The 531,389-nt window shown below is 43.5% G+C and overlaps 6 protein-coding genes across 11 annotated transcripts; 4 read left to right on the forward strand and 2 right to left on the reverse strand.

Moving 5' to 3' along the window:
* Positions 1 to 245: 245 nt before the first annotated feature.
* Positions 246 to 53,059, forward strand: RBM45 (RNA binding motif protein 45). The gene is made up of 10 exons (XM_069733208.1): positions 246 to 622; positions 20,857 to 20,979; positions 21,385 to 21,511; positions 23,380 to 23,532; positions 24,886 to 25,065; positions 27,223 to 27,352; positions 29,488 to 29,584; positions 40,784 to 40,950; positions 41,198 to 41,405; positions 52,828 to 53,059. Exons 1-9 carry the CDS (start codon positions 344 to 346, stop codon positions 41,388 to 41,390), a joined length of 1,449 nt encoding a protein of 482 aa, XP_069589309.1. The 5' UTR covers positions 246 to 343; the 3' UTR covers positions 41,391 to 41,405; positions 52,828 to 53,059.
* A 34,782-nt stretch (positions 53,060 to 87,841) lies between these two features.
* Positions 87,842 to 347,045, forward strand: OSBPL6 (oxysterol binding protein like 6). Of its 3 annotated transcripts, XM_069733209.1 has the most exons (24): positions 87,842 to 88,151; positions 139,953 to 140,088; positions 232,722 to 232,961; positions 247,857 to 247,979; positions 250,499 to 250,552; positions 252,254 to 252,367; positions 254,140 to 254,310; positions 277,715 to 277,847; positions 281,178 to 281,281; positions 288,592 to 288,684; positions 296,651 to 296,816; positions 300,688 to 300,818; positions 303,429 to 303,536; positions 309,019 to 309,156; positions 310,893 to 310,980; positions 311,157 to 311,410; positions 317,030 to 317,167; positions 319,197 to 319,260; positions 324,249 to 324,327; positions 328,978 to 329,122; positions 340,498 to 340,642; positions 342,857 to 342,983; positions 344,943 to 345,065; positions 346,615 to 347,045. In XM_069733209.1, the coding sequence occupies exons 3-24, from the start codon at positions 232,860 to 232,862 to the stop codon at positions 346,721 to 346,723; spliced, it is 2,709 nt and encodes a 902-aa protein (XP_069589310.1). In that variant the 5' UTR covers positions 87,842 to 88,151; positions 139,953 to 140,088; positions 232,722 to 232,859; the 3' UTR covers positions 346,724 to 347,045. The 3 variants fall into 3 exon arrangements, with proteins under 3 accessions (XP_069589310.1, XP_069589312.1, XP_069589311.1); XM_069733211.1 differs by lacking the exon at positions 288,592 to 288,684 and having other exon boundaries at positions 87,933 to 88,151; positions 309,061 to 309,156; positions 346,615 to 347,034; XM_069733210.1 differs by lacking the exons at positions 87,842 to 88,151; positions 139,953 to 140,088; positions 288,592 to 288,684 and having other exon boundaries at positions 232,772 to 232,961; positions 346,615 to 346,832.
* Positions 347,046 to 358,316: 11,271 nt separating this feature from the next.
* Positions 358,317 to 394,719, reverse strand: PRKRA (protein activator of interferon induced protein kinase EIF2AK2). Of its 2 annotated transcripts, XM_069733212.1 has the most exons (8): positions 394,343 to 394,719; positions 375,996 to 376,165; positions 370,142 to 370,223; positions 369,601 to 369,685; positions 362,037 to 362,154; positions 361,820 to 361,917; positions 360,556 to 360,730; positions 358,317 to 358,707 (listed from the first exon to the last, which is right to left on the reverse strand). In XM_069733212.1, exons 1-8 carry the CDS (start codon positions 394,396 to 394,398, stop codon positions 358,550 to 358,552), a joined length of 942 nt encoding a protein of 313 aa, XP_069589313.1. In that variant the 5' UTR covers positions 394,399 to 394,719; the 3' UTR covers positions 358,317 to 358,549. The 2 variants fall into 2 exon arrangements, with proteins under 2 accessions (XP_069589313.1, XP_069589315.1); XM_069733214.1 differs by lacking the exons at positions 375,996 to 376,165; positions 394,343 to 394,719 and adding an exon at positions 374,884 to 375,147.
* Positions 394,720 to 417,663: 22,944 nt separating this feature from the next.
* Positions 417,664 to 443,269, forward strand: PJVK (pejvakin). Its single transcript, XM_069735359.1, has 6 exons — positions 417,664 to 417,874; positions 423,683 to 423,878; positions 430,095 to 430,236; positions 440,297 to 440,414; positions 440,512 to 440,607; positions 442,968 to 443,269. The coding sequence occupies exons 1-6, from the start codon at positions 417,664 to 417,666 to the stop codon at positions 443,267 to 443,269; spliced, it is 1,065 nt and encodes a 354-aa protein (XP_069591460.1).
* Positions 443,270 to 450,412: 7,143 nt separating this feature from the next.
* On the reverse strand, positions 450,413 to 469,698 carry FKBP7 (FKBP prolyl isomerase 7). The gene is made up of 4 exons (XM_069733215.1): positions 469,338 to 469,698; positions 457,253 to 457,404; positions 452,418 to 452,545; positions 450,413 to 451,740 (listed from the first exon to the last, which is right to left on the reverse strand). Exons 1-4 carry the CDS (start codon positions 469,547 to 469,549, stop codon positions 451,579 to 451,581), a joined length of 654 nt encoding a protein of 217 aa, XP_069589316.1. The 5' UTR covers positions 469,550 to 469,698; the 3' UTR covers positions 450,413 to 451,578.
* A 7,825-nt stretch (positions 469,699 to 477,523) lies between these two features.
* Positions 477,524 to 524,610, forward strand: PLEKHA3 (pleckstrin homology domain containing A3). 3 transcript variants are annotated; one of them, XM_069733217.1, is made up of 8 exons: positions 477,524 to 477,813; positions 487,589 to 487,705; positions 489,344 to 489,499; positions 497,718 to 497,854; positions 497,941 to 498,105; positions 499,326 to 499,369; positions 500,884 to 500,999; positions 523,493 to 524,610. In XM_069733217.1, the coding sequence occupies exons 1-8, from the start codon at positions 477,774 to 477,776 to the stop codon at positions 523,609 to 523,611; spliced, it is 894 nt and encodes a 297-aa protein (XP_069589318.1). In that variant the 5' UTR covers positions 477,524 to 477,773; the 3' UTR covers positions 523,612 to 524,610. The 3 variants fall into 3 exon arrangements, with proteins under 3 accessions (XP_069589318.1, XP_069589317.1, XP_069589319.1); XM_069733216.1 differs by lacking the exon at positions 523,493 to 524,610 and adding an exon at positions 503,205 to 503,546 and having other exon boundaries at positions 477,527 to 477,813; XM_069733218.1 differs by lacking the exon at positions 523,493 to 524,610 and adding an exon at positions 502,197 to 502,359 and having other exon boundaries at positions 477,566 to 477,813.
* Positions 524,611 to 531,389: the final 6,779 nt, after the last annotated feature.

Below are 531,389 nucleotides of genomic sequence, written 5' to 3' on the forward strand. Positions count from 1 at the left end.
GGTGCAGATGAGCACTGAGGGTGCAGATGAGCACTGAGGGTGCAGATGAGCACTGAGGGTGCAGATGAGCACTGAGGGTGCAGATGAGCACTGAGGGTGCAGATGAGCACTGAGGGTGCAGATGAGCACTGAGGGTGCAGATGAGCACTGAGGGTGCAGATGAGCACTGAGGGTGCAGTGCAGCCTCCCTCCACCAGATGTCGCTGCTGCAGAAAAGCGAGGCCAGGTTTACCACGGACGTGTCCGTACGTCACCGGAAGGGGCGAGGCTGGCATTGTGTCCCACTAACGGCGGCTGAGCTCACCCTTGTTCTTGTGTTGCCGCGCTCACGATAACCGTAGCCATGGAGGACAACAGCGGGTTTCGCCCATCGGCCGGAAATCTGGACGATCCTCCTAACAGCCGAGTGTTCCTGGTGGTCAGCAAGTCAATGACGGAGGACATGATCCGGGAGAGGTTCGCGGAATTCGGCGACATCCAGGACATCTGGGTGGTGAAGGACCGGAACACCAAGGAGTCCAAAGGCATCGCCTTCGTGAAATACGCCAAGTCGTCTCAGGCGTGCCGGGCGATGGAGGAGATGCACGGCCGCAGCCTCAGCGACAGCAGCAAGCCCATCAAGGTGCGCCAATCACAGCTCAGCTTTCAACCTGTATCAGAGGGGGAAAAAAATACATGCCGCGTTGCGATTGGTTGCCTTCGGTTGAAGAGTTACTCAGCATCCAATCAGATTCTAGCACACCTTTCAATCTGTGTTTTTTTATTAGTTTCTTTTGGCAAACTTTATTTAAATCGGTATTGTGTACACTATCAGGAGCCGACCTATAATAAGGTTTGCTACTACATGAGCATCCAGGGCTTTTTTTTATATATAGTTTCTGCTTTTACTACCTCTTGCGCTGGGGCATTCCAAAATCCTGGCTGCTCTAGCTGTAAAGAATCCTTTCCTGGGGACGGACTAAACTGCATATTGGGATTATGGGATGATGGGCTGCAATACTAGACTCCACCACTAGATGGCAGCACATTTTACAAATGCAGCCCAGGAAATGACTTCTTGTAATATAGCAAGAAGGGAATTCAATGGAAATACTTAAATGAATCAGAACATCCACAGGGCTGGATTAAAGTTTAATACTAGAATCAGGGAAAAAAGATTGTAACTATATGGGATTATGTGTAGAATATCGGGTTACACACGCCTGGTGATATATCTCATCAACATCTCATAGGAATATGGGTATAATTATTGTTCTGTATGGGGATTATGGGTGAAATATCACAAATACACATGCCCAGGAACATATTTCATCTACTTCTGATAGGAATATGGGTATATCTATTGTTCTGTATGGGGATTATGGGTGAAATATCACAAATACACATGCCCAGGAACATACTTCATCTACTTCTGATAGGAATATGGATATATCTATTGTTCTGTATGGGGATTATGGGTGAAATATCACAAATACACATGCCCAGGAACATACTTCATCTACTTCTGATAGGAATATGGGTATAATTATTGATCTGTATGGGGATTATGGGTGAAATATCACAAATACACATGCCCAGGAACATACTTCATCTACTTCTGATAGGAATATGGGTATAATTATTGTTCTGTATGGGGATTATGGGTGAAATATCACAAATACACATGACCAGGAACATATTTCATCTACTTCTGATAGGAATATGGGTATATCTATTGTTCTGTATGGGGATTATGGGTGAAATATCACAAATACACATGCTCAGGAACATACTTCATCTACTTCTGATAGGAATATGGGTATATCTATTGTTCTGTATGGGGATTATGGGTGAAATATCACAAATACACATGCCCAGGAACATACTTCATCTACTTCTGATAGGAATATGGGTATAATTATTGTTCTGTATGGGGATTATGGGTGAAATATCACAAATACACATGCCCAGGAACATACTTCATCTACTTCTGATAGGAATATGAGTATAATTATTGTTCTGTATGGGGATTATGGGTGAAATATCACAAATACACATGACCAGGAACATATTTCATCTACTTCTGATAGGAATATGGGTATATCTATTGTTCTGTATGGGGATTATGGGTGAAATATCACAAATACACATGCCCAGGAACATACTTCATCTACTTCTGATAGGAATATGGGTATATCTATTGTTCTGTATGGGGATTATGGGTGAAATATCACAAATACACATGCCCAGGAACATACTTCATCTACTTCTGATAGGAATATGGGTATAATTATTGTTCTGTATGGGGATTATGGGTGAAATATCACAAATACACATGACCAGGAACATATTTCATCTACTTCTGATAGGAATATGAGTATAATTATTGTTCTGTATGGGGATTATGGGTGAAATATCACAAATACACATGCCCAGGAACATACTTCATCTACTTCTGATAGGAATATGAGTATAATTATTGTTCTGTATGGGGATTATGGGTGAAATATCACAAATACACATGCCCAGGAACATACTTCATCTACTTCTGATAGGAATATGGGTATAATTATTGTTCTGTATGGGGATTATGGGTGAAATATCACAAATACACATGCCCAGGAACATACTTCATCTACTTCTGATAGGAATATGGGTATAATTATTGTTCTGTATGGGGATTATGGGTGAAATATCACAAATACACATGCCCAGGAACATACTTCATCTACTTCTGATAGGAATATGGGTATAATTATTGATCTGTATGGGGATTATGGGTGAAATATCACAAATACACATGCTCATGAACATACTCCATCTACTTCTGATAGGAATATGGATATATCTATTGTTCTGTATGGGGATTATGGGTGAAATATCACAAATACACATGCCCAGGAACATACTTCATCTACTTCTGATAGGAATATGGGTATAATTATTGATCTGTATGGGGATTATGGGTGAAATATCACAAATACACATGCCCAGGAACATACTTCATCTACTTCTGATAGGAATATGGGTATAATTATTGTTCTGTATGGGGATTATGGGTGAAATATCACAAATACACATGACCAGGAACATATTTCATCTACTTCTGATAGGAATATGGGTATATCTATTGTTCTGTATGGGGATTATGGGTGAAATATCACAAATACACATGCCCAGGAACATACTTCATCTACTTCTGATAGGAATATGGGTATAATTATTGTTCTGTATGGGGATTATGGGTGAAATATCACAAATACACATGCCCAGGAACATACTTCATCTACTTCTGATAGGAATATGGGTATAATTATTGTTCTGTATGGGGATTATGGGTGAAATATCACAAATACACATGCCCAGGAACATACTTCATCTACTTCTGATAGGAATATGGGTATAATTATTGATCTGTATGGGGATTATGGGTGAAATATCACAAATACACATGACCAGGAACATACTTCATCTACTTCTGATAGGAATATGGGTATATCTATTGTTCTGTATGGGGATTATGGGTGAAATATCACAAATACACATGCCCAGGAACATACTTCATCTACTTCTGATAGGAATATGGGTATAATTATTGATCTGTATGGGGATTATGGGTGAAATATCACAAATACACATGCCCAGGAACATACTTCATCTACTTCTGATAGGAATATGGGTATAATTATTGTTCTGTATGGGGATTATGGGTGAAATATCACAAATACACATGACCAGGAACATATTTCATCTACTTCTGATAGGAATATGGGTATATCTATTGTTCTGTATGGGGATTATGGGTGAAATATCACAAATACACATGCCCAGGAACATACTTCATCTACTTCTGATAGGAATATGGGTATAATTATTGTTCTGTATGGGGATTATGGGTGAAATATCACAAATACACATGACCAGGAACATATTTCATCTACTTCTGATAGGAATATGAGTATAATTATTGTTCTGTATGGGGATTATGGGTGAAATATCACAAATACACATGCCCAGGAACATACTTCATCTACTTCTGATAGGAATATGGGTATAATTATTGATCTGTATGGGGATTATGGGTGAAATATCACAAATACACATGACCAGGAACATATTTCATCTACTTCTGATAGGAATATGAGTATAATTATTGTTCTGTATGGGGATTATGGGTGAAATATCACAAATACACATGCCCAGGAACATACTTCATCTACTTCTGATAGGAATATGAGTATAATTATTGTTCTGTATGGGGATTATGGGTGAAATATCACAAATACACATGCCCAGGAACATACTTCATCTACTTCTGATAGGAATATGGGTATAATTATTGTTCTGTATGGGGATTATGGGTGAAATATCACAAATACACATGCCCAGGAACATACTTCATCTACTTCTGATAGGAATATGGGTATAATTATTGTTCTGTATGGGGATTATGGGTGAAATATCACAAATACACATGCCCAGGAACATACTTCATCTACTTCTGATAGGAATATGGGTATAATTATTGATCTGTATGGGGATTATGGGTGAAATATCACAAATACACATGCTCATGAACATACTCCATCTACTTCTGATAGGAATATGCGTATAATTATTGTTCTGTATGGGGATTATGGGTGAAATATCACAAATACACATGCCCAGGAACATACTTCATCTACTTCTGATAGGAATATGGGTATAATTATTGTTCTGTATGGGGATTATGGGTGAAGTATCACAAATACACATGCTCATGAACATACTTCATCTACTTCTGATAGGAATATGGGTATAATTATTGATCTGTATGGGGATTATGGGTGAAGTATCACAAATACACATGCTCATGAACATACTTCATCTACTTCTGATAGGAATATGGGTATAATTATTGATCTGTATGGGGATTATGGGTGAAATATCACAAATACACATGCCCAGGAACATATTTCATCTACTTCTGATAGGAATATGGGTATAATTATTGATCTGTATGGGGATTATGGGTGAAATATCACAAATACACATGCTCAGGAACATACTTCATCTACTTCTGATAGGAATATGGGTATATCTATTGATCTGTATGGGGATTATGGGTGAAATATCACAAATACACATGCCCAGGAACATACTTCATCTACTTCTGATAGGAATATGGGTATATCTATTGATCTGTATGGGGATTATGGGTGAAATATCACAAATACACATGCTCAGGAACATACTTCATCTACTTCTGATAGGAATATGGGTATAATTATTGATCTGTATGGGGATTATGGGTGAAATATCACAAATACACATGCCCAGGAACATACTTCATCTACTTCTGATAGGAATATGGGTATAATTATTGATCTGTATGGGGATTATGGGTGAAATATCACAAATACACATGCCCAGGAACATACTCCATCTACTTCTGATAGGAATATGGGTATATCTATTGTTCTGTATGGGGATTATGGGTGAAATATCACAAATACACATGCTCATGAACATACTTCATCTACTTCTGATAGGAATATGGGTATAATTATTGATCTGTATGGGGATTATGGGTGAAATATCACAAATACACATGCTCAGGAACATACTTCATCTACTTCTGATAGGAATATGGGTATAATTATTGATCTGTATGGGGATTATGGGTGAAATATCACAAATACACATGCTCAGGAACATATTTCATCTACTTCTGATAGGAATATGGGTATATCTATCGGTCTGTATGGGGATTATGGGTGAAATATCACAAATACACATGCTCAGGAACATACTTCATCTACTTCTGATAGGAATATGGGTATAATTATTGATCTGTATGGGGATTATGGGTGAAATATCACAAATACACATGCCCAGGAACATACTTCATCTACTTCTGATAGGAATATGGGTATAATTATTGATCTGTATGGGGATTATGGGTGAAATATCACAAATACACATGCCCAGGAACATACTCCATCTACTTCTGATAGGAATATGGGTATATCTATTGTTCTGTATGGGGATTATGGGTGAAATATCACAAATACACATGCTCATGAACATACTTCATCTACTTCTGATAGGAATATGGGTATAATTATTGATCTGTATGGGGATTATGGGTGAAATATCACAAATACACATGCTCAGGAACATACTTCATCTACTTCTGATAGGAATATGGGTATAATTATTGATCTGTATGGGGATTATGGGTGAAATATCACAAATACACATGCTCAGGAACATATTTCATCTACTTCTGATAGGAATATGGGTATATCTATTGTTCTGTATGGGGATTATGGGTGAAATATCACAAATACACATGCTCATGAACATACTTCATCTACTTCTGATAGGAATATGGGTATAATTATTGATCTGTATGGGGATTATGGGTGAAATATCACAAATACACATGCTCAGGAACATACTCCATCTACTTCTGATAGGAATATGGGTATAATTATTGATCTGTATGGGGATTATGGGTGAAGTATCACAAATACACATGCTCATGAACATACTTCATCTACTTCTGATAGGAATATGGGTGTAATTATTGATCTGTATGGGGATTATGGGTGAAATATCACAAATACACATGCCCAGGAACATACTCCATCTACTTCTGATAGGAATATGGGTATATCTATTGTTCTGTATGGGGATTATGGGTGAAATATCACAAATACACATGCTCAGGAACATATTTCATCTACTTCTGATAGGAATATGGGTATATCTATTGTTCTGTATGGGGATTATGGGTGAAATATCACAAATACACATGCTCAGGAACATACTTCATCTACTTCTGATAGGAATATGGGTATAATTATTGATCTGTATGGGGATTATGGGTGAAATATCACAAATACACATGCCCAGGAACATATTTCATCTACTTCTGATAGGAATATGGGTATATCTATTGTTCTGTATGGGGATTATGGGTGAAATATCACAAATACACATGCTCAGGAACATACTTCATCTACTTCTGATAGGAATATGGGTATAATTATTGATCTGTATGGGGATTATGGGTGAAATATCACAAATACACATGACCAGGAACATACTTCATCTACTTCTGATAGGAATATGGGTATATCTATTGATCTGTATGGGGATTATGGGTGAAATATCACAAATACACATGCCCAGGAACATATTTCATCTACTTCTGATAGGAATATGGGTATATCTATTGTTCTGTATGGGGATTATGGGTGAAATATCACAAATACACATGCTCAGGAACATACTTCATCTACTTCTGATAGGAATATGGGTATAATTATTGATCTGTATGGGGATTATGGGTGAAATATCACAAATACACATGCTCAGGAACATATTTCATCTACTTCTGATAGGAATATGGGTATATCTATTGATCTGTATGGGGATTATGGGTGAAATATCACAAATACACATGCCCAGGAACATATTTTATCATTATTTTAAGAACATATATATTTATCCCAAATAGTCATGCCCAGTACCACATTTGATGAATTTCCCATAATAATATGAATAGAATTATTCACCTCCATGGTAATTCAATGTGAAATATTATATTTACAGAGGCCAAATAATTTTGCAGCTTTGTTTGAAAAAATATCTTTAAAAACTTGTGGGCACCTAAGCTCCATAATAAATGAATACCTATATGTACATTTATATTACAGCGTCAAATAGGCTAAGTAATTTCCTTTTACAGCTTGGTAATTCTGCATTCAATAGCGCTGTAATAAGTCAGTATAGGCTGTTTATTGTCTCTATATGACGGCTTTTCATTAATATAGCGATAACAGTTTGAACTATTAATTTGAAAATATCTGCATTGACTTCCTGGACATATGCAGTGTTTATACGCTCAAAGATGCTGAAACAGGCCTGGAAAGACGGGTTTAACAAAGTTTTTGCTTTTTTTTTTTTTTTTTTTCAAGATTGTGAAAACTGTCTGAAGCATTGACTTGAAAATAGCTTTTGTGACTTTATTGATATATTTTGTGGTTGGACGTCAAGGTTGCTGAAATAAGTAAATAAAGGCTGATTTAACCCCTTAGGCTTCTTTCACACTAGCGTCGGAATCTCCCCGTCGCAATGCGTCGGGGAGAGATTCCTACGCTAGCGTTTAACGCTTTGCACAATGGGTGCAGCGGATGCATTTTTCCGGCGCATCCGCTGCCCCATTGTAAGGTGCGGGGAGGTGGGGACGGAGTTCCGGCCGCGCATGCGCGGTCGGAAAAAGCGGTCCGTCGGGAGAAAAACACGTTACATGTAGGGTTTTTTTTTCCCGACGGTCCGCCAAAGCACGACGCATCCGTCGCAAGACGGATGCGAAGTGTGCAAATCCGTCGCAAATGCGTCGCCAATAGAAGTCTATGGGGGAAAAACGCATCCTGCAAGCACTTTTGCAGGATGCATTTTTTCTGCAAAACGACGCATTGTGACGGATTTACAAAAAACGCTAGTGTGAAAGTACCCTTAGCGACTGCTGATACGCCTTTTAATGGCGGCCGCTAAGGGTACTTAAACCACAGCGCCGTTAATTAACGGTGCTGTGGAAAAAGTGAATAGCGCCCCCCAGAGTCGGATTTTCTCCGGGGTCTCGGCTGCCGAGGGTAGCCGAGACCCCAGAGAACATGATTCGGGGGGTTTTTAACCCACCCCGCATTTGCGATCGCCGGTAATTAACCGTTTACCGGCGATCGCAAAAAAAAAAAAAAAAACGCGATCTCTTTTTAATTTCTCTATCCTCCGATGTGATCGCACATCGGAGGACAGAGAAAAGGGGTCCCAGGTGGCCCCCCAATACTTACCTATCTCCCCCGATGCTCCTCGTGTCTCCCGGTGGGCACCGCCATCTTCAAAATGGCGGGCGCATGCGCAGTGCGCCCGCCGGCCGGCCCCGCGAGAATCTTTGGGGTCTCGGCTGCCGGGGGTAGCCGAGACCCCAAAGAGCATGCGACCCCTGTTTTGCGATCGCCGGTAATTAACTGTTTACCGCGACCGCAAAAAAAAAAAAAAGTAAAGTGTAATTCTCTGTCCTCTGATGTGATCGCACATCAGAGGACAGAGAAATAGGGGGATTCGGGGACCCTAGCATACTCACCTGTGTCCCTGGATCCTCTTGCTGCTCCTCCTGGCCGCCGGCAGAAGAGAATGGCGGGCGCATGCGCAGTGCGCCCGCCATCTGTCTCCATCTGCCGGCCGGCAGGAGAACAGCAGTTGGGGCTAAAATTAGGGTTAGGGTTAGGGGTAGGGTTAAGGGTAGGGCTAGGGTTAGGGCTAGGGTTGGGGCTAAATTTAGGGTTAGGGTTGAGGCTAAATTTAGGGTTAGGGTTGGGGCTAAATTTAGGGTTAGGCTTTTTTCACACTTACATCGGTAGGGGCCGTCGCAATGCGTCGGCCCGACATACCGACGCACGTTGTCAAAATTGTGCACAACGTGGGCAGCAGCTGTAGTTTTTCAACGCATCCGCTGCCCAATCTATGTCCTGGGGAGGAGGGGGCGGAGTTACGGCCACGCATGCGCGGTCAGAAATGGCGGATGCGACGTACAAAAAAAGTTTCATTGAACTTTTTTTGTGCCGACGGTCCGCCAAAACACAACTGATCCAGTGCACGACGGACGCGACGTGTGGCCATCCGTCACGATCCGTCGGCAATGCAAGTCTATGGGCAAAAAACGCATCCTGCGGGCACATTTGCAGGATCTGTTTCTTGTCCAAAACGACGGATTGCGACGGAATGCCAAACGACGCAAGTGTGAAAGTAGCCTTAGGGCTAGGGTTAGGGTTGGGGCTAAAGTTAGGGCTAGGGTTGGGGCTAAAGTTAGGGCTAGAGTTGGGATTAGGGTTAGGGTTTGGATTAGGGTTGGTATTAGGGTTAGGGTTGGCATTAGGGTTATGCTTGGGATTAGGGTTAGGTTTGGGATTAGGGTTAAGGTTAGGGTTGTGATTAGGGGTGTATTGGAATTAGGGTTAGGTTTGAGGTTAGGGTTGAGATTAGGATTAGGGGTGTGTTGGATTTAGGGATGTGATTAGGGTTATGGTTAGGGTTGACATTAGGGTTGTTTTGGGGTAAGGGTTGTGATTATGGTTAGGGTTAGTGATTAGGATTATGGATCAGGTTGGGATTAGGGTTAGGGGTGTGTTGGGGTTAGGGTTGGAGCTAGAATTGGGGAGTTTCCACTGTTTAGGTACATCAGGGGGTCTCCAAACACGACAGCCAATTTTGCGCTCAAAAAGCCAAATGGTGCTCCCTCCCTTCTGAGCTCTGCCGTGCGCCCAAACAGTGGGTTACCCCCACATATGGGGCATCAGCGTACTCGGGATAAATTGGACAACAACTTCTGGGGTCCAATTTCTCTTGTTACCCTTGTCAAAATAAAAACTTGGGGGCTACAATATCTTTTTTGTGGAAAAAAAAATATTTTTTATTTTCACGACTCTGCATTCTAAACTTCTGTGAAGCATTTGGGCATTCAAAGTTCTCACCACACATCTACATAAGTTCCTTGGGGGGTCTAGTTTCCAAAATGGGGTCACTTGTGGAGGGTTTCTACTGGTTAGGTACATCAGGGGCTCTGCAAACGCAACATAATACCCACAGACCATTCTATCAAAGTCTGCATTCCAAAACGGCGCTCCTTCCTTCCGAGCTCTGCCGTGCGCCCAAACAGTGGTTTACCCCCACATATGGGGTACCAGCATACTCAGGACAAATTGGACAACAACTTTTGGAGTCCAATTTCTCTTGTTACCCTTGTGAAAATAAAAACTTGGGGGCTAAAAAATCTTTTTTGTGGAAAAAAATTTTTTTTTTATTTTCACGACTCTGCATTATAAACTTCTGTTGAAGCACTTGGGCATTCAAGGTTCTCACCACACATCTAGATAAGTTCCATGGGGGGTCTAGTTTCCAAAATTGGGTCACTTGTGGGGGATTTCTACTGTTTAGGCACATCAGGGGTTCTCCAAACGCGACATGGCGTCTGATCTCAATTCCAGCCAATTCTACATTGAAAAAGTAAAACGGCACTCTTTCTCTTCCAAGCTCTGCGGTGCGCCCAAACAGTGGTTAACTCCTATATATTGGGTATTGACGTACTCAGGAGAAATTGCACAACAACTTTATTGGTCTAATTTCTCCTGTTACCCTTGTAAAAATAAGAATTTGTGGGCGAAAAGATCATTTTTGTGTAAACAAAAGCGATTTTTTATTTTCATGGCTCTACGTTATAAACTTCTGTGAAGCACATGGGGGCTCAAAGTGCTCACCACACATCTAGATATGTTCCTTAAGGGGTCTAGTTTCCAAAATGGTGTCACTTGTGGGGGGTTTCCACTGTTTAGGCACATCAGGGGCTCTGCAAACGCGACATGGCGTCCAATCTCAATTCCAGCCAATTCTACATTGAAAAAGTAAAACGGCACTCCTTCTCTTCCAAGTTCTGCGGTGCGCCCTAACAGTGGTTTACCCCCACATATTGGGTATCAGCGTATTCAGGAGAAATTGCATAACAAAATTTATGGTTACATTTCTGTTTTTACACTTGTGAAAATAAAAAAAAATGGTTCTGAATTAAGATGTTTGCAAAAAAAAGTTAAATGTTCATTTTTTCCTTCCACCTTGTTTCAGTTCCTGTGAAGCACGTAAAGGGTTAATAAACTTCTTGAATGTGGTTTTGAGAACCTTGAGGGGTGTAGTTTTTAGAATGGTGTCACACTTCATTATTTTCTATCATATAGACCCCTCAAAATGACTTCAAATGTGATGTGGTCCCTAAAAAAAATGGTGTTGTAAAAATGAGAAAAAAAAATTTTGTTTCCAAAATTGTGCTGATGTAAAGTAGACATGTGGGAAATGTTATTTATTAACTATTTTTCGTGACATATCTCTCTGATTTAAGGGCATAAAAATACAAAGTTTGAAAATTGCAAAATTTTAAACATTTTCGCCATATTTCCGTTTTTTTCATAAATAATCGCAAGTAATATCGAAGAAACGTTACCACTAACATGAAGTACAATATGTCACAAAAAAAACAATCTCAGAATCAGCGGGATCCGTTGAAGCGTTCCAGAGTTATAACCTCATAAAGTGACAGTGGTCAGAATTGCAAAAATTGGCTCGGTCATTAAGTACCAAATTGGCTCTGTCACTAAGGGGTTAAGAGACTTAACTGCTTATCTTCAGTACTGAAAAAAAGGCTTAAAGCTGACCTGTCATCACATTCAACGCCACCAAGCCGCAGCTATGGTGGCATAGCTGACAGGTCCAGCAGTGTGGACAGCCCTCTATCCGCCTCCCTGGTGCCTCCGCACTAAAATATTACACTTTATTCCTCTCGACGGGCACCACTGGAAGCATGAAGTGTCTGTATCGGTCCGATGGAGTGTGAACAAATCTGCGATATCTACAATGCACTGCGTCATCAGTTGCTGGGCAGGAATTGTTTTACTGCCCAGCGACTGATGACGCGGCACAGCGCAGGGCTCAAGCACTGATTGGTTCACACTCCAAAACACCAACAGGACCACTTCTTGATTCCCGTTACGCGCGCCAAGGGGGCAATAAAGTTTAGTATTTCATTGAGGAGGCACCCAGGGAGGTGGACAAAGGTCTCTCCACACAGCTGGACCTGTCAACTATGCCACCATAGCTGCGGCTTGGTGGCATTGAATGTGATGACAGGTCCTCTTTAAAGCGTCGAGTTGAAAATAGCCTGTGTTTTCCTTGTGAAATTTAATACTTAGCTGCTCAATCGTGCATAGCGTGTGCTGTCAACCAACAAACACCTTACCCCACTAATTTCACATAAAATGTAATGTGATATGATCATCAGATGTGGATGATTATATTATTGATTATTATCAATATTCATTTATATGGGGATTATGATTTGGATAACATGGCTACAAATCCCAACTCCCATATTTATCCTTTACCTGATAAAAATATCCAGTAGAGTCTCTTTTATCCAAGCTAAACGGGAGCAGAGGGTGCTTGGATTTGTGAAAAACTGGGATAACTCAAACAACTGATTAAAATGCCCCCCTTTGTATCCTGCTGTCCCGCTTTGGGTCTTCCTGTCCCTCTTGTATCCTTCTGTCCCTCTGAGTATCCTCCTTTTGTGTCATCCTACCTCTTTTTTATGTTCTACTGTCCGCTTTTGTCCATTTTTTGTGTCTAAAAGGGGAGCCCTGGGCAGCCGTCTGGATGCTTGGATAAAGCAGTAAATTGGCTGGCAAAGTGCTGTACAGTCATGGCCAAAAGTATTGAGAATGAGACAAATAGTAATTTTTCCAAAGTTTACTGCTTCATTTTTGTAATGGCAATTTGCATATACTCCTGAATGTCAAAGAGTGATCAGCTTAACAGCAATTACTGTACTTGCAAAGTCAATATTTGCCCAGAAAATGAACTTTAACCCCCAAAACACATTTCAACATCATTGCAGTCCTGCCTTAAAAGGAGCAGCTAACATCGTTTTAGTGCTTGATCCATTAACACAGGTGTGGGTGTTGATGAGGACAGGGCTGGCGATCAATCAGTCATGATTAAGTAAGAATGACATCACTGGACACTGTAAAAGGAGCTGGTGCTTGGTATCATTGTTTCTCTTCAGTTAACCATGGTTATCTCTAAAGAAACACGTGCAGCCATCATTGCACTGCACAAAAATGGCCTAACAGGGAAGAGTATCGCAGCTACAAAGATTGCACCTCAGTCAACAATCTATCGCATCATCAAGAACTTCAAGGAGAGAGCTTCCATTGTTGTCAAAAAGGCTCCAGGGCGCCCAAGAAAGACCAGCAAGCGCCAGGACCGTATCTTAAAACTGTTTCAGCTGCGGGATCGGACTACCAGCAGTGCCGAGCTTGCTCAGGAATGGCAGCAGGCTGGTGTGAGGGCTTCTGCACGCACTGTGAGGCCGAGACTCTTTGAGTAAGGCCTGGTTTCAAGGAGGGCAGCAAAGAAGCCACTTCTCTCCAGAAAAAAACATCAGGGACCGACTGATATTCTGCAAAAGGTACAGGGAGTGGACTGCTGAGGACTGGGGCAAAATCATTTTCTCTGATGAATCCCCTTTTCGATTGTTTGGGACATCTGGAAAACAGCTTATTCGGAGAAGAAGAGGTGAGCGCTCCCACCAGTCTTGTCTCATGCCAACTGTAAAGCATCCTGAAACCATTCATGTGTGGGGTTGCTTCTCAGCCAAGGGAATCGGCTCACTCACAGTCTTGCCTAAAAACACAGCCATGAATAAAGAATGGTACCAGAATGTCCTCCAAGAGCAACTTCTCCCAACCGTCCAAGAGCAGTTTGGCGCCCAACCATGCCTTTTCCAGCATGATGGAGCACCTTGCCATAAAGCAAAGGTGATAACTAAATGGCTCATGGAACAAAACAGAGATTTTGGGTCCATGGCCTGGAAACTCCCCAGATCTTAATCCCATTGAGAACTTGTGGTCAATCATCAAGAGACGGGTGGACAAACAAAAACCAACAAATTCTGGCAAAATGCAAGCATTGATTATGCAAGAATGGACTGCTATCAGTCAGGATTTGGTCCAGAAGTTGATTGAGAGCATGCCAGGGAGAATTGCAGAGGTCTTGAAGAAGAAGGGTCAACACTGCAAATTTTGACTTGCTGCATTAACTCATTCTAACTGTCAATATAACCTATTGGTACTCATAATACGATTGCAATTATATTTCTGTATGTGATATAAACATCAGACAAACACTAATAAAAACCAGAGGCCAGCAGATAATGTGAAAATATCATTTTGGTGTCATTCTCAAAACTTTTGGCCATGACTGTATACGTTACCCTCATCTTTTTCCCACAGCCACACAAAAAAAACAAAACTGCCCTGTATAGCGGGGAACAATATGAAAGTTTCCATTCCCATTCAAGTGAACCTGGATGGAAAACAGGCACATAAGATTCAATTATGCCTTGCCTACTGACGAAGAAGCAATACCGAGTCCTATATCAGACATGTGAACGTAAGCAGGATCATTTATTGTTCCATGAAAACTATTTTGTTGGATTTGTTATGATGGCCTTCGTATTAACCTAGAGACCAGTATACACTAAAATGCATGTTCCATTTCCAAATATTTTTGTTAAGATACATAGTAACATAGTAACATAGTTAGTAAGGCCGAAAAAAGACATTTGTCCATCCAGTTCAGCCTATATTCCATTATAATAAAGATATTATAATATAATATAATAAAGATAAAACCTATTATTTTATTAAAAGTTATTTAAAAAAAATTCTATATCTCTCCATTAAAAGTTATTGATGTCAACAAACCTAAGTAACCAATAAAACCCTGCAAAAGATCCAACATCCTATAAAGGACAATGTATTGAGAATAATATAGGTATATAAGCAAGAAGTATGGTGCAAGACTGCTCATCTCTATGACATGGCCGGCCTAATAAGGAGGTGGGAACACTGGGTCAAAGACCTAGGATGCCAGGGCTCACATCTCCCAGGGGTGGGAGAAGTCAATGGACATGTAATCCTGTCCGATGCAAATAGGTTACAGGATCTGTATATCCATAGCATTCTGACCATAACCCCATATAGAATAATAAATATACCCATATTCTTACCGGAAGTTAATGAAATGTTTCATCATATTTTACCAATAATCAACATATAAAACAATAATTGTACACATACGTGTTCTTACCAGGAATTGATCGAATATGACACTGGGCATGTGTATTTGTGATATTTCACCCATAATCCTCATACAGATCAATAGATATACCCATATTCCTATCAGAAGTAGATGAAGTATGTTCCTGGGCATGTGTATTTGTGATATTTCACCCATAATCCCCATACAGAACAATAGATATACCCATATTCCTATCAGAAGTAGATGAAGTATGTTCCTGAGCATGTGTATTTGTGATATTTCACCCATAATCCCCATACAGATCAATAATTATACCCATATTCCTATCAGAAGTAGATGAAGTATGTTCATGAGCATGTGTATTTGTGATATTTCACCCATAATCCCCATACAGATCAATAATTATACCCATATTCCTATCAGAAGTAGATGAAGTATGTTCCTGAGCATGTGTATTTGTGATATTTCACCCATAATCCCCATACAGATCAATAATTATACCCATATTCCTATCAGAAGTAGATGAAATATGTTCCTGGGCATGTGTATTTGTGATATTTCACCCATAATCCCCATACAGATCAATAATTATACCCATATTCCTATCAGAAGTAGATGAAGTATGTTCCTGGGCATGTGTATTTGTGATATTTCACCCATAATCCCCATACAGATCAATAATTATACCCATATTCCTATCAGAAGTAGATGAAGTATGTTCCTGGGCATGTGTATTTGTGATATTTCACCCATAATCCCCATACAGAACAATAGATATACCCATATTCCTATCAGAAGTAGATGAAGTATGTTCCTGAGCATGTGTATTTGTGATATTTCACCCATAATCCCCATACAGATCAATAATTATACCCATATTCCTATCAGAAGTAGATGAAGTATGTTCCTGAGCATGTGTATTTGTGATATTTCACCCATAATCCCCATACAGATCAATAATTATACCCATATTCCTATCAGAAGTAGATGAAGTATGTTCCTGGGCATGTGTATTTGTGATATTTCACCCATAATCCCCATACAGATCAATAATTATACCCATATTCCTATCAGAAGTAGATGAAATATGTTCCTGAGCATGTGTATTTGTGATATTTCACCCATAATCCCCATACAGATCAATAATTATACCCATATTCCTATCAGAAGTAGATGAAGTATGTTCCTGGGCATGTGTATTTGTGATATTTCACCCATAATCCCCATACAGATCAATAATTATACCCATATTCCTATCAGAAGTAGATGAAGTATGTTCCTGAGCATGTGTATTTGTGATATTTCACCCATAATCCCCATACAGATCAATAGATATACCCATATTCCTATCAGAAGTAGATGAAGTATGTTCCTGAGCATGTGTATTTGTGATATTTCACCCATAATCCCCATACAGATCAATAATTATACCCATATTCCTATCAGAAGTAGATGAAATATGTTCCTGAGCATGTGTATTTGTGATATTTCACCCATAATCCCCATACAGATCAATAATTATACCCATATTCCTATCAGAAGTAGATGAAGTATGTTCCTGGGCATGTGTATTTGTGATATTTCACCCATAATCCCCATACAGAACAATAATTATACCCATATTCCTATCAGAAGTAGATGAAATATGTTCCTGAGCATGTGTATTTGTGATATTTCACCCATAATCCCCATACAGATCAATAATTATACCCATATTCCTATCAGAAGTAGATGAAATATGTTCCTGAGCATGTGTATTTGTGATATTTCACCCATAATCCCCATACAGAACAATAATTATACCCATATTCCTATCAGAAGTAGATGAAATATGTTCCTGGGCATGTGTATTTGTGATATTTCACCCATAATCCCCATACAGAACAATAGATATACCCATATTCCTATCAGAAGTAGATGAAGTATGTTCCTGAGCATGTGTATTTGTGATATTTCACCCATAATCCCCATACAGAACAATAATTATACCCATATTCCTATCAGAAGTAGATGAAATATGTTCCTGGGCATGTGTATTTGTGATATTTCACCCATAATCCCCATACAGATCAATAATTATACCCATATTCCTATCAGAAGTAGATGAAGTATGTTCCTGAGCATGTGTATTTGTGATATTTCACCCATAATCCCCATACAGATCAATAGATATACCCATATTCCTATCAGAAGTAGATGAAATATGTTCCTGGTCATGTGTATTTGTGATATTTCACCCATAATCCCCATACAGAACAATAATTATACTCATATTCCTATCAGAAGTAGATGAAGTATGTTCCTGAGCATGTGTATTTGTGATATTTCACCCATAATCCCCATACAGAACAATAATTATACCCATATTCCTATCAGAAGTAGATGAAGTATGTTCCTGGTCATGTGTATTTGTGATATTTCACCCATAATCCCCATACAGAACAATAATTATACTCATATTCCTATCAGAAGTAGATGAAGTATGTTCCTGAGCATGTGTATTTGTGATATTTCACCCATAATCCCCATACAGAACAATAGATATACCCATATTCCTATCAGAAGTAGATGAAGTATGTTCCTGGGCATGTGTATTTGTGATATTTCACCCATAATCCCCATACAGAACAATAATTATACTCATATTCCTATCAGAAGTAGATGAAGTATGTTCCTGAGCATGTGTATTTGTGATATTTCACCCATAATCCCCATACAGAACAATAATTATACCCATATTCCTATCAGAAGTAGATGAAGTATGTTCCTGGGCATGTGTATTTGTGATATTTCACCTATAATCCCCATACAGAACAATAGATATACCCATATTCCTATCAGAAGTAGATGAAATATGTTCCTGGTCATGTGTATTTGTGATATTTCACCCATAATCCCCATACAGATCAATAATTATACCCATATTCCTATCAGAAGTAGATGAAATATGTTCCTGGTCATGTGTATTTGTGATATTTCACCCATAATCCCCATACAGATCAATAATTATACCCATATTCCTATCAGAAGTAGATGAAATATGTTCCTGGTCATGTGTATTTGTGATATTTCACCCATAATCCCCATACAGAACAATAATTATACCCATATTCCTATCAGAAGTAGATGAAGTATGTTCCTGGGCATGTGTATTTGTGATATTTCACCTATAATCCCCATACAGAACAATAGATATACCCATATTCCTATCAGAAGTAGATGAAATATGTTCCTGGTCATGTGTATTTGTGATATTTCACCCATAATCCCCATACAGATCAATAATTATACCCATATTCCTATCAGAAGTAGATGAAATATGTTCCTGGTCATGTGTATTTGTGATATTTCACCCATAATCCCCATACAGAACAATAATTATACCCATATTCCTATCAGAAGTAGATGAAGTATGTTCCTGGGCATGTGTATTTGTGATATTTCACCTATAATCCCCATACAGAACAATAGATATACCCATATTCCTATCAGAAGTAGATGAAATATGTTCCTGGTCATGTGTATTTGTGATATTTCACCCATAATCCCCATACAGATCAATAATTATACCCATATTCCTATCAGAAGTAGATGAAATATGTTCCTGGTCATGTGTATTTGTGATATTTCACCCATAATCCCCATACAGATCAATAATTATACCCATATTCCTATCAGAAGTAGATGAAATATGTTCCTGGTCATGTGTATTTGTGATATTTCACCCATAATCCCCATACAGATCAATAATTATACTCATATTCCTATCAGAAGTAGATGAAATATGTTCCTGGTCATGTGTATTTGTGATATTTCACCCATAATCCCCATACAGAACAATAATTATACCCATATTCCTATCAGAAGTAGATGAAATATGTTCCTGGTCATGTGTATTTGTGATATTTCACCCATAATCCCCATACAGAACAATAGTTATACCCATATTCCTATCAGAAGTAGATGAAGTATGTTCCTGGGCATGTGTATTTGTGATATTTCACCCATAATCCCCATACAGAACAATAGATATACCCATATTCCTATCAGAAGTAGATGAAATATGTTCCTGAGCATGTGTATTTGTGATATTTCACCCATAATCCCCATACAGAACAATAGTTATACCCATATTCCTATCAGAAGTAGATGAAGTATGTTCCTGGGCATGTGTATTTGTGATATTTCACCCATAATCCCCATACAGAACAATAATTATACCCATATTCCTATCAGAAGTAGATGAAATATGTTCCTGAGCATGTGTATTTGTGATATTTCACCCATAATCCCCATACAGAACAATAGTTATACCCATATTCCTATCAGAAGTAGATGAAGTATGTTCCTGGGCATGTGTATTTGTGATACTTCACCCATAATCCCCATACAGAACAATAATTATACCCATATTCCTATGAGATGTTGATGAGATATATCACCAGGCGTGTGTAACCCGATATTCTACACATAATCCCATATAGTTACAATCTTTTTTCCCTGGTTCTAGTATTAAACTTTAATCCAGCCCTGTGGATGTTCTGATTCATTTAAGTATTTCCATTGAATTCCCTTCTTGCTATATTACAAGAAGTCATTTCCTGGGCTGCATTTGTAAAATGTGCTGCCATCTAGTGGTGGAGTCTAGTATTGCAGCCCATCATCCCATCATCCCATAATCCCAATATGCAGTTTAGTCCGTCCCCTTTCCTGTATGCATTCTGCTGCAGTGCTTTGTCGTCGTGCATTGTTATTGCTTCAGGGTGTAATCAAGGCAGGCTTTGAGGCCTAGTCAGCACCAGGAGATCTGAAGACTTGGTGGAGCTTGTAATTTTTTTTTTTTAACTCCTTCCTGAGCTTGTAAAAAATGTTTAACCCCTTCTTGGCCCTCTAAAGAATCCACCGCAATGTGGCCCGGCTGGTTACCATTTTGCTGGATTTGTTCAAATCCGATTCTGACAAATCCCAATTTTTTTTTTCATTAAATTCCGAGCAGGAATGATTAATTACCAGTCGTCTGTAGCCAGCGCCAGTATCTGGCAGCTGTGGGGGACCGGACGGCAGGAGTAGGGGTCCGGATATTGGTTTATTGATGTCGGTGTCGGCTCAGACTGACCGACCAGTTCCTTTCTGATGTGTCTGCCGTTTTGCCCCCCGTTTAGTAACTCCCATCTATTTCAGGTCTTTATTGCTCAGTCCCGAGGATCCACAAGCCACAGAGAAGTAGAGGACGAGGAGCTGACGAGGATCTTCCTCATGATCCCGAAAACGTATTCAGAAGATGATATAAAAAACAGGTTTAAGGTACAAACAGCGAAGATTTCCGGGCATCGCGTCTCCCAAACATCTGAGCAGGATGGCGGAAATGCCATTAACCATAAATGTTGCTCGGAGGGGTAGGCTGCTCTGCATAATTATCCTGTGGGCACCGCCCCCTTGGCAAAGACCACTACAAACATTAACAGTCTCATATTTCTGGAGCCCACTTTGTGGATCCGGGCGAAAAAGGCGCCATGGGTTGCAAAATGTTAGCGCATCCTCGTGCTGCACCTAAATTTTGCAACCACTCAAATGTTATCTATCCCAGAATTCTGTCCTATAAGCAATAATCGGCTTTAAGAACATTGACATCGCTTGTGCGTTTTTTTTTGTTTGTTTTTTTCCAAATATGTGTCGTGTTTGAGACTCTGCTGTTTCTTCTTTCGCCAGGAATACGGACCAGTTGAATACTGTTCAATTATTAAGAATAAAACCACGGGCGAGAGTAAAGGATTGGCCTACGTGCGGTTCCAGAAGCCGTCCCATGCTGCCTTGGCCATCGAAAATTGTGACAGAAGTGAGTGCCGTATTCTGAGTTGTACATGTAATGGCCGCCGTCGCCCGTGGGGTCTCGTGTATCGCGTAGTGTACCTCCTTGGTTTTCTATGGAAATGTCGTTGCGTGGAGGGTGTAGCAGTCAAGCGCATGTTTCAATGCAGTCAGAAGACGGATGCCCATGCGGGGGCTAAATTGTCTTTCGACATATAAATGCAGACGTGTGGATGAATAAATATAAGAAGCGTGCACTGCTGACTGCCATTGGCCTCCAATCCTGGAGTAATGGGGTTAGTGACTGATGTACATGGCACCAACAAGTTTCAAGCGGCTGCAGGCGAGCGCATGAGACCATCAGTCTCCGCAAGAAAACTCAGAAGTTTTTCAACCGTGTCCTATTCTGATGTCCGTGTGGGATCCGTTTTCATACAGCTACTCCAGCCCATGTACATGATGGAATCCAGTTTCCTAGGTTTATAATAGAAATGTATCTGTTAACAATTGAATGTTCTATATGGGATGGGGGCTTGTTTGCTATATACACATATATATATATACTCCATAATTGATTGGGTGAGTCTCGTCCGATATAAGCAAGACAGTAGTGCACGCGACTTTTTTTTTTTTTTTTTTCACGGACAGTCAGGCCGAGCGAAGAATTGTTCATCTGAACAACCCTATTGAATAACATTGGTTAATGTGTGATCTTATCAAAGAATCGGCAGCACATGTGCGACTTATACGCTCGTCTGCACGAGACATTTGACAGCTAATTACTACTGAGCATGTGCATAAAGTGCAGCACAGATTCATCTCACCTAGGACCCCACAGCATCGGTCACTACTGAGCATGTGCATAAAGTGCAGCACAGTTTCATCTCACCTACGACCCCACAGCATCGGTCACTACTGAGCATGTGCATAAAGTGCAGCACAGATTCATCTCACCTATGGCCCCACAGCATCGGTCACTACTGAGCACGAGCATAAAGTGCAGCACAGATTCATCTCACCTATGGCCCCACAGCATCGGTCACTACTGAGCACGAGCATAAAGTGCAGCACAGATTCATCTCACCTATGGCCCCACAGCATCGGTCACTACTGAGCACGAGCATAAAGTGCAGCACAGATTCATCTCACCTACGGCCCCACATCACCGGTCACTACTGAGCATGTGCATAAAGTGCAGCACAGATTCATCTCACCTACGGCCCCACATCACCGGTCACTACTGAGCATGTGCATAAAGTGCAGCACAGATTCATCTCAACTAAAAAACCAAGATCCTTCGATCAGGAACAGAACAGACATTTAAAGGACATTTTATAACTTCCCCAAATTATTATGAAAACATTTACAGTATATATATATATATATATATATATATATATATATATATATATATATATATATATATATATATATATATATATATATTAAAAAGGGCACAGTAGTACAGTGCAGGATATATATATATATGTCTGTGTCGTCCATTTTATTCTGACTCCGACTCCCCAACCCTGGTGCCAACCCCTTTAACTCAATCTGCAGCCAGCACTAGACCGTGTAATACAGAGGCTATGGGGAGGGGGGAGCAGTGCAACATTTTTAATAAAACCCAATTGCATAAATTTATTTTTAGCCTCAAGTGCATTCATTTAAGTAACAAAAAAAATTGTTGCTGAAGATGTATCTGCAAAGATCCTGTCCCCTGTGGGCCATATTACTGTTAGCCGGACAGTATTACTGGAGCTACACGTATGAACAGTGGCGTCATGTCTTCATTATTCGTTCAGCCGCACCATCCGAAACATAGTTCCAGTATAACCTTAGTTACTCTAGAATGTTCACCGTAGATTTACCTTAATAGTTTAATATTATTCTCAGGTTTCAAAGCCATCCTGGCAGAACCCAGATCCAGGGGTAGCGCAGCATCAGAAGCCGCAGATTACCACGGCCCGTCTCGCCAGCAGCAGCAGCAGCAGCAGGACCCTCTGCCGCACGAACCAGCAGGAGCCATGTATTCTTATGGGCAGTCTGGTAAGTATTGCTGCTATAACTTTTAAAAGAATATTTTTCTAAGGGTTATTCCCATCTTCTCTGTCATGGCAGAGACAAACAATTGTCCGTCTGTTTCGATAAATCATTTATTTTTCTGGGAATTATAGAAACGGTGTATCTCAGCGGCAACTTGATTTATTCCTGTTTGTCCAGCTTTGGGGACAATTTTTTTCATTTTTTTTTTCCCCCTTAAAGGTATTTTTTTTTTCTGCGGGATTTCTCCCCACAAACTATTTACCTTCAAAGACCAGTCCAGCAATACTTTTATATGGCCAGTCCATTCCCCTGTTACTGAGAAATCAGTGTTTGAACAGATATACAAATGAGGCTGTAGATCTGAAGCTTTGGTCACTCCAGCTCTATTCCCAGCCCAGCGATTCCTCCTACTGCTTGATTGACTGCCTCTTATGTTGTGTGACTTTAGGCCAAGGTGTGGTCAGGCAGGAGGAGGAGGTGCAGAGCAGGGAATAGAGCTGGAGTGACAGAGGCTTCAGATCTACCATAGCTCTTCAGCCTCCTTTGCTTGTCAATTCAAACACCGATTTCTCAGCAATGGAGGAACGGACTGGCCATGTAAAGGTACTGCTGGACTTGTCTTTAAAAGAACTACATGCATGTATAAATAGTTTGGTGGGTGAAATTCTGCTGATAGACTCCCTTTAATGCACTCTGTAAAGTTATGTATAGTGGTTTGTGCAGTCAGTTCTATAATGTGGATGATTTGATCATGTACCGCTTATCAGAACTCATATACAGAATTTCTAGAGAACGGTTTCATCTCTCCCAGGATGTAGACACCTTCATATCATCTTCTAATCCACTAGTATAATGAAGATGCTTAATTGACATATTCCCTAGTCACTTTGCTAGGACGTCTAATAAAAGACCACCATAAATGGCTCGGAATAAGGTTTTGTTCACACTGCTCTGAGGGTTGCATTGGCCGTTTCGCCACTTATGTTGGGTATCACAGTGTCTTGCTTTTCTTGGCGTAACGTAACCCCAATGCCAGCCCTTCTGGAGCAGTTGTCATCAGATATGTGCATGATCTGTCGGCTCTGACGTGTGTGCTCTAGTAGGTCCTTGTATTCGGCATTTAGCAATATTCGAGGCCTCTCTTTCCTTACATTGTGTTGTTTTCCCTTGTTGTTCCTCCTGATCTTTTTTTATAAATTGACACCTGGGTGTTAATATTCCCTTTGTAAAATATCCAATTTTGATAAGATTGCATTTAGTCATGTTCTAAATTCTTACAGTTTAGGACCAAGGAGTGAGAGTATCTTACATAATGTTTACAGGACGCTGACCACTTTTTGTCATTCTCGTTTTCAGATCAATACGACTATTCCCTTTATGACAAAGCGGGAGATAGCCGAGGCCAGGAAAGTGTGTCCAAGCGCCTGACGGTTGTGTCCCGAGTGCCCTTGGTCCAGGATCAGATCTACGGTTTATTCGATCTTATTCCGGGACTCGAGTTCTGCGACGTCCAGCGCGACATGTTCTCATCATTTGGTAAGGTTTGTTCTTTTGGGAAAGCTGCACTGGTTTTACGCTTCTAGCTTTGCACGACTTGTCAAAATCCTCCTGAGGACCCAGTATTCCTTTTACTGGGCTATCCAACAAACACCGTGACGTTTTGCTCTGTAATTTTACCTTCATCAGACTCAGATTGCCGCTGTCAGATGAAGACTCGGGCAGATAGAAGACCAGCACTTTGAGGAAAAGCAACATTCTTAGTGCCAACGACTATTCTATTTGCTTGAGTCTTCGTCTGATAGTGAAATAACAAACCTGAAGGCTCACGTGTATTTGTCTGATTGCCTTTTAATAGTTTCCCTCACATTAGAGGAGTGCCAGGGTCTTCGTTGGAGCGGTGTCTTACCCATGCATCCTATACATTTAAGTCCTAGCTGTTAAAACTGTACAGCACGGCTCTTTTCAGTGTGTGGCGCCCCTTGTGGGTACAGATTCTAGTTAAAGGGAACCTGTCAGGTGAAAAATCTGTAATTAATCTGTATCCATGCCTCTGTCACTGACTGACAGCTCGTGTATCACTAGGGCAGGCTGTCAGTCAATGGCAAGGGCAGCACAGTTACAGCCACTGTTCTCTATACATAGAGCGGTGACTGAGAGCCCGAACGCTTCGGAGAGGAATAGTTAATTTCCTCCCAGCAGCGGAGCTCAAAGTGTGGGCACCGAACAGGTTGAGAACACTATTGACCTGCAGATTAACCCCATATCTGTAGCTTAATAGTGTTTCTTCATGTGACAGGATCCCTTTAAGAGAGTAGACGCTGACTTGCCATCCCTACACATTGGACGGACATGTACAGCACAGATTCAATCCATGCCTATATCTGGCCACTGATGAGTGTGGGTGACAGTTGTTGAACGCCCGCTAATCTGATATTGACCACCTATACTAAGGTGGGACCGTTAACAGCAGTGGTCGCACATGCTCAGTAATGTTTATTTCATCGGGGGGTGGTTCATTGGAGGTCTCATTCACAGTATCCGTGATCTATCTCATTTAGGAGACCACCCATGTGTAGAAGTAGAGATCACTTTTGGGACCACTCAGTACTGCTGTCATCATGTGCAGCGTTGAGCCTGACGGTGACTGGCCCTGTGGAGGGCGTCCATCTGTAACTGGTAGTATCATTTTGTAGGGATAGTAGGTGTCTTCTCAGTAGACCGCAAAACCAACCATTTCATTGGATTGGGATTCTAAAACGCACCCAACCGGATCACGAGAGATTGCGACCGTCAACTGGACCATCAGATAGAGAGAAGCTGACTGTACCATTGATCTCTGGAATTGTGATCGTTCGGTGTCACACATTGATTGCACCATTGACCAGCCAGGATCAGACGGTGACTGTGCCTTGACCAGGAACCGGATGTTGACTGCTGCACTTAGTTCTGGATGATTAATGTACTGCTGACCATACTGCTGACTACCCGAGACCCAGCTGTATCCCAGAGATGGCCAGCAATGACTATACTACTGACCATCAGAGATAGGAAGCTGGCACCGTGTACCTCGAGGAATGGGCAATACTTATTCCACTGTCCAGAAGACGCTGCTATGCTGACTGTACCACTTACCACCAGGGAGCATACAATCGCTGATCATCAGTTACCAACGGCTGCTTGAGAAAACCAAAAATGACCACGTCGGACTAGTTATTGATCTTACTACTGACCTGCGGGTAGAGGACACTGACTGTACAGGGCTGGATGCTGACTGTACTGTTTACCACCAGGTACCGGATGCCGACTGTACCACTAATCACCAGGCAGCAGATGCTTAATGTTCCATTTACCACCAGGGACCCTGATGCATAATGTGCCACTAACCACCAGGGAATGAACGCTAGCTGACCTCTAGGGGCCTCATGCAGATATGTGCCATTGCCCTGGGGTAAGTACAAAGCAGCGGACCTTTTTAAGGCATTGACGCTTCTGATTTATGTCCTCTTCCCATTGCGTATGGCTGTGGGGGCTGTCACAGCCTTGGAAAGGGTCAGTGTGTGAGCACAAAAGTCCCGGGGTAAGTTTCCATTAGTGTGCACTTCAGTAAGTCTTCCTGCATTGTATGGGTTGCTAGTTACGAGAACACCAGCTGAATTCTGTCCCGTCCTTGACATTTTTGTTTTTCTTCGGTAGCTTACGCCGTGGTGCAGTATCAGAATATCTCATCCGCCATCTATGCCAAGTACAAGCTGCACGGGTTTGAGTATCCCCCCGGAAATCGTCTGGGAGTCACTTATCTGAGTGATGGAGGCGACGGTACAGAGTGAGTATGAGCATGAATCCACTGTCGCCACAGGGTGAGGTCCATGTCACCCCCAATGTATCTGTACACGAGTCAGATTTCACAATTACCGTATTGTCCGGCGTATAAGGCGACTTTTTAACCCCTGAAAATAGTCTCAAAAGTTGGGGGTCGTCTTATACGGCGTGTGCAGGGAGCGATCCTGGTTTGTTCCCAGGGTCTGAAGGAGAGGAGACTCTCCTTCAGACCCTGGGATCCATATTCATGTAAAAAATAAAGAATAAAAACAAAAAATATGGATATACTCCCCCTCTGACAGCCCCTGGCTCTCACCGTTGCAAGCGGCAGCCTCCGTTCCTAAGAATTAATTGAGCGCAGGACCTGCGATGATGTTGCGGTCACGCGACCGCGACGTCATCGCAGGTCCTACGCTCAAGCCGAGGCCCCTAAATTTGCCACGAAAAACTGTGAAAACTTATGAAAAAAAAATGAAAATGCAAAACCAAAAATAGCTCTGGTCATTAATGGGTTAATTATACCATGTTGGTGTGGCTATGATCGCCCGTTATTGCTTTTTAATGCAATGTTGCGGGAGCCAATAAAACATAATTCTGGCCTTTTGACTTTTTTTTTTTTCTTGTGACGCCGTTTACCAATCGGGTTAATTATTTTTTTTTATTGATCGGGCGATTCTGAACTCGGCGATACCAAATATGTGTATGTTTGATTTTTTTTTTTTTTTTTTAAATTGTTTTTTGAATTGGGCAAAAGGGGGTGATATGAACTTTTTAGGGGTTTTTTTGTTTTAATATTTTTAAAAACTTTAAAAAACGGAGACTAGAAGCTGCCATAATCCGATCGGCTGTGCTACATAGAGGCGATGATCAGATAGCCTATATGCAGCAGAATGGCCTGGCAGTGACCACCATAGAGGTCTGCTGGAGACTTCTGGTTGTCATGCCAACCCTTCGGTGACCCGTGATCACGTGACGGGGTCATCGGTGGGCGGGCTTGCCGGAAGCGCGAGTTAAATGCCGTTGGGCGTCACTAATAGGCTGTAAGCCAGACACTGTGCACTACCTGTGTGTGACCGGCGCCCTGTACAAGCCTCATCTGTGCACATGTACGATACTAGGCGACCGCCCGCTCCATGAATGGTCCTTGTGAGTGGTTGTCTCATCACTATTTTGCACCGTTGTTGCCTCCACCTTTATCACGGGGGCGGCTGCTGCACTCTGCAGGGCATTAGTATTGTGACCTGCTGTTGGCTGCCCTTTTTTTTTTCCTGTTTCCCGTATATATCGTATGCCACCCGTGAAAAGTTTTGAGTTCCTGATGCATCACTTCTAGTCCCGTGTGGCATGATGCCCTGTGGTCAGGTGAAGTGCCCTCCCGTCCATGTCTGACTGTATGCACGTGCTCAGAATCTCCGTCTGGCTTCCTCTATTGATGACATTGACCCCGGGAGGTTAAGAGAAGTATTTTGGTTACTAGCGGGCTTCATTTCATAAAGGGCTGATCTTTGTGATACACCACATTTCCTTTTATGGTTTCCTGTCCTACCCACTTTATATCACGGGTCACTATGGTGGGTTCCAAGTTTGTGGTTGTGCAGCATAATCGCAGGACTTTGTACCAGGTGTATCTCCTATCTCTATAGGATGGAGTCCACCTCCGTATGTTGGTGCCTTGTTTTTCAGTAGGTAATCATGCAACATTTCTCCTGCTTTTTAATCTGTCAATACCATGTGAATATTCATCCTTCAACATAGCGGTACAAGCTGTAAACTCTTTCTGCCACCACTAGAGGGCGATTATTCCATTTTGCTGGTGCATTGATCTCCATAATAACCCAGTATACAGTGAGGTCCCCCTAGTGGCGGCTGTAGCCAAAGTTCATTCCTACACTAAAGAGTTTGTATCAACTTGGAAGTAATATCCTATCCTTAGGATGCGGGATAATATCTTGATTGCTGGGGGTCCTACCACGGTGACCCCCTCCAGTCCCAAGAGCAGGACTGTCTGAATCAAGCATATGCCGCTCTGCTCCATTCTATATGACTGATGGAGTCCGTAGGATAGGACATGACTTCCACATCCCTTTAAAAATTACAAAAATCTAAATGTAACTTCTTGTAATATTTTTTTTTTCCTAGACTTCTTAAAAAAATGGCATCCACCATGGTGGCTGCTCAGGTGAATTCAATGGTTTGGGGTCCCCAAGTTTCCCAACAATACCCACCGACGGGGTCTGTAAGTATTTGAATCCATATCTATTGAGATAATTACGGCTTTTCTGTCTCTGTGGCTTAGCAGCACTTTCCTACACTCTTGCTGACTTCTGTTGCATGTTTGGGGAACGTTCACATACACTGTAACTTGTAGATGTTATCCAACCAGGCCTTTGGATGCAAAATCCACAGCAGAAAGCAATCCCATCCACGTGCTGTAGAAGTCGGCCCGCTTTGGGGACTTTTAAATCAACAGCATGTCAGTTTATGTCTCGGAACTGTTGTAGTTTTTTCTGTAGATTATCCTGGGAAGCGCAGGAATGACAATACTTTCCCAAAGTTTTATATATATATATATATATATATATATATATATATATATATATATATAATGTGTATGAATACTGCACACACTTTTCATGACAATGAATGGCATTGCCTGAGTGTGTCCTTTTAGCTCTGCTGCTATGATGCTATGATCCTATATACTGCACTCATGGCTGTGCAATGGCAGATTTGTTTAGTAAAAACTCACATAATTGACAATATTTAACCCCTTACCAACATATAATGTACTGATGCGTCACATGTCAGCTCCCCGACTTTGATGCAGGCTCAGGAATTGAGCTTGCATCATTGCCAGCAGATGATGACTGTTGTTCAGCCATCATCAGCTTTTAACAGCCGCGAGTGGAGCAAGAGCGCCGCACACTCAGTTAACGCCACTGACAATCTGTGATGGCAGCATTTACAGCACGTGGGTTGTCAAGGGGTCTGCTGAAGACCCCAGTGCCTGTCAGGATGGGACTACTATGAAAGCTAGCCTGTGGCTTGTTTGTTGTTATATACAGCAGCATGGTGGTATTGCTGTGTATATTACAAGCGATCAGACAATCACAGGTTCAAGCGTTGCTAAGGGACTACAAAATACAGTAAAAAAAAAAAAAAAAAAAGTTTTTTTTTTTTTTTTAAATATGAAAGCCCCATTTCATGTAATATAATCTCTGGAGGTGGAGTCTCGGGTAGATCTATGTCCGGCCCATAGATCTTAACACCTCATTTACATATTAAGAAAATGTGGATTTCTCTGGAATAAGCCTTCAGATCGCAGATATCAAGGTATCATTTTATTCAGTTCTCTATGACCTACATGGCCATATAGACGGCTTAGGAGGGGAGATACTGACAGATTCCCTTTTCAAGGAAGTTTTATACAAGAGGATTATTAAAGGAGTCTTCTCATTAAAAACTGTCTTTGAAAATGTGGCCCCTGCTTTGTTCAGCGGATTCCCCCGATCCTGTTCCCGTCACTCGGCAAAGAACTGATTTTGGCAGGAAAAGCCCTATCCCATTAGGAACGTCTTGTCTAACCATGTGGGTGATATAACCAATATTTGGTTGCCACTTTCTTCCCAGCTTTCTTGGTTAAGCTCCTTTTTTTTTTTTTTTTAATTCATTTATTAACAACAAAATAAACTGTTACATACACATTTGCATCCAAGGTTGCTGAACATAGTATGCAGTACATATAAACTATGCATTGTTAAACATATAATAGAATACAATTTCCGCCTATAACCAGCGTTATCTTCTAATTATAAATGTTGGATCAGTTGTAACATATGCATTATGTAAATAAGAAAACTTATAAAACCAGAACTCTTGAATTAGAACTGTATCTACTCTAACTACTAATTTGCCGCATTACCTCGTGCCCGTCCCTCCATGCGATATCCCCAACAATCACAAAAAAAAAAAAACACCATGACATATCTACAGAGTAAGATGGGAAGAATTTCATCTACCCCAGATTATTTTCAAATTTTCCCGGACACCCTCTGTTCTGATATAGCGTGTGTTCATATGGAATAATCGGATTAACCAGGTCAATCCAAGTTCTTATAGATGGACATGAGCTCCCCATCCACCCCAATGCCAATACCTTCCGTGCCACAAAGAGCGTCTCACGCAAGAAAATGTCAATGTAATGATCCCAGGTCTCCTCCTCCCATACTCCAAATATACAAACTAGTGGATCAAGGGGAGCAGGAATTGATAGCAAAGATGCTAGTAGTGATGTCCCCTCTTTCCAGTAATGAAGAATAATAGGACATCTCCATATCATGTGGATGAAGTCTGCATCCGATGAGTGACGTCGCACACACTCTGATGTTTGGAACCGACCCATTTTAAAAAGCCGTATCGGGGTTAAGTATGATTGGTGTATTATATATAGCTTGGTCATCCTGTTGTTAACTGATGGGGATACTTTAATTGGATATTCAAGAATATCTTGCCATTCCTCCTTCTGCATATTAGAAAGTCCCCTCCCCACTTCCCCTTAAAGGGAACCTGTCACCCCCAAAATCGAGGGTGAGTTAAGCCCACCAGCATCGGGGGCTTATCTACAGCATTCTGTAATGCTGTTGCTAAGCCCCCAATGTATCCTAAAGGATAAGAAAAAGAGGTTAGATTATACTCACCCAGGGGCGGTCCCGGTCCGGTCTGATGGGTGTCGCGGTCCGATCCAGCGCCTCCCATCTTCATCAGATGACGTCCTCTTCTGGTCTTCAGGCCGAGGCTCCGGTGCAGGCGTACTTTGTCTACCCTGTTAAGGGCAGGGCAAAGTACTGCAGTGCGCGGGCACCGGGCCTCTCTGACCTTTCCCGGCGCCTGCACACTGCAGTGCTCTGCCCTCAACAGGGCAGACAAAGTACGATGGAGCCGCAGTGTGAAGACCAGAAGAGGACGTCATCCTATGAAGATAGGAGGCTTCGGACCGGACCGTGACGCCCATCGGATCGGACCGCCCCTGGGTGAGTATAATCTAACCTCTCTTTCTCATCTTTTAGGATACATCGGGGGCTTATCTACAGCATTCCAGAATGCTGTAGATAAGCCCCTGATGCTGGTGGGCTTAGCTCACCCTAGATTTTGGGGGTGACAGGTTCCTTTTAATAGAATTGACAGTAGATGTTTCTCCCGAAGATAGCATATAGGTATATAAAGAGGAGATAAGACCTTGGGGGCCTTGCGATTTAAGAATTCCTATCAAGGGTAGAGAGGATATAGCTCGACCTCCACCTGTCTGTCTCATATACGATTGAACGGCTGACCTTAGTTGTAGATATCGAAAAAATTGGGAACTCGGTATACCATGCTTGGTTTGCAATTGCTGAAAAGACACAAAGAACCCCCCATCATACAGATCACCTATTGAGGAGACACCATGCCCCATCCAAAAGTCAGTGGACGGGTGGTTCAATAAAGTTGAAAAATAGCCATTTTTCCACAGGGCCATCTCTGCTGTAATGTCTATGAAGCCGACAGTTTTTTTTGATTTGCCTCCAAACTGACCGCGCCAAATGAAGCAAGGGTAGCAGGCGGGGGATACTAATTTTCTCCAGCTCCAGGAAGTTTAGTGGACAATCACTTTGGGCCGAGTGAAGTAGGTGGCTTTGAGTTGGGAAGGCAATTATTGGGCATCCATTTACTGAGAGCTCTAGCCTGACCAGCCAAGTAATAAAGATAAAAATCCGGCAACGCCGCTCCACCCCCCTGCTTTGGTCCCTATAGCGTAGATAGCTTAAGTTTGGGCCTAGACCTCCCCCATATGAAAGTTGTGATTTGACAATTCAGATTTACAAAGAAGGATTTAGGGACTAGCACAGCAATGTGTTGAAGACCGTAGCTGAGCTTGGGGAGCAATATCATTTTGATTAAGTTGATACGACCGGCTACAGATAGTGGGAGTTTGTTCCAAGCTGCAAATTTAGATTTAACTAATTCTAACAATGGGAATATATTAAGTTGTAGGTCAGATCTACTATATTGAGAAATGTGGATGCCTAGATATTTGAAGCTGTGTACAATAGGGAGGGAGGAAAGGGTCCCTAGGCCGGGCATTGGAGTATGGGAGAGGGGCATCAACGCGGATTTGTCCCAATTTATGTTTAGGCCTGAGTATCCACTAAATTTATCTATGGTAGCGATTACCTGCGGCAATGTTTCCTCCGCCTTATCCATGAATATCACCATGCCATAGGCGTATAGACCAATGGTGTCCACACGACCGGCTATATTTATACCTTTAATGTCAGTAGAGGACCTTACGCGTATCGCCAGAGCCTCTATTGCGAGGGTGAAGAGGGCCGGGGAGATGGGGCACCCCTGGCGGGTCCCTCTGTATAATGAGAAGGATTTAGAAATGGAGCCATTTACAATTATACGGGCCCTGGGCTTCATATATAATAGACCCACCCACTTCAAGAATTTATCACCAAAACCATATTATTTCAAACATGCTGATAGAAAGGGCCACCCAAGAGAGTCAAAGGCTTTGGCCGCATCCAGCGATGCCAGTGCTCAGGAGTTGTCAGGTACCAATGAGCTATATCGGACCACTGACTGGACTCGTCTAATGTTGATAGAAGTATTTTTACCCGGCATAAAACCCGTTTGTTCCGGATGTATAAGGTCTAGTATAATCGAGTTCAGTGTAGTAGCTAGGATTTTGGTAAAGCTTTTATAGTCTACATTTACCAATGATATAGGCCGGTAAGATCCACATTCCAATGGGTCCTTCCCCTCCTTTTTAAGTATAATGATGTTCGCCTCATAAAATGTGTCAGGCATAGAACCCTCTTCCCACATCCCCCGAAACACTTTCAACAAGAGTGGTGCTATTGTATCACAATATTTCCCGTATAATTCAATGGGCAACCCGTCTGGACCAGGGGCCATATCCGTCAAAGTATGTTCAACCTCTATGGTAAACTCCGCATCCATAAAGAGTCGCTGAGCTGAGGTCAGTACGGGAAACATTACATCCAATAAATAATCCAGGTCTTCCAGAATATCAAAGTCACACTTGGATGTATATTGCGACTTGTAATAATCGTGAAAACAGCGAAGTATCTCCTCAGTGGAGGACACCAATGATCCGTCTGGTGTTCGAATCTGTAATATAGTATTGGATACGTTATGTTGGCGTACCAAGAAAGCCAAAAATTTGCTAGCTTGGTTTCCCTATTCAAAATAGGATTGAGGAGTAAAAAATAGTTTACGTTTAGATTGTCTGTATGCTGAACATATAACCTCTGGGAAGTTAGCCACTCACGTCTATCACCATTAGTTGGATCAGATAAATATGCAGACTCCGAATCTTTTAGTCGTTGTTCCACCTCGTCATCCTCCCTTGAGGTCACCCTTTTCATGTAAGATATTGTAGAAGATAAGACACCCCCTTAGATATGCCTTAAGGGCGTCCCAAAATAGGTTGGTGTTTTGGGGCCTCAGGTGGGACGAAATAAAGCAATTCAACTGGTCGACCGTTCTATCATTGGAGTCTATTAACTTAAGCCAAAATGGATTCAATTTCCAAACTATGCCACTATTTGATTGCCCATATTTAAGTTTAAGAATGACCGGACTGTGGTCAGATATTCCCCAATTACCGTGTTCAATACTATCTACCCATGCTGCCAACCCTTCAGATCTAAATACAGTATATAGTCTAGGCGAGAGAGAACGTCTGGTAGATGAGTGACGGGTATAGCCTTTTACCCCGGGGTGCCGCCTTCTCCACAGATCCAACCATTTGGTTAAGCTCTTTACACTCTGCTCTCCTCTCTAATCAGCACCTCTTGTCTTTACACCGTCATCTTTAAATGTCACTAAATGTTTGCAAAATGTCCAAGGACGGTGTGACCTTTTAAGGGGATTATTCTATTTGGTGAGGTCTGTGCGCTTTAAAGAAAACTAAGCCACGCTTCACCAGGCTGGACGTGACACCCTGCTTGTCACAGGTCTGTTACCGGCTCTCCGGTATCTGCGGCCTACACGTCAGGTATGCCATCCAATCGTTGCTAAACCCCTATATAATAAAGGCGGCCATGCCCGATTCTAACGCATCGGGTATTCTAGAATATGCATGTCCACGTAGTATATTGCCCAGCCGCGTAGTATATTGCCCAGCCGCGTAATATATTGCCCAGCCGCGTAGTATATTGCCCAGCCGCGTAGTATATTGCCCAGCCGCGTAATATATTGCCCAGCCGCGTAGTATATTGCCCAGCCGCGTAGTATATTGCCCAGCTATGTAGTATATTGCCCAGCGAGGTAGTATATTGCCCAGCCGCGTAGCATGTTGCCGAGCCGCGTAGCATGTTGCCGAGCCGCGTAGCATGTTGCCGAGCCGCGTAGCATGTTGCCGAGCCGCGTAGCATGTTGCCCAGCCCGCGTAGCATGTTGCCCAGCCCGCGTAGCATGTTGCCCAGCCCGCGTAGTATATAGCAATGTGGGCATCATATCCCTGTTAAAAAAAAAAAAAAAATTAAAATTAAAAATAGTTATATACTCACCTTCCAGAGCCCCCGGATCCAAGCGAAGCGGTTACCGATGCTGAGTCCTCGTGCGCTCCCGTCTGAAGAGTGCATTGCGGTCTCGCGAAATGATGCATAGGCAGCATCAATAGTAAAACGTTGGTCACACAGAGTAAATAGCAGAGTTAACCGAGTGCGTTACACCGCGGCATAGTGCGGTCGGTTAATGCTGCCATTAACCCTGTGTGAGCGCTGACTGGAGGGGAGTATGGAGCGGGCACTGACTGCGGGGAGGAAGGAGCTGCCATGTTGCCGCCGGACTGTGCCCGTCGCTGATTGGTCGTGGCTGTTTTGCAGCGATCAATCAGCGACTTGGATTTCCATGACAGACAGAGGCTGCGACCAATGAATATCCGTGACAGACAGAAAGATGGAAGTGACCCTTAGGGTATGTGCACACGTTGCGGATTCTCTGCGCATCCGCAGCGTTTTTTGAGGTGCAGAAACGCTGCAGATCCGCAATTGATTTACAGTACAATGTAAATCAATGAGAAAAAAAAAAATGCTGTGCACACTTTGCGGAAAATCCGCTGCGGAAACTCTGCGGTTTAACCCCTTAATGACCGCCAATACGTCTTTTAACTGACCTGAGACATAAGAGAATAGCCTCCCCATACAGATGACAATCCAGCATCTGTCGGTTGTACACTATAGCTGACAACTTGCTGTATCAGCCACGTTCAGTATTTGCACCTTCTAAATCTGTTTAACCCCTTAGATGCTGCTGTCAATAGTGACTACATCATTATAAATGGTTAACAGAGTGTGGGGGCTTCTTCGTTGTCACAATTGGTGCCCTCAGATCATGATTTTGTTGTCCTGATGTTTGCCATGGCAATTCATGACCAAATAGCGGCCTTAAGGTACTGTCACACTAGACGATATCGCTAGCGATCCGTGACGTTGCAGCGTCCTCGCTAGCGATATCGTCCAGTGTGACAGGCAGCAGCGATCAGGCCCCTGCTGTGCTGTCGCTGGTCGGGGAAGAAAGTCCAGAACTTTATTTCGTCGCTGGACTCCCCGCAGACATCGCTGAATCGGTGTGTGTGACACCGATTCAGCGATGTCTTCACTGGTAACCGGGGTAAACATCGGGTAACTAAGCGCAGGGCCGCGCTTAGTAACCCGATGTTTACCCTGGTTACCATCGTAAAAAAACAAACAGTACATACTTACATTCAGCTGTCTGTCCCTTGCCGTCTGTTTGCTGCACTGACTGCTGGCCGCAAAGTGAAAGTGAAAGCACAGCACAGCGATGAGTCACACAGCGGTGACTCACCGCTGTGGCTGTGCTCTGCTTTCACTTTACGGCCAGCAGTCAGTGCAGCAAACAGACGGCAAGGGACAGACAGCTGAATGTAAGTATGTACTGTTTGTTTTTTTTACGATGGTAACCAGGGTAAACATCGGGTTACTAAGCGCGGCCCTGCGCTTAGTTACCCGATGTTCACCCTGGTTACCGGGGACCTCGGGATCGTTGGTCGCTGGAGAGCTGTCTGTGTGACAGCTCTCCAGCGACCAAACAGCGACGCTGCAGCGATCCGGATCGTTGTTGGTATCGCTGCAGCGTCGCTTAGTGTGACGGTACCTTTAGAGTCTGATGGCTATAGTAATCTGTTTAGAAGTTAGCAACATTTAGGTGGTAAAAATACACATTTTCATTTCTGTCATACCACTTTGCATTAATTCCTGTAAAGCACCTGAAGGGTTAATAAACTACCTGACAGCAGTTTTCAATATGTTTAGGGGTGCGGTTTCTAAAATGGTATCACGTTTGGGGGTTTCCCAATATATGGGACCCCTAAAGTCACTTCAAACATGGATAAGTCCCTAAAAAAATAAATGTGGTAAATTTCTTTGAAAAAATGAAAAATTGCTGCTACATTTTTAAACCTCCTAAAATGCTAACAAAATAAAATAACATTTTATAAATGGTGCTGATGTAAAGCAGACATGTGGGAAATGTTATTTATTAATGGTTTGCTGTTGTATGACTATCTGGATTAAAGGGATAATCATTCAAATTTAGAAAATTGCTAATTTTTTAACATTTTTCTCAAATTTTTAATATTTTTTATAAATAAACACAAAAAATGTTGAACTAAATTTACCACTATCATAAAGTATAATGTGTCACGAAAAAACAATCTCAAAATCACTGGGATTTGTTGAAGCGTTGCAGAGTTATTACCACATAAAGTGACACTGGTCAGATTTCAAAAATTTGGCTCGGTCACTAAAGGGTTAAAAGAAGTAGCATGTCACTACTTTTTTGTGATTCTGCAGCGTTTTTGTACCCATTCCATTATAGAAAACTGCAGGGGTAAAAACCGCAAGAAAACCGCAGCAAAAACGCTGAGGAACCGCACAAAAAAAACGCTGTGGAACCGCAGGTGCGTTTTCTGCCAGGAGAGGCAGAATCCGCACCAAAAATTCCTAAGCAAAACAATCTTCGAAGCAGAAAACATGTCCCATAATATCAATTCCCCTCTAATATTATCATAGGGGCGCTACATTTAGCTCAGAACACTCTCAAGTAGCTAGACTACACAAATGAACCAATACGAGAGTATAATATTCTGAATACAATCCAATAAGTTTATTGTATAAATACAGATAGATCATAACAGACACAAATAAGATCAGTCACATATGGACAAGGTGAAAAGCCTGACTTCACAGGTGTAACGCCCAGGCCCAGCGTATGTAGGTGAAATGGGAAGGAATATTAGCAGATAAGGCTCAGAAAAACTAGATATTACTATCACACTTGATAACACTACTGCCAAGTAGATTATTTGAATGTAGTAACATGCAAATCTTTTAAAGTGTCCAGTGCAGAAAGTGCTAATAGTACAGAGGCATCCAGCCTATCATAGACTGAGTAATTGTAAGACCTAATAAAAAAGGTCAGACATTTTCTCTGTTCACCATCAGAGCTCGCACCAGCTCCACTGCTTCATCCACACCTGAGCCAATTCAGCTGCCTGAACTACAAGGCCAGGACTGGAGTGTATGGGAGCGACCATTCCCACCCAGGGCTCTTCTGGTCACTCCTCAGTCCTGGACCCAAAATCCAGTTCATCTATTTAAAAAAATAAATAAATAAATAATCTCGGTAACCTACTGTTACTAGAGCCTTCAATTCTGGGACTTCCATCATGTAATATAATATCATTACTGTTAGGAAATGTTTATTTTTTTTTTACCCTTCTGTTGCCCTAAATTTGTGTAATTTTGGATTTATCGGTGGAGACAGTATAATCCTAACTAGTGCAGATACAGTTCAAAAAACCTGATCTGCACATCCAAACATAGACACAGTGTGAACAGGTGCTGAACCCAGAGTCGCCAACTCGTATATATTTAAGTAAATAGGGCAGCACACTGCAGCGCCAAAACATGCAAACTTGAAAACACAAAATTTGAACTGCATTACTGCACTGAAAATATGAAAAATGAGAGCTTTTAGCGCATAAAAATGGCCAATTTTATGTGTACCTCGTAGCCCCTTTACGGCATCTCTCTTATACCAGGTCCTAAACTTGCCTTACCTCGCTGAGAATAAACGTCTCCATCTGAATGGGTACATGTGAAACCTCTCCTTGGACTCAAATTCTCTCTCACTGTGGAGGGGTATTGGACCTATTATAATTAAAACACCTGAAGCTAGGAGGCGGGGAGTGCACGATCAGAAGGCTAGAGAATACATTTCAAAAAACCTGATCTGCACATCCAAACATAGACACAGTGTGAACAGGTGCTGAACCCAGAGTCGCCAACTCGTATATATTTAAGTAAATAGGGCAGCACACTGCAGCGCCAAAACATGCAAACTTGAAAACACAAAATTTGAACTGCATTACTGCACTGAAAATATGAAAAATGAGAGCTTTTAGCGCATAAAAATGGCCAATTTTATGTGTACCTGGTAGCCCCTTTACGGCATCTCTCTTATACCAGGTCCTAAACTTGCCTTACCTCGCTGAGAATAAACGTCTCCATCTGAATGGGTACATGTGAAACCTCTCCTTGGACTCAAATTCTCTCTCACTGTGGAGGGGTATTGGACCTATTATAATTAAAACACCTGAAGCTAGGAGGCGGGGAGTGCACGATCAGAAGGCTAGAGAATACATTTCAAAAAACCTGATCTGCACATCCAAACATAGACACAGTGTGAACAGGTGCTGAACCCAGAGTCGCCAACTCGTATATATTTAAGTAAATAGGGCAGCACACTGCAGCGCCAAAACATGCAAACTTGAAAACACAAAATTTGAACTGCATTACTGCACTGAAAATATGAAAAATGAGAGCTTTTAGCACTGTGTCTATGTTTGGATGTGCAGATCAGGTTTTTTGAAATGTATTCTCTAGCCTTCTGATCGTGCACTCCCCGCCTCCTAGCTTCAGGTGTTTTAATTATAGTAGGTCCAATACCCCTCCACAGAAAGAGAGAATTTGAGTCCAAGGAGAGGTTTCACATGTACCCATTCAGATGGAGACGTTTATTCTCAGAGAGGTAGGTCAAGCGTAGGGCCTCGTATAAGAGAGATGCCTTATCGTGGCTACGAGGTACACATAAAATTGGCCATTTTTATGCGCTAAAAGCTCTCATTTTTCATATTTTCAGTGCAGTAATGCAGTTCAAATTTTGTGTTTTCAAGTTTGCATGTTTTGGCGCTGCAGTATAGTGCAGATACAGGGCCGGGCTTTCTCTACAGGGTTACATTGTTGGGAGCACATTTTCCGTTTTCTTTCCCCTCCTTGTCTGACATGGTTGCTTGTTTGCGGTCCTCAGTGGGATTTTCACGGTGAATGTTTTTCGTCTGCAGGCCTATGATCGACCATATGCTTCCCCTGCTGCCTCCCAGCTTCAGACAGACGCTACCCTTCCCGCATTCAAAAAGAAGGCGCACGTCGACGCACCGTGCAAGGAGAGACTGTTCATTGTGTTCAACCCTCACCCCCTGAGCCTGGAAGTGATGGACGACGTGTTCTGGTAGGGCTTGCTGATATCAGTAGTACCTCTTACTGACGCATTCCCTCGTTACACACCATGTCTGCTTGCTTGTTGGTGGCGCTTGTCTACCAGATTGTGATTTCTGAATTCCTGCAATTTAATGTCTGTGCTTTCAGGACACATTAGGTCAGATATGATGTACATGCGGACATTGGCCGTTCTCCTCTGGGACCGTGTGTGCTGCTACTACTGAAATATTTCACCTTTTCTTCTTTTTATTTTGTAGTCGTTTTGGGAATCTGATAGAAGTTTACATTGTTCCGGGGAAGAACGTTGGGTACGCTCGATACTCGGAGGTGTACAGCGCAAACGATGCCATAGCCGCTCTACACGGCAAAATGGTGAACGGCGTAAAGCTGAAGGTGATGCAAGCCGATTCTCCAAAAGATGAGTCCAACAAGAGACAAAGGACATACTGAATCTCTAAATTTCGGGTAAGTACCAGACGTTCTTTCTGCAGTCTTACTGTCGCCCCATAGTCACTGATTTCCAGGCAAGGTTCATTTTATAAAGTCTGTGGGTACATAAAAAATGTTTTATGGTCGGCGATGTGATTGTTGGATGACCACTAGGATACATATGTGGTGCGGTGAGGAAGAGAAGATGCAAAGACCCGTGGCTATAGAGATACTGATCACTGCCGTGTATCATACCACCATGCTGTCAGTAATGCCCGGTAGGATACATTTGTACGGGGAGACGCAAAACATTAATAGAAATTCTGATTTTTCTTATGAGTTGGATAAGGCATATAGTGGGTACGGAAAATATTCAGACCCCTTTAAATTTTTCACTCTTTTTCATTGCAGCCATTTACTACATCCAAAAAAAGTTCATTTTTTCCTATTAATGTACACTCTACACCCCATCTTGACTGGAAAAAAAAAAGTAGAAATTTTTGCAAATTTGTTAAAAACAAAAACTGAAATATCACATGGTCATAAGTATTCAGACCCTTTGCTCAGTATTGAGTAGAAGCACCTTTTGAGCTAGTACAGCCATGAGTCTTGGGAATGATGCAACAAGTTGTTCACACCTGGATTTGGGGATCCTCTGCCATTCTTCCTTGCAGATCCTCTCCAGTTCTGTCAGGTTGGATGGTGAACGTTGGTGGACAGCCATTTTCAGGTCTCTCCAGAGATGCTCAATTGGGTTTAGGTCAGGGCTCTGGCTGGGCCAGTCAAGAATGGTCACAGAGTTGTTTTGAAGCCACTCCTTTGTTATTTTAGCTTTGTGCTTAGGGTCATTGTCTTGTTAGAAGGTGAACCTTTGGCCAAGTCTGAGGTCCAGAGCACTCTGGAAGAGGTTCTCATCCAGGATATCTCTGTACTTGGCCACATTCATGTTTCCTTCAATGACAACCAGTCATCCTGTCCCTGCAGCTGAAAAACACCCACATAGCATGATGCTGCCACCACCATGTTTCACTGTTAGGATTGTATTGGGCAGGTGATGAGCAGTGCCTGGTTTTCTCCTCACATACCGCTTAGAATTATCACCAAAAACGTCTATCTTCATCTCATCAGACCAGAGAATCCTATTTCTCATAGTCTGGGAGTCCTTCATGTGTTTTTTAGTAAACTCTATGCGGGCTTTCATATGTCTTGCACTGAGGAGCGGCTTCCATTGGGCCACTCTGCCATTAAGGCCCGACTGGTGGAGGGCTGCAGTGATAGTTGACTTTGTGGAACTTTCTCCCATCTCCTTACTCTGGAGCTCAGCCACAGTGATCTTGGGGTTCTTCTTTACCTCTCACCAAGGCTCTTCTCCCACGATTGCTCAGTTTGGCTGGACGGCCAGGTCTAGGAAGACTTCTTGTGATCCCAAACTTCTTCCATTTAAGGATTATGGAGGCCATTGTGCTCTTAGGAACCTTGAGTACTGCAGAAATTCTGTTGTAACCTTGGCCATATCTGTGCCTTGCCACAATTCTGTCTCTGAGCTCCTTGGCCAGTTCCTTTGACCTCATGATTCTCATTTGATCTGACATGTACTGTGAGCTGTGATGTCTTATATAGACAGGTGTGCGCCTTTCCAAATCAAGTTCTATCAGTTTAATTAAACACAGCTGACTCCAATGAAGGAGTAGAACCATCTCAAGGAGGATCACAAGGAAATGGACAGCATGTGGCTTAGTGTCTGAGCAAAGGGTCTGAATGCTTATGACCATGTGATATTTCAGTTTTTATTTTTTATTAAATTTGCAAAAATTTGTTTTTTTTTTTTTGTCAACATGGGGTGCAGAGTGCACATTAATGAGAAAAAATGATTTTTTTTTTTGAATTTACCAAATGGCTGCAATGAAACAGAGTGAAAAAATTCTGAATACTTTCCGTACCCCACTGTAATTGTCCTGATTGGTTGACGTCCATCCTCCAAGTCGCCCCAATGATGCTGCTCCCCCCTTAGGTCTCAGGCCAGTTTTAGATGAGTATCAAAAACTGTTGGTTTTTTTTTTTTCATCCAGAAAAAAAACTTGACTTTTTTTCACCCTTGGCATCCATTTTATACGTCTACAATTTCCCAAAAAATTTTGAAAGCCTAAATACAGGTTTATGTGGTTATAATGGCAATGTATCCATAAAAAATCTTCTGCCATACTGATGGAGTACGTATCACAAGTTTTATTTTACTTTTTTTTTAACTCTCCAATAGTTTAGTGAACAAGTCTTTTTTTTTTTTTTTTCTCCTGCACTACGTTGCATTAAAAAAAATGCATATAAATTACACCAATCACTTGCTTTGTTTTTGCCATGAGTTTTGCACGTGGACAAACAAGTCGCTCTTGTGATTGAAATCTTAATGTAAATAGTAGATTAAAAAAAAAAAAGGTCAGAGAAAGCACATCTACTATTTGCCGCCTCTTGTCTTAAGGGATCTGTTACCAGATTCTTGCTACTTTATCTGAGAGCAGCATATTGTGATTCCAGGGATGTCACTTACTGGGCTGTTTGCCTTATTTTTTTTATAAAAACACTATTTTATCAGCAGGAGATTATCACTACAGGACTAGTAAACCTGCTGCCATGTAGTCCTACATGTTCATTAGCTCTATATAACCACGCCCCCACCACTGATTGGCAGCTTTTTGCCTATGCACAGTGTACACAGAGGCAGTCAATCCGTGGTGTGGGCGGGGTTATACAGAGCTCGGCATTCAGAGAACTGCTAGATCTACAGCAGATAAAATGGGGATTTTATCAAATGTGCGGCAAGCAGCCCAGTAATGATACATCACTGGAATCAGGGTCCCTGCCTCTACATAATGCCAATCTCAAATGGGGTAGCAAAACTTGCTGACAAATTACCTTTGATATGGGGTCCCCGACTAATATAAAATCAGTAGGAAGAGGGAAGTAATGGCCTTACCATTTCTCTTGTGGGAATGACACTTGTCCGCAGCAGTGCTGTATACACTTTACTGTAATCTAGGAGCACTGTAGAAATATCTACTGTATGGAAATGACCATAGTCGCCTCCTGAGAGCAGCGGTTTATATAAAAGGAAGGCAAATATCACTGCAGAAACCTATAGAACTAGCATTAAATGCTGAATAAAATGTGCAAAGCACGGAATGAGCCTGTGGATGGAGTAATGCAGTTAGGGGAGGGAAATCCTCTTTACTTCAGCCTTATTTGAAGGTATCTTGTTATTAGAGTCTGGAGCTCCTGCGTCGCCCTGGCATTCACTCCGCATTTAGTTCTCCTGCTTCCATCTTGGCGGAATTATTTTACATTGCTGTCATTTTCTCCTGGGCACTTAGCAATTACCAGCCAGCAGTTTGTCAGGAAGCGTTTGATTACATGATGAAAGTGTTCGGCCACGTCCTGATTATCCCCGTTGTATCCTAATTAGTAGAATAATCATGTGGGAGGCCCCCGCCTGCATTCATCAGCGTCGGATGTTACAGGTTGTTACTTTCTGGAATACCCCATGCAGAATGTTGGCTTCTTCTGTAGCAACATGATCTATAGCAATATGATCTGTAGTTATATGTTCTGTAGCGGCACGATCTGTAGCTATATGATCTGTAGCGGTATAATCTGTAGGTGCACGATCTGTAGTTATGATCTGTAGTTATATGATCTGTAGCGGCACGATCTATAGCGATATAATCTGTAGTTATATGAGCTGTAGCGGCACGATCTGTAGTTATATGATCTGTAGCGGCATGATCTATAGCAATATGATCTGTAGCGATTATAATCTGTAGGTGCACGATCTGTAGTTATGATCTGTAGTTATATGATCTGTAGCGGCACGATCTATAGCGATATAATCTGTAGTTATATGAGCTGTAGCGGCACGATCTGTAGTTATATGATCTGTAGCGGCATGATCTATAGCAATATGATCTGTAGCGATTATAATCTGTAGGTGCACGATCTGTAGTTATGATCTGTAGTTATATGATCTGTAGCGGCACGATCTATAGCGATATAATCTGTAGTTATATGAGCTGTAGCAGCACGATCTGTAGTTATATGATCTGTAGCGGCATGATCTATAGCAATATGATCTGTAGTTATATGATCTGTAGCGGTATAATCTGTAGGTGCACGATCTGTAGTTATGATCTGTAGTTATATGATCTGTAGCGGCACGATCTATAGCGATATAATCTGTAGTTATATGAGCTGTAGCGGCACGATCTGTAGTTATATGATCTGTAGCGGCATGATCTATAGCAATATGATCTGTAGCGATTATAATCTGTAGGTGCACGATCTGTAGCGGCACGATCTGTAGCTATATGATCTGTAGCGGTATAATCTGTAGGTGCACGATCTGTAGTTATGATCTGTAGTTATATGATCTGTAGCGGCACGATCTATAGTGATATAATCTGTAGCTATATGATCTGTAGCGGCACGATCTGTAGTTATATGAGCTGTAGCGGCACGATCTATAGCGATATGATCTGTAGTTATATGATCTGTAGCGGCACGATCTGTAGTTATGATCTGTGGCATCGCGATCTATAGCGATATGATCTGTAGTTATATGATCTGTAGCGTAACGATCTGTAGTTATATGATCTATAGCAATATGATCTGTAGTTATATGATCTGTAGCGGCACGATCAATAGGAATATGATCTGTAGCGATTATAATCTGTAGGTGCACGATCTGTAGTTATGATCTGTGGCATCGCTATCTATAACTATATGATCTGTAGTGGCACGATCTATAGCGATATGATCTGTAGTTATATGATCTGTAGCTGACGCCCGCCCTGGGTGGGTATTACAGGCAGCGGGGCGGCTCCCTAGGGACTTTTTTTTTCTGTGATCGTCGGCGAGCCACATGTGGCTCGCGAGCTATGGGTTGGGGACCCCTGATCTACAGCAATATGATCTGTAGCGATATGATCTGTAGCGGCACAATCTGTAGTTATATGATCTGTAGCGGCACGATCTGTAGTTATATGATCTGTAGCGGCACGATCTATAGCGATATGATCTGTAGCGGCACGATCTGTAGCGATATGATCTGTAGCGGCACGATCTGTAGTTATATGATCTGTAGTGGCACGATCTATAGCGATATGATCTGTAGCGGCACGATCTATAGTTAGTGCCTTGTGAAAGTACTTGGCCCCCTGGAACTTTTCATGCTTCAAACATAACGATACCAAATGTAAATTTTTGGTGAAGAATCAAAAACAAGTGGAACACAATTGTGAAGTTGAACGAAATTTATTAGATATTTTACTTTTTTTTTTTTTGGGGGGGGGGGGGGGGGAATTCAAAAACTGAAATGTGCGGCATGCAATATTATTCGGCCCCTTTACTTTCAGTGCAGCAAACTCACACCAGAAGTTCATTGTGGATCTCTGAATGATCCAATGTTGTCCTAAATGCTAATATTATATGCTTATAATCCACCTGTGTGTAATCAAGTCTCCGTATAAATGCACCTGCTCTGTGAAGGTCTCAGGGTTCTGTTTGAAGTACAGAGAGCATCATGAAGACCAAGGAACACAACAGGCAGGTCCGTGATACTGTTGTGGAGAAGATTAAAGCTGGATTTGAATACAAAATGATTTCCAAAACTTTAAACATCCCAAGGAGCACTGTGCAAGCGATCATATTGAAATGGAAGGAGTATCATACCACTGCAAATCTACCAAGACCCGGCCGTCCCTCTAAATGTTCATCTTAAACAAGGAGAAGACTGATCAGAGATGCAGCCAAGAGGCCTATGATCACTTTGGATGAACTGCCGAGATCTACAGCTGAGGTGGGACAGTCTATCCATAGGACAACAATCAGTCAGTCGTATCAAAGATATCCATAAAAAGTATCCTTTAAAGTTTGCAACAAGCCACCTGGGAGACACACCAAACATGTGGAAGAAGGTGCTCTGGTCAGATGAAACCAAAATCAAACTTTTTTGGCAACAATGCCAAACAATATGTTTGGCGTAAAAGCAACACAGCTCATCACCCTGAACACACCATCCCCACTGTCAAATATGGTGGTGGCAGCATCATGGTCTGGGCCTGCTTTTCTTCGGCAGAGACAGGGAAGATGGATGGAGCCAAATACAGGACCATTCTTGAAGAAAACCTGTTGGTCTGCAAAAGACCTGAGACTGGGACGGAGATTTGTCTTCCAACAAGACAATGGTCCCAGACATTAAGCAAAATCTACAATGAAATGGTTCACAAATAAACGTATCCAAGTGTTAGAATGGCCAAGTCAAAGTCCAGACCTCAATCCAATCGAGAATCTGTGGAAAGAGCTGAAAACTGCTGTTCACAAACGATCTCCATCCAACCTCACTGAGTTCGAGCTGTTTGCCAAGGAAGAATGGGCAAGAATTTATATCTCTCAATGTACAAAACTGATAGAGGCATACCCCAAGCGACTGCAGCTGTAATCGCAGCAAAAGGTGGCGTAACAAAGTATTAAGGTAAAGAGGCCGAATAATATTGCACGCCCCACTTTTCAGTTTTTGAATTTCCACAAAAATGTAAAATAGCCAATAAATTTCGTTCAACTTCACAATTGTTCCACTTGTTGCTGATTCTTCACCAAAAATGTACATTTGGTATCTTTGTTTGAAGCACGATACTGTATGTGGGAAAAGGTTGAAAATTTCCAGGGAGCCGAATACTTTCGCAAGGCACTGTATATGATCTGTAGCTGACTGGCAGCTTACTTACACAGGAAACTGCCAATCATTGGTGGGGGTGGAGTTACAGATTAGCCTGACTGCTCTGCACATGAGCTGTAGTCCTGCAGTCTTGTGTTTCGTGAGGCCGCGGACATTGTCATTTTGGAGCCTGTATAGATCAGCCATGATGGCTCCAAAGTTAGTAGTAGTGTTCATTATCCGTACTGGTCATGGTACCAGTGATGAATGGATTTACTACTTATTGTATTTGACTGGCTGGATTTTTTTTTTTTGCTACGCATTTGTTCGCGAGAGGCAAGATCTCTCCGTACCCCCTCTTATTAGCTGTAACGCTGCATTCTTGCTCCTTTTCTTAATCTTGTGCACATCCCCGTAGAGTAGGATACGTGATGAGTGTGCATCAGTAGCGCGACCTTCTGGCAGCTCCTCCAGATACACGGGGAGCAGCGGGAGGATGGCTTACTGGCCGGCACTAGCATAGCCGCGGCTTCTCGGATGGTGCTCGCCCGGGTGCAGCTCGTTCAGTCCGCCAGGCTTCAGTGATTCACACTGTGGGGGCGAGCCATCAACAAGCAGGAAGCGATTCCATCGTTCTCTGTACAAATGACGTGATCCGATTAATAACACAACACCGTATGCCATTTACTCAGAGACTGACCTTCCTTTGTCTTGTAGGGAAACAATCGCAGAGTTTCCCCGATCTAAACTGCGGCCACCACCTTCTGCATCACATAATTAGGATCCTAACGATCCATAATTTGATGAATCGTCTTTATTTTACAAGTTTGCTTTCTTTGCCCATCAGGGCCCCAGGAAAACATTTAAGGGGGGGGGTAGCCCAGGCCTTGTACATTGGTGACCTATCATTTCAATAGGATCTGAGCTGCAGTGCCTGAGATTGGCCACGGCACTGTAGGTGGGGCGCTGCGCTGAGATTGGCCACGGCACTGTAGGTGGGGCACTGCGCTGAGATTGGCCTCGGCACTGTAGGTGGGGCGCTGCGCTGAGATTGGCCTCGGCACTGTAGGTGGGGCGCTGCGCTGAGATTGGCCACGGCACTGTAGGTGGGGCGCTGCGCTGAGATTGGCCACGGCACTGTAGGTGGGGTGCAGCGCTGAGATTGGCCACGGCACTGTAGGTGGGGCGCTGCGCTGAGATTGGCCTCGGCACTGTAGGTGGGGCGCTGCGCTGAGATTGGCCTCGGCACTGTAGGTGGGGCGCTGCGCTGAGATTGGCCACGGCACTGTAGGTGGGGCGCTGTGCTGAGATTGGCCACGGCACTGTAGGTGGGGCGCTGCGCTGAGATTTGCCTCGGCACTGTAGGTGGGGCGCTGCGCTGAGATTGGCCACGGCACTGTAGGTGGGGCGCTGTGCTGAGATTGGCCTCGGCACTGTAGGTGGGGCGCTGCGCTGAGATTGGCCTCGGCACTGTAGGTGGGGCGCTGCGCTGAGATTGGCCTCGGCACTGTAGGTGGGGCGCTGCGCTGAGATTGGCCACGGCACTGTAGGTGGGGCGCTGTGCTGAGATTGGCCACGGCACTGTAGGTGGGGCGCTGCGCTGAGATTTGCCTCGGCACTGTAGGTGGGGCGCTGCGCTGAGATTGGCCACGGCACTGTAGGTGGGGCGCTGTGCTGAGATTGGCCTCGGCACTGTAGGTGGGGCGCTGCGCTGAGATTGGCCACGACACTGTAGGTGGGGCGCTGCGCTGAGATTGGCCACGGCACTGTAGGTGGGGCGCTGCGCTGAGATTGGCCACGGCACTGTAGGTGGGGCGCTGCGCTGAGATTGGCCACGGCACTGTAGGTGGGGCGCTGCGCTGAGATTGGCCACGGCACTGTAGGTGGGGCGCTGCGCTGAGATTGGCCACGGCACTGTAGGTGGGGCGCTGCGCTGAGATTGGCCTCGGCACTGTAGGTGGGGCGCTGCGCTGAGATTGGCCACGGCACTGTAGGTGGGGCGCTGCGCTGAGATTGGCCTCGGCACTGTAGGTGGGGCGCTGCGCTGAGATTGGCCACGGCACTGTAGGTGGGGCGCTGCGCTGAGATTGGCCACGGCACTGTAGGCGGGGCGCTGCGCTGAGATTGGCATTGCACATTTCTTTGACATTCAGGGTCTCTGGAAAGCTGAGTGTCATCCACTCTGGGCCATAGGGTGGGGCTGATCACTGGGCACCTGTTACCTCGTTGGGGAAAGCTGAATGTAGTAGGAACCAATCTAAAAACGATGGGGTTATTTTAGTGTTGAAGTGGACCTGTCGACACCCCTGACCGCCTGTGTTATTCCATGCTTGTGTCCCCCATCAGATAACACTTCTGGGTCCTCTCACCTCCGAGCTCTGCATTGTCTTCTGGTATTTTTTGCGGCTCCACTCATAAAGGGGCGTGTCTGACACAAACAGCATTTATTGGACAGTGTCACGACACGCCCTCAGTGGTCACACCTAGTTGTCAGTTTCTCCACACATTTCTTGGAGGAATAACAGAGGACCAGCACAATCTATAGATGTAAGAAAGAATGTTACTTGACATGGTTTATAAATATTTATTAAGTAGAGAGGACATGGGTTTTACCCTAAAAAAAAAAGGGGGGGGGGGTATTCGCATCTCCAAGATCCTATCCCAATATGTAGTAGTAACAAATACCTCCAATTAGAAAAATAGTTCTTCTGATTCGCTGTATCTCTTACCCCATGTGCATGGCATTACAGGTGCTTAGGTATCCATTGTTACAAGCACTCATAGTGACAGTTAGTGGTCACAACCATGGATACCTAATGCCCTGCACATGGGGTAAGAGAGACAGTGAATCGGAAGAACTATACTAGATCTCTTACCCCATGTGCAGGGCATTAGGTATCCATGGTTGTGACCACTAATGGTCACTGAGTGCTTGTAACAATGAATACCTAAGCCACTGCAATGCCCTGCACATGGGATAAGTGACATATCTAATCAGAAGAACTACACTACATTACTAAATGGAGGTATTTGCTAATCTTATTACGCCTACCACATATTCTGATGGGATCTTTATGATGGGAGTGCCCCTTTTAAAGAAGACCTACCGATGACACCCGGATACATTCATTGCCGGTTGCATAAAATGTATACGACAACTTTTATTCTCTGTATAAACCCGTTTCCATAGAAAACCACGTTAGCTGTGCTGCGATTAGCCTGTTTCCCACCCACTCCTGGCCGTGGGGTTCTGACATTGCGCAGCCATTAGGCAATGTGCGCCCTGTGCTTGGTGCAGGGTCGCCTACAGATGGCAGAAGTCAGTGTCTCTGGTGCCGATGTTGCACCACTGGCTGCTTCCTTCCATTAAGTCATTGGCCGGATGAGGATCAGAACGTCCTGTTAATGCATCAATGTGGCCGTTCTGTAAGAACTGATAAGATGTCGGCGATTTCTTACTGCATATGTAATGGGTTTACAGAACTATGAGTCACACTTATTAACCGTGTCCAGCCTTTTCATGTACTTGGCAAGCCCTGCAAGAAAAATATTAAATGCACACTTCTCTAATTTGACTGCTAGTTTCATAGACAATAGATCCCCCTGATTCTGAAAATCTGGACTATGCAAGATTTATAAAAAATAAATGTGGCAGCATACATTGCTTTAAAATTTATGCAGTTTTCACACTGGACACTAGGGGTATTTTAGACTTTTATATTTATATTTTTTCTGGAAATTGCACATGAACATTAACAGCAATTTATTGACTCAGACCCTGTCTTTTGTATTGAAGCATCTAATGAGCGTGTGCAAAGGTTATTGGTGAAGGGAAGGGGGGGGCTGTGACATCACTTATTGTGATCCTGTGTTATCAGCTGTGTATGGAGGCATTGCCTGTCATTGTAATCCTGTCTGTGAGGGTAATGAGTGCTGAAAAGTATAAGTCTAAGATAATCCCATTGCCAGTGTGAAAATTGCAAGTTTTCTCTTTTTATTTCTTTTAATACTGATTGATATTTTTATTTTTAAGATGAAACACTTTTCTGACAATATACTCCCCTTAAAGTAAACTAAGCTCTCCCTACAAAATGCGGTGATGTTCCTCTTTTGTTCTTTTTTGGTGACAAGGGTGTTGGCTTCACCAAGTTATCAATGTAGTCCTACAATTCCAGGCAGAAAAGGGGCGCAGCACAGTCCTCTTTTTTAAAAGTGGTTGTCCGGCTTTAGAGTGACTGAAGATTTGTGAATCCTCGCAGCTCGGGCACTGCGAGGATTCTCCAGGAGCAGGCGGTCCTGTAACTGCAAGTATGATATTTGCGTGATTCCGGTCACATTCCAACTAGACGTCTGGCCTTGTTCAATACACTGGCATTGAGCGAGGCAGTGCAGGTCTAGTCTGCATGTGACTGCATGTATGCAAATCACAGACTTGTGGTCACACTCTTGATGCCGGCAGAATCGGAGAATCTTGACAGTAGGCACACTGCGTACTGCGAGGATTCACAAGTCTGCAGTCACATAGGCTTTTAAGTCTGCAGTCATTCTAAGATCGGACAACGCCTTTAATGGGCAGATTTTACATTATTTGGCTAAATAAGTTCTAAAGTAGTAAGAATGAATATCGCAGACCGTTATTCGCCTCCTCTATCTCGTCGCCCGGCAGATGGAGAGGTTATGCCGTCGTTGGTTGATGATTGTGAATGACTTTTATGCAGATAACTGTTTTATAATTGTATTGTGCTCTTTCTACAGAACAGAGACTAAACTATGACATGACCCTCACCTTGACTGACTGAAACCTGACAGGAGACAGCTAATAAGTACTGGTTTAGGAAACACTTGTGCGTTTTGTTCACGGACCGAAAAGGTTTTAAGATCATTTTTTTAAATCCTTTTTATCTCGCATTCCAGTGCATATTCAACTGGGTTTTTTCTTGTGTTCATGCTGTTGGTATATGCAATGAATAAAAAAAAGTTTTAACAATTTGCGGCTTGTGCTGTGTTTTTATTAATCACGACTTACGCATGTGTGTAACGCAGCGCATGAAGAAAATCTGTTTTTCATCCACAGAAAAAGGATCCATCTGCGTGTGAGTTTTGTACATCCGTGTTTTCCAGATGAAAAATTTAATAAAGAAAAGATCAAGTACAGTTTCCTTGCACAAAATCCGTATTTGGTCAGTATTTTGCATCAGTATTTGTAAGCCGAAACCAGGAGCGGGTTAAAATTGCAGAAGTGGTGACATGTTTCTATTAGACTTTTCCTCTGAGGGTATGTGCACACGTTCAGGTGTTTTTCACGTTTTTTTCACTATAAAAACGCATACATATGCATCCTATCATTTAGAATGCATTCTGCAACTTTTTGTGCACATGATGCGTTTTTTTTCCGCGAAAAAATACATCGCGGTAAAAAAAAAGCAGCATGTTCATTAATTTTGAGGATTTTTCGCGTTTTTCCCGCTATTTAATGCATTGGGGAAAACCGTAAAAAAACGCACAAACACGCAAAAAAAAAAAGCATGTGGATTTCTGGCAGAAATGTCCGTTTTTTTGTCAGGAAATTTCTGCAAGAAATCCTGACGTGTGCACATACCCTTATTGTTCCTCTTCTTATTTTGGTTTACAAATACTGATGTAAAATACTGAACGTGGCCTAATACTTTTAATTTTAATGGATACATGAAAAAGGTGTGAAGTATGGTTGGTAACTTATATATAATCTGTGTATTTGTGGTTTATTTTTACTTTTCTTTTTTTTAAGGGGGGGGGGTCCACGCAGACAGTGTGTCAGTTTGACCCACATGTAGACATATCCGCACAGATTACATAAAGTGTGACACATACCCGAACACAATGCAGAATAGGCGTAGACATAACAGATGTGCAGAGGTGGATAGATAAAGATATCCGTGAGATATATAATTTATGCTGTGTGTGGTGGGTACTTTGCTGTACATGTATTAACCTACTCCTTCTATAATATTTCAAAACACACTTTTTCGGTGATTCTTTTGTATCTCCGTTCATACTGCACCCACACACTTCAGCAAGAAAATAGCCAAACAAACCACACATCCACGATGTGATCACAAAATACACTTTAAACAATAATTTTCATAAACCTGCAGTAAGAAAAAATGACCTGCAGATGGCACCACACTACCCCAAAGCATACTACCACAAAGCTGAAACAAATCCCAACGTTTGCCTTGGGGGCTTTCCAGTTTGCCGAACTCCTTTAACAGCTGATTTCAGGCAGGTACATATAAAATATTTGCTACATATGTAGAAGTAGAATAAAAGTAAAACTTTACCTGTTTAAGACTTCAACTTTAAAACTGAAGATATAAATGAATGCAGCCTAAAAGGGACCGGACAGGTTCTGAACCATCAGATTTTCCGTATTATTGGACAGTCATTGAAAAGTCTATCTTCCTTCTAAGGTTGCAGCTTATTGGTGACCTCGCATTGACATAACTCAGACTGTACATTGTTTCCCGATGGGAGAGATTGGTGGAAACAACCTTGGAAAAATTGAAGAAAAAAAAATCCAACTGTAGGGAAAAAGAAGAAAAATAATCTGCAGATATTTTTTTTAATATTTTAAAGGGATATTCCCAATTATTATTCAATGGTGTAAAAATGCTCAGTTATGAGGTCAATTCTTCATCATTTTTACTGTCAAAGTGGCTCTGCTGTACAGGGAGCTGCTCCGTTCATATAGATAGGGCTGTGTTGCACTTTCCTACACTGCAGATAGATGGCAGTGCTGCTGTGGAGGGGAAAAAAACTGCTGCTGCCTTTGTTCTTTTGCAAGGTCCTGACAATCAGACCCCTTCTGATCAGTAAGTAAAATACCATTATGTTTAGTGTTGGGGGATCTCCTTTAAGCTGGAGTCACAGACAACGTATAAAAAATCAGTCAGTTTTACACGGACGAGAATCGCAGAAATGTTCCTTGAACAGTGATCTGTATGTCATCCGTGTGCAGTGCGAGGATGCAATCTTCTCGCACGTAAGCATCCGTATGACATCTGTATGGCGAGATTTTCATAGCAACCCATCACTCTCCTTGGTCAAATAGCCCTTACACAGCCTGGAGGTGTGTTTGGGGTCATTGTCCTGTTGAAAAATAAATGATGGTCCAACTACACGCAAACCGGATGGAATAGCATGCCGCTGCAAGATGCTGTGGTAGCCATGCTGGTTCAGTATGCCTTCAATTTTGAATAAATCCCCAACAGTGTCACCAGCAAAGCACCCCCACACCATCACACCTCCTCCTCCATGCTTCACGGTGGGCACCAGGCATGTAGAGTCCATCCGTTCACCTTTTCTGCGTCGCACAAAGACACGGTGGTTGGAACCAAAAATCTCAAATTTGGACTCATCAGACCAAAGCACAGATTTCCACTGGTCTAATGTCCATTCCTTGTGTTCTTTAGCCCAAACAAGTCTCTTCTGCTTGTTGCCTGTCCTTAGCAGTGGTTTCCCAGCAGCTATTTTAGGCTACTTTCACACTAGCGGCGTACGAAGCATGTCGCAATGCGTCGTTTTGCAGAAAAAAAACGCATCCTGCAAAGTTGTCTGCAGGATGCGTTTTTTCTCCATAGGCTTGTATTTGCGATGCATTGCCACAAGTCGTGTGACGGTTGCGTCGTGTTGTGGCGGACCGTCGGCACCAAAAAAAGTTGCATGTAACGTTTTTTAGTGCGTTGTGTCCGCATGCGCGGCCAGAACTCCGCCCCCTTTTCCCCGGAGCTCACAATGGGGCAGCGGATGCGTTGTAAAACTGCATCCGCTGCCCCCGTTGCGCTGCGCTTTCACAGCATGCGTCGGTACGTCGACACGACGCATTGCGTCGTGCGTCGCCCCAACGCTAGTGTGAAAGTAGTCTTACTATGAAGGCCTGCTGCACAAAGTCTCCTCTTAAGGGCTCCTTCTCACATGCGAGAAATATGTCCGAGCCTTGCAGGTAAAAACCCTGCTCTGGCGCCGGCACTCCAGAGTGGAGCGTGCAGCTCCATGTATTCCTGTGCGGCTGCACGTTCCGATCTGGAGTGCCAGCGCAGGATTTTTACCTGCGAGACTCGGATGTATTTCTCGCAAGTGAGAAGGAGCCCCAACAGTTGTTGTAGAGATGTGTCTGCTGCTAGAACTCTGTGTGGCATTGACCTGGTCTCTAATCTGAGCTGCTGTTAACCTGTGATTTCTGAGGTTGTTGACTCGGATAAACTTATCCTCAGAAGCAGAGGTAACTCTTGGTCTTCCTTTCCTGGGCCGGTCATCATGTGAGCCAGGTTCTTTGTAGCGCTTCATGGTTTTTGCCACTGCACTTGGGGACACTTTCAAAGTTTTCCCAATTTTTCGGACTGACTGACCTTCATTTCTTAAAGTAATGATGGCCACTCGTTTTTCTTTACTTAGCTGCTTTTTTCTTGCCATAATACAAATTCTATTCAGTAGGACTATCAGCTGTGTATCCACCAGACTTCTGCACCACACAACTGATGGTCACAACCCCATTTATAAGGCAAGAAATCCCACTTCTTAAACCTGACAGGGCACACCTGTGAAGTGAAAACCATTCCTGGTGACTACCTCTTGAAGCTCATCAAGAGAATGCCAAGAGTGTGCAAAGCAGTCATGAAAGCAAAAGGCGGCTACTTTGAAGAACCTAGAATATAAGACATAATTTCAGTTGTTTCACACTTTTTTGTTAAGTATATAATTCCACATGTGTTAATTCAGAGTTTTGATGCCTTCAGTGTGAATGTACAATTTTCATAGTCATGAAAATAAAGAAAAATCTTTAAATGAGAAGGTGTGTCCAAACGTGTGTGTGTATGTATGTATGTATGTATGTATATGCCGACAATCAATGTGTGAAAATTTTGCACAGGCCATCTAGTAAATCAAGAAAAATTACATGGTGTTCCAGATTTTTGATAACCAGCAAAGGTAAAGCAGACAGCGGAGAGCTGATATCATACGGCTGGGAAGGTCCCTTGTTATTGAGCCCTTCACAGCCTAAAATTACCAGCCCGGAGCTGCCTTAGAAGTGGTTCATCACATTAGATGTGCTAATTCTGGCACTTTGCCTTTGCTCTTCCTGATTTTCCCATATGCGGTAGCAAGGATGGTAATGGGGTTTGGGGTTGATGTCGGTTGTAAAGTTTCAAAAAACATAACCTGACATCAAACCCCATTACAAGCAAAGTAACATGGTTATTAAGGTTGAAGGACGACTTTAAGTCCATCTAGTTCATCCCATAGCCTAACCTAACATGCCCTAACATGTTGATCCAGAGGAAGGCAAATAGTAAGCTCCACATTGGGGGAAAAAATTCCTTCCCGACTCCACATACAGCAATCAGACTAGTTCCCTGGATCAACACCCTATCAAGGAATCTAATATATATATACCCTGTAACATTATACTTTTCAAGAAAGGCATCCAGTCCAATCTTAAATATTAGTAATGAATCACTCATTGCAACATCATTCGGCAGAGAGTTCCATAGTCTCACTGCTCTTACTGTAAAGAATCCGCGTCTGCCAGCTCTTAACCCACTTACACATATTTTCCCCCTATCCCCATTATTCTCATTTTATGTAATAAAAGTAATTAAAGTATTTTTTTTTTTTTGTTTTATGTAAATACACACTTGCTCACACCTTTCCTGGTTCACCAATTTATAAAAAAAAAAAGTGATGCACCCCCCCACATCTAGGGTGGCTGGTAATTTTAGGCTGGGAAGGGTAGCAGGTGGGGGGAAGGTGTATGTAAATGATTAAACATTCATTCTGTACTGACAGTCGCTTTAAAGGTCATATGATGCCGATCAATAATATCAGATTGTTGGGAGTCTGGTGCCGCACAACCTTCATCATTGATTACTGGTAAATGATTCATTATTGGAAAAGGAAAGTATCCCCAATAGAGGGGGGGGGAAAATATGCTGATTTACTGGCAAGTAAACTGTCTGGCTTTGTTTTAATAAAAACTGTTCATTTTGGTGAAAATATAATTTTAACAAAATATATATTTTTTTTATGAATTGATGAAGCAAAGTGTATAGAAGAGGATCTGTATCTCATTAACATCCTTTCTGAAATTTAAATGAATATTTTTTTTTAAATAACTAATCTCTTGCGGTTTTTACCCAGAAGAGAATGTAATTTAAGAATTAACCAGAGTTCAATTACCTCGTTATCACATATTCATTGAAGGGGCGATGCACATTTTGGTTCTGGCTACCGTCGTCAGCAGCCATCAAATTATGTCCCAATGATGGAAGAAACTTTAAAAAAAGTCAAATGAAAATGATCTTTTTAGCCCATGTGAACCTTAAAGTATATGGAAGAGCTGCTGTATTACCCGGAAGAAAGGAGCAGACAAGAAGGCTCTGTACTCTCATTTTCTTGAGATCTGTACCATGATTGAATAAATCTTATGAAAGAATTAAAAAGTAATCTGCTTCTGCTCATTTTGTCTCCTTTATTACATTTGTAAATTGCACATAAAATAATTGTTCCTTTACATGTTGGGCTGAGACCAAACATCTGCACTGGTCCGACGATGGCGGCTGGATGGAAGTGAACAACCCCTTTAAGGGAAGAGTCAGACGGTCGTATGATTCGGGCTAGACTCTCAACGAAATGTACAGACTGGCTTGCCACTCTACTGATCTGGGTGTGGCCGTTGCATAGATGTCCATGCTGTCACGCTCCGGTTGGGAGAGCCGACGGCCAGTCCATGCATTGTGTTGCCACCCTCGTCTTGAGTTATACGCCCACCTGACTCTTTCCCAAAGTTCAGCCTTTTCTTTCTCATTTTCTTAGTGGATGTTATGGTTGTCTGCCATGCTACAGACGCAGTAGAGGCTTCTCATACACAACCTCTATTTCAGATGAATTCCACCTGAAACCTGCCTGAAAAAAAACATTTCAGGCTTCGGAAGTGGTTAGAAGAAGTAGCACGATCATTCTCTGGGTGTAAAATACTTGCTATTTTAAAGTTTAGTAAGTTTCAAAAAAATGACACCAACGGGGCAGCCGCCACAAAACCACTGGAAAAAACACCAATGAAGACTTTCATTAGGAGTCTTTGAGAAACTGCAGGTATGGTCTTTTCTTCTTTTAGTACACTGCTTTGGCCTTTGTTAGCACAGCCATGTTTTCATGGAAAGAACATGTAAATGGAATCTATGGTTATGTTCACACTAGATGGTGGCCCGATTCGAACGCATCGGGTATTCTATAATAAGTATGTATATAGCAGCCACATAGTATATAGCACAGGCCACATAGCATATAGCAGACAAATACTATGTGGCCTGTGCTATATACTATGTGGCTACTATATTCACACATACATATTGTAAAATACCCGATGCGTTAATACAGGCCACGCAATATATAACAGCCCACATACTATCTAACACTGGCCACGTAGTATATAGCCACGCGGTATATAACAGGCGACGTAGTATATAACACAGCCCACGCAGTATATAACACTGGCCACGTAATATATAGCACAGCCCACGCAGTACATAACACAGCCCACATAGTATCTAACACTGGCCACGTAGTATATAGCAGCCACGCGGTATATAACACTGCTCACGTAGTATATAGCAGTGTGAGCATCATATCGTTGTTAAAAAAAAAAAATAATTAAAATAAAAAAGTTATATACTCACCCGCTGGGATCCAGCGATGCGTGCGTGGCTGCCGCCATCTTCCGTTCCCAGGATGCATTGCAAAATTACCCAGATGACTTAGCGGTCTCGCGAGACCGCTAAGTCTTCTAGGTAATTTTGCAATGCATCTCGGAACGGAAGCTGGCGGCCGGTGCGCACGGCTCGGCGGACTGCGGATGGTGAGAGTAGCAGGTTTTTTGTTTATTATTTTTAACATTACATCTTTTTACTATTGTTGCTGCATAGGCAGTATCAACAGTAAAAAGTTGGGGACACAGGGTTAAAAGCAGCGTTAACGGGAGTATGGAGCGAGTGCCGGGCGCTGACTGCGGGGGAGTAGGGAGGGACTAATCGGACTGTGCCCATTGCTGATTGGTCGAGGCAGCCATGACAGGCAGCTGGCGAGACCAATCAGCGATGCGGGATTTCTGTTACAGAAGTTGCAGACAGACGGAAGTACCCCTTAGACAATTATATATATATATAGATGACAGTTCTTGGGGGCGGGGTTCCCTTGGAAAGACATTTTGTCAGGTTTTCTTTTAATCCTGCGGCAGGATTGACCTTCCATGTTGAACTGAATAGGGGAGGTGGGGATCACTCAGATGGCAGCCTCTATAATGCTAGGAGAAGTTTTGCAAACATCCATCTGGTCTTGTTAGATTTTCTTCTTGAATGCAAAAAGAAGAAAAAAAGACACCAATGTAAAACTGAGGAAAATGTGATCCAGCACAATGATACCCCCCCCCATCATCTGAGATGTGGGGGTGTAACTAGCATGCAAGTGGGGCCATATTAACACTATTCGCATGCTGCGGAGATCACACAGCTTGTTGAACTTGCAGGTTCTGTTTTTGCACATACATGTTCAGCTCGCAGTGCCCTTCCTGTGGGTAAGATATTTTGTTTATTTTACTCATCTAGCGCCATTAATTCCGCATCCATCAGCATCACTCCCACCCTCCCTCCCAGTATGGTTTTTCAGTGGGGGAGAAAACCAGACTACCACCACACAACCAACCTCTGCAGATGTCCGCGGTAGGATTTCTACCAAAGACCACAGCAATGCAACAGGTTTATTTTGTTCGGGTTTTTCTTACCATAGCATATGCTCTATAAACGTATATATATATTATTATTTTTTTACACATTTGTGCCTCAGTAGCTGATAGCAGCAGGGAGGAAGTACAGGGATGCAGCTGGCAATACTCCTAAGCTGCCGTACATTTATTTCAATACAGTATGGAAACTTCCCACTAGATCTTAGAAATCAAGGTCCCAGAATCTGGAGGAAGAGTGGAGAGGCCACAATCCAAACTGCTGGAGGTCTAGTGTGAAGCTTCCACAATCAGTGATGGTTTGGGGAGCCATGTCACCTGCTGATGTAGGTCCACTGTGTTTTATCAGGACCAAAGTCAGCGCAGCCATCTATCAGGAAATGTTAGACCACTTAATGCTTCCCTCTGCCGACAAGCTTTTTGGAGATGGAAATTTCATTCTCCAGCAGGACTTGGCACCTGTCCACACTGCCAAAAGTACCAATACCTGGTTTATAAATAACAGTATTACTGCTCCTGATTGGCAGCAAACTCGCCTGACCTTAACCCCATAGAGAATCTACGGGGTATTGTCAAGAGGAAGATGAGAGACACCAGACCCAACAATGCAGACGAGCTGAAGGCTGCTATCAAAGCAACCTGGGCTTCCATAACACCTCAGCAGCGCCACAGTCTGATCGCCTCCATACCACGCCGCATTGATGCAGTAATTCTGGAAAAGCAGCCCCGACCAAGTACTGAGTGCATTTACTGAACATACATTTCAGTAGGCCAACATTTCGGATTTTCAAATCATTTTTTCAAGTTGGTGTTATAAAGTATTCTAATTTCCTGAGATAATGACTTTTGGGTTTTTATTCATAATCATCAACATTAACACAAACACTCGAAATAGATCACTCTGTGTGTAATGACTATATAATATATGAGTTTCACTTTTTGTATTGAAGAATTGAAATAAATTCACTTTTTGATGATATTCTCATACAGCAGCTATGTTCTACAACTTTTCGCAGTGATGGTGGCCTTGGATTTCTTTGCTGTTTTACATTTCCCTTCTTCCAGATATTGAAGTGTTCTGCATTTCATCCCCGGCCACGATCGTGCTCCCGTCTGTTACATCCTAGAACCTGACGCGCTCCTGCCTTGTAGATAATGTCACTGTGCAGTAAGTGACAGAACTATCAGTGTCGTGAAGCCAAGGAGCGATCATGTCACATCATCTGTAAGCTGCGGAGCATGAAATGCTGACACTTTCATCCTGAAGAGGCATTATCCTATGAGATCTGCGCTGAACGACATTATAAGTGACTGCACTGCGACCATGGAAAGACCGGCCGGTCAGGATGAGCCATGGACTGTATAATCTCCATGTATACGACGCTGATAGAATGACATAAGGTTATATTATTGCTGTATCATGGGATCGGAACACGTGAAGAACAGACTGACACCATCCCTGGTACTGTTGTATGAATCCTTAAAACCCACTGCTAATTATTAGTGTTCAGTAATAGTGATGAGCGAACGTGCTGGGATAAGATGTTATCTGAGCATGCTCGGGTGCTAATCGAGTGTCTTCATTGTGCTCGAAAAATATGTTGAGTCCCCGCACCTGCATGTCTCGCTGCTGTTTGACAGCTGCAACCAGTGTCGGACTGGGGTGCCAAGAGCCCACTAGTACCATTGACTTTGGGGGTCCACCTTTCACCTATATACCAATATTACACTACCCTCTTTCACAAATTTACCTACACCTCTATATAATAACTAGCTATTAAACCCGTTCTACGCCCGGGTGGCGAGCATTTATATTGGTATATGGTCTCCATCCTGGTATGTGCTGCTCCATCCTGCGCCCCCATCCTGTCATGTGCTGCTCCCATCCTGCATCCCCATCCTGTCATGCGCTGCTCCCATCCTGCATCCCCATCCTGTCATGTGCTGCTCCCATCCTGCGTCCCCATCCTGGTATGTGCTGCTCCATCCTGCGTCTCCATCCTGTCATGTGCTGCTCCCATCCTGCATCCCCATCCTGTCATGCGCTGCTCCCATCCTGCGTCCCCATCCTGTCATGTGCTGCACCCATCCTGCGTCCCCATCCTGTCATGTGCTGCTCCCATCCTGCGTCCCCATCCTGTCATGTGCTGCTCCCATCCTGTGTCCCCATCCTGTCATGTGCTGCTCCGATCCTGCGTCCCCATCCTGTCATGCGCTGCTCCCATCTTGCGTCCCCATCCTGTCATGTGCTACACCCATCCTGCATCCCCATCCTGTCATGCGCTGCTCCCATCCTGCGTCCCCATCCTGTCATGCGCTGCTCCCATCCTGAGTCCCCATCCTGGTATGTGCTGCTCCATCCTGCGTCCCCATCCTGTCATGTGCTGCTCCCATCCTGCGTCCCCATCCTGATATGTGCTGCTCCATCCTGCGTCCCCATCCTGTCATGTGCTGCTCCCATCCTGCATCCCCATCCTGTCATGCGCTGCTCCCATCCTGCGTCCCCATCCTGTCATGTGCTGCACCCATCCTGCGTCCCCATCCTGTCATGTGCTGCTCCCATCCTGCGTCCCCATCCTGGTATGTGCTGCTCCATCCTGCGTCTCCATCCTGTCATGTGCTGCACCCATCCTGCGTCCCCATCCTGTCATGTGCTGCTCCCATCCTGCGTCCCCATCCTGTCATGTGCTGCTCCATCCTGCGTCCCCATCCTGTCATGTGCTGCTCCCATCCTGCGTCCCCATCCTGTCATGTGCTGCACCCATCCTGCGTCCCCATCCTGTCATGCGCTGCACCCATCCTGCGTCCCCATCCTGTCATGCGCTGTTCCCATCCTGCGCCCCCATCCTGTCATGCGCTGCTCCATCCTGCGCCCCCATTCTGACATGGGCTGCTCCCATCCTGCCACACTCAGCTCTGCTACATCTGCCACACTCTGCTCTACTACTTCTGCCACACTCTGCTCTGCCACACTCAGCTCTGCTACATCTGCCACACTCTGCTCTACTACTTCTGCCACACTCTGCTCTGCCACACTCAGCTCTGCTACATCTGCCACATTCTGCTCTGCTACGTTTGCCACACTCTGCTCTGCTACATCTGCCACACCCTGCCTGCTACATCTGCCACACTCTGCTCTGACCCGCTCGGCCCCACTGCCTCTGACCCGCTCGGCCCCGCTGCCTCTGACCCGCTCGGCCCCGCTGCCTCTGACCCGCTCGGCCCCGCTGCCTCTGACCCGCTCGGCCCCGCTGCCTCTGACCCGCTTGGCCCCGCTGCCTCTGACCCGCTCGGCCCCGCTGCCTCTGACCCGCTCGGCGCCGAGTGCTGGGGGGCCTGAGCAGGCGGGGACACCGGCGCGCTGTGGGGGTCAGGTGCCGGTATCGCCGCCAGCTCAGGCCCCCTAGCACTTACTATATTCACCTGTCCTCCGTTCCACCGCTGCGCGCCGCCATCTTCCCGGTCCTCTGGCTGTGACTGTTCAGTCAGAGGGCGGCGCCGGCGCGCATTAAGCGCGTCATCGCGCCCTCTGAACTGAAGGTCACAGGCCGAAGACCGGGAAGATGGCGGCGCGCAGCGGTGGAACGGGACAGGTGAATATAGGCGATACTCACCCTCCTGGCGGTCCCTGACTCTCCGGTGGAGATCGCGGTGTGCGTTCAGTGTTAACGCATACCGCAATCTCCTGGGAGCGTCACTCTGCGAGGCCCAGACTGCGCTTGCGCTTGCGCAGTCTATAAAGGCTTCGGACAGAGTGACGCTCCCAGCGTTATATTATAGATAAACTGGGTAGTATGGTAAATGAATGATTATATGCTGCTTTTTTCTATACAGAGTGAATTATGCCAATTACTGCCCATATAGTGGGGTTGGAGCCCGAGTCTCCACAGGGGCCCACCGGGGGATTCCCCTGTTCCCCTATTGGGCCAGTCCGAGCCTGGCTGCAACACATGCAGGGGCTGTCGAACAGCCACGAGACATGCAGCTGTGGGGACTCGAACATATTTTTCAAGCACGCCGAAGACACTCGGGTAGCACCTGAGCATGCTCAGATAACACCTTATCCCAGCGCATTCGCCCATCACTATTCAGTAACTTTAGAGTAACAGATATTCTAAGAACGGTTCACTACTTTAGACAATCCAGTGTCCCTCTAAACCACAAGATGACCCTAAAGCATTTACCGGGGAAATCTCAAAAAGCACCAAACTACAGTAAAAGAAAAAAAATCAATTACGATATAAACACTTTTCGGAGTTTGTGTGTTTTTTTTGTTACTTAAATGCAAGTAGTTTGTATTAAGGATAATTTTTGTAATTGGGTTTTATTAAAACCTTTTCAGCATTTGGCTTTTCCACGCTTCATTGTTTAGGCTGCAGAATAGACTCCATCAGGCAGGTCCATCTGATGGAGTTTTTAACTCTTTTTGTCTTTTTCAGGGATCTTCTGTTCTGATTTAATGACCACAACAAAGTTCATTTCAACTTTGATGTGGTCTGTGGTCATAAACCAGGTGAGAAGAGAGATAAAAGTTACAAACACCCCGTGAGGGTAAGTTCACAGCATATTTTCCGTCAGTGCTGTTCATGAAAAATCAGACCAATGCGCGATTTTTTTTCACGGACCGAATCTGCATGTGAAAAAAAAGTCGCATCCTGCACTAGTTCCTTCCATATGTTTAACGATTCTCGCACACTCAATTCTATGGGAGCGCAGAAAAGATCTGATTCCAGACGGAGCCACCGTACAGCATCGGTTTCTTCTCGGATAAATTAACAGTTATCAATATAAGAAACTATTTAATCTTGTACATTTTTAGATAAGAAAAAAAAAGAAAATATTCAAGCTTTCTGGATGGAAGATTTTTCTTGTGACCCTGTTCTCAGAATAAGCTGACTGAGGGATTCTCTGTTAACTCAATCTGCAGCCAGCAAAGGACAGTATAACAATGAGGATATTGAAGGCAAAAAGATTGCAAAATATTAAATGAAATCCAATAGAAAAAAAATATTTTTAGCCCTAAAATCCAGTATACTAGATTCCTTTCCCCTCCTACAGATTTCATGCTGCCACTTCCACACTAGGTTGTGGTGGAACTACCATATTTTTATTTGTAGGTTTCCATAAAAACGCAATACTTTCTACTCGAAACTGATAGGACTATAGAAGTGTTACCTGCACCACTGGGACATCTATCTCTGGCAGTCCTGTAGCCAATGAATGGACTGAAGAACGTTCTTGAGATCGTTGGCGTCCCAGCAGTTGCCTTCCTCCCATCAGCAATCGGTAATTTATTTCAGATATTACAGATAAGTGATAACTTGGTATTAACCCCAATTGAATCTATAAGCAGTTTTCGATATGTAATCTGAGAGCAGCATAGTCTAGGGGAGCAGACCAGGAGTCCAGTGATGTGCCACTTACTAGGCTGTGTGTTGCTGTTTCAATAAAATCAGTGTTTTATCAGCAGGAGATTCACTACAGGACTAGTTGTCTCGTGCCTCCTAGTCAACTGCTCTGTGTAACCCCGCCCTCACCACTGATTGGCAGCTTCCAGCCTATGCAAAGTGTACACAAAAAGCTGCCAATCAGTGGTGTGGGCGGGGTTATACAGGGCTCAGCATTCTGAGCCCTGCTAGATCTGCAGCAAAATGCCTCAAGCGGCCCAGCATGTGACACATTAGGGTCTCAGATCCTACATCATGCTCCGCTCAGATTACATGGCAAAAAAATGGAGACAACCCCTTCTCAATCTAAATGTTTGTCCCTGCTAAAATAAAAAAGCTTATACTCACCACTTGTGCTGGCGCCATTACTGTGGTATCGGCATTCGCGGTAGGTAACGGGGCATGACGTGGTGCTTGGTGCATAGTCAGCGCTGGCGTCATTGTGTAAACCTTCTGTCGAATTGAACATGAAGAGGATGTCAAGGCTGCGGCCGATCTCTTGACTTCCTCTCAGAAACTGCCGGCACGGGAGGCGAGTATAGGTATTAGTTTTATCAGGGCCAAACATTTAAATCGAGAAGGGGTTGTCCTAGGAGTGGACAACCCCTTTAAGCCCGACTGTCCTGTGCCTATGAGTGAAAGTATGGAATATGATGGATAATGAGTAATGGATACACTGGGAAGCGGTAAAGCTGATAACTGCATCTTCATTACTGTAAAACGCTAATAATATTTTTGCTCTTTTCCAATTTGTCATAATTAAAATGAAAAAGCTGTCAGATCCACGTGACAGTGTTTTATAAAGAGGTTGTCACAATGTATGCATGACTTATATACAGGATGGGTCATCAATATCAGATCGGTGAGGTCAGGAACCGGACAGCTGTTGTTCTGCGTACGAGTGGATGGAAATACCGTAGTTAGAATGGAGCAGCAAAATGCAGTTCAGCTGAAGGTGTAGTAGTCGCTGCCAGGTGCTGCAGAACATCTATTCTTGCATAAAATACAACTGTTCCAGAAAATGATGCTTTCTATCTAAGCCATTCATATAATCCATCCACCTATAATCCATCCATCGCAGTATAATTGGATCCTTCTGACTTCAGCTATATTTACACATGTATTCACTAAATGTATACACATATTCCTTTTATCATTTCCAGTGCCTCTGTTGACCTCTATGAACTTGTGTCTTTTTTCAAGTGTACTACAGGTGCTTTTCACAAAATTAGAATATCATCAAAAAGTTAATTTATTTCAGTTCTTCAATACAAAAAGTGAAACTCACATATAGAGTCATTATAAACAGGGTGATCTATTTCAAGCGTGTATTTCTGTTAATGTTGATGATTATGGCTTACAGCCAATGAAAATCCAAAAGTCATTATCTCAGTAAATTGAACTAATTAACAAAAAAACACCTGCAAAGGCTTCCCAAAGGTCCCTTAGTCTGTTTCAGTAGCTCCACAATCATGGGGAAGACTGCTGACCTGACAGATGTCCAGAAGGCAGTCACTGACACAATCCACAAGGAGGGTAAGCCACAAAAGGTCATTGATAAAGAAGCCGGCTGTTTACAGAGTGCTGTATCCAAGATTATTAATGAAAAGTTGAGTGGAAGGAAAAACTGTGGCAGAAAAAGGTGCACAAGCAACAGGGATAACCGCAGCCTTGAAAGGATTGTTAAGAAAAGGCCATTCAAAAATTTGGGGGAGAATAACAGGGAGTGGAAGTGGACTGCTGCTGGAGTCATTGCTAGAAGAGCCACCACACACAGACGTATCCAGGACATGGGCTACAAGTGTCACATTCCTTGTGTCAGGCCACTCATGACCAATAGACAACGCCAGAAGCGTCTTACCGGGGCCAAGGAGAAAAAGAACTGGACTGTTGCTCAGTGGTCCAAGGTGTTGTTTTCAGATGAAAGTAAATTTTGCATTTCATTTGGAAATCAAGGTCCCAGAGTCTGGAGGAAGATTGGAGAGGCCACAATCCAAGCTGCTGGAGGTCTGGGGTGAAGTTTCCACAATCAGTGATGGTTTGGGGAGCCATGTCATCTGCTGGTGTAGGTCCACTGTGTTTTATCAAGACCAAAGTCAGCGCAGCACCGTGTACCAGGAAATGTTAGAGCACTTCATGCTTCCCTCTGCCGACAAACTTATTGGAGATGGAATTTTCATTCTCCAGCAGGACTTGGCACTAGTGATGAGCGAGTATACTCGTTGCTCGGGTTTTCCCGAGCACACTCAGGTGGTCTTCGAGTATTTATTAGTGTTCGGAGATTTAGTTTTCATCGCCACGGCTGAATGATTTACAGCTACTAGCCAGCCTGAGGACATGTGGGGGTTGCCTGGTTGCTATGGAATCCCCACATGTATTCAAGAAGGCTAGTAGCTGTAAATCATTCAGCTGCGGGGATGAAAACTAAATCTCCGAACACTAACAAATACTCGGAGACCACCTGAGTGTGCTCGGGAAAACCCGAGCAACGAGTATACTCGCTCATCACTACTTGGCATCTGTCCACACTGCCAAAAGTACCAATACCTGGTTTACAAACAACAGTATCACTGTGCTTGATTGGCCACCAAACTCGTCTGACCTTAACCCCATAGAGAATCTATGGGGTATTGTCAAGAGGAAGATGAGAGACACCAGACCCAACAATGCAGACGAGCTGAAGGCTGCTATCAAAGCAACCTGGGCTTCCATAACCCCTCAGCAGTGCCACAGACTGATCACCTCCATGCCACGCCGCATTGATGCAGTAGCTGATGCAAAAGGAGCCCCGAGCACGTATTGAGTGCACTTACTGGACATACATTTCAGTGGGCCAACATTTCAGATTTTAAAATAATTTTTCAAGCTGGTGTTATAAAGAATTTTAATTTACTGAGATAATGACTTTTGGGTTTTCATTGGCTGTAAGCCATAATCATTAACATTAACAGCAATAAACACTTGAAATACATCACTCTGTCTGTAATGACTCTATATAATACATGAGTTTCACTTTTTGTATTGAAGAACTGAAATAAATTCACTTTTTGATGATATTCTAATTTTGTAAGAAACGCCTCTGTATCATGTAGCTAGGTAAAGTCACCTGCACGTTGGATGGTGGCATCGCTTCCAAAAGGTTTGTGCCACTTTCAGCAAAATCCACGTCTTCAGGACTTGGATACAGTTGAATTCTTTGGAGGAACAGGAAGCCGCCTCTACCTCTCTATTAGCTCCTGTACGCTGTAGAACCCTCCAGGCCCGTGTCTTACAACGGTCAAAGACCTAGACACGGACTGGCACCATACATACCAGTCTGCACCGTCCCAATGTGAATGCAGGTCACAGGCTGGAGGAAGCAGCATGATGTGTTCATGATAGGAACAAGTTTGTTGAGTATTTTTTTTTTTTTAGAGGAAACTCCTACTGTGTTGGGACTTAAATAAGGAGCACTATTACATTGTTTTCCTTAGTTGTCACCTTAGTTGCATCCGTTTTATTCTCGTGATTTTTTTCGCTGATGAAGTGTCTTTATTCCCAAACCAATATAAACACCCCTGGAAGGTCAAATGTTTATATTCCAATTTACCACTATGCAACAAATCCGTGACATACGGAGGCAGAACGGAATCTGCCACTGATCCCCATACACCTGAATGGACGATCACTGATCACAATTGGATCTGCTCCGAGTCCAGTGGATCCGTGTTGTTTACCGATGTGTGTATAGAGCCTTGAAACTATGGGTTCGTGTGCTGTACGAGAAAAATTAAAAGGACAGCGCATGGACATATCGCATGACAACCTAATCTTTCTAGGATCTAGAAAAAAAATGGAGGAAATTATTCTATTCAAAAAAACACCTGCCATCTTGACACTTGACATTTAAACTAATTGCTTTAAAATCCAATAGTGCATCGATAATGGTTACAGAGGAATTATTGGTGACCATGATCTACCTAATGTACGATGTCAGACAGAACAATAGTGCTGCACATATAGCTGATGTCATATTGTATGATGACCCTATGGAGCATATCACCACTACAGATAATGTGAAGTACCTGGCGCTTGGGTGGAGGCCCAACAAATCCAAGCTATGTTGCAACTAAAACATTTTTTCTTGCTTTCCAAATTTCTGTCCCTAAGTTCCAAGAAGTGTCGTTTCTCCTTGCGGAGACTGACATGCTAAGCATGCCGAGATGAGGAGACTTAAAGCCACATTGACTTGTAGGATTGCTACCTTCCAATAGGTGGCACTAGAGTTCTAGTTCTCTTCCTCTCTGAAGAGACAATTTGCATAATTTGCATATTTCCAAGAGGAGCATTGCAGCTTTAAGTCTCCTCATCTCGGCATGCTTAGCATGTCAATGTCCGCAAGGAGAAACGATACTTCTTGGATATCGGTCGGACGCCTCTCACACAGCCAAACCAGATCTCCACTTTGCACTGATGAGGGGCAGTAGCCCGAAACACAGTGTCTGCAAACTGAGATTCTGGTTTGGCTATTATCCTAAGTCATGTGACAAGGCTCGTTAAAGGGTTGACTTGTAGGATTGCTACCTTCCTATAGGTGGCACTAGAGTTCTAGTTCTCTTCCTCTCTGAAATGTCCCTAAGTTGAATATAAAGCATTTCTAGCTAATAATGAGTGTGTTGCTGACATGGAGAGCAGGTGCCAGCTAGCAGGGGGTACTATGAGCCATTTATTTTACCTCCTACTTTCTAATAAACATGAATGGTACCAGAATTTTAAATTCTGGAATACAATATTATTTCTGTAATTTCCAGCTAAATATAAAGCGGATATTAAATCTAGTGATGAACGAAAGTGCTCCCATATGGTGTTATCTGAGCATGCTCGAGTACTAACCGAGTGTATTCGGCGTGCTCGGTAAATATGTTTGAATCCCCACTCCTGCATGCCTCACAGCTGTTCAATAGCCGCAACACATGCAGGTGTTGCCTAACAAACAGGCAATCTTCGAGTGCTCGAGTGTTTTTGAACATGCCAAAGACATTCTGTTAGCACCCGAGCATTCTCGTCAAGAGAATGCCAAGAGTGTGCAAAGCAGTCATCAAAGCAAAAGGTGGCTACTTTGAAGAACCTAGAATATAAGACATAATGTCAGTTGTTTCACACTTTTTTGTTAAGTATATAATTCCACATGTGTTAATTCATAGTTTTGATGCCTTCAGTGTGAATGTACAATTTTCATAGTCATGAAAATACAGAAAAATCTTTAAATGAGAAGGTGTGTCCAAACTTTTGCTCTGTACTGTATATGTGAGTACTGTATACATAAATTGTTGATCCTCATTGCCGCTTTATAGACTATACATATAAATTGGATGAATTTACAGCCCAGTTTGATCAAATTGTGTCAGCTCATCGGCCAGCAAAAAGGTGGCCTCCTCTTTGGATCAAATTTACCGCTTCTGCGCCTAAACCAACGAACTTAAAAGGCTGGTAGAATCCAGCTTTAATTAAAAACCTCCTTGGACAGATAAGAGCAGTGCTTAGCCAATATGGAGGCAGACACAAACCCTCAAATGTGCACTATAAAGAGCCAAAATTGACAAGCACCTCCTTGGAAAACAAAATGCTCACAATGCAAAGACAGAGTGAACTTCTCCCCTTCTTATCTAGCTTCAGGTGTGATTTTCATGTTGCCCACACTTGTTACTTGCCACAGGTGAGTTTGAACGAGCATCACATTCTTGAAAAAAAAAAAATGTTTGTCCACAATTTTGTAAAGTTGCCAACCATTTTTTCTGGTCCATTTTTGGGGGTTTTATGTGAAATTATGTGCTTTATTAATCTATTGTTCCAATACACACAAAGTAAATAAACATATGTAATTGCAATAATTTTCTGGGAGAAATACTTCATTTACTGGAACAATTCCAAGAGTACCAACAGTTTCTGCCATGATTGCATGTGTAGTTTATGCTCACAAAAAACTGACATGTTGCGGATTTAAAAAATGCAAATATTGCTATAAATTCCATCGACTTTGTTGGAACTGTAAGACACTGTGTTCTGTTCCACAAGAAAAAAAATGCATCATCAAAAACTCATCGTGGAAACTTAACCTTATCCCCTTTCCCACCTTGGACGTATCCATATGTCCCCGTGACCTGGGCCTTATTGATCTGGGACAGGTCCAGCGCGCACGATTGCCGCCGGGTGTCAGCTGATTCTGAAAGCTGACACCATATACTAAGTGCCAGGAATGGTCCCACACCGCCCCCGGCACTTTAACCCCCTAAATGCTATGATCGAATTTGATCGCAGAATTCCAGGAGCCAGCAGAGGGATGACAGCCCCTTTGCCCTTGGATCAGAGACCCCGTGAAGTCATTGTGGAGTCCTAAAAATAAAAAGAAACACTGGTGCTACAAGTAGTTCCTGATGAAGGAACGGTCGCTCAATGTGGAATGCTGCTGGTGAATACAACAGGTTCTGTGTGGACCTGTTAAATGTGTCGTGTAGTTACTTGGAAAAAATGGTGTTCACCTGCGCTGCCCACAATAAATGAGCAATACAAAATGAATCTGTGTAATAAAGTGGATATGAATTCAAGAGCACTTACTTATTAAATAATCGCTGATGGTGAGGTAGAAATTTTGATAAATCCTTTCAGGTGTTAGTAAGATCTTTAGGGGATAAGAGAAAAAGAAACGTATGCCTTTATATTGATTGAATTAAGGTAATAAATGTAGTGGAACAATGGGATACAGGGTTTTATACTCACTCAGGTGCTAAATGGCAATGTGCGGTTGAGAAGCGCAATTTCTTTGCATCCACAATTGATGCTGGTGTCGTGATGACTTGGAATTCTTTTTTCTCAAAATTTAACAGTTCCTCCTGCTTAGGCCGGGATCACACATGCGAGAAACACGTCCGTGTCTCGCATGTGAAATCCCTCCTCTGGCGCCGGCACTCCAGAGCGGAGCGTGCGGCCTCATAGCAACACATGGAGCTGCACGCTCCGCTCTGGAGTGCCGGCGCCAGAGCTTGGATTTCACATGCGAGACACGGACGTGTTTCTCGCATGTGTGATCCCGGCCTTAGAGAGATATACAACCTTTTACAGGTTTGGCTTTAAATATGTGTGATCTGATTGTCACAATACTGAGTGTACTTACCACTGATACCGTCAGGAATAAAGCAGGGTTCCGTTGCTGGTGAGTATTCAAATTGCGGACAGGTAGTGGTTGATAAGGGTCACTTTAAATAGAGTCAGTTTCCCATATATTAAAAATGTGAAACAATCCTCCTCTAATAATGCAATTATAGTGCTGATAAATCACAACTTGTGCGTGCACATGAAGTTGGATTATATTTACCGTCTCGCTAATTGCGGGAACGAGCGGTTCCGAAGAGTCTGTGCTGCCACTGTACCACCGCCGTAGCAGGACGGTGGGTTAGGGAGAAAAGTTGCGTCAGGAGCCGCTAGACAGCGAGACCTTGCGTGTACCGGCCGGATGCAACGCTGAGGTAGCGGTCAGAGGGGGTGGGCGGAGCTACTGGTGACGCCACCAAGCTATGAAGCCAGAGAGAACAGGTGTGCTGAGGCAGCTAGCCAACCAACGCGTTTCAAGGGCTCTAGCCCTCTTCGTCAGGGTACTTATTACACAGATTCATTTTGTATTGTCCATTGAGGAGTCCTGCTCATTGTCATGGTGACCCAATGTCGACATCCGAGTCACCACAGCTAGGAAAGTTGCTTAACCCCTTTCCGACATTGGGCATAATAGTACGCCCACATTGGAATCCCTCCCTTTGATGTGGGCTCGGGCGCTAAGCCCACATCTTTCCCGGCACATGTCAGCTGTTTTGAACAGCATCAGGCGATCAAAAGATCGTATCTACCTCAAAATGATATCATTAAAAATGTCAGCTCGGCACACAAAAAATAAACCCTCCCCCAGCCCCAGATCATTAAAAATGGAGACGCTATGGGTCTTGGAAAATGGCGCTTTTGTTTTTTTTCACCGAAGTTTGGATTTTTTTCACCACTTAAATAAAAAAGAACCTAGACATGTTTGTTGTCTATGAACTCATAATGACCTGGAGAATCATAATGGCAGGTCAGTTTTAGCATTTAGTGAACATGGTTAAAATACAAAAAAAAACAAAAAACAACTTTGGAATTGCATTTTTTTTTTTAATTTCACCGCACTTGGAATTTGTTTCCCGTTTTCGAGTACAAGATATGCTGAAACCAATGAGATCCTTCAAAAGTACAACTTGTCGCGCAGAAAACAAGCCCTCACATGGCTATTTTGACCAAAAAGTTATGGCTCTGGGAAGAAGGAGAGCAAAAAACCAAAATGCAAAAACAGAAAATGGAGAGCAATCAGCCTGCAAAAAATGATATTTCCATAGTGAGACAAAGTAAAAAGGTTAAAAAAAATTTTAAATAATTGTAAAAATATTTTTTTAAATAAAAAAAAAATAAAAAAATAAATAAAAAGATATTGTACCCATAAATAAATATTTTTATGAAAAAAAAATAAAAACAATAAAAGTACACATATTTGGTATAGCCGCGTCCGGAATGACCCAACCTATAAAACTGTCCCACTAGTTAACCCCTTTAGTGAACACCATAAAAAATAAATAAAAAATGACAAAAAACAACGCTTTATCATCATACCGCCAAATAGAAAGTGGAATAAAACGCGATAAAAAAGGCGGATATAAATAAACATGGTACCGCTGAAAACATCATCTTGTCCCACAAAAAAACAAGCCACTATACAGCTCCATCAGCAGAAATATAAAAAAAAGTTATAGCTCTCAGAATAAGGGGATGCAAAAATAATTATTTTTTCTATATACGGTAATAGTTTTTATTGTGTAAAAGTGCCAAAACATAAAAAACTATATAAATGTGGTATCACTGTAATCGTATTGACCTGAAGAATAAAACTGCCTTATCACTTCTACCACATACAGAACATAAACCCCTACCCCCCAAAAAAAATTCCTCAATTGCTGTTTTTTGTTCATTCTGCCTACCAAAAATCAGAATAGAAGTGATAAAAAAAGACATGTGTCTGAAAACGGTACCAATAAAAATGTCAACTTGTCCCTCAAATAAGAAGCCCTCACATGACTCTGTGGGCCAAAATATGGAAAAATTATAGCTCTCAAAAAATGATGTAAAAACTATTTTTTTGCAACAAACTGCATCTATTAGTGTGTGACAGCAGCCAAACATAAAAACCCGCTATAAATCTGTAATCGCGCCGACCCGAAGAATAAAGTCTCCTAATCACTTATACTGCACAAGGAATGGTGTAAAACAGGGGTCCCCAACCTGTAGCTCGGGAGCCACATGTGGCTCGCGGTCCCATGAACTGTGGCTCACGATTGTCTGCCAGCTTGGTGCATTAGCTCCAGGTCTAGCAAACAGGTATGAAGAGCACATCTCAAAATGGTGAATTTTTGAGTAGCCCTGCACAGAAGAGCAGATCTGGATGCACATATACTGGTCTTAGGGGATTAGAGATGTTTTAGGTATGGGGGATGATATTACCTGTTAGAGGAGGTTCTTGAAGCTGGATACATCAGTGTGTTGGGAGTTCTTGATTGGAGAATACTGAATTGGGGCATTGTGGTAACCTCTGAATCTCAGTGTACTGCTTTGGAGTGAGTTCTCACTGGTTGGCACTACGTTGAGAAGGACAGGAGCAGGATGTTGCTCGTGACCCCCTCTCAGAGGTGAATGTGGCTTGCGACCCTCTATCAGTGCTGAATGTGTCTCTCTAGGTAAAAAAGATTGGGGACCGCTGGTGTAAAAAATAAAACCAATTCTTCACATGCTGTTGATTTTTTTCATTCTGCCTCCCAAAGATCACAGTAATGCTCGGCACACATTTATCCTGCACTCTGTGCTGAGCGCTTACATCGGGGTTTCCATGTAAATCTCTGAAATACGTGATTCAGAAGAAACCCTCGATGGAAGATTCACTAAAATTAGGCAGATGGAGACACTGTGGACTCCGTCTGAACTGTGATCCGGCGGTGTCCGTCTTTTTAGAATTGCATAAAAGTGCCGTTGGCCACAGTTTTGTGCATTTCTGAAAAGGACACAGCTGAACAGAGGCCAGACGGAGTCCAGAGTAAATCTGCTGCCTCATTATAGTGAATGGATCCCTCGGGGGTTTCATCTGTCACTTCACTCAGAGATTAAGAGATTTACTGTGGAAACCCCGAAGTAAGTGCTCAGCGTAGAGAGCCGGATAAATATGATCCAAAACGTTATGTAAAATGTTCCCAAGAAAGCTTCAACTCAATCCACAAAAAAGCAAGTTCCCACTCAGATCTGTTATCTGCAAACGGAAATATAGGGGGCTTCCACATTTCTGGTAGTACAAATTGTCTTGAAAAGGGGAATGGCTCCTCACCCCCCAAAAGAAGTTCAGCAAATTCTCCAATCCCAAATGGAAATGCCCCCCTCCCTTCTGAGCTCCACAGTGTACCTAAACCACATATTGCGTCCACATGTTTAACATTACTGAAGCGTTGAGAACCCGCCTTACTTACAGGTGCATGTCTCCAGAAGCACAGGCTGGGCATAACATACTGGTGATTGCAGCATACTGGTCACAACAGCGGACTGGTCACTACAACGGCAGTTTGAAATTTTCACTCAGCAACATTTTGGGGACCATTTCATTATTTAAATACACTATTTATATATGTACTCCTATGTAACTGGGGCTGGTATATTAGCCCAAGTTACAGAGTAAATTCAGCCTCCTGTTCCCTCCAGGTACCTGTTGATCCCGTGATCGCGATGTCCAAAGAAATAAGCACTGTTAGCATTTTCTATGCTGTATACAAAGTGCTTGTTCAGTGCTGAGTTTACAGTGATCAGGAAGGAGGAGGTGGTACTGAACTATCTGTGCCTTTTCTATGTTTTCTAAGACTAGTTGAGCTGTGTCTGACAGCCGGCCCCATGCAGATGCACAATTTCCTGCCGCTGCTTGCTTTGCAATGATAGAATGCTATTGCAGAGTATGATGTGGACTACCTAGACATAAATTCTATGGGTCATCTGGACGTAGTTAAACGTAAACATTTTTTCCACTTTTTACTCTTTTACTCTATCCACATACTGGGGTAAGGGTCCAAAGATAAAAAAAGGACATCCAAGATAATTTGGGCAATTCTAGCTTCCATCTTTATGATAACAGCTTGAGGATTTATTTCTATGCTCCAGTATAATGCATAACATTTAGTAGACCTTAAAAAAGCATTTATTTTAGAAAGGTAGCAAGTGGGGGTAAGTAGCACTATGTCAGTACAGTACCCACTGAGTTTAAACATGGCGACAGAGGAGCATGTAAAGAGCTTCTGCCTGAGCTGTCTATCAATGTAATTTGTCCCAGGTGGAGGATACCAGCCCAACTATATGAGGATGCCGCCATAAAAGACAGAGGACTAGAATTGCTATCACAGAGGGGAGCATTGAGGCTTATTCCTCACTGTTATGATCTGCGTTAGGCCGGGGTCACACTTGAGAGTGCAATGCGAGATACTCACACGAGTCTCTAGCATCAATACCCGGCACTGCCGCCGGCACCCGGGCCCGAGCATAGAAATACATGCAGCCGCACACTCCAGTCCCGAGTGCCGGCGGCAGTGCCGGGTATTGATGCGAGAGACTCGTGCTGCACTCACAAGTGTGACCCCGGCCGGTCCGTGTGTCCTTGTGTTGTGAATGTAATACTTGCGGCACACGTGTGCTGCATCAGTACCACAGAGACGGCCGCCGGGGAAGAAGCAGTACAGTAAGCGCTGTTCCCCGGCGGCAGGTGCTGAAGAAGGCTCTCATCATTCTCCCCTGCTCTGCCGGTGATCGGCGCAAGCAGAGGAGAAAAATGAGAGTTATCTTAAAGTCCAAACGATGACAGCATTTGGGGGCTTTTGGGACTCTTACTCCCATCATCCGACACCTGCTGCCGCTAATAACAGTGACAGTAGGAGTGGATGATTGGTGTATTCCTCAGCTGCCGCCTGCGATATAGCGAAATAAAAGAATGAAAAATCCTGTGTGGGTTCCCCCCTATTTTCTTGAACCAACCAGACAAATCTCACAGCTCGGGGCTGCAACCCCCTGCTCTCAGCTTCAGCAAGGTTGCTTATCAAGAATAGAGGGGTCCTCACGCTGTTTTTTAAATTAAATGAATCATTTAAAAAAACAGCATGGGGTCCCCCCCATTTTTTGACAAGCAGCCTTGCTAAAGCTCACAGCTGGGACTGGTATTCTCAGGCTGGTAAGGGGCCATTGATATAGACCCACCCCAGCCTAAAAACAGCAGCCAGCAGCTGCCCAGAAAAGGCACATCTATTAGATGCTCCAATTCTGGCGCTTTGCCCGGTTCTTCCTACTTGCCCTGTAGTGGTGGCAAATGTGGTTAATATTTGTGGGGTTGAGGTCACCTTTGTATTGTCTGGCGACATCAATCCCACAATTTAGTAATTTTAGTAATAAAATCCTTTAATTTAAAAAATGGCACAGACACCTTTTTTAATCTCAATTAAACCATACTTACAACCTCGCCTAATTCCACCGAAGCCCTCGATCTCCTGTAATAAAAGTAAAATAAAAAAACAACACTATACCTTACCTGTCTGTTGTTGTATCCCACGCCATAATCCATGTCTGGGGCTAAATAGTTTTCAACTTGGCCGGTGGCAAGATGCAACCGTCCAGGCTGAAAACCACTGGTGAATGAGATGCTGAGAGTGCAGTGTCATTCACCAGCGGTGACATCATCGAGGCCGGGCTGAACTGCGGTGATCGCAGGACCGTGGGACAATGCCATTGATGATGTCAGATGTGTGAATAACTCCACTGACCTTAATGGGCATGTGTTCAATCTGTGAAAACCACGGAGCGAACATGTATGTGAAAATCAGAAGTCTGAGACCTTATGACCATATTATCTATTTATTCAGCACAGGGCAATATTACATTAGTGGACATGATATTTATTTATTTATTTTACTCATTTATATAGCGCCATTAATTCCACAGCGTTTTACAAACATTATTGATATTATGTCATTACCATCCAAAGATGTATTTTGATGTTTTAGGAAACTCTGTAAGATACATCAATGTTTTATTTTTAAAAAAGTTTGTAAAATCAGCAGTAAAGTAAATCAATTGCTCCGCTAATGCAGCCCATGGTCATAGTCTAAACTCTAGGCTCGCCCTGCCTCTAGGGAATATTTACACTCTCATCATTTTCTGTATGGCGCCCCAGGGTCCTGGTCGCCGCAGTGGTATTGCTTTCTTCCCGGGGAGAGTGATGCTACATTGGGAGGCAAGAAAGGATAGCTGCAACCAGGTACCACAAACATGCAACACATTCACACTCCAGGCCACCAGAGGGAGCTTTTGATCCTATTTACTAGGTGACTCCCCATATATATATAACTGGTAGTCTGTAGGGAAAGTCAGTTAGTTCCAGACATCCGTCTGAGGAGGACAGAGGGTTTACGGAGCTGTGCATGCCCCCAGAGCTGCAGCTCCCGGAAAGAGACATTTTGAAGGCAGAATTGATTGCAGTGAGCACGCAGGAGAGGAAGCAAAGGAGAGGATACCAGAAGGGGACCAGCCCAGAGCAGGCTGCCTCCTTCTGAGGCGCAGAAACACCGGTAGCCGGACTAGATTGAGAGAGAGAGATAACATCTGTGAGGACCTTATGTGAAGCTTAGCAGTACGGGACTACACCACTACAGCGCAAAGGAAGGCTTCTATTCTCCACCTGGATAAGGGGACTCTGGACTTGCCTCCGAACCGGCCGGACCCTACCTGCCCTGTGGTCTGGTGCCTTGGACTGTGGCTGCTGAAACCAACAGTAAACAAGGTAAAGAGACTGCAAACCTGTGTCCTCGTTCTTCTCTGCACTCCTCACCATCCACCATCTACACACCGGGAATCCTGAGGATACACTTCACCTGTGCGAAGTTATACCATCTAGCTGCCATAACATCACCCCAGCGGACCCTTAAAGCAGCGTTGGTCACCCTGACCGAATACCACAGGTGGTGTCACGAACATAAACTTTATCCCTTTAAAGACCTTTCCCTTTTACATGGGCACCTGATATGACCTGGTGGTTAGGAGCACCCGGAATGACCTGATAGTTAAACCTCATACAGGACGAGCTCTGGAATGTGGGAGCTCTGCTGACCGCAAGCCCTAATCCAATCACACACACTAGAAATAGCCGTGGAGCGCTCCTGACCAGACCTAGGCGCCTCATCACAGCCTAAGAACTGTCTAGCCCTAGAGATAGAAAATAAAGCCTACCTTGCCTCAGAGAAATTCCCCAAAGGTAAAGGAAGCCCCCCACATATATTGACTGTGAGTAAAGATGAAAATCACAAACGCAGAAACGAAACAGGTTTCAGCAAAAGGGAGGCCAGACTTTCTAAATAGACAGAGGATAGGAAAGGTAACTTTGCGATCAGCACAAAAACCTACAAAAGAGCACGCAGAGTGTGCAAAAAAGACCTCCGCACCGACTCACGGTGCGAAGGGACCACTTTGCATCCCAGAGCTTCCAGCTAGCAAGACAAAATCATGAAAACCAGCTGGACAAGAAAACAGAGAACAAAATAAGACTATAATGAACTTAGCTTCTGCAGGAGAAGGCAGGTCACCAGAAAGATCCAGGAGCGAACTGAACGAATGCAAAAACATTGACAGCTGGCCTGGAGTAACGATCTGAGAGGAGTTAAATAGAGCAGCCAACCAAAGGATAAACCACGTCACCTGTGTAAGGAACCTCAGAAGCAGCAGCTTCACTCATAGCCACCAGAGGGAGCCCAAAGACAGAACTCGCCGAACTACCATTCACGACCACAGGAGGGAGTACGACAACAGAATTCACAACAGTACCCCCCCCCCCTTGAGGAGGGGTCACCGAACCCTCACCAGAGCCCCCAGGCCGATCAGGATGAGCCAAATGAAAGGCACGAACCAGATCGGCAGCATGAACATCAGAGGCAAAAACCCAGGAATTATCTTCCTGACCATAACCCTTCCACTTGACCAGGTACTGGAGTTTCCGTCTTGAAACACGAAAATCCAAAATCTTCTCCACCACATACTCCAACTCCCCCTCGACCAACACCGGGGCAGGAGGATCAACGGAGGGAACCATAGGCGCCACGTATCTCCGCCACAACGACCTATGGAACACATTATGGATGGCAAAAGAAGCTGGAAGGTCCAAACGAAATTATACAGGATTAAGAACTTCAGAAATCTTGTATGGCCCAATGAAACGAGGCTTAAACTTAGGAGAGGAAACCTTCATAGGAACGTGACGAGATGACAACCAAACCAAATCCCCAACACGAAGTCGGGGACCAACACAACGCCGGCGGTTAGCGAAACGTTGAGCCTTCTCCTGGGACAATGTCAAATTGTCCACCACATGAGTCCAAATCTGCTGCAACCTGTCCACCACCGCATCCACACCAGGACAGTCCGAAGGCTCAACCTGCCCTGAAGAGAAACGAGGATGGAAACCAGAATTACAGAAAAAAGGAGAAACTAAAGTAGCCGAGCTGGCCCGATTATTAAGGGCGAACTCAGCCAAAGGCAAGAAGGACACCCAATCATCCTGATCAGCAGAAACAAAGCATCTCAGATATGTCTCCAAAGTCTGATTAGTTCGTTCGGTTTGGCCATTAGTCTGAGGATGGAAAGCCGAAGAAAAAGACAAATCAATGCCCATCTTAGCGCAAAAGGACCGCCAAAACCTCGAAACAAACTGGGAACCTCTGTCCGAGACGATGTTCTCTGGAATGCCATGCAAACGAACCACATGCTGGAAAAATAATGGCACCAAATCAGAGGAGGAAGGCAATTTAGACAAGGGTACCAAATGGACCATCTTAGAGAAGCGATCACAAACCACCCAAATGACCGACATCTTTTGAGAAACAGGGAGATCAGAAATAAAATCCATGGAAATATGCGTCCAGGGCCTCTTCGGGATCGGCAAGGGCAAAAGCAACCCACTGGCACGAGAACAGCAGGGTTTAGCCCGCGCACAAGTCCCACAGGACTGCACAAAAGAACGCACATCCCGTGACAAAGAAGGCCACCAAAAGGATCTAGCCACCAAATCTCTGGTACCAAAGATTCCAGGATGACCAGCCAACACTGAACAATGAATCTCAGAGATAACTCTACTAGTCCATCTATCAGGGACAAACAGTTTCTCCGTAGGACAACGGTCAGGTCTATCAGCCTGAAACTTTTGCAGCACACGCCGCAAATCAGGGGAAATGGCAGACAAAATTACCTCTTCTTTAAGAATACCCGCCGGCTCCGGAACACCCGGAGAGTCAGGCACAAAACTCCTTGACAGGGCGTCAGCCTTCACATTCTTAGATCCCGGAAGGTATGAAACCACAAAATCAAAACGGGAGAAAAAGAGCGACCATCGAGCCTGTCTAGGATTCAACCGTTTGGCAGACTCGAGATAAGTCAAATTCTTGTGATCCGTCAAGACCACCACACGATGTTTAGCTCCTTCAAGCCAATGTCGCCACTCCTCGAATGCCCACTTCATGGCCAACAACTCCCGATTGCCCACATCATATTTGCGCTCAGCAGGCGAGAATTTTCTAGAAAAGAAGGCACAGGGTTTCATCACCGAGCCATCAGAACTTCTTTGCGACAAAACAGCCCCTGCTCCAATTTCAGAAGCATCAACCTCAACCTGAAAAGGGAGCGAAACATCTGGCTGGCACAACACAGGGGCAGAAGCAAAACGACGCTTCAACTCCTGAAAAGCCTCTACAGCCGCAGAGGACCAATTGACCACATCAGCACCTTTCTTGGTCAAATCAGTCAACGGCTTAGCAACACTGGAAAAGTTAGCGATGAAGCGACGATAAAAATTAGCAAAGCCCAGGAACTTCTGTAAGCTCTTCACAGATGTCGGCTGAGTCCAATCGTAAATGGCCTGATCTTTAACAGGGTCCATCTCGATAGTAGAAGGGGAAAAAATGAAACCCAAAAATGAAACCTTCTGAACTCCAAAGAGACACTTTGACCCCTTCACAAACAAGGAATTCGCACGAAGGACCTGGAACACCATTCTGACCTGCTTCACATGAGACTCCCAATCATCCGAAAAGACCAAAATATCATCCAAATATACAATCATGAATCTATCCAGGTACTCTCGGAAGATGTCATGCATAAAGGACTGAAACACAGATGGAGCATTAGAAAGCCCGAATGGCATAACCAGGTACTCAAAATGGCCATCGGGCGTATTAAATGCCGTTTTCCATTCATCACCCTGTTTAATTCGCACAAGATTATACGCACCACGAAGATCTATCTTGGTGAACCAACTAGCCCCCTTAATCCGAGCAAATAAATCAGACAGCAGCGGCAAAGGATACTGAAATTTGACTGTGATCTTATTAAGAAGGCGGTAATCAATACAAGGTCTCAAAGAACCATCCTTCTTGGCCATAAAAAAGAACCCTGCTCCCAATGGTGACGACGACGGACGAATATGACCCTTCTCCAAGGATTCCTTTATATAACTCCGCATAGCGGCGTGTTCTGGCACAGATAAATTAAACAGACGGCCCTTAGGAAACTTACTACCAGGAATCAAATTAATAGCACAGTCGCAATCCCTATGAGGAGGTAGGGCACCGGATTTGGGCTCTTCAAATACATCCCGGTAATCTGATAAAAACTCAGGGACTTCAGAAGGAGTGGATGGCGAAATTGACAGCAATGGAACATCACCATGTACCCCCTGACAACCCCAGCTGGACACAGACATTGATTTCCAATCCAACACTGGATTATGGACCTGTAACCATGGCAACCCCAAAACGACCACATCATGCAGATTATGCAACACCAAAAAGCCAATATCCTCCTGATATGCAGGAGCCATGCACATGGTCAATTGAGTCCAGTACTGAGGCTTACTCTTGGCCAGAGGCGTAGCATCAATTCCTCTCAATGGAATAGGATACTGCAAGGGCTCCAAGAAAAAACCACAGCGCCTGGCAAACTCCAAGTCCATCAAATTCAGGGCAGCGCCTGAATCCACAAATGCCATTACAGAATAGGACGACAGAGAGCAAATCAGAGTAACGGACAAAAGAAATTTAGACTGTACCGTACCAATGGTGGCAGACCTAGCGAACCGCTTAGGACAATCGGAGATAGCATGAGTGGATTCACCACAGTAAAAACACAGCCCATTCTGACGTCTGTGTTCTTGCCGTTCAGCTCTGGTCAAAGTCCTATCACACTGCATAGGCTCAGGCCTATGCTCAGAGAATACCGCCATATGGTGCACAGCTTTGCGCTCACGCATGCGCCGATCGATCTGAATGGCCAAAGACATAGACTCATTCAGACCAGCAGGCGTGGGAAATCCCACCATGACATCCTTAAGGGCTTCAGAAAGACCCTTTCTGAAAATTGCCGCCAGGGCACATTCATTCCACTGAGTAAGCACAGACCACTTTCTAAACTTCTGACAGTACACCTCCGCTTCATCCTGACCCTGACACAAAGCCAGCAAGATTTTCTCTGCCTGATCCACTGAATTTGGTTCATCATAAAGCAATCCAAGCGCCAGAAAAAACGCATCAACATCACGCAATGCAGGATCTCCTGGCGCAAGGGAAAATGCCCAGTCTTGAGGGTCACCACGTAACAAAGAAATAATGATTTTTACCTGTTGAACGGAATCACCAGAGTGGGGTTTCAAAGCTAGAAACAGTTTACAATTATTTTTGAAATTCAAGAACCTAGATCTATCCCCAGAAAATAAGTCAGGAATAGGAATTCTAGGCTCTAACATAGGATTCTGAACCACAAAATCTTGAATGTTTTGTACCCTTGCAGTGAGATGATCCACACAAGAGGAGAGACCTTGAATGTCCATAGCTACACCTGTGTCCTGAACCACCCAAAGGTCTAGGGGAAAAGAAAGACAAAACACAGTGCAAAGAAAAAAAAAATGGTCTCAGAAGTTCTCTTATCCCTCTATTGAGATGCATTAATACTTTGGGCCAGCTGTACTGTTATGACCTGGTGGTTAGGAGCACCCGGAATGACCTGATAGTTAAACCTCATACAGGACGAGCTCTGGGATGTGGGAGCTCTGCTGACCGCAAGCCCTAATCCTATCACACACACTAGAAATAGCCGTGGAGCGCTCCTGACCAGACCTAGGCGCCTCATCACAGCCTAAGAACTGTCTAGCCCTAGAGATAGAAAATAAAGCCTACCTTGCCTCAGAGAAATTCCCCAAAGGTAAAGGAAGCCCCCCACATATATTGACTGTGAGTAAAGATGAAAATCACAAACGCAGAAACGAAACAGGTTTCAGCAAAAGGGAGGCCAGACTTTCTAAATAGACAGAGGATAGGAAAGGTAACTTTGCGATCAGCACAAAAACCTACAAAAGAGCACGCAGAGTGTGCAAAAAAGACCTCCGCACCGACTCACGGTGCGAAGGGACCACTTTGCATCCCAGAGCTTCCAGCTAGCAAGACAAAATCATGAAAACCAGCTGGACAAGAAAACAGAGAACAAAATAAGACTATAATGAACTTAGCTTCTGCAGGAGAAGGCAGGTCACCAGAGAGATCCAGGAGCGAACTGAACGAATGCAAAAACATTGACAGCTGGCCTGGAGTAACGATCTGAGAGGAGTTAAATAGAGCAGCCAACCAAAGGATAAACCACGTCACCTGTGTAAGGAACCTCAGAAGCAGCAGCTTCACTCATAGCCACCAGAGGGAGCCCAAAGACAGAACTCGCCGAAGTACCATTCACGACCACAAGAGGGAGTACGACAACAGAATTCACAACAGGCGCCCAGGGCCACGGACCGGGTCACAGCCACCATGACATCCCCCTGTGAACTCAGGACAAGGTACCGAGTACCCCCTAGCCCGTGGGGCGACTCATCTGCATATTGTATGACGGGTCTTATGATGTAGGACTTAGAAGCATTGTAACATTGTCCTAAAGTCTACACATACTGAACTTTTATAGACTCATTGTATGGACATACTCTTAGGGTATGTGTCCACGTTCAGGATTGCTTCAGAATTTGGTCAGGATTTTATGTAGGTAAAATCCTGACCAAATCTGCACCTGAGGTCACTGGCAGGTCACCTGCATTGTTCATGCGTTGTTTGAGCAATGTAAGGACATGCTGTGTTCTGAAAAGACGTGCCGCATGTGCGTTTTCGCGGGTCTGCCGCATGCGTTTTTTCCTGCATAATGGAGACGGGATTTCATGAAATCCCCTCCACTATGCTGTAACATCTGAACGCTGCGTTTTTTAAGCTGCGGCTCAACGCAGCATCAAACACGCAGCGTTTCCTGAACGTGGAAACATACCCTAATGGTATGTGCACACATCAGGATTTCTTGCAGAAATTTTCCTGACAAAAACTGGACATTTCTGCCAGAAATCCGCATGCGTTTTTTTTGCGTTTTTCATGCGTTTTTTCCCAAATGCATAGAATAGCGTGAAAAACGCAGAAAATCCGCAAAATTAATGAACATGCTGCTTCTTTTTTTACCGCAATGCGTTTTTTTCACGGAAAAAAACGCATCATGTGCACAAAACATGCAGAACGCATTCTAAATGATAGGATGCATAATGCATGCGCTTTTAATGAGTTTTTATAGCGTTTTTACCACGAAAAAAAAACGTGAAAAAAACTGAACGCGTGCACACAGCCTTAAGCTATGCGTAGCAGAACGTATGCAGAATTTTCCTGATGAAATCCGGACTCCCTTCGCAGGAAATTCGCTTGCGTTTTTATCTTGTTTTTTTTTTTGTGAGTATGTGTCGCGTTTGTTTTTCACAGATTTTTAGCATTTTTTTTTTCCAATGGTCCAAATACAATTCTATAAAAAAAAACTGCTGATTTTCCGTAAAATTAATGAACATGGAATGCTTTTCCGCTGCGGAAAAAAAAACGCAGCGTGGGCACAAAAATTGCGGAATGCATTCAAATAACGGGATGCTTTATGTAAGCCTTTTTTAAGGGTTTCCGCAGCGGAAAACCGTCGCCAAAACACTTTAAAAAAACGCTAAAAATCCGGAACGTGGTTAGTTGTGTTCCATAATTCGCGGGCAGGGTCCTCACTCCTCCTGTACCAGTTATGACTTGTATTGTTTAAGATTATTGTACTTGTTTTTTATTATGTATACCCCTCCTCACATGTAAAGTGCCATGGAATAAATGGTGCTATAACAATAAATAATAACAATAGTAATAATAATATAGTGTGTAATGAAAAAAAATCCACATTAATCAGGATCATTCTCCCCTATCAGACCCTGATAATCAGACATTGCACATAATGCAGAGCAGGTGATTAGGATGCAGCACACTGTGCAGGGCATGCAGGGGACGCAGGGCATGCAGGGGACGCAGGGCATGCAGGGGACGCAGGGCATGCAGGGGACGCAGGGCATGCAGGGGATGCACTGATCATAGTCAGATCCATGTGCTCCACTCTCCAGCTCTTCCTCCCAGCCCTGCTGTCCCTATAGGATTGCACATGCCTCTCACTGCAGGGAGGGGCAGTCGGTTTCCCGGCTAGGAACTGCAGAGAAGATTGTGCAGGATCACAGACTGGATCCCAGCCAGAGGATCGGTGTGTTCTGGGCTGATGCAGTGCATGGCATCCAGTGCAGAGCAGTGATCGCCCCCAGCGCCCTTGACAGCACAGTGTGAGGCTTGGCTGCAGGTGACAGATTGGAGCCCTGTGCTTTCTCCTCTGCTGCATCACTGGTGAGTCTCCCATCTGATCTGATGGCCCCTGATTGTGTCCTATAGACAATGCATGGCTGATGGCTGATGAGCTCACCCCATACAGGAGCTCAGATCCCTGTGACTGATGATCCTTCCAAAGTGTGTCCCTGCTGCAGTGCTGATCCCCTCCATACCAGAGGTGAGGGGGTGGGGGGTGCATTGCAGCCAGACCCCAGTAGTTCTGGGGAAAGTTCCTTAGGTTGGCAGTGGGGGTGAACTTTACACTTGGGTCACCCACTTTTGTTGGATGCATTGCAGTCACTTTGCTGCATGACAGCTGATAAGTAATGGAGCCTGCGTGTTCCTGGAGTGGTGGGATCCCACACAGGTGATGTCATTGGTGTTTCCCAAAGCTGTGGCATGGACAATGTGGGCCGAGGCTACGATCATGTCGCTTCTTCCCCATAATGTGGGCTGAGGGTACCATCATGCCGCTTCTCCCCCATAATGTGGGCTGAGGGTACCATCATGTCGCTTCTTCCCCATAATGTGGGCTGAGGGTACCATCATGCCGCTTCTCCCCCATAATGTGGGCTGAGGGTACCATCATGTCGCTTCTTCCCCATAATGTGGGCTGAGGGTACCATCATGTCGCTTCTTCCCCATAATGTGGGCTGAGGGTACCATCATGTCGCTTCTTCCCCATAATGTGGGCTGAGGGTACCATCATGCCGCTTCTCCCCATAGAGGATGCTGAGCAGTTATGTTTCTTCATTGTTTGCGTAAATAGGTTTTATGTATTTGTTTACATGACAATAAAAGTAAAGTGTTCTGGGAGCAAAGTTCTGATAATATGAGTGATTGGTTGAGTATGTGATACATCATGTAATGCACATATCTGTCTAGCTGTCCCTAAGTGCAGATGGACGTATTTCCGTTCCCATGGGATGGCACTTGGGCCAATGTTATTCTATGGGGACTTGACCACGTCAGATATTCTTCCTCTGGCCCTGCCCAAGTTTCATCTGGTATTCGGATCGCACTCAGCCATGTAAGTCAATGGGTGCTTGGAATATGTAATGCTGCACTCAGATGACATATGAATGCAGTCCGATTTCCATGGACTGACAGAATAGAGCAGATGGAGAATTTATTATCTCCATCTACTCCTCATCTGATAGAATTTGATTAGACTCTGATCAGAACGTGATTTGGATAATTGTCCCGATTGTCTGGGATGAGAGAATACACGGTCACTGTGCGTAAAGTATGTAAAAAGTGTTTTCTGCTCTGTTTAAACCTATGGGTCTGTGAGAACGACAGGCGGTGCACATTGCAGTCCGTGTCTCCTCCACGGTTAGCATTGTCACATATAGGAGGATTTTTTTTTTTTCTTTTTTTTTTTTTCATATGTGAAAATAACTGATGGTAAAAACTGATACTCAACACTGATGAATATAAGATGAAAAACATTGGACCACTTTTTTGTTGTTGTGAAAGAAGCCTCAGGCTACATTTAGGGTATGTTTCCACGTGCAGGAAACGCTGCGTGTTTGACGCTGCAGAGAGACGCAAGGTCAAACACGCAGCGTCCAGATGTTACAGCATAGTGGAGAGGATTTAATGAAATCCCATCTCCACTATGCGTGCGAACACGCATCCGGCGGCCCTGCGACTTCGGACATGCGGCGCGTCTTTTAAGATCGCAGCATGTCTGTATACCTTGCGGCGCCGCTGCGCCGCCGCAAGGTATAGCACAGGGCCCTATGTGTGGGGTGCGATGATCCCGGATGTGTGCTATGAACACATCCGGCATCATCGCGCGCGTCACACAAGGGGGCGGAGCTTAGCGTGGAGCCGGTTTGACGCTCCGACCATACCGCCGGCCATCCTGAAGGTGAACACATACCCTTACACATCTGTGTCCACTTTTTTTTTAGGGACCATTTTTATCTCATGTGCATGGCTGGACTGGCAATTCTGACAAATTCCAGAAGGGCCTGTCTGGTCATGGGCTGCCTTGTCTGCTACATTGTTACCAGAATCGATGTTCTCGATACACCCATACTGTTAAGAGTTGTGATGGAACACAAAGTCTCTGACTCCGTCACTTACCCCAGCAGGCCACTGGTATCACTAGAAATATTGGTCTTGTAGAAAATCTTCCTTTCCTCCATCCAGGGTAATATTAGCAATATATCCCATCTGGTTCATGGGGACGGGGACAGCATGGGGCTGTGTGATTTCAAATGCCAGGACTGAATTTCGGCCCCAGTCCGTACCTGCTCATGTGTCATCCATTTTGCTTCCTTTTTACATATATGTTGTATTTGTTTGTTTTCTTCACTGAAGCAGCCAGACTATCTGAACTTTTATTTCTGCGTTGACTCTTTACCGGACGGATCAGTTAAAAACGGATGAAACTTGTATGGAAGACTGAAGCATTCTATTCTGAGAATAGGCTGCCATTGTTCTCGGCAGCACAGGTCCTGTTTACACAAGATTAAGTGCTGCTGAGCACGTTGGTGCTTTAAGCAATGCAAAAGAAAATTTCCAGCAAAGAATATTTTTCCTATAATCCAGGCTTGTAACCCGGTTTCCGATCACCCCCAAAAATAAGCAAAATTTGTTGGTCGGATGATCAGCAACCTCTTTGCGCTGCAGGATCATCGATTTAAAAAAAAAAAAAAAAAGCGTTCCTGGGATCACTCGTTACTAAAAATTGTGCAGCAGTAACAGACACAAACAGAAGAGGGCCACTACGCAAAGACAAGATATGGGACTTTTGGAGTCCCAATAGTTATCATAATGCTCAATTCCATCTGCTTTGGCGATGGACGTTGGCCTCTCTCCCTCTGCAGCCACTATGCAACTGCTAAGGGTGGGCCAATAGTTTGTCCGCCCCTGTCGTGCAGTGTAAATGCACCTTAAGTTCTTTTTCTGGGTGATTGGTCTTGCAAAACTGATATTAAGGCATCAAAGCTTTTGATCCTGGAGGCTTTCTACTCTATCTTCTCTCAGTGTTAGAAATAGTAGGATGGAAAAGTGCGGGGTTGTGGCTCGCGGTCCCATGAATTGTGACTCGCGGCTGTCGGCCAGCTTGGTACACTAGCTTCAGGCCTAGCAAACAGGTATGAAAAGCGCATCTCAGAATGGTGAATTTTGTGAGTAGCTCTGCACAGAAGAAGAGATCTGGATGCACATATACTGGTCGTAGGGGTTTATCGATAATTTAAGTATGGTACGTTGGACACAGGATAATGCTAACTGTCAGAGGAGGTGCTTGAATCTGGATGCAACAGTGTGTTGGGAGTTCTTGGCATTGTAGAAACCCCTGGATCCTGGTATACTGCATCTGGGTGATTTCTGTGGAAAAGTAATGGGGGGCTTTGGTTGCCATTACTGTGAGGGGGGGGGGGGGAAGGCAGGAGCTGGATGTGGCTCGCAACCCTCTCTCTCTCTGAGCTGGATGTGGCTCGCGACCCTCTCTCTCTCTGAGGTGGATGTGGCTCGCGGCCCTCTCTCTCTGAGCTGGATGTGGCTCGCGGCCCTCTCTCTCTCTGAGCTGGATGTGGCTCGCGACCCTCTCTCTCTGAGCTGGATGTGGCTCGCGACCCTCTCTCTCTCTGAGCTGGATGTGGCTCGCGGCCCTCTCTCTCTCTGAGCTGGATGTGGCTCGCGGCCCTCTCTCTCTCTCTGAGCTGGATGTGGCTCGCGACCCTCTCTCTCTCTCTGAGCTGGATGTGGCTCGCGGCCCTCTCTCTCTCTGAGCTGGATGTGGCTCGCGGCCCTCTCTCTCTCTGAGCTGGATGTGGCTCGCGGCCCTCTCTCTCTCTCAGCTGGATGTGGCTCGCGGCCCTCTCTCTCTCTGAGCTGGATGTGGCTCGCGGCCCTCTCTCTCTCTGAGCTGGATGTGGCTCGCGGCCCTCTCTCTCTCTGAGCTGGATGTGGCTCGCGGCCCTCTCTCTCTCTGAGCTGGATGTGGCTCGCGGCCCTCTCTCTCTCTGAGCTGGACGTAGCTGTCAAGGTCAGAAAGGTTGGAGACCACTGCCTTAGGGTATGATCACACTGAGGTGTATTTTAAATTTCTTTTTATTTTATTTTTTTTATCAGATCTATGAAAAATGCCAATTTGCTCTTCATATAAGGAGTTTCTGTGTTAGCTTTTTTTTTTTTTTTTCCTGAAGTTTTGAAAAAGGAAAAATGCCTGGAGGGGGGAAAAAAAAGTGTACATCATTCTCACTGGCTATGGGCACACAAAGTTTTTCAATGAGTTCTTGGAGCAGCAACTTCTCAAATCCTCCTTAAAATCTCAAAAACTTGGATTATCCTCTCTGTGGCTATGTGCATACAATGTCTTTTAAAGGGAACCTGTCACCCCAAAAATCGAAGGTGAGCTAAGCCCACCGGCATCAGGGGCTTATCTACAGCATTCTGTAATGTTGTAGATAAGCCCCCGATGTAACCTTAAGATGAGAAAAAGAGGTTAGATTATATTCACCTGGGCGGTCCGATCCGATGGGTGTCGCGGTCTGGTCTGGGGCCTCCCATCTTCTTATGATGACGTCCTCTTCTTGTCTTCACGCTCTGGCGCAGGCGTACTTTGCCCTGTTGAGGGCAGAGCAAAGTACTGCAGTGCGCAAGTGCTGGGCCTCTCTGACCTTTCCCTGCACCCATCTGACCAGACCACCTCTGGGTGAGTATAATCTAACCTCTTTTTCTCATCTTTCAGGATACATTGGGGGCTTATCTACAGCATTACAGAATGCTGTAGATAAGCCTCTGATGCCGGTGGGCTTAGGTCACTTTCGATTTTTGAGGGTGACAGGTTCTCTTTAAACTCAGGGGAACCCAAGGAGTTTTTCAAGCAGAAAATGCCTTAAGGAAGCTCTAAAGTTGCTTTATTGGTCGGTAATGGTGTATTTTTGGTTGTTGTTTTTGCAGTGTTTTGCTATGGTTTTTGTCAGGGTGGATCTGATTTAAATCTAACTGATTTAAATCACGATTTAAATCACGATTTAAATCACTAGTCAGTAAGGCTTGATTTTAAATCAGTGATTTAAATCAAAGTTTCTACCTAAACTAGTTCTTGCTACTTTAACATGCAAGTAGATGAAGATTTTTAGAATCACTTTTTATATTACTTTTTTCTCCCCAGTTTAATGGGTTAATCATTCATATTTGGACACCACTGTTCTGTTGTACTTAGGAGGGAGAAAAATAATCCTGACCTTAATAACAATTTAAATAGATTTATTCAACTGAAACAATAACAACATTACAGCATAAGTTATTTGCTTAAGCAAACATCCATGTTTGTTTAACTAATTTGGCTAAACAATATATATATATATATATATATATATATATATATATATATATATATATATATATATATATATATATATATATATATATATATATATATATATATATATATATTATAAGAAACTTAGACTGTCAGCCCAGCCGACACATGAAAAACTTAAATACTACTGTCCCTGCTGTCCTCCGTAGCTCACTTGTCGTCATCTTCATCATCATCTTCTTCTATGTTGCTATTCATAATCTGGAAAAGAAAAACAAGCTTTCCTGCTTCATTGGGTCCCAACCGATTTCTCAATTTAGAATGAATGAGTCCAAAGGAAGAGAATATTCTTTCAACGCCTGCAGAAGAAGCTACTGCTGTTAAAAGTGAAATCATTACTTGACCAGTCTCTAAATCCAAGCGCTTAAGTGACTTCCACCAGTTTACTGGTGTGACCTTCCTTAAAATATCTTCAGCAAACATATATTTCTTGAATGGTTCACCCTTAGCTCTGAAGTTTATTATAGTTGGCATTAAAGATGGATGATTGCTGGATACCCATGTCATAGCTAACTCCTCTTCCTCAGCACTTAGGTTTTGACCCTGATATTGGATATTGACAATATTTGCCAAAAAATGAGCTGGAGTCAGTGCTTGTCCCATTCGTTTGTTTACTGCTTGTAATTTAATTCTGTCCATGTGTAGTTCTGTTTTTAAGTGTTCACTCAGTTCCTTCCAAATTTCAACAGCATCCGCAATAAAACAGCTATTTTTCTGTATTTTGTTTAAAGCTTGAGAGATGGGTTTCAGGAAGCTCAGCATATGTTCAACATTTCTCTTAAGCCCAATGTTGAGGATTTTGGCCGTGACAGTGCCATCTATTTTATCTTGGATTTTCTTCACAAAGTGTCATCAGAATAGGCCAGTTTTTGATATACTGCTCAAAACAGTCCACCACAGAGTTCCATCTAACATCTTGTGGGAGCGTTAGCTTGGTTCCACCCATCCTTTTCAGAGCTGCTGCAGCAAAATGATTATTACGGAAGTATTTGGCAATTTCAACAACATTAGCCTTTATTTCTGGAACACTTAAGTCTTTGGCTAAGAGGTGCAGCAAATGAGCACTGCAACCATATGTTATTAGCAGCTTTGTATTCTCTCCCTGCTCTTCTAAATCTCTTCTCATCTTGGGTACGTTTGCAGCATTGTCAGTGACCAAACTGCGTACTAGACATTTGAATTTTTGTTCACATGTCGTTATAGCTTTTACTGCCACTTCTTGTAAGTATTCTGCTGTGTGTGCATTTCCTGACATATCAGTTGTTTGTGCAAGGAAGACTTTACCTTCTTCTGTTGTTATACAAGCACATACAATAGGATCATTGTGGACATTACTCCACCCATCAATACTTAGGTTAACAATTTTACCCTCCAGAGCTGTTGCACATTGCTCCATTTCTCTGTCATACACTTGATCCAGCAGTTTCCCTGCAACATCAGCTCTGCTGGGTGGACTGTATCCTGGTCTCAGTGACTGAACCATATTAATGAAATGTGGGTTCTCAGTCAGACGGAAAGAAGAGTTTGTTGCATAAATAAACTGGGCAATTTTTTTCATCAATCAACTCTTTTTCTAATCTGCTAGTTCTTATCACAAACCTATCTATGGTGGTTCCAGGAGGTAAAGGTTTTTTCTTCCTTTTGGGTGATGGTGATATGTGGCTGTGGGTGTCTGATGATGATGCTGCTGCTAATGAAGCACTATCCTGGATGGATAACTCTGAAACTGTAGAACAGGATGATGGTGATCTTGGAGGTGGATAGTTTCCAGAATCCATGAATTCCCCTCAACAAAAAAAGTCAATGCTGTTATTTTATTGTTTATACAATTTCTGCTTATTGTACACAACACATCACTGCCCCTGCCCCAAAAGGAATATTTGTTTTTCTTCATAACTGTACCAAATGACAGTAACATGCAGTAATAATAAATATAATTTTTCTCACACATGACAGTTCAGTCTTTAGAAATAGGATTCAATAAAAATGTTTACCAACCTGAAGATCCTGCCTGTTCAGAAGTGTTTCTTTGGTCATCTTCATCACCGCACTTCTCATGATGTTGCCTCATTCGCGCCACCAGGCCTTGCATCTCTTTGTTGCATCGTTTGCATTTTGCACGCATGCCTGCCTTACCGATAGGCGAAGGAGCTTCATTAAAATATTCCCAAACTGGGTCTCTTTTATGGCCTGCTGCCATTATAAGGAAAGAATGTAATCAACCTCAGATCGTACACACAAACAGATCCAGACTTGTCTGTCTGTGGCTATGCTGCAGTATTGTGCTCAAAGTTTCACTTTCATTTTCTTGTCTGCTTGCCCTTCCCCCTCCTCACACTTAGATTCACATTCTTCTTGTGTTGTGCAGATCTATTCCACTCCAAACAATCAGAAACATATTGTCTAACTTCTTGGACTTGGCACTGAAGGGGTTGATTCTGTATTCATAGGTTTGTAGAACAATAGGATTAAGGTCTTTTTCTCAACTCTGTTCATGTTGTAACATTTTTGCCGTGAAGAAGAGGCTGGGACCTCTGCGGAGTCAAATTCAGTTTTGAGAACTGCGTGAGTAAAGCGAGCGTCTGTGATAATATAGGAGAGAAACTGCCCACTAATCCTACAGAAACCTCTGAAGAGCATGGCATTGTGAATGTTACACATATACAGCCTTTAAACAACTCAGCTTTATCTCATGATGGAAAAACCAGGTAAAATATTTTCCTCAAAAAGCAGTTTATTGAAAAAAATCCGATTTAAATAAAAAAAATCCGAATTTTTTTTTTTTTTTTTTTTTTTTAAACATTGATTTTTATCCACCCTGGTTTTTGTGCTTTACTATCATTTTCAGGTCCTTCTTTCTCTATTGAATTATGAAGAAACAACTAGTGTTTTTTTTTGTTAAGCAAAAACGTTGGCAAAATGCTCCAAAAAATGTCTGGTCGTCTTCCAGGCACCTTTTAACCTTTTTCCATTGACTTGTATCATAAAGTACAGTGCGTGTTCTGAGCGAAAAATGCCTGAAGAATGGTCAGATCGCTACTTTTAATCCCTTGGTGTTTTTAGAAAACTGAATCAGTTAAGAGGTTCAAAAGCCTGAACACAAGCAGAGCAAGTCATTTTTACATAGCAATACATATGTTCATTTATTTTGAACATATATATATATATATATATATATATATATATATATATATATATTTAACCCCTTTACCCCCAAGGGTGGTTTGCACGTTAATGACCAGGCCAATTTTTACAATTCTGAGCACTGTCCCTTTATGAGGTTATAACTCCGAAACGCTTCAACGGATCCTGGTGATTCTGACATTGTTTTCTCGTGACATATTGTACTTCATGATAGTGGTAAAATTTCTTTGATAGTACCTGCGTTTATTTGTGAAAAAAACGGAAATTTGGCGAAAATTTTGAAAATTTCGCAATTTTCAAACTTTGAATTTTTATGCAATTAAATCACAGAGATATGTCACACAAAATACTTAATAAGTAACATTTCCCACATGTCTCCTTTACATCAGCATAATTTTGGAACAAATTTTTTTTTTTTTGTTAGGGAGTTATAAGGGTTAAAAGTTGACCAGCAATTTCTCATTTTTACAACACCATTTTTTTTTAGGGACCACGTCTCATTTGAAGTCATTTTGAGGGGTCTATATGATAGAAAATGCCCAAGTGTGACACCATTCTAAAAACTGCACCCCTCAAGGTGCTCAAAACCACATTCAAGAAGTTTATTAACCCTTCAGGTGTTTAATAGGAATTTTTGGAATGTTTAAATAAAAATGAACATTTAACTTTTTTACACAAAAAATTTACTTCAGCTCCAATTTGTTTTATTTTACCAAGGGTAACAGGAGAAATTGGACCCAAAAAGTTGTTGTCCAATTTGTCCTGAGTACGCTGATACCCCATATGTGGCAGTAAACCACTGTTTGGGCGCATGGGAGAGCTCGGAAGGGAAGGAGCGCAGTTTGACTTTTCAATGCAAAATTGACAGAAATTGAGATGGGACGCCATGTTGCGTTTGGAGAGCCACTGATGTGCCTAAACATTGAAACCCCCCACAAGTGACACCATTTTGGAAAGTAGACCCCCTAAGGAACTTATCTAGAGGTGTGGTGAGCACTTTGACCCACCAAGTGCTTCACAGAAGTTTATAATGCAGAACCGTAAAAATAAAAAATCATATTTTTTCACAAAAATTATATTTTTGCCCCCAATTTTTTATTTTTCCAAGGGTAAGAGAAGAAATTGGACCTCAAAAGTTGTTGTCCAATTTGTCCCGAGTACGCTGATACCCCATATGTGGCAGTAAACCACTGTTTGGGCGCATGGGAGAGCTCGGAAGGGAAGGAGCGCCGTTTGACTTTTCAATGCAAAATTGACAGGAATTGAGATGGGACGCCATGTTGCGTTTGGAGAGCCACTGATGTGCCTAAACATTGAAACCCCCCACAAGTGACACCATTTTGGAAAGTAGACCCCCTAAGGAACTTATCTAGAGGTGTGGTGAGCACTTTGACCCACCAAGTGCTTCACAGAAGTTTATAATGCAGAACCGTAAAAATAAAAAATCATATTTTTTCACAAAAATTATATTTTTGCCCCCAATTTTTTATTTTTCCAAGGGTAAGAGAAGAAATTGGACCTCAAAAGTTGTTGTCCAATTTGTCCCGAGTACGCTGATACCCCATATGTGGCAGTAAACCACTGTTTGGGCGCATGGGAGAGCTCGGAAGGGAAGGAGCGCCGTTTGACTTTTCAATGCAAAATTGACAGGAATTGAGATGGGACGCCATGTTGCGTTTGGAGAGCCACTGATGTGCCTAAACATTGAAACCCCCCACAAGTGACACCATTTTGGAAAGTAGACCCCCTAAGGAACTTATCTGGATGTGTGGTGAGCACTTTGACCAACCAAGGGCTTCACAGAAGTTTATAGTGCAGAGCCATAAAAATAAAACAAAATTTTTTTCCCACAAAAATTATTTTTTAGCCCCCAGTTTTGTATTTTCCCTAGGGTAACAGGAGAAATTGGACCCCAAAAGTTGTTGTCCAATTTGTCCTGAGTACGCTGATACCCCATATGTGGGGGGGAACCACCGTTTGGGCGCATGGGAGGGTTCGGAAGGGAAGGAGCGCCATTTGGAATGCAGACTTAGATGGAATGGTCTGCAGGCGTCACATTGCGTTTGCAGAGCCCCTAATGTACCTAAACAGTAGAAACCCCCCACAAGTGACACCATTTTGGAAAGTAGACCCCCTAAGGAACTCATCTTGATGTGTTGTGAGAGCTTTGAACCCCCAAGTATTTCACTACAGTTTATAACGCAGAGCCGTGAAAATAAAAAATCCTTTTTTTTCCCACAAAAATTATTTTTTAGCCCCCAGTTTTGTATTTTCCCAAGGGTAACAGGAGAAATTGGTCCACAAATGTTGTTGTCCAATTTGTCCTGAGTACGCTGATACCCCATATGTTGGGGTAAACCCCTGTTTGGGCACACAGGAGAGCTCGGAAGGGAAGGAGCACTGTTTTACTTTTTAAACGCAGAATTGGCTGGAATTGAGATCGGACGCCATGTCGTGTTTGGAGAGCCCCTGATGTGCCGAAACAGTGGAAACCCCCCAATTATAACTGAAACCCTAATCTAAACACATCCCTAACCCTAATTCCAACGGTAACCCTAACCACACCTCTAACCCTGACACACCCCTAACCCTAATCCCAACCCTATTCCCAACTGTAAATGTAATCTAAACCCTAACCCTAACTTTAGCCCCAACCCTAACTGTAGCCCCAACCCTAGCCCTAACCCTAGCCCTAACCCTAGCCCTAACCCTAGCCCTAACCCTAGCCGTAACCCTAACCCTAGCCCTAACCCTAACCCTAGCCCTAGCCCTAACCCTAGCCCTAACCCTAGCCCTAACCCTAACCCTAATCCTAGCCCTAACCCTAGCCCTAATGGGAAAATGGAAATAAATACATTTTTTTTTATTTTTCCCTAACTAAGGGGGTGATGAAGGGGGGTTTGATTTACTTTTATAGCGAGTTTTTTAGCGGATTTTTATGATTGGCAGCCGTCACACACTGAAAGACCCTTTTTATTGCAAAAAATATTTTTTGCAATACCACATTTTGAGAGCTATAATTTTTCCATATTTTGGTCCACAGAGTCATGTGAGGTCTTGTTTTTTGCGGGACGAGTTGACGTTTTTATTGAAAACATTTTTGGGCACGTGACATTTTTTTATCGCTTTTTATTCCGATTTTTGTGAGGAAGAATGACCAAAAGCCAGCTATTCATGAATTTCTATTGGGGGAGGCGTTTATACCGTTCTGCGTTTGGTAAAATTGATAAATCAGTTTTATTCTTCGGGTCAGTACGATTACAGCGATACCTCATTTATATCATTTTTTTATGGTTTGGTGCTTTTATACGATAAAAACTATTTTACAGAAAAAATAATTATTTTTGCATCGCTTTATTCTCAGGACTATAACTTTTTTATTTTTTTGCTGATGATGCTGTATGGCGGCTCTTTTTTTGCGGGACAATATGACGCTTTCAGCGGTACCATGGTTATTTATATCTGTCCTTTTGATCGCGTGTTATTCCACTTTTTGTTCGGCGGTATGATAATAAAGCGTTGTTTTTTGCCTCGTTTTTTTTTTTTTTTCTTACGGTGTTTACTGAAGGGGTTAACTAGTGGGACAGTTTTATAGGTCGGGTCGTTACGGACGCGGCGATACTAAATATGTGTACTTTTATTGGTTTTTTTTTTTTATTTAGATGAAGAAATGTATTTATGGGAATAATATTTTTTTTTTTTTTTTCATTATTTTGGAATATTTTTTTTTATTTTTTTTACACATTTGGAAAATTTTTTTTTTTACTTTGTCCCAGGGGGGGACATCACAGATCAGTGATCTGACAGTTTGCACAGCACTCTGTCAGATCACTGATCTGACATGCAGCGCTGCAGCCTTCACAGTGCCTGCTCTAAGCAGGCTCTGTGAAGCCACCTCCCTCCCTGCAGGACCCGGATCCGCGGCCATCTTGGATCCGGGGCTCGAGCAGGGAGGGAGGTGAGGAGACCCTCGCAGCAACGCGATCACATCGCGTTGCTGCGGGGGGCTCAGGGAAGCCCGCAGGGAGCCCCCTCCCTGCGCGGTGCTTCCCTGCACCGCCGGCACATCGCGATCATCTTTGATCGCGGTGTGCCAGGGGTTAATGTGCCGGGGGCGGTCCGTGACCGCTCCTGGCACATAGTGCCGGATGTCAGCTGCGATAAGCAGCTGACACTCGGCCGCGCTCCCCCCGTGAGCGCGGCCGATCGGCTATGACGTACTATCCCGTCCAGGGTCAGATAAGCCCAGGGCACCTCGACGGGATAGTACGTCTAAGGTCACAGAGGGGATATATATATATATATATATATATATATATATATATATTATATATATATATATATATATATATATATATATATATATATATATATATATATATATATATATATATATATATATATATATATATATATATATATATATATATAATTTTTTTTTTTTTTTTTCCCAGGCAAAATTCAACAGAAAGAGTGTGTACATACCCACTGACTATGTGTGCACTTGAGTTTTTTTTTGAAGATTTTTTTTTTTTTTTTTTTTTTTTTTTTTAAGCAGAAACTCTCCAAATTTCAAAACGTTTCAAAAACTTTGTGTTTCCGCTCATTTTCTGCTCTGAAAACTCCACAAAAAGCCTCCGTGTGCACATAACCTAATATGTAGAATTCCTATAGGCTGTGGGAAGTGGCGCGATGTTTGTTTACTTCTGTTTCTTACATACTGATATGATATTTCCATTGATAGATATGTTCAGACACAATATTAGTATACATAGCCTACTCCACCATAAGGCTGTGTGCACACAATGTCTTTTTCAAACGGATTTGTAGCAAAGACTATATTAAAAATTGGCGCGTTTATATAAGTGCTGCTTTTATTAAGGTGTCCATTTCCTATAGCGTTAACGTATTCTGTAGCGCTGTACGGACAATGCTCAATTAGTGTAGCACGATTTGCTGAAAATTATTATGTATATATATATATATATTTTTTTTTTATTTTCTACAAAGGAATAGTTTTATTTTAACGATGGGGAAATAAATATTCATGAGGAAGCAGCCTGTCTCTCCTCTCTCAGGCAGTAATTATCTCTGCTATCTGCCATCCAGGCCCGGACTGGCCCACAGGAGAACAGGAAAATCCTCCGGTAGGCCCCTGTGAAGAAGTGCTAATGAGTAGCTCAGAAAAAAAGTATTGTCTTATCATTCATTAACCAAGCTAGCCAAATTAATAACAAATAGAAGCAAAAGTAAATTACGGTAGTTTACTAAGGTCAGTTTATTTTTGCATGTAGCTGAACAGTGGACCCCAAAAAACACTATTACTGGTGGGCCTTTACCAATCCAGTCCGACACTGCCGCCAGCCATATGTTCACTACTGAGCACAGCACATTTTTAAATGATCATGTTCCCCAGGTTTCTGTGTCCTTGTAGATATTGTCCTGGTCAGTGCTCCAGAATCCAGCAGTACTCGTGGGTCTTATGTGTGATATGGGAATACTGGTATAGTGAAGACGTACCAGAATCTCCTCTGGAGGCGATAGATTACATCCAAGAAATCCGGCTGTCTCTCTAAACGACTTTATGTTGTTTCCTACTGGCCTGTATTAAAAATTTTTGCAGAAAATTTTGGGACTGTAAAAAAGGGGTGAAATTGTCTGTATATGATATTATCTTCCAATGCATCTACAATCGTTCAAGTGCAGGCATCCTATGGCTGTATGTAAACTATGCGACTGCAAGTGTGTTGTCCATAGCAAACTACTGGCTGTAGCGCCCCCTAGGTGCAGAGCTCGGAGCTTTGCTTAGTGCAGTTGTGTGACCTAAAGATTTAGGGGACTGCAGCAAACATTGGTGCCATCATGTATCGGAGACTATTAGTAGGTGCTGTGACTTCTATGGATGACTTGTCAATAAAAGTTCAGTTTAACATGTAGCTTAGTTTATATGCAGCTGCAAGGGGTAATCAAGAGGCACAGGAGGGGACAAAAATATCCCCCCCAAAAAACATTGAGTGACATGAAAAAATAAAATACCTTGTGAATATTGAAACGTCTTGGGATATTATACAACTGAGCATTATCCTCACGTTAAGAAACTGAAAAAAAAGTATGGCAGAATGCAGTGGCGTAACTACAAAGTTATGGGCCCCGGTGCGAACTTTCAAATGGGGCCCCCCCCGCCAAAATATTTTTCACCCAAATCCACATCCTGCCCATGCTCCTGCCCCATCCGACTCCGCACTCTGCCCCATCCGACTCCGCACTCTGCCCCATCCGACTCCGCACTCTGCCCCATCCGACTCCGCACTCTGCCCCATCCGACTCCTCACTCTGCCCCATCCGACTCCTCACTCTGCCCCATCCGTCTCCGCATTCTGCCCCATCCGTCTCCGCATTCTGCCCCATCCGTCTCCGCATTCTGCCCCATCCGTCTCCGCATTCTGCCCCATCCGTCTCCGCATTCTGCCCCATCCGTCTCCACATTCTGCCCCTGTCTCCACATCTCACCAGAACAGCAGGAACCGGAAATCTGCTGCTGGTTGATACCAGAGAACACGAGCTGCACACAACCAGGACTGAGCTGCTGAGAGCTGAAGGACCTGTGGTGACGTCATCGTCATGTGATCAGGAGGCGGAGCTGATAAATGGTGAAAGCCCTATGATAGTGATGACGTCACCACAGGATCTTCAGCTCTTCCTTTCAGATCAGGCGTCGGCTGCTGATCTGATGTGTGCGCCCGGCAGGTCAGGTGGAGGGCCGGTCTGTCTGTTGCCGTGCGGGACGAATCGCCTGCACGGCAACAGTTTTTAACTTTTTGCTGGTGTCGGCGTGCATCTGACCTGCCGGGGCCCCTGACTTCCCCCGGGCCCGGTCGCAGTGGCGACTGCTGCGACCGTGGTAGTTACGCCACTGGCAGAATGAGACTTATCTCTCTCTGCATGTGCCATACTTCACCAATTACCTCAAATAATAAGACTTTTCAAATGATTTTTTTTTTTTTTAAACTGAGGACCTCCTCCAGTTGTCGCTCCTCCACTGATTCTGGAACAGTTTTTCTTTTTCTTCTGTGCCCATTGGTTCCAAAGTTATGAGCCCTGGCAATAAAGATACAAGTTTTCCTTCAAATCAACTGGGCGTGTACGAGAGAACCTCCCTGTGGGCGGAACTGTGTTTTGATTGGCCAGTGACAGCAGAAAAGCTGGTAAATGCCTAGTTGGTTGATGGGGAAAATTTAGATCTTTATTTTTTTGGGGAGGACATAATTTTGGAACAGAGAGAAGCAGAAGAAAAAGAGAAACTGTTCCAGAATCGGTGGAGCAGGGACAGTTTGAGGAGGGACTCGGTGTAAATTTATTTTTTTTAATGACATTTCCCCTTTAAGGTAATTATCATATCAAACAGCATTAACAGGTTAGGTACTTCTGCTATTATATGTGTGAGGGTGTAGCTCGCGGTCTACCACAGCATCTCGTTTGGCAGTTCCAGAATTGCCACATTGACTTTCTTCATTGTATTCCTGTCTGTTTTGACATAATTATACCTAGATTGTGTATATATAACGTATTTCTTCACTGTGTCTGTACAAGGATACTGCAAAGAAACTCACACAACGTCTTGATAGTTCTTCAGACGTACACCAGCTTTCATCCGAGGTTGCAATTACCTGTCTGACGCAGTAAGTACAGTCAATCTTCTGTGATCACTGACGTCTGGAGACTTTTGTTAGAGTTCAGCAGTGCCGAACTCGTGTGATTCTCAACTTTTATTTAACAGCGAAGAAAACTTATGTTTTCTACTAGAAATTTTGCAGATCGTGATTGGTTTCTCCCCCAATGTTATTAAATGGAGGTCATTATTCTGTTTTATGGAGCTATTCATGTTCATGACAGATACAGCACGGATGCCGTGCCTGTTTACACCATGGATCCATTCATTAAAGTGGGTGCGTTTGCTCTGCAAATTGAGCAAAATTCGGACATGTCTCCATCAGTCTGCGGAAAAAGAGATGAATTATCAGAACCATATGCTGAAATGTGTCCGTGTGCCATCTGTATCCACATAGAGTGCACTCATACATAGATTTTTCCATTCTCTGGTCCGCGTGCTGTATTATTATTATTATTATTATTATTATTATTTTTTTTTTTACTACTGACCTCACACATACCTTTTGAATCAATATGTGTTGTGTTAGTTCGGCTGCACACGGAGGTAGACATGGGAAAACTGTGGCTTTAGGAATGCTCTTGGTTTATTTAGATGCAGCATAAACCATGGTGATGCACGGAGTAAACATGGCCCTCTGGGCAAAAAAGCAAAATGAAACGTTAGCACTAGGCACAGTCCTTGTATTAGCGGGGATCAGCTCATTCAAGGTTAGCAAGGCCCGCGGTTCAGGCATAAGTGAAACACAAAACACTTCCCTGGAATATTTCTCTCTAGACACTGAATACTGCTGCCTTTGGAGGACATGCACTTAAACCCCAGACAACACCCTGTTGTGGAGATAAGGTGGACATCCTCCCACCAACTCTGTGGAAGTCCACGTAAAAGCCAGCCCATTATGCAAATTGGATTAACACCTTAGCCTAAATGTAGTATGTGCACACGTTGCGGATTGGGGTGCAGAATTTTTGTTGTGCATTTTTGTTGTGGATTTTCTGCGTGTGTTTTTTTTTTTTTTATTTTTTTTTTTACCCCTGCAGATTTCTATAATGGAAGGGTTCAGAAACGCTGCAGTTCCGCACAAAAGTGACATGCTACTTCTTTTGATCCGCAGCGGTTTTCATGCGGATTTTTCTGTACCATTAGCACAGCATTTTTTTTTCTATTGATTCACATTGTACTGTAAATCACTTTCCGGAACTGCAACGTTTCTGCGCGGGAAAAAAACGCTGCGGATCAGTACTAAATCCGCATCGTGTACACGCAGCCTTAGGGTATGTGCACACGTATTCTGAAGGACTGCGGATTTTTCCGCAGCGGATTTGGAAAAACCGCAGTGCAAAACCGCTGCTTTTTTTTCCTGCGGATTTATCGCGGTTTCTACTGCGGATTCCGCTGCGGCTTTATACCTGCAGTTTTGTATTGGAGCAGGCGTAAAACCGCAGCGGAATCCGCACAAAGAATTGACATGCTGCGGAATGTAAACCGCTGCGTTTCCGCACGTTTTTTTCTGCAGCATGTGCACTGCGGATTTCGTTTCCCATAGGTTAACTTGGTACTGTAAACTGATGGGAAACCGCTGCGGAACCGTAGCGTGTGCACATACCCTTAGAGTGCAGGAGGAAAAACTCTGGGTTTTATATCACTGACGCCATTAGGCATAGTGAAACATATCGCACCTCTAGCACTTTACCAGTGACTTGTCACAGTGTGTTCATCGTCTCAACATGGGTTCAGATGGCCATATTAAAATTCCAGCAAAATGAGTGAAATATAGTCCGTTTTTTTTTTTTTTTGCGGCTGAAAAAAATAGAAACTACTGTATGGATGTGACCTTACTCTGCTTTCACATACTTAAATGGATTTTCAAGTTCCAGGAAACTCCTGTACGTTGGCTGAATTTTTGGTTAAAAACAAACAAACTGTGCTTTACTCACCCTCTCTGGGTCCAGAGCTGAGTCTCCGCCACTGCTTCAGATGTCTTCTCGTCCGCAGCTCTGATTTCACATTGACAGCGCTGCAGTCAATCAGTGCGCTTGGCGACTCACCCCTAGTTCGGCCACCAAGTTCAGTTATTGGCTGCAACACTGGCAGAAAACCCCTTTAACATTGGTCTGATGAAAAAGAAAAACCAAGCAATGCAGTGGGCTATCCATATCAGTCCCACAGAATTAATTGGCGCTGTCCATGCTTGTTCTTCACTTCAAACAAACTCCTATTTGGCGATTAGTGAGAAAGAATAGGGTGCCCAATATCCCTATTCTGGTATTCAGTAGGGGCCGCCTCTCTGCTGCCCCTACTGGGCACTGTTCACATGGCTGCATCACATGACAGGTGCAGCCAATCACTGGGCTCAGCGGTTTTCTTCTGTCTAGATCAGCAGTGATTGACTAGCACGTGTTGTACACAGGTCATCACCACTGCGGCCTTATCAACAAAGACTGGCGGAAGCAGTGGAGAGGCAGCACCGGAGCAGCTTTTTATTTATTTATTTTTATTTTTTTTCATTTAGATAAAGCAGGTGGAAATTTTAAGTTTGATGTAAACTAAATCCCTTTTGACCAGTGATTCTGATGGTGGTTAGATCTTCGGCTCTCCTGCTGTTGAAGAACTACAATTCTCAGCACACCATTACAGTTTGTGTCTGCAGCCAGCTCTGCTGTGCTTTATATCATAAAGTCCAGACACAGAACTTCTGTGCATCGCAATGTTTGCAGCTCCTTGTGAGACAGCAATGATGTGTCATGTTCTCCTGTTTTCGGTGTTGCTATGGAACAGATTGAGTAACATTTTTACATTTTTCAAATTCCTGCCATATTTTCCCTACCATGCCCATGTGGACGGACGGTTGGATTTTCTGTCATTTCAGTTCATTTTTGGCTGGAGTCCATCTTCCCTAGTCTGGTTTATTACTTTTTGTAGAAAGTTTATATAGAAAGTTTCCATCTATGGAAGTTATGATGTGATGTTCTCCAGATTGTTTTATCCCTTAGAACCAGACTTGCATAAGCTTCTCCTTGGCTGAGATCCTAAATGCATAACCTACTGTGGGACATCAGTCACCTCTTATTTTCAGTTTTTTTCCTAGAACTGGCAGTCATAAAACAATTACTGTACTTATTTGAGGCTGAGTTTGTATACATTTGACCGCAATACGTGGCGCATGTGTTTCTTAAAGGGATTGTCCAGTTTTGGGATAGAGTGACTGCAGACTTTTATTTGCTGACATGTGACGGTGTGCATGTTGTCACGATCTCTTGCTGCGAGTAGGTGATCCTGTTATTTGCATACTTTCGGTCACATACCAACTAGCTTCTTTCAATTGAAGTGAATTGAGAGGAGCCAGATGAGTCTAGTCGGCATATGACAGCAAGAATACAAATCGCATACATACGATTACGTGATTTCCATCTTGCATGGGGGAATCGAGACGGCATATGCACCACATCCACAAATGATTCAGCAGTGTGCCCGGACTACCCCTTTAAAGCAATTTATCTTGTTATGGCTGTATAATGCAGAATGTTTTGTGGGGCCTGAAAAACAGGGATTGCGGTGTCTGAAGGAAAGGGTGGATTCTCAGCAATCTATAAATATGTATTACAGGATTTGTCCACTACACGGACAAGAATGACCTATATAATAAATCATTAATATTTAAATGGGTGAGGGTCCCATACCCTCCACCCTCACTGATCAGGTGTACTTGGCTCCAGGTTACTAGGCTAGGACAGCACAGCTCTCTTTAATGTGTAGTGACCGCTGTTGGGTACAGCAGAATCAGCAGTTGTGAGCTGCAGTTTTCTGCAGTAGCTAATAAACACTGGACAGGGCTTTGGGGTCCCGGGGCTTAGGGGTCCCAGCTGAAGGTGATCGGTGAATTATGGAGTCAATAGTCCATGACTTTCCATGGAATTCATACTCTGCTTTGTGCTCTTATGTCCCAAGCTATACTCCTCCTCAGTGGTCTTTTGAGTGATCAGTGGTGGCTGGTGGGGTCCCAGGCCCCGGCCTCCCACCAACATTCCGGCAATTAAAGCACATGGAAAAATATATTAAAAATAACCTACCGTATTCGTAGTTTAGTTTTCATCGTTATCAAAGTAGTAGACAACTCCTTTAAGGAAATGGTGTAGTAACATTTCCCTGATACATTTATGATCCTGTACTCACTGGATTTCACTGCTTTCCAATAATAAGATGTTGGCGCTGTCACCAGGTCAGAATTGGCCAGTTTTTGTTCTTAAATTATTCTTGCTGCTCTTCACATTTTTTTTTTTCTTCTTAAAGCGATGTTCAAGTATGTGCAGAACTGCTCCATTCTCTCATTGATAAAAAAACAAACTCAGTCTGCTGATCAGTTCGGTGTAAGTCCTAGCCGTCGGAGCCGCTCTGATCTATAGGTTATCACCTATCCTGTGGATAAATGATAGCTTGCAGTCACCAGATAACATCTGTAACTCTAAACTGTAAAGGTACCTTCACACATAACGATTTCGTTAACGATATCGTTGCAACGTCACGCTTTTTGTGACGTAGCAACGATCCCGCTAACGATCTCGTTATGTGTGACAGCGACCAACGATCAGGCCCCTGCTGGGACATCGTTGGTCGCTGGGGAATGATCAGGACCTTTTTTTTGGTCGCTGATCACCCGCTGTCATCGCTGGATCGGCGTGTGTGACGCCGATCCAGCGATGTGTTCACTGGTAACCAAGGTAAATATCGGGTTACTAAGCGCAGGACGTCACCGCTGTGCTCTGCGTTACAGCCGGCGCTGACACAGTCAGTGCGGGAAGCTGACGCCGGGGGATGTGACAGACACCGGAATGTGAGTATGTAGTTTTTTTGTGTTTTTTTTTACTTTTACAATAGTAACCAGGGCAAATATCGGGTTACTAAGCGTGGCCCTGCACTTAGTAACCCGATGTTTACCCTGATTACCCAGGGACTTCGGCATCGTTGAAGACAGTTTCAACGATGCCGAAGTCGTTCCCCGGATCGTTGGTCGGTGGAGAGAGCTGTCTGTGTGACAGCTCCCCAGCGACCACACAACGACTTACCAACGATCACGGCCAGGTCGTATCGCTGGTCGTGATCGTTGGTAAGTCGTTTAGTGTAACGGTACCTTTAGAATTCAGTTCCAGTGTTTTGTAGGGTGATGGTTTGGCTGAGATTGCAAAGATCAATAGGGCAGTGAGACCAGATGACATTTATCTCAGATTTCTCTAAAAACTCCCAAGTTGCAATTTGTTTAACCAGTCCCTTGTACACATCCAAGAGGAGGGTAAAGATCAAGCCAGAAAGTACAGACCAATAAGCTTGATTAATGTAATAGTAAAAATATGGAAAAAAATCACCAACTAGAATCCAACAACGTAGCTATGTCACAAGTTGGATTAATATTGGACTTGATCCCTGGATAGTTCAATGGACTAGCATGCGTCTTAAAGGGAACCTGTCACCCCGTTTTTTGAGATTGAGCTATAAATACTGTTAAATAGGGCCTGCGCTGTGTGTTCCTATAGTGTATGTAGTGTACCCCGATTCCCCATGTATGCTGAGAAATAACTTACCAAAGTCGCCGTTTTCGCCTGTCAATCAGGCTGGTCAGGTCGGGAGGGCGTGGTGACATCGGTGGTTCTTCCTCAGCTTTACGTTGGTGGCGTAGTGGCGTAGTGGTGAAGACACAGCGCGCGATCTGCGCTGTAATCCCTTGCATCGGTGGGGGCGGCCATCTTCCTGGGGCCGCGCGTGCGCAGATCGAGTGCTCTGCTGCACGGGGCTTCAGGAAAATGGCCGCGGGATGCCGCGCGTGCGCATTAGAGATCGCGGCGGCCATTTTCCCAAAGCCGAGTTTGCATCTCGGCTTTGGGAAAATGGCCGCCGCGATCTCTAATGCGCACGCGCGGCATCCCGCGGCCATTTTCCTGAAGCCCCGTGCAGCAGAGCACTCGATCTGCGCACGCGCGGCCCCAGGAAGATGGCCGCCCCCACCGATGCAAGGGATTACAGCGCAGATCGCGCGCTGTGTCTTCACCACTACGTCACTACGCCACCAACGTAAAGCTGAGGAAGAACCACCGATGTCACCACGCCCTCCCGACCTGACCAGCCTGATTGACAGGCGAAAACGGCGACTTTGGTAAGTTATTTCTCAGCATACATGGGGAATCGGGGTACACTACATACACTATAGGAACACACAGCGCAGGCCCTATTTAACAGTATTTATAGCTCAATCTCAAAAAACGGGGTGACAGGTTCCCTTTAAGAATAGATATTAGTTGTTGATGGTCTGCATCCTGAGAAGACAAGCAACTGGTGATCAGGGTTGTGGAGTCAGTAAGCCAAACCTCTGACTCTTTAATTTTCTTGACTCCACAGCCCTAGTCACTACTGAGCATGTGCATAAAGTGCAGCACAGATTCATCTCAACTAAAAACCCAGATCCTTAGATCAGGAACAAAACAGATATTTATAAGACATTTCATAACTTTCCTAAATTCTTATGGAAACATTTACAGCCCATCCTGCATTTTACTACTGAACTCAATTTATTATATATTTTAGGACACTCAAACAAAAAAGGCAGCACACTGTAGGGCCAAAACTTGCAAACATGAAAATTGAATTGCATTACTGCAATAGAAATATGAAAAATTGAGAAAGTTTGGCGCATAAATTGGCCGATTCATGTGAACCTAGTAGCCACGATAAGGCATTTCTTGTATACCAAGACCTAGTAATGCCTTTCCTCACTTAGAATAAAGTATTTTGGGAGTATGCTGATTACATATTTTAGGCGTGCTCATGATCTAGAAGTTTCCATGTACCTGGCCTCCAAGTTTCTCTCTGTTGACATGTATAAGGAGAACCTTTCAATAAGCGGACTGTCCTTAGGTGAGCATGACTCATGGCTACGGTCTACTTTAATGGCCAATTCACTGTGAGAAAAATAGTATTTGAAAGACAGTGGTTCGTGGTTCTTGTAAAAGAAATGACACCACTCGAAATAAGGACAGTAGGACAATAGAGGTAATCATGACTGAGCCATAGACAGGGACCAGTCAATGTCAGCCTGTGTCTGCTGTTCTCTGACAGACTACACAGTACCAGCACAGCCTGCTGACTATTTTATATGTAGATTTATGTAGATTTTTTATTTTTAGGTTTCAGGTTTTTATTTTTAATGGAAAATGTCTTCTGTATTATCTCTAGGATGATTTCCTGTTTAGCTGTTTGAAGAGCTCAGTTGCCCTCACTGCAACTTAAACCCAAGACATCTACAATCCATTTCCAGGAATGAATCCAGATGACACAATTTCAAGTCGATAAAAGCATTAACTCATTCATTACACCATTGCTGGCGCTTATACATGGATTTTAAAATATGGGTGGCTTAAATTGGATGTCTGTTACCTAAAATCCTATGTTTATACATTGCCTTTTTTCTGCAGACAAAACCTGATCTCTTGGCAGTAAAAAAAAAATCTTAGATAAGCACAACAGTAAAGGCCCCTTCACATTAAGCGACGCTGCAGCGATACCGACAACGATCCGAATCGCTGCAGCGTCGCTGTTTGGTCGCTGGAGAGCTGTCACACAGACCGCTCTCCAGCGACCAACGATGCCGGTAACCAGGGTAAACATCGGGTAACTAAGCGCAGGGCCGCGCTTAGTAACCCGATGTTTACCCTGGTTACCATGCTAAAAGTAAAAAAAAACAAACACTAGATACTTACCTACAGCCGTCTGTCCTCCAGCGCTGCGCTCTGCTTCTCTGCTCTCCTCCTGTACTGTCTGGGAGCCGGAAAGCAGAGCGGTGACGTCACCGCTCTGCTTTCCGGCTCACAGCCAGTACAGGAGGAGTGCAGAGCGCAGCGCTGGAGGACAGACAGCTGTAGGTAAGTATGTACTGTTTGTTTTTTTTTACTTTTAGCATGGTAACCAGGGTAAACATCGGGTTACTAAGCGCGGCCCTGCGCTTAGTTACCCGATGTTTACCCTGGTTACCAGTGAAGACATCGCTGGATCGGTGTCACACACGCCGATCCAGCGATGTCTCCAGGGAGTCCAGCGACGAAATAAAGTTCTGGACTTTATTCAGCGACCAACGATCTCCCAGCAGGGGCCTGATCGTTGGTCGCTGTCACACATAACGATTTCATTAACGATATCGTTGCTACGTCACAAATAGCAACGATATCGTTAACAATATCGTTATGTGTGAAGGTACCTTAACACCCTACGGAATGATATATCAGCAGTTCAAAGTTATATATAATCAGTTATCACCGTAGTGTACTGTAGAATTTGTGGGAACCACTCAAAGGAAAAAAGCTATTAAAATCTAAACATAGCAAAAAAAAAACAAGAGATCAAGACAATGGATATATAATAAAAAGATATCTTTATTGAATGGTATATAAAAAATAAAGACAAAAAAAATGGCACAATTCAATTGTGCACGTTCCGAGATATACAGAATCAAAATTTATAAAAAGGAAATCTTACATATATATAACACCAATTATACACATTGCAGTTCAAAGGTATAGCTCAAAATAATACCCCCCCCCCCAAATTTTTATTTATCAATTTGTCCAAGAGGCACCGCTAAAATATAATATAATATAAAAAAGAAAAAGTGAGCCTCACACATAGGCAAAAAAATATAAATTAGGAGTGCACCATTTAAAATTTGGATATATTTATAGTGACCCAAATGAAGTATATAGAAAAATATATTTTAAAACAATATAAAAATTGCAATATCAGTTACAAGGGCCACAACTGAGGGTAACAACTAAAGCGCACAAGTGCCAGAGTAAAAAAAATGAGCTTTAAGAGTATATTAAAAGTGCATTGTGCTCAAAAATGCCATCAGACAAAAATAGTGGGGTATACCTTTTAAGAACAGCTGGATCTCGGTATCGCACACCCCGACGCTCGTTTTGGAAATGGGTTCCTTCGTCAGGAGGGGGGAGTAAAGTTAAAAAAAAAATAAAAAAAAAATATGGCTGTATTATTTTGACCTATACCTTTGAACTGCCATGTGTATAATTGGAGATTATATTCGCACCTGAGCGAGTGCGACCCCTAATATTATATATTAGGGGTCATACTCGCTCAGGTGCGACGGCTGACACTCAGGAGGCACGTTCCATTAAAAGTTCACAGGGTTTATTGCTCCATAAACCACATAGTAAATAACAGAAAACAAATAGCCTTTAGCTCAGGAAAAGAAAAACAAGTATCCAGTCCTTCAGGCTCAGTCCTGGAGCCTTAACACACTGTGGAGGCTTTCACCTCCATACACACACCTCTTGTGTTAAGCATTAGGCCGGCATCACACTGGCGTTTTAAACGGCCGAGTGCAATGCGATAAATAGTCGCATTGCACTCGGACCAATGTTAAGCTATGGGGCAGCTCTCAGCAGCCGACTTTTTGTCGGACGTTTTCCTCGGTCCGAGACAATCGCATCATGCTGCGATTGTCCCGGACTGAGGAAAACTCTCGGCTCACTCGCACCCATATAAACCTATGGGTGCGAGTGAGACAGCGCACACCACTCGGATATCATCCGAGTGATGTGTTATAAGCGGACCCCAGCAATGGAGGAGATGGAGAAATTCATTTCTCCGCCTCCTCCGCAGCTGTGCTCCGATCCTCCCTGTGCGAGAGAATCTGAGCACAGACGCATGACACTCGGCTCCTGCTCTGCTGGGAGCAGGAGCCGAGTGTCATTAGCATATCGCATCCGATGCTCTCGCATTGGATGCAATACGCCAGTGTGACGCCGGCCTAAGCCTTTCTTTTATAGATCTAACCAAACCCAGGAACCCAACACATGATTACACATGTGGTTATGACATCACCACAGGTCCTGAAACACATATAGATAGGCATGGTTATGCCTCTTACCCAGGGGAGAGGTGTATGGGTAGTCAGACCCTCTCATTGCTTTATGTGCATCAAAGAAAACACTCCGTTAAATTACAGCGACAAGCCACCTATGTGACACATACCTCCCGTCGACTATACAACCTTTAGCCACGCTACATACCTCCCCCTTCTGCCTAAAGCAGTGGGGCTTGGCACTTTCCCCCACTAGACAAGGGATTCTTGAAAGGGCATCAGCATTACCATGCAGCTTCCCGGCCCTATGTTCCACACTTAAACTGAAGTCCTGCAGGGCTAAGAACCAACGGGTGACCCTAGCATTTCTACCCTTCGTTTCCCTCATCCATCTAAGTGGGGCATGGTCGGATATCCGTCTAAATTTACGTCCCAGCAGATAGTACCGTAACGTGTCTACCGCCCACTTTATGGCCAAACACTTCTTCTCTACGACTGAGTAATTCCTTTCAGACGAGGACAGCTTCCTACTCAGAGAACAGCATGCTCCTCCCCATGTAGCTCTTGGGAAAGGACTGCTCCTACCCCAACATCGGAGGCATCTGTCTGAAGAATAAACTCTTAATGTCTGGGGCCATCAGAATGGGTTGCTTACATAGAGCCTCTCTCATTTCTTGGAAGGCTGACTCTGTCTCTTCGGACCATTTATCCATTACTGATTTTGTCCCCTTTAGCAGATCAGTCAGAGGCGCAGCCACCGTGGCGAAGTTTGGGATAAACCTCCTGTAATATCCCACGATCCCCAGAAAGGCTTTAACTTGCTTTTTGGAGAGTGGTTTTGGCCATGTTTGAATTGCCTCCACTTTACTGATTTAGGGCTTTTTTTCTCCACGACCCACTACATATCCCAGGTATTTAGCTTCTTCCTTACCCAAGGCACACTTCTTCGGATTTTTTGTAAACCCCGCCTCCCTTAGAGCATCAAACACCGCTTCGACTTTTTCCAGATGACTCTCTGTCTGGGCTAAAGATGACGATATCATCCAGGTACGTAGCAGCGTATGGCTTATGGGGTGCAAGGATTCTATCCATAGCCCTCTGGAAGGTCGCCGGAGCTCCCTGTAGGCCAAACGGCATCCGAACATACTGGAAGCATCCATCTGGTGTAGAAAACGCCGTCTTCTCCTTGGCTTCCTATGCCATGTGGATCTGCCAATACCCCTTCGTCAAATCCAAGGTGGTTATATACCTGGCGTGCCCAAGTCTTTTGATGAGCTCATCAATGCGGGTCATGGGATATGCGTTGAACTTGGAGACCTCATTCAACTTCCGATAGTCGTTGCAAAACCTCCACTCCCCATCTGGTTTTGGGACCAGGACAATTGGACTCGACCAACTGCTCTTAGATTCCTCAATGACTCCAAGCTTCATCATACGCTCCACCTCCTTGGAGATTACTTCTCGATGGGCCTCAGGAATTCGATAGGGCTTCACGTTCACCCGCACATGTTGCTCTGTCAGGACCTCGTGCTCTACGACCTTCGTGCACCCTGGCAACTCTGAAAACATGTCGCTGTTCTTCTGGAGTAACTCTCGGCACTGCTGTTTCTGGGCCTTCGATAGCGTCTCCGCTATAGTAACCCCTTCAACCTCACCTTCTGGGTTGCCGAGCAAAGATGGAGTTACTGCCGGCTCTCTATCTTGCCATGCCTTGATAAGGTTGACATGGTAAACTTGGATTGGTTTCCGTCTTCCTGGTTGGTGAATTTTATAGTTTACCTCACCAAGCTTCTCGACCACCTCATATGGTCCTTGCTATTTGGCCAAGAACTTGCTCTCCACCGTCAGAACTAACACAAGAACTCGGTCTCCTGGATTGAACTGCCTAACTTTTGCAGACCAGTTGTAGACCCTGGCTTGAGCTTCTTGTGCCTGGCGGAGGTGTTCTTTCACGATAGGCATCACCTTTGCAATCCTCTGCTGCATCAGGGCCACATGCTCAATGACGCATCTGTGGGGCGTGACTTCGGCTTCCCAGGTTTCCTTGGCTATATCCAGGAGACCTCGCGGATGTCAGCCATTCAGAAGCTCGAACAGTGAGAACCCTGTGGAGGCCTGTGGAACTTCACGAATGGAAAACATCAGATATGGTAAGAGACAGTCCCAGTCTCTACCGTCTTTCTCTATAGCTTCTCTCAGCATTCTCTTCAGTGTCTTGTTAAACCTCTCAACAAGGCCATCTCACTGAGGAGGATGGTACACCGAAGTCCTCAACTGGGAGATTTTCAGGACTTTGCATAACTCCCTCATCACCTAACTCATGAAAGGTGTCCCCTAGCCTGTCCGGGAAAACACATGGACCAACTCGCGGATTATACTCTTCGAGGGAGAATTTCTCAGGGGAATTGCCTCAGGATAGCGTGTGGCATAGTCCAGGATGACTAATATATACTGATGGCCCTGCCCTGATTTAATTAAGGGACCGACCAAGTCCATGGCAATTCTCTCGAATGGCACCTCAATAATGGGCAATGGCACATGGGGGCAGTTAACTGACATGTAGGGCAGGACCTGCAATAGTTCACTATTTCCCAGTGACACCCAGGCCAATAGAACCTCTGCACAACCCGTTCCTGCTTTTTTTTTTTTTTTTTTCCACCCCTAGGTGTCCACCCAAGATGTGTGAATGGGCCATGTCCAACACCTTCCGTCTACATGGACCCGGCACTACCAACTGCTCTACCAACTCCTCCCTTATTTTCGTGACCCGGTACAACTCCCCACTCATCAGAAAATAGGGAAATCTTGTGTCTGCCCCTGGCTCCTGTACAACCCCCATTAATAACTGTGACATTATTAAAGGCTTCCCTCAGAGTGGGGTCGCTATGTTGGGCAGTCACAAAATTTTCACCGGTCACCCCTAACTCCAGAATGTCAGATGCAGGGGATACTTCCTCCTCATCCCCTACCAGGACTCAAAAAGGAAACCTGTCTGTCTCTGGGTGTGGCGATACCTTTTTAGGATTCATTGGTTCCCTACTCTTGCTAGCGACCTCAGAACCCTTTCCCCACAAATTCCAAAACAAACAGAAATCCTGGCCAATAATTATAGGGTGCAACAAGTCCCGAACGACGCCGACTTCATGGGACTCAGTGCCACACGCCGTTTCAATATCCACCCTGGCCATAGGTTTGTCCTTTGCATCACCATGTATGCATCGCACGCCGACCTTCTTTCCCAGGAGCAGGTGGAGGGGAAAAGTAGCCCTCACCAGGGTCACTAAGCTCCCCGAGTCTAACAGCGCCGTTACTGCTCGACCGTTCACCTTTATGGGACATGCTTGAGGCCCCTCGTTGGGCGGACAGTTCACACTGCAGGCTGGATATGCATAGTATGAACTACGGCATCCCATGCTGCAGTCCATCTGCTCAGTGGTCTGGGAACAACGGGCAGCTATATGTCCTGGCCTGTGGCACCTCCAGCAAATAATATTACCCGTAGGGACCTTGGGCACCACCTCCCCCGCCCTATGTGACCTTGGACGCCCCACCCCTTTTTGAAACTCGGCCCCCTTCTGGGACCCCCAGTATGGAATGGGCTGCCTCCCGAAGGAGCCTTCCATCCCTTGGTATTTCTCGACCAGTCCGATCAGCTCGTCGGCATTCTGGGGATCACCCTGGGCAACCCAAGTCTGTATGGACCTTTGGAGGGAATGCACAAACCGATCCATCACCACTCGTTCTATCATCGGTGTAGAGGACTCTGGCTGTAGCCATTTCTGGACCAGGTGCAACAGGTCAAACATTTGGGAGTGAGGCGGTTTGTCCTGGTGATAGGCCCAGCAGTGAATTCGCTGTGCCCTGACAGTCAGTGTCACCCCCAAACGTGCGAGAATCTGGGCTTTCAGTTTGTGATACTCCTTGGCATCCTGCAAGGTCAAGTCATAGTACGCCTTCTGGGGTTCTCCCGTCAGGTATGGCGCCAGTACCTCTGCCCACTGCTATGGCGGAAGTTTTTTTCCTCTCAGCGACCCTCTCAAACACAGTCAGGAAGGCCTCAACATCATCCCCGGGTGTCATTTTCTGCAATGCGCGTCTTACCGTCTTCCGGACGTGGGTGTCATCAGCCAGACCTGGGGTTGGGGCGCTCATCCTGCCCTGGATGGCGGTTTCCAGAAGCTGAATCTGCTGCCGTTGCTCCTGCTGGCACTGTTGTATCTGCTGCAGGAACAGCCTGTTGGTCTCTTGCTGTTGTGACTGCTACTGGACCAAGTGTTTCAGAAGGTCCTCCATTTTCCCTGGCAATGCTTGCTGGCTTGCAACAGACTTGACCCAGGACATTCAATAACAGACTTACGTCTCCGCTGGGAACGTTGCCTGCAATCTCCACCAATTGTAGGGGTTGTACTTGCTCAGGTGCGACGGCTGACACTCAGGAGGCTCATTCCATTAAAAGTTCACAGGGTTTATTGCTCCATAAACCACATAGTAAATAGTAGAAAACAAATAGCCTTTAGCTCAGGAAAAGAAAAACAAGTATCCAGTCCTTCAGGCTCAGTCCTGGAGCCTTAACACACTCTGGAGGCTTTCACCTCCAGACACACACACCTCCTGTGTTAAGCATTAGCCTTTCTTTTATAGATCTAACCACACCCAGGAACCCATCACATGATTAGACATGTGGTTATGACATCACCACAGGTCCTGAAACACATATAGATAGGCATGGTTATGCCTCTTGCCCAGGGGTGAGGTATATGGGTAGTCAGACCCTCTCATTGCTTTATGTGCATCAAAGAAAACACTCCGGGGTACATTACAGCGACAAGCCACCTATGTGACACCTACCTCCCCTCGACTATACATCCTTTAGCCCCACTACTATACATATAGATATATAGATTTCCTTTTTATAAATTTTGATTCTGTGTATCTCGGAACGTGCACAATTGAATTGTGCCATTTTTTTTTTTTGTCTTTCTGTTATTTTTTATATACTATTCAATAAAGATATATCTTTTTATTATATATCCCTTGTCTGGATCTCTGTTTTTTTTTTTTTTAGCCATGTTTAGATTTTAATAGCTTTAGTAAAAAAAAAAATAAAAAAATTTGCGGCTTGTCTTGCTGCATTTTTGCGGTGTTTCTCATGATTGCAAAGTTCAGCTTTGCTTCCACCATGCAAGCACGAATAATACAAAGTGTTAGGGCACCAAAGCAACACATATGTGAAACTATGAAACATTTTTTTTTTAAGGGCAGTTTGATTAAATTAGTGGAGACCGAATTTTATCTTTGAAAAAATAGTGACTATTCTGAACAAAAAAAGTTCATGAAAAAATACAGAATTACAAAGGTAACAAGAGCAGGGGTGCGGGGGGGGGGAATGGAATCCATTGGGAATAGTTTACCTAAGGCCGGGGTCACACTTGCAAGAAACTCGCACAAGTCTCACGTCTCAAAACCCGTCACTGCTGTAGGCACTCGGGACCAGAGTGTGCTGCTGCATGTATTTCTGTGCAGCTGAGCTTCTCGCAAGTGTGAACCAGGCCTAAAGGTACCGTCACACTTAGCGACGCTGCAGCGATACCGACAACGATCCGGATCGCTGCAGCGTCGCTGTTTGGTCGCTGGAGAGCTGTCACACAGACAGCTCTCCAGCGACCAACGATCCCGAGGTCCCCGGTAACCAGGGTAAACATCGGGTAACTAAGCGCAGGGCCGCGCTTAGTAACCCGATGTTTACCCTGGTTACCAGCGTAAAAAAACAAACAGTACATACTTACATTCAGCTGTCTGTTCCTGCACTGACTGCTGGCCGTAAAGTGAAAGTGAAAGCACAGCACAGCGGTGAGTCACACAGCGGTGACTCACCGCTGTGGCTGTGCTCTGCTTTCACTTTACGGCCAGCAGTCAGTGCAGGAACCAGACGGCAAGGGACAGACAGCTGAATGTAAGTATGTACTGTTTGTTTTTTTACGCTGGTAACCAGGGTAAACATCGGGTTACTAAGCGCGGCCCTGCGCTTAGTAACCCGATGTTTACCCTGGTTACCAGTGAAGACATCGCTGAATCGGTGTCACACACGCCGATTCAGCGATGTCTACGGGGAGTCCAGCGACGAAATAAAGTTCTGGACTTTCTTCCCCGACCAGCGATCTCCCAGCAGGGGCCTGATCGCTGCTGCCTGTCACACTGGACGATATCGCTAGCGAGGACGCTGCAACGTCACGGATCGCTAGCGATATCGTCTAGTGTGACAGTACCTTAAGACATTGGCACTGAATTTTCCAGGGTGGACACTGTTTAATTTCACACATTGCTCAGGCAATTGTTTACTTTAACACATCACTAATTTAATTAAATTTTACTAATTCTAATTACAATTCTCAGGAGAGGAGACCAAGATATTTTGGTTTGAACTTGAGAAAATCACAAAAATAAATGGGTTTCACATTCTTCTGTTCCTGATGATTTTTTTTTCCCACTACAACAGCAGCAACACTTTTTTTGCTGTTTTTACTGTTTATTCTGTTAGTCATCAATATGTTACAGTATATGCGTTATACTCACCTGTTGCTGTCTCCTCCCGTTTCCAGCGCTGCTCCATTACTCTCCTGCATCATTTGACTTCAGCTCAGCAGACCTGTTAGTTCCTTAATGTAGGTCTATGAGATCTTCTGTTATGAGTCTTATAGATTGACCTTGGGAATGTAACTTCCGGTCCATACAGAAGACGCAGTGTGAGCTGGATGGTCACAATTACTGATATGTGATGCAGAAACCGGAGCAGCACTGGAAACGGCAGAGGACAGCGACTGTTGTGCACACGCTGTAAAGACCTTTAATAATGGTTATCGGAGGGGGCAATTAAAAAAAATCTGCTGGAGCGGTCCTTTAAAATCCCCTACTGTTCCATAGATTTCTTGGTTTCTTGTTTGTTTGTTTTTTCAGCTTTCGATAACATTTCTACCATCAGAGGCGCAGTGCATGCCCAGGGCAAACAGAGCTTTTTATTGATGCAGCAATGGCCTCTACACCCATCCTGGTATGCTCGACAAAGAAAATCACTGTTTGCTGTGGGGATGCAATGCATTTGCATTTTGAGGATTCCCATACTAGGAGGACGGGTGGGTGAAGGACACAGCAGGAACAGCCCCTGAAGCGGTTGTCATTGATGACATTTCATTTGGGAGTCACCTATGCATATGCTGGGAGCTGCAATCAAAATGTCATTGGAAGATGAAAAAAATGAAGCAAGGATATCTAGGGAATTTCTAATAGCAGTAAATGATATTATTTTTTAATAACCGGGAAATTTCAGATAGGATTTTAGGAATTGGACAACTCCTCATTCCCTATGCAAAATCTGTAATGGCATACACCGATCGTGCACCATGTATAATACTGTGATAACATTGTGAGGCACCTTAAGACACAAGGGTAGGCATGACTGTTCCCCATGACCTGAGTTAAAAAGGTTATCCGAGCTCTGTCAGTCCCATAGACGGTGAATAGACTGGTTGCCTCATCACACATTCACATAGGAGACTTGGTGACCTCAATTCACATGACTGGTCTGTATGATTATCTTAGGGACTTATGGAAATAGCTGCTCGCTACTCTGGTCTGTCTCTGGCTGTTTCATAGATTAATAGAGCAAAGTTGAAGAATGCGCACCCTCACTCCATTCAAGCCTGGATTCTGCAGAGCACTGTTCCTTGGTCACCAGACCTGAACCCAATCGAGATGGTTTGGGGTGAGCTGGACCGCAGAGTGAAGTCAAAAGGGCCAAAAAGTGCTAAGCATCTCTGGGAACTCCTTCAAGATTGTTGGAAGACAATTTCTGGTGACTACCTCTTGAAGCTCATCAAGAGAATGCCAAGAGTCTGCAAAGCAGTCATCAAAGCAAAAGGTGGCTACTTTGAAGAACCTAGAATATAAGACATTTTTAGTTGTTTCACACTTTTTTTTGTTAAGTATATAATTCCACATGTGTTAATTCATAGTTTTGTTGCCTTCAATGTGAATGTACAGTTTTCATAGTCCTGAAAATACAGAAAAATTTTAAATGAGAACGTGTGTCCAAATGTTTGGTCTGTACTGTATATTATTATTATTTATTTATATAGCACCATTAATTCCATGGTGCTGTACATGAGAAGGGGTTACATCAAAATACAAATATCACTTACAGCAAACAAAACTAACAATGACAGACTGGTACAGAGGGAAGAGGACCCTGCCCTTGCGGGCTTACATTCTACAGGATTATGGGGAAGGAGACAGTAGGTCGAGGGTTGCAGTAGCTCCAATGGTGTTGAGCTGGCCGTGTGGTCTTTACAGGCTGTAAGCTTGCGTTGGGGCACTGAATTCCAGAGGATGGGTGATATTCGGGAGAAGTCTTGGAGGCGATTGAGTGAGGAGCGAATAAGTGTGGAGGAGAGGAGGAGGTCTTGGGAGGACCGGAGATTATGTGAGGGAAGATATTGAGAGATTAGTGTGGAAATATACGGAGGAGAAAGGTTATGGATGGCTTTGTAGGTCAGTGTTAGTAATTTAAACTGGATACGCTGGGAAATTGGGAGCCAGTGAAGGGATTTGCAAGGAGGTGAAGCAGGAGTGTAGCGAGGAGAGAGATTTAGTCGGGCAGCAGAGTTAAGGATGTACTGGAGGGGGGTGAGAGTGTTAGAAGGTAGGCCACAGAGGAGTATGTTGCAGTAGTCGAGGCGGGAGATGATTAGGGTATGCACGAGCATTTTGGTAGAGTGTGGGTTGAGGAAAGGACGGATTCTGGAAATATTTTTGTGCTGGAGGCGACAGGAGGTGGCGAGAACTTGGATGTGCGGTTTGAAGGACAGGGCAGAGTCAAGGGTTACTCCGAGGCAGCGGATTTTGGGGACAGGGGAAAGTGTGATTTCATTTATTTTGATAGATAGATCAGGTAGAGAAGATATGCGTGATGGAGGAAAGCTAATGAGTTCAGATTTGTCCACATTGAACTTGAGGAAGCGAGAGGAGAAGGAGAATATGGCTGATGGACACTCTGGGATTCTGGAGAGCAGAGAGGTGACATCTGGGCCAGAGAGGTAGATCTGAGTGTCATCGGCATATAGATGGTACTGGAAGCCATATGACCTTATGAGTTATCCAAGGCCGAGTGTATAGATTGAGAAGAGTAAGGGTCCTAGGACAGAGCCTTGCAGGACTCCAACAGAGAGGGGGCGAGATGAAGAGGTAGTATGAGAGTAGGAAACGCTAAATGTGCGGTTGGCAAGGTATGAGGAGATCCAAGATAGGGCAAGGTCTTTGACCCCAAAGGAAGAGAGGATCTGTAGTAGGAGGCAGTGGTCAACTGTGTCGAAGGCAGAGGACAGGTCTAGGAGGAAGAGTATAGAGAATTGTCTGTTAGCTTTGGCTGTAAGTAAGTCGTTAGTTATTTTGGTCAGGGCAGTCTCAGTGGAATGGTGGGGACGGAAGCCTGATTGCAGGTTGTCGAAGAGAGAGTTAGATGCAAAGTGAGAGGAAAGTTCAGCATGGACGTGCTGCTCAAGGAGTTTGGAAGCAAATGGGAGTAAAGATATGGGGCGATAGCTGGACATAACGCTTGGGTCAAGGGATGGCTTTTTGAGAATAGGTGTGATTGTGGCATGTTTGAAGGCAGAGGGGAAGGTACCAGAAGTTAGTGAAAGGTTGAAGAGATGGGTTAGGGATGGGATTAGTGTGGTGGTGAGGTTGGGGAGGAGGTGGGATGAGATGGGGTCAAGTGCACAAGTGGTGAGGTATGATTTGGCGAGAAGATGAGCAAGGTCCCCTTCAGTGATTTTGGAGAGAGGTTATGGGGTTTGGGCATTGGTCTCTCATACAAAGGGGTTGGGGTGGTTGGACAACAAAGACTTGCCTTGTTTGGTCTATCTTATTTTTGAAGTGCGTGGCAAAGTCCTCGGCAACGATTAGGGAACTCGGAGGAGGCAGTGGTGGGCGGAGGAGGGAGTTAAAAGTGTTGAACAACTGTTTGGGGTTGTGGGATAAGGAAGATACGAGGGTTGTAAAGTAGGCCTGTTTAGCAGAGGTGAGAGCTGATTTGAATGCCAGTGTTGCTTGTTTGAGTGCAGTGAAATCATCTTGTGTATGCGTTTTCTTCAATTCCGTTCTGCAATTCTGGATACTTGCCGAAGCTTTTTAGTGATGTTATTGTTCCAGGGTTGTCTATTGGTTCGTCGCACTCTGCTATGCATGACGGGCGACTGTCAATAGCTGATGCAAGAGTGTCATTGTAGAAAGCAGTGGCAGTGTCTGTGTCGGGGAGTGAGGATATAGAGGACAGTGGTAGGATAGAGTCAGAGAGTGTGTTGGTGTCTAGGTGTGCGAGGTTCCTGTGTGGGTGCGCATGGTGCTGGACATGGGTGACAGGTGAGGAGGAAAGGGATGAGAAAGTGAGTAGATGGTGGTCAGATAGTGGGAGAGTGAAGGTTGTGAAGTTAGATGGGCAGCATAAATGGGTGAAGACCAGGTCTAATGTGTGTCCGTCTGTGTGGGTGGCTGAGGAGGACCACTGAGTAAGTCCAAAGGATGAAGTAAGGGACAGGAGTTTGGAGGCTGCTGACTGGTGGGTGTCAATGGGGATGTTGAAGTCACCCATGATGATGGTGGGAATGTCAGCAGACAGAAAGTGAAGGAGCCAGGTGGAGAATTGGTCAATAAAGGCAACGGTTGGGCCCGGAGGTTGGTATATGATGGCCATTTGGAGGTTGTAGGGGGAGTAGATGCGGACAGAGTGGACTTCAAAAGAGGGGAGGATAAGAAAGGGTAGAGGTGGGATTGGGTTAAAGGTACAGTTGGAAGAAAGAAGAAGGCCCACTCCACAGTGTTTGTTGCTAGGGCGAGGAGTGTGGGTGAAGTGGAGGCCACCGTAACATAGTGCAGAAGGGGAGGCTGTGTCAGAGGGTGTCAGCCATGTTTCGGTGACGCCCTGAAAGAAAAGATTACGAGAGGTAAAAAGGTTGTGAATCACGTGGAGTTTATTGCAGATTGAGCGGGCATTCCATATTGATCCACAGAGAGGGTGCAGGGGGGTGCGTGTCATGGGCATGGATTTGAGGTGGGCAATTATTTCGGGTGTTTATATTGGGTTGGTAGCGATGGGAGGGGGTAGTAATAGGAGGTATGAGCTGTGGGGGTCCAGGGTTTCGGAGATATGTCTCCAGCAGTGAGGAGAAGCAGAGAGAGACAGAGCAGGTGGGAGATGGAGAGTGGCCGGCTTGTTTTGTGTTTTATCAGGAGAGATCTGAGGTTGAGGAGCAAGTCAGCAGAGGAGGTCAGGTGGGGAGGCAGGAGGGAAGGAGAGATTATTACTTGGTTAGGGGGTGCTGGGGTTTGAGGATAGCGAAGGAGAGTGAGGAGTAAGGGAGCCAAAACTGTTAGAGCGTATGTCAGCATGATAAGAATAAGTGTGGCGGAAATGGAATGAAATTTACTACATTTATTAACAGTGGTTAGTCTTACCTTCTGTTCACTTCTGGCTCATTTCTGGCATATTTCTGCTATAATATTTGCTGTTATCTTTTTAGAGACATCCTTCTAGAGACAGAACAAGGGCCAGACAGACCTGTGTCTCTGAATTCATAACAGCCTAAGTGCTCATGAAATAGGCCAGGTGTGATCATGAGGGAGGGGCAGCAGGGAGACTGGTCACAGACACAGGAGGGGATTACCGTATATACTCAAGTATAAGCCGACCCGAGTATAAGCCGACCCCCCTAATTTTGCCACAAAAAACTGGGAAAACCTATTGACTCGAGTATAAGCCTAGGGTGGAAATGCAGCATTTACCGGAGAATTTCAAAAACAAAAATAGATAATTATTTCCCCATAGCTGTGCCATTTAGTGCTCTGCACTGTTCATATTGCTCCATAACTGTGCCATATAGTGCTCTGCACTGTTCATATTGCCCCATAGCTGTGCCATATAGTGCTCTGCACTGTTCATATTCCCCCTTGGCTGTGCCCCATACAGTGCTCTGCACTGTCCATATTTCCCCTCGGCTGTGCCCCATACAGTGCTCTGCACTGTCCATATTCCCCCTTGGCTGTGCCCCATATAGTGCTCTGCACTGTTCATATTCCCCCTTGGCTGTGCCCCATATAGTGCTCTGCACTGTTCATATTCCCCCTTGGCTGTGCCCCATACAGTGCTCTGCACTGTTCATATTCCCCCTTGGCTGTGCCCCATATAGTGCTCTGCACTGTTCATATTCCCCCTTGGCTGTGCCCCATATAGTGCTCTGCACTGTTCATATTCCCCCTTGGCTGTGCCCCATACAGTGCTCTGCACTGTTCATATTCCCCCTTGGCTGTGCCCCATATAGTGCTCTGCACTGTCCATATTCCCCCTTGGCTGTGCCCCATACAGTACTCTGCACTGTCCATATTCCCCCTCGGCTGTGCCCCATATAGTGCTCTGCAGCGTTCATATCTCCCCATAGCTGTGCCCCATATAGTGCTCTGCACTGTCCATATTCCCCCTTGGCTGTGCCCCATACAGTACTCTGCACTGTTCATATTCCCCCTTGGCTGTGCCCCATATAGTGCTCTGCACTGTTCATATTCCCCCTTGGCTGTGCCCCATACAGTGCTCTGCACTGTTCATATTCCCCCTTGGCTGTGCCCCATATAGTGCTCTGCACTGTCCATATTCCCCCTTGGCTGTGCCCCATACAGTACTCTGCACTGTTCATATTCCCCCTTGGCTGTGCCCCATATAGTACTCTGCACTGTTCATATTCCCCCTTGGCTGTGCCCCATATAGTGCTCTGCAGCGTTCATATCTCCCCATAGCTGTGCCCCATATAGTGCTCTGCACTGTTCATATTCCCCCTTGGCTGTGCCCCATACAGTGCTCTGCACTGTTCATATTCCCCCTTGGCTGTGCCCCATATAGTGCTCTGCACTGTTCATATACCCCCTTGGCTGTGCCCCATATAGTGCTCTGCACTGTTCATATTCCCCCTTGGCTGTGCCCCATATAGTGCTCTGCACTGTTCATATTCCCCCTTGGCTGTGCCCCATATAGTGCTCTGCACTGTCCATATTCCCCCTTGGCTGTGCCCCATATAGTGCTCTGCACTGTTCATATTCCCCCTTGGCTGTGCCCCATACAGTGCTCTGCACTGTTCATATTCCCCCTTGGCTGTGCCCCATACAGTACTCTGCACTGTTCATATTCCCCCTTGGCTGTGCCCCATATAGTGCTCTGCACTGTTCATATTCCCCCTTGGCTGTGCCCCATATAGTGCTCTGCACTGTTCATATTCCCCCTTGGCTGTGCCCCATATAGTGCTCTGCACTGTTCATATTCCCCCTTGGCTGTGCCCCATATAGTGCTCTGCACTGTTCATATTCCCCCTTGGCTGTGCCCCATATAGTGCTCTGCACTGTTCATATTCCCCCTTGGCTGTGCCCCATATAGTGCTCTGCACTGTTCATATACCCCCTTGGCTGTGCCCCATATAGTGCTCTGCACTGTTCATATTCCCCCTTGGCTGTGCCCCATATAGTGCTCTGCACTGTTCATATTCCCCCTTGGCTGTGCCCCATATAGTGCTCTGCACTGTTCATATTCCCCCTTGGCTGTGCCCCATACAGTGCTCTGCACTGTTCATATTCCCCCTTGGCTGTGCCCCATATAGTGCTCTGCACTGTCCATATTCCCCCTTGGCTGTGCCCCATACAGTGCTCTGCACTGTTCATATTCCCCCTTGGCTGTGCCCCATATAGTGCTCTGCACTGTTCATATTCCCCCTTGGCTGTGCCCCATATAGTGCTCTGCACTGTCCATATTCCCCCTTGGCTGTGCCCCATACAGTGCTCTGCACTGTTCATATTCCCCCTTGGCTGTGCCCCATATAGTGCTCTGCACTGTTCATATTCCCCCTTGGCTGTGCCCCATATAGTGCTCTGCAGCATTCATATCTCCCCATAGATGCTCCACATAAATCTGTGCCATGGCCGCTGCTGCTGCTGCAATAAAAAAAAAAAAAAAGCCATACTCACCTCGCTGATTGCAGCTCCTCTGTGTCCGGACACGGCGTCTCCCCGCTCTGACTGATCAGGCAGAGGGCGCCGCGCACACTATATTCGTCATCGCGCCCTCTGACCTGAACATTCAGAGCGCAGCGACGCAGGGAAGATGAAGCGACGCCTGGCAGCTGGAACGCGTACAGGTGAATATTACATACTTACCTAGTCCTGGCGATCCTGACGCTCCCTCTGCCTGTCACAGCTGGTCTTCGGTGCCGCAGATTCTTTCTCTATCAGCGGTCACCGGCACCGCTGATTAGAGAAATGAATAGGCGGCTCCGCCCCTATGGGAGGTGGAGCCGCCTATTCATTTCTCTAATGAGCGGTCCCACGTGACCGCTGAAGAGGGGAAGAAGCTGCAGCACAGAAGCCCGTGGGACGGCAGGGACAGCGCTAGGATCGCTGGGACTAGGTAAGTATGCCTCAGCGCCCTCTCCCCCTCACCCGCCAACCCCACCGCTACCGTGACTCGAGTATAAGCCGAGAGGGGCACTTTCAGCCCAAAAATTTGGGCTGAAAATCTCGGCTTATACTCGAGTATATACGGTAATTGGAAGTCAGAAGGGAAAATGCAAGGGGAAATAGATCCAAATGGAAAGATAAAGCCAAACAGGAAGGAATAGCACGGTGAGGGAGATCAGAAAAGTTGGGTGATGGTATATATGGCAGAGACATATGTCTGTCTCGCTCTTCAAGAAGAGGTTCTGCAGCAACTAAGGTATGTATAACATGACACAATATAAGTCCTGCTACCGTGTTTTTCCTTTATATGGTCATTGAATTCCCAGCGGCATCTCTCACGCTTACAATTCCAGCAGGTCATACACCAATATATAGTCTATTAATTTACTGGAACCTAATGCGATTACTCAGGCATAAGGCTTATGGTAAACAGAAATTACATTTTCATGTGCGGCGTCTATATGAGCACAAATGACATGTTCACTAAAAAAAATGAATATTTCATCCATGTGACCCTTGTAGAACATTTGTTTTATTGGCATGTATACCTCCATGTTATCCCTTGCCCTGACATCAAATTAATATTTCAGGAAACTACATGCAACACAATAAACTGCCCATAAAAAACAAATAAAAATAAACTAGTGTAAAACAATCACTATAATCAAACTAAATAACTTCAATTTAATTCAGAATATGAAATCTTAAAAATAATTGTCTCACAATCATCCATCAGAAGCACACAGCTCCCCTGACTCCTCCGTCTTTCTGATTGCCAGAGTGTGGTGTGCTTCTGAATATTGAAATTTTGGCTGAGCAACATCGTTGCAGAGCTGGTCCAAACAAGGGTCTTGCCCATCACCATGAAAAAAGGTTCCGATTTCGGTCCTGAAAACTGGGACGAGTGTCATGCAATTTTAACATGAGCTTTTAGGCTATGTGCACACGTTGCGGTTTCTTGTGCGGATTTTTCCGCACAGTTTTTGAAAAATCCGCAGGTAAAAAGCACTGTATTTTACTTGCGGATTACCCGCGGATTTACCGCATTTTTTTTAATGCGGATTTCACCTGCGTTTTACAGGAACAGGTGTAAAACTCTTCGGAATCCGCACAAAGAATTGACATGCTGCGGAAAATACAATGCAGCGTTTCCGCGCTGTATTTTCCCCACCATGGGCACTGCGGATTTGGTTTACCATAGGTTTACATGGTACTGTAAACCTGATGGAAAACTGCTGCCAATCTGCAGCGGCCAATCTGCAGCGGATCTACAGATAAATCCGCAATGTGTGCACATACCCTTACACAGAGCAATTCTCTGTCATTTACACATCGTTTTCAATGGAAATATTCTTCAAGATATATTTGTATATACTGTATCTACAACCCCTGGCAAAAATTATAGAATCACCGGCCTTGGAGGATGTTCATTCAGTTGTTTAATTTTGAAGAAAAAAAGCAGATCACAGATATGGCACCAAACTAAAGTAATTTCAAATGGCAACTTTCTGGCTTTAATAAACACTAAAAGAAATCAAGAACAATAAATGTGGTAGTCAGTAATGGTTACTTTTGTTAACCAAGCATAGGGGAAAAATTATGGAATCACTCAATTCTGAGGAAAAAATCATGGAATCGCCCTGTAAATTTTCATACTCAAAAATAACACTTGCATCAAATTAGATCTGCTGGTTAGTCTGCATCTAAAAAGGAGTGATCACACCTTGGAGAGCTGTTGCACCAAGTGGACCGACATGAATTATGGCTCCAACACGAGAGATGTCAATTGAAACAAAGGAGAGGATTTTCAAACTCTTAAAAGAGGGTAAATCATCACGCAATGTTGCAAAAGATGTTGGTTGTTCACAGTCAGCTGTGTCTAAAATCTGGATCAAATACAAACAACATGGGCAGGTTGTTAAAGGCAAACATACTGGTAGACCAAAGAAGACATCAAAGCGTGAACACCGGAAACTTAAAGCAATATGTCTCCCAAACAGGAAATGCACAACAAAGCAAATGCGGAACGAATGGGTGGAAACTGGAGACAATGTCTGTGACCGAACTGTAAGAAACCGCCTAAAGGAAATGGGATTTACATACAGAAAAGTTAAACGAAAGCCATCATTAACACCTAAACAGAAAAAAGCAAGGTTACAATGGGCTAAGGAAAAGCAATCGTGGACTGTGGATGACTGGATGAAAGTCATAATCAGTGATGAATCACGAATCTGCATTGGGCAAAGTGATGTTGGAACTTTTGTTTGGTGCCATTCCAATAAGATTTATAAAGATGACTGCCTGAAGAGAACATGCAAATTTCCACAATCACTGATGATATGGGGCTGCATGTCAGGTAAAGGCACTGGGGAGATGGCTGTCATTACATCTTCAATAAATGCACAAGTTTATGTTGATATTTTGGACACTTTTCTTATCCCATCAATTCAAAGGATGTTTGGGGATGATGAAATCATTTTCCAAGATGATAATGCATCCTGCAATAGAGCAAAAACTGTGCAAACATTCCTTGAAAATAGACACATAAGGTCAATGTCATGGCCTGCAAATAGTCCGGATCTCTATCCAATTGAAAATCTTTGGTGGAAGTTGAAGAAAATGGTCCATGACAAGGCTCCAACCTGCAAAGCTGATCTGGCAACAGCAATCAGAAAGTTGGAGCCAGATTGATGAAGAGTACTGTTTGACACTCATTAAGTCCATGCCTGAAGCTGTTATAAAAGCCAGGGTCGTACAACAAAATACTAGTGATATGTTGGAGTGTTTTTTTTTTTTTTGTTTGTTTGCTTTTCATGATTCCATAATTTTTTCCTCAGAATTGAGTTATCCCATAATTTTTCCCCTGTGTTTTGTTAAAAAAAAAAAAAAAAGTAACCATTACTGACTCCCACATTTTTTTTTGTTCTTGATTTCTTTTAGTGTTTCTTAAAGCCATGAAGTTGCCATTTTGAAATTACTTAAGTTTTGTGCCATGTCTGTGATATGCTTTTTTCTACAAAATTAAACAACTGAATGAACATCCTCCAAGGCCGGTGATTCCATAATTTTTGCCAGGGGTTGTGTGTGTATATATACAGTACAGACCAAATGTTTGGACACAACTCCTCATTTAAAGATTTTTCTGTGTTTTCATGACTATGAAAATTGTACATTCACACTGAAGCCATCAAAACTATAAATTAACACGTGGAATTATATACTTAACAAAAAGTGTGAAACAACTGAAATTATGTTTTATATTCTAGGTTCTTCAAAGTAGTCACCTTTTGCTTTGATGACTGCTTTGCACACTCTTGGCATTCTCTTGATGAGCTTCAAGAGGTAGTCACCGGGAATGGTCTTCCAACAATCTTGAAGGAGTTCCCAGAGATGTTTAGCACTTGTTGACCCTTTTGCCTTCACTCTGTGGTCCAGCTCACCCCAAACCATCTCGATTGGGTTCAGGTCTGGTAACTGTGGAGGCCAAGTCATCTGGCGTAGCACCCCATCACTCTCCTTCTTGGTCAAATAGCCCTTACACAGCCTGGAGGTGTGTTTGGGGTCATTGTCCTGTCGAAAAATAAATGTTGGTCGAACTAAACGCAAAGCGGATGGAATAGCATGCCGCTGCAAGATGCTGTGGAAGCCATGCTGGTTCAGTATGCCTTCAATTTTGAATAAATCCCCAACAGTGTCACCAGCAAAGCACCCCCACACCATCACACCACCTCCTCCATGCTTCACGGTGGGAACCAGGCATGTAGAGTCCATCCGTTCACCTTTTCTGCGTCGCACAGACACGGTGGTTGGAACCAAAGATCTCAAATTTGGACTCATCAGACCAAAGCACAGATTTCCACTGGTCTAATGTCCATTCCTTGTGTTCTTTAGCCCAAGCAAGTCTCTTCTGCTTGTTGCCTGTCCTTAGCAGTGGTTTCCCAGCAGCTATTTTACCATGAAGGCCTGCTGCACAAAGTCTCCTCTTAAGGGCTTGTTTTCACTTGCGAGGAACATGTCCGTGTCTCGCATGTGGAAACGAAGCTCTGGTGCCGGCACTCCGGAGCGGAGCGTGCGGCTCCATGTGTTCCTATGCGGCCACACGCTTCGCTCCCAAGTGCCGGCGCCAGAGCTTCGTTTCCACATGCGAGACATGGACGTGTTCCTCGCAAGTGAAAACAAGCCCTAACAGTTGTTGTAGAGATGTGTCTGCTGCTAGAACTCTGTGTGGCATTGACCTGGTCTCTAATCTAAGCTGCTGCTAACCTGCGATTTCTGAGGCTAGTGACTTGGATAAACTTATCCTCAGAAGCAGAGGTGACTCTTGGTCTTCCTTTCCTGGGGCGGTCCTCATGTGAGCCAGTTTCTTAGTAGCGCTTGATGGTTTTTGCCACTGCACTTGGGGACACTTTCAAAGTTTTCCCAATTTTTTGGACTGACTGACCTTCATTTCTTAAAGTAATGGTCACTCGTTTTTCTTTACTTAGCTGCTTTTTTCTTGCCATAATACAAATTCTAACAGTCTATTCAGTAGGACTATCAGCTGTGTATCCACCAGACTTCTGCACAATACAACTGATGGTCCCAAACCCATTTATAAGGCAAGAAATCCCACTTATTAAACCTGACAGGGCACACCTGTGAAGTGAAAACCATTACCAGTGACTACCTGTTGAAGCTCATCATGAGAATGCCAAGAGTGTGCAAAACAGTCAAAGCAAAAAGGTGGCTACTTTGAAGAACCTAGAATGAGACATAACAAAAAAGTGTGAAATAACTGAAATTAAGTATATAATTCCACATGTGTTAATTCATAGTTTTGATGCCTTTAGTGTGAATGTACAATTTTCATAGTCATGAAAATACAGAAAAATCTTTAAATGAGGTGTGTCCAAACTTTTGGTCTGTACTGTATGTGTGAGTGAGATATATATTTAATCCTACACAAAACCACGGAAGTAATGCCACAGTAGAAGATTTAAAATGTCATTTTATTACATATATGCGAACATTACAGAAATTAACAAAAAGGAAGGGGGGGAAAAAAAAAACAACACAAAATAGCCGCAATACCAAAAATATAATGCACTTCAAAGTGCTAAAGGGGATGTTTAGAAAATTAATATCCCATGCTACTCTTACTCACTCCAGCAGTCACAGTGTAAGTTCCAAATATAGATTAAATAAATAATATAAAATCATAATGAATATAAATCATATATCAAAGTGAAACAAAACACTGAGCTGCAGCCTATATCATGACACTATTGCACTATACAAAAAATCCTAATGTATACAAAAATATATATTTTTTGTTATTTTAAGGATACAAAAAAATTTCTAATACATAATTAGTAAAGTGCAAAGTGCTTAGTATAAAAAGGATTTTTTATATTGGAAAAGATTTTCAAATAAATGTCCTTAATACTGAGATAGCAAAGAAAAGTGCCATATGCCAGAAACTATATAGCAGCTAAATAGTAATTGCAAAAAGTGCATAGTGCTATCCAAAGTGCCATGTGCCAAGACACAGTAGCAGCCAAATGATATTCACTTTCCCCAACGAAGAAGCTATACGCGAAACGCGCGTCGGGTTCTGCGGGTTTTTTGAGCCGCCCAAACAGGTCATGTATTACTCTTATATTTAGCTCTCTTTAACTCCTGTCTGCACGGTGCACTTTTGCCCTTATCATTTGGCTGCTACTGTGTCTTGGCACATGGCACTTTGGATAGCACTATGCACTTTTTGCAATTACTATTTAGCTGCTATATAGTTTCTGGCATATGGCACTTTTCTTTGCTATCTCAGTATTAAGGACATTTATTTGAAAATCTTTTCCAATATAAAAAATCCTTTTTATACTAAGCACTTTGCACTTTACTAATTATGTATTAAAAATTTTTTTGTATCCTTAAAATAACAAAAAATATATATTTTTGTATACATTAGGATTTTTTGTATAGTGCAATAGTGTCATGATATAGGCTGCAGCTCAGTGTTTTGTTTCACTTTGATATATGATTTATATTCATTATGATTTTATATTATTTATTTAATCTATATTTGGAACTTACACTGTGACTGCTGGAGTGAGTAAGAGTAGCATGGGATATTAATTTTCTAAACATCCCCTTTAGCACTTTGAAGTGCATTATATTTTTGGTATTGCGGCTATTTTGTGTTGTTTTTTTTTTTCCCCCCCTTCCTTTTTGTTAATTTCTGTAATGTTCGCATATATGTAATAAAATGACATTTTAAATCTTCTACTGTGGCATTACTTCCGTGGTTTTGTGTAGGATTTGCTTAATTGGAAGTGCCTTCATTAGGCCAGTTTTTTTTGGTTTATGAGATATATATTTAGTTTACTGTGCATGTTTTTTTTTTTTTTAATTTTTTAATTTATATTTTTATTTTTTATAAATAAATTCCTTTCAGGAAAAAAAGGCATGGGATCTCCCATGTCCTTTTGAAAAGCCGGCAATTCATTTGCCGTGTACATGTCACAGGTGTGTCAGGTGTGACAAACAGTCATCCTAAATCCAGCTGTAGAAGGTCTTTGCGTTTAGCTAAAGCACCCTCTTGATTTTTGCATCTGTTATGGAGCGATATGCTTCTCCCTCTAGGACCTAATAGTTACCTCCACCTTCTGCTGCTAATCACACACCTGTGCTGAAGGTTTAAATACATTTATTTGCTGCTGCATGGTGCTGGTGTTAGCTCCTACTTGCCTCAGTCTTGTTGGAAGCTCTAGCAGTCAGTTAGTGTCTTTCGCTGACGACCCTTGGAGGTTTACTGGTGTGACATCTCGGTTGTCTTCTTAAGCTAAGTGGTTTTCCCCCATCCGTCTTCCCTCTTTGTCTTTAGATTTAGTGAGGACTGACTAATGATCATCCAGTGCCCTCCCTAAGTTGGGCCTATCCCTAGGGTCAGGCAGTGATTAGGTTCCTGCTCGGCGATATGTGCAGTACCTATATAGGGCCTTTTAGGGCAGACAGGATGATTTTAGACCTGCCTAGAGGTCTCCACTCCCCTCTTCTCTAGTGTTTCGGCTCCCCTTCCCACTTCTCGTTGTGCACTTATCCTTCACCCAGCGTGACATTACAGTAAAATCACAGCGTGACCAGACAGAATACATAAATACCCTTACGGTATGTTTCATTTTATTTGCACTGTATTTTAAGCTAATTCATAGACTGGTAGTAAAAAATTTTTTTTTTACTAAAGACTGCTCAAATAACAAGGGACCTTGCAGACAACCATCATTTCTCCACTTTAGCAATGACTGGGAGTGAGACAGAGCTTCATGATGTCAAGTTGACCATCGCCAAGTTATTATTGTAATGAAAGCTACCGGGAAAAACAGTGAGATCATGTGCTTCACTGCCTTCCCCGTGAATCTGAGAGCACATATGTCATGTCATTCATTGGTAAAAAGGAAGATAACATGAATAAAAGTTCCTATATAACCACTGGGGTCACTATAGGCTTTACGAGCGTGGGGAGGAGAGGACTGTAACAGGCTGTGAGTTTTTTGTTTATTTTTCACTTTAAATTCCCCCTCCCAACAGAACCATACAGTCATAAAAGCAGGACAATATCTGTTTTTTCCAGCTCACCAAATTGTGCGGCTAGTGACACTCAAAAAAACAAAAACAAAAAAAAAAAAACTCTTAAAAAGAGACCCTGTTTTTCTTGTTGCCTGCTTCATATGAATTGGGGTAAGTTCACACTAGGTGTTTTTGCAGGGTTTTTTAAATGCACATTCTCAGCTGCAGAACAAACATGAACAAACATAAGTGTTTTCTTGATTGCTTAGGAGATTAGAAATAAAGCATCCAAAAAATTCCAGTAAAAATACTTGAAAACAAATATCCAAACATCACTGATGCGCGAACGTGCTCCGATAAGGTGTTCCCCCAAGCATGCTCATGTGCTAACCGATTGTCTTCGGTGTGCTCAAAAAATATTTTTGAGTCCCCGCAGATGTACGACAGCCTCAACACATGCAGGGATTGTCTGTTAGGCACGTTCGCTCATGATTGCTGATCCTTTGTTTTGGGAGGATGAATAGCGCAGAATGCAGTCCTACCTTCCACGTCAAATCTGCAGTCATCTGTGGGAGAGGTGTGACTGAGCCTAATGCAAAATTCTTTCACAACTTGTCTAATTATTTTTTTGGGGGAATAAAGTATTGCTGTTGTGGTGGTGATAAGATTACCGTTACAGTTTTCCCCCTTGATTTTATCTGCAAACTTTCCGCCGCATTAAACATTCATTTTCTTGCTTGGAGCCATAGAAGGAGATGTTAAGCCTTTGAAAGCTTTGTGTAATTTTCTATATACAGTCTTGAGTTGCAGCTAGCCGAGGGGTATCTAGCTGTTAGAACATAATGGTGGAGTGTCCTGATAGATGGATTGCATGGAGCTATAACACATGTTTGATCCCCCCCCAATCCACACAAGAAGCTCCTCCTGAATGAGGAGGAACCTGGGACCCTTGTGATTCTCAGGACACCCAGTTCATTAAGGGGTTATTAAGCCAGTCACCCCATTTTTAGCTGAAAAACATTATTCACTCTTAGTACTGGATCTATGATAAGAGCTTGACCCCCACATTCATCTTGTTGATGGTTTCCATGTAGCGGTATGTCTACACTTGTTCTTAACTTTAGTTATACTCTGCGAAAACTAAAGGAGAGAATGGACATAAACTGAAAAATTCTGGTCGTTTTAACCGTACAGCAGAATACTGCGCTAACGTCCACAACTTGCTTGTCTGAAGAGTGTGCTGCTTGTCTGGGCTAATGGGTGGTCTTCAATGGTAAAAGCATTTTCAACAAACTTTACAGAAATCAATAGCACAGGCAATGATGAGAAATGTTGTAATATATCTTCTGAGGGAATTCTGCTTCTTTCTCCAATCATGAGCCATTTCTTTACATTTCCCATGTCTCCTGAACTCATTGTTCAGTTAAAAATAAAACACCTCAAACCTATCTTGCTTAAAGGGAACTTGGCATAAGGTTTTCCCAATATAAAGTACAGCCATCACCTTTTAAGGCCTTTTTTCAGTGGTGTAAGAGTCCGATGGGCCCTGGTGCAAAATTTGGACCTGTCCTCCCACTGCATGTTGGTCAGATGTTTGGGCACTTGTAGCGTTCTAAATCCTACAAAGACTTACATGTTGCCCTCCCCCTCACCTCATTATGTTGTAATATCCCCCTATCCTGGGCCCCTTACAGCTATACATGTCCCCCAATCCTGCTATACATGTCCCCCAATCCTGGTATACATGTCTCCCCAGTCCTGGTATACATGTCTCCCCAGTCCTGGTATACATGTCTCCCCAGTCCTGGTATACATGTCCCCCCAATCCTGGTATACATTTCTCCACCCATCCTAGTATACATGTCTCCCCCATCCTGGTATACATGTCTCCCCAATCCTGGTATACATGTCTCCCCATCCTGGTATACATGTCTCCCTATCCTGGTATACATGTCCCCCATCCTGGTATACATGTCTCCCCAGTCCTGGTATACATGTCCCCCAATCCTGGTATACATGTCTCCACCCATCCTGGTATACATGTCTCCCCCATCCTGGTATACATGTCTCCCCAATCCTGGTATACATGTCTCCCCAGTCCTGGTATACATGTCCCCCAATCCTGGTATACATGTCTCCACCCATCCTGGTATAGATGTCTCCCCCATCCTGGTATAGATGTCTCCCCAATCCTGGTATAGATGTCTCCCCATCCTGGTATACATGTCTCCCCATCCTGGTATACATGTCCCCCAATCCTGGTATACATGTCTCCCCAATCCTGGTATACATGTCTCCCATCCTGGGATCCTTGTCCCCATCCTGGTATACATGTCTCCCCCCATCATGGTATACATGTCTCCACCCATCATGGTATACATGTCTCCACCCATCCTGGTATACATGTCTCCCCCATCCTGGTATACATGTCTCCCCCATCCTGGTATACATGTCTCCCCATCCTGGTATACATGTCTCCCTATCCTGGTATACATGTCTCCCCAGTCCTGGTATACATGTCTCCCATCCTGGGATCCTTACTGATATATATGTCCCCCCCCCCACTATCCTGCTATATATTTCTCCCATTCTGGTCTCCTTCCTCTGGGCCCCTTCCTGAAATATATGTCCCCCATTCTGCCGCTGTTCTCTAATGCTGATGCTGTTCTTTTACAGCATTTTAGTTAACTGTATGTACGTCACCAATCCTCTCTGCATAGCACAAAATAGACCTTTTATTATACCCACATGCTGAGTGGTCCGGTCTGATGTGTCTCTGGTCTTGATCCGGTGTCTCCTCTTTTCCCACAACCGCCGTCCTCTTGCCCTGCTTCATGGTTGCGTCCTTAAAGGTGGGTGGCCATGCTTTATATTGAGAAAACCTGGTGACACATTCTCTTTAAGACCAGACGGACTACCAATTGTAATGAGTTTTCAGTTACACCTCTCATCGTACTCTGTAAAGAGGAGGGGAAAGCAATTTTAGAAAACATGCAGAAGAATACACAGAAAATGTTTATTTTTAACATAGCTTTTGCCTCACCTAGGAGCTGGATTCACATCTACACTGCTCAGAACTGCAGTATTTTTTTTTCCTCTGATTTCTTCTTCTGTCTGTTTACTAAGGAATGAAGAGCAAAAAATGCATCCCTGATAGAGATCATATAATGGCCTGAAATAGTGTTATTCCCCACACAGGACAATTTATTCTGAAAAAAGTCACTTGAAAGTATAGATATCCTTCAGCGCCACCCTCCCATTTTTTTGGTTGGCAGGATTTTCAGTTGATGTGCACATACCGAATCTTCTTTTGCTGCTTTTGGAATTTGAGTTTTACCTTTCTATTGAACTGATGGTGGGAGGCGTACAAAGAAGAACAGAGTCCATTTATTATACATTTATTTATTTTCTAAAGTTTGGGTAATATTTGTAATAAAAATGCCAAATGGCTTAAAAAAAAAAAACCCTGCAAACCGAATAACCCTATTAAAGCTGTGTTTTTTCACGTATGGTTCAGCTTGATTTCGAATATTTTCTTTCTTTGTATCCCATGTACGGCATATTTGTTCTTTTAGTCTCTGTTCTGCAATAAATTATTCTAACCTAGAACAAATATGCCGTAATGTCTGCAGGATTCCTTTGTGCTCACGGAGGCTATTTGCAGCTGATAAAACATTAGCACTTAATTTCTTGATTTATTTTGACTTTCAGATTGCAGATTGAAGCACTCCATCACAGATTGCGGGAGGGATTGGATAACGGATTTCTTTTCCTACACCTGCCTACATAAGAGGCAAAGAAATGGGCTTAACACTTTCCTGTCCATAGTTATCCACAGGGGATTGAGGTGAGATGTGCATAAATGTGAAGGATATGTGTTATTGTCAAAGTGGAATAATACATTTTAACCCCTAAAATTTTTTACTGATAAATGACTTTTCTTGGTAATAAAAAAAAATATAGTAACAAATAAGTTCACAGCTCTTAGATCCTCATGTACAAAGCTTAGCTGTTTGTGCTGCAAGCCTCGTTTTATTCAGAAGTAACCATCAATTCCAGTCTGCCATGTTAGGCTACTTTCACACTAGCGTCGGACTCGGCCCGTCGCACTGCGTCGGGCTGAGGTTCCGACGCTAGCAGTGAATGCGCCACACAACGGAGGCAGCGGATGCATTTTTCCTGCGCATCCGCTGCCCCATTGTGAGGTGCGGGGAGGTGGGGGCGGCGTTCCGGCCGCGCATGCGCGGTCGGAAAAAGCGGTCCGTCGGCAGCAAAAAAACGTGTCATGTAATGTTTTTTGCTCCCGGCGGACCGCCACAACACGGCGCAACCTTCGCACGACGGTTGCGACGTGTGTCAATGCGTCGCCAATGTTAGTCTATGGGGCAAAAACGCATCCTGCAGACAACTTTGCAGGATGCGTTTTTTCCCCTAAACGACGCATTGCGACGTATTGAAAAAAACGCTAGTGTGAAAGTAGCCTTAGAGTGGCCATGGCGAGCACTTCTCGAAGATTTCTAGGTCCGTTTTTATAATTGTCCCTTTTTTTCCTCCCCTCTCTGTTGTGAATACACTCCTACATACAGTGTGAGACAGTGCAGAGGCTGCTGTGATCACAGGACCACACAGAAAACTATAAAGTAAAAAAACATGAAATTTGGAATCATTTGTAGATAAATATTGCAGCTAGAATGTTGAAAACACCGAGGAGCTTTAGGCTTGTGGTTATTACTCACAGTCTGATATAAAGAAAGAGACATGGTACTGCGTGTTTTAAGTGGTATCTATAATAGAACGCTGGGAGCGTCACTCTGTCCGAAGCCTCTATAGACTGCGCAAGCGCCGGCGCAGTCTGGGCCTCACAGAGCGACGCTCCCGGGAGATCGCGGTATGCGTAAGCACTGAACGCATACCGCGATCTCCACCGGAGAGTCAGGGACCGCCAGGAGGGAGGGTAAGTATACTCACCTTTCCCGGTTCCAGCGCTGCTTGCGGCTCCGTCTCCCGGCTCCTCTGCTCCCGGCTCCGGAGGGCGCGGACTGCGCAGGCGCCGATTCCTGCTGCCGGATTCGGCGCCTGCGCAGTCCGCGCTTTCCGGCGCCATTTTCTTGAAGACACACTCCGGCTCCACTGCAGGTGTGTATTCAAGAAAATGGCGCCGGAAAGCGCGGACTGCGCAGGCGCCGATTCCTGCTGCCGGAATCGGCGCCTGCGCAGTCCCCGCTTTCCGGCGCCATTTTCTTGAAGACATACCTGCAGTGGAGCCGGACGATAGGTGAGTATGGTATTATTTTTTTTTTTTTTTATATGGCAGCAGCATTCGGGGGCATACACACTGGAGCGGGGGGCATATAATACAATGGTGGCGCAGGATGGCAGCAGCATATGACAGAACGGGCGCAGGATGGCCGCAGCACATGACAGAATGGGCGCAGGATGGCCGCAGCACATGACAGAACGGGCGCAGGATGGCCGCAGCACATGACAGAACGGGCGCAGGATGGCAGCAGCACATGACAGAACGGGCGCAGGATGGCAGCAGCACATGACGGAACGGGCGCAGGATGGCAGCAGCACATGACAGAACGGGCGCAGGATGGCAGCAGCACATGACAGAACGGGCGCAGGATGGCCGCAGCACATGACAGAACGGGCGCAGGATGGCAGCAGCACATGACAGAACGGGCGCAGGATGGCAGCAGCACATGACAGAACAGGGGCGCAGGATGGCAGCAGCACATGACAGAACGGGCGCAGGATGGCCGCAGCACATGACAGAACGGGCGCAGGATGGCCGCAGCACATGACAGAACGGGCGCAGGATGGCAGCAGCACATGACAGAACGGGCGCAGGATGGCAGCAGCACATGACAGAACGGGCGCAGGATGGCAGCAGCACATGACAGAACGGGCGCAGGATGGCAGCAGCACATGACAGAACGGGCGCAGGATGGCCGCAGCACATGACAGAACGGACGCAGGATGGCAGCAGCACATGACAGAACGGGCGCAGGATGGCAGCAGCACATGACAGAACGGGCGCAGGATGGCAGCAGCACATGACAGAACGGGCGCAGGATGGCCGCAGCACATGACAGAACGGGCGCAGGATGGCAGCAGCACATGACAGAACGGGCGCAGGATGGCCGCAGCACATGACAGAACGGGCGCAGGATGGCAGCAGCACATGACAGAACGGGCGCAGGATGGCAGCAGCACATGACAGAATGGGCGCAGGATGGCAGCAGCAAATGACAGAACGGGGACGCAGGATGGGAGCAGCCAATGACAGAACGGGCGCAGGATGGGAGCAGCACATGACAGAATGGAGGCACAGGATGGGAGCAGCAAATGACAGAATGGAGGCGCAGGATGGGAGCAGCACATGACAGAACGGGGGCGCAGGATGGGAGCAGCACATGACAGGATGGGGGCGCAGGATGGAGCAGCACATACCAGGATGGAGACCATATACCAATATAAATGCTCGCCACCCGGGCGTAGAACGGGTTCAATAGCTAGTGTACATAATATACAGCTCTGGCAAAAATTAAGAGACCACCACATCAAAGCCCTGTCATGGGCAGCCCAATCTCCAGACCTGAACCTCACTGAAAACTTCTGGAATGTTATCAAGAGGATGATGGATAGTCACAAACCATCAAACAAAGAAGAACGGCTTACATGTTTGTACCAGGAGCAGAGTGAAAGACTGGTGGAAAGCATGCCAAGACGCATGAAAGCTGGGATTACAAATCATGGTTATTCCACAAAATATTGATTTCTGAACTCTTCCTGAGTTAAAATATTAGTATTGTTGTTTCTAAATGATTATGAACTTGTTTTCTTTGCATTATTTGAGGTCTGCATTTCTTTGTTGTTATTTTGACTATTTCTCCTGTTCCGGAAAAAAAAAAAAAAATACAAAATTTATTGCTTGGAAATTCGGAGACATGTTGTCAGAAGTTTATAGAATAAATGATCAATTTACTCAAATATAGCTGTAAAGAGAAAAATCACACAAACTGAACATTTTGCAGTGGTCTCTTAATTTTTGCCAGAGCTGTATATATTATACCATTCATATGGAACGCCTTATTAAATTGGCCTTTATCTGAGGAGGCTGGTGTGTTTACTTTGAAAAGAATGGCTGTATAATGTCAGAATAGCCATATAATCCTGATATTAACCCCTTTACCCCCAAGGGTGGTTTGCACGTTAATGACCGGGCCAATTTTTACAATTCTGACCACTGTCCCTTTATGAGGTTATAACTCTGGAACGCTTCAATGGATCCTGGTGATTCTGACATTGTTTTCTCGTGACATATTGTACTTCATGACAATGGTAAAAATTATTTGATAGTACCTGCGTTTATTTGTGAAAAAAACGGAAATTTGGCGAAAATTATGAAAATTTCGCAATTTTCCAACTTTGAATTTTTATGCAATTAAATCACAGAGATATGTCACACAAAATACTTAAGTAACATTTCCCACATGTCTACTTTACATCAGCACAATTTTGGAACCAAAATTTTTTTTTGTTAGGGAGTTCTAAGGGTTAAAAGTTGACCAGCAATTTCTCATTTCTACAACACCATTTTATTTTAGGGACCACATCTCATTTGAAGTCATTTTGAGGGGTCTATATGATAGAAAATACCCAAGTGTGACACCATTCTAAAAACTACACCCCTCAAGGTGCTCAAAACCATATTCAAGAAGTTTATTAACCCTTCTGGTGCTTCACAGGAATTTTTTGAATGTTTAAATAAAAATGAACATTTAACTTTTTTTCACAAAAAATTTAATTCAGCTCCAATTTGTTTTATTTTCCCAAGGGTAACAGGAGAAAATGGACCCCAAACATTGTTGTACAATTTGTCCTGAGTACGCTGATAGCCCATATGTGGGGGTAAACCACTGTTTGGGCGGATGGGAGAGCTCGGAAGGGAAGGAGCGCCGTTTGACTTTTCAAAGCAAAATTGGCAGGAATTGAGATGGGACGTCATGTTGCGTTTGAAGAGCCACTGATGTGCCTAAACATTGAAACCCCCCACAAATGACACCATTTTGGAAAGTAGACCCCCTAAGGAACTTATCTAGAGGTGTGGTGAGCACTTTGACCCACCAAGTGCTTCACAGAAGTTTATAATGCAGAGCCGTAAAAATAAAACAAAATTTTTTTCCCACAAAAATTATTTTTTTAGCCCCCAGTTTTGTATTTTCCTGAGGGTAACAGGAGAAATTGGACCCCAAAATTTGTTGCCCAATTTGTCCTGAGTGCGCTGATACCCCATATGTGGGGGGGAACCACTGTTTGGGCGCATGGGAGGGCTCGGAAGGGAAGGAGCTCCATTTGGAATGAGGACTTAGATGGAATGGTCTGCAGGTGTCACATTGCATTTGCAGAGCCCCTAATGTACCTAAACAGTAGAAACCTCCCACAAGTGACACCATTTTGGAAACTAGACCCCCTAAGGAACTCATCTAGATGTGTTGTGATAGCTTTGAACCCCCAAGTGTTTCACTACAGTTTGTAACGCAGAGCCGTGAAAATTAAAAAAAAAAATCTTTCCCCCCAAAATTATTTTTTAGCCCCCAGTTTTGTATTTTCCCGAGGGTAAGAGGAGAAATTCGACCCCAAAAGTTGTTTTCCAATTTGTCCTGAGTACGCTGATACCCCGTATGTTGGGGGAAACCAACGTTTGAGCGCATGGCAGAGCTCGGAAGGGAAGGAGTGCCATTTGGAATGCAGACTTAGATGGAATGGTCTGCAGACGTCACATTGCGTTTGCAGAACCCCTAATGTACCTAAACAGTAGAAACCCCCCACAAGTGACCCCATATTGGAAACTAGACCCCCCAGGGAACTAATCTAGATGTGTTGTGAGAACTTTGAACCCCCAAGTGTTTCACTACAGTTTATAACGCAGAGCCGTGAAAATAAAAAATCTTTTTGTTTTCCCACAAAAAATATGTTTTAGCCCCGAGTTTTGTATTTTCCCAAGGGTAGCAGGAGAAATTGGACCCCAAAAGTTGTTGTCCTATTTGTCCTGAGTACGCTGATACCCCATATGTTGGGGTAAACCCCTGTTTGGGCACACGGGAGAGCTCGGAAGGGAAGAAGCACTGTTTTACTTTTTCAACACAGAATTGGCTGGAATTGAGATCGGACGCCATGTCGCGTTTGGAGAGCCCCTGATGTGCCTAAACAGTGGAAACCCCCCAATTATAACTGAAACCCTAATCCAAACACATCCCTAACCCTAATCCCAACAGTAACCCTAACCACACCTCTAACCCTGACACACCCCTAACCCTAATCCCAACCCTATTCCCAACCGTAAATGTAATCTAAACCCTAACTGTAACTTTAGCCCCAACCCAAACTGTAGCCCTAGCCCTAACCCTAGCCCTAACCCTAATCCTAACCCTAGCCCTAGCCCTAGCCCTAACCCTAGCCCTAACCCTAGCCCTAACCCTAGCCCTAACCCTAGCCCTAACTCTAACCCTAGCCCTAATGGGAAAATGGAAATAAATACATTTTTTTTAATTTTTCCCTAACTAAGGGGGTGATGAAGGGGGGTTTGATTTACTTTTATAGCGGGTTTTTTAGCGGATTTTTATGATTGGCAGCCGTCACACACTGAAAGACGCTTTTTATTGCAAAAAATATTTTTTGCGTTACCACATTTTGAGAGCTATAATTTTTCTATATTTTGGTCCACAGAGTCATGTGAGGTCTTGTTTTTTGCGGGACAAGTTGAGATTTTTATTGAAAACATTTTCGGGCACGTGACATTTTTTGATCGCTTTTTATTCCGATTTTTGTGAGGCAGAATGACCAAAAACCAGCTATTCATGAATTTCTTTTGGGGGAGGCGTTTATACCGTTCCGCGTTTGGTAAAATTGATGAAGCAGTTTTATTCTTCGGGTCAGTACGATTACAGCGACACCTCATTTATATCATTTTTTTATGTTTTGGCGCTTTTATACGATAAAAACTATTTTATAGAAAAAATTATTATTTTTGCATCGCTTTATTCTCAGGACTGTAACTTTTTTATTTTTTTGCTGATGATGCTGTATGGCGGCTCGTTTTTTGCGGGACAAGATGACGTTTTCAGCGGTACCATGTTTAGTTATATCTGTCTTTTTGATCGCGTGTTATTCCACTTTTTGTTCGGCGGTATGATAATAAAGCGTTGTTTTTTGCCTCGTTTTTTTTTTTTTTTCTTACGGTGTTTACTGAAGGGGTTAACTAGTGGGCCAGTTTTATAGGTCGGGCCGTTACGGACGCGGCGATACTAAATATGTGTACTTTTATTGTTTTTTTTTTTTATTTAGATAAAGAAATGTATTTATGGGAATAATATTTTTATTTTTTTTTTTCATTATTTTGGAATATTTTTTTTTTTTTTTTACACATTTGAAATTTTTTTTTTTTACTTTTTTACTTTGTCCCAGGGGGGGACATCACAGATCAGTGATCTGACAGTTTGCACAGCACTCTGTCAGATCACTGATCTGACATGCAGCGCTGCAGCCTTCACAGTGCCTGCTCTGAGCAGGCTCTGTGAAGCCACCTCCCTCCCTGCAGGACCCGGATCCGCGGCCATCTTGGATCCGGGGCTGGAGGGAGCAGGGAGGGAGGTGAGACCCTCGCAGCAACGCGATCACATCGCGTTGCTGCGGGGGGCTCAGGGAAGCCCGCAGGGAGCCCCCTCCCTGCGCGGTGCTTCCCTGTACCGCCGGCACATCGCGATCATCTTTGATCGCGGTGTGCCGGGGGTTAATGTGCCGGGGGCGGTCCGTGACCGCTCCTGGCACATAGTGCCGGATGTCAGCTGCGATAAAGAGCTGACACCCGGCCGCGATCGGCGGCGCTCCCCCCGTGAGCGCTGCCGATCGCATATGACGTACTATTGCGTCCTTGGGAAGTAAAGCCCACCCCACATGGACGCAATAGTACGTCTAATGGCAGAAAGGGGTTAAAGAGGTTACCCGACCACGAAATCTTTTTTTTTTTTTTTTTTTTTTTAAGCTAATCTGTGCTGTGTTGTAATTTACAACACCACTATACATTTTGTTTTTTCTTTCGGCTTTTCCTTCCTCCTGAATTTCACTTAAAGGGACTCTGTCACCTGAATTTGGAGGGAACAATCTTCAGCCTTAGGGGCGGGGTTTTTGGGTGTTTGATTCACCCTTTCCTTACCCGCTGGCTGCATGCTGGCCGCAATATTGGATTTAAGTTCATTCTCTGTCCTCCGTAGTACATGCCTGCGCAAGGCAATCTTTCCTTGCGCAGGCATGTACTATGGAGGACAGAGAATGAACTTCAATCCAATATTGCGGCCAGCATGCAGCCAGCGGGTAAGGAAAGGGTGAATGAAACACTCGAAAACTCCGCCATATGACCAAAAACTGGTCCCGCCAAATTCAGGTGACAGGTTCCCTTTTAAATGTACAGCCACTGTGTTCTTTTTTTTTTTTTTTTTTTTCTCGGTATGTTGTGGTTTGGCGAGGAGAGACTCCAGACGTGGCTCCAGGTGGAGTTGAAGGCACATGGTGTTCTAAGCGGGTGAACCCCTCAGATGTATGGACTTTGTTATACGTTTTCTTTTTGTTTTGCTGTAATGCCAGAAAGGCTCTGTTACTTTGTTGAACCCTGCTAAGGTATGATGTTCCATAATAAACCAGCAGGTGATTTACCACAAGAAGTGTTCCTTTGTCTACCTTTGGAAGCAGCTGAGTGAGTCAACACCTCACAACATATACCACATAATACACCTCAGCTGCTGCAGAACCTCCGTCTATAGTGATTTTTATATATGATGGAGGGATAGATGATGGAGAGATAGATGAGGGAGGGATGGATGACGGACAGATGGATGAGGAATGAATGGATGGATGGATGGATGAGGTATGGATGGCTGGATGTATTGCGGCATATAAAATACAAAATACACAAAAACATTCCTTCTTCTGAAGGCCCTTAGTGTTTTTACCAATAGGATACTCTTTTCATAGCTGCCATACAGTATGAGGTTCACAACAAACACAGAATAATTCCCAAACACAAATTTGCCCACACAGTACAATATCATGAGCGCACAATGACCCCAGCAAAGTATGATGCCTTCACATTGACCCTAACACAACATGAAGCCCCTACAGTGACCCCAGCAAAGTGTGATGCCTTCACATTGACCCTAACACAACATGAAGCCCCTACAGTGACCCCAGCAAAGTATGATGCCTTCACATTGACCCTAACACAACATGAAGCCCCTACAGTGACCCCAGCAAAGTATGATGCCTTCACATTGACCCTAACACAACATGAAGCCCCTACAGTGACCCCAGCAAAGTATGATGCCTTCACATTGACCCTAACACAACATGAAGCCCCTACAGTGACCCCAGCAAAGTATGATGCCTTCACATTGACCCTAACACAACATGAAGCCCCTACAGTGACCCCAGCAAAGTATGATGCCTTCACATTGACCCTAACACAATATGAAGCCCCTACAGTGACCTCAGCAAAGTATGATGCCTTCACATTGGCCTCGACACAGTATATGAAGCCCCTACAGTGACCTCAGCAAAGTATGATGCCTTCACATTGGCCTCGACACAGTATATGAAGCCCCTACAGGGACCCCCAAAACAGTATGATGCCCTAACAGTGCGTCAAAAACTGAATTAATCTCCCACAATGTTATCTCCACAATACAATGCCTATATAGTGCCTATATATCATACAATACGATTCCTACACAGTTCCCTCACACGTTATGAGGCTCAACACTGCCCTCCAACAAAAGTACTGACTGAAAAAAAATAACTTGCCTAGCCATGTTCCCCCAATGTGGTGCTCTGTTAGTGGACTATGGCTTCATGCAGTAGGCACGGTGTAGTGATGCCATTGTGCCTGCTGTGCTAAGACTCAGACGCACAGGCTGAATTGTGGAGCAGAGAACGGACGGCTCCCTGTTCCACCATTGTATTCAAATTTTATCTACATCCTTAATATGCAGATACTGTTGACATCAAAATGCATTGAGGGAAACGATGTCATTTGGTACTGGGTCCTCAGTTTCACGGGCCCCACGTCCAACGTCAGATCTTGCGCTGTTGGGCGTATACTAGGAGTCAATCATTAGACTCCGCAATCTTCTGACATATATGCAGGTATCACTGCTGAGGCATGTGATTGTCTGCAGCTGTCACTTGGTTGTATGGCAAGTAATCACTGCAGCAAAGTATACAAATAGGTGTTGGGAAGGTACAACGGGTAATTAAAAAGGTGAGTATTAGTTACTCAAGGACATGGCGTGAGGCAGGGTAGTCAAACGTTCCGCGGTTAGATACCAAGAGAGCTCCTTGTAAACTAATGGGGAAAGACAAAGGCATAGCCAGGTCACGGTCCAAGGTCAGAATACCAGGAACATAGAGGATCAGAGCATAGGGGTTAGGCAAACGGTAGGTCAGAACGAGGTCCAAGGTCAGTCAACAAACAGAGCACAGGAATACAATTCAAACATGCACCACCGAGCAAATGCTACAACTGACCGAAGTCTGGGACTGACAGCTTAGCTAAGCAGCTGGGCAATCCTTAGAACAGGGAACACCTGAAGGAAGCACAGCACCTCCTAGTCTCAGATTGAATCGCTGAGCTGTTTATCAAAATACCAACATCTGAGCACGCCCTTGCACTAGATTGGATGACTGATCAGTCTATCAAAGTAGTGACAGCTCAGCACGCCCTTGAACCAGATTGGACGACTGAGCTGTCACTCACTTTATCCAAGACTCACTGAGCGGAGGAATCATGATATAGCCTTTTTTTTTTGTTTAGAAATCCTGGACAATCCATTTTTGCAGCATATAGAAGTCATTTGTTTTTGGAAACCGATCTTAATTTGTTTTTTTTTTTTTTGCAAAAGTACAAGGACAAATCTGCAGACTCTTGAATATAATACACCTCACAGCCTTGATCACCATGATAACAGTGGGCAGGATGACCTTGGGTAGCTCATAATGCCAATCAGTGCAGTCATTTCACATTGGCAGTATACCGTACTTGTATTTCTTTCTTTACTGACTATTATTTCTTAATATTTTGAGTACCTATCTTGCTGTTTAAAACCTGTGCGGAATGGCGGTAACAATGTCTGAATGCATTATAGAATTTTTGAAGGACTGGAGTGCCTTCATTACTTGCTCTCTTCAGAAGACCTGTCTTGAAATGCGTTGGCTTATGTATGTCACGAATGAGTGGGCGCCGGGGAATTCTGTATTGCTGCTCAACATTTTAAGTGTTTTGAAGGAAAAGTTCTCTCCATTACCGATTCGGTTTTTGATATTGTGTGATTTGTAATTGCTGATTTATTTTAAGTGATGGTGACCGAGAACATTGTGAAGTGTGGAGCGGATATGGGCTGTGTAATTTGCTGTGTAATGTTGAGTTCCTGGTACCCCGCAGTTAGTTTATGGCTGATATTCATCCAAGACTGGTTCAGTTGCATTATTCACTTTTTTTTTAGAACATGGTAAAACTCAACATACAATCCTTATTGCCTTAACTCAGTATTTGCCTGTCACCTGCATTGTGCTGGAAATGTAAGGTTGACCGGTAAATGCTTGGACTTTAGGAGACGTCGTTACTAGTGTTGAGCATTCCGATACCGCAAGTATCGGAATTCCGATACCGAGATCCGATACTTTTGTGGTATCGGTATCAGATCCATAGGGATGTGTAAAATAAAGAATTAAAATAAAAAATATTGATATGCTCACCTCTCCGGCGGCCCCTGGACATCACGCTGTTAACCGGCCGGCTTCTTTGTTTAAAATGAGTGCCTTTAGGACCTGCGAATGACGTCGCGGCTTCTGATTGGTCGCGTCGCGGTCACATGAGCGGCACGCGACCAATCAGAAGCCACGACGTCATTCGCAGGTCCTAAAGGCGCTCATTTTAAACAAAGAAGCCGGCCGGTTACCAGCGTAATGTCCAGGGGCCGCCGGAGAGGTGAGCATATCAATATTTTTTATTTTAATTCTTTATTTTACACCTCACTATGGATCCCAGGGCCTGAAGGAGAGTTTCCTCTCCTTCAGACCCTGGGAACCATCAGGATACATTCCGATACTTGATGTCCCATTGACTTGTATTGGTATCGGATATTGGTATCGGCGATATCCGATATTTTTCGGGTATCGGCCGATACTATCCGATACCGATACTTTCAAGTATCAGACGGTATCGCTCAACACTAGTCGTTACTTAAAGGTCTTGTCTATGCTCATGGTAGAAGGAGCCATGCGGGGTAGAGGGATGCAATAATTTAAAGGGGCACTTCCATGAAAATTGTTATCTTGTTAATATATTGCAATCATCATATTATACAGCACTGTGTACTTACAATTGCTCATTTTGCCTTTCTACCAAGTAAATTATTTTCTTTTCTCTGTGTTTTGACAGGAAGTTTCTTGTCCTTGCATTTAACATCCCCCTCTTCAACTTCCGACCCAGCTGCTCCTTCTTCCCCTTGCTTGGAGCTTTTACAGTGGCTTATGACTCATGTAGGGAAAATTGACCTCCTGTTTCTACATAGAGCTTAGAATGATTCAGCTAGTCAGTTTTTAATCATGTGATGTAGTAGACTCAATGGAAAAGAGAAAGATTAGCTGGGTAGAAAGGCAAAATGAGCAATTGGAAGTACACAGTGCTATATAATATGAAGATTGTAATATATTAAGAGGATAAAAACTTTGATGGGATTCTTTTTTAGGAATAAAAGGTGCCCTGTAATTTGTTTGGCTGCAGCACTGACTAACAGTAGTACACTAGTCACGTGAAGAGATAGCGGCGTTAACCGGTAAGTGCTTATTTTATTGCATTTCCCCCAATTTTTAATCATGGACAGCCCTTTAATTACACTCACAGTTGGTATTTAAATCAATGTTTCTTGAATGGTAAAACAAAAAAAAAAGTTTTCATTAAAACAAGTGAATTAGTGGATATGCCCACCTTTGAAACCATTTCTTTTTTCTATAGCTCCAATGCAACTTGGAGGGAATCTTTTCAGTAGTTTCACCCCTCCTAACCTGTCTATATGGGCATGTAGGTGATGGGAAGCTGAATAAAGTGATATTTTTATATCTGATGTCTTGTTCCAGAGAAATCCATGTTTTTCTTAATATGTAAATGAGCTGTTAAGATCTATGGGCCGGACATAGATCTGCCCGAGAGTTTGTTATATAATTGCTGTGGCCAATCAGCGCTGGCTTCACTCTCCTCTCCTTCCGACAAATCAAGACATCCTGAGGAAGTGGTAGAGCAGCCGCAGAGAACAGCAATTGGATATAGATCTAAAACTTAACTTTTACTCGGTAGTATAAAAAATATACAATACATATATTAAACAAAAAGGGAAAAACACCTTGGTGCCACGGTGAACCCTATGCCAACACAAGAATGGGAAAGAAAAGCACAACAACAAATGTAAAAGTACTGACGCTGCTAGGTGGTCACCGTCTGTGACCTTTATAAAGTACAGCTGGCAGCCTTATCTAGCGATATCACACTTTATTAGAGTACACACTTGCCACATAGTACGAAAGGGCTATGCATATGGTCTCCAATAATACCCATTATAATCATATGCAGATTCGTCCCTGTCTGCACCATACTCATTACCCATATGGTCCCATAGAAGTATACCCCTAACAAAATAAATGAATTCTTGCTCTCTTGGGTTATACCTATACTTAACAATCCCTTGGGATGTATAATTGTTGGTTGAAAGTAACCGGCATATGTCAAAAAACCAACAAACGTGTGACCAATGTCAGAGGCTACTTATTACCATACATGTGTGTACATTTCGCTGCTGTCAGTATATGTAATAGCGTGCTGTAGAGGCTTAAACAATGAGAATAAACCACTAAGATGCATCCATAAAAAATGGGTTCATGCTACCTCATCAAATAGATCATGAGCATCCCTTATGGTCATATTGCGTGGTAATAGTCTGTTATACACCAAACATTTTTTTTTAAACCGCTGGCATATGTAGATTTGCATCATATTTATAACCATTTAATATGGAAAGATCTCACCCCGTTTGTCACAAGATTCCCCAGGAGTTGTGGAGTGACGATCAAGCCTCTGTATAAATATGGCGTCTCCCGACGCGTTTCGTCCTAATAGACTCATCAGGGGAGTATTATAACCTGTATTAGCCGCTAATAGTATATTTATACAGAGGCTTGATCGTCACTCCATAGCTTGATAAGGTAGTGTGTGTATACGAGATAGATAGATATATATATATATATAGATAGATAGATAGATAGATAGATATATATATATATATATATATATATAGATAGATATATATATATATATAGATAGATAGATAGATAGATAGATAGATAGATAGATAGATAGATAGATATAGATAGATAGACAGACAGATAGATAGATAGATAGATAGATAGATAGATAGATATATATATATATATATATATATATATATATATATATATATATATATATATATATATATATATGATCAGCTCTCCAATAAATTATGACAAAGGTGGACCTTATTAGCCCATATGGTGTGATATTTTTTTACATTTTATGCGTCAGTGCAAATTTGTGATGAGGTTTTGAAATAAATATGAAGAAAGAAAAGAGAGAATTCCTTGGCTCGTTCACCGTTGTCCATGTGACATTGATGTTTATGGCTGACAGGGATCTTAGTGTCCATGCAAATTTGTAGGGACTCTGGCAGCCCAAGTTGGCAATATAGACTAAAAACATGTAGACTTGGTTCTGTAGAAAATGAAGTGTAATGAAATATGCTAATTAGGGTGTTTGGTGAACCCTTGGCATGGTCGCTCAGTACGCCATTCCGCTAGCTGGTTTTGCATACCCCCCCATGTCAGTGATTGACAGCGCTGGCTTGCATGGAGTGAGCACGGTCTGCGGGGCAAGTTCAGGCAAGCCAGCGCTGTCAATCACTAGTGAGACGGGAGGCATACAAAACCAATAACAGTGCGCTGAGCTTTTTGGTGACACCCCAGTTCAAATCAGTGCTGAAATATTTTAGTACATTTATGCCAAGAAAAAAACTCTTGTAAAATGTATTGATATAGAAGCTACCAGGTCAACATTTTGTTTTTGTTTTTTCAGCTTTTTAAAATAAACCCCAAATTCATTATTTTACTGGATAGCAATAAATTAGGTATATTGGAAGCCGCAGAGGATCCAGTGCTTTGTCACCGTCTCCATTCTCCTCGTTTATTCTTAGCTCTTACGTTATTTCAGCAGCTGCCATGATGATCAATGTCTTCTATTCTCGGGTATTCCAAAGTCAAATGTTGTGACTCCCAGTATATTGGTGTATGTTCCTGAATTTATAGGCTCTCAATATTTTTAATTTCAAACTCTGCTTGGCTCAGTATGTTATTAATGGTTGAGAGCAGTCTTCTATTTGCATTACCTTTCTGAAATCTATGTATTTCTTTATGTATTTTTTTTTCTTGCTGTATAATGAACCCAGTTGTTCCTGCTAATTCCAACAGGAGTCTGTGTTCAAGTGTTTTATGGTGGCAGGTTACAATGAAATGCCGGTGTGATGACGCCAGTGCACCTATTTATATAATTGCCTTGTAATGTTTTCATTTCCTGTTCTGTCCAGATGTCACCGTATCCCAGAATTCCAAGCGGAGGAAGTTCACCGACCACCATATTGGGACACCCAAGTGATGGATGTCTCAATGTGGAAACTGCTGCTGGTACCACCAGCTAAACACCGTCGCAACACACACACACTCACACACTCACTCACTCACACTCGCGCGCACACACACTCGCACACTCACACTCACACTCTCACACACTCACCAGCACATACACTCTCACACACTCTCTCACATACACGCAGCCTCTTGCGCGGTACCACCAGCAGAACACTCGCGCGCACACACACTCGCACACTCACCAACACATACACTCTCACACATACACACGCAGCCTCTTGCGCTGTACCACCAGCAGAACACCATCGCGAACACGCCGCCGCCAGGATCAGCCGAATGATTTCCGCTATCTTTGTACAGGAGGAGCGCATGCGCAGTTTTATTGTGACCACCGCTATCTGTCTGCACAAAGATGGTGGCGGTCTGATTTACTGCGCCTGTGCGAATTCCACGCAGTTTCAGTGAATCATTCAGCTGATCCCGGCGGCAGCTGCATGACGTGTCTACAGGCAGAGGAAGCCGGTCACATTAAAGGGGTTTTCCCACGAAAAATTGTCTGTGTCTGACCGTGTACGGAGCATACCACATCTCCTGGGCAGGGGAGGAAGCAAAAGACAATACTGACATTACAGCAGGGGATCACAGTGGATTCATTTTGTGAGGTAAAATATTTCACTGACTGTTTTTAAAAAATATTTCAGCTCACAAAATGTATCCTCTGCGATCTCCTGCTGTAATGTCAGTATTGTCTTTTGCTTCCTCCCCTGCCCAGGAGCTGTGGTATGTTCGGTACACGGTTAGACACAGACAATTTTTAAAATTAACTTTTGTTCGTGGGAAAACCCCTTTAAAAAGCAAATATCAACATGGCTCCTCCTAAAAAGTATGACAATGAAAGGAAAGCAGCAAAGGCACAACGTCGAAGACAACAAAGGGCAAATGAGACTCTTTAAGAGCAACAGCATCGCTGGGACAAAAACAATGCATATAAGCGTAGGTGTCAAGCACATGAGTCCCCTGATGCAAAGGTCATCAGATTATCACAGGATGCCATTAGGCAACAATAGCGCCACATGCCTGCCCCCATCGTGACATTACCGCCCTCCCGATGTGATAGCATCGGGCCTCCATCGAGTCTTAATATATACTTACCTTGTAGTGTCTTCACATCCTGTTCCATCCAGATGTGTCCGGATCCCAGAGTTCCAAGCGGTGGAAGTTGACCAACCTCCATATTGGGACACCCAAGTGATGGGTGTCTCAGTATGGAAGCTGCTAGTGGTACCAGCCTCTTGTGCGGTACCACCAGCGGAACACTGTCACAACACACACTGTATACGCTGTATGCACAAAACACCCGCACACTGTATATGCTGTACACAGCCTCTTGCGCGGTACCATCAGTGGAACACTGTCGCAAACACGCTGGGATCAGCCGAATGATTCTATGACCGCCGCCAACTTTGTACAGGAGGAGCGCATGCAGAGTTTTAATGTGACCGCCGCTATCTGTCTGCACAAATATGGTGGCGGTCTGATTTACTGCGCCTGTGCGAATTCCGCGCAGGTGCAGTGAATCATTCGGCTGATCCCGGCAGCAGATGCGCGACCTGTCTACAGGCAGAGGAAGCCGGTCACATTAAAGGGGTTTTCCCACGAACAAAAGTTCATTTTGAAAATTGTCTGCTCTGAACGGTGTCTGCTACCAAAGGGAATAGATACTCACTGCTCCCTAAACCCAGGACTATGGGCATGTGGAGCAGGGAATATTCATTGATATTTAATAGCAGGCACAATAACCTCAGCTGCCGGCATCCTGCAGCCGCCAGGCGATCATGTGTGCCCGCTATTAAAAAGAATGAATATTCACTGCTTTCCATGCCTATGGGAGAGGAGAGCAGTGAATATTTATTTCCTTTAGTAGCAGGCACACGTGATCACCCGGCAGCTGCAGGAAACTGGCGGCTGAGATTACTGTGCCCGCTATTAAATATCAATTGATATTCACTGCTCCACTTGCCCATAGTCCCGAGCGCGGGGAGCAGAGAGTATTCCGGCAGCTGTTTCTGCTTGTAAGCAGCACATGACATCACTGCCGTGTGCTGATTTCAAGCATAAATCAGCTACTGGCATCACAGTAGGACACTGCGAGGGAGTGCAGGGAAGGTAAGTAGAATGGTTTTATATTGTTTGGTTTTTTTTTTATGGTTATCTGATAGGGAGCATGCATACCTGGATAGGGATGAGGGCCAGTCATACCACAATGGGGATGGAAGCCATGCATGTCAGGACAGGGATGAGAGCGATTTGTACCAGAATGGGGGCCATGCATACCAGGATAGGGATGAGGATTCCCTGCGTCTTATAGTCCGAAAAATTCGGTACATTTTTTTCGTAAAGAAATGCTACTGAGGTGGAGGTGTATCGTAACATTTTGTTTTTGTTTACTCAACCCATTTTCACATGAGTGTCCATCATTTTATTTATTTATTTGTTTAAAAAATCAGTAGTAAATGTTAAAATAGGAACTCTGTAATATTTACCATCAAAGAAATCTGGACTGATAATTCTCAATTCATAGGTTAAAATCGTCCTTCAATTCCTACAGACTTTCCCACTACTGAGAGAGGAGATGACAGTTGGTGCTTAAAGCAATCTATGGAACTTGCAGCAGAATGTCTGTGTTGACCTTTAGCTCCTCCCCCTCTCCATAGAATTTTAAAAGCACCAACTTTCAACAATGGGAGCATGTCTTCACTGAATACATATTTTACCCATAAATTGAAAATGAAAGATTAATCTAGGAGTAGAATGAATCAGATTTCACTGATAAGTTATATTGCAATCTTGCTTACTTTCCTGTGTACTATTAATCTGTGAAGTTAAAATTATGGATATTACTATATAAAAACTGGGTCATCCAGAAGGAGGGCTGCTCTTTGTTTTGGTTCTCAGTCTGAAGAAGGGTCTAGAGCAAGGGACCGCTTTCCTATTGCATCCGTATACCCCAATATTTTTGTTGTCTGGTGGTTTCTAAAAAAAAAAACCACAGACCCTGCTGCCAATTTTTGCCAGGCTCTTCTTCATCCCTCGTGGGTGTTACATTTCTTCATAGCAATGACATGCCTAAAGCTGCAGTGTTTATATGGCAGCACAGGGCACGCTGCTCTCTGACAGCCATTTAATGCCGGATTCCAAATCCTATTATAAATTGAATTTAGAAATTTCTTCTAGTTTACAGCAAGGGCAGCACAGCCTAAGTGTCTCTGTATAAATATGCATTTGCTTGTGGATTTGCTGATCTCCGCCTAATGTAACCTTCTAAATAGATTACACTGGTAGACAAGATCTATACCATTCTATCGGACTGATTTGAGCTGTGGGAATTAGTTTATTTTTATAAAGTGCTCTGGGCTCTACGGAATGAGAATCCACATGCCGCAATATGATGTCTAAATAAAACTGCAATTCTATATCAGCGCAATGCCGACAGCAACTGCAGGCGGCACAAATCTAATGTCCTAAAAATACACAATTCAGAGCTACAGTTCACACATTAAAGGTACCCGTACCCTTCATAACTGTTTCTATTGTCATATTTTTTTCACAAAATGGATACCTTTTATATGGCAAACTCAGCTAAAAAAGCGCAGTTTGCAGGTATGCAAATGAGGCTGGAAGTGCGTTGGGGCATTAGGATGCGTTACCAGCACCTCGGCTCCCCGGCTCTATTTTGTACCTATTTTGTACACATTTGACGCCCTAGGCCAAAGCACATAATTCTGCGCCCCCTCTCCCTCCTCAAAAAGTTGGTTTGAAATTGATTGATTAAAAAGTTATCACGCCGGCTTAAAGGTACTTCTCCATCACGTGTCTCATCAGATTGAAGTTTCCCGACAATCTCTTCGTCACACTCAGATGCTTTCTTTTTAGAAGTGTTCAGGGTTTTTTCCCCCTCATATTCATCAAATTGTTACATAACATAGTAACATAGTAACATAGTTAGTAAGGCCGAAAAAAGACATTTGTCCATCCAGTTCAGCCTATATTCCATCATAATAAATACCCAGATCTACGTCCTTCTACAGAACCTAATAATTGTATGATACAATATTGTTCTGCTCCAGGAAGACATCCAGGCCTCTCTTGAACCCCTCGACTGAGTTCGCCATCACCACCTCCTCAGGCAAGCAATTCCAGATTCTCACTGCCCTAACAGTAAAGAATCCTCTTCTATGTTGGTGGAAAAACCTTCTCTCCTCCAGACGCAAAGAATGCCCCCTTGTGCCCGTCACCTTCCTTGGTATAAACAGATCCTCAGCGAGATATTTGTATTGTCCCCTTATATACTTATACATGGTTATTAGATCGCCCCTCAGTCGTCTTTTTTCTAGACTAAATAATCCTAATTTCGCTAATCTATCTGGGTATTGTAGTTCTCCCATCCCCTTTATTAATTTTGTTGCCCTCCTTTGTACTCTCTCTAGTTCCATTATATCCTTCCTGAGCACCGGTGCCCAAAACTGGACACAGTACTCCATGTGCGGTCTAACTAGGGATTTGTACAGAGGCAGTATAATGCTCTCATCATGTGTATCCAGACCTCTTTTAATGCACCCCATGATCCTGTTTGCCTTGGCAGCTGCTGCCTGGCACTGGCTGCTCCAGGTAAGTTTATCATTAACTAGGATCCCCAAGTCCTTCTCCCTGTCAGATTTACCCAGTGGTTTCCCGTTCAGTGTGTAATGGTGATATTGATTCCCTCTTCCCATGTGTATAACCTTACATTTATCATTGTTAAACCTCATCTGCCACCTTTCAGCCCAAGTTTCCAACTTATCCAGATCCATCTGTAGCAGAATACTATCTTCTCTTGTATTAACTGCTTTACATAGTTTTGTATCATCTGCAAATATCGATATTTTACTGTGTAAACCTTCTACCAGATCATTAATGAATATGTTGAAGAGAACAGGTCCCAATACTGACCCCTGCGGTACCCCACTGGTCACAGCGACCCAGTTAGAGACTATACCATTTATAACCACCCTCTGCTTTCTATCACTAAGCCAGTTACTAACCCATTTACACACATTTTCCCCCAGACCAAGCATTCTCATTTTGTGTACCAACCTCTTGTGCGGCACGGTATCAAACGCTTTGGAAAAATCGAGATATACCACGTCCAATGACTCACCGTGGTCCAGTCTATAGCTTACCTCTTCATAAAAACTGATTAGATTGGTTTGACAGGAGCGATTTCTCATAAACCCATGCTGATATGGAGTTAAACAGTTATTCTCATTGAGATAATCCAGAATAACATCCCTCAGAAACCCTTCAAATATTTTACCAACAATAGAGGTTAGACTTACTGGCCTATAATTTCCAGGTTCACTTTTAGAGCCCTTTTTGAATATTGGCACCACATTTGCTATGCGCCAGTCCTGCGGAACAGACCCTGTCGCTATAGAGTCACTAAAAATAAGAAATAATGGTTTATCTATTACATTACTTAGTTCTCTTAGTACTCGTGGGTGTATGCCATCCGGACCCGGAGATTTATCTATTTTAATCTTATTTAGCCGGTTTCGCACCTTTTCTTGGGTTAGATTGGTGACCCTTAATATAGGGTTTTCATTGTTTCTTGGGATTTCACCTAGCATTTCATTTTCCACCGTGAATACCGTGGAGAAGAAGGTGTTTAATATGTTAGCTTTTTCCTCGTCATCTACAACCATTCTTTCCTCACTATTTTTTAAGGGGCCTACATTTTCAGTTTTTATTCTTTTACTATTGATATAGTTGAAGAACAGTTTGGGATTAGTTTTACTCTCCTTAGCAATGTGCTTCTCTGTTTCCTTTTTGGCAGCTTTAATTAGTTTTTTAGATAAAGTATTTTTCTCCCTATAGTTTTTTAGAGCTTCAATGGTGCCATCCTGCTTTAGTAGTGCAAATGCTTTCTTTTTACTGTTAATTGCCTGTCTTACTTCTTTGTTTAGCCACATTGGGTTTTTCCTATTTCTAGTCCTTTTATTCCCACAAGGTATAAACCGCTTACACTGCCTATTTAGGATGTTCTTAAACATTTCCCATTTATTATCTGTATTCTCATTTCTGAGGATATTGTCCCAGTCTACCAGATTAAGGGCATCTCTAAGCTGGTCAAACTTTGCCTTCCTAAAGTTCAATGTTTTTGTGACTCCCTGACAAGTCCCCCTAGTGAAAGACAGGTGAAACTGCACAATATTGTGGTCGCTATTTCCTAAATGCCCGACCACCTGCAGATTTGTTATTCTGTCAGGTCTATTAGATAGTATTAGGTCTAAAAGTGCTGCTCCTCTGGTTGGATTCTGCACCAATTGTGAAAGATAATTTTTCTTGGTTATTAGCAGAAACCTGTTGCCTTTATGGGTTTCACAGGTTTCTGTTTCCCAGTTAATATCCGGGTAGTTAAAGTCCCCCATAACCAGGACCTCATTATGGGTTGCAGCTTCATCTATCTGCTTTAGAAGTAGACTTTCCATGCTTTCTGTTATATTTGGGGGTTTGTAACAGACCCCAATGAGAATTTTGTTACCATTTTTCCCTCCATGAATTTCAACCCATATGGACTCGACATCCTCATTCCCTTCGCTAATATCCTCCCTTAAAGTGGACTTTAGACAAGACTTTACATAGAGACAAACCCCTCCTCCTCTCCGATTTTTACGATCCTTTCTAAACAGACTGTAACCCTGTAAGTTAACTGCCCAGTCATAGCTTTCATCTAACCATGTCTCGGTTATTCCCACTATGTCAAAGTTACCTGTAGATATTTCTGCTTCTAGTTCTTCCATCTTGTTTGTCAGGCTTCTGGCGTTTGCGAGCATGCAGTTTAGAGGATTTTGTTTTGTTCCAATCTCCTCACTGTGGATTGTTTTAGAAATGTTCTTACCTCCCTTCTGAGTATGTTTTCCTGGGTCGTCTTTGTTCGAGTCTAATGTTTTTCTTCCCGTCCCCTCTTCTTCTAGTTTAACGCCCTCCTGATGAGTGTAGCGAGTCTTCTGGCGAATGTGTGTTTCCCAGGTTTGTTGAGGTGTAGTCCGTCTCTGGCGAGGAGTCCATCATACCAGTAATTCACACCGTGGTCCAGGAATCCAAATCCTTGTTGTCTGCACCATCGTCTTAGCCAGTTGTTTGCATCAAGGATCCTGTTCCATCTCCTGGTGCCATGCCCGTCTACTGGAAGGATAGAAGAAAAAACTACCTGTGCATCCAGTTCCTTTACTTTCTTCCCCAACTCTTCAAAGTCCTTGCAGATTGTCGGTAGGTCCTTCCTTGCCGTGTCATTGGTGCCAACATGTATCAGAAGAAATGGGTGGACGTCCTTGGAGCTGAAGAGCTTTGGTATCCTATCGGTCACATCCTTGATCATCGCACCTGGAAGGCAGCATACTTCTCTTGCAGTTATGTCCGGTCTGCAGATGGCTGCTTCGGTGCCTCTTGTAGTTTTGTCAGAACGTTGCTACTGATTGGAGAACTTCAGCAATTTCCAAAACACCAATTTCCACTATTTTGCACTTACCATATTTTGCAGACTATAAGACGCACCCCAAGTTTTGGGGAGGAAAACAGGATTTTTTTTTTTAAATGAAGTCTTATAGTCTGCTTTTACGATAACTTACTGGGGGAAGGGGTCGGCTGTGTTAGAACAGGGTCCCATGAGGCAGGGCCGCTGCTGCAGGATGCTGGTGTCAGGAGTGAGGCAGTGCTGCAGCCCAAGGCTGGTAGGAGCGGGTGTTCGTCGGTGCGAGACTGCGGTGGGCTTCGGGCTTGCGGAAAATGTCGGCGGAGTCCTAGCACTTCCCATTGTTCTAAGTGCAGTGGACATCAGCAAAATGGTCGCCAGAGGCAGCACATTCACAGTCGAGCCGCCGAGCACTCCCAGCCTGGGGCTTACAGCACCCCCTGACTCCTCCTGTATAGCCACAAAAACCTATTTGATTTGATATCGAGACGCAATTTGTCTGCACAGGCGCAAGATCTCATAGCAAAGAGAATGATGAAGGAGGAGTTATACATGTCAAGGACTGTGAGCAGCAGCCGGGGGTAAGGGGTGGACAGGACCATAGTCATGCCCATTGTACCGAACAGACCCAATTAGCATACAGAATTTCTATACTTATTATTTAATTTAGGTTACTGCGGGGTTTTTTTTTTATTGCGTTTTTTTCTCTTGTTGGTTTGTCTTTTTTTTAAATAATGTTGCTTTGATTTTGATACTTCTTAGTATTTTTCTTTGACAAAACTTTATTGATATACTTTGGTGTGGATTGCGTGCGTTTTTTTATGGGTTGAAATGCGGTACTAAAAATGCATGTGCGTTTTTATCTGTGGAATTTTTGCTTGTAATATAAGTCTGTGGGGAAAATCCACACAGAAACCTCCAAGACAAATTGACATGTTGCGGGTTTGAAACACGAACCACATGTCTGTTGTTGACGCTGGGTAAAAACGAAGCACGGTGGGCGTAAAATTTCTAAAAATCCCATCCATTTTGCTGGAACTGTAAGACGTTGCATTTTTCACGCAGCAAAAATATGCAACAGCAGAAATACATCAAAAGATCATCGTCAGAATGTGACCTAAGAGATTTTGTAAATAGATTTAGGAATGGAATCTGCTCCAAAATTCATGTTAAAAAAAACAAAACACTTTGTGAATATTTGTGCCTATTCTGCCGTTTTATAGCTTTATGATAATATTGCCATTATACTAATATTGCATCTTAGGTTTATTTTATGCCTCAAATAAACAGGTCAGTGATCTCGTGCTATGTATAATGCAGGGATTTGTCTCTAATCTTTTGAATTAACATTATATTTATTTTTCAGCTCTTTAGATTTGAAACCTCGTAAAGGTGAGTTTACCGAATGGCAAATGCCTACCTTTGTAAGTGCGTTACTGCTCGGGGAAATAACAAATAGCAGCATGAAGAGGACTTGAAAATTCTGTTAGATGTGTGAAGTTCTAAGAAATTCTCCCCGTTTGGTTTAGGTTGTTGATTGCCTGATATTTTGCACTTTTGCTTCAGTGTATTTGGAGAAATATATTGAGTCGCCCGCCAGAGCCGTGGGGTACCCGGTACCGGGTACGGTGTTCACAGGGGGATGTGACGGTGGCGACCCGCTCCGTGGCCCTGGGCGCCCATGTAAAAGGGGAAAGTCTTTAAAGGGATTTAGTAAATAGTTTGTTCATAACGCCACCTGTGGTATTCGGTCAGTGGGGACCGACGCTGCTTTAAGGGGTCCACTGGGATGATGTTATGGCAGCTAGATGGTATAACTTCCCACAGGTGAAGTATATCCCCAGGGCTCCCGGTGTGTAGATGAAGATGGTGAATGGTGCAGTAAAGAACTAGGACACAGGTTTGCAGTCTCTTTACCTGGTTTACTGAAGACTTCAGGCAGCCACAGTCCAGGGTACCAGATCACAGGACAGGCAGAGTCCGACCGTTTTGGAAGCGAATCCAGAGTCCCCTTTACCAGGTGGGAGTTAAAAGCCTTCATCTAGCGTGGTGGTGTTGTAGTCCCTTACTGCCTGTGGCTTCACATAAGGTCATCACAGTTGTTCTCTCTGTCCCCCATATAGGATAGGACATAACCCGTATGACTGGTGACTTGAGCTTTTTTACTCTAGCATGCTCCGGGCTCTATAGGTGTCACCGTGCCTCTTGGTTATTAAGGCGGACAGGTGTCTTGCAGTTCAGCTGTCCTGCTGGTTTCTGCTGTAAGTCATAGTTCCTTACAACCTCGGTGGTCTGGCTACCGGTTATCTGCGCCTCAGAGGGAGGCAGCCTGCTCTTAGCTGGTCTTCCCTGATGTTACTCTCCTGTGCTTCACTCTCCTGCACGCTCGCTGAACAATGTTCGGCTTTCTGTGTGTTTCTTTCCAGGAGTTGTAGTGCTTCAGACCACACGGCCCTTCAGACGTTCTGACCCTCTAGGTCCGTCTGCTCTCTTCTGTCCTTTGACAATCTGAACTCTCTTTCCCTCCAAACCACAATGTATATAGGGGAGTCACCTAGTAAATAGGATGAGAAGCTCCCCCTTGTGGCCTGGAGTATGAACATGTTGTGTGTATGGTGGTTACCTGATAAGAGTTGTCCTTTATCGCTTCCAAACATAAAATCACTCTCCCCGTGAGGAAAGCAATGCTACTGTGATGACCAGGACCCTGGGGTGCCACAATATCCTATAACAACAATAAGCTATATCTACCAAACCAGTGACATTATAGTGGCTGCGGTTTTGGAATCTGCAGAGCGTTTTTGCATCATTTTTTTTTTCACCCATAGAAACAATGAGAAAGTGAAAATATGCTTCGCAGCGGTTTTCTGTAGTATTTTTGGTACATGAAGCTAACTTTATTAAATATGTACTGTAGACCAGGCACACATGTAATCCACAGCCCCAAAGATGCAACAAAACTCTGAAAACTGGCGTTTTGAATGCCAAGAAAACATGTTTTGGCTCCAGAAAAAAACGCAGTAAAAATTCAGCATGCGAATATAGTCTAAAGGAATGGGACATATTACCCAGGAAACGAACAGTTATGGGCTCTCAGGACCAATTGAAATGCATGGTCTGATCCCACAAATAGGCTACTGTAGCACAAATTGCTGAAAAAGTTACTGCTGCCTATGATAGAAAGGTGTCAGAACACTTATAGGATCGTGGCTAGCTGCATTTGGGGCTGCATGGTCGCTGACCAGTAAATATTTCTGACTGCTCTAAAATAATAGAGAAGAGAGAATATTATTTCTTTTATCATCACAAGTCCTGGTTTCGGGCCCACTTGGTTCCTGCTTCCTTTTTTTATCCTCTACACACCGGAAATGCCCACTTAACCATCCGCCAGCTGAAGCAGGACAATGCTGCAGTCAGTCACTGGTTGAGTGGGCATTTCTGTCCAATTCTGGAGGAGGAGACTTGGAAGGAGAGAGCAGCAAAGTGGCAAGTGAACAGAGTGATAGAGGAGGATGAATATTATTCATTTTAGAACAGTGTGAGGCATATATATACATATGTGCAATACTAAAAAAATCTTGAAAACATGACCTGTTGGTGGCTCTTGAGGACCGGAGTTGGGGACCACTGTCTTACACCTTCCACCAACGTCACGTTGCACCACAGACTCTCCAGGAGATAGCGGATGCTTTAGTCCAGGTCTGGGAGGAGATCCCTCAGTAGACCATCCGCTCTGTCATCAGGAGCATGCCCAGGCATTGTAGGGAGCTCATACAGGCACGTGGAGGGCACACACTCACTTGAGCATCATTTCCTTGTTTTGAGGCATTTCCACTGAAGTTGGATCAGCCCGTAATTTGATTTTCCACTTTGATTTTGAGTATCGTTCCAAATCCAGGCCTCCTTTTGTTAATAAATTTGATTTCCATTATTATATAATCTATCCACCTCTCGTGTCTCCCCTTTTCCCTATACTTTGTAAGCTTGCGAGCAGGGCCCTCACTCCTATTGGTATCTATTTTGAACTGTGATTTCTGTTATGCTGTAATGTCTATTGTCTGTACAAGTCCCCTCTATGATTTGTAAAGCGCTGCGGAATATGTTTGCGCTATATAAATAAAATATATATATATATATATATATATATATATATATATATATATATATATATATATATATATATATATACATATACACACATTCGCACGCGTACACACACATATATCTTCTGAAAAAAGTAAAGTGATCACTTAAACACAATAACTCCAAGTCTATCACACGTCTGTGAAATTAACCTGTCCAGTTATGAAGCACCACCAATTATGAATCAATTTCTTCTGCTATTGCGTAAATTGAACACATGGAAATGATAGGCAGTTAGCAAGACAGCCCCTATAAAGTAGTGGTTCTTTAGGGATGACCACAGACCATTTTTCTGTTTTCGTCCTTTTTGGCCATTGTTTTGGTCACTTTTGAATTTTGTCATTGCTCTCACCCCTAGAGGTACTGTACAGTAGCATGAGGTGGTGTCTACAACCCAGAGAAATTGCTCAGGTAGTGCATCTCATCCAGGATGGCACATCAATGCGAGCTATGGTAAGAAGGGTGCTATGTCTGTCAGCACAGTGTCCAGAGCATTGAGCAGATACCAGGAGACAGGCCTGTACTCCAGGAGACATGGAGGGGGCCATAGGAGGACAACAACCCAGCAGCAGGACAGCTACCTCCTCTTTTGTGCAAGGAGCAAAAGGAGAAGTGCCAGAGCACTCCAAAATGCCATCCAGCAGGCCACTAACATGCCTGTGTCTTCTCAAACTGTCACCAACCTCATGGAGTCTGTTTCTATGAGGGCTCGATGTCCACAAGTGTGTTATGCTTACAGGCCAACACTGAGCAGGGTGATTTTGCCAGAGAACACCAAGATTGACAGATTCAACATTGGCGCCCTGTTCTCTTCACGAATGAGTCAAACTCTGACTCTGTAAACCTGCTAAAATAAAGTTTTCAAGGAAAACATTCGTTGGATATAATGATCAGCAGCACATCCAGTGACACTTCACATGGATATGTTCTTTCTCAAAGTTCTTTGGATTCATGTCCTGCAGCAGCTGATATATGCGTTTGATACATGTTGCTTAGTTGTGACACCACCAGGTGAGCAGATCCATGTTGGTGGTTTCTGTTTGTTTTTACATTTAAAACCCTATTGTGCTCTTCCATTCCCCAGTTTTACCAACTACTACGTTGTACCACAGACTGTTCAGAAGTTGGCTGATTCTTTAATCCATGTCTGGGAGGAGATCCCTCAACCGAACATCCACCGCCTCATTAGGACCATGCACAGGCATCGTAGGGAGATCATACAGGCACGTGGAGGCCACACACTACTAAGCATCATTTCCGTGTCTTGAGGCATTTCCACTGAAGTTGGATCAGCCTGTAATTTGATTTTCCACTTTGATTTTAACTATCATTCCAAATCCAGACCTCCATGAGATATTAATTTTTGATTTACTTTGATCATTTTTATATTTTATTGTTCTCAATTCATTCCACTATGTAATGAATAAAGATTTGCAACTGGAATATTTCATTCAGTGATATCTAGGATGTTTTATTTTAGTGTTCCCTTCATTTTTTTGAGCAGTGTAGTTATGTGTATATATATATATATATATATATATATATATATATATATATATATATATATATATATATATATATATATATATATATATATATATATATATTGTGAGGCAGTGAGGTGAATCAAATACGGGGGCTGTTATGTGTCCCCAAGGATGCTCATGAAGGCTTACTGAACCTACTGGAGATCATTGTATTAACAGCCACGCCTGTGGTTACAATGCAAAACAAAAGAGAGAGTGGATTTGGTCAATCTATTTGACCAAGTCAACTTTAAGAAAATCTGACATGGGCTTTTATTTTTGGAGAGATCTGTAGGATTGGTAGTTGGACGGATCTCTCCCTCCACTCCGTGTCTTGGGAGTGGCCCATGTCCACGAAACCCATTTAAACTTCAGTTGAGGTTTGGGTGTGTCAGTGTTTGATTTGCAAGTATCGGAGTTGGAGGCTCTATGCAGGCCAGGTCTGTGTGAGTCTGAACACAGGCTAGAGAAGGCAAAGCCATCGATGCACCTATGAGTGATTATGGCGGTACAGTAGCCCACGATAATAAATTTGACACCGACTTATGGACAATACGGCTGCGAAGCTAGGATAAAGTTTAAATTATTTTTGTAAGTTGCCAAAATAAAGACATTTAAGTTGGTCACTGCCTCTTAACAGCACGGTCGTGAATAACGCTGCACGTCAATATGGCAATACAGAAAAAAAAAATTATATATATATATATATATATATATATATATATATATATATATATATATATATATATATATATATATATATATATATATTATATTTAGTGGAGCGCGGTAATTTGCTTTTTTGCACTGCATGCTGTGGCGGCACTGTCGGTCGAAGAGAGGGGAGAGTGGGTGTGGCTTACAGTGGCTGATGGGAGATTTGTATTCCTCTGCCTTTCAGTTGCCATCATGCAGTGGACACGTGAGGAGAGGTCATTTTGTGTTGAAGCGTATTTTTCAAATGCCCACTCGATCATTGCAGTGCAGCGTGCTTTTCGTTTACAATTCGCTGTTCCTCCACGCGGACGTGTTCCTGGACGGCAATCAATTGTAAATTGGGTGAATGCATTCAGAACAGCAGGGACTGTGTCATGTGTACGAAGGGGACCTGAGAGAAGGATTACAACACCACAAAACATCGAGAGAGTTAGAGCAGCAGTACTGCAATCTCCGAAACGCTCTGCTCGGAAGCAATCATTTGCTCTTGGCATTTCAAGACGTTCTCTCCACCGGATTCTTCATGATGAACTGAATTTTCACCCGTATAAAATGTGCATGGTCCAACATTTGTCAGCATGGGACTATTTGACACGGCGGACCTCTTGTGAAGACATGTTAGCAACGATACCCCGTGACGCAATTGTGTTTTTTTCTGATGAGGCACATTTTCACCTCAGTGGGTGTGTAAACAAACAAAATATGCGTTACTGGAGTGAAACAAACCCCAGAGAAGTTCACGAGAGACCTCTGCATTCGGACCGCGTCACTGTGTGGTGCGCCATATCACGAGTAGGCATCATTGGTCCTTACTTTTTTCAGGATAATGGTCGTGCCATAACTGTGAACTCAGAACGGTACTTGTCTATGAAACAGGATTATTTTCAGCCGGCTCTTGAGGCAATGGAACTAGAGGATACATGGTTCCAACAGGATGGTGCCACTGCACACACAGCGAGGGTTACCATGAATTGTTTGAGGCAAATGTTTCCTGGACGGCTTATCTCTTTGAGGGGAGATGTGAACTGGCCAGCACGCTCACCAGATTTAGCCCCATGTGATTTTTTCCTTTGGGGTTACCTGAAGTCTAAGGTGTATATCAACCGTCCCAACACCTTGGAAGACCTAAGGAACAATATTGAAGCTGAAATTGGCAGAATACCAGTGGACATGCTTGTTAGAGTTCATGAAAACTTCAGAAAACGTATGCAGCAGTGTGTGGATAGCGAAGGTCGACATTTGCCAGATACACTATTTAAAACCATGTAATTTAAAAATTCCATTACTGTTCAGTATAATTAAAATATAAAATAAATTTTTCTAATGATCATAATTTTTTTATTTCATTCCCAAATCAGCAAATTACCGCGCTCCACCCTGTGTATATATATATATATATATATATATATATATATATATATATATATATATATATATATATATATATATATATATATATATATATATATATATATATATATATATATATATATATATAAAGCAGCACAAAAAGTAAAGAAAAATGTGGACTTTATTGCCTGGATGGCGTGGCGACGTTTCGGATACAAGATCCTTTCTCAAGCTTGAGAAAGGATCTTTGTATTGCCTGGATGGCGTGGCGACGTTTCGGATAAAGTCCACATTTTTCTTTACTTTTTGTGCTGCTTTTCTTTTTTCTTCATATTATCTGGAGTCATTGGACTACTGACTGGGAAAGCTTTGCATTTTGTCAGGTATTTTGTTAGATGCTGTTCCAATTTTTGTATATATATATATATATATATATATATATATATATATATATATATATATATATATATATATATATATATATATATATATATATATTATACACACAATTATAGGTGCATCTAAACATGCAATCTATAGAGTTGCTTGCTGTGTAGACTTTATCGATCCATATTGATTGAAACACAGTTGCTTTCACTTGTGTTAATATTTTATGTACGGTATATCCTTTAGTATATTCTACTATGTGTTATACATGTATAAAACATTTATATGCTTTTTACTTGGTCTGTGAGTTTGCTATAAACCTATCCTGTCCAATTCCCTTACATCATGGTGAATATGGATTCCTTTTATGGTCCAGAATTCTCTTCTGGTCATTCTTTGTCCATAGGATGTTCCTGTTAGCAATCTGTAAGAATATAAAGTGATTTTTCTATTGTAACCTATATAAAAGTTTAAATTAAGCTTTAATGAAACATACTATAGGCATACTGTATACAGCCTGTAAGGATCATCACACTGTAAAGACAATGATTAAAAAACAACCAACATATAAATGTTCTTGTATAATTGAAATTACTGAGGACAACGTTTCAGCTTTTGTCCTATCTTCTATTGTAAAGTAATAGGGAGGTCATTAAAACATTGGCCCTTTAATGACCATGCCTAAAAGGGCCTTCATGACCAGCCATTTTTTGTTTTACCTCCACTTTTCAGAAGCCATTTTTTTTTCTTTACGGATATATCTGCATGAGGTTTTTTTGTACTTTTATATGCTTTTTTTGCTACACAAATATTGAAAAAAGAAGCAATTTTTGGTGTAGTTTATTTTGTTTAATGTTTAAAATTTTTGACTGTTCATGTTTCACACTAAATAACCTGTTGACTAAATTCTCCAGGTTATTACGGTAGAGTAGGACCCAGTTAATTGGCCCTTACAGCAATCTGTGGGTGCTAGAAGGGAACGAACCTGAGAACCACTACTACCTTCTGGAATCTGCAGCTCTTCTTTTGATTAGTTGACCTGGCACAACATCACATGCATCACGCCACAAGGAGGACATCTTGCCAGTCCGGCTAATCAAAACAGAAGAGCCACCAAGTAAGAGATTGTTCTCGGGGCACAGATACAGATGTAGCCAAACGGCAAATCCGTTTTGCACAAATTCTTTTAATATATGTAGGTTTCTAGCATGTAATAAAGTGTCATTTATATGAAAAAATTTGATTTTTGGTGGACTTTTATTTACTTGATGATTTTTTTTTTTTTGCTCACATTTTATATGTATGGTATATACAGTTTTATTCGTATATAATTTGTTCCCCAAGAGATGAAAGATCTCTGGGGAATTGTTTTATTTGCTTTATTGTTCATCCATAGGAGCCCCAGTTAAGGGATAAATGGCCGCTTACGTTCCCGATGTTTCTGTACACTACATTGCCCTCATTGAACACTATGTAGTCAACAAAATTGAAGACAGAAGCGGTGATAAACTGCTACTGTCTTCCCTCCAAGGCCCCCGTGTATATCTAATGGCTGTGGAGCGGACCTGCTTCTGCTGGATTGTAGACACTTTAACCATGTGCTGTGCATTTACAATAACGTGGGGTAAAGGACGAGGACTAAGTGTCGTAAATTTACATGTAAATATATATTTACTGCACTTGGTCGTTTAACTATAGAAAGAAACTAATTTGCTAAGAATAGGAACCATACTTGGTCAGAACTTGAAGCTGCTGGGTCCCAATTAATTATTTTTAACAAGGCACCCAAATATCATATGCCATGTAAAAAAATGGTATTTGTGAAGTGATTGAGGGAACACAATGAACCCTCTATCTCCAGTGTGAAGGTGTGAATTCTAACTTCGCACCCATTTAGCTAGGACTTCTGCACCCTAAGCCATTTAGCTGCATGAACTTGCATGATATAATTTTACAGGTTTTTTTTCGATGGCTACTATTGGCACACCTAAAGAGGTTGTCCACTACTCAATCACCCCCTTCTGAATGCTTTTGTTTCCCCCCAGTACAATAATAACACCTATACTCCCCTCTGGTGCTTGTGCCATTTCAGCAGTGTCAGCACTGGCTCTCTCGGGGATCGCGTGACATTATGCCATACGATCACTGCAGCCAGCCAGCTTAACTCTCCTTTCCTTCAGAGAAATCAAGACATCAGGAGCAAATGAGAGGCTAGCTGCTGCCCTCACTTCCTCCGGATGCCAATAACGTCTGCTTGAGAGGAGAGCGAAGCCAGTGCTGATTGGCCCCAGGGATCACGTGACATAACAAACCACTGGAATGGCGGCACCGAAGTGTAATTTTTTTAATGGGGGAGTGGGGACAGAGGAATTCATAAGGGGTTGCCTTGTAGTGGACAACCTATTTTAAGAGATTTTCCATATTTTTATATAACACCTAGGGTGTTGATTCAAGAGTGGTAATTTTCTTTCCTGTCTTGATGAGGGAGTGTGGTAGTCAGACGCTTCGGGTCCGCCTCTTCATTAGCTAACGAGCATCTGACGAGTGGCTTGTGAATCAGAATTCTGACTTCAGAGCTTTAATGAATTGGGTGCCCAGTCTCAATGTCATCCTGTTTTGACTGTAGTAACACGGTGACCTTATGGATGTCACCATGGATTAGTATGCTGTGTGAAAAGGGACAATTTGAGGACCCCATAACAATTGGCTTGAGAGCAACTAGACACTTGAGAGATGAGAACCCATATATTGTTGAACTTATTTTTTCATTTTTGGGCATGCAAATTTAGTTTTTTGTGGGATAGTGGGGGGGGTATATAATTTAAAAATTGCATGCAGTCAAAACTACATTTGTCGATAATCCTCAAATTTGCTCCAACCAGACATCGGCCGCAATGTGTGGCCTCACCCTGCGATGTAGAACTGATGGATATAGCAAAAAGTAAACGAACGCGGTTGAAAAAATAGGAGCGAAACCTCCCACAGAACTCTATTACCATAATATGTAACCTGATGAACAAATCTATTCTGCCCAGGGAGAAGCCATCCGTGACTGCAGAAATTTATACTCGCTATCGGCAAATGCTCCCGAGCTTCTTAATGGGCCCGAGGCTTCTGAAATCTTCTATTAGAATGAATAGTTTCTGAAAACCGTTTAGACTATCGCGTTGAATTTTACCATTTTGTTGATGTTTTCTATTGAATATTGTTGTCAGAAATGACATTTTGTATGTATTTCTGCTCACAGTTAAATATTAAAGTGTTTGGTATTATATAGAGGCTCTTCTCACAAAATTAGAATATCATGAAAAAGCTAATTTATTTCAGTTATTCAATACAAAAAGTGAAACTCATATATAGTCATTACAAACAATCTATTCCAATTGTTTATTTCTGTTAATGTTTTTGATTATGGCTTACAGCCAATGAAAACCCAAAAGTCATTATCTCAGTAAATTAGAATACTTTATAAGACCAGCTTGCAAAAGGATTTTAAAATCTGAACTGTTGGCTTAAGGAAATGTATGTTCAGTAAATGCACTCAGTACTTGGTCGGAGCTCCTTTTGCATCAATTACTGCATCAGTACAGCGTGACATGGAGGTGATCAGCCTGTGGCACTGCTGAGGGGTTATGGAAGCCCAGGTTGCTTTGATAGCAGCCTTCAGCCTTGTCTGCATTGTTGGGTCTGGTGTCTCTCATCTTCCTCTTGACAATTCTCCATAGATTCTCTATGGGGTTAAGGTCAGACAAGTTGGCTGGCCAATCAAGCACAGTGATACTGTTGTTTTTAAACCAGGTATCGGCACTTTTGGCAGTGTGGACAGGGGCCAAGTCCTGGAGAATTAAATGTCCATCTCTAAAAAGCTTGTGAGCAGAGGGAAGACTGAAGTGCTCTGACATTTCCTGGTAGACGGCTGCGCTGACTTTGGTCTTGATAAAACACAGTGGACCTACAGTCATGGCCAAAAGTATTGACACCCCTGCAATTCTGTCAGATAATACTCCGTTTCTTCCTGAAAATGACTGCAATCACAAATTCTTTGGTATTATCTTCATTTAATTTGTCTTAAATGAAAAAACATAAAAGAGAATGAAGCAAAAAGCAAAACAGTGATCATGATACATAAGAAGAGACTGAAAGCGCACTCACCGGTATATGAACAATCAAAGCGGTTTATTCACATGAGATCATGCGGTGCAAGGAGGGTATGTGAATACAAAAGAGGATCCTCTTTTGTATTCACATACCCTCCTTGCACCGCATGATCTCATGTGAATAAACCGCTTTGATTGTTCATATACCGGTGAGTGCGCTTTCAGTCTCTTCTTATGTATCATGTTGGATCTGTTTTTCTTAAGCAGCACCAAGGTATAATCTTTTTAGCGGTTTTTTTGTTTAGTTTGTTTTCTGACAAAAGGCTTTAATAGTGCATTTTTCTGCCCCTGGAGCAGTAAGGGTCTAGCGTATAGCGGCTGTGCGATTGCATTTTTTTCTCTTTATTCAAAACATTGATCATTTCACACAAAATTCCAAAAATGGGCCAGACAAAAGTATTGGCACCCTCAGCCTAATACTTGGTTGCACAACCTTTAGCCAAAATAACTGCGACCAACCGCTTCCGGTAACCATCAATGAGTTTCTTACAATGCTCTGCTGGAATTTTAGACCATTCTTCTTTGGCAAACTGCTCCAGGTCCCTGATATTTGAAGGGTGCTGTTGCGACCTGGTGGTCAGGACAATAATGGACCTGGTGGTTAAGAGCACACGGAATGACCTGATAGTTACTGATAAAAGGACGAGCTCTGGGACGTGGGAACTCTGCTGACCGCAATCCCTAATCCTATCACGCACACTAGAAATAGCCGTGGATTGCTCCTAACGCTCCCTATGCAACTCGGCACAGCCTAAGGAACTAGCTAGCCCTGAAGATAGAAAAATAAAGCCTACCTTGCCTCAGAAGAATTCCCCAAAGGAAAAGGCAGCCCCCCACATATAATGACTGTGAGTAAAGATGAAAATACAAACACAGAGATGAAATAGATTTAGCACAGTGAGGCCCGACTTACTGAACAGACAGAGGATAGGAAAGGTAACTTTGTGGTCAGCACAAAAACCTACAAAAAGACCACGCAGAGGGCGCAAAAAGACCCTCCGCACCGACTCACGGTGCGGAGGCGCTCCCTCTGCGTCCCAGAGCTTCCAGCAAGCAAGACAACAATAAAAATAGCAAGCTGGACAGAAAAATAGCAAACCAAAGAAAATACAAGCAGGAACTTAGCTTCTGCTGGGAAGACAGGTCACAAGAACGATCCAGGAGTGAACTAGACCAATACTGGAACATTGACAGGTGGCATGGAGCAAGATCTAAGTGGAGTTAAATAGAGCAGCAAGCTAACGAATTAACCTCATCACCTGTGGAAGGAAACTCAGAAACACCCACCAGAGAAAGTCCATGGACAGAACCAGCCGAAGTACCATTCATGACCACAGGAGGGAGCCCGACAACAGAATTCACAACAGGGTGCCTTCTCCAAACTGCCATTTTTAGATCTCTCCACAGGTGATCTATGGGATTCAGGTCTGGACTCATTGCTGGCCACCTTAGAAGTCTCCAGTGCTTTCTCTCAAACCATTTTCTAGTGCTTTTTGAAGTGTGTTTTGGGTCATTGTCCTGCTGGAAGACCCATGACCTCTGAGGGAGACCCAGGTTTCTCACACTGGGCTTTACATTATGCTGCAAAATTTGTTGTTTGTCTTCAGACTTCATAATGCCATGCACACGGTCAAGCAGTCCAGTGCCAGAGGCAGCAAAGCAACCCCAAAACATCAGGGAACCTCCGCCATGTTTGACTGTAGGGACCGTGTTCTTTTCTTTGAATGCCTCTTTTTTCTCTCCTGTAAACTCTATGTTGATGCCTTTGCCCAAAAAGCTCTACTTTTGTCTCATATGAACAGAGAACATTCTTCCAAAACGTTTTAGGCTTTTTCAGGTAAGTTTTGGCAAACTCCAGCCTGGCTTTTTTATGTCTCTGGGTAAGAAGTGGGGTCTTCCTGGGTCTCCTACCATACAGTCCCTTTTCATTCAGACGCCGACGGATAGTACGGGTTGACACTGTTGTACCCTCGGACTGCAGGGCAGCTTGAACTTGTTTGGATGTTAGTCGAGGGTTCTTTATCCAACATCCGCACAATCTTGCGTTGAAATCTCTTGTCAATTTTTCTTTTCCGTCCACATCTAGGGAGGTTAGCCACAGTGCCATGGGCTTTAAACTTCTTGATGACACTGCGCACGGTAGACACAGGAACATTCAGGTCTTTGGAGATGGACTTGTAGCCTTGAGATTGCTCATGCTTCCTCACAATTTGGTTTCTCAAGTCCTCAGACAGTTCTTTGGTCTTCTTTCTTTTCTCCATGCTCAATGTGGTACACACAAGGACACAGGACAGCGGTTGAGTCAACTTTAATCCATGTCAACTGGCTGCAAGTGTGATTTAGTTATTGCCAACACCTGTTAGGTGCCACAGGTAAGTTACAGGAGCTGTTAATTACACAAATTAGAGAAGCATCACATGATTTTTCGAACGGTGCCAATACTTTTGTCCACCCCCTTTTTTATGTTTGGTGTGGAATTATATCCAATTTGGATTTAGGACAATTCTTTTTGTGTTTTTTTCATTTAAGACAAATTAAATGAAGATCATAATACCAAAGAATTTGTGATTGCAATCATTTTCAGGAAGAAACTGAGTATTATCTGACAATTGCAGGGGTGTCAATACTTTTGGCCATGACTGTAGCAGATGACAAGACTCCTCAAACCATCACTGATTGTGCAAACTTCTCACTAGACCTCCAACAGCTTAGATTGTGGCCTCTCCACTCCTCCTCCAGACTCTGGGACCTTGACTTCCAAATGAAATGCAAAATCTACTTTCATCTGAAAACAACACCTTGGACCACTGAGCAACAGTCCAGTTCTTGTTCTCCTTGGCTCAGGTAAGACGCTTCTGGCGTTGTCTATTGGTCATTAGTAGCTTGATGCAGGGAATGCGACACTTGTAGCCCATGTCCTGGGTGCGTCTGTGTGTGGTGGCTCTTGAAGCAAAGACTCCAGCAGCAGTCCACTCCTTGTGAATCTCCCCAATTTTTTCAGTGGCCTTTTCTTAACAAACCTCACAAGGCTGCGGTTATCCCAGTTGCTTGTGCACCTTTTTCTGCCACATTTTTTTCTTCCACTGAACTTTCCATTAATATGCTTGGATACAGCACTCTGTGAGCAGCCAGCTTCTTTAGCAATGACCTTTTGTGGCTTACCCTCCTTGTGGGTTGTGCCAATGACTGCCTTCTGGACATCTGTCAAGTCCGCAGTCTTCCCCATGATTGTGGAGCTACTGAAACAGACTAAGGGACCTTTTTAAATGCTTAGAAAGCCTTTGCAGGTTTTTTTTTTTTTTAATAATTATTCTAATTTACCGAAATAATGACTTTTGGGTTTTCATTGGCTGTAAGCCATAATCATCAACATTAACAGAAATAAACTCTTGAAATAGATCACTCTGTCTGTAATGACTCTATATAATACATGAGTTTCACTTTTTGTATTGAAGAACTGAAATAAATGAACTTTTTGATGATATTCTAATTTTGTGAGAAGCACCTGTAGGTTGTTACATTATTATTTTTGTTTGTTGTGCTACATTCGAATAGTGACATATTGTAGTGGCATAGATCATCCAAATAATGCAACTACTGCACTAAAAATGTCTAGTATAAAGAGTGCTTTAACATGCATATCAAATATCCCTCACATTTGTGCTCTTGCAGTGCGGAAAGCTTCCTCCACATACATCATGCATATTCATAGGCTTAATTTTCGCTTAATTGAGACCAAGAGAGTGTCCCTTTGTCCTCTGTTGGGCTTATATGCATTATCATGCTCTTTCTGCTTTGTAAGGCTATGTTCACACATTGCATTTTCCGTCGTTTTCTTAATGCAAATTAAAAGGTGTTTTTTTACAGTACAACCAAAAGCTTGCAAAAGCTTCTGACATACTGATGACAGTCGCACTGCATCTAGCTGCAGAAGGTCTCTGGGTTTGACTTTGCAGACACCTTCTTCACCCTTCTGACTCTTTGACCCAGTGGCAACCTTTCTCCGGCTCTAATTGACACACCTGGACCTGTTTATAGACTCCCAGCCTGCTGCTGGGAGATGCCAGTGATATTTAAATTTCCTCATGTTGAGGCTTGGAGCTCTAGCAGTTGGCTATCTTCCTGTTTGGTGTTGCTGGAGAATGTCTGTTACATCTGAGTCTTCTCAAGATAAGTGTTCCCCTTGTTTGTCTACCCCAACTGTCTTTAGTGGTAGTGGGGATTGACTGGTGTCATCCCATTCTTATCTAAGCAGGGCTTTTAACCAGGGTAAGGCAGGGATTAGGTTCCTGCTCGGCGATAGGTTGCATAACCTATATAGGGACATTCAGGGCAGATAGGGTGATGTTAGATCTGCCCAGGGGTCTCCACTCCCCCCTTCCCTAGTGTTGAGCTCCCTTCCCCTTATCCCTTCGTGTTGCACTTATTATTAACTACACTGTGCGTGACACTGCCACTTTTTTGCAAGACCTTGCCCTTCCAGATAAGTCGTGCAAGATGCACGATGCATAATAAATATTGTGCCTGTAAAGATGAGCTAAAAGCTTTTGCACTGCCCTGGTCTGGCAGTCTTCACTTCTGCACCCGATACCCTCAGCGTGGCGACCTGGGCACCTCTTGCTCTTACTGAGCCCTGCAAGATCACGATATGTGTATGTGTGTCACTCTGCAACATCATGACAGAGGATGTTGGGTGCAAAAGTGAAAATTGGCTTGGTCTGGCTGCCAGTAAGGACTGGCCTGGATTGTAGACCAGGGCATCTTTTTTGCTCATCTCTATGTGAAATACAATTTACTGACTCAGATTGGCTCATTTAGCGTGATAAATTTCTCTTAATGTATCTGAAAGCCTTAAAGGGAATCTGTCACCAGGTGTTTGCTACATGATCTGAGAGCAGCATACTGTAGGAAAAGAGACCCTGATTCCAGCGATGTGATACTTAGTTTACTGGGTGAAGCAGTTGTGACACAGAGTTTTTAGTTGTAGTAGAGTGCAGAAAGCTGCCCCTGCCACACAACAGCTTTTTGTGTATTTTGATAGTGAGCTGCTTATCAGAGGAGGGGGTGTGGTCAGACCAGGACTCACAGGAGCTGTAGTCCAGGCACTGATAAACTCCTGGTGATAAAACACTACACTGCATTGAATCAACAGTACACAGCCTGATAAGTGACACATCCCTGAATTCTGTGTTTTAGCCCCTACCTCATCCTCTCCTCAGATTGCATAGCAAAAACCTGCTGACAGATTCCCATTAATAACAGACAATAAAGACAGACTTTTACCCTTTGTCACATGTCACCTTGTTTGTTGTTTTCTTAGCTCTGTGGAGGTTGTTTTGCTAAACATCTGCTTTAGGCTTCTTTCACACTTGCGTCGTGTGGCGTATGTCGCAATCCGTCGTTTTGGGATAAAAACGGATCCTGCAAATGTGCCCGCATGATGTGTTTTTCCCACAGACTTGTATTGCCGACGGATCGCGACGTATGGCCATACCTGCACTGGATGTGTCGTGTTTTGGCGGACCGTCGGCACAAAAAAACGTTCAAGGGAACATTTTTTTTCGTACATCGCATCCGCCATTTCCTACCGCGCATGCGCAGACGGAACTCCTCCCCCTGCTCCTCGGACTTTAGAATGGGCAGCGGATGCGTTGAAAAACTGCATCCGCTGCCCACGTTGTGCCACATTTTCACAACATGCATCAGTACGTCGCGCCGACGCTTAGCGATGGACCTGTACCGACGCAAGTGTGAAAGAAGCCTTAGTGGATAATTCTCATGCTACTTTGTTGAATAGCAAAATATTGATGTTCTGATCTGTAAAATAAGCAGAATGTGAATTCCCTCTAAAACATTTCTCTAACTGCCAATTCATTTAACAGCTTGTCCAGAAATTCATTATAAGCAAGAATTTGAGTAGTGGAAGTAATATCTGTTAGTGGTTGTACTAGTGTGGAGCGGAGATCCATAAAATGTGGAGCTGAGCCAAGTACTGGAGAAAAATATGTCTACTGTTCAGTAATACTCAAAATTCTCTGCATTCTTTTGACCCTTGAGGTGCGTTGTTATCAGAAACTCACAATTTTTGGACACTCGCACATAAACATACATGCACACACGTATACATACAGGTTAGAGACCTCAACCTGGGAGAGCCCTTCTTAGGTGATATGTCATCTATACATTCAGGGACTTGGATTATTGTCTTGAGTACATGGGTACTATATATTTTTTTCGATGGGTCATTGATCCAAGGATCATTTTAATCTTCTAGACCAGTGTTCCCCAACTCCAGTCCAACAACAGGTCATGTTTTCAGGATTTACTTAGTATTGAAGAGGTAATAATTGCATCACCTGGAAATCCTGAAAACATGACCTGTTGGTGGCTCTTGAGGACCGGAGTTGGGAAACAATGCTGTAGACCATGGGTCCCCAATCTGAGGCACGGGAGACGCATGTGGCTCGCAGGCCCGTTGTGTGGCTAACCACTGCCTGCCAGTTTGGTACATTAGCACCAGGTCTAGCAACCAGTGATCAAGTGTCCAGATGGTCTTCAGGTGAGGAGGTCTCCAGGAGGGAAATAAATATTGTAAGCCGGAGATATGATACGGTCAGTCAGAGGGTTGCTTTCATTCAATAGTGTGGTGAGTCCGCCTGATATAGAACTACCAAATAGGGTCAAAATCTTAACCCTTGGATGTAAGTACACTGCCTATATGGGAGGTCGACGACGGTCTTGGTGTGTTTTCTACGAGGAATCTTTAGATGTCATCACACCAGTAATGGTGGATTCTTAATGTCACTAATCAAGGGGGAAGGATGGCACTGGACATGGCTTGCAAACATCTCTGAATGTGGCTCTCAAGGTGGGAAAGGTTGGGACCGCAGCTCTACACCATAACAGTAGGATTATACTGTCATTTAGACTTAATAATAGACTTATTTAGTTTTTGTTTAAGGGTTGTCAAATATGTACATTTCCTTGGTGGTTTCTTGCTTATGGATGACTAGTCTTCAGGAGGGTTTAGGAGGTTATAAGTTAATGCTGCTGAATATTCCAGTAGGTTTCAGGACCCAAACCAAAATAACGTATAGTAATGTGCAGAATATTAACCCCTTTCTGACCTCGGACGGAATAGTACGTCCGAGGTCAGAAACCCCTCTTTGATGCAGGGCTACGCGGTGAGCCCGCACCAAAGCCGGGACATGTCAGCTGTTTTGAACAGCTGACATGTGCCCGTAATAGGCGCGGGCAGAATCGCGATCTGCCCGCACCTATTAACTAGTTAAATGCCGCTGTCAAACGCAGACAGCGGCATTTAACTACCGCCGCTTGGCCGGAAATGACGTCATCGCCGACCCCCGTCACATGATCGGGGGTCGGCGATGCGTCAGGATGGTAACCATAGAGGTCCTAGAGACCTCTATGGTTACTGATCACCGGTGGCTGTGAGCGCCACCCTGTGGTCGGCGCTCACAGCACACCTCCATTTCTGCTACATAGCAGCGATAAGCAGATCGCTGCTATGTAGCAGAGCCGATCGTGCTGTGCCTGCTTCTAGCCTCCCATGGAGGCTATTGAAGCATGGCAAAAGTAAAAAAAAAAAGTGAAAAAAATAAAGAAAATATAAAAGTTTAAATCACCCCCCTTTCGCCCCAATCAAAATAAATCAATTAAAAAAAAAAAATCAAATCTACACATATTTGGTATCGCCGCGCTCAGAATCGCCCGATCTATCAATTAAAAAAAAAAGCATTAACCTGATCGCTAAACAGCGTAGCGAGAAAAAAAATTCGAAACGCCAGAATTACGTTTTTTAGGTCGCTGCGACATTGCATTAAAATGCAATAACGGGCGATCAAAAGAACGTATCTGCACCAAAATGCTATCATTAAAAACGCCAGCTCAGCACGCAAAAAATAAGCCCTCAACCGACCCCAGATCACGAAAAATGGAGACGCTACAAGTATTGGAAAATGGCGCAATTTTATTTATTTATTTTTTTTAGCAAAGTTTGGAATTTTTTTTCACCACTTAGATAAAAAATAACCTAGTCATGTTAGGTGTCTATGAACTCGTGCTGACCTGAAGAATCATAATGTTGGGTCAGTTTAAGCATTTAAGCATTAGTGAACCTAGCAAAAAAGCCAAACAAAAAACAAGTGTGGGATTGCACTTTTTTTGCAATTTCACCGCACTTGGAATTTTTTTCCCGTTTTCTAGTACACGACATGCTAAAACCAATGATGTCGTTCAAAAGTACAACTCGTCCCGCAAAAAATAAGCCCTCACATGGCCAAATTGACGGAAAAATAAAAAAGTTATGGCTCTGGGAAGGAGGGGAGCGAAAAACGAACACGGAAAAACGAAAAATCCCAAGGTCATGAAGGGGTTAAAAAGGAATCTGTCAGTAATATCAACCTGTTCCCTATCTGCATCTATGGACATCCAGGTCTCGAAAGCTAAATCCATCAGCACTCTTATATCTTGTGTTTCTGCATTTTTGAGAAATCGGTGTTTTAATCCATATGCAAAATAGGTATTTAGTGCTCTGACAGAGCACTTCCCAAGCCTCTGCCTCTGAGGTTTTTTACTTGCCTCTTTAGCTTGATTGAAAGCTCACTGTCTGATTTCCTTGCCCCTGGCCCAAACAATGAGCTTTCAATCAAGCTAATAATGTCAGTGTAAGGCAGAAAAATTACCTCGGAGACAGAGGCCTGGGAAGTTCTCTGTCAAGCCCAGAGCACTTAACATCTGATTTGTATATAAATGATAATGCAGATTTCTCGGGAATGCAGCAACAGATATAAGATATAAAGGTGCTGATGGATTTAGCTTTTAAAGATCTGCATGACCATATATGTGGATTGGGGGATGATCTTACTGACAGATTCCCTTTAATGGAAGATTCCATGAGCCACATACACTTTAACTCTGATTGATGAGGAAAACCTGATAATCGGATCTAAGTGTCTATGGCTGTTGGGGAAACAGGGTTGCATCATACTCAATTTCACTTACACTCTACAGAATTTAGGAGATGTTTCCTTTAACCAAGGATGATGGAACGTCAAGTGGGACATCCCTATACTCATTCCGCACAGTACAAAATGGATTTTCAGTAAAGCGTCCAGGGACTGTGGGTATAAACACTTGATCAAACACAATTTCTGTGAAAGCAAGCCTCCAGTGTTTCTTAGATTTGTACCATAGAGATCCAGATTTGGATTTATTTCCTGCTCTAGGCTTGAGTCTAACAGAATTGCAGTAAATAAGCGTTCTTGTGCGCGCCTTCGTCAGATGGATTACAGCTTTGCCTATTACTTTCGCAGTTGGTTTGTTTCAGGATGTAAATATTGAAGCCTTTGAGACAATTCTGTTCCAACAGTGAAGCGCAAACTTCAGATTTATGCAGAAAGATCTGTCAATATTTCCACACAGAACTATAAAGTGTTTATGAAAACGTAATGGAGCGATCTGCTTAACTGATATGTTTAGAATTGATTTACCCAGTATAATATTTTGGGGTCATTTAGATTATATTGAGTGCTGATTCTCCCAGGAAAGTGTCCCACGTACCACATCTTGTCTCCAGACAATCCAGAAGACTATTGGTCAGTAATTTTCCAAACCTGGGCGTTACGTACAAGGGTTGTCCAGGAGTATGGCTGGGTTCTCACGGCCGAGTTTCACAGTCTTTATACAGAACGGCCGCGGTTCTCCTGATCCAAATTCATCATGGGCATATGGGTGGCAGGTGGTCCTAAAATCTCAGTCCTTCACTGTGAAACTCGGACTTGTGTACCCAGACTCAAGAGGACAATGGTAACATAGTAACATAGTTAGTAAGGCCGAAAAAAGACATTTGTCCATCCAGTTCAGCCTATATTCCATCATAATAAATCCCGAGATCTACGTCCTTCTACAGAACCTAATAATTGTATGATACAATATTGTTCTGCTCCAGGAAGACATCCAGGCCTCTCTTGAACCCCTCGACTGAGTTCGCCATCACCACCTCCTCAGGCAAGCAATTCCAGATTCTCACTGCCCTAACAGTAAAGAATCCTCTTCTATGTTGGTGGAAAAACCTTCTCTCCTCCAGACGCAAAGAATGCCCCCTTGTGCCCGTCACCTTCCTTGGTATAAACAGATCCTCAGCGAGATATTTGTATTGTCCCCTTATATACTTATACATGGTTATTAGATCGCCCCTCAGTCGTCTTTTTTCTAGACTAAATAATCCTAATTTCGCTAATCTATCTGGGTATTGTAGTTCTCCCATCCCCTTTATTAATTTTGTTGCCCTCCTTTTGGTGCCTGGTTGGATTACTAAAAACACTTTCTTTTTTTTTTGTATTGTTTCTGTTTAAATTTTAGGGTTCCAGCTTAGGGTTTACATTTTTGGGGTATACAATTATTTTTCTTTTTTTTTTTTTTTTTTTTTTAAAGATCAAGTCCACTTTTTTTTTTTAAATTTAATTATTGATCAGCCTTCGTAAACTTATGAATCTTTGTAATATGACTATCACTTTTTTTTTTTTTTTTTGCTTTCTTCCATCTTTAACTTGATGCTGAAGTCCTGGCTTATCTGCATCGTTCATTCCGTCTTATAGGATTCTGCTGCATTCTCAGACAGTTAATTTTTCTGGTTTTCTCCCCTATGCCCACACGGGGAATAATGTCTGAGCATGAGGGAGGGGAAGAAGCTTTCTCTCTGACTACGATCAAAAGAAATCAATATGCATTTGTGAACATATTTGTTTTGCAGTTATAAAAAAAAAACCACAACATTATATATATTGCTTTACTATTTGCTATCATAAGCTTTGCTCTGATTCAGCCTTAATGATAATAATCTTTATTTTTATATAGCGCTAACCTGTTCCGCAGCGCTTTACAGTTTGTAGCCTTCTGGAACAATTGAAACCACAGTATCATACAAGTAGACTTCTTGTCGGAGAACAGACTCAACTAAATACAGCCAAAAATATATTTGCGGATTTTTTTTTTTATTTTGCATTAACAGTAAATCATATAATTTCTGTAATAGATAATGTACCGTATTTAATTACCAATTCTGTATATGATATGAATTATGTAGTTTGAGTGGTTTTATATTACTTTTCCTAGACGATATCTTCTTGGTTGTTTCCTACATCCTAGTGCTACTATAATAAAAGGGGTTCGAAAGGTTTAACCTCCACAGAGGAACTTTAACTTCTACATAGTGTCTGTTTTTTGGGAGGGTTTTTTCCGCCGGCCCTCCCTGACACCAGAGGGTGATAAATTACTCTTTCAATTCAGAATCCACAGACAATAGGGTGTAGAGAAATCCACAAAAATATAATTTTTGAAGGCCACTGAGTTTGTGCATCGACGCTCGACCTATGGTTCAATTGTCCTACTAAGAAAATAAACTAGGTGTCATGGTTTGATAACTGACTGTGTTCTAGGGACCCTGTGAGTGACCGCTCATCCACCCTATGGAATCTGGAGTGTCCTAGATTGTCGATTTTTGTGAGTGACAGTCGAGTCATCCTGAGACTTGCTGGGTAGTCAGCCTTTTGATTGACAGCCCTGCTGCTCAATCCGGCCCCAGGTGCCTTCCGCCCACAAACTTTTTTTTTTTTTTTTTAATTCTCCACATCCAAGAAAAACATATCCTACACTGATCAGAGTATGTTGGGAAGGTGATTAGCATTATCGTACCGTCGTTCTATGATGGAGAACATACAGCCGTCTGTACCTGGCCATACAGAGAATGCTCATTTATATGCAATTGTCATATGTTCAGTAAAGAACTCTGTTTGCACCAGGCCTGAGATGCATGGTTTTACTAGGAAAAAGGAAGATGAAGGACAAAGCAACAGGACTAGCCCCATAGCGGACGTCATTGATGACGTTTCAGTTGAGATTCCATTGGGCGTTTGAAATGGGACATTGGAAACTGAAAAATATTAAGAGACCGGAAGTTGAGACGTCTAAGGAACGGAAGAGAAATAAATAACAATAAATTGTAAAAATGCTTCTTTTTAAGAAATGGAAAAGGTTTTGAATATGGGACAATCTCTTTAAGTGAGCCCATTGTATTTTTGTATAGACTATAGTGGTTTACCCTACACTCGTCCTTTTGTGAGCACTGAGCTGAAGAATTGTTACTAAGGGTACTTTCACACTAGCGTTTTTTTAAATCCGTCACAATGCGTCGTTTTGCAGAAAAAACGCATCCTGCAAAAGTGCTTGCAGGATGCGTTTTTTTCCCCATAGACTTCTATTGACGACGCATTTGCGACGGATTGGCACACTTCGCATCCTTCTTGCGACGGATGCGTCGTGCTTTGGCGGACCGTCGGGAGAAAAAAACCCTACATGTAACGTTTTTTTCTCCCGACTGACCGCTTTTTCCGACCGCGCATGCGCGTCCGGAACTCCGCCCCCACCTCCCCGCACCTTACAATGGGGCAGCGGATGCGCCGCAAAAATGCATCCGCTGCCTCCATTGTGCAATGCAGCAAACGCTAGCGTCGGAATCTCTCCCCGACGCATTGCCACGGGGAGATTCCGACGCTAGTGTGAAAGAAGCCTTAGAGAAGAATAGAATGTTTTTTTTCAGGTTCTTGTGTTGATGTTGAAGAGTTGATGACCTTTTGCTAAAGACCTGGTTGGTCCAAAAGCCCTGCTACACCATTCTTCCCCAATCGGCACTACAGAGATTATGTGACTTGGGGAAACAGACTAGCTTTTTACAACTTCCATAAACTACAATGGTCGAGAGCCGTCTGCATAGACAGCTTGATCTTAGTTCATTTTCTTCTCTCCGGAGTGCCAAAAATGCATTGTCTCATCTAACCGTAACCCCGTGTAACGTGCACCTGTGCTTCAAAAAGAAAAATACAAACTCAATAATTGATTATAATTAAAAATAATTGTTAAAGAAGAACATAAAAAAAAATCTAAAAAGTGCCTCTCCCACACAAGAAGCTTGATAATGTAGACTCTTTATAATCCTATTGTCAAGGTACATTACGGCTGACATCAGTAGCTGTTGGGATTGTGAATATTCCTCCTGATCAGCCACGTAGCGCTTCAGATCTGGGTACGCGAGTGCAGTACATTTCCATCTACTTAGTCTGAATCTGGCTCCGCTTTGGCATTTACGTGCACAGTTTGTGTGGGCGTTTTCAGAGACGTGACTGGTCTTCTAGACATGCTTGTGGTGCTTTACTTGTAATCTTATAAAATGTCTTTGAGTTATACTTGATTTGACCAGTTCAAATTTTTAAAAAAATCGGCCTTTTTTTTTTTTTTTCTTTTTTTTTATACAAGCTATTTCCTGAATAATATTTGCTGAGCTGATGGTAGTAGCTTCAAACGTTTTTCTTCAGCAAATGCCCTGTGTGATATACAGACAGATGCTGTTTTTCCTTCAATTTATAGCATTTCAACACCTAAAGAAAAAAAAAAAAAGCAAATTAATAGTATAGAATGTAAGAATGTTGTGTCATACTTAATGTCAAAACATCCATACTGCATAGTTAATGTCACGACTCTGTTGTTGGTTATCCTAGGACCAGGGTCTCCTTCCCTGTCCCTAACGCTAGAGGCGCCCAAGCTCGCCCTGTTCCCCGGATTACTTCTGATGGTGAAGATGCTGGGGCCACGTAACTTGCCTTAGCTCCAGAATCCACCCTCAGTCTGTACCCTTCCCCCATCCAGTGAAGAAGGGAGTAGTAGTGTATCATAATACACCAACCAGACTAAAAAGGTAATACGAACAGGGATAAAAGAAAATACCAATCAAGCAAATATACTGACACAAACAACAGAGGTATACAACGGGGAATGGAGGATGGGGTTAAACCAAACCTAGCAACAGTCACAAATAAATCCACCAAATGCCTTCTTCAATAACAACCACCAGCCATGCAGCAAAAGCTAACTCTGACAATGAGTGCTTGCCAGGGCCCAGTTTATATAGGAGATGGGAGTGTCTAACAGTGTACAGATGAGAGCCTTAATGCAGGAAAGCTTCCATGAGCTCTCAGCTGAGCATGTTCATCCCTGCACTGTCTGAGAAATTAGATGTTGCGGTCTACTGGCTCCCCTGTCACGGTAAACCCAGGACAGTTAGTGCAATATTCTTGGAGGTGGAGGGGAAAAAAATATATAGCTCACTGGTGCCAATTTTTTTTTTAGTCCAACCATTTACCAATCATTGCAACATGAACAGAGATATCCATTTACAGATAGCTGTTTCGGGTACTTATCTTTCATCACTAGTTACAGCATGATTCATCCCACCCCTTGATATTTGCCATTGATGATAATCAATCAGTTGTTTCCACTTTGTCAGTGGCAATGGATGATGATTGATGTTTATTTATCTGATTAAGGCCGGAGTCACACATGTGAGAAACACGTCCGTGTCTCGCATGTGAAAATCAAGCTCTGGCGCCGGCACTTGGGAGCGGAGCGTGCGGCTCCGTGTGTTGCTATGCGGCCGCACGCTCCGCTCCGAAGTGCCGGCGCCAGAGCTTGGTTTTCACATGCGAGACACGGATGTGTTTCTCGCATGTGTGACTCCGGCCTAAGAGTAGATTCACATTGTCTATTGGGGCAAAACAGGGCGGACATACCGTATATCCTGTGCAGCTGGGGAGCACCAACTCCCCCGCCGCCACATTGAACTATACCGACGTCTGCCGGTAAAGTTCAAAGCAAATGATGGAAGAGAGAGCGTCAACTGACGCTCCCCCTCCCATCATTCCCCTCTCTGCCTCTGACACTGCCGCTGCAGGTGCACGATGACGTCATCGCGCACTCGCTGTGTGTCAGGCAGTGCAGTGTTAGCCGCCGAGACCGGAGCAGGGAGCAGCACGGGCACGTTGAGAGGTGAGGAGTGTTTTTTTTTTTTTTTTTTTTTGTAACTATAACAGTGAGTACTGGACTATGGGGCCATTCTTTGGGGGATAGAGGCTGTGCTGTATACTACATGTCTGTGCTATATACTACATGGCAGTGTTATATACTACGTGGGCTTTGCTATATACTATATGGGATGTTATATGCTACGTGGGCTGTGCAATATACTACATGGCTGTTCTATATACTACGTGGGCCGTGTTGCATACTACGTGGGCTGTGCTATATACTACATGGCTGTTCTATATACTACGTGGGCCGTGTTATATACTACGTGTGCTGTTATATGCTACGTGGGCTGTGCTATATACTACGTGGGCCGTGTTATATATACTACATGGCTGTGTTATATGCGATCATGAATCGTGGTATGTGTTAAATGGGGGGCCCACTGAGACTCTTTTGCCCGGGCCCTCAAAAACCTGGAGCCGGCCCTGTCACGACTACTGCACACATGTGACCACTGCAGCCAATCACTAAGCTCAGCAGTCATGCCGAGGGAGACTGCACAAGCTGCTGAATCCAGTGATTGGCAAAAGTAGTCACTTGAGTAGTAGTGATACGTGACTGCTACAGCCTGTAAGCTTACACTGGAGAAGTAGCCGTTAGGCATGGCTTGACGCCTGGAGGATGAGAAACTCTGATTTTATTTCCTAACACAAGCATTTGGGCATAAAACAATTAAAATGGAAAATCCCTTTAAAGAGGAGGGCCCATAAACAATCCTTGCAAAGGGGCCTTTAGCTTTCAGTGTCTGTTTTGAACATAATATCCAGCTGCGTGCCATCAGAGGGTTAAACTTCATGTTATTAAAATGGACATTTTAATTTTCGAAATTTTATGGGGACCAGAATATAAATTGGACTGGATTATAAATTGGTTGCACAACCAGGTCCCAATTAATTTGAGTGAAAGGGCTTCTGTTCTAGGTGATGAATTCCAGCGCGTCGACTACAGATGTCAGTGCAGTGTTGTCCTAGTGTAATTAAGATTCATGTAATATGCATAAACCAGATTTTTCTCCCTTGGCTTCTCCCTGTAATATTTTTTCCTCTTTTATTCTAAAGCAAAGTCTCTAAGTGGCTGTTATACACATCTTATATGGAAAATTCTCCATACTTTCATATTCGGTATAGTGTGGCAGATGGGCAAAAATAGCGGAATTTTTTTTCCTAGAATGATCTGAAGTATTACCAGGGGGAAAACAAACGCAAAAATGTTAACGTACAAGACGATATTTAAGATAATTTTCATATTTTTATTTAAAGCATATTTTTGCACCTTTTCTCCAACACCAGTTTTGGTGTCTGGCACTTTTTTGGAGTGTACACAGAAGCGCACCAAGGTCCAAGTAGAAATTTGGTTACTGGTTGTTTGCAGAATTGGCAAAATGCTGATAAAGGGGTAGTCCGTGACATGTAGCGTAAATGTTTGATCGCTTGGAACCCTACCAAATGGAAGAATAGGGTCCTGTGTCCCAATAGCTACCTTGAGGCTGGGCAAAAGGTAGGTACCGTAGCTGATGTTTCTTCTAGTATACAGTTATGAGAAAAAGTAAGTACACCCTCTTTGATTTCTATAGTTTTATGTATCAGATAACAAAAAAAACTACTCCTTTAGAATGTCTTAAAATTGGGAAAAAAAACACAGCTTCAGATGAGCAACAACACATGACAAATCGCATTGTGTTAGTACTTATTTAACACAGCCTAGGCTTAATGACATAAAAAAAACCACGATGGTCACCGAAATAACTTGAATCTGACAAAAGTAATAATAAATAAAAGATCTATGAAAATGAACGAATGAAAGTCAGACATTGCTTTTCAACCATGCTTCCACAGAATTAAAAAAAGTAAAATAAAACTCCGGCCCAGAAAAAAGCAAAACAAAAAAACTCAGGAGTACTGCTCTAATTATGTCCTGATACGTAAAACCATTGAATTCATAGAGGGTGTACTTAGTTTTTCACTTGACTGGATAAGTCTTTGGGAGAGGGGGTCAGGGTGACAGCAGATGAGCGTCCTTGGCTTTTTTCCTTACTTTCTTATCGAAATAACTCTTTGTAGACTCTATGCTGAAGCTCCGACCACCTCAGCTTCAGTCCCATCATAGCCCCGTGAAAATACCCAAAACAAAGTTTGCCTTATCTAATGTCTCCTCTGCTAACGTCAACTCTCTTTCTAATTAAATACATTAAAAAAAGTTAGCCTTATATTGGTGAACACAGGGGCTGGACAGGTCACAGCCGCAATGTTATTGATCTCTGTTACCGTCAGTAGAGAAGAGAGCTGCCATGAGGCAATAAAATCACCGGCATCGGAGGGTAGAAGAGGCAAGTGACAGCTAAACACCTGGGACACAGACACTTATCTATTCAGTAGGTGACACCAGGACACTGAGCCAAGGATGTTCATTCTTTATTGCTGCTGAAAAGTAACAAAAAGTTAAAAGCATCAACAGTATTCAATGACAGTAAAAGTAATGTTTTTGGAGCATATTTGTGACACCACTGATGAGGATTTTGCGTGGGTGTAAAAATGTGTTGGCTTCTGCCTCAGCCGATAGGCGGCGCCGTGACTTAGTTGCGGGTGATGCTTGACAGCATCACTCGTGTTTTACTTTTGGAAACTTTAGTGTCATGAGATCAGGAAACTATGGGGTTATTTGTCTGGTTATGATTGCTTCTTTCTGAGAGCCCTGGGTTGGGTTGCTTGCTATTTAAACACCTGGGTCTCTGACTTCCACTGCCAGTCAATTAGTTTTGCTACCTTACTTGTGCTCCTGCTCTTGCTTGTGGTATTTTCCTGATTCCTTCTTTTTTCTGACCTCAATGTGAATTTTGACTATCCTTCCTCATGACATTCAAGTGCGGTCCAATTTCAATGGACTGACAGAATGGAGAAGATGGATTTTATTTTTCCCCATCTTCTCATTCAACACACTCCGATCACCTTAAGGTCACCCTCTGATCACCTTCAGGTCACCCTCCGATCACCTTTCAATCACCCTCTGATTACTTTCTGATCACCCTCTGATCACCCTTCGGTCACCTTCCGATCACCCTCCGGTCACCTTCCAGTCACCTTCCAGTCACCCTCCTGTCACCCTCCGATCGCACTATGATAAAACTCCGATCAGTGTTGGCCCGATTCTCTCAAATGAGAGAATCTATGGCCGTCTGCACCCACCCTAACACAAATCTAATTCTTGCCACATAATAACTAGTGATGAGCGAATATACTGGTTACTCGAGATTTCTCGAGCACGCTCGGGGTCATCAGAGTATTTTTTAGTGCCCGGAATTTTAGTTTTTCTTGCCACAGCTGAATGATTTACATCTGTTAGCCAGCATAAGTACATGTGGGGGTTGCCTGGTTGCTAGGGAATCCCCACATGTACTTAAGCTGGCTAACAAATGTAAATCATTCAGCTGCGGCAAGAAAAACTAAAACTCCGAGCACTAAAAAATACTCTGAGGACCCCCGAGCATGCTCGAGAAATCTCGAGTAACGAGTATTTTCGCTCATCACTAATAATAACCATTCTGGGAAAGAAAATACAATTTTATACCATTACTGACCTCTGCATCCAATCAATGTTCATAGTGGTGGCCATTGCACCAGTGACTGGCTGCAGTGGTCACATATTTCTCATCATTCTCTGCCCTAACTAGTCCGGACATGTGTTCACTGCTGGCGAGCGCTACATGCAGGGCCGGCCCCAGGTTTTCATGGGCCCTGGGCGAAAGAGTCCCGGTGTGCCCCTTTAACACATACCACAATTCATAATGCACGGATACGGCAGAGAAATATAGGTATAGTACAATGCCAAAGATTTCACTTACTTCTTACATTACATGAGTGATATCTATTATACATTCTACATTAGCTCAGAAACTGGACAGTATAGTTCTCTATACAGAATGAGCCCCATATATTGCTCCAAAGAGAATGAGCCCCATATATTGCCCCATACAGTATAATGGCCCCATATAGTGCTCCATACAGTATAATTAGCACCACATAGTCCTCTATACAGAATAATGAGCCCCATATATTGCCCCATACAGTATAATGGCCCCATATAGTGCTCCATACAGTATAATTAGCACCACATAGTCCTCTATACAGAATAATGAGCCCAATATTATGCTCCATACAGAATAATGAGCCTCATATAATTCTCCATACAGTATAATGGGCACCACAGAGTGCTCCATACAGAATGAGCCGCATATATTGCTCCATACGGAATTGACCCCATATAATGCTCCATACTGTATAGTGAGCCACATATAATTCTCCATACAGTATATGATGGGCCCCATCTATTGCTCCATATACAATGGGCCTCATATAATGCTCCATACAGTATATGATCGGCCCCATACAGTATACTGAGTCCCATATATTGCTCCATACAGAATGGGACCCATATGATGCTCCTTAAAGAATGGGCCCCATATAATGCTCCAAAAATAATTGGCCCCATAAGATGCTCCATGTATAATGGGCCCCATATAATGCTCCATATATAATTGGCCATATAAAATGCTCCATATATAATTAGTCCCATAAGATGCTTCATATATTATTGGCCCCATATACTGCTCCATATGTAATTGGCCCCATATGCTGCTCCATATTGAATTGGCCCCATAAGATGCTCCATATTAAATTGGCCCCATATAATGCTCCCTATAGAATTGGCTTCATAAGATGCTCCCCATATTATTGGCCCCATAAGATACTCCATATAGAATTAGCCCCTTATATTGCTCCAAATATTAAAAAAAAAAAATGAAATGCTCACCTCTCGTTGCTTGTCGCTGCTCTGGACTCCTCAGTGTTGCGTCTTCCTGTTCTCTGTGCTGTGACTGCTCAGGCAGAGGGCGTGCACTGGTGACGTCATCATGCCATCTGACCTGAACGTCAGTCAGAGGATGGAAGACACTGCAGCGCTGGAACCGAGAGAGGTAAGTATTGCAAGTGCCGGGGCCCGGAGCAGGCAGGGGGTCCACTCGCAGGGGCCGGCACTATAACGCGCCAGTGTCCCCGACGGCGAGTGGGCCCCCTGCCTGCTCAGGGCCCTGGCACTTGCCCGGGTGCTGACGCCGGCCCTGTCTACATGAGTTGGAAAATAAGCAGCAAGAGGGTATTAATACTTTCCACCATTCTGAACGTGTTTTTAAAATGTTTAAATGAGCTTTAATTCTTAAATCGGTGCGGCAGCTCGGAGGATAATCTTTCCGTACTTTAGAAGAGCTTTACAAATCTATTCTTGAGAAAGCCATGCATAGTCAATCAAGTAGTGCCATCGGCCATTTTACTGCAATTGAATGCACAAAATAATAACCAGCATAATAAAGCACAGACTATAAGAATGAAGACTGCCATCTGTGCTTGATGACCATTGGCTCCATCAGCAGAAATATCGAGACACTAAACCCTATAGTAATAAAGGCCGTAATGGGCAGATCCATCACTTTCTGGCTGTCATTTCCATTTTTAATAATGAACAGTTTATTGAAATCTACAACACCATTTTTAGTTGTGTAACATTTATACGCCGTTCTTGTTTTATAGGCTGCTTTTTTTCTCGATTTAATCCTGTTATTGCTGAACATGAAGCAGTCGGCATTGCTGGCAAGACTTCAGCAATGGAAAGAAGTCCAGTGCCAGCTCTTAAATCCATCTGCCTGTGTTTCTGTGTAGATGACCTAAATGCCCCAAAGGAGCACTCTTTGTGCTGTCAATTGCATGTCTACAATTAGCGTGCCTCGTTCTTGAGCGGAGGCCTTGGGACACAAGCTAAGAGGAGAAAAGATTTTTTTTTTCTTTGGTTAGAAGTTACGTGACGGGAAGCTTCACTTTTATAGGAAATCACAGAGTAAATTTTAAAGCAGAAATTTCACTCGCTAGTGTTCATTAAAGGGAATCCAGGTTTTCCTGAGAGCAGCATAATGTAGAGAAAGAGACCCTGATTCCATTAATGTGTCACTTACTGGGCTGCCTGCTGTAGTTTTGATAACATCACTGGTTTATCAACAGGAGATTTTCTCTGGAGGACTAGCAAACCTGTTGCATTTTATTTCTTCATATTCCTGAGCTCTGTATAACCCCGCCCCCACCACTGATTGGCAGTTTTCTGCCTATGCATAGTGTACACAGAGATCTGCCAATCGTTGGTGTGGGCGGGGTTATACAGAGCTCAGCATTCAGAGAACTGATAGATCTGCAAAAGATAAAACAGGATTTTATCAAAACTACAGTGTAATGTGTATGGAGACCCAAGACAGATGATTGTCAGATATAGTTAAAGGGAACCTGTCACTAGGTTTTCCCAATAAAAAACGGCCACCACCTTTAAGCCCTATTTTATAGCATTTTGGTATGCATGTCCTCAATCTCCTATGCAAGGCACAAAATAGAGCTTTTATTATACTTGTAGATGGCACGGTCCGGTCCGATGTATGCCTCTGGTCTTGATCTGATGCCTCCTCTTTTCTTAAAATTACCATCCTCCTTCCCTGCTTCATGTGAATGATGCGTCCGCTGTCATCCACACAGTGTCATCCACACAGTGTCCCCTATCACGCTCCTATGCAGGCGCACTTCTCCCTGTCCTCCCGAGAGCTGAGTAAAGCACTGTAGTACACATGCGCAGGGAAAGGCAAAAGATCGCCGGTGACCCACAGGTAAAGCCAGCGCATACACGCTAATGTACTTTGCTCTGCCCTCAGCAGGGCAGAAAGAAGGGATCCTGCGCTGGGGTGTGATCACAAGGACACGCCATCCACATGAAGCAGAGAAGGAGGATAGCAACAGTAGGAAGAGAGGAGGCGCCAGATCAAGACCAGAGACGTCCATCAGATTGGACCGTGCCATCTGTGAAAATTATAAAAGGTCTATTTTGTGCCTTGTATAGGGGAAGGTTGACTTACATACAGCTTACTAGATTGCTGTAATCTTGCCTTGCGCAGGCGTGTACTTCGGAGGACACAGCATGAACTTCAACCCAATATTGCGGCAAGCATGCAGCCAGCGGGTAAGGAAAGGGTGAATTAAACACCCGAAAACCCCGCCCATATGACCGCAAACCTATCCCGCCAAATTCAGGTGACAGGTTCCCTTTAAAGGTGCTGGCCGTGCTTTACATGGGGAATATCTGGTGACAGGTTACCTTTGAGGATCCTGCATGTCGGATGGACTGCCAATCCTTTTGTTCTTTTTATTGACCTATCGGGGTAATTGGATAAAAATGAAGCTTTTATGGAAAGGGTTGTCCACTACGTGAACAATCCCTTCTTGATCTAAATGTTTGGCCCGATAAAATAAAGCTTACACTCGCCTCCCTAGCTGGCGCCGTTCCAGCAGTGTCAGCCCTAGCGGTCCTCTCTCGTGCTGTTGTTGTGTGCCAGGGTCACGTGGCACAATCAGCGCTGGCGTCACTGTCTCCGCCTTCTGACAAATCAAACATGAAGAGGAAGTCCGGGCTGCAGCTGATCACTCGCTTCCTCTTCATGTTCAATTCGACTGGAGCCGAGTACAGTGACGCCGGTGCTGATTTGGCGCCGGGGTCACGTAGAGCCCCTTGGAGAGCACGCGAGCCCCGGGCAGAGCGAGTGCCGACACTGCGGGAACAGCGCCAGCATGGTATGTGAGTACAGGTTTTTTTTATTTTATAGGGGCCAAGCATGGGGAATGAGGAGTTGTCCAAGTAGTGGACAACTTCTTTAAGTGTTTCTAAAGCCTATTCTGAAAAGAGCGAGTGCATATTGGAAACCTACAATTGATTGTCACGTTTTTCCCTGTTCTTATTAAATGGGATCTGGGTCTCTGGGTATTGAATGTTGTGACTCTTTTACATTCACTTTTTTTTTATAAATTGCACTTTTTAGAACATTGCTTCATTTCATGTTGTTTCATTGCTGCCCTAATGACCAAATAGTAAGTCTACCCCTATAGTGTAAATTGTATAGCGGGGGTGTGAGTAGAACTGTAGTCTCATCACAAAGTGTGTTACCAGCTTAGAATAAATGGCCTCTAATAATCCAGCCTTTACAGCATGTCAGAGAGATACATGACCTGTTACTCTCTGGGCTTTTGTAAAAGGTAACAGGAGGGTCATACCCTGACCGTTAGGCATATTTAGCTCGTGAGCTTCCCTCTAGAATATCCTGGAAACCAGGCACGGTAATTATGGTAATAAAGATAGCTCGGATAGTTTGTTAAAAAGCCTTTTGTTGAACTAGCTAGGTAAATATTTAATACGGTCTGCCTCCATGATATGTTAATGGATTTCAAAGTCATTTTCCTTAATTAAATATTTTAATTGAATTGCTGCGTCTCTTTAAGGTCAGATCATGGCAATTTTTAGAGAGAAGTAAAGGTGCTGTATTTGAACTGACAATTCAGTATGGTATCCATTTAAGTAATAAGCTGCAAATTAGCGTATTACATTCACAATTTTTCTTAGTCATCAGTGGCCAAAGGAAATTATGATATAAATATTTTAAACCAAATGAATGACCATTTTACAAATATGATCATTGTGACAATTAACTTTTCTGAAATTTGTCGGGGCTACTGATTACTTTTATTTCTAGCATAGACAAGTCATCTCAGATTTGTCAAATACAGTCAAAAGTATTGACACCCCTGCAATTCTGTCAGATAATACTCATTTTCTTCCTGAAAATGATTGCAAACACAAATTCTTTGGTATTATTATCTTCATTTAATTTGTCTTAAATGAAAAAACACAAAAGAGAATGAAGCAAAAAGCAAAACATTGATCATTTCACACAAAACTCCAAAAATGGGCCAGACAAAAGTATTGGCACCCTCAGCCTAATACTTGGTTGCACAACCTTTAGCCAAAATAACTGCGACCAACCGCTTCCGGTAACCATCAATGAGTTTCTTACAATGCTCTGCTGGAATTTTAGACCATTCTTCTTTGGCAAACTGCTCCAGGTCCCTGATATTTGAAGGGTGCCTTCTCCAAACTGCCATTTTTAGATCTCTCCACAGGTGTTCTATGGGATTCAGGTCTGGACCCATCGCTGGCCACCTTAGAAGTCTCCAGTGCTTGACCGCGTATAGCCCATATAGAAAATTTCCCCCTCCCCCCCCCAGACACCACTCCCCTACAACCGCCTCCTGTGACCAACCAAAATTCTACCACCCCCCATCTTACGCTAAATATGCAAAAAGAACATGACACGTTAAATTCTTTGGAAATTTTTGGCCACAGCGTCCAGTTTATTAACAAACAACAATTAAAACATTATAATCATAACAAAATTATCTGAATACTTGAGGGGGAGGGTTCTTGGAGCTAAAAGATCTGGCATCCTATATAAAGGCAAAACCAACACTTTTTTACCCTCAGCCGTGACCACCAGCTCGAGGGCACCATGTAACCCTTTTTCAGGGCAGACCAAAAACCCCAAAGCTCCCGAGGACAATCCCCGTCTAGAGCGCGTAACCACAAGCCAGATCCACCCCCATCCAATTGACCTTCCTCCAATAAACATCACCAACTCCAAGAACCCCGCCCCCCCACCAACCACGAACAGCCCTGACCACCTCAGGCTCGTGAGTGCCCCACCACCGCCAGCGCCCTTTCCACACCCTCCTGTATGGCAAGCGCCCACAAATCGATACCGATATCATTTAGGTGCACACCATCTTCTCTCCAGAAGTTACCGCCCCCGGCCTCCAACTCAAAGTGCCTCACTGCAATTCCCCCATTCCTGGATACAAACTTCCCCACAGCCCTATTAAGTTTTATCCTGGCCCTATTAATGCCTGTCCAAGGACCGAGCCAACCTCCACTGCTTCCTAGGCACAATGTCGGACCATACCGTCAGAACTCACGGATAAGAGACACACAATCTCAGAAAATCGAAGCGGATGTCCCTGATCAATTCCCTAACCGGCTTCGTACCCAAATCGTTTCCCCCCCATGTGCACCAGCAAAATTTCTGGAGCTCTATCCAAACGCACCGCCCGGGAAAATTCAGGCAACACCCTGTTCCATAGCATACCCCGGAACCCCAACCATCGAATCACTACCGTGTCGCGGCGAAAACCCAACTGCCTGCCGTCCTGCCTGGCGTCAGCCCGCACCGCACTCCAATACACTAACAAATGTCCGAAAATCCATGTCAATAACGGGGGCCGACCTGAAAAACAGAACAATAATTAAATGAACCAAAAGACTACATAGTCCCCAAACAACACCTAATGCCGTATATAAGTCAAATAACGATTAGAATTCCATCACCCGATTCGTTTAATCACATCAGTCCCTAAACCCAAACTATCCGCAACCGTGGCGGCCCCAATTCTAAAAGAATGAGACCCGTAGGACCCAGAATCCAGTCCCAACTCAACCAAAACCTTTTTCAAAACTGCCAAAAATTGAAAACGTGACAAGAAAGTCCCGTCTTGGTGGCAAAGCAATGGGCCCGACCTAACTGACCACAAACCCCAGTACTCCTCCAAACATCGCTGCGGACACATCAAACATCCATTTACCCTCCCTAAGACCACCCGCTTACCCCTTCCGCACCTGTCAGTCTTCGACCGCCGAATCAAAAAGGAAATACCTCCTACCCAGAAATCAACATCCTCTGCCAACAAACCTCCCGCCTTAACTTTGTTAGGGGACACTGTTGTGAATTCTGTGGCTGAATTCACTCCTGTGGTCACAAGTGGTACTGCAGCTTCTGAGCTTCCTCCCTCAGGTGTTCTGGTGAGCTCGTTAACTGCTTCATTACTTAACTCCGCCTGATGCTGCTATCCTTGCTCCTTGTCAATGTTTCAGTGTTGGATCTGAGCTTCTCCTGATTGTTCCTGTGACCTGCTGCTCTGTATAGCTAAGTGCTTTTTGCTTTTTTGTTGCTTTTTTTCTGTCCAGCTTGTCTTTTGTTTTGCTGGAAGCTCTGAGACGCAAAGGGTGTACCGCCGTGCCGTTAGTTCGGCACGGTGGTTTTTTTTTGCCCCCTTTGCGTGGTTTTGCTTTAGGGTTTTTTGTAGACTGCAAAGTTCGCTTTACTGTCCTCGCTCTGTCCTAGAATATCGGGCCCCACTTTGCTGAATCTATTTCATCCCTACGTTTTGTCTTTTCATCTTACTCACAGTCATTATATGTGGGGGGCTGCCTTTTCCTTTGGGGAATTTCTCTGGGGCAAGTCAGGCCTATTTTTCTATCTTCAGGCTAGCTAGTTTCTTAGGCTGTGCCGAGTTGCCTAGGTAGTTGTTAGGCGCAATCCACAGCCGCTTTTAGTTGTGTTTAGGATAGGATCAGGTGTGCAGTCTACAGAGTTTCCACGTCTCAGAGCTCGTTCTTGTATTTTTGGGTATTTGTCAGATCACTGTGTGCGCTCTGATCGCTAAGCACACTGTGTTTCTGGATTGCCTTCATAACACCTGTCATTAGCAAACATAACAGTACAAGGAGCCCAACTAATGATTCTCAATAGAGGGAAAGAAAAAGTTCTGACATCATTTTTTTTTTTTTTTTTTCTGCTCTGTGTTCATTTTTTTTTTTCCCCCTAGACATTTGGGTGATTCTGGACACAGGTGTGGACATGGATATTCAGGGTCTGTGCTCTTCAATGGATAATCTCGTTATAAATGTACAAAAAATTCAAGATACTATTGATCAGAAATCTATGTTAGAACCAAGAATTCCTATTCCTGATTTGTTTTTTGGAGATAGAACTAAGTTTCTAAGTTTCAAAAATAATTGTAAGCTATTTCTGGCCTTGAAACCTCATTCTTCTGGTAATCCTATTCAACAGGTTTTGATTATTATTTCTTTTTTGCGCGGCGACCCTCAAGACTGGGCATTTTCTCTTGCGCCAGGAGACCCTGCATTGAGTAGTGTCGATGCGTTTTTCCTGGCGCTCGGATTGCTGTACGATGAGCCTAATTCAGTGGATCAGGCTGAGAAAAATTTGCTGGCTTTGTGCCAGGGTCAGGATGATATAGAAGTATATTGTCAGAAATTTAGGAAATGGTCAGTACTCACTCAGTGGAATGAATCTGCGCTGGCAGCTTTGTTCAGAAAGGGTCTCTCTGAGGCTCTTAAGGATGTCATGGTGGGATTTCCTATGCCTGCTGGTTTGAATGAGTCTTTGTCTTTGGCCATTCAGATCGGTCGACGCTTGCGTGAGCGTAAATCTGTGCACCATTTGGCGGTACTGCCTGAGGTTAAACCTGAGCCTATGCAGTGCGATAGGACTATGACTAGAGTTGAACGGCAGGAATACAGACGTCTGAATGGTCTGTGTTTCTACTGTGGTGATTCCACTCATGCTATTTCTGATTGTCCTAAGCGCACTAAGCGGTCCGCTAGGTCTGCCATCATTGGTACTGTACAGTCCAAATTCCTTCTGTCCATTACCTTGATATGCTCTTTGTCGTCGTTTTCTGTCATGGCGTTTGTGGATTCGGGCACTGCCCTGAATCTGATGGATTTGGATTTTGCTAAACGTTGTGGGTTTTTCTTGGAGCCTTTGCGGTGTCCTATTCCATTGAGAGGAATTGATGCTACACCTTTGGCCAAGAATAAACCTCAATACTGGGCCCAGCTGACCATGTGCATGGCTCCTGCACATCAGGAAGTTATTCGCTTTCTGGTGTTGCATAATCTGCATGATGTGGTCGTGTTGGGGTTGCCATGGCTACAAACCCATAATCCAGTATTGGATTGGAATTCCATGTCGGTATCCAGCTGGGGTTGTCAGGGGGTACATGGTGATGTTCCATTTTTGTCGATTTCGTCATCCACCCCTTCTGAGGTCCCAGAGTTCTTGTCTGATTATCAGGATGTATTTGAAGAGCCCAAGTCCGATGCTCTACCTCCGCATAGGGATTGTGATTGTGCTATCAATTTGATTCCTGGTAGTAAATTCCCTAAAGGTCGATTTATTTAATTTATCCGTGCCCGAACACGCCGCTATGCGCAGTTATGTGAAGGAATCCCTGGAGAAGGGACATATTCGCCCATCGTCATCACCACTGGGAGCAGGGTTCTTCTTTGTAGCCAAGAAGGATGGTTCGCTGAGACCGTGTATTGATTACCGCCTTCTTAATAAGATCACTGTTAAATTTCAGTATCCCTTGCCATTGTTATCTGACTTTTTTGCTCAGATTAAGGGGGCTAGTTGGTTCACTAAGATAGATCTTCGTGGTGCGTATAATCTGGTGAGAATCAGGCAAGGAGATGAATGGAAAACTGCATTCAATACGCCCGAGGGTCATTTTGAGTATCTAGTGATGCCGTTCGGACTTGCCAATGCTCCATCTGTGTTTCAGTCTTTTATGCATGACATCTTCCGTGAGTATCTGGATAAATTCCTGATTGTTTACTTGGGTGACATTTTGATCTTCTCAGATGATTGGGAGTCTCATGTGAAGCAGGTCAGAATGGTTTTTCAGGTCCTGCGTGCTAACTCTTTGTTTGTGAAGGGATCAAAGTGTCTCTTCGGTGTGCAGAAAGTTTCATTTTTGGGGTTCATCTTTACCCCTTCTACTATCGAGATGGATCCAGTTAAGGTCCAAGCCATCCAGGATTGGATTCAGCCGACATCTCTGAAAAGTCTGCAAAAGTTCCTGGGCTTTGCTAATTTTTATTGTCGCTTCATCTGTAATTTTTCTAGCATTGCCAAACCATTGACCAATTTGACCAAGAAGGGTGCTGATTTGGTTAATTGGTCTTCTGCTGCTGTGGAAGCTTTTCAGGAGTTGAAGCGTCGTTTTTGTTCTGCCCCTGTGTTGTGTCAGCCAGATGTTTCTCTTCCGTTCCAGGTCGAGGTTGATGCTTCTGAGATTGGAGCAGGGGCGGTTTTGTCACAGAGAGGTTCTGATTGCTCAGTGATGAAACCATGTGCTTTCTTTTCCAGGAAGTTTTCGCCCGCTGAGCGTAATTATGATGTGGGCAATCGAGAGTTGCTGGCCATGAAGTGGGCATTCGAGGAGTGGCGTCATTGGCTTGAAGGAGCTAAGCATCGCGTGGTGGTATTGACTGATCATAAGAACTTGACTTATCTCGAGTCTGCCAAGCGCTTGAATCCTAGACAGGCCCGTTGGTCGTTATTTTTTGCCCGCTTCGACTTTGTGATTTCGTACCTTCCGGGCTCTAAAAATGTGAAGGCGGATGCTCTGTCTAGGAGTTTTGTGCCCGACTCTCCGGGTTTATCTGAGCCAGCGGGTATCCTCAAGGAAGGAGTCATTGTGTCTGCCATCTCCCCTGATTTGCGGCGGGTGCTGCAAAAATTTCAGGCGAATAAACCTGATCGTTGTCCAGCAGAGAAACTGTTCGTCCCTGATAGGTGGACTAATAAACTTATCTCTGAACTTCATTGTTCGGTGTTGGCTGGTCATCCTGGAATCTTTGGTACCAGAGAGTTAGTGGCTAGATCCTTCTGGTGGCCATCTCTGTCACGGGATGTACGTACTTTTGTGCAGTCCTGTGGGATTTGTGCTAGGGCTAAGCCCTGCTGTTCTCGTGCCAGTGGGTTGCTTTTGCCCTTGCCGGTCCCAAAGAGGCCTTGGACACATATTTCGATGGATTTCATTTCTGACCTTCCCGTTTCTCAAAAGATGTCAGTCATTTGGGTGGTCTGTGATCGCTTTTCTAAAATGGTCCATCTGGTGCCCTTGGCTAAATTGCCTTCCTCCTCTGATTTGGTACCTTTGTTCTTTCAGCATGTGGTTCGGTTGCATGGCATTCCTGAGAATATTGTTTCTGACAGAGGTTCCCAGTTTGTTTCAAGGTTTTGGCGAGCCTTTTGTGGTAGGATGGGCATTGACCTATCCTTTTCCTCGGCTTTCCATCCTCAGACTAATGGCCAGACCGAACGAACCAATCAGACCTTGGAAACATATCTGAGATGTTTTGTTTCTGCAGACCAGGATGATTGGGTGTCCTTTTTGCCGTTGGCTGAGTTCGCCCTTAATAATCGGGCCAGCTCGGCTGCCTTGGTTTCTCCATTTTTTTGCAATTCTGGGTTCCATCCTCGTTTCTCTTCAGGACAGGTTGAGTCTTCGGACTGTCCTGGTGTGGATTCTGTGGTGGATAGGTTGCAGCAGATCTGGACTCAGGTAGTGGACAATTTGATCTTGTCCCAGGAGAAAGCTCAACTTTTCGCTAATCGCAGACGCCGTGTGGGTCCCCGACTTCGTGTTGGGGATCTGGTTTGGTTATCTTCTCGTCATATTCCTATGAAGGTTTCCTCTCCTAAATTTAAACCTCGTTTTATTGGTCCGTATAGGATTTCTGAGGTTCTCAATCCTGTGTCTTTTCGTTTGACCCTCCCAGACTCCTTTTCCATACATAATGTATTCCATAGGTCGTTGTTGCGGAGATACGTGGCACCTATGGTTCCATCTGTTGAGCCTCCTGCCCCGGTTTTGGTGGAGGGGGAATTGGAGTATATTGTGGAGAAGATTTTGGATTCTCGTGTTTCTAGACGGAAGCTCCAGTATCTGGTTAAATGGAAGGGTTATGCTCAGGAAGATAATTCCTGGGTTTTTGCCTCTGATGTTCATGCTTCCGATCTTGTTCGTGCCTTTCATGCGGCTCATCCTGGTCGGCCTGGGGGCTCTGGTGAGGGTTCGGTGACCCCTCCTCAAGGGGGGGTACTGTTGTGAATTCTGTGGCTGAATTCACTCCTGTGGTCACAAGTGGTACTGCAGCTTCTGAGCTTCCTCCCTCAGGTGTTCTGGTGAGCTCGTTAACTGCTTCATTACTTAACTCCGCCTGATGCTGCTATCCTTGCTTCTTGTCAATGTTTCAGTGTTGGATCTGAGCTTCTCCTGATTGTTCCTGTGACCTGCTGCTCTGTATAGCTAAGTGCTTTTTGCTTTTTTGTTGCTTTTTTTCTGTCCAGCTTGTCTTTTGTTTTGCTGGAAGCTCTGAGACGCAAAGGGTGTACCGCCGTGCCGTTAGTTCGGCACGGTGGTTTTTTTTTGCCCCCTTTGCGTGGTTTTGCTTTAGGGTTTTTTGTAGACTGCAAAGTTCGCTTTACTGTCCTCGCTCTGTCCTAGAATATCGGGCCCCACTTTGCTGAATCTATTTCATCCCTACGTTTTGTCTTTTCATCTTACTCACAGTCATTATATGTGGGGGGCTGCCTTTTCCTTTGGGGAATTTCTCTGGGGCAAGTCAGGCCTATTTTTTTATCTTCAGGCTAGCTAGTTTCTTAGGCTGTGCCGAGTTGCCTAGGTAGTTGTTAGGCGCAATCCACAGCCGCTTTTAGTTGTGTTTAGGATAGGATCAGGTGTGCAGTCTACAGAGTTTCCACGTCTCAGAGCTCGTTCTTGTATTTTTGGGTATTTGTCAGATCACTGTGTGCTCTCTGATCGCTAAGCACACTGTGTTTCTGGATTGCCTTCATAACACCTGTCATTAGCAAACATAACAGGACACCAGCTCCCCCAATCTCAAAGCCCCAAAGAACGCCCAAGAATAAGCCAACCTAAACAATGCAGCTTTGAACTGAGAACCACAAATTCTCTCAACTGCATCTCCTAACCTAACTAACAAACTAAACGAAATGGGTCTCCGCTTGTCAACACTAACGTTCCCGCTCCGAAAACCCCTCAGGGCCTGTACTATGAGAAAATTCTTGGTAACATCGACCGACCCCTGCAGCTTGAAACCATAAGCCAAACCCGCCATAAATTTGTTCACTTTCGATACAGACCAATTCCACTCAGCCGCTTTGCCCACCAAAAACAATACCGCCATTGTCCTGTCACTGTCGGATTCAGCCACTCCCCATTGGCCAGACCAGCTCTCCCAGATTTCCCAAGCCGATTTGTAAGCAAGCCACGTCGACCTCGAGACCGAGGATTGAATCAACCGTCCTCCTCGTCCGCAACAATTTTCCACAAACGTGAAGGGCATACCACTCCTGAGGCGTCCGCTTCTGGGGCCAACTCCCGGAAACGTTCCAACTGTGAACGAGACAAAGCATTAGAATTTTGTACACAAAGCTATAGAATTTTGTACACACGGTACATGTACCGCAGAAATGTATGCATTTAACTCCAAGCAGCGCAACACCAGTTTCCTAACCAGTCTAATCACCGGGGGAGAGGAAGAGGTTAGACTATTGATAATAGCGACTACGCTTAAATTATCACAATGAAACCTGACCTTCCGATTTTGAAAAACGTCACCCCCAAATCACAACTGACACCACAATTGGGAACAATTCTAGGAGTGAAAGATTCTTAGTTAAACCCTGCTTCCGCCATCCCTCTGGCCACATATCTGCACTCCATCGACCTCCACAATACACGCCGTATCCAACCGAACCGGCTGCATCCGTGTAAATTTCACAATCAAAATCGTCCACGGCTTCCAACTGAATCAAGGAGCAACCATTATAATTTGACAAAACGCTGCCAAACCACCAAATCTTCTCCTATGCTCCTTGGTTAAACGAACAAAATGATGTGCCGCCCTGACTCCGGCCATTGCCAACGACAACCTACGGCAAAAAATCCGGCCAATGGGCATAATCCGGCACGCAAAATTCAAACGCCCCAAAAGGGACTGCAATTCCTTCAAAGTCACCTTACGCAAACGACCAATCCTGTGTACCTCTTGTACCAGCAACAAAAGTTTGTCCTCAGGTAACCTACACTCCATTCTCTCTGAATCGATAAGGATGCCCAAAAAACTCAAGACCTTACACGGTCCCTCCGTCTTCTTTTTTGCCAACGGTACACCGAACAACCCAGCCATCCACTCCATGGTAGCCAACAAATTCCTGCATACGGCGGAATCAGGAGGACCAATAAAGAAAAAATCATCTAAATAGTGAATGGCGGAAGGAACACCGGAAACATCCCTAATCACCCATTCCAGAAAAGTGCTAAACATCTCAAACAGTGAACAAGAAATCTAACAGCCCATAGGCAAATATCTATCCAGATAAAAACCACCGTTCCAACAACAACCCAACAAAGGAATGCTGTCCGGGTGAACCGGGAGCAACCGAAAGGCCGATTCAATATCTGTCTTGGCCAGTAAAGCCCCTTTGCCATACCGCCGTGCCCATTGCACTGCCGTGTCGAACGAGGTGTACACCACTGAACATAACTCCCCATCTATGCCGTCATTAACTGACCTCCCCCTTGGATACGACAAATGTTGGATCAACCGAAACTTGTTCGGCTCCTTCTTGGGCACCACCCCCAAAGGTGAAACGATCATGCCTTCAATAGGCAATGAACTAAATGGCCCAGCCATCCTACCCAGTTCCACCTCCTTCGCCAACTTACTGCTGACTACCGCAGCATGTAAATCCGCAGACCTCAAATTCTTAATAGTAAAGGGAACCGCATGAGTAGGGGCCGGAATCCGAAAACCCTCAGAAAAACCTCGTAAAAGAATTCCCGCCTTTTCTTGATCTGGATATCTATTTAGATAAGGGGCCATCCTTTGAAGCCTCACCGGTGTCTCCCCCTTGACCGCCACCCATTCCTGGCTTACCCTTGGCTTTTTTGAAACATTTTGACGCTCCGTGGGAGCTCCCGTTGCAATGGGAACAAACGTGCTTAAATTTGCAGCAGTTCCCGTACTTACATTGGCCATCATTAAATTGCCAACAAGTACCTGACTTCTCTTTCCCGCCCTGGGCCCCCTGACCTCCGCTGGCATGTCCTGACTGCTGGTTGCTGGCGCCCCCGCTGCCCTGAAAGGACTGCCCATATCTCACTGGGGCCATGACTTTTAACCAAAGCCCGATATCCTTTTGGTCCCATTTGATTTCGGGCCTAACTGCCTTCCTCTGACGGAACTGCTCGTCATAACGGAGCCACGCCTGACCCCCATATGTACGATATGCCTCTCCTATCGAGTCAAAGTAACAAAACAGGCCCGAACAGTTATCCGGAAATTTCTCGCCTATGACGCTAGCCAGTATCGCAAAAGCCTGCTGCCAATTAACGAAGGTTTGCTGAATCAGCCGTCACCTTCTCTTCTCCTCCTCTTTTTTTACTGTCCTCCTTCTTACTCTTGTCTAAATTAAACTTTTCTAAAGGAAGTAGGGAGAAAATCTCCACATACTCATCCTTCCAAATCCTCTCCTTCACCTCCTTCTTTAAATGCGCCCCCAGCGGGCCCTCAAAGCAAACGTACACCTCCCCTTTTGCCCTGTCGTCCAACTTTACTGTATCCCCCTTATCCTTCTCAGTCTGCACTGACACCGATACGCCGGCAGACGATGCCTGTGCTGACCCCCCAGACCTAGTTGTGTCACTTGCTAACCGCGATCCAGCCCTCACACCCTGTAACCAGGCTCCCAGGGGTGACCCCCCCCCCCATCCCCCTCCGCAACTCCCCCTTCCAGACTTTTCAAAAAATGTGACACCCCGGCCAAAATATCACTAATTCCCGACATCCTAGTGCCCCCTACCCCCGCCAGTGCACTATTGTTGGATGCCGTACCCCGATACCCCCAACCTCACCTAATCTACCACCTGACTGAGACAAACTAGACATGGACGTATACTCACGGGGCTGCGCGGGTGCTGTGTCCCCGGACATCCAGACTCCTGCCGCGTTCCGTCCTCCGATTGCTCGCTCCCCGACTCACTCCTGGCGTCGTAGCCCTGCTGCTCCAGGCCCACGTCACCAGGGGGGACCGAAGAAGGGGATCCTTGGCGCTCCCTAGACCGTCTGCCAGACCTGGATCTGCAGTCAGCAGCCATCTCCCGCAGCCTGCTGCCTCTTAATGTGCTACTGTTGTCCCCAGCCTGGGAGTCCTGAGGCTGCCTGCCCTGCAGCCTGCTCTGCCGGCCTCTCCGTGCGTCGAGCGCCCGTCATCCTATAGCCCCATGGGCGCCTGCATCCACAGTCACCGCTCTGCTCTCCCCTGCAGCTGTCGCAGCTGCCTGCCGCCTTTCAACCGCCGCTGACCGAGCCGTGCGCTCTAGCGCCACGCCGCTGCCGCTCTGCTCTCTCCCAGGCTGCCCTGAACCCCGGCGCGCAGGCCGCACTTCTGGTGTGGCCTGCATAGCAGGAGAAGCGTGCTCAGCCGCCGTGCTCCTCATCTCCCTAGTGCAGCGCCGCGCTGCGCCGGCAGGTCGGGGGCCAGGATTGCTGCCGGAGGCGGCGCCGGGCGGGGCGGCCGCGCCGGAGCACCGGGCCCCAGCAGGGTCCCTAGTGGGGCTCCGCGGCCTCCTCCTGCCGCGCGTACCAATCTCCGGCGACAGGCGCTCAGGGGGCCTGGTCCTCCTCGTCCTGCTGCCACGTCGCTCCGCGGTCCCCAGCAAGGAGGCCAGCTGCTCCTGCAGCCATCCGTCCCTCCGCGATCTCGCCATCTTCCGAAGCCGGTCCATCATGCCGTCCACGGAGTCCATCTTCGTCCGGTAAATGGGGTTGAAAATTGCAGTGAATCTCTTTGGGAGGGGGTCTTTCTCTGCTGACTTCCTCCTCGTGACTGCCAATTTCTCCCGCACTTTTCTCCCTTGTCAGTGATCCCCAGCCCCCAGCTCCTCCCCCCTTTTCCCCACAGCCAATCCCCTGCATTAAATTTAAAAAATATGGAAAAAACCCTCCCATGGCAACGCAGTCATGGGGGGCTTCCATCTAGCTCTGCCCTTTCCAGCCCCCCTCTTTCTCAAACCATTTTCTAGTGCTTTTTGAAGTGTGTTTTGGGTCATTGTCCTGCTGGAAGACCCATGACCTCTGAGGGAGACCCAGCTTTCTCACACTGGGCCCCACATTATGCTGCAAAATTTGTTGGTAGTCTTCAGACTTCATAATGTCATGCACACGGTCAAGCAGTCCAGTGCCAGAGGCAGTAAAGCAACCCCAAAACATCAGGGAACCTCCTGACTGTAGGGACCGTGTTCTTTTCTTTGCCTCTTTTTTTTTTATCCTGTAAACTCTATGTTGATGCCTTTGCCCAAAAAGCTCTACTTTTGTCTCATCTGACCAGAGAACATTCTCCCAAAAGTTTTAGGCTTTTTTAGGTAAGTTTTGGCAAACTCCAGCCTGGCTTTTTAATGTCTCGGGGTAAGAAATGGGGTCTTCCTGGGTCTCCTACCATACAGTCCCTTTTCATTCAGACGCCGACGGATAGTACGGGTTGACACTGTTGTACCCTTGGACTGCAGGGCAGCTTGAACTTGTTTGGATGTTAGTCGAGGTTCTTTATCCAACATCCGCACAATCTTGCGTTGAAATCTCTTGTCAATTTTTCTTTTCCGTCCACATCTAGGGAGGTTAGCCACAGTGCCATGAGCTTTAAACTTCTTGATGACACTGCGCACGGTAGACATAGGAACAGTCAGGTCTTTGGAGATGGACTTGTAGCCTTGAGATTGCTCATGCTTCCTCACAATTTTGGTTTCTCAAGTCCTCAGACAGTTCTTTGGTTTTCTTTCTTTTCTCCATGCTCAATGTGGTACACACAAGGACACAGGACAGAGGTTGAGTCAACTTTAATCCATGTCAACTGGCTGCAAGTGTGATTTAGTTATTGCCAACACCTGTTAGATGCCACAGGTAAGTTACAGGTGCTGTTAATTACCAGATCTGAAATGTCCGCACTGGACCTGATCGGCCTTTACCTGCGCTTGCCTTTCCTGGCACCAAGGGAGTGATTCTGAAAATGCTCCAGGTACAGTTCGCATTTAATGTGGTCCTTTTTTTTTATACATTCAGGAAGCCATAATGGCACAACGTAAATAAAATACGAAGATTAGGACTGCCCCATTATGAGATTGCCGTGAAGTGGCGGGGTAGCTCAAAGAATTGATCAATTGTTTGCTAAATGTCTCATATTTGAAATACAGTTAGAATTTATGTGCAATTGCACTTCAGTTATTGCGTTCTGACCATAAGCAGTGCTGGCTTCTTCCCTTTTTTTTTTGTTAATTACACAAATTAGAGAAGCATCACATGATTTTTCGAACAGTGCCAATACTTTTGTCCACCCCCTTTTTTTATGTTTGGTGTGGAATTATATCCAATTTGGCTTTAGGACAATTCTTTTTTGTGTTTTTTCATTTAAGACAAATTAAATGAAGATAATAATACCAAATAATAATTTGTGTTTGCAATCATGTTCAGGAAGAAAATGAGTATTATCTGACAGAATTGCAGGGGTGTCAATACTTTTGGCCATGATTGTATAGCAACCAAAAAGCCTATCAGGCAATGCCATATTACAAGTCTAAAGTTGCCCCCTAGCATGCAATTTCAGATATTTCCATATAGGAGACTATATCATACTTACCAAGATTTTAAAGCCCACAATCTTGATATTTAAGTCCCGTCAGGATGTTGTCCAGATGTGCCCAGGAACACCATAAAACGGCCCACTTTTGGGTGAGATTTGCAGAAGCCTCATCCCTATCTTGGTAAATGTTGCAGGATTATCCAGTAGGTAGGTGACTAGTTGCCCGGTTGGGTATAACCCTTTTGTAATAGAAATGTTCCTACATTTACAGTTCAGTATAATAGAACTTATAAAGAAATCATTGGCCTCATTCACGCATATCTACCAGTACCCTAAAAGGATCACTTTTTGATATCCCCCTTAAAAGGTGCAAATTTCTAGCAAAAATCAAATGTACGGTACATCATGATAGTTTCCTTCTCCTACATTAATAATGCAACAAAAGAAGGGAGTTTCTTTGGACCTCTGTGGCTGTCACGTAAATGGGAATCTGGTTGGCTCCTTTTTGGAGAAATTTTGGACGGATTAAAACACATCATCAGTAGAGTTGAGCTAATATGTTCGGATTTGGTCACCGAATCTGAATGTGCCATATTAGCACCCTGTTCGTGACAAATTAATGTTTGATGATCGGTTCTGAACATATAAGGTAATTTCTACTTCCATTGACTCTAATGATGTTCAACTATGTTAGGCAAATATTGAAAAATAAACAATACTTGTCACTGATCACAATCGAAACCGAATTTTGAAAAATTTGCTCAACTCTAAGAATCATATTGCAAGAGGAATACAAAAGCAGCAGTTTATCCTTCTTTGAAGGGGTTGTTTAGGCTTACTGTACATGTCTGCAGTCACTCTTTGTGATTGCAGACTTGTGAACCCGCACATCGCACGTTGTCAGGATTCTCTGGTGCCGGCGCCAGGACTGCAAATATGCGATTTTCATACATACGATGACATTCTAACTAGACGTGCGGCGTATGAATTGAGCGAGGTTGGACATTTCTAGTCGGATAGTGGCCGGAAGTATGGAAATTGCATACTTGCTGTCATATGACTGCCCACTTTCAGCACCAGCACTGGTGAATCTTGACAGTGATTTTTTTGCAGAATCCAAGAGTGAATGTGTTATGCACATGTCACACTCACACGGTTAAAGGAAGTCTAACGATAGAGAGAAGCCGCACCTACACCCAACTGTACAGACTAATCAATCCTTAGCTGCGCAACTAAAAATACCACCTCGAACCTTACTCCCTAAAAGGCCATCGAGGGGTGTCTTTTGCTTCCTGACGAACCAGAAGGGAGGCCGCAACACACTGCCAAGAGAGAGGAAGGTGTGATGGTGGACATGAGGACCCACGTTTAAGGAACTTAAAGCACTTTCAGATAAGGGGATAGAGGGAAATGTAAGGAGAACAAAAAAATAAGTGAAACTAGAATAACCTCCAAGAAATCTAACCGTGGTAAAAGGAAAAGGTGCTGGAAAGGTAGACAAACAGACACATAGCAAGAATATAAGCATTGTAAGTCCAGCAGGGAAAATCCCTTCGCTAAAGAAGTATACCACCTTGAAGTATAGCCAGCAAGGAAGTGCAGTGAAAGAATAATATATAAAGCCCCACCAAAAGGTGATAGGGCAAACCAACATGGGAAAATGGAAACCCCTAGAAAGGAACAAATGAAGTAGGGAGAATACAGACAATATGAACGATCAGCATTTGGACATTCAAGGTAAAGAGCAATAGCCCCACAGACAGAAAAGCCGACAATGAAACAGGTCACCAGATTGAATCTCCAAACCGATCCATGATAAACTGCAGACTTGAACCCCAAGCCGGAACAACCCCCTTTAAGATTTGTAATTATTGCGTGGTATATCCCAATTTGCACATAAATGGTTATAAACCCACAAATATACATTGTAAATATATTGTAAATATTTGAAGCACAAATCAATTGTATTTTATTCATTTGAAACTGGGACTTTACGGATGAGAATATTGGGTGTTCTGCTCTTCAGCATCTGTTCTCATGCCAGCGTTACTAGGGCATTTGGCTTTTTCTGTAAGTGCCCGGCTGTATCCTACACCACATCTGTGCACAGTGACATGGCTGGGGAAAGGGCTCACTGACCCGGTTAATCTTGGATGTGTTACTTGATCTTTTCCACTTTGCTAAGTATAGAAGCATTGTGGAGGGCAAAGCCATGTCCTGCTGTCATTGTACACCGCTGACCTTATGCTTCAGTAATTCTCAGGAAAACCTTGTGAATCTGTTTTATTAAACATTATTGTGAATATTCTATATAAATCCATGGAGTGTATTCATTATATTCATCTGCATTCATTCGTTCTTCACCCCTGCAGAGGCCGAGCAGTAGGATATAAGATGACGTACTGGTAGCTTGAAATTATCTGATCTTGTAACATTCATCCTCCGCTGCATTCCACATGGCGGTTACGGTTCATTTTTCAAAATGTGAGTGCTTTTTCCCACCTAGTGATACATTGTTACCCTGTTAATAGAAAATAGTAAAACCAGGGACATGTGGTCGGGGATTGCTACATTTCCCCAAGACTCCTCACATATGTATACGAGGCGCCAGGAAATCTAGATCATCGAGGAAAAAGGCTCGGTATAATGAGTCCAGAAAAAGCTGGGTTAGATATAAAGAATCCAGCAAAAGCTGGGTTAAGTATAAGGAATCCAGGAAAAGCTGGGTTAGGTATAAGGAATCCAGGAAAAGCTGGGTTAGGTATAAGGAATCCAGGAAAAGCTGGGTTAGGTATAAGGAATCCAGGAAAAGCTGGGTTAGGTATAAGGAATCCAGGAAAAGATTGGCAAGGTATACGGAATCCTGGAAATGCTGGGTTAGGTATAAGGAATCCAGGAAAAGCTGGACTAGCTATAAAGAATCCAAGAAAAGCTGAGTTGGTTATAATAAATCCAGGAAAAGCTGGGTTAGGTATAATAAATCCAGGAAAAGCTGGCCTAGGAATCCAGCTAAAGCTGGGCTAGATATACAGAATCCTGGAAAAGCTGGGTACGCTTGCTAAATTATAATGTGCAGCTTGGGTAACTCCTGCTTCAGGCTGTTTTTTATGGGATGATGGGCAGGTTTTGGTAACAGCCTCTTCCCGGCCTGGTATTCTCTGTTGCCTTCTATTACTCCAGGGTTTGGAGCGGATTCATTTCTGGCTTTATATCGGTGTGTATTGTGCGCACTTTAGGTCTCATTCAGACATCAGCGATTTTTCTTGCTTGCCAAAAAAGATGAGACTTTCATCAATGGTTTAGATCTGATTTTCATCATTGCTTGGTCAACATTTCATCTTTCCATCAGTAATTTTATTGCATGAAGTAAATATTTGATCACCATCAAGAACTCTGGTTCTCACAGACCTGTTAGTTAGCCTCCTACTCTGCACTCATTACCTGTATTAATTGCACCTGTTTGAACTTGTTACCCATATAAAAGACATCTGTCCACACTCTCAATCACACTCAAACCTTTTCCACCATGGCCAAAACCAAAGAGTTGTCTAAGAACAACAGGGTCAAAATTGTAGACCTGCACAAGGCTGGGATGGGCTACCGGACAATAGGCAAGCAGCTTGGTGAGAAGGCTACAACTGTTGCCACAATTATTAGAAACACAAGATGACTGTCAATCTTCCACACCATCTATCATGAGTGCTATTTACAGGAGGAACAACAGAGGACCAGCACAACGCAGAGTTCTAGAACAGAAAGTTACTATTTAAGTAAATCTCACCATGCTTTACCTGCATATGCGCACCGTGATACTATTGTTAGAAGACGTGGTTTCCTTGTCCTCCCGCACAGTAGTTTTGCATGTACAATATGAGCTGAAAGTGACTTACCATACAGTATTTCCTTTAGGTGATTTTTCCTTTAGGTGATTTTCATTTTTTTTTATGTAAAGAAAGCTCCAACGCTTATTCAAAATCCTCCCACACACAATGGCCGAGGCCGATTAAACTTTACTACTTGAATTTTTATAAATTGTCATGTTTGCGAGATAAAGGGAACCTGACACTAGATTCCTCGGGCAGCAGGAATCAGAGCCCAGTGGCACCAAGGCAGCCATGTCCGTTTTAGGTTATGTTCACACTGAGCGTTTTTTTGCAGAATTTTTTGCTGCGTTTTTTTTTTTAATGCTAATTTTCAGCTGCATTTCTACTTTACCAGCTATGTCTATGAGATTTCGGAAATCTCATGCACGCACATTGTATTTTTTTTTTTGTCATCAGTATTTTGTGCTTTTCTGCGTTTTTTTGGACATTGAGTATGTCACTTTATTCAGTGTTTTTTCAGCCTTTTTACGTATTGAATTGAATGGGAAAAAAAAGCATGAAAAAAATGCTGCAAAAAAAAAAAAAAGCAGCAAAACCTTCGTTTTTGCCGCAGCTTTTGTTCTGCCAAGCACTCAGGTTTTCCTGCAGAAAACAAAAACCAGTAAAGACGCCCAGTTTGAACTTAGCCTCACTCTGAAATACTCCGGCATTACAAAGAAAACATAACTTGAAGAGCCTTCAGCAGCATTCAGAAACTGGACCGAGCCCTGGTTCTTGGGATTGGTGGGGTCACAATGGTTGGACCCCCGCGACCACAAAGTTATGACCTATCCAAACCTGGTGCAACCTATTTAACTAACGTTTGCAGATGCTTCCTTTTCCACCGTGAAAGGTTTTCGATTTTGTTCCATGTTAAAAGCCGGGACAGTGAAGAAAAGACGTGTTAGACAGATGTGCTTGCGGAGAAGGAACCGTCCGGGCTGATATACTGCCAACTCATTACGGGATAGATCTCATTACTGTACATTTTACTTTACATAAGCAAAAGAGTGACGGGAAAATAGAGCCAATTAAAGGAGCTTTCCCATCTAATAAATCGATGGAATATAACTAGGATTCAACCTCGGGGATGCCCAGTGTTCCTCAGAATAAAGGCGATTCAGCCCTGGTTTAGTATTGAATCCCCTTAAAAACTTCTATTGCGCAGCGGATATCCTGGCCACCTCACTGTGCAAAGACCACGAGGTTAGCCTGTTCATTTATCCAGCTGATGCAGTGAAGGGCGGATGGTTGGATAATTAAAGTAAAAAATTAAAGTCAAACTCCATCCTCCTTGGAGCTCGTCTGCCTCAGTATTTTCCATCAATTGCATCATATTTTATTTTTTTTAATTGGTTTAGTAGGTGAAAAATTTGACGTGCATGATCATTCTGTACTTGCTGTTAAAGAAATCCATAAGCACTGGATTCCTTCAAGGATGGACGTGTGCTCATATACAGGAGCTAATCTGAAGAAGAGCTGTAGTGTCAATGGATCAGGGAGAAGTTAAACCTAAAGCTGAGCCTCTGATAAGCTGCAGAGGTGAGCAATCGTAACTTTTCTTGAATTGCGTTGAAAGGCTTGTCCGGTCAAACCGCTGGATAGGTCATCAATATAAGATCGGTGGGGATTAGCCACCCAAACCAATTAGCTGAAAACAGCTCTGGGGGCAGCTGGATTCTGCAGAGAACATCTCCACTCAATGTGTAGCTGCTGCTGCTGGGTGCTGAGGATCAGCTCCTAGTCATTGATGTCCTATCCCAGTACTGTTCCATGTGTTTGCCTCTTGCCACTGCCAGAGTAGTCTTCAGTTGATCAGTGGGATTGCCATGTGTCAGATCCCCACTGATCTCATATTGATGTCCTATCCTTCGTATAGGTCTTCAGTATGGTTTGACCGGACAACCCTTAAAGGGAACCTGTCACCCCCCTCAGGCGTTTGTAACTAAAAGGGCCACCTTGTGCAGCAATAATGCTGCATTCTGACAAGGTGGCTCTTTTAATTATGATGCCTGCACATGCTGAAACAATCACTTATAAAATGTGCCCCCTCATACCCTGAAATCGCCAGGGAGGTGGGTCTTTCCTTCCTAATCAGACGCAGCACAGCCGTCACTCCGGGCCTGTGCGCGCCGGGTGCCGCCTCATCAGCGTTGTTTGAATCTGTCCTGGAGCCTGCGCTGTGTTGTTAATCCTTGGGCATGCGCAGTGAGCGCTGCCCGTCCTCTGTCCTCATTTACAGTCTAGCTGACTGCGCCTGTGCGGCCGCCCTGCCCGACATCCCACCCCGTAGTGTCTTCTGACTTATTCACACTGCGCATGCCCAAGGGTTAACACAGCGCGGGCTCCGGGACAGATTCAAACAACGCTGATGAGGCGGCACCCGGCGCTGTGAGGCTGTGGCCTCTGATACAGCTAGGGGGCGCTGTTTGTTCTCCCCAGAATGTGCATGCAGACGGATGAAGTCCATAGGTGTGCATAAGAGTCACGGATCTCCGGTCCGGGTTTTCCATGTGGCTGAAGGCCACAGGTTTGTGTGTGTTTAAAAACCCTGCAGTAAGGGGGTATGGGTGTGTCAGGTGTCTGGCCAGGTGTGCGAGGTGCACATCAGTGTCAGTCTGGTGTGTGCTGGTCTGCAGAGTGCATGGAGGCCAGCAGAGCCAGCACCCAGGGCAGCTGAATAGCCTGGCACCCGCAGCGTACACAGAGATGCAAGTCGTCCATGGTACTGGTCTCGGATGTGGACAGTCCTGTGCGCCCGGAGGTGGATGTCCTGTACCCGAAGGAGTCTGATGTGGATAGTCCTGTGCCCGGAGGTGGATGTCCTGTACCCGAAGGAGTCTGATGTGGATAGTCCTGTGCCCGGAGGTGGATGTCCTGTACCCGAAGGAGTCTGATGTGGATAGTCCTGTGCCCGGAGGTGGATGTCCTGTAACCGAAAGAGGACTAGCATGTGCAACGATTGCAAACAGGTGGATATGGTGCCCGGCTGCTATCCGGAGGATATCCTGAACTGTGTACGACTGTGTGAGTAAAGAGTCTGTAAAGAGACTGTAATACAGCGATGCAGGACACCCACGAGAACTAGTCAGAGGAGGGCTGGCGTGTGTAGTGTCTGCAACATAAGAGGCTCTGTGTATGGAGACGTATAGAAACTGTGAGATGGGGTGCGGTCGCCCGGGGAAACTGGACAAGGGAAGTCTGACCTGTTTACGGACCGCAAATATAAAGCCATGTGATATGTATTGCTTTGAACTGGTGTAAACTGGTCACTGATAATATCCACTGAAGTTATATGCATTTATGTGAATTGGACTTTAATGCTGTGAAGAAACACATTAAAAGAGACTTTTGTGTTTGAATTTGTGGGTCACTGCTTCTTCACTGCGTACGATGCTACTGCAGCTTTACAGCGCGCACAGGTCCAAAGTGACGGCTGTGCTGCGTCTGATTAGGAAAGAAAGACCCGCCTCCCTGGCGATTTCAGGGTATGAGGGGGCACATTTTATAAGTGATTATTTCAGCGTGTGCAGGCATCATAACTAAAAGAGCCACCTTGTCAGAATGCAGCATTAGTGCTGCACAAGGTGGCTCTTTTAGTTACAAACGCCTGAGGGAGGTGACAGGTTCCCTTTAAGTTAAGCAATTTTGCAGTTTGTCATGATTCTGATTTAACACAGTCTTCCACATTCCTGTGTGTGTGTGTGAGAATATATATATATATATATATATATATATATATATATATATATATATATATATATATATATATATATATATATATATATATATATATATATATATATATATACAGTTAGGGCCAGAAATATTTGGACAGTGACACAAGTTTGTTATTTTAGCTGTTTACAAAAACATGTTCAGAAATACAATTATATATATAATATGGGCTGAAAGTGCACACTCCCAGCTGCAATATGATGGTTTCCACATCCAAATCGGAGAAAGGGTTTAGGAATCATAGCTCTCTAATGCATAGCGTCCTCTTTTTCAAGGGACCAAAAGTAATTGGACAATGGACTCTAAGGGCTGCAATTAACTCTGAAGGTGTCTCCCTCGTTAACCTGTAATCAATGAAGTAGTTAAAAGGTCAGGGGTGGATTCCAGGTGTGTGGTTTTGCATTTGGAAGCTGTTGCTGTGAGCAGACAACATGCGGTCAAAGGAACTCTCAATTGAGGTGAAGCAGAACATCCTGAGGCTGAAAAAAAAAGAAAAAATCCATCAGAGAGATAGCAGACATGCTTGGAGTAGCAAAATCAACAGTTGGGTACATTCTGAGAAAAAAGGAATTGACTGGTGAGCTTGGGAACTCAAAAAGGCCTGGGCATCCACGGATGACAACAGTGGTGGATGATCGCCGCATACTTAATTTGGTGAAGAAGAACCCGTTCACAACATCAACTGAAGTCCAGAACACTCTCAGTGAAGTAGGTGTATCTGTCTCTAAGTCAACAGTAAAGAGAAGACTCCATGACAGTAAATACAAAGGGTTCACATCTAGATGCAAACCATTCATCAATACCAAAAATAGACAGGCCAGAGTTAAATTTGCAGAAAAACACCTCAAGAAGCCAGCTCAGTTCTGGAAAAGTATTCTATGGACAGATGAGACAAAGATCAACCTGTACCAGAATGATGGGAAGAAAAAAGTTTGGAGAAGAAAGGGAACGGCACATGATCCAAGGCACACCACATCCTCTGTAAAACATGGTGGAGGCAACGTGATGGCATGGGCATGCATGGCTTTCAATGGCACTGGGTCACTTGTGTTTATTGATGACATAAGAGCAGACAAGAGTAGCCGGATGAATTCTGAAGTGTACCGGGATATACTTTCAGCCCAGATTCAGCCAAATGCTGCAAAGTTGATTGGACGGCGCTTCATAGTACAGATGGACAATGACCCCAAGCATACAGCCAAAGCTACCCAGGAGTTCATGAGTGCCAAAAAGTGGAACATTCTGCAATGGCCAAGTCAATCTCCAGATCTAAACCCAATTGAGCATGCATTTCACTTGCTCAAATCCAGACTTAAGACGGAAAGACCCACAAACAAGCAAGACCTGAAGGCTGCGGCTGTAAAGGCCTGGCAAAACATTAAGAAGGAGGAAACCCAGCGTTTGGTGATGTCCATGGGTTCCAGACTTAAGGCAGTGATTGCCTCCAAAGGATTTGCAACAAAATATTGAAAATAAAAATATTTTGTTTGGGTTATGTTTATTTGTCCAATTACTTTTGACCTCCTAAAATGTGGAGTGTTTGTAAAGAAAGGTGTACAATTCCTACATTTTCTATCAGATATTTTTGTTCAACCCTTCAAATTAAACGTTACAATCTGCACTTGAATTCTGTTGTAGAGGTTTCATTTCAAATCCAATGTGGTGGCATGCAGAGCCCAACTCGCGAAAATTGTGTCACTGTCCAAATATTTCTGGCCCTAACTGTGTATATATATATATATATATATATATATTTATATTATTAGATGGTGGCCTGATTCTAACGCATTGGGTATTCTAGAATATGTATGTAGTTTATTTATGAAGATTTAAGAATGATGCAATGAATACACAGGATTTTCCGGGTAAAATACAGTTAGGTCCATATATATTTGGACAAAGACAACATTTTTTTAATTTTGGTTATAGACATTACCACAATGAATTTTAAACAAAACAATTCAGATGCAGTTGAAGTTCAGACTTTCAGCTTTCATTTGAGGGTATCCACATTAAAATTGGATGAAGGGTTTTAGGAGTTTCAGCTCCTTAACATGTGCCACCCTGTTTTTAAAGGGACCAAAATTAATTGGTCAGATTCAATAATTGTAAATAAAATGTTCATTTTAAGTACTTGGTTGAAAACCCTTTGTTGACAATGACTGCCTGAAGTCTTGAACTCATGGACATCACCAGACGCTGTGTTTCCTCCTTTTTGATGCTCTGCCAGGCCTTCACTGTGGTGGTTTTCAGTTGCTGTTTGTTGTGGGCCTTTCTGTCTGAAGTTTCGTCTTTAACAAGTGAAATGCTGCTCAATTGGGTTGAGATCAGGTGACTGACTTGGCCATTCAGGAATATTCCACTTCTTTGCTTTAATAAACTCCTGGGTTGCTTTGGCTTTATGTTTTGGGTCATTGTCCATCTGTAGTATGAAACGACGACCAATCAGTTTGGCTGCATTTGGCTGGATCTGAGCACACAGTATGGCGTCTCTGAATACCTCAGAATTAATTCGGCTGCTTCTGTCCTGTGTCACATCATCAATAAACACTAGTGACCCAGTGCCACTGGAAGCCATGCATGCCCAAGCCATCACACTGCCTCCGCCGTGTTTTACAGATGATGCGGTATGCTTTGGATCATGAGCTGTACCACGCCTTCACCATACTTTTCTCTTTCCATCATTCTGGTAGAGGTTGGTGTTGGTTTCATCTGTCCAAAGAATGTTCTTCCAGAACTGTGCTGGCTTTTTTAGATGCTTTTTAGCAAAGTCCAGTCTAGCCTTTTTATTCTTGATGCTTATGAGTGGCTGCACCGTGCAGTGAACCCTCTGTATTTACTTTCATGCAGTCTTCTCTTTATGGTAGATTTGGATATTGATACGCCTACCTCCTGGAGAGTGTTGTTCACCTGGTTGGCTGTTGTGAAGGGGTTCCTCTTCACCATGGAGATTATTCTGCGATCATCCACCACTGTTGTCTTCCGTGGGCGCCCAGGTCTTTTTGCATTTATCAGTACACCAATGCTTTCTTTCTTTCTCAGGATGTACCAAACTGTAGATTTTGCCACTCCTAATATTGCAGCAATTTCTCGGATGGTTTTTTTCTGTTTTCGCAGATTAAGGATGGCTTGTTTCACCTGCATGGAGAGCTCCTTTGACCGCATGTTTACTTCACAGCAAAACCTTCCAAATGCAAGCACCACACCTCAAATCAACTCCAGGCCTTTTATCTGCTTAATTGAGAATGACATAATGAAGGGATTGCCCACACCTGTCCATGAAATAGCCTTGGAGTCAATTGTCCAATTACTTTTGGTCCCTTTAAAAACAGGGTGGCACAGGTTAAGGAGCTGAAACTCCTAAACCCTTCATCCAATTTTAACGTGGATACCCTCAAATGAAAGCTGAAAGTCTGAACTTCAACTACATCTGAATTGTTTTGTTTAAAATTAATTTTGGTAATGTCTGTAACCAAAATGTTGTCTCTGTCCAAATATATATGGACCTAACTGTATATACATTATCATTGAATGTTATTGCTCATAGAACTTAATACAACTGAACGAATCAGCGATGTGTGGTTCAAATCCCACGCCAATTCGTGGCCGGACTGCACCTGTCGCTGATTGATCACGACAGCCGCCCGCAACCAATCAGTGACTTGGGATTTCCGTTACAGACAAACAGACAGAATTAGACGATTGTATAGTAGATATTTATTTTTTTATTTTTTTTTACTTTATTTTTTTACACAACAAATCGCTGTTGAATTTTTCATGTTTGGTTCAAAATCTCGCAATATATGACTTGGGATATATCAGGTTTATAAGACAAGTTGAAAGGGACCTTCTGGCACATTGTACATACGGAAGTAGTGCTATAGCTCTATATCTACTTTTCACCCAACAAAAAGTACACCTTTTTTTTTTTTTTTGTAGCAATTCAGTGTGCCGATCATGAAAAATCGAGACTGGAAGCCGTATGCAAATCAACCTGGAAGTGCACTGGAGACATGTCACTGCGCATTGAAGAAGCGGCCACTAGTGCATTTCCAGCCTGATTAGCATATGGCTGGATTTCTCATGACCGGTACATCTGTAAGTGGTGGATTGCAGACCAGCCTATACTTTCTTTACCTTTACATTACCCTCGTAGGCACTAGGAATATGGTGCATCTGCTCCCTCTGCACCTCCGCAGTCTACACGCTGTGTGCTTAAATGGAGCAGAACTTATTATCAGTCGAAACCAGAAAACTAAATTGCAGGTAAACCGCCATGGGGTGATGGCTTTTTATGACTTTTAGAACTTGCCTAGAATTTCTTGGATCCTTTACGACTCCATTTATCAAAATATCCCCATTTTGTAAATACACCACTATTTCTTGCACGGCTAACTATACAATGTAGAACATGACATTTATTAAATCTAATGACCTTTATTACTAAGACTATAAGAATGTATTGTTGAGTGGCCGATAAACAATGTGTTCTCCGACGCCTTCATGCATTAGCAATGTGGGGTGCCAGCTTGTGCTCTCTACAGTTGTATGAATCATGACTAGTTTGGGGTTTTGTATTGCTACAAAAAAAGCTGCAAAAAAATGTATAAATATTATCTACCGGTATATAATCAGCCAGCTCCGGGCGCTCTCTTCCTCCCACTAGTTTCAATGCTCCTCTTCCATGTTTTATACCGAGCATTGAGTTGTGACTGCAGAGGAGGTGATAAGCTTGGAAAGTTTGCTAATACATTTCTATAATTCTCACGTGCTCAACGCCAGCCTTAATGAAGCACTCCCATCAAAGCCTTATTCTCTTACATTGCAATCATCTTGTTATATCGTACTTACAATTGCTCTTTTTGCCTTTCTGACCAGTTAGTTCTTCTCTTTTCGTTACTCTCTGTAGAAACAGGAAGTCTCTTGTTCCTGCATTTATCATTCCCCTCCTCAACTCCTGACCCAGCTGCTCCTTCATCCCTCCTGCCAGGGACTTTTCCAGTGGCTCATGACTCATACAGGGAAATTTGACCTCCTGTTTCTACATAAACTAAATGTTTGGGACAAAATGTTATATTTTTGTTTCCTTTTGTCTGCAGATTGTTCAGGTTCTGAGGCCCCCATTGATCATGCAAAATACCCCCAAGAAGTGTGCAGTTTAGGAAATAGCTCCTGCCTGAACGCACACACAGAATGGAGTACAGATTCAATAGATGGCACAACACGGCACAATATATATTATGGGGAATGTACAGTATGTTACAAAAGTGAGTACACCCTCACATTTTTGTAAATATTTTACTATATCTTTTCATGGGACAATACTGAAAATAAGACACTCTGATACTGTGTAAATTTGCTGTGCCCTCTAAATAACTCTACACCGCCATTAATGTCTAAACTGCTAGCAACAAAAGTGAGTACACCCCTAAGTGGAAATGGCCAAATTGTGCTCAATGTGTCAATATTTTGTGTGATCACCATTATTTTATTTTCAGCCACTGCCTTAACTCTCTTGGACATGGAGGTCAATAAAGCTTCACAGGTTGCCTTTGGAATCCTCTTCCACTCCTACATGACAGCATCACGGAGCTGGTGGATGTTGAGGACTTTGTGCTCCTCCGCCTTCCATTTAAGGATGTCCCACAGATACTCAATAGGGTTTAGGTCTGGAGACATGCAAGGCCGGTTCTGCACCTTTACCCCCAGTTTCTTTAGCAAGGCATTGGTCTTCTTGAAGATGTGTTTGGGGTTATTTTCATGTTGGTATACTTCCCTGCGGCCCAGTATATCAAGGGAGGGGATTATGCTACTTTATTGAGGGACCTCGAATGCCAACATGTACTGTGTCATACTGACCTGTAGCTCCCCACTGCCGGAAGCACTCATGGAGCCCCAAATCATGATACTCCCACCACCATGCTTGACTGTAGGCAAGACCCACTTGTCTTTGTACTCCTCCCCTGGTTGCCGTCACACAAGCTTGACACCATCTGAACCAAATAAGTTTATCTTGGTCAGACCACAGGACATGGTTCCAGTAATCCATGTCTTTAGTCTGTTTGTCTTCAGCAAAGTGTTTGTGAGCTTTCTTGTGCATCATCTCTGGAAGATACTTCCTTCTGGGGTGACAGCCATGGAGACCACCTCGATGCAGCGGCGTATGGTCTGTTCATTGACAGGCAGACACCCACCTCTTTAAGCTTTGCAGCAATGCTGGCGGGACTCATGAGTGAGGCCAGTTTTGAGTGGAACCTATCTTGTTAAACCGCTGTATGGTCTTGGCCACCGTGCTGAAGCGCTATATCAGGGTGTTGGCAATCTTCTTATAGCCTCGTCCATCTCTATGTAGAGCAGCAAGTCTTTTTTTTCAGATCCTCAGAGTTCTTTACCATGAGGATCCATGTTGACCTTCCAGTGACCAGTATGAGAGTGTGTGAGAACGAGAACACCAAATTTAACACACCTATACACAGCTATAGACTTGAGTGTTGCCGATTCTTGTGCTGCCGGCACATTCTTTCCACATACAGTAGGTGCATAATAGAAATGTGTTTCCGTGAAGGTTCTCCCACCTCCAATATTTTACACGGACATGTACACATTGGGTATTTTGCAGCTTTAGGCTTCTTATTCCTTGTGGGAATACAATGGTGTAAGGCAACATCTGTACAGATCTGTACTGTCAGCAATACGAGCTACATTGCATCAAATTGTGCACTATAATATCATCTTGACCACGTCTCCCAGGACAAGGAGAGTGACAACACCTCCCGAAAGAGTCGGCAAATCTCCAGGGCCCTGCCCAAACTACCTGATACCTTTTTGAAACCTGTGTTCTTTTTTTTTTTTTTGGGAGGTGGAGAATGGAGGAGAAATGGGCTTGGATGGGGCAAAGTCTTGAAAATGGGGCACAAGTTTTCCGGACTACTTATCTATCAGTCTCCCAGATGCCAACCATCAGCAACTACTTGTAATATAGATCATAAGTCTCACACGTGTGGGTGAGGTCCTACCAGTCACATGGGGGGGGATATGGGGCGTAGATTATTGTATGAACTGGTTGTACATTGTTCTGCAAAGTCTTATATAAAAACCCCAAAATAAGCATACAGGAAAAATGAAAATCCAGTTGATCTTCGTTGGTTCAACGTCTGCTGTGTGGTCCGCTGGTGAATTTCCAGATAAGGCAGCATCAGCAACAAGTTATGTTATAGTTATGTTTCACAACGTTGGACTGTGTACAGAATACCCCTTGTACTGCACTATGGTATAGGACCATCTATGCTTTGCATCTTACTATGTGCTAGTGCTGGCTTGTTCATCAGGACAGATGATTAACAAAAATATATAAAACTGAATTTTTAATGTTTCATATCTTCCTTTATGTGATGTTCTCTCCGTGCTTTCATCATCTGTCCTTCATGTGCTTTGTACAGAGACGTCCTGATCTACTTTTATTGGAAGAACAGGAAGGCAATGGGGGAACGATCAATAAGAGTCTACATTAGCCTGTGCTATAAGGGGAGTGCTGCGGTTATACTATTAAAACGGCACTAACCTCAAAAATAGATATTCGGTTGTCTGCAAGTAGGAAAAAATAAAAATCCTGCCTGATTTATGGACTGCCCTTTGGAGAAACACAAAGGGAGACAATCGGTTTGTTTAATGCTTTGCAGTATTAATAGTTCCCAGTGGTTCAGTATACTGCCCGCTCTACCTCCATACCATCCGCGCCCTCTAAAGAAATGTCTGGAAAGAAAAGGAAGTACACCTGGAGGCGACTTTTGCATATTTTTATCACTTAAGTACCGTATGTCTAGACCTAAAAGTTATTCCCCATCTTAAACATCTATAGCATATCAGCAGTATATGTCATAACTGCTGGTTAGGCTTGGACCCAACTCTAGGACCTCACCTACCGGTAGAGGAGATCTTTCTAAATCAGGTCTAGTTGTACCCCCTGAATTGTAAAGTGCTGTGACTGATATATATTGTTATATATTCTTTCTGTAACTTCCGTATATATTATTATAGACCGTTCGGTGCAACATCCCCTACCCCTTTATTTTGATGGAGAAACAGTGAACAGAGGTTATGGGGTACAGATGTCTGGGGTGGGGTAAAATCTTTGAGGCATTCATGGCCGAATCTGTGGATATTTTTTGCACATCTGGGTGATACATTTGCCTAAGACTTGTTCTTTTGCTCATAATACAGGATAGCTGAGTTAGCGGAGAGCATACTGGTTCACAGACAAGTACCTCGATGTATCCGAGCCGAGTGCACAGACAACGCCTTGGAACTGCAGATGGGCACCTTGCGGTGGCAGAGCCGAGTGTGTGGACTGCACACTGTAACAGCGCAGCCCTGTTAGACTTGTGGCTTGGTTGAAGTTCAGATACAAGGTAGCAGCATGCACAAACTACCTTAATACTCAGGCAGCATGCAGCCACCTGAACCAGCCTTAAAGTTTATAGGGAGGGGACATGATAGGTGCACATTGGGTTAGCATGGTACCCTTTCTTCCACTGTAGCAGAGAAAGCCCCGGGGAAGGAGTACACACAGATCAAAGCTGGAGCCAGGACCGGTGTGTAAGAACTTGGAGTTGAGCTCACTATTAATAATGCTGAGCATGCATGACCAAGGCCTTAGGTGCCCAAATACAGTAGGTCAGAGGCATTGGCAATGGCCAATAAGTCACATTTTGCGAACAGCTGCAGCCTTTAATTACCTTAAGATACCACATTGTTGGTGTGCCCATACACATTTATCATGTATATATTAATGTCTTGTCTTACAACTCTTGGGTTGTGCGGTTCCTCTGCTATTCCTACTAGAAATGTATGAATAAATTGACAACTAGGTGTGTCCAGTTGTGGTGTGTTCCTACAAAGTCTGACACTTACAGGGGTCGTCCGGGACTAATTTAATAATTACCTATTTTTGGGATAGCTCATCATCAGTATCGGTTCAGTTCTGCGGGGGACCAGTACTTGGCACCACAATAAGTCAGCTGTTACCAAGCGTCTATCAAGTCCTGTCACTGCCATTGAAGTTCTAGGAAAGAATGATAATGTTATTTTATGGGAAGATTTTATTTCTATCTGATGATAGAAGTATCTGATCGCTGGATCTATTATATCTGTAATACCAGACACAGCCATAGACAAGAGTGGCGCTGTTTATTTCTGCCTTATGTATTTACACCTCCACATCTTTAAGTCGCTTGTCATTTTGGCTTTTAAATCATTCGGAGTTTAGTGGCGCAGGCTTTAATGAATAGATGGAGTTAATGGCTACTAACAAATGCAGGATGTGGTTTCCAATTCAGGCTCATCACCGCATAATTACTAAATTATAAAAATCTCCAGGGTGAATGCCCTTTTCCGTGTGTGTGTGTGTGTGTGTGTGTGTGTGTGTGTGTGAAGATATATATTTATCTCATTATCAAAAATTGTTTTTTTTTCTTTTTTTTTAAAGAGTTAGAAAAAAAGTTAATTGATGACTGTATTGCTTAATCATGTTTTATCTCTTATATTTTATTAAACTGTAAAGGTACTGTCACACTAGACGATATCGCTAGCGATCCGTGACGTTGCAGCGTCCTCGCTAGCGATATCGTCCAGTGTGACAGGCAGCAGCGATCAGGCCCCTGCTGGGAGATCGCTGGTCGGGGAAGAAAGTCCAGAACTTTATTTCGTCGCTGGACTCCCCGTAGACATCGCTGAATCGGCGTGTGTGACACCGATTCAGCGATGTCTTCACTGGTAACCAGGGTAAACATCGGGTAACTAAGCGCAGGGCCGCGCTTAGTAACCCGCTGTTTACCCTGGTTACCAGCGTAAAAAAACAAACAGTACATACTTACATTCAGCTGTCTGTCCCTTGCCGTCTGGTTCCTGCCTTGACTGCTTGCCATAAAGTGAAAGCAGAGCACAGCCACAGCGGTGAGTCACCGCTGTGTGACTCACCGCTGTGCTGTGCTTTCACTTTCACTTTACGGCAAGCAGTCAGTGCAGGAACCAGACGGCAAGGGACAGACAGCTGAATGTAAGTATGTACTGTTTGTTTTTTTACGCTGGTAACCAGGGTAAACATCGGGTTACTAAGCACGGCCCTGCGCTTAGTTACCCGATGTTTACCCTGGTTACCGGGGACCTCGGGATCGTTGGTCGCTGGAGAGCTGTCTGTGTGACAGCTCTCCAGCGACCAAACAGCGACGCTGCAGCGATCCGGATCGTTGTCGGTATCGCTGCAGCGTCGCTAAGTGTGACGGTACCTTTACTTCAAGCTGCAGTAATGATAAAACATTAAATAGAATATATATCTATATTACAGAATTACAAAATGATAAAAATAGATTACATCAAAAAGACCACACAAATTATACCTTTTAAAGGGAACCTGTCAGAAGGTTTTTGCTGTGTAATCTGAGAGCAGCATGGTGTTTGGGCAGAGACACTGATTCTAAGGATGTGTTACTTACTAGGCTGTGTGATACTGTTTCAATAAAATCAATGTTTTATCAGCAGGAGAATATCACTGCAGTACATGGTTTATCGTCCCTCCTAGGACTTGTGTGTAGCACCATCCCCACCACTGATTGGCAGATTTTTGTCCAATATACATCATACATAGAAAGCTGCCAACTAGTGGCTTGAGAGTGAAAGACCATTTCATGAGGAGAAACAATTAGATGTCAGGATTGTGTTGGGACTACTGGCGCTCGCCATGTCCCTAGAACTAAAGGCGCCCTTGTCTATCTCTGTCCCTCAGATTACTCCTGAAGGTGGAGAAGCCGGGTTCACGTACCTTGCCATGTCCGTATTTCAACCACTAGATGGTGGCCCGATTCCAACGCATCGGGTATTCTAGAATATGCATGTCCACATAGTATATTGCCCAGTCACATAGTATATTGCCCAGCTACGTAGTATATTGCCCAGTGATGTAGCATATTGCCCAGCGACGTAGTATATTGCCCAGCCACGTAGCATATTGCCCAGCCACGTAGCATATTGCCCAGCCACGTAGCATATTGCCCAGCCACGTAGCATATTGCCCAGCCATGTAGTATATTGCCCAGCCACGTAGTATATTGCCCAGCCACGTAGTATATTGCCCAGAGACGTAGTATACAGCACAGAGCCACGTAGTATATTGCCCAGCCACGTAGTATATTGCCCAGCCATGTAGTATATTGCCCAGCCACGTAGTATATTGCCCAGTCACGTAGTATATTGCCCAGTGACGTAGTATACAGCACAGAGCCACGTAGTATATTGCCCAGCCACGTAGTATATTGCCCAGCTACGTAGTATGTTGCCCAGCCACGTATGTCACAGGTTAAAAAATAAAAAATAAACATATACTCACCTTCCAAGGGAGCCCTTGTAGTCATATCGCCTGTGTGTGGTGCACTCAGCAGCTTCCGGTCCCAGGGTTGGTAGCGCAGAACCCGTGATGATATCGCGGTCACATGACTGTGACGTCATGGCAGGTCCTTCTCGCGCAGGACTTGTGATGAGGTCACGGTCACATGACCGTGACGTCATGGCAGGTCCTTGTCGCATACCATCCTTGCCACTGGAACCTGCCGCTTGCATGGAGCGGTTACCGGAGCGTCGCGAAGAGCGGGAAAGGCGGCGGAACGTGAGTATATATTTTTTTTAAATTATTTTTAACATTAGATCCTTTTACTATTGATGCTGCATAGGCAGCATCAATAGTAAAAACTTGGTCACACAGGGTTAATAGCGGCGGTAACGGAGTGAGTTACTCGCGGCATAACGCGGTCTGTTACCGCTGGCATTAACCCTGTGTGAGCGGTGACTGGAGGGGAGTATGGAGCGGGCGCCGGGCACTGACTGCAGGGGAGTAGGGAGGGACTAATCGGACTGTGGGCATCACTGATTGGTCGCGGCAGCCATGACAGGCAGCTGGCGAGACCAATCAGCGACTTGGATTCCATAACAGACAGAGGCCGCGACCAATGAATATCCGGGACAGACAGACTGAAGTGACCCTTAGACAATTATATAGTAGATTATCTGTCTCCTCCTCCACCCAGGGTAGTGGGTAGCTGAAGTGTAGGAATACACTAACAAGACTACCGAGGGAAGACGGACAGACATAAATAAAAATACCAACCATAAAAAATACTCACACACCAAACAAGAGTGGGGCACAGTTAAAGGAAAGAGAAACCAAATAGGAGAGGATGAGGATGTGCACACAAACAGAACTCTAAGCAACAATCTCCTGAACAATCTCCAAACACTAACTCCAACCACAAACACCACCTCCAACTCCAGAACCAGACCGTTAGAACTAACACAGGCAATTCCTAAGTGCCAGAGGCGAGCATATATAGCAGAGGGGAGTGGCCAACACTGAACAGCTGAAACAATCCAAGTAGGACAACTCCAGGAGCTTCAACTAAACAGAATAACTCTTGAACTGCCAGCTGGAAAAAAACCCTGTACTGTTCAATTGGCTGGTTAACTCCAACCAGCGCTGGAGTTCATGAAACCAGACACTGCAGTGTTCTTGTCCCTCTCTGTTTCGGTAGATTTCTATGATAAAATATAGTACAAAGTTGCTCATTTTTATCTCTACAATTGAGTTATGAAGTTAAAAATTAAAATGGTGGTTACTCTTTAAAGTAGTGGACAACCTGTTATTTTTGTTTTTGTTTTTCTTTAGGCCATTCATATTTTGTTCAGTGTAATCGACATTTTTCATTTTTGCTGTAATTATCTATTGTGGTTAATGGAGCTTTTTGGTTTCAGAAAATAAAGCGTATTTTTTTTTTTATAGTTCTACTACTTTCCAATATACTAAGTACTGCTTATCATGTGTTCATGGTTTCTAACATCTGAGCATAGTCATAAAATGGTTCTAATCTATGTGCAGACTCCCAGCAGTTTAAACCGAAAATGTTTGCATTTTTCACCCACTCCTGGTTTTGGATTACAAATACTGATGTAAAATATTGACCAAATACTGATCATGTGAACGTGGCTTGCGTTCCCCTTCAGTCTCATAAGGGCACATGTGAGCATTTTCTACACTGTGTACTGTATGCATTATATCTGTGTATTACATATGTGATACTGAGTTTGTATTATTGTGCTTTTCTTTCAGCTTTTATCATGTGATGTATTCAAAATCTGGATAAATGTTTCTGGAGAGAGAATATTTTTGCCATATTGCGTGATCGGCATAGAAAGGATTGATATGGTTTTGCTGCCACCGTAGTACACCCGGGAGCTACTTTTGAAGATGAGTTCGGAAGAGAAAGGCATATCGCCAGCTCACAGAATAGCAACGCCAACGCACAAAAGTGCCTCCTCTTCTTCCTCCTCCCAGAGGGATAGCAGGCAGGTAAGAATCGCTTACACTAATGGCCTCTGCAGTGAAGACTGACTTGGTCATCGCTAGCTTTGCTTTACTTAGGCTGCATTTTCTTAGTAGCAATTTTATAGGCAACTTTTTATCACGCTTTTGATCATTTCTTCAAATATTTGTGCTATTTACTCTGAATTTAGGAAATATATTGTATTTGTTTTTTTTTTGCACTTGGTGCCTTACACCTTTAAATAGATCATATAAAGCAATGAAGTATATTAACTTTTCTATTGGTGTCATTGAAATAAGTATTCATTTGTATAAAAAAGTCACAATCAGCATAGTACAGTAGGTACTGGTATAAGGGACCTAGGCTAGAAGGGGGTTTGCATTTCATTTCACCATTGAACGACTGAGAACTTGCAAAGGAAAAAAAATGATTTTTTTTTGCTGTCAGCAGAAACCACTAGGGGGAGCTCACTGCATTAGACTGTATACAGCTCCCATTTTGTTCAGTGAAGTTGTATAGATCCATATGCAGTGAGCTCCCCCTGGTGGTGGTCCCAAACGGCGACAATTTTAAGTCTATGGCAGTAATTGAAAGCATGGTGTTTGAACTTTTTGCAAATATATATTAGCAAAAATCTACAGTTCAAGGTTTTCAGGGGGAGATTTTTACATGTATGCAACATAAGCAGCAAGGAAAGGAAAAGTGCTAGGACGGTTATGAACACGAATAATATAAATCTTTATTAGGAATGTAATTAAGAACAAGAAAAAAAGTAAATATCCAACATCGCAAAATACAGAAAAGGGAGGTGGGTGAGCCTAATAGGGAAAAATATGTATTAATTACCCCAAAATGTAAAATTATGTAATAAAAGTGCATGGAAAAACAATGGGTGTCAAAGTGACCAACCAAAAAAGGATATATATATACAAATGGGTTCAAAGTAAGAATAACAGGTAGGTATCAAAATACAGAGAGTAAATAAATAATGAATAATAGCTAAGTGGTTATAGTGGTGCTAACGCTTTTACAAATAGTCCCATTAGAAATGTAAGCATGTAATCTAGAAGTGTATGCAAATAACAGGAGCAATAAGTTAAAAGAATGAAATCATACAGGTTCACCCAACAACGAGCCAATGCGCGTTTCGCTGGCACCTTCATTGATGGTTAACCCCTGACAAAGCCGAAGGAGGCACAAAATCATGGAGCTAAACTTTCTAGCCAGTCCATTTCTGCTGGACCGGAGCCCTGTCCTACTACCTCTAGAATAATAAGTGCCTCTTCTGAATAGTAGTCCTATCACTACTTTGCAGAGAGACCCTCATATGACATCATGCGGGCCCACTAATCAGAACAGTCACCTGACATGCTGCAGGTAGTAGAAGGTCTGCCGGGCTCTGGTCCAGCAGACATGGACTACTGATGTGACCATTGAACTAGAGTACGGAGAAGGTCTTTACTCAACTCCAGATTTTTGCCAACTGGTCAAGATATCTAACCTGTGGGCGGTTTGATCTCTGAGACCCCCCATGATCCTGAGAATGCACTCTTCGTCAGTCATATAGACATTAAACTGACCGGTTGTGTGCATTTGTAGCCACCACTCTAATCTAATGAGGCACTTTAGAGCCCTGTTCTTGGGATTTCTGGGGGATCTACTGGTGGGACCCTCAGTGATCAGCAACTAATCATGTTTGATGTGTGCACAGCATGATCTTCAGTATTTATAGCAGCTTGCAAGTTGGTTTGTAGTTCCCTATGACATATTTTTTTCTACTGGCTATCCAAGATATTGCATCATTATTCTATTCACTTTGGTAAAACAATGTTCCGAGTTCCGCAGCTTCTTCCAAAAGTACGGTACTTAGTCGGTCCCCCAACAATTTAATATTAATGGTGTATTTTTATGATAATATGGATACATACATACTACTGTATATTAATTGTCCACATTTTATGCACATAAAGGCATAATCTCCCGACGCCATTTGTCACGAAAGAGTTGGAAGGTCCATACTCATGTAGTAGACATCAGCCAATGACGCCAATATCGGCAGGTTTTGACCACTTTAGTCTGTGATGAGGCCTTTAGCTCCATGACCACCTTTGTTCGTACCCTTATTTAATGTACACAATAGCAGGATCTCCCGACACCATTTGTCGGGAAGAGTCGGAAGGTCCAGACTCATGGAGTAGACGTCAGCCAATGACGGCAATATCGGCAGGTTTTGACCACTTTAGTCTAATGTGATGAGGACCTTATCGCCGCCATGACCACCTTTGTTGATACCCTCATATAATGTACACAATAGCAGGATCTCCTGATGCCATTAGTCGGCAAAGAGTCGGGAGGTCCAGACTCATTCAGGAGATGTCAGCCAATGATGCCAATATCGGCAGGTTTTGACCACTTTAGTCAAATGTGATGAAGACCTTAACTCCACCGTGACCACCTTTGTTAGTGTCAGTGTTCTGAATCTTAATATCTTACTATTATGTAGGTATTTCCTCTGCTGTTTTCCATTTTCATTCCTGTCCACTATAGATTTGCATGCCTTCTGTCTGCTTTTAACAACCTCTAATCTACAAGTTCCAAGTAAAGCACTTGTGTAACACAATCCACCCTTGGCTTATCCCATACATGGTAGATATTGTAGATATCACCGCCGTCAAAAAAACAGTCTTTGGTTTACAAATGGCAATATAAATGGTCTACAACCCACCGTTCTGTAGAAATGCTTACATCATCTCCGGTTACAGATCATTGGAATTGCTGAGTTTGTGGTATTCATGCTGCAAATCTGTTGAATTACATAGAGCTGCTTCCTAAGCAATAAATCAGGAGTTTCGAGCAGCTCAGCGCCTTAAGTGGCAATTGTTTCTAATGCCGCTAGCAGCCAATATCATACTAATTTTTTATAGATTGCCTAAGTATAAACTGTAACCAGAATTAAACCTATTGGATATTAGGAAAATGAGTCCTAACAGGCGAACAACTCTTATTTACCGTTAAGTACATTTACTATACCCTATTGCCACCGAAAAAGTGTAGGTGAGAGCTGGTCTGAAGAAATCTAGTTGTTTTTTTTTCTGCACAGGGTGGACATGGCTGGAATTATGTGTGAAGGCATGTAAGGATCTACAATATTCCGAGTGCTACATTGCAAGTAGTGGTAGTTTATTGGATTTGTTTGGATCCATTAGTCAACAGGACATCTGTGCGGTGCTCCTAAGGCGCGCTCTTATGGATTTGAGAGGTTGCTGTTCTTGTATAGTTATTTTCCTTCAATTTTAAGGGAGTAGAGAAAATTGCCAATTGAGTTCAACAATTTTCAGCACTCCTATAGAAATGGGGGAAAAAAGCGTGTGCTGCAGCCAGGTTCTCGAGATGAATGCGATAGCAGTTGGACACACGTGTATGTTTATTTATTGCATACTCCATAGATAAACCAAAAATGTTAAAAACATACCTGTCCCTTCAGGTACATTTTTAGAATAAGCTGTCACATGAGTGTGTACATGAATAATAACACAATTTTTGGCCATTATGTGATTTATATTTTTCATTTATCGTTAGTTTTCCCGCTTGTAAGCTTTTTTTTCTCTCATTTTCAGTTCCCTTTGAGCTGGTAGGTGAAGACTTGCTACAATCATGTTTCCCGTACACAGCACAAACACAGACATTAGGGATTCCTTATTTGCAGCACACAGACAAAAACTGCAGCATGACAGATTTTAGAGAAGTACTGAGCTGTGTGGCTGTGAATCCAGCACTGAAATAAAATAAGTTTGTTAGAAGCTGTAGTACAATCTACCTGTATCTGCCAGCTCCTCACTCCTCCCCATAACTGCAGAGAGTATAATTGGAAGTTTAACCTGTTACTGTGCTTTCAGTCTGTCTTGCTTGTATCCAAATGGATTTAAATGGGCATTTTCATATTAATAAATTGCCTTAGACAGCATGAAAATACGCGAGTTTGCAATTAACTTGCTTTTTCTATCTGCTGTCATTATTCTGAAGCGAGAGCTTTTATCTTTCACAGTGTAGATCTGGTTTTCATGAAGCTTGGCCATAAGTGCCTACCCAGACACTGGCCAAGAGTGTACAGTAGTTACACTCCAAGGAGAGGAGTTCACTCTGAACATACCAGCCACCTCTGTTCAGTTCATTGATTTCTTTACAGCAGCTAGTTGCTCACCTCACTGTCCCTGTCAGCTCCTGAAAGCTGTTGTTACCAATCTTGCAAAATCACCAGCCCGAAGTATCAACTTCTCCCAGAGCAAGTCTCCAAATCATGGCTCTCACTGTCTTGAGCCGGGCACTTGCTCAAATGCCCTCTTATCTCTATATGTAAATATAGTGAAATCAGTATAGGCTCCAGAACAAACAAACGTTAGCTGAATACAGCAGGCTACAGCAGAACTTGTTCTGCACTTTATAGGTCTACTAATACTACAGTTCTGCTACTTACCAGAACTGTCACTCAAGGAAGAAAGCCCACCCTGCCAGAAATCAGGAAGTGAAAGGGATGAGAAAGCTGTGACAAGTTGAGACTACCTCTTCAAGCTGTTTTAGAATGGATCAGGAGGCAAAGGTAAGGGGATGTAGCTCATAAGTGGAGAAAGAAGCAGAATTCTCTGATAACGTACAACATTTCTTACGTTCACCTGTACAATTGATTTTTGCAAAATTTGTTGAATTGCCTTTAAATGGGGCAAGCTATTTTTTGAGGCATATAGCAATGTCATAGATTTTTCAACTCAGGCTTCCCTCTATTAGCCACTACAAAAAAAACTGCTATAGAAATCTATCCCACACAGAGGGAGTTAGAAAAATGCCATCCTCTGTTTTTGTCCAGTCCAGCTCTTCAGCACTACTGGTCTCCTATGCTCTCCAATAGTTAAAAAGGATGTGGTGACTCTGAAGTGAGAACACGCCTTCTTCGTGGGTGTTTGCTTTTCCTCCTCTATGACACTGCCATGTGTTAATTGACCAACGCCGTAGAGGTGAAAAAGCAAATGCCCAGAGATGTTCTGTGGTATATACCCAGTTGGTTATTTGCATCATTATTAACTGGGAGTATAAATTTGGAATGGAGGGGCAGAGAAAAAAAAAAGGAAAAACTTCCAAAATCGATGGAACAGCGGTAATTGGAGGAGGGAGTCGGTTTAAATGAATAAAATCCAGTGAAATGTCCTCTTTAACTACAGTAACATCCGCATATACCTCTTGTTGGAGGGCGCTATGCAGCACCCATTATATTGATGCTGATGCTAGTGCTTAATTCTCTTCCTCCATTGTCTACACTTTGGCAGATGGCCTTTTCAATTTAAATATTTGACATGTGCATAATGACAGCAGAATTCAGCAATTCTCCTCAATGCAGATTTTCAATTACTGTGATAATTTGCCAATGATGGAATTTTATATCAAGAGCTATTGGCACGTATTTCTTTGGCAGCTAGAAACTGGCAGCCGCAGAATGTTTTCTGTAACTCAGCTCTAAATTGTTTGCTGATGCTGTCCGGTGCTACTGCTATAGCGAAGTCAGGCGTACACTGCATTTTCTGGTATGTGCAGCCATTAATCTAAAAGTGTGTTAGAGCTATCCATGCTGTATAATGCAGTGTACCTAAAAGCCTGCGACACATTCTAAAGTATTGTAAGAGCTCCAAAGACTTAAAGGGTACTCCATTATAAGTTGTACATTTTAGATCAGGGTAGGTCCCACCTCTAGGACCCCCATGAACTCGAAAGTAGGGACTCCCTTGGATCTCCCATGGTCACAAGACCCAGCCAGGATTAGTTAAATGGAGCTACATGTGCCAAGTTCCAATCAAGTTTAAGACATTGAAGAATATAGCTGAGTGAAATGTTAAGCTACCTTCAAGTATCTTCATTTTCCCGGATTTATATGCAGTGGCAGGGTTCATAGTCTTGTGGTCAGGGGTGCACCAGAGGAGAATGGGGAACACAAATCTACCATATTGGGCATTGTATTGATTCCATTTATGGAATCCACACTGTTCTAACAGTTATCAACTATAGAGTAGATAGCTGATTACTTTATATAGATTGGAATACCCCATTACTCACATCCACTTTTAGATCCATACTATAGACCAGAGGTCCCCAACTCCAGTCCTCAAGGCCCACCAACATGTCATGTTTTCAGGATTTCCTTAGTCTTGCCCAGGTAATAATTGCATCACCTGTGCAATGCAAAGGAAATCCTGAAAACATGACCTGTTGGTGGGCCTTGAGGACTGGAGTTGGGGACCTCTGCTATAGACAACCAAAAGAATTGTCAGGACACTGGTCCTGCCAGCTCATCAGTAGTCTGTGGTCGCCTAACCTTAGACCTGAGAACCTCCTTCTACCTTCTGGAATTCCGGTTCCTAAGCTGATTAATAGGCTTGACGTGATATCATAGTTGTGGCTCAACTCACGAAAGTGAGGTAGGAAGAGGTTGATAGGGCTTTGCTCTGGTGGCCATAGATTACTGACATGACTGGCTGGCAAGAGTCTTGCTAATTTTTTTGCACAACTACCGAACATCTATCTAAACCCATTTTTGGAACTAGATATACAGGTTTCAAAATGCGATTTCACACATCTATACCATGGCAGCTGAATCTGGGCCCTCTGGTTCTGTTGTCATCTGAGTTCAATTCAGTAGAGCAGTGGGGAAGCAAGACTTAAGGCCGTCATATTACCACATTTCTGCTATGTGAAATTTGCTTTAGGCCACGGTCAAACATCAATATTTTTTTTTTTTTTTAGGAGTGCCATCTATGTTTTTCACGGATAGCACTCGTACCTGTGATACCCTATCATACCGCCTTGATTTTCAGTCGACCGAGTGGTCGGTACAAAATCGTGGAGACATGTCCAATTTTGATCTGTATGTTGGATCAAAATCAACAATGTAAGTCTATGTTTCTGTGAAAAAAAAATCGGACCGCATTTGGATGGCTTCGCAGCACGGTCTGATTTTCACGGACTGTAGCATAGGAGAAGGTAGAGAACCTTTCTGTTTTTCCTCTACATATCAGAAAAACTGATGACACTTGGACCACTCTGACCAAAGTTTGAACAAAATAATCGGTCCGTTTTTCTCGTCCATGAGAAAAAGCAGACTTCTGAATGAGGCCTATTTTGAAATGCAAGGGTGCAAAAGAGGGCTGCTATTTGGGCAGATCTAGAAAACAGTCGTTAAAGAAGCATTAAAGGGAACCTGTCGCCCCCAAAATCGAAGGTGAGCTAAACCCACCAGCATCAGGGGCTTATCTACAGCATTCTGGAATGCTGTAGATAAGCCCCCGATGTATCCTGAAAGATGAGAAAAACAGGTTAGATTATACTCACCCAGGGGCGGTGCCAGTCCGGTTCTGGTCCGATGGTCATCACGGTCCGGTCCGGGGCCTCTCATCTTCTTACGATGATGTCCTCTTCTTCTATTCATCCTGTGGCTCCGGCACAGGCATACTTTGACTGCCCTGTTGAAGGCAGAGCAAAGTACTGCAGTGCGCAGGAGGCGGGACAGGTCAGAGAGGCCCGGCGCCTGCACACTGCAGCAACCAGGCAACCCCCACATGTACTTAGCCTGGCTAATAGCTGTAAATCATTCAGCTGTGGCAAGAAAAGCGAAATCTCCGAGCACTAAAAAATACTCGGAGGACCCCTGAGCATGCTCGAGAAATCTCGAGTAACGAGTATTTATTCGGACTCCCATGGCAGCACCACAAGAGAGGGGATCCGCCCTTCAGGAACAGGAAACCTACAGATATAAAAGGGCGGTACCTCTCCCACGCATCAGTTGGTTTCCTGTTCCTGATGGGATAGGATCCTACAGATGAAGAGTCTCATGGATCCCAGGCCAGCCGGCTGGTTCAGGTAGCGGGGGGGTCTCCTACCTCAGCTGGTGTGGAGTTCCTCGAGATGCCACGGTGGTCCTGGCTGGGCTGCACAGCAGTGGCGTTCGCAGCAGGGAGTGGAGTCCGGAGGATGTCTGTCTCCTATGAAGCCTGCGCCAGGTAAGTATTCCCCCGGGTTCTTCTGCTCCGGCGGTGCACTGGTGCCGGAGGTGATGTGTGCAGAGTCGGAGCGTGATGGTGGGCACTGTCCGGGGCCCCACTGGCAGGCCGGGCTTCCTGTGCTGCTCTGGACGCAAAGCGTTGATGGGCTGCGGTGATGTCGGAGGCGGAGCCAGCTTGCGCTTTAGGGTCACCTGAGTTGCTGCGCATGCGCGGTAAATCCAAGATGGCGACGCCCACCGGAATAGGATGCCGGACATTTGCACGCGTCCCTCAGGTCGGTCAGTGCACCTGTAGGGGCGGAGAGCCAAGCGGAGGAGGGCGATGCTGATTTGCTGACAGGAGGAGGGGATGTAAGCAGGCTCCAGGGAAGGACCCATGCTCCTGGTCTCATTTTCTGTGCACAATGGAGAGTGATCATGACAGCAGCCTCAGCTGCTGGAAGATGTGCGGAAGCCTAAGGAAAAAAGTGACAGACGGAGTGAACAGTCCAGTCTTAAGAGCTCCTCCAGACAGGGGTCAGGAGCATCGACTGTGAAACCCACACTCATATTCCGGTACCTATTTGCTGCAGGCACTGGTAAGTGATCTACGTGAATGTTCACTTAGTGATGCGGTTCCCCCTTATATTTTTTATCTTGGGGAAGTGCACGGGTAAAGTTAAACACAAGGAATGCGCCCTCTGTGGAATCCCCTTACCAGATTCGTGCCCGAAAAAAATTATGTACACCCTGTATCCAGCAGATGGTGAGGTCTCAGGAAGGGGTGGAGTGGCATTACGTCTAGATAGACTGTTGCTTTTACTATACTCTCCCAGGGAGCAGAAGAGTCTCCTAAGATTACTGCAAGCCTGAAAGATATAGTCTGGGCAGAAGTAAGGGAATCTTTGAAGTCCCTTTCTCAAGTAAAGAGCTCAAGATGCAAAGACTCTGCTCGTTTTTGCTTGCCCTTAGACCGAGTAGATAAACTGGAAAATTGTCAGGGGTATGATGGGCATAGCGGAACCCAAACTGCAGCTATCCATGCAGGAGATCATGTTAGTGGGTTGGAACAGAGGAAGCGAAGGTCTTTCCCTAAATGAAAAGATCCAGGAGCAAATTTGCCGGGAATGGAAAGAGCCAGAAAAGAGGGGCTCTTTACCACTGGCTCTTAAGTGTAGATACCCTTACGATGATCCAGCAGTCAATACCTGGGACAAAGGCCCTAAGTTAGATGCGGCGGTAGCCAAAGCATCAAAAAGGGCCTTGTTACCTTTTGAAGACATGGGGACCCTTAAAGATCCCCTTGACAGGAAAGCAGAGACCTTCCTTAAGGGATCCTGGGAGATGGCCAGTTCCCTAAGGCCAGCGGTAGCAGCAACTTGTACAGCCACATCCATGATGGTCTGGCTGGAAGAATTAGTCTCGGCTAAAAAAAAGGGGCTGCTAGATACAATTCTAGGTGGCCTGCCAGTGATTTAGGAAGCTGCAGCTTTCCTATCGGATGCCTCAATTGACCCTGTTAGAATGGCGGCCAGAGCAGCAGGACTTTCCAACGCGGCCCGCAGAGCCTTGTGGCTTAAATGCTGGCCGGGGGACATCCAAACAAGATCGACGCTCTGTATTATCCTTTGCAAAGGGGAGTATCTATTTGATCCAACCCTGGATGAGTTGCTGGATAAGGCAGGGGATGATAACATAGTAACTTAGTTAGTAAGGCCGAAAAAAAAGACATTTGTCCATCCAGTTCAGCCAATATTCCATCATAATAAATCCCCAGATCTACGTCCTTCTACAGAACCTAATAATTGTATGATACAATATTGTTCTGCTCCAGGAAGACATCCAGGCCTCCCTTGAACCCCTCGACTGAGTTCGCCATCACCACCTCCTCAGGCAAGCAATTCCAGATTCTCACTGCCCTAACAGTAAAGAATCCTCTTCTATGTTGGTGGAAAAACCTTCTCTCCTCCAGACGCAAAGAATGCCCCCTTGTGCCCGTCACCTTCCTTGGTATAAACAGATCCTCAGCGAGATATTTGTATTGTCCCCTTATATACTTATACATTGTAATCAGATCGCCCCTCAGTCGTCTTTTTTCTAGACTAAATAATCCTAATTTCGCTAAAGTTTCAAAATTTATCGCCTACGTCCTACCAACCTCCTTTCAATAGAAGGAGGTTTGGTCAGGGAAGAAGATGCAAATCATCACCGGCTAGAGACCATTTCAGATGGGAAGATAAATGAAGGAGAGGTATGGGCTTTAGGTTCAGTCGCTCTTCAAGAGAGCGTAAGAAGCCCGACAAATGACTAGCAATTCCCGTGGGGGGAAGATTGTCGGTATTCCTTCCAGCATAGTTAGAGATCACAAATAGTGACTAGGTGCGGAACATAATAGCTAATGGACTCAAGCTTGAGTTCAGTTTTATTCCACGGAATAGCTTTAAATGAACTCCCTTGCTCTCTTCCCCTCTTGAACAGACGGCATTGGAAACAGAGGTTTTGAATTTATGCCTTTAAAGTGTCCTGGTAGAGGTTCTGGAATCTGAGAGTGGTAGAGGATTCTACTCTCCTCTGTTCCTCATTCAGAAACCTGATAGATCATTTAGAACCATTATTAATCTTTGTTCTATAAATTAGTTTCTAATTGATAAAACCTTTAAGATGGAATCAATCAGTTCATCAATAAAGATGTTGTTTGAAAATGGTTTCATGGCCGTCATGGATTTGAGAGACGCGTACTATTAAGTCGCTATCCATACAGATTTCCAGCAATTCCTGAGGGTGGCGGTGTCCATGAGGGGGGCAGTCCGCTATTTTCAATTTACGGCGCTTCGCTTCGGTTTATCGGCTGCCCCTCAGGTATTCACGAAATTAGTTGCCGAAGTCATGGCTCATCTGCGGGAGTCGAATATTCTTATTGTCCCTTACTTAGATGAATTCCTGATAGTGGGTAATTCAGTAGATCATTGCCTGTCACAAATAGAAAAACTAGGGCCAGGCTAGAGCATTTAGGCTGGATAATAAATTATGAGAAATCCCGATTGCAGCCTTTAAAGGTCCAGAAATTTCTAGGCCTACTGTTAGATTCTGAAGCCCAACAATGTTGTCTATTGCCAGACAAGTTAAATGACCCTCAGGCAGGCCATGTCCCTATTAGGCATCCAAACATAGACACAGTGTGAACAGGTGCTGAACCCAGAGTCGCCAACTCGTATATAATCAAACAAATAGGGCAGCACACTGCAGCGCCAAAACATGCAAACTTGAAAACACGAAATTTTTTTAAACTGCATTACTGCACTAGAAATATGAAAAATGAGAGCTTTTAGCGCATAAAAATGGCCAATTTTATGTGTACCTCGTAGCCACGTTATGTCATCTCTCTTATACGAGGTCCTACTCTAAACCTACCTCTCTGAGAATAAACGTCTCCATCTGAATGGGTACATGTGAAACCTCTCCTTGGACTCAAATTCTCTCTCACTGTGGAGGGGTATTGGACCTACTATAATTAAAACACCTGAAGCTAGGAGGCAGGGAGTGCACGATCAGAAGGCTAGAGAGTAAACAGATCTCACCTTCGGGTTAAGGGTACTGCAGGCTATAGTCCCTCCCTAAGGTAGCTTACATCTCTGTAATTCTCTCGTGGTGCTGTCATGGGCGTCTGAATAAAGCATTAAGTTACTTACCGGTAACAGCATTTTTCAGAGGCCCATGACAGCACCCTTAGTTCCCTCCCTTTCATGTGGCGGCTGCACTCCTTTTTATAAGGTTTCACGTGTGTTAAATTACAGTTAAAACGATATATTTTGCATATATTTGTATATATTGGTTATATATTTGTGCCATTAACCGTAGTAGTCCTCTCAAGCTCTGAAATACAACTGATGCGTGGGAGAGGTGCCGCCCTTTTATATCTGTAGGTTTCCTGTTCCTGAAGAACGGATCCCCTCTCTTGAGGTGCTGTCATGGGCCTCCGAAAAATGCCGTTACCGGTAAGTAACTTAATGCTATTAGCTCATCACTAATCATTACACCTTCTGCTTTTTCTGGGATTTTTTGCATAAGTGTGCACACAGAGAGAGCTGTCAATCACTGATAGGACCGCCCACTGGACCGAAAATGCCAGAAAACGCAGAGTTTTAAATGATTAAAGCATAGGCAATGCTGAATATTTTCCCACAAAACTATATATCAATCTTCTCCGATCCTCCTGCTCTATGACATGGTGCCTGTAGATTGGACTGCATTTTCATGATGACACGTTCCTTCTAAACATCGTTTGTACCCAAAAAATGGTGTATAAAAAAGCCAGCTTGCCATTTTTCTTCACTACTTAACCCATTATCTACCAATGTCCTTTTTTTGAGACACCTAATCTTTAGCTTCTAGCAACTAAGATTTTATCATTTTTATAATTAGGTCCAATTTTTTGTGTTGTGTTTGTAAAATGAATGTTTTCAAAATAGGAAATCATGTCATTGTCATTTTTAATTGAATATTGGGACGCCCTTTTCTGAAAAATCCGTACTTGTAAAAATTTTAATTTGGCAAGTAATGGGTTAAATAATAATCTTAATAATAATAAAAAAAATGATACAGATTTAACTTTGACATAATCCTACTGACCTAGGGAATCGTGTTTCTGGATCAATTTTACCGCAAAATAAACTCTATAAAAAGTAATGGCGGAATTGTAGTTTTGTTTTTTTTTTAGTTTTAGCATTTTGTTGTACTTGGAATTTTATTCTTATTTTAGCAGTACTTTGTGTTGTAAAATGAATGGTGTCATTAAAACTGCAACTGGTGCTGCAAAAAAAAAAAAGCTGTGGAAGGATAAAAAAAATAAAAATAAAATTGTCCTCAGCGGGAAGGGTTAGAGATGTTTTCCGTCTTGGTAAGTAATGGCATATCGCTATTATATGCTGTCACTTAATGATCGCTTGGGTTCTGACTACCCATAGTAAGAATGGCGCTGCCAGCTAGCCGGCTATTGGGTATTTATTGCCGGCCACATTGGCTCGGATGACTGCCCGCTGCAGGAGGTGGCCGGGAATGCTGCCGTGCAGAGGAAACCTGTCAATGTGTCGCCATGAGTGTCTGTGTTCATCCAGAATAACGGAAATGCAGAATGTTTGATGTGATGAGATCACGCTGAGCAGGCAGCATTAATCAATGTCATGGTAAGAGCTGATTGCTGCAATCAATATGTATTGTTACCTGCAGCCATTCATTTACTTACCTTTATTAGCATTTTATACAGTGAGAGATTATGCCAGCGATTCTTCTCCATGTTCATTGTTCAAACAGCCGACAATACAACATGCTTTGCACAGATCTCCATTAGCTGTAAAAATGTATGGGAGCATATAGTACTATGAGCATCAGAAGCCAAAAGCTGATGTTGCATAATTTGGAATAATGTGTTTTTTTTTAATTTCCCAGCAGGCCATCATAATGAAGGCGGGGCAGCGGCTTATATTCCACTCCCAATAATGAATGATGTCACCTGAGCTCATTTTATAGATCTTATTTCAAGCACTTGATCTACTCGTCATCACCCCATGTTATGTGCATCAGTAACATAATACATGTCTGGGACCTTGAAAGTTAGCATGGGCAGGAGAGGACATGTCAGTGCCAGTTCATGAAAAGTTACACCAGAAATATTATTCCAGCCCCTGACTGGAGTAGCATTCCAGACAAGATGCACAGGATTGTGGCGATGTGCCTAGTTCATTAAGTGGCGTGCATCTCTCAATGAATTTGGTGCATCCTTCTCCCAAATGCCCCTACGTTAAGAGGCATTTACTACGCCATTGATAACGTTTTCTCTGACCGTCCATTGGTTTTTCATTAGTACCACTTACGGTACTTTTCCAGCCTTTTTTTAATCCTGTTCCTACTTTTTTCAAATGTTTTTCTGCCATCAAAGCCGAAAAGCATTAGTGCGCATGCGCTGGCGCACTATGTCTCGGAACACAGCGAAAAACTTCCGGGACGTAGTGCGCCGGCGCATGCGCATTAATGCTTTTCAGCTTTGCCCGCAGTTGGGCAAAGCATACTGCGCGTGCGCAAGGCGAGATTGCTTTGCGCACGCGTGTACTACGGAGGAAACCTAATCAACTTCAAGACAATATTGCGGCCAGCGGGAAAGGAAGGGGTGCATGAAAGAACAGAAACACCGCCCATCAGACTGTAAACAGAGCCCGCCAAATTCAGGTGACAGAGTCCCTTTAAGCAGAAACCAGCACAGATGTTGTTTTTTTCAAATGAAAAGGAGAAATGTCTAACTTTCACGTTCTGGACTGTGTTTTATGTTCTGTTGTGAATAAAATATAAGAAATTTACAAATTATTGCATTCTTTGCATTTTACACAGCGTTCCAACTTTTTTTGGGATTGGGGTTGTATATGGAAAGAATTGTTTGCAGCCTTAGTAGTCTTGTTCGTAAAGAGGGAAATAGTCCTTACAGTATCACCTTGGTTCTTAGGCACAAGTGGTGATTCCAGAGCAGTGATGAACGATCAGGCATTGATATCATCAAGGTCCATTCTGAGAAATGTTGTTACAATTTACTGGATCTTTACAGTTCCATACTTTTTTCACTGTCCATAGATAATACAACAGATAAGATTGCTCGGTGTGTTCTGAGCGGTAAAGCGTAGGGACACTTATAGGCAATGCAGTGTTACCCTGCAAATTTAATTATGCAAATAGCCTCTTTAGAAAGGAAGAGAACAAGAACTCTAGCACCACCTATTGGAATTGGCAATCCTAAAAGTCAATATTGACTCCTCTTAAATGGTCTTTCCACTTGACATTAATTTGTTCTGTGTCGTGTGTACACAAAGGACATGCTGATATATCGGTGTGAAACATTAATGTTCTTTTTCCCCAGGAAGGAGACAACTGGGAAATCATAGAGGGGCTGAAGATAGGACAGACAAGTGTCCAGAAACCTGAAAAACATGAAGGATTCATGCTGAAGAAAAGAAAATGGCCACTGAAAGGCTGGCATAAAGTAAGGGTCAAGGCGTTGCTCATAACTGAATTAATCATGTAAGAATTTGACGCAAGTGTTATTAATCTCATTCAGAAAATCATACCCAACATTTGGACATTTTTTTTTTTTTTTTTTTTTACTTAAAGAGGAGTCCACAACTAGAAAAATGTGTTTGATTTATTCCAAAAACAGCAGTATTGCACTTGCCGGTCAGCCCAAAATTCACACCAAGTAAGCTGAGCTGCAATACCAGACACAACTCACGGGCAAGTGAGGCGCTGTTTCACTCTTCTAACTTTCCCGGTCCGAATATTGGACAGCGATGTCCGGACTGGCCGCCCTTCTGCAGTCTAGAACTCAAAAGCCTCATAAATGACTTTGAGGTTTTCAAGTTCAGACCGGTAGACCCTGGGGCGGCCCGGCCTGGCATCGCTAGCCATACTAGGTCCATTAAAGTCCAATGGGTTTGTTTGGCCTTAAAGTCAACCACATTTTTGTCATTTAAGATGTGTCAAATGTAAGACATTCCCTTCAAGGAGGGAGCTGCCAATGCGATTGGATGGTCTTGTTGGGGAAGGTATGGTCAGCCATGTAATTGTAGTTGTGCTTTGCCGCCATTTAGATGAATGTGATTAATCTTCGGTTGCCATTGCCTTACATTTGGTTGTTGACCGTGTGTTAAACCTGGCGGCAACCGTTAAAATTCACGCAATATAGGAAAAAAGAGGGAAAAAAAGTTGATAGATCATTAACCTCTTATTTCAAATGGATTTTGTGTGCACGATGTGTCATACGGCACTGGATGAATTCTGTTTAGGTCCCCGCTTGATATAATTTCTAAACAGTAAAATGTTCAAAGTCGCCCATCTATTCAGGTTTGCAATAGATTTTTTAATGCCTGGATAAATTACGTGAGCGTCAGTGTCGCCAATTACATGTCATTCCCCAGAAGCTATAGAGAGCGGTGACTGTAAAGCTGATAAATCCGCAATGCAAGCCAAGGAGGTGAGTGCTAAAGTAGAGGAAAGGTCAGAAAATTGTAAAATGTGAAATTGATTATTCGGTTTAGTGGGGAAAAATATTTCTGATCAACCAGAAGGTGTTATTAATGCTGCTTGGGCACAAAAGGAAGAAGCAATGATGAAATCATTTATGGAGGTGTCCAAAAAATGTCTTTAGGTATATCGGTGACGGAAAGTACAATGGCCCTGTTTCATCATTGCCTTTGCACCTGTTTTTTGTCTAGTCTTGTGTTTTTCGCCTTTTTTTTTTTGTTTGCACTCAAGTCATTATTCTATTTACGCCTTTTTAGAAGTCTCAATGGTCCAAAAGGAGATATTCTCCATCATCAAACGAAAGTCGTCAAAATATAACCTTTAAAGGTTTTATTATTATCTATAGGCTTTATTATTTTATCAGGGCTGAACATTTAGTTTAAGGAGGGGTCGTCCTAGTAGTGGACAACCCCTTGGATCAAATAGAATAACACAATTGGAAGAATGTGCACATATTAAGAAATCTATAATACCCTTCGTTACAGCTATGCCAATCTGTCACCAAATTTCACAATAGACACTGCGTGCAAACATATTTCAGGCTCATGTACTGGAATTACTTCCATGTATCGGAAATACCTTTTGCCGGCGCATGCGCACTTCCCGTTTTTTCAGCTTTGCCCGCAGTTTGGGCAAAGCATACTGCGCAGGCGTGAGACACGATATTTCTGCATAGGTGCAAGATGTTGCACAACGATGTGGATGACACAGGAGGCATCATCTACATCAATTAAAGAAGGAGGACGGCGAGCAGTAGCTGGGGGAAGGGTGGAGAGGCCCGAAGCAACACCCTTCGGACCGGACCGACAAGATTACCATACAGCGCGGGAGAAATTAAGTGTTTTTTGGGGGCATACAGGGGAGTGCTGAATAAGGTGATGTTTCTAGCTGCTATGTCACAAAACTAGTGACAGGTTCCCTTTAAATGGATTGGGATTTAGGATGAAAAATACTTTGTATGTCGGACCACCCATTTAATATGTCACAGTACCCCGATAAGCTCAGCAGCAGGAAACTGACCACAACTGTCACTCAAGGAGAAGTGCCCACCCCCTCCACAACATTGAAGTAAGGAGACTTAACAGTTGTGTACTGCTCAAGATACAACTTGAGATTAACCCTTTAAGTTAAAGTTTACATTGATGTAAATAGGATTTCTAGAGACTTCAGTTTGGCTCTGTTCTGTCTATTAATTTATTTTCACAGTGAAAAATAATGTACTCTGCTGTACTTTATTCTGTAAAAAAAAATCTACAAATGGAATGTCTTTTGTCTGCATCAATTATTCATTGCATTTAATGTATCCATTGAATGCAAACAGATGTTTTAAAAATGTGAACCAAGCCTTAGAAAATGACATATACTGTTAACATTTATACCTTCATTCTTTTTTTCAATCATAGTCTCTGCATTTTAGATAAATGCACAAAATGTTTTTTTTTTTCTATTTCCTCTCTTTACATTATTTATATTTTTTTGCAGAGATTTTTCGTCTTAGAAAATGGTATACTGAAGTATTCCAAATCGCCTATTGATGTAAGTGCTTGCACTGATCTTCAATGTCAAATACTTAATATTTCATAGCCATTACTTGAACTTTGGTATTATGAATGTGTGCTCCAGATGCAAATGAGTTAGCAACAGGCAGAAAGCTTTACTTACCAAGCAACTTATAAGGAGCTTTGAGGGTGCAGATCTGTGGGTGGAAATACTGCAGTCTGTTCTCTGCAGTAGGAGAAGTCTAGTTGTGCCTCCACAGTGCGGGGAAATGTGTCTAGATAATTGTCAGTCTTGGCTCATAACATCTGAGAAGTTTTAGTAGCAGAGTTTAGTGACTGTACATGTGTATGCACAGCAGGAGGTGTTACTTTGGATATATCTCCTGCCACATTCTAAACCGGAATAAAATACGGCAAGTAAGGCTATGTTCACACGTTGCATTTCTGCAGTGTTTTGGGGTTTTTTTGCTGCGTTTTTTAATGCAAATTTTATGTTGCGTCTTACAATGCCAGCAAAGGCTATGAGATGAGATGGGAAAAAATGAGTAAGTGCAAAAACGCAGGTATCCGTTTTTGCTGAGCTTTGGGTGCAAAGACCTAAGGAAGCTAAATCGGGCTTTTTTGGGGGGACACTATACTTTTATCAACCTGCACAAGAGACAACAGAAATACGGAAAAAAATCAGCAAAACCTGCTTTTTGAAAGCATATTAAACGTAGCTTAATGTTTGCATTAAAAAAAATGCAACAAAATGCAATATGTGAATAATATACTCTGTCTGGCAACAAAGTGAAATAAAATTGCAGGTGAAAACATAAAAAAAAAAAAGCAACCAAACAAAAAACATACATATAGCAGCATTCTGCAGGAGCTCAAATATATGCCTGCAGTGAATCCCTGAATGACTAATATTTTCAACGGATTTGTCAGCTCTACTAAAGCTGTAGGGGCCATCATACTGTATGGGGGGGGGGGGGACTGTAGGGGCCATCATACTGTATGGGGGGGGGGACTGTAGGGGCCATCATACTGTGTGTGGGGGACTGTAGGGGCCATCATACTGTGTGTGGGGGACTGTAGGGGCCATCATACTGTGTGTGGGGGACTGTAGGGGCCATCATACTGTGTGTGGGGGACTGTAGGGGCCATCATACTGTGTGTGGGGGACTGTAGGGGCCATCATACTGTGTGTGGGGGACTGTAGGGGCCATCATACTGTATGGGGGGGGACTGTAGGGGCCATCATACTGTGTGTGGGGGACTGTAGGGGCCATCATACTGTGTGTGGGGGACTGTAGGGGCCATCATACTGTGTGTGGGGGACTGTAGGGGCCATCATACTGTGTGTGGGGGACTGTAGGGGCCATCATACTGTGTGTGGGGGACTGTAGGGGCCATCATACTGTGTGTGGGGGACTGTAGGGGCCATCATACTGTGTGTGGGGGACTGTAGGGGCCATCATACTGTGTGTGGGGGACGGTAGGGGTCACCATACTGTGAGTGCGGGGGAATTCTTTTTGTTTTCGTACATTATGAGGTGTATGAAAGGGCTTCAATACATTGTAAGGGCTAGACAGTGGTGAGATATGTGCTCTTTTATGACCCTGCTGAATATTCATTTTTTTTGTAAGGAATATGTGGTGTGCATGCAGTATAAAAAGATTTGTAATTCTGCACTAAAAATATAACCACTTTTATAAAATGTTTGTGTTCTTAAAGTATCTGCTTTCTTTTTAGACTCAGAAAGGGAAAGTACACGGAAGTATAGATGTTGGGTTATCTGTTATGTCCATTAAGAAAAAGGCTCGGAGGATAGATCTGGACACCGAGGAGAACATTTATCATCTTAAGGTTTGCTTTATGTTGATTTGTCTTGAGTAAATGAGCTCTCTAGAAATGTATGAATATAATACAAAAAAATCAATGCTGGTCCAGATGAAGAGGACCACCAGGGGTGTACAAAAAAAATGATTGGGTCAAATTGTAAAATTCCAAATGGAATTTTAGGCCTACAAATCTGTGCTGATTGATTCTATACTATATCTGTGTAATATTTTTATTCCTTATTGATAAATAAGGAAATTTTGCCTGCATGAAGTGACCATTAGAGGGAGCTAGCTGCAAAGAGATTTCTACACTTAGTATTGAGCTCAGTGGGCGCTGCAGAAATCTGCACTGAGCACTTATGACGTTCCTCCAGCAGTTCCGTTGATCATGGTGAGATCCGATTTTCCCGAATGTGGAGAAGATGTAAAAAAAAAATCTCCATCTTCTCCATCCTATCAGTCCTTGGAAATCGTACCACCCTCGGATGGTCCAGTTTTGTTTTTTGTTTTTTCATGGACCCATTGACTTGCATGGCTGAGTGTGATCCGATGTGCAGATGCAAATGGCACGCGCTCAATTTTGTCTTGCTTGGGAAAAAAGCAGTCCAAGGAAAAACATCGGACTTCTGCACAGTCCTGTAGAGTAACATTGGTCTGAGTGTGATCCGATGTTTTGTGAGATGGGACCGAAAGTACGGCCATCTGACTGCTCCATTATGGAGAGTATGCCTGAGGATCGCTCCCTCACAGTTACACAACTAGAGGCACTTATACAGCTGAGATAAATCTTAGCGGTCTCTCTTACTCACCTATGCACATGCATTCTCGACTTGGGGGAGTACGCATGTGTTTTCAAGATGGAGGCTTACCTCCCCCAAAATACTAAAGTTAGAGGCATTAAATATAATCTGCCACCAGATTTTTGCCACCTAATCTGAGAGCAGTATAATGTAGATACAGAGACCCTGAATACAGTGATGTAACTTACTGGGCTGCTTGCTGTAATTTTATTATTAGAGGATTGGTAAACCTGCTGCCATGTAGTCCTCCATATTCATGATGTCTGTATAACCCCACCCACGCTACTGATTGGCAACTTACTGCCTATGCACAGTGTAGATAGAGTGCTGACAGTCAGTGGTGTGGGCAGGGTTATACAGAGCTCAGCATTCAGAGAACTGCTAGATCTGCAGCAGATACAACAAGAATTTTACTGCAGCAAACTGCTCAGTAAGTGATACATCACTGGAATCAAGGTCTCTGCTGCTACATCATGCTTCTCTCAGATTAGCAAAAAAACAATCTTTCCAATTCCCTTTAAGATTCCAAATGCCTGTTCTTTCTTTGCCCCAACATAATCTTTTAAGGAGGTTCTCTGGGCACGCCGTAAAGTTTTGCAGTCACTCTAAGTGACTGTAGATGACCGGATCCTGACAGTGTGCAATGTGCTCATTGTCAGAATTCCCCTGTTTCCAGCTCGAGTGTGCACTCCCTTGATTGCATTACATGGTTTGCATACTGGTGGTCACGTGCCGACCACAACATTTTCCTGCTTCTCTGTTTTCTTTAGAGGATGAGAAGCTAGTTGACATGTGACTGCCACGTGACAGCCCGCTCGGGCTGGACATAGAGGGGAATCCTGACAGTGTGCATGGGTAGAGAGATGAGAGGCCGCCATACACATTGGGTGGTCCTACTGATGTGCATGGCTTTGTTATCCATCATTATAATATATGTTAATTCCTATAGCGCTGTGGTTATACCTGTATGATGTTCTTCGATGCATTTTCTCTGTAGGTAAAATCTCAGGACACTTTTGATGCTTGGGTGTCAAAGTTACGTCACCATAGACTTTACCGGCAGAATGAAATTGTGCGGTCACCGAGAGACGCCAGCTTCCATATGTTTCCATCAACGTCAACAACGGAGTCCTCACCAGCAGCTAATATAACGGTGCCAGAAGGAAAGGTACTGTTCTGGATCTTAAAAGGGGTATTCCCATCTCTACGATCCTATCCCAATATGTAATATTCTTATTAGCAAATATCTCCAATTAGAAATGTAGTATGGTTTTTCTGATTCGCTATGTCTTTCCTCAAGTGCAGGCATTGCAGGACCTTAGGTCTCCATGGTTACGACCACTGGCAACTAGCTAACTGGTTATATCAGTGGTCATCACCCCCTATTATACCCGATCGCCCTATGTCACCACATGTTCCATCCTGTTACTGTGTCACCCCCAGCGACGTATCACGTTTTTCCCTCTGAGCATGCCCGGGAGGTCTCTCTCTCTCTCTGACGGAAGTGTGACAGAAGCCTTACTCTGTACCACCCAGTCACCCTTTGATACCCCAATTACCGTGAACAATTTTGGGCTCGCGTGTATAAGAAGGACGTAACTGAACAAAGCGACCAAGATTATTTTGGGAATGGGTGGACTTCAATACCAAGACAGGTTATTATACTTGGGGTTATTCACTGTGGAAAAACAAAGGTTTAGGGGCGATCTAATTACAATGTACAAATATATCATGAGACCGTACAGAGATCTTTCTGATGATCATTTTACACCAAGGCCTGTGACAGTGACAAGGGGCATCCTCGACATATACAGGAATGAAGGTGTAATCATAATCCCACATGCAGATTCTTTACTGTAAAAGCAGTGAGAAAATGAAACTCTCTAACCCATGATATTGTAATGGTGGATTCACTACAAAAGTTTAAGGAGGCATGGATGACTTTCTTGAAAGTTATATATTACAGGTTATGGCAACTAGATTGTCTGATGGGATTTTGATCCAGAGAACTAGTCTGATTGCTGTATGTTGAGTTGGCAAGGATCTTTTCCACTAATATGGGGGAATTGACATCTGCCTCATGGTGTTTTTGCCTTCCTCTCGATCAACATGTTAGGTTTTAGGTTGGACTTAAAGGGAACCTGTCACCCCGTTTTTTCAGATTGAGATATAAATACTGTTAAATAGGGCCTGCGCTGTGCGTTACTATAGTGTATGTAGTGTACCCTGATTCCCCACCTACGCTGCGCAATACATTACCAAAGTAGCCGTTTTCGCCTGTCAATCAGGCTGGTCAGGTCGGGTGGGCGTGTTCACAGCGCTGTTTCTTCCTCAGCTTTACGTTGGTGGCGTAGTGGTGTGCGCATGTTGAGGTGACTAATCCACTGTGGGCACGTGAACAAGGAGTGCGCGATCTGCGCTATCACCCCCTGTCATCGGTGGGGGCGGCCATCTTCCTGGGGCCGCGCGTGCGCAGATGGAGTGCTCTGCTGCACGGGGCTTCAGGAAAATGGCCGCGGGATGCCGCGCGTGCGCACAAGAGATCGCGGCGGCCATTTTCCCAAAGCCGAGTTTGCACCGGCACAGGAGGGGAGCATATGCTTTATTTTGTGGAGGCCAAACATTTTGATCAAGAAGGGGTTGCCCTAGTAGTGGACAACCCCCTTTTGAACCCTTAGATCCTGCAGCATTTAAGTGGTTAGAAACCGGGTCTAGCCTCCCTTTATCCGCCTATCGACCCCATCCAAGACATGATCGATGAGTGCTTATGGGTTACTGTGGCAGTCAGGGTCTAACATGGCCACCAAGCATCTTTAAAGTATGACATGAGTAAACATGAGATCAGATGGCATTTCTGAATTATCTTGTATATTATATGATAATATAAGTTATTCCAAGTCATAAAAAAGGTAAAGATACAGAGCTGTGCAAAAGTTTTAAGCAGGTGTAAAACAAAAAGTTGCAAAGTAAGAATGCTTTCAAAAATAGAAGTGTTAATAGTTTTTTTTTTTTTTTAGCAATTAAAATTGGCTCCAAATTTATTCTGCAGCAGGACAACCCCAGTAGTGGACAACTCCTTTAGTTTACTGTAAATGGATTTTACAGTTATTGTTTTGTTTTTTATAGTCTACCTTAGTTTTATATTTCTGCGCTCTGTGAATAAAAATAATCCTTTTTTTTTGTTTTTTTTTCTGTTCTATTTGTTTTCTTTTATTTGCCTTTGTGTTTTCTTTTACATATGGGTTTTATTTATTTTTTGCATGTTTTTTTTTTTTGTTTTACTGGGAGCATATGAAAAGCATTACTTAGAAATGTCAGCAAGATGTTGACAGATCACTGAATTCTTTGTGAATAATTGAGCATTGAGTGTTGGTGTATGGGATGACCCAGGATGGATCTTTGAAAAGAAGCATTGATGTGTGTCCTGATTTATATGCGAAGCTTGTATTTCTTCCTACTTTCTAGAGAAAAATAGGGAGGTACAATCAAATGATTGATTTTTTTTTCTCAACATATGGAGAGTGGAGGCTCTTTGTACCAGGAGTTTTCTTTGTGTGCTGAAAATTTAGATTTCCAATAAGCTAAAAATAAAGAGAACTTTTTACCAATTGTTTCATGTTGAACTGAGCTCAGTGTAATAGTGGCTGCAGAGTGGAATACAATTTTTTTTGATTATTTTTAAGGTTGCTTTTCCTGTGCGAAGATATAAGCAATCAAACTATTTGGCACCTAATGAGTTAACTATAGTTAAGGCCAAGTGGGTGTTATCAGATAGCTTTCACTGGGGGCTGCACTTCTTCTCCCTGTTTGAGTTTCTATGTGATAACACCCATTTAGACTTAACTAAAGTTAACTCATTAGAGGACAAATACTTTGACTGCTAATATCTCTGCAATGGAAACGTGAAATTAAAAGAAATCCAAAAAGTTTTAATCTTCTCTTTAGCCACAATTGCATTGTGTCCACTTGAACATGAAAAATTTGGTTAAAATTCCTCCTTAAAGGGGTTGATTGAGGAAATCCATGTTGTCATCAATTTATTTTCAAGATATGTGATCACTTATTGATTGGTGAGTGTCCGGCCAATGGGACGTTTACCAATCGACAAAACAGAGAACTGATATCCCAGACTGGGAACTTATATTCTGTTATATTCTGTTGTAAATTAGAGCGAAAAGGTGGGATGCCCTAATGCCATTCATTCTTTACCCGACTGCAGGGAAAAGCCAAGCGTAGCCATCGTCCGCTCCATAGGAAATGAATGGAATGCAAGTCAAGCATGCAATTGATCTTGATAAATTAAAATTCTGATAAATCTTTTATTATACACTGCTCAAAAAAATAAAGGGAACACTAAAATACCACATCATAGATATCTCTGAATGAAATATTTTAGTTGCAGATTTTTATTCATTGCATAGTGGAATGTATTCAGAACAATAAAACATAACAATTATCAATGTAAATCAAAATGAATATCCCATGGAGGTCTGGATTTCGAATGATACTCAAAATCAAAGTGGAAAATCAAATTACAGGCTGATCCAACTTCAGTGGAAATGCCTCATGACAAGGAAAAGATGCTCAGTATTATGTGTGGCCTCCACGTGCCTGTATGACCTCCCTACTATACAATGCCTGGGCATGCTCCTGAGGAGGCGGCAGATGGTCTCCTGTGGGATCTCCTCCTAGACCTGGACTAAAGCATCCGCCAAATCCTGGACAGTCTGTGGTGCAACGTGACATTGGTGGATGGAGCGAGGCATGATGTCCCAGATGTGCTCAATTGGATTCAGGTCTCGGGAATGGGCAGGCCAGTCCATAGCTTCAATGCCTTCATCTTGCAGGAACTGCTGACACACTCCAGCCACATGAGGTCTGGCATTATCCTGCATTAGGAGTAACCCAGGGCCAACCGCACCAGCATATGGCCTCACAAGGGGTCTGAGGATCTCATCTCGGTACCTAATGGCAGTCAGGCTACCTCTGGCGAGCACATGGAGGGCTGTGCGGCCCTCCAAAGAAATGCCACCCCACACCATTACTGACCTACTGCCAAACCGGTCATTCTGAAAGATGTTGCAGGCAGCAGATCGCTCTCCACGGCATCTCCAGACTCTGTCACATGTGCTCAGTGTGAACCTGCTTTCATCTGTGAAGATCACAGGGTGCTAGTGGTGAATTTGCCAATCCTGGTGTTCTGTGGCAAATGCCAAGCATCCTGCACGGTGTTGGGCTGTGAGCACAACCCCCATCTGTGGACGGCGGGCACTCAGACCATTCTCATGGAGTTGGTTTCATTACTCTAATGAGCGGTACGTGACCGCTGAACACAGGAAGATGCCGCCGGCTCCCGGAGACCATCTGACAGTGAGACGCTGCCAGGGACCGTGCCGGGAGCAGGTGAGTATATCAGGGGAGGGGGAGCATTGTGCAATAGTCACCTTCCACGTTCCATCGCTGCGCGCTGCTCTGTCTTCCGTCCTCTGGCTGTGACTGTTCAGGTCAGAGGGCGCGATTACGTGATTAGTGTGCGCGCCGCCCTCTGCCTGAACTGTTGTGAATTCTGTTGTCAGGCTCCCTCCTGTGGTCATGAATGGTACTTCGGCTGGTTCTGTCCATGGACTTTCTCTGGTGCCTGTGGGTGTTTCTAAGTTTCCTTCCACAGGTGACGAGGCTAATTCGTTAGTGGGCTGCTCTATTTAACTCCACTTAGATCTTTGCCCCATGCCAGCTGTCTATGTTGTACTATGGCTCTTGTTCTCACCTGGATCGTTCTGAGTTCCTGTTGCTCCAGCAGAAGCTAAGTTCCTCTGTGCTATTTTGCTTGTTTGCTATTTTTTCTGTCCAGCTTGCTTTTGTCAATATTGCCTTGCTTGCTGGAAGCTCTGGGACGCAGAGGGGCGCCTCCGCACCGTGAGTCGGTGCGGAAGGTATTTTTCCCTGCACTCTCTACGTGTTTTTTTTTGTAGGTTTTTGTGCTGACCGCAAAGTAACCTTTTCTATCCTCGGTCTGTTTAATAAGTCGGTCCTCACTTTGCTAAATCTATTTCATCTCTGTGTTTGTATTTTCATCTTTACTCACAGTCAATATATGTGGGGGGCTGCCTTTTCCTTTGGGGAATTTCTCTGAGGCAAGGTAGGCTTTATTTTTCTATCTTCAGGGCTAGCTAGTTTCTTAGGCTGTGCCGAGTTGCATAGGGAGCGTTAGGCGCAATCCACGGCTATTTCTAGTGTGTTTTGATAGGTTTAGGGATTGCGGTCAGCAGAGTTCCCACGTCCCAGAGCTCGTCCTTATTATCAATAACAATCAGGTCCATTATTTGTCCAAACCACCGGATCATAACACTGAACAGTCAGTGCCGAGGATCGCAAGTGTCGGGGGCCTGAGCGAAGAGAGGTAAGTATGTGATTTTTTTTTTTTTTTTTTTATTTTAATCGCAGCAACAGCAAATAGGGCAAATGTATGGAGCATCTTATGGGGAATATATGAGGAGCATCTTATGGGGCATAATGTGTGGAGCATCTCATGGGGCCACAATGTATGGGCCATAATGTATGGAGCATCTCATGGGGCCCCTAATGTGTAGAGCATCTTATGGAGCCACAATGTATGGGCCATAATGTATGGGGCATCTCATGGGGCCATAATGTGTGGAGCATCTCATGGGGCCATAATGTGTGGAGCATCTCATGGGGCCATAATGTATGGAGCATCTCATGGGGCCCCTAATGTGTGGAACATCTTATGGGGCCATCAACCTTTATGCAGCATTGTATGGGGCAAATGTTTCTATGGAGCATCTTATGGGGCCATTATTAACCTTTGTGCAGCATTATATGGGGTATATTTTAATATGGAGCATCTTATGGGGCTCATCATGAACTGTATGGAGCATTATATGGGGCTCCTGATTCAATATGGATATTCAAAAACACTTAACCTACTGATGTCTCAATTAATTTTAATTTTATTGGTATCTTTATTTTTTACATTAACCGGTAGCTGCTGCATTTCCCACCCTAGGCTTATACTCGAGTCAATAAGTTTTCCCAGTTTTTTGTGGCAAAATTAGGGGGGTCAGCTTATATTCGGGTCGGCTTATACTCAAGTATATACGGTATATATTTTTTGTTTTAATGTTTTTCCGGCGTTCTCTATTTTTCCTACCCCATTTTCCTTTGTTCTCCTTTTTTCCTTGTGTGTGTGTTTGAATATTTAAAATTAATGTTTGTGCAAAAATAGCCTCTCTTAGCCATAATATATGCTCTACTCTGAATTCTCTTTTTTTTTTAATGGCTGGTCGAGGGTTTTCAATCAACCCTCTTGACATCTATGACATATATATATATATTTTCTTAGCTACTACATATGCATTGATCGGCGTCCGTGAGATGCGTTTCCCTGTGGAGGCATTACTCCCTGTTTTCTTCCCCTTTTTTTCTCCTTTAATAGTTACCCTTTTGCGCCTAGGTACTCTAAATCAATGTCTGTGCAATAATAACCGTTCTCTGCCACGGTATATACTCCATCCTATGCCTTTTTAATGGTTGGCTGAGTGTTCTTAATCAGTGTTCTGATATTTGGCTCTGTGTAAATCTCCAGCCACTCCGCACGCGCCAATTGGCGCTTGTGAGATGCGCCTTACTGTGGCAGAATTATTTTGATGGACGACACAGATTTTCCCCTTAGTCATTGCACACGCGCGGAGTTGCGCATGCGCAATGCACTTTGATTCGGCCATCTTTGGACTCTCACTACACCGGCCTCTTACATGCCCCTGCGCAGATGCAAGGACACTCTGACAACTTCCGGCTTCTTTCCAATGCCGGCTTTACTATCTGGATCTCTGCATGCCCACAGACCACAGCTGTTCTCTGGCCAGCACTGATAACTCGGGTACTTAAGATAGTTGTACACACGCTGTAACCACTGCCCCTGAAGAAGCCAGACTTTCTGGTGACACGCGTTGGGCATTTTAAGCCTTTGCCTCCCTCATTTCTCTTATCCCTTGTTGCACCGATGTTCCATACAGGCATCGTTTTGCGGTGATTTCATCTACAGGCTCAGGTTGTATCGGCCTTCTCCTTTGCCTTTCTATGTGGGGCTATGTCCCTTTGATACAAGCCTTTCTTGATATGTGCAGTTTTTTTTTCCCTGATTATATGCCTTAACAAATGGATTATTGTTCCTCTCTATAGCCTCCTAGACGTCGCTCTATAGGGGCTGTTTACGCACTGGGCTTAGACGAAATTAACTTCCAGTATCTTTGTATTGTGGGGGCTTTTTAGCAGACATTTTGCTGTTAATAATTTACTAAGTCTCTCAAATGAAACCTGTTAATATTGCTCATCTGAATAGTGGATTTTCATATTGTGTGTCCATTTTACTGATCTTTTCTACAGAATTGGGCCTTTTTGCCTAGTTGCATTCTCTGGACAAGCGGGACCCTTTTTTTCTTGGTATCCCTCCCTTGTCTTTTAGGGGTTAATATTGTTACTACACATGTATATGGCTTGATGCGGGGGTTATTTTCTATATTACTGAGGTGTGGCAGGGGCATGACCTTATTTTGGGTAAATGTATAATTTTGTTTGCAGTTTGCAATTTTAATTGATTTTAACTCTTTGCAGTGTTGTTGTATTACAAATTCAATAAAGTTTATTTTTTGTAATACTTACTCTTTTGGTGATCCCTGTTGTATACATGCTACCTTTTCTTCTGCCCCTCCACGTCTCCTGGTGTTCTGGCCTGTCTCCTGGTAGCGCCTCGAGCCTCTGGACACTACGCTCACAGACACAGCAAACCTTCTTGCCACAGCTAGCATTGATGTGCCATCCTGGATGAGCTGCACTACCTGAGCCACTTGTGTGGATTGTAGAGTCCTTCTCATGCTACCTCGAGTGTGAAAGCACAACCAACATTCAAAAGTGACCAAAACATCAGCCAGAAAGCATTGGTACTGAGATGTGGTCTGTGGTCCCCACCTGCAGAACCACTCCTCCTTTATTGAGGGTGTCTTGATAATTGCCAATAATTTCCATCTGTTGTCTATTCCATTTGCACAACAGCATGTGAAATTGATTTTCAAACAGTGTTGCTTAATAACGGGACAGTTTGATTTCACAGAAGTTTGATTTACTTGGAGTTAGATTCTGTTGTTTAAGTGTTCCCTTTATTTTTTTGAGCAGTGTGTTATGGCTCCAATTCATTGTTGGAGGACTTTTTGTGCCATATTGATTGATCCTTTTGTTACCAGCTTTTCTAGCGGCATGTACGTGTGCTGGGAATTAAAACTTTTTGGTACTTAGAGTAATTTTTATATGTCCTAATATAAAAAACTGGGAAAACTTAATGACTCGAGTATAAGCCTAGGGTGGGAAATGCAGCAGTTACTGGTAAATTTCAAAAATAAAAAGATACCAATAAAAGTAAAATTAATTGAGACATCAGTAGGTTGTGTTTTTGAATATCCATATTGAATCAGGAGCCCCAAATAATGCTCCATACAGTTCATGATGGGCCCCATAAGATGCTCCATACAAATAATATGCCCCATATAATGCTGCACAAAGTGTTGTGAATTCTGTGGCTGAATTCACTCCTGTGGTCACAAGTGGTATTGCAGCCTCTGGGCTTCCTCCCTCAGGTGTTTTGGTGAGCTCGTTGGCTGCCTTGCTATTTAACTCCACCTGAGTCTGTCTTCCTTGCTCCTTGTCAATGTTCCAGTGTTGGATCTGAGCTACTGCATCTTTCCTGTGGCCTGCTGCTCTGCTAGATAAGTGTTACTTTGTTTTTGTTTCCGTTTTTTCTGTCCAGCTGTGCTATTCTCTTTTGCTGGAAGCTCTGAGACGCAAAGGGTGCACCGCCGTGCCGTTAGTTCGGCACGGTGGGTCTTTTTGCCCCCCTTTGCGTGGTTCTGCTTTAGGGTTTTTTGTAGACTGCATAGTTCTCTTTGCTATCCTCGCTCTGTCTAGAATATCGGGCCTCACTTTGCTGAATCTATTTCATTCCTACGTTTTGTCTTTTCATCTTGCTAACAGTCATTATATGTGGGGGGCTGCCTATTCCTTTGGGGTATTTCTCTGAGGCAAGTCAGGCTTATATTTCTATCTTCAGGCTAGTCAGCTCCTCAGGCAGTGCCGAGTTGCATAGGTAGTGTTAGGCGCAATCCACTGCTGCTTTTAGTTGTGTGAGGATAGGTTCAGGTATTGCAGTCTGCAGAGATTCCACGTCTCAGAGCTTGTTCTATTGTTTTTGGGTTATTGCCATATCACTGTATGTGCGCTGATTACTGCACACTGTGTTGCTTGATAGCACAGCATAACAGTACAAGGAGCCAAACCAATGATTCTCAATAGAGGGAAATAAGAAGTCCTGACATCATTTTTTTTTCCTCAGCTCTGTCTTCAGTTTTTTTTTTTTTTTCCCCCCTAGACATTAGAGTGCTTCAGGACACAGCTGTGGACATGGATATTCAGGCTCTGTGCTCCTCAATGGATAATCTCGTTATAAATGTACAAAAGATTCAAGATACAATTGATCAGAAATCTATGCTAGAACCAAGAATTCCTATTCCTGATTTGTTTTTTGGTGACAGAACTAAGTTCCTGAGCTTCAAAAATAATTGTAAGCTATTTCTGGCCTTGAAACCTCATTCTTCTGGTAATCCTATTCAACAGGTTTTGATTATTATTTCTTTTTTGCGCGGCGACCCACAGGACTGGGCGTTTTCTCTTGCGCCAGGAGACCCTGCATTGAGTAATGTTGATGCGTTTTTCCAGGCGCTTGGATTGCTTTACGATGAGCCTAATTCAGTGGATCAGGCTGAGAAAAATTTGCTGGCTTTATGCCAGGGTCAGGATGATGTAGAAGTATATTGTCAGAAATTTAGGAAGTGGTCAGTACTCACTCTGTGGAATGAATCTGCACTGGCGGCTTGGTTCAGAAAGGGTCTCTCTGAAGCTCTTAAGGATGTCATGGTGGGATTTCCTATGCCTGCTGGTTTGAATGAGTCTATGTCCTTGGCCATTCAGATCGGTCGTCGCTTGCGCGAGCGTAAATCTGTGCACCATCTGGCGGTATTGTCTGAGAGTAAACCTGAGCCTATGCAGTGCGACAGGACTATGACTAAAGTTGAACGGCAAGAACACAGACGTCTGAACAGGCTGTGTTTCTACTGTGGTGATTCCACTCATGCTATTTCTAATTGTCCTAAGCGCACTAGGCGGTTCGATAGCTCTGCCGTCATTGGTACTGTACAGTCCAAATTCCTTCTGTCCATTACCTTGATATGCTCTTTGTCATCGTATTCTGTCATGGCGTTTGTGGATTCAGGCGCTGCCCTGAATCTGATGGATTTGGATTATGCTAAACGTTGTGGATTTTTCTTGGAGCCTTTGCGGTGTCCTATTCCGTTGAGAGGAATTGATGCTACACCTTTGGCCAAGAATAAGCCTCAGTACTGGGCCCAGCTGACCATGTGCATGGCTCCTGCACATCAGGAAGTTATTCGCTTTCTGGTACTGCATAATCTGCATGATGTGGTCGTGTTGGGGTTGCCATGGCTACAAACCCATAATCCAGTATTAGATTGGAACTCTATGTCGGTAACCAGCTGGGGTTGTCAGGGAGTACATGGTGATGTTCCATTTTTGTCTATTTCGTCATCCATTCCTTCTGACATCCCAGAGTTCTTGTCTGACTTTCAGGATGTATTTGAAGAGCCCAAGTCTGATGCCCTACCTCCGCATAGGAATTGTGATTGTGCTATCAATTTGATTCCTGGTAGTAAATTCCCTAAGGGTCGTTTATTTAATTTGTCCGTGCCTGAACACACCGCTATGCGCAGTTATGTGAAAGAATCCCTGGAGAAGGGACATATTCGCCCATCGTCATCACCATTGGGAGCAGGGTTCTTTTTTGTAGCCAAAAAGGATGGTTCGCTAAGACCGTGTATTGATTACCGCCTTCTTAATAAGATCACTGTTAAGTTTCAGTATCCCTTGCCATTGATATCTGACTTGTTTGCTCGGATTAAGGGGGCTAGTTGGTTTACTAAGATTGATCTTCGTGGTGCGTATAATCTGGTGAGAATCAGGCAGGGAGATGAATGGAAAACGGCATTTAATACGCCCGAGGGTCATTTTGAGTATCTGGTGATGCCGTTCGGACTTGCCAATGCTCCATCTGTTTTTCAGTCTTTTATGCATGACATTTTCCGTGAGTATCTGGATAAATTCCTGATTGTTTACTTGGATGACATTTTGATCTTCTCTGATGATTGGGAGTCTCATGTGAAGCAAGTCAGAATGGTTTTCCAGGTACTGCGTGCTAATTCCTTGTTCGTGAAGGGATCAAAGTGTCTCTTCGGTGTGCAGAAGGTTTCATTTTTGGGGTTCATCTTTACCCCTTCTACTATTGAGATGGATCCGGTTAAGGTCCAGGCCATCCAGGATTGGACTCAGCCGACATCTCTGAAAAGTCTGCAGAAATTCCTGGGCTTTGCTAATTTTTATCGTCGCTTCATCTGTAATTTTTCTAGCATTGCCAGACCATTGACCGATTTGACCAAGAAGGGTGCTGATTTGGTTAATTGGTCTTCTGCTGCCGTGGAAGCTTTTCAGGAGTTGAAGCGTCGTTTTTGCTGTGCCCCTGTGTTGTGTCAACCAGATGTTTCTCTTCCGTTCCAGTTCGAGGTTGATGCTTCTGAGATTGGAGCAGGGGCGGTTTTGTCACAGAGAGGTTCTGGTTGCTCAGTGTTGAAACCATGTGCTTTCTTTTCCAGGAAATTTTCTGCTGCTGAGCGTAATTATGATGTGGGCAACCGAGAGTTGCTGGCCATGAAGTGGGCATTCGAGGAGTGGCGTCATTGGCTTGAGGGAGCTAAGCATCGCGTGGTGGTATTGACTGATCATAAGAATCTTACTTATCTCGAGTCTGCCAAGCGCTTGAATCCTAGACAGGCCCGTTGGTCGTTATTTTTTGCTCGTTTTGATTTTGTGATTTCGTACCTTCCGGGCTCTAAAAATGTGAAGGCGGATGCTCTGTCTAGGAGTTTTGTGCCCGACTCTCCGGGGTTATCTGAGCCGGCGAGTATCCTCAAGGAAGGAGTCATTGTGTCTGCCATCTCTCCTGATTTGCGGAGAGTGTTGCAGAAATTTCAGGCTAATAAACCTGATCGTTGTCCGGCCGAGAAACTGTTCGTCCCTGATAGGTGGACTAGTAAAGTTATCTCTGAACTTCATTGTTCGGTGCTGGCTGGTCATCCAGGAATCTTTGGTACCAGAGAGTTAGTGGCTAGATCCTTCTGGTGGCCATCTCTGTCACGGGATGTGCGTGCTTTTGTGCAGTCCTGTGGGATTTGTGCTAGGGCTAAGCCCTGCTGTTCACGTGCCAGTGGGTTGCTTTTGCCCTTGCCGGTCCCGAAGAGGCCTTGGACACATATTTCGATGGATTTCATTTCTGACCTTCCCGTTTCTCAAAAGATGTCGGTCATTTGGGTGGTCTGTGATCGCTTTTCTAAAATGGTCCATCTGGTGCCCTTGGTTAAATTGCCTTCCTCCTCTGATTTGGTGCCTTTGTTCTTCCAGCATGTGGTTCGTTTGCATGGCATTCCTGAGAATATTGTTTCTGACAGAGGTTCCCAGTTTGTCTCGAGGTTCTGGCGAGCCTTTTGTGGTAGGATGGGCATTGACCTATCTTTTTCCTCGGCCTTCCATCCTCAGACTAATGGCCAGACCGAACGAACCAATCAGACCTTGGAAACATATCTGAGATGTTTTGTTTCTGCTGACCAGGATGATTGGGTGTCATTTTTGCCGTTGGCTGAGTTCGCCCTTAATAATCGGGCCAGCTCGGCTACCTTGGTCTCTCCATTTTTCTGCAATTCTGGGTTCCATCCTCGTTTCTCTTCAGGACAGGTTGAGTCTTCGGACTGTCCTGGTGTGGATTCTGTGGTGGACAGGTTGCAGCAGATCTGGACTCAGGTAGTGGACAATTTGACCTTGTCCCAGGAGAAGGCTCAGCTTTTCGCTAATCGTAGACGCCGTGTGGGTCCCCGACTTCGTGTTGGGGATCTGGTTTGGTTATCTTCTCGTCATATTCCTATGAAGGTTTCCTCTCCTAAATTTAAACCTCGTTTTATTGGTCCGTATAGGATTTCTGAGATTCTCAATCCGGTGTCTTTTCGTCTGACCCTCCCAGACTCCTTTTCCATACATAATGTATTCCATAGGTCGTTGTTGAGAAGATACGTGGCACCTATGGTTCCATCTGTGGAGCCTCCTGCCCCTGTTTTGGTGGAAGGGGAATTGGAGTATATTGTGGAGAAAATTTTGGATTCTCGTGTCTCTAGACGGAAACTCCAGTATCTGGTCAAATGGAAGGGTTATGCTCAGGAGGATAATTCCTGGGTTTTTGCCTCTGATGTCCATCCCCCAGATCTTGTTCGTGCCTTTCATGTGGCTCATCCTGGTCGGCCTGGGGGTTCTGGTGAGGGTTCAGTGACCCCTCCTCAAGGGGGGGGTACTGTTGTGAATTCTGTGGCTGAATTCACTCCTGTGGTCACAAGTGGTATTGCAGCCTCTGGGCTTCCTCCCTCAGGTGTTTTGGTGAGCTCGTTGGCTGCCTTGCTATTTAACTCCACCTGAGTCTGTCTTCCTTGCTCCTTGTCAATGTTCCAGTGTTGGATCTGAGCTACTGCATCTTTCCTGTGGCCTGCTGCTCTGCTAGATAAGTGTTACTTTGTTTTTGTTTCCGTTTTTTCTGTCCAGCTGTGCTATTCTCTTTTGCTGGAAGCTCTGAGACGCAAAGGGTGCACCGCCGTGCCGTTAGTTCGGCACGGTGGGTCTTTTTGCCCCCCTTTGCGTGGTTCTGCTTTAGGGTTTTTTGTAGACTGCATAGTTCTCTTTGCTATCCTCGCTCTGTCTAGAATATCGGGCCTCACTTTGCTGAATCTATTTCATTCCTACGTTTTGTCTTTTCATCTTGCTAACAGTCATTATATGTGGGGGGCTGCCTATTCCTTTGGGGTATTTCTCTGAGGCAAGTCAGGCTTATATTTCTATCTTCAGGCTAGTCAGCTCCTCAGGCAGTGCCGAGTTGCATAGGTAGTGTTAGGCGCAATCCACTGCTGCTTTTAGTTGTGTGAGGATAGGTTCAGGTATTGCAGTCTGCAGAGATTCCACGTCTCAGAGCTTGTTCTATTGTTTTTGGGTTATTGCCATATCACTGTATGTGCGCTGATTACTGCACACTGTGTTGCCTGATAGCACAGCATAACAACAAAGGTTAATAATGGCCCCATAAGATGCTCCATAGAATAACATGCCCCATATGCTGCTGCTGCTGCGATAAAAAAAAAAAATGACATACTCACCTCTCAACGCTGGGCGCCAGGTGCCGGAGTCGCCGCTGGCTCAGGCCCCCGGAACTTGCGATATTCACCTGTTCCCATTCCACCGCCGCGCGACACTGTGTCTTCCGGGTCTCTGCAGTGACTGTTCAGGCAGAGGGCGTGCACTAACCATGTCATTGCACCCTCTGACCTAAACGTCACAGCCAGAGGACGCGGAAGACACAGCCCAGCGGTGGAACTGGCACAGGTGAATATCGCATGGCTCACCCTCCCCTGTTATACTCACCGTCCTGGCGCAGTCTGCACGTCCCTGCTTCTCTTATGGTCTGTGGCGCGCGCCGGCAGCTTGTTCCCATGTTCAGCGGTCACATGGTACCGCTCATTAAAGTAATAAATATGCACTCTGCCTATGGGAGTGGAGTCATGTCCATATTCATTACTTTAATGAGCGGTACCACGTGACCGCTGAACACAGGAAGAGCTGCAGGCTCCGGAGACCAGCGGAGAAGCAGGGACCGCGCCGGAAGCAGGTGAGTATGATGTGACAGCCGCCACTCCTGCCGCTCCCCCTCCCCGCTGACCCCCCTGGGACAATGACTCGAGTATAAGCCGAAAGGGGCACTTTCAGCCTAAAAAAATGGGCTGAAAAGCTCAGTTTATACTAGAGTATATATGGTAATTAATTCATGGGCATTGTCCCATATTGATAATAGACTGTTACATTAATTCCATAAATAGGGACCTCTCAGGGCACAGCCTCCGAGGAGCAAGGGCACCAATTTCTAGGGTGCTAGACTCCGTGGACAGGTAGGGAAGAAATTTAGGCTAACTGCAGGCCCTAATTATCCCCTCAAAATATATAAAGCCCTATAAGTGGTTTATTGCTCCCTCTGTGTCTTGAGCAACCTTTAACATTTTAACATCATGTAGCCATGATGATTATTCACATATGCGAGGTGGTGTTTCTTTAAATTAATAATTAATAAAGAATTTGTATATTAGCAAGGTTTTTTTTTTTCTGGTTTGGTTGTTATTCCCCATTCAATTGATGGATAATAAACTTTCAAACTTTTATTGGTATTCATTAGATCAATATACAACACATATATAAAAATTGCACACATATACAACTATGGTTCATCCAAATATTTGAACCATATACATTTTCTCCCCCTTACCCACTACCTTCCACAAAGACAGCACTCATTAATCCCTTTTTTTGTGTGCAACATACATTGGACATCTTAGCAAATGAATTATTAAAAGTTAAGGTACTAGTAAATGGAAAATCACGTAATATGCCAATGCTCCAGATAATACTGCTGAGCATCTAATCCAGTCGCCCCATAGTTTTCCCAATTTAGCCATAGCCAGTGTCTCACTGGAGTAGCAAGGGCCCACCAGTAACATTGATTTGGGGGGCCCACTGTTCAGCTTCAAGCAAATATTATATTACCGTCTTTCATAAATTTACTTCTGCTTCTTTGTAAAGATAAGCTAGGTAGTTTGTTGAATGAATGATGAGATGATGCTTTTGTCTGTACATAGTGAATTAATGTATCGGCCAACTACTTCTCATGTTTGGGGTAAATGGCTTACTCTTACATGGGGGCCCACCGGAGGATTCTCCTGTTATCCTGTCGGCCAGTCCGAGTCTGGCCGTAGCTCCTTTGGCTGCTGCTCTTTAATTCAGAGGAATCTAATACATTGCTTTTTATGTAATACGATTCAGCATTAAATAACATAACGGTACAGGTCTCCCTTGTGTTTACATGATGCCCCCTCAGTCTCCCCCGATATAGAGCTATTCCCCAGCTCAGCAGAAAGAATACAGCTCACACAGCTATCAAAATAGTAAGACAGCGGAGAGCCCAAATTCTGGGTCAGAGCTTTTATCACTAAATTAGGAAGGAAGCTTTTCTTAACCTTTCCCAATTACAAAAAAATATGAGATAAAAATGTATATTTAGGTTTCCTTTTCGTTCACAGTGTTTCCCAGGAGGTGATATGTCCTCTTTAAAAACTCTCACATCATTATTTTAACCTTCATTATAAATGAAAATTCTTACTAGCAGATCAAATATATCTCGTAGATTTGCTTTTGTTCTTTTTTTTTTTTTGTTTCGCAAAGTCCTTGGTGTTGCAGAAAAAAATCAGTGCGGAGTAGTCAAAAAAATTTTTTTTCCTAGTATCTAGCCTGCTTAAACGGAGTCTGTCAGCACACAATGATTGCTTTGTGGCGGACACAACCCTGATTAAAAAAAAGATATACGTTACTATCCAAATCTCTTGGCCGAAATCTTTCTTTATTTAAAGGGGTTCTCCACTACTTGGACAACCCCTTTTCAATCTGAGTGTTTGCCTCTGTTAAAATAAAAAAACGCTATGCTCTCTTCCGGCGCTGTTCCAGCTTTGTCGGCACTCGCTCTCCTGGTGCTCATGTGACGTCATTTGTAAAGGAACCATTTTTTGGCTTTTTGGATCCGTTACAAACAGAAGAAAACGGATGGCTAATTATTGGATCTGTTTTCCATAGACCTTCAATGTTTAAAAAAGAAAAATCCAGCAGAGGTCATTTTATTTTCAAGTGGACTAAAGTTGCGACTGCACAACTTTTTTTTGCCTATGGATTACCGCTGGATCCGTTCTAGTTGATCACTACTGGTCATGTGAACATAGCGTTATTTCCTAAATTGTTACGCTTTATAAAAGCTAAAATAAAAGTGTGGTGGTTTAACTAAGAAAAAAGAAGCCCAAAACATTCTGACAGGTTGCCTTTAAGCAATTCTTTCAGATAAATAAGAATGTAGAAGCAATCCGCCGGGCTGGTAGACATTAGACAGTCGATGATTATTAGGGCACTCTGTTCCCATCATCTGTCCGTCGTACATTTGATTTTCTTTTAGTGTTTGAATTGTGTTTTCTATGATTAATTCTATATATGGAAAGGGCTTTTTACTTTTTATAGCAGCTGTCTCGCTGGAGATCGTGACTCAAGATGGAAATGAAATTATGAAATATTGAGGTCATTTTTGGAGAAGTTTTTTTTAATGTCAGGTCAAATGACAAAACTTTCCGTCACCGGGGGACATCGGATCTACTGTCAATATAACAATATGAGCATATTTTAAAGGTCCAGTCGCTTATTATATGCTTCATAGATTATCCATAATGTTTCATGAGAACGTTCTGCTTAAAGGGAACCTGTCACCATGAAAATGCAGTCAAATCAGCAGGCAGAATGTTATAGAGCAGGAGGAGCTGAGCAGATTGATATATCGATTTTGTGAGAAAAGATTCCGTATAATCTGTGCTTTCAACACTTAAACGTCTGCTCTTTCTTGAATTTGTGGTCCAGTAGGCGGTCCTATCAGTGATTGACAGCTTTCCTTGTATAAGTGTGCATAAGGAGATCTGTCAATCACTGATAACACCGCCCACTAGACAAAAAATCCCAGAAAGAGCTGAGGAGTAAATGATTATAACCCAGGTTATACTGAATCTTTTCTAACAAAATTATATATCAAGTAACTTGGCTCCCCTTGCTCTATAACATGGTGCTGTCAGAGTGGATTGCATTTTCATTGTGACAAGTTCCCTTTAAAAGGGAGTTTTTTTTTAGGAAATCCATGTTGCCAGATCATAGATCGGAATGAACAAGGGTAGGCTTCCCTGTGCGTCTATATTCTGAATAACTCATAACTCATTGTCATTTTTTAGAAAAGGTGGTTTAAAAAAAAAAGTCATCAATGAGTACTAGAGTCATGGGGGAGGCCCCAGCCAGCATCTTCCTGCCCAGCTAAGTTTGATTGGGTGGTATCCACCTATAGGTCAGTGATTCTAAATCTGGCAAGGAGAAGTTTGTAACAAGGAAGCCTGAACCTGATTTATGATGCCCATTGTTTAGGCAACATTAAACTTGAGAGGTTTTCGGCAATGTAAAACTCAACCATACTCAACCATTTTGAAGATCATATTGAGGAATAGCATCAATATCAGTTCTATATTAAAATCATACTGGCAAACTGTCAGAAAAAGGGGCATCCTCCCAGATTCCAAAGAGGTTTGGAAAATCTCACAGGCGCTGGAAGGTTTTTGGTGCATGACGCCAGTGTGATGCAAGCCGCTTCTCACGGCCAAGGCATGAGTCAGGATAGTCGAGGAATCCAAGGTCAGATACCAGTAGGGTACGTCATAAACATAAGGAAGAGACACAAGCGTAGTCAGGTAACATTCCAAGGTCAGAACACCAGGAGAATAGAAGATCAAAGCAGAAGGTGTTAAACACACGGATGGTCAGAACGAGGTCCAAGGTCAGGCAACAAAAGATCAACAAACAGAATGCAAGGCACAGAGAGACAAACCACACTTAGCTGAATGTACGTCTGGCAGAGGTCTGGAAGAAACAGCCCAGTTAAGTAGCATGGCAATCATCTGGGATAATGAACACCTGGAGACAGCCGATGCCTCCCAGTCTCATATTGGATAGTCGAGCTGTCAATCAGCACACTGACAGCTCAGCATGCAACTGTACCAGATTGGATGGCTGAGCTGTCAATTACTGTATCCCAGACAGACTGATGGATGGAACCGTGACAGCCAGGATGTGATATCCTAATGCACTTCCAGGGGGCAGGTAACTGGGTTTAGAGAGGCATGGTCTGTAAAAAAAAAAAAAAAAAAATTACTAAAACATCTTACAAGGCAAGTTACCCCCAGGAACCCAACTCCTGAAAGTTAGTTAGCTTAATTGTAAAAATATTCCAATTTTCCAATATTTCAGACATTCGCTCCGCAATTTCAGAAAGATATGTTTTATTCTTGGACTAACCACTTGAGCCACATCATCCCCAGTAGACTTTTAAATGTACCGTGTGTGTGTGTGTGTGTGTACACCACAGAATTTCAGAGTAATACATAAATGGCTAATATTACGGTGCCGGAACCCCACTCGTATTGATGTCCTATCTTTTGGATAAGTCATCAGTTGTTTAGACAATCCCTGTGCAGGAAATCGGTCATCAGGTTTTTGTCACCTAATTGTATAGCATCATAATGTAGAGAACGAGACCCTGATTCCAGTGATGTGTCACTTACTGGGCTGCTTGTTGTAGTTTTGATAAAACTGCATTCCGCCTATATTTTGTTTAAATCCACATACAGCTGAAGCAGATTTCACCTGACTGGTGGGAGTGACAAGCGTCGGACCCCCACTCATCTCATATTGATAACCTATCTTTTGGATAATTCATCAGTTGTTCAGTTTGGGACAATCCCTTTAAAAACAATCTCATTAGTTTGTTTGTTTGTTTCAACTAATTGGAGCTGCTCACTTTAGTTTTCATAAAATCACAATTTTGTCAGCTGGAGGTTATCACTAGATGACTAGTAAACCTGCTGCCAGGTAGTCCTCTATATTTATGATATATCTGATTTGCAGCTTTCTGCCTATACACAGTGTAGATGGGATAGCAAACAAAAGGTGACGGATTCTCTTTAACCCCTTCACAACCTTGGATGTATAGGTCCAAGGTTGCCTCCCCCGGTTTGATGTGGGCTCCAGCTATGAGCCTGCAACTTTGCTGGCACATGTCAGCTCATTTCATCAGCTGACATGTGCCCCTTACAGCCACAGGTGGAACCACAATCCGCCCACGGCTGTTAACATGTTAAGTGCTGCTGTCAGAGATTGACAGCGTCATTTAACGTGATCACGATGGAAACTCATCACAAACCCTGCAGATCAACGCCTGTATCACATGACCTCAGGTCGCAGATGGGTTGGCATGAGAACCCGGGGTCTGCAGGAGACCCCTGTGGTTTTCATTGCCGGATAGCTATGAGCGCCACCCTGTGGCCGGCACTCATGGCTGATGAGCATTTTAGCTACACACACAGCAGGGCTGCAGCCTTTCTCTGTATAGCACAGGTGACCAGATGATCGCAGCTTCTAGTCTCTCATGTATACTATGAAAGCTGGTAAAAAAAAAAAATTGTTGTTTAAAAATATTTAAAAAAAATTAAATAAGTTTAGATCACCCCCATTCGCCAGATTCAAAATAAAAGAATAAAAAAAAATACACATATTTGATATCGTTGCATTCAGAATCGCCCGATCTATCAATATATAAAAATAATTAACACGATCGGCAAATTGCGTAGCGAGAAAAAAAATCAAATCACCAGAATTACGTTTATTTCGTCACCACAACATTTCATTAAAATGGTATCATTAAAAACGTCAGCTCGGTATGCAAAAAGTAAGCCCTCACCTGACCCCAGATCACAATAAAATGGAGATGCTACAGGTATCGGAAAATGTCAACTTTTTTTTACAACCTTTTTTTCACCACTTATATAAAAAAAACATACATGTTTGGTATCTACGAACTCTTAATGACCTGGAGAATCATATGGGCAGGTCAGTTTTGACATTGAATGAACATGGTAAAAAAAAAAACGATTCTTGAATTGCACTTTTTTTGCAGTTTCGCCACATTTGGAATTTTTTTTCCCATTTTCCAGTACACCATATGGTAAAGTCAATGTTGTTGGTCAAAAGTACAACTTGTCCCTCAAAAAACAAGCCCTAACACGGACATATTGGCGGAAAAATAAAAAAATGTTGTGGCTATGGGAAGCAGGGGAGCAAACAAAAACGGAAACGCAAAAATTCTCAAAAATGTAGATCTTTTTGGTTTGGTACAATGTGTAAGGCTGGTTTCACATTTGCGTTTTTTGCCGCTGTGTTTTAACGCAAAAAAACGCATGCATTTTTTTCCCCTATATTTAACATTAAAAACGCATGCTTTTTTTTGTATGCGTTTTGCCGCGTTTGACGACGCATACGTCGTTTCTATGCTTGCGTTTTGTTGCGGAAATGCAACATGTAGTAATTTCTAGAGGCGTTTTTTTGCCGCAAAAAAAAACGCATGCTTTTTTTGTGGCAAAAAAAACGTATTGCTGTCTATGTAAACGCATGCGTTTTTAAGCACATGTGTTTGGTTGCGTTTTTTAACACGTGTTTCCATAGAGAAAAACAAGTCTACACACTGATAAGCCACCCCCCACCATCAAGATGATAAAAGGATCCAAACCCTAACCCTAGCCCATCCCCTACCCCTAGCCATAACCCTAACCCTAGGGATCCAAACCCTAACCCTACCCCTAACCCTAGGGATCCAAACCCTAACCCTAGGGATCCAAACCCTAACCCTAGGGATCCAAACCCTAACCCTAGCCATTTCTATTTATAGAGGGTTTTCTAGTTGATTTTTGATTGGCAGCTGTCACACACTAAATACGCTTTTTATTCCAAAAAAATATTTTTTGCGTTACCACATTTTGAGAGCTACAATTTTTCCATATTTTGGTCCGCAGAGTCATGTCACACGCCTTCTGTAGTCCCATTGGCGGTGTCTGGATCTTGATTTTTCTCTTGTGAAATTTCTCATCATGCGTACCAAAAACGCAAACGCAGGAAAAACGCATGTAAACGCGTAAAAACGCCGTGTTTGTTTTAACTGCATGCGAAAACGCATGCGTCTAAAAAACGCAGCGTTTGCATGCGTTTACATGCGTTTTTTTCACCACCTGCGTTTGCGTTTTAAACGCTGCGTTTTTAAACGCAAATGTGAAACTAGCCTAAGTTCTAAGAATTTTCTCTAGTATGTGAACCATTTTTGATTTGTGGTGAATTTAGAATCTGACCATAAGGGTGCAGAGGTCGCAACTGTACCCAAGTCCTGAGTCTAAAAGGCCTCTCTGCACATCAGAGGACAACAGGTTTATATTAATTATTGGGATCCAGGAGATTCACGTTATTCATCTGAACCCAACTAGTCTGTTCTGCCATCACTAGTAGACACCTGCGGCATTACTAATATCTGCATTATTATTCATGTTGCGGCTTTAATGAAGGGATTTGTTAATTTTAATGGTTTATGCAAGGGAAAAAATGATCAGTGTGAGTCCGTGGCAAATATAAATGAGATCAGAATGATGTATAAAATATTAATATGCAGCTATGTGATCTGCGTGGGTGGCCAGTAGCTGGTCTGTCGTGAGAAGTCAGACCTTGATAGTTTTGACCTTTTCATAGAAAAACGGTCCCTGGTTCTCTATTGCTTTGCAAACATGGATGGATCCTGCTAATGATCCGAAGATGAATACATTTACTGCAAAAACAGTGGCCGAATGAAAAGTCGTAAAAGTTTGTTATATTCATCTGATATGGAATTTTCTTTGGTTTACAGAGCAAGAGTCTTTGGAGGATGATAATGTCTAAATGACGGTGGAATATGATGGCGCTATATAAGAAACTAAAACAAATAACAAAAAAGAAAGCATAGAGAAGTGATGATGACAAAACATCTAAAGGGGTTGTCCGATCTTAGGCTGCAAGTCTGCAGTCACTTTAAGTGACTGCAGACTTGTGAATCCTCACAAAGTGCACATTAAACGCTGTAAGGAATCTGCTGTGTCGGCGCCTGGAGGAGTTGATCACGTGTAAACAATTGCATACTTCCAGACACATTCCAACTAGACGTGTCCGGCCTCGCTCAATACACTTGCATCGAGTGAAGCCGTGCACGTCTAGTCAGCACGTGACCGCTTATATGCTAAATCGCATCCCACCGCCGTAGAATTCACAAGTCTGCAGTCATATAGAGTGACTGACTGCAGACTTGTAGCCTAAGGCCGGACAACCTCTTTAAAGGACACATTTTATTTTACTGTTAGTGCAACCTGTTGCTCCTCCATCACTGTCTAGTACGTCTGATTGTCCGCCTCCGGCAGGCGTAAACTCATGGAGATATAGCAGTCTGTTACAGTCTATGTTCCCGTCGGCAAATACGCCCAAATCCCGTTTTGTGGTTGGTTCGGACGTATTCCCCGATGGTGTCACCAAGCATGTCCCTAAACCCAACGTGAAAGCACCGTAATAGTTGATATTATGTCTCTTTAAATCCAAGCGATCTTAATTTTTTTATCTAATTTTTCCTTTTTCATTGTTTACAAAGATATAATTTCCAAGTGACTCCTATTTCGTTCTACAATTCCTAAATACCATGCCTATGAATTCCATGTCAGATATGTGCAGAAAAAGGCCTAGAATCACATTGACCGCATTTATTACGTTTACTCCCATATGTTATATTATTTATTAGGATTGCACATAGATGATGTTGTATTATTTCTGTTCTTCCATAGGTTCCACAGAATAACTTCTTGTGGCAGTCCCCTATCCCTTGCAGTAGCAGCCTGCCCGCCACATGTACCACTGGTCAGAGTAAGGTCGTGGCATGGTTACAGGACTCGGAGGAAATGGACAAGTGTGCAGAAGGTAGGTGCGCGGTTAGGGTTGACTGCAGTCAAATATTTCATTATCTGGATGTAATCCAATCCCGTAATGATACAGCACTAATGTATATGCTCGGGCAATGAAGAGGACCTTTCACTTGCTATAAATATGAAATGTTTTCGCCTGGCGTAAATGCCGCTGTTCTCATGAATCCGGCGTGGTTTTTCTTTTGTCTGTGCACCTCTCTGTTCTTGAGATATGGCCTCTTTTCCATATATATATATATATAGAAAAGAGGCGCACAGACAAAAGAAAAACAAAATATATATATATATATATATATATATATATATATCTCTATATCTAGTCTTTTTATCCAACTGGGCGTGAACCCAGTTGAAGACAACACCCACTTGGCCAACAAGACCAGATATATACATTGGGAAAACGGGTCATATCTCAGGAACGGAGAGGCATAGAAACAAAAGAAAAGCAACCCCAGATTCAGGAGAACAGCGGCATTTATAATTATAGATAAAAACTATATATTTACTGTAACTACATGATATAGCCCAAATCTCCATAGATTTGTATTGAGAATACAAGCCAAGTACTTCACCAAACCACAGTTTTGCATGTTTGTCATAGATGGGACCCATACATAGCTGATATTTTTGGAACAGCCATTTATTGTACATCCAGAAGAAAAGATGCAAATAATTATTCTAAAATATTGATTTCTCTACCAATTTCCTCTTAATAGTAAAATTTTGCATTCAAGAATTTTCCTCTTTGCTAGCAACGGCCCTGAGATGAACTACAAGTGACAGAATGGAATAACCGACATTAATATTTATTTTTTCATCGGACAGCATTTCCTATCTTTAGTCTTCCATTCCAACAATATAAATCATATTAAATCAGAATTCAGATTTAATATGCCAGACAATAAGTAAATTACCTCTTTTCTGCTTTGTGTCCTCTTCATAAGGTTTAACGTAGTGGAATGTAAATGGAAAATTTGGCAGTATCTGCAGAATGATTATCGAGAGGACGCTATGTAGCATTTTAATTATATGTCCATTAATTACTAAGATAGATGTCATATGTTGAATTTTCTTCTTTTTATTTTCGACAATGCCCTTGCAAAAAAAAATTGGGACTCCGTGTAAAATTTAAGAAACACAAGAATACAATGATTTGGAAAGCTCTTGTAGCCATAATTAATTCACAACAGAACATAGAACACAGATAATATTCCAGATTTTTGTTTCATAATGCGCCAAATGTTTTCTACAGTGACTTAACTAGAGTCCAATGGGCGCCGATGCAAAATTCGGACCTGGGCCCCCACCTGTATTTTAGTCGTCAGATATATGGGTCCTTATAGCTTGCCAGATCCTGTGAAGACATATGTGTCCGCGCTGTCCTGTAACAATGTCTTCCATCCTGTAATAATATCCCTGATCTTGGCCCCTCCCTGTAATAAAGTTCCCCATCCTGTGCTCATTTTACTGTAATAATGTCCCCCATCATGGGCCCCTTCCTGTAATAATGTCCTCCATCCTGACCCCTTCCACTAATACAGTCCCCCATCATGGGCTCCTTCCTGTAATATATGTCTCCCGTTCAGGTATAAGGCCACCCATCTGGCCCCTTCCTGTAATAATGTCTCCTATCCTGGCCCCCTTCCAGACCATAAAGTGCTCAATCCTGGGCCTTTTCCTTGTATAATGTCCACCATCCATGCGTTCTTCCAGTAATAATGTCCCCCATCCTGATACAGTCCCCTATCACGTTCCCCCACTACTATGCACCTTCTATAGCCGGCGCAGAAGCCAACAGCTGACTTTAACGTGCAAACTATGGGCAGCGCATGACGTCACGGCCATTCCCCAACTGTGACGGTCATGCCAGCGTCAGCTGCTGGCTTCTGAACGGCCGGGAGTTTGGATTGCAGGGCAGGGAGCCGGCCGGTCTCTGCGCCTCAATACGTTTTGGATGAATGTACATCTGCGGATGCACATCCATCTTTAATAGCTGCTGGTGTTGGCGGGCCTCCCTCCTGCATGGACCTCATCACTCTCTGTGACTGCGAATGTTACACCCTGGTTTTCTATTCGTGAAAGGTCTGGACTGCAGGCTGCCGGTTCCTTACCCGACTCTTCTTCTGTGAAGCCATGCTGTTGTGATGGATGCAGTATGTGGATTAGCTATGTCTGAAATAGATGTTGTCTAGATTGGAGCAGATTTTGTTCTAATACCTCTATATAAAGCTCAGGTTTCTGTCCTGATGAAGAGGTCCTGCGTGATCTCGAAATGCGCCGACTCTACAAACCTGTTCAATAAATCGTTCAACATAATCCGTTGGATATACCTTGGATTCATCATCGGTAGTGCATGAGTGGCACCTCCTTCCCGGTAAAGCTCAGCATTGATAGTGCCTTTCATGTGTAAACTGTCCATGCCATAGGCACTAATGCAATCTTATTCCATCAGAGATGCAGGAACTGTGTGCTGATAACAAGCTGGATGGTCCCTCTCCTCTTGAGTCTCCAGGACATGGTATTCAGGGTTTCCAAAAAGAATTTCAATTTTTGTTTCATCTGACCGCCGAACAGTTTTCCATCTCGTCCATTTTCAGCTTTGGCCCAGAGAAGACGTCAGCGTTTCTGGATTGTGTTGATAAATGGCTTCTTCTTTTCATGATAGAGCTATAACTTGTATTTGTGTATTGCACATTGAACTGTATTCACAGATAATGATTTTGGAAATATTCATGCTGTGATTTGCATGACTGAATCTTGCCCGTTTTTAATGTAGTGCCGATGTAGATCACAAACATCCAATATTGACCGTCATCCGTGTCCCTTGTGCACATAAATTTCTCCAGAATCTCTGAATCCTTTGATGATATTATTTACTGTAGATGGTAGAATATCCAAAGTCTTAGCATTTTTACTTTTAGGAACATTTTACTGAAATTGTTCCACAATTTTTAATTCCAGTTGTTTAGTTTGGTGAACTTCTGACCATCTTCGCTTCTGAGAGACTCTGCCTCTCTAACATGCTCTTTCTATGCCTGTACTTACTTTTACAGCCTTTTAGAACTCTTATCTCCACTTTTCTTGAGATGTGTTGCTGCTAACAATTTCTAAATGAGATTTTTTCAAATGAAATCGACAAATGTCTAAACTTTCACCTTCTGATCTGTGTTCTGCTGTGAATAACGTATGGTTCTAAGAGATTTCCAAATCTTTTCATTCTTGTGTTCTTCATATTTTACACAGCGTTCCAACTTGTGTGGTAATTGGGCTCGTATGCAGGAAGTATACATCCTTTGCTTTTGATTAACCACTTTGCGTTTTGCAGATCTGTCGCAGTGTCAGTCCAACCTGATTGAACTTAGCAAACTGCTTCATAACCTCGAAATGCTGCAAAGGACTCAGTCTGCGCCCAATTTCATTGATATGCAGGTACAGTGAATTATGTCTCACGTAATGGAGTCTATTCAGCTGGAAAGGTTATAAAATCCCCTAATGAATGACTCACAGAGCTGTGTATTAATATGGTACAATGCCTGGAGGAACGACATGTATACTAATGGTGCACCAATCCTAGCACAACACACGCGGGAGCTCGGAAGGTCAAATTTAGTCTTGGCACCATAAATCTCCGAAAAGACTAGGTAGAAAAACCAAACTGCACACCCTTCAATGGGCACTAAAGAGAAACCCTTATTGACCCCTTGTTGGATCCTGCTTCCATCTGTATCTACTTTTCAGCAGTATATAAAAAATATAAGTTAAAATTTTTCTTTCTCTGTATAACCGCACTTTACCTCCAGCCTTGTGATTTTAAGTGGTAATGGTAGCCCTTAGATGCTCAAATGATTTCCTGGGGGTAGGGGGTATTATCCCATGCCATGTATTCGCACCAGGTAGCAGAAAATAATTATAATAATAATATAATTATCTAAATGTAGAGGTTGAGGGATGATATGAAGCTAGAACCCATTGGACACTATTTTTGAAGCAATATCGAAGATTTATCTTTGCATATCTATTGATCAGTTCCAAAAGAACTTCCAGAATTTTCTCATATGGGATGTCCCGTCTCATGTAAAGTGTTTTTCAATATGTTTGAATGGAAAAATAAAACTGACTAATATGCTTTTGTTATGGTTGAAGCCCCAATTTTTCACAGTTAACACCTGCCTGTTCTACTATCGGGAATGTTCCGGCACAAACTGAGGGGCTTCTCCTCTCTCTGTATCAAAACTTAGCAAGCAATTGGAGTTCATTAGCTAAGCCGATTCCCTTCACTGTCTCTGCAGCAGTTGTGATGGAGAAGGGGGCTGGCTTGGCTAATGATCTAAGCTAGACACGCAGCCCCTCTTCTAACCACGTGTCAACACAAAGAGAGGGGAGATTCCTATTGGGGTCAGTACAGATGGAAGGGAGGAATTTACATTGTTATTTATTTTTAAAATCACTTTTGAATTCATTTTTATTTTATCTTTACTTTATTTTGTACGTCTCATGTTAGAAAGAGGTCAAAAGTAAAAATAAAATTTTTGAGTCTTATTGGCTCAGTACTTAGCGCCAGTACTTGGGTCTCCTCGGCAGGCATGGTTTAACACAATATTGATTGAGGTCTGGTCTGGGCTTGTGATGTCCCCACGAGGTCTGAGGAGCACATTCCTTAATTGACATACCGTACATCCTTTTCGACACATTAATTCCTGTTCATATGAAAACTCTTTTTTCTATCTACTGTTTGGACTTTTCATTGGACTGTAGTATCCCTCTATGGACATCAGCACTTTTTCTCTGTTATTCCTCCCAGAGTTGTGGGCCTGGCAAGTCAAATAGCCTCAATCCATCTCTTCTTAAAGAGAATTTGTCAGCAGGTTTTTGTCATGATGTAAGAGCTGGGAGCTTTATACTACGGATGTGTCACTTATTAAGCTGTGTGCTGTAATTTCAATATAATCAGTGTTTTGTCAGCAGGAGATTATCCCTACAGGACTACAGCTCAGGTTCAGAGCAGTCAAGCTAATTTGTATAACCCCGCCCCCACCACTGATTGGAAGCTTTCTGACCATGCACAGCGTACACAGGAAGGTTCCAGTCAAAGATGTGGGCGGGGTTATACACAACCCAGAAATCTTAGCTCCACTACATCTACTACATCTACATCAGACAAATCAGGGATTTTTTTCAAAACGGCACCAAGCAGCCCAGCAAGTGATACATCGCTGGAATCAGGGTCTCTGTCTCTACATTAGGCAGCTATCAGGTTCAGTAGCAAAAACCTGGTGACAGATTCCCTTTAAGGGGCAGTGCAGGTACTCTTTGGTCCTGACTTTTATATCCTACCCAGGTTGCACAATAAAAACTTACAGCATGTAGTAGGAAAGGAACTAAGGAATCAAACGAATTTTAAAATTTCTGAGATTTTATAATAACCCGTCGTCGTATGGGTGTCATCCATCTGGCAACTGAGCAACCTGTCGGTAATTGATACCTGGAGGGCAATGCTGGCATTAAATTGGCCTTAATTGCCAATAATCAATGTTTGTCTGCTCAGTGAGCTCTTCTCTAAATGTGACGGTAACCTGTCAGAGAACCCCCTGGCTGTTAAAGCACTGATTTACATTAACCCATTCTCTGCCCTAGACCACTAGGGCTGCTTACATTAACTACTTCCCTTCCCTAGAACACCAGGAACAATAACATTACCCTTTACTGCCTTAGACCATCAGACATGCTTCCAACCCTTTTCCCTAACCCAGGCCACTATTGATGATGCACACAATATTACAACACATACAATATTATATCACTACCCCCAGACCACCAGGGATATTAGCATTGACCTCTCCACTACAGTAAACCACCAATGGTGTTGACAGTGGACCGGTCATTACTTAGAATCGGGTACTTATCACGTTAACTAGCACAGATCACTAAATGATATTGACGTTAAACCCTAGACCTCATGGATAGTAATGAATGAAGGTTGACACCCCTCGAGTCACATCCTCTTTATCATTATATCTAGCATTTTTTGTGGGGTTAAAGTGACAAACCAATGTAAAATAAAGTGAGGTTTCAGCTTATGAAGCTCCATTAAGCTTAGTATTCACATTAAACTAGTAGAGGATCAAGTTCTTAATACCAGCTGAAGGCTTGGTATGGAAGAGTCCTTGAAGAAAGGCTGAGTTGCCCATCATGCAGTCACACAGAGCTTCGCGATCCCAATAAATAGCGGAGTATTATGTAAGCTTTCGATAGTAAATATTGGCAACACACAAAGCAAAATAACCCAATAAAGAAAGCATGGGCGGTAATGACAAGTCAACAACAGCTTTACTATTGAGTTTTGGGTCAATGTTAGTCATGCTGACTACACAGCAGGAGACATCATTATAGCCGGTTGATATAGACTTGCGCCTGCCAAGTGTAATCGTCTATATACCTCTTACGGCAAACAGATGTTGAGTGAAGTCTGAACTGCTGCATAATGCATCTTGTATAGACCTGTATTCTAATGCCCGATCTGACGGTAAAATCCGCTCAATACGCTGTGCGCAACCATCCCACCTTCAAGGAGACACAGATCAAAGGTCAGCTAGGTGTCCGCTAAGTGAACCCTCTTTTTACAAATTGAGTCGTAAATTTCAGTTTTGTGTATTTTACATTTTCATCATTTCAGGTATATTATTAGAAGTTTTGTTAGATGTTTCAATCAATGATTTTGTTTCCTAATACCCAGACATACAGCATCTATAGGATTCGAGTTTTTAGGGATATTTCTTCATTTTTGAATTGAAGAAAAAATTATCATTAAGCACAGAAATCACAAAGAGGAAGAATATGTGCCCTTTCAGTGCTCATTCAGACGTCCGTGTTATTCATGGATAGCGCTCAAATCTTTCATAGTCTTTGGGGCCATTCACATGAGCGTGATTTCTTGCGGACCCGAAAATCGTGAAGACCTGTCCGATTTTGATCCAAGGGTCGGCAATGCAAATCAATAGGTCCGTGAAAAAAATCAAACGCGCTCAGATGACAACCCAGTGCAGTCTGATTTTCATGGACTGTCAGAATTAAGAAGGTAGAGAAACTTTTTATTTTTCCACATGCAGAAAAAAATGGATTATTCTGATCATACTCAGAATAATTGGTCCGTTTTTCTCGTCAGTGGGAAAATCGGACGTGAACATGGGCCCTTATGTCATATTTCTCATTGTTCCTCTACAAAGGCACAAAGCCCACCACCCCCAGCCAGCGGCCACCATTTTGGTCTTTTTCCTTCATTTATTGGTGCCACAATGCTGTATGTTGCAACATCAAAGCTTCATTCCTTTTTTTTTCCTGGCTCTATTCAACATAATATATTGTACAGTTTGTTGCTGTTTGTGAACTTTAAGAGTAATCATTGTTTTAATTTTTTACGTCATAAATCAATAGTACATACTAAAATAAGAAACTTTGTAATATATCTTATCAGCTAATTTTGCTTATTTATCCTCCTGGACTGATCACTCAATTTCAATTCAATCGTAAATTCTGTTTTCAGTGAAGACCGATTTTCCTACTACTGAGATAAGAGATTTCAGTTGCTGCTTATAAAATTCTATAAAGAGGGGTGAGGCAAGAAGCTAGAGGAGGACAGATATTCTGCTGCAAGTACTAGTGAAATGAAAATTACAGTTTAACTTATCAGTAGGGGTGAGCGAACCTGAACTGGAAAGTTTGGGGTTCATACTGACCTTCTAGTGTCCTGTACCGGACCCCGAACACGGACTTCTTACTGTGTGTCCGGCTTCCTGTTCAGTCGAGTACTTTAATAAATCTTGTTGAAGGGCTGTAGGCAATTCCTACTCAATCACAGCCTTATCAAGTAATGGCATTGCTGTCATTGGCCGGATAGTTAAAATAAATAAATAATAATAATAATAATAATAATAAAAAGGTGACATACCGTCCCCTTTTTAAAAAAAAAAAAAGAAAATACAAACAGCCAAGGGAAAACAGACAGCTGTGAGTTTGTATTTTGATACTGGGAAAAGGCGAATATCCATGGAGCTGCCCAGCCTATTAATATCATCCCGCAGCTGTTTGATTTGCCTTAGCTGGTTATTTAAAATAGGAGACCCTAAAAAACATGAAGTGGGGTCCTCCCTACTTTTAATAATCAGCAAAGGCTAAACAAACAGCTGGGGGCTGATCTTAAAAGGCTGGGAAGCAGCCATGAATATTGGCTCCCTCCCAGACTAATAACACCAGCCCTCAGCCGTCCCAGAAATGGCCCATCTATTAGATGCGCCAATTCTGGCTCTTAGCCTTGACTCTTCCCGCTTACACTGATGCGTTGGCAAGCAGGGTAATAGTTTATGGGGTTAATGTCAGCTTTGTAATGTCAGCTGACATCAAGCTCATAAAGTAAGGGCGATAAGTAGGTATCCTAAGGCTAGGGTCACATTGCGTTAGTGCAATCCGTTTAGCGCTAGCGCTAGCGGATTGCGCTAACGCAATGTTTTTAAAGGGTCGCGCTTCGGGGTCGCGTTAACGTCCCCGCTCTCGCAGATCCCTGATCTGCGAGAGCGGGGAACGGACCTCGGGCGCGCCGCGGACGCTGCAAGCAGCGTCCGAGGCGCGCTACAAAAGACCGGCGCGTCGCTAGCGCGTGCCGAAAATGACACGCGCTAGCAATGCGCTGGTACATTGCGGGCAATGGGAGCGCTAACGGACGCGTTGCATGGCGTTAATTTCGCCGTGCAACGCTGTCCGTTAGCGCTCTGACCAAAACGCAATGTGACCCCAGCCTTACACATACAGAAAGTAATTTGACGATAAAAAGCTATTACACATTGTCCCATTAGAAATATATGATGTAATACATAAAATGCAAAAAGTAAATAGGACAAATGATCAGAAAAGTATAGTACATACAGGCTCACCCACCAACTTGCCCATGCAGTATTTTATATTTTGGGGGTAATCATTCCTTTGGCTCACCCACTTTCTCTATCTGTATATTTGTCATCTTCTATTTTCTAATAAAGATTTCTATAATTTGTATTTACATTTTTCCTTCCTTTATTGGTCCATAGACTTTTATGATCAGCGACTGTCATCTCCTATCTCAGTAATGGGAAAATCTATCGTCTCAGAATACTTATTTTACCTGTCAATTGAGAATCTATGATCAGTCCAGGAGGCTGATTTATCTGAAAATCATGTTTTCCATCAGGACGAAAGTGGGGTCCTTCCCCCCCCATTTAAGAGGATCAGTAGGGATCCTAATACTGGCAATCAACATCTTGAATAATGGCGACTTTTTGTTCCATTTGAAATAATAGGCCTACCATCAATTACCTAGAAAGCAGTGTGAATAATTTTTAATATATTAAATGTGGCGTTATGTGGCTAATCCATAATTATAGGCGATATACTTCTTCGCTGTCCTGTGTCAGCATGTCATCGGAGCTGTGTCATTTCAGTTGCTGTTCTTGATCAACAACAATATTTATCCATAGAACAGCGCTGGCTGAACTACCGAAGAACTCAGCCAGCCCCCTTCACAGAGGTGCCGGCACTGGAAATGCATCAAAAAAGCTGTCTCAAAAATTTGTAAAACGTGCATCATTTTTCCTGCCAAAAACTGTGCACGTTTCATGCAGGAAAAAAATGTTGCAAAAAAGCACTATGTAAACATAATCTAAGACATAATTATTCTGGGGCTCCCCCAGCTTGTTCCCGCTCCACCCCGGTTGACTGATAGGTGTCTCCCTACGGAGGTGAGACCTGTCAGTCAACTGGAGTGGGGAGGGGATAAGCCAGCTGGGGGCCGGGCCGGACTAATCAGGTCTCTCCCTATAGTCCACATCTGGCTTTTCAAACTACCGTAAGTTTTCTCGGAAGCGCCACAACACTTAAGAGTAAAACATGCTTGGCTGCAATTGAGCATCCAGGCTCTAATTCATACTGCCGATGTTAGTCTCGTGACCAGTTCCCTTTAAAGGGGTATTCCGGCGCTCTTCACTACCGCAACTTCGGTGAGTGGGGTCCGTGACTTCATGTCTACCGATATCTGCTGGCTCAAGCGACAGCTACTCTGCACCTGTGCAGGGATTTGGACCAGATTGTTGGAACATACAGGATGGGGGGTGCTCTCATGGAAATTTAGGAAACCTAAAGCTTGTGCCAATTATGTAAAGTGGTATTGGAGTTATGTCGACTATTGTGAACAGTGTTGTATGGTGTAGTTGTTCACTTACACCAATTTCTTATTTCCTTTCTGTATATTACGGCATTAACTAAAGGGGCAGTAAACCTAAAGTCCACGTCCTCTACGTTTGCTTTGCATTCCTAACACAATCTATTGTTGTATGTAAGTAGACATTCTTCGGACTGTAACATCCTTATTGTTAGAAAATCATCATTTCTCAGTACTTTATCCCACACCCGAAGAAATATATAGAAATGTGCAATGTCACATCTCGGTAGTTCTAAAATACTTTCTAAGATGACTGAGAACCTTGGAACCTTGTATTGTTTTTGTTCTTTGTGTAGTACGTGGATGTGATAACGTGTCTTTTACACACTGCAGTCTTTGTGTCTATTTACATACATCATTAGTAAAAAAAAAACCTAGATGCATAACCGCCTATGTCTTTACTACTTTACTAATATACCTTGTCAGCATGTGTTGTCCTGCTTGTGTCTCCAAATTTAATAGCTTTCTGTTGCTTTTAATGGTTTGTGCAATTCAGGCTAACTGTATAGATATGTCAAAGAGAGACAAGCGCACGGCGAGGAGATGGAGGACAAAAAGTGTCAGCAAAGATGCAAAAATACAACTTCAGGTACAACATTCATCCATGTAATTGCTTACTTTTCTTCTTGTTTTGTTGCTTTGCATAGCGCCCCATTGATATATAATAGATACCTCCTCAGGGGCTGTAACATAATTTCAGATACCCCCAATCTCCCAGCATGGCATGTCTGCACCCATACATACTTACTGGGTTGCTTATGATGGTTGCTTGGCTGTGTTAAAGGTAACGCATCATGTTGTACATGTAGTCCTGTCTGCGGGAACCATGGTGAAAGCCAGGAGATGATGTGTTGTTGATCAATATATAGTTTATAAATTCTGTATACCTTTTATGTTCTTAATTGACATTTCAGCTCATTCTAGGCTTTGGAGTCCAGTGGGTGGTCCTATAGCTGAATAGGACCACCCACTGGACTCCTAAGCCTAGAGTGTCCAAGGATTTAAATGAATAACAGACATGTTTTCCAATATATATACATGCAGTACCTTGAAAAAGTATTCACACCCCGTGAAATTTTCCACATTTCTTCACATTACAACCACAAACTAAAAATTTTTTTTTTTTTCATTTGGATTTTATGTGATATACCAACGCAAAGTAGCAACTATTTTTGAAGTGTAAAGGAGGTGATACTTGGTTTTCTGAATATTTAAAAAATGTAAATCTGAAAATTGTGACGTGCAGTTGTGTACAGCCCTTTGTAGTCTGATACCCTAAATAAAATCCTGAGTGACCAATTGCTTCCAAAAGTCACAAAATTAGTAAATTAAGTCCACCTGTACATAATTTATATTCTCAGTATAACTACAGCTGTTATGTGAAGGCCTCAGAGGTTTGTTTGAGAACATTAGGGGTCAATACAGCATTATGAAAACCAAGGAACACACCAGACAGGTCAGGGATAAAGTTGTGGAGAAGAGTAAAGCAGGGTTAGGTTATAAGAAAAAATAGCCCAAGCTCTGAAGATCTCATGGAGGACTGTTCAATAATAGAAACAATTATGACAGAATTCATGTTTTAGTTCATCCCGCTTCACAAAAAAAATAATAAAAAAAATATCAAAATGTTGCATGTATCCCAAAATGGTAACCGGAGAAGTACAGCTTATGCAAAAATTCATGCCTTCATAGAGCTCAGTAAATCTGAAAAAGTTATGACTTTCAGAACATGATGCAAAAATAGAGTTTCTTATGTAAAGTAGCAAAAAGTATATAAAAAATATATAAATTGGGTATCCCTGTAATCTTATCCACTGGAACTATAATAGTTTATCATTATTTATGCCAAATGATGAATGAGGTAACAAAAAGATTAAAAACTCAGTACTAGAATTGCTTGTTTTTCCTCGTCCAGCCTCACAAAACTGAAATAAAAAGTGATCAAAAAGTTATATGTATGCAAAATTGGCACCAATGAAAACTACATCTTATCTCGCCAAAAAATTAGTCTTCATGCCTCTGGGTCTATAGAAAATTAAAAATGTTCTAGATCTCAGAATGTGTTGAACCGTATTAAATGTATTTATTTTTTGCTGCATGAAGCTAATACTTCAATTAAACTCAATAGTAATCGGCGTTGAAAAAAATTGAGAATTGCTGTGGAAAAGTTTAATTAAAACTGATAAAAAAATGTTTTGCATCAGAAAATACAACTAAGGAATACTGCATCTTGTAAAAAATAACTTATCCAGCTATGGAAAATTGTATAACTCTGGGTAGGCAACCAAAAATGTATATATATTTTCAAATCATGCGGTTTTTTTGTGCTACTATAATGAAACAAATAAAAATATACAAATTTGGTATTGACTAAAGTTAATATCTTATTTGTGCAGCATGTGAATAGTATAAAATGTAAAAGTTCAAAAAGCAACAGTGTTATAGAGTGCAGGGTTGAGTATGTCACCACGGAACAGACAGACCAACTGTTGAAGGGGATTTATTAACAGGGGTAAAATTCTCCTCGCAGGGAGTAAACAGGGGGTTAATAGAGCCAAATCAAACAGTAAACAGTTAAGCGGAATCAAAAGGGTTAACGAGTGTTCTTGTAACTTATCAGCCCAGGGAGGTCCTGACTGGAGGGTCCTCTTTCCAACGTGGGTACAGTCACCAGCAGGGCTTGAGATCCTGGTCTCTTCTCTGTCTCCTGGAAACTCCGGGGTTAAGTCTCTGCAGCCTGTTCTTCTCAAAGTGAAACTGGAACCAGGAAATAGCACAGTCTCGTCCGTCACTGCTGCAGGAGTCTCTGTAAGCCTGGCAGCTTCTCTGTAGTAAGGCTGTCACACACACACTGGGCAGTTACTTATCACACTCGGGGATCTTTGTTTGTCACTGCGGTCACCAGGGCTGCACTCGAGTCACTGTCTCTGCACTGTCAGGGGAAGAGTCTTCTCAGATTATGGAGGCTTCCAAGTCCCCACTCTCACTCCAGCCTTAGTGCTCTCACGGGGAGCACTCTGTCATGGGGAGCGCGGCGCTGCAGCCTGCTTTCTCTGGCACGCTGTCCCCTCTCTCTGGCGCGCTCTGCTCTCCCGCACTTTTCTGACCACACCCCGTCTCTTCCTCTCTGCCCCAGCCGTCACATGGTCCCTTCTGTCCAGGGCAGAAAGTCTTCCCCCCCCCCGACAACCCAGCTGTCTAAGTGGTTCCAGGTAAGGAGCAGGGAAAGCCACCTCCTTACAACAGCAGAAAGTTATAAGTAACACAAAATGCTGCCACTGACAAATACAACTCATTTTGCAAAAAACAAGCCCTCCTTTATCTAAGTCGATGAGAAAATAAAAATATTATGGATCCTGGAATGTGATAAAGGAAAATAAGTAGCATTTTTTTATGTCCTAAAGCCCAAAATGGGCCAGTCCTTAATGAAGGAGTTGTCTAAGCTAATGATATTGATGATCTATTCTTAGGACCTATCCTTATTGTCCTATCCATGACCTATCCTATGGATAGTTCACAAGTATCGGATCAGTAGCTGGCTGTCACCGTCACCCCACCGATCACTGCATGTAAACATTGAACAGCACAGTGGTCACTTCCAAAAACATCAGCTCTTTCCCACTGGAGCTGAAAACAGCTGGTTGGTGGGGTGAAGCGTGTTGAATTATCTGATATTGGCCAAAAAAAAGAGAAAGCACCACTGCAATAAATGCACACCTCAAGATTGTATAGAAAATTATTTAACAGTATATTTTATTGGTACGCCACACAAAAAATTAAAACCAGACAAGAATTAATCCACTCAGAAAAATAAGTTCATGTTATAGTGCCCAATATACACATCTATGCATATAAACCAATCTCAGACCTGCTGGCTCATGGGGCTAGGTGGTGCAACTCTGCAAACCTAACGTGAACAATAACATGCCCATCAAGGAAAAGGGCCCGTCAAGGTAGAGAAGGACCCTATAGGTAAGACCACAGAAGATGACCAAAGACAATATACTGTATATGTAAAGGGTCATCTGCAAAATGAAACCAAGAGAATGCTGTAAAAGCCTGAAAGGTAAAGGGTTAAATTACCAAATGCTCCACCTGTGAAAGAGGGCAAGACCCCTCAAATGCAGGAGCTAAGTGGAATGAAGACAGTGGCCCATGAATTGTCTGATATTGATGACCTAACCTATGGCTATGTCATCAATGTTATTAGCCAAGACAAACCCTTTCAAGGGAACGCTGTCACCAGGTTTTCGCCGTATAAAGTATGGCAAGCACTTGTAAGCCCTCTGTTACAACATGCTAGAATGTTGTATATCAGTCTCCAATTCGCTGTGCAAGGCACAAAAAAATAACTTTTATTATACTCACCTATGGTGTGGTTCATTCGGATGGGCGTCTCTGGTCTTGATCCGCTGCTCCTCTCTTCTTGCGATCACCGTCTTACTTCGTGTGGATGACATGTCCTGCATCATCCACACGGTGTCCTTCATCGCACCCCTGCATAGTCGAACGTCTCTCTGCCCTGCCGGGGGCAGAGCAAAGTCTTGTAGGGCCCATGTGCCAGCCATTTTTGACCTTTCTCCGTGAATGCGCATTACAGTGCTTTACTCTGCTCTCAGTGAGGCAGAGAGAAGTACGCCTGCGCCGGAGCGTGTTGCAGGACACTGTGTGGATGACAACGGATGCATCATCCAGTCGAAGCAAGAAAAAGGACGGCAACTGCAAGAAGAGTAGAGGCGCCAGATCAAGACCACCTTGCCATAGGCGAGTATAATAAAAGCTAGAATGCTGTCACATAGTGCTTATATAGTGCTGCTCCTACTTTATATGGGGAAATCTTTTGACCGATTCCTTTTAAGTGTAAAAATGAGTGTCATATAATAAGACCATAGCAGCCAATTGTTACCAATGTCTTCTGTTCTACTATCTCTTCTGCGAGCTCTAGTGGTCATTTATATATAGGCATTATCTAGTGTCACCTAGCCGTTACCCCGACTATAAATAAAACATTATGCCCCGTTAAATATCACTATGACTTGGAGACCAAATAAGATTTGACAGCCACTTCTAATGCCTTCCCTAAAATAGATCTTGTGAAGAATCCGAAGAAGCTGTGATGAGATTCCCTGGTGAGATCCAGGACTTCCCAGCTCATTCACATTCTACTCAGCAACTTTTGTCAAATGGCCTAAAAAATCCTTTACAGTCAGCAGGAGACGGCAAGTCTCGTGAGGAGCAATGCTTTATGCATCTCATACTGTACTCATTCGACACATACTGCGCTATTTCATAGTTTAAAAAGTAGGTTTTTTTTTAAACAGACAGGTCCTTGTCACCAGGCGATGCTATAACAACTCGTTAGTAGCATGAAAGGGTCCAGTTTATTCTCTTATTTAAAGGGAACCTGTCACCAGGTTTGGCCGATAAGAGATACGGCCATCACCTTTCAGGCCTGGTATACAGTATTCTATAATGCTGTATATCTGCCCCCAACCCGACATCTAAGAGAAGAAAAATAACTTTTATTATACTCACCTGCGGGGCGGTCCGGTCCGAGGGGTGTCGCTGGTCTTGGTCACACGCCTCCCATCTTCTTATGATCCCTGTCTTCCTGCTTGCTTCCTGTGGATGACTCATCCCTTCGTCATCCTCACAGTCTCCTCAGAACAGTGCTCCTGTGCAGGCATGCTTCTCTGCCCTGTCGAGGGCAGAGCAAAGTACTGCAGTGCGCATGCGCCAGAGCTCTTTGACCTTTCCCGGCACCTGCACACTGCAGTACTTTGCTCTGCCCTCACTCAGGAGGGCAGAGAAGTACGCCTGCGCAGGAGTGTGGTGCCAAAGAGATGCGTCATCCACACACAGCAAGCAGGAGGGCATCATCACAAGAAGGGAGGCTTCGGACCAAGACCAACGACACCCATCGAACAGGACCACCCCGCAGGTGAGTATAATTAAAGTTATTTTTCTTCTCTTCGATTTAATTCCCTCTGCTTCCCTGATTATTTTGTTTTTGTCTTTTGTTTTTTTTAAATCCGCAATACAGTTCCAAACATATAGATTTATTTAGTGCTGCATTTTACGGTCTTTACCAATGGAGAGGTGCTCACAGGCTTCTTTGAGACATGTGCAGCACGGTGGCGCAGTGGTTAGCACTGCAGCCTTGCAGCGCTGGAGTCCTGGGTTCAAATCCCACCAAGGACAACATCTGCAAAGAGTTTGTATGTTCTCTCCGTGTTTGCGTGGGTTTCCTCTGGGTACTCCGCTTTCCTCCCACATTCCAAAGACATTCTGATAGGGAATTTAGATTGTGAGCCCCAACGGGGACAGTGATGATAATGTGTGCAAACTGTAAAGCGCTGGAGAATAGGTTAGCGCTATATAAAAAAGATTATTATTATTATTATTATTATTATTATTATTATGTGTTTAGGCTGCTCTGCATAATCACCCGGGAATCCATACCCCCTTAGTAAAGCCCATCTGGAACTGTATGGAGGATTTAAAAAAGAATAATGGTAATATAAAATGAGGATAAAAATTGGCAAGTTTTGACCAGATGAGAGATCCTCTTTAAAAGTACAGTAAGAATATTAGTAAAACATTGCCTTCCTAAACTAGAGGACATGCATATCATTTCCATCACACATCTGCAAAATGCCCCACACCTAGAACCAATGGTGTATACCCCAAGAACGTAGTATATTGGTTTACCCACTCACAGAGAACTGTTTCAGCCTTGTTGACTCTCATCAGTGGCATGAAAGCATTTTTGTCAAAATGTGACTCCTCAACATTTGTACGGCAAAAATGTAGTGGTCATGGGTTTCTCATGTGTATACATATGCTAACCGAAACCCACACAATATATACGGTACCTAGTTTTGATCCTGATCAGATCTGAACTATATGGATTGGTTTAGAAAAAAATAACTCAGATTTTTTTTTTTTACATAACAAAATTAACTAGGGGAAACAATTGTGTATCCTCTGCTACAAGATTATTAGAATAAAAAATCCTCTGCAAATTGAAATCATAATAATAATAATAATAATATGAAAATATAGAATTTTAAATAAAGGCTCAAAGTACATTGTGATGCAAGTGATCCCGTGCCAATACCATCTAGTTCCCTGCAGAATGCGTGTTGGTTTTATAATTAGTAGTGTCTGATCTTTTTTCTTTGAATATATCCTCCTCGCATTGCTATTTTTGCCATACATTGGATTCCACAATGGCCCTCCAGACACCTTCAATTTACAATGAGAACATCAGATTCCACCATGTCATTTGTTGTTTCACCATGAAAAAAATACAGCCCTGGATGCAGATGTATCTCACATATACGAGTAGTAATCTGCATGTCTGTTACAAGAGTGTTGGTGATTGTCATTGCTCAAGGATTTTACCTTCTTGAGGATAATTTCTATTTTTATTTTGCCTATTTATTTCTATGAATAAATAGGCAAAATCTACACTGGTATAGTTCAATTTACCTTTTTATTCAGTTTGCGATGTAATATAATGGTTTGCAAATTATATAGAAAATGTCGTTCTTGGTTTTTGTTCGTTATTGAATACATCAGCATTAGGCCATTGTATATCTGTTTGTAACGCGTTTCGCGTTTCTTTATTGCAAGCTAAGCATTGTTCCTCGTAGTACATGGTTTACAGACCGCTCACCATCCTGATAGCTCTTCTCTGAACTTGCTCCAGTTTTTCGATGTCTTTTTTTTTTTTTTAAACGTGCCAAGAACTGGACACAGAATTCTAGATGAGGCCTGACTAAGGAGGAATAGAGGGGGATAATTACTTCATCTGATCTAGAGGGACATTCCTTGAAGGACTGTCCTTACAAAATCCGGGATGGTTGAAAAGTATTATTTCCAAGGATTGAACACTATCCCAAAGTCCCCCTCGGGGTACTGTTTTATAGCGGGCACTGAATTATACTTACAGGCCTGTGCTAATACACAGTTGAAGTTGAAATTTTAACAACTTTATGACTTTTTGTTTTTTTTATACACGAACATGAGTTAATAATTCATTTTTTTGCTTTAGGAGTCGAACGGTGGTTAGGGGGATTATTTTAAGTGAGAAGCATCCATGTCTGGAGCTTACAGGCGCAGCAATCATTAATATTCTGATAAAATATAAATGAATTTTCTATATCATACTGTCAGGTCAATTCTGGTCAGAGTAGCAATAAAATATTTAACAAGGTAACATAGGATATATATAATTTGTAAGTTGAGCAGATTGGCATTGAGAATGGCGGCTCAGTGGTTAGCACTGTTTACTTTGCAACAAATTCCTCCAAGGACATCTGCAAGGAGTTTGTACCTCCTCCCAGTGTTTGCATGGGTTTCCTCTGGGTTTTCCAGTTTCCTCCGACATTTCAAAGACTTACAGATGGGGAATCTAAATTGTGAGCCCCAATCGGGACAGCGATAATGTCTGTAAAGCGCTGCGTAATATGTTGACACTATATAGTCAAGCATGATAAATATTAACCAATGCTCCATAATTTACTGGTTTAATAGTTTATTTTTCCTAGGTACCTCTCAGCGCCTCAATGTCCCCGATTCGACTGCACGCCTCCAACCCTAACCTCTATGCAGATGTTGAGTTCCAGAATCCTCCAAGTCATGTAGCTGATGCCCTGGAGTTTGCATCTGATTATACCAAGCTGCAAGAGGAATTTTGCTTATTAGCACAGAAAGGTAAATTTGGAGAAAGCAGTAGATGTTCCTTATTTTATCTAGTAGAGTGTGGTCAAATATTCATTGTATGTCATAAAAGAATGTTCTTCAATTTATAAAGATTGAATTGTCTTTTAACGTTTTATTACTGAAGCAAACAGGAGCAGCTGTCTGCAGCCGCTCAATTATATTCACTGTTAAAAAAGATGTTTTCTACAAAAAACCGCTCCATACCTGTCCACCGGTTGTGTGAAGTAGTGCAGCTCAGCCACACTCGCTCTATTGTAACTGAGCCTCAATACTAGACACAATCTATAGATGATACAGATTGTAGATTATAGATGTTGTATTTTTTTATGCCAATATAATCCTTAAAGGGAATCTGTCAGTCAGGTCAATGTCCCCAAACAGCACATATTGACATTCAGGTCTTTGAAACCTAAATCCATCAACACAAAGATGTCTTCTATCTGTTGCTGCATTCTCGAGAAATGAAGTTTTGAAGTCAAATGCAAATTGGGCATTAAGTGCTTTGCCAGAGCACTTCTCGAGCCTTTGCCTCCTGAACTTGTTTCCCCACTTAACGCCAGCGTTTTTAACTTGATTGATGGCTCACTGTCGGTTTTCTTTGCCTGGCACTTTAATGCCTTATTTACGTTTCTTAGAAATGCTGCGATAGATAGAAGATATAAAAGTGTTGATGGATACACATTTCAAAGACCTGTATTCTTGATATGAAGTTTTGGGGATTGAACTTACTGACAGATTACCTTTAACCCCTTAGTGACGGAGCCAAATTTTTGAAATCTGACCAGTGTCACTTTATGTGGTAATAACTCTGCAACGCTTCAACAAAGCCCAGTGATTTTGAGATTGTTTTTTCGTGACACATTATACTTTATGATAATGGTAAATTTAGGTTGATATGCTTTATGTTTATTTATAAAAAATATCAGAAATGTGAAAAAAAGTTACAAAATTAGCAATTTTCAAACTTTGAATGATTATCCCTTTAATCCCGATAGCCATACCACAGCAAAACATTAATAAATAACATTTCCCACATGTCTGCTTTACAACAGCATCATTTGCAAAATGTTATTTTATTTTGTTAGCATTTTAGGAGGATTAAAAATGTAGCAACAATTTAATTTTTTTTCAAGGAAATTTACAAAATGTATATTTTTAGGGACCTATCCATGTTTGAAGTGAATTTGGGGGTCCTATATATAGGGAAATCCCCACAAGTGATACCATTTTAAAAACAGCACCCCCTGACATATTGAAAACTGCAGTCAGGTTGTTTGTTAACCCTTCGGGTGAATTTCAGGAATTAATGCAAAGTGGCATGAGAAAAATGAAAATGTGTATTTTTATCACCTAAATGCCACTAACTTCTGAACAGGTTACTACAGCCGACAGACTCTAAGGCCGCTATTTGGTCATGAATTTCCATGACAAACATCAGGACCATGCAATCATGATCTGAGACCACCAATTGGGATAAAGAGGAAGCCCCCACAGTCTGTTAACCGTTTATAATGATGTAGTCCCTATTGACAGCAGCATCTAAGGGGTTAAATAGATTTGGATGGTGCAAACACTGATCATGGCTGATGCAGCAAGTTGTCAGCTATAGTGTACAGCTGACAGCTACTGGATTGTCACGTGTATGGGGATATAAGTCTCTTATATCTCAGGTCAGTTAAAAGGCGTATTGGCGGTCACTAAGGGGTTAAAGGAGTCTTATTTTGTTAAGAAATGGAGCTACAGAGACTTGACTCCACATCTGGGTTCCGTATTGTATTATAAGATTGCATGTTATCGGGTATATTTTTTTTGTTGCTCCCTTTACTGTCACGTTAGTGATGTGCTGATCAAACATTCGCCAATAGCAGGATGGTCGTTGCCATAAAGACTTATATTCTGCTGATGTTTGTATCAGAGAATCATAAGGAATTTAATTTCTTCACCACCTCATTTGTTCAGTTTTCTTTAATTTTGGATTATGGTTTTCAAGAAAGTGATTCCGATGATGAATATGTATTAGTGGATAACTAATAATGTACTGTACTTCCGTAATGTACTTCTACCTCTAGATGAGCAGATATTTGAAAAGGGTTCTCTAAGAATGTAATCACTAAATTCAAATGGCCTATCCTATGTCTCGCGTCCGTGTCCTTGATTTGAGGAGAAGGGCCATGGCAGAAGAAGTAAATCTACTTGGCTGACTGACTGCAAATGGAGGACTGAGAAAATATCCTTTGGGCACAGTCAGCTAGAAGATGTATTTCTTCTCCTGTTACAGCACTTCACCTTAATGTGTGCTTACAATACAGCTGTTCTGTCAGTTGAGACACAGGTCTCGGGAGTTGTGTTTCTTCAGACTGCAGCCCGTCCTAACGCATGACTAGTATGGGCTGCCGTTTGAATTATGTGATGGGGACAATTTTATTACATTCATCCTTGAAGAACCCTTTTTAAGTATTGTCGATTTGTTGTAGTCCTGATCCTGAGACTCTTAACGATCATGTGCGTTTTCAGAATCATGTTCAAGCCCATAGACTTTCTATAAAGTCTATATACTGCCCTTATTGGCCGAAGCACCTGGCAAATTACAGACGGCAAAACTAGATCAAGTTAGGTTACCACTTTTAAGAGATTCCAGCATGTAATCGGCTGACTGTTTTAATATTCTAAAAAATTCTGTAAAAAAATTATTTTTTTTCAGGTTTTTTTTTTTTTTAGGATTTTTTTTTGGGGATCCTGAGTTCAAATCCCACCAAGGAGAGCATCTGCAAGAAGTTTGTTTGTTCTCCCCATGTTTGCATTGGTTTCCTCCGGGTTCTCCGGTTTCCTCCCAAACTCCACAGACATACTGATAGATGGGGGCTGGAACAAAGCGCAGCTGGGAGGAGGCCCCCCATGACTGCTTTGAGCCGGGCGGTCTTTTTAAATAATGCTACGGCTGGGGATAGGAGAATGGAAAGGGGGGGGAGGGGTTTAGAAGGGGGAGGTAGTAGGGAAAGTGCGGGAAAACCGCCATTCCCTACCTTAATCCAGAGGAAGGAAGACCCACCCACCCTCCCTTGTTGGCTTGTGCTTGGGGGTTTTTTAATGAGGGGGGGGGGGGAATTGTTGGGCAGAGTTTATATATTGATTTGGCGAAGGAAGTTATATATCTGTTAAAAGATATAAAAAAAAAAAAAGGCATTTTGGGGTTTGGGATTACACTTTGTATGCTGGTGTTTGGTCATTATTTGCATTTTATTCGTTTATTGTCACAGTGGCAGTGGGGGGGCGGGGGTTCTTGGAGTTGACGCTGATTGGTTGGGGGAAGGAATTGGAGCATAATTGCAGGCAATTCAAAATGTGGTGGGGTTGGATCTGGCATTTTCGTATGGGCTCTGGACGGGGTTTTACCCTGGGAGCTGTCGGTGGTTTTTTCTCTTCCCGAAACGGGATGTACGGTGCCCTCGAGCTGGTTTTCACGGCTGAGGGTAATATGGTGGTCGATCTTCTCTTGTGGGGTTTTTTGCCAGATCTTTTTAGCTCCAAGAACCCTCCCCTCGAATTTATACTGTTGTATTTATGTTTATGTTAATTTTGTTAATAAAAGTTGGCCGCTGTGGCCAAAATATCCAAAAGAATAATTGGTTATGTTTTTATTTAAGGAAAAGGTTTGGTCGGTGGGCAGTCTTGGTGGTTAGGTTACATACGTAGGAAAAGACCATACTCGGCATATGCGGTCAAGGGCGTTTAGATTGTGAGCCCCAATGGGGACAGCGATGATGAAGTCTGTATACTGCAGTGGAATTAATGGCGCTATATAAGCGAGCAAAATAAATATTACACACTAGATATTTAATCCAGTCATTTTTTTCGTTTCCAGTCCATTCGCTCCTGAAATCTGCCTATAACACAATTGCAATTGAGAAGGAAAAAATGAAGCAGATGGTTTCTGAACAGGATTACAGCAACCACAACACACAGATTACACGCCTCAGACAGTCACTTTCTCAGGTACGTTTAATCTCGGGTTACAAGACACCTTTCCACATCAGAGCTAAAGAAACTAATTATTGGGGGCCCTTCTGCTGAACTTCAGCCATATGCCGAGTGCGAAACATGTCGTGATTCAGTATTACATTAAATGTTGTGATCCATGCAGGTAGAAACCCTCTGCATCCTCTAAATGTACAGCAGCCCTCTTCATGCCAATTACTGCAGTCTGATGTCGAAAACCGTGAAACCCATTGCAGTTCTGTCAGGGATATATTTGCTCATCATCAGAGAACACATAGCTCTTTTATTATACATGTCTATTTTTGCTAATAAGTCTGTATCAATGGGTCTGTGCATGTAGTTTATAGGCAGCAGTGGCAGTAATCAGCAGAGTCGTACTAGGGCTCTGCTGAAAGCAGCTTCAGGGAACTGGAAATGGTTTGGTTCTTGCTTAAACAGAGCAGATTTGTGATCGTTCTTGTAAGCAGCATTAGGCCAAAAGTGGATTTCAGCCAAAGTAAAAGTATTTAAAAAAAATACTTACCGGTATGTTTCCTATGTTGCTACCAATAATGGCGTTGGCACAAAAAAAAGTATAAAAACGAACACAGACTTAGGCCTTATTCAGGTGCTGTTCACATGTCTGTTTTTTTCTGGCAGCGTGGATGTAAAGAGCCAATGCAAATCTATAGGTCCGTGGAAAGCAGGTACAGCCCACGGATGGCATCAGTGTACAGACCGTGTGCCATCTGTGTTGTGGATAGGAGAAGCTTTGTCATTTATTTATTTCTGTGAAAACCACTAATGGCACACTTATGCACAATATCGGTACCATTTTTTCACGTATCTGTTTAAACATGAGCATGTGAATGAGGCCGATAAAACTATGGCTGTATATGTCCTAAGGCAAGAAAGAGAAATCAAACACTAAAGCCCCATGCAAATTATCCTGGAAGTGCATTGGGGGCGTGTCAGTAGACTTTGCATGCATTGACACGCCCCCCAATGCACTTACAGGCTAATTTGCACTGATTACTAAATAACAGCTCTCGTTTTCATTGTTTTACTAGGATCTATACAGCCACATTACTCGTTTCAGTAATAAATTTCCACTTACAGATTCCATTTAACTTGCTGCTGTCAACTAGTCTGTGTAAAGACAGGACCGTCCAAGCCCTTGCGGGAACACACAATAACATGGTTGGACCTTTATTACTGTATTTTTAATGTGTTTTTTTGGTTTGGAGTCTAAAAATGTAATGTGTCTGGGGGGATTAAATGACATTGTATAAACAGTAATTTAAAGTTCCTGAAATGCAATGTTGATCTGACCTAGCCTTTCCATATTTTTATTAAATGGGTTGTCTAGCCCTGATTTTTTTTTTTTTAACGACCCGGTTTGGTGACCCCCAGTCACAAGTTTACCAGCACTGCCTGGGTTTGCTGCCAGTCTCCCCACTTATTGGTTGAGCCAGATGTTGATACGACTTCTACAGTCACTCATTGGACGTAGCTAGGACCAACCCATCACCACTGCGGCCAGTTATTGGTTTCTCCAGTCACATGGCCGATGGATCAGGAAGTACAGAGACCAACAGGGAACCTGGGTTACAATGGATGGGAAGCGGGGAAAATCAGTGAGATGAGGGGTTTTTTTTGCTTTTCTTTTTACAGCATTCTTGTAGTACAAAAAACAAAAACAAAACCTGGCTGAACAGAATTAAGCTAGTGTCAACAGGTGTCAACAGGTGCAAGCTGCCATGACTGCATAATATTCTAATAAGAGCATATGCAACAGCCTCTGCAAACATTGATACAAGATATTTTAACTGTATTACTGCTTTATAGAATATACTTATTAAAATTAAAGTCATTAGCATTACAAATTCAAGAGAGCCTACCAGCCACGACAAGGCGACCTATCTTTGATGGGACCTTAGCTTAATATTTATCATACATGAGTCTCCTGGGCTATAAAATAAATAAGGCAACACTCTGTAGCGCCATAGCTTGCAAACATGAAATATGAAAATGGAATTGCATTACTGCACTAGAAATATGAAAAATTGAGAAAACTTAGCGCATAAATTGGCCAATTCATGTGTACCTGAATGCCACGTTAAGGTGTTTCTTATTTTCAGAACCTAAGAATGCCAATTTTTTAACTTTGTCTCCTGGGCTATAAGCCTACAATTTCAGGGGCAGATAGGGTCGTGAACTAATTAAAAACAGCCTTAGGTTGATATGAGTAGTGCAATGTCAGAAAAAGAGGCAGTCACAACCTCAAATAGTAATCTACAAAAAAAAAAAACTGACCAGCACCTCTGAGCCAATAAAGCTAGTGTGGAGGGCCACACATGAAGTGGCCAATTTATGTGCTAACTACCGTACCTTCATTTTTGAAAGTACGGTATATTCTATATAGCAGTAGTGCAGTCCACATTTCATATATTCATGTTTGCATACATATTCGTGCCTACAGAGTGCTGCTTTATGCTTTTGTTTGTAGCATTCTGAGTGCTTCTTAAAAATTATTTTCATGGTTGGATAACCACTTTGAGTTAAAAATATAGGTCTTGATAACAAAATCCCCAGAACTTTGAATCACTTTGGAATTTTACCTTGCAGGCGCTGAACCACAACTCTGAGTTGAGGAGTCGTCTTAACAGAATACATACCGAGTCTGTCATCTCCGACCAGGTTGTCAGTGTCAACATAATCTCAAGCCCAGATGAGGTTATTATTTTTATATACATACACGATGTGTTAGCACACTGTGACTAATGAATGCCAGTATTGCTGTGAAACGTTAAAGGTACATTGTTGCCATTTTTTTATCAAAGAGCGCAAAAGCCATCCAACCACGTCAAGGTGACCTTTTAATATGAATGGTCCTTATACAAAAAATGTCCTTCCTCTCTTTGTGCCAAAACAGCCTTATGTGAATGGAAAGTGAAAAGGAAATGAGGCTTAGCTTGCAATTAAAACCTTATTTGGGAAAGATGGATAGACAAGGGTGCTGAGACCCGGAAGGGACCACCCCCTTGATATGTACTACACACAGAAAAGATAAGGCTTGCACACCTTAAGTATTAAATTAATGCACAAGTGCACAAATACGCTATGTGGCCAATATACTACCATATACATACACTAGGTTATTATTTTATTCCTTTTCTTTAACTTTTAAGTCTTTGAGGTCCTATTGTGACTATGAGGATCATCTCTTGAATTGGTTAGCAAGGAACAACTGAGTGTAGTTTATTCGTTTCCTGATGTTTTGCCAGTGTCTCCTACTTGCAATCAGAAATCATGATTGTTACTGTCTCATGCACTCACTCTGTATATGCTCAACTGTTCCCTTCTCATGTGAGGGTCCCCCTATAGGGTCACAATCTATAGGGAAATAGGGGGACACAATAGGTAAGAAGTGCTTGCAGAGCCATCATTATAATAAATAGGGGTTATGATATGAAGCTGCATGATCCGGTCACCATCCAGTATCTGTATTAAGGTACCGTTACACTAAACGATTTACCAACGATCACGACCAGCGATACGACCTGGCCGTGATCGTTAGTAAGTCATTGTGTGGTCGCTGGAGAGCTGTCACACAGACAGCTCTCTCCAGCGACCAACGATGCCAAAGTCCCCGGGTAACCAGGGTAAACATCGGGTTACTAAGCGCCGGGCCGCGCTTATTAACCCGATGTTTACCCTGGCTACCATTGTAAATGTAAAAAAAAAAAACACTACATACTTACATTCCGGTGTCTGTCACGTCCCCCGGCGTCAGCTTCCCTGCACTGTGTAAGCGCCGGTCGTAAAGCAGAGTGGTGACGTCACCGCTGTGCTCAGCTTTACGGCCGGCCGTCGCTGACACAGTGCAGGGAAGCTGACGCCGGGGGACGTGACACACACCGGAATGTGAGTATGTACTGTTTTGTTTTTTTTTTTACTTTTACAATGGTAACCAGGGTAAATATCGGGTTACTAAGCGCGACCCTGCACTTAGTAACCCGATATTTACCCTGGTTACCAGTGAACACATCGCTGGATCGGCGTCACACACGCCGATTCAGCGATGACAGCGGGTGATCAGCGACCCAAAAAAAAGTCCTGATCATTTCCCAGCGACCAACGATCTCCCAGCAGGGGCCTGATCGTTGGTCGCTGTCACACATAACGATTTCGTTAACGATATCGTTGCTACGTCACAAAAAGCAACGATATCGTTAACGAAATCGTTGTGTGAAGGTACCTTCAGTGTAGTTACTAAGTGCTATTGGGTGCATGGAGGATGTGGAGACAGATGAGTAGGAGGGAGCAGATTATGAGGAAAAGTTAGAAAGAGGGAACGGGAAAGCTAGGTTGGTGAATTGAGGTGATAAGTCTGTCTAAAGAGATGTGTTTTTAAAGCACGTTTAAAAATGTGGAGGCTAGGTATTAATTGGAGCTTCTGGGGTAGTGGATTCCAGAAAACTGGCGCAGCACGAGAGAAGTCTTTGAGACAGAAGTGGGAGACTCGAATTATGGAGGATGTTAGTCTTGCATCAGTTGCAGAATGGAGGGCACAGGTACAGTGATAAACAGAGATGAGGGAGGAGATGTAGGGCAGTTCAGAAGTGTGGAGAGCTTTGTGGGTGAGAACGATGAGTTTTTTTCATTGTACTCTATAGCGGATGGGCAACCAGTGCAATGACTGGCACAAGATGGAGGCATCTATGTAGTAATAATAAATAATAATAATAATGTAGCTACTGGGCAGAAATATGATCCTGGCTGCCGCCTTCAGGGTGGATTGGGGAAGGAGAAAGTTTGGTAAGAAAAAGACCGATTAGTAGGAAGTTGCAGTAATCCAGACGAGAATGAATAAGAGCGATAGAGGTCTGTAATCTTGAGGCTGAGTGCAATTACATTTACAAAAATATCTTTATATTTAATGGGAAGAAAAGGCGCATGTTGTATTTCTGGTAGATGTTTGCAATAGCAATAGAATTACAATATCATTGTCGCTATGATTTTCTCTGATACTAAATATCTTACTAGAAAAAAGCGACCTGGGAGATACTTTTTCTAGTAAGTCGTAGGGAGAAATGCCCTGCAATTAGTAATTAGTGTGCATCATTATATTTATAGTTAGTGAGATCGGACAAGTAATGAAGTTTAACATCATAAACTATGGCGAACCGTGAGTGCTGCATGCTGTCTGTACAGACGAGCAACAATGCAATTTACTTCTTGCTAAAAATCTTTTCTGTTCTGAAGAATGAAGGGATTTTTAACTTCTTTAGCTTGCAGCACATTGCCTGGGTTACCGGACACTTCTGGACTTTATCAGAGGTGGTCATTTTTCTAGGCAAGGAGTACAAGCTGACAAGCTTGTACTCAGGGCCGGCGTCAGCACCCGGCGCACCGGGCAAATGCCGGGGCCCTGGGGAGAGAGGGGGGCCCACAAATGCTGTCATAGATACAGCTGGGAGAGCAGAGCAGGAGATAACGTGCTCTCTCCACCCACAAAGTCACTGCTGGCTGCGTTCTCTTAACCCCTATGTGCCAGCTCTGACACAAGCATCTTCTCACTCAGTGAGTGCAGCCAGGCAGGCACACATAGGGGTTAAGAGAAGGCAGCCAGTGTGGCATTGTTTGTGGGCGGAGAGAGCAGTTCTCTGCTCTGCTCTGCGCCCCTGGCTGGCTGCAGTGCTGCTGAAGTTATGAGGCAGATTCAGGAGGAGCTCCTAGTCCTACCAGTGCCTGAGTGAGTGGCACTGCTATATACTACGTGGGCTGCGCTGCTATATACTACGTGGGCTCGGCTGCGCTGCTATATACTACGTGGGCTGCGCTGCTATATACTACGTGGGCTGCGCTGCTATATACTACGTGGGCTCGGCTGCGCTGCTATATACTACGTGGGCTGCGCTGCTATATACTACGTGGGCTGCGCTGCTATATACTACGTGGGCTGCGCTGCTATATACTACGTGGGCTGCGCTGCTATATACTACGTGGGCTGCGCTGCTATATACTACGTGGGCTGCGCTGCTATATACTACGTGGGCTGCGCTGCTATATACTACTTGGGCTGCTATATACTACGTGGGCTGCGCTGCTATATACTACGTGGGCTGTGCTATATACTACATGGGCTGCTATATGCTACGTGGGCTGCTATATGCTACGTGGGCTGCTATATACTATGCGGGCAGTGTTATATACTACATGGCTGTGTTTATATGCCATCATGAATCGGGGTATGTGTTAAAGGGGGGGGCCCACTGAGACTCTTTCGCCCGGGGCCCTCAAAAACCTGGAGCCAGCCCTGCTTGTACTCCTTTAGAGGCGGCAAACGCTTCTCTGAAGCTGTCCGGATCGCTTTACCTGGCCAGCTTCTCTCTTCCTGCACTCCTCCAAAGCTCTGCCTCTGCTTGCCGCATGGGAAAGCTCATATTTCGGGCCTTTATTCGCAACCATGCAGTTGGTCCAAACTGTCAATTTTCAGGAATGCATCGCACCAAGCAATCAAGAATCCGGGAGTCAAAGGTGTTGTGCGATCCTGAAGAAGGAACATCGGACAGCCCCTCTTAAGGTGTCTATTCATTTTTTCTTCAGCAGAGCTTCTTTCTGTTTTGTCTCCTATAAGGGGGGAACTAGGTGTGATTCTTCTTCTATCATGTCCATGTGCCCTAGTAAAATTTGACTTTTTTTTTTTTTTTTTTAAGACAATTCCCTAAATGGATCACCAAATTAGCTACATGACAAAGTCTAAGACATTCTTGAAACCTCCTAATTTATTCTACCCTTTTACGACCATCAGTAGTACTGCACCTGTTATTCTAGCGTTATTAGTGTCTTGCGGGTACTCTAGTATAATGGTGCTTTCTGTAACAGGTTTATTTTAGGCGCTTTCATCTTAGATAATTTCTGATCAGGCTCGGACTGGCCCACGGGGGAGCAGGAGAATCCTCTGGTGGGCCCCTGTGAAAAAGTGCTGATGAGTCGTGCTATTACACTTGATTCACAATTTTCATAAAAAGGTATAATCTAATCATTCATGAAACAAGATAGCCAAATTAATATTACATAGAAGAAAAAGTAAATTTGTGTACTAGGGTCTGGTTGTTTTTGCATGTAGCTGAACAGTGGGCCCCAAGAATCAATGCTACTGATGAACCTTTGCTAATCCAAGTCTGACACGGTTTCTGATGATTGTTTGCTAAAATGCTCCTTTAAATTAGACTTTTATGCAAAATCAAATATTTAATAATATATTGACATTTAGTAATTAGTCCTCCGCTCCCTGCAGCTTGTGTAAATGATGCTACAGTACACATTGTAAAACATTTCCTCGACTTGCGAGATATAGTTGCTATGAAAGTCTATTTAGGCTTAATCTTATTACTATTATTGATTTCATCCATTATCTCATTATTATTGACCTAATGTTTATTTTGAATTCAGACGCTAAGAATTCACAATTCATCACGAGTTAATGAAATGTTTAATAATTATCTAGAAGCCGATTTGGGCACCGTGAGAATAGTGGACACTGAACTCCCCGACACCATAACGTCTGATATATGAAATATAAGAAATGTAAGGAATCTAGTGAACTACCGTACATTGACTATGAAGGGATCCATAAGGTTTCTTTTCTATTTTACAGATTAGAATAATGTAGCAGGCTACAACAAAAACATTAAAAATCTGACTCGAAACCTGCATTCAGAAAAAATCTAACTAAAATCATTGGGGTTATTAACAGTAATGTTCTTGTACATTTTTAGGATATGGGCACTCTTTTAAATGCTTGTATCGTCTTCTGAAAATAATATTTGTAATAGGGTTTTGTAAAAAAAAATTGAGCATTGTTTGGTATCTGCAGCCTCTATGTATCACTGTACATAGCTGACTGCAGAATAAGTTAACAGTAGAGATGGGGAAAAACGATTTGCAGGACTCGAGTCCATTGGCCAGGTCTGTAATCTGTGACTGTTGAATGGGAGGACTGCGAATCTCCTTACCACCCAGCATTGTCTTCTCTTCTTTTGATTAGCTGGACTGGCGAAACGTCCTTTGCGTAGTCACGGATTAGTGACTTGGCTGATGGACCGGAGTCCTGCAAATTATTTCTACATGTGCTTTCACAACATTTGACTGTGCTCCATGATTACTCCATGCCTTGACAGTTCATATGTATTTCTTATTCCCACTGCAGCCTGGAGAGCATATCCATGTCAATCTGCCTCTATCCCCACAGGTCTCTAATGAGGGCAGGTTGTCCATGTCGGAATCAGTGTCTGAATTCTTTGATGCTCAGGAGGTTCTTCTCTCTGCCAGCTCTTCAGAGAATGAGGTATATAATGTTAGCGATTTACATGAATTCCAGGATGTTAAGATTACAGTGCAAAACGTAAATTTGATATAGGATAATTGTAGCAAATACTCAGCTGTGAGAATTAATAAATCTTAAGCCTCTAAGGGGAGACTCACAATTAAGCTATTAAGACATTAATAAGATTTTTTGAGCTAATAAAATTATAGAAAATAAATGTGTTTGACCAATAGATGAAGCCACGATAGCCTGGAAGTTATTTTTCATTTTCATTATGTTGTTTAGCCCTGTTCAGCACAGTTGTTTTTATGCTTCCAGAGGATTATCAGTGTGAAAGACTATACTTAGCTTTAGTAGTTGCCAGTGATAGCTTGCTATAGCCTGGCTTGGAGCTGGTGGTGTGAGCTGTTTGAAGAGAGGTCGTATAGGAGTCGTCTCTGGAGATATGTTTGGAAGCTTGTTTGTGTGTCTTCCTCTACCTCATCTCCTGCTTGGTTAGCCTCACCTTTTCTGTTCCTTCTCTGTTGTAAAAAATGGCTTTATTTATAAATGTGGATATAAATTTTTTTAAAAAGGACCTAAGGCGACCATTTATTTATTTATTTTTTTATTCCCGCTGGTACATTGAGCATTCCATTTTTTAGCTTTTTGAATATTCCCCACATGGTTTCAGAGATTTAGGGTGTTTTATTTACTTCTAATTTTTACAAGAGGGTGTGGCTCACAGGGTAATAATGAAGAGCAGCCTAAAGACACACCCACAGAGAATCCTGTAAGCCACACCCCTTCCTTAAAGGCCATAACATTTTAAACTATCGTAGATAAAAAAAACACATATCTCTGGAATCATATGGCAGATAAAAAAAAATGTAATACTCAGGGGAGCAGAGGGAATAAATAAGAGCAAACACTGACTGCTTTTGACCTGGTGACAGGTCCTGTTTTAACTATTCTTAATGTGTACATCATCATTGTGGTGGGAGGACATGTGATATGATCTCAATAGCATCTGTTCACTTGCCATTTTGTCATCACTGTGGAATCCATTTAAAGGGAACCTGTCACCCCGAAAATCGCGGGTGAGGTAAGCTTGAGTAGTTGCCAGTGATAACTTGCTATAACCTGCTTTGGAGCTGGTGGTGTGAGCTGTTTGAAGAGAGGTCGTATAGGAGATATCTGTTTGGAAGCTTGTTTGCGTGTCTTCCTCTACCTTATCTCCTGTTTGGTTAGCCTCACCTTTTCATTTTCCTTTTCCCTTTCTGTAGTCTGGGAGTGTGTTGAGTGATTATGGTTTTCTTTTATCCTTGTCTGTTTCCCTTTGTGTCTTTGTGTTAGAGCAGGACTAGAGTTCCTGCTGCCCCACGCACTAGTCAGGGTCGTTCTAAGGGTAAGACAGGGATTAAGAACGTGATCGCCACATGGGGTGAAAGAACCCCTCTAGGGACGCTAGGGAGCTTAGGGTTGCGTAGGACAAAGTGTCAGGGGTGTCCCCCTTTATTCTTTCTTTAGTGGCAGAGCTTCCCCTCCCTTCTGTCTTGCCATGCACTGTCTTGCTTCTGGCATTCTTTAGAACTATGGTGGTTATATTTATTGAATCCACTCTGATCCTGAGAACATGGGGCACTTGTAGATATGGGAGATAAGAAACACCACTGAGAAAAAAAAAATTAAATAAATTGTAACATTGGTTCCATACACTAAATAAATTGCAGTAAGGTAATAAGATGTTTATTATGTTTGTTTTTTTTTGCTTTTAGGCATCAGATGATGAATCCTACATCAGTGATGTCAGTGATAACATCTCTGAAGACAACACCAGTGTTGCCGATAATGTGTCCCGTCAAAGTAATTGTCACTTAAACTTCTGATACGATCTTTTTATGCTGTGTCTTGTCAACTTCTAAATCAGTTGTATCAGTTTTCTACAATGATGGCATATATATTCAGTTTTTTTTTGCTATTGAATTTTCTATACTTGCAATTTCTATTGCTTCTAGTTAAATTTCTGTTTGGTCTTCCAGTTCTCAATGGAGAACTTTTAGGTGGTGCGTTCCGAACAGGACGAAGAACAAGTCTACCTACTCCGTCGCCTGATACCAGCAATATCAACCTATGGAATATTCTGAGGAATAACATTGGCAAAGACTTGTCCAAAGTTTCCATGCCTGTAGAATTGAATGAGCCACTGAATACCTTACAGCACCTTTGTGAAGAGCTGGAATACAGTGAACTGTTAGATAAGGCTTCCGAGACAGATGATCCACATGAACGTATGGTACAGTACATTTTCACGTTTTAATTTTTTTCCTCCCTCTTCTCCTAAGAGCCAGAAGTTTTTAATTTGACAGTTAGCATAACCATATGAGAATTTATTTTTTGCAGGATGATTTGTACTTTTGAATGGCACAATCTATTTTACCATGCAATATATTGGAAAACCGGAAAATACATTTTAGTGTGGATAAATTGCAAAATTAACGCTATTTTTTTTTTTGGGGGGGGGGGGGCTAGTTTTACTGCGTTCATTAATAAAAAATGACCTGGCAATTTATTTATCCAGTTCAATACAAATACAGCAATACTAATCATCCATTTTTTTTTTTAAAGGGAACCTGACAACTTCCTTATGTCCTACAAGTCAACCCCATGTTTTTATTCCATTCTTTATACTGCTTCCATTTGTTTGTTTTTTGTTTGTTTTGTTTAGTTATTTTGGCCAGGGAAATGCAAATTAGTGGGCGACTAGTCGATGGGGTGTTTCGTTCTCCTCCCTAACTAATCGTCCCACTAATCATGATTTTATGTCTCTGGGCCTGAGTAACATGATTTGCAAGAGCGGCATCACCACAGGCTGGACTTGAAGCATGGAAATCTTAGCTGATCGTATGGAGATCATGGAGCATGGAGATCATAATGGCTAGCATGGAGATCCTAGCAGTTCCCTGCTGACATAGGAATCCATTTGCTCTCTTGGGGACAATGTGCGCTTGGCAGAGTGTACTGTAAATGCCGCCGTCAGTGATTAACAGGGGATTTAAGGACTTAAAAGCAGTGGACAGAGTTAAGCTCCACCAGCGACTGTTAGGACCAGATGATGGCTGTATAACACAGCCATCATCTGCTTTAAAAGATGCAGACTCCGCTCCTGAGCCTGCACCAAAGAAAGGGACCCGACATTGGACGTACCAGTGTGTCCAATATCGGGAAGGGGTTAAATGTATAAATCAACTCTCAATTAGATCATCAACACTTTAACTGTAATAGGAAAGATGTCTATTACCAATGAATAATCTGTACTAAAACCAATGCTCCCACGGTCGTGGTCCTTCATTGATCTTCCACTGAAGATTATTTTGTGAACTAAGTGATAAATGAGCCACAGAATGCATGAAGGACGTGACTGCCCCATGTTAAGGCAATATCATTTTGCCATGGCTTTGTATATTTATGGTTACCGGGGTGGACACAGTTAATGATAGGCCCCTGTGCATGGACAGATCATGGACCCCTCTTATCCCATAGCTCATCATACAGCACCAAAATATTTCTCTCCAGAAACCAGTAGTTGTGAACTTTAATGCTTATGAGCTTATGCCCTTATGTATAATCTAATTTTATAGTAGAAAACTCTTCTACGAATGAAAGTGGACCCCCTAACCCACTGGACCCCTGTGCAACTGCATAGGTTGCACCAATGTTATGTCCGCCACTGAATGGTTAAGGCATTGACCGGTAAGACAAGTTGAATTTCTCAGTGTTGTAAGTGATCCTAGATTAATGATGTTGCTGTGACCACCTTTTTTGGTTCTTCTTACTAGACCGTTTTCTTATATATTTACTGAAGAACTTTCGGAAATTATTTGATATGTCATAGTGTGTGGGTGCTGGTGGATGTCTGGGTCCTGAGACTACCACCAATGACGAAAAATGGAAAGAGATACTCTGGTGATTATTGCTCTTTTCCGAGACTGAAAGGTGACTCAAAAGAAAGTCTGTGATTCCATTCTCAGAAAGAAACAGCTCTCAGTTCGAGTGCTTCTGCCCCTTGAATCCTAGAATGTTAGAGTTAGAGGAACCTCAAAACAAACTGTCGATGCCCCCAAAATGTCTGCCTTGCGCAACATTTTGTGATGCATTTTGGAACAGTTTGAATCCTAGAATGCTAGAGTTGGAAAGGACCTCCTGGGTCATCGTGTCCAACCCCCTGCTCAATGCAGGATTCACTAAACCATCTCAGACAGATGTCTATCCTGCCTCTGTTTGAAGACTTCCATTGAAGGAGAACGAACTCACCACCTCTCGTGGCAGCCTGCTCCACTCATTGATCACCCTCACTGTCAAAACGTTTTTTCTAATATCTAATCTGTATCTTCTCCCTTTCAGTCTCATTCCATTGCTGCTTGTGTTTCCATGTGCAAATGAGAATAATGATCCCTCTACACTGTGACAGCCCTTCAGATATTTGTAGGCAGCTATTAAGTCTCCTCTTAGACATTTTTCCAAGCTAAACATTCCCAGATCCTTTAACCGTTCCTCATAGGACATACTTTGCAGTTCACTCACTATCCTTATACCTCCTCTCTGAACTTGCTCCAGTTTTTCAATGTTTTTTTTAGAATGTGGTGCCCAGAACTGGACACAATATTCCAGATGAGGCCTGACCAAGGAGGAGTAGTGGGAGATAATTCATGTGATCTAGACTCTATGCTTCACTTAATACATCTTAGAACTGTGTTTGCTTTTTTCAGTCTGCATCACACTGTTGACTCATGTGCAGTCTATGATTTATTAGTGTACCCAAGTCCTTTTTACACGTGCTGTTGCTTAGTTCTAGTCCTCCCATTCTATAGTTCTATAGATGAAATGTATGTTTTTCTTGCGCAGATGTAGAATCTTGCATTTGTCACTGTTAAATACCATTCTATTAAGGTACCGTCACACTAAGCGACGCTGCAGCGATACCGACAACGATCCGGATCGCTGCAGCGTCGCTGGAGAGCTGTCACACAGACAGCTTTCCAGCGACCAACGATCCCGAGGTCCCCGGTAACCAGGGTAAACATCGGGTTACTAAGCGCAGGGCCGCGCTTAGTAACCCGATGTTTACCCTGGTTACCAGCGTAAAAGTAAAAAAAAACAAACACTTCATACTTACCTTCTGCTGTCTGTCCCCGGCGCTGTGCTTTCCTGCACTGACTGTGAGCACAGCGGCCGGAAAGCACAGCGGTGATGTCACCGCTGTGCTTTTCGGCCACTGTGCTTACACAGGGCAGAGAAGCACAGTGCCGGGGACAGACAGCGGAATGTAAGTATGAAGTGTTTGTTTGTTTTTTTACTTTTACGCTGGTAACCAGGGTAAACATCGGGTTACTAAGCGTGGCCCTGCGCTTAGTAACCCAATGTTTACCCTGGTTACCAGCGAAGACATCGCTGAATCGGTGTCACACACGCCGATTCAGCGATGTCAGCAGGAAGTCCAGCGACGAAATAAAGTTCTGGACTTTCTGCAGCGACCAACGACATCACAGCAGGATTCTGATCGCTGCTGTGTGTCAAACTGAACGATATCGCTAGCCAGGACGCTGCAACGTCACGGATCGCTAGCGATATCGTTTAGTGTGACGGTACCTTTAGTCACTGCCCATTGTTCAAGCTTATCTAGATCCTTCTGAATCCTTTCTCTGTCTTCTCTAGTGTTAGCTATCCCTCCTAGCTTTGCATCATCTGCAAATTTGATTAGTTTGCCTTCAGTTCCCTTATCTAGATCATTTATAAAAATGTTGAACATCAGTGAGGACAGAACAGAGCCAAGTGGTAACCCACTTGAAACACTCTTCCAATTAGATGTACAACCATTTATTGCCACTCTGAGTACGATCACTGAGCCAGTTATGAATCCACCTAACAATAGCCTTGTCAAACCCATACTGGGTCATTTTTTTAAAAAGAATAGTAAGAGATACTTAATCAAATCCAGCCTAAAATCGGCTCTCCCGAGATTTGAACTCCTGATCTCCAGATGTTAACCCACCAAGCCACAGGAACATGACCCTTAATAGTGATCAGTGGGGATTTCAGCACCTCTAAAACTTCTTATGTGTCTCTTTGATATGTTTTCTTTTCTGAATGTACAATTCCACTTTAGGTTCAGGCAAATCGCTAATTTTTTTTTGCTCATGATTTGTGGCAATTTTGGAAAATTTAGTATTATTCCAAAGAATACCATTTCATTTTCAAAACATATTGCAGGCAATTTGAAGATGTTTTTACTCGGAGCACAATGTTTTACCTTCATCACTGAAATAGTGTATGGTGTGAAGACGTTGAAGTAATAGATCAACCAAAATTCAATTAGTCAAACAAGTGAGTGAAGGTTTCTGCCCAGATGTGGATCAACCTGATAGGTGAAATCAGTAAACTCCCATGGTTATAAATGATTGACTTTCCCAGAAATTCCCACACTGATGTCCACAATCTTGTTACTTTGCTGTTCTGGTTGTGTAATATACATTTCTCAACAATAAAATTGCAACACCACGAAGTAAAAGTCGAGGAATTATGAAAATCACAGGATTGATAGACATGTTAATGATAAGTAAATTATGAAAAGTGGAAACAAAATTTCTAAAAAAAAAAAAAAAATCTTGATTTATTCAGTATTGAATATTAGCGCCCCATGCTTATAGTCTGAAATGTTCTGCCACACTGAGTGCACTCGGGTAAATTATCAAGCTCTGCCTCTCGAAGCTCTCTGTGTAAGTTCCGACCAATGATGACCCTGATGAGGATGAAAGAAGACACGTCCGGAGGCGCTGTAGGACATGGTGTTATGTTTCAGCCACACAGGCTGCTCACAGTAACATAAGGCCATGTCGTGTTGAAAAATGGCTCCTGAGACACTTTGGAGAAATGGTGCTACCACTGATTCCACAGCCAAATCAATGTAAAGCCGAGCTGCTAGTGTACCTGGAATGAAGTACTGTACATTATGCCATCCGACACCAGAATTCGAAGACTAGCATCAGTGTGACGTTCCCTTGTTAAAGCTCCATAATGGCATTGACCACGTGGTCGTTACGCATTCGTAGAATGGTGCGTAGTGAACTGCAAGTCAAATTAGAGGTCACATACCAAGCCCTAGGTTTAGTGTCAAGACACAAATCATTAGAAGGATTTGCACGATGCTGTGCCAGACGTCCAGCTAAAGGTGCTCTGTAGACCTCAAGACGCTGTTCTTAAAGGCTATCATGGTTGAAGGCTGGAAAGGAAGGTGTATTTTCTTTTTTCAGCTATGAAACGTGCTTTTGTATTGGACTCGATGATAGCTGAAAATTTAGTCTAGAGACTACATGTGGAGCATCATGAAGAAGTGTTAACGAAGAGATGTGAATGTATCTCAGGAGCCATTTTCAACACAACAATGCCAGGCTGTATGTTGGTTGTGCTATTGTGAGCAACCTATGTGGCCTAAACGTGCTATCATGACCTGCTGCGTCCTCGGACTTATCTCTTCTCGAGCACATCTGAGAGGTCATTGTTCGGCAGTTTCAAATTGAGCTGCCAGCAGTGGATCTTGATGATTAACCCAAGTGCATTCAGCGAGGCAGAACATTCCTCAGCCAAACATTAATATCCTCACTGATAGCAGCCGAGGCTGCAAGTGCGGGGATTTCTACGAGCGAAGATCAAACTTGATGATGCTAAATAAATAAAGATGTCTAAAAAAAAATGTTTCAATTTTTTCATAATTTGTATGGGATTAATCCATGCTATGATTTCCAAAATTCCACAACGTTTTCTTCTTGGTGTTGCACTTTTAATGTTGAGGAGTGTTGATGCTTGCTTATGGTGATAACTTCCTTTCGGAGTAAGTTGATCTTCTTCTGTCTTTCAGGCCCTCATTGCTGCATTTGCAGTCTCAGGATACGCTGCCACGTATTACCGAGCTGGGAGCAAGCCTTTCAACCCTGTGCTCGGTGAGACATATGAATGTATAAGAGAGGACAAAGGATTTCGATTTTTTTCAGAACAGGTGAATTTGATCAGTGACAGCGGACTATAACAGAACTTTTAATATTTTTTTTTCAGGCTGAGGGTACATGGGACTTTGGCCTCTGTACCATAATTAAAGGGAACCGGTCACCCCGTTTTTTGAGATTGAGATATAAATACTGTTAAATAGGGCCTGCGCTGTGTGTTACTATAGTGTATGTAGTGTACCCCGATTCCCCACCTATGCTGAGAAATAACTTACCAAAGTCGCCGTTTTCGCCTGTCAATCAGGCTGGTCAGGTCGGGAGGGCGTGTTCACAGCGCTGGTTCTTCCTCAGCTTTACGTTGGTGGCGTAGTGGTGTCCGCATGTTGAGGTGACTAATCCACTGTGGGCACGTGAACAAGGAGCGCGCGATCTGCGCTGTCATACCTTTCGTCGGTGGGGGCGGCCATCTTCCTGGGGCCGCGCGTGCGCAGATCGAGTGCTCTGCTGCACGGGGCTTCAGGAAAATGGCCGCGGGATGCCGCGCGTGCGCATTAGAGATCGCGGCGGCCATTTTCCCAAAGCCGAGATGCAAACTCGGCTTTGGGAAAATGGCCGCCGCGATCTCTAATGCGCACGCGCGGCATCCCGCGGCCATTTTCCTGAAGCCCCGTGCAGCAGAGCACTCGATCTGCGCACGCGCGGCCCCAGGAAGATGGCCGCCCCCACCGACGAAAGGGATGACAGCGCAGATCGCGCGCTGCTTGTTCACGTGCCCACAGTGGATTAGTCACCTCAACATGCGGACACCACTACGCCACCAACGTAAAGCTGAGGAAGAACCAGCGCTGTGAACACGCCCTCCCGACCTGACCAGCCTGATTGACAGGCGAAAACGGCGACTTTGGTAAGTTATTTCTCAGCATAGGTGGGGAATCGGGGTACACTACATACACTATAGTAACACACAGCGCAGGCCCTATTTAACAGTATTTATATCTCAATCTCAAAAAACGGGGGTGACAGGTTCCCTTTAAGGTTAATGTGCTCGTCGCCATCCTGTAACTTGCAACAAATCCAAATTTGCTGGACTTATTGCAATTTGCTGTCCACAATATTACCACATTCACTTTAATTGTGGTGCGTAGAAATACTCAGATGTTTGGACGTACGACACGGACAAAATCACCATGAAGCCCCAGACTTACGGCGCACGTTGTCATCCAAAAGCTGAAATCAACTACGTATTTGCTTCTAACATTAAGAATAAACTACATTAAAATGTGAAAGACGCCAGAGACAACCGCTCTGCATTTTAATAATTCCTTTGAGTTATTCTTCACAGATTTGAATTTGTACAATATAATATAATCAGAGCTAAATATATGAAGATTCCTAACTAGTCATTTTCTTTTCAGAAGCTAAATTCCTTTCTTTTTTTTACGATTGCTTGGGGGATTGGATTTAATTTGTTAAAAACTCTCCGTTTTCGAGTGAAGAAAATCTTTTAATTTTGGAGATTGGTGACATCTCTCTAAATAAATCGTGCCTCTCCCCTATTGGTAATATTACATGGTAAAGGCTGTTTTATGGGAATAAACTTGGGTGCTTTCTAGTGATGAGCGAATGTACTGGGATAAGGTGTTATCTGAGCATTCTCGGGTGCTAACCGAATGTCTTGGGCATGATCGAAAAATATTTTCAGTTTTTCATTGGCAACTCTACTAATCCAGATGTTTTAGACACTTTTATCAAATGTCGCTTTTTTGGGCGGGCACATCTCACTTCAACCCCTGTCTGGAGTAAAGATTCTGGAGAAGTTTTCAATTATGCGCATGTTTGCAATTTTTCAAAGGATTTACGACTTTTTGTGCTGAAAATTGAAAAGACAAGAATTGGTTTAAGACAAAAATAAAGAACATTTTGGATTTTTTGCACCAAATTGATGAACAGTCTGCTCCATTGTGAAGAATTTGATGCAAATACCAAGATGAAATAAAGAAAAGCGAATTCAATAAATCAGTTCATCATTTCAGATTTTGTGTTGTAAAACTTAAAACTTTTTTTTTTTTTTTTGGTTTTCAGGTTAGCCATCACCCCCCAATTTCTGCCTGTCACTGTGAGTCAAAGAATTTTGTCTTTTGGCAAGGTAATGGTGGCCACGAACGTGCTATTTATGATCAATTAAATAATGTTTTTGGTGTGCATGACTTTTATAATTCATTACGACACTTGATTTCAATCAGCTCTTCCACCTGATGTGTTTGCAGTGACTGACCCCTGCAGCATCTCCAACCATTATGATATTACATAGTAATAGTACATTATGAGGTGAGAGAATCCGTGCACACTGAGGAGAAGATGGAGAGCAAAATGGCTCCATCTTCTCCATTGTGTCAGTGTGTGGAAATCTGATCGCACTCAGATGACATACTAGTGCATTCTGATGATTAACTCATTGAGTTGCATGGCCGAGTGTGATACGAATATCGGATCAAACTCAGACATGCAGCTATTTTTTTCCTTGTATAAACTGTCTGAGGAAAAAAAAAAAATCGGACATTTGCTCAGCCCCATAGACTAACATTGGTCCGAGTGCAATACGATGTTTTTGTCAAATCGCATTCGGACCGATAATACGGCCGTCCGCACCTGCCCTTAGAATTCTGTGATCTCCTTGTCAACATCACACTCCTCCCACGTCTCCAGTAGCAATCATTGGATCAGGTACTGTGATGGGCACCACCGATTTGCACATACTAGAGGAAAAATAGGACTTCTGACTAATAATATATTTACAGCTGTGAACAAGACCCTAACCAGTAATTACAAATTAAAATTGAAACTCTTATCTTTTATTGTCATGACATATTAAGGACTGTTCATCATTTTGTGCTGACTAAATTCTTAGCCTTTGCTTTGCTAATACACAGCCCAAATCCTCCCCATACACACAGATCCAAAAGATGTCAGCTACCACAAGATGGAGCGTAGAAAGTTACTGCATACTGTCTCTACTCCTCCTGTTTGGAATTTAGAATTTACGGTCAGTGAAGGTCCAAGTGTTAAGTCATAAGTTTTGCTGAAACTACAGATACACTTCAGTGGGTATGTGCACTCTTACACACCGGCATACCCGTTAAGTTTTACAAGATGCCAGTGGTGTTTTTGTGTTTTTCTTTAAGCGTCTTCGTTGCCCTTTATGTTGTTGTTTTTACAGCTTTGGGTTCTTTTTTTTGTGTCTATTTAAAATAGAACATAAGCACAGCAAGTCGTTTTAACATTACAGAATGCTGTAAATAAGCCCCTGATTCTGGTGGGCTTAGCTCAGCTTCGATTTTGGGGGTGACAGGTTCCCTTTAAGTAAAAAAAAAAATGTCAACCTGATGTGAACAAAACCTTTATTAATTATTTAAAGGAAATAAATTCTGATTTTTTTTTTTTTTTTAAATTGAGAATTTAATACAAACAAGAAATCGGGTCCTTATTTCGTCCATTAGATCCGTTTTCCCTACAAGGATTTTCATCCACATTTTCATATTTATAGAACCAAAAACACATGGGCTACTTGCATAGTGAACAAGTCTGTAGGAACCTGTTCACACCACCAAAGAACTTGAAGACACAAAAACGCACAGAGAGGTCAAAAATACTCTGTTGTAAAAAAAGTCACAGTAAATAAGCAAGTGCTAGTCAATAAATGAAAAAAATACAGGGTATTTAGTTAATACATTTTTTTTGCAAAAAAATGTATGTTAAGCTGCTCCACCAATCGCCAAGGTATACCCATAATAGAGCAGTCCTATCTAATGTACATAATCATTTGCATTGTAGCTGTTCCATCCTGCATGTCCACATGTATATTTTTTCTCTCTGAACCCTGCTTATACAGGTACTATACAGATGATCAGGTTTTTAAATACATCAGATAGGGATTATGTACATTAGATAGGACTGCTCTATTATGGGTATACCTTGGCGATTGGTGGAGCAGCTTAACATACATTTTTTTGCAAAAAAAGTATTACCGTATATACTCGAGTATAAGCCGAGATTTTCAGCCCAAATTTTTGGGCTGAAAGTGCCCCTCTCGGCTTATACTCGAGTCACGGTAGCGGTGGGGTCGGCGGGTGAGGGGGAGAGGGCGCTGAGGTATACTTACCTAGTCCCAGCAGTCCTGACGCTCCCCCTGCCGTCCCACGGTCTTCTGTGCTGCAGCCTCTTCCCCTGTTCAGCGGTCACGTGGGACCGTTCATTAGAGAAATGAATAGGTGGCTCCACCTCCCATAGGGGTGGAGCCGCCTATTCATTTCTCTAATCAGCGGTGCCGGTGACCGCTGACAGGAAGAGCTGCAGCACAGAAGACCGTGTGACAGGCGGGGAGCGCCAGGATCGCTGGGACTAGGTAAGTATGTCATATTTACCTGTCCCCGTTCCAGCCGCCGGGCGCCGCTCCATCTTCCCGGCGTCTATCTCCGCTCTGACTGTGCAGGTCAGAGGGCGCGATGACGCATATAGTGTGCGCGGCGCCCTCTGCCTGATCAGTCAGAGCGGAGAGAGACGCCGGGACCGGACACCGGAATGAGACGCCGGAGCTGCAATCAAGAGAGGTGAGTATGGCTTTTTTTTTTTTTTTATTGCAGCAGCGGCACAGATTTATGTGGAGCATCTATAGGGAAATATGAACGGTGCAGAGCACTGTATGGGGCAGTATGAACGGTGCAGAGCACTATATGGGGCAGTATGAACGGTGCAGAGCACTATATGGAGCAGTATGAACGGTGCAGAGCACTATATGGGGCAGTATGAACGGTGCAGAGCACTGTATGGGGCAGTATGAACGGTGCAGAGCACTATATGGGGCAGTATGAACGGTGCAGAGCACTGTATGGGGCAGTATGAACGGTGCAGAGCACTATATGGGGCAGTGTGAACGGTGCAGAGCACTATATGGGGCACAGCTATGGGACAAAAATGAACGGTGCAGAGCATATATGGGGCACAGATATGGGGCAATATGAACGGTGCAGAGCATATAGGGCACAGATATGGGGCAATATGAATGGTGCAGAGCATATAGGGCACAGATATGGGGCAATATGAACGGTGCAGAGCATATAGGGCACAGATATGGGGCAATATGAGCGTTTCAGAGCATATAGGGCACAGATATGGGGCAATATGAACGGTGCAGAGCATATAGGGCACAGATATGGGGCAATATGAACGGTGCAGAGCATATAGGGCACAGATATGGGGCAATATGAACAGTGCAGAGCACTATATGGAACAGATATGGGGCAATATGAATGGTGCAGAGCACTATATGGCACAGCTATGGGGAAATAATGAACAGTGCAGAGCACTATATGGCACAGCTATGGGGAAATAATGATCTATTTTTATTTTTGAAATTCACCGGTAAATGCTGCATTTCCACCCTAGGCTTATACTCGAGTCAATAAGTTTTCCCAGTTTTTTGTGGCAAAATTAGGGGGGTCGGCTTATACTCGGGTCGGCTTATACTCGAGTATATACAGTAACTAAATATCCTGTATTTTTTTTCATTTTTTGACTAGCACTTGCTTATTTACTGTGACTTTTTTTTACAACAGAGTATTTTTGACCTCTCTGTGCGTTTTTGTGTCTTCAACTACATTTTCATATTTGTATCCTTTGGTGCATGAGTATCTTTTACCTATTGCTGATTAAAAAAAAAAAGAAAAGAAAAATACTAATGCCATCTGTTTAACTGTCTCTGTGACTTCCTTTGGGGTAATATGGCCAAATTATAAGCTCTTAGAAGGCAGAGAGAATCAAGATTTAACTTTATGGACTGTGTAAAACATACAAAAATTCACTAACATTAGATCCATTTTCAGAGGCTTCAGTATATTGGAAATATCAGTTATTAGAAAATATTAAGAGAAAAGCATAACAAGTGACGGTATATTAAATTAATATTTCCCAGAACACCCAGAAGTCTGTGACAGGATTTACCTTCGCTGCTGTTTCTAGCCTCCCCCTGCTGCTTACATCTCTTTTTACACACACACATCCCCACTGACATAATGCAGCATGTTGTGAATTCTGCTTTTGGGCTCCCTCCGGTGGTTGTAGGTGGTAATGCAGTTGTCCCTGGCCTGCAGTCCTGGACAAGTGTATCTGCTGATTGCAATTCTGACTGGGGTATTTAGGTTTGCAGGACTCATTAGTCCTTGCCAGTTGTCAATGTTTCTTGAGAAGTGTTGGATCTCTGTCTGGCTTCTCCTGCTTAGCTGCCAATTCAGCAAAGATAAGTGTCTGTTTCTTTTTCTATGGCACACAAGCTGTGTGCTTGTTTTTTTTATTGTATTCCTGCTCTGAGTATAGGAGTCTCTGGAGTTGCAGATATACGTTCCACGTCTTTAGTTAGATGGAGGAATTTTTTGTATAATCTGCTGTGGATATTTTTGGAAGGGTTTTAATACTGACCGCACAGGACTCTGCTCTATCCTTTCCTATTTTAGCTAGAGTGGCCTCTTGTGCTAAATCCTGTTTTCTGCCTGTGTTTGTCTTTCCTCTCCTACTCTCAGCCAATATTTGTGGGGGGCTGCCTGTCCTTTGGGGTTCTGCTCTGAGGCAAGGTAGTATTCCTATTTCCATCTATAGGGGTATCTAGTCCTCCGGCTGTGACGAGGTGTCTAGGGTTTGTTAGGTACACCCCACGGCTACTTCTAGTTGCGGTGTTAAGATCAGGATTTGCGGTCAGTATAGTTGCCACCTACTCCAGTGAAAGTTTTCATGCTGCTCCAAGGTCACCGGATCATAACAGCAGCAGCACAGATCTCCCCTATGCTTACATGCTACACCTCCTTGTATCCCACTACACACAGTGGCTTCTTCCAGCTCAGAGGCAGGAAGTCTCACACAGCTGTCACCATGGTAAGACAGTGGAGAGCCATTTCAGTAGACTTTAGTCTCTTTCTTAAAGGGAGAGAAGTATTGTTACTAGATAATTTTAATTTTTCCTATTTTCCTAATTATATGTATATATGTGAGAAAGGTTTTATATTTTGACTCATTTTAGTTGTGCAAAGTTTTTCGGAATGAGATATTCATCTTTAATGGATTATTAATGAGAAGTTTCATTTTCAGATGTGAGATGGAAAAATAAATTTTGGGGAAAATCCATGGAAATATTGCCTTTTGGAACAGTGAATGTTACCCTTCCAAAGTGAGTATCTATCTATCTATCTATCTACATTCCCACATCCATGTGACATGTCCGAGTGCTGTCTGTTTTTTTGCTTGTACATCACACGGATCCATATAGTGGAATGCATTTATTCACACATCCATCATCTCGGATCCAAGAGTGACATCCAAGAGACTCAGAGCAGGCCCCATTCTCATCCGATTTGCAGATCAGACTCTGTCATTCAGTTCTATGAGAATCTGTGAGACACGGGCTCAAATCGTAAGGTTTCCGATTTGCTTCTATTTTGCATCAGTGTCTCATGGATCTGTTGCTCAGTGATAAACTTGAATATGAAAGGTTACAAGGTTTTTTTGGCTTGGAAGCAAGCATGTGTCTACAGTGGGAAAAAAAGAACGTGAGGAACTAGGATGCAACTAGGATGACATCTGAGAAAAAAAATTGATCTACTTCTCTCCGATGGTAGCACTGATACGGATGTGTGAATCTACCCTAATCCAGTGGGCAATGCATTCTTGGATCCTGTCAGTCCATTAAACAGGGCTGTATGTAAGATGGTCTGTGGTCACATTCTGAGGTTCAGCCTCATTATACGGGTGCGTTACATTCTGTGTTTAGTAGGAAGGGTTTGCGCTACTTTAAGTCATGTTATATAGTAACAGGCGGCACCACGAGATCCTTCATTTCCCTTTTGCAGACTAAAAATATTTACATGATAAATTTCCTCTATGTGCAGAGTACAACAAGCTGAGGCGGCTCACCAGCTAATTACTACTAATCTCCACCTTCCTAATTATTTTCCCAGCTGGTGGCATTCAGATGCACTGTAAATCTGTACAAGGGTTTTCTGCTGGAGAGATGAACCTAACTGCTTTGTCACCTCTCCCAGAGTGTTCCTTTTGGTTATTGGCAGCAATGATAACTGCTGACACAGTTCATACTGCACTTAAGCAAAATCGGCCACAGGCCCCCTTTTCAGTTACAGCCCCAGCACTCCATACCTGTGACAAGTCCATTGCTCAACTCAGATGCCATTGCCCTTTCTTATCTACATTTACTACTAGTAAACTAGGAGTGCGTAACTGAGGAGACACGGGGAGGGGGGGGGGGGGTTCGACGGGCGCCTCGGTCCACTAGCCGAAACCTCATGGACCAGGGATCATCCACCGAACGCCTGCGCTCCCTTTAATGTGAGCAGAATGCTACTCAGAAAACACAGGGTGAGGCTAAAACAGGCAGTTAAAAAGTAGAAAAGTTCCAGCAAAATACCCCAATATGTTGCACATTACACAATCTCACTCTTCTGCTGATTCCCTGGGATAATACCAGCTGTTACTTCCGATCTTCCAGGGCCAACTACCCCACCTGTGGCATGCACAGAGAGAAGGTAAATACATGCCTAAGAAGATCACAGTCCATTTAGGTATAAGGCCAGGTGACCGGAGGGTCACAATCATGGTTTTCACAAACCTATCCATGGATTCACGATGGTCAGTGGAGCAGATCTGTATTCTTCCAGCCAGGGTCGAGGTATCCTGAGCTGGCATACTGTAGAATGACAATTCTGTGTCCCTCGTGATAGAGCCATGATGTCGTGGCTGCTGTCCTGTCTCTGGTCCTTTGACAGTCTGGATGTCTTGGCTGAATCTCTGTCTCTCTATACAGAGGCATATAACCTCTTTTTATAATTAACAAGTGTCCATCATTAAGTATTTACAGGTAATGCTGATAAGATCAACTCGCATTGTTTGATTATGTAATCTATTTACAAAGATTTTTCTCCTCTGTTTTGAATGCAAACCGTCTGGATGGCATGGACAATTGGCATATCGCAAACCTCACTAGTCATCAAGGATAAGAGCACAGTATGTTACATCAAATGTCAACTTACAAGTCAATGTTACAGGCTTACACAAGCAAAAGTCTGATTTCCTGACCAACCAGAAAGAAACACATAAATCCAAAAGTCAACATATAGATAACAGCAGTGTCGCAGTGGGGTGCCAAAGGCCCACCAGTAACATTGACTTTGGGGGCCCACTTTTCACCCGCATACAAATATTACACTACCCTCGTTCACAAATTTACCTATATCTCTAAATAATAATAAACTGGGTAGATTGGTTAATAAATGATGAGATGCTGCTTTTTTCTGTACAGAGTAAATCAAGTGAATTATGCCAAGTACTGCCCAAACAGCTGTGTTGGGGGCCCAGGTCTGTACGGGGCCCACCGGGGGATTCCCCTGTTCCCCTATGGGCCAGTCCGAGCTTGGATAACAGTCTATTCTTTCTAGCTTGCTAAAAATAGATGTCTGGTTAATTAAGATACAATGCTGTGTCTCCACCGTAACTATTCTGCAGCCAGCCACATACCATGGCATGTAAGTTTGGGCACCCCTGGGAATAACTACTGTTATTGTGAACAGTTAAGGAAGTTGATGATGAAATGATCTCAAAAAGGGCTAAAGTTAAAGACGGCACATTTCCTTTGTATTTTAGGCAAAAAAAATTACAAAAAAAAAATATATTGTCATCTTTTTCATTTTAAAAATTACAAAAAGGAAAATGGGCCAGTGCAAAAGTTTGCTAACCCTGCAAGTTTGGTACCTACTAGCACCCCCTTTTGAAAGTATCACAGCTTGTAAATGCTTTTGGTAGCCACCCAAGAGTCAATTCTTGTTTGAGGGATTTTCATCCATTCTCCCTTGGAAAATTCTTCCAGTTCTGTGAGATTCCTGGGTCATCTTGCACGCACTACTAATTTGAGGTTTAGGCACAGATTTTCAATGATGTTCAGATCAGGGGACTGTGAGGGCCATTGCAAATCCTTCATCTTGTGCCTTTTGATGTAGTCTATTGTGGATTTTTTACGTGTGTTTAGGGTCATTATCCATTTGTAGAAGCCATTTTCCTTTCAACTTCATCTTTTTTACAGATGGTGTTATGTTTGCACCAAGAATTTGTTGAAATGTCACTGAATCCGTTCTTCCCTTTACACGTGAAATGTTCCTTGTGCCATTTGCTGCAGCACAACCACAAAGCATGACTGATCCACCCCCATAATTAATGGTTGACGAGATGTTCTTTTCCTGAAATTCTCGGCCATTTGTTATACACATGTACCTTTGATCATTGTGGCCAAAAAGTTGGTCGTTTAATAGCTGGTTTACACAGGCCGACCCACCTTCAGATGCGCAATGAGCAATCAGTAAAAGTTTGTTCAGCTAGCGTAGGTTACCATTGTTCTTGATAGGTACTTCAAGTCCTTGTTGAGTCACATACAGTGCGGTGGATCCTCTAAGCTTCAGGTCCAGGTAGGCACACATACCCTGGGCGTAGGTGCGGCAAGCAGGAAACGAGGACTTGGCACACTCAAGAAACTTGGGAACAGCAAAATGATGTAGTGGCACCCAGCAGGAATAGAAGCAAGTTAAAGCACAGTGTACACAGAAGGTGGAGTACAAGAAAAAAGTCTTGAGACTCAATCCTAAAACACACTTGTGTGTCCTAATAGGCCTTAAATAGGATTAGGGAGATGATATCACTGAGTCACCCTGGGCAACCTGCAGACCCAACGTGGAGCACAGCACAGGCCATGGATCGAGGTGAAGAAAACAAAGCTCAGGATGCCCGGGGTACCTGGGACAGGTGTGTCACAGTCCTGTTTACATACGACGATGCGTTGTCAAGAATGATGATCATTTCACCCGACGAACAAGCTCGTTCACGTTTAATTAGTGTAAATGGATCTTTACTTGGCTCCTTGATCTAAAGTTGCACCCGACAGAAGCAATCTGTCAATTATAGCTTTGGCATAGCCAACAATCCATTATAAAACTTTCCCAAAGAAGAATACAAGTTACATTACAAGATTCATTCTCCTTTTACACCATGCATGCCAACTTTTCCAGCTGTTGTTCTAGGAGATAGATTTTTGTGGATCCAGTATCAATTTTAGCCATAGACATGATTCATTTACAAACTACAACCCTTCCTGACCCGTTTCCCCAAACCCCAACACCCCATTTCTTACTCCTGAATGTGCAATTGGATACTGTCGTTAGACATGTGCAAGAAATGTTCTGGAAATTAGATTTCCTGAGGCTTGGGCGGCGATGCCTGGGAGATTTACCAATTTTGTTTAGGAGGTCTCCCCTTTTTTCCTTGAGCCTCCTGGAGATTTTGGGAGAATCAACAAATATGACTTGTGATGCATTGTCTCACATGGATGAATGCTATAATGTATGGTACCTATACTGGAAATATTAATATTGGAAGTTACCAAGGTTTTCTGTAACAATTTAAAAGGGGTCATCTATGAATAGGAAACCTGTTTACTCTCCTGTACCGTTTTCAGTGCCCCCTCGTGTCCGTCAGGATACCTCTGGACTGCCCTCTTTCAATGCCAGCAGATGACGCATATCCGAAAGCAGAATTAGAATGACACACATACTATTTATAGACTTGGAGGTTTTCATGGACAATTATTCTAAGCACAGATTTGTCAGATTCTGAGACTGGTTGAAAAACAATTTTAGTCAGAAGCTTCATTGGACATGCATAATTGCTCCTGTATTGTCTTGTGTGACCAGAATCAAGACAATATAGTAATAATAATCATTGTTATTGGTGGAATAGACCTTTTCTTTCTGGACTTTATTTGTAGGTATGGAGATTGCTATGTCTGGAATAAAGTGACAACCTGCATACACAACATCCTCAGTGGTAGAAGATGGATTGAACATTACGGGGAGATCACCATTCGGAACACAAAGAGCAGCGCTTCTACGTGTAAGATGACATACATCAAGGTACGGAGGTTACTTCCCAAGAAAGGGCTAAAATAATTCTACTCTACATCAGTCTGTAATGATACCGTATAACTGAAGGTGTTATGTATACAGTATATGGTGTATTTTTATAAATGTATATAGATCTCTAAGGAATTATATTATGTCTATAGAGGAGCAGCCATAGTCAGAACCACATCATGCTCCTACTGTTGGCCAAAGAGAACAAAAAAAGTATTACGATGAGCGGTATTTTTTTCGGGCCTGGAACCTGAAACGTCAGGTATTCTCTGCAGTGGCCACTACATGTGAAATACATGGATGGTTGAAATCTGCCAGAACAGGAACCTCTGTTACAGAGATGTCCTCCGTTTTGGAGGGGGGTCCAGAGTGGAAGGACTTCTTTTGCGAAGACTATATAGTCTTGACCGCGAGTGATGGCACACTTGAAATTGTTCCAGAAAATGATGTATTTCTCCCAGAAAATTATTGCAATTGCACGTTTTGTTATACATATTATTTCCTTTGTTTGTACTGGAACAACACGAAGCATAGATAAAAGGCAAATTGGTCATAATTTCACAAAAAAAAAACAAAAAGGGCCAGATAAAATTGTTTGCACCCTTTAACTTAATATATGGGTGCACACCCTTTGAAATAAATAACTGCAATTAGTTGCTTTCTAGAACTATCAACAAGCTTCTTACACCTGTCAACTGGAATTTTGGACCACTGTTCTTTTGGAAACTGCTCTAGATCTCACATATTTGCCTTCTCCCAACAGCAATTTCACGATCTCTTCGCAGATGTTCAATGGGATTTAGATCCAGACTCATTGCTGGCCACTTCACTCTCCAGCACTTTGTTTCCATCCATTTCTGGGAGCTTCTTGAAGTATGTTTTGGGGTCATTGTCCTTAGGAAAGACCCATGACCTAGGATGCAAACCCAGCTTTCTGACACTGGGGTCTACATTGCGACCCAAAGCCTTTGGTAATCTTCAGATTTCATGATGCCTTGCCCACAGTCATGGCACCCAGTTCCAGAGGCAGCAAATTAACCCCAAAACATCTTTGAATCGCCACCATGTTTGACTATAGGTACTGTGTTCTTTTCCTTGTAGGCCTTATTCAGTTTTTAGTAAACAGTAGAATTATGTGCTTTACCAAAAAGTTATATCTTGATCTAATCTGTCTACAAGATGCTTTCCCAGAAGGATTTTGTCTTGCTCACGTACATTTTGGCAAACTGCAGTCTGGCTTTTTTATGTCTGTGTCAGCAAAGAGGTCCTCCTGGGTCTCCTGCCATAGCGTTAAATTTTATTCAAATGTCGATGGATAGTTCGCACTGACACTGATGCACCCTGAGTACGCAGGACAGCTTGAATTTCTTTGGAAGTTGATTAGGGCTGCTTATCCACCATCCGGACTATCCTGCATCACAACGTTTCATCAATTTTTCTCTGCCGTCCACATCCAGGGAGATTAGTTACAGTGCCATGTGTTATAAACTTCCTGATTGTGTTGAGCACCGTGGACAAAGGAACATCAAGATCTCTGGAGATGGACTTGTAACCTTGAGATTGTTTATATTGTTCAACCATTTTGGATCTCAAGTCCTCAGATAGTTCTCTTCTGCTTATTCTGTTCTACATGGTTAGTGTGGCACACACAAACACACAATGCAAAGATCGAGTCAACTTCTCCCCTTTTCATCTGGTTTCAGGTATGATTTTCATATTGTCCACACTTGTTACTTGCCACAGGTGAGTTTGAACGAGCATCACATGCATGAAACAATGTTGTTTATCAACAACTTTGTCTGGCCCATTTTGGGGTTTTGTGTGAAATGATATCCAATTTGCCTCTTTTTCTCTGTTCTGTGTGTTGTTCCAATGTACACAAAAGCAATAAGTAAGTGTATAAAAAACATGTACTTTCAGTAGTGTTCTGGGAGAAATGCTTCACTTTCTGTAACAATTTCAAGGGTATCAACACACTTTCGGTCATGACTGTATATGCATTGGTAGGGCAAATGAACAGAGATTGTCTTTTAGAATCAAAACGTTTAAGTTTTGTATTGAAAGAATAAGTCCAGTGCATCCCGCTCAGTGGTTTCCAGACGGCAAACTGCAAATCGCATACATTTTTACCAATTCTGACTCACCGAAATCAATCGCTTGTTTGCCTAACAAAGACTTCACTAAAATGATGAAGCCCACAATATATTATTATTTTGAAGTTAAAGATGACCAGTCACTTGCTTAAAAAAATGAGTTAAATACCCTTTAAAAAACCCTGAGCTCCCCTGATTCTGATGTTTGTTCCATTGTAAGCTGTGCCGTTCCATTGTAAGCTGTGCCGCTCCATTGCAGAGATTTTCACATTTGTTGCTTTTGGAGCACAGTATGTGAAATCTCTGCTTGCATTCCAACTGGGTGTTTCTTTAGAACCTTCTCTGGGGGCGTACATTTTTCACTCCTCCCTCCTAGATAATGCCTAGCTGTGATTGGCAGAAGACCCTGAGACTGCTAGACTGCTGAACTGTGATTGGCAGCATCTGGGAGTGAGGGATGAAGGCAAACGACCCCAGAAAAGAGAGAGATGAGGGAAGGAAAGAAGCCTATAATCCAAAAAGTAATTCCAATATAGATAAGAGCACACAGAAAAAGCTTAATATATCTTAGAAGTGTTTCTCCAATGTAATCAAACATCAGACAAAATGCATATATACACAATAAATATTTTATTGAGATACACAACTATACAATAAAAATAGAATTTAAAAGTTAATAGTAAAATAAAGAAACAATGAAAACAAGGGATGGCTGATGAGCGACACAAAATACAGAAAATGAGCAATAACAAGGGTAGCCACCAGATGGAGCAATACTGCCAAGGAGTAATGATAAATGGGCATGTATAGGCGTATACATATGTAGAAAATACGCCTATACGTGCCCGTTTATTATTACTCCTTGGTGGTATTGCTCCATCTGGTGGCTACCGTTGTTATTGCTTATTTTCTGTATTTTGTGTCGCTCATCAGCCTTCCCTTGTCTTCATTGTTTCTTAATTTTAGTATTAACTTTTAAATTCTATTTTTATTGTATATGGTATATATACACACACACAATATTAAAAAAAATATATATAATCTATACTATATAATTGTCTACTTCCGTGTTGTGAATTCTGTGGCTGAATTCACTCCTGTGGTCACAAGTGGTACTGCAGCTTCTGAGCTTCCTCCCTCAGGTGTTCTGGTGAGCTCGTTAACTGCTTCATTACTTAACTCCGCCTGATGCTGCTATCCTTGCTCCTTGTCAATGTTTCAGTGTTGGATCTGAGCTTCTCCTGATTGTTCCTGTGACCTGCTGCTCTGTATAGCTAAGTGCCTTTTGCTTTTTTGTTGCTTTTTTTCTGTCCAGCTTGTCTTTTGTTTTGCTGGAAGCTCTGAGACGCAAAGGGTGTACCGCCGTGCCGTTAGTTCGGCACCGTGGTTTTTTTTTTTGCCCCCTTTGCGTGGTTTTGCTTTAGGGTTTTTTGTAGACTGCAAAGTTCGCTTTACTGTCCTCGCTCTGTCCTAGAATATCGGGCCCCACTTTGCTGAATCTATTTCATCCCTACGTTTTGTCTTTTCATCTTACTCACAGTCATTATATGTGGGGGGCTGCCTTTTCCTTTGGGGAATTTCTCTGGGGCAAGTCAGGCCTATTTTTCTATCTTCAGGCTAGCTAGTTTCTTAGGCTGTGCCGAGTTGCCTAGGTAGTTGTTAGGCGCAATCCACAGCCGCTTTTAGTTGTGTTTAGGATAGGATCAGGTGTGCAGTCTACAGAGTTTCCACGTCTCAGAGCTCGTTCTTGTATTTTTGGGTATTTGTCAGATCACTGTGTGCGCTCTGATCGCTAAGCACACTGTGTTTCTGGATTGCCTTCATAACACCTGTCATTAGCAAACATAACAGTACAAGGAGCCTAACTAATGATTCTCAATAGAGGGAAAGAAAAAGTTCTGACATCATTTTTTTTTTTTTTCTGCTCTGTGTTCACTTTTTTTTTTTTCCCCTAGACATTTGGGTGATTCTGGACACAGGTGTGGACATGGATATTCAGGGTCTGTGCTCTTCAATGGATAATCTCGTTATAAATGTACAAAAAATTCAAGATACTATTGATCAGAAATCTATGTTAGAACCAAGAATTCCTATTCCTGATTTGTTTTTTGGAGATAGAACTAAATTTCTAAGTTTCAAAAATAATTGTAAGCTATTTCTGGCCTTGAAACCTCATTCTTCTGGTAATCCTATTCAACAAGTTTTGATTATTATTTCTTTTTTGCGCGGCGACCCTCAAGACTGGGCATTTTCTCTTGCGCCAGGAGACCCTGCATTGAGTAGTGTCGATGCGTTTTTCCTGGCGCTCGGATTGCTGTACGATGAGCCTAATTCAGTGGATCAGGCTGAGAAAAATTTGCTGGCTTTGTGCCAGGGTCAGGATGATATAGAAGTATATTGTCAGAAATTTAGGAAATGGTCAGTACTCACTCAGTGGAATGAATCTGCGCTGGCAGCTTTGTTCAGAAAGGGTCTCTCTGAGGCTCTTAAGGATGTCATGGTGGGATTTCCTATGCCTGCTGGTTTGAATGAGTCTTTGTCTTTGGCCATTCAGATCGGTCGACGCTTGCGTGAGCGTAAATCTGTGCACCATTTGGCGGTACTGCCTGAGGTTAAACCTGAGCCTATGCAGTGCGATAGGACTATGACTAGAGTTGAACGGCAGGAATACAGACGTCTGAATGGTCTGTGTTTCTACTGTGGTGATTCCACTCATGCTATTTCTGATTGTCCTAAGCGCACTAAGCGGTCCGCTAGGTCTGCCGTCATTGGTACTGTACAGTCCAAATTCCTTCTGTCCATTACCTTGATATGCTCTTTGTCGTCGTTTTCTGTCATGGCGTTTGTGGATTCGGGCGCTGCCCTGAATCTGATGGATTTGGATTATGCTAAACGTTGTGGGTTTTTCTTGGAGCCTTTGCGGTGTCCTATTCCATTGAGAGGAATTGATGCTACACCTTTGGCCAAGAATAAACCTCAATACTGGGCCCAGCTGACCATGTGCATGGCTCCTGCACATCAGGAAGTTATTCGCTTACTGGTGTTGCATAATCTGCATGATGTGGTCGTGTTGGGGTTGCCATGGCTACAAACCCATAATCCAGTATTGGATTGGAATTCCATGTCGGTATCCAGCTGGGGTTGTCAGGGGGTACATGGTGATGTTCCATTTTTGTCGATTTCGTCATCCACCCCTTCTGAGGTCCCAGAGTTCTTGTCTGATTATCAGGATGTATTTGAAGAGCCCAAGTCCGATGCTCTACCTCCGCATAGGGATTGTGATTGTGCTATCAATTTGATTCCTGGTAGTAAATTCCCTAAAGGTCGATTATTTAATTTATCCGTGCCCGAACACGCCGCTATGCGCAGTTATGTGAAGGAATCCCTGGAGAAGGGACATATTCGCCCATCGTCATCACCACTGGGAGCAGGGTTTTTCTTTGTAGCCAAGAAGGATGGTTCGCTGAGACCGTGTATTGATTACCGCCTTCTTAATAAGATCACTGTTAAATTTCAGTATCCCTTGCCATTGTTATCTGACTTGTTTGCTCAGATTAAGGGGGCTAGTTGGTTCACTAAGATAGATCTTCGTGGTGCGTATAATCTGGTGAGAATCAGGCAAGGAGATGAATGGAAAACTGCATTCAATATGCCCGAGGGTCATTTTGAGTATCTAGTGATGCCGTTCGGACTTGCCAATGCTCCATCTGTGTTTCAGTCTTTTATGCATGACCTCTTCCGTGAGTATCTGGATAAATTCCTGATTGTTTACTTGGATGACATTTTGATCTTCTCAGATGATTGGGAGTCTCATGTGAAGCAGGTCAGAATGGTTTTTCAGGTCCTGCGTGCTAACTCTTTGTTTGTGAAGGGATCAAAGTGTCTCTTCGGTGTGCAGAAAGTTTCATTTTTGGGGTTCATCTTTACCCCTTCTACTATCGAGATGAATCCAGTTAAGGTCCAAGCCATCCAGGATTGGATTCAGCCGACATCTCTGAAAAGTCTGCAAAAGTTCCTGGGCTTTGCTAATTTTTATCGTCGCTTCATCTGTAATTTTTCTAGCATTGCCAAACCATTGACCAATTTGACCAAGAAGGGTGCTGATTTGGTTAATTGGTCTTCTGCTGCTGTGGAAGCTTTTCAGGAGTTGAAGCGTCGTTTTTGTTCTGCCCCTGTGTTGTGTCAGCCAGATGTTTCTCTTCCGTTCCAGGTCGAGGTTGATGCTTCTGAGATTGGAGCAGGGGCGGTTTTGTCACAGAGAGGTTCTGATTGCTCAGTGATGAAACCATGTGCTTTCTTTTCCAGGAAGTTTTCGCCCGCTGAGCGTAATTATGATGTGGGCAATCGAGAGTTGCTGGCCATGAAGTGGGCATTCGAGGAGTGGCGTCATTGGCTTGAAGGAGCTAAGCATCGCGTGGTGGTATTGACTGATCATAAGAACTTGACTTATCTCGAGTCTGCCAAGCGCTTGAATCCTAGACAGGCCCGTTGGTCGTTATTTTTTGCCCGCTTCGACTTTGTGATTTCGTACCTTCCGGGCTCTAAAAATGTGAAGGCGGATGCTCTGTCTAGGAGTTTTGTGCCCGACTCTCCGGGTTTATCTGAGCCAGCGGGTATCCTCAAGGAAGGAGTCATTGTGTCTGCCATCTCCCCTGATTTGCGGCGGGTGCTGCAAAAATTTCAGGCGAATAAACCTGATCGTTGTCCAGCAGAGAAACTGTTCGTCCCTGATAGGTGGACTAATAAACTTATCTCTGAACTTCATTGTTCGGTGTTGGCTGGTCATCCTGGAATCTTTGGTACCAGAGAGTTAGTGGCTAGATCCTTCTGGTGGCCATCTCTGTCACGGGATGTACGTACTTTTGTGCAGTCCTGTGGGATTTGTGCTAGGGCTAAGCCCTGCTGTTCTCGTGCCAGTGGGTTGCTTTTGCCCTTGCCGGTCCCAAAGAGGCCTTGGACACATATTTCGATGGATTTCATTTCTGACCTTCCCGTTTCTCAAAAGATGTCAGTCATTTGGGTGGTCTGTGATCGCTTTTCTAAAATGGTCCATCTGGTGCCCTTGGCTAAATTGCCTTCCTCCTCTGATTTGGTACCTTTGTTCTTTCAGCATGTGGTTCGGTTGCATGGCATTCCTGAGAATATTGTTTCTGACAGAGGTTCCCAGTTTTTCAAGGTTTTGGCGAGCCTTTTGTGGTAGGATGGGCATTGACCTATCCTTTTCCTCGGCTTTCCATCCTCAGACTAATGGCCAGACCGAACGAACCAATCAGACCTTGGAAACATATCTGAGATGTTTTGTTTCTGCAGACCAGGATGATTGGGTGTCCTTTTTGCCGTTGGCTGAGTTCGCCCTTAATAATCGGGCCAGCTCGGCTACCTTGGTTTCTCCATTTTTTTGCAATTCTGGGTTCCATCCTCGTTTCTCTTCAGGACAGGTTGAGTCTTCGGACTGTCCTGGTGTGGATTCTGTGGTGGATAGGTTGCAGCAGATCTGGACTCAGGTAGTGGACAATTTGATCTTGTCCCAGGAGAAAGCTCAACTTTTCGCTAATCGCAGACGCCGTGTGGGTCCCCGACTTCGTGTTGGGGATCTGGTTTGGTTATCTTCTCGTCATATTCCCATGAAGGTTTCCTCTCCTAAATTTAAACCTCGTTTTATTGGTCCGTATAGGATTTCTGAGGTTCTCAATCCTGTGTCTTTTCGTTTGACCCTCCCAGACTCCTTTTCCATACATAATGTATTCCATAGGTCGTTGTTGCGGAGATACGTGGCACCTATGGTTCCATCTGTTGAGCCTCCTGCCCCGGTTTTGGTGGAGGGGGAATTGGAGTATATTGTGGAGAAGATTTTGGATTCTCGTGTTTCTAGACGGAAACTCCAGTATCTGGTTAAATGGAAGGGTTATGCTCAGGAAGATAATTCCTGGGTTTTTGCCTCTGATGTTCATGCTTCCGATCTTGTTCGTGCCTTTCATGCGGCTCATCCTGGTCGGCCTGGGGGCTCTGGTGAGGGTTCGGTGACCCCTCCTCAAGGGGGGGGTACTGTTGTGAATTCTGTGGCTGAATTCACTCCTGTGGTCACACGTGGTACTGCAGCTTCTGAGCTTCCTCCCTCAGGTGTTCTGGTGAGCTCGTTAACTGCTTCATTACTTAACTCCGCCTGATGCTGCTATCCTTGCTCCTTGTCAATGTTTCAGTGTTGGATCTGAGCTTCTCCTGATTGTTCCTGTGACCTGCTGCTCTGTATAGCTAAGTGCCTTTTGCTTTTTTGTTGCTTTTTTTCTGTCCAGCTTGTCTTTTGTTTTGCTGGAAGCTCTGAGACGCAAAGGGTGTACCGCCGTGCCGTTAGTTCGGCACGGTGGTTTTTTTTTTTGCCCCCTTTGCGTGGTTTTGCTTTAGGGTTTTTTGTAGACTGCAAAGTTCGCTTTACTGTCCTCGCTCTGTCCTAGAATATCGGGCCCCACTTTGCTGAATCTATTTCATCCCTACGTTTTGTCTTTTCATCTTACTCACAGTCATTATATGTGGGGGGCTGCCTTTTCCTTTGGGGAATTTCTCTGGGGCAAGTCAGGCCTATTTTTCTATCTTCAGGCTAGCTAGTTTCTTAGGCTGTGCCGAGTTGCCTAGGTAGTTGTTAGGCGCAATCCACAGCCGCTTTTAGTTGTGTTTAGGATAGGATCAGGTGTGCAGTCTACAGAGTTTCCACGTCTCAGAGCTCGTTCTTGTATTTTTGGGTATTTGTCAGATCACTGTGTGCGCTCTGATCGCTAAGCACACTGTGTTTCTGGATTGCCTTCATAACACCTGTCATTAGCAAACATAACACTTCCGTCTTTCTGTCTGTCTATCTGTAACGGAAATCCCAAGTCGCTGATTGGTCGCGGCAATCAGCGACGGGCACAGTCCGGTGACAGAATGGCCGCTCCTTACTCCCCTACAGTCAGCGCTCACACAGGGTTAATGGCAGCGTTGACCGCGGTGTAACGCACTTGGTTAACGCTGCTATTAACCCTGTGTGACCAACTTTTTACTATTGATGCTGCCTATGTGGCATCAATAGTAAAAAGATCTAATGTTAATAATAATAATAATAATAAAAAAAAAATCATTATATGCTCACCTTCCGGATCCAGCCCTTGCCGTTCCCGCTCCTCGCGACGCTCTGGTGATCTGCCTATGCAGCATCAATAGTAAAAAGATATTTTTAAAAATAATAAAAAAAAATAAAAAATCGTGATATTCTCACCTTCTGTCGCGACCAATCAGCGACATCGGCGTGGGATTTAAATCCCGCTTCGCTGATTGCTCGCGCCCAGCCGGTACAACCAAGCAGCGACATTGGTGCAGGATTTAAATCCTGCTTCGCCGATTGGTCGCGCCGGCTTGGCGCGACCAATCCGCGACATTGGTGCAGTATCTAATGTTTAAAAAAAAAAAAAATCATATACTCACCTTCCGGATCCAGCCCAGGCCTTTACCGCTCCTCGTGACGCTCCAGTGACCAGTCCAGGCATTGCGGTCTCACGAGATGATGACGTAGCGGTCTCGTGAGACCGCTACGTCATCATCTCGCGAGACCGTTATGCACTCTTGGGACCGGAGCGTCTGTAAACGTCTTGGCTGGATCCGGGGGGCCGACGGAAGGTGAGTATGTAACTATTTTTTATTTTAATTCTTTTTTTAACAGATATATGGTGCCCACATTACTATATACTACGTGGGCTGTGCTATATACTACGTCTCTGTGCTATATACTACGTCTCTGTGCTATATACTACGTGGCTGAGCAATATACTACGTGGCTGGGCAATATACTACGTGTCTGTGCTATTTACTACGTGGCCTGTGCTATATACTACGTGGGCTGTGCTATATACTACGTGGGCTGTGCTATATACTACGTGGGCTGTGCTATATACTACGTGGGCTGTGCTATATACTACGTGGGCTGTGCTATATACTACGTGGCTGAGCAATATACTACATCACTGGGCAATATACTACGTGGCTGGGCAATATACTACGTGGCTGGGCAATATACTACGTGTCTGTGCTATTAACTACGTGGCCTGTGCTATTAACTACGTGGCCTATGCTATATACTACGTGGGCTGTGCTATGTACTACGTGGCTGAGCAATATACTATGTGTCTGTGCTATATACTACGTGGCCTGTGCTACATACTACGTGGCTGTGCTACATACTACATGGGCTGTGCTATATACTACGTGGCTGTGCTATATACTATGTGGCTGGGCAAAATAATACGTGGCTGTGCTATATACTACGTGGCTGTGCTGTATGCTACGTGGCTGTGCTGTATGCTACGTGGGCTGTTATATGCTACTTGGCTGTGCTATATTTCTCTGCTGTATCTGTGCATCATGAATCGTGGTATGTGTTAAAGAGGGGGCCCACTGAGACTTTCGCCCGGGGCCCTCAAAAACCTGGAGCTGGCCTTGACTTCACTGATTGCTCGCGACCGGGCGTGACCAATCAGCGACAGGCGCAGTCCGCCCGCGAATTGGCGCAGAATTTGAACCACGCTTCGCTAATTGGAAAAAGAAAATAATGATTAACTGTGTAGACACCAGCCTCCACCTCAGACTCCGATATGTGTTTCGACCCTACTCCTGGAGGTCCCCAGAAAAGACTCTGAAGAAAGGCCAAGTAGAGATTTCTAATACTGCGCTCCAAAAGCGACAAATATGAATATCTCTGCAAAAGAGCAACGCAGCCCATGAAAGAAAAAAATCTGCAGAATCGGGGGAGCTTGGAGATATTTTTTTTTTTACAAGGTATTTTTTTTTGAGCCAGTGAGAGGTCATCTTTAAGTGGTCAGGTATAAATTTGAACAGTGCGAATTAGGAAAAGCTGAGAATTATATACTTCAGCTTCATTAAGAGGTGCACTCCTTCTAATGACAAAGGAGCATCTGACAAGTGGCCGTGCACCTACGTGTGCCACGCCACAAATCTTACTCCAGTCAAGAACTTGAGTAAGATTTCTGGTGTAAGTAATATCCCATCTTGTCAAGAGTTAGATGAGCTGTGGCGTCACTCCCCCATCCTGCCCCAGCTCTGAGCATTTTGGTGGAACTGGGTGAAACTGTCGTGAAAACGACAAGTCGCAACATTTTTGCACAGTTGAGTAGAGTTAGAGTTGAGTAAAAATGTTGTGTTTTTTAAGCAATTTCTTGCAAAATTATGTAGTTTTCATTTTAATGAATCAAACTGTATTTTCTGCAATATGTGACAACTTTTTTTTCCTGTACTAAGGGAAATTATTGGAGCTCAAGTGTAAATGAGATTCATGGAGTGGTGATGGATCAAGAAGGAAAGGTCGTCCATCGACTTTTTGGGAAGTGGCATGAGGCCTTGTATCGTGGTGATGCCCCAGCAGCAAAATGCATATGGAGACCTGGTATAACTAATCCACTAATGAAATTGTATTAATGTTTGGTAGCATTGATGGTGTTTATCTATAACATGACCGTGTCCTTGTAAAGACTGAGGTCTTCTCCATGCACTCAAATAAAGCCCAACCAAAAGCTATGCTTCTTAAATGATCATCATTTCTTCTATATACTGCAATGCCAAAGTATTGCGGTACATAGAAAACCGATCAAAATCCCTAAGATGACAAAAAAGTAAAGTAAAAAATAAATAGAATGAAAAAAAAAAATATATAAAAGTTTGAATCACGCTGGTTCTCCCGGTTCCAAAATACTAACAATAAACATAATTGATATTGTGGCGTCTTGAGAAAAATTTGATCTATAAAAATAAAAATGAATTAACATGTACCGATGATGCTGTAAAGAGAAAAAGTGTTTTCATCAACACACCTTTCCCCCAAAAAGCACTATACCATTGTGTATACCCCAAAATCGTATTAATAAAAAAAGATAAATTTGCCATGCAGCCCTCCCACAACTTCAAGGATAGTTACACTTTAAGGGAAGGAGGTATACGGCTCTACAAATGGATGGGATCTCGAAAAGGATTCCAATTCGATAACACTAAATTATAGAGACATTCGGTACTCCAAGTGATGGATACTTCAGAAATTATTTACCATAAGGCAATATAATAAATAATAATACAATAAAGCATTTACGAAATATCCATCACTTGGATTTGCAAGGACCTCCATAATTTAGTTATTTTTTTAATGGACAGCACATACACATTAAATTCAATGAGTCTGTTGACTTTTTTTTTTTTTTTTTTCCTCTCTTGAAAACCATTGATCTCCAAAAAAAATGGAGAAAAGTTATGGATTTCAGAAAATCATGACATAAACCACATTTTTTGTTAGATACTGATGTGTCACAAATATTAGACTAGAATCATGTTGCTGGGTAACAAAGAACAATGTAAAAATTAAAAAAAAAAAAAACAGTGGCAGAATTAAGTTACCGTAATTCAAAATTTTAACCCATTTGGAATTTTTCTTTTAATACATTATGTAGAAAAGTGAAGAAAAAGTGTAGGAAAAATAAAAGTTAAGGAAAGAAATGTTTACATTTCATATTTGCATTGCTTCAATTTCTGTGAAATTCCCAAAGGGTTGAGACACTTCCAGAATACTCTTTTGAATATTTTAAGGGATGCACTTTTTCAAAATATTTTTATTTGTGATGATCGTCTAATGTATAGGTCCCTCACAGCCCTTGAGTGCCTTAAAAAATATCTCCTTAAAGTTTCTTGAAAATGTTAAAAATTGCTTCCAAATTGTCAAATTTCCCATAAAAATACATAAACGTATGACAAAAATCATGTCCGCATAAAAGTCCTATGGTCAATACTGATTATTAACTTCTTGTGTGTGATATGACTATCTGTTGAAGGCAGAAGTATTAACAGATTTTTTTTTTAATAAACTGGAAACAAAGCTAAATTTATCATTAACATAAAGTACAATGTGTCACAAAAAAAAGATCTCCGAACTTTGTTCATAGGTAAATAATCCAATATTACTGCCAAGTAAATTGCCACATGCCAAAAATCCTAATTTCTCAAGCAGGCTTCGTCATTAAGGTGCTCCATTATTGTTCCTAGTCATAGGCATTTTTTAGGCTACATGATGACTTTAGCCATGACCCAGGTCCTGCTATTTGCCGCTGCGTACACGGCACTGCAACAACGTAGGGTACCACAATCATTGCAAGGAACTGTGACTGGCTCCAACGTTTTGTTTGTCACAACCCCAATATTCTACGGGTCGCAATGTTGCCCCATTCATCTGCGTTATTCTGAGTTTTAGAAGCATCACATTGAATTCTATTAAAAAAACAACGTCAGCAATAACTTGTAGTTGTTATGCCCGTTAATGATTTTTTTTCAGTTCTCGAAAAAACAAACAGGTTAACGGTAAAACTCCAGCTGAGAATAGCTGGAGACAAAGATCGGAATATCGGCAACAATAGTCTTGTCCATGTGCTATTTCCCATTCACTTGATTAGGACACAGCGACGTTTCTGTAAAAACAGAAAAACAAATCTTATTTGTAACCTTAAGCAGTTAGTTTTATTTCTGGACCTGTCTAAATTCCAGATATAAAGGATACTGGTCAGCTAATGTATGACGTTAGTGATGTGTAAAATATTGTATTATTTTTGTACTTTTTTCCAAGGTTCTATGCCAACTAATTATGAACTCTATTATGGCTTCACAAGATTTGCCATTGAGCTGAATGATCTGGATCCAGTGATGAGGGAATTCCTTCCAAAGACCGATGCAAGATTTAGGCCGGATCAGAGGCAATCCTTTGTTATACTTACTTTACTATACAGTTCTGATTTTAAGTTTGTCACAAAATGTAATCTAAGTCAGGTGAATTAAAGTACTGAATATTAAACTAATACTGGCACTAGGTTGGGGCAAAAACACTATCTAGAAACATAACTTTGTGGCTGTTTAGAGAGGTCTAATTGCAAGAAACAAATTATCACATATGGAAATGAGGCCTCAAGTGCCTAGTGGGCAGTCCTAATCTCAGTCTGTAGTCAGTCACTTCCTGCCCTGCCTCCCTCAGTTTGTCTCCGAGAGTCTGACAACTTGTCGGACTCAGGACTGCTCACTGGACACTTGGATCCTTATATATAAAACTAGATTGTGGCCCGATTCTAACGCATCGGGTATTCTAGAATATGCATGTCCCCGTAGTATATGGACAATGATGATTCCAGAATTCGCGGCAGACTGTGCCCGTCGCTGATTGGTCGAGGCAACCTTTATGACATCATCGTCGCCATGGCAACCATTATGACATTATCATCGCTGTGCCCGTCGCTGATTGGTCGTGGCCTCGACCAATCAGAGGCGCGGGATTTCTACGTCGATGCTGTGCCCGTCGCTGATTGGTCGAGGCCGCCAGGCGCGGGATTTCCAGGACAGACAGACAGACAGAAAGACAGACAGACAGAAAAACCCTTAGACAATTATATATATAGATATGAGAGAAGCTTATTTTCCCTTTAATTAGACCTCCCTCAACAACCATAAAGATATGTTCTCATGTCTGTTTTAATCCACTGTCCGGTGTTGTTATTGGTTCAGTAGGATGTAAGAAGCAGCATTTAAAACAGTGATGAGCAAGTATACTCATTGCTCGGGAAAACGCTCGGGTGACCTCCGAGTATTTATGACTGCTCGGAGATTTAGTTTTCATTGCGGCAGCTGAATGATTTACAGCTACTACCCAGGCTGAGTACATGTGGGGGTTGCCTGTTTGCTAGGGAATCCCAACATGTACTCAGCCTGGCTAGTAGCTTTAAATCAGCTGCCGCGATGACCACTAAATCTCCGAGAAGTCATAAATACTCGAAGGTCACCCGAGCAACGAGTACACTCGCTCAACACTAATTGTTAATCTTTGTCAAATCATCGCCCTTGCTGTTGAAAATTCAACAATAAAAATGTTAAATTAATACAATCTGTTTTGCCTGCCATCATAGTGATTTTATCTCTGAGGGACTTGACTGTTTGTTTCTAGCTTTAAAGGACACTATACTTAACTACTTCTGGAGTGCCCATAGACTATAAATGTCTTGGCGGTCCGCACTTTACTCTGCAGTGACATTCTAAAATGTCAGTGCAGAGTAAGGAGCTTCCATTAAATTGTGCAGCTGTGGGGTGGGGAGCCAACTGTCAGACACAGCCAGACTCCTCACAGATAAGGTAAATATGGTTTATTACCATGTTTACCTTCTCCATCACGGAGTACACAACGGTGAACCAGTGCTTGTGTATACAGATTAGGAGGCACGGACAGTTCTTCATCTTCTTTACCCAGTGATTATGTGATCGCGGGTTTTGAGAAGGAATCATACCTTCATGGTCCTGTAACTATGGCTGGTATATTAACAATTCAGCAATACAAATATTGTTTTCAAATATGTTAAAATATCCCCAAAAGGTCTTATAAATGTGAAAAATAGAAACATATTTCCTATTTTTCTTTATACCTCCACCTCACCCCCACTCAGTAAAGGAATTGAGAAATTATTAGAATTTAAGCCCATATATAAAAAAAAAAAAAAGAGGCAAAAAGTGATTGGATATGAAAACGAAGAACATTTTTTTTTTAGAGTCTATAAAACGCATGTACGAGTATGAAAAAAAATTAAAAATGTGCCTGGCGAGGAAAGGGGTTAAATGGCCCAGTCTTGAATTAGTTTAAGTACATCTAATTTGGATTTCCTTTTGGATTTCTTCAGGCTACTTGAAGAAGGGAATGTTGATGCTGCCTCTACAGAAAAACAGAGAATAGAAGAGCTGCAGAGAACTAGGAGAAAATACTTGGAAGATAACCATATAGAATATATACCAAAATATTTCCGGTAAAGTTTAAGAAACTTCTTACTTCTTATTCCCGTTTGGATGACTACAAGAGTGTCGAGATGTGCCACTTGTACCAGTCTTTAATTGCTCAGAACAATCATGCCACCAAAATATGGCGAATCTGTAAAACTGTGTAATGAATAATTACAAATACTGTCTGCAGCTTCAGGACATTGTGCAGGGCAGCGAGCACTAGAGGTCTGGGTGACACTAATACCTTACTAGTGGAAGGAGCAATATTGCCAACTTCTTTATTATAGTGAGAAGTATTCTACTGTCTAGGGACACAGAATTTGTCACTTCCACATCTGTTAAATGGCCACCAGAGCACAAGGAAAGTGCTACTTTCTGGGAAGTTTCGGTAGGGTTTGGTGGCTCTCGGGAGATTTACCCCGGTAATCTGGGAGAACTCCCCTGTTTTCTGTAAATTTCCCAGATCTTTCGGGAGTGTTAGTCAGTATGTTATAGTGTTAGGCAGGGGTGACCATGTGCCGGGTAAAGGCTCATGGGCACTGGTGTAAGGGTTGACTTTGATACTGTTGTAGCTTTACCAATTGGTGCTCGGCACTGAATTGCTGCAACTGCTTTTGGACACAATGAAAGGTTTCCCTACAGCCAATACTAGGGGGGGTCTCTATCCATACAGACACCTGTACAGCTTCCATTGAATTCAATATTATCTGTATGAATCCGTATACAGTGATCTCCTCCTCATGGTGGCTGCAAACAGGAAAAGTCTCATCATTATGATGGCATCAAGGGAAGCAAGGGATTTGGAGATATTTTAAAAATGACCTGGCCTTTTTATTTTGCAAAATAACTAAAACCGATCTAGAAACATTTTCTTAGTGGCCATTTGGAGAGGTCTAATTACAAGAAAATAAACGTTTATGCAAATGAGGTCGCAAATGCCTAATGGGCGAGTGTTCAATTACCTACATTAACTCTGCCCTTAACCCAACAACCTTAGTCTTGGTTTACAGCTTGAGTATTGTCCTAACATCACTTAATCCTAAACTGAAAAGAGGGCACGGCTTACTGAGGAAAGCCTGAGGACTTGCCAGCCTTAGGACCCCCCACTGGACACTTTGGATTTGGTTTACATATGCGAGAAAAAAAAGCTTATTTTCTATGCAATTAGACATCTTTCAATTACCATAAATATATGTTCCCAAGTCAGTGTTAGTAGCTCGGCTATCCTCATAAGTACCATTGACTTTGAATAGAGGTAAGGGAGCACGCAGTACCGGAACGGCGCTTCATTTCACTTCTACTGGATGCGGTTTTGGTTCCGGCAGCCAGACCCCCTGGATGGGTGATAATTTATTTTAAATGGAATACGCCTTTAGACTAAAAAGGACCTGATCTCCTTCAGTCTTGGCATCAATTGGAACCCAGGGATTGGCTTCCCCAATCATAGATAACGAATAATAGGTCGTCAATTCTTATGGTAGGAAAATACCATTCTAGATTGCCATTGTATCTGTTATCGCTGGAGGGCTACATTCCTGATTTAATTAGTTTCTCTTTTCCGTATTCTGTTTGCAGGAAGGTGATCGATTCCCATAATAAGGAATTTTGGGTTTCTAATGACACCTACTGGGAAATTCGCAAGGACCCTGGTTTTAGTAAAGTTGAATTACCCATTCTTTGGTGATGTCGGATCTACCATTCTATCAACCAATCAATATCTATGCACAGTTCTGTTTCATTTCGCTACAAGATACTTTTTCTTTGTGATGCCTCATGCCATTTGCTTTTATATTCATTTTTAAAAACAATTTGCTTGTATAACATGTACAATATACAGTTATTTGCTGCATTTGTAGAAAGACTGAGAAGTACAGAAGCTTTCGATCTCTTGCTTCTAGACTTAAGCTACTGTAGGAATAGACGCAATGATTCCCCCTCATCCCAGTTATTCCTTCATTATCAGAACATTGGTCATTAAAGAGCATAACTGAGCAGATATTGCACAGATATTTTGCTGTTATTGGAATCGGCTTCCTATTGGTAAAACATTCAAATTATAGCAAATATCACTATGTGCCGTCATAACTGATCCTTGTGTAGAGAACGTTATCCGATCCAAAAGCCTCATCTAGTGATAATCTGACGAGAACATTTTTTTCCACAGACTTTTAGACTATTGTTATATTATTAATCCCTGAAAAGCTGAATTTCATGAAAATGTAGACTAAAGTCCATCTTTCATGGTGGACCCATGACTATCGGTTGGCTCCTTGCAATTTTTGACTTTGCAGGTCGCTGTATGATGGATTCCTAGAAGTTTGAGTCCTACGATACCTTAGGTGAAGCTCACAATTTTTTTAATTTTTTTTTGTCAGATCCTGTAAAAATGAGTGCCATTTTCTGTCGGACATTGAATTAGGCAGACAATTTTCCCTGAAAACATGTCTGAGGCTGTGTATTACACAGCCGCAGGAACCAATTTGTGCTGTCCTTTTTTTTTTTCTTTTGCATGGACCCTTTCATTAGAACTGACAGGTTTTTCTTCTCCATTTTTTTTTTTTGTAGATCGATGGTTTTCACAAACAAAAAAGTCAACAGACTCATTGAATTTAATGTGTCTATGTGCTGTCCATTAAAAAAAGAAACTAACTTATGGAGGTCCTTGCAAATCCAAGTGATGGATATTTCGTAAATGCTTTATTATATCATTACTTATAATATTGCCTTTAGGTAAATAATGTCTGAAGTATCCATCACTTGGAGTACCGAATGTCTCTATAATTTAGTGTTATCGAATTGGAATCCTTTTTCGAGATCCCATCCATTTGTAGAGCCGTATACCTCCTTCCCTTAAAGCAGGGGTGTCAAACTGCATTCCTCGAGGGCTGCAAACAGATCATGTTTTCAGGATTTCCTTGTACTGCACAGGTGATAATTTAATCACCTACACAAATAATGAGTTGGTGATTAAATTATCACCTGTGCAGTACAAGGAAATCCTGAAAATATGACCTGTTTGCAGCCCTCGAGGAATGCAGTTTGACACCCCTGCCTTAAAGTGTAACTATCCTTGAAAGTTTTTCATAAATCAATGGTGCATGTGAAAATAAGAAACATTGCAATATATCTTACCCGCTTTTTTCTCATCCTGAACTGATCATTTATCCTCAAAATTCTCAATTCATAGGTAAATATGTCTTCAGTGAATACAGATTTTCCCATAACTGAGATAGATGACAGTTGGCGCTCATAAAGTTCTATGGAGAACTTGCAGCAGAATGTCTGTGTCCGCCTCTAGCTCCTCCCTTCTCCATCAAAAGTTAAAAGCACCAACTGTCATCTTCTATCTCAGTAAAGGGAACATCTGTATTCACTGAATACAGAGTTTACAGATTTTACCCCTGAAATAGGAGTGAATAATCAGTCGAGGATGAGAAAGAATCATAGTTTTCTGATAAGATATATTACAAAGTTGATTGTTTTCATGTGTATTATTGATTTATGAAATAAAAATTCAAACAAGTGCATATAGCTTCAGGCCTCACGCCTACGGCAGAGATGTGCACGGAGCAGACATGTGGCCCATACGCTCCTGTGGCTCCACATTACTGAGCTGTAGGCACCTTGTGCATTATCACGTGCACCAGAGTAGGAGAAGCTTCTTCCCTAGAAGGAAACCTCTGAAGAAAGAATACCTCCGTAGTGTGGCATATTTTACAACCTGGAACATTTTTGTATAAATCTGACAGGAAAAACACAATGGCCTATTGTTTTCTGTCTAGAGCTCCTCTGCAGACTTGTGTATCTCCATAGTAACAGACTACAAGTTAACGCTGTGTAGTCTGATCCTGCAATTATTCTACCTTCCTTCTGATATGGGGTAAATCTCCCTCTAGACATTGTGCCGAACCCGCCGATAGTGATGGGATCTGCTGACAGTCTAATGTGTAATGTGGGCACTGGACTCCTGATCGTCGGGGTATATGACGATGGGGCATATCGGATTGACTATTGTATTGTCTCCCGGAGATCTGTCAGCGCTTTTCTCATAGAGAACACAGGAGCGAGAGATGTCCGAGACGGCTGTCAGCTGAACATGAAGCTTCGTTTGGCCGACAGCCATCTAATAAGTATGTCCGGCTTTTCAGTATAGCCCCAATGAGGTCTATTATATTATTACAACCCAACCCACTTGGAGGTTAGGGGAACACTATGTGTCAGCCATATTTGCTGTGCCATTGAATGTACCGTAATCTATTTTTTTCAGATATCAGCTATGCTTATTACTAACAGGAATGTCTGCCCCAACTACACACCACATATATCCATGTCTGTGCTCCCACTAAACTATCCCATACATATTTGCAAGTTACATTAATAGCCGTTTTATAATACTTTTTGTACTTTAGCTTTACTGCTCCTTTGATGCTTCTTTTTAGAATGGAGCTATACCCAACAGCAATGCTTTCTGCTGTGCACTACGTCTGGGTTTCCATCGCAATCCCCATCAAAAAACATATTTTTGTGGATGTCTGAAAAAGACAAACCCTGCCAAGGACGGAAGCCAAAGTGATAATGTCAACCTCATTGAAGTGATCGGCTCTGATGGAGCCCTGTCGTAGTTTCCGTCATAATCACATTTTGGGGGAATTATGGAGTGTTCAGCAGAGAACTTTGTGTGTGTGAACCCAACTTCAGATACTCTGTCAGCCTGGACCATTATGGCTGGACCCCCTCAGGCTGCTTTAACATCATCCTAGTTTTTTTTATGGAGAATAGCTATGGGCAAATCAACAATGAAGTCACTGGACAACATCTTCAATTGGAGGAACATTTCACTGGCGACAAATACACGGTTCGTACATAGTTTGGCCTTTTCTGCAGTAACATATGGATATGAAACCTGGACGATAAAGAAGCAAGACAGGAGAAGAGTCGTCGGCCTTTGAAATGTGGTGCCGGAGAGGGATGTTATCAATACCGTGGACGGCAAGAAGGACAAACAAATCCATTTCGGAACAAACCAAGCCAGATATGTCACTTGAAGGATCACCAAGCTATGACTTTCCTATTTTGGACACATCACACAAAGGGTGCAATCACTGGAGGACATCATGGTCAGAAGAATAGAAGGAACAAGGCGAAGAGGAAGACCAGGAACCTGATGGCTTGATACTATCAAAAGAACGGTGGAGAAGACCTTGGTGGACCTATCTAGGCTTGCACAAGATCAATCTACGTACAGAGCATTCATCTATCAAGTCACCATGGCTCAAGATCGAGCTGAAGGCCATTAAATAATAATTTCGTAAAACTACACTAACACACAATCATTTTATAGTTTTTCTCTGTGATTTGAGGTCAATTCATCAACCTTAAGGAGAGTGCGGGAAGATGAGAAAACTTTGCACATCGGGCCTGATTCATTAAGACTGGTGTTATACACTTTAGTCTTAAAGAAGCGCTCCCATTAAAGGTTTTATCTCCTTAATGTGTTACAATCATCATGTAGCACTGTGTATAAACAATTGCTCATTGACTTTCTACCCAGATAATTCTTCTTATTTTTCTGCTTTATGTAGAAACAGGAAGTCTCTTTTCCCTGCATTTACCATCCCCCTTTTCAACTCCTGACCCATCTGTTCCTCCTCCCCCTGCCAGGGACTTTTGCAGTGACTGATGACTCATACAGGGAAAGTTGACCTTCTGTTTCTACATAGAGCTTAGAAGGATTCAGCTAGTCAGTTATTAATCACGTGATGACATAGAAAAGAGAATTTTCTGGGTAGAAAGGGAAAATGAGGAATTGTAAGTACACATTGCTATATAATATGATGACTGCAATATATTCAAAACTTTGATGGGAGTCCTTCTTTAATGAAGAGGCGTTTTGAAGTAGAATCAGCCAAATTCATTAAGAGCTGCACACCATTTAATGAATTTGGCGTATCTTCGTATTTATCTTCAACTTATCAAGAAAAAAGTGGTAAGTTCCAGCTCCCTAAAAATTCTAAATTTTATTGAGAAAAAGTAAAAATGGATTCAGTGTCACAATCAACGGACAATGTGTTTCCAACACACGTTTTGAACACATTTCCAATTGTAACATGGAATATATTTTAAATTTTTCTCAATAAAATTTTGACTTTTTAAGGAGCTGGAAATTACCCTTTTTTGTTCTTGGAACATATATTTGGTCACAACGGCTTTCCGTGCTCCTGCATGCCTTGAGCCTCTATGGAAACTTTTCAAAATGTTTTACGCCAGTTTTTTTTTTCTTCTCGCATACACACTTTAATGAATCAAGGCTGTAGTCTTCAATACAAAATGGCCTAATGTTTTCTGTCTAGAGCTCCTCTGCAGACCTCTTTATCTCCATAGTAACAGACTACAAGTAAACGCTGTGTAGTCTGATGCTGAAATGATTCTACCTTCCTTCTGACTTTGTACTAAACCTACATTTGGTAGGCCAGCAATCAACAGAATTACAATTTCATTTGACCCCTTAAAGGAGTTATCTCTTCCCTTTCTGTATGCACTGTAAGGACAAATGGAGTCCAGAGAGGAGCCAGAGTAGAGGACCAGGCACAATGGTGGCTCTTGCTCTGGTGGACATGGCCCATTTGTATATTAGGTTTTGTTGACATGACTTATGATTAAAGCAAAAGTCATAACCCTCTACCAAGTGCATCATACGATGGATAGCAATGGCTTCATCACGATTTCAGTCATTTTGACGGGAATAATTTTGCCACATGTAGCTTTTTCTTTCCAGTAACTCTTCTGACTCTTACATGGTTTCCCATCTTTTGAATAAGTGCTCATATAACAATAGTAGAGGTGAGCAAATAGATTCGCAGGTCCGGGGTTCATGCCAGTATTCTGTTGGACCTGCACATCATGGATACCAGTATTCCAGTGCCAGCTGAGGACCCTGGTCTGCCTGCCACGCTGTACCGATGTGGATGTCGGATCGGGATCCTGTAAAAGGTTTTGCCCATCTCTAAACTCTACATTTCAGTAACTTTTTGAGGTGCATCCATGATATCCAGCTGATCAGGCCGGCTTCAGGCTTCAGTTTAGAGAAGTTGTCTTGATGAGGCTAAATGTTTTGCTTCTAGGGGAGATTATAGAGCTGCATTGTGACACCACATGGCTGTATTCTGGACCCGTTGTGTGCACGAAGGCCAAGTCTAAGCGATTGATGAGCTCCATTTCTCTATTCTACCTGGATGAGTGATAGGTGGTTGCACTGCACACAGCGCTTTATTACAGACTTATATGCACACTTGTTTTGCTTTATTAATGCCATAATTTAACTTAGAGATGCCATAATTTAAAGGGGCCTGTTAGTGGCAGACTTACCTTAAAATGCAGGAATGGTGCTACCCTGACTTGTTTTTAAAGTAAATCCACATAGGATAAATGCAGCATGAACCCGGCCTTATTAGTGATGAGCGAACGTGCTCTAAGAAGCATGCTCGGGGGCTAACCAAGTGTCATCGGGGTGCTCGTAAATATGTTCGACTCCCCACGTCTATATGTCTCGCGGCTGTTCGACAGCCACAACACATGTAGGGATCAGCTAACAAACAGGCAATCCCTGCGTTTGTTGCCGCTGTCGAACAGCTGCGAGACATATAGACGTGAGGAGTCGAACATATTTTTCAAGCACTCCAAAGTCACCGGTTAGCACCCGAGCATGCTTATCCGAGCACGTTCCCTCATCACTAGTCCATACTCTTCATCAGACCATGCTGACATATTCGGTATATACATTAGGAACATTACAAAAGAAAACCAGAGCAGCACAACCTCCCACACACAGAGAAACTTACAATAGGCTCATTTGTTTTGATCTCGCAGTCTGGGAAAGAGAGGGAGGTGCTATTTGCATGAAAAAAGTCTGTATAAATCCAACATAATAAGAAAGGATTGCAAATGCACTCACCGACTGCAGTTCAAAGTGTTTATTCCAACAACAAGTGAAACATCTTCACGGCACGGGGGAAAGGAAATTAGCCAGGGAGAGTGCGGCAGACGAGAGTGCATTTGCAATCCTTTCTTATTATGTTACATTAGGAACATTGTCCCACTCTCAGTCCGCTACACAAACATGTCTTACCAAATAGCCAACTCGCTGATATATTTTATTAATTTGTGCTTTAAACTGTAAGATGTCCGGTCCTTCAGGCTGAGCCTGATAACGCGTCACCCGCCTGCGATTCCACTGACGAAGAATGACAATACGTTAATGTATTGTATTGTACATAGGTCCTGCATGTGTATCTTACCCGGTTAGCCTGCCGATGAATGTTGCTAAAGCCTTACTCAAGACATTGTTTTTCATGAAGACTCATCAGGTAATGCAAAATCTTGAGTTTACTGAAGGGGATTTTCTATCTAAACTCTTACGAAATGTAATTGTAAACTTGATGTCTTTTGCAGACATTTGTCTTTACATCAATCTGCTGCTAATAGTGCTTGTTCTTCTAATAAACTTATATGTGCACTGGTAACTCTTCCTGTGTTGTGGTGGTTTATCATTTCGGATGATTGCCAGATTGAGAAACTGAGGGGGTTCCATACCATTTGTGCAGCCACACGGGGTCACAAGAGATTAGGGGGCACTTCTACCTCCAAAGCAGGTGAAATTGTTCATAATGGTGAAATTTCAGGCAGCAAAGGACCCATATATTGTTTTTACTCAGAGACTCTCTTTTGTTTGTGTCCGTTCCTTGGATGGCTCCACGTAGGCAAGTAACATTTACCGTACCCTTATTGGGGCTCAAAAAAAACTAAAAAAAAAACTACACTGAAGATCCCAATTGACTGATCAGAACCAAAGTGTTTATACGTAATATTGACCCCATAGAGGTGGCCCCCTGCTCATGTTTCCGCTCTGGCAGATGGCGCCACCATGTATCTCATGGTCATCCATACATTTTATTGGGCGCCATATAATACAACATTGTTATTAACTACTGCAAAATGTTTGGTTGCCTTTCTCAAGCAATACCAGCTGGTAGCCAAGAAATTGGACCGGCCTTCTCCACGCAACTGGTGGCTAATGGTTGTTGTATGAGGGATAGAATATTGAGGCCCTTTTTTTGTTTATGGCTTCTTTTTTTGCTGAATTTGTTTTTTTTTTCTATTTATAAGGCCTTACTTAGATGTCAGTGATTTTTTTCTCATTGTTCAAAACACGGGACTCCTTTTCATTAGTGCTTGAGCAACGTGTCAGTTTTTACCATCAGTATTTCATCGTTGATTTTCTCCTATGCCAAAAAAAGGAAAAAAACTGCAAGGCTTTTTCTGTGCTTTACAATGTTAGAAATGGACAGCGCACGGACTTCACATGCTTTGCACTATTAATTACCTTTAAGGAAAGAATCTATACTTATGCACAACTTTAATTCTTAGATATTTTCTTACAAGTCATAGACACATAGGAGAAGACATGACAACATGTCATCCGGGAAGGGGCCTGACCTTATTGATCGCTTTGCTTTGAATCACAACAAACTACACACAATGCTGTGAACAATTTATACATGATGAAAGTAAATAAATATATATATATATATATATATAATATTGCACTAATGCAGTTTGCAGCTTTATCCAAGTTTCACATTTCTCCCTGGTGGGAGTGTCTCCCAGTAATACAGGCTGGATGTGGGCTGTGTGTTTCCATGGTGCTGCGGTCTTCATTAGCTCATATCAGCACAGCTTCTATCCTGCACTTATTTCCCCTTTTTACACTCCTCCTTTTCAATCTGTTTTCTTTGCCATGTTTGAGATACTTTCCCCCCATGTCCAGGCGATGGAGATTAGTATGCATCTCCTTCCCCACTACTATCTGTAAGCCCAGATTCACACGTATATTTCACGGTTTGACTGCAAACACAAGGACCTGTCGTGGATTTCTTTAGCCAATCTTGGCAGACCCATATAAACCTGTGAGGGTGCAGATAGTGGGTTGGGAGACCCACGGGCAGTTTGTATGGAGCTCAAAACACAGATGTGTAAATCTGGCCTACAACAGAGAAGGGAGCTGCAGCTCTGATGGACTTGTAGGAGATTTGCACATCACACAGCTAGGTAAAGGATTATTTAGCAGCAACAGTTTAGAAAATTGCTTGATTTTGCATTTAGGGAGCAAAAAAAATGTTGGAAGTTGTGCTTATCCTTTAATGTCCAAGGCAAGGTTTCAAAATCCCTCCACCCAAACATGTAGGGTGAGGTGGTCACCCTAACCATTGGTATTTCTAGTTGGGTCCTCTGCTTCCTGAGCTCAAATCTTGGCTCAATGCCCAATCTTTGCCCTCTCCAGTCAAGTGTTTCCCTTTACTGACTGGTTCCTGTGCACCTGTCATGCAGTTATCAGCTATGACTCTGTGGCTGGCACTGTTCTTTCACCCATGACTTACCAAAATTTGCTATCAAAGGTTCTTGGGCATGGTGCATGAAGACTCCCAGGACTCTCATCAAGCAATTAGTGAAGGTCCAAGTTGTTAGCCAATTCTTCACTTCAGGATACTTTTTTTTGTTTTCTCTTTTCATTCATCAACTATTTTCACCGACTTCATGTCACTGCAGGTTAGGAGACGATTGTCTCGCTCAGTTGGTGTATTTTTGGCTTTTACGGTCTCTGAATGCCACCAATGCAGCAGCTGCAGTGTATCAAGTCATGGAAGGCTATGTTTAGTAAGTAATGTGGCTGAAAGATTACACTGGATGTAACGACGGCGTACATGCTGCAGAGTGTCCGTAAGAAACCACATCTACAAAACATCGTGTTCTCGGCCGAATGCCAAGTGCACAGCGGAGGCTGAAGATCTACAGTATTTACTACAGGGTGCACCATGGATCTGAGACTTCTATAGAAGGGTCACTGTCTGTAAGAAGAATACACGACGGCTTCAGAATACTATATATCACCTTTCTAATTTACATTTACTTGATATTTAAGGTGGTATTTTGGGAAAGAGATCATGTCGACGTCCTACAATACGCACTGCATGCACTGTGGACATCTGCCATAAGTTTGTCAGAACATCACAAAGCTGTCACTCGTAAACTCTGACCACTATTGCTCTCGAGAATCAATGGGGTTGCGGCTTTTCAAATGAAAAAGGGTTAAAAGTTTTTTTCTTAGTTAAGTGGATGCAACTGGGGCTAAAAATTTTTGCAATTGAGTTTCATAAAAAATTGTATCGCACTGTCTATTGCCGACTGCAGAATGAGTGGTCGGCCACATTGTCTTGATTTTATCAGATCAGTTTGTGGCACTTACCATTATGTAGGTAGAACAGGTTTTCTTCCTGCTTGTTAGTGTTGTCCTCCTCCAGTCCATACCGGGGTTATAAGAGGCAAAATTTTGAATGAAACCTAATTGCAAAAATAATTTTTAGACCCAAGTAAGAAAAAAAAAATTATCCCCAAAGTTGGACATCTTTAAGCTTAGCAGACCTGAATGGATTTCTGAGTTTACAACCTCTAAGGTCTCCATCTATGAGAAGATCACTAGGGATGAGTTTTCCCGCTGGGATACTTTTTATTTGGCTGCGTTCAGATGAGAGTGGTAATTCACAAGCTGATCGTGCCTGCAAACTGCAAGCGTGACCACATCTGTGTGCACTAGTCCTTGCCGCGAGCACGGTCCCATATGCAAAACGGAGATGTACACACTACAATTTTTTTTAAACAAAAATATAATCCTTAAAGTGTAAACTTGGACTAAACAGTCTTACAATGTGCCGGCTTTTTCATTGTGGTTCGTGTCTTTTTTTTATAAATTTGGCTCATCTTTAAGACTCTCTAGTCTAAAGGGTCCATTTATGCTGTAAGATTATTGTGAACGAGCGATCCTGGGAATGTTCACGTCACATTAACAATGCAGTCTGGTAAAGGCTACCGACCACCTGAGGAATCGGCGAAATGTTCTTTTTGTTGAGTGAAATGATGTTTTGTGCTGGACAGAAGATCATTGTTCTCGGAAGTACATTGTCCCATGTAATCAGGACTTGTGTTGCCGACAAAAGTAGGAGCTTGTGCCCAATGTAAGCTCTTTTACAGATAGTTCATAGTTGTTTAGCGGAGCCTTTGTAAACGACCGCCGTAAGTTGAGTGGTATAAATCCACCTTAAAGAGGTATCCAATATGTAGTAGGTGTAATATTAGCAAATACCTAAGAATGACTTTCCTATGCATGGTGGAATACTGGTAGGATCCAGTGTTACTGTCTTATTGTGGAGGTCCAAAGCCAGGTACACCACTGTGCGTAGGATAACTGAGCAAGCTTCTTTGTCAGGATTAGCGAGCAAACTAGTGATGAGCGAACGTGATGGGATAAGGCGTTATCTGGCCATGCTTGGGTGCTAACCGAGTGTCTTTGCTGTTCTTGAAAAATACGTTCCGAGTCCGCATGGTTGCATGTCTCGCGGGTGTTCGACAACCACAACACATGCAGGGATCAACTAACAAACAGGAAATCCCTGCATGTGTTGTGACTGTCGAACAGCCGCGGACATGCAACTGCGGGGACTATAACATATTTTTCGAGCACGCCAAAGTTACTCAGCAGCCGAGCGTGCAAGTTAGTTCATCACTAAATGAAACCCCTTAAAATAAAAATATACAGAGACTTTTCAAACAAGGTCTGAACTTTACACTACAGAATACAGATTAGTGGGGCTTTATACAGAAGTGTGTGTCTTTCAGGTCTGTTACATTTATAGCAGAGCGTAAAACATGAGTAGTAAGATATTAGGAATCATGGTCCTCGAATCTTCTAACTGGTCACCTGCTACCTCTGAACAAGTCCAGCAGGACGCTTCTTTCACTGAGCTATCGAGTGACCATGTGAAATAAGAGGGCTGAGCGGAGCGGCGGCGTGAAGTGTGTGATATCTGATTTATACAGCACATTACCAATCCGATAGGCACCCAAGACGCTGCCCACCACCTACACTAATAGCATGAAGATAGGAGTGAAGCCAACGGTCAGATTACGTTATGTGGCAAAATGCACCAAGGTCAGGGGGAGCCCGCCGTATATTCTAAAGGAATAATCTTCAATACATTTGCTCCAGCTGACTAAAAATTCATCTATTACTGCTCCTATTTTTTTCCAAAAAAAGACAACTAGCTAGATCTCCATTAACAAAAAAAATGGACACAATTTGTTTTAGGGGGCAGCTGGAATACCATTCGAGACCAATATACCATCACTTGTCTAACTGAAAAACCAAAGCAAAAAAACACACAAAGCACTGGTTTCTCCAATTTAGTTACATTAAAAACAAATCCAAAATTCATACCACATATTTTGGGTTTCAAACTAAAAGATGAACATGAGGACATTTAATACTTGGTATGGAGCTCGGAGATCCGATCCAGAATGGTGACAATTCATTTGTAGCGTGACCATTTCATTGTAAGTGGACAGGTAATGAGAGGTAGGACGCAAACTTCATTTCGGTCTCCGTTTTTATTTTTTTTCCATTTCATTTTCTTCCGGCCATGATTTTTAAGTACTGTAGTGCGTTGTGGGCAGCGTCGTTGTGAGCGTTGCCACAGGAAAGCCCAGTTCCGTGACAAATGGTCACCGGGCTGGAGGACAGTTCGGCCAGACACTGGTACTGCCCATTGACGCTTAGTTCCTCTGCAACAAAACCAATATGATAACATTACCATGCATTTTCATTAACCACGAAGACTAAAATATGCAGCATGTATGGAGATCTGGAGCAATGTGCCTAGTGGTACCAGCACATCCCCCTGGAATGGTCCATGGGAGGTAGGAAAATGTGTGTATGTGTGTGTATATATATTATATATATATATATATATATATATATATATAGTTACTTAGATGACCAACACTGCTCATCGATACTCTGCAATATGTTCCCTGACAATATCTTAGCTTCTCCAGCAGGGGACATCACATGACCACTGCAGCCAATCGGTGTCCGCTAATCAGCTGCAGCGGTCCCACGATGCCCCTAGCAGGAAGATGCAGCTAAGAGACTGGTGGGGGACACAGTGTAGAGTACAGAGGAGCAGCACCAGTCAGGTAGGAAATTATTATTATTTTTTATTATTATTTTTCCCCCTCACCCTTAGATAATTTAGAATATGTTTTAAAGTCGTGGACAACAATCTAAATTCCCAATCGAAATCATAGCTTTTTGTACATTTCTTCAAGAGCAAGAATCCAAAAAAAGGCAAAAAATAAAAATAAAACCATCAATGTTATGGATATCAATGTCTGAAAATGATTTGACTGATGCTTTCCAGGACATGTGGCCCATCTGCCTCACCAAAGCACTGTAAACAAGCACCAGATTTTTTTGGACTATAAGATGTACTTTTTTAACAAGAAAACAAGTTTGCTAATAAAGAGTATGCATTTTATAGTCAGTGCAAGGTAGCAAAGAAATCTACCAGGGGCAGCATATCACTGAAGCTGCATGGATGTGCAGGTCCTTACTGGCTGAAGGCCAGGTATGTAGGAGAGTTGTGTGTAGGAGAGCCGTGTGTATGTAGCAGAGCTCCGTGTGTATGTAGCAGAGATGCGTGTGTATGTAGCAGAGCTGTGTGTATGTAGCAGAGCTCCGTGTGTATGTAGCAGAGATGCGTGTGTATGTAGCAGAGCTCCGTGTGTATGTAGGAGAGGCGTGTGTATGTAGCAGAGCTCCGTGTGTATGTAGGAGAGGCGTGTGTATGTAGCAGAGCTGTGTGTATGTAGCAGAGCTCCGTGTGTATGTAGCAGAGATGCGTGTGTATGTAGCAGAGCTCCGTGTGTATGTAGCAGAGATGCGTGTGTATGTAGCAGAGCTCCGTGTGTATGTAGGAGAGGCGTGTGTATGTAGCAGAGCTGTGTGTATGTAGCAGAGCTCCGTGTGTATGTAGCAGAGATGCGTGTGTATGTAGGAGAGGCGTGTGTATGTAGCAGAGCTCCGTGTGTATGTAGCAGAACTGCGTGTGTATGTAGCAGAGCTGCGTGTATGTGTGCGTTAACTATGCATGCAGCAGAGCTGTATGTGTGTGTGTGCTGAAGAAAGTGTATACAATGTGTGAGTTGTAAAGCTTTGTGTATAATACACACGCTATAGAGAAAGACTAACAATAGATGTATTGCCTCCCTATTCTATACTTGTGCATTATAATTAGCAATATTGACCTCTCCACTTCTATACACCACCAGAAACATTTTAATTGGTAGGAAATTATTTTTTTTTCTATTTTTTTCTGTCTAACCTTGGGGTGCGTATTATAAAAAGGTGCATCATATAGTACAAAAAATACAGTATTTGACTAGCTATACTACTGTGCTACTAGACAATATTGATCTTACGCCACCCAAACTTTTGTCAATTCCTGGCACTTGTTGAAATAGTGATGAGAGACCCGCAGGAGTAGTTTTATCATCCTTACAGTTTCATAAAATACAACCCCCCTCAAAAAAAAACAAAAAAACATACAGAACAATTGGGTCCGGCCTTACCTATATCCATGTAGGACACTCGGAAATCCTGCTCCTCTGCCACCTCGGTCAGCATTTTCACATAGTCTGTGTTGGGAATACTCAGTGCACTTCTCTTCAGCAGGTTTATTTTCTCACCAGATGAATTTTTCAGGGAGTCCCAGGTACACCCAGGATTATTGCCAGCAGGCTTTTTCTAAAATGATTAAGAAAACTGTGAACGTCATAACAAAAATATGTTTTCTTACAATACAAACTTGTCCGCAGCCTACAATGGACCTCGTGTGTGCCAAAAAAGTGTGAAAGGCAGGTGGCAGAAAAATATTTTACTGCGGCCACGGCTAATGAGAAGACTGGATTGTGCGGTGACATAAATAATATGCTGTACATATCGCAGACCAAGGGCTCATGTATTATGCTGCGGGCAGCAGTCATTATAAGGTGCTGCCTGAAATGATCTGCTACGTGCTCTGTGTCAGGGGGGACAATAAGGGAACGTTTACATTGTTTTTTAACATGGGCCAATTTTTTGCTCTAATTTTATTCCCGCTGCTCTCCTGAATATTACATTTTTTTTTTAATCTGTCGTAAGTTTGGCCTTTTTATTTACTGCCAATTTTCCTGGTCTTTTCCAAAGGGGCAGTGCTCACAGGATCCTCTAGGTAACGACTATAAAAATTAGCACTAAGTAAAAAGAGGCCTATACCTTGGCAACAGTTTCAAGGATTAAAAAAAAATAAAAAAAATTAAAATCAGGGAAGCATAAGGAATAAAATAAAACTGGGCACTTTTCATCTGGCGACAGGTCCTCTTTAAAAAGTTTGTCTTAAAGAGACTGGTGGCATATAAATAGGAAGCGGCACTCTGTGCCATAGCCATTTCATTCTGATAATTGGCAGGGGACAGTCAGCGCGTTGGCGGCAAATGTTGGCATCAGCTTCCAGGCGGTAGTCTGTAGCTGCCGGATTAGAGCCGTCCAAATCTCCGACTTGTCCGCATCTTCTGATTTGCAGACTTCATTGTTGCGGTGTGACATACCGATGACGTCGTGGCGGTCATACTAATCAGAAGAGGCACCGGGGATGCGGCCAGGAAGGAGGAAATTTGCAGGGCTCTAATCCGGCAGCTACAGATTACGGATTCAGCTGCTGGACCCCGTCTTTTTACACTCCTCTACCAATACGTTCAGTGCTGAGAGAAGGTAAACTACCCTGGCAGATAAGCGGAGACGCCAAACTGCTGAGCTGCAGTCCGATCCCATCTTCCATCCACCCTATATACTCACTATAGACAGATTGATCTTGTCAGCTGGAATGCTTTTCAGTTTGGCAAACAGCTTTTCCGCTGCCATTTTCTTTGCCGTCTTTTTTGATGTGCTGATGCCTGGAGGGATGATAGGAAAAAACGAACACTATCTTCTTACCAGACTGCACCTTAATCTGCGATGCAAAGCATCATCCGATCACGTGGAAAGGTTATAAATGCACATGGAATAATCTTACCGGTTTCGACAAAAGTTTCTACACGGCAGGACATGGTGAACTCTCTCTTGTGGGGTGGTCCTGATTCTTGAGATACAAAATACTCAGGTAGTCGCCATCCTTTCTGTACAGCAAGCTCCTGGAATAAAGAAACGTGGGAAGATCATAGAACGAGAGCCTACAAGCAGCGATCAGAGGGACGAGATCAGTCCCTTATAACCCCGTTTACTACAATGTATAGTACCGGCGACCATACTGATCTGTCCATCCTACACCTCCTCCACATGTCCGTGTGTATCACGATCCAAGTACGGACCACGATGCACGGACTGGCCGTGCGTCTCCTGGCCCAAACTGGACAGCTTCGTATATACCTATATATATATGTTCAGATCAGGAGACCCGCGGCCGGTCCGTAATCAGACATCTGAATGAAGCCTTCCCTCCACTACTGCAACAGCCTCTCATCCAGCCTCCAGCTTATGTATCACCATCGTGTCACTATATCCCGGAACGACCCAGTCCGGGCCCACTATTGTCCTCCCATCAGACTACTTAGGGCCAGCCCCCTCTCTTCCCGGTCTTTTGCAACGTCTTTGGCTGCATATTATTGGCACAATCCACGCTATGCTGCTGTTATGTGTGAGCATAATGTAATTGAATCTGGATATGTTGTGACCGTGACGCTCCAAAAAAATTTAAAAAACAAACTTTTTGACTTATGATTTATTAGCCACGATGGCAACGCAAAAACAGGAATCTGCATTATAACGCAACCTTGTAGATTGTGAGCCCTCGCGGGCAGGGTCCTCTCTCCTCCTGTACCAGTTGTGACTTGTATTGTTTAAGATGATTGTACTTGTTTCTATTATGTATACCCCTCCTCACATGTAAAGCGCCATGGAATAAATGGTGCTATAACAATAAATTAATAATAATAATAATAATCTGTGCCGCCGATTGTTCCCAGCCCTGGCTGTAACTCACCCTTTTAATCTCAATCAATCCCTTTAAGTAACTTTTTGACAAGTGGCGTTTTTTTTAGGCGTTTTTGTATTGAATTCAGCATCCAAATAAAATTGTGATTTGCCTCGCTTGAGCAGGGCCCTCTTCTGTACATTTGTACCCCCTCCATTATGTAATATTCGGGGGCAGAGGTGTACGTTTTTCTACTACAGATCTTATTCTACGCATTGCAAAGGCTGCAATGTAAACCACAATATAACCGGCAAACTGTGGACACGCTCTATACGGCCCCATATTAATACTGCATATAGTACAGTGTGAACACGGACATACCAACAACTCATAATCGACTATAACTGATACTGAAAATCCAGGGCAGAGCGGGTATGATGGAGGCAGTGCCAATCGCCAGCGTGGGGAGAACAGTCTCGAAGGAAATGTACAAAGGAAGAGCAGCTCGCCTCCTCCTCCTCCTCGCCAAGAGCTATGTGCCAAGGTTTCCAGGAGCTCAGGCCCTTCTCAAATTCGGCATGAAGAGGACCTGCTGTTGCAGCTGCCAAACACAGCCCGGATAAATTTGGAGCGTTGCCATCTTCTTTCCAAGTATACCAGCTAAGTAGCACGTACTTGGCTGCATTGTGAACTTATTCCGCAACTTCGCTATTTCTTACTGCTCGACTTAACATACTAAACTACATTCAAGTTTATTGGCGCTGATCTGTTCCCCCCAAAACACCATCTTTCTGTGATGTTTAACCTAACATGGCCTCGAGTCAAAGCACTCGTCCCACTAATATCAGCTTATTTTTGCCAACTCATCTGAGTGCAGCATGATGTAGGCGCAGAGATTCTGATTCCAGAGATGTGTCACTTACTAAGCTGCTTGCTGTTGTTTGATAAAACAATGACTTTATCTAAACTACAGTAAGCAGCCTAGTAAGTGATATATTGCTGGAACCGGGGGTCTATGTCTCAACATTATGCTGCTCTAAGATTAGGTGGCAAAAACCTTGTAACAGATTCCCTTTAATTCATTGGATGAACAATAGTTGGCCGGCAGCTGTCTCTCCTGACTCCCACGTGCACAGAAACATTCGGCTAATTCGGGCCTGATCGTTGGTCGCTGTCACACAGAACGATTTCCTTAACGATATCGTTGCTACGTCACAAAAAGCAACGCTATCGTTAATGATATTGTTATGTGTGAAGGTACCTTAAGGTGACTGCTCCTCTGTGAGAGTCTCTGCCCAAACCTATGGCTTATCTATGCTGAGCAAAAGGATGGGTCTTTGAATTCCAAAGGCTGGATGCTTCTCTTCCCCAACATAATCTATCAGGGGACAGTCGGGATGTCCCTATACACACTGTACTGTAGGAAGAAAGCTAGGAAGCCTTCATATATGTTATACAGTAGAGGGAGAGTTGGAAGGTCTCCATACACATTATACTGTAGGAGGAAAGCTAGGAAACCTCCATACATATTATACCGTAGGAGGGAAGTCGGGAGGCCTCCATACATAATATACAGTAGGAGGGAAGTCGGGAGGCCTCCATACATAATATACAGTAGGGGGAGAGTCTGGAGGTCTCCATACATATTATACAGTAGGGGGAGAGTCTGGAGGTCTCCATACATATCATACAGTAGGGGGAGAGTCTGGAGGTCTCCATACATATCATACAGTAGGGGGAGAGTCGGAAGGCCTCCATACATATTATACTGTAGGGGGAGAGTCGGGAGGCCTCCATACATATTATACAGTAGGGGGAGAGTCAGGAGGTCTCCATACATATTATACAGTAGGGGGAGAGTCAGGAGGCCTCCATACATATTATACAGTAGGGGGAGAGTCTGGAGGTCTCCATACATATCATACAGTAGGGGGAGAGTCGGAAGGCCTCCATACATATTATACTGTAGGGGGAGAGTCGGGAGGCCTCCATACATATTATACAGTAGGGGGAGAGTCTGGAGGTCTCCATACATATTATACAGTAGGGGGAGAGTCTGGAGGTCTCCATACATATTATACAGTAGGGGGAGAGTCGGGAGGCCTCCATACATATTATACCGTAGGAGGGAAGTCGGGAGGCCTCCATACATAATATACAGTTGGGGGAGAGTCAGGAGGTCTCCATACATATTATACAGTAGGGGGAGAGTCAGGAGGCCTCCATACATATTATACAGTAGGGGGAGAGTCTGGAGGTCTCCATACATATCATACAGTAGGGGGAGAGTCGGAAGGCCTCCATACATATTATACTGTAGGGGGAGAGTCGGGAGGCCTCCATACATATTATACAGTAGGGGGAGAGTCTGGAGGTCTCCATACATATTATACAGTAGGGGGAGAGTCGGGAGGCCTCCATACATATTATACTGTAGGAGGAAAGCTAGGAAACCTCCATACATATTATACCGTAGGAGGGAAGTCGGGAGGCCTCCATACATAATATACAGTTGGGGGAGAGTCAGGAGGTCTCCATACATATTATACAGTAGGGGGGAGAGTCTGGAGGTCTCCATACATATTATACAGTTGGGGGAGAGTCAGGAGGTCTCCATACATATTATACAGTAGGGGGAGAGTCTGGAGGTCTCCATACATATTATACAGTAGGGGGAGAGTCGGGAGGTCTCCATACATATTATACAGTAGGGGGAGAGTCGGGAGGTCTCCATACATATTATACAGTAGGGGGAGAGTCAGGAGGTCTCCATACATATTATACAGTAGGGGGAAAGCTAAGAAACCTCCATACATATTATACCATAGGAGGGAAGTCGGGAGGCCTCCATACATATTATACAGTAGGGGGAGAGTCAGGAGGTCTCCATACATATTATACAGTAGTGGGAGAGTCTGGAGGTCTCCATACATATTATACAGTAGGGGGAGAGTCGGGAGGCCTCCATACATATTATACTGTAGGAGGAAAGCTAGGAAACCTCCATACATATTATACCGTAGGAGGGAAGTCGGGAGGCCTCCACACATAATATACAGTTGGGGGAGAGTCAGGAGGTCTCCATACATATTATACAGTAGGGGGAAAGTCTGGAGGTCTCCATACATATTATACAGTTGGGGGAGAGTCAGGAGGTCTCCATACATATTATACAGTAGGGGGAGAGTCAGGAGGTCTCCATACATAATATACAGTAGGGGGAGAGTCTGGAGGTCTCCATACATATCATACAGTAGTGGGAGAGTCGGAAGGCCTCCATACATATTATACTGTAGGGGGAGAGTCAGGAGGCCTCCATACATATTACACAGTAGGGGGAGAGTCAGGAGGTCTCCATACATATTATACAGTAGGGGGAGAGTCAGGAGGCCTCCATACATATTATACAGTAGGGGGAGAGTCTGGAGGTCTCCATACATATCATACAGTAGGGGGAGAGTCGGAAGGCCTCCATACATATTATACTGTAGGGGGAGAGTCGGGAGGCCTCCATACATATTATACAGTAGGGGGAGAGTCTGGAGGTCTCCATACATATTATACAGTAGGGGGAGAGTCTGGAGGTCTCCATACATATTATACAGTAGGGGGAGAGTCGGGAGGCCTCCATACATATTATACTGTAGGAGGAAAGCTAGGAAACCTCCATACATATTATACCGTAGGAGGGAAGTCGGGAGGCCTCCATACATAATATACAGTTGGGGGAGAGTCAGGAGGTCTCCATACATATTATACAGTAGGGGGAGAGTCTGGAGGTCTCCATAAATATTATACAGTAGGGGGAGAGTCGGGAGGTCTCCATACATATTATACAGTAGGGGGAGAGTCGGGAGGTCTCCATACATATTATACAGTAGGGGGAGAGTCAGGAGGTCTCCATACATATTATACAGTAGGGGGAAAGCTAAGAAACCTCCATACATATTATACCATAGGAGGGAAGTCGGGAGGCCTCCATACATATTATACAGTAGGGGGAGAGTCAGGAGGTCTCCATACATATTATACAGTAGTGGGAGAGTCTGGAGGTCTCCATACATATTATACAGTAGGGGGAGAGTCGGGAGGCCTCCATACATATTATACTGTAGGAGGAAAGCTAGGAAACCTCCATACATATTATACCGTAGGAGGGAAGTCGGGAGGCCTCCACACATAATATACAGTTGGGGGAGAGTCAGGAGGTCTCCATACATATTATACAGTAGGGGGAAAGTCTGGAGGTCTCCATACATATTATACAGTTGGGGGAGAGTCAGGAGGTCTCCATACATATTATACAGTAGGGGGAGAGTCTGGAGGTCTCCATACATATTATACAGTAGGGGGAGAGTCGGGAGGTCTCCATACATATTATACAGTAGGGGGAGAGTCGGGAGGTATCCATACATATTATACAGTAGGGGGAGAGTCTGGAGGTCTCCATACATATTATACAGTAGGGGGAGAGTCGGGAGGTCTCTATACACATTATACAGTAGGGGGAGAGTCGGGAGGCCTCCATACATAATATACAGTAGGGGGAGAGTTAGGAGGTCTCCATACATATTATACAGTAGGGGGAGAGTCGGGAGGCCTCCATACATATTATACAGTAGGGGGAGAGTCAGGAGGTCGTCGTATATAATATACAGTAGGGGGAGAGTCATGAGGTCTCCGTATATAATATACAGTAGGGGGAGAGTCAGGAGGTCTCCGTATATAATATACAGTAGGGGGAGAGTCAGGAGGTCTCCATACACATTATACTGTAGGAGGAAAGCTAGGAAACCTCTATACATATTATACAGTAGGGGAGAATCAGGAGGTCTCCATACACATTATACTGTAGGAGGAAAGCTAGGAAACCTCTATACATACCATACAGTAGGGGGAGAGTCTGGAGGTCTCCATACATATTATCCATACATATTATACAGCAGGGGGAGAGTCGGGAGGTCTCCATACATAATCTACAGTAGGGGGAAAGTCTGGAGGTCTCCATACATAATATACAGTAGGGGGAGAGTCTGGAGGTCTCCATACATAATATACAGTAGGGAGAGAGTCGGGAAGTCGCCATACATAATATACAGCAGGGGGAGAGTCGGGAGGTCTCCATACATAATATACAGCAGGGGGAGAGTCGGGAGGCCTCCAAACATAATATACAGTAGGGGAGAGTCAGGTGGTCTCCATACATAATATACAGTAGGGGGAGAGTCTGGAGGTCTCCATACATAATATACAGTAGGGGGGATTCAGGAGGCCTCCATACATAATATACAGTAGGGGGAGAGTCAGGAGGCCTCCATACATAATATACAGCAGGGGGAGAGTCGGGAGGTCTCCATACATAATATACAGCAGGGGGAGAGTCGGGAGGTTTCCATACATAATATACAGCAGGGGGAGAGTCGGGAGGCCTCCATACATATTACACAGTACGGGAGAGTCGGGAGGTCTCCATACATAATATACAGTAGGGGGAGAGTCAGGAGGTCTCCATACATATTATACAGTAGGGGAGAGTCGGGAGGTTTCCATACATAATATACAGTAGGGGGAGAGTCGGGAGGTTTCCATACATATTATACAGCAGGGGGAGAGTCGGGAGGTCTCCATACATAATATACAGCAGGGGGAGAGTCGGGAGGTTTCCATACATAATATACAGTAGGGGGAGAGTCAGGAGGCCTCCATACATAATATACAGTAGGAGAAGAGTCAGGAGGTCTCCATATATAATATGCAGTAGGGGGAGAGTCAGGAGGTCTCCATACATAATATACAGTAGGGGGAGAGTCAGCAGGTCTCCATACATATTATACAGTAGGGGGAGAGTCAGGAGGTCTCCATACACATTATCCTGTTAGGAGACAGTGAGGAGGCCGCTACACAATCTATATTATTAGCGGGCAATAGTCGGGAGGCCTCCACACGCTTACATATGATATGTATGGTGGCCTTGCACTTCCTAGTCTGCCATAATAAAACCTTTTCACCCACATTTGTGTTGTACGGCGTCACTCATCTGAAGCAGGTACCTCCCATACCTTTTTCAAACACCTTCAATGCTGTAGTCGCTACTGACCAAGGCATCAAAGGGGTAAAAAAAAATCCAAACTTCTCTGATCCTGACATTTAACCACTGCCGAGCTCTCACAGGGATTGCAAAGGCGCGGTACATATACAACAGGTAAAGAGAACCTCTAGTGAAATCTATTTTTCCCTACAGACGCCTAAACACCAAAACAGTCTACTGACGCCTACATTTAGGTGAAAATACCAGCAGATTACACTGGTTCCTCATGTCAGTAAAGCCCCCTATACACTTTAGAGTAGTGTTGGCTGAATTCGCAGGTATGGATGACAGGCAAATGTAATGTGGGAGCGTTAGACAATTTATGGTTGAGGAAAATATCCAACCAGAATGTCTGATTTCGGACTGCTAATCGTACCGTTTTCCCGGAGATCAGCCACCAGACATGTCTTTCTCATACAGGACCCAGGAGTGCCCGGCCGAACGAGCGCCCCTGTGTATGTGAGAGATGGCTGCCGGACGAACTATCATTTAATGTGCATGGCGGACTTCGGGTATGTAAGGAATACATGATCGGAGCAAACACACACCGCCCTGCTATACATACACACAATCAGGTACCTGTAAGGAACCAATGGGATTGCCCTGAGTCTGGCTGCTTGGTTGTTTGGATACGTCTTTTGGGATGGGTTCAGTCATAGGTAAACTGTAAATCAACATAAAAGTTGGTAAGTGAAAACTAAACTTTCGTTTTGCAGAACATTTCTTTTTTCCCCATGCATTACCCTCAGGAGGAGGTAAATAATCAGATTTCTCTTGGATGCATCGATTACATTTTCGTAGAAAATAAACATGTAAAGTGATGCAAAAGAAGAAGGCAACAGTATATAAACCCTTCAAAAGGGGTTATTCCCAAAATAACAAGTTACCCGTAGAATAGGGGAGGTCCAACTGCTGTAACCCCCTATAATCTGGAGAGCAGAGCTCTGAACCCCTCAGATTGGGGCTCTGCAGCACCGTCATAAGCGAGGCAGAGCGGCCTGTCTTTTTCTAGACACAGGAAAACTTTTTATCCCTTTAAATGTAATGCATCTCACGAAAGAAAATCTAGAAAAAAAACAACATAAAAATAATGAAAAATAATGTAGAAAATGATTCTTACTTCAGGTTGGCATCTCCTCTTAGGATGTTCAAAGCCGACTCTGCAGCTTTATGTTTTGCGACTTTCTTGCTAGACCCATCGCCTAAAAAAAGAAAAAGGAGTGGGAATTATTCTACAACGGAAAAACTAATTTTCCAGTATGTCCTGTATAAAATAATCCTATAGGCATGAAGAATGTTCTCACTAAAAGCTTAAAAGGAACGTGTCAAGATAAAAATGGTCTCTGATCCGCAGACAGGATGTTAGAGAACAGGAGAGATGACATTTCTGTGGGAAAAGTTTCAGTAAAACTTGTATTTTATTCATTGAAATCCCTGATGTTTGTATGTATGAGTCCAGTGGGCGGTCCTACTCAGTGACTGACAGTCTGCCCTGTATGACTGTGCATGCAGAGACAGCTGTAAGTCACTGGGTAAGACCGCCCACTGGACTCATACATACAAATACCAGGGATTTCAACGAATAAAATACAAGTTATGCTGAAACTTTCCAATACACCTATACATCATTGCGTTCCATGTCTTCTTCTCTATACCGTGCTGTACACAGATCGGACAGCATGTGCAACGTGATGGGTTCCCTTTAAGGAAGAAGAAATAAAGGAAACAATTCAACTAATTAATCAATCTCCAGATTTTATTATCATAGTATAGAAAATTAAAGAAAACAAGATGGCACAGAACTGCCAGAAAGACAAGAAGCTTTATCACAGGGTCCCTGAGTTCTCCTTTGAAATTTATGATAGATCTTGAGAAATAAATTGAGAACTCCAATATTTAAAGAAATGCGTAAAGAGGCTTTAAAGGGAACCTGTCACCCCGTTTTTTCAGATTGAGATATAAATACTGTTAAATAGGGCCTGCGCTGTGCGTTACTATAGTGTATGTAGTGTACCCTGATTCCCCATGTATGCTGAGAAATACATTACCAAAGTCGCCGTTTTCGCCTGTCAATCAGGCTGGTCTGGTCAGGTGGGCGTGTTCACAGCGTTCTTTTCTTCCCCAGCTTTCCGTTGGTGGCGTAGTGGTGTGCGCATGTCCAAGATCCGAATTCCCTGCGCCCACGTGAAGACACAGCGCGCGATCTGCGCTGTCATCCCTTTCATCGGTGGGGGCGGCCATCTTCCTGGGGCCGCGCGTGCGCAGATGGAGTGCTCTGCTGCACGGGGCTTCAGGAAAATGGCCGCGGGATGCCGCGCGTGCGCACAAGAGATCGCGGCGGCCATTTTCCCAAAGCCGAGATGCAAAAACGGGGTGACAGGTTCCCTTTAAAGGGATGGTTGACTTCAAACAACTCCTTTTACATAAGCCATCTTAAAAGGGCTATCCGGGACTTTGGCAATGACTACATAACTTTTCAGGTCATTCCATAAGTACCATACATGTAAGAAACATCAAAATGTGTGAGTGTATATGTAGCAGAGCTGTGTGTGTATGTAGCAGAGATGTATATATATCAGAGCTGTGTGCATATGTAGCAGAGCAGTGCGCCGATAAGGCACAGCTGTGTGTGTATGTAGCGGAGTTGTGGGTATGTTGTAGAGCAGTGTGCGTATATAGCTGATCTGTGTATGTAGCAGAGCTGTGTGCATGTATGTAGCAGTGTTGTGTATATGTATATGTCTGCTGCAGAGTGTGTATATAATGTGTGCGGTATAATACACAACCCTAATGCGTTATAATCAGTGATACCGTCCCCTCCACTTCTTTACACTATCAGGCAAGTTTTAATTAGTAGGAAATATGTTTTTCTTATTTTCTGCTCCCTAAACCTGGAGGGGTGTTTATAGCAACATGTGTCCCACAATCCAAAAAATATGGTATTTCCATATCGCCATATGGTTCCGAAAAACCCAGGACAGAGCGATACCCCAGCCGCAAGTGTTTCCGCTTGGGCATTCCTTCGTCACTTAATACATATAATTGGCCCCCATCCTGTTCTCAGCTTCCAGAGAGCCACGTCAACAGTAAGGCCATCGCCAATCAAGGGAGAAACTGGGCACACAGTAATTTTCGGTATTTTTATTTAAGATATAATAAGATATATATTGATTAATTATGGCAGTAGTTCTTGAGTTTACTATAGGATTTTATATATTGATTTATCGGCTTTCCATCATACGAGTCTGATTGTTCGGAATCTTTTTTTAAATCGCTGATCAATGTATATTTTGTGTTTTTTGGAATATTGTTTATATGTAATAAAGTGCCTTGATATATTTCTTTATAAGTGTTATATGTCTTATTGGACGGTACTGATCACGCTGTGAAGGTTTTTTTGTAGGTACGTGTAGGTACGTGTATAGTACCTACAAAAGAAAATAGTAAAGTAGCTATACTTCGCACATTCATCCATTTGTCCACAACAATTTCATACTTAGAACTTGCAGATGACCACATAACAAGAACCCGAGCCACAGAGATAGAAATCTGCAGAATTATCACCTGACATAGAAAGATTATTTGCATGAGGAAATGCATCCAAAATAATGAATCCATTGGAGAAATACCCTATTAGAAACCGGATCGATTCTAAATAAAGGCGCATCAGCGTCACATCCTGTGAATACGACACCGCCACCTTGAATCCCTGAGCTCCCCCGCCACCCTAGGTCAGACTTCCCAGGACATCCACTGCTTGGGTTACGTAATGGATACCCATTTCACTGATATATTTAGGGCTTTTAGTGACCCGATTACTTAATTTAAGCGTTTTTTTCTTACCAAATTTCTCATACAAATTAATCAATTTTATATTTTGATAGATTGGACTTTTCCAGACGCAGTGATACCAAATATGCTTATTTTTTTAAAGTTTTTATTTTCAACTGAATAAAGGTGGACTGATTCTTATTTCGATCTTTTTTCTTTTCATTTAGTTATGTTTTATTTTACTTTTACATTATATTTTAGAACCCTTGGAAGGCTTGCGATCGTCTGTTCTAAAACAAAAATCCCGGTCTCCTAAGAAGCCAAGCCACAGGCTCATCTTCACAAGTGCGTGGTCAAAGCACGGCCCCTGACTGCCAAGGACATCTATCGGCTCCCCAGGATTGCATCGCGGGGAGGCCAATGGGCGCCCAGAGATCAGAGGCAAATGTTGGCCGTGTAACACAACCAATGACTGCTTTGTGTGGAGTGAGCTCATAGGGTGGAAAAGGGTTAACGATAGATATGCAGCCGCGGGGACTCGAACATATTATTCGAGCAAGCCGAAGACACTTGGTTAACACCCAAACACCTTATCCGAGCACGTTCGCTCATCGCTAGTTAACAACAGATACGGTAATTAGTTGTTTTTTTTTAAGGGAGTCCATCAGTAAGATCACTCCCACCCTCATATCTCATATATGGGCAAACAGGTCTGTGACAGCTAAATCCATTGACATCATTTATATCTTCTATTTTCTCCTGCATTCTCAAGAAATCAATATTGTAACTCATATGCACAAGCAAATCTGTAAATGTCTGATCTATCAAAATCTATAATTGTTTAATCTGTATGACCTTGATAATTGATGGTGGTTCTTCCGATCCATGTTTAAGTGGGGTTATGGCCACCCAGGCGTGCCACCATCTACTCATTGTCTATGAGACTGCCATCTGTCACGGACCATGAATGGAGCATGCGAGGTCATTGTGCCATTCAAGCAGGGAAGCTCAGAGCCCTAATCTCAGGATATGTTGAGGTCCCACTGGTGGGACTCCTGCAATCAACTATTCCGTATACAGATGATTGGCTATAGCACAACCCCTATAACCGGGACATTTAGATTATTACACTTTTAGACTCCTGTTCCAAAAATTAGAAAAATATTACGCAGACATATAGCTATCTGCATATAGCACGTACATATCGTACATGTATAGAATACACGGCTAGCTTTTATTTTCCCAAAAAGTGATATGTAAATTGCTTTGCTTCCGAAGTATGAAAGGGGATCTGTCAGGAGGACCACCCTGATCGGTCTGCCTGGGAATATACTTGTGTTGCCCAGGAAATCACAATGGTGGGGTATCTTCTTGAAGTTGGGTTCACACGGACTGACCGCGAGTTTCCTGAAGCCTCATCTGTGTCTGAGGCGGTAAATTCGGGTCTGGGATTCTGCGGTCGGTCCGAACATTGCGGTCTGTATATGTACCAATAAATACGCGTGTGTGAACCCAGCCTGACGATATTGTGCCGTCCTTTGTTATTCCTCCTAGAAATGTATGTGGCAATTGACAACTGGGTGTGATGAGGATCGCCAAGTAAACCCCAGCGGGCTGTACTGGTATACTGGCAGCTGACCACAATGTCGTAATAGACATGATGACAATCTACGGTGACATTTTTTCATGTTTCACAATCTTTCCTTGTAGAAGGACCATCAGACTAGTTCTCTGCCCTACAAGGTGCGATTATGTGACGCCGTCCGGTCTAAACTCAGCACTGGAAAGTCACATGCACTATTAAAACTCTTATCAAAACTCTTCAAATAAAGTATTAAAAGACATATATAATGAAACCCAATATATTACTGCTCTGTACAACATTATTAGATTTCGGAATTACATGTATTATCTGTTTAATAAGGATCCATAATGAAGCAGCGCAGGACAGAGCCGGAGGGACTCCGACAGCTGACAAAGAAAACTTTCATAAAACTTTACCTGAAACTTTCAAACTTTACACAACTGTCTGCCCCCCACTATTGATACATACATCTTACACTGCGGGAGCGGAGAAAAAGACAACCTCACCTCCTTGTTTTTTGGTCGGTTGGTTCGTTTTCTCAGACATGGCGAATGTTAGTGCGGCTTCGGTGCCTGCCCCAGACTGAGTGCGGGAGGACAGCAGATACCAGTCACCTGCCACTCCCGTCACTCCATCCTAGAGCTGCAGCTGTTCACACGTACCAGGCTTATTATAACCCGCTGCATTCGGCAGCCGCGGTCTCTGGGCTACTATTACTGCAGCTAGAGAGCTCCTCTGCATGACTGCACTAACCCCTTCATGCCGGAGACAAGTTTCATTTCTGCGCATTCACTTTTTACCTTCCTTTCTTACTAGAGCAATAACTTTTATTTTTGTTTTTTTTCGTTGGCATAGCCATAAGAGGACTTGCTTTTTATTATATATATATATATATATATATATATATATATATATATATATGTATTATTTATTGAAGCAAAAGGAGCCCCGACCAAGCATTGAGTGCATTTACTGAACATACATTTCCTTAGGCCAACATTTCGGATTTTAAAATCATTTTTTCAAGCTGGTGTTATAAATTATTCTAATTTACTGAGATAATAACTTTTGGGTTTTCATTGGCTGTAAGCCATAATCATCAACATTAAGAGAAATAAACACGTGAAATAGATCACTCTGTCTGTAATGACTCTATATGAGTTTCACTTTTTGTAAATAAATGAACTTTTTGATATTCTAATTTTGTGAGAATCACCGGTATATATTTCATGCACAGTTGGGAAAATAAGTATTTTAATAAACCGAATATTTGGTAGAGAAACCTTTGTAATTAGAGGTCAGACGTTTCCTGTAGTTCTTGCCCAAGTTTGCACGCACTGCAGCTGCAGGGATTTTGGCCCCCTCCTCCATACAGATTTTCTCCAGATCTTTAGATCTTTCAGGTTTCGGGGCTTTCGCTGGGGAACATTGAGTTTCAGCTCCCTCTAAACATTTTCTTTTTGGTTCAGGTCTGTAGCCCGGCTAAGCCACTCCAAGACGGGGAAATACTTCTTACAAAGCCGCTCCGTAGTTGCCCTGGCTGTGTGTTCCTCAGTATAGCACACTATAGTCCAGTTTACATATATACAAATATTTTTATCTTTTTGTCTGTACAAACCTATGCACGATACCTCTCCTATGGAAACGCGGAATGTGAAGCTTGGGTTATGGGCTTGCCCCTCAGACTTTTCGAGGGTGTACACAGGGGGGCTTCCGGTCTTGATTCCAAACTCATGGAGTAGTTGGATGGGCGTCTTACATGGGGTGGTTGTTGCGAGTTCATTTAAGCTGTGGATAAGAAATTGTTCAAAAAATAAGCAAAAAAGCCAACTATTATTGAACTGAAATGTATACACTTATTAAACACAGTCACAATTAAATCAATACCTTAGACCAAAGACAACCAACAGAAATGTATACTCAGGGTTGTTTTTTTTGAAGGCTCCATGCAATTCAATATTTTTTTTTATTTTTACTTTTGACATTTACCGGTAGCTGCTGCATTTTCCACCCTAGGCTTATACTCGAGTCATTAAGTTTTCCCAGTTTTTTGTGGAAAAATTAGGAGGGGTCGGCTTATACTCAGGTCGGCTTATACTCGAGTATATACGGTAAGTGGTGAAAAAAATTCTAAACTTTGCTTTAAAAAAAATAAAAAATAAATTGCGCACTTTTCCAAGACCCGTAGCGTCTCCATTTTTCGTGATCTGGGGTCGGTTGAGGGCTTATTTTTTGCGTGCCGAGCTGACATTTTTAATAATACCACTTTTGTGCAGATATGTTCTTTTGATCGCCCGTTATTGCATTTTAATGCAATGTCGCGGCGACCCAAAAAACTTAATTCTGGCGTTTTGAATTTTTTTCTCGCTGTGCCGTTTAGCGATCAGGTTAATCCTTTTTTTTTATTGATAGATCAGGTGATTCTGAATGCGGCGATGCCAAATATGGATTTTTTTTTTATTGTTTTATTTTGAATGGGGCAAAATGGGGGTGATTTGAACTTTTATTTTTTTTTTTTCATTTTTTTTTAAAACATTTTTTTTTTTTTTTTACTTTTGCCATGATTCAATAGCCTCCATAGGAGGCTAGAAGCTGGCATAGCCTGATCAGCTCTGCTACATAGGAGCTCACCGCCGGAGCCCGCATCAAAGTGGGGGTTCTGCCATCGGACGTACTATTCCGATGCATCAAAGGCAGATGCCAGATGCACTACGATGACTAATTAGATATACGGTAATTAGATATATCCCAATAAATCAGGGTGCTACACAATGCATGGAAAAAGTAATGGTGGAAGAAACAAAGAAGGCCAATACATATAAAGTGTGCACACCTGCAATGATTAGTACTATTCCGTTCAATGGCAGAAAGGGGTTAAAAAAAAGTTGAAGACGAAATGATCTCTAAAAGGCATAAAGGTGAACATAACAGATTTCCTTTCTATTTTAGGAAAAACAAATATATATTGTAATTTTTTTACATTTTAAAAATTACAAAAAGGAAAATGAGCCAATGCAAAAGTTTGGGCACCTTTGGAGATGTGTGTGCTCAAATAACTGACCGAGGTTTCAGACCTTAATTAGCCTGTTAGGGTTATGGCTTGTTCACCATCATCGTTAGGAAAAACCAGGTGATGCAAATTTCCCAGCTTTATAAAAACCCAGCCTCCTCTAACCTTGTGCCAAAAAACAGCAGCCATGGGTTCTTCTAAGCAGCTGTCTAGCACTCTAAAAATGAAAATGGTGGAGGCCCACAAATCAGGAGAAGGCTATAAGAAGATAGCAAAGCGTTTTCAAGTTGCCCTTTCCTCCGTTTGAAATGTAAATACGAAATGGAAGTTAACAGGAACAGCGGAGGTCAAGATAATGTCTGGAAGACCAAGCAACATTTAGTGAGAGCTAGAGGTGCAAATCAGAATGTCCACTTGACCACAAAAGACCTTCATAAAGATTTAGCAGACTCTGTAGTTGTGGTACATTGTTCTACTGTTCAGAGACACCTGCACAAATATGGCATTCATGGAAGAGTCATCAGAAGAAAACCTTTCCTGCGTCCTCACCTTAAAGGGACACTGTCACCTGGATTTGGAGGGAACAATCTTCAGCCATGGAGGCGGGGTTTTTGATTCACCCTTTCCTTACCCGCTGGCTGCATGCTGGCTGCAATATTGGATTGAAGTTCATCCTCTGTCCTCCGTAGTACATGCCTGCGCTGTGCAAGATTGTCTTGTGCAGGCATGTACTATGGGGGACAGAGAATGACGTTCAATCCAATATTGCAGCCAGCATGCAGCCAGCGGGTAAGGAAAGGGTGAATCAAAAACCCAAAAACCCCACCTCCATGGCTAAAGATTGTTCCCTCCAAATTCAGGTGACAGTGTCCCTTTAAAATTCAGCATCAGAACAGTATGCAAAAGAACATCTAAACAAGCCTGATGCATTGTTGGAAACAAGTCCTGTGGACCTACGAGGTTAAAATAGAACTCTTTGACTACAATGGTCAAAAGGTATGCGTGGAGAAAAACAGGATTTTTGGTCGCTTACCGTAAAATCTGTTTCTTGAAGCCTCCATGGGGGGGACACAGGAACCATGGGTGTATGCTGCTGCCACTAGGAGGCTGACACTATGCAAATAAAAAAGGTAGCTCCTCCTCTGCAGTGTACACCCCACCGACTGGCATTATACTCTTCAGTTAGTGAGAAAGCAGTAGGAGAAAAGAACAAGGTTGAAAAACCATAACCACAAACTTGAGAACACAACAGAAACATTGGGAGGGAGCTGCGGCCCCCAATGGAGGCTTCAAGAAACAGATTTTACGGTAAGCAACCAAAAATCCTGTTTTCTTTATTTCCTCTCATTGGGGGACACAGGAACCATGGGACGTCCCAAAGCAGTCCCAAGGGCGGGAAAACAGACTTCCATCAGGTCAGAGGACTCACCACTGCCGCCTGCAAGATCCTTCTGCCTAAGCTGGTGTCTGCCGATGCGTAGGTATGGACCTTGTAAAATTTGGCGAACGTGTGGATGGAAGACCAAGTTGCCGCTTTGCAAAGCTGTAGGGCGGAAGCCCTGTGGTGCACCGCCCAGGAGGCACCGATTGCCCGGGTAGAGTGAGCCTTAATCCCAGGAGGGGGCACTCTGTTCTTGACCCGGTAAGCCTCCAAAATTGCCATTCTGATCCATCGAGCAATAGTCGCTTTGGAAGCCGGCTGGCCTCTGCGCGTGCCATCAGGAATGACGAAAAAAGAATCCGTCTTCCGGAAAGTGGACGTTCTGTCCAGATAGATCCTCACTGCCCTGACGAGGTCTAGCTTGTTCAACGATCGCTCCAGAGGATGAGTCGGAGCTGGACAAAAGGAAGGTAGAACGATGTCCTCGTTGAGGTGGAAGGTGGAAACCACCTTAGGAAGAAAAGAAGGTGGGGGCCGGAAGACCACCTTGTCCTGGTGAATGACCAAAAACGGAGGGTGGCAAGACAAGGCCGCCAACTCGGAAACGCGGCGAATAGACGTGATGGCCACAAGAAAGGTCACCTTCCAAGATAGAACTGATAGAGGAATCTCCCTAAGAGGTTCAAAGGGAGAAACCCTCAGAACGTCCAGTACCAGGTTTAAGTCCCATGCCTCCACAGGGGCTCTGTACGGCGGGACAGCATGGGCTACCCCTTGAAAGAAGGTCTTAACCTGTGGCCGAGAGGCCAAGGTCTTCTGAAAGAGGATGGAAAGCGCAGAGACCTGACCCTTCAGGGAGCTAAGAGCCAGGCCCGAATCCAGTCCTGCCTGAAGGAAGGCCAAAAGAGAAGGCAGGGAAAAAACCATAGGCAGAACGCGGTTGGACTCGCACCAACGGAAGTAAGCCTTCCAGGTGCGGTAGTAGATCCTGGAAGACGAAGGCTTCCGAGCCTGAATCATGGTGTGAATCACCCGGTCCGAAAGGCCGGACGCTCTTAAAACCGCGGTCTCAACAGCCACGCTGTTGTGAATTCTGTGGCAGAGTTCACTCCTGTGGTCACAAGTGGTACTTCGGCTGATTCTCTCTGGGATCTTCCGTTTGTGGAGGAAAGTGGTACTGCAGCTTCTGAGTTTCCTCCCTCAGGTGATCTGGTGAGCTCGTTAGCTTCTTCTCTACTTAACTCCACCTGATGCTTTGATCTATGCTTCCTGTCAATGTTTCAGTGTGGGACTTGTTTTTTCCCTGGATCATTCCTGTGGCCTGCTGCTCTGCAAAGCTAAGTTTTGCTTATGTTATTTTGTTGCTATTTTTCTGTCCAGCTTGCTTAATTGGTTTTTCTCGCCTGCTGGAAGCTCTGAGACGCAGAGGGACCACCTCCGTACCGTTAGTTGGTGCGGAGGGTCTTTTTGTCCCCTCTGCGTGGTTTTTTATAGGTTTTTGTGCTGACCGCAAAGTTATCTTCCCTATCCTCGTTCTGTTCAGCTAGTCGGGCCTCACTTTGCTAAATCTGTTTCATCTCTATGTTTGTGTTTTCATCTTACTCACAGTCATTATATGTGGGGGGCTGCCTTTTCCTTTGGGGAATTTCTTTGAGGCAAGGTAGGCTTATTTTTCTATCTTCAGGATTAGCTAGTTTCTCAGGCTGTGACGAGGCGCCTAGGTTCTGGTCAGGAGCGCTCCACGGCTACCTTTAGTTGTGGTTTGATAGGCTTAGGGATTGCGGTCTGCAGAGTTTCCACGTCTCAGAGCTCGTTCTATTATTTTGGGTTATTGTCAGTTCACTGTATGTGCTCTGACCTCCATGTCCATTGTCATTCTGAATTGCCTTTCATAACAGTACAGGAAGCCCCGAGTGCTAATGATTCTCAATAGAGGGAAAAAAGAAGTTCTGAGACCATTTTTTTTTCTTTGCACTGTGTTTTGTCTTTTTTTCCCCTAGACGTTTGGGTGGTTCAGGACACAGGTGTAGCAATGGACATTAAAAGTCTGTCTTCATGTGTGGATCAGCTCACGGCAAGAGTTCAAAATATTCAAGATTTTGTGGTCCAGAATTCTTTGCTTGAACCGAGAATTCCTATTCCAGATTTGTTTTTTGGAGATAGAACTAAATTTCTGAGTTTCAAAAATAATTGTAAACTATTTCTGACTTTGAAACCTCGCTCTTCTGGTGACCCAATTCAACAGGTTAGGATCGTCATTTCTTTTTTGCGCGGCGACCCTCAGGACTGGGCGTTTTCTCTTGCGTCAGGAGATCCTGCATTGAGTAATATCGATGCGTTTTTCTTGGCGCTTGGGTTGCTGTACGATGAGCCTAATTCAGTGGATCAGGCAGAAAAAAATTTGCTGGCTCTTTGTCAGGCTCAGGATGAGATAGAGGTATATTGTCAGAAATTTAGAAAGTGGTCAGTGCTCACTCAATGGAATGAATCTGCGCTGGCAGCAATATTCAGAAAGGGTCTCTCTGAAGCCCTTAAGGATGTCATGGTGGGATTTCCTATGCCTGCTGGTTTGAATGAGTCTATGTCTTTGGCCATTCAGATCGGTCGACGCTTGCGTGAGCGTAAACCTGTGCACCATTTGGCGGTATTACCTGAGCTTAAACCTGAGCCTATGCAGTGTGATAGGACCTTGACCAGAGTTGAACGGCAAGAACATAGACGTCTGAATGGTCTGTGTTTCTACTGTGGTGATTCCACTCATGCTATCTCTGATTGTCCTAAGCGCACTAAGCGGTTCGCTAGGTCTGCCACCATTGGTACTGTACAGTCAAAATTTCTTCTGTCCGTTACCTTGATCTGCTCTTTGTCATCATATTCTGTCATGGCATTTGTGGATTCGGGCGCTGCCCTGAATTTGATGGACTTGGAATATGCTAAGCGTTGTGGGTTTTTCTTGGAGCCCTTGCAGTGTCCTATTCCATTGAGAGGAATTGATGCTACGCCTTTGGCCAAGAATAAGCCTCAATACTGGACCCAGCTGACCATGTGCATGGCTCCTGCACATCAGGAGGTTATTCGCTTTCTGGTGTTGCATAATCTGCATGATGTGGTCGTGTTGGGGTTGCCATGGCTACAAGCCCATAATCCAGTATTAGATTGGAAATCCATGTCGGTGTCCAGCTGGGGTTGTCAGGGGGTACATGGTGATGTTCCATTTCTGTCAATTTCGTCATCCACTCCTTCTGAGGTCCCAGAGTTCTTGTCTGATTACCGGGATGTATTTGATGAGCCCAAGTCCAATACCCTACCTCCGCATAGGGATTGTGATTGTGCTATCAATTTGATTCCTGGTAGTAAATTCCCAAAAGGTCGATTGTTTAATTTGTCCGTGCCTGAGCACACCGCTATGCGCAGTTACGTGAAGGAATCCCTGGAGAAGGGGCATATTCGCCCGTCATCGTCGCCATTAGGAGCAGGGTTCTTTTTTGTAGCCAAGAAGGATGGTTCGCTGAGACCTTGTATAGATTACCGCCTTCTTAATAAGATCACAGTTAAATTTCAGTACCCCTTGCCATTGTTATCTGATCTGTTTGCTCGGATTAAGGGGGCTAGTTGGTTCACAAAGATAGATCTTCGTGGTGCGTATAATCTGGTGCGAATTAAGCAAAGTGATGAATGGAAAACTGCATTTAATACGCCCGAGTCTCATTTTGAGTATCTCGTGATGCCGTTCGGACTTGCCAATGCTCCATCAGTGTTTCAGTCCTTTATGCATGACATCTTCCGAGAGTACCTGGATAAATTCCTGATTGTGTACTTGGATGACATTTTGATCTTCTCGGATGATTGGGAGTCTCATGTGAAGCAGGTCAGAACGGTTTTTCAGGTCCTGCGTGCTAATTCTTTGTTTGTGAAGGGATCAAAGTGTCTCTTTGGTGTGCAGAAGGTTTCATTTTTGGGGTTCATCTTTTCCCCTTCTACTATCGAGATGGATCATGTTAAGGTCCAAGCCATCCATGATTGGACTCAGCCGACATCTCTGAAAAGTCTGCAAAAGTTCCTGGGCTTTGCTAATTTTTATCGTCGCTTCATCTGCAATTTTTCTAGTATTGCTAAACCATTGACCGATTTGACCAAGAAGGGTGCTGATGTGGTCAATTGGTCTTCTGCTGCTGTGGAAGCTTTTCAAGAGTTGAAGCGTCGTTTTTCTTCTGCCCCTGTGTTGTGTCAACCAGATGTTTCTCTTCCGTTCCAGGTCGAGGTTGATGCTTCTGAGATTGGAGCAGGGGCTGTTTTGTCGCAGAGAGGTTCTGGTTGCTCAGTGATGAAACCATGCGCTTTCTTTTCCAGGAAGTTTTCGCCTGCTGAGCGTAATTATGATGTGGGCAACCGAGAGTTGCTGGCCATGAAGTGGGCATTCGAGGAGTGGCGTCATTGGCTTGAAGGAGCTAAGCATCGCGTGGTGGTATTGACTGATCATAAGAACTTGACTTATCTCGAGTCTGCCAAGCGCTTGAATCCTAGACAAGCTCGTTGGTCGTTGTTTTTTGCCCGTTTTGACTTTGTGATTTCGTACCTTCCGGGCTCTAAAAATGTGAAGGCGGATGCTCTGTCTAGGAGTTTTGTACCCGACTCTCCGGGTTTATCTGAGCCGGCGGGTATCCTCAAGGAAGGAGTAATTGTGTCTGCCATCTCCCCTGATTTGCGGCGGGTGCTGCAAAAATTTCAGGCTAATAAACCTGATCGTTGCCCAGCGGAGAAACTGTTTGTCCCTGATAGGTGGACGAATAGAGTTATCTCTGAACTTCATTGTTCGGTGTTGGCTGGTCATCCTGGAATCTTTGGTACCAGAGAGTTAGTGGCTAGATCCTTTTGGTGGCCCTCTCTGTCGCGGGATGTGCGTGCTTTTGTGCAGTCCTGTGGGATTTGTGCTCGGGCTAAGCCCTGCTGTTCTCGTGCCAGTGGGTTGCTTTTGCCCTTGCCGGTCCCGAAGAGGCCTTGGACACATATCTCTATGGATTTTATTTCTGACCTTCCCGTTTCTCAAAAGATGTCAGTCATTTGGGTGGTCTGTGATCGCTTTTCTAAGATGGTCCATCTGGTACCCTTGTCTAAATTGCCTTCCTCCTCTGATTTGGTGCCTTTGTTCTTCCAGCATGTGGTTCGTTTGCATGGCATTCCAGAGAATATTGTTTCTGACAGAGGTTCCCAGTTTGTTTCGAGGTTTTGGCGAGCCTTTTGTGGTAGGATGGGCATTGACTTGTCTTTTTCCTCGGCTATCCATCCTCAGACTAATGGCCAGACCGAGCGAACCAATCAGACCTTGGAAACATATCTGAGGTGCTTTGTTTCTGCTGATCAGGATGACTGGGTGTCCTTTTTGCCTTTGGCTGAGTTCGGCCTTAATAATCGGGCCAGCTCGGCTACCTTGATTTCACCGTTTTTCTGCAATTCTAGGCTCCATCCTCGTTTCTCTTCTGGACAGGTTGAGTCTTCGGACTGTCCTGGTGTGGATACTGTGGTGGACAGGTTGCAGCAGATTTGGACTCAGGTAGTGGACAATTTGACCTTGTCCCAGGAGAAGGCTCAACTTTTCGCTAATCGCAGACGCCGTGTGGGTCCCCGACTTTGTGTTGGGGATCTGGTTTGGTTATCTTCTCGTCATATTCCTATGAAGGTTTCCTCTCCTAAGTTTAAACCTCGTTTTATTGGTCCGTATAGGATTTCTGAGGTTCTTAATCCTGTGTCTTTTCGTCTGACCCTTCCAGATTCTTTTTCCATACATAACGTATTCCATAGGTCATTGTTGCGGAGATACGTGGCACCTATGGTTCCATCTGTTGAGCCTCCTGCCCCGGTTTTGGTGGAGGGGGAATTGGAGTATATTGTGGAGAAGATTTTGGATTCTCGTGTTTCAAGACGGAAACTCCAGTATCTGGTTAAATGGAAGGGTTATGCTCAGGAGGATAATTCCTGGGTTTTTGCCTCTGATGTCCATGCTCCCGATCTTGTTCGTGCCTTTCATGTGGCTCATCCTGGTCGGCCTGGGGGCTCTGGTGAGGGTTCGGTGACCCCTCCTCAAGAAGGGGTACTGTTGTGAATTCTGTGGCAGAGTTCACTCCTGTGGTCACAAGTGGTACTTCGGCTGATTCTCTCTGGGATCTTCCGTTTGTGGAGGAAAGTGGTACTGCAGCTTCTGAGTTTCCTCCCTCAGGTGATCTGGTGAGCTCGTTAGCTTCTTCTCTACTTAACTCCACCTGATGCTTTGATCTATGCTTCCTGTCAATGTTTCAGTGTGGGACTTGTTTTTTCCCTGGATCATTCCTGTGGCCTGCTGCTCTGCAAAGCTAAGTTTTGCTTATGTTATTTTGTTGCTATTTTTCTGTCCAGCTTGCTTAATTGGTTTTTCTCGCCTGCTGGAAGCTCTGAGACGCAGAGGGACCACCTCCGTACCATTAGTTGGTGCGGAGGGTCTTTTTGTCCCCTCTGCGTGGTTTTTTATAGGTTTTTGTGCTGACCGCAAAGTTATCTTCCCTATCCTCGTTCTGTTCAGCTAGTCGGGCCTCACTTTGCTAAATCTGTTTCATCTCTATGTTTGTGTTTTCATCTTACTCACAGTCATTATATGTGGGGGGCTGCCTTTTCCTTTGGGGAATTTCTCTGAGGCAAGGTAGGCTTATTTTTCTATCTTCAGGATTAGCTAGTTTCTCAGGCTGTGACGAGGCGCCTAGGTTCTGGTCAGGAGCGCTCCACGGCTACCTTTAGTTGTGGTTTGATAGGCTTAGGGATTGCGGTCTGCAGAGTTTCCACGTCTCAGAGCTCGTTCTATTATTTTGGGTTATTGTCAGTTCACTGTATGTGCTCTGACCTCCATGTCCATTGTGATTCTGAATTGCCTTTCATAACACCACGCCGTTAAACTGAGCGACCGAGAATTCGGGTGGCAGATCGGACCCTGGGACAGCAGATCGGGCCTGTCTGGAAGGTGCCAGGGAGCGTCCGCGAGAAGGTTGACGAGCTTCGTGAACCAAGCTCTCCTGGGCCAATCCGGGGCGATCAGGATGACCGGCACCCCTTCCGCTTTGATCTTCTTCAACAGCTTGGGAAGTAATGGAAGGGGTGGGAACAGGTAGGGCAGCTCGAACTGTGACCAAGGAATGGCCAGAGCATCGACGCCCACTGCGAGAGGATCGCGGGACCTGGAGACGAACTGCGGAACCTTCCTGTTGATTCGAGACGCCGTGAGATCCACATCCGGAGTCCCCCATTGAAGACAAATCTGATGGAAGACCTCCGGATGCAAGGACCATTCCCCTGCCGCGAGGCCCTCGCGGCTGAGGAAGTCGGCGGCCCAGTTGTCCACTCCGGGGATATGCACCGCGGATATCACCGGAACCGTTGCCTCTGCCCAAAGGAGGATCTTGGATACCTCGGCAAGGGCCAAGGAGCTCCGGGTCCCCCCCTGATGGTTGACATATGCCACAGCCGTGGCGTTGTCTGTCTGGATCCGGACTGGAAGGCCCCTGAGGATCCTTTCCCAGTGGCGGAGGGACAGAAAGATGGCCCGAATCTCGAGGACATTGATTGGCAGAGTTGATTCCTGCGACGACCAACGGCCCTGAACCGTCAGGTGGCGAAAAACCGCACCCCAGCCGATCAGGCTGGCGTCCGTTGTCACCACCTGCCAGAGAACTGGAAGGAAGGACCTGCCCTGGGAGATGAGAGATGACGTCAGCCACCAGTTGAGGGACCGCTTGACCCGAGAAGAGAGTCTGATCGGCCGATCCAGGGAGAAGACAGACCTGTCCCACTGAGACAGAATGGCTTGCTGAAGGGGTCGCGAATGAAATTGGGCGAAGGGAATCGCTTCCAATGTAGCTACCATCCTCCCCCGAACCTTCATGGCCGAACGGAGGGAGGGAGGCCGAGGACCCTGGAGCAAGCGTATGTCCCGACAAAGAGTGGATCTCTTGTCTTTGGGAAGGAAGACTCTGGTCTGACGAGTGTCGAAAAGCATGCCCAGAAAGATGATGCGCTGAGAAGGAATAAGGCAGGACTTCTTCCAGTTGACCAGCCACCCGAAACGGCCTAAGGTGTCGAGAACAATGGACAGGCTTTCGTGGGCCTGAGCAAAGGTCGGAGCCTTGATGAGGATGTCGTCGAGGTATGGAAAAAGGACCAAGCCTCTGACTCTCAAGATGGCCATCAGCGCCGCCATGATCTTCGTGAACACCCTTGGCGCGGTTGCGAGACCGAACGGCAGGGCGACGAACTGAAAATGATCTCGTTGCACTGCAAAGCGTAGGAAACGGTGATGTCCGGGAAATATCGGGACATGTAGGTAGGCGTCCTGGATATCTATAGAGCATAGAAATTCCTGAGCCTCCATGGAAGCAATTACTGAACGAAGGGATTCCATCCTGAAGTGTCTCAGGCGAACTCTCCTGTTCAGCAATTTGAGGTCCAGAATGGGACGAACCTTGCCGTCTTTTTTCGGTACCACAAAGAGGTTCGAGTAGAAACCCGTGTACCGTTCCTTTTCTGGGACGGGAACGATTACCCCGGATTTGAGCAGAGAAGCGATGGCTGCGAAGAAGCCCGGAACAAGAGCGGGATCTCTTGGAGGACGGGATTGGAAGAAACGATCCCGGGGTCTGGAAGCGAACTCTATCTTGTATCCCGAGGATACAACTTCCCTGACCCAAGCGTCCTCTACTGCAGAAACCCAGACGTCCCTGAAAAGGAGAAGGCGGCCGCCCAATCTGGAAGTTCGGCTGGAGTCTTGCCAAAAGTCATGCGGAGGTGGATCTTCCAGTCCTGGGCCTGGAGGATCTACCCTGGGAATAGCGAGGACGCCAGGACGGAGTGGGCCTAAAGGACACCGCCTTCTTCTCTTGACGTGCCTGTGGCCTCTGTTGCTGCTGGGAAAAGGAGTTCGACGCAGCGAAGCGACGAAACGGCCGAAAAGGGCGAAACTGCCGTCTAGGAGGAGGGTGACGGGGCTTAGCCTGGGGGAGAAGAGAACTTGTACCCCCGGTGGCGTCCTTAATAATTTGATCCAGCTGGGAACCAAAGAGACGAGAGCCCTGGAAGGGCAGACCGGTGAGTGACTTTTTAGAAGATAAGTCCGCCTGCCAGGCCTTGAGCCAAACGGTGCGGCGGATGGCAACGGCATTGCTGGAGGCCTGAGTAGCACAAGACGCGACATCCAGGGAGGCAGAGACCAGGTATTCACCGGCGTGGGAAATCTGGTTGGCAAGCTCCGCTAGTTGCCTGGGAGGCGCCCCGTCCAAGATACCTCAACGGAGCTCTCTGGCCCATTTGGAGATGGATTTAGAAACCCAAGTGGAAGCAAAGGCTGGGCAAATAGCCGCTGCAGCCGCTTCAAAGCTGACTTCGCAAAGGATTCTATAGTCCTATCGTTAGAGTCCTTCAGAGATGCTCCGCCGGACAGAGGAAGCACCGTGTTGGTGGACAGCCTGGACACAGGTGGATCCACCGATGGAGAGACTGTCCAATTGGCGGTAAGTTCTGGAGAAAAGGGATATAACACACCCAGGCATTTTCTCCTCTGAAAACGCCTAGTGGGGTTCTCTCTCTCTCTGGACATGATTTCCTCGAATTCAGGATGAGGAGAAAAAAACTTGGAAGGTGGTTTGGCCCGTCTAAACGAAACCGCCTGATCTGCGGGTTCCGTAGAGGGATCCTTGATGCCACAAGATTGGTTTACTGCCACAATGAGATTCTGGACCATCTCCCTCATGGTGGCGATTTGGTTAGAATCCAGCTCCGAAATATCCTCCGAGGGCGCATCAGAGAGTGCCTCGCCTGACTCAGGGGAGGAGGGTCGAGGGGACGCCGACCGCAGGGGAGGGCCGAGTGGCGAGATGGAGCCCGAAGAGGACTCAGACCGACGTTCCTGTCTGGACCTTTTGTGGCTTATCAAGGAGGGCTCGGGCGGCGGTTCCTGCGACCCGCTGGCCACGACAGGGGTCTGCAGGGGTAACCGATCCAGTGCTGACACCAGGGTTTGAGACACCCGCGTTAAATCGGCCACCGATTGTGACAGAGAGGCGGCCCAGCCTGGGATGGGGGGGATCACTCTCGGGCGGAACAGCCGGGGGATCCTGGGCGGTGGGAACAATCGGGTTGCTGCAGGACTGACACAGCGGGGAGGACTGACCTGAGGGAAGCTTGCTGTTACAGGACTCACATGCAAAGTAGGTGACTAAGGCAGAAGATGAAGAAGTAGGGGGGGTGGGCGGAGCGCGTCACCGGAAGTAGGCCCCGGGGAAAGCCGGGGCCTAAATTAGAGGCCGGTGACCGCAGAAAGGTGGATAGTCGGCGGTGCGGCGCAAAAAACAGTGCGGGGGCCGCCCGACTGATAGGCGCGGCAGCCGCCGCGGAAAAGAGGGGAGCGCCGGTGCAGGCGCCGGAAGAAGGCCCCGGGAAGAGCCGGGGCCTGTATTAGAAGCCGGCGCCGCTGGAGAGGACCGCGGACGCGCGTCACCTCCCAAGGTACGGCCGCCGGAGAGAACGGCGCGGCTGCCTGTAGGGGCCGCGCTGCATGGAAACAAAGGTACGGCCGCAGACCAGGCAGAGCCGCTGCCTGTGAAGGTGCGGCCGCCAAGCAGGGAGAAGCGGCGCAGCTGACGCGCAAACAGCCAGAACCGCAGAACCAGCAGCGCAGCTGCCTATAGGGCCTGCACAGAACAAAAATGTGGCTGCAGTGTGGAAAACTTCCCAATAAAGAGACGCCCCACGATCGCCCCTGTAACAGGGAATCCACAGGGACCCCCCATGACTGTCTTTGAAAATAGACCGAAGGTTAGGGATCGGTGGGAGGGGAATACTCACCTAAACATCACACGCCGTCCATTACTAACCTGAAGCCGTAGAAGGTGTTAGACGTCCGTGGAGCTGGACGTCCTCGTCTCCTCCAACCGACAGGTTCTGGTGGGCGGGGGACGGAGCCAGGACCGGACTTCTGAGCACGCTTGTGTGCTAGGATCTTGGTCCTGGAGAGGGATCTATGAGGATATGGGGTGGCAGTACACGCCGTACTCATAGTCCGCACTGTGGGACTACAGGTGTGACTGTTCACCCTGTATCCCTTCCGGAAAACCTGAAAAGAAACGACGCACATTGAGGTAGATAAGGGTCTAATGAAAGACCCGTGTCCACCTCCTACTGACACTAAGCTAAACTGAAGAGTATAATGCCAGTCGGTGGGGTGTACACTGCAGAGGAGGAGCTAACTTTTTTATTTGCATAGTGTCAGCCTCCTAGTGGCAGCAGCATACACCCATGGTTCCTGTGTCCCCCAATGAGAGGCGATAAAGAAAAAGGGTACAGAATTTCAGGAAAAGAACATCTCTCCAACCATTAAGCATGGGGGAAGATCAATCATGCTTTGGGGTTGTGCTGCAGCCAAGAACACTTCACTGGTAGACAGAAGAATGGATTCAATAAAATGTCAACACATTCTTGATGCAAACATAACACCATCTCTAAAAAAAGCTGAAGTTGAAAAGAGGATGGCTTCTACTAATGGATAATGACCCTAAACACACGTCACAATCCACAATAGACGACCTGAAAAGGAGCAAGCTGAAGGTTTTACAATGGCCCTCACAGTCCCCTGATCTGAACATCATTGAAAATCTGTGGCTACACCTCAGAATAGCAGTGCATGCAAGACGAGCCAGGAATCTCACAGAACTGGAAGAATTTTCCAAGGAAGAATGGATGAAAATCCCTCAAACGAGAATTGAAAGCATCTTGGCCCGCTATAAAGAGTTTACAACCTGTGATACTTGCAAAAAGGGGGTGCTACTAGATATAGTGATGAGCGAATATACTCGTTACTCGAGATTTCTCGAGCATGCTCGGGGGTCCTCTGAGTATTTTTTAGTGCTCAGAGTTTTAGTTTTTCTTGCCGCAGCTGAATGATTTACATCTGTTAGCCAGCATAAGTACATGTGGGGGTTGCATGGTTGCTAGGGAATCCCCACATGTACTTATGCTGGCTAACAGATGTAAATCATTCAGCTGCGGCAAGAAAAATTAAAACTCCGAGCACTAAAAAATACTCAGAGGACCCCCGAGCATGCTCGAGAAATCTCGAGTAACGAGTATATTAGCTCATCACTACTCATTACCTGTATTAATTGCACCTATTTGAACTCGTTATCTGTATAAAAAACACCTGTCCACACAATCACACTCCAACCTCTCCACCCCAGGCCAATACCAAAGAGCTGCCCAAGGACACCAGGGACAAAATTGTAGACCTGCACAAGGCTGGGATGGGCTACAGGACAATAGGCAAGCAGCTCGGTGAGAAGGCAACAACTGCTGGCACAATTATTAGAAAATGGAAGAGACACAAGATGACTGAATCTTCCTCGGTCTGGGGCTCCATGCAAGATCTCTTCTCGTGGGGTAAGGATGATTCTGAGAAAGGTCAGGAATCAGCCCAGAATTTTATGGGAGGACCTGGTCAATGACCTGAAGAGAGCTGGGACCACAGTCACTATGCCGTCATGGATTAAAATCCTGCAGGACATGCAAGGCTCCGCTGCTCATGCCAGCACATGTCCAGGTCCGTTTGAAGTTCACCAATGAGGTCAGATGAGACCAAACTACTCGCCGTGTTTGGAGGAAGAATGAGTAAAACCCCAAGAACACCGTCCCCACTGTGAAGCATGGTGGGGGAAACATCATACTTTGGGAGTGATTTTCTGCAAAAAGGGGCAGGACAACTGCACCACATTGAAGGGGGATGCATAGGGTCGTGTACTGCAAAATTTTTGCCAACAACCTCCTTCCCTCAGTAAGAGGGTCGTGGCTGGGTCATTTCTCACTATTACACAACTTAATTTATAGACATGGTTTGACTTCTTTGCCTGTGTGAATTGGATGAGTTGTTGCCGACATCTTCTGAGAATTTCATGTTAATAGCACCTTTATAAATATATTTTACTTAGAAAAATGGTGACATGTTCAATGCTTATTTCACCCACTGTATGAATGTATATATATGTGTGTGTATATATATATATATATATATATATATATATATATATATATATATATATGATTGTGTGTTTATATATCTATATATAACTATCTAAGGGGTCTGTTTGCCTGTAACTTCGGTAACGGAAATCCATGGTCGCTGATTGGTCGCGCCCGGCTGGCTGCGACCAATCGGCAATATTGGGGCGGGATTTAAACACCGCTTCACTTTTTTACTATTGATGCTGGCTATGCAGCATCAATAGTAAAAACATATAATGTTAAAAATAATAATATAAAAAACATTATATTCTCACCTTCCGGCATCCGCGGCAGCCTTTCCCGCTCCTCACGACGCTCCGGTCCCAAGAATACATTGCGGCAATGACTCGAGATCACGTAGCAGTCTCGCGAGATGATGACGTGCAGTCTCGCGAGACCGTTACATGATCTCAACTCATTGCCGCAATTCATTACTGGGAACGGAGCGTCGCGAGGAACATCGCTAAAGGCCTGGGCTGGATCTGGGGGCCGAAGGAAGGTGAGTATATAACTATTTATTTTAATTGTTTTTTTTAACAGGGATATGGTGCCCGGATTGGTATATACTGCGTGGGCTGTTATATACTGTGTGGACTGTGCTATATACTGCGTGGGCTGTTATATACTACGTGGGCTGTGTTACATACTGCATGGGCTGTGCTATATAATACTTGGGCTGTTACATACTGCATGGGCTGTGCTATATACTGCGTGGGCTGTGCTATATACTACGTGGCTGTGCTATATACTACGTGGGCTGTTACATACTGCGTGGGCTGTGCTATAAATTACGAGGGTTGTGTTACATTCTGCATGGGCTCTGCTATATACTGCGTGGGCTGTGCTATATACTATGTGGGCTGTGTTACATAAAGTGTGGGCTGTGCTATATACTACATGGCTGTGCTATATACTACATGGGCTGTGTTACATACTGCGTGGGCTGTGCTATATAATGCGTCGGCTGTGCTATATACTACATGGGCTGTGTTACATACTGCGTGGGCTTTGCTATATACTAAGTGGGCTGTGCTATATACTACGTGGCTGGGCAATATACTACGTGGCTGGGCAATATACTAGTGGGCTGTGTAATATACTATGTTGGCTGTGTTATATAATGCGTGGGCTGTGCAATATACTACGTGGGCTGTGTTATATACTGCGTGGGCTGTGTTATATACTACATGGGCTGTTTTATACTACGTGGGCTGTGTTATACTACGTGGGCTGTGTTATATACTACGTGGGCTGTGTTATATACTGCGTGGGCTGTTTTATACTGCATGGGCTGTGTTATATACTACGTGGGCTGTGTTATATACTGCGTGGGCTGTGTTTTATACTACGTTGGCTGTGTTATATACTGCATGGGCTGTGTTTTATACTGCATGGGCTGTTATATACTACGTGGGCTGAGTTATATACTACGTGGGCTGTGTTATATACTACGTGGGCTGTGTTATATACTACGTGGGCTGTGTTATATACTGCGTGGGCTGTGTTTTATACGTTGGCTGTGTTATATACTGCATGGGCTGTGTTTTATACTGCATGGGCTGTGTTATATACTACATGGGCTGTGTTTTATACTGCGTGGGCTGTGTTTTATACTACGTTGGCTGTGTTATATACTGCGTGGGCTGTTTTATACTGCGTGGGCTGTGTTATATACTACATGGGCTGTGTTATATACTGCGTTGCCTGTGTTTTATACTGCATGGGCTGCTATATACTACGTGGGCTGTGTTATATACTACGTGGGCTGTGTTATATACTGCGTGGGCTGTGTTTTATACTACATGGGCTGTGTTATATACTGCGTGGGCTGTGTTTTATACGTTGCTGTGTTATATACTGCGTGAGCTGTGTTTTATACTACGTTGGCTGTGTATTATACTACGTTGGCTGTGTTATATACTGCGTGGGCTGTGTTATATACTGCATGGGCTGTGTTATATACTACGTGGGCTGTGTTATATACTGCGTGGGCTGTGTTTTATACTACGTTGGCTGTGTTATATACTGCGTGGGCTGTGTTTTATACTGCGTGGGCTGTGTTATATACTACATGGGCTGTGCTATATTCTGCGTGGGCTGTTATAATACTATGTGGCCTGTGCTATATACTACGTGGCCCGTGCTCTATACTACATATATATTCAAGAATACCCAATGCATTAGAATCGGGCCACCATCTAGTATGTATGTATATATATATATATATATATATATATATATATATTGTATATGTGTATATATATATTTGATGTGTATGTTTATATAGTGTGTATATTTGATGAATATATATATATAATTATTAATGTCTATATATATAATTGATGTGTATCATGTGTAGAATTGGGGTATATATACCTAACTGCTGTATACATATCTCTCCACCAGTCTCAGCTGTGCACATACACTGCAGTAACCTGCCCCCACCCCTTCATCTATACGGGAAGGCATGCTGAGACTTGCAGTCCCCCGTTACACCCCTTTCACCTCGCACCTCATGGCTTTGTCAGAGCTCCTTTTAGGCGCGGCTGGAAACCTCTCCCTGGACATGATGGCGGAGTTGGGGGGAGAGTGGGACCTGCTCTCCGAGGATTAGAGCCGCGCAGAAAAGGCTCTCCACCGGCCGAGACTGCGGCACTTCCTCTCACAAGGAGGGTCTAGCGGAAGGGGAAAGACTACACACAGTCTCTCCCTAACCAGCGGGCGGAGGGATACCCGGGACAAAGGCTAATTGCGACCATGGTGATACAAAGAGGCGGGGTTAATGCGGCAGGGAAGAGCTGGTTCTCTTTTTTCAGGGCGTGATCTCATTGGTAATGAGCGGGTGATGGTTCTTTATCACCAGTGGTAGGAATGTTGAGCCAAGGTTGTGGGCGGTGTTATGACGTATGGTGGGTGTGGTTCCTTATGGTAACGAGGGATGGTTAGGAGCGGGGGTGTGGCACTGGCTATTGGTTGGTATTGGTGGCCGGTGATGAGACGTGCAGTCACTGAGAGATGGCGGTATATAAGGCACCCACCATATAACAGAGCCCTATGGGACCATGAGGGACCCTCCATATAAGAGAGCTCTATAAGGCACCCACCATATAAGAGCTCTATAAGGCACCCACCATATAAGAGAGCTCTATAAGGCACCCACCATATAAGAGAGCTCTATAAGGCACCCACCATATAAGAGAGCTCTATAAGGCACCCACCATATAAGAGAGCTCTATAAGGCACCCACCATATAAGAGCTCTATAAGGCACCCACCATATAAGAGAGCTCTATAAGGCACCCACCATATAAGAGAGCTCTATAAGGCACCCTCCATACAAGAGAGCTCTATAAGGCACCCACCATATAAGAGAGCTCTATAAGGCACCCACCATATAAGAGAGCTCTATAAGGGACCCTCCATATAAGAGAGCTCTATAAGGCACCCACCATATAAGAGAGCTCTATAAGGGACCCTCCATATAAGGGAGCTCTATAAGGGACCCTCCATATAAGAGAGCTCTATAAGGCACCCTCCATACAAGAGAGCTCTATAAGGGACCCTCCATATAAGAGAGCTCTATAAGGCACCCTCCATACAAGAGAGCTCTATAAGGGACCCTCCATATAAGGGAGCTCTATAAGGGACCCTCCATATAAGAGAGCTCTATAAGGGACCCTCCATATAAGAGAGCTCTATAAAGCACCCACCATATAAGAGAGCTCTATAAGGGACCCACCATATAAGAGAGCTCTATAAGGGACCCTCCATATAAGAGAGCTCTATAAAGCACCCACCATATAAGGGAGCTCTATAAGGGACCCACCATATAAGAGAGCTCTATAAGGCACCCACCATATAATGGAAGTCTATAAGGCATCCACAATATAAGGGAGCTCTATAAGGCACCCACCATATAAGAGAGCTCTATAAAGCACCCACCATATAAGGGAGATCTATAAAGCACCCACCATATAAGGGAGCTCTATAAGGCACCCACCATATAAGAGAGCTCTATAAGGCATCCACCACATAAGGGAGATCTATAAGGCACCCACCATATAAGAGAGCTCTATAAGGCACCCACCATATAAGAGAGCTTTATAAGGCACCCACCATATAATGGAGGTCTATAAGGGCCCCTCCATACAAGAGAGCTCTATAAGGCACCCACCATATAAGAGAGCTCTATAAGGCATCCACCACATAAGGGAGATCTATAAGGCACCCACCATATAATGGAGGTCTATAAGGCACCCACCATATAAGAGAGCTCTATAAGGCACCCACCATATAAGAGAGCTCTATAAGGGACCCTCCATACAAGAGAGCTCTATAAGGGACCCTCCATACAAGAGAGCTCTATAAAGCACCCACCATATAAGAGAGCTCTATAAGGCATCCACCACATAAGGGAGATCTATAAGGCACCCACCATATAACGGAGGTCTATAAGGCACCCACCATATAAGAGAGCTCTATAAGGCACCCACCATATATGAGAGCTCTATAAGGCATCCACCACATAAGGGAGATCTATAAGGCACCCACCATATAACGGAGGTCTATAAGGCACCCTCCATATAAGAGAGCTCTATAAGGCACCCACCATATAAGAGAGCTCTATAAGACATCCACCACATAAGGGAGATCTATAAGGCATCCACCACATAAGGGAGATCTATAAGGCATCCACCATATAAGAGAGCTCTATAAGGCACCCACCATATAAGACAGCTCTATAAGGCACCTACCATATAAGAGAGCTCTATAAGGCACCCACCATATAAGAGAGCTCTATAAGGCACCCACCATATATGAGAGCTCTATAAGGCATCCACCACATAAGGGAGATCTATAAGGCACCCACCATATAACGGAGGTCTATAAGGCACCCTCCATATAAGAGAGCTCTATAAGGCACCCACCATATAAGAGAGCTCTATAAGACATCCACCACATAAGGGAGATCTATAAGGCATCCACCACATAAGGGAGATCTATAAGGCATCCACCATATAAGAGAGCTCTATAAGGCACCCACCATATAAGACAGCTCTATAAGGCACCTACCATATAAGGGAGCTCTATAAGGCACCCACCATATAAGAGAGCTCTATAAGGCACCCACCATATAAGAGAGCTCTATAAGGCACCCACCATATAATGGAGGTCTATAAGGCACCCACCATATAAGGGAGCTCCATAAGGCACCCACCATATAAGAGAGCTCTATAAGGCACCCACCATATAATGGAAGTCTATAAGGCACCCACAATATAAGGGAGCTCTATAAGGCATCCACAATATAAGGGAGCTCTATAAGGCACCCACCATATAAGAGAGCTCTATAAGGCATCCACCATATAAGGGAGCTCTATAAGGGACCCTCCATATAAGGGAGCTCTATAAGGGACCCTCCATATAAGAGAGCTCTATAAGGGACCCTCCATATAAGAGAGCTCTATAAAGCACCCACCATATAAGGGAGCTCTATAAGGGACCCACCATATAAGAGAGCTCTATAAGGCACCCACCATATAATGGAAGTCTATAAGGCATCCACAATATAAGGGAGCTCTATAAGGCACCCACCATATAAGAGAGCTCTATAAAGCACCCACCATATAAGGGAGATCTATAAAGCACCCACCATATAAGGGAGCTCTATAAGGCACCCACCATATAAGAGAGCTCTATAAGGCATCCACCATATAAGGGAGCTCTATAAGGGACCCTCCATATAAGGGAGCTCTATAAGGGACCCTCCATATAAGAGAGCTCTATAAGGGACCCTCCATATAAGAGAGCTCTATAAAGCACCCACCATATAAGGGAGATCTATAAAGCACCCACCATATAAGGGAGCTCTATAAGGCACCCACCATATAAGAGAGCTCTATAAGGCATCCACCATATAAGGGAGCTCTATAAAGCACCCACCATATAAGGGAGATCTATAAAGCACCCACCATATAAGGGAGCTCTATAAGGCACCCACCATATAAGAGAGCTCTATAAGGCATCCACCATATAAGGGAGCTCTATAAGGGACCCTCCATATAAGGGAGCTCTATAAGGGACCCTCCATATAAGAGAGCTCTATAAGGGACCCTCCATATAAGAGAGCTCTATAAAGCACCCACCATATAAGGGAGCTCCATAAGGCATCCACCATACAAGAGAGCTCTATAAGGCACCCACCATATAAGGGAGCTCTATAAAGCACCCACCATATAAGGGAGATCTATAAAGCACCCACCATATAAGGGAGCTCTATAAGGCACCCACCATATAAGAGAGCTCTATAAGGCATCCACCATATAAGGGAGCTCTATAAGGGACCCTCCATATAAGGGAGCTCTATAAGGGACCCTCCATATAAGAGAGCTCTATAAGGGACCCTCCATATAAGAGAGCTCTATAAAGCACCCACCATATAAGGGAGCTCTATAAGGCATCCACCATATAAGGGAGCTCTATAAGGCACCCACCATATAAGTGAGCTCTATAAAGCACCCACCATATAAGGGAGCTCTATAAAGCACCCACCATATAAGGGAGCTCTACAAGGCACCCACCATATAAGGGAGCTCTATAAGGGACCCTCCATATAAGGGAGCTCTATAAGGCACCCTCCATATAAGAGAGCTCTATAAGGCATCCACCATATAAGGGAGCTCTATAAAGCACCCACCATATAAGGGAGCTCTATAAAGCACCCACCATATAAGGGAGCTCTATAAGGCACCCACCATATAAGGGAGCTCTATAAGGCATCCACCATATAAGGGAGCTCTATAAGGCACCCTCCATATAAGGGAGCTCTATAAGGCACCCACCATATAAGGGAGCTCTATAAGGCACCCACCATATAAGGGAGCTCTATAAGGCATCCACCATATAAGAGAGCTCTATACGGCACCCTCCATATAAGAGAGCTCTATAAGGGACCCTCCATACAAGAGAGCTCTATAAAGCACCCACCATATAAGGGAGCTCTATAAGGCATCCACCATATAAGAGAGCTCTATAAGGCACCCTCCATATAAGAGAGCTCTATAAGGCATCCACCATATAAGAGAGCTCTATAAGGCACCCTCCATATAAGAGAGCTCTATAAGGGACCCTCCATACAAGAGAGCTCTATAAAGCACCCACCATATAAGGGAGCTCTATAAGGCATCCACCATATAAGGGAGCTCTATAAGGGACCCTCCATATAAGGGAGCTCTATAAGGGACCCTCCATATAAGAGAGCTCTATAAGGGACCCTCCATATAAGAGAGCTCTATAAAGTACCCACCATATAAGGGAGCTCTATAAGGCACCCACCATATAAGGGAGCTCTATAAAGCACCCACCATATAAGGGAGCTCTATAAAGCACCCACCATATAAGTGAGCTCTATAAGGCACCCACCATATAAGGGAGCTCTATAAGGCATCCACCATATAAGGGAGCTCTATAAGGGACCCTCCATATAAGGGAGCTCTATAAGGGACCCTCCATATAAGAGAGCTCTATAAGGCACCCTCCATATAAGAGAGCTCTATAAAGCACCCACCATATAAGGGAGCTCTATAAAGCACCCACCATATAAGTGAGCTCTATAAGGCACCCACCATATAAGGGAGCTCTATAAGGCATCCACCATATAAGGGAGCTCTATAAGGGACCCTCCATATAAGGGACCTCTATAAGGGACCCTCCATATAAGAGAGCTCTATAAGGCACCCTCCATATAAGAGAGCTCTATAAGGCACCCTCCATATAAGAGAGCTCTATAAGGGACCCTCCATATAAGAGAGCTCTATAAGGCACCCTCCATATAAGGGAGCTCTATAAGGCATCCACCTTATAAGGGAGATTTATAAGGCACCCACCATATAACGGAGGTCTATAAGGCACCAACCATATAAGAGAGCTCTATAAGGCACCCATTAAGGGAGCTCTATAAGGCACCCACTATATAAGAGAGCTATATAAGGCACCCACCATATAATGGAGGTCTATAAGGCATCCACCATATAAGTGAGCTCTATAAGGCACCCACCATATAAGAGAGCTCTATAAGGGACCCTCCATATAAGAGAACTCTATAAGGGACCCACCATATAAGAGAGCTCTATAAGGCACCCTCCATATAAGAGAGCTCTATAAGGCACCCTCCATATAAGAGAGCTCTATAAGGCACCCACCATGTAAGGGAGCTCTATAAGGCATCCACCATATAAGGGAGATCTATAAGGCACCCACCATATAATGGAGGTCTATAAGGCACCCACCATATAAGAGAGCTCTATAAGGCACCCACCATATAAGAGAGCTCTATAAGGCACCCACCATATAATGGAGGTCTATAAGGCACCTACCATATAAGGGAGCTCTATAAGGCACCCACCATATAATGGAGGTCAACTAAGGCATCCACAATATAAGGGAGCTCTATAAGGCACCCACCATATAAGGGAGGTCTATAAGGGACCCACCATTTAAGAGAGCTCTATAAGGGACCCTCCATATAAGAGAGCTCTATAAGGCACCCTCCATATAAGGGAGCTCTATAAGGCATCCACCATATAAGGGAGATCTATAAGGCACCCACCATATAACGGAGGTCTATAAGGCACCAACCATATAAGAGAGCTCTATAAGGCACCCATTAAGGGAGCTCTATAAGGCACCCACTATATAAGAGAGCTCTATAAGGCACCCACCATATAATGGAGGTCTATAAGGCACCTACCATATAAGGGAGCTCTATAAGGCACCCACCATATAATGGAGGTCTATAAGGCATCCACAATATAAGGGAGCTCTATAAGGCACCCACCATATAAGGGAGCTCTATAAGGCACCCACCATATAAGAGAGCTCTATAAGGGACCCTCCATATAAGAGAGCTCTATAAGGCACCCTCCATATAAGAGAGCTCTATAAGGGACCCTCCATATAAGAGAGCTCTATAAGGCACCCTCCATATAAGGGAGCTCTATAAGGCACCAACCATATAAGAGAGCTCTATAAGGCACCCATTAAGGGAGCTCTATAAGGCACCCACTATATAAGAGAGCTATATAAGGCACCCACCATATAATGGAGGTCTATAAGGCATCCACCATATAAGTGAGCTCTATAAGGCACCCACCATATAAGAGAGCTCTATAAGGGACCCACCATATAAGAGAGCTCTATAAGGGACCCTCCATATAAGAGAGCTCTATAAGGGACCCTCCATATAAGAGAGCTCTATAAGGCACCCTCCATATAAGGGAGCTCTATAAGGCATCCACCATATAAGGGAGATCTATAAGGCACCCACCATATAACGGAGGTCTATAAGGCACCAACCATATAAGAGAGCTCTATAAGGCACCCATTAAGGGAGCTCTATAAGGCACCCACTATATAAGAGAGCTATATAAGGCACCCACCATATAATGGAGGTCTATAAGGCATCCACCATATAAGTGAGCTCTATAAGGCACCCACCATATAAGAGAGCTCTATAAGGGACCCTCCATATAAGAGAGCTCTATAAGGGACCCACCATATAAGAGAGCTCTATAAGGCACCCTCCATATAAGAGAGCTCTATAAGGCACCCTCCATATTAGAGAGCTCTATAAGGCACCCACCATGTAAGGGAGCTCTATAAGGCATCCACCATATAAGGGAGATCTATAAGGCACCCACCATATAATGGAGGTCTATAAGGCACCCACCATATAAGAGAGCTCTATAAGGCACCCACCATATAAGAGAGCTCTATAAGGCACCCACCATATAATGGAGGTCAATAAGGCACCTACCATATAAGGGAGCTCTATAAGGCACCCACCATATAATGGAGGTCTATAAGGCATCCACAATATAAGGGAGCTCTATAAGGCACCCACCATATAAGGGAGGTCTATAAGGGACCCACCATTTAAGAGAGCTCTATAAGGGACCACCATGGATTCTGTAGATTGGTTGCAGTAGTGGTATCACATTGACAGCTCATATCACCTCTGCAACCAATCACTGAGCTCTATAAGGCACCCACCATATAATGGAGGTCTATAAGGCACCTACCATATAAGGGAGCTCTATAAGGCACCCACCATATAATGGAGGTCTATAAGGCACCCACCATATAAGAGAGCTCTGTAAGGCATCCACCATATAAGGGAGCTCTATAAGGGACCCTCCATATAAGGGAGCTCCATTCGGCATCCACCATATAAGGGAGCTCTATAAGGCACCCACCATATAAGAGAGCTCTATAAGGCACCGACCATATAATGGAGGTCTATAAGGCATCCACCATATAAGAGAGCTCTATATGGCATCCACCATATAAGGGAGCTCTATAAGGCACCCACCATATAAGAGAGCTCTATAAGGGACCCTCCATATAAGAGAGCTCTATACGGCATCCACCATATAAGGGAGCTCTATAAGGCACCCACCATATAAGAGAGCTCTATAAGGCACCCTCCATATAAGAGAGCTCTATAAGGGACCCTCCATATAAGAGAGCTCTATAAGGCATCCACCACATAAGGGAGCTCTATAAGGCATCCACCATATAAGGGAGATCTATAAGGCACCCACCATATAACGGAGGTCTATAAGGCACCCACCATATAAGAGTGCTCTATAAGGCACCCATTAAGGGAGCTTTATAAGGCACCCACTATATAAGAGAGCTATATAAGGCACCCACCATATAATGGAGGTCTATAAGGCATCCACCATATAAGTGAGCTCTATAAGGCACCCACCATATAAGAGAGCTCTATAAGGGACCCTCCATACAAGAGAGCTCTATAAGGGACCCACCATATAAGAGAGCTCTATAAGGCACCCTCCATATAAGAGAGCTCTATAAGGCACCCACCATATAAGGGAGCTCTATAAGGCACCCACCATATAAGAGAGCTCTATAAGGCACCCACCATATAAGAGAGCTCTATAAGGCACCCACCATATAATGGAGGTCTATCAGGCAACTACCATATAAGAGAGCTCTATAAGGCACCCACCATATAAGAGAGCTCTATAAGGCACCCACCATATAATGGAGGTCTATAAGGCACCCACCATATGAGAGAGCTCTATAAGGCACCCACCATATAAGAGAGCTCTATAAGGCACCCACCATATAATGGAGGTCTATAAGGCACCTACCATATAAGGGAGCTCTATAAGGCACCCACCATATAAGAGAGCTCTATAAGGCACCCACCATATAATGGAGGTCTATAAGGCATCCACAATATAAGGGAGCTCTATAAGGCACCCACCATATAAGGGAGCTCTATAAGGGACCCACCATATAAGAGAGCTCTATAAGGGACCACCATGGATTCTGTAGATTGGTTGCAGTAGTGGTATCACATTGACAGCTCATATCACCTCTGCAACCAATCACTGAGCTCGGCAGCTCTCCAGCTATAAGTAAAGAATACCTGTGTGGACCCGCTGCCCGTTGTTAGTATTGACTAGATGGTGGCCCGATTCTAACGCATCGGGTACTCTAGAACAGAGGTCCCCAACCGCCGGTCCGCGGACCAGGACCGGGCCGTTGAGGTTTTTCAGCCGGTCCGCGGCGCCGCTGACAGCTAGCTTCGCGACCCTGCGCCTGGTCAGAGCACGCTCTGTGACAGCTCGCAGCTCCCGGCAGAGAACATTATGCAGGACGAGGGGGCAGCCCTCCTGCGCAGCATGGTGTGTTCCTGATGGGGTGGGGCGGCAGGCTCTCCTCACTGACACGCCCAGTGGCGTATCTAGGGGGGGGGGCAGCCGGGGCATTTGCCCCGGGTGCAGCCGGCAGGGAGGGGCGCAGTCGGGCCGCCTCATTCGGCGGTCCGCAGTGTCTCCCCCCGGCGGCTGCATTCTGCCGTCCCCGGTCAGGGAGTCAGCTGTTCTCTGTGCCGACTGTCAAGCTGACAGCCGGCACAGAGAAGCTGCAGAGCGCCGGATCCCAATGTGTGCAGAGGTGGAGGGGAGCCCCTGCAGGGTGGCTGCGGCAGGCAGGGAGAAATCCGTGCAGCTCCGCTGCCCAGCGATCTGTCTTCCTGCTTCCTCTCACACAGACGCGCCGCTGGATGACGTCATCATTCAGCGGCCGGCTGTGTCAGAGGAAGGCAATGAGATGCTGTGGTAGAGTGCGAGGAGAGGTGAGAGGGGTGTGTGAATGTGTGTGTGTGAATGTGTGTGTGAATGTGTGTGTGTGTGAATGTGTGTGTGTGTGTGAGAATGTGAATGTGTGTGTGTGAGAGTGTGTGTGTGTGTGTATGTGTGTGTGAGAATGTGTGTGTGAGAATGTGTGTGTGAGAATGTGTGTGTGTGAATGTGTGAATCAAATTCTCATTATAAATGTCATAATTACATGATAAGTATGCACTAAGCTCCACCCCTCCATAACTCCACCCCCATATGACCAGAGCCCCACCCCTGCCCCACCCCCACCGGGCCATGGAAAACTGGTCTTGCTTAAAGCCGGTCCCTGGGGCAAAAAAGGTTGGGGACCTCTGCTCTAGAATATGCATGTCCTCGTAGTATATTGCACAGCCCACTTAGTATATTGCCCAGCGACATAGTATATTGCCCAGCGACGTAGTATATTGCCCAGCCACGTAGTATATTGCCCAGCGACGTAGTATATTGCCCAGCCACGTAGTATATTGCCTGGTGACGTAGTATATTGCGCAGCCACGTAGTATATTTCCCAGTCACATAGTATATTGCCCAGCCACGTATTATATTGCACAGCCACGTAATATATTGCCCAGTCACGTAGTATATTGCCCAGTTATGTAGTATATTGCCTAGTGACGTAGTATATTGCCCAGCCACGTAGTATATTGCCTAGCCACGTAGTATATTGCCCAGTTACGTAGTATATTGCGCAGCCACGTAGTATATTGCCCAGTGACGTAGTATATTGCCCAGCCACGTAATATATTGCCCAGTCACGTAGTATATTGCCCAGTCACGTAGTATATTGCCCAGTCACGTAGTATATTGCCCAGTCACGTAGTATATTGCCCAGCCACGTAGTATATTGCCCAGCTACGTAGTATATTGCGCAGCCACGTAGTATATTGCCCAGCCACGTAGTATATTGCCCAGTGACGTAGTATATTGCCCAGCCACGTAGTATATTGCACAGTCACGTAGTATATTGCCCAGCCTCGTAGTCTATATTGCCCAGTCACATAGTATATTGCGCAGCCACGTAGTATATTGCCCAGCCACGTAGTATATTGCCCAGTGACATAGTATATTGCCCAGCAACGTAGTATATTGCCCAGTCACGTAGTATATTGCCCAGACACGTAGTATATTGCCCAGTGACGTAGTATATTGCCCAGCCACGTAGTATATTGCCCAGTCACGTACAATATTGCCCAGTGACGTAGTATATTGCCCAGCCACGTAGTATATTGCCCAGTCACGTAGTATATTGCCCAGTCACGTAGTATATTGCCCAGTCACGTAGTATATTGCGCAGCCACGTAGTATATTGCCCAGCCACGTAGTATATTACCCAGTGACATAGTATATTGCCCAGCCACGTAGTATATTGCCCAGTGACGTAGTATATTGCCCAACCACGTAGTATATTGCCCAGTCACGTAGTATATTGCCCAGTTACGTAGTATATTGCCCAGCCACGTAGTATATTGCCCAGTGACGTATTATAGTGCCCAGTGACGTAGTATATTGCCCAGTGATATAGTATACAGCACAGAGCCATGTAGTATATTGGCCAGTCACGTAGTATATTGCCCAGCCAGGTTTGTCACAGGTGAAAAAATAAAAAATAAACATATACTCACCTTTCTGAGGGAGCCCTTGTAGTCCACGGCAGGTTCCGGTCACAGGGTTGGTATTAGCGCAGGACCTGTGATTACGTCGCGGTCACATGACCGTGACATCATGGCAGGTCCTTGTCGTGCAGGTGCGCAGGGCCTGTGATGACGTCGCGGTCACATGACCGTGACGTCATGGCAGGTCCTTCTGCCATCGGAACCTGTAACGGAAGATGGTGGTCGGCGCGAGCTGCAACGGAGGGTGAGTATAGCAGGTTTTTTTTTTTTATTATTATTACTTTTAATATTACATTTTTTACTATTGATGCCGCATAGGCAGCGTCAATAGTAAAAAGTTGGGGACACACAGGGTTAATAGCGGCGGTAACGGAGTGCGTTACCCGCGGCATAACGCAGTCCGTTACCACCGGCATTAACCCTGTGTTAGCGGTGACCGGAGGGGAGTATGCGGGCGACAGGCACTGACTGCGGGGAGTAAGGAGCGGCCATTTTCTTCCGGACTGTGCCAGTCGCTGATTGGTCGCGGCAGCCATGACAGGCAGCTGGCGAGACCAATAAGCGAATGAATAACCGTGACAGAAGGACAGACAGAAAGACGGAAGTGACCCTTAGACAATTATATAGTAGATATGTTGGTCTAGATGACACATGTAACCTCACTCATCTTTTGTTCATAAATACATTTTCTTACACGTGAGGACCAGGCACTTAATAGCCCTCTGTGTCTGTACTGTCTGTACACATACTGGGTGGTGACGGATCATGCAGTGTTATGTACAAAATTATTATTCTTATGAAACAGTTAGTATGTGATGTGAAGGTGCCACATTGGATCCCATCGCCGTGCCGCACGCTCAGCGGTAACAATCATCACCAGGCAGGTGAATGCAGAACTGAGCAGAGTGTTTTAAAGGGAACCTGTCAGCAGGATTGTGCACAGTAACCTACAGACAGTGTCAGGTTGGCGCCGTTATACTGATTGCAATGATACCTGGGTGATGAAATACATTTAAATCATGTCTGGCAGGTTTTCTGGAGTAGTGGATACAGGGTGAAATTGGAGCTATAGTTTACCTGTAGCCACTTGCTTAAAGTCAACGGGGCGATGACTGTACATTGATTTTGGCAGTAATCACTCTCTGTAACACTGACAGACAGCCTGCTGTGCGCACACACAGTTGCTGCACACACACAGTTTCTGCACACACATGCTGCACACACATGCTGCACATAGTGCGCACACCACACTGCACACACACGCTGCACACACACAGTTGCTGCACACACACAGTTGCTGCACACCCATGCTGCACATAGTGCGCACACCACACTGTACACACACGCTGCACACACACAGTTGCTGCACACGCACAGTTGCTGCACACACATGCTGCACATAGTGCGCACACCACACTGTACACACACGCTGCAGGTCAATCAGAGTGCGGGAGAAGGAATTCTACTACTAATATCAGTGAGCAGGAGAAAAGGGCAATTTATAGCCTGAAGAGCAACAATGAGACCACTTTTAAGCCTGCAGATAAAGGTGGTACCATAGTCCTCCTGAACATAACTGACATTTACGAAGCACACAGACAGCTGAATACTACACCAAACTGGATGATGACCCACGTCCAAAATATATGAGGAAATTGAAAAGAGTCATCAGAGTTCAGTGTACAGATTCCACAAACCTTCTGGACTTTACACCTAAGAATTCTAGGATACAAATTTTCTATGTGCTTCCCAACATACATAAGCTAGGTAACCCAAAGAGGCCAATCACCTCAGGGGTGGGAACACTCAGTGAAAAAATCTCAGGGTGGGTAGAACATGTCTTTAAAGGTGATGTCCATTATCAGGACAAAGCCTTATTGATTAAAAAGTTTGCCCCATAAAACAATAAAGCTTATACTAACCTCCCGTGCCATCACCATTCCCGTGATGTCAGCACTGGCTCTCCACCCGAGGATCTAGTGGTGTTGTTGTGACAGGAGACACCGGCGCCCAATTAGCGCTGGCATCTCTGTCCCCAACTTCGGACAAATCGAACACAAAGAGGAAGTCCGGGCTGCAGCTGATCTCAGATTTCATCTTCATGTTCAATTTGTCCAAAGGCGGGGACAGTGATGACAGCGCTGATTGAGTGCCGGCATCACGCATCACAACAACAGCACAGGAGCCCCGGGAGAACGAGTACCGGCACCGCAGGAATGGCGTTGGCACTGGAGGTGAGTATAAACTTTTTTATTTTATCGGGGCCAAGTGAGAGGAATGAGAAGAGGTTGGCCAAGTAGTCTACAACTTCTTTAAACCACTGGTAAGAAAGACAGCTAGCTATTTACAGGACACCACAGACCTTTTATAATAGTTATCTACATTAGGTTCTTTCCCCAAGAGTGCCATCTTAGCCACCATGGATGTGGAATCCCTGTATTCTAAATCCAACATGAAGATGGACTATTCGCCTCTCAAATGTTTCTTGAAGCTAATGAGATCACTTCTGAGTCTGTATTAAATATGGATTTATCCTCACACATAACTTTTTCTCTTTCAGCGAAGAGCTATATCTACAATGCACCAGAGCTGCTACGGGCAGCAAAATGGCACCCTAGCATGCCAACCTTTTTATGGCTAAACTGGAAAATGACTTTTTAGCATCCTGCTCCATCAAACCCTTGGCCTATTTCCATTACATCGATGACATCTTAATAATCTGCAGTGAATCTGAACAAGAACTTCTAAAATTCTATTACAAATTCAATACATTTCATCCCACAATTAACTTAATATTGTATAACTTCAAAATATAATCAACTTTCTGGATACCGCCATAAAAAGAAAACCAATTGACACATTAAGAATTCCATCGTCCACAGCCAAGCTCTTAAATATAATCATATCTGTTCCAACCCAACAGAGAGAGCTGAACACTTAACCCATCTTAAAAAGACATTTTTAAACCTCTATTGATGATCATATGATAAGAGCCACGAGGATCCATAGAAGTCAAATACGGAGAAAAAAAGGAAAGTAATCTTACACCTCTGGTGGTGACCTATGTTGTGAATTCTGCTTTTGGGCTCCCTAGGGTGGTTGTAGGTGGTAATGAAGTTGTCTCTGGGCTGCAGTCCTGGACAGGTGTATCTGCTGATTGCAATTCTGACTGGGGTATTTAGGTTTGCAGGACTCATTAGTCCTTGCCAGTTGCCAATGTTTCTTGGGAAGTGTTGGATCTCTGTCTGGCTTCTACTGCTTAGCTGCCAATTCAGCAAAGATAAGTGTATGTTTCTTTTTCTATGGCACACAAGCTGTGTGCTTGTTTTTTGATTGTATTTCTGCTCTGAGTTTAGTAGTCTCTGGAGTTGCAGATATACGTTCCACGTCTTTAGTTAGATGGAGGAATTTTTTGTATAATCTGCTGTGGATATTTTTGGAAGGGTTTTAATACTGACCGCACAGAACTCTGTCCTATCCTTTCCTATTTTAGCTAGAGTGGCCTCTTGTGCTAAATCCTGTTTTCTGACTGTGTGTGTCTTTCCTCTCCTACTCACAGCCAATATTTGTGGGGGGCGGCCTATCCTTTGGGGTTCTGCTCTGAGGCAAGGTAGTATTCCTATTTCCATCTTTAGGGGTATTTAGTCCTCCGGCTGTGACGAGGTGTCTAGGGCTTGTTAGGTACACTCCACGGCTACTTCTAGTTGCGATGTTAAGATCAGGATTTGCGGTCAGTATAGTTACTACCTACTCCAGTGAAAGTTTTCATGCTGCTCCAAGGTCACCAGATCATAACAGACCTACAACCCACAGCTTGAAGTGCTCAGAAAAGCTGCCAAAAAAGTCACCATATACTACACAAGGATGACTAGCTAAAAACAATAGTCAAAGACCCTCCCTTGCTGTGCTACAGGCAACCTCCTGATTTAAGAAATATCATGATCCGCAGTTCAATGTCCTCGGACACACCAAGAGGAACTTATCCTTGTAATGTGAGGGCTCACAACGACAAGATTATTATTTTGTTTCTCCCACTGAGAGCATTCTTTTTTTCAACTGTCTAACACGGTACCAAACCTTTTTTTCTTTTAATTAGTTTTTTTTACTACGTTTATGGTTCACACCGAAACCCTTTCTCGAAACTGAACTACAACTTTTGAAAGCTACAACTTTTTAAAGTACATTATTACCCTATGTGCGCTTGTCTCCTTTTTTCGATTAATCAAAACTGGCATAGCACACAATCGCTCTACGCCAGTCTTACTGAAATAGAAAAGCACCAAATTTATAAAAAGGGCATGTCACTTAATGAAGTCTAAGTGGCGTGCGCCACACCAGAAATGGTACCGCAGTCAGGGACTGGTGTTGCATTTCTAGCATACAACGTGCTGGTATTTTTGGTGAATCTGACGTTGATTTTGAAGGAGGTGATTCAAACTGGTGAAAAGCCACCAAAAGTCACAAAACGTTTGTGCAACTCCATTGGGTGTAAAAATGTTGCTACTTTGCAAAGCGTTTAAGACAGTTTTATGAAAACCGCTATAGGAAATGCCGCATTTTATGTTTTTTGAAGGAGTTTTACTTTTCCTGGAGCAGTTTTGAAAAGTTTTGTAAGAGTTTTTTTTTTCCTGATGCATTTTTCGGGGGTTTCAAATCCGTCAGGATTCTCTGCAAAAAAGTGACATGCGCTTTTTTAACACCAGGTATTTGCCCCAAAAATGTCTTTAGGGAAAAAAATGCTCCAAAACCTTCTCATACAGCAAAATTGTTTTAACTATATAGATGAGCAAGAAGAGTTTTCCGAGTGTGTTTGAGGTGGATTTTGGAGCTGATCTTATAAAGTAAAACTAAAAAAACTCTTCAGTTACACAGAGCCCAACCTACAATATTCATACATTACCTGCAGGAGATAGGTAATAAATGTTGTTTCTGGGACAACCACTTTAAGGAGTTTTACATATTACTGGGGGGCTGTGGAATCTGTTACTGTTATGGTGAGTTCACGCTAGGTGTTTTTTTCAGCTTTTTTTCTCTGATCGCCCATGACGGCACCACGGAGAGAGGGGATCCGCCCACCAAGGACAGGAAACCTACGGATAAAAAGGCGGTACCACTCTCCTGCATCAGTTGGTTTCCTGTCCTTGATGGGAGACCTACGGACTTACCAGTTCGTCGTTGGATCCGGGGCCAACCAGTCCGATTCAGGCAGCTGGGGTCCCTCTGCCTCGGCTAGGGTGGTGACCCGAAGCGCCACCGCTGGGAGCCAGTGGGCCGACAGGGTGTGCGGGGGAGGTGACAAGGAGTTCGCGGTCACCTCCCCAGGTAAGATGCAGCAGCGGCAACATCCAGGGGGGTCCCTCTGTGGTTGCGGGAGGTGCAGCACGACCCTCCCTAAATCAAGCGTCAGTCTGCACACTGCATCGCCATCAGGCGTGCAGGTATTGTGCTACTGGGGCTGCATAGGACCGGGGGTGCCGGTCAGCAGCGCATATCTGCTTCCGGGCGCTGCTTTGCGCAGGCCCGGTATCCAGCTGGGTCTCGCGAGGTCTGCAGAGCGCCGGTATGCGCAGGCGCCGGCGGTGCTTCCGGCCGGGTGCTTGGTGCGCTCTGCGCAGGCGCCGGCGTGGCTCCAGCCGGGCGCTTGGTGTACACTGCGTGGGCGCCGGCGGGGCTTCTGGCCGGGGCGCGCTCTGCGCAGGCGCCGGCGTGGCTCCAGCCGGGCGCTTGGTGTGCATTGCGCAGGCGCCGGGGGTGCTTCTGAAGCCGCCGGTATGTTTCGGCGGGGCGCTTGATGCGCACTGCGCAGGCGCCGGCGGGTCTTCCGGTCGGATGGCGCGGATTACCGCTAGAGCGTGTTTTTTGAGTCGGATTACTGCGCAGGCGCCGACCGCTCCTCATATGATCAGTCGCTACTGCGCAGGTGCAGGGAAGCGGCGGGAGGGTTCAAATAGTAGAACCCTCATCCTCTTGGTGGCTCTGCAGTAATAGGCAGGAGCTTCAAGGGGAATAGGAGCGACAACTCAGCCGAGTTCAAGGCACGCAGACCAGCAGCAGTATGAGTGACCCAGCATCACCTCCGCCCGAATCACCTCCACCTGCAGTATCGCCACAGCAGCAGCAGCAGCAAAAAAGGCGGCAGCAGAAAGTGCACCAGGACACCAGCAAAGAACGCCAAAGGTCTCAACACAGTAAGGAGTCCAGTACGGCGTCGGGGAGAAAGCCAGAGGCAGAGAACCCCCAATCGGTATTTATGGGTCCTGGAGGTGGTAAGTGGATCTTCGTGAATGTCAGAGACAGTAAGATTGTTATTTGTCTCTTTTTAGGGGAGGAAAAGCGTAGCTAAAACTAAACACAAAAGTTGCGCCATCTGTAGAGAGGACCTTCCACCTACATGTGATAAAAGACTATGCAATACTTGCATTCAACAAACTGTGTCTGAAAACCTTCCAGGGTTTGCTTCAGATCTTAAGAGCCTAATTAAAGAACAAGTAGAGGACACTTTTAGGTCACTAAAAAGTGGAAAAAAAAGGAGAAAGACCAGGCATAGGTCTCCATCTCCAGCCTCAAAATCCGAAAGTGGTAGTGAGAGTTCAGCGTCCTCCGTCTGCTCCGACTCATCCTCATCATCTACTTCGTCCTCGGGGGGACATAACTGTTTCCCACTAGAGGATACTGATGGCCTCATAAAGGCAGTAAGAAGCACCATGGGGTTGGTAGACTCCCATCCTAAAAAAACAGTACAAGACATTATGTTTGGAGGCCTAGAACAGAAAAAGAGGAGAGCTTTTCCGCTTAACGAAGCAATTGCAGCCCTAATTAAGAAGGAATGGAAAAAGCCCATGAGGAAGACTCTCTTAACTCCAAAAAGGAAATATCCCTTCGAGGAAGAATCGTGCTCCTTTTGGGAGAAGGCCCCGAAATTAGACGTGGCAATTGCTAAAGCCTCAAAGAAATTCGCCCTCCCGTTTGAGGACATGGGGGTTCTGAAGGACCCAATGGACAAAAAGGCAGATGCATTTCTCAAGGGCTCTTGGGAGGCAGCGGGAGGAGGCCTGAAGCCGGCAGTTGCAGCTGCATGCACTTCGCGCTCCCTGATGATCTGGCTGAACCAGCTAGAGGGTCAGTTAAAGGGGAAAACTTCCCGAGACTCAATTCTGGATACATTACCCGTAATGAGGGGGGCTGCGGCCTTCCTAGCCGATGCCTCGGCCGACTCCATCAGGCTATCCGCCAGAACAGCAGTGTTTGCTAATGCGGCCAGGCGCGCCCTCTGGCTTAAGAATTGGCCAGGCGACCTACAAACGAAAACGAAACTCTGTACCATCCCCTGTGAAGGGGAGTTTCTGTTTGGGTCGACTCTAGACGACATCTTAGAGAAAGCCGGGGACAAGAAAAAGTCCTTCCCCTCTCTGGGTCTCCCCTCTTATCGGAAGCCCTTTCGGAACAAGAGGTTTTTCCGTAAGAACCCAGGGAAAGGCCAGGGGAAGTGGGACGATAAGAAAAATAAAAATAAAGGATTTATCTTCAATAAAAACCTCAATGACAGCAAGAAACCTCCACAATGAAGGTTCACCCCAGGTGGGAGGGAGATTATCTCTCTTTCTCCCAGCCTGGAAAAAGATCACCTCCAGTCATTGGATCCTAAACATCATAGAATCAGGACTGAGGTTAACATTCAAGAGGTACCCTCGTCCCTCCTTCAAGGTAACATCTACCAGATCCTCAGCAGAAGAACAGTTAACTCTAGAAAACGAGATTGTGGGGTTAGTAAAAAAAGGAGTACTCCTAGAAGTTCCCCCTCAAGAAAGAGGGCAAGGGTACTATTCCCCTCTATTCCTGAGGAAAAAATCAGATGGTTCCTTCAGGACCATTATCAATCTGAAGAATCTAAACAATTACTTAGAGGTTCAAGCATTCAAAATGGAAACGATAAAGTCATCAATCAAAATGCTGTTTCCTCAGTGTTTCATGGTGGTCCTGGACTTGAAGGACGCATATTAACACGTCCCAATACACAAGGATCACCAGAGATTCCTCAGAATGGCAATCCACATCAAGGGAGTCCTAAGACACTTCCAGTTTACAGCTCTTCCATTCGGCCTAGCAATAGCCCCGAGGGTTTTTACAAAGCTGGTCGCGGAGGTAATGGCTCACCTCAGGGAAGAAAACACCCTGATCGTTCCATATCTGGACGATTTCCTGGTGATAGGCTCCTCCCAGCAACATTGCAAGAATCAGCTAGATTTAGTGATTCAATCTCTAAAAAACCTGGGCTGGCTAATAAACCTAGAGAAATCCAAACTGGTGCCTTCTCAGGTTCAGGAGTACCTAGGTCTCACTCTAGACTCCAGAAAAATGGAATGCCGGCTCCCAGAGGGCAAATTACAAAAGATAAAAAGCTTAGCATCAAGAGTACAATCTCTCCCCTCTATAACTCTCCGACAGGGCATGTCACTGTTAGGCTCTATGACCTCTTGCATCCCGGCAGTCCAGTGGGCCCAACTACATTCCAGGGATCTCCAATGGCAGCTACTGTCCGAGCAAATCCGCCTAGGAGAGCATTTAGACGGGCGGTTAACATTGTCTCCTCGCACCAATCTCTCTCTAACTTGGTGGACATTGCAGGAAAATCTTTCCCAGGGAGTTCCATGGGTAATCCCGATATCAAAGGTCCTAACAACGGACGCAAGCCCCTCAGGGTGGGGGGCTCATCTGGGCGACCTTGTAGCTCAGGGCATTTGGTCCCCGTCCCTTGCAAACAATTCCTCCAATATGAAGGAACTCCTGGCAGTAATATTTGCCCTTCAGGAATTCCTGGGGGTCCTTCAATCTCACCATGTGAGGGTGATGTCGGACAATCAGGTGGTAGTATCGTATATAAACCATCAGGGGGGTACCCGTTCCAAAAGTCTAATGGAAGTGGCCAACTCGATCCTTCAGATAGCCGAAAACAACCTTCTATCCCTGACAAGTCTACACATAAAAGGGATAGACAATTACAAGGCAGACTTCCTCAGTCGTTCCAGCCTAAAACAGGGAGAATGGGAACTAAATCCAGGCATATTTACCCAGATCACTCAGAAATGGGGGGTTCCCAAAATAGATCTCTTCGCGAGCCATTTAAACAAAAAAGTAGCCGCCTTTTGCTCTCTATCTCCCATGGGGAACCCAGTAGCCCTGGATGCTTTCCTGATTTCTTGGGGTCACCATCTGGTCTATGCCTTTCCTCCTCTCATTTTGATTCCAGCAGTGCTGAGGAAGATTCGGGAGGACGGGGCGTTGGTCATATTAATTGCCCCGTTCTGGCCGAAGAGACCTTGGTTCTCATGGATGAGAAAGATGTCGATATCCGACCCTTGGGTATTGCCAGACCTACAGGATCTGTTGTCACAGGGCCCAATCTATCATCCGCGGGTCAAGAACTTACACTTGACAGCCTGGCTCTTGAGAGGAAAATATTAGAAAGCAGAGGGTTCTCTTCAGGGTTAATTTCAACTCTGTTGAAAAGTAGGAAGCCGGTTACAACAAAACAGTACGGCAAAATATGGAAAAAGTTCCTGTCCGTTTCAGGCGCTAAAATAGGGAAAGAAATTCCTGTTAATGCCATTTTAGAGTTCTTGCAAAACGGGTTGGAAATGGGGTTAGCCACCAGTACCCTAAAAGTCCATGTGGCAGCATTAGGTGCTCTATTTAATTTTGACTTGGCTTCAAATAGGTGGGTCTCTAGATTCATTAGGGCGGCAGGAAGATCTAGGCCTCTGCCAGTAAAAGTGGTTCCTCAGTGGGACTTAAATTTGGTCCTTAAAGCCCTGACTAGTCCTCCATTTGAACCATTACATGAATCTACAATAAAAACGCTATCCCTCAAGACAGCTCTTTTAGTCGCCCTTACTTCTGCCCGTAGGGTCAGCGACTTGCAGGCCCTTTCAGCCAGGCCTCCTCACACACAATTTCTAGAGGATAGGGTTGTTTTAAAAACAGACCCAGCATATCTCCCGAAAGTGGCTTCAAAATTTCACAGGTCTCAAGAGATATCTCTTCCCTCCTTTCTGTCCCAATCCTAAAAATAAGGAGGAACAAAATCTACATACACTAGATGTAAGGAGATGTCTCTTACATTACCTAGAAGTCACTAGAGAGAGTAGGAAGGATTCCTCTCTGTTTGTGTGTTTCCAGGGTCCCCGGAAGGGGAAAAAAGCATCTAAAGCCACCATAGCAAGATGGATCACGGACGCCATCAGCCTAGCATACTCAGCAAGTGGGATGCCCGTTCCCGGGGAGGTTAAAGCTCACTCAACAAGGGCAGTAGCAACTTCCTGGGCGGAGAAGGCCGGAGCTTCCATAGACCAGATATGTAGAGCTGCTACCTGGTCCTCACCATCCACATTCTATAGGCACTATAGATTGGACCTAATCTCCTCTTCAGACCTTACTTTTGGTAAAAGGGTTCTGGAGGCAGTGGTCCCTCCCTGAATGTACTATCTATGTAATTCTCTCCGTGGTGCCGTCATGGGCGATCAGAGAAAAATATAGTTCTTACCGATAACGGTATTTCTCTGAGCCCATGACGGCACCCGTACATTCCCTCCCTTCACTTATGGGTGCACACATGGAATAGTGCCATAGTCTATTATAATTTAAAGTCACGCGGTATCTTGTTATGCTAAACAGTTAAAATTTTTACAAATGTCTTAGTAGTCTCCCATCATTATCTATGTAAACAACTGATGCAGGAGAGTGGTACCGCCTTTTTATCCGTAGGTTTCCTGTCCTTGGTGGGCGGATCCCCTCTCTCCGTGGTGCCGTCATGGGCTCAGAGAAATACCGTTATCGGTAAGAACTATATTTTTTTCCTACAGCAAAATCTGATATCTTGGCAGGAAAGAAGCTGCAGAAAAAAGCATGTTTTCCTTGTTCTTTCTTATGTTTTTGATGCGTTTTTTGTGTGTGTTTTTTGCGGTTGTTTTGGTGTGCTAGATTTGTCTCTTGTGCATGCTGGTAGAGTTTAGTGTTGAACTATATGAAAGGTCATATTCTATAGAATCAAGTTTTGGCACAAAAAAACGCTACAAAATCTGATACCTGTGTTTTTGGTCCGTTTTTTTCACTACCCATTTAAGTCAATGGGTCAAAAAAGCTGAAAAACGCTGAAAGCAGCGACATGTTCTACCGTATGTCCAAAAAACATGCAAAGCACAAAATACCGATGACAAAAAAAAAACAATGTGTGTGCATGAGATTTCTGAAATCTCATAGACATAGCTGGTACTGTAAAACACAGCCGAACTAAGCATAAAAAAAAAAACACAGCAAAAAGCGCTTAGTGTGAACTTAGCTTTAGTATAAAGGGGTTGTGCACCTTCAAGGACAATTCCTCGCCCCCCTTAAATGCATTTATTTGGAGCTAAAAATAGTTTTTTTCCCAAACGGTTTCATAAAAAATTCTGCACCATTCCACTTAGAGATGAATGAGTTACAAATTCTTTCACTTAGTCAGAGCGAGCTTTTTTTAGTTTTTTTTTTTTAAATATATATATTTCTTGGATATGTTAGAAACTGAAATGAGAAAATTGAAAAATATCCAAATCATCATTTTTTTTTTAGCTGAGAACCTTTTTGCTTTCTTTGTATTAATTTATTTTTTATCTTTTTTTTTTGGTATTTTTCTCTTTTTGCTAGCTGAGAACTTTTTTTCCTTTCTCTTCACTATTTATATATTTTGGAATTTTTTTTTGTATTTTTCTCTTTTTGCTTACTGACGTGGAACATGTACAGCGTGTGACTAGGAGCAGTCACAAAAGCCCCTATTGCATTACACCGTCAATTATTCATTGACTCCTGTAATAGGAGTCAATAAGGGTACATGAGATGCTGGAAACAACACGACATATGTTGTATACATCAGGCTCCGAGGATGCTGCCACCTAAACTCAAGATTCGGACATTTATTTCACTTTTCAGCCATCTATGCATATTGTGACCGGAGGAGGATAAAGAGATCTTTCTACTATGTTTGCTGCTGCTACCAAGAACTTTGTGAAGCAAGTGGGTGATGGCGGCAGGCTGGTTCCCGTACCCAACCTCAGCGAGGCAGACAAGTACCAGCCGCTGAGCCTTGTGATAAAGAAGAAGCGCTGCTTTCTGTCCCGAAAATACAAATATATCTCAACTCCATTTACCCTGAAGGATATTCTTAATGGAGATAAGGAAATTTCCGCAGGTAATCCCTTATGGTGTTTCAGTTAAAGGGCTCGTCTAAGCTTGTGACATTCATGACTTCAGCCTCATTTAGGCGTCCGATTTTTAATGTACGTGAACAAAATGTTTTTCATCAGTATGTGGTTAATGTATGATTTTTTATTTTTTTTTTAATCAGTGAAAAAAAAAATCGAATCTTCTCCTGCCCATTACAATGTGCACACGACCGATTTTCTTGTGATTTTCATAGATAGCAGTCATACCCACGTTATTCTATGTGGTTGTGCACAGGTCCGATTTTTTTCCTTGGTCCAAGGATAAAATTGGTGACACGTCCGATTTTGATCCCGAGTGTTGGATGAAAGTCGGAAATGGAAGTCTATGGGTCTGCGAAAAATATTGGACGGCACCCGGATGACATTCACCCGCTGACATAATGGAGAAGGCGGTGCCACTTTTTTTTTTAACTCTCCACGACTGAAAAAAAATTCATCCCACTCTGATCACAGTTTGATCAGAAAAATCGGATTGTTTTTCTTGGAGAGTAAATGGTCGCGTGACCCTACCCTTGGAAACAGGCCGTATTGGGATGGCACTCAGACGTTTTCCGTGATTTTCACAGAGCCATAGACTTGTAAGTGATCCATGACTCCGATCAAAAACTGACATGTATCCGTGATTTTTTTGTGAACACATGGTCTGGACCCCCCCCCCCCCCCAACATAGACTTTAAGGGGTACGTGCTGCATCAATGAAAAGAATTGACAGGCAATCAATATCAGATAGGTAGGGTCTGATTAGGTGGCACCTCCACTGCTCAGCTGTCTTCAGCTCTGGCGTGGAACAGCACAGCACCGTTCACTGTGTAGTGGGCGTTCTCCAGTACTGAAGCTCAGCTCGTATTGAAATAAATAGGACTTGAGCTGCAGTTCTCAGCAATGGCCACTACACAGTTAACGGAGCTGTGCTGCTTTACAGTTGGCCAACGCTGGACTGAAAGCAGCTAATCGGCCTCCTTACCAGGTGTCGGCCTCCGTCCTATCTGATATCGATGACCTATCCAAGACGTGGATCATTAGTGTCATAGTTCTGGAAAATCCCTTTAATGTTGACATTTACGCTGCTATTACTTTACTGGTGTGATGTGTTTGACCTGTTTATCTGCTGATCCAGTTGGCTAAAGTCCTATCCACATTAGACCAATGTTGGCAGAACTGAGCATAATATGTCCGATGCAGTCTAATGGTCAGGACAGATGTTGATCACACATGCTCGATTTCAGATTGCTGTTTGCAATGTTCTCCCAGAGAGAAGCCACCGGCTAATGTGTCAGCCAGGACTTTCTCAGAGAATAACGGAAAACTCAATCTAAGGACAATCCGTTTAAGCTTTACCTACAAGTCTGCACAAAAATCTAAGCCACTAGACCACCAGGAACAAAAGACTAAAGCCTGCCATACAAGTTAGATAGCTGTCGGCTGAACAATCGGCTGGAACATCGTTCAGCCGACAGCTATTTAATGTGATTTTAGCCTCTTGTTCCTGGTGGTCTAGTGGCTTTACATTGTTGTGCAGACTTGTAAATAAAGCTTAAAGGGGTTGTGCCATAAACAGCATTTTTCACCCATGCACTAGATAAGTGATAAATGTATGCTCACAAGGGTCAACCTCTGGGACCTCTGGGACCCCCACCGATAACACCGAGGTCCCCAAGTCTCCTGTATGAGTTGAGCATAAATGTGCATCAACTTCTATGTGACTGACAGACAGGGCCCCAGGCGAAAGAGTCTCAGTGAGCCCCTTTAACATGCTAATTCTCTTGGATCTCTCCCCAGCATTTGACACTGTGGATCATCAGCTCCTCCTCACTATGCTTCGCTCCATCGGCCTTAAGGACACAGCCCTCTCCTGGTTCTCCTCCTATCTCTCTGACCGATCCTTCACTGTATCTTTTGCTGGTTCCTCCTCCTCTCACCTTCCTCTTACTGTTGGGGTTCCTCAAGGATCAGTATTAGGCCCCCTCCTCTTCTCTTTTTATACCACCCCTATTGGACAAACAATCAGTAGATTTGGGTTCCAGTACCATCTCTATGCTGATCACACCCAATTATACACCTCTTCTCCTGTTATCACGCCGACCTTTTTAGAAAACACCAGTGATTGTCTTACCGCTGTCTCTAAGATCATGTCCTCCCTCTATCTGAAACTGAACCTGTCAAAAACTGAACTCCTCGTGTTTTCTCCCTCTATTAACCTACCTTTGCCTGACATTGCCATGTCCGTGTGCGGTTCCAACATTACTCCCAAGCAACATGCCCGCTGCCTTGGGGTCATCCTTGATTCTGAGCTTTCATTCACCCCCCACACCTGATCACTGACTCGTTCTTCTAATCTGCATCTCAAAAATATTTTTAGAATTCGACGTTTTCTTACTTTCGACTCTGCAAAAACTCTTACTGTTTCACTTATTCATTCTCGTCTAGACTATTGTAACTCTCTACTTATCGGTCTCCCTCTTACCAAACTCTCCTCGCTCCAATCTGTCCTGAATGCTGCTGCCAGGATCATATTCCTCACCAATCATTATTCCGATGCCTCTACCTCGTGCCAGCCATTACACTGGCTACCCATCCACTCCAGAATCAAGTACAAACTTATTACCCTCATCCACAAAGCACGCCATGGCTCAGAACCACCCTACATCTCCTCCCTGGTCTCAGCCTACCGCCCTCCCATGCTCTCCGTTCTGCTAATGACCTCAGGTTAACATCCTCAATAATCAGAACCTCCCACTCCCGTCTCTAAGACTTTTCATGTGGTGCGCCAATTCTTTGGAATGCACTACCTAGGTTAATATGATTAATCCCCAATCCCCACAGTTTTAAGCATGCCCTAAAAACGCATTTGTTAAGACTGGCCTACCCCCTCAACGCATTAACCTAACTATCCCTATGTGGCCCATTCACAAAACTTCAAACATAATTATGTTCCTCGCATCATGTTCTCATATGCTTTATGCATTTAAAGGGAGTCTGTCACCCCATTTTTCGCCTATAAGCTGCGGCCACCGCCATCAGGGGCTTATCTACAGCATTCTGTAATGCTGTAGATAAGCCCCCAATGTAACTTCATAGATAAGAAAAATAAGTTATTATACTCACCCAGGGGCGGTCCCGGTGCGGTCTTCATGCGATGACATACTTTTCTTTGCTTCCTGTCGCGGCTCCTGCGCAGGCGTACTTTATCTGCCTTGTTGAGAGGTGCTGGGCCTCTCTGAACTTTCCCGGCGCCTGCGCACTGCAGTACTTTGCTCTGCCCTCAACAGGATAGATAAAGTACGCCAGCGCAGGAGCCGCGACAGGAAGCAATGAAGAGGCCGTCATCGTATGAAGATAGGAGGCGCCGGACCGGACCGTGACACCCATCGGACTCGGACCGCCCCTGGGTGAGTATAATCTAACTTGTTTTTCTTATCTTTCAGGTTACATCGGGGGCTTATCTACAGCAGTACAGAATACTGTAGATAAGCCCCTGATGGCGGTGGCCGCAGCTTATAGGCCAAAAATGGGGTGACAGATTTCCTTTAATAGCCCTCTGTGTCTGTACTGTTACATATTTAGGCTGTTAACTGGTTCATGCAGGTTTACATGAACACCCGAGCCTTACACTATCGGTGGTCCGAACAAAGAAAGCAATTGTTACCACCTCTCGTGTCTCCCCTTTTTCCTATAGATTGTAAGCTTGCGAGCAGGGCCCTCACTCCTCTTGGTATCTGTTTTGATCTGTGTTCATTGTTATGCTGTAATGTCTATTGTCTGTACAAGTCCCCTCTATAATGTAAAGTGATGCGAAATATGTTGTCGCTATATAAATAAAAATTATTATTATTATTATTAGGGGGGGCTAAGGGGTCACTATTACTGTATTGGATGACATGAAGGTGGGTTCTATTACTGTGTAGGGACACTACTGCCCTATTATTGTTTGGTGTCAATAAAGGGGACCTAGGGGGTCACTATTACTGTATAGGATGCCATGAGGGTGGGCTCTATTACTGTGCAGGGAGACTACTGACCTATTATTGTATGGGGGCAGTAAAGGTGCTACAAGGGGTCACTATTACAGTGTAGGATGCCATGAGGGTGGGCTATATGACTGTGCATAGACATCACCGCCATATGATTGTATGTGGACAGTAAAGGGGACATAAGGGGTCACTATTACTTTGTAGGGTGCCACGAGAGTGGGCTCTATTACTGTGCAGGGATACTGCTGCCCTATTATTGTATGGGGGCAGTAAAGGGGACATAAGGGATCGCTATTACTATGTAGGTTGCCATGAGGGTGGGCTCTATTACTTTGTAGCAACACTACTGCCCTATTATTGCATGGGGGCAGTAAAGAGGACCTATGGGGTTGCTATTGCTGTGTGGGGTGCCATGAGGGTGGGCTCTATTACTATATAGGGACACTACTGCCCTATTATTGTTTGGTGTCAATAAAGGGGACCTAGGGGGTCATTATTACTGTGTAGGATGCCATGAGGGTGGGCTATTTGACTGTGTATGGACTGTTATGGACCTGGTGGTTAGGAGCACCCGGAACGACCTGATGGTTAAACTATCACAGGACAAGCTCTGGGAAGTGGGAGCTCTGCTGACCGCAATCCCTAATCCTATCACAAAACTAGAAATAGCCGTGGAGCGTACCTAACTCTGCCTAGACGCCTCTTCACAGCCTAAGAGCTAACTAGCCCCAGAGATAGAAAATAAAGCCTACCTTGCCTCAGAGAAATTCCCCAAAGGAAAAGGCAGCCCCCCACATATATTGACTGTGAGTTAAGATGTTTCAGCAAAGGAGGCCAGACTTACTAAACAGACTGAGGATAGGAAAGGTATCTTTGCGGTCAGCACAAAAACTACAAAAAGACCACGCAGAGTGTGCAAAAAGACCCCCGCACTGACTCACGGTGCGGAGGTGCCACTCTGCATCCCAGAGCTTCCAGCTAGCAAGGCAAAATCATGATAGCAAGCTGGACAAGAAAACAATGAACAAATAATTAACTAGCAGGGACTTAGCTTCTGCTGGAGTAGACAGGACACCAGAAAGATCCAAGAACGAACTGAACCAGTACAAGAACATTGACAGCTGGCATGGAGTAACGATCTGAGTGGAGTTAAATAGAGCAGCCAGCCAAAGAATAAACTAAGTCACCTGTGGAAGGAACCTCAGAACCAGCAGCTCCACTCACAGCCACCAGAGGGAGTCCATGGACAGAACTCGCCGAAGTACCATTCATGACCACAGGAGGGAGTTTGATAACAGAATTCACAACAATGGACATCACCGCCATATTATTGTATGTGGACAGTAAAGGGGACATAAGGGGTCACTAGTACTTTGTAGGGTGCCAAGAGAGTGGGCTCTACTACTATGCAGGGACACTACTGCCCTATTATCGTATGGGGGCAGTAAAGGGGACATAAGGGGTCGCTATTACTGTGTAGGGTGCCATGAGGGTGGGCTCTATTACTGTGCAAGGACACTACTGCCCTATTATTGTATGGGGACAGTTAAGAGGACCTATGGGGTTGCTATTGCTGTGTGGGGTGCCATGAGGGTGGGCTGTATTACTGTGCAGGGAGACTACTGCCCTATTATTGTATGGGGGCAGTAAAGAGGACATAAGGGTTTACTATTACAGTGTGGGGTCCCATGAGGGCACAGTGTGGGTCACCATTTGTAATTGTTATTTTTAATATCTCAATGGCACTATTATTTTTAGGAGCTTTATGTTTTTTTTTACAATCAATTTGCTTTTTTCCGATAGGTGTAAGTTCTTATCAGCTGCTGAATTACGAAGATAAGTCGGATGTGTCTTTAAACAGGAGACACGGGAATCAGATCATGAATGATGTCGGGATGAATATCTACGGGTCCGATTCTGTTGCAGTTAAAGCTTCTTTTGGCATTGTGACCAAACATGAAGTAGAAGTCCCCACTCTCTTAAAGGAGCTGATATCCAGGTATACTATCGTATCATACATGTATATTGCTCTTGAGGCGTAGTTATAGGGGGGTAGAGGTAGCAGTCACATCTGAACCCTGGGACCTGAAGGACTAATAGTCTCCGCAATCACATAAGAAGAAACCAGAGTCATAAATGGCTTATAGTAGGACGGCCCCTGTTACAGATGCTGCATTTAGGGCCTAGGAGCTAGGCCTCATCCCGAGTGTCCTTGGATAACTTGTCAGTAAACAGCAGCCACCAATGAAAAAATAAAAGGCTTATTCCCATTTTAACATGAATTGGAAAGTGCTTGCAAAACCAAACAACTTTCCAATTTAGTATTTGTAAAAAAAATGTACCTGGTTCTCCAAATGTGACAGTGTACAGATCTTGGGAACCAGGCACAGATCATATCCAAACTTTTAGGCTGTGTGCACACGTTGTGGATTTTTCGTGTTTTTTTCGCTATAAAAACGCATAAAAAATGCATACATATGCATCCCATCATTTAGAATGCATTCCGCAATTGTTGTGCACATGTTATTATTATTTATTATTATAGCGCCATTTATTCCATGGCGCTTTACATGTGAGGAGGGGTATACATAATAAAAACAGGTACAATAATCTTAAACAATACAAGTCACAACTGGTACAGGAGGAGAGAGGACCCTGCCCGCGAAGGCTCACAATCTACAGGGGATGGGTGAGAATACAGTAGGTGAGAGTAGAGTTGGTCGTGCAGCGGTTTGGTCGATCGGTGGTTACTGCAGGCTGTAGGCTTGTCGGAAGAGGTAGGTCTTCAGGTTCTTTTTGAAGGTTTCCACGGTAGGCGAGAGTCTGATATGTTGTGGTAGAGGGCTCCAGAGTAGGGGTGATACGCGAGAGAAATCTTGTATGCGATTGTGGGAAGAGGAGATAAGAGGGGAGTAGAGAAGGAGATCTTGTGAGGATCGGAGGTTGCGTATAGGTAAGTACCGGGAGACGAGGTCACAGATGTATGGAGGAGACAGGTTGTGGATGGCTTTGTATGTCATGGTTAGGCTTTTGTACTGGAGTCTATGGGTAATGGGGAGCCAGTGAAGGGATTGATAGAGGGGAGAGGCCGGGGAATTGGTATTGAGCTTTGGTATGTGTGAGAGGGGCAAGAGATTCCAAACCTGCAGCTATTGTGGTGTTATATAGAGCGGCAGCGTCATCCGCATTGTGTAGGGAACTTATGTCTGTGAGAGGGAGGAGGGATTCAGAGAGTGAATGTAGATCAATGTGTTTAAGATTTCTGCCAGGGTGTGCAAGTTTGTGGGGTGAGGAATGTAGACAAGGAGTGGAGAGGGAAGAGAATGTGAGTAGATTGTGGTCAGAGAGAGGAAGAAGTGAGTTAGAGAGGTTAGAAAGGTAGCAGAGGTGGGTGAAGATGAGGTCCAGTGTGTGGCCATCTTTGTGAGTGGCTGCAGAAGACCATTGAGTGAGGCCGAAGGAGGAAGTGAGAGATAGACGTTTAGTGGCAGCTGAGAGGGAAGTGTCAATGGGAATGTTGAAGTTGCCCATGATGATAATAGGGATGTCCGCGGAAAGGAAATGAAGTAGCCAGGTGGTGAAGTGGTCAAAGAAGGTGGTGGCTGGCCCTGGGGGGGTAAATGACAGCCAGTTGGAGGTTGGTGGAGGCATAGATGCGCACAGAGTGCACCTCAAAGGAAGGGAGGGTAACAGAGGGTGGCAGTGGGATTGGTGTGAAGGAGCAGTTATCTGACAGGAGAAAACCAACTCCTCCGCCATGCTTGCTGCTGGGGCGGGGTGTGTGAGAAAGGTGGAAGCCACCATACGAAAGTGCAGCAGGAGAGGCTGTGTCAGAAGGGGTGAGCCAGGTTTCGGTGATGGCGAGGAAGGAAAGTTTGGTAGTAACAAAAAGATCATGGATGTAGGAAAGCTTGTTGCAGACAGAGCGAGCGTTCCACAGAGCTCCTATTAGTGGGACTGGGGAAGTGGGGGCTGGGCGAATGGGTAAAAGGTTAGAGAGGTTACGGAAGATTGTGATAGAGCATGGATGGGAGGAAGAACTGACTGTGGGGATGTGGTGAGGAGGACCAGAATTTGGAGATATATCACCAGCAGTGAGAAGGAGCAGAGAAAGTGTTAACAGGTGGGAGCAGGAGAGGGCATGAGGGGGCTGTCTGTGTTTGGACATAGTGGATTGTATGTTGAGGAACAGTTCTGAGGAGGCGGTGAGATGGATGGGGAGGATTGAAGAGGAGATGAACAGTTCTTTACTAGGAGTAGGGATTAGGGGAGTTTGCAGAAAGTGAAGGATTATAGGGGTGAAAGTGAAAACAAACAGAAACATTGTTTACAGTGACTGGCCAGTTACCTTCAGTTCCCTTCTGGTTCAATTCTGGTTTTAATTCTAAATTAATTTTCACACTTCTAGGAATCACACTGCAGACTAAAGTCTTTGCAGACTTGTACTATGCAATATATGTGCTACAAAGTGCATTCAGGTGTGAAGCAGAGAGGAGTGGTCTTTGCTCATCTTGGTCAGAGAATTAAAGGGACACTGTCACCTGAATTTGGAGGGAACAATCTTCAGCCATGGAGGTGGGGTTTTTGGGTGTTTGATTCACCCTTTCCTTACCCGCTGGCTGCATGCTGGCTGCAATATTGGATTGAAGTTCATTCTCTGTCCTCCGTAGTACATGCCTGCACAGTGCAATCTTGCCTTGCACTGTTCCCTCCAAATTCAGGTGACAGTGTCCCTTTAAGGGTGGACCAGATGCATACAATCAAGCCAAAGTAAACAACGTCATAAATAACACTGGGGTAAGCTGGGGTTAGCTGAAAGGCATACCATGTGAATGCTAGGAGCAGAGGAAAGTCTGTGTGGAAAGTTGGGTGATGTACTATGTGCACTTCATAGACAGACAAGGCAGGAGAGCAGGCTGGGGAGCTGGGTGCATGAACATACCTGTAGGAAGAATAGACATGCTGGTTAGAGTGCGATGGTGGCAGATAGCAGGGCACAGTCTGTATAAATCCTTCTGATTTGAATTCTAAATTAATCTTCACACTTCTAGGAATCACACAGCAGACTAAAGTGATTGCAGACTTGTACTATGCAATATATGTACAACATGTTGCGTTTTTTTTCCGCGAAAAAAAACGCATCGCAGTAAAAAACGCAGCATGTTCATTAATTTTGCAGACTTTTTGCAGATTTCCCACTATATTATTGCATTGGGAAATCTCTGGAGAAAAACGCAAAAAATCCGCAAAAAATTAGAAAAACGCAAAAAAAACGCATGCGGATTTCTTGCCGAAAATGTCCGGTTTTGCTCAGGAAATTTCTGCAAGAAATCCTGACGTGTGCACATAGCCTGACAGTGCTTGCAAGAGCTTTATTATTGAGCTTGTAAGCACTGCACTGAGGATGGCCAGAATCGCACTATTAGCTCCTGGTCGGGCCAGCTTCAGTGTCACTTCCAATGCTGCAGAGGCGAGGCCACCTCGTACAGCGGCACCCGGAGCGCACAAAACCGCTGCCCCACTATTTGATGATCGGATGCAGCGGTGACATCACGTCAGCAGCACTGCAGCCAATTAGTGAGCTTAGTTTAGCTGATGAAGACGGTGCAAACCACCACTGCAGCCGATCAGCAAAGACAGGCAGAGCGGAGGAGACACAGCGCTCAACCCAGGGAAGATAAGTGAAGCTCGTGTTCGCAGCACGATGGCGGCTGTATGGGAAAATCTACAGACTGCAGTGCCCTAATATACAGTATATAATGATCATACAGGTTCATTTGCCATGAAAAGGTTCCCACAATGAGCTTTTGATGTTGCAGATTTTCTGCCCCATTTCTGCACCCACTAAGTAAAATAGATTACTTGCATTTTTTTGAAAATAAGCAGCCTAAAAAAAACTCACCAAAAATTCATTGTGGGAACGTAGCCTGATAGGTGCAGAAAATCTGCAACATCAAATACTCATTGCAGGAACGTAGAGTAAAACTTGAGATTTCTGCAATGAATTTCATTGCCAGGGTCCCTAAAATCATTATTTTTTCTGGGAAACGTATTCAATATTATTTTATGGACACATTTGAAAACAGTAGTGGATGATGAATATTTTCAGTGATCCATGACTACAGCGCGGTATACTGATGGGAACACATCAGCAGCCATCACCATTTCTGTCTTCATCTGCAGCTTTTGAACTAAACATCATCAGGGTCATTATCGGGCTTCACATCTGTGTTTCATAATCCATTCATAGCCCCCATTGCAGATCAGAAGAAGAACGCCGGACAAGAGTCTGTGAGTCAGCAGAAATCGGACTGCACTCAGATGTCATCTGAGTGCATTTCCACCACTTGAATGGGTCGTGCCATCCGATCTGCACTGCAGATCGCATCAAATCTGCGCTCCGAATCGGGATGAGAAAAAAAACACACAGATCTGCACTGCCCCATAGAATAACCTTGGTCTGAGTGCATCAGATAACGCTTGTCTGATGTATACGCTCGTGTGAGTGAGACGCCATGATAGGGGTACATGAATGCAGGTCATGAATGCAACTACCCTGGAAAATATTGTCATTGGTGCACTGGTGACATCTGCTGGAGAAATGACTGAACTACAAATAAATAAGCCAGAGTCAGCGCAGTACAGTATGTATGACAGATCTATACTAGAGATGACTCCGCTCCTTGGCTGCTGGAAGGTAGACTTGTAAACCAGCTACTTGCAAAATTTCCGGTGCCTTGTGGACCTGGCACGACATCATCCTTGCACCATGACTCCAGTACTGCTAATCAGGGCTAAAGTGTCTTTAGCATGCACAAAAAACATGTGTGAGTCCCTGCGGCTGCATGTCTCACAGATATTAGACAGCCGCGAGACATGCAGGGATTGCCTGTTTTGCTGCTGTCAAACAGCCGCAAGACGTTCAGTCGCGAGTACTCAAGCATATTATTCAAGCACGCCGAAGACACTCGGTTAGCACAAGAGCATGCTCAGATAACACCTTATCTGAGCACGTTCACTCATCACTAGTAGCAAACAACGAAAATACAGGATATCTATCTGCACAATCTGTGTATTGATATCAAGCTAATGACTCCCGGTCTCATTTTTCGGCCATAGTGCTAATAATTGGGCTGTGCGGATGGCAAATGGGTGGGATATGGCAATAATTGATGCGGATCCCAAGCCTGGAAAAAAATCAGGCTGCATTCGGATGACATCTGAGTGCAGTCCTATTTTTATGGACTGACAGAACGGAGAAAATGGAGAAATTGTTTCTTTCCCACCTTTTCCTCATTTGAGAAAATCGAAGCACACCATGATCAAACTCTGATCATAGTTAGATCAGAGTGTCATTAGCATAATCAGCCCGAATCTTTCGGATGTGAGAAAATACGACGGCGTGACCCTAGAGCATAATACGTATTTGCCAACGTTCCCGGAATATCTGGGAGCCCCCAGGAATAAGAGAAGACTTTTCAGACTTTTTGAAGAGTTAGCAAGTCCCCAAAATAGTTGGAGAACAGGGTGTGGAGAGACAGAGACCGGGGTGTTAATGTGAAGAATGGGTGAGGAGGGTGCCGCTTCGTGAACAGGGTGTTTATAGCCAAAAACTACAAATACTTGCTAACTTTAGAAGGCAAGTCTCCGGGTTGGGGGCTTCAACGTTTCTTAATGTGCAAACTTCATACACCAGGGGTGTCAAACTGCATTCCTCGAGGGCTGGAAACAGGTCATGTTTTCAGGATTTCCTTGTACTGCACAGGTGATAATTTAATCACCTACACAAATAATGAGTTTGTGATTAAATTATCACCTGTGCAGTACAAGGAAATCCTGAAAACATGACCTGTTTGCAGCCCTCGAGGAATGCAGTTTGACACCCCTGTATACACTATAGTCTTCTGGGGGTCCTGAAGATGTGGCGTGTGATCCAGGAGACAGAAGCCCAGAGTCCGAGCCCCTGGTATATTCACACTAGGTGTGACAGAGTATCAGCTTTGCCTGGATTCTCACATTGTCTTTTGTGTCTCCTCCGCCATCCATAGACCTCCATCGTTGTGTAATATTACTTTATGCCCTCAGTTTACTTATAGTCCTGCACTGCCAGCACCCCCAGAGCACCACCATCTTGTGGTCGTATTACATTATTTCTGTAGGAGGAAAATATCATGTCTGATTGTCTACAATCTCCGATCACTCTTCTTATTCCTAGGACAATTGACTTGGATCATTGTTTAGTTCGGCAATCAAGAGAAAATGGAAAGGAAATCTTATGTGTGGTCATGGAGAGCATTCGGACAACGCGCCAGTGCTCTCTGTCTGTCCATGCTGGGATGCGGGGAGAAGCCATGAGGGTAAGTCTGAAGATCTGACACTTTCCTATGGCCCAACATTGTGAGGGTGATAATCAGAAAGGCTGCAGCAGTGTTGACATGACATCAGCGTTGCAAACAATAGAGACTGGGGCAGAGGTGGAGAGTTGGTGCTGGACCTGGGGAGGGTAAGTAATTCCCAGTTCTGTTTTTTTTTTTATAAGTATTACAGTTTATAGACTAAAGTTTTCTGAAAGTGGACATCCCCCTTTTTAGTTGTCTTATCCTATGGTTAGGAAATAATTTACTGATTGCTGAAGCTCTGACCTCTACGACCCCCAGCGATCCTTAGAACCGGGCTCTGGAGACTGAGATCTGCAAGAGCCCCATCCTGAATGGATCTGTAAGCAGGTGACCAGATGCAACAGCGGAGGCTCCAGGTGGAAAGAACATTCATAATATGAAATGGAAGCAGAGATACTGAAATTGATAAATCAGTATTTGACAAGCAATTATATAAGAGAGGTATATGGGTTAATATAGAATAAGAAACTCCGGAATCAGCTCCGAGTCTGCAGTCCAACTTAGTTCTAATGGGGGGGGGGAAAGCCCAGTATTTGATGGGAACAGTCTCTAGAAGTTTCTGCCTCTTCCTGAGCCTTGACGAAGGCCGTTGCTCCACCTCACTAGACGCACGTTTTTCTTGCAAAGTCTATCAACCCTCTCTGGGCCGCTCTAGCATCAGCCGGACCATACCTAGTCTGCAGCCCTCCCCTTGCTCACACCCTGTACCATAAGTCCGTGCAGGAAATGACGGCCAGTCTCACCCATCTCCTTCAATGACTGGCCGAGGCTGGAGTCTCTGGCCGGGTATTTTCCCACACAGTAGTATACAGCACTGCCCACACAGTAGTATACAGTACAGCCCACACAGCAGTATGCAGCACTGCCCACACAGTAGTATACAGCACTGCCCACACAGTAGTATACAGCACTGCCCACACAGTAGTATACAGCACAGCCCGCACAGTAGTATACAACACTGCCCACACAGTAGTATAGAGCACAGCCCACACACTAGTATACAGCACAGCCCACACAGTAGTATACAGCACAGCCCACACAGTAGTATACAGCATAGACCACACAGTAGTATACAGCACTGCCCACACAGTAGTATACAGCACAGCCCACATAGTAGTATACAGCACTGCCCACACAGTATTATACAGCACAGCCCACAAAGTAGTATACAGCACTGCCCACACAGTAGTATACAGCACTGCCCACACAGTAGTATACAGCACAACCCACACAGTAGTATACAGCACTGCCCACATAGTAGTATACAGCACTGCCCACACAGTAGTATACAGCACAGCCCACACAGTAGTATACAGCACTGCCCACACAGTAGTGTACAGCACAGCCCACACAGTAGTATACAGCACAGCCCACACAGTAGTATACAGCACAGCCCACACAGTAGTGTACAGCACTGCCCACACAGTAGTATACAGCACTGCCCACACAGTAGTATACAGCGCAACCCACACAGTAGTATACAGCACAGCCCACACAGTAGTATACAGTACAGCCCACACAGTAGTATACAGCACTGCTCACACAGTAGTATACAGCACAGCCCACACAGTAGTATACAGCACATCCCACCCAGTAGTATACAGCACTGCCCACACAGTAGTATACAGCACTGCCCACACAGTAGTATACAGCACAGCCCACACAGTAGTATACAGCACAGCCCACACAGTAGTATACAGCACAGCCCACACAGTAGTATACAGCACAGCCCACACAGTAGTATACAGCACAGCCCACACAGTAGTATACAGCACTGCCCACACAGTAGTATACAGCACAGCCCACACAGTAGTATACAGCACAGCCCACACAGTAGTATACAGCACTGCCCACACAGTAGTATACAGCACTGCCCACACAGTAGTATACAGCACTGCCCACACAGTAGTATACAGCACAGCCCACACAGTAGTATACAGCACTGCCCACACAGTATTATACAGCACAGCCCACACAGTAGTATACAGCACAGCCCACACAGTAGTATACAGCACTGTGTTATGATTAGGTAATTCAGTACCACAATGGACATAGAAGTCAGAGCACATACAGTGACCTGACAATAACCCAAAAACATAGAACGAGCTCTGAGACATGGAAACTCTGCTGACCGCAATCCCTAATCCTCTCCAACCACACTAAAGGCAGCCGTGGATTGCGCCTAACGCTTCCTATGCAACTCGGCACAGCCTGAGAAACTAGCTAGCCTGAAGATAGAAAATAAGCCTACCTTGCCTCAGAGAAATACCCCAAAGGAAAAGGCAGCCCCCCACATATAATGACTGTGAGTAAGATGAAAAGACAAACGTAGAGATGAAATAGATTTAGCAAAGTGAGGCCCGACTTTCTGAACAGAGCGAGGATAGGAAAGGTAACTTTGCGGTCAACACAAAACCCTACAAACAACCACGCAAAGGAGGCAAAAAGACCCTCCGTACCGACTAACGGCACGGAGGTACACCTTCTGTGTCCCAGAGCTTCCAGCAAGCAAGAAAAACCAAATAAGCAAGCTGGACAGAAAAAACAGCAAACAAAAATAACAAAAGCGGAACTTAGCTATGCAGAGCAGCAGGCCACAGGAACGATCCAGGAGGAAGCAAGTCCAATACTAGAACATTGACTGGAAGCCAGGATCAAAGCACTAGGTGGAGTTAAATAGAGCAGCACCTAACGACTTCACCACATCACCTGAGGAAGGAAACTCAGAAGCCGCAGTACCACTTTCCTCCACCAACGGAAGCTCATAGAGAGAATCAGCCGAAGTACCACTTGTGACCACAGGAGGGAGCTCTGCCACAGAATTCACAACAGTACCCCTCACCAGAGCCCCCAGGACGACCAGGATGAGCCATATGAAAGGCACGAACAAGATCGGGAGCATGGACATCAGAGGCAAAGACCCAGGAATTATCTTCCTGAGCATAACCCTTCCACTTAACCAGATACTGGAGTTTCCGTCTTGAAACACGAGAATCCAAAATCTTCTCCACAATATACTCCAACTCCCCCTCCACCAAAACCGGAGCAGGAGGATCAACAGATGGAACCATAGGTGCCACGTATCTCCGCAACAATGACCTATGGAATACGTTATGGATGGAAAAAGAATCTGGAAGGGTCAAACAAAAAGACACAGGATTAAGAACCTCAGAAATCCTATACGGACCAATGAAACGAGGTTTAAACTTAGGAGAGGAAACCTTCATAGGAATATGACGAGAAGACAACCAAACCAAATCCCCAACACGAAGTCGGGGACCCACACAGCGTCTGCGATTAGCGAAACATTGAGCCTTCTCCTGGGACAAGGTCAAATTGTCCACTACATGAGTCCAAATCTGCTGCAACCTGTCCACCACAGTATCCACACCAGGACAGTCCGAAGACTCAACCTGCCCTGAAGAGAAACGAGGATGGAACCCAGAGTTGCAGAAAAACGGCGAAACCAAGGTAGCCGAGCTGGCCCGATTATTAAGGGCGAACTCAGCCAAAGGCAAAAAGGACACCCAGTCATCCTGATCAGCAGAAACAAAGCATCTCAGATATGTTTCCAAGGTCTGATTGGTTCGTTCGGTCTGGCCATTGGTCTGAGGATGGAAAGCCGAGGAAAAAGACAAGTCAATGCCCATCCTAGCACAAAAAGCTCGCCAAAACCTCGAAACAAACTGGGAACCTCTGTCAGAAACGATATTCTCTGGAATGCCATGTAAACGAACCACATGCTGGAAGAACAATGGCACCAAATCAGAGGAGGAAGGTAATTTAGACAAGGGTACCAAATGGACCATCTTAGAGAAGCGATCACAAACCACCCAAATGACTGACATTTTTTGAGAGACGGGAAGATCTGAAATAAAATCCATAGAGATATGTGTCCAAGGCCTCTTCGGGACCGGCAAGGGCAAAAGCAACCCACTGGCACGAGAACAGCAGGGCTTAGCCCGAGCACAAATCCCACAGGACTGCACAAAAGAATGCACATCCCGCGACAGAGATGGCCACCAAAAGGATCTAGCCACTAACTCTCTGGTACCAAAGATTCCAGGATGACCAGCCAACACCGAACAATGAACCTCAGAGATAACTTTATTCGTCCACCTATCAGGGACAAACAGTTTCTCCGCTGGACAACGATCAGGTTTATTAGCCTGAAATTTTTGCAGCACCCGCCGCAAATCAGGGGAGATGGCAGACACAATTACTCCCTCTTTGAGAATACCCGCCGACTCAGATAAACCCGGAGAGTCGGGCACAAAACTCCTAGACAGGGCATCCGCCTTCACATTTTTAGAGCCCGGAAGGTACGAAACCACAAAGTCAAAACGGGCAAAAAACAGCGACCAACAAGCCTGTCTGGGATTCAACCGCTTGGCAGACTCGAGATAAGTCAAGTTCTTATAATCAGTCAAGACTACCACGCGATGCTTAGCTCCTTCAAGCCAATGACGCCACTCCTCGAATGCCCACTTCATGGCCAGCAACTCTCGATTGCCAACATCATAATTTCGCTCAGCAGGCGAAAACTTCCTGGAAAAGAAGGCGCATGGTTTCATCACCGAGCAATCAGAACTTCTCTGCGACAAAACAGCCCCCGCTCCAATCTCAGAAGCATCAACCTCGACCTGGAATGGAAGCGAAACATCTGGTTGACACAACACAGGGGCAGAAGAAAAACGACGCTTCAACTCTTGAAAAGCTTCCACAGCAGCAGAAGACCAATTGACCACATCAGCACCCTTCTTGGTCAAATCGGTCAATGGTTTAGCAATACTAGAAAAATTGCAGATGAAGCGACGATAAAAATTAGCAAAGCCCAGGAACTTTTGCAGACTTTTCAGAGATGTCGGCTGAGTCCAATCATGGATGGCTTGGACCTTAACAGGGTCCATCTCGATAGTAGAAGGGGAAAAAATGAACCCCAAAAATGAAATCTTCTGAACACCAAAGAGACACTTTGATCCCTTCACAAACAAAGAATTAGCACGCAGGACCTGAAACACCGTTCTGACCTGCTTCACATGAGATTACCAATCATCCGAGAAGACCAAAATATCATCCAAGTATACAATCAGGAATTTATCCAGGTACTCTCGGAAGATGTCATGCATAAAGGACTGAAACACTGATGGAGCATTGGCAAGTCCGAATGGCATTACTAGGTACTCAAAATGGCCCTCGGGCGTATTAAATGCAGTTTTCCATTCATCGCCTCGCTTAATACGCACAAGATTATACGCACCACGAAGATCTATCTTGGTGAACCAACTAGCCCCCTTAATCCGAGCAAACAAATCGGATAACAGCGGCAAGGGGTACTGAAATTTAACCGTGATCTTATTTAGAAGGCGGTAATCTATACAAGGTCTCAGCGAACCATCCTTCTTGGCCACAAAAAAGAACCCCACTCCTAATGGCGACGATGACGGGCGAATATGCCCCTTCTCCAAGGACTCCTTCACGTAACTCCGCATAGCGGCGTGCTCAGGCACAGATAAATTAAACAGTCAACCTTTTGCGAATTTACTACCAGGAATCAAATCGATAGCACAATCACAATCCCTATGCGGAGGTAGGGTATCGGACTTGGGCTCATCAAATACATCCCGGTAATCAGCAAGAACTCTGGGACCTCAGAAGGGGTGGATGACGAAATAGACAGAAATGGGACATCACCATGTACCCCCTGACAACCCCAGCTGGACACAGACATGGATTTCCAATCTAATACTGGATTATGGACTTGTAGCCATGGCAACCCCAACACGACCACATCATGCAGATTATGCAACACCAGAAAGCGAATAACCTCCTGATGTGCAGGAGCCATGCACATGGTCAGCTGGGTCCAGTACTGAGGCTTATTCTTGGCCAAAGGCGTAGCATCAATTCCTCTCAATGGAATAGGACACTGCAAGGGCTCCAAGAAAAACCCACAACGCCTAGCATACTCCAAGTCCATCAAATTCAGGGCAGCGCCTGAATCCACAAATGCCATGACAGAATAAGATGACAAAGAGCAGATCAAGGTAACGGACAGAAGAAATTTTGACTGTACCGTACCAATGGTGGCAGACCTAGCGAACCGCTTAGTGCGCTTAGGACAATCAGAGATAGCATGAGTGGAATCACCACAGTAGAAACACTCCTTTCTGTCTGTGTTCTTGCCGTTCAACTCTGGTCAAAGTCCTATCGCACTGCATAGGCTCAGGTTTATGCTCAGATAATACCGCCAAATGGTGCACAGATTTACGCTCACGCAAGCGTCGACCGATCTGAATAGCCAAAGACATAGACTCATTCAGACCAGCAGGCATAGGAAATCCCACCATGACATCCTTAAGGGCTTCAGAGAGACCCTTTCTGAAAATAGCTGCGAGCGCACCTTCATTCCATTGAGTGAGTACGGACCACTTTCTAAATTTCTGACAATATACCTCTATCTCATCCTGACCCTGACACAGAGCCAGCAAATTTTTCTCTGCCTGATCCACTGAATTAGGTTCATCGTACAGCAATCCGAGCGCCAGGAAAAACGCATCAATATTACACAATGCAGGATCTCCTGGCGCAAGAGAAAATGCCCAGTCCTGAGGGTCGCCACGTAAAAAAGAAATAACGATCCTAACTTGTTGAACTGGGTCACCAGAGGAGCGAGGTTTCAAAGCCAGAAATAGTTTACAATTATTTTTGAAACTCAGAAATTTAGTTCTATCTCCAAAAAACAAATCAGGAATAGGAATTCTTGGTTCCAACATAGAATTCTGAACCACAAAGTCTTGAATATTTTGTACTCTTGCTGTGAGCTGATCCACACATGAAGACAGACCTTTAATGTCCATCGCTACACCTGTGTCCTGAACCACCCAAATGTCTAGGGGAAAAAAAAGGCAAAGCACAGTGCAGAGAAAAAAAATGGTCTCAGAACTTCTTTTTTTCCCTCTATTGAGAATCATTAGTACTTTAGGCTTCCAGTACTGTTATGATTAGGTAATTCAGTACCACAATGGACATAGAAGTCAGAGCACATACAGTGACCTGACAATAACCCAAAAACATAGAACGAGCTCTGAGACGTGGGAACTCTGCTGACCGCAATCCCTAATCCTCTCCAACCACACTAAAGGCAGCCGTGGATTGCGCCTAACGCTCCCTATGCAACTCAGCACAGCCTGAGAAACTAGCTACCCTGAAGATAGAAAATAAGCCTACCTTGCCTCAGAGAAATACCCCAAAGGAAAAGGCAGCCCCCCACATATAATGACTGTGAGTAAGATGAAAAGACAAACGTAGAGATGAAATAGATTTAGCAAAGTGAGGCCCGACTTTCTGAACAGAGCGAGGATAGGAAAGGTAACTTTGCGGTCAACACAAAACCCTACAAACAACCACGCAAAGGGGGCAAAAAGACCCTCCGTACCGACTAACGGCACGGAGGTACACCCTCTGCGTCCCAGAGCTTCCAGCAAGCAAGAAAAAACCAAATAAGCAAGCTGGACAGAAAAAACAGCAAACAAAAATAACAAAAGCGGAACTTAGCTATGCAGAGCAGCAGGCCACAGGAACGATCCAGGAGGAAGCAAGTCCAATACTAGAACATTGACTGGAAGCCAGCATCAAAGCACTAGGTGGAGTTACATAGAGCAGCACCTAACGACTTCACCACATCACCTGAGGAAGGAAACTCAGAAGCCGCAGTACCACTTTCCTCCACCAACGGAAGCTCATAGAGAGAATCAGCCGAAGTACCACTTGTGACCACAGGAGGGAGCTCTGCCACAGAATTCACAACAGCACTGCCCACACAGTAGTATACAGCACAGCCCACACAGTAGTATACAGCACAGCCCACACAGTAGTATACAGCACAGCCCACACAGTAGTATACAGCACAGCCCACACAGTAGTATACAGCACTGCACACACAGTAGTATACAACACTGCCCACACAGTAGTGTACAGCACTGCCCACACAGTAGTATACAGCACTGCCCACACAGTAGTATACAGCACAGCCCACACAGTAGTATACAACACAGCCCACATCGCCCCTTCCCTCCCCTCCCAAGAATGGCCCCACAGTCCAGTAAAAAAACAAACAAACAAAACACAAGCTCCTCACCTCTCCTTGTGCCCACGCTGCTCCCTGCTCCTGTGTCAGCTGCTGCCACCGCACTGCCTGGCACACAGTGAGTGCGCGTGGCGTGCACCCACAGTGTCAGAGGCAGAGCAGGGAGTGATGGGAGAAAGAGCGTCAGGTGACACTCTCTCCTCCATCATTGCTTTGAACTGTACCGGCAGACACCGGTATAATTCAATGTGGCGGGGGAGTCGGCGCTGGCGGCAGGCGGGCCCCCTGCCTCACAGGGGCCCCATAGTGGCTGTGTGACTTGCCGCTAGCTGGGGCCCCTGGGGGAGCGGGGGCCCCAAGCAGCTGCCTGGTCTGCCTGCTCCTAACGCCAGCCCTGTGCACAACCCATAGTCATCCATGTAGTATAATGCACAACCCATAGTCATCCATGTAGTATAATGCACAGCTCATAGTCATCCATGTAGTATAATGCACAGCCCATAGTCATCCATGTAGTATAATGCACAACCCATAGTCATCCATGAAGAATAATGCACAACCCATAGTCATCAATGTAGTATAATGCACAACCCATAGTCATCCATGTAGTATAATGCACAGCTCATAGTCATCCATGTAGTATAATGCACAACCCATAGTCATCCATGTTGTATAATGCACAGCTCATAGTCATCCATGTAGTTTAATGCACAACCCATAGTCATCCATGAAGTATAATGCACAGCTCATAGTCATCCATGTAGTTTAATGCACAACCCATAGTCATCCATGTTGTGTAATGCACAGCTCATAGTCATCCATGTAGTATAATGCACAGCCCATAGTCATCCATGTTGTATAATGCACAGCTCATAGTCATCCATGTAGTTTAATGCACAACCCATAGTCATCCATGAAGTATAATGCACAACCCATAGTCATCAATGTAGTATAATGCACAGCCCATAGTCATCCATGTAGTATAATGCACAGCCCATAGTCATCAATGTAGTATAATGCACAACCAATAGTCATCAATGTAGTATAATGCACAACCCATAGTCATCAATGTAGTATAATGCACAACCCATAGTCATCAATGTAGTATAATGCACAGCCCATAGTCATCAATGTAGTATAATGCACAACCCATAGTCATCAATGTAGTATAATGCACAACCCATAGACATCAATGTAGTATAATGCACAACCCATAGTCATCAATGTAGTATAATGCACAGCCCATAGTCATCCATGTTGTATAATGCACAGCTCATAGTCATCCATGTAGTTTAATGCACAACCCATAGTCATCCATGTTGTATAATGCACAGCTCATAGTCATCCATGTAGTTTAATGCACAACCCATAGTCATCAATGTAGTATAATGCACAACCCATAGTCATCCATGTAGTATAATGCTCAACCCATAGTCATCAATGTAGTATAATGCACAACCCATAGTCATCCATGTAGTATAATGCTCAACCCATAGTCATCCATGTAGTAGTACTAGTTTGGCCACTGTGTACCCATGGATTAAAAAAAAATACTCATCTTCCCTCCGCTCCCTCACCATGCAGTGTCCTCTTTTTAAGCCAGCAGCTGACTTGAGCGTGTAAGTGACGGGAGCGTATGATGTGACTGTCATGTGACCCAAGTCACGTGTACGCCAACATCAGCTGCTGGCACTGATGGGTCTGTGAGCTACAATACACTTCAGCTGAATGTGCGTCCGAGGACGCACATCCAGGTGAAGTATTTGTTTTCTTCGGTGGGCTCGTCACCCACCGGTAGTTACGCCCCTATCTGGATGTGATGCAATCTTACAAAAACATGTTGCCTGTTTCTAGGGATATTGGCTTTGTTATTTTAACATATTCTATGTTATTTACTAATTAATTTTCTTGTTCCCTTTTTAATCTCAGTTTCACATAATTGATGAGAAAAACCACAAAGGACGTGACAAAGCTATTGTATTCCCAGCGCACACAACCATAGCGTTTAGTATTTTTGATCTGTACATTCACCTAGATGGTCACTTTGGTAAGTTTCACACTCTTAGGAAACCCTTATTACATTCACCATTAAGTCATTGTAAGATATCATGATGATCTCTGTGATGTTTATCCTTGTTTTCCAGAGCTATGTGTGTCCTCCGCTTCTAAAGGAGGTTTTGAGAAGATGCCCAGTAGATCTTTTTCATTAAATGCCATACGGAACACCCTATATCGCACGGGCATCTTATTCACTGGTAAGAATGGGGACCCAGGGGTTTGTGAAGACACCATCATGATTTCTGCCATGAATAGACTGAGCCATGTCAGCATATCATGACAGCTTGTGGTCTGAGTGATGATGATGATGCTTGTGTTCTGCACCCTACAGGGGCAGTAGCGTTGACCGTGTCCTTTGCGGTTCTTATAGGAATCTTTTTGCGCTTGTTAAAATAATGCAAATAACTTTTAAACGTATTTCCTATGAGCAAACCTTAGGTCCCCCCTGTATTAGCCAGTGCATAGAACTGCTAACAGAATGGGTTTTTGCATTGCCGGACCTACTGCATGCATATGTGACATTCATTTAAATAGCCAGCGGTGGAAAATGCCCAAATACAAATTTGCTTGTCGATCTCAGTTGTTGGAGAGGGTTGCAGAAAATAGACCTATGGAAATGAGGCTAATTTATACTTTGCTCTACGTGGAGCACTTGCATCGGGGTTTCCATCTAAATCGACAAAAATAGGATTCAGACAGCACCCTTCCCCCCCCAATGAAGCCACTGAGTATAATTTGAGAAAAAGTGTCACTTTCACCTTTCTTGTACGGTGATGTCTGTCTTTTCTGGTGAACACAAAAGCATGGTTGCCATTCCTGACGACAACAGATTATCTCTTATTCCCTTCAATAAGAGCAGAAATGCCGTTGATACAATGGATAGGTGGTGGTGCCGGGTGATGGACCTCCACAGATCTGATATTGGTCCAAGCTATGCAGCTAGTTAGGGCAATTTTACCTTTGCAGCATCAGAGGAGAGCAGACGCACCGATCTGGTCATTGTCAGAGCAGCGCTTACAAGCTCTATAAAAAAAATAGCTTGTACAGGCTGTGCTCCTTTGCCTTGGAAACTGAGGACCTTTGATAGACTGCAGACATTGATGGTAGTCTAGGCTCCGGGCAATAAACTATAGAACTATAGAATTAAAAATCCCTCTGTTCTTAAGATTTTTAGGGCGCAGACATCCGTCTTTCTCGTGCAAGGATCGCATTGCAGTGCACGGACTGGCTCGGCACCTCTTCTGACCTGAACGTGACAGCGTGATGTATTTCTATGCAGTTGTCACGCTCGGGTCAGGAGAGCCGAAGGTCAGTTCAAGGATTGCGATGCAAGCCGACGGTGAATCCAAGGATTGCGATGCGAGACGACAGTCAGTCCGAGGATTGCAGTGCTAGCCAACGGTCAGTCCAAGGATTGCGATGCGAGATGACTGTCAATCCAAGGATTGCGATGCCAGCCGACAGTCAGTCCAAAGATTGCGATGCGAGCCGACAGGCAGTCCATGGATTGCAATTCGAGCCGACGGTCAGTCCAAGGATTGCGATGCGAGCCGACGGTCAGTCCAAGGATTGCGATGCGAGCCGACAGGCAGTCCATGGATTGCAATTCGAGCAAACGGTCAGTCCAAGGCTTGCGATGCGAGCCAACGGTCAGTCCAAGGATTGCGATGCGAGCCGACGGTCAATCCAAGGATTGCGATGCGAGACGACGGTCAGTCCGAGGATTGCAATGCGAGCCAATGGTCAGTCCAAGGATTGCGATGCGAGATGACGGTCAGTCCGAGGATTGCAATGCGAGCCGACAGTCAGTCCAAGGATTGCAATGCGAGCCGACAGGCAGTCCATGGATTGCAATGCGAGTCGATGGTCAGTCCAAGGATTGCAATGTGAGCCGACGGTCAGTCCAAGGATTGAAATGCAAGCCAACGGTCAGTCCAAGGCTTGCGATGCGAGCCAACGGTCAGTCCAAGGATTGTGATGCGAGACGATGGTCAGTCCAAGGATTGTGATGCGAGACGATGGTCAGTCCAAGGATTGCGATGCGAGCCGATGATCAGTACGAGGATTGCAATGCGATCCTTGGACGAAAAAATACATCCATCTGTCTGCACCTTTAAAGGGACACTGTCACCTGAATTTGGAGGGAACAATCTTCAGCCATGGAGGCGGGGTTTTGGGGTTTTTGATTCACCCATTCCTTACCCGCTGGCCGAAATATTGGGTTGAAGTTCATTCTCTGTCCTCCATAGTACACGCAAGCGTGTACTACGGAGGACATAGAATGAACTTCAATCTAATATTGCAGCCAGCATGCAGCCAGCGGGTAAGGAAAGGGTGAATCAAAAACCCCAAAACCCCACCTCCATGGCTGAAGATTGTTCCCTCCAAATCCAGGTGACAGTGTCCCTTTAACAAGTAACTTGAAAGACTGCTTGTTTTACCAACTGTTTTGCACTTTTACCCATTTAAGATGAGACAACCCCTTTAAAAGCAGTATTTTTTGATATGGAAGTTTTTAACTAATTCTTGTTTCATTGGGCAGGAAAAAGAACAATGGACATAATTGCAAATGAAGATTCCTACATGGATGACATATTTTCTGATTACTATGACAAGGCTGCCAGCATGACCGACATTTCTACTACCTACATGCGAGAAGGCGCTCACATTCGTTCTAACCTCCTGAACAATAATATTCCCAAGGGGCCGTGCGCTCTGTGCGGGATGGGAAACTCCAAAAGAGAGACTGTGTACGGCTGCTTTGAGTGCTCTTTCAATGGACAGAAATATGTCCGGCTGCACGCTGTACCATGCTTTGACCTGTGGCACAAGAGAATGAAGTGACCTTTGTGTAGGAGACGTTGGTGCCTTCATGTTACATCTCAGGTGAACCCGTGCCACAGCTCTCATCAAAATGCACTGTACAAGGCGTCCCGTGGCTGTACTGTTTAAGGGTTAATAATTCAGATGGCCAATAAACGGACAGTGTCAATTGCATCTGTAAACTAGAAATAACAGAAAAGAGAAGATGTTGAAATACAGAATGCAACAAGAAGAGGGAGACTCCTGAGCTTTCACCTTCTACTGTATGTCCTAGTGCAGGTGGTGTGTCCCTGTAGAAAATAGCCAGATCTCCATTTTGTGGTCAAAATAATTTTTTATTTTTTCTTAAATGTAAATATTCCTTCAGTGTCAAAATGGGAAGGGATTGTCACACCTCCGTAACTCCTGTCCATGTAGTGGATGCATTGCCTCGATGACTGCTACAGCCTTCTTCTTTTTGACGAAGGGGATGTCTTCAAGGGACAACTTCCACATTATCTGAAATTTTTTTTTTCCGCGTGTATATATAGGATTTTCCATGTACGACAATGATATGCATACCACAATTTGGTCTGGTAGTACATGCTATTGGGGGGGGAGGAAGCAATTGAATCAAGTTTATTATAGGGTCTGTTTTAAAAAAAACCCATAAGACTATGAGGATACAAATATTGTAACACCCACACATTACATTCACAAGAACTTTCTGACATTACATTGTAAATCCATAGACAGTAATACGGAGTCGGTCCTGTTTTGCGTATTTTGGATTTTGTCTGTGGGCACAATTTTTGCAAGAGGATTTGTGAGGTCAGACGTGAATGCTGGACGAGAATTCCAGCTCATAATCTTCCTTCTAAAAGTGTTGAATGTTCTTGTACACAAAAGTCCCCAAACCATGCCTTTATGGACTTGCTTTGCTGCACTGGGTCACAGTGATGCTGGGACAGAAAAGGATTTTCCCCAAAGTATTTTCACAAAGTTGGAAGGTACAATTGTCCAAAATGTCTTGGTATGCTGAAGCTTTAAGATTTGCCTTCAGTGGAACTAGAGGACTAGGCCGACCCCTGAAAAAAACCCTGTAGCATTGTTCCTCGTCCACAAAACTTTGTGGTTGGCACAATGCAGTCAGACAGGTAACGTTCTCCTATAATTCACCAAACTCACACTCATCCATCTGATGGCCAAGTAGAGAAGTGAGATCCATCACTCCACAGAACACGTTTCCACTGCTCCAGAGTCCAGTGGTGGCGGCTTTACACCACTCCGTCTGACGCTCAGCATTGTGCTTGGTCATGTAAGGCTTGTATGCACCTGCTCAGCCAAGGGAACTTATGTCATGAAGCTCCTGACAGTTTTGGTATGATGTTAATACCAGAGGAGGTTTGGACTTTGCAATTAGGGCTCAGAGTCCGCAGTGCTTTGGTGACTTTTATGCCCTCAGCACTTGGTGACCTCAATTTGAAACTCTTCATGGTCTCTGTCATGTACACACTTCTTGGCATGTGACGTGGGGTGCACCTGTAAGGGATAATTTAACTTCTCTCACTCAATTCAACACTCAACCTCTGGTCTAGGCTATAAAGTGAGCATAAATCACACCCCGACACAGTCCGCACACCCAAATTTCTTAACAAGTTGCCACTACTCATCAAACACAAGGGGTGATGAGTCCCCAAAATATGTTACTGCCAGACAATCAAAAGGTCACACTCTCTGAAAGGCTATGGAATCTTTAGAGCATACAAGGATCAAACTTATTAAAGATTTTAAGCTCTAATATGAAAATGGTTATAGGATGTTTCGCCCCAGCAGTTCGCCCCCAGCAGCTTGCCCCGGGTACATTTGGCCCCTGCACATTTTGTCCCCAGCATTTGGCCCCCTGGATGCTACTTACCTGTCGCAGATGCAGCTCCTTGGGTCACGGAGTGCAGTCTAGCGGTTCCCCGTGACGTCAGATGGAAACAGTTGATTTCTGGCTATGTGCACATGGTGCGGATTTTGCTGCGGATGCGCAGCGTTTCCACAGCTGCGGATCCGCAGCCGTTTCCCCTGCGTTTACAGTTCAATGTAAACGTATGGGGAAAAAAAATGCTGTGCACATGCTCTGGAAAAAAACGCGCGGAAACGCAGCAGTTTACAATCCGCAGCATGTCACTTCTTTTGTGCGTTTTCCGCAGCGGATTTACAACTGCCCTTATGGAAAACCGCAGTTGTAAATCCGCAGTGGAAACCGCAGGAAAACCACGGTAAATCCGCGATAAATCCGCAGCGGTTTTCCACTGCGGATTTATGAAATCTGCTGGAATCCGCTGCGGAAAAATCCACAGTGGACCCAGACTACATGTGCACATAGCCTAACATGTCACAAAAGTGAAGCACTCTGTATAGTACTTTTGTGACATTTGGATTGATGACGGACGGGAATTCATGAACCACAAGGAAAAACGGGGGCGAACTCCAGGGGCGAAATGTACCCAGGGGCGAACTGCTGGGGGCGAATCATCCAAATCCCTATGAAAATATACAGTGCTTACAATAAAAGATAAAAAAAGGTAAAAATAAAACAACACACAAATATGCAAAACAGTGCATAGCGTCCTCTTTTTCAAGGGACCAAAAGTAATTGGACAATGGACTCTAAGGGCTGCAATTAACTCTGAAGGCGTCTCCCTCGTTAACCTGTAATCAATGAAGTAGTTAAAAGGTCAGGGGTGGATTCCAGGTGTGTGGTTTTGCATTTGGAAGCTGTTGCTGTGAGCAGACAACATGCGGTCAAAGGAACTCTCAATTGAGGTGAAGCAGAACATCCTGAGGCTGAAAAAAAAGAAAAAATCCATCAGAGAGATAGCAGACATGCTTGGAGTAGCAAAATCAACAGTTGGGTACATTCTGAGAAAAAAGGAATTGACTGGTGAGCTTGGGAACTCAAAAAGGCCTGGGCGTCCACGGATGTCAACAGTGGTGGATGATCGCCGCATACTTAATTTGGTGAAGAAGAACCCGTTCACAACATCAACTGAAGTCCAGAACACTCTCAGTGAAGTAGGTGTATCTGTCTCTAAGTCAACAGTAAAGAGAAGACTCCATGACAGTAAATACAAAGGGTTCACATCTAGATGCAAACCATTCATCAATACCAAAAATAGACAGGCCAGAGTTAAATTTGCAGAAAAACACCTCAAGAAGCCAGCTCAGTTCTGGAAAAGTATTCTATGGACAGATGAGACAAAGATCAACCTGTACCAGAATGATGGGAAGAAAAAAGTTTGGAGAAGAAAGGGAACGGCACATGATCCAAGGCACATCACATCCTCTGTAAAACATGGTGGAGGCAACGTGATGGCATGGGCATGCATGGCTTTCAATGGCACTGGGTCACTTGTGTTTATTGATGACATAAGAGCAGACAAGAGTAGCCGGATGAATTCTGAAGTGTACCGGGATATACTTTCAGCCCAGATTCAGCCAAATGCTGCAAAGTTGATTGGATGGCGCTTCATAGTACAGATGGACAATGACCCCAAGCATACAGCCAAAGCTACCCAGGAGTTCATGAGTGCCAAAAAGTGGAACATTCTGCAATGGCCAAGTCAATCTCCAGATCTAAACCCAATTGAGCATGCATTTCACTTGCTCAAATCCAGACTTAAGACGGAAAGACCCACAAACAAGCAAGACCTGAAGGCTGCGGCTGTAAAGGCCTGGCAAAGCATTAAGAAGGAGGAAACCCAGCGTTTGGTGATGTCCATGGGTTCCAGACTTAAGGCAGTGATTGCCTCCAAAGGATTTGCAACAAAATATTGAAAATAAAAATATTTTGTTTGGGTTATGTTTATTTGTCCAATTACTTTTGACCTCCTAAAATGTGGAGTGTTTGTAAAGAAATGTGTACAATTCCTACATTTTCTATCAGATATTTTTGTTCAACCCTTCAAATTAAACGTTACAATCTGCACTTGAATTCTGTTGTAGAGGTTTCATTTCAAATCCAATGTGGTGGCATGCAGAGCCCAACTCGCGAAAATTGTGTCACTGTCCAAATATTTCTGGCCCTAACTGTATGTTAATAGAGGCAGACGGCATGGCGAGGGACTGGACATTATATCCCAATGAGACAAGACATGATCGAATGTTCTAAAATAGTCTTGTTTTGGATATCACACACAGATTTCTATGATAGGGAGCACTTTTTACCCCTATATTTTGTCCATCTATTCATTACATATTATTTGGCCATAGCTCACACCTATCCCACCCCCACTCCCGCAGGCATGGTCTGTTATAAATAGAATTTAGGGACCAAATTTTGAGATGTTACTTTATAATAAATGGAGATCTAGACATGCTCCTCTCAACCTCTTTAATGTGGTTATTTTCTTTTATTTTGGTGCAAGTGCTTTTAGTTCCGCTTAGATGATAAAGACAAAAACTTGCAGTGTATTTATTAGAAATAAAGGATAGGGTATGGATTGATCCTCATACATACCTGGTTTTTCCAGTGTCAAATCTGTTCCCAGTTTGTCAATGTGACCATACACCCATACGTCTTAGATAGGGTTCAGCCGAGCACTTGTTTGGCGGACAGCTTCTTCCACTGACTCCCTGATGCACATGTGTGCCAAGCTCGGCCAAGTGTGCATGTGTATATAATGTAGACGGGGAAGAAAGCCAATGCCGGACACCTGGTGCAAGAGTGTCGGGCACTGTGATTACACATGTTCGATTCTTCTTAGTTTTTAACTACGGTAATTCTTGTTTCATTGGGCAGGAAAAAGAACAATGGACATAATTGCAAATGAAGATTCCTACATGGATGACATATTTTCTGATTACTATGACAAGGCTGCCAGCATGACCGACATTTCTACTACCTACATGCGAGAAGGCGCTCACATTCGTTCTAACCTCCTGAACAATAATATTCCCAAGGGGCCGTGCGCTCTGTGCGGGATGGGAAACTCCAAAAGAGAGACTGTTTGTTTTTTTACGCTGGTAACCAGGGTAAACAGCGGGTTACTAAGTGCGGCCCTGCGCTTAGTTACCCGATGTTTACCCTGGTTACCGGGGACCTCGGGATCGTTGGTCGCTGGAGAGCTGTCTGTGTGACAGCTCTCCAGCGACCAAACAGCGACGCTGCAGCGATCCGGATCGTTGTCGGTATCGCTGCAGCGTCGCTAAGTGTGACGGTACCTTTAGAGGCTTTTGTTCCTTCGGAAGATAGGGCACGGCAGGGAGGCTCCAGCCGCAGTCAGTTGTCTTTTTGTGTCTTTTCTGTTCTTTTACCAGATCAGTTAGACAGTCACAGTGCAGTTTTATTTTATTTACTTTTCATTTTTTTCTGTTGATACATGAGGCCTGTTATGTTCCAAATTACTGTATGTGAACCCCACTAAGTCTTTAGCAATACTTCTTTTGCTCATTGGTGTATATCACATGAATTCCATCGTACTCTACTTTTATATTGTTATGTATGTATTTTTGGAGTGTAATGCCTGTGCTTTATCAACTATGTCTCATTAAAATAGTTTTAATAATGGCTTTATGGTTGACATGTTTATAAGTACCTGCGCAAATTGCCTCTTCAGAGAGGAAGAGGACTTGAACTCTAGAGCCGCCTATTGAAGGTAGCAATTCTAAAAGTCAATATTGACCCTTTAATGAGCCTTTCCATATGACTTAGGATAAAAGCCAAACCAGAATCTCAATTTGCAGACACAGGGTTTTGGGGTTTTACCACTAACTCAGAGCAAATCTTTTTTGCTTTTGCAAACTGATTCTGGAACAGTTTTTCTTTTGTGCCCTTCTGTTCAAAAGTTATGCCCCCTGGTCATAAAAATGCAAATTTTTCCTTTGACCAACTGGGCATATGCTGCAGTACTTCTCTGTGGGCAAGTGTTTTGATTGGGCAGTGTCAGAGGAGAAAAATCTAAACAACCATAGAGAAGTTCTGCAGTATACGCCTGGATGGTTGATGGAAAATTTGGCTCAATTACTACTTGGGGGGCATGACATTGGAAAGGAGGAGCACAGAAGAAAAAGAAAAAAAATCTGTTCCAGAATCAGTTTGCAAAAGCAAAAATGATTTGCACTGAGGAGGGGCAACACCCCGAAACACCATGTCTGCAAAATGAGATTCTGGTTTGGCTTTTTACCTAAGTCAAAATCAGTGGAGGAGATATTCATCTTAAAGGGAACCTGTCACCTGAATTTAGCTGGACTGGTTTTGGGTCATATGGGCGGAGTTTTCGGGTGTTTGATTCACCCTTTCCTTACCCTCTGGCTGCATGCTGGCTGCAATATTGCATTGAAGTTCATTCTCTGTCCTCCGTAGTACACGCCTGCAGAAGGCAATCTTGCCTTGCGCAGGTGTGTACTATGGAGGACAGAGAATGAACTTCAATCCAATATTGCAGCCAGCATGCAGCCAGCGGGTAAGGAAAGGGTGAATCAAACACCCGAAAACTCCGCCCATATGACCCAAAACCAGTCCCGCCAAATTCAGGTGACAGAGTCCCTTTAAATAAAAAAAATCCAGTGAAAGGTCCTCTTTAACAGACTTCCTTTAAAGTTTAAAAAAAATGGAAAAAATTTGTGCAGACAAAAAAACTAGGCAAGTTAGAAAGATAAAAATGATGATTTATTCATAATCTCAATGCGTTTCGAAGTCAAATAAGACTTCTTCTTCAGGAGTTGATATCACCATCAGATAAGACCCTATTGGAACTTTTCTCTCCTACAGTATTGATTATTTCCATTAAAGTTTGGCATATAATATTCTAAAGCTGAAGTATGATCAATCTGTATTGGACCATTATCCTAAAGGCGTCATCAGGGACACTGAATCCAAGTCAATGTATAATAGTATTGTGGGTGACTCTCTTCGCGTTTCGCAGTCCATCTGGCTGCTTCATCAGGAGAACCACGAGTCAACTACACGACTTTTGTCACCTGAGGAAGTCGATTGGACTTTGAAACTGAGAAAATTTATTGAATTTGTATTATGAAAAAATTGAGGCTTTCTTTTTTAGCAGAACATCTTTGTATTGAATAAAGCTATAAACAGAAAAATGGAATTCTTAAAAAAACAATTGGAGAAAATTAAATGTTGGCAGATCTGTAACCTCACATCTTAATGCAAACATTCACAATAAGGCAACGTAATTTACATACAATTAGTTTTATTATAATAATTAGTTTGTAAAACAAATGCTAGAGACGTGTTCACATCACAGTGGTATCCATAAGCGGATTTCAGCGGTCACGTGTGGTAGGCGGCACATCAGGAAGCAGTAACCGGCGAGGAGGACCATAGTGGAAGCACCGGTACATCAGGGTTTTAACTAGCCAGTTTGAGATTATGCTTTCATATTATTTGATCCTATTTCACCACTTTGGACACATTGGTCAGGGACTCAGAAAATCCCTTTTAAAGTCTTTGTCAGGTGAAAACAAGCTAGGCTACTTTCACACTTGCGTTGTGTGACGTACGTCGCAATCCGTCGTTTTGGGCAAAAAATGGATCCTGCAAATGCGCCCGCAGGATGCATTTTTTATGGCTATACGTCGTGTCCGTCGTGCACTGGATGCGTCGTGTTTTGGCGGACCGTCGGTACGAAAAAACGTTCAAGGGAACATTTTTTCGTACATTGCATCCGCCATTTTCTACCGCGCATGCGCGCCCGAAACTCCGCCCCCTCCTCCCTGGACTTTAGAATGGGCAGCGGATGCGTTGAAAAACTGCATCCGCTGCCCACGCCGTGCCACATTTTCACAACGTGCGTCGGTACGTCGGGCCGACGCTTAGCGACGGACCCGTACCGACGCAAGTGTGAAAGAAGCCTTAGCTCCTATCCACAGGATGGGTGAAAACTTATTGATCAGTGGGGTGTGACCGCGGGGGCCCGCACTCATCGGCAGAATGGGGAATATTTATCCCAGACACTTTTATCACCAATAGTATAGAGATGCAGTGCCCATGTCCGACCGTCACTCCATTCATTCTATGGGGCTACCGGAAAAACCTGAGCGCCGTGCTCGGCAACTCCATAGGAAATGGACCGGCAGTCAAACATGGGAATTACCGCACTGCTCCATTCTAATGGGGATACAGTAAAAGTGCCCCATTTTTCTGATCAGTACGGGTCCCAGCAGTCGGACTCCCATCGATCAATTAGTTATCACCTATCAAACCCTTTAATTCCACCATATTAAAGAATCATGGTGTGAACCTAATTTTATGACTGGCTGAAAATATAACGTGAGTTTATTTTTTCTTCCGAAAAAATAGCAAAATTATGAGATTACTGGACACACAAGGAAATAATTTACTATAGCTCGTCGTGCTTATAGACATTGTACTCGCGGGCTGATATGAGGCCATCGCTGTCATGGTCATTTTTCTGGAATATATCTGTCAATATCCGTCCATGCACAGAAGGATCCCGCTTTTTTCCATCCTTTCTAAACTCTTCTGTTAGGTAATGGCTTATCTGCAGACAAAGGAAACAAAGTGAATTTATTCTTCTGTCATTTCTGTTTTCAACCATACTGACTGGTTTCCATTATGTCTCATTTAGACGTTTTTCTATTTATTCCATTTTTTGCCTTAGGCTAAGTTCACACTAGACATATTTTAACGTTTTTTTTTAATTTTCAGCTCTTTTACAGTACCAGCAAAGTCTATGAGATTTCCGAAATCTCCTGCACACGCATTGTTTTTTTTTTGTCATCAGTATTTTATGCTTTGCATGGATTTTTGGACACTTCTTTCAGCGTTTTTTCAGCATTTTTCACCCTTTGACATGAATGGTTGGTGAAAAACGCTGAAAAAAAATGCACCAAAAATGCAGGTATCAGGTTTTGCTGCGTTTTTTTGTGCCGAAACCTGATTCTATAGAATAGGAACTTTTTTTTTTTCCAACACTAAACTTTATCAGCATGCACAAGAGACAAATCTAGGATGCCAAAACTTCGGCAAAAAATGCAGCAAAAAAAAACACAAGAAAAACCAAAGGAAAATATGCTTTTTCACTGCAGCTTCTTTCCTGCTAAGAGATCAGGTTTTGCTGCAGAAAAAAAAAACGCCTTAGCCTAAGAGAAAAAAAAACCAGCCCAAATGTCATAATGGAGATATTCAGTTTTATCCAATGATGGTAGCATTCAGTACCTCATCTTTGGAAAGGAATTGGTCATCGTTCAGATCGATTTGGTGAAATGCCTCCACACTCCGCGGTCCTTTGCTGATTCCCAAGAGCTCAATTTCAAAGATCAGAGTTGCATCTGGTGGGATTTTCTCTTGTTAAGAGAACAATGATAAAATTTAGTTAGCATGAAAATTTAAAGAATAAAAAGTTAAAGTTTAGTTTTTTGATAATTATGCAATTACCAGATAAATTCCATGGAAAGATTTGCTGCTGGTTTTGGAAGAAGTCAGCCATATGTTTTTAACTCCCTTAACGCTCACTGTCATGAGCGTATACATCGGACGAGCGTTATCTGATGTTTTATCGAATAGCACTCAGACCAATGTTATTCTATGGGGCAGTGACGATCTGCGATTTAGTTTTTTCTCATGTGGATTCAGCATGAGAAAAAAAAAATCGATTTGCTGTGCAATCCATATGGCAGACACCCATTCAAGTCTATGGGTGCTTTGAAATCATCGGACTGCACTCAGATGGCATCTGAGTGCAGTCCGGATTCACAAAATGAAGAAGATGGAAAAATTGTACTCACCGTCCTTACCTGACAATGTGCTATGATTCTCTCATCCGACAGAATGGGATCACACTAAGCTGACACTGATCAAACTCGGATCAGAGATTGATAGGAGTGTCATTAACATAATCGATCCGATTCTCCTGCATGAAAGAAGCTATGCCCTTAGGGAATTTTCTGCAAAATCCATGCAAAATTCCACTGTGTTAAATACAATTTGCTGTGGATTTTTGATGAAGGGAGAACCTAACATCTGCACTGCAGGTACATCTCCATTATGTCCATTGCAGATTTTTTCTGCATTTTGTGGCTAAGTTCACATGAGTGCATAAAATAAAATCTGAAAAAAGAAACAATTTTTTATTGTGCACCCACAGACTTGTATAGGGGAGTGACATCAGAAATATACAAAGAGTAATGCATGCTGTGATTTTTGTCATGAGGACATTCAGCATGTGTAAAAAAAAATGGTCATCTAGTAAAGTCCCTTTGAATAACATTTGTCCGGTTGCTGTCCATGTGAGGTCAGTTTTTTCTACGGACGGCACTTGGACTGACAATATGATGGTGTGAAGTGTGAACATAGCCTGTGGATGAAGTTTGAGAAATTTTCTACTGTAATATGCTGCAATTTTTTTCCCAACATATCTGCTTTGTGTGAACATGCCCTTAAAAGAGTGCCTGGAGAAAACAAGTTATCACCCGAGGATAGGTGATACCTTGTTCTCAATGGACAACCCCTTTAAAGAAGAACTGTCAATTGCTTACAAAAATATAGTTAAATACCTTGTAAACATTCCCGAGCTCCCAATGATTCTGCTGCTTTTTTCCGTTTTGTGCTGCGTCGCTCCATTGCAGAGATATTCACAATTGTTTCTTCTGGAGCGCAGTATGTGAAATTTCTGCTTGTAGTGCAATTGAGTGCTTCTTCTTTGAGGGTGTGCGCTTTCACTCCTCCTTTCCAGACATTTCCAATCACATCTCGGCAGCTGATCTAGCATACTCAGACACAGACGAGCTGTGATTGGCAGTGTCTGGGAGGGAAGGGTGAAAGCACATACCCCTATAAAAGAATGTGAAGAAATTCAGAGTTGGAAAGCAAGAAGAGATTTCACATACTGCCTCCAAAAAGCAATAAATGTGGATATTTCTGCAAGGGAATGACATAGCATAGCGCGTTTTTCCATTGCAGAGATATTCACAATTGTTTCTTCTGGAGCGCAGTATGTGAAATTTCTGCTTGTAGTGCAATTGGGTGCTTCTTCTTTGAGGGTGTGCGCTTTCACTCCTCCTTTCCAGACATTTCCAATCACATCTCGGCAGCTGATCTAGCATACTCAGACACAGACGAGCTGTGATTGGCAGTGTCTGGGAGGGAAGGGTGAAAGCGCACACCCCTATAAAAGACTGTGAAGAAATTCACCGTTGGAAAGCAAGAAGAGATTTCACATACTGCCTCCAAAAAGCAATAAATGTGGATATTTCTGCAAGGGAATGACATAGCGCAAAATAGAAAAAAAGTGGAAGAATCAGGAGATTCCAGGGATTTTTACAAGGTATTTAACACAATTATTTTTTTTAGCAAGTATCACGTCCACTTAAACTCTCTGACGAGCCGTTACTGAGGATTTTTTTCTATTTTAGGAGGAAATGCAGCTTTGTGCTTTCTAGAAGAAAAGCAGAAAGCACATTGTTCGCTTACCATATGGAGCAGCAGAAGATAAGTGGGTGTCGTTTCATACACCTGCCATTATGAAAAGCAAATATCCAAAGCTAAAAATATGTTATATGGTCATAGTTGGTGTTTCTGAAAACATGCCTTATTTTCATGCCTTGGTTTTATATCAAGTACTATGAAGAATTAGCATACCAGAAGGAAACACTGCTTGTGTGTGCAAAACTCCATCATTCTCTAATAAAAACTTCTCCAACTTCCTTTTCCCGATCATTTTTATCGTTTGAATACATTTTTTACACACAATAAAATGTTATATATCTTCACTCTTTTCAGGATCTCTGCTTGCTGTCAGGCAATGGAAACATTTTTCTATACCCAAAGGATGAAAACCATTTCTGATCCTTGCTCTTGGATATACTGTAGTTAGGACATTTCCAGATAGTGGATGTAACTAATGTTTCTACTCAGTGACAGCACGCAGAGGAACTGAAACAAAAAAAAGGATGTTAAGCAGTAAAAATGTTCAGAGAAAAAAATGATATTGTTGCTGTATTGGCTTCTTTTTTATATAAAGGGTTAATGAGATAAGGCAAACCTCATACATTGTCATTACTTGATGATTATGCTGTTTGAACACAATGTTGGAAGCCCCCTTTAAGGTGCAGACACTAATCCATGGTTAATGAAGCAGGAGTGAAGGGTAGGCGCAGGGTACACAATGCTGAATTATACACGGACAGACACTTACATTTGCATGCATGTTCTTTTATAGGGTTAGCCTGCGCTCCCGGCATGCAGAGCTACGTTGGTGAAGGATAAAGGAAGCTACTGTAGAGGAAGAACAGACTTATTTCAGGCAAACATAAACAGGTTACTTACCCCATGCTCCGAGCACAACACATAGATATGTTAGTTACACAAGTAACTCCCTGTATTTTAGCAGCATAGGCAATGACCAGTATGGAGAAAACATAGAACTATAGGTTTAAAGACCTATTTCCATCTGCAAGATCCTATCCTCCTATCCCAATATGCAGTTGGTGTAGTAATAATAATAATATTAGGAAATAACTCCAAGCAGAAATGTAATATAGTTCTTCTGAACTGAAAAAAGAAAATTACTTCTAGAGGAAAAGAGGAATAGAACTAAGCAACAGCCCGTGTGAAAAAGACTTGGGTATATTAATGATCACAGACTGCGCATCAGTCAACAGTGTGATGCAGCAGCAAAAATTGCCAATGCAGTTTTAGGACATATTAAGAGAAGCATAGAGTCTACATCACGTGAAGCAATTATCCCCATGTACTCCTCCTTGGAATACTGGATCATCTGGAATACTGTGTCCAGTTCTGGGCACCACATTTTAAAAAAAGACATTGAAAAACTGGAGGAAGCTCAGAGAACAGCTACCAGGAAGGTGAGCGGACTGCAAAGTATGTCCAACAAGGAGCGAGTAAAGGATCTGGGAATGTTTAGCTTGCCAAAAAGAAGGCTAAGAGGAGACTTAATAGTGGTCTTCAAATATCTGAAGGGATCTCACAGTGTAGATGGATCATCATTATTTTTATTTGAACGTGGAAATGCGAGAAGCAATTAGACAAGAGAAAAAACATTTGACAAGAGAAAAAACTTTGACAGTGAAGGTGTCAATGAGTGGAACAGGCTGCCACGAGAGGTGGTGAGTTCTCCTTCAATGGAAGTCTTCAAACAGGCTGGACAGACATCTGTCTGAGATGGTTTACTAAATTCTGCATTGAGCAGGGGGTTGGACATTATGACCTTGGAGGTCCCTAACAACGCTAACATTCTGTGATTCTATGATTAGCTATGTGCAGGGCATTGTAGTAGCTTAGTCCAATTATACATACAAAAGTATTCTTCCTAGGAACAATAATTCTGCAGTCTAAAGAGGCTTAAGATCATCAAGTGAACATGCAAAATGCTCACTTGTCCAGTGAAATGATCACTTGTGCCGCACTAGAAATCATCGCTCTCGGCAGCACATCATCCAGTGTCTGCTGACAACAATGACATAGTTTAGCGTGCAACGTTAATAGCTAACAAATTAAAGCTGCACTCTGAAATGCTATAATATGCAAACATTGAATATTGAATTTATTTTTTAAAAGTGTTTGTACTGCTTCTTCAAGTGTATGTGATTGGATTCATGCTGCCGAAACCACAAACAGCACATATTAGAGCCTCGAATGTTGCGGCCTTTCAGAGAAGGATTGTTTGAAAAAATGGCCAGGGACCGTACGGAGAGACCTAACAATTCCAATGTCAACCCGGGCTATGTTCTACTTGCCCCACACCAGATAACTGACAGGTCTCTCCCATATGTGTGCACGGAGAAAGAGAGAAACTGTAAATCAACTGAAGCAGGAGGGGAGAAGCAGCCGGGGACCACATTGGACCACTCAGGTCTCTCCCCACAGTTACCTCCCCAGCTTTTCAAACTATGTCTTTTCTGCAGTATTTCCGCGTAAAACGTACTTGGATGCAATCGCGACGGATCAATCATATGATCGATCAAGCTGAAAAACAACATATTTGTGTAGCCAGCTTTTAGGTTTATTGCAATTACATATCCTATGAATATTACCATAGCCCTTGTCTCCGTAGCCCAAAGATGGTGGAATGGTGACTTTTCTTTTTTCTCCAGGACACATATCCATCAATGCCATATCCAGTCCCTTGATCACTTGTCCAACTCCGAGTACGAACCACTTGGGGTGTCCATCTTTTTCTGAACGGCTATGTGCGTACAGGTGAAAAACAATCACTTGATGCAAAGGATTGAGTAAAGACAGCGAAACCAGCTTTACACATGTAAAACAGGAATGACACATAAAACAACAGACAAAAATCAGTTGTATAGTTGTTGACTCTATCTTTCATGCAAAAAAACAAACAAACACAAAGAGGGTGTAAATCGGCCAACATCCACATACACGTGCAACAGCTAAGGTGGTCATACACGTGAGATGAATGCCAGGTGAACCCACCAATGTTGGCAGAACCGACTGACCATCTCATGCTCATAGCAGGGTCTCGTTTTCCCTTGATACTTTTATTCCCAACAGACATAAGCCACCACCAGAGGTGTCTGATGGAAGATTACTGCTCTTTCTTTCTTGAGAACACATTTTGACTTGGCCAAGTCTAGTGTATCCGTGTAGAGCAGTGTTCCCCAACTCCGGTCCTCAAGCGCCACCGACAGATCATGTTTTCAGGATTTCCTTAGCATTGCACAGGTGATAATTGCATCACCTGGACAGGCAAGCATTCAATCACCTGTGCAATACTAAGGAAATCCTGAAAACATGACCTGTTGGTGGCTCTTGAGGACCGGAGTTGGGGAACACTGGTGTAGAGGTTGGCCCAGACTAATAACTGTCAGCCAGAAGCTATGAAAGACAACTAAAGCAGTCAATACAAAGTCACCCAAAATGGCCCATTGTGAACTTTTTGACCAATTTTTTTTCCAATTGTTTGGAAGCTATATATGCAATAAACACCTGCAGACTATTACATGCCAAAAATGGGATTTCTCAGGGTGTCGGCATGTATCGCGTGTTTAGCCAACTTCATCCCATTGCTTACTAAATTGCACAAGCCTACTGTTTTTACTCTTCTTGATCTGTTAGTCTATGTGACAAGTTCATGGCCGGATGGTGCAAAGTATCTGAAGGATTAATTACTGTCCACATTGCGGCCAGTCTTAATCTCGTTTGTGTATAGTCCTTTATTGCCCATTTGTTATCCTTAAAAATGGAATATTCATTAATGGATCTTTGTTTGTCCTCTCCTTTCAAGAAAATCTGTTATTATCACGTATGACCACCAAATACAGCAGACAACCAAATTTTGTTGGTTCTGCCAGTGGTCTGCAGATAAATATATCATGTCCATGACAAGTTTTACAAGCAAATGTTTCAAAAAAGTCTACAAAGCCAACCACATCTTGGCAGATTTGGTAACTCCTCGGTGTCCGCTGTAAGGATACACACTAGTGATGAGCGAGTGTGCTCAGATAAGGTGTTATCCGAGCATGCTCAGGTGCTAACCAAATGTCTATGGCGTACTCGAAAAATCTCTACAGCTGTGAGACATGCAGGCGCGGGGTCTCTAACATATTTTTCAAGCATGCTGAAAACACTTGGTTAGCACCCGAGCATGCTCTGATAACATCTGAGCACATTCGCTCATCACTATTTCACATACTAAATGATAGATACAAGCAGTTTTGGCTGTATATCCTCAAAATGCACCTCTAACATAAATGGAAGATCTTCTAGATGAACGACATCCAGATACCGCTGGTGCTTCATAATCTAAGGACATACTAACTAGATTACCTACTATATTGATGCTAAAAATTAGACATTAAAGAACGTCAGACCTCCGATGCTTATATTGCATGTCTTACATTTGCAGAATTCCAACTTGCATTAGCCCAAGTTCTGTGAAGGAAGCTGTAGAGCAGCAAATGAAAGTCTCCTGCCGCCCGTTACTATGGAGCTATAGGGACTTTGCATCCACCAAATGATAGTTCCTAGTGTGCTATGTACGTGAGATGTATCTTTAAGGGTCTACCTTATCCGAGCATGCTCAGGTGCTAACCAAATGTCTATGGCGTACTCGAAAAATCTCTACAGCTGTGAGACATGCAGGCGCGGGGTCTCTAACATATTTTTCAAGCATGCTGAAAACACTTGGTTAGCACCCGAGCATGCATACCTTTGCATGCGATGGAGTATTTCCCATCACGTAACTAACATAATTTTGGCCTACTAGGACCCTACATAAAACTGAACTCTGCAGCGTCATGGAAAATTTTTTCAGGAGACAACACCTGAGGGAATATTTCAATGACACGGAAGATTCAGAACCCACCCAGACTGAAGTAAGAGGGATCTCGACAACCAAGAAAACGTCAGACTGGACACCTCCACCTGGACACAACCCTCATTTGGATAAATATATAGATTCTTTCAGACATTTGGTAAAATCCACTATCCCAGACACAAACAAGAGACAACTGTCCAACATCAGTATTCAGAAGAGAAGGCCCATACAATCTCCGAAATTATCATTCACCCTGCAGAAAAGGATGGTTCAATCGTCGTGGTGAACATATCAGTCTACATTAAGGTACCACACAGACAACGTATGGACATACGCTACTACACAAAATTGGGTCTGACCCCACACTGGACTATTACAAAGAACTAAACAAGTTGATTTCTTGTCTGCCTGACAAATCCATGAGATGTGATGACTTGATAACAGAGTGCAAGAATAGGGACATTCTACATGCTTCCCAAAATCCAAAATTCTGGAAATCCAGGAAGACCAAATAGTTCATGTGAGGGCACCCTTACTGAGCAAGTTTCTGAATGGGTAGAGGGTATTCTTAACCCCCTGGTAAAAGAGACATCTAGCTACATTCAGGACACAAGTGACCTATTAAATAAACCAGCAGGAATAGGTCCTCTACCAGAAGGAACCATCCTGGCCACCATGGATGTGGAATCTTTGTACCCTAATATCTCGCACCAGGATGGATTAAATGTCTGCAAAGTCTCAATAGAAAATTCAGGAATTGATGTTGATTATGTGATAAAACTTACAAAATTCATCCTCACCCGCAATTACTTTGAATTTGATAACAAGATTTATCTACAGGAGACGGGTACGGCAATGGGAAGTAAAATGGCTCCACAGTATGCAAATCATTTTATGGCCAAGCTTGAAAGCGACTTTCAATCCTCATGTCCCGTCAGCTCTATGGCCCACCACCCTTACATTGATGATATCTTAATCATCTGGACTGAGTTTGAGCCACAGCTAAAGATGTTCCATGAACATTTAATCAGCTTCATCCCACCATCAACTTAACACTCCACTACTCCTGTACGAAAATTAACTTTTTGGACACCATCAATAAGCTGCAGAATAATAAAATAGAGACATCCCTGTATCAGAAGCCAATCGACCGTCCAACATACCTTAAATGGGACAGTTTCCATCCCAAACGATACTTTCTACAGCCAGATACAATCATATATGTTAACCCCTTCATGACCTTGGGATTTTCCGTTTTTCCGTGTTCGTTTTTTGCTCCCCTTCTTCCCAGAGCCATAACTTTTTTATTTTTCCGTCAATATGGCCATGTGAGGGCTTATTTTTTGCAAAACAAGTTGTACTTTTGAATTACATCATTGGTTTTAGCATGTCTTGTACTAGAAAACAGGAAAAAAATTCCAAGTGAGGTGAAATTGCAAAAAAGTGCAATCCCACACTTCTTTTTTGAATGGCTTTTTTACTACGTTCACTAAATGCTAAAACTGACCTGCCACTATGATTCTACAGGTCAGTACGAGTACATAGACATTCCAAAAAAATTCCAAACTTTGCTTAAAAAAAAAAAAGAAAGAAATTTTTTTTTTTACTTTTGTCATGCTTCAATAGCCTTTATAGGAGGCTAGAAGTTGGCACAACGCGATTCGCTCAGCTACATAGCAGCGATCATCAGATCGCTGCTATGCAGCAGAAATGAAGGTGTGCTATGAGCGCCGACCACAGGGTGGCGCTCACAGCAGGTCAGCATCAGTAACCATAGAGGTCACAAGGACCTCTATAGTTACAATGCAGAAGCATCGCTGACCCCCAATCATGTGACGGGGGTCAGCGATGCCCTAATTTCCGGACGCCCGGCCGGAAGCGCCGGTTAAATGCCGCTGTCGGCGTTTGACAGCGGCATTTAACTAGTTAATAGCGGCGGGTGAATCGCGATTCCACCCGCCGCTATTGCGGGCACATGTCAGCTGTTCCAAACAACTGACATGTCCCGGCTTTGATGCAGGCTCACCGCCAGAGCCCGCATCAAAGCACGGTATCTGACCTCGGACGTACTATCCCGTCCGAGGTCAGAAAGAGGTTAAAACTCCATGGATAGAGACAAACACCTTGGTCGCCTCAGAAAGACCTTTTTGAATCAGGGCTACCATCTAAGAACAATTAAAAGCCAGATTGCAAGAGCAACTAGAATATCAAGGAATCATCTCCTACATTACAAAACTAAAGAAGAAAATAACCGGGTACCTCCAGTAGTCACCTACAATCCAAATCTGGAGGTGCTAAGGGGAGCTGCACGGAAATTACAACCTTTACTACAAAAAGATGCCCGATTACAATCCATTCTTCCAGACCCCCCACTACTCTGTTTTAGGCAGCCCCCAATTCTAAGAAGCATTATTATCAGAAGCTCCTTGTCCTCTCCAACAGCTGCAGGTACCTTTCCTTGCAATCAGAAAAAATGTAAAACCTGTCCATTTATAATGACCACGTACAAGACAGAGTCATGGCCTGGGGTTTAACCCCTCTATGACCTTAGACGTACTATCCCGTCGAGGTGCCCTGGGCTTATCTGACCCTGGACGGGATAGTACGTCATAGCCGATGGGCCGCGCTCACGGGGGGAGCGCGGCCGATCGCGGCCGGGTGTCAGCTGCTTATCGCAGCTGACATCCGGCACTATGTGCCAGGAGCGGTCACGGACCGCCCCCGGCACATTAACCCCTGGCACACCGCGATCAAAGATGATCGCGATGTGCCGGCGGTGCAGGGAAGCACCGCGCAGGGAGGGGGCTCCCTGCGGGCTTCCCTGAGCCCCCCGCAGCAACGCGATGTGATCGCGTTGCTGCGAGGGTCTCCTCACCTCCCTCCCTGCTCGAGCCCCGGATCCAAGATGGCCGCGGATCCGGGTCCTGCAGGGAGGGAGGTGGCTTCACAGAGCCTGCTTAGAGCAGGCACTGTGAAGGCTGCAGCGCTGCATGTCAGATCAGTGATCTGACAGAGTGCTGTGCAAACTGTCAGATCACTGATCTGTGATGTCCCCCCCTGGGACAAAGTAAAAAAGTAAAAAAAAATTTTTCCAAATGTGTAAAAAAAAATAAAAAAAAATATTCCAAAATAATGAAAAAAAAAAAAAATATTATTCCCATAAATACATTTCTTCATCTAAATAATAAAAAAAAAACAATAAAAGTACACATATTTAGTATCGCCGCGTCCGTAACGACCCGACCTATAAAACTGTCCCACTAGTTAACCCCTTCAGTAAACACCGTAAGAAAAAAAAAAAAAAAACGAGGCAAAAAACAACGCTTTATTATCATACCGCCGAACAAAAAGTGGAATAACACGCGATCAAAAAGACAGATATAAATAACCATGGTACCGCTGAAAGCGTCATATTGTCCCGCAAAAAAAGAGCCGCCATACAGCATCATCAGCAAAAAAATAAAAAAGTTATAGTCCTGAGAATAAAGCGATGCAAAAATAATTATTTTTTCTGTAAAATAGTTTTTATCGTATAAAAGCACCAAACCATAAAAAAATGATATAAATGAGGTATCGCTGTAATCGTACTGACCCGAAGAATAAAACTGATTTATCAATTTTACCAAACGCAGAACGGTATAAACGCCTCCCCCAATAGAAATTCATGAATAGCTGGCTTTTGGTCATTCTTCCTCACAAAAATCGGAATAAAAAGCGATAAAAAAATGTCACGTGCCCAAAAATGTTTTCAATAAAAACGTCAACTCATCCCGCAAAAAACAAGACCTCACATGACTCTGTGGACCAAAATATGGAAAAATTATAGCTCTCAAAATGTGGTATTGCAAAAAATATTTTTTGCAATAAAAAGGGTCTTTCAGTGTGTGACGGCTGCCAATCATAAAAATCCGCTAAAAAACTCGCTATAAAAGTAAATCAAACCCCCCTTCATCACCCCCTTAGTTAGGGAAAAATAAAAAAAAATGTATTTATTTCCATTTTCCCATTAGGGCTAGGGTTAGGGCTAGGGTTAGGGCTAGGGCTAGGGCTAGGGCTAGGGCTAGGGTTAGGGCTAGGGTTAGGGCTAGGGTTAGGGCTAGGGTTAGGGTTAGGGCTAAGGTTAGGGTTAGGGCTAGGGTTAGGGCTAGGGTTAGGGCTAGGGTTAGGGTTAGGGCTAGGGTTAGGGCTAGGGTTAGGGCTAGGGTTAGGGTTAGGGTTGGGGCTACAGTTAGGGTTGGGGCTAAAGTTAGGGTTAGGGTTTAGATTACATTTACAGTTGGGAATAGGGTTGGGATTAGGGTTAGGGGTGTGTCAGGGTTAGAGGTGTGGTTAGGGTTACCGTTGGAATTAGGGTTAGGGGTGTGTTTAGATTAGGGTTTCAGTTATAATTGGGGGGTTTCCACTGTTTCGGCACATCAGGGGCTCTCCAAACACGACATGGCGTCCGATCTCAATTCCAGCCAATTCTGCGTTGAAAAAGTAGAACAGTGCTCCTTCCCTTCCGAGCTCTCCTGTGTGCCCAAACAGGAGTTTACCCCAACATATGGGGTATCAGCGTACTCAGGACAAATTGGACAACAACTTTTGTGGACCAATTTCTCCTGTTACCCTTGGGAAAATACAAAACTGGGGGCTAAAAAATAATTTTTGTGGGAAAACAAAAAGATTTTTTATTTTCACGGCTCTGCGTTATAAACTGTAGTGAAACACTTGGGGGTTCAAAGTTCTCACAACACATCTAGATAAGTTCATTGAGGGGTCTAGTTTCCAATATGGGGTCACTTGTGGGGGGTTTCTACTGTTTAGGTACATTAGGGGCTCTGCAAACGCAATGTGACGCCTGCAGACCAATCCATCTAAGTCTGCATTCCAAATGATGCTCCTTCCCTTCCGAGCCCTCCCATGCGCCCAAACGGTGGTTCCCCCCCACATATCGGGTATCAGCGTACTCAGGACAAATTGGACAACAACATTTAGGGTCCAATTTCTCCTGCTAACCTTGGAAAAATACAAATCTGGGGGCTAAAATATAATTTTTGTGGAAAAAAAATATTTTTTATTTGCACGGCTCTGCGTTATAAACTGTAGTGAAATACTTGGAGGTTCAAAGCTCTCACAACACATCAAGATGAGTTCCTTAGGGGGTCTACTTTCCAAAATGGTGTCACTTGTGGGGGGTTTCTACTGTTTAGGTACATTAGGGGCTCTGCAAACGCAATGTGACGCCTGCAGACCATTCCATCTAAGTCTGCATTCCAAATGGCGCTCCTTCCCTTCCGAACCCTCCCATGCGCCCAAACGGTGGTTCCCCCCCCACATATGGGGTATCAGCGTACTCAGGACAAATTGGACAACAACTTTTGGGGTCCAATTTCTCCTGTTACCCTAGGGAAAATACAAAACTGGGGGCTAAAAAATAATTTTTGTGGGAAAAAAATTTTGTTTTATTTTTATGGCTCTGCATTATAAACTTCTGTGAAGCCCTTGGTGGGTCAAAGTGCTCACCACACCTCTAGATAAGTTCCTTAGGGGGTCTACTTTCCAAAATGGTGTCACTTGTGGGGGGTTTCAATGTTTAGGCACATCAGTGGCTCTCCAAACGCAACATGGCGTCCCATCTCAATTCCTGTCAATTTTGCATTGAAAAGTCAAACGGCGCTCCTTCCCTTCCGAGCTCTCCCATGCGCCCAAACAGTGGTTTACTGCCACATATGGGGTATCAGCGTACTCGGGACAAATTGGACAACAACTTTTGAGGTCCAATTTCTTCTCTTACCCTTGGAAAAATAAAAAATTGGGGGCAAAAATATAATTTTTGTGAAAAAATATGATTTTTTATTTTTACGGTTCTGCATTATAAACTTCTGTGAAGCACTTGGTGGGTCAAAGTGCTCACCACACCTCTAGATAAGTTCCTTAGGGGGTCTACTTTCCAAAATGGTGTCACTTGTGGGGGGTTTCAATGTTTAGGCACATCAGTGGCTCTCCAAACGCAACATGGCGTCCCATCTCAATTCCTGTCAATTTTGCATTGAAAAGTCAAATAGCGCTCCTTCCCTTCCGAGCTCTCCCATGCGCCCAAACAGTGGTTTACTGCCACATATGGGGTATCAGCGTACTCAGGACAAATTGGACAACAACTTTTTGGGTCCAATTTCTCCTGTTACCCTTGGTAAAATAAAACAAATTGGAGCTGAAGTAAATTTTTTGTGTAAAAAAGTTAAATGTTCATTTTTATTTAAACATTCCAAAAATTCCTATTAAACACCTGAAGGGTTAATAAACTTCTTGAATGTGGTTTTGAGCACCTTGAGGGGTGCAGTTTTTAGAATGGTGTCACACTTGGGCATTTTCTATCATATAGACCCCTCAAAATGACTTCAAATGAGACGTGGTCCCTAAAAAAAAATGGTGTTGTAAAAATGAGAAATTGCTGGTCAACTTTTAACCCTTATAACTCCCTAACAAAAAAAAAAATTGGTTCCAAAATTATGCTGATGTAAAGGAGACATGTGGGAAATGTTACTTATTAAGTATTTTGTGTGACATATCTCTGTGATTTAATTGCATAAAAATTCAAAGTTTGAAAATTGCGAAATTTTCAAAATTTTCGCCAAATTTCTGTTTTTTTCACAAATAAACGCAGGTACTATCAAAGAAATTTTACCACTATCATGAAGTACAATATGTCACGAGAAAACAATGTCAGAATCACCAGGATCCGTTGAAGCGTTTCGGAGTTATAACCTCATAAAGGGACAGTGGTCAGAATTGTAAAAATTGGCCTGGTCATTAACGTGCAAACCACCCTTGGGGGTAAAGGGGTTAAGGACAATGTTGAAAGGACAGATGAATAAAAATAAAAATAGTGGTGCCGTGGTGTCAGACTGAATAGATTTGAGTCACATTTTCATTAGGGATCACAAAGAGAGGTGGGGAAGGGGGAGGAGGGGTGTGAAGCTGCAGGTTTTCTCTCTCTCTGCAATTTAAGGGCAGACATACCATTGATGCGACCTGGGCAACTTCACAAGGGCCCATTTCCTCCTCTAAAGCAGGTCTGGTCAGAGATAAATAAAAAGATAAGCTATGGGACTGTAAAGGGCTGCTCATACAGCTCCTCTTCTTATGCAGTGGGCTACATTGCAGATGTGCAGATTGGTTGTTCTTTTCTTTGTAAACTGTGAACTGGGTATAATTCTGCTCCCTGCATCCCCACGTGTATCTTAAGTCGAGGTGAGTTGGAAGTGAACATAATGCAGCCATCTGGATAATCAAAACGAGGAGCACAGCGGGGATGAGTGGGCAGATCTGGTAGGAGGCATTATCACTTAGAAAGGACAAAGGCACAATCAGAATTACATGTAAACTGACAAAGGAGCCAGGTAAGCAATTACTGAAACAAAAAAGTATTGTGAGATTCTGCCTATATTTCATAACTTATTCAAGTGAATGGAAAAGACAGTTGTCAGCGGCGTCTACATAACGTCTACACAACTTAGGCAAAAGTCAAGCAAAGAAAACTGGAAGACCAAAAAACTATTGGTAATTACCGGTGGTCAATCACTGTAAACCCTGTGTGGGTCGACCACTTGTTTTTATCTAATATCTCGTCTTCTTTCCTGCTTGTGTGAGTGTACCATAATAGTATATTACATGTCATGTCAATTCTGGGGCAATCGAGTCAAAACTGCATTAAATGGTACCTGTTGCCATGAAAATGCGCTGCAATCTGTGGTCATCATGTCAGACAGCAGGAGGAGTGGAGCTGATTGATATATAGTTTTGTGATAATAGATTCAGTATAATCTGTGATTTATTCATTTAAACCTCTGCTCTTTCTGGGATTTTCAGTCCAGTGGGCAGTCCTATCAGTGATTGGCAGCTATGTCCATCTGCATACTTATACAAAGAAAGCTGTCAATCGCTGATAGGACCGCCCAGAAATCAATAGTACATGGGAAAATAAGAAACTTTGTAATGTATCTTATTAGATTAATCCACTTTTCTACTTCTGAACTGATCCTTCATTCTCAAAATTTTCAATGTTTGGGTAAAATCTGTGTTCAGTGATTGCAGACTTTCCCATTACTGAGATTACTGTCCTGTGGTGTCTTTCATGTACTCATTGGTGAGTGCCTACCAAGGTTGACCAAAGAAGAAGAACCCATGAACCGTTTCATGGGTTCCCTGTGCTCACTATTGTACGTGGGGAGTAAAGACTAGCACTTGGGAGCATGTGGACTAAAGACTAGCCCTTTGGAACATGGGTAGTAAAGACTAGCCCTTTGGAACATGGGTAGTAAAGACTAGCCTTTTGGAGCATGGGGAGTATAGACTAGCCCTTTGGAGCATGGGGAGCAAAAACTAGCCCTCTGGAGCATGGGGAGTAAGACTAGGCCTTTGGAGCACGGGGAGTAAAGACTAGCCCTCTGGAAATGGGGAGTAAAAACTAGGCCTTTTGGAGCATGGGTAGCAAAGACTAGCCCTTTGAGGCATAGGGAGTAAAAACTAGAAATTTGGAGCATGGAGAGTAAAGACTAGCCCTTTGGAGCAAGGGGAGTAAAGACTAAGCATTTGGAGCGTGGGGAGTAAAGACTACCCCTTTGGAGCATGGGGAGTAAAGACTAGGCTTTTGGAGCATGGGGAGTAAAGACTAGGCCTTTGGAGCATGGGGAGTAAAGACTAGGCCTTTGGAGCATGGGGAGTAAAGACTAGGCTTTTGGAGCATGGGGAGTAAAAACTACCCCTTTGGAGCATGGGGAGTAAAGACTAGGCCTTTGGAGCATGGGGAGTAAAGACTAGGCCTTTGGAGCATGGGGAGTAAAGACTAGGCCTTTGGAGCATAAGGAGTAAAGACTAGGCCTTTGGAGCATGGGGAGTAAAGACTAGGCCTTTGGAGCATAAGGAGTAAAGACTAGGCCTTTGGAGCATGGGGAGTAAAGACTAGGCTTTTGGAGCATGGGGAGTAAAAACTACCCCTTTGGAGCATGGGAAGTAAAGACTAGGCTTTTGGAGCATGGGGAGTAAAGACTACCCCTTTGGAGCATGGGGAGTAAAGACTAGACATTTGATGCATGGGGAGTAAAGACTAGGCTTTTGGAGCATAGGGAGTAAAGACTAGACCTTTGGAGCATGGGGAGTAAAGACTACCCCTTTGGAGCATGGGGAGTAAAGACTAGGCCTTTGGAGCATGGGGAGTAAAGACTACCCCTTTGGAGCATGGGGAGTAAAGACTAGGCCTTTGGAGCATGGGGAGTAAAGATTACCCCTTTGGAGCATGGGGAGTAAAGACTAGACATTTGATGCATGGGGAGTAAAGACTAGGCTTTTGGAGCATAGGGAGTAAAGACTAGACCTTTGGAGCATAGGGAGTAAAGACTAGACCTTTGGAGCATGGGGAGTAAAGACTAGCCTTTTGGTCTGAAATGATGAAAACGGTAATGATGGTTATGATGGAAAGGTGTCAGAATAAACAGTGTGTCCTAACTATTGGATGATGAGCAGCCAGCAGGTCAAGACATCCATTTTGACCCTAGACTACTACCAAGAAAAACCTACACCAGATCTGGAATATGGAGCAAAGAAATAATAAGTTCTGGTCCGATGAATCACATTTTCATTTACATCATGTAACCGGCTAAAAGAAAATGCATACAAAAACTGCACCAAAGAAGTCCTGTGTGTACAAAAACTTTGGGTGTCCCAACCTATGTAGGATTCAATATTTGTGGGTCACACAAGTATTGCAACTTTTGATCTACACATTGCGTCATCTAATAGTTGTACTCGAATATCAACAATATTAAAAGACAACAACTAAAATCGATACATTTCGTTACCTGCAGTAAAATTTGGAGAGATCCTTTGCTAAGTAGCCGTCATAATGTGCGTTCACCAGATCGCCTCTTTTGCTCTTCTGCGTGCAAACACTGGGGACGTGCGTCACTTCTAGTTTAATCTTCTCTTCTTCACCTTGGCAGTGAATCTGACCAGTGAGGAGGCTGAGAACCGGCAGAAGAAGGATGACATTGGGGCAGGAAGGCATTGTCATGGTGTCTGTCCTTTGCCAGGAATCAAGATTTGCAGAAACCCCTGATCTTTTCACCACTGTTACTATACACGTGGCACTGTGCAGAAATACACACCAAATACTTCTGTATTCCAAGTCAGAGAGCAGACCAGCAAGCCCTGAACTCTGTAAAGGGATCTTCCATTGGCTCCGACAATAATGTGACTCAGACTCCATCCAATTGATTTCTTTCTTCTCTTCCAGGAAGAAAAAGTGATGACAAAAGTTTTGGAACCTCAGCTTCTTCTGACTCCCACCATGAGCTCAAGTTACAAGACCCCAGGCAGAAGTCATTACTTTTAGGTGGAATGTGGCATTATTAACCCCTACACTCCCAGGCCTGTCCTCCTCTTCAACTTTCCTGATACACAGAAGCGCATAGAATCTAATTACATTTTGCATTGTTTCTCTTGTTATGAAAAATACAATAAAAAGTAAATCTGATTTTGCTTCAACACTTGTACTGATGCCTAATCCCCTAATTTCAAAAAAACAACCCCAAAGAAGAAATTCTAAGTAGTGCATAAAGCATTGTGAGTGACACTATGTTTATTTATTAGATAATTGCATATTTATCAGTAAAGAGGATTCTTTACTGTTAGGGCAGTGAGAATCTGGAATTGCTTGCCTGAGGAGGTGGTGATGGCGAACTCAGTCGAGGGGTTCAAGAGAGGCCTGGATGTCTTCCTGGAGCAGAACAATATTGTATCATACAATTATTAGGTTCTGTAGAAGGACGTAGATCTGGGGATTTATTATGATGGAATATAGGCTGAACTGGATGGACAAATGTCTTTTTTCGGCCTTACTAACTATGTTACTATGTTACTATGTTATTCTGTAAAAATATGCAAGTAGAGATTTTGTAATATATATATATATGCACAAGATGTTCACATTAAGGGAACCTGTTATGTCCATTATTGCAATGTAGTGGTGCATGCCGCTTTAATGAATTTGGCTTGTCTCTGAGGCTACTTTCACACTGGCGTTTTTTGCAATACGTCGCAATGCGTCGTTTAGGGGAAAAAACGCATCCTGCAAAGTTGTTTGCAGGATGCGTTTTTGCCCCATAGATTAACATTAGCGACGCATTGCGACGCATTGCCACACGTCGCAACCGTCGTGCGACGGTTGCGCCTTGTTGTGGCGGACCGCCGGGAGCAAAAAATGTTAAATGTAACATTTTTTGCTGCCGACGGACCGCTTTTTCCAAGCGTGCTTGCGCGGCCAGAACTCCGCCCCCACCTCACAATGGGGCAGTGGATGCGCCGGAGAAATGCATCCGCTGCATCCGTTGTGCGGCGAATCAAGCGCTAGCGTCGGAATCTCGGCCCGACGCATTGTGACGGGGAGATTCCAACGCTAATGTGAACGTAGCCTATGAGCGGTGTGCGCCACCATACACTTTGCCAGACAGGGACTCGAGTAAAATTTTTTGGCATTCAAAACTCTGGCCCTTTTGATCACTTTGACGGACAGGCATGTCTACTCCCAGCCTCTCACTTACCCTACCAATTTTCTGAAAATGCCGAAAGTAACTTTTTTTTGGAGACTTTTCAAACTTTTTATGTCAGTTCTTTGGCCTAAAAGTTTTGATGGCTTGGCTCCAAAATATGTATTTTTTTATATTGCACTATAGACTTTAAAGTAACATTTTGCCACAAGAAAAAAAAATCAAGATGCTGGAATCCCCTTTATTGGCAGCAGGACTCTAAGGGTATGTGCACACGTCAGGTTTTTTTCCTGACAAAATCCTGAGAATTCTGCCAGAAATTCGCGGTTTTTTTCGCGCGGATTTCTCGCGGAATTTGCGCGTTTTTTGCGCGGATTTTTTGCGGATTTTTTTTTTTCCAGAATGTCCTTTTTGACATGGAATCCGCAAAAAATCCGCAAAAAGAATGAGCGTGTCCGTTCTTTTTGCGGAATGCGTTTTTTTTGCGGAAAAAAACGCTAACATATGCACAAAAAATGCGGAATGCATTCTAAAAGATAGGATGCATAATGTTAGCGTTTTTTTACCGGATTTATAGCGTTTTGATAGCGAAATTCTGCAAAAAAAAAAACGCTAAAAATCCGGACGTGTGCACATAACCTCAGTGTCCTTTATTGGCAGCGTATCATCCTTTGTGACTTTAGAGCTCAGTGTAAGAAACCTCTAGGCTCTATGTCGTCTTATTAGGAAATCAATCACCCCAGAATGTCAACCAATATCTATACAATACAGAAGTATTTAAAAGTGGAAACTAAATTTAAGAAAACAGTATTGAACTTGCAAAAAAACTTCAATGATCTCGCTATTTTTTTTATGTTACCTTTGGAGTCCTCACTGAACAGAAATTACATTTATGGGCGTAATTAACTTAGGCAAAACTTTTCTACAATAAAGGCTAATTCTGGGGAGTAATTCACACAACCTAATTAATGATCAGTGCACGGTGGCGCAGTGGTTAGCACTGCAGCCTTGCAGCGCTGGAGTCCTGGGTTCAAATCCCACCAAAGACAACATCTGCAAAGAGTTTGTATGTTCTCCCCGTGTTTGTGTGGGTTTCCTCCGGGTTATCCGGTTTCCTCCCACATTCCAAAGACATACTGATAGGGATTCTAGATTGTGAGCCCCATTGGGGACAATGCGAAAAATATCTGTAAAGCGCTGCATAAAAATAAAGATTATTATTATCAGTGTAATGTCTGAGCTCGTTATACAGGTCCTTCTCAAAAAATTAGCATATAGTGTTAAATTTCATTATTTACCATAATGTAATGATTACAATTAAACTTTCATATATTATAGATTCATTATCCACCAACTGAAATTTGTCAGGTCTTTTATTGTTTTAATACTGATGATTTTGGCATACAACTCCTGATAACCCAAAAAACCTGTCTCAATAAATTAGCATATTTCACCCATCCAATCAAATAAAAGTGTTTTTTAATAACAAACAAAAAAACCAACAAATAATAATGTTCAGTTATGCACTCAATACTTTGTCGGGAATCCTTTGGCAGAAATGACTGCTTCAATGCGGCGTGGCATGGAGGCAATCAGCCTGTGACACTGCTGAGATGTTATGGAGGCCCAGGATGCTTCAATAGCGGCCTTAAGCTCATCCAGAGTGTTGGGTCTTGCGTCTCTCAACTTTCTCTTCACAATATCCCACAGATTCTCTATAGGGTTCAGGTCAGGAGAGTTGGCAGGCCAATTGAGCACAGTAATACCATGGTCAGTAAACCATTTACCAGTGGTTTTGGCACTGTGAGCAGGTGCCAGGTCGTGCTGAAAAATGAAATCTTCATCTCCATAAAGCATTTCAGCCGATGGAAGCATGAAGTGCTCCAAAATCTCCTGATAGCTAGCTGCATTGACCCTGCCCTTGATGAAACACAGTGGACCAACACCAGCAGCTGACATGGCACCCCACACCATCACTGACTGTCGGTACTTGACACTGGACTTCAGGCATTTTGGCATTTCCTTCTCCCCAGTCTTCCTCCAGACTCTGGCACCTTGATTTCCGAATGACATGCAAAATTTGCTTTCATCAGAAAAAAGTACTTGGGACCACTTAGCAACAGTCCAGTGCTGCTTCTCTGTAGCTCAAAAGTGGCTTTACCTGGGGAATGCGGCACCTGTAGCCCATTTCCTGCACACGCCTGTGCACGGTGGCTCTGGATGTTTCCACACCAGACTCAGTCCACTGCTTCCTCAGGTTCCCCAAGGTCTGGAATCGGTCCTTCTCCACAATCTTCCTCAGGGTCCGGTCTCCTCTTCTCGTTGTACAGCGTTTTCTACCACATTGTTTCCTTCCAACAGACTTACCATTGAGGTGCCTTGATACAGCACTCTGGGAACAGCCTATTTGTTGAGAAATTTCTTTCTGGGTCTTACCCTCTTGCTTGAGGGTGTCAATGATGGCCTTCTTGACATCTGTCAGGTCGCTAGTCTTACCCATGATGGGGGTTTTGAGTAATGAACCAGGCAGGGAGTTTATAAAAGCCTCAGGTATCTTTTGCATGTGTTTAGAGTTAATTAGTTGATTCAGAAGATTAGGGTAATAGGTCGTTTAGAGAACCTTTTCTTGATATGCTAATTTATTGAGACAGGTTTTTTGGGTTATCAGGAGTTGTATGCCAAAATCATCAGTATTAAAACAATAAAAGACCTGACAAATTTCAGTTGGTGGATAATGAATGTATAATATATGAAAGTTTAATTGTAATCATTACATTATGGTAAATAATGAAATTTAACACTATATGCTAATTTTTTGAGAAGGACCTGTAATTCCAGGAAGCTGTGAATGTGAAAAAAGGGTGCAAACGAGGTTTCAGTACACAACATATTACAATAATACACAGGTATCGTATATAACAGAAGTCACAAAACAAAGTACGAGTGACTAAGAATGACCAACTGGAACATTGAATGACTCGGTGGGAAAGCGGACCCTCCGCATGAGGATTTTACAATCTACAAGTGAAGGGGAAGGAGACCTTAGATGAAGGCTGAAGCTGTTAAGGGCGGCCGCATTGTTGTTATTATTGGGTTTTTTGATGAGATTGTTTTTTAAGTTGAGTTTGTAGGTGTCAAGGGTGGGGTAGAGCCTGATTGCTCCGGAATTACGGTAAGTTATAAAATATTGGGGGTGAAAAGAGAAATTCTGATTGTAGTTGTGTGAGGAGCAGGCAAGACCAAGTAAGGAGGTCTTGTGAGAAACCAAAATTGTGCATGGGAAGTTAGCGGGGGGAGTTGTCATAAATCTACGGAGGTGACAGAATACGCGGCCATGTAAGTCATTATTACTATTTTGAACTGACTTCTCTGGGCAATGGTCAGTGAAGAGACTGGCAGAGGGGAGAGGCAGAAGAGTAATTAGAGAATGACAGTGGATTATAGAGGTTGCCCACTACTTTATCATTGATAGCCTATCATCAGGATAGGTCATCAATGTCTGATCGCCCGGGGTCTGACACCCAGTACCCCATCAATCAGCTGTTATCGGTGTCGGCGGCTGGAAATACTCACTTGCCGAGCTGCTCCCTCTGCTATTGGCGGCCACTGGATACAGCACATTCGCCTACTATTGATTTGAATAGGAGGCAGATGTGCATTACTAAGCCCCGGCCTCTGCAAGTAGACAGAGCAGCTGGGCAAGCAATTCCGGCTGATGGCCGCTGACACTAATTACAGCTCATCGACAGGGGTGCCAGGTGTTGGACCCCGGACGATCAGACACTGATGAACTGTCCTAAGGATAGGCCACCGATGTAAAAATAGTGGACAACCTCTGTAATCGGAGTGTCATGTTGGAGGCTGCGCAGAAGGATGTTGCAGTAGTCTAGTTAGATGATTAGGAAATGCACTAACATTTTTATCAACTCAAAGTTAAGGAAAGATTTTGGAAATGTTTTTGAGTTGGACGTGGCAGGAAATCAATAGGACTTGGAGGTGGCAGAGCAGAGTCAAACGGTACACCAGAAACATCGGATGTGTGGGGTCATTGAAAAAAATAAGTTATCATCTCTAGATGCTGCTCTCCCACCCAAAGACAATACAGTGGAGGGAGAGCAGGAACACCTTTACTACAGTCAGGATGGACCTGCGTTGCTCTTTTCTCTGGGCCTTCTTCTTTGGCTGGGAACCTATCCTAATGTGAATCCTCTCCTGGGCTGATAGCCTACATTTATATGGGGCGGATAAGGATTCTACGCTAATTAAAACCGTCATAAGCTGATGGGTGGAGTTCTTGGTCAAAGAGCCTGTGTATAGATATCAAAAGGCTGACAGCCACTTCCAAACAGGAAACTGGTGTGAACAGGTGCAAACTAAGAGTAGCCATCAGTTTTTTTGGTTTGGAAATGATGGCCAGTCTTTCATATCTTTGATATTTGTATATATAAGCTCTCCACCCATCAGCCCATGGCGGTTTTAATTACAGAAGGATCCTATCTGCCCATATAACTGTAGGCCATCAGCCCAGGAGAGGATTCATTTTAGGATGGGTTCCCAGCAAAGAAGATCGCCTTGTTGTGGCTGCTGGGCGTACAAGAATTGGCCAATTTATGCGCTAAGTACAGTATCTTCATTTTTTCCTATTTTTCTAGAGCAGTAATGCAGTTCCAATTTCATATATTTCATGATTGCATGCTATAGCGTTACACAGTGCAACTTTATATATGTATATATATTTTTTTTTTTACAGGAGAGAGACTGGAATAAGCAATTTATACCGACAGTGTCTTTTTTTAAAGTTTTATTTTTTCTTCCTTATTGCTTCCATTTATTTTACATACTGTGCCTATCATGACCATAGGAGGAGGGGTGGGGGCACTTTAACATATTAATAAAATGTTTATTTTTATTGCTTGTTACCTCTGCAACTGGTATATAAACTCCAGTTACAGAGGAAATTCAGACTCCTGGCTGCACTACAAGGCTGACTTGGGCCTACAGGATCCCAGTAACTCCTGCTCCTTCCCTTCACACACACAGCAAGCACATAATCGCTGGGTCCGGAGGAAGAATTGTTATCAGCGCTTCCTATACTGTACACACAGTACTTATTGAGTGAAGGCAGACATGGTAATAAACCGCCTCTGCCTTCTCTATGGGAAGTCTGTGTCTGCCAGGCGGCTCCCTGCTCCTGTACATGTCCTGCAGCTGCTCTACTATGGAGTGACTTCAGTCAGTGCAGAGCAAAGTGCAGACCCCCTAGAAGTTTGAGGCTATATTCACACTTTGCGGATTTTGCTGCGGATCCGCACCGGATTTGACCGCTGCGGATCCGCAGCAGTTTCCCATGAGTTTACAGAACAATGTAAACCTATGGGAAACAAAAAACGCAGTGCACATGCTGCGGAAAAAAACGCGCGGAAACGCTGCGGATTACATTCCGCAGCATGTCACTTCTTTTCTGCGGATTTTCACGTGCTCCAATAGAAAACTGCAGATGAAAATCCGCAGAAGAAACCGCAGTAAAAACCGCGATAAATCCGCAGTAAAAACCGCGACGGGATTTCACTGCGGATTTTGGAATTCTGCTGCGGAAAAATCCGCAGTGGAATCTGCAAAGTGTGAACATAGCCTAAAGTCTATGGGTGGTCCAAAAAGAAGTTTAGAGGGAAATGGGAGTAATGAGAAAATCGGTGGCTGGACAGATTGATGGAAATCTTCCTAAGGATCATGGTTTAATGGTGGCGTTCTAATGTAAAAAGATGCCAGTGGGCGACTGGAAGAGGTGAATGTACAACGCTGATAATTGGTGAAAAAAATCTTATGGGAATTTCAACACAGCGACAAATAAACCATTTCTTTTTTTTTTCCAACTGCTTTATTGTCAAAAAAAGCAGCAAAACATGAAAAAAAAATGATAAAAACGCGGTATCGCCGGATTCATATTGGCCCGCACATGTACCTTATTAACATTTATTTGATGTGTTCTCCTTTTTTGTCACTGTGGACAAGGATTTAGGTTTCAGCGGATTCATCAGGTGTGACTTTTTTAAAAAGTGGCTACGTTTTTTTGCCCAATTGTCGTCCTTCTGGAGCGATTTTAGTTATGTAATTGTGTAAACGTTGCAACATTTTTTGCATTTAAAAAAAAAACTGCAAAAAAAAAAAAAAAGTTAAAACAAAAATAAAAGCCATTTATCATTTTGTCCAAACCTAATGAACTGCAGGAGACTTAACCCTCTGCTGTGCATAAGATGCATTGTATCAGGTGGAGAAAGCAGAGGTAAGAATCCCACGCCCTCCTGAGGGTGACTGTACCCGGGGACACGCTGCACATTAACCCCTGACACACCGGCCCCCTGTGACTCTGGCACAGGTAACTGGCAGCGGCCTCCTCCAGCCCAGCACTGCACTCCCTGACCGACCAGGAAGGAACATGGAACTCCAGGCAGGTCATGTGACCGCTGCCCACCACGTGACTCTACTACGTCATCACACCCAGCAGAAGAGACTCCTATGTGGACGCGACTGTACGGGGAAGCGCAGTGACGGAGGAGGCGGCCAGCTGTGCGGATGGAGGAGACGGGCGCAGTGTCCGGGGTGTCCGCCCGAGCATCCCCCGGCTCCCCCATGAGCAGCCCGGCCACTCAGCAGCCCGTGTCCCCCGGAGTGTAGCCCGCTGTGCTGCCGTCATTAGCCCGCACCGGGGAAGAGGAGGATGAGCCCGCAGTGACCCCGGGCGGCGCAGCCATGGAAGGAGCGCTCTGCAAGTGGACCAACTACATCACAGGTGTGTCAGGGGCGGACACAGACAGCTGGGGGCCCCCATTGGCGTCAAAGCTACAAATACATGTGTGTATGTATATATATAATTACATAGTCTCCTTTTTTATGTATATTGTCATCCCTTATTACATAGTGCGCTCTCTTGTTATGTACAGCACCGTCCCTTACATATTGGATTATATAGAGCCCTGTTGGAGCATGGGGAAGCTTCTTTTCTAATGGAGGAGCTGATGGCCCGCTCGTCTGGTCACCGGCTCCTCCATCAGCCGTCATTTTATATCTAACAAGAGAGGGGACTATGTAATAAAAGAGGGCGCTGTGAATAACAAGGATACACTACGTAAGAGACAGCACTGTACATAACAGCAGAGGAAGCTATATGATAAGGAATGGCACCATATATAACTAGGGAGGATGGTACGTAATAAGGGACGGTGTTATACATAATGAAAGAGAAAACTATGCAACTAAGGACAGTGTATAGCCATATTCTGATGTACATCATCATCGGTGGTGGAGGTCAAAATATCGCAACCTAAAATTATACACACACATCTATATATATCTACCACTCCACCACCCAAGCATGGATATCTATGGATAACTGCAAAACATAGTGTGAAAAAGCAAAAGAACCATCAAGCAGTCATGAGATCCAAACACAATGTCACTTTATTAACATCAATATAGTGTAAAATATATCAAACCAGACAAACAGTACGAAAGGGGGCTAAAAGATGACATAGGATGTGACCAGCATCATGCCAAGCCCAAGGTAGGGCGCCCCTTGAGGAAGGTACCATACCGAAACGCGCGTCGGGGTGGACGGGCGTCCCTGTATAGCTACCATCTGCATCAGGTAATGTGCACGAAGGGATATAAGTATATGATTGTCTAGCATTACGGCTGTGTACTATAGCTAGTGGATCTTCATTTATTCTGTGTATGGCTTCCACTGATACACCTATTGGTGGATGCCACCCTTTTTTGTACTCTGTACTTTGCATTCTACAGTTTACCTGCATGCTATTATCTTTGATTCAGGGATGTACCCTACCTTGGGCTTGGCATGATGCTGGTGACATCCTATGTCATCTTTTAGCCCCCTCTTGTACTGTTTGTCTGGTTTGATATATTTGACACTATATTGATGTTAATAAAGTGACATTGTTTTTAAACTAAGGGCAGTGTTATACATAATAAGTGAGTACACTATATACTAAGGGATTGTGTTATTGTTATACATAAGTACACTATATACTAAGGGACTGCTAGACATAATAAGTGAGTACACTATATACTAAGGTACTGTGCTATATATCAAAAGTGACTACACAATATACTGAGGGATGGCTCTATGTATAATAAGTGAGTACACTATATACTAAGGGACTGTGTTAAACATAATAAGCGATAATGTGTTCCTAAATCCATTCTAAATCTCCTTTTCTCCCATCCCAATCCCCACACCCCTCATTGTCCTCCTCCCGCATCCCATTATTGTCCTCTCCCCCACCACCCATTCATTGCTCATTCCACCACGACCATCATTGTCTTTTCCACCACCAACCCCCATTGTTGCCCATTCCACAACCTCCATCATTGCTTTGTCCCCCACCACCCCATCATTGTCCTTTCCATCACCCCATCATTGCCTTCTCTCCGTCACCCCAACATTGCCTTCTTCCCATCACCCCATCATTGCCCTCTCCCCATCATTGCCCTCTCCACCAACAAACACACAGCACCATTCACCTGTCTGCATGTTTCCCCCCAGCGCTACACACGCACGCACACGCACTACCTCTCCGCACGCTCTCCCGCAGCATCCCTGTCACCGGCAGCTTCCTCTCACTGGCACAGCAGCAGCGGGCAGGAAGCGTGACGGATCTCTCCCTGCCCGCTGCACATGAGGGCAATCTGGCCAGGGGCTCTGGAGCCTCAGGCCGGATAAAAAGGCCAGATTGCCCTCATTATTAGCCGTCCTGCAGGGGCCCCGCTCCACCTCTGGGTCCCGATGCAGCCGCACGGGTTGCACACGTGGTATGTCCATCCCTGGGTGTCCATCCCTGGGGTGTGTGTATGGGGGTTGAGCAGTATTATGTGTGTGTATGATGGGAGCAGTATTATGTGTGTGTATGATGGGGGCAGCAGTATTATGTGTGTGTAGTGTGATGTCTGTATAGTGACATACTGTATGTATAGTGTGATATATTGCACATATGCGCTCCAGACATGATCGGCACTAGTTATACTGCACACACCAGACCTCAGCCGGCCGTGCACAGTAGATGACGATGGGTGGGATCGGTGGCTATCTAATGTGTACGGGGTCTCCTGACGCCGCACTTCCATGTGCTCTGTGGGGAGAGTGGGTAAGCTCATGTCTCCTGGTGACGATCGCTTTGTTGGACATGTTGACATCCAGCTGCCCGACCCTTCTCTTCCCTGATGGTGGGCGAGAGGCCGCCATGCACAGTAGTTGTTGGTTGGTCCTGACAATATTAGGGTCGCAGCCTTCTCTCCTCTAAGCTTTGTTCTCCCTTTTGCATTAATGAGACCACCCTGCACGACGTGTAGATGTATTCTGTCTGTGGGACCGGTGTGTTCTGGTTCCTCTAGGGTTGCTCCTTCATAGATGCCTCGGACTGCACATGCCGCCTCTGCCCCTGCTGTGATCGCCGGCCCCGGGCAGATCTTACATACAGAGTCATAAATGGCTTCCTCTCCACGCACGGTCACATCGCTCATCTGGGGTCGCCCTCCAACACTGATGATCAGACGTGCCTGAAGGCCGGTGATTGCACGACCAGCGAATAAACATCCCAATGGCCATCACTGCTCTGTGTAATGTGGCGTCCATCACTGATGCAAACCGGAATATTGCAGATTAATAAATGGCAAATCTGCAGCAGAGTCTTCCTGCGTCACCTGCGCATTTATCTGAAGTTCCTTGTTGCAGATTTGGTTCAGATTTTACTCTTTCCATAGCAGAGGGTGAAATCTGTGATAATTCAAAGAATCAACATGCTGCAAATGAAAAAAAAATAAATAAAAATAAATTCTTTGCATTCTGCACAATTAAATGCAGCATGTGGATGATATTTAAGGGGTTGGCCACTACTTTTTTTTTTAATTGATAGCCTATTCTTAGTATAGGCCTTCAAAATCTAATTGGTGGTTGTGTGAAACCCGGCACCCCTCAGCTGTTACTGGCACTGTCTTAGTAACATAGTTAGTAAGGCCGAAAAAAGACATTTGTCCATCCAGTTCAGCCTATATTCCATCATAATAAATCCCCAGATCTACGTCCTTCTACAGAACCTAATAATTGTATGATACAATATTGTTCTGCTCCAGGAAGACATCCAGGCCTCTCTTGAACCCCTCGACTGAGTTCGCCATCACCACCTCCTCAGGCAAGCAATTCCAGATTCTCACTGCCCTAACAGTAAAGAATCCTCTTCTATGTTGGTGGAAAAACCTTCTCTCCTCCAGACGCAAAGAATGCCCCCTTGTGCCCGTCACCTTCCTTGGTATAAACAGATCCTCAGCGAGATATTTGTATTGTCCCCTTATATACTTATACATGGTTATTAGATCGCCCCTCAGTCGTCTTTTTTCTAGACTAAATAATCCTAATTTCGCTAATCTATCTGGGTATTGTAGTTCTCCCATCCCCTTTATTAATTTTGTTGCCCTCCTTTGTACTCTCTCTAGTTCCATTATATCCTTCCTGAGCACCGGTGCCCAAAACTGGACACAGTACTCCATGTGCGGTCTAACTAGGGATTTGTACAGAGGCAGTATAATGCTCTCATCATGTGTATCCAGACCTCTTTTAATGCACCCCATGATCCTGTTTGCCTTGGCAGCTGCTGCCTGGCACTGGCTGCTCCAGGTAAGTTTATCATTAACTAGGATCCCCAAGTCCTTCTCCCTGTCAGATTTACCCAGTGGTTTCCCATTCAGTGTGTAATGATGATATTGATTCCTTCTTCCCATGTGTATAACCTTACATTTATCATTGTTAAACCTCATCTGCCACCTTTCAGCCCAAGTTTCCAACTTATCCAGATCCATCTGTAGCAGAATACTATCTTCTCTTGTATTAACTGCTTTACATAGTTTTGTATCATCTGCAAATATCGATATTTTACTGTGTAAACCTTCTACCAGATCATTAATGAATATGTTGAAGAGAACAGGTCCCAATACTGACCCCTGCGGTACCCCACTGGTCACAGCGACCCAGTTAGAGACTATACCATTTATAACCACCCTCTGCTTTCTATCACTAAGCCAGTTACTAACCCATTTACACACATTTTCCCCCAGACCAAGCATTCTCATTTTGTGTACCAACCTCTTGTACGGCACGGTATCAAACGCTTTGGAAAAATCGAGATATACCACGTCCAATGACTCACCGTGGTCCAGCCTATAGCTTACCTCTTCATAAAAACTGATTAGATTGGTTTGACAGGAGCGATTTCTCATAAACCCATGCTGATATGGAGTTAAACAGTTATTCTCATTGAGATAATCCAGAATAACATCCCTCAGAAACCCTTCCAATATTTTACCAACAATAGAGGTTAGACTTACTGGCCTATAATTTCCAGGTTCACTTTTAGAGCCCTTTTTGAATATTGGCACCACATTTGCTATGCGCCAGTCCTGCGGAACAGATCCTGTCGCTATAGAGTCCCTAAAAATAAGAAATAATGGTTTATCTATTACATTACTTAGTTCCCTTAGTACTCGTGGGTGTATGCCATCCGGACCCGGAGATTTATCTATTTTAATCTTATTTAGCCGATTTCGCACCTCTTCTTGGGTTAGATTGGTGACCCTTAATATTGGGTTTTCATTGTTTCTTGGGATTTCACCTAGCATTTCATTTTCCACCGTGAATACCGTGGAGAAGAAGGTGTTTAATATGTTAGCTTTTTCCTCATCATCTACAACCATTCTTTCCTCACTATTTTTTAAGGGGCCTACATTTTCAGTTTTTATTCTTTTACTATTGATATAGTTGAAGAACAGTTTGGGATTAGTTTTACTCTCCTTAGCAATGTGCTTCTCTGTTTCCTTTTTGGCAGCTTTAATTAATTTTTTAGATAAAGTATTTTTCTCCCTATAGTTTTTTAGAGCTTCAATGGTGCCATCCTGCTTTAGTAGTGCAAATGCTTTCTTTTTACTGTTAATTGCCGGTCTTACTTCTTTGTTTAGCCACATTGGGTTTTTCCTATTTCTAGTCCTTTTATTCCCACAAGGTATAAACCGCTTACACTGCCTATTTAGGATGTTCTTAAACATTTCCCATTTATTATCTGTATTCTCATTTCTGAGGATATTGTCCCAGTCTACCAGATTAAGGGCATCTCTAAGCTGGTCAAACTTTGCCTTCCTAAAGTTCAATGTTTTTGTGACTCCCTGACAAGTCCCCCTAGTGAAAGACAGGTGAAACTGTACAATATTGTGGTCGCTATTTCCTAAATGCCCAACCACCTGCAGATTTGTTATTCTGTCAGGTCTATTAGATAGTATTAGGTCTAAAAGTGCTGCTCCTCTGGTTGGATTCTGCACCAATTGTGAAAGATAATTTTTCTTGGTTATTAGCAGAAACCTGTTGCCTTTATGGGTTTCACAGGTTTCTGTTTCCCAGTTAATATCCGGGTAGTTAAAGTCCCCCATAACCAGGACCTCATTATGGGTTGCAGCTTCATCTATCTGCTTTAGAAGTAGACTTTCCATGGTTTCTGTTATATTTGGGGGTTTGTAACAGACCCCAATGAGAATTTTGTTACCATTTTTCCCTCCATGAATTTCGACCCATATGGACTCGACATCCTCATTCCCTTCGCTAATATCCTCCCTTAAAGTGGACTTTAGACAAGACTTTACATAGAGACAAACCCCTCCTCCTCTCCGATTTTTACGATCCTTTCTAAACAGACTGTAACCCTGTAAGTTAACTGCCCAGTCATAGCTTTCATCTAACCATGTCTCGGTTATTCCCACTATGTCAAAGTTACCTGTAGATATTTCTGCTTCTAGTTCTTCCATCTTGTTTGTCAGGCTTCTGGCGTTTGCAAGCATGCAGTTTAGAGGATTTTGTTTTGCTCCAATCTCCTCGCTGTGGATTGTTTTAGAAATGTTCTTACCTCCCATCTGAGTATGTTTTCCTGGGTCTTCTTTGTTCAAGTCTAATGTTTTTCTTCCCGTCCCCTGTTCTTCTAGTTTAACGCCCTCCTGATGAGTGTAGCGAGTCTTCTGGCGAATGTGTGTTTCCCAGGTTTGTTGAGGTGTAGTCCGTCTCTGGCGAGGAGTCCATCGTACCAGTAATTCACACCGTGGTCCAGGAATCCAAATCCTTGTTGTCTGCACCATCGTCTTAGCCAGTTGTTTGCATCAAGGATCCTGTTCCATCTCCTGTTCCATCTCCTGTCTTGAATACCTCCGGAACACAGCTCCATCATTTCTATAGTGGCAGCTGCCGGGTACTGCAGATACACTCCCTATTAACAGCTGGTGAATCTGCAGAGTACCAGGTACTATTAATAGGGGGTGCATCTGCCGGTTATCAGGTACTATTAATAGGTGGTGCATCTGCCATGTATTGGGTACTATTGATAGGGGGTGGAACTGCCGGGTATCAGGTACTATTGATAGGGGGTGGAACTGCCGGGTATCAGGTACTATTGATAGGGGGTGGAACTGCCGGGTATCAGGTACTATTGATAGGGGGTGGAACTGCCGGGTGTCAGGTACTATTGATAGGGGGTGGAACTGCCGGGTGTCAGGTACTATTAATAGGTGGTGCATCTGCCATGTATTGGGTACTATTGATAGGGGGTGGAACTGCTGGGTATCAGGTACTATTGATAGGGGGTGGAACTGCTGGGTATCAGGTACTATTGATAGGGGGTGGAACTGCCGGGTGTCAGGTACTATTAATAGGTGGTGCATCTGCCATGTATTGGGTACTATTGATGGGGGATGCATCTGCCCGGTATTGGGTACTATTGATAGGGGGTGGATCTGCCGGTTATCAGGTACTATTCCCCTTTGTACCAGTCTGTCACTGTAAATTTGTTTACTGTAAACGATATCTATAACTCTGTATGTAACCACTTCTCATGTACAGCACCATGGAACTAATGGTGCTATATAAATAATAATAATAATAAAGGGTGGAACTGCCGGTTATCAGGTACTATTGATAGGGAGTGGAACTGCCGGTTATCGGGTACTATTGATAGGGGGTGCATCTGCCGGTTATCGGGTACTATTGATAGGGGGTGCATCTGCCGGTTATCGGGTACTATTGATAGGGGGTGCATCTGACGGTTATCGGGTACTATTGATAGGGGGTGGAAATGCTGGGTATCGGGTACTATTGATAGGGGATGCATCTGCCCAGTATCGGGTACTATTGATAGGGGGACCTGTCGGTTATCGGGTACTACTGATAGGGGGTGGATCTGCAGTACCCGGCTACAGCAACTGAGAACTTCCAGCTGCCGTGGGTGCCGAGTATCGCAGCTTCACGTATTAGATATTGATGGCCTATCCCAAGGATAGGCTGTCAATAAAGTAGTGGGCAACCTCTTAAAGTTTAAAAACGCATCCACATGGCTGGTCTTGTAAAACGCTGCAGATTTTACATGTAGAAATCCTCATTGGTAGTGAGTGGGAACGATCACACAACTGCTGGGGGGATCAAATGACCAATAATCATTCTTAATAAGAGTGGGAGCAAATAAGCCATATTTAATTTCCTAACATGCAGGTTATGTAATAAAGGCAGGTTTACATGGCTGCCACCTTGGGTTTTCCTTCATTAGAACAGAGAGCAGCTACAGGTAGGGCTTAATAGGAGAGCGATAAAGTGATGCTAAACCTGTGAATGCCCCCCTCCCGATCCTGCTGCAAAATTACAGAAGGTGAATTTATTCATTTATTTTGCGCCCTTATATAGCACCATTAATGCCACAGCGCTTTACAGACATCATCATCGCTGTCCCCATTGGGCTCACAATCTACATCCCCTATCAGTATGTCTTTGGAATGTGGGAGGAAACTGGAGACCCCAGAGGAAGCCCACGCAAACACGGAGAGAACATACCAACTCCTTGCAGATGTTGTCTTTGGTGGGATTTGAACCCAGGAGTCCAGCGCTGCAAGGCTGCTGTGCTAACCACTGCGCCACCATGCTCACTGGTGACTGAGTTTAGTAAATCTTCACTCGCTACAGTTGTTCCTCTGGGGGGCGCTGTAGTGGTCAGAACCATATTGCGGCCAGACTGCTCCACATGACTGAGACACAGGGCTCTGGACAGGTTCTCCGTTGTCTGATGCTAGCCATGTAGAGGCTATAATGGTGACCTGTCCTGCTGATAACATAATTGGATTTAGAGGCTGTTTTCAGAGCAGATCACTGTTCTCATTAGTTCTGTGTCTGGGATGCTGTACACCTGTGTTCACACACTGCAGACAGAGCAAAAACCATCACTGAGATGCATTTACTGCCTGCCTGTGCCACAGGGTCTCATGCAGCAATTGGAGCCTCCCCAGTACGGTGCCCGTAGAAATGACAGCATATCCTGCAAAAATTAACTCTTGTACTCCTGCATCAACTAAAAAAAATATGATCTACATGTATATCTTTACCTATAAACTCTGATGTGTAACCTTTTGTTTTAATTTTTTTTTTTTAATCAATAGTACCACATGAAAATTAGTTGTTTTTTTTTTCCCATGACAATTTGTGATAAAATGAGTGCTACAATTCTAAACTAACACTTGTCCTGCAAAACTGCAGTCCTTATGGCTCCTGAAAGGTGTAAAAAATATGGATGTTTCCTGGGGATTAATGACTGGGCCTTAAAACATCTTGATGAGCAAATTTTTTTGCAGTTTTTTTCCCTTTTCACGTTCCAGTTTGTAACTTTAGGGTATGTGTCCACGTTCAGGATTGCATCAGGATTTGGTCAGGATTTTTCATCAGTATTTGTAAGCCAAAACCAGGAGTGGAACAATTAGCGGAAAAGTATAATAGAAACATATGCACCACTTCTGCATTTATCACCCACTCCTGGTTTTGGCTTACAAAAACTGATGGAAAATCCTGACCAAATCCTGATGCAATCCTGAACGTGGACACATACCCTTAGCCCTGGTTTTCTGTGGGGGCAATTTTCTAGCTTTTTTGTGTGTTGTGCATGGTGCCGTTCTTTGCCGGCACAGGGCACTCCTGCCTGCTCCTCAGCTGTCTCTGCTGACATTGACTGAGCGTCACCTTCTTTTCCGCCCTGCTCTGTCGATGGGACGTGACTGACGCCATCATGCTTATTGATATCCGGATCCCCGCTGCCTAACTGGCCGGGCACACCAGGCAGGTAGCAAGTGCCAGGCAGGTAGCAAGTGCCAGGCAGGTAGCAAGTGCCAGGCAGGTAGCCTGTTAGTGCTTGGGCACATTTTTCAGTTACATTATAGGGGTCACAGTCTTCCAGCATTGGCTCTCCTTATCCGCTGAGTGCACCCCAACTCTCCATACGCCAGATGCTCCGATGCGTCTCCTCTCTGGGGAAGGTACACTGGCCATACGTGTGGAGGCGCTGTGCCTGTTTGCCCAGGCTGGATGGGAATGCCATTTGTCATATGAGGGATTGCTTGTCGGTAGATACATGAGTTGCAGCCGTCTGCTCCATTCCGGCGGTACACCGGCCTTCCAACATGTAGCGGAGCCTGATATTTTTCTGTAATTGCAGGTTGGCAGCCTCGGTGGTTCGTACTAGATAATGGCATCTTATCCTACTATGACTCGCATGATGACGTCTGCAAGGGCAGCAAAGGAAGCATTAAAATGGCAGTGTGTGAGATCAAAGGTAGGTTTTGTTGGCTTTGAAAATATAGTGAAAGCATTTAAAGGAGCCGTATCTTATCTCCTATCATATTGATAAGTGCCTGATTTCTTTCGATCTCCACCGATCATGAGGACCCGAGAACTTTTCCTTAAGGTACCGTTACACTATACGATTTACCAACGATCACGACCAGCGATACGACCTGGCCGTGATCGTTGGTAAGTCGTTGTGTGGTCGCTGGAGAGCTGTCACACAGACAGCACTCCAGCGACCAACGATGCCGAGGTCCCCGGGTAACCAGGGTAAACATCGGGTTACTAAGCGCAGGACCGTGCTTAGTAACCCGATGTTTATCCTGGTTACCAGCGTAAAAAAAAACAAACACTACATACTTACATTCCGGTGTCTGTCCCTTGCCGTCTGCTTCCCGCACTGACTGACTGCCGGCCGTAAAGTGAAAGCACAGCACGCTGTGCTGTGCTTTCACTTTACGGCCGGCAGTCAGTCAGTGCGGGAAGCAGACGGCAAGGGACCTGACGGACACCGGAATGTAAGTATGTAGTGTTTGTTTTTTTTTTACATTTACGATGGTAACCAGGGTAAACATCGGGTTACTAAGCGCGGCCCTGCGCTTAGTAACCCGATGTTTACCCTGGTTACAAGCGAACGCATCGCTGGATCGGTGTCACACACACCGATCCAGCGATGACAGCGGGAGATCCAGCGACGAAAGAAAGTTCCAAATGATCTGCTACGACGTACGATTCTCAGCAGGATCCCTGATCGCTGCTGCGTGTCAGACACAGCGATATCGTATGGATATCGCTGGAACGTCACGGATCGTACCGTCGTAGCGACAAAAGTGCCACTGTGAGACGGTACTCTAACTCCCCTGGAACCAGACACAATCCTGCTCCATTAACAACTAGAAATGGTGGGGTACACTGCTCCTCTCTTTAAATCTGATATAGACAGGCTGAAGATGATACATGTCCTTATTTTGAAGGGAGTCTGTGTCGCCCCACCCCTCCAAACTCAAATTAAACATTCGTATAGGGGACTTATTACATATGCAAAATAGGGCTCCTCGGTGCACCCTTGGTGTGGCAAGGACTCGGTGCACTGTGCCACCCCCTCAATTAACATCCTTGGCTTGATTGATGGCACTCACTTGCGCTGCCTGATTTGAATACTTGGCACTGCATGTCAGCACTGACCCTGCAGGAGTCCATTGAGTCTACGTGGTCAGTGTCGGTGCTTGCGCACTCTTTCTTCTCTCCTGTCTGCGGTGGCCGCTCGCTGCACACAAGATCACACAGTAGCGGGCACTCGCTGTGCTCCTGCAGTGCCAGGGATTCAGTTGTCAACCTACCTAAGGGGATGAAGGATGCTAACTGAGGGTGAACCAAGTCGTTGGCAACACATTTTTTTTAGTTGTAAAACTAGAGTAGAGAAATCTGTTCAGTTCTGAATTTTATAGGGGCTAAGACCCCTTTATGATTGAGTCTTAGTTTGAGTTTTCTGGGGGTGTCGGACTCCTTTTGGTGTGTATTTAACGTAGAAAAAAAGCATGACTGCGATGTCTGGTGTGCCCAGAGACTTGTTGGGTATAAGGATGAAGGGAAGCCTTCTCCATCCTGTACTGATCCCTATTCTCAGTTCATTCGGCAGACAACACCAGGATGGAGCTGATCATTCCCGGGGAGCAGCACTTCTATGTGAGGGCTGTAAATGCCGCAGAGAGGCAGCGGTGGCTGGTGGCGTTAGGAAGCTCGAAGGCCTGTCTGAGCGACACCAGGACAAGGAAAGAGAAAGGTGGGTGACCGTCACTTCTTTTTAATAGACGCCTTATTACATGGACCCAAAAGATCAAAAATATTATCAGAATCCAAAAGGTGAAAATGGCTTTCAGAAATAAACCTGGTAGGGAAATGGTCTACGAAGGTGTCTCATGGCTGGAGAGGTGGACAGATGGGATTTTCTCCTCCTCTGACAACTATAGCGTTGGTGACGGGCCATGTTTGACGCTGCGGGCCACATACAGCAGTACCCACTGTGCCGCCCTGATGGCGTATACATGCGCCTTCTGTGAAACTTCATGTATGAAAAGCGCTGAATGAGACGGTGCAGGACGGGTTCTGCTAGATGTAAAGTAACTCTGCAATCTGTCAGGGTGCTATAGGGGGTCTCAACGAAAACCTATTACTGGAGTTTCCATGTAACGTCAGTATCTCTGGCTACATCTAGGAGGGGATTTAAAGGCAACGTGTCATAAAACATGACGTATTGGTAAATCAGGTTTACGTCTTAAATGTTTTTTTCATGTGAAAGGGGGATATATATATTATATTATAATTTTTTATTTTTTTTCTACAAGGAGACAGCAGGTCTGGGGGTGGCAGCAGCTCCGGCGTTGGTGGTGAGGTGGCAGTAGGGTTATTGCAGGCTTGTGGCTTTACTGAAGAAATAAGGTTTCAGGTTGCGGCACAAGGTTTCTATTCTGGGAGACAACTGGACTCGCTGATTTCCAGACGATGGGGGACGCTTCAGGAAAAATCTTGTAGACAATTGGGTGAAGAACATACCAGGGTGGAGGAGAGAGGCAGATCTTGTTAGGGACGAAGATTACGTATGAGTAGTTATCTGCAGATTAGGCCAGACATATACAGTGGCTTGGGAAAGTATTCACCTCGCTTGGCGGTTTACTTATTGTTACATTACGATCTGTGCTTAAATATTTTTGTAATCCGATTTGTGTGTGATGCATCAGCGCTGAATAGTGTAAGTTGGTGAAGTGAGAAAAATATAGGCAAAAATTACATATATGGGGTCAAATAACAAAAAATTAGCATGTGCATATGCATTCACCCCTTTTGCTCTGAAGCCCCCCAAATTTTCTGGTGCAAGCAATTACCTTCATAAGTCATCATGCTTAGGCTGGTTTCACATTGGCGTTTTTTGGGGTGCATTTTTGCGGTAAAAAACGCATGGTGAAAAAACGCATGTAAACGCTTGCAAACGCTGCGTTTTTTTGACGCATGCGTTTTTGCATGTGGTGAAAAAAAACGCGGCGTTTTGACGCGTTTACATGCGTTTTTACATGCGTTTGCGTTTTTTAAACGCATGCTGAGAAATGTGTGACAGCTGCCAATCATCAAAATAAAGTAAAAAACCCACTATAAACAGAAATAGTTAGGGGTAGGGGTAGGGTTAGGGGTAGGGATCATAACCCTAACCCTAAAGGGATCCTACCCCTAACCCTAACCCTAAAGGGATCCTACCCCTAACCCTAACCCTAAAGGGATCCTACCCCTAACCCTAACCCTAAGGGATCCTAACCCTACCCCTAACCCTACCCCTAACCCTAAGGGATCCTAACCCTACCTCTAACCCTACCCCTAACCCTAAGGGATCCTAACCCTACCCCTAACCATAAAGGGGTTAGGATCCCTTAGGGTTAGGGGTAGGGTTAGGGGTAGGGTTAGGGTTAGGATCCCTTAGGGTTAGGGGTAGGGTTAGGGGTAGGGTTATAGGTTCCCTTTATCACCTTTATGTTGGGGGGTGGCATATCAGTGTGTTTTCTGTTTTTTTAATAAAAAAACGCATGCGTCACCCATTGACTCCAATGTATTTTTTGACCCCAAAAAAACGCATGAAAACGCATGCGGTTTTTTTTTGGTCCAAAAAACGCTTCTAAAAATACTACTATACTACAAGTAGCATTTCAGAAAATGAACGCATGCATTAAAAAAACGCATGCGTCACAAAACGCGACCAAACGCGTGCACAAAAAAACGCATGCGTTTTCAATGTTAAATATAGGGAAAAAAACGCATGCGTTTTAAAAAAAAAAAAAACGCTGCAGACAAAAACGCAAGTGTGAAACCCTTAGTGAGAGGACGTCCACCTGTGTGCCATCTAAGTATCACATGTCTGTCAGTATATACATTTTACCTTTTCTGAAAGGCCACAGAGGCTGCACCACCACTAACCAGAGGCAACACTAACCAAACAACACCATTAAGACCAAGGAGATCTCCAAACAAGTCAGGCACAAAGTTTCTCAGAAGTACAAGTCAGGGTTGGGATATTAAAAAAAAAAAAAAAAATAGAAAGAAATCCCAATCTCTGATGATCTCGGGAGCACCACGAAATCCATTATCGTCAAATGGAAAGAACATGTCACCACAGCAAGCCGCCTGCCAAGAGGGGGCGCCCACCAAAATTCTCAACCCAGGCAAGGAGGGCATAAATCAGAGAGGCAGTACAGAGATCAAAGGTAACTCTGAAGGAGCTGGAGTTCCCAAGCAGAGACTGAAGTATCTGTCCAAACAATCACATTGAGGCCGGCTTCACACTCAGCGTATGAAAATACGGTCCGTATATTACGGCCGTAATACGCTGAAATGTCCCGAAAATAGTGGTCCGTAGCTCCTCCGTAGGCAGGGTGTGTCAGCGTTTTTTGCGCATGGCATCCTCCGTATGTAATCCGTATGGCATCCGTACTGCGTGGTTTTCTCGCAGGCTTGCAAAACCAACATACCGCTATAGAAGTGATCCATGTGTCCCAAAAAGAAAAAAAAAAAAATATATATACTGTCTATATATATATGTATGTATGTATGTATGTATGTATGTATGTATGTATGTATGTATGTATATGTATATATATATATATATATATATATATATATATATATATATATATATATATATATATATATATATATATATATATATATAATATATGTCAGTGAGACACATATATGTATATATATTAATATTTTTTCCAGCGCTATACAGCTTGAAAGCCGGTAATTCAATTACCGGCTTTTTCCTTCTCCTTCCTAAAACCCGACATGATTTGAGACATGGTTTACATACAGTAAACCATGTCTTCTCTCCATTTTTTTTGCAGATTCCACACTACTAATGTCAGTAGAGTGTATCTGCAAAATTTGGCCGTTCTAGCTCTTAAAATAAAGGGTTAAATGGCGGAAAAAATTGGCGTGGGCTCCCGCGCAATTTTCTCCGCCAGAGTAGTAAAGCCAGTGACTGAGGGCAGATATTAATAGCCTGGAGAGGGTCCACGGTTATTGGCCCCCCCTGGCTAAAAACATCTGCCCCCAGCCACCCCAGAAAAGGCACATCTGGAAGATGCGCCTATTCTGGTACTTGGCCACTCTCTTCCCATTCCCGTGTAGCGGTGGGATATGGGGTAATGAAGGGTTAATGCCACCTTGCTATTGTAAGGTGACATTAAGCCTAATTAATAATGGAGAGGCGTCAATTATGACACCTATCCATTATTAATCCAATTGTAGTAAAGGGTTAAATAAAACACAAACACATTATTTAAAATTATTTTAATGAAATAAAAACAATGGTTGTTTGAGTATTTTATTCTACGCCCAATCCAGTCACTGAAGACCCTCGTTCTGTGAAAGAAATAACATAATAAACCAACAATATACTTACCCTCCGCAGCTCTGTAACGTCCAACGATGTAAATCCTTCTGAAGGGGTTAAAACATTTTGCAGCAAGGAGCTTTGCTAATGCAATGCTACTCCTCGCTTCATTTGCGGTGAGGCGCCCTCTGCTGGATGTTCATAGATCGTGGGAAATTACCTAGAAAGCCTGGGAGCTTTCTAGGTAACTTCATTACCCCATATCCCACCGCTACAAGGGAATGGGAAGAGAGTGGCCAAGTGCCAGAATAGGTGCATCTTCCAGATGTGCCTTTTCTGGGGTGGCTGGGGGCAGATGTTTTTAGCCAGGGGGGGCCAATAACCGTGGACCCTCTCCAGGCTATTAATATCTGCCCTCAGTCACTGGCTTTACTACTCTGGCGGAGAAAATTGCGCGGGAGCCCACGCCAATTTTTTCCGCCATTTAACCCTTTATTTTAAGAGCTAGAACGGCCAAATTTTGCAGATACACTCTACTGACATTAGTAGTGTGGAATCTGCAAAAAAAATGGAGAGAAGACATGGTTTACTGTATGTAAACCATGTCTCAAATCATGTTGGGTTTTAGGAAGGAGAAGGAAAAAGCCGGTAATTGAATTACCGGCTTTCAAGCTGTATAGCGCTGGAAAAAATATTAATATATATACATATATGTGTCTCACTGACATAGAATAGGTATATATATATATATATATATATATATATATATATATATATATATATATATATATATATATATATATAATGTGTGTACACATTTATTCTACCTATTCTACTGTAAGCTGTCAGTGTGATTTTACTGTACACCGCACTGAATTACCGGCTTTTCTCTCTAACAGCGCTGCGTATTTCTCGCAAGTCACACTGCTTGTCCGTGTGTAATCCGTATTTTTCACGCTTCCATAGACTTTCATTGGCGTATTTCTTGCGCAGTACGGTGACAAACGCAGCATGCTGCGATTTTGTACGGCCGTAGAAAGCCGTATAATACTGATCAGTAAAATACGGCAGATAGGAGCAGAGGCATAGAGAATAATTGTGCCGTATTTTTTGCGAGTTTTACGGACGTAGTTTCTGCGCTCTTACGTCCGTAAAACTCGCAAGTGTGAAGCCGGCCTAAGTCGTACACTCCTTAGAGGTGACCTTTGTGGAAGAGTGGGCAGAAAAAAGCCTTTAATTACAATTTTTATGTGTAAGGCTTGTTTTGATTTGACAAAAGACATTTGGGAGACTCCTGAAATGTATGGAGGAAGGTGCTGTGGTTAGCTGAGACCAAAGTTGAACTTTTTGGCCACCAAAGTAAATGTTATATCTGGCGCCAAAGCAACACAGCTTATCAACTCAAGAACATCATCCTCACCGTGAAACATGGTGGTGGCAGCATCATGCTGTGGGGATATTTTTTGGCAGCAGGGACAGAGAAAATGGTCCAAGTCAAGGGGAAGAGGAATGGTACAAAATACAGGGATATTCTTGAGCAAAACCTGTTTGTCTGTCAGTGATTTGATACTGAAATGGGGGTTCACCTTCCAACAAGACAATGACCCAATGCATACTGCTAAAGCAACACTAGAAGGATTTAAGGGTAAATGTGTAAATGTTTTGGAGTGGCCTAGTCAAAACCAAGACCTTAATCCAAATGAGAATCTGTGCTCAGACTTGAAGATTGCTGTTCACCAGAGGAAACCATCTAACTTGAAGGAGCTGGAGCAGTTTCGCCTCGAGGAATGGGAAAAAATGCCAATGGCAAGATGTAGAAAGCTCATGGAGACTTATCCAAAGCAACTTTCAGCTGTAATTGCCACAAAAGGAGGCTCTACAAAGTACTGACTTAAGGGGGATAAATAGTTATGTACACTGAAGTTCAGTTATTTTGTCCTATGTATTGTTTGCTTCACAATAAAAAGAAAACCAAATGTTCACAGTTGGCATGTTCTTTACATGAACTGATGCAAACCATCAAAAAAAGTGTGAAAATCCAGGTTGAGAGGTAGAAAAATGCAAAAAATGCCAAAGAAGAGTGGGGGAATGAAAACCCTATATTAAGGGTCACCAATCTAACCCAAGAAGAGGTGCGAAACCGGCTAAATAAGATTAAAATAGATAAATCTCCGGGTCCGGATGGCATACACCCACGAGTACTAAGAGAACTAAGTAATGTAATAGATAAACCATTATTTCTTATTTTTAGGGACTCTATAGCGACGGGGTCTGTTCCGCTGGACTGGCGCATAGCAAATGTGGTGCCAATATTCAAAAAGGGCTCTAAAAGTGAACCTGGAAATTATAGGCCAGTAAGTCTAACCTCTATTGTTGGTAAAATATTTGAAGGGTTTCTGAGGGATGTTATTCTGGATTATCTCAATGAGAATAACTGTTTAACTCCATATCAGCATGGGTTTATGAGAAATCGCTCCTGTCAAACCAATCTAATCAGTTTTTATGAAGAGGTAAGCTATAGGCTGGACCACGGTGAGTCATTGGACGTGGTATATCTCGATTTTTTTCCAAAGCGTTTGATACCGTGCCGCACAAGAGGTTGGTACACAAAATGAGAATGCTTGGTCTGGGGGAAAATGTGTGTAAATGGGTTAGTAACTGGCTTAGTGATAGAAAGCAGAGGGTGGTTATAAATGGTATAGTCTCTAACTGGGTCGCTGTGACCAGTGGGGTACCGCGGGGGTCAGTATTGGGACCTGTTCTCTTCAACATATTCATTAATGATCTGGTAGAAGGTTTACACAGTAAAATATCGATATTTGCAGATGATACAAAACTATGTAAAGCAGTTAATACAAGAGAAGATAGTATTCTGCTACAGATGGATCTGGATAAGTTGGAAACTTGGGCTGAAAGGTGGCAGATGAGGTTTAACAATGATAAATGTAAGGTTATACACATGGGAAGAAGGAATCAATGTCACCATTACACACTGAATGGGAAACCACTGGGTAAATCTGACAGGGAGAAGGATTTGGGGATCCTAGTTAATGATAAACTTACCTGGAGCAGCCAGTGCCAGGCAGCAGCTGCCAAGGCAAACAGGATCATGGGGTGCATTAAAAGAGGTCTGGATACACATGATGAGAGCATTATACTGCCTCTGTACAAATCCCTAGTTAGACCGCACATGGAGTACTGTGTCCAGTTTTGGGCACCGGTGCTCAGGAAGGATATAATGGAACTAGAGAGAGTACAAAGGAGGGCAACTACAATACCCAGATAGATTAGCGAAATTAGGATTATTTAGTCTAGAAAAAAGACGACTGAGGGGCGATCTAATAACCATGTATAAGTATATAATGGGACAATACAAATATCTCGCTGAGGATTTGTTTATACCAAGGAAGGTGACGGGCACAAGGGGGCATTCTTTGCGTCTGGAGGAGAGAAGGTTTTTCCACCAACATAGAAGAGGATTCTTTACTGTTAGGGCAGTGAGAATCTGGAATTGCTTGCCTGAGGAGGTGGTGATGGCGAACTCAGTCGAGGGGTTCAAGAGAGGCCTGGATGTCTTCCTGGAGCAGAACAATATTGTATCATACAATTATTAGGTTCTGTAGAAGGACGTAGATCTGGGGATTTATTATGATGGAATATAGGCTGAACTGGATGGACAAATGTCTTTTTTCGGCCTTACTAACTATGTTACTATGTTACTATGAATACTTTCGCATGTCATTGTATGGGGGACAGATTATAAACGACCTTGTAAATCATTGTTAGTGGTTTAAACTGGATCCTCTGGGGAATTAGAAGCCATTGCGGGGAGATGTGGCTAAATTGGGCAGCAGAGTTAAACACAGGCTGGAGAGGTGCGAGAGTGTCAGCAGGGAGGCCACAGAGGAGGATATTACAGTAATCATAGTGGGAGATGATGAGGGCATGTACTAACGTTTTAGTAGCTTTGGGGTGGAGGAAAGTGTGGCACCTCTATGCACAGGTGATGGCACTGGATCCTTCAGTCACAATACAAGATGCTACATCTCATCTTGCCCCCCTATAATTATATGCAACAACAACAAAAATCTACTTTAAAAAATAAAAAATTGGAAAATAAAAATTGGTACTTGGTTTTTATTCTTTAATGCTTTTATATTGAAAGATTAATTTGAACAAGCGTACTTAGAAACGCTTGTTTCCTGATCATCTTGCTGTGTAAGCGGGCTGTTGATGAGCGCGTCTTTATTTAATTTTTTTTAAGTTTCCTTTTGTCTTCTTCCATGAGCCTAAACTTTTTTTTTTTTTTTTTTTATGTTTTTGACTTTTTTATTTGCGCTTTTTAAATATTACCCTATTCATGGTGCTGCACAAATAGTGTTAACTTTATTCTGTGTGTCACTACCAATACGGCGACATAGTTTTATTTTTATTACTTTTGTATAATTAATACTCTTTGAAAAAATCATTCGGAGCTGTATGAAGATTAATTTTTTTTTGCGATAAGCTGTTTTCATTAGTGCCATTTTTTGGCACATTTTACATTTTGCCCATTTGCAATTTTTTTAATTTTTTTTTAATTTTTGCTTTGTTAAATTCTAATTTGTTTTAATAATTTTTGCAGAAATCAATGAAACCAATGAATCACTGAAAACCAAAATGTCGGAGCTGCGTCTGTATTGTGACCTGTTGATGCAGCAGGTGCACACAATCCAGGAGTTTGTAAGTCAAGACCAGAGTCGGCCATCACCCAGCGCTGAGGTACGAGCCGGGCGCACCGTCATACATGGATTCTACTGAGCCGTGGACGTCGGGTGTAAACTTTCCATTTTCTGTTTTGTGTATAGAACATGAACGAAGCATCGTCTCTGCTCAGTGCAACCTGCAACACATTTATTACCACACTTGAAGAATGTGTCAAGATAGCAAATGCCAAATTCAAGCCAGAAATGTACCAGCTGCCTCCTCACGAGTCTTTGGTGTCTGCTGTGTCTCCGTCACCTGTACAAATGGTAATATGGAAGAACTAGGTCAATGATTCACTGCATGGCCCAATACCCACATTGATGTTCTGTGACCCTGAGACCCGCCTCCTATTTGACGCCATACTTGGTTCTTATTTTGATCAGCCAGTCTGGTGGGGCGCCATCATTGCGGTGTGATGTACATGTGACGTTCTGCCCGGCCGGCTAATCAAAAGAAGAGCAGCAGATACCGGCATGTCGGGTGGTTTCAGGATTTCCCTCTAGTGACCTTGGATTAATAACATGACCACTGGATAGCTTCAGTCTGTATTTCCTGCGCAGCAGCACCTTCTGTAGCTGACATGTTTGCTGTGGTACATAGCGCCTTTCCCGTCATTCAGCCTGTGAAGGGTGCTGCTAGGTAGGTAATACACAGTGAGACTGAGAAGCTGGAAGTGCATCCTCACGCCACCATGCACTTCCAGAAACAGCATACAGGGAATATCCGGGACTTTCTGAAAAACAAAAACATTTTCCCAAGTACAAACAGGTAGCTGGGTGCTACTTACCTGGCGGTTGTGCCCGGTACCGTTCTTCCCCGACACAGAGCGGTCATAGACTTCTCCTGCCAGGGATTCTGCTGTCGTCACGTCGACAGAGCAGCTGCATCTCCTCCGCTCTGTTGACAGGGTGGGACTTCCGACATCATTCTGACTGACCAGCTGCATTCCCGCTGCCTAACTGGGTGAGCCGCTTGACAATGAGAATGACGTTGGAAGTCCCACCCTGTCGACAGAGGAGGGAGGAAAAGATACCTCCGCTCTGTCGACGTGATGTCAGCAGAGGTAGCTGAAACCCTGGCATGAGCGGTTTGTGACCGCTCTGTGCTGGGGGGTGGGGGGGAAGAACAGCGCCATGCACAACAGGCAGGTAAGTAGCAACCACCTGCCTGTTTTTTCTTGAGCACATTTTTGTTTTTCAGAAAGTCCCAGGTATTCCCTTTTAAAGTCATGATTTCTCGCTTCTGCAGCAGCGCTTTGAGGTCATAGGGATGAACCGGCTTATCTTTTAAAGGGCTACACACTCACATAAATGATTTGGGGAGTTAAAAGTTTGGCAGGTTCCCTTTAATCAATTGCAATTGCTATGAGTTGCCTTATTATACAGCGCTCCACTTATTGTATTGTCAGCTAAGTGTTGAGCCCACTTTTTCCTTTTACGTGTGATTTTACGTCTATTAAATAAAGGTGTTTTCTTTATTGCTTTAGATGAAGAGGTCCATGAGCCACCCTGGCAACTACACTACTGACAGGTGAGACATCCCCAGAAGACCACCCCATATTCTAGAACAAATCGCCTGCAACTGATGTTCAGTTTTATTATATATTATATACTAGAGTAGTTTTGTTTGAAAGGAAAACTTCTATAGAAGACCATTTTCGGTGTAATTTTAGGTGGTCTCTAGTAATGAGCGAATGTGCTGGGGTGCTAACAAGTGTCTTTGTCGTGCTTGAAGAATATGTTCTAGTCCCCGTAGCTGCATGTCTCACGGCTGTTCGACAGCAGCAACACATGCAGGGGTTGTCTAACAAACAAGGGAATTCCTACATGTGTTGCGGCTTTCGAACAGCCGCGAGACATGCAGCCGCGGGGACTAGAACATTTTTCTGTCTCCATCCTGCCCCGTGTGCCCACCGTTAACCGATCAAAAAACAAAACAAAAAAGAGTCTCCTCACCTGACCGATGCTCCAGCGGCGAGCTCCCTTCAGCAGCGCACACTTGCCGGCGACTGACAATAACGTCAGATGCCGGCGACGTGTGCGCTGCGGCCGACTTCAGCTGTCAGCCTCCAATTGGCTAGCGGCTGTTAACTATTGACGTGCGGGCACGCGCCCGCACGTCAATAGGAAACCGCCGCAGCGCTGGAAGGGGCCCGATGCGGGCCCCTCTCTCTGCCCACCGTGTCCGGGGGCACATAAACGCCGCCCTGCGGGCACAGTCACACTCAGGCGGATTAGCAGAGGGTCAATCTGTGCGGTAGTCCAGGGCCCCCCCAGACCACTGGGCCCTGGGCTACCGCCCATATTGACCCTCTGATAATCCGCCCCTGGACATATCTGGTGAAAGCCTGTACAGTTCTGAGTAGAATGGTGTTTATTTTGTTTCTCTATCGTTTTTCTAGCCTGAGTTATGAGGAGAAATATAAAGGCAGGCAACACCGAAATTCACACTTTTTTCGAACTTTGAAAATCAATTAAAAAATTCTAGAATTTTTTTTTTTCTTCACATTTTGCATTCTCTGACTCACTATTACCAAATAACAAAATCTCAAAAGAATTAAAAATCTAGAGGTAAAAATCATTGGTTCGCTTGACATGGAATGGCCCGGGTTTTACTGTACATAACTTATATATTTGGCCTATTTCAGAGATTTTGCACATTTTATGTGTAGTTCTTGTAGAGTCAGAAATGCCATGGGTATATGGAAAGGTCTCTAGACCTGTCTCTGTACTTTTCATTGATACATTTATATTTGGTCATTAGATCAAGGCTGTGTCAAGTCTTCATGTTTTTTTAACCAATAATCAATGTTGGGTTTGACCCGTGATTTGCGTAGAAGCAAAATAATTTTGTCAGGGCCGTTAATGATTCTTTTTCTTATTCCAGCATTTGCTTTGGCGGCAGCTGCCTGGCATTGGTTGCATTTCTAGCTCTTACACATATATTGGAGTGAGATGAGTGTTCTCATCAGTATCATTAAAGCCAATTAGTTTTTTTTTTTTTTTGACACATTGTTCTTTCTCCCATTTGTGGGCATCATATAGGATCAGCTATTCCATAAAGGAGTCTTCGTCGTCGATTCACCGGGTGTCTAACAGGAGGAGAAGTGTTTATTCGGATACTGAAACAATTAGTGATGGAGCAGCAGAGGACAACGACAGTAAGTTGTTCTTATTTAACTCATTTCTTTTTATTATTTATTTATTTAAAATTGTCCCAGATTAAAAAAAAAAAAATCTCTGACTTTTCTGGATGGTTGTTACAGTGCAGATTGCTACATAAATTATGAATTAGAAGGCACAAAAGAGAATAGTAAAACCAAAAACATAAATTATGAATTAATCCACCTGTTTAGGTTAAATGGCCACCTATGTAATGAATGGATGACCAGGTGCATTTTTATATGAAAATCTACACATTTCATGTAGCAATTTTTTTTTTTTTTTTTGCTAAAATGTCTGTGTCTGAAGATCACTTGCTGCAGATTCCTATACAGATAACTCCAAGTGTTACGATTTCCTCAAACAGATACTAGAGCCGAATCTGAAGAGGTATATGTCTTTCTTCTCTCCTAAATGCCATATTGCAGTGTTTAAATGCTCAGTTCAGCTCCTTTAGAAACTACTTTCAACTGCTGCTCAGCAATAATCTGTACACTATAAATCCTTTATATAGTACTTTTCCTGTCCGAGGCTGTTTGCTTCTTACCCTCATACTTAAAAAGGGGAAGGTTTCCCGTATATGGACTTCTTGAGTACATTGTATCAATCTTTACTGAGGAGCAGTTGAAAGCCGCTTCTAAAAGGGCATAAACTCGGCATTGAAACAGCACAGCAGCATGGCGTTTTTAAAGGACAGGAGCAAATAGGTAATGAAGTATAATACTAAATTCACAAGAATTTAGATAAAGAAAAAAAAAATGTTTCCCTTTACTTTAAACAGCCCCTCTAATCACAAGTTAAACACCCATATACTCACCCCGCAGACGGGCCCTGCTCCTCCTCCACTTCTCCGTACTGTAGATTTCTCATTCTCGTCTGGTCTCAGGATAGCAGTAGGGGGGCATCATGAGACATCCGTAATCTTCATTTTTCATTCAAATGGAGATTCTTCTCCCTGTTTGGACGAGATTTAAAGGTGGCAATCTGATCGATGGCCCCGTGACACACTGCACTGGATGTTGATGCTGGTAGTCCGGCAGGGGACACAACACTGAGTGCAGGGGAGCGGCGCCGCTCTGGAAGGTGACTGCAGATTGTTATGTAGGTAGAAGTTTCTGTGACCCATTTCGTAGTTCGGATTTGTCGGTGTATTACAGCCTCAGCAAATATGATTGATATTCCGATATTTGTTCCAGATCGGTTGCTTGTGGTTTTCCAGACCTCTGCTTGCTGTCAACTAATTGTATTCTTTACTACTTGCACATCAAATCTATCATGGTCAGAGTAAGTACAGGCAGAAGCAAGAACTATAGTGATATGTACCTGAGCTGTGATTAGTAACAAGTCCTGCCCCATCTGGTCATCTCATGGCCATGAATAATCTTTGATTCCATGGGAGTTAAAGGGGTTATCTGGCTCCGCTCCCTTTTGCATTGGAAATGAGCAGTGCCGATGGCATTACAACTTTATACACCTGCTGAGACGGCCACCGATTTGGCAAGTGGCGTGCACATGTTCTGATCCTTTTGAAGTAGTTATCTGGGATTTTTTATTTTTTTTGCAATGGGGTCAAGAAGTTACCAGCAGCTAGTTGCTAACTTCTGGCCTGTTCTGCCCTGCAAACTCTGTCCTGGCGATTCTCTGGCTTCATGTGACCTCACGTCAGTAGAGCAGCTCTTTCTTTCCTGATCTCCTCTATTGAGGCAGCGGGGAGCCGGATGTCAATCAGCATGACATAGGCAGTGACGCCACATTAATAGCAGAGCAGAAGAGAAGGCATTGCTCTGTCAACATGACCTCACCGCATGCAAAAGAATCGCCAGCAGGAATGCTCCGTGACTGCTCTGATCTGGAACACATCCTCACACAGCAGAACAGGCTCCAGTTGGCAGCTACTTGCCGGTAAGTTCTTTGCCCCGCTGCAAAAAAAAGCAAAAAAAACCACTTTGTAAAAAAAAAAAAAAAAAAAAGGGCACATGCCCACATCTCGACGAGTGCGTGGAGTTGTAATGTAATCGCCATTGCTCACCTCCGATGCACTAGTGAGCGTCGCCGGATCAACCCTTTAACGAAAGTTTAGTCGAATGACTGCAACCGGAGACCTGGACCGCTGTGCGGAATCGATCCAGAAGGTGTCAGGAAACAGTATCTCTTAATATTGTATGAAAGGTTCCTTGTCATAACCAATGTGTAAATGACCGCAGGGCCGGCACACTGCCCACGTGTCGGAATGAATGGTGGATTTCCTCCAGCAAGCGGCGCGGAAGACGACAAACTGAAGTCAAAGGATCCTTCCGATGCCGACGACTCTCCCGCCTCGGTGTCTTCCTGAAGCTTGAGAAGAGGAGCTTTAGGCGTTTGATGTACTTTGTATCCGTCCTGCTATGCAAAGGCAGCTGGTGTCAGACTCTCGCGGCATAGAAACGTTTGTTTGGACCCTTTGGATGGATTTCGCTGCACTTTATATAATACTGTAAGAGCAAACTTTGAAGTGAGTTTTATCTTTGTACAGTTTTATTTGCAAAAGTATTTTCCTACTAACCCTTCACGGTCTGAGTAGTGTGAATTCTCGTTCGAGCCACTGTATAACACACCTAGAATATGCAATTATTTTTCTTGTTTTTTTTTTTTCCTTTTAACATGCAACAAATTAATAAGGACTTTAGTAGTTTACAAGATCCATTCGATTTATAGAAGTGGAGGTGGGGGGTATATATACAGAAAGATCACAATTCACACAGGTTCATACCCCGTTACTGCCCTCAAATGAAAAAGATATACAGGTAAAGTCACTGACAAATTTTATTTATTATTTATGCCCCAGATGGATGCAGCCCCACCCCAAAAAAAGTGACTCCATCGCAGGATGTTCACTGAGAAACTGCATACATTACTAAACAGGCCTTTAACTGGACATAATATTTATAATAATAATAATAATAATAATAATAATAATAATAATAATAATAATAATAATAATAATAATAATAATAATAATAATAATAATAATAATAATAATAATAATTATTATTATTATTATATTCGAATTATACTGACATTCTAATATGGATTTTTTTTTCAACGTAAGTACACCAGCCTCATTAGGTTTAAGGCTTATTTATTAATGTACGCAGTTTACAACGTGAAATCTTGGTGTCAGTGGCTTTGTGAATCTTAACCTGAAACCAATGAAACTACATTATTTCAATGGCTTATTGTTTTCTAGATCAAGTGAAAAACTATGAAATTTGTAAAATAAAAAAAACAAACTACTTTGCTGCTGATCTTCAGCTTTAATTCTTATAGGCCTGGAGTTTACTGATTATGATGTTGTATAATAGTGGTCTCACAGCAAAAATCAATAGTTAATGGAGTAAAATTCAAGTAAACAGTTCACAGGAAGACCCCCAAAAATACTAAAAAATACCTTTAAGTTATTAATAATAATTATTTTTTTAGTATTTTTGGGGTCTTCCTGTGAACAGAATAAACTGGTCCCAACTTTCTCGAAGGGCAGGTGAAAGATTGACTTTTAGGACGTGGAGACTTTATCATTTACCAATTCTTTTTTTTAGATTTCCACCATAACTTTTTTTACCCAGCTTGAGATCCAGACTTGATATTGATTTTCTGAACTATAGCTGTACAGGTATGTTGTATGGTAGCTATGGATTTTCTTTGCCGCTATCCTTGCGGATAGTTGGCAGAGTAAAAGCGTACCAGCAAAGTTATGGAGATTTCCACAAATCTCATCTAGAAGTTGTATGTCAGGTCTTTGAGCGGAAGTCATAGCAGATTTCACTCTTTGCAAAGGGGAAAATCAACAGCAAAATCCACATTTAATACATGCAGCAAATCTCCGTGTGGACATGCCCTTACATTCTTTAAGGCTTGTTCACACACTGCATTTTTCAGCACATTTTTGTTCCAGGAAAAATTAAGTTTTACAGTAGTAGCAACTTGAATTAGATATCTGCGTATTTTTTCCTTCCAGATTTGAAACATCAAAGCGTTTTGTTTTTTTTTTTTTAAATCTGCAACTTGTCAATTTTCCGCATAGCATTTTTCACACAAATAAATGGGGGAAACACTAGTAAAAATGCACTCTAAACCCCCTGTATTTTATGCAGCATTTTTCCCGCCAACACTGTGCTTTTTGCTGCAGAAAACTCTGACAAAAATGCTTAAAGGGAACCTATCGCCATGTTTTTCCCATATGTAGTAAGGCCATCGCCATTAGGGCCTTGTTTACAGTGTACTGGGATTTTTTTTTTAAATGTCTGTGAATCATCCATGTAATTTTTTTTTAATATCTGTATTGCATACAGTTTTTAAATCTACAGCTTAAAGAATCTTATCCGAGCACGCTTGCTCTTCACCAGTTCTGAGCTGTGTAGATGTGAATCCATCACGGATGTGACTTGTTAGAAAGCTCAACATGATCTGTCTTCCAGGTTTTTTCGCTCTGTTCTTCACTTGTCCTTCCACTCCCCTTTACATAAAACAGGAGGAAAAGTTGGTGTAACCTGATGCCACAGAGAGCTAGCAAGACGAATTTGAGCTGAATTTCAGCACAGATGTTGAGCTCAGAGGGCAGGTTGCGAAGTGTCTCATAAGGTGGAGAAAGGATTACGTTTCTCTTTAATGATGGTTTCTAAAGTTTCTTATTTTTAATTTTACTATTGATTTATGCAAAGTTCGTTGAAAGTACGCTGACCATTCACGCCATCTCCTAAGCTCTACTGACGAGGTCCGGGATGCTGGTGCCTTTGTTGGCTAATAATATAGCATGTTTACCCGCCCTGCAGACACTAGTACATCAGTACCCTGGTTTCATTTGGCTGTAACACACCCTACTATAGATGTTACTTAAGGACCTTCCACCTTTCTAGGGAAATGAACTTGGGTCACCACAGAACTGTACAGAAAACTCAGTCCAGTTCATTAGATCTGTGGAAAGTTAGATCTGACAGTCTGGACTGCAATTTCCGAGCCACCAAATGGTCTACTGACCTTACCTCGACATTTGTATTTGAGGGCATACAGCGCCTTGCGAAAGTATTCGGCCCCCTGGAACTTTTCAACCTTTTCCCACATATCATGCTTCAAACAGAAATATACCAAATGTACATTTCTTTCTCGCTTCATTGGGGAACACCGGTAACCATGGATGTATGCGGCTGTCGCAAGGAGGCTGACACTATGCAAATAAAGAAAAATAACTCCTCCCCGGCAGTATACACCCTCCGACAGGAACCAGGCCACTCCGTTTTTGCTTAGTGTCTGTAGGAGGCGGACCTGGATCTAACACCAGATCTACATTTCTTTTTCTTTCAGATAGTGTGTGTTTATTAATCTTTTTCCCTTTCGTTTCAGATACACTTCTGGGGTTTACAGGGTGCAGTTCTTCTCACCCTGATTCCCCGCATTAAGTGACCGAGAGAGCAGTGTGGTATCACCCACATCGCACCCTCTCGTGTCTGCTGGGCAGGACTTTGTTTCATGTCACCCTGGGGTGTTCATGTTTACTTTCGGTGGCCAGCCCTTGTGTTCCCCTTCCCCCCCCCCTCATCCCTCTCCTCGGAGTGGGCTGAGAGGAAGACGGTGGTCACCTGCGGTGACCTCCCCCCTCTAAAGGGATTGATGCAGTCTTCTGCGCCGGTTGATATAGCGCGGGAAGGAGGACCAAATCTCCCAGGACCCTTTCTGCCATCAAGGGATCCTGATGCATTCCTCGTCTTCAGGTTGGAAGATCTTCAATCAACAGCAGCCCCTGTCTCCCCATCATCACAATCTCCATGCAGGGGCACTTAACCTTATTATCCAATAGCACTTGCCGCTGCATGAGTGCTACGTTACCGGGCTAGGGGGTTCGGGGGCCATCGGGCGCCCTTTTATTTCAATCTCGCGCCTCTTTCCTCGCAGCGCGCTTTTTCCACCATATTCCTTTCCGGCAAGTCTCTGCCCCGGGAGGCCGCGCCCCTTCTTCTGTCTCATCCCGAGCTCTGGACACACCTCGCTTGCAGCTCAGCTCTGGTATTGGCCGCGCTCCGGCGGGCCACACCCCCCTTTTCCTTGCCGGCCTATCAAGCGCTTGGTTTCGCTTCAGCAGCCACGCCCCACTGTTTGGCGCGTTCTCTGCACGAGCAGACGCTTGCAGCCTTTGCTTTCCCTGCCAGCTGCCTCCTGTGCATCGCGTACTCTGTAAAGTGTCTCAGTCCCTGGTTCAGGTACTAGAACGTATTCCACTGCTGACTACTGCCACCAGTGCCACGAACGCTTCTCACAGCGATTCGCTCGCACCTGTCCAAGACCCTCACGGGGCAGACTTGAGAAAAGAACCAGAAAGCGTTTCCGTCTAGTTCTTCATCAACTTCTCCGGATCCAACTGCGTCAGCCGGAATACCGCTCTCTACCCGTTCCCCCTCTTCGCAGGCGGACGTCGGGTCAGATGTATCCTCTGTCGGATTCTGACTCAGATGCAGATCAGACTTCCGCAACGCAGGATATGATTGACAGCCTTATCTCAGCCATTATTCAAACGCTTAAGGAGGAAGAGGCAGCTTCTCAGGACAACTCTTTCTTTCAAACGGATGAAGCGTCCTTCTAGAGTTTTTCCCAATAATAAGGAATTTGATATCACTACGTCTAGACACTGGGAACACCCTGGTAAACGGTTTCCAGGGAGGAAACGTTTAGACATTTTATACCAGTTTGCTGCAGACCTTGTTAGCAAATGGTCCGAATCTCCTAAGGTAGATCCACCTTTGTCTAGATTATCCTCCAGACAGTGCTGTCCATTCCTGACACGGCATCTCTAAAGGACCCCACGGACAGACAAAATTGAGGCTCTAACCAAATCCGCTTTTGACGCTTCTGGTACCTCTCTGCCCCAATTTCGCCACTACCTGAGTGGCAAAAGTGGTGTCGGCCTGGGCCAAAACCCTACGCAGAGGTATTGTAGCTTCAGCTTCCGCACAGGAGCTAGCGGATTTAGCAGATCAGATTTCACTGGCTGGAAAGTACCTTCTGAATGCTTCTCTGGATACGGCTGCTTGCTCTGCAAGAGCAAACAGCAATATTGTCGCCATTCGCCGTGTCCTCTGGCTAAAGGTGTGGAACGCAGATCCTACTTTCAAAAAATCCCTCACAGGTTTGCCTTTCCAGGGATCCAGGCTCTTTGGAGGGCAGCTAGACCAAATGATCTCAGACGCCACGGGCGGTAAGAGCACTTCTCTACCGCAATCTAAGCCTAGGCGTTCCTTCAATAGAAAGGGACCCCATTCCTTTCGTCTCCTTCGCCTCCTCAGGCGGTGCCTCTCAGATTGACCGGTCTTCCACTCAAAGGGAGCGAAGGAAGCCTTCTTTCAGGCCTACCCCTCACTGGAGAGCTAAAGGCCGCTCCTCCAAATCTTCCAGTTCTCGCGACCACAGATTTTCTTCCAAATGATGGGTCACCCCCACCTGGAAATCTTTCCAGGGTGGGAGGCAGGCTTCTTTTGTTCACAGAGCCTTGGTTACCGGTGGTCGACGACACCTGGGTCAGGAAGATTGTCACATCCGGTTACAAAATAGAGTTTTCGTCGCCCCCAGAAAGATGTTTTTTTCCTCTCCCGCCCACCCAAACAGCCCTCCCATGTCCCAGGGCTTTTTCAGGCAGTCGATTCCCTTCTCACCTCGGGTAATCGTACCAGTACCTTCCAACCAGCGGTTTTTACTTAAATCTATTTGTAGTTCTGAATTAAGATGGCTCTCTTTGCCCGATTTTGGACCTCAAACGGTTGAACCGCCACCTCCGGATTCGGCACTTCAAGATGGAGTCCTTGCGCTCGGTGATCGCTTCCATGGAACCGGGAGAATTTCTGTGCTCTGTGGACATTCGGGATGCGTATCTGCACATTCCGATTTGTGTTCAGCATCAGAGGTTCCTCCGTTTCGCAATCCAGGACCAACATTTCCAATTCACGGCTCTTCCTTTTGGCTTGGTGTTCGCCCCCCAGAGTCTTTACGAAGGTAATGGCGGCGGTCATGTCCATCCTTCGGTCGAAGGGGATTCTCGTAATCCCGTCTTGACGATTTCCTCGTAAAGGGTCCGTCTCGCCGCGACTGCGGTCGCAGTCTCCAGATCACTCTGGACACGTTAACCTGCCTCGGTAGGATAATCAACGAACAAAAGTCCACCTTGATTCCGACCCAGCGTCTAGAATTCCTGGGCATGGAATTCGACACCATTCATGCTCAGGTCTTCCTCCCAAGGGAGAAATTCCTCTCCCTTCGGAGGGGCATCAAAGTCCTAAAGCGTCCTACCCCTCTACCTCTACGGCTCAGCATGAGGGTTCTGGCCAAGATGGTCACTTCCATGGAAGCGGTCCCTTATGCTCAGTTCCACTCTCGCCCTCTCCAACTGGCCCTTCTGTCAGTTTGGGACAGGAATCCACTCTCCTTAGACCGCCCAGTTCGCCTCCCTCTCGATGTGAGACAGTCTCTCACTCGGTGGACGCTATCCAATTCCATTCTGCGTGGGAGATAGTTTCTCCCTCTCCGCTGGCAGGTCATCACCACCGATGCCAGTCTCCAGGGGTGGGGTGCGGTCTTTCTCCACCTCACAGCCCATCGGCGCTGGACGGCTCAAGAGGCACGTCTCCCGATCAATCTCTTGGAAATCAGGGCTATTTTTCTAGCCCTCCTCCGCTGGCAGCCCCTCCTCCTGGGAAAACCAGTCTGCATTCAGTTGGACAATGCCACAGCTGTGGCTTACATAAACCATCAGGGAGGGACTCGCAGCAAGCTAATCATGACGGAGGTGGCAAAAATTCTGCGGTGGGTGGAGATCCATGTTCCCTCCATATCAGCTGTCCACATCCCAGGGGTGGACAATTGGGAAGCCGACTTTCTCAGCTGTCAGGGGCTCATGTCAGACGAGTGGGCTCTTCTCCCCGCTGTCTTCGACCAGATTTGCCAAAGGTGGGGCATGCCGGACATCGACTTAATGGCCTCCCGAGCAAACCACAAGGTTCTCCAGTATGTATCCAGATCCGAGGGCTGTCGGCTGCAACGCACTCATGATCTCGTGGGCCCAGTTTCAGATGCCTTACCTGTTCCCGCCTCTTCCCTTCCAAGGGTCACAAAGAAGATAAAGTCAGAGGGGGTTCCCGTCCTCTTAGTAGCTCAAGATTGGCCCTGCAGGGCCTGGCTCCCAGACCACCGGATCTTCTATCGCAGGGTCCCCTCTTCCACCCAAGTTCTCGGTCTCTGAATTTAATGGTATGGCCATTGAGGCCGCGATCCTTAAGGACTCAGAATTTTCTCAACGTGTCATGCAAACCATGATAAGAGCTAGGAAACCTGCATCTTCCCGTATCTACCATAGATGTTGGAAGGCCTTTTTCCGATGGTGGGACGTCAACGGTCTCTCCACTATAGTTTTTTTTACCTTCCTTCGCTTCTTGGATTTTTTCAGTCGGGTCTAGATTCGAACCTCTCCCTGAGTACGTTAAAGGGTCAGGTTTCTGCCTTGTCAACTCTTTCAAAGAGACCTTGCTTCTCTCCCCCAGGTGAGAACCTTCCTTCAGGGGGTTGCTCATGTTGCACCTCCTTACCATCCTCCGGTCACTCCTTGGGACCTCAACCTTGTGCTCGGCGCCCTCCAGTGTACGCCTTTTGAACCGATTTGGGACATCTTTTTCGCTTCATTTTTGGAAAGTAGCTTTTTTGGTTGCCATCACCTCGATCAGGAGAGTTTCCGAGTTGGCGGCGTTGTCCTGTCGTTCTCCCTTTCTGTTTCTTCATCAGGACAAAGTTGTCTTTCGGCCTGTCCGTTTCTTTTTTGCCAAAGGTGGTTTTGGCTTTTCACATCAATGAAGACATCGTCCTTCCTTCTTTGTGCCCTTCCCCAGTTCATCCTTTGGAGAAATCTATCCACAATTTGGATGTAGTCAGGGCTATCCGAGTCTACCTTGCCAGAACTGCTCCTTTTTGTCAGTCCAACCCTCTGTTTGTCGTCTCGGAAGGTCGTCAGAAGGGGCTCCCCGCCTCTAAGTCCACAATTGCTCGATGGATCCATTCGGCGTTCCTGGAGGCATACAGTGTTCAAAACAAACAGCCTCCCCCGGAGGCAGTACTGCAACACAGCAGGTGAGGTCAGACGGCCAGTGCTCACTGCGCCTGCCCCAGGCAAAAGAGAACAGCACAGGCGCCGGATTTCATAGCAAAACAGCGTGCAGGGGGTGGCGCCCCAGAAGATATGAGTGACGGCAGTTTGGCGTTTCCAGCAGGGGGGTTAAGACCTGCCTCCAGGTCTAAAGAAAGGTATTTTGGCAAATTTATAAAACGCTTTATTTTGGTACCAAAAACTAAAAGAGCCACCTTGTTAAAATGCAGCATTACTGCTGCACAAGGTGGTTCTTTTAGTTTATAACGGCTGGAGGGGGTGACAGAGGCCCTTTAACCATCTTCCCTGTCCCTGCTGAAGAAAAGCAGGCCCAAACCATGATGCTACCACCACCATGTTTGACAGTGGGGATGGTGTGTTCAGGGTGATGAGCTGTGTTACCTTTACACCAAACATATCATTTGGCATTGTTGCCAAAAAGTTCGATTTTGGTTTCATCTGACCAGAGCACCTTCTTCCACATGTTTGGTGTGTCTCCCAGGTGGCTTGTTGCAAACTTTAAATTACTTTTTATGGATATCTTCTTGCCACTCTTTCATAAAGGCCAGATTTGTGCAGTGTACGACTGATTGTTGTCCTGTGGTCACTATCCCACCTCAGCTGTAGGTCTCTGCAGTTCATCCAGAGTGATCATAGGCCTCTTGGCTGCATCACTGATCAGTCTTCTCCTTGTTTGAGATGAAAGTTTAGAGGGACGGCCGGGTTTTTGTAGATTTGTAGTGGTATGATACTCCTTCCATTTCAATATGATCGCTTGCACAGTGCTCCTTGTGATGTTTAAAGTTTTGGAAATCATTTTGTCTCCAAATCCTGCTTTAAACTTCTCCACAACAGTATCACGGACCTGCCTGTTGTGTTCCTTGGTCTTCATGATGCTCTCTGTGCTTCAAACAGAACCCTGAGACTATCACAGAGCAGGGGCATTTATACGGAGACTTGATTACACACAGGTGGATTATATTTATCATCATTAGGCATTTAGGACAACATTGGATCATTCAGAGATCCACAATGAACTTCTGGAGTGAGTTTGCTGCACTGAAAGTAAAAGGGCTGAATAATATTGCACGCCCCGTTTTTCAGTTTTTGAATTTAAAATAACCAATAAATTTCGTTCAACTTCACAATTGTGTTCCACTTGTTGTTGATTCTTCACTGAAAATTTACATTTGGTATCTTTGTTTGAAGCATTGTATGTGGGAAAAGGTTGAAAGGTTCCAGGGGGCCGAATACTTTCGCACGGCATTGTAACTCTGAATCCAGACTGTGAATGTTGGATTCTTGAAGTCGTCATGAGTTTAAGATACGTCCGGAACTTTCTCTGACCCAAAAGGTTAAAGGAGAAGCGCTATTAAATCTGACCCAGTATTAGACCACCGTACAATGGAGTGAAACATTCCAAGCTTAACAGCTGAACGACTTCCATTAAATTTTCCGCTTCCTTTCCTACAGGCAGAAAAGTCTTATCGAAACAACATTTCTTGCCAGGCCTTCAATAAAAGTTACAAATTTGTAGCGCAGATATGGCATGTTCAGTAATTTGTGACAATTCTACGACAAAATACTAGCGCAAACTGAAAAATTCCGCCGTCTTTGTTTTTTCACTTCTGTGACTGCTGCCCATCCCATACACAAGTGACCGATGAGTCTACCCGAGAACCCGTGCACTGCCATCTCGCAAGCCGTGAAATCCGTCTACACTTTTTTTTTTTTTTTTACTTTTTATTTCGGGAATATGAACCTTCATTACTACAACACGCACTGTAACCAATTTTTGTGAACTATCTTGAATAAGTTTGTTGTCGTCTGCTAAAAAAGTTATTGAACTGCCTCAACTAAATTTTTTTTTGTAAGCAATGAAATTATTAAAAAAAAGACAAATGTGTAATTCAGATTTATAAAAACAAAAAAAAAGCTGAGGCTTTCATTGATTTGATTGATTACGTGACTGCCATAATGTGGAAAAATCTGTGTGTAGGAGGGAAAAAGAGGCAATATAAGCCACATGGGCTAATGAGGTGGGCCACTATATTTTTAGACAGAAGTAGATGATTTATCTTGGTTGTGAATGGATATTCAAAGATGTACAGCCGTACAATTAAAATTCTGTAGCACGTGACTGTACATCTGTAGTAGTTCCTAAGACTCGAAATCTGCACTGTCTAATTACTGAATGTTATGCATAGTTGTGTCATGGGTGACTTGGAACTGTAGCTGCAAAAAATGGTCATAAAATCAAGAAAATTCCTTTACTAATGCCTAAGTTGCCAAGAGCATAGAGATATTCACCTGATCGGCTCCATAAAAGGCACCTCGGTGGTCCACGCTGGTCTCTGGATTTATCCAGTGGTGATCACAAGACAATCAGTGGCCTCAGAGGTGATTACTGGCCAAAGGAAGCAGAGACCAGTGGGGACCACTGGAACATAGAAGATTTTTTTTTTTTTATATATATATATATTATTTTATTTTATTTTTTTTTCAATTTCTCATGTTCTTCTATTAGTCACTTTTTCATGAATCCCAGAAAAGCACTTTAAGCTCGTCTTCATCAACCATGAACATTCACAGACCTTTTCCGGTATTTGCTCTGAATGATTATTTTTCAGTTGACTTTTCTAAAGGTACTGTTTTTTTTTTTTTCTAAAGGGAATCTTATTTGACTGCTGAGACTAGTAAAACAATAAAAAAGATTCCTGTTTTATAGTAATCCAGTATGCCAATACTGATAGAATCATTCAAATTAGCCTGAGCGTGCATTGGGGGGGGGGGGGGGGTGTCTATACATTGACGCCTCCTGCGCCATTCTAATATTTGCATGTGACTTTTAAGGTTGATTTCTCTGCGCTGGTAAAGATTACGACATGACGTATCATTTTGAAGGCAAGACACTTCCATCTGGAAAAATCTGTTTTTCAATGGATTAATAAAAAATCAACATAAGTGAAGGGGAGATGAAAAAAGTGATGCATTTCTGTCGCATTCAGCGCCCTTAATCATAGCCTATCAATTGAATCCTAGAAAGACTTAAACCTATCGAACCAATCGCCTTCAACCACGAATGTGGCACATATTAACCAATGAGGAACCTGTCTGATCCAGGAGATCTTTTCCCACTCCATACTGACTGCGCACAGTTCAGTAAATTAAACATATTATTTTAAAATACTGTGGTTACAGGCGCGTGGCAAAAGGATGGCGATCACTGGGGAATATTCTTTCCCCCGGTTTATTCCAGAGTCCCACAACTGACTCTACTTGGGTAAAATTAAAAGCTGATGTAATTAGTGATAAGCGAAAGTGCTGGGATTAGGTGTTATATCCACCCATGCTCGGGTGCCAATAGTGTCTTCGGTGTGCTCGAAAAATATGTTCGAGTCCCCGCGGCTGCATGTCTTGTGGCTTTTTGACACATGCAGGGATTGCCTAACAAACATGTCTGAAGGTGATTGGTTCCTAAAAGTTTAAAACAAAGACTTCTAGCATTCAATTGATATGCTACGAATAAGGGCGCTGAGTGTGCCAGAAATGTGTTGGGTTTTATAATCTCCCCTTCACTTGTCTGTTTTTCAGTCGATTCATAAAGATCAACATATTATTTTACCGAATGGAAGTGACGATTGTCCTTCGTCTGTTCCTATTGCTGCTGTGCTTCACCAGCTGATTCAGGCACCCTCCGGCTACAGATTTTCCCCAGCTATGTGGATGATCGGCTGGCTTGGTGAGCTTCGTCATTTCTTGTTTTTATAATTTTACGGCTGTGTGCACACGTTGAGGTTTTTTCGCTGTTTTTCCCGATAAAAACGCAAAAAAACCCGCATATAATAAGCATCCCATCATTTAGAATGAATTCCGCATGTTTTGTGCACAGCACCGCAGCATGTTCATTAATTTTGCGGGTTTTTTTTTGCGGATTTACCACTACAAAATGCATTGGGAAATGTCCGGAAAAAAAAGCGGCAAAACCGCATGCAGATTTTTTGCGGATTTCTTGCAGAAAATGTCCTGTTTTTCTCAGGAATTTTCTGCGAGAAATCCTGAACGTGTGCACATAGCCTAAGTGTTGTACTAGGAGTTATAAAGCCTTGGTCAGTAGTCTCAGCAGTAAAATTATCCCTTTAAGGATGTACAGCACTTTAAGATGAAAACTATTTCCAATGCATCCACTACATAGTGGTGGTGGAGTGTCGTTTTCTAAAGAAACACAATTAGAAGCTCTGTTTTGTGTCTTAAAAAAAACAAAACTATATACATAGAGAGATATTTAGGAAAAAAAATACACCGTGTTTTTTCTCGAGTATAAGCCGACCCGACTTGAGTATAAGCAGAGACCCCTAATTTTGCCACAAAAAACTGGGAAAACTTACTGGCTCAAGTATAAGCCTAGGGTGGGAAATGCAGCAGCTACTGGTAAATTTCAAAAATAAAAATAGATACCAATAAAAGTAAAATTAATTGAGACCTCAGTAGGTCAAGTGTTTTTGAATATCCATATTGAATCAGGAGCCCCATATAAAGCTCCATAAAGTTCATGATGGGCCCCATAAGATGCTCCATACAAAATACGCCCCACATAATGCTCCATAAAGTTCATGATGGACTCCATAAGATGTCCCATGTAATGGTGCATAAAAGGTTCATGATGGCCCCATAAGATGCTCTGTAGAATATTATGCCCCATCTGATGCTGTGATTTAAAAAAAATGACATACTCACCTCTCGTCGCTGGGGGAGAGGTGCCGATGTCCTGAGCAGACGTGGACACCGGTGCACTGTGGGGGTCAAGTGCCAGAGTTGCCGCAGGCTCAGCCCCCCTGCACTTGCGTTATTCATCTGTCCCCGTTCCATCGCACGCACTAACAATGTCATCGTGCCCTCTGACCTGAATGTCACAGCCAGAGGACGCAGAAGACAGAGCCCGGCGGTGGAACGAGGACAGGTGAATATCGCATGGCTCACCCTCCCTCGTCATACTGACCCCATCCTGACGCAGTCCCTGCTTTTCTGATGGTCTCTGGCACCCGCAGCTCTTTGTGTGTTCAGCGGTCACATGGTACCACTCAGAGTAATGAATATGCGCTCCACGCCTATGGGAATGGAGTCGTGTACATATTCATTACTCTAATGAGCGGTACCACGTGACCGCTGAACACAGGAAGAGCTGCGGGCGTCAGAGACCATCTGAGAAGCAGGGACCATGCCAGGAGCAGGTGGTATGATGTGACAGCTGCCGCTCCCCCGCTGATCCCCTGAGACAATGACTCGAGTATAAGCCGAGAGGCGCACTTTTAGCCTAAAAAAAAAGGGCTTAAAATCTCTGCTTATACTAGTGTATGGATGTATGTGTGTGTGTATATGTATATATGTATATATGTATATATGTATGTATATATATATATATATATATATATATATATATATATATATATATATATATATATATATATATATATATATATATATATATATATATATGTGTATATATATATGTGTATATATATGTGTATATATATATATGTGTATATATATATGTGTGTATATGCATGCATATATACATGCATATATATACATGCATATATACATGCACATGCATATATACATGCACATGCATATATACATGCATACATACATACATACATACATACATACATACATACATACATACATACATACATACATACATACATATATATTATTTTCTAGGTACTGTTCAGTAGATTGGTGGGAGAAAAAAGACTTCTAACTTTACTCGAGAAACCGGTAAAATAAAATTCACATTTATTTCCTGCAAATTAGTTCAATTATCTCTTGACAAGTCATGAGGTATGTAAGTGTATTTTTCTATTGCCAGGGATTGTAGTGACCTATAGGATGGAGCCAAGGTGTTTGCTTGGACGTATGGCAGTCACTTATTACCATTGTCCTACTGCTAATGATGCAATTCTATTATTCTGTTTGTTTTTTTTGTGAATTTATTTAATTGTCAATGAAGATGCCAAAAAGTAAATCTATTGTATTTGGAGATATAAAAAAAAAACACATTTGATTGTTTTACGAATTGTAATATTTTATAAACCTTGTAAATCTGAGCCATTGGAAAGTGTGATATTTTGTTGTTTTTTATTTTATGATGCAGTTTACATAATAAACCAAATAAATGGCAAAATGTTTGTTTCGTGTTATTCTGTTCCATTAATCTAACAAAATGAGCATATACCCTGTAGTAGGTAAATTGTAATATTACATGGAAATAACACCGGGTACTTAACACTATTTTGATCAAAAAAGCATAAAAGCCATCATGCCATGACAAGGTGTACCCAACCAGGACGGTTCCATCCGGTATCTGATTTTAGAACCTCACCTTGTGTCAGCCAACCTCACAATGATATACAGTGGCTTGTGAAAGTATTCACTCATTTGGCTTTTTACCTATTTTGTTACATTACTGCCTTTGTTTCAATATTTTTGTAATCTGATTAGTGTGTGATGCCTCAGTGCTAAATAGTCTAAGTTGGTAAAGTGAGAAAAATATAGGCATACATTTAATTTATGGGATCAAATAACAAAAAATGTCGTGTGCATAGGTATTCAACCCTTTTGCGATGAATAAAAATTTCTGGCGCAAACAAATTACCTTCATAAGACACAAGCTTAGTGACCGAACGTCCCCCTGTGTGCAATCTAAGTGTCACATGATGTCTGTCAGTATATACACTTTACTTTTTCTTAAAGGCCACAGAGGCTGCAACACCATTAAACAAGGAGCACCGCTAACCAAACAACACCATGAAGACCAAGGAGATCTCCAAACAAGTCAGGGACAAAGTTGCTCAGAAGTACAAGTCAGGGTTGGGTTATTTAAAAAAAAAAAAAAAAATCCTAATTTCTGATAATTCCTCCCCCCCCCCCCGAGCACCATTAAATCTATTATCGTCAAACGGAAAGAACATGGTACCACAATATCTGTCCATACAACCACAATAAGCCGTTCACTCAATAAAGGTGACCTTTATGGAAGAATGGGCAGAAAAAAGCCTTTACTTACACACAAAAATTGTAAGGCTTGTTTTGAGTTTGCCAAAAGACGTGGGAGACGCCCTTAAATGTATGGAGTAAGGTGCTGTGGTTAGATGAGACTAAAATGGAACCTTTTGGCCACCAAAGTGTAAACGCTATGTCTGGCACCAAACCAACACCACTTATGACCCCAAGAGCACCATCCCCGCAGTGAAACATAGTGGCAACATCATGCTGTGGGAATGTTTTTGTTTTTTTTTGTCAGCAGGGGCAGGGAAAATGGTCTTGAGTAGAGAGGAAGCTGGATGGTTCAAAATACAGGGGTATGCTTGACCAAAACCTGTTTGTCGGTTAGTGATTTGATACTGGGTTGGAGGTTCACTTTCCAACAAGACAGTGACCCAAAGCATACTGCTAAAGCAACACTCAAGTGGTTTAAGGGGAAACGTGTAAATGTTCTGGAGTGGCCTAATCAAAGCCCAGACCTTAATCCAATTGAGACTCTGCTCAGACTTGCAGATTGCTGTTCAGCAGAGGAAACCATCTAACTTTAAAGACTCTGGAGTAGTTTTGTCTTGAGGAATGAGCAAAAATCCTTGTGGCAAGATGTGGAAAACTCACAGACTTATCCAAAGTGACTCGCAGATGTAATTGATGCAAACGTAGGCTCTACATAATACTGACTTTAGAGGGGTGAATAGTTTTGAACACTGAAGTTTTCAGTAATTTTGAGGTATTTGTTGTTTGCTTCACTGTCAAAAGAAAACCAAATGTTCACCGTTGTAGGTACAGTGGGGCAAAAAAGTATGTAGTCAGTCAGCAATAGTGCAAGTTCCACCACTTAAAAAGATGAGAGGCGTCCGTAATTTACATCATAGGTAGACCTCAACTATGGGAGACAAACTGAGGGAAAAAAAATCCAGAAAATCACATTGTCTGTTTTTTTAACATTTTATTTGCATATTATGGTGGAAAATAAGTATTTGGTCAGAAACAAACGATCAAGATTTCTGGCTCTCACAGACCTGTAACTTCTTCTTTAAGAGTCTCCTCTTTCCTCCACTCATTACCTGTAGTAATGGCACCTGTTTAAACTTGTTATCAGTATAAAAAGGCACCTGTGCACACCCTCAAACAGTCTGACTCCAAACTCCACTATGGTGAAGACCAAAGAGCTGTCAAAGGACACCAGAAACAAAATTGTAGCCCTGCACCAGGCTGGGAAGACTGAATCTGCAATAGCCAACCAGCTTGGAGTGAAGAAATCAACAGTGGGAGCAATAATTAGAAAATGGAAGACATACAAGACCACTGATAATCTCCCTCGATCTGGGGCTCCACGCAAAATCCCACCCCATGGGGTCAGAATGATCACAAGAACGGTGAGCAAAAATCCCAGAACCACGCGGGTGGACCTAGTGAATGAACTGCAGAGAGCTGGGAGCAATGTAACAAGGCCTACCATAAGTAACACACTACGCCACCATGGACTCAGATCCTGCAGTGCCAGACGTGTCCCACTGCTTAAGCCAGTACATGTCCGGGCCCGTCTGAAGTTTGCTAGAGAGCATTTGGATGATCCAGAGGAGTTTTGGGAGAATGTCCTATGGTCTGATGAAACCAAACTGGAACTGTTTGGTAGAAACACAACTTGTCGTGTTTGGAGGAAAAAGAATACTGAGTTGCATCCATCAAACACCATACCTACTGTAAAGCATGGTGGTGGAAACATCATGCTTTGGGGCTGTTTCTCTGCAAAGGGGCCAGGACGACTGATCCGGGTACATGAAAGAATGAATGGGGCCATGTATCGTGAGATTTTGAGTGCAAACCTCCTTCCATCAGCAAGGGCATTGAAGATGAAACGTGGCTGGGTCTTTCAACATGACAATGATCCAAAGCACACCGCCAGGGCAACGAAGGAGTGGCTTCGTAAGAAGCATTTCAAGGTCCTGGAGTGGCCTAGCCAGTCTCCAGATCTCAACCCTATAGAAAACCTTTGGAGGGAGTTGAAAGTCCGTGTTGCCAAGCGAAAAGCCAAAAACATCACTGCTGTAGAGGAGATCTGCATGGAGGAATGGGCCAACATACCAACAACAGTGTGTGGCAACCTTGTGAAGACTTACAGAAAACGTTTGACCTCTGTCATTGCCAACAAAGGATATATTACAAAGTATTGAGATGAAATTTTGTTTCTGACCAAATACTTATTTTCCACCATAATATGCAAATAAAATGTTAAAAAAACAGACAATGTGATTTTCTGGATTTTTTTTTCTCAGTTTGTCTCCCATAGTTGAGGTCTACCTATGATGTAAATTACAGGCGCCTCTCATCTTTTTAAGTGGTGGAACTTGCACTATTGCTGACTGACTAAATACTTTTTTGCCCCACTGTATGTTCTTTACAAGAACTGTTACAAACCCTCAAAAAAAAATAATTTTTTTTTGCAAGCCACTGTAGATGGGAGCAGAGTAGGACCCAGACGAGAAACTACAGCAAAACCAAAGAAATTAGCATTTTTGTTGGGTTTTGTCTGTGAAATGGCCACAGTGTGAAGGTGCTCTTACACATTGCACGTATACCAACTTATGCTCTGGCTCACTTCTTTGGTTAACCTATCTAACCGTGATCTATGTGCAAGTCTTTAGTGGCTCCTTGCAATATGTCATACATCGGTGTACTTCAACTTGAGGCTTTTTGGATCTTGCGACACTACAACTCTACAGCCTGCAGTTCTCATGGTTCGGCAACAGTGCTATACATTAACAGGATCTCTGGAGTTGTCTGATTATATCCTTGTGCCTGACAGATGTTATTGGTGTTTCCTTAGTTTTCTACATATAAAAGACTCCCAGGATAATCCAAATTATGTTCTGTAAGGATGTGGACATTTTAGAAGTTTCCCCTTGATCTGTGATCCAGAACTGAGAGCCACCAACATGCATTAATGAGTATTGTTATGATGGACTTGGGCTCTTAACCTTCGTCCGGCTGACTAGGTACAATTATAACTATTCCGTTTTTTAAGATTGCAATAACTTTTCGAAAAGCCGTAGAGGGCTGAAATTCGTGACATCTCTGCAGTTTTGGTCCAGAATATATTGGCCAAATATGACAGTGGAGGTATATATACCTCTGCAGCCTGTTAATGTAAAATTATGCAGCCTGAAGAAGGTTAAATAGATTGTCGAGTAATAGAAAGAAAGAAATGTAGAAAAGAACCTACATTCCTAAAATACCTGTAATTAGCAAACCAAACTCCTTTTGCCAAGGTAGGTAATCACTTTACAATTAAAATGGGTGCTGTCAACTTACATCAACAGAAACCTGTCTGAATATGATAAGACAGGTTGCTGACTTTCCACCCTATCTGATTTAATACCAGAGATACCAAGGGAAACTCCATGAAGATGCCTTCATGAGAGCGCACCACACTGGTCCTGCTCGGGATTATAGGGATGTGGCTGCATAATGTATGGTAGCATGATACACCCATTTCTCCAATGTGTCCCAGTAGCTGTTTTCAACACCAAAATGCATGTTGCTCGTGCAACTGTGAGCAACTGATGTGGCCTAAGTGTGCCACCATATCTTTAAGTTTTGTATCACGTCACTCCTCTTTAAATTAGGTGCTCAGAGAAGGGATGCCAACCCCTATTTCAATATAATAAGAAAAATCCGGCACTCAAAGAATCATGAAAAAATGATTTGTTTATTAAATGATCCAACTTTAAGTCATATATAACGTTTCGGCCTTTATGGCCTTCATCAGACTAGAATACAAAAGAGACAAAAAAAGAAGAACATAATACAGAATAATTCATTACAAGCCAATATAAATCATAATCATTTTACAAATATATCTGTCATTCCTCAGATCTGCTGGATCTTACATTGTGAATACAAAGTCAAGAATTCCTCCTACGTTTACAGAAAAAATTGATTTATCCATATAGTTCATATCGTTCAAAATAAAAAAATAAAAAAAGAAAAAATCTTTTTCAACAGAAACAATCTTAGGTATCCATCGTATGGCTCATAAAACACGAGTCCATAATACATTTTCCAGACCAAAAAATATGTATAAATAAAAAATTAATGTACAGGCAAAAATTACCATACACTATAATCTATCATGATAATCCCAATATAAAAATAGGGCCATATATAAACAACTATATAAGGTATGATGTCCGTACCTCATAACCATAACTAATAAGTCCCATATAATAGAGCCTCCTAACCAGGGTAAACAAGGAAGGGAACCATGGATTTACAAGAAGAAAGAAAATAAAAAATGTGAACGCTTACCAGTGGATGCAGACACTAGTGAAATCACTGGTATAGCATAAAGGACCCCAATAGGAGTTCTAGAACCAGAAACAGAGATTTAGAAATTTAAATATAGACACATTACGTCACATAAGGAATCCAACATGTGCGCACCCCACAGTCTCTTATAGTAAAAATACTGAGCAGGCTTACCGGATCAAAGAATGAAAAATCCCCGTGTGGCTGACCGCGAGGAGCGGCGTGTGTAATGTCCGATACCCAGCTGTTCTCAGATCGGCGCTAAAATAGCCCTCAACCCGGAAGTGACACGTCAGGAGGCGACTGGCACGCAAATGGAACGCAAGGAAGAAAGGCGGCGCAACCGGAAGTGCGTCACCACGGTGTCAGAAGTTAGTGCTCATCAACGGAAGCAGTGAATCTCATAGTAAAGAGCGAAACTCCTCCTCCACATAGAATCCGACAGCGCTGGAACGTACAAATCGTGTAAGTATGGTGTAAAATACAGAATCAATTCATCGCCTATGGAAACAGAAAATGAAAAATAGAAAATTAATGAACTTAAAGAAGGATAGAAGGCAAAACTATATGAGACTATCGGTATAAAAAAGAAAAAAGAACTCCAAAGGAAAAAATAAATTCCACCTAAGACTATTGTATATCACTAATTGGGAGTATCAACATAAGTACATAAATATATACATTCACAGAACATATTATCAGAATGATATCTCCTAGCATAAGTCTCCAGTCGGGATGTTCACAACTGTCACATATTTAAAAGAGACCCGCAAGATTATAGTCCCTATTTAGACCCTTGGGTTCCAAACTTTGCAAAAAATGGATCCAGTAAGCTTCTCTATGTAATAATTTTTTCTTTAAATTACCTCCTCTTCTATTTAAAGAAATTTGCTCCAACACTAAAAAGCGTAATTGTGCTATTGAGTTTTGCCTTCTATCCTTCTTTAAGTTCATTAATTTTCTATTTTTCATTTTCTGTTTCCATAGGCGATGAATTGATTCTGTATTTTACACCATACTTACACGATTTGTACGTTCCAGCGCTGTCGGATTCTATGTGGAGGAGGAGTTTCGCTCTTTACTATGAGATTCACTGCTTCCGTTGATGAGCACTAACTTCTGACACCGTGGTGACGCACTTCCGGTTGCGCCGCCTTTCTTCCTTGCGTTCCATTTGCGTGCCAGTCGCCTCCTGACGTGTCACTTCCGGGTTGAGGGCTATTTTAGCGCCGATCTGAGAACAGCTGGGTATCGGACATTACACACTCCGCTCCTCGCGGTCAGCCACACGGGGATTTTTCATTCTTTGATCCGGTAAGCCTGCTCAGTATTTTTACTATAAGAGACTGTGGGGTGCGCACATGTTGGATTCCTTATGTGACGTAATGTGTCTATATTTAAATTTCTAAATCTCTATTTCTGGTTCTAGAACTCCTATTGGGGTCCTTTATGCTATACCAGTGATTTCACTAGTGTCTGCATCCACTGGTAAGCGTTCACATTTTTTATTTTCTTTCTTCTTGTAAATCCATGGTTCCCTTCCTTGTTTACCCTGGTTAGGAGGCTCTATTATATGGGACTTATTAGTTATGGTTATGAGGTACGGACATCATACCTTATATAGTTGTTTATATATGGCCCTATTTTTATATTGGGATTATCATGATAGATTATAGTGTATGGTAATTTTTGCCTGTACATTAATTTTTTATTTATATATATTTTTTGGTCTGGAAAATGTATTATGGACTCGTGTTTTATGAGCCATACGATGGATACCTAAGATTTTTTCTGTTGAAAAAGATTTTTTCTTTTTTTATTTTTTTATTTTGAACGATATGAACTATATGGATAAATCAATTTTTTCTGTAAACGTAGGAGGAATTCTTGACTTTGTATTCACAATGTAAGATCCAGCAGATCTGAGGAATGACAGATATATTTGTAAAATGATTATGATTTATATTGGCTTGTAATGAATTATTCTGTATTATGTTCTTCTTTTTTTGTCTCTTTTGTATTCTAGTCTGATGAAGGCCATAAAGGCCGAAACGTTATATATGACTTAAAGTTGGATCATTTAATAAACAAATCATTTTTTCATGATTCTTTGAGTGCCGGATTTTTCTTATTATAAGTGTGCCACCATGGCCTCCCATGGAGCACATCTGGGACGTTTTTGGTAGGAAATTGCAAAGCAGTGGATCTTGATGATTTGTGTGCCCATGTGCATGAAAGATTGCAGAACATCCATTAGACAACCTTAACTGATGTGGAATAAACACGTTTTTGAAGCTTTTGCTTCAAAATTTTTCATCATTTGCATATCATTAACATTTCTATCCATCTTGTGATTTTCATAACTCCAAGATTTTTCCTTCTTGGTGTTGTAATTTTAATGTTGAAGAGAGTCAATAACACTAATAAGAATGCAGAGTGCAAGGAACTGGATGAATTATGACCTCTGTCTTGTACTCACAGCTGTTGGAAGTTTCTGATCTAGTGTCTCTGATCTCTAGTGCCACGCCATAAATAAGAGCTGTACCACCATAGGTCACACTGTTATAAAAAAAAAATGTACTGTATATACTCGAGTATAAGCCGACCCTCCTAATTTTGCCACAAAAAACTGGGAAAACTTAATGACTCGAGTATAAGCCTAGGGTGGAAAATGCAGCAGCTACCGGTAAATGTCAAAAGTAAAAATAGATACCAATAAAAGTAAAATTAATTGAGACATCAGTAGGTTAAGTGTTTTTGAATATCCATATTGAATCAGGGGCCCCATATAATGCTCCATACAGTTCATGATGGCCCCATAAGATGCTCCATATTAAAATATGCCCCATATAATCCAGCATGAAGGGTAATAATGGCCCCATAAGATGCTCCATAGACACATTTGCCCAATATAATGCTGCACAAATGTTGATTATGGCCCCATAAGATGCTCCATACAGACACTTGCCCCATATAATGCTCCACAAACGTTAATTATGGCCCCATAAGATGCTCCATAAAGATATTTGCCCCATATAATCCTGCACAAACGTTGATTATGGCCCCATAAGATGCTCCATACAGACACTTGCCCCATTTGCTGTTGCTGCGATAAACAAAAAAAATCACGTACTCACCTCTCCGTCGCTCAAGCCCCCGACACTTTCAATATTCACCTGACTTCGTTCCAGCGCCGGTCCATCTTCAGCGTCTTCTGCACTGACGTTCAGGCAGAGGGCGCGCTCTAACCACGTCATCGCGCCCTCTGACCTGAGCGTCACTGCAGAAGATGCTGAAGACGGAGCGGCACCGGAACGAGGAGCAGGTGAATAACGTGCAGTGCTGCGCTCCCCTCCCCATTATACTCACCTACTCCTGGCGCGGTCCCTGCAGGTCCCTGCTTCCCCGGCACCGCAGCTTCTTCCTGTATTGAGTGGTCACAGTTACTGCTCATTACAGTAATGAATATGTGGCTCCACCCCTATGGGAGGTGGAGCCGCATATTCATTACTGTAATGAGCGGTACCATGTGACTGCTCAGTACAGGAAGAAGCTGCGGCACCGGGGAAGCAGGGACCTGCAGGGACCGCGCCAGGAGTAGGTGAGTATAAATAGTCAGCCCCCACACCCCCTCCCCTGCTGACCCCTGGGGATGACTCGAGTATAAGCCGAGAGGGGGACTTTCAGCCCCCAAAAATGGGCTGAAAATCTCGGCTTATACTCGAGTATATATGGTATGTGTGATTAGTAGGCGAGAACCATAATACAGCATGTTTTTTTATTTCCTCATAAGAATAGTGAAGAGGCCAAATTGGACCAGGATCTATCAGAATATATTAAATATGGAAAAATGAGCATAGCAACGGGTATGCCAATTCATGAACGTGAATATAATTACCATGTTGTAAATTTGTAAGGCTAAGGATCATTTAACTGAAGCATCTAAATATGGATTTTCAGCTATTCAGATGGAACCCCAGATGCTGAAAACAGAATGGGAAACCTCCCTGAGTTACAATCTCTTGCCTGCTCACTCTATTGTGACACTTATTTTCTCTAATCATCCATGTCTAACTCCTTGCCTTTGGATACTCATGTTGAAGTGTCTTTGACAATGCAGTCAACTTCCTTCCTCTATAAAATTCGAAAAACTGACCCTCCCTTTCAAACAGACCACTGGTCTGAACAGGTGCATAATAAGAGTAGCCATCTCCAAACATAACTAACAAAGTTGCACTCTATTTTTTTTTTTAAGCTTATGCATGTAAACTTGAAATATATGAAATTTGAATTGCATCGCTACTCTAGAAAATAGGAAATAAAGATTTTTAGCACATAATTTGGCCAATTCATGATTGCCCAGCAGCAAACAGCAAGGTGATCTTCATTTGTTGGGGACCTATCCTCTCCTGGGCTGAGAGCCTACATTTATATGGGTAGGTAGGATTCTGCTGTAATTAAAACTGCCAATGGCTGATGGTTAGAGGGCTCAGTCAGAGGGCTGATCTACTATATAATTGTCTAAGGGTCACTTCCGTCTTTCTGTCTGTCCTGTCACGGATATTCATTGGTCGCGGCCTCTGTCTGTCATGGAATCCAAGTCGCTGATTGGTCTCGCCAGCTGCCTGTCATGGCTGCCGCGACCAATCAGCAACGGCCACAGTCCGATTAGTCCCTCCCTACTCCCCTGCAGTCAGTGCCCGGCGCCCGCTCCATACTCCCCAGTCACCGCTCACACAGGGTTAATGCCAGCGTTATGCCGCGGGTAACTCACTCCGTTACCGCCGCTATTAACCCTGTGTGACCAAGTTATTACTATTGATGCTGCCTATGCAGCGTCAATAGTAAAAAGATCTAATGTTAAAAATAAATAAAAAAATAAAAAATCGTTATATATTCACCTTTCGCGACGCTCCGGTGACCGCTCCATGCAAGCTGCAGGTTCCGGTGCTCAGGATGGTATGCGACAAGGACCTGCCATGACGTAACGGTCATGTGACTGCGACGTCATCACACCCTGGGATCGGAAGCTGCCGAGTGCACCGCGCACAGGCGACAGAACTACAGGGGCCCTCGGATCGGAAGGTGAGTATATGTTTATTTTTTAACCTGTGACATACGTGGCTGGGCAATATACTACGCGGCTCTGTGCTGTATACTACGTAACTGGACAATATACTACGTGACTGGGCAATATACTACATCACTGGGCAATATACTATGTGGCTGGGCAATATACTACGTAGCTGGGCAATATACTACGTGGCTGTGCAATATACTACGTGGACATGCATATTCAAGAATACCCGATGCGTTAGAATCGGGCCACCATCTAGTATATAGATAAAAGCCTGACCGTCACTACCAAACAGAACACTGGTCTGAAAAGCTGCATACTAAGAGTAGTACGGTTGCACATTAGGATAGGTTCCCAGCATGAGAAGATCGCCTTGATGTTGGCTGCTGGGCATGCATGAATTGACCAAATTATGTGCTAAATATCTTGTTTTTTCTTATTTTCTAGAGCATTGATGCAGTTCATATTTTGTTTATTTCATGTTAACATCCGTTAGCTTTAAAAAAAAAAATACAGAATGCAACTTTATATATGGAGATGGCTACTATTAATATAGTTACCTAGCTTGAAAAAAGACCTAGATCCATCAAGTTCAACCTTTCTCCACCAATTGTGCATTTTTTCACTAATTTAACTATAACCCGAAATGTTATATTTCTCAAAGAAATCGTCAAGCCCTTTTTTAAAAGCTGTTGTAGTCTGTCATTACCACCTTTCGGGCTTTCCACCATCAGACTACTTAAACTGTCCTCAGTATGGTCTTTGGACAAAATATATCATGTCAGTCCTTTGTACTGTGATGATTTGAAGGTTCAATTCTAAGGCTCCCCTAAACACTGTCCCAAGTTAGCATGAGAAAAACCTAAGACCTGGGCCTTCTAGTGTGCCTCATGTCAAATCCTGGTTAGATTCTGCTGCTTGTTGACCTCACCAAGTGCAAGTATTAATGTCAAACTTTGATTATCTGGGTGATAATGGACTTGTTCATTTCTCTCATTTTTCTACTGTTCTGGCAGGCCCTTTAAAAGTTTGGAGTCCAAAAGTCAATCTTCTCATATTGCTATGCTGACACTGTGTTAGGCTTCTGATCTCACACTTTGCACTGATGAGGGGCAGTAACCCGAAACAGTCTGTACATTTTGGATTGGCTTTTGTCCTAAGTCCTACAGCAGTGTTCCCCAACTCCAGTCCTCAAGAGCCACCAACAGGTCATGTTTTCAGGATTTTCTTAGTATTTCACAGGTGATGGAATTATTGTCTGTGAAGGTAATGCAATTATCACCTGGACAATACTGAGGAAATCTTGAAAACATGACCTGTTGGTGGCTCTTGAGGACCAGAGTTGGGGAACACTGTCCTACAGCAATACTCGTTAAAGGGTTGATATTAACTTTTAGAATTGCCGGTGCCATAGAATTTTAGTCCTGTTCCTCTCTGAAGAGGCAATATGCATATAGGATTCCGATTATAATGCTGTGTTCTATGTTTTCAGGACCTTGATTAGAGATCTTCAGGGGTATGATTTTTATTTTGGGGTTTAAAGGTCTGATGTGTCATGGAGGGAAGAGTAGTCACAAATAAATTTATATCCCTGAGAGCTCATGAACACGACTGTATTTTTGGTTTGAGTGCTGTCTGTTAAAAAACAGATCACGCTCGGACCACTGTTATTTAGTGGGGCAATGCAGACAAACGATTTTTATTCACTGATTGAATATGCATATGAAAGAAAAAATTGTTCATGCATGACTTTTCTCAGTTGAGACTCGCCCATTAAAGTCTGAGTGTGAGCAAAAATTCTGATGCCGTATAGAGTAACAGAACAGCATCTGATTTTTACAGATAAGTTGCATTTCTGTGTCCTAGGAAACTATAAATGGTTTTGTAAATGATTAATAACTTCTGCTGTAGAAAAGAAAAAAAAACGTGGATTGCATATGGATGACAAGTAGTGTTGAGCGATACCGTCCGATACTTGAAAGTATCGGTATCGGATAGTATCGGCCGATACCCGAAAAATATCGGATATCGCCGATACCGATATCCGATACCAATACAAGTCAATGGGACATCAAGTATCGGAAGGTATTCTCATGGTTCCCAGGGTCTGAAGGAGAGGAAACTCTCCTTCAGGCCCTGGGATCCATAGGGATGTGTAAAATAAAGAATTAAAATAAAAAATATTGATATATTTACCTCTCCGGCGGCCCCTGAACTCAGCGCGGGTAACCGGCAGGCTTCTTTGTTCAAAATCAGCGCTTTTAGGACCTGAGAATCACGTCCCGGCTTCTGATTGGTCGCGGGCCGCCCATGTGACCGCCACGCGACCAATCACAAGCCGCGACGTCACCGCAAGCTATTAGCGCGCTCATTTTTGAAAAATGAGCGCGTTAATGACTTCCAAAGACGTAGCGGCTTGTGATTGGTCGCGGCCACGCGACCAATCACAAGCCGCGACGTCACCGCAAGCTATTAAAGCGCTCATTTTTAAAAATGAGCGCGTTAATGACTTTCAAAGACGTAGCGGCTTGTGATTGGTCGCGTGGCCGCGACCAATCACAACCCGCTACGTCTTTGAAAGCCATTAACGCGCTCATTTTTAAAAATGAGCGCGTTAATAGCTTGCGGTGACGTCGCGGCTAGTGATTGGTCGCGGCCACGCGACCAATCACAAGCCGCTACGTCTTTGAAAGCCATTAACGCGCTCATTTTTAAAAATGAGCGCGTTAATAGCTTGCGGTGACGTCGCGGCTTGTGATTGGTCGCGTGGCCGCGACCAATCACAAGCCGCTACGTCTTTGAAAGTCATTAACGCGCTCATTTTTCAAAAATGAGCGCGCTAATAGCTTGCGGTGACGTCGCGGCTTGTGATTGGTCGCGTGGCGGTCACATGGGCGGCCCGCGACCAATCAGAAGCCGGGACGTGATTCTCAGGTCCTAAAAGCGCTAATTTTGAACAACGAAGCCTGCCGGTTACCCGCGGACTCACCAGGGGCCGCCGGAGAGGTAAATATATCAATATTTTTTATTTTAATTCTTTATTTTACACATCTCTATGTATCCGATACCGATACCCGATACCACAAAAGTATCGGATCTCGGTATCGGAATTCCGATACCGCAAGTATCGGCCGATACCCGATACTTGCGGTATCGGAATGCTCAACACTAATGACAAGTGAGAAAAAATTGTCCCACTCTAGATGAAAACCCAACTGAATTGTTTTTATACTGTCGTGTGAACCTAGCCTAACCTGGAGCATAGAGACTTTGCAAGGCCAGAGTTTTCGGAGTTGTAAAATCTCTGTTTTGGAAAAAAATTCCATCAACTGATTTTTTCCACATTAATTCTACATGTACAGCATTACGATCGTCTGTTCTTTTTTTTTAGCTAACAATCTAACAGCTGGAAATATGGAAACATAATAATTAAGAGGTCTAGTGATGCTTCCTTGGTGGTCTCAGCTGGTCCTGCAGTTTTCACAACTTTGGAATTTTCCGTTTTTCCAATTTTCACTCCCCTTCTTCCTCGAGCCATAACTTTTTTTTTTTTTTCCGTCCATATGGCCAGGCGAGGTCTTGTTTTTTGTGGGATGAGTTGTACTTTTGAATGACATCATTGATTTTACTATATAGTGTACTAGAAAATGGGGAAAAAAAAATTCAAGTGTGGTGAAATTGCAAAAAAAAGTGCAATTCCACAATATTTTATTTTTTTACCATGTTCACTAAATGTTACGGATCAGATTAATTGTTTTTATATCTCAATAGATTGGACGTTTCTGAATGCGGCAATACCAAATATGT

This window comes from Ranitomeya imitator, chromosome 7, assembly GCF_032444005.1.
Source record: "Ranitomeya imitator isolate aRanImi1 chromosome 7, aRanImi1.pri, whole genome shotgun sequence".
NCBI lineage: Eukaryota > Metazoa > Chordata > Amphibia > Anura > Dendrobatidae > Ranitomeya > Ranitomeya imitator.

What these genes read in the sequence shown, in the direction of transcription:
- OSBPL6 (XM_069733209.1), top strand. Translation starts at nt 232,860, where the DNA reads ATGAGTTCGGAAGAGAAAGGCATATCGCCAGCTCACAGAATAGCAACG. An exon ending in AAAATGCATATGGAGACCTG is followed by an intron (nt 340,643 to 342,856) that starts GTATAACTAATC and finishes CTTTTTTCCAAG; the next exon opens with GTTCTATGCCAACTAATTAT. An exon ending in TATATACCAAAATATTTCCG is followed by an intron (nt 345,066 to 346,614) that starts GTAAAGTTTAAG and finishes TTCTGTTTGCAG; the next exon opens with GAAGGTGATCGATTCCCATA.
- PJVK (XM_069735359.1), top strand. Translation starts at nt 417,664, where the DNA reads ATGTTTGCTGCTGCTACCAAGAACTTTGTGAAGCAAGTGGGTGATGGC. An exon ending in AGATAAGGAAATTTCCGCAG is followed by an intron (nt 417,875 to 423,682) that starts GTAATCCCTTAT and finishes TTTTTCCGATAG; the next exon opens with GTGTAAGTTCTTATCAGCTG. An exon ending in TCACCTAGATGGTCACTTTG is followed by an intron (nt 440,415 to 440,511) that starts GTAAGTTTCACA and finishes CTTGTTTTCCAG; the next exon opens with AGCTATGTGTGTCCTCCGCT.
- FKBP7 (XM_069733215.1), bottom strand. Translation starts at nt 469,549, where the DNA reads ATGACAATGCCTTCCTGCCCCAATGTCATCCTTCTTCTGCCGGTTCTC. An exon ending in CTACGGAGACAAGGGCTATG is followed by an intron (nt 452,546 to 457,252) that starts GTAATATTCATA and finishes TCTCTTAACAAG; the next exon opens with AGAAAATCCCACCAGATGCA. An exon ending in AATTCCTTTCCAAAGATGAG is followed by an intron (nt 451,741 to 452,417) that starts GTACTGAATGCT and finishes CTTTGTCTGCAG; the next exon opens with ATAAGCCATTACCTAACAGA.
- RBM45 (XM_069733208.1), top strand. Translation starts at nt 344, where the DNA reads ATGGAGGACAACAGCGGGTTTCGCCCATCGGCCGGAAATCTGGACGAT. An exon ending in ACAGCAGCAAGCCCATCAAG is followed by an intron (nt 623 to 20,856) that starts GTGCGCCAATCA and finishes CATCTATTTCAG; the next exon opens with GTCTTTATTGCTCAGTCCCG. An exon ending in GTATTCTTATGGGCAGTCTG is followed by an intron (nt 23,533 to 24,885) that starts GTAAGTATTGCT and finishes TCTCGTTTTCAG; the next exon opens with ATCAATACGACTATTCCCTT.
- PRKRA (XM_069733212.1), bottom strand. Translation starts at nt 394,398, where the DNA reads ATGTCCAGGGAGAGGTTTCCAGCCGCGCCTAAAAGGAGCTCTGACAAA. An exon ending in AGAAACTTTTGTCGAAACCG is followed by an intron (nt 361,918 to 362,036) that starts GTAAGATTATTC and finishes TCATCCCTCCAG; the next exon opens with GCATCAGCACATCAAAAAAG. An exon ending in AGTGTCCTACATGGATATAG is followed by an intron (nt 358,708 to 360,555) that starts GTAAGGCCGGAC and finishes GTTTTGTTGCAG; the next exon opens with AGGAACTAAGCGTCAATGGG.
- PLEKHA3 (XM_069733216.1), top strand. Translation starts at nt 477,774, where the DNA reads ATGGAAGGAGCGCTCTGCAAGTGGACCAACTACATCACAG. An exon ending in GGCCATCACCCAGCGCTGAG is followed by an intron (nt 497,855 to 497,940) that starts GTACGAGCCGGG and finishes TTTTGTGTATAG; the next exon opens with AACATGAACGAAGCATCGTC. An exon ending in CTCCGTCACCTGTACAAATG is followed by an intron (nt 498,106 to 499,325) that starts GTAATATGGAAG and finishes TTATTGCTTTAG; the next exon opens with ATGAAGAGGTCCATGAGCCA.